At 42.3% G+C, this 576,716-nt stretch overlaps 10 protein-coding genes, 7 long non-coding RNA genes and 1 other non-coding gene across 44 annotated transcripts; 8 read left to right on the top strand and 10 right to left on the bottom strand.

Annotated features, from left to right (window-relative positions):
• Positions 1–22,903: 22,903 nt before the first annotated feature.
• On the top strand, positions 22,904–128,413 carry NPAS2 (neuronal PAS domain protein 2). Of its 3 annotated transcripts, none has more exons than XM_064408078.1 (21): positions 22,904–24,451; positions 74,745–74,798; positions 79,571–79,719; positions 82,965–83,056; positions 86,345–86,434; positions 92,261–92,381; positions 93,372–93,485; positions 102,425–102,543; positions 104,934–105,016; positions 105,928–106,034; positions 107,192–107,339; positions 107,922–108,003; positions 108,700–108,841; positions 109,561–109,667; positions 109,858–109,932; positions 115,774–115,920; positions 121,593–121,787; positions 123,068–123,243; positions 123,702–123,794; positions 125,693–125,879; positions 127,034–128,413. In XM_064408078.1, exons 1-21 carry the CDS (start codon positions 24,153–24,155, stop codon positions 127,229–127,231), a joined length of 2,778 nt encoding a protein of 925 aa, XP_064264148.1. In that variant the 5' UTR covers positions 22,904–24,152; the 3' UTR covers positions 127,232–128,413. The 3 variants fall into 3 exon arrangements, with proteins under 3 accessions (XP_064264148.1, XP_064264147.1, XP_064264149.1); XM_064408077.1 differs by having other exon boundaries at positions 109,840–109,932; XM_064408079.1 differs by lacking the exon at positions 109,858–109,932.
• LOC135293648 (uncharacterized) lies at positions 107,701–122,804 on the bottom strand. 10 transcript variants are annotated; one of them, XR_010355771.1, is made up of 4 exons: positions 121,959–122,804; positions 116,730–117,757; positions 109,150–116,106; positions 107,701–109,027 (listed from the first exon to the last, which is right to left on the bottom strand). It is a non-coding gene; the product is annotated as an uncharacterized LOC135293648 (long non-coding RNA). The 10 variants fall into 10 exon arrangements; XR_010355769.1 differs by having other exon boundaries at positions 107,701–108,413; XR_010355775.1 differs by having other exon boundaries at positions 107,701–108,413; positions 109,150–109,240.
• On the top strand, positions 125,886–126,555 carry LOC135293650 (uncharacterized). The gene is made up of 2 exons (XR_010355778.1): positions 125,886–126,359; positions 126,448–126,555. It is a non-coding gene; the product is annotated as an uncharacterized LOC135293650 (long non-coding RNA).
• A 2,381-nt stretch (positions 128,414–130,794) lies between the features above and the next one.
• Positions 130,795–135,826, top strand: RPL31 (ribosomal protein L31). Its single transcript, XM_064408076.1, has 5 exons — positions 130,795–130,899; positions 131,442–131,558; positions 133,095–133,220; positions 135,184–135,296; positions 135,761–135,826. The coding sequence occupies exons 2-5, from the start codon at positions 131,452–131,454 to the stop codon at positions 135,790–135,792; spliced, it is 378 nt and encodes a 125-aa protein (XP_064264146.1). The 5' UTR covers positions 130,795–130,899; positions 131,442–131,451; the 3' UTR covers positions 135,793–135,826.
• A 532-nt stretch (positions 135,827–136,358) lies between these two features.
• Positions 136,359–184,946, bottom strand: TBC1D8 (TBC1 domain family member 8). Its single transcript, XM_064408075.1, has 20 exons — positions 184,674–184,946; positions 171,315–171,425; positions 166,816–166,934; positions 165,244–165,472; positions 161,278–161,518; positions 153,692–153,899; positions 152,340–152,534; positions 150,930–151,112; positions 150,393–150,543; positions 149,133–149,347; positions 148,213–148,330; positions 143,861–144,146; positions 143,246–143,375; positions 142,876–142,974; positions 142,300–142,368; positions 140,746–140,986; positions 139,469–139,534; positions 138,736–138,825; positions 138,474–138,574; positions 136,359–137,310 (listed from the first exon to the last, which is right to left on the bottom strand). Exons 1-20 carry the CDS (start codon positions 184,798–184,800, stop codon positions 136,852–136,854), a joined length of 3,438 nt encoding a protein of 1,145 aa, XP_064264145.1. The 5' UTR covers positions 184,801–184,946; the 3' UTR covers positions 136,359–136,851.
• LOC135295285 (uncharacterized) lies at positions 178,214–180,390 on the bottom strand. The gene is made up of 2 exons (XR_010357329.1): positions 179,633–180,390; positions 178,214–178,325 (listed from the first exon to the last, which is right to left on the bottom strand). It is a non-coding gene; the product is annotated as an uncharacterized LOC135295285 (long non-coding RNA).
• Positions 184,947–202,139: 17,193 nt separating the features above from the next.
• Positions 202,140–205,505, bottom strand: LOC135293644 (uncharacterized). Its single transcript, XR_010355765.1, has 2 exons — positions 205,278–205,505; positions 202,140–204,833 (listed from the first exon to the last, which is right to left on the bottom strand). It is a non-coding gene; the product is annotated as an uncharacterized LOC135293644 (long non-coding RNA).
• Positions 205,506–205,904: 399 nt separating this feature from the next.
• CNOT11 (CCR4-NOT transcription complex subunit 11) lies at positions 205,905–217,800 on the top strand. The gene is made up of 7 exons (XM_064408071.1): positions 205,905–206,367; positions 207,526–207,690; positions 212,067–212,219; positions 212,764–212,966; positions 213,721–213,923; positions 215,128–215,224; positions 217,447–217,800. Exons 1-7 carry the CDS (start codon positions 205,962–205,964, stop codon positions 217,642–217,644), a joined length of 1,425 nt encoding a protein of 474 aa, XP_064264141.1. The 5' UTR covers positions 205,905–205,961; the 3' UTR covers positions 217,645–217,800.
• Positions 217,801–219,801: 2,001 nt separating this feature from the next.
• On the bottom strand, positions 219,802–242,299 carry RNF149 (ring finger protein 149). The gene is made up of 8 exons (XM_064408073.1): positions 241,674–242,299; positions 234,122–234,372; positions 231,215–231,283; positions 228,336–228,418; positions 227,730–227,826; positions 224,872–225,067; positions 222,480–224,516; positions 219,802–220,400 (listed from the first exon to the last, which is right to left on the bottom strand). The coding sequence occupies exons 1-7, from the start codon at positions 242,140–242,142 to the stop codon at positions 224,458–224,460; spliced, it is 1,224 nt and encodes a 407-aa protein (XP_064264143.1). The 5' UTR covers positions 242,143–242,299; the 3' UTR covers positions 219,802–220,400; positions 222,480–224,457.
• LOC135295680 (small nucleolar RNA SNORD89) lies at positions 222,064–222,176 on the bottom strand. The gene has a single exon (XR_010357821.1). It is a non-coding gene; the product is annotated as a small nucleolar RNA SNORD89 (small nucleolar RNA).
• Positions 242,300–246,290: 3,991 nt separating the features above from the next.
• CREG2 (cellular repressor of E1A stimulated genes 2) lies at positions 246,291–265,351 on the bottom strand. The gene is made up of 4 exons (XM_064408072.1): positions 264,727–265,351; positions 262,519–262,688; positions 250,864–250,977; positions 246,291–249,105 (listed from the first exon to the last, which is right to left on the bottom strand). Exons 1-4 carry the CDS (start codon positions 265,186–265,188, stop codon positions 248,958–248,960), a joined length of 894 nt encoding a protein of 297 aa, XP_064264142.1. The 5' UTR covers positions 265,189–265,351; the 3' UTR covers positions 246,291–248,957.
• Positions 265,352–266,963: 1,612 nt separating this feature from the next.
• Positions 266,964–298,737, bottom strand: RFX8 (regulatory factor X8). 5 transcript variants are annotated; one of them, XM_064408066.1, is made up of 16 exons: positions 298,603–298,737; positions 295,185–295,308; positions 292,408–292,469; positions 290,858–290,944; positions 286,478–286,528; positions 284,977–285,040; positions 283,814–283,948; positions 283,657–283,734; positions 283,018–283,131; positions 282,210–282,360; positions 281,139–281,197; positions 277,899–278,055; positions 276,297–276,391; positions 275,027–275,141; positions 271,119–271,406; positions 266,964–267,313 (listed from the first exon to the last, which is right to left on the bottom strand). In XM_064408066.1, the coding sequence occupies exons 1-16, from the start codon at positions 298,692–298,694 to the stop codon at positions 267,267–267,269; spliced, it is 1,719 nt and encodes a 572-aa protein (XP_064264136.1). In that variant the 5' UTR covers positions 298,695–298,737; the 3' UTR covers positions 266,964–267,266. The 5 variants fall into 5 exon arrangements, with proteins under 5 accessions (XP_064264136.1, XP_064264137.1, XP_064264138.1 ...); XM_064408067.1 differs by having other exon boundaries at positions 284,977–285,037; XM_064408068.1 differs by lacking the exon at positions 283,657–283,734.
• A 704-nt stretch (positions 298,738–299,441) lies between these two features.
• Positions 299,442–314,979, top strand: LOC135293641 (uncharacterized). 2 transcript variants are annotated; one of them, XR_010355763.1, is made up of 3 exons: positions 299,442–300,466; positions 307,410–307,604; positions 313,838–314,979. It is a non-coding gene; the product is annotated as an uncharacterized LOC135293641 (long non-coding RNA). The 2 variants fall into 2 exon arrangements; XR_010355762.1 differs by lacking the exon at positions 299,442–300,466 and adding an exon at positions 303,441–303,528.
• On the bottom strand, positions 307,599–339,917 carry LOC135293639 (alanine and glycine-rich protein-like). Of its 3 annotated transcripts, none has more exons than XR_010355760.1 (3): positions 326,216–326,648; positions 310,325–310,455; positions 307,599–308,362 (listed from the first exon to the last, which is right to left on the bottom strand). XR_010355760.1 is itself a non-coding variant. In XM_064408074.1 (3 exons), the coding sequence occupies exons 1-2, from the start codon at positions 339,532–339,534 to the stop codon at positions 310,442–310,444; spliced, it is 486 nt and encodes a 161-aa protein (XP_064264144.1). In that variant the 5' UTR covers positions 339,535–339,917; the 3' UTR covers positions 307,599–308,362; positions 310,325–310,441. The 3 variants fall into 3 exon arrangements, 1 of the variants encoding a protein (XP_064264144.1); XR_010355759.1 differs by lacking the exon at positions 326,216–326,648 and adding an exon at positions 314,121–314,254; XM_064408074.1 differs by lacking the exon at positions 326,216–326,648 and adding an exon at positions 339,063–339,917.
• On the top strand, positions 325,008–326,783 carry LOC135293640 (uncharacterized). Its single transcript, XR_010355761.1, has 3 exons — positions 325,008–325,057; positions 325,810–325,911; positions 326,646–326,783. It is a non-coding gene; the product is annotated as an uncharacterized LOC135293640 (long non-coding RNA).
• MAP4K4 (mitogen-activated protein kinase kinase kinase kinase 4) lies at positions 339,859–504,462 on the top strand. Of its 9 annotated transcripts, none has more exons than XM_064408059.1 (32): positions 339,859–339,998; positions 340,369–340,434; positions 418,214–418,270; positions 445,787–445,912; positions 446,684–446,794; positions 449,596–449,686; positions 451,243–451,373; positions 453,642–453,696; positions 455,981–456,059; positions 458,211–458,386; positions 459,056–459,128; positions 459,582–459,792; positions 467,064–467,225; positions 469,326–469,412; positions 470,077–470,301; positions 473,525–473,686; positions 475,697–475,921; positions 476,847–476,953; positions 477,904–478,055; positions 478,749–478,846; positions 479,650–479,825; positions 480,204–480,324; positions 481,483–481,674; positions 484,057–484,174; positions 484,448–484,618; positions 488,789–488,932; positions 494,045–494,179; positions 496,525–496,625; positions 497,327–497,476; positions 498,306–498,465; positions 500,384–500,523; positions 501,254–504,462. In XM_064408059.1, exons 1-32 carry the CDS (start codon positions 339,942–339,944, stop codon positions 501,335–501,337), a joined length of 4,143 nt encoding a protein of 1,380 aa, XP_064264129.1. In that variant the 5' UTR covers positions 339,859–339,941; the 3' UTR covers positions 501,338–504,462. The 9 variants fall into 9 exon arrangements, with proteins under 9 accessions (XP_064264129.1, XP_064264128.1, XP_064264127.1 ...); XM_064408058.1 differs by having other exon boundaries at positions 475,691–475,921; positions 484,451–484,618; XM_064408057.1 differs by having other exon boundaries at positions 475,691–475,921.
• LOC135293643 (uncharacterized) lies at positions 501,503–509,699 on the bottom strand. The gene is made up of 2 exons (XR_010355764.1): positions 506,056–509,699; positions 501,503–505,564 (listed from the first exon to the last, which is right to left on the bottom strand). It is a non-coding gene; the product is annotated as an uncharacterized LOC135293643 (long non-coding RNA).
• Positions 509,700–523,976: 14,277 nt separating this feature from the next.
• Positions 523,977–537,662, top strand: IL1R2 (interleukin 1 receptor type 2). Its single transcript, XM_064408055.1, is given in 10 exon segments — positions 523,977–524,020; positions 525,554–525,600; positions 525,603–525,683; positions 525,780–526,038; positions 528,125–528,299; positions 529,704–529,878; positions 530,940–531,005; positions 531,763–531,898; positions 534,135–534,280; positions 535,577–537,662. Coding segments are annotated over 10 exon segments (1,245 nt in total). The 5' UTR covers positions 523,977–523,988; the 3' UTR covers positions 535,705–537,662.
• Positions 537,663–576,716: the final 39,054 nt, after the last annotated feature.

Genomic DNA, 576,716 nt, shown 5'->3' with positions numbered 1-576,716 from the left:
AGATGCAAGTGATTGTGATGTATATCCCTATATAATAAAGCTATATACAGAACAAGAAGCTACCAGGACAGAAGTGATGTGGGTGGTACAAATATTTTTTTCCTTGAAGACCAAATATAAAATACAAATATTCCAAATCTGGAGAGGAGAAATGCATTTTCCCCTGAATGAAGTAAAAGTGCACAAGGGGTGTGAATTCCCAGGCAGATCCAAACAGAAAATGGTATGAGGTCTCAGCTACCATCAGATAATCCCTTTCAGTGCAGTACTGCTGCTCTTCCAGACAGTTTCTCCACCACAGGGAACTATCCTGGAGACCAGATATGCTGATTTCATCCTCTCATTTTGTACCAGTCAGTAGCACAAGATGCAGGGAGGACCTTTTAAGGACGGAGCAGATGAAAGAACCATCAGCTTCCATTAGGATGCAGATTCCCTGCTCTGCTGAGTTGTGGGGCTTCCCAGGACTAGCCACCCACTTTAATTTAAAAACATAAGAATCAAACTGTCTCAAGATTAGTGGCAATGATATTATTGCCACAGAATGACATAGTAAGGATTTGCAGGGATAAAAGAAAGAAAAGGGGAACTCGGGAAGATGGTATAAATAACTGCCTGGGCGCAATGAAGCCATGCATGCAGACAGCTCCTGCTGCACCATTGGCCAAGGCAGCCGCGGCTGCCCCCGGGTTAAGAGCAGCTGGGATCTGTAATCCAGTGTAACTCTCACAGTCTCTCCCCGCCGGGGTCAGCTGAGGACTGCAGCTGCTGGGGAATCACAGAAAGGATCGCCAGGGTAATTCCTCCTTCCTCCCCTCCTTGTTTGGTCTGCCTGGTGGTGTGCAGAGCCAGGGGGGGTTCTGCAATTCTGTGGTGCCTGTTTGGGGAAATGAACCCAGGAATCGGAAGTACAGAGGGAATGCTCCAAGCTTTGAAGCGCTCAAGAAGTCCTGTCCTAGGTGTGAAAACAGTGACCTGCCACAATCCCTTCCTTTCCCTGCTGTGAGCTTAGCAAGAGCAGGCTGTTCCCTCAGCTGAACTGACACCATTCTGTCAGGTTCGGGGCTGTTTGATGATGTACACTAGTGTCCTTAGGAAGTGCCTAAAGACTGCTCTTTACTTGTGAGTCAGAGGAAAAAGCATGCATTTGAGGGACTGTAACGTTCTTGGTATTAAATCTGGGTTATTTTTGATGGAGTGAAAACTCGCTATAAATTTGAGCAGAAATTGGATTTGACCGGTTTGTCCGCATCACAAACACATGGAAATTCCCAAATGCAACAGCATCCCTACAGAGGAAAATATAAGCAGCAAAGAAGCAAAACCCTAAAATGCAGTTTTGTAATTGAAAGGCAAGCTCAGTGCTAGCCCTGATATAAGAGCTGGCCATAATAGTTTATTTCCTCTTATTGAGAAAGCACTTGAGCACTGTAGTGCCAAATCCCATCTTTCCCCCTAGAGGAACCAATTAGCCCTTATAAAGCTGCCCTAATGGAGAGAGCAAGTTTGCAGTACAGAATCTGCCTTGACTCATGTGATATGCTTTTACATTTCCTTCTTTCTGCCAATACTGCTGTGCTGCGCTGCGCAGAATGAAAGAGGCAATTTAATATGGCGCTAAGCCGTGCGCTGCCTGCCGAGCCTGCAGGGATGGAGTCACAGGGGTGCTTCTGTGGCACCCAGCCAAAATTCAGGCAAAATGTTGTGCTGCAGCACGGATCTCACCTGGTATGTGGCCTCCAGCTGCCCCTTGCAGGGTGAATCTGATGGAATTGTGCAGGTGAGAGGGGATGGATCTTTCTCTGATGTGCTGAAATAAATTTTCAAGTGTAATTTTCCCCTTTCTCCCTTCCAAAAGGAATCAGCAAGCACCAGAGCTGCAGCATGCTGCAACTGTGCTCGGCTGTCAGGAGTGGCTTTCCCACAGGCTCAGGACTGTAGGCAGTGCTTTTGTTTTGAGGAAAAAATTAGGTACTTCAGTTTTAGAGAGACATTGGCACTGGCTGCCCAGCTTGACCCTTTGTGGAGTGATGATCCAGCTCTGCTTGGAAAGAGGAAATGCAGAAATGCCTATCCAGGGCAAACTGCATTCCAATTTTGTTTCCTTCCCATGACTGCCCCAAGTCTTATCTTGGGTAAGTTGCCTTGTTTTGTTGTTTTGTTTTTGGGTTTGTTTTTTTCCAAAAGGAAAAAGCATCAGGAATGACTGTCAAAACAGAAGAGTTTTGCCTACAGGAAGATGAGTGATGTTGCTGCAACCCACAGTATGAATGCTGTGTGAAATGCCTGTTAGAATAGAGATGTTTGGATAAAATAAGAAGTTTTCCACAGGGGCTGGAAAAGTCATGCCAAAGGGAGCACAGCACTGCACCAACACTGCTGCCTCCACACCATTCTTATCTGGGCCACCTGTTACGCTGGGCACCTCAGACTCCAGCTGGCACGAGGGTTAGGGTTAGGGGTCAGAGAACCACACAGCCTACAGCTCTAGAGCACTGGGGCTGGAAGAAGCGCACCAAAGGGAGCTCAGCACTGTACCAACATTGCTATGTACACATAATTTCTAATCTGGGTCATTCATGACGCTGGAGACCTCAGCTGCAGCCCCAGGATTCCACCTGGGTTAGGGTTAGGGATCAGGGAACCACAAAGCCTATAGCTCTAAGGATACTGGGGCTGCTGTTATTTACTTGTAAACAAATATTCCCTGAACACTAGGCACATATAATCTATAAAATTACTTACAAAATCAAATGTTCACACAAGCTTATTTTCTACAGCGGATTTTTGGCTTGTTCACTATCCCAAGTACTAAACAGCACCTCTGTTTTTCTGAATGTTATTAACAACTACTGTTTCCTTGACAAAACCATGAGAGAGAAATAAATCTCATAAAGAGATTGGTAGGCAGCTGTTTGCCAATGGATAAATGCTTGCAAGAGTTACACGGTATCATTTCTGTGTTTGTGCTGCTCAGCACTTGACTAGAAATCAGGAATTCTCTAGACCACCTGGTTGCCTAGCAAAATTTGGTGCATTTACCAGCACTGGATCCTTTTCTAAATAAGTTTCAAGACCCAAATCCTTCTGCATAGTGCAGAAAATGACCCAGGAACCCTAACAATTAATATACAAGTATTTTCCTATATAAGAAGTGAATACATTCTCTTTGGTAGAAAACTCTGCATGCCTATCACAGAAGGCTGCCACACAATTTCTGCTGTCATGAAGCAGATCTTCCCTCCTACTAGCCAAAAACATAGAAAAAAGTATAATAGGGTTTGATGGGGTTTTTGGTGGCACTCGAGACAAATGCTGGCAGAGCTTTGGTGATGCCAGCGGTCCAGCAGCCAGCTGAACAGCACAGCACTGCAACAGTGCATGGGCTTGTGCTGCCCAGCTGCAGTGTCACACGAGCACAGGGACAGAGCCGAGTGCTCAGCCCACCTCTGACGGCCCCATGGGTAGTCCTGCTGCTGGCAGGGATGCTAGCAGCAGATCAGCCTCACCAGGGCATGGAGCAGAACAGTGCCTGATGGGAACAGCTGATCTTTGGGGATGCTGGGCAGTCGTGCCAGCAGCAGCTGCAGCCCCACCACCACCTCACTCAGCATCACTTCCGACTCTTGTAAGTTCAATGTGTTTGTCAAAGTGCAGCTGGAGACAGCACACGATGGGTGACAGCCTGGGGCTCAGCTTCTCCATCGCTCCACGCTGACCTAACCCTGCTGCTGCTGCTGCTGCCGTGGCTGTGCCTGCCCCATCCCTCACTGCAGCACCAGCGGTCAGGCAGGGACGTCCATGCAGAAGCACAGAGCTCTTGCTGTGCAGCCCCCTGTCACTGATAAGGGGTCCCAGGGAGAGCAGGATGGTTGCGTGTGTGGTCCTGAAATTGCCCCTGTTAAAGGATAGCTGCTCCTCTCCTTGACAATCCAGTAATGGCTGTGAGAGGTTTGAGTCTACAGTGGTGGATGATCTGAATCTCCATTTCCAGCAAATTTAAAGAGCAGACCTCTATTAAAAAGAATTAGAGTGAAACTGACCCTGTTTTGGGAGCAGAAGTAAAACTAGGTATCTTTTCCACCCATGGCTTCTCTGCTGGGAACCACCAAAATAGTCCCATAGATAGGAAATAAAATCACTGTACAAACAACTACTTTGTGTTACTGTTTCCTTAAAAGCAGAGCTGCAAGAGAAGGCTTAAACAAAGCACATGTGGGTTAATCAACTGAAGCTATGCCAGTCTCATGCTTGACACATGCATGCACTGAGGCATGACTCACCCTTCAAATGATGATTCATCATTAGTTTTTCTTGTGGGTTTTTATGTCTTTTGTCCATCCTTGTAACAATCTCTTGCCATCAACTCACAAGTCCAGTGATGATTGAGGCAATATTAAAATTAGATTTTTAATTGGGACCTGCTCCGTGGCATGCGTGGTAAAGGGTGGAGAGGTCGCATGCTTTTTGTTCTGATGAGAGATGGGGAGCCAGACTGTGGGTGGTGTTTTTGAATGGGAGAAGGAGGGAAGGATAGAGGCAGAGGTGACTGCAGAAGAGCTGATTCTAGAAGGACAACGTTGCCAAGCAATGTGATCATATTTGGTTACTGCATAAGGAGCTGCAGCAGTTTGGTGAGCTTGCGAGGAGTGGTTACAAATCACAGGACCTGGATAAAGGCATTCTACATCTTGCACTACCTTTTCTTCACATTTTCTGCATGTGTTTGAAGACCTGAGTTTGCAGCTGACCTCCAGCCCCACAGCCCAGCACAGCACTCAGAAGGGGCATCACACACTGTTTTCCGAGGACATTTTCTGCAGGGTAGGGCAGGACACTGCTCAGACTATGGTCTTGACTTCTCCTTTTGGGGTTGGCAACTGTCTCCCTGCAGAAGGAAAGGCTCTGCATTCCTCACTCACCAGGATTATCACCATCACATTATCACCATGCCCTTGCCCATGTCTCATAAATGTGTAAGTCACACCCTCTGCACGCACGGTGCTCAGATCATGCCAGGTAACACAGCACTGGGCACCTGCAAGTGCTTGGCTTGCTCCTTTCCCCACTCAGCACAGTGTGCAATTCTGGTCCTGGGCATGCAAAGCAGGAGCAAGGAGCCTTCCAGGAAGCTGGCTGGAGGCTGTGCTGGCAACAAGCAGCACTTCCACAACACCTTATCACTTGGAAAAGAAACTACCTCTGCCAAATTCTTCAGTAATCCTCCACATGCCATTCACTGGTAGTAAACAGAATAGACTACTGCATCTCCTAATAGTGGAGATATGAAATAAAACTGTTTTCTTTCTAGACAGACCCCACAGCCCAGTGTTTTAACCATTTGTCATTTGGAAAGTAAAATTTGGCCAGGAGACCAATGATCTCCACATGAAAAGAAGAAAAATAAGAGTCTCTTTTCATTTCAAGTACACAGGTCTGTTTGTGTAAGCAGAGGGTAAGAGTTTACAGTGCATTACAGGTCATCATTTGTAATGGCATTTGCTCTTAAACGGTCACCAGCTTTATTATCTGTACCCATTAAAAGCAGATTTGAACAGCAATGCCAGACTGTACATATGTTTCACCTCATACTATACAGTTCTAAAGAGAGAAATGAGCTCAGCAATATTTTTTTTTAAATCCAACTTCTACATTTAATGTTTTAAAACTATGTTACATGCACTGTTTCCTTTTGTTCCACCTGCTTCCTTTTTTCACTTCATTTTCTTTTGCTCTCTATTACAGTTTATGCCTCTCCTTTTGTGTGTCTAGCTTGTAATGTATTTCTTAAGATTTCAGTACTTTCCCCCCCCTTAGAATCAGCCTGCTCTCACCTCTCTTTCTCAACAAGGAAGTCTTCTCTTTCTTTAGCTCCTCACCCATTTTTTTCCTATTTAATACATTGCTAAGACTTTCTTTTTCTTTCCTTTGTTATATGTCTCTCTTAAGTTAGTGCTCCTCTTCTCTTCCCCATCTCAGCTCGCTCTTCATTTACCTGCTCTTTCAAATGTTCAGGGCCTCTCCCCTTTGTTCTCTGCTTTCCATCCCTTCCACTCTTCACCTTTCCTTGTTCTCTCCTCACTGTAGCCTCTTCCTCTTCTCACCCTTCTCATGTCCCTTCAGCACTGCACACATTTTTTCCCCATTTCTCTACATTTTTTCCTCCTCAAGGAAATGATCAAAGCCTGGGAACTCCTTTTCTAACTTCCCAAGGGTTGTTGGGGAATTTATTTCTGTTTCCAGAAGATCCAAGAAAAGGAATGTCAGGAGAGCTGGTGTGATCTTGTTTATATTTCCTGGGATCCTGGAGGAGGATAAAGCCTCAAGACTTACTGAGGAAGTTTTTCTCTAGTTCTGTGGTCTGTAGGCATGAATGAGGGCAAAGGCTTTTTTGGCATGGCTGCATAGCCTCAGCAGGTGAGATCTTTCAGGGATCCAGCCCTGACCCTCTCCTCCACGGTCCCAGTTGTAGAACTCAGGCAGTGGGACACATCAAGGACAGTAATTCCACCACTTGCTCTGTGACTTTTGGTGCCAAGGACAGCCTTCCTTCCCCTCAGCACAGGCAAGCAGCAAAGCTGCCCTGCATCCCTGGAAGGAGAGACAAGGATGGGGTCAGGCCCCTTCCTCATGGGACTCACCAGCTACAGGCAACTGTCCATGCCTGGGGCTTGTCATCTGAGCATACCTCAGCTTGTTTTGAGTCTGTAACTGAGATTTCAAAGTAAAACCAGCAGGTGTCTGGGTGGCAACACCCTGGGATGAAGATATGGGCTCCTGCTGTTTGTGTTGTGCAGCACCACAAACACACCAGACATAAGCAAGGTTTGGAAACACTTCTGTAACAATAGTGAGTAGTAATAATCAGAAAAGCAATTGCTTATCACTGTTATGCTGCTAAAAAATTAATATTTAGCATATTGCTCTGAAAAGAGGTACAAGGCATCATAGATGGGTCTCATCATATCCTGGGCTCCCTTTGAACTGCTGCCTAGGAGGGCACTCCTATTTAGCCAGTGCATATAAGTAAAGGCTGAGCAATTGCTGCAGGACCGAGCCAAGTGTGCCATGAAATCTAATTAAGGTCAACAGGCTCTGGTGTCTGGTGGGGCCTGAGGAGAGCCCTTTCACTGCCTGTGCAAATGGGGCTGTCATTATCTGTGTCCCAGGGCAAACAACCCATTAAAGGCCACTGGAAACACTCCTGTCCCCTCAGTGGCTTTCTGTCAGGCCTAGTGTGAATATTACTAATTAAGCAGAAACATGCAGCAAGATTCCCTGCAGACTCCTAATTAGCCTTCGTGCGGTGGCACTGCCCATTGGCAGTTCTGCTACTTGTGATGGCATTGCCCATGCAGGGGGGGATGCCAAAATCGCCTTTGGCAGGGATCCTCTGCCACCATGGTGGCACAGCAACTGGGGGACACCAAGTGCCGTGTTCTCGTGGTGATGGCACTGCCGTGTGCTCCCTGGCAATGCAGCAAGGTGCCCAAGGCGTGACAAGCATCATTCTCACCTCAAAAAAAATCACTGTGGGGCTACCAACTGGGAGCAGACCCCACCGGAGTGACAGGAGAAGCATGGAGGAGTAGACCATCCCACACCTGCAATGTCCTGTCTTCACAGGGAGAGCTGCAGGCATAGCCATCTCCTGCCTGTGGAGAGGCAGGATCTGGTCCCTCCTCTCCTCCTTTCCAGTGCCCACCACCCCATTCTAAATCAGGTAAGATGGGCAGCCTGGAGCTGGTCCAGCTCTGCAAACAGGGCCATGGAGGTGAGCAAACAGCAAGACATATAAGAAAGCTGAAGGAAAAAAGACAGGTTCTTCTGAATCTTTTTAATGTACAGGACCAATATTTGTGTAATATTCATGTCATAGGACTAAATATTTGCTATAGGATTAAGTATTTCTGCACTGCTCTAGTGACTTCACTAGCCTCCAGTGCCTGGGGCTGCTGGTAATGAGCTGGAGTCACATACCAAACTGAATTATTATTACTAACACGTTTAGATGCAGCCTCATACCTGATGAATGACACCTGCTGTGAAAAATGAGTGCTGCTATTTTTGGAAGGTATTTATCTGGTGTTTGGAGGGTTGCTTGAGACGTAATGCAATTCAAATGCATTTCTTTAGGTAGGAAAACGATTCTTACATTATCATATTCAATGAAAGTACATCTACAAGTACATGTTCTCTATGTGCTGTATGTGTGTGAAATGTGTATCCTAGATACCTAATGGCAATGACAGATCCAAGCTGTAAATAAACTGAAAAGTCAAATGTGCATTACTGGGCCCAGATCACTAAAATTAGTAGGAACTGATTCTGGGAGGAGTGCAGGATTGGATCAAACACAGTAAAGACAAACATTATAATTTAATTTTTGTAGATTAAAGCAATATTACAGATTTCAACCTGGATGACATTTTCCACACCACTTGGAAAATCACATTACAGATTTGCCAAGGCACTTAGAGCTTAAAACTGCCTTATGGAAAAATTCATAATACTTTTTTTGAAAACTGCAGGTACATTCCCCCACTCTCCCCCTCCTTCTTCTGCTGTCCTTACTTCTTCTAATCATGTTCCAAGTAAGAACAAAATAAACTGATAAAATATTTACAGACAATGTTTACACAAGTAGGGTTTTTTTTTTAAATTAGTGTTTTTCACTTTTCCTGACTCACAGGTGAAAGTGGGAATTAGCAGAAAGTACAGGTGTGTTTGCACAGTTATCTTGCTTGATCCTTATTGACAGAGACGTTGTCCTGGACAGTGTTTAAAGTAGGCTTGAAGTGCAATTATAAATGTGGATTTTCTGATTTCTTTTTTCTTGAGATACCACCTTGTTCCCAGCAGTGTCACTTCGACATTCAAAACAAACCAGTGAAAAACTTTTCCTCCCTTTCTCCTGGCAAGAAAACCCCAACATTTTCAAATGGCCACATTTGGATAGTCCCAGGGTTTTATGGCAGGCACATGCATGGCTGTCACTGGAAAAGTCAATGATGCTGCCATCAGTTCTGTTCAGGGATGGACCCAGGAAAGAATCAGATCTGCAAGATGCAATAACCACTATCAGGACTGCAGGCTGGCAGGTCTATGAACTAAAGATGGAGCAAAACCAAAGACCAGCTTGCTTCTGAAACCTTCCTTGCACTTATTGTTTTCTATCCTTGTTTAGTGGCTCAAAGGCAGCTTATTTCCTGGGCAGGTCCCCAGGAGGGGCCAGAACCAAGACAAGACAGGTCTGGGTAAAGTGCTTGTGCTCCTCTGTCCTCTGACACCAGGCACATCAGACCCCCCTCCACTGGGGACAGGAGGGAGGCACCCATGCCCTGGCTCAGGGTTCTGCAAGAGTGATTCCCTGCCTTTCCAACTGGAGCTGCCTGTTGGCTCCAGCCCCAAGAGCTGCCAGAGCCCCTTTGCCCGTGAAGTGGCATAAAGGTGCATGCTTGGATCACCTGCCTGAGCCCAAAGTACTCACATCCTAATCTAATCAGAAAATCCATATTGCCATGCTTACAGACCATGGGTTCAGTATCACACCTGGTGGCCTCTGGCCCTTGGTAGCACACTTCACTTGGTTGGAGTGTTCATGGGCTGACGCTCATCAGCATGCTTTTGAGATGCACAGGGTACACTTGCAAATGTACTTTCATTTTTCCCTCCAAAATATACCTAGACTTTAATTCCCAGGGCTTTTTTAATCAGCATTGCTCAAAAAGCGACTTTCCCCTTCTTAATTAGCAAATTGCTTATCAGCAAATAAAAAAATTATTTTGTCCCATTTTATTTCACATTTTCTTCCTTTTAGCTTCCAAACTAAATACCTTGCTTCACAAAACTCTTTTTTCACAATAACATGATAGTCTATTATGGTGTCTCAGAGTTCTCTAAACAGCCTTAGGTGCTTAACACATATATTCTTTAAACACTGTAATTTTACTCCTCACAGTGGGAAGCAGACATCATTCATAAAGTTCCTGTTTCCCCAGGAGATCAGCACTGACTAATGCTCTGCACAATTAAGTATTTTAATTTAACTGTGTATGTGAGACATTGAACCAGGAGCTTTTTCCAGACCAGGGCATGCTTTGAAAAAGCATGTAAGAAAGGCAGGTGCTTAAGCAAGCTAATTTCTTTTAAATGGTTAGTTTCCCACCCCACTCAAAATAGATCATACAATATACCATGTCCCAAAAGCACAGGTTCAGTGAAAAGCTGTGATTCAGTGACAGATTGGACATACACACAGAGACAGGAGCCATGTAGGATAAACAGGGCTTTTATGCCAGCACACAGAATTTGAGATCTAGAGTTTCTCTTCAGAAATGATGAAAAATCTGTGTTCTATAAGAGATTGAGTTGTCTGTAATTTATGCTGCATTTATTGGTACTAATTTCTCATGCTCATCTATCAGTTTCCAATCTTTCTCTCAGTAACATGCACTCAACTTTTCAGTCTATATTCCTGTTAACTGCTGAAATTATCTCTTGTAAGTACTGCTCAGTAGATCTATTAAATGCATTGAAAGTATTTACTGCAAAATCCAACTGAAATTTGTCTAGTCAGTTTTCCCAGTTTGCATTAAGTAATGTGTGAATAATAAAACAATGGAAAAAGTATATCTTCTCCTTATCACTCAAAAGCACATTTATCCACCAAAATGACCTAAGTAGACCTTTCTCAGCATATGAGCCAAGACATGTACACCTTCTGTCTAGAACTGCAAGTTGATTATGATTAGCTTTCTGCATTTTATTACGGCTGTATTAAAATTTGCTATTAAATATATTATCCTCTGGTGACTGAAACCTGTTAATATTTTAACTTAATGTGAATTACATACAAGCTTTATCTAAACTAGTGGTTTGCAATATGCATTCGTAAGTATTTCTCATTTCTTCATTCCTTAGAAGTGCAAGCTAATGATACCACTAGTAATGCATTCAGCTCTGAGGGAGTTTTGCGAACAGGTAAGTATTTAATACCTTGGATCTTATGTGAGAACTAAAATGAGGGGAGAAGGAGACTCCAGTCAAGCTCTGTCTTGTTTCACAGGAACCAACAACTCATGTACTAAAAATGTCTGACTAAAACAAAGGACTTTATTGGGACAAAATCTAGTATTAAATCTCTAAAGGTGATGACTTTTTTCTTCTCTAGGTATTTTATATTCATTAGAGGTGTCTTTCTACAGTGAGTTCTTGCTTGGGTTCCTAGAGTTGATTATCATACAAACTAGTGCATTTTCAAACATTTGCAGCTATTATAAACAACATTTGTTCTGGCAGAGACAGACTACAATAGACATGTATAAAATCTGAAAAGTGATGGAGAAGGTCAGTGGGGAAAGGCAGTTCACTATTTCACCTGATGCTAGAACAAGGCAGCACCTCTGAGAAACACACTGGAAGAAAATCAAGGGAAGGCAAAGATTTTGCACAGAGCATATTTAAATTGTGGAGCTTAGTGCCACAGCAGTAGGTCCTGAATTTCTCATCCTGAAGAAGTGCATGTTGAGGGGTTCCAAGACAGGAACAGGGGTTTGAATTCCAAAAGGGCTTGAATTACTTTACTTACACAGAGGTGCTACACAAAGTTGTCTGGATGCATTCTTCAGCATACGAAGTACCCAAGTGGTTGTTGATTGCTGAAGTTGTGATGACACAGAAGGGGAAGGAGCACTCTCTTTTGGACTGTCTCCTGACTGTCTGCATTGAAAACTGAGTTTGAACAGGTCTTAACTTTGGTCTAGTTCAGCCTCTCTGGTAAATTTTGGTGGCAATCAGCCCCATTATTTTTCCTTCAATTTCAGGATCATATTCTTTGGACGGTGCATTCAGGGGCTCCTTCAGACATTTAATTTTATTTCTCAGGAATCTGAAATTTCAAATGCACTCATCTATATAAAACATATTCCAAAGCAATTTATTCTGTTTTCAGACCTGTCACTTCAGTGTTAGTCTTGACAACATAAGAAGTTCTGTACTGAGGTAATGCATGCAGAACAGAAGGCCACTCACCTGCCCAGATGAGTCTGACCTAACAAGCCTTATAGAGGGGGATTTAACTGCTGATAGGGATGCCTAAATTTACTTGAATGCAATACAGATAGGTCTATGTGAGCTACCTGTCTAAGCTTCCACTAGAGTCAGTGGAAGTTTAGTCAACAGGGAATGGAATTGAGAGAAAAAATTCCTGTTGTTAGAAGGTAAATTCCATCACTTGCTTAGCTGAACCACCCTGGTTCCATTGACTGTAGTCTTTACATCTCCAGTGGCTATTGCAGAAGCCTAGGCAGACAGGCAGACACAATTTGGATTCTTTGAATGGGGAGCTGAAGTAATTAATAATTTCAGCTAAAGTCTATAGCATTATAAATAATTATTCTGCACTGGATGGATTTGGTATGTTTAGGAATCTCCGATTTCCCCTACACCAGACCATAGCCCTTCCTTCTGTGAAAGGAACAATTTCTTCAGGAAAGCTCAATGCTTTCTGTTGCATACAGTTTGCTGCATTTCCTTCATTACATCAGCTGGGAGCTCCCTCCTTGGTACAGAGAGCGACTGTACTTTGGCATCAGGAAGCCTGCCCAGCTGTTGGCAACCATGTGAATTCCTGAGGTTGCACATAAGCTTTTTTCCTGACTTCAGAAAATTTTTTAAATCCTGGATACTGCCTCTCTGAAAAGAGATACACTATGGCTATGTTTACATAAACAGCTTGCATTTTCCAGAATGTATTGCAGTTACTGTCTGAAAGTCTCTAACACTGATTAAATCTCAAGTCCTGCATTCACATCTGGCTCTGAGAGGGCACGGGTGCAGGACCCAGGCCTGTAGTGCTAGTGTGTGGTACCATTGCAATGGAGAGTGCAGTTGGATCCAAGGCTCAGACTGCAGTTCTTCCTCACTCTGACAAGCTTGTGTAAACAAAGTGATCCACCAGAGCAAGATAAGGCATAGCATCACATCATGAGAACTGAAAACAAACTCCAGTACATCCATGAAGACATAGCTGATTTTGATTATTAAAACAAAAAATAAATGCAAAGCAGCACAAGCACGTGTTTCTCCCTGAGTATTATTAAAGGATCAGTTTAGCTGATTGTGTTCTGCCCCATCAAACAGGAGGGGTTTCTCAGTGCCCCATCCTTCTTCAGCAGCTAAAGACCAAGGGAGAAGGGTTTATGTAATTTCACTGTACTACATTTATCTCTACCTGGCAATGATTTTGTCATGCTGGCTGAGTGCTGCACGTTCTGTACCTCATCTCCAGGATCATGTCTCTGCATTTAGAGCTTTGAACATAACAATGTCAGATCTTCTGAAGGGAGCTAAAGTTGTCTCATCCCTTTCCCTTAAAACACATAGAATCATGTAATCTTTTGACTCAGGTCCCATGTCCTCATTGTTCAGCTACAGCATAATTTATCTTTCTTTTCCCCCTCTCTTGACAATTCTTTGTTGATGCATATCTGATGAACAGGAAGAGATTTGGGGGTGGGGGGAAATCTGAGAGCTGGGGAGGTGAAGTGACCTTCCAGTGGCAATAAAGCAGCTCACTGAACTTCAGACTTATGCTGAATTATTCAGGGCCTCAGCAAAGTGTTTACATCACAGGTCACACCATATCCCTGAAAGTTTTAGTCCATACCTCCCACCAGACTTCTGTGCATCTCATCCCAGCTTCTTGATCTCTTCTTTTCTCAATGCCTCACATGTTCTTCAATGGCCTCTTCAGCCCTGCTTCATGCCTTGCTAATACACTGCCAATGCCCTCCTCTCTACCTGCCTTTCCCAAAGCCTCCTTCCCAACCAGGCAGGAATGAATGGCTCCATGCCATCTCGCCATGTTGGTCTCGCATTGTTGCAATTGTACAGCACACTCAGATTTCTGTTTGAATAGCAAAATGTTACTCAGCTTCCACTGTGAATAGTGGCTGCCTGGGGCAGGCATGCTCACAGAAAAGATCTTTGCTCTCTATCTAAAAAAAAAAAAATCAAAGAAAGGCAAAAGTCAAAAGCTCATCATGCCCCAAAGAAATGTCTGTATCTCCATGGAAGAATTCCAAGTATATAAGCCAAGCTGAAGTGGTAAAGGTAGTAAATTTTCAGATCAAAGGTTTTTAAAACATGAAGTTCTGTTTGTGTGATGCAGACCAGAGCTTTTTGTGCTGCTCAGAAGTAGTGAGCAGGCCAGAACACTCATGCCAATAAAGCATTAACATCAGCTTTTGAAAGCTGAATGCCACTGCTGATTATTGCAAGAAGACCTGGAGCAGAGCTTATTTTAATTGAAATGAAGCTTTCAGGCCATTTCACTCACTCTCATAAACCAGCTGGAGATACTTAGGCACAACTTTGGAAAGGCATTTTAAGGCACGAGTTCAATATTTGTACCCCATGCCACTTGGCTTGGGGTTGTCAGACTAATCACAGGGTGGTGGCAGGGAATACAGGCCAGTGCTGCAGGAGAAAATGGTGGAAAACCTGAGGGTGGGCATCAGCTGGGGAATTTGGGGAGCTTTGTGGTTTGCTTAGAGGAAGCAAGTGAGAAATAGGTATTGGTTATTCTGGAAGTAGGAAATGTTGGACTGAAACTTAGGTCATCACTGCTGGTTTTCTACAGTGCCATATCAGTCTAACTTAGTAGTAGCAGCACAGATTAGATTAAATTTGTGAGATTTACAATAATACATCTAGTAAGGATTGCAAAATGAAAAAGAAACTGGGCAATCATGATATTTACAATCGATTTCAAGTAACGCAAACATCTCACTGCGTCTTTAAGGGCAGGGAGGATATTTTTAAACAAACAGGCTTCCTTCCTGCAAGTAATAGATTGTAATAGCAACTGGCAGAAGGATTCATCTATTTTAGTTGTTCTCATGGCTTCATCAGTTTTAGCTCTAACAAAAACACTTAAAAGAAGGGAGTACATTCTATCGCAAGGAAATTGTCAAAGGATTTCTTTTATTATTCTATTCTGTCCTGTCATACTTTTTTTTTCCACAAGTTTAGAACATTTCGAAACATTTCCTTTTGCTGTTCAAGCTTTCTCTGATTGATCCCCCTTCTCCTCCCAGCATGGCTGTTTTTTGCATACATACTTAAATATAGCCCCTTCAGAAATCTTGGAAGTTACAGTGAATAAAAATACATTTTTTCTTTAGCAATATTCTAGCCATTCTTTTCTTTCAATACAGTGAAATATGTAGATAAATTAAGAAAAATTTCTATTAATTTAGATTCAGACAGGCTATTTTAAAAGGTAGGTGGAAATAACTGTTCTTGATCTCGTGTAACTGAACTACTATGCATCTCAGAAGGTCTTAAAGACACAAGAGTCATAGCCCTGTGCTAGCAAATATTAGTGAAGGAAAAGCAAGAACACCATCATACACCTGTACAGATTTTGTGTGTGTGCACTTGGATTGCCTGTTGAACATCACATGCAGTCCTGGTCCTCACCTTACAGGAAATACTGTGGAAAAACATTCGGAGAAGAATCACAGGGATGATCAAAAACACAGAGCAATTTCCATACCAGAAAAGTGATGACTGAGAGGGAATATGCCATATGTCTATAAAACCACAAAGAGCATAAAGAGGGTGAAGAGAGACTGATTGTTCTCCTTCTCTTCCAACCCAAGAACAAAAAGGTACCAAATAACACCAGCAGGTTCAAACTGAGCAAAACCAGATGGCTCTTCATAAAACGTGTAGTTAAGCTGTGGGGTTCCCTGCAAGAAGATGCTGCTTATGGTGCTTACATGGGTGAATGGGAAGCTCCTGAGCATAAACCATTGATGGCTGAGAAAGCACTCCAGGGAAGTGCATGCCTGTGCTATTCTTATTCACCTCCTCAGACTTCTCTTTCTGGCCACAGTTAGAGGCAGCATACTTTGGTCTGCTCTGCATTTCTGCTCTTATTTTCATAATTGCTTCCTCATAAAACCACTTGAGTCCCTTTCTTTGCCCCATATACATATCCAAACTCAGGCAGGAGTAGGACTGCTATGTCTGTTGCAGATATGTCTGTTTCTAACAAGGTGCTGAAGTAAATGATTTACTGAAATACATGCAGAAAATGTAATCAGCAAACTGTGTTGGCATCAAGAACAGGAAAAGATGATAAGAGTGTCAAGAATGAAGCAGTAATTCAGTTACTTTAGGGTCTTGCAACAACTGGCACTACAACAACACAGGGTGTGAAACTCTTGTTTTAAATTAAAAGTGTTTCTCCACGTGAAGTCACAGCTATTGCACTATAGATGATGGACTGCTCTACAATCCAGCCTGGCAGAAACACATTCTTGACCAATGTTAGCATTAAGAATTCTGAGACTCACTCCTCATCCAAATCACAAAGGTGCAAACTTCCCCTTGGAGACATGCTTCCTACACAGATCCTATAAATAGCCCTTTGGAAAATATTTTGCTCTATTTAGCATTTTATTAAAAGCATTGTGTAAAATGAATTCTCCGTTACTCTGCACTGTTCATCTGCATGTAATACCAATGGTAATTGATTTTCTGATGGTGCATGAACTGCTAATGTAAAATGTCTGCAGAAGACTTAGAGGTGAAATCTATTCTCCCTGCAGAAAGCCTATATAATCTGGTTTTACACAGGAGAAGTGTAACTTAAAGGAACCGGAGGGCAGTGCAGTTCCTGCACCCCACATTCTTCTCCAGCCTATGGTGAGGAGGTAGGCACTAGCCCAGCCTCATCCTGACCTATGCAGAGGTGGCAGCATCAGCCAGACACTGGTGACAATTTAAACATCTTTTATCCAGAGGTAAATTCCTAACACAGTTTTGCACCAGCAGCTCATTTAAATACATATTATTCACTTAGGCTGTGTGTTTGCATCCACACATGCCACTGTGTTTTCGTCTCTGCACTCACCACTTCCATTCCTGCAAACCTTCTGGCTGCTCCCAGTGGCATGTAGAGGGAGGACACTGGCTGCCTCACTGGGCTATGTCTGTGTGCAGTCGGTGCCACCACACCAGGATCAGACCCTGCAGGCTGAAACAACTCACTGCCTTCTCAGCACACAGAGCTGGGGGCAAACATTGCCTACAGTATCTGCTGATGCCGGAACACTGCAATTACTTCCGAAATCTAACCTAATTACAGTTGCTGAGGAATTTTTCTCCATCCTCTCTGGCTCATTTACAGTTCTCCCACATTCTCCTTTATGTCTCCTTTCCTTGAGTCAATATTTACCTTTTTAACACTTTCTCTTCCTCTGCTTCCTTTTCTCTTGCAATGCTCTGTGAAAGGGGAATATCACAGCCTCTGCTAGAAGCTACATCTGTGCACTACCTGTCCTAGAGATGGAAGCCAAATGCACTCTTCAAGTTCTTACAGCCCCATCTCTGACTTTGCAAAATCAAGGGAACACCTCACCTGGTTTTGCATTACTGAAATTGTTTTGTTTGTATTTTGACAGTCTCCTGGGGCAATCACAATGAAATAAGAGCCACATTTGCATCAATATGAGGGTGAGGAGCTGACAGCCACAAAAAAGGAAGAGCTGTTAATGAACTCACCCATTTTCATTGACAATAGAGAAAAGAAATAATCTAGCTTAAAGGAAAAAAATTTTCTGAAGTTTTTTTTAATGGTATGACTACGCTCAAACTAAGAGTTTGAAATACTAAAGTAAATAATTTTAAAATGCATGGTTTAATTTAGGAGTTGTTTTTTTTTTTAATTGTTACTAGGAATTTAGTATCTGAGCAAGGATGAGCCCAAGGAAGAACACACCTAGGGCCTCATTGACATCTACTGCCCATGGACTGCAGTAGTTTAAAAAAGATTGAAAGACACAATGAAGAGATAAATCTGATAACAGCACAAAAATTCAGCCTTCCACACTATCTTCATATGATAGTTGTTTACTGCATTGAGAATCATAGATGACAGAGCTGAATATGTGTGGACAGATTCTATGCCCTGAGTTTCAATATTTCTTTATATTTCTTTTGTTCTTTACTAAAATACCACACTTAAATTATCCATATTTCTAGTAGCATGTGTTGTGACTAGCAATAGCATCATGAGATTAAGGTGGGTGCAAGAGCAGAGTGTCGCACAGAATCAAAAGCAAGCTGAGATGAATTTGAAAGAGGGAGTGTGTGGTGGTGAGTAGTGTAACTCCAAATATGTGAGCGAAATCGGTACCCAGAAAAAAAGAAGAGGGAGAGCAGTTATCAAAATTATTTGAAAAACTGTGGAATCCTGACTGTGATGATGAAATGCAGCCCTAATTCAGCTTCTGCTTAAATCACTGGAGGTGGCGATCAGGCTGTTTCATGTAAGGAGAGAGGCAATGGTTCACTACACCTTCCTTCTGCTCATCAAGAGCTTCTGCATGAGGTGGAACTAAAACTGGCCAGGAACTAACACTTTTATACAGGTCCACAGGAATATGTGCCTGCCAAAAAATTGCTAACAGTGCAGTAATAATGCAAGATGTAAAAGGTAATAACTATCAGCAATAGTCTTTTATTCTCAGTCAAGGTTAGGACAAAGATGCTGCGTTTGCATTCAGACTTCTCCCAGCTGTTCTTAATTCAGTTGTAGCACCACAACACGTTATTATCTTCCATTTTACTGGGACTTCCAGAGCAAAAATAGCAGATCCCTTACTCCTGGGTTCAAGCTTGAGCTTCCTTTTTTTGAACAGCTCTCAAATCTGAACAAACTCCGTCAGCCTGATTTGAGACCCGAGCCTTTTTCCCAGGCACAGACATGCCATAGTTTCTTATTCCTATTAACCAGCACAGTCACACTGAAATTGGATGTATTCCAATGAGATGTATTCCCATTCTGCTGTGAGTGAACCAAAGGTCTTGTATGGGCCAAGAGGTGCACTGGCACAAAGACCACTGTCAGCCAGAGGGTAGCAGATCATCTCTTTCCCACAGGAGAAGAATTATTTCCACAGCCTTGAGCTCTGGCTCGCCAGCCTGACACACACATGCAGTATGCTCCATGGCAATTGAGTGCACACGTACAGCTTATGCTGTCTGGAAGTTCTTCCCAGAAAAGATGCAAATGCTCAGCCACAAGATTGCCAGCAAGCTTTAGGGCTTTCTGGGCACCCAGCAGCAATCTCAGCCCTTCCAGACAGCAAGTCTATTCAATGGTTTGCAACTAATTTTTCAACCCACACCTTCTTCCTCCCCACTCTTTGCATTAACCACTTAAAAGAAACTTACAACTCCTTTTCTGAATAAACTGAGAAAGTCAAACCCTCAGGTAGATTGTACACCTGGCTTAGTTCTTCCATGAAAACCCTGGCAATGGATTTTTTTTCAAACCAGATCTGACTGAAATAAGTTCAAATCAGCAAATTCTCTCTTCTCTTGTAATAACCACTCAGAAAAACAAGGAGTTTGCTTTTCTAGGGGGACAGATCCTGATGGCCCATCAAACATCCTACTCCAGTGCTTGGGGCAGCTCCAGTAGGATGCATCTGAAGTCCATTTCACTGTGGAATCTCTCTGCTTTCCCCTGCTTCCAAGACTGTGCTGCTGGTTGATAAGTATGCACTACCTCTCCCTCCCTCAGGAAGCTGCAAGCCGCAGAATGAAAAATAATGCTGATCCCCAGAAGACTACTCCTCCCTGCAGAAATTTCTAACAAAATTGGTTACAGAAGTACATTACCCAAAGAAGGAGCTCCTCACATCTGTCCTTGTGCTCCCATGCTTGCCTCCCCCAGCCAGCCTGTCTGGAAAGAAGCACAGAGCTCCCAGCAGACACAGCTGGTTTGACTCCTCTGACTAACATGAGACATTAGATTTATTTGCCATTTATTTGTTCCTGTTGCTCTTGCTTTCAACGTAGAAGGTAAGAAAAATGGTCCACAAAGTCTGTTGTGCCCCTTAATTAATATGAATCAAATCAATCCTTTCCTTACTTTCTTGAAAACTTAAGAGAACAGTTTCATATTCAGTGGCATTGGTCAGGTCTTTGTGGGTCCTTTATCTTTTTTCCATCACGGTCCTCTCCGCTACAGTGCCATCTCTGACTTTTGCACCACTGTTGCCATTTATGTTGATTAGAGGATGATTATTTGGGAGAACCCTATTTGCCTCTACACAAACACTAATCTGAATGTAAGCTTCACATTTAAATTACAGGCTGCAAATGGCATCCTATTTCCACATAACATCTACTGGTGTCTGCTGAAAATTAAAAGCCTTTATATAGCACAGCCAATCAGAGAATCATCACAGAACCTTTTGGATTTGAAAGTACCTTAAAGATCATCCTGCCATGGGCATCTTCCATTAGACAAAGTTGCTGAAAGCTCCATCCTACCTGGCCTTGAACACTGTGAGGATGGGGCATCCACAGCTTCTCTGGGCAACATGTTTTAGTGCCCCACCATCCTCACAGTAAAAAAAAAAATCACCTAATATTTCATCTAAACCTGTCCTCTTTCATTTTAAAGCCTTTATCTCTTGTCCTATCACTACATGCTCTTGCAAAAAGTGACTCCACTGCTCTCCTGCAGGCCCCTTTTAGGTACTTGGGAGACCTCTGCTTCCAGACTATTGTGGCCAGGCTGTGGCTCTGGAGCCAAGGGATGTCCAAGGTAGCCCCTGTGCCAGGGGTTACGCCTTGCAGCAGCAGCACCTCCTAAATTTAACTCCTGGCAGCAAGAGATAGCAAACCAGCACAGTTAAACACAGTGTGTCTGGGCTGAGCTCACACCCAACCCAAATCCCTCCCATGGTGTTGCCACAATGGAGCAGCAGGGTCCCTGGGGAGCTGCTGTCCTCTCAGGCTCTTCCCCTTGGCCCTTCTCGCTGGGAGACACCTAGCCTGTGGTTCACAGCCTATTGAAAACCCTATTGCCTTGTTTCTGGGCCATGAAGGTTGGCCAGCCTATTCTAGTCGAAACAAAAGAGATTGTGTCTTTGGATCACAGGCTCCTGGTGTCTGAAATGTTGCTTGCTAATATTTCATTATTATTAAAAGATTACATTCTTTAAAATTGAACGCTGGGCTCCTTGCCTAAAGTTCTTACGTGTGGCATCTAGCATAACCCTTTGGTTAATTTCCAACCCAAACATGGTATTGACAGTAATTGGTTATTTTCCATGTGTCACTGGATGGAGAGAAAGGCTTTGTGTTTTGAATGACTGGTATTTCACAACGGGATTCAGGTATGAGCTGGGAAAAGCCTGCCTCACCCTCAGCCGCTCTGCTCTTTGTTGCCCTAATTAAAGTTTACTCTGGTAACCTAGGGAATGAATTAAGAAACAAACCTCAACCAGTCTCACTTGTTCACTTGTGCAATGGTGTCCTTAGAAATTCACAGGGAAGATGTTAAAACACAGCACGATAGAGATGTAATTTTGTACATGAGCCCCTATGTGTCTCTGATTGCATTTTTCAACCTGGTATTTTCCTTAAGGTACTTGATTTCCCAGCTTCTGAAAGCACTGGGCTGGTTAGGGGAAAGGATTTTGGTAGGTTTTCAAAAGGACTGGAATATCAAATCATGTCTATATAATCATGGGAAGTTTCTTTTCTATAACCTTACAAGGCTTGAGATTTTATGTTGTACTTCATTGTGCAACACAAGAAAAGTACCTCAGGAACAGAAATGTCTTTTATTCCACTCCCCATGTATCTGATGCTTTATTCCCTCAGGCACTACTTGTTTGCCAAAGGATTGTTTAACCACTGTTTGACAATTTCCAAATGGGAAAAAATGCTGGGTTTCATCCAAAGGAAGGGAGGAGCTTTTTGAAGTTTTGTATTTAATCTTTGTTAAAAGTAAACAACTTTACCCTTTCGACATTAGTCATGCCTGTTGTATAAAGTATGGTGTAAAAGTGCTCAGCAAAGGACCGCAACATTTTTCCATACTTTGTACTTATTCACATTTGCATTGGGGATTGAATTGGATCAAACAACTGGCTGCATAAGGTGTATGGCAGGAGGCAAACATCGCAGCGGGGTAACTGGGTGAGCTGGGTGGTGGGGGTAGTGGGAGAAGCAGCACAGCTCCCTGCAGGGGCCAGGTAGCTGGAGCAACCATCAGTGCACATGCTGCACCCACAGGCGCATACCCGGGGTGGGCAGTGTTCTCTGCTGGTGGATATTTTGCGAGGTTTAAGGCGTCTTTACAAAAGGAGACATTGGGGGACATGGGCAAACAGCACCTGGCCCACCACACAAACTCTATTGGAAGAGGCATGGCTGTGCAGTCAGGCCTTTTGGAGGGACACAGCCTGCACCTCCATACGGGGGCTTTCCCTCCCCATCAAAACCCTCCTCTGAACAGAAAAAATACAACTCTTCTGAAAGCATATACTGTATCTCGGAGAAAAACCCCTTCTGCCGGTGAAAGGTGTCTCCCGGCAGTGCCAACAAGCCCCGGGTACACAGGCGGTGCGAGGGCGGCAGCGGGCAATAGCCGGCGAGGCCCGGGGGACGCGGCTCCCGGGGCTGAGCCGGCGGGAGGCGCGGGGAGCGCGGCCGGGAGCGGCGGGCTCTGCCCGAGCCGTGCCCCTGCTTCCCGGCCACTTCTGCCTTCCTTGGGAAAGAAGGGCAACTCCGGAGCCGCCGCCAGAAGCCGGCAGGAGAGCCCGTCGAGGCATGAGCAAGGCTCCGATCGCCAGCTCCTACCGGGCTCGAGCACACCGCCTTCTCCCTTACTGGCCACTTTGCAGGACGAGAGGACGAGTATTACAGAAAAAAAATAAATTTAAAAAAAAAATAAAAAAAAAAAAGGAAGAAGGCGGCAAAATAGGGAATAAAAAGAATGACCTACTTTGAAACAAGAAAAAAAAAAAAAGCGCTCTCTGTCAAGGTTTTGCTCCAATTGCCTGTGCGCCGTTGCATAACCAGATCGGGAGCTGCTGCCTGTGCCCGGCGAGGCCGGGAGCCTGCCCCGGGGCAGCGCGGTGCCGTGCCGCGCTCCGGCCCGGTTCCCGCCGCCACCACCGCCGGGACAGCGGGCACGGACAGGGCGCGGGATCGCCCTCTGAGGCGGGAGCCGAGCGGGGAGGGCATCCCGAGCTCGCCGGGCGGAGCGGCGCAGGGGTCCCGCCGGATCGCCCCGGGAGCCGGGGCCGGGCAGCGGGCGCAGTCCTGCGCGGCGGGGCCGCCGGCGCTCCCGGGGTCAGGCTGCCGCGGCGCCCGCCGGTGCGGAGCGGGGGTATCGCTACAGACATATGTAAACGTGGGCACGCCGGGGTTCGCTCGCGGCGGCAGCGTGAAACCATCCTTGATGTGGGGCTGGCTCTTTGGTTGAGGGCTTTTTTTTTCCCTGCTTCCCCTTTCGTTCTCTTTCCAGCTTCTCCTTTTCTTGGATCCTCGCCTGTCTCCTCCCACAGAACGAGAGAGAGAGAGAGAGAGAGAGAGAAAAAAAAGGTCACGTATGTTTGGAAAAATATGTAGGTCAGTGGAACATTCCCTGCACTTGTGCACAGGAGCCGGGGCGGGAGAGCTCCTCCGCAGCCCTCTCGCTACCCACCGCCCCAGCCCGGCCCTCCCGGCGCCCACCGCGGGTAGGGGGGCGCCGAGCGCCGGGGTCCCTTTCCCCCTCCCTGACCCATTTTGAGCAACACCCTCGCGTTTGGGCAGCCCCCGGCCCTCACCCCCCCCGTAGCTCCCCCCGCTCCCTGCCGGAGAAGGCGACGAGCGGCGGAGGAAACCGGCACGGGAGATCCTCTGCCGCCGGCGCCGCGGCTGCGCCCATGGGCGCGGGGCGCGGGGCGCGCCCCCGCAGAGCCGCCGGCTGAGGGCGCGGGGCGGTGGCCCGGCGGCGGGGGCAGGCGAGGGGAGGCGGCGGCGGGCGGCGATGAAGGGCCGGCGGAGAGGATGCCCCCGCCTCGCCCGCCGGGCTCCAACTTCGCGGAGAACTATCGGCCCCGCAGCCCCCGCACCCGCCCTGCCTCTCCAGGCCGCGCGTCCAACTTAATGCCCCAGCGGGAGCCCCAGCCAGCAGCCCCTCCGGCCTCTGGCCTCCGCACTCCCCCGCAGCAGCCCGGGCTCCCGGCGGCCTCCCGGTGCCGGCGGAGCCCCTGGCCCCGGCGCGCGTGGGTCCCGCGGCGCCCGGGGCGGCGGCAGAGCGGCATGCGGCGGCCCCGCGCACCATGAGACAGGGCACCGGCACCGGCGGCAGGCAGGAGGCGGGCAGCGTCCCCGGCTCCTCGTCGGCGAGGAAGAGTTTGCCGGCTCCCGAGGCCGGCCTCCTGCGCGGCTGGAGCAGCGGCGGCCGCTGCCGCAACGGCACCGGGAGGCACCGGAAAAGCGGCGGCATCCAGCTCGGCGGCACCGGCACCGGCGGCGGTTCCCGCGCCCAGGTGGCCACCGCGGACAGCAGCAGCAGCAGCGGCGGCGGCGGCGGCGGCTGGGACTTCCCCGCCGCGCTCCCGCAGCACCGGCACCCCAGGTAACGCGGCCGTGCGGCCCCGACCCTGCCTCCGTCCCGTGGGCGCCCACCCGCGACACCCGCCCGGGGGGCGCCCGCCCGGGGCACACGCGCGGGATGCTCGGCCACGCGTGACCCCCGCGGCGGCGGCGGCGGGGTCAGCTCCGCGGGGGTCACGGACTGCCCGCTGGTGCGGGTGGCGTGGCTCTGCCGCGGGAAAGTTTCCGTGGGGAGCCCGCCTGTGTGCGGCGGGTCTGTCCCGGCCGGGCTGGCGGGGTCCGGCCGGCGGGCCCCTCCGTTTGGAAAATAAGTTGCCCCCTAAGCAGTCCTCCTCGCCATCTCGTTTTGGTGTGGTTGGACCCTTCCTGACTTTGGGGGTTCCTACAAGCTAGACTGGAACAGGGTCTGCGATGCGACCGGGCGGTGTTTGCTCACGGAAAACTTCCAGTCGGACCAGTGGGGATTTTGAATGGGTGAAGGCTCCGGGGGGGAGCAGGGGTTGTGTCGAGTGCTGGGAGAGCCGTGCTGCTGCAGCAGCCCTGCGCAGAACTCCCCTCCCGCGTCTTTGCATCCGTGTGTGGAACGGGTAAACCTTAAATTTGAATACACGGCTGAACGGCAGCACCGGCCTCACACGGAGTTGTGCCGTGGTGTTTTCCTCTATGGTCACTAGCCTGATTTGTCAATTAACAAGCACGCTCATCCAGAAACTTTGCTCCGACTCCCTGGCTGTCTACAGGATGGCAGCTTACTTTCACTCAAGTGACTCAGAAATAATTAGTGGTTATAAGCGTTACAGCCAGCAGAGGAACTTGGATTTTTTCATGGCGCTAAACCTCCAGAAGGGCTGTAGGGATCTCTCAGATGGGCACAGCCAACCTGAGCATTCAGTTCAACAAGTGGTTGCCTCTTGAAGTGGAAAATTATCTCATATACCCCAGTGTGAGATGCTAATGCCCTAAACTGTGGGTTTAGTTTGTTTGGTGGTGCTAAATAATTAAGAGTTCACAGTGTCCAGACATAGCCAGCTCATCCACTGATCCACGTCTGATTCGAGAGCTATCAGCTGGTGGAGGGCCCAATCCTGCATACATTTCAGTAGATGAATATGAGCACAGGGTTGCTCTGCAGAGATGACCAGGAGCATTTGGAGAATGTGATAGCCAAACTGTACATTATTTCACTGAAGATGTGAAAATGAATATTTTCTAGAACTAGGTATGTGACATCAGGGTGATTCCCCAAACTGGAAGCACTTCTGTGCCCTGCACCAAAGCTTGAAGACACTGAGCTTTCCTAAATTAGTTTTCCCTCACAAATAAAGGTGCCTTCCTGTACATTTGCATGGTTGAATCCACAGAATTATGATTTTTTTTGCCCAAATCTCTACCCTGAAGCATGCAAGAACCCTTGAAGGAGTTGTTTTTTTCATCATAGGCAGCAATGCTGTCTGCAGTTAAAATTAGCTAGTGCTTTCTAGTACAATGCTTTGCTGTCAGGTGATTATGCATTAGCTAAGCTTAAAACTAGGCTGGTATTTTCCAGGTTGAGTGTCTGCTGAAGACAAGACTGTCTTTGGGAAGTTTCAGATTAAGTGGTTTGATTATTTCTGAGAACATGGTAAGACGTAAACTTGTTCTTTGACCACATATTTGATGAAGATGGTTTAGGTATACGTCCTGCATTAGGAGACCTTGATCTGTCTGGGAGTCTGAATTTTTTCACTATGCTAAGAAACACTTTCTTTGAGACTTAAATTCTTGTGGCATCGTGTTTTGGAGCAGGGAAAAGATATTTTGCTTGGGATCATCTTGCGACGGGGGTGTGCCTTTTGTTTATCTTCTGAGAATCTTCCAGAATTTCTCTCCATATAATTTTATCACGATGCTCAGGGCATGTGCTCTTGGGAGAGGACTTGTTGTGGGCTTGACCACTGCACTCAAGTGAAGATGTTCTCAGCACTAGGCATGCTGAGCATCCCAGCACTGTTAGGAGCTGAGCTACTGCTCCTCTTTCTGGGAAGGATGAGAGCACTCCAGCTGGTGGCTGATGGGCTGAGTGGACTTTGCCCCCAGTTATTCTTCCAGGGTGTTGCTTCTACAGTGGGCACAGGAGGGAGAATTGAAGACTTTCTCAACTGTGTCTTTGGTGGCAAAGTGTGCCTGGTGATGCCATGGAAGGGTGAAGGAGGAAACTGCTTAATTCACCTGCATGGTGGCAAGAAATTGTGGGACTAGGACTGTCTCACTTCTAAGAAGTACTGGTGATGGATATGTAGAGAAATTGAGGAGCAGAGAATTGAGACAAAGGATTTGTGGGGTCATAGATGACAAATCTTGGGAACAAGGTGAAGGGAACTGTAGATAGAGGTGGTGAACCCAGGCCAAGAGAAGGAATGGTGGAAAGAAGGAAGTTGACACTTGTTGTGTACAGGGACAGGAGATCTGAGCATGCAAAAACACAATGGTTTCCATTCTTTCAATGATGTGGGCATGGTACTACTACTTTTTCATCCTTCTCATTTTCCTCCCCACACTGCCTGCTGTGTTTCTCAGCCCCTGCTTCTGCTTCTTTGCCTCTCTCCTGGATTGGTAAATGTCATACAGTTAAAAATACAGCCAAATGTCATACAGTTAAAAATACAGCCAAATACACATTTCATGTGCATTTAATTGCTTTTCTCTCTGTCTTGGATGAACTTAGGTAACTTCCATTTGTGTTTACAGTTTTGTGTCTAGAAGCTCTTAGGGGAGATACACTTGAATTGCCGATTTTGTAGAGGGATCATTATCTGTATAAAAAAATAATTTTCCTGGATTTAGCTTAACTGTCTGTCAATCCTTGATCTTAATAAAACTTCGTGAAAAGGTAGGCTGAGGCCATGCAAATATTTGTATTTTAGCTAATTTAATTCAGTGGGTAATCTGCATCAGCTGATAGACTGATTTCATGAGTCTGACTACTGAAGTTTGAAAAGGAAACACCATGTAATACCATTTAAGCAGAATGCATAGATGGTGGTGGATTTATTTGGGCACTGCTGGTTTTTGGGAGGGACTAAAGCCATTGTGACATGCTATGGGACACAGAATATAAACATATATATATATATATGTATGTAAAACAGTATATTGGCAGCTGAATTCAAAAATACAAGAGCTGCAGGGCAGGAAAGGCAAGGGGGTCACAAGGGATGTGGGCCATGTAGGCTCATGCTCTGAAGAAGGAGCTGAGAAGCTGCAGATGTGGTTCATTCTCTGCTCCTTGCATTCATCTTGTGGTGGCTCAGGGATGTTGGCAGATTAGATTGAGGGATTTAGGGGAATGGCTTTCTTGGCCTCGTCCACATAAATTTGATGTACATTTTGGGGATAAAAGGATAAATATTGGTTTTTATGCTTCTTTTCCTCTGTCTTTTCTCCCTGAAGGCAAACCATGAGGCACAGCTCAGTCCAACCAAAATGCTGGTTGTAATTACACTTTGGTAAAGACACTTCTCTTGCTTTGTCCAAGTACCATGGCAGAAATCAGTGTTTATTGCAGGCTGCCTGCCACGTTTGGGAAGAATGGTCTTACGCATCCCCAGTGCTGGTTTTAATCCTGCTCTGGTCTGAAAATTCACCTGTGACTTCAGCAAAATAAAGCCCTCCCAAAACTTAGGTCACTGGTGAGCTTGGACCTTTGTTACTACGAAAAAGTATTGCCATACTATAGTACCAGTATTATAGTAGCCCATCTGCCTGCTGTTTCTTGTCCTCTCCTTTACTTGCAGGTACTTTGAGGCAATGCCATCTCTTTCTCCTGTGTCTGTGTGGCAGGTAGCATGCCTTGAGCAGCAAGATACTCCAAAAATGACCATGTAAATGGTGGGAAATGGTGGTTATCTAACCTTCTACTTGGGCACGAGTCTATGTAAAACAGCTGGGCTTCTGCTGGCCTGATTATGACAGAAGGTGTTTTTCAGCTGTTTTATTACCGTTCTTAGGGATCTGCATAAAATAGAAGATTTCTAGCCAAGTGAAATGATGATACAGGGAAAAAAAATAGAGGATGTGTATGTACATTTGATATCAGAACTGAAACTTGGAAATTCAGTTATGAAACCTCTAATTTCAAAATGTACAGGAAGTGCTGGCATGACAAAGTGTCATCTACTGGGGCATTTCAATCAGCCTTTCTCCTTGAGTATCTTCATGTGATATAAATGTAATATGCATGTCAGTTTGAAAATAAGTAGAAGGAAATATATTTATAATCAAATAAAGTAATTGCTACTGGTCACTGAAGGTGAAGCCAAAGCTTAGACAAAATCTTCTGTGGACAACTCAGAAAGAAAAAAATCAATGCAATGTGCAGGTGTGAGTTAAAAACCAAAGGGAAATAGAACATTAAGATTGTTTTTAAAAGGATGGAAAATAATAAAAAAGAATCCTCATTATTTCACTGTAGCAGCTGTAATGTGCTGTATCTTCAGTGTCCTGTGCTGTTGATTCCCCCACATAGAGATGGATAATGGTGAGGGAGAAGGTTTGGAGGGACGTAGCAAAGGTGATCAGAGAAACACAGTGACTCCTGTCTCAGGACTGACAATGCTGATAAAGTGATGCCACAAACATCTGTAAAATTAAGCAAAGCATGGAGACGGAAACCAGGAATGACTGATCACAGCCACAGCAGCAGAGGGCACTGGGCAGGCAGTTGCAGGAATGGAAACAAAAGGAGATTGCTCTTCACATGGCGTGGTCAGACTGCTGAGCTCCTCACCACAGGATGTGGATACTGAGAGGTTACATCAGCTAATGAGGTGACTGGATGAGTTCATGGAAGAGAAATCCATCAAGGGCTATTAAATTTAAAACCACTGCCTCTGGCATAGGAAGTTTTGAGCTGCATATTTTGGAAGCTTGGTGAGTATCCTGAAGAAATACCACCACTGGTTTGCCTTGTTTTTATACTTGCTCCTCAGCACCTGTGTCTGGCCATGGCTGAGAGGGGCTGCTGAGCCAGGTGGTCTCCCTGTGTCCTCTGCAAAACAAAGTGGACCAGTATCTGACCCCCTCAGTTCCCAAGGCCGAGATGCTTCTGGTGGCTTGCACCCTCCCTGCTCAGAGCTGGCTCCATTACCACAGATCTGCCATGGAACAGGCTGGCTGGGAGGAGCTAGTTGAAGTGCTCTGAAGAATAGCCAAGGCATGGTGCAGAACTGTACCCCAAAAAGCAGTGTACACTGCTTGAGCGCCCTCCGTGGTGTCCTGTTGTGGAGCTGTGCAGTCGTGGTGAGGATTATTTTCTCGGGTTCAAGTAGGTTCAGAAAGCAGTTCATTCAGGGAAGCAATCCCACCTGAAGGCACTGAATAACGAGATACAATGCCTGGCTGAAGAAGTCCCTGCTGGGAGACTGTAATACTGCTACATGCCTGCCCTGCTGACACAGGCTTCCCCAGCCTTCCCTGCTGCCTGGTATCAGGGAGAGGATTCAGGGCAAGGTGGTCATCTTCCCTGACGAGGTGTTGCTGTAGTTAAAGTTTCATCTGTCTCTACAAGACCAGGCTTTGACATTCTGAACTGAGAATGAGAGGACTGGGAATTAAATTTCTTCAGCTATCCACTGAATTTAAGCACTGGTTAAAACAGAAATGTTGTGTTGACTGCTGTTTACTAAACCAGACAATTTGCTTAATCATCTGAAAGGCAGATTTTAAAGCCATGGATTGCATTTACAGCGGCTGTGCTAAACCAAAGGCTGTATTGCTGTTCACTCAAGCAGTGGTCAAAGCACAATGGATTAAAACACAGCTCACACTTGGTATTTTGCTGGCTTTTGGATGAGGTCTATTGCTATTAAAACAACAAGCACCGATCCCAAACTCGGCAATGTTTTAAGTCCTTCTGGTAGTTTCCTAAAATTTCCAGACGCTAACTGATACAGAAGCTCCAGTGCAGCACTTAATGGAGCTCACAACTGCCTAGCTGTATATTTTTGGGCTACCTTATGTAATAAAATGGCAGGCCCTTGCACTGCCTGCACAAACAAGGTTGCATAAGCAGCCTGGGGAAACAACCGGAGCTCCAAGAGCCCTCCTGAATCCTGCACGTCTTCTTTGATCTCATTTAGCATTATTTAATAAGCAATATTAACCTTTTCCTCTCTTCCCCCTTAAATTATCTAGAACCAGTGATACTGACTTAATTTAATGCACAGGCCTGACTTTTTAGAGAACTCATCAAACTTTCCAGTCAATTGAGCAGCCTGATGTCTGGGTAGCCTTGAGTTTTCTGTAATCAGCACTCAATCTAGTTAAAAATAAAAAGACATTAAAAACAAAGCCTTGAACAGGAAAGTACTTGTTTTTCACTCTCATTTCTAATTTGGTAACCAGTCTTAAAGTTCATCACTATGGTTTGTTCTGTCAAGGGATAAACAATTTATTATTCAAGCAGCTTTGGCGTTTTTTTCCTTTAAAAACAGACAATACTATTCAACCATTGGGAAGAAAACCAGCACAAGAAAATTGTAATCAATTTTAACAGTCTTGCAGATGGCAATGAATTTCTTTAAGCATAATGTTAGCCCTGCAAACAGTAATAATTGAGTTTGATCATTTATTATCCTTTTATCATCAATAAGCAGGCCAGACTGTTTTTGTCTTGATTCCCTCTGTTAGGTGTGTCAAATTTTTAAGCTGGAGAACAATTTTAATAAGGCAGCTTCCACCTGTAATCTCTAAATCAACAGGTGGATGTAACTGTGCAAAACTTGAGCATTCCTGGCTATCTGATTGAGTCAGTGGCTGAATAAATCTGACTTTGAACATGTCCTAGACTTCTTGGTTTGGGTGGGACACCTCTCATTAATACTTTGGGAGAATTGACATATTTCCCATGTTATGCATAAGAACGGTAGGCTTGCAAAATCTAGTCAATAATAAATACTGTGTGCAGCATGATCAGCTAGAGATAGGATATTTCTCTCTTATTTCTAATTCTCATTCTCAAAATATCTAATATTCTAATTCTCTCTCAAAATATCTGCCTTGGTGTTTTTATTGGTAATTCTATGGATTTTACTTGTGGCATTTTGTCTGTTCCTGGTTGACATATAAAACAGGAAAAGATATTAAACTGGGGGCTTTGCATTAGACATACCCACATTCCAGTTACACTTCCAGCGAGGGTTCCTTTAGTTTATAATTTATAAAGAGGAAGACAGCTATATTATTTCTACATGGACCATTAAGGCCACCATTTACTCAGGCAAAATCTTCATCCTGTTCATCAGATAAAAAACGAGTTGTTATAATTTGCTTTATCTTTGGCTATGAGGATGAGAAGAATATTTTATTCTCCAATCTACTTTTTAAGGCTTTTTGTTTTTTCATATAGTAATACAATATTTGCGAAAGATAGTTTCACATAAACAGCCTCATCAAACAATAGTTCTGTAAAGCAGCTGGGTGCATTTCCAACAATTTCAGCAAGAGCAAGACTGATAAAAAATAAATAGGTCACTCATAGTCATTCCTGTATTTATATTTTTTTTATAAGAAGGACTGAAGAATCTTCTTTGTTTCTGGGCTGTCACTGGAGTCGATGGAAGCTTTGCTGGAATAATTCTGGGCCTTTAATTTGATTGTTTGTAGAGTAGCACCAGTCATTTTTTTTTCCATCTTTTTTCTTTCTTTCCAGCACAAAGGACCTTATTGTCAGCTGACGCACACTGATGTAACTCAGCTCGTTGTAGCAATTACATTTATACTGCCTGGCTTCTAACATCCGTATTTATTCAAAAATGCATCATCTTTTTCAACAACAGAATATCTTGTTATATCTTGCTGTTATTCAAGTATAACAAATGAAGCTGCATTTGGTGCCTGTCCTGCTTTCCTCATTAAGGCAAAACTTCCACTCCCATTAAGGCAAAAATCAAGGAGAGTTGGGCTTACAGAAAATTACTGACTTGAGTTTCTAAAAGGTCTAAACTTTCTCACTTTCTGGGTTTGATTTTTTTTATTTAATTTTAAATTTTTATCTCACCTTGTATTCTAACTCTTCCCTCTCCTTTTATATTTCTGGTTTTGAATCTTTAGCTTCTTTTACTAGGATCTTTTTTCTTTTTACTTCTCTCAGGTCTTAGCACCTTCTACTTTCCACCTTGCCCTCCCCTCCTTTCTTCTCTCCTCTTACTTGTCTCGCACTCTCTTTCAGTCTGCTATTCTCACCTTCACTGACTACGGCACTGTAAAAAGTTGATATTCATCATACATGTTTCCAGGAATTTCATTTAGGTTGTTTAGACCCCTTCTATGTTCAGGTGCTTATTTTAAGGTACTTGCCTTAGGGCAAAGCAGCAGTTTGTAAGATTGGTGATCCAGGCAGAGATTTATTTGCACAATATTCATCTCAGTAATCCTTCCTCTTCTTCTGGGTAGAATCCTAGAATTTCCTCTGAAGTATTGATGCAGGGTTTCAGTAAATTGAGTTTTGGACTGATAAAATAAATATTTGGCATAGTATTGCAGTCAGAAAAAAATACTTGCGGATTTTGAAATCTGTGTAAAAGGGGTTTTGTTGAGGGTGACAAAACTGGAAATCTCCAGAGAAATGGGTTTTATTCATAATTCTTCTGCTGTGCAATGTTATGAGCTTAGACCACATACATAATGCTTTCTGTGCATCACTTCTCTGATCTGTAAACTAGGACAGCTTTTCAGAGTATTGTAGGGTCTGAACAATTCTGGGTGCCAGTCATAACCAGGTGTCAGAGGGGGGCATGAAGCAGGGGCTCTGGGATGCTAAATAGGCCATTGAGAGGAGCAGGAGGAGCTACAGTAAGGGGTTTTTTGGGTGTTGATCCACCTCTGTGATTAGGATGCATCAGGCACTACCTTGTCACTTTGCTTCCAGCTGTGCAGCGCCTGATGGATTTGGAGCTCTCCCTGGATGTCCCAGCTCCATTGGTTTCCTGCACAGTGGCTTGGGTGCCCCCCTCACCCTGCTACCTCTTAATTGTTTTTATTTTTCAGATGGAAAGCATTTGGAGAGTGACAAGTATTGTTATTTTCTTGCAAGTCTGACTTTGTCACAAGGCCTAATTCATGCTTGTGAAATAAATAGTAGGTATATGCTTCTTAATGTATAGTGTAGCATTTCAAGCTAAAGTTATCAGCTTTCTGCTTCTCAGCATCTGGATCCCTGCAGACATACTTCTTAAAGTAAAAGGCATAACACTAAACTCGCTTATTCTCCCTTAAACAAGCAAATGCATTTTCTCTTACGGGAATGATAAAAAAAATAATTTTTCATGGTGCCCAATTGCCTGTTATTCTGGCAAATCTAAAATGAATCAAAAACTGCAGGCTATATATAGAGAGTAATGACAGTTAAAGAAGCATTTCTTCTTTGATGCAATTTCTGTTTGATTTTCTTAAAACCCTCCTCTTCCAAAGACCCATTTCCACTACATCTGAACAATAGATTTATTGTTGTCAACTGAGTGAGAAATTTGATAAAGATAGCTTTTCTATTTCCATTAAAAATAGATGATTTTTCAGAGGACTGAAGGATGTAAGTTCAATTTTTAAGTCTGAATTTCACATTTCATTTGACCAGTATATAATATATATATTTTCAAAGTCCTGATTGGCATTAGACTTGGCATATTTCTGTGCATATTTTTTCTTGCCATATTTTTTCTCAGTGTGAAACTATTAGAGGGTCATTGCTCTGGTTAATGAAAGAGGGCTGACATTCCTTGTAAGTTGTGAGTGTTTAAATATTCCTCTATGCAAATTTTCCCCTTTAATGAAAAAGTTTAAAGAGACATCTTAAAAAATTATTTAACAGTGTTGAAAAATTCAGGTTACATTCATTCAAAATCTATAATATCCTGTGGTATGAGGTGATGACGTATTCCAAATTTGCTACTGTATAATTAAGAGGGGATTCCATATAGGAGATGTAAGCATAAAAATTGGGTATGGCTCTTCACGATACTGCTGGTTTTGCTGCTGAATTCTTCAGTAGTTTTGTGAGAGTGTATAATCAGTTACGCTTGTGCTGATTTAATCAATTATTCTTGTGCACAAACAAACAAACACACACACACAAAACCCAGCTAATTTCAGACTGTCTTTGAAACATCAGAACTAGAGATTCACTTACAATGAAAGAAAATATTATTTTCAAGCCCCTAGAACGATTTTAAAAATGGCAAAGATATATTTGGGAACTATCATACTTTTGGGTACTAGCAGCTGTATATCCTTATGCAAAAGTGGATTTGGCTGAAAGACCAATTCATAAATATTGTGTTTGAAGATTGCAGCAAGCTTTCATATTTGCAAGACATAATGTAAAACGTGCAACATTTTTTTCTTTGCTCCAAGAAGTCTGAGTTTAAACAGCTTGGTCTCCCAAATCTAATGAATAATGGCCAACAAACAAAAGTATCCATGGCTTCTTGAATCGTGGGGGCTGGAGACCATTCTGTCTGTGGAAGCAGAAAGGTCGTCCTGCTGTGGTCAGTTTGAGCACCCTCCTGCATACTGCCAAGCCATGAAGTGGCTTGGAGACAGAAGATGCCAATAAATAACTTGTTACTGGCACTCCCTGACTTCACATCTTGTGGTCTATGAGCTTCCAGGCAAGCAGCAGCCTGCTCCTAGCTGCATTGCTTGGAGAAACCAAGGGAGTTGGGGAAATGTCTCATTTTTCTGCTGGAAAACGAATCTATTTTTTTCCTTTTTTGTAGTCCTCCTCTGCCTTGATCTGCTGTTTGGGGAAGTGAGGGGTGTAGCGGGGGAGGTAAGACTTATCTTTGATCTGATGGCTCCTTTCGTTCTGGGCTGCTCTCCAGGAAAAACTTTTTCCCCCTTTGGGACACAGTGCTTTTCATGGCAGAGGCTCTGCAAACAGGAGTGCTGTGGAAGATCCTGAGTTTGCCTGACATGCGTTTGACGTTTTCGCACAAATTCAGCAGAGCAGCTTCATTCAGGTAAACACTTAAGGACATGCTTTTCATTACTCAGAATTTCATCTGACTTTCTTTCCTGAATATGGAAAGACTTAAGCACATATTTAGGGGCTGAGCAGGTCTCCAGTCTGACTCATGTGTAGAGCAGCGAGGATGGCTTGGGTGGAAAGGGAGCAGTCATCGCGGTAGCACGGCAGCTGTGAAGTAAGATGTACTGTCTGAAAATCAGAATGCTACAAAGGGGCCTTGTTCTTATGGGAGGCTGCTTTTTGTCTCTCTATGGTCTCAAGAAGAGAAGCAGGCCTGAACTTTATGCTTTTGTCTACCCATTGTTCCTCTGTTTCTCCTTATTTTGAATTACTCTGCATATGGCTTGGATGATGTGCTGTAGGTTTATAATTAGAATTTTTTTGGTTGCTCTGCAGCCTCATGTTTGTCAGTTTTAAGATTCACCCATCTGGCAGCCCAAGAAGAGGACAGTGTTCTTTTGCAGAGTACTTTTGACTATTTGTGTGTGAAGACGGTGCTGTATGCTAAGTCCTCTGAGGATTTCTCACGTTGCATCAGCCACAGAAGGTTTCTGAAATTTATTAAGTATTTGTCAGCAGTGAAAACATACCCAAACCTTTGGCTCTTTCTAGCGACTTCATTCATGAAAAATGTTTTTTCGCAGTTTTGTGTACAAAACTTAAAGTGACTCAGGCACTGATGTAACCTTTCTCGCTTCTTTTGAGGATCTGAGTTATGAATCTAGATTAATGTTTTGCAACACAGAGAAGGAAAGAGAAAGGCACTGCAGAGAGAGCTCAGAAATGGTTGTGCAGGAAGGTTGGTTTGGTGAGCCAGAGTGTAAGAGCACAGTGGTTACTTCCTCTAATAGATGTGTGTTGTGTGCAGGTACTTTTCTGTCAAGACTAAACTGTTTCCCTGAGCAGAATGAGCTATCCCAGCAAAAGAATGTTTGAGGGGAGCATAGTAGAGTTGGCAGAAAAATGTTTCCAGCATAGGGTTCGTTGAAGATTCTTTCACATTCCTCACTGACAGTGTCCCCCAAAATTTGAAATACAGACTACACCTGAATAGAATATGGATAATGGGTTCCAAAACCTCAAATGATGAGTAGCCTTAATTGTTGCATTTCTTGCACGTTGACTTGAGCGTGACTACAGTGGCAGTTGCCTGTTTTGGGGGGATTAGAATGTAGGAAGTGTCTGACTTCAGGCCAGCCCTTTTTTTTTGCATTTTATTCTGGAGTTAATAATGTTTTAGAAGTTTCTTTTTAGTCTTGTTTTGTAGCTAGTCTGCAGGTTTCTTTTGGAGAAATATATTTGATGTGAATCTCCTCTCACTCTGCCATTGTCTTTGCAAACCATTGTCTTAAAGAACAAAGCAGTAACTGGGAGTCCTAAGATGTTACTTGAACTCAGGCAGCACTGCCTATATAGTGTATTTTTCCATTTAAGACTGATTTCCCATTGCTTCCTCAAATCTTACCCATTTTGGCTAAACCCATAATTGCAAGACTGGTTTTATCCATTGTATTGAATTTGCATGGAAAGGTTGTAGTGACGGCTATAGATGTGTATTTTCTGAGGAACTGCTAGAAACTTCTGTCATGTCTGACAGAGCCAATGCCAAGTGGCTCCAAGACAGAGGTGCTGCTGGCCAAGGCCAAGCCAGTCAGCAAAGGTACCATTGATTTTTGTACAACATATGGAAGAAGGAGAAAAACAGTTATGGGCAGGAGTAACTGTGGCCAGAGAAGAGAGGAATGAAAATAAATGAGAGAAACAGCTCTGCAGACACCAAGGACAGTGAAGAAGGAGGGGGAGAAGGTGCTTCGGCTTCTGGCAGGACCTGTGGACCCATGGAGAGAGGAGCCCACAGCAGAGCAGGTTTGCTGGCAGGACTTGAGACTCACACTGGAACAGTCCCTTCCTGAAGGACTGCACCCTTGGTAAAGGAACCCACACTGGAGTGGTTAGTGAGGAACTGTAGCCTGTGGGAAGGACTCCTGTTGGAGTCCTCCACAAACTGTCTCCGGTGGGAGGGATCCCACACTGGAGCAGGGGATGGACTCCTTTCCCCGAGGGGGAAACAGTGGCAGAAACAAAATGTGATGAACTAACTGCAGCCCCCATTCCCTCTCTCCCCATGCCACTGGTGGGTAGGAGTTAGAGAATCAGAAATAAAGTCAAGCTTGGGAAAGAGGGAGTGGTGGCAGGAAGGTGGTGTTAAGATTTGTTTTACTTCTCATGATCCTAGTCTGATTTGATTAGTAATAAATTAAATTAATTTCCCCAAGCTGAGTCTGTTTTGCCCCTGACAGTAACTTGTGGGTGATCTCCAGTCCCTCTCCCCATCTTTAACTCTTTCATTACATTTTGTCTGCTATCCAGCTGAGGAGGGGAGTAATAGACCAGCATCCAGCCAGGGTCAAAGTACCACATCCATGTACATCTCTGCTGCTGCTGCAAAGGATGATGCTGCCTTACTCCCTACTCTGGATGCCAGTATGTCAGAGCAGAAAGCTGATCTTGCTGAAATTGAACCTTTTCTTTATGTGGATGGGTTGTTAGCTGTTGCATTTTCCTAAGATGGATTACTGTGCAGCCACATAAGTTGCTCAGGTGGGAGAAAAACAAAGGATCTCCTTTGGACCCATTGTGGGTTTAAGCCACTTTGAGTAACTGCTGAACTTTCTACATTTCTGGATGAAAAGAGAAGTGGGGCTTGAGGGCAGCTGAGTGAAGAAATGGAGGCAAGGCTGAGACTCAAGGATTTGTACAGGTCAGGCAAGGACACAATACCCTGGGGTGAAAAATGGATGAGCAGGAGTGGGAACAGTGAGCGTGGATGGAGTTGAAAATGATGACCAGTAGGAGAAGGCACGTAGATAAGGAGCAAAGGAGACAAGGAAATTTCAGATGTAATCCATGACAGTGAGGAAAAAGAAGAGATGGAAAAGAAGCCCTTAGTACACGGAAGAGGTGGTGTGATCTACTGGAAAGAGAGGATGTGTTGAAGGGAGCAAGCATGGAGCTGAACCTGGAAGAGGGAGATTGGATGGGGACATGGTAGGAAGAGGTTGGAGGAGAAGGGTTTTTGCATGGAGAAAAGTCTGAAAGTGGGGTTCTTAGGAAGTACCTGGGACTTGGAAAGCCAGAAATAGAGATGAGCATGTGCTCATTCTGCAGTGTATAACTGGGGTGAGGAGGAGTCTGAGGTAAAGAAGGAGGCATCAAGCTGACAGTCAGGGAGGACAGGCAGGAAAAGCTGGTCCATGTGGGCATCTGTGAGGGTATTCCAGTGCTGGCAAATGTGGTGCCCCTCTGTGGTGCCTCAAAGCCCAACAGGAGAGCCATCTTAACCCTACCTCTTACTGCAGCCCATTGTCCCCCCATTGTCACAGCAGGACCCTGTGACCACCCTGGCTGATGCGGCCTGTTAGCTGTAATGAGTGGCAGGCTGCTGATATTTCACACAACCATGCCAAATAGTGAGGTTTTCAATTTTTTTAGAGACCTAGCAAAGTCACACACTCACAGAAACTGCCTTGAATGCTAACTGCTAGGGATGCAAAGCTGAGCACTCAAATTAAGAAATAGTATAATTAAGTCTGCCTGTGTAATTTTGATTTACTCCCTTCCTGTATATTCATTGCTATGCAGTACTTAATGGTTTAGAAATCACACTATAATTAAATAATTGTTTTGTTTAGTTGTTGCTGGTCACTTTAAGTCAGCTTAATTCACTGGCAGTTCACAATCAGATCACTAAGTCACTTCACAACTACTGGCATAAGCTGGGATGGGCAGGGGAAGGATGGGACCACTTTTGTGCCAGCAATGCTAGCTTAACCTGATCCAAACCAATACTCAAATAACAATATTACTCTCAATGTAGTTGGCTATGAGCTTCAGTTTTATTAAACATTACCCAATTCAGGCAGATTTTTAAATGAGGATATCCTTGTTGCAAAGAGCACACACACCTGCAAAGCAAAGACTAACTTTTCTCATGAATATATAATCTCTACTTCTTAACTCTTCTGGCTGAAAATAGGAATCATCAAAATTCCCAGGCAGACACCAGACTGCAGAATTTCAACCCAAGTGGTTTAATCATGGAAATGTTCTGTATAACCAAGTGTGGTGGTTTCTTCTAAGATTCTTGAAACTGGAAGAACCAGGCAAGGCTTCCTGGCAGGCTCTGTCCCCAGACCGCTCACTAGAAAAGGCAGAAGCTGAGATAGCTCCAATGAGGCTAGCCTTGTATAAAATCCATATTTGCTGCACACTTTCTTGATTGTTTTCAGGTGTTTCTGCTGCTAGAAAACATTGGGTTTGGTATGTTTAAATCATCTTCTTTGAGATTTTAAGTTATACATTTTACCTGGTTTAAATAAATTAATATTGTTTTTTCTTACTAATAAGTACTAATTTTTATGACTACCTTAATGATAATTTTAATTTTTAAGATCTGTGTGCCATTTTTGTATCTTAGAAAATATCAGTTGCTCAAGTTCAGAATTACATAAAGCTTTAACAGTTCTTTCTGATACAAATTATTTCAAGATTGTCAGTATATAACCAAACTCTTGAGATCAAACAGATTTTCTAATTAGTCTTTTGATCTTCTAATTACATCTTTTAGAAGAAGATTGACAGGCATTAATGGCAGTTTTAATGTATATTTATAATTTATCTACAAAACCTTGTGTACAGGGACTTTCATTGTCTGTCTGGATACTCCCTAAGCAAAGGAAACACAGTCTTTAAGAGTCTTGCATTATCTTGCTTGCTGAGCTAGAATTGCGTGTTTTGTAGTATACCTTTGACTAAACAAAGTATTAAACCTTGTGCTTAAGTTTGAAGTTATTTTTATTGCTAAAGTGACTTGATTACCCTCATGCATCAATGTCTTCAGGAGAGAAATAGGTCTTGTTTCTATCATGTATTTTTTCACTGCAAGCCTATATGTATGCAAAACAGCATCCTTTAGCTGTGAGCTCTTTAAGAACAAAGCTTTACACCTTTCTGCGGTGCAAGGCTGGAAAGCTCTAGAAAGTAGAATAATGTAAACAGTAAGAATAAAAACCTTTGTGATGTCCATATGTCACAGCCTGTCAGATTGATGCATTGACTTGCCAGATTACAGGTTTCAGTCAGCAAAAAGCAAAGCAAAGTGGTGAACAAAAGTTTGACCTGGTTTTCAATGTAATTAAAATAGTCAGTAGATTTAAACTGATGGAAGGCAGTAGACTTGGCTGAAAAAATTGAAAGCAGATAAGTTACCTCTTAGATAGCTCTTTGGGAGAGAGTAGTTCTTTCATTTATCTTGATGTTTGGAGACCAAAAGCTCACCCATGGACTTCTGAGAGATCCAGTTGCCACCTGAAGTCCATCTATAATGGCTACAATAAATACATTGTTGTCATGGTAATACAGTGATCAAAGTCTGAGGGAAAAATTCTAGCATTTCTATGGTTCATACTGTAAGATGAAAGAAAAAATTGACAAGAAATAAGATTGATTATTGTAATTTTTGGGTTTTTTTTCCTCTGGATTCTCTTCAGCAGGATGATGTCCTTTATATGTTGGGGGTTCCAGAGCTGAGGTCTATATTCCAGAGCACAGTAGAAAGACATAATTGCTTCCTTTGATCTGCTAGTCACACTTTTGGTGCAGCCTAGGATATGGTTGACTTTCAGGGCAGTAAGCACACAAGTCCTTTTCCTCAGGGCTGCTCTTTATCCATTCTATGCCCAGACTGTGTTTGTGTTTGGGATTGCCTGACCCTGGTGCAGGGGTCTTGTTGAACTTCATGAGGCTTGCATAGACCCAGCTCTGAGGCCTGTCCAGGTCCCTATGGGTGGTGCCCCTTCCCTGCAATGTGTCAGCTGCACCACGCACCTTGGCATTGTTGGCAGATTTACAGAGGGTGCACTGAGTGCCCCTGCAAGGATGTTGAACAGCACTGGTCCCCGTACTGACCCCCAAGGAATGCTACTTGTCCACTTGCTCAGCAAGCTGTTGACCTCAAATCTTTCAGTACAACCATTTAGCCACTTCCTTGCCCACTGAGTGGTTGATTTATCAAATCCATGTCTGTCCAGTGCAGGGACAAAGACATTGTGCAGGACAGTGTCAAACACTTTGCACAGGTACATGATGTGGGTTGCTCTTCCCTCATCCACCACTGCTGTAACACTCTTGTAGAAGGCGACCAAATTTATCAGGAAACATTTGCCTTTAGTGAAACCATGTTGGTTTATCAGTCACCTCCTTATTTTCTATGTGCCTTAGCATAGTGAGACTGACTGGCCTGTAGTTCCCTGAATTTTCCTTTCTTTTTAAAACATGGTAACCTCCCCAGAAAGATACTCTGAATTTTAATTTAAAATTAAACTATTTCAGTTTAATAGTGTAATCTTGCATAGTTATTCTGATATTGTTAGTACTCAGAAGGAATAATGCTGTCATTGTTGCCTGGGAAAGGTGATAGTCTTCTTCCACAATTCAATTTCTAGTTTTTGTGGCAAAATTGACAAAAACTAGCCCAGCTGAATCATAGAATCATTGAATCATCAAGGTTAGAAGAGATCTACAAGATCATCCAGTCCAACTGCTCACCCGGCACTATCACGTAACCCCTAACTGATCCATGTCACCCAGCACCAGATCCACACACCTGTTAGACACCTCCAGTGATGAGGACTCTACCATCTTCCTGGGCAACCAATTCCAATGTCTGACAACACAAACAGTGAACTTTATTTTTTTTAATATCTACTCTGTATCTTCCCTGTGTCAGCTTAAGACCGTTTCCTCTGGTCCTGTCACTGAAGGCACAGCAGAAGAGATCGGCCCCCACCTCACTGTATCTCCTTTCAGGCAGTTGTAGGGAGCAATGGACTTCCCCCTGAGCCTCCTCTTCTTGAGCCTAAACAACCACAAAATTGGTTGTTTAGGCCATGCAGGGAAGTTGCTATGATCAACTGAGAGGATTCATAGTGAAGTCTACTGACAACTGAAAGATGAGATTTCACAACAGACTGCAACTTACTTAAGTCCACTCTGCCACCACAAGTGCACTTTGGTGGTGGAGGACCAGTCCCATTTATAAATGCCAGATTTCCCTCCCCTGTTCCCTGCTCCTACCTGGGCACTTCTGCCAGTTGTCTTTGCTGTCCTACCTAATGAGGCTTCTGAAGAAGTCCTGTCAGCTTTCTCTCTCAGAAAATAAAAGAAAAAATAAAGGATGTCTGTTTGTTTTCTGGAATTTTTTTTTTTTGCCTAATTACAGAATTTAGTGAGCTCACAGAAGGAACATGGACCAGCAATAAAGATAAGCAGTGCAGGCGAAACAGGACAATCAACCATGTCTGTTTAGTGTCCATAGGCCAACTTGGCCGGCCCACTCTTCATGGCTTTGAGCATTCAAGATGTAGAGCCTGAACTGCCTGCTCACCTAGCAGGCAAAATGCATGTCCCCAAGGAAGTTCAGGATAAAAGGGAGGCTTGAAATCCTACCTTCAGTGCCTTAGCAAGGGCTGTGCTTAGGGCCATCTGTAAGGCAGGAATTTAAAGCCACAGTCCCGTATGCAACAAATTTATGCAACAAATCTTCCCCTCTGGGTTATTAGTCCTACAGAATATTACCCAGCTCAGACCACTTCAGAGGAGTCATCTCCTTTGCCAACATGCTCACAGTGTGTTTCTAGCCCCAGTCCAATATTACTTGCTCACAGTGAATACCTCATTATTTCAAAGCAGTGTCCTTCACTTCAGTGGTGTAACCTAATGGGGTATGCCCATAAATCCAAATAGATCAAGCTGTGCAAGCTTTAGTCCCAGTGAAAGGGGATGACTCACCTGATGAAGTGCTCACTAGTCAAAGCAAAAGCGGCACAAAGGAAATCTGAAGTGTCAAAGTAGTCTTTTGTCTACAGGGACAGATTCTGACCTTTTTAATCTCAATGAGTGCATCTTACAAGCAGTCCCGTGAACGAACTGAGACTACTTGTAGAGTAATAAAGTAGCTCTCCTAGGAGAAAGGGCACTGAATTCCAGCTCTAGGTCATTAAACTTCTGTTAAAGTCAGTCCATTTTGATGGTGTCTCATGGTTAATGTTCCATGACAGGCCTTTAATACACAAGAAAACAGCTTAAATCTGAGAGCGTTCTCCTGGCACATTATAAATTTCATCAGTATTGACGAGACTATTGAAATTCCGATTACAATAAAAGATGTGCAATGTCACACAGCATGGTGATGATCAAATGCTGAGCACTCTCCCAGCTTACTTCCTGGACATTAGAGTAGGCCCACAGCCCTTTGCCAAAAACCCTTAGATAAAGGCATAAATATGGAGGGAAAGGCAAACACAAGGGGAAAGTCAAAGGGAAAAGTGCAAAAGTGAAAATGATAAATTGAAATTTAACTTCCAAAGAGCTTGATTGTGTGAATAGAATTGATGAGAATGTGGAAACCTCCATGCAAACTGAGGCAGCTTTCTTTTTTTCTTTTTTCTTTTTTTTTTTTTTAACATAAGTAGTACAAAAAATTGGGTGCATGTGAGCCATCAAACATAAAATTTGCATAAATACTGTGACTACTAATCTGGAGCCACTGCTGGATTTTTAAGACAATCCTTGCCAGAAAAGGACTGGTGACCTTAATATTTTATTCAATAGTTAGTATGTCAAAAAACAATTTAACTTTGCTGACAAATGATAAGGAGATACTTGTATTGCAGATATTAACTGCCTCATGCAGTTTTCAACCTAAACAATGTAAATAGAAAAGTAGTTTTGTGTGAGTAAGGACTTTATGATATGCCCCAGAGGAATTAAAACTCCAGGAAAGGAAATGGGAAAATCTAGAAAATGTAGAAACTACAATTTAACATGTATAAAACATATCCTTATTTTAGAACATTGGCTCAACATCTTCCTTTACTGGTTATTTAAGATGTACAAGTAAGAACCAGATGATGCACATTACTAAATCACAAAGCAAAGATCGATAAACATATCTGCAAAACTTGCATTTTTCTTGGACTCCATCCTGGCTATGAAAAAAAAAAAGAATTAAAATAGGACAAGGAAATTAAAGTATTAAATGCTGGTTTTTACCTCCAAATAGACTGTAAATCAACCTTCAGGCAGCACTTAGCAGTATAGAATATCAAGCATCTAAAGGAAAAACCATTACAACATCTGAGTGGCAGTTACTGTTCTCATTTGTACTGTATACTGTAAATATACAGCAGTGAACATGAATGCTCTTTTGGTTAGATTTTTAAAACACAAGGAGTACTGAAGTCAAAGGGACATGCTGAGTCTGACAGTCTGATAATTTTTTGAGAATGAACTCAAAAGGTTTTCAAAGACTTCTAACCCCTGAATCTCCACCTTGAGCTTTTACGCTTCCGCTCGTGTTTAATACATTATCTTTCTCCCCATGTGTGATAGGGCCGTACAAGCAGAGGACAGTGCCAGGCCACGTGCCTGATAACATAGTAAAATAAAGGGTTATTCTATAAACAAATTAAAGTTGGGTTTGTTTTTTTAATTACAAAGATTTCTTTATTTTCCTTCAGATCATAGAATCATAGAATAGTTTCACTTGGAAGGGACCTTCAGGATCACCTGGTTTCAGCCATAATCAGGGACACCTTTCTCTGGACCAGGTTGCTCAAAGCCCCATTCTCCTGGCCTTGAACCTTGGCAAGGTATGGGTCATCCACAGCTTCTCTGGGCAACCTGTTCCTGTGTCTCGCCACCCTCACAGCAAAGAATTTCTTTTGAACATTCAGTCCAAAGCTACCACCTTTCAGTTTAAAGCCATTCCTGCTCATCCCATCACTCCATGCCTGTGTGAAAAGTCCCATGCAGCTCTCTTGTCAGGCCCCTTCAGGCACTAGATAGCTATAAGGTCTCCCTGAAGCCTTCTTTTTTCCAAGCTGAACAATCCCATCTCAGTCAGCCTGTCTTCATAGGAGAGGTGTGGACTGATCCAGCCCTATGATCATCTGGACTCACTCCAACAGGTCCATATACATCTTAAGTTGGAGGCTCCCGGCCAGGATGGAATACTCCCCTTTGGTGAGGTGTCACAGGAGGGGAGTAGAAGGAGAGATCACCTCCCTCAACCTGCTGTTTAGAGATGGTTGTCCTTGTACATTTTGCTACGTCTTCCTTACTGCTTTGTTACTCCTTGCAGGGTTTGGTCCTTGAACCTGCATGGTTTGGGTATTGATATAACAATGATTTTATTGGGGAAATAAGGACTGTTTGGTCATGTTGTCTGCATGTGTGTCTGTGTATTTGTGTACAGGTGTGGTTGTGTGTCTTGTGAACCTGCTGGCTTATTTGTCAAGTTTGAGAGAAAGATAGAGATCTTGAAATTGTTTAATTTCTTCAACTTTTATTACAATAGATACCTCTCCCTGCAGACACCGGAGAACCTACTCAAGAGCTTTCTGACAGTTTCACCGCTCAAAAAACTTCTTTTATTCTCTGCAAACACTTCCTTTTGAATCTGAATGCAGTGGAGGATTAAGTGTCTCACATCTGAAGTGAGTTTGGCTTGGTTTTAAAAAATAAACATTTTAGAAATAAAATGTTGGCAACCAGGAGAGAAGTAGGAACTGGTCATAAATTGGGAAGAGTGGATGGTTTTAGGACCAAGTGTCTTGAATTCATGGTGATAGCAGTTTTGACAGATGAAGTATTCTAGTAGTGGTTGTTCTGGAGAGACTTTTGTGCCTTGACTGCACGCTTTGTCTCTTCTGGCCACAAAAAGAGAAATCACAAGTGAGAGGGGTTATTAATGGGAAATACTTTATTACTTTTCTAGGTCTAACAGATGATGCAAAAAAGTAATTTTCAGGGAAAGCCAGAATCACTCTGAACAGTGCAGCATTTAGACCTGCTCTTGGCTAATTGCTATTCTAGAGACATACAAAATAAAAAAAAGCTAGAAGACGTGGCGCTGTTGATTACATCAGTAGGATCCACTGATCTGAGCACTCATGTGCAGCCAGCTGGCTCCTCTTTGAACTTTCTGAGGCCAGCCTTGCCTGTGGCACGTGAGCTGGGTGCAACAAGAGAGAAAGGCAAACACCATGAAAAAGTGAGGGGGTAAAGAGACTGCCTGCTGAGCACTGAGCTTGCTGCTCACAGGGCTGCCGATAAATATCACAGGTTTTATCTGGAAGGTCTGAGGTCTTCCCCATCATGAATTTGTAATTTTTCTCCTCCTCCACTTCTTAACATTTCAGAGCAAGCAGAAGCTGGCTACTCTGCTTGCCCTAGATGAGTCACTCCTCCAGATAAGCCTGACTGACTTCAAAACTGAAGTTACTCTGCATCGAGTTGAGACAGAAAAAAGCAGACTGCAAATGAGGAAATGCTCCTGCCAAATTCCAGTACCCATCACATAAAGTAATGCTATTTCATGTGTGAGGTGACGTGCTGTTTTGAACTGACTTCAGCTGATCGTAAAACAAAAATGATATTGTAATTGTCACATAAAGGCTCCTGACATAGCAGGGGAGAAGACTTCAATCTGTCACAACCTGTTCTCTTTGAGGAAGAAAAGGTGACTGAGAAAGTGTTATTTGGCACAGAACAGTGAATCAGAAGCAGAAATACAGTCTTCTTTCATTTTTTTGGATGCGTTTACACTTGCTAATAGGCCACTTGGTGCTCTTAAAAAACTCAACTATTCGCTTCTACCTGGCAGCTGACTGAGAATCTACATTCCTAGGAATGTGCCAGAAAAATATAACTTGTTCAGAACCAAAAGTTTCAGTCAGGTGTGCAATGCAACAGTTTAAAACAGAGAATGTTTTACTGACCTGTGGACAGGATGCTCTCCATGTCCAATGCTGTGGCCAGGGAATTCCTGCATGGCTCTAAGACAGGAAGATTGCCTTTGTGCTTTCCAATGTCTCCACTTCTGAAAGAACTCAGCCCACTTCTACAAAGCTTCTTAATGTGGAAACAAGGCTCAAGAAAGTTACGAAGGTGGATTGTCAGACCCTCAGACTTCGGTTGGAATGCCTAGTTTATCATTAGTAAGGCTGGGGAGGAATGAGAGAATGTAAGCATAGAGAGACAGTGAACCTCCCTTCATAGAAGCCTCCTGAAGCTGAGCAGTACTGCTTTACAGCAGTGCAGTCAGGCAGTCACCTCACCATAAAAGATACGAGCCAGGCCTTTTTCAAAGGAATTCTTCGATGAGTCAAAGACCATCAAAAACACATTTGCTTGATATTTTTGTAGAGAAGAAAGATAAAGGTTCTGTGTAAAAATATTGAAAAACTCTTTACTATTCTAATAAGCATAGCCATAACCAGGCAACAGTATATCATCCTGGAACAGAAGAACTTTTGGGACATAGTGCTAAATGGAACTCTTCCATCTCTGCTCTTCCTAAACCTGAAATGGGACACCTGATTGGTGTGCTAAATGGCCCACACTCAGCAGAGACTGAAATACCCTTATCATACATATCTGATAGCACTCATTAGTGAACACAACCTCCTGGACCCAGTGCTGGTGGTAAAATGGGCTCAAGTCAATGAGGAATACCAGTCTCAAAACTGCTCTCAGGCCTTTACTCCACACAGGTCATCTTATTCTGCTTGGCTTTGGGGTAGAGAAAATTAAAATTGAGATTAACAGTCACTTTGGGTTATTGCTAGCAATCACAAGATCAGGAGAATTCAATTTATTGCTACAAGAGTTCAATGGGATCACTTTAATACTGGATGATGAGAGGAAAACCTGAGTTTGAAGCCCAGCTGTGGAGGAAAGGAGGATATACTGGGCAACTTTTATGAAGTGTTTGTGAAAGAGGTACTGTTAAGTTTTAGCTGTGGAAATACTGAACAAGGAGAAATATTCATGGATTGCAGAAGACTGACCAGAAGGCCAGTATGAAGTGAGCACTGATAGGACCAAAAGCTCTAAGGTGAATTTTGGCCCCAGTGGGTTTGATGTAGGACAGGTAAGCAAGTGTGGGCATGCACATGAAGTGGGGCTTTGGGAATGACCAGTTCAGTTTGTGGTGGATCTTGTACCTGAAGAGGGAGAGCAGACAAGGCAGGAGTCAAACATCTTAAATTTACTCTTCTAACTGTTAGAAGTCTCAGGTGATAATTAAAGATATAAGGGTTAGGATGGTGATTGCAGTTAAAATCAGGCAGAAGTGAGCTGCTTGCTCTGCTGGGACAATCAGCAGGAATTGTTGGGCTGCAGTGCGGGTTTAGGACATCTGCTGAGAGGTACACGCTTTGCTGAGTTTTACTGTCTTCATTTTGATTGGGGTTAAGGGAAATGGGATATGAAGTGTTTAATCAATTTTTGGTCTAAGGCCCAGGGTGGTAGGATGGCAGCAGGTTTCCCCAAGGAGCTTAGAGAAAATTGGTTTTCATTTGAGGTTTGGAGTGACTGCAGAAACTGAAGCACCCCAGATTTAGAGCTAAAATGAATCCTCAGTCATTGTCTCATTCTTCTCTCAGCCCTGCAGATCCAGTCAGATATGAGACTTTTATCAGTCTCATCTCTAGACCTACCTTGCACATCAAAAGAAGTTCACGTGCCCTTCCTCACAGTACAAATAACTACCTGCCCTTCAGCCCCAATTCCAGTCCAGTGACCTTGAAGGGTCAGTGCTATTAACACTCCTGAAGCTGGTGATTCCACTGCCCCGTCCTTTAAACCTAGCTCTAACACTAATCCTCATCTTTGGTATATTTTAGCAGCCTGTATCTACTCCAGGGTTATGCACACGCCATTTGCTCTGCTGGCATTTGTGCTCAGTCCAGCTCAATGGGTCTCTTGCTCATCCTCATTCCCATCACAACATGCACACTTCTGCTGGACCCAAACAGAGGTGCTTGCCCCAGCACCTGTGATGTGAAACCCCCAGCCAGAGGGGTTTTTTAATTAGTGACATTGAAACAATTCCAAAAGACAGGCAAGAACCCTAAAAATCTTTGGTAATGAACACGTCACATACAAATGTAATAAAGCATAGAAAGCTTTAAGCTGCTGTACTCCTCAGATCATTGGTTGATGATCCCACTTTCTCATTTACTCAGAAGGAACAAGTCATTGACCAGACGCTGTTCTTTTCAGCAGCAGAGACAGGGTGTCAAGAAATGGTCCTCTTCAAGGTTTCTTAAGGGGGTGTCTTAGGGCCTGCTGCCTTAGATGGCATTATTCCCAAGCTACCTGCCTGCCAATACTTGTTAGGCTCTACACAGACACAGCCAGTGCATGACAGGCCTTGGCACAATGTGTATATTTGGCAAGACCATGAAGCCGTACTTGTGTTTGGGTCACTTTGTTCTGGTTTTTTATCTAAGCTTTTTCTTATCAACAGCACTTTCATTTCAGTAAGCTAATAACAGCCCTGGAAAAATTCGATGTATCAGCATAAAGGCTTCCCATGGCTAAAAATTGAATTTGGAAGTGTATGCTGCACAAGGGTGAGCAGTGAGGGCACCGATGTGTTGGCTCAGGCTAAGGTGTACCTTTGCATTTGCTCAGGGAGGCTGGTCGTGAGGTTTTGCTGTTGTCTTTATCTGAATCACCAGTTAAGCCCCTTGAGATCCAGTGATTAACTCAGTTCTTTGGGTCTAAGCTCTAGTTCTACACCAAACCATTAAACCCCAGACTAACATAACTTAAAGCACATTATTCCCACTTAGCCCTACAGCTGGTCATGCTTTGCTGTGTTTATGCTCTTCTGAGCTTTATGGTCTTCCCAGCAATAGCACCTGCTTTTCATCCCCATCAGTCCTTAGCCCCAGTCTCAGCTCCAGCGAGAGTATTAAGAGACTTGAGCAAACCCAGGTCTTCAGAAGTCATGAATACCAACCTAGATCGAATCACAGCCTTTCAGTTTGGAGGAGCCAGCCAGAAATATTCAGCTCCAGCTTTTCCAAAGCCAGATACCAGCTGATGCCGTTCCTAAACTTGTATTAGTGTCCATGTGGAACAGCCTGTGCTGTCTTTGAGCCATGAACCCCTAAGGCAGACCGATGCTTTGGGAAGCACTCAGCAGCAGAAATGAGCTTTGTTTATGGTATCAAACTTGTCCTTTGAAAATGCCAGTGCAAGGTGCATTTTAGTTTACCTTTTAGCTATAGCCCAAGCACAGGCCCTGAACAGTGTCCTGTGTTACCTTCTTGTTTTCTTTATGCAGAAGTACAGCAGTAATTGCACATACGAGTCAAGAAATGCTTGTGAATACAGACTGCTTTTCTCAAAGCCTCATTGTAAAATGGACACCTCAGAAAACAGACACGTATGTCATGCTGTTGTTGGTATTTTGGCACTGCTTTTGAGAAAGCTGGAGTGCAGTAGTTTAGTCAAGGTCATAACAGCTGTTCTGTTAGGATGATGCACATTTTCCTGGGCAAATAATCAGAGTACTATTTATCTCCAAGCTATGTTTTCACAATAGAGTAGAATCAATGTATCTGATTCAAGTTCACATATATTCATTTTACTTACCAGTGGAAATTGATATTACTGGTCTTTGATAAGTACTTAAATTAATTCCTTCTAGACATTTCATTTAATGCCTTTCAGCCTGACGGAGTTAAATTAGCAGGACTAACTACTTAAGAGTACTGAAAAGAAAGTAAAACATTTTTAGGATTAGACATTTGAGACAGGTTTACACATTAGTATATTAAATCCACGCAATGCAGGGGTTATAAAGGGCTTCAGTCACTCCCTAATTAGAAACAAACCTTTGATAAGACAGTGTGTGCATCTCTAGACATGAGTTTCCCTGTGGATGGGAGAACAACATCACTGTGCACACCAAGCTGCCACAATTATTTTAAATAGCACTGTGATACCCCCTTTTCTAGAGAAGGTTTTGTTCTCAGAGTAAGTGGTAATGTAAATGTATTCTTTTCCTCGGTTTGTTTTAGAGCAGTATTCAGAGCAGCAGGGCTGCTTTCACTCAGCAGGACCATATTGTTGCCTGGAGCCTGGGATCAAGCACCCACAGGCCTCCAGTCACACCGGGGAGGTCAGATGTGAAGCACCACCGCTGTATGGCTTTACTTGGCTCTCTTACTGGATCTGTTGGCACCTCAGTGTCTCTTGACATTTTGGGGGAGAAGGCCCATGAAAGCTTTCTAATTGAGAGCCATGAACCACTATCCCCAGCTGGTCTGACAGAATGGGAAACTTGCATGGGCAGTTCATGCTTTACCCACATCAGCTCCCAGACCAGAGTCTCAATGTGTGATTACCCAGTGTGGGGGAAGAGGCAACAGGTAATTTCAGAGGTTTTACTCTGGTGGACACTGCCTGCAAATAGCTGATGAGTTACGTGCAAATGAAACACATCTAATAAGAAATTCTGGGATATTTAAGTATCTTCCCAAATGTTCTTACTTTTTACCGAAAAGGTCAGAAAATCTGAATTACTTCATTAAAGAGAAGATGTATTCCAGATTTCCATAAAAGCAGTGTCCCAAAGATTTCTTTGAAAGATACATGAAGTGGCTCTGATGTTCGTTTTTTCCAAGAAAATATGCCATTTTTCAGATAGAGAATGCTATATCACCTGTTTGGCAGTTTTCTCCTTAATTTATATTTCATTAATATAAATTAATGCATTTGTTTAAATATGCAAGGCCTAGATATGTGAGGATCTAGAAAGAATTACTGAAGTCTTCAATAAAAAAATAATTTCTACTTTCCATTCCCTCCTTCTCTTCCCTCCACACCCTCCAGCCCACTACTCCTCAATGCAAAGTAGGAAATGCTAGCTTGGAAAGCTTGGAAAAAGCTTTTGAATTTATTTGAGAAATACCTTTTGTTAGAATAAGCAGGAAAATGCAGTGTTCATGTGCTGAAATGTCACCCTTCAAAGTACTTCCAAGAGAGTATTTCCAGTTAAGCTATGAAGTCACTATACTATGTTAGCTATGTTATGGATATGGATGTTTATTTTCCAAACATTTCTTTTAGGAATATGGGTTTGTTCAGTGTGTCTTTGTGCATTATAGCCTTAAGTCTGCTTACTTCCCATCTCTGAGCCTTATGGAACCTTCCGTTTCCATCTTGTTATTTAATTAGTAATTTTACTGCTTTACATATATGACAACTAGGAAGAAATGTCATTGTGTACATTACATCTGTGTCTTTAGTATTGGGCATTTTGGTGGCATTCACAACCCAGGATTTTTTCCTTTTTCTTAGATCTACATCTGGCAGTAGTGTATATGTGCTAACAAAATTTGGCATAATAGAGTTTTTATTCATACAGAAGTAAATAAAAATTAGTTCTGAAGAGAAACTGCTGATATTTCAGTTTTCCCCTAAAGGGAAAAAAAGGCAAAATCTGTTACATTTTATATTTACAGTTGTTTCCAGAATATTTAAATCTTTGGGTAGACTACAGTTTTAGCAGAATTCAGTGAGATATCCTTGACTCAGGATGCAGGTGTAAAGTGTGAAATCAGGGAGGAAAGTTGGTGAACATGGTGTTGCATCTGTCTTTCACTTGTTTACTCTTCCTTGTGCCAAGAACAAAAAAAATGAGGGTAGGAAAGGTCAGGGAGAGGAGATGAAGGAAGTGAGTCTCAGTGTTTCTTCAGCTTTCTCTGCTGCTCCAGGAAAAGCTTTTGCAATTCAAAGAGCACACATGCAAACAACGAGGCAGGCCACCAGTCCAGCAAGCTCATTTCTGAGCCCTAAGAGGTGCATAGGTGTGTGTCACGGGCTGTAAGTGTCCTCATTTTAGGAAATAAGTAAATACCAGGGGGAATGTTCCTATATTGGAGCAAAGGCCAGCCTGCTTGTGTGCATGAGAAGAGCTGGATGGTGCTGTAAGGCTGGATATGCTGGTGTGGGAGTGCTCATTTGTACTGGGCCATGGTGGCAGCCGTGATGATAAGAGGCAAATAAAGCACTTCCAGAAACATTTTGGTGTTGAAACTTTTTGCCCAGTTGCTCAAGACAATATATTCTTAAATAAAACAAACCAAAACCAAACAGAGGATATTTGCATTTGCGTGACTGAGTTAGCTTAATGCAATACTGTGTTTTCCTAGGTGCGTATCACTGCTATCCTGTGAAAACAAATGGTTCTGTGTATGAGCTTTTTGTTGTGTTCCCTCTTTTCTGACTTGTCTGTTGAGAGTCATTCTCCCTAATCTTCTAAAGTGTGATGAATGCATGTCAGCATTGCATAGCAGGCTAAAGGAAATTTAGTGGTAAAGGAAAAATAATTTTTTTTTGTGTCACTTTTGTCCTGCAGCAACCCTAAATTAAACAAGTATAAAATCTGGGAGAGGTGGAAGGAAGTGGTAGAATGTTAAAGCACTTAGTCTCCCATTCCTTCTTGAGCTTTTTACTCTCCTGCTCTTTCTGTTAAGTACAAATATCTCTCAAATCTGTTGCTTTCTGGGAAGAGTCATGTCTGCATTTGTAGCTAAGGAGCATCAAACTTGGCTTAATCATAGTGTTTTAGAGTAGGTCAAATGTTGCTTGGTCTCTGGTGCACAGCACAGCTTTCATTTACACTAGAGGCTGACATCCAGAAGCAGTTCAGGCCATGCTGCTTCTGCTCTGGCTTCATTCTCTTGCTATGCCCTTGGTGGCTGGCATGAGAGCCACTGAAATCCAAGGGCTTCCTTTCTCACCGTGCTGTGCCCAAACTTTGTGCTGGCAAGTAGGTGCAACATCTGCACCCGTAAATCACAAGCCTCAGAAAGCAGGGCAGGCAAAAAGGGCTCACTCTTTCCCTCTCTGCTGTCTTACTGTTTTCTTTAAAACTGTGCATTCCTCCACAATGGGACAAAAATACCTCATTATTTCTCAGCTCTCTTGAGGCTGCATGTTGCATGTTCTAGTGATGCCATTTGCCACCCACATGACAGGAGAGAAGATATAGGCAAGGGGTGCAGTGCTTGGATTAGCAATTGCAGCCACCAAAGTGGTAAAGTTGCTTGTGCATGCTTAAGTAATGACAATGCTGAGGGTAGTGGAGAAGAGTCCCCCAGGAACAGAACATGAACATTAATTATAGGGGGGAAAATATATTATTAACATCAGACTGCACACTACAGGAGATCCCAGTGTGACTATTAGAGGAAATTAATTACCACCTCTTTTTACCTTTCAGATCAACTGTTCTTTATAACGAGAATAATTCCTTCATTGTTACCACTAGTATTATCAACTGTAGGAGAATAATTATTTCCTCATATTCCACTCACAGCTATTGTGCATCTCTGTGTTTTGAAAATAAATACTTCCAGTGGAGGTATTACATTCCCTTTAAGGAGAAATTCCCCAGATAAAGCTCAGCCTGTGTAAAATGGGGCAATATGCTAAAATACTCATTCCTGTGCACTGATATTTGTGAAATAGTATTCTCTGTTTAAATTATTTTCCACGTAATCCACTACCCTAAAATAGAGAAGTTAAGGAGATACTCTTTTTTAGACTACTCCAGCTTCACAACGCTCATTTCCAGATCTCAGTGTATTTTCCAAATACGTCTTGCATGAACTCATATGAGAAATTTTTTCTGGTAAAGTCAGAATTGAGGTCAAAACTGGACTAAAAGAAAGCTCATTACAACTTTAACATCTGTAATCCACCCTGAGGAGAGAAATGAATGCAGAGAGCAGGCCATGGATGCATTGTTTCCATTGTACTCTTGATTAACTTATAATTCACAAGTGAGGGACTGTGAAGGAGACTACTGACTGATGGAAGGTCACCAATTCCAAGAGGAAATAAATGATATATAGGCATCCCATTCATCACTTTATTTGTGTAACAGCATTTGGGACTCTGTCTCTGTAGAATAAAGCCCATTTAAAATCTTTTAATATTTTTGCAAAGGCAAGGCTGGGAGCTTGTGTAATCTCAGTGACAAAAGAGCCATATGTAGAATCCACATCATCCCAGGGCAGGAGGTGACTTTTTCCTTGAAGAGGGTGCTAATTCCCCAAATTCCTCATGATTGTCCTTGGATAGAGGCCAGTAATTTTTGTGATTTTTTTCCATGTTGTGTGAAGATCTACTGCCACCCTATTGTTTCTAGTGTAATAATAATTCTAAGCTTTGCTGTAAGGTTCACCTTTGCACTACAAGGAGCACCCATTTCTCAGAAAATCCTTAATTAAAGACACAGCTGTGTTTTTAATTAGTGTCAGGTTCCCAAATTCAGGTATAATATGAAGATATGGCATCAGTTGATCACTTTCTTTGTAGAAAAGCAGATAGCCAAATATCTGCAAACATACATCAAGCTGCTGAAGCAGTATCTCCCTTTACCACATGGAAATGGAAGCAGTGAAACAGGAGCTAGTCTAAGCCTGGAAACAGTAGGAAGAAGTCAGGATACTCCACTTGTACAGGCTGGAGAGAGTTTGAGTCAAATACAGACGTCAAAAGCCCTTTGTATATATATATCCCTGGTTTTGCTTCTATTAAGTGATTCTGTGGCTATCAGGCAGCTAGACATGAATGAAATACTTTATTTTCTCTACAGTTTATTGCAGAAATAATAAATGCTGTGCTGCACAGACTCAATTGATGTATGTGATCTTCTGTGTTTTTGGTGGCTAATAGGATTGCTTTGGAGCAGGTCAGTGCACATTCACACTTTCAATTGCTTTGGACAAAAGCAAACTAAGTGTACCATGAAAAATGTCATCACGTAACATGGCATCAAAAAGATGATGTATGTCTTTACTGTGATATTTTTATTATGCCTCAGAGAAAATCCACTTTAATGCACAGCTGCAAAAAACCCCACTGGTCTTAGGGCAAAAAAACCACACACTAACCAGAATGGACTAGCATTTTCTGTCACATAAACTGGCAGAACTGCAGAAATGCATGAGATGGGACATAAATCACATCTTTCTGAGTGGTTGGGGGGGTTTAGTGGTAAATTTGAATTAATGAAGTCTTAATGCTGCATTTTGTTATAATGCCTGTTTGGAAGGACTGAAATGCTAGATGAAAAAACAAGGAAAAGCTATAGCATGTCTGCAGAATCTTAGGGTGTAGAGGAATCAAGGCACAATATTAAAATAAATTCTTAAACAGCAGAGGTCTTCTTTGTTCAGCCTACTATGCAACAAATATGACGGTCAGTATGACCAAAAAACAATCTTCACCCAAATTTCATCTCTGTCATATGTAGAGCATGCAGCATGGTTGGAGCTGTCCTGAGCAGGCAAATCCTCACCCAACCCACAACTCCAGTGAGCAGGGAACCTCTTCATAAAAAAAGGCAGCTGCTCTACTTGGTCATTCCAGCTCCATTTCAGTGACTCTGTGTGTAGTGCTAGATCACAATTCCAGGTCAGCTTTACAGAGCTTTAGCTCCACGCATTTCAAAGGACTCACTGGTGTGGGCAAGAACAGCGACTGGCCTCATTTCTCTGTCCCAGCTGACATGCTGGAGGATGCCAGTAGGCAAACAGTGTTTCCCCTGAACCACATCTGGTTTAGGTTTTGAGAGACAGAAGAAGCAGCAGCCTGTCTTCTGAGACATGGCACAAAGCTTCAGACTTTATTTGAACATCTCTTTGGGCTGACAACCTGTGATGCTTCTTTCACATGTGTAGTGTTACTTTTTTTCCTTCCTGTGGTTTTCACATGACAGTGGCTGCTTCGGTCTGCAGTTTAGTTCTTCAGGAGTAGTCTAGAGGAGGAAAAGTACAGGAGGTCAGAGAACATCTGTTTCCCAGGGAGCCTTCTTAATGTACTTCACCACTGACCCGAAGATACATTGCAATCCATGATAGCCAATGCAATTCCTAGCAGCACCTGGATTTTGTTTCAAGGTTTCTTACCCAGCTTTGCCCAGTCTGTTATTGCTTGTCTATACAAGCAAAAATCATCCTAGCAGCCAACACAAAACAGTTGAAAGCTAGCTATGAATTTAGAAGCTGTGCTAGCTGTTCAGAGATTTATTATCTTTTTTTTTTCCCTGGGTAATGGGCAAGTTAGAACCTTTCGATATTTCAGCAAAAGAGCATCAGAAAATACCCCTAAGGACAAGCTGTCTAAGCTCTGATCCCGTATCTGAAGTCCAGTACCAATGTTTTCTCTCAAGAACAAAGTAATTCATTCAGCTAAAAGAGAGTGAGATTGACTTTGAAAATTAAAATCAATGCTTTAATTCAATACACATACAATTACCAGCTGTCAAATGGCATGTAATGCACTTTTTACTGAAAAAAACAACGGCACAAAAGACGAGAAAGGAGGCTTTGACAAATGTTAGGATTCTCATAATGATGTTTTTTGTGTGGTTTTGAAAGCAAGACTGCAAAGTTAAGCGCTGTAGATGATAGGGCATTATGCAGAGGGCGTAAAAGGACCAATGGTGTTTTTCAGAGCACATATCACTGCTCTCTGTAATGCTCTGTTGTCACAAATACATGGTGATTAGCTATTTATCAGCATGAAAGCACATCATAAAACATTCCACATATCATTGAGTTTCTAATAATCTGTGTCACTGTGAAGATTAATACATTAAGTCAGTCCACAAACTTCATGAAATACATTCCTCTGCCAAGATTTGTGTTGGGTTTGGCAAATGAAGGATGAAACACTGATGAAATGGGAACCACTTTTGTTGACTAGTCTGTGAAATAACACATTTGTTTTTTCACTCTTTAACACTGTTTTGAGGGGATAGTAAGGGTGCCTCTGGTAGCACTGTCAGCTTCTGAAATACCTCACCTGCCTGCTCTGCTACTACAGTCCTCCTTAGACTGTTTTGGGCTGTGACTTACCTATATTGAACCCCTGCAGACCTTTTTGCCATGTGAAGGCATGCTAAAGACCAGCACTGCATATCAAGCTCCATATTTTCAATTGTGGATGTCAAGAGATCAGCACTTAAATCTGTATTTACTCATTGGACTAACTACCCTCCCAAGTGTCCACACGCCCTTCAGCTGCAGATTCATCACTGCCTCTATTGTCACGTGTACTTTCCCAGAGCTCCACTGTGTCTCAGGATACCCTGAAAATCATATTTTATCTAAAAGACAACCAGTATAATTACTGTTTCTGAAAGCAAACAAACAAAGAAACTAATCAGCCTTAACATCGCAGAAGGGGAATTGTCTCAAATCACAGAAGAACTCTGAAAATCCATCCACATATTAAGATGGCTAAATATACTGCCATCAATGGCTTAAAACCACCTGTTTCAAACTGTTGCCCTGAGCCCGCTCAGTACATGATTTGGAATTAGATGAATGATGAATCCAAAGGAAATACAACTTTCTCAGGTTAGAGTGTGACTGATGATACCCATCTGCAATTCAGGGGGGAAGGTGGAAGTTCATTTAGAGTGATTTATTAATGTTTTTTCAGAGTCAGTAAGATACTTGATAATTAATGTCACAGAAATATGAGTTCAGCTAAAAACCTTCATAAATTAAAAGTATTTAATTTAATAGTAATTTAGAGGATTTTGCAAAGTGCCAGAGCAAGATAACTGAATTTGCAGAGGAAGCAAGATTGAGAGAATTGTCTCCCGGACTGATGCACGTAATGCATCTTTATAGCCATGTGGGTCAGAATTCAGTAGCAGTTTTACAATCCTTCAGATCAACATTTCCATGAAGAGAGAGAAAATATATCAGGAAAAATATTCTCTCACATTTCACTCCTTGCTCTTTAGCTGCCTAGAAATTTACTGTGTGCTTCACACAGTACACAGTGAAGTATAGTTTAAGACTTCTCATTATTTCTCAGGAAAATGTCAGTTTGAAAATAGCTTAGAACAAGACAGTGGACTAACTCAAGCACAGCTACAGTGGCGTTGCAGTTCTTTCCTGTAAAATATTTCCGAGTTATAAAGAGAGAAGAGCAAATCTAAGGAAAGAGAGCCTTTTAATGCATTTCTGTTCCAACTTCCCATGAGTAACAATAGCTTAAACCCTTTTGGATACCCAAGCAGTGGCAGTGGAATGCCTGTTTCTCATGGCCAACGCATCCATCCGGCTTTGGCTGGCACGTGCTTCCAGATATCCAGCAGCACCCCAGAAGGCAGGGTACTGAATCAGGCACTGGATCAGTGCACAGGAAGGGAGTGGGGATGGTGTGTGCTTGGGCAGGAGGAAGAAGCCCAGTGCGGTGGTCCCCACAGTGGTTACTCTTGAGAAGAGAGGGTCCTGGCCCGGAGTGCCACAGATGGCTATGGAAGCAGGACAGGAGAAGCTCTTGCTGCTGGACAGAAAGCCCACAGCTGGGTTCCCAAAATGTACATCTATCAGCTTCCAGAAGCTGGATCAAGATAGCTGTTTTTCAAAAAAAACAGGGCAGTTAGACATAAATGGAGCAGCATTGGAGAGGGTGGGTGACACAGAGAGACGTCAATGTGCACTGCAAAAGTGCTTATTGAATTTTCTGTGCAATTCTCATTAATTTAGGCAGTATGGAACATTTAGCTTAGGAAAGGTAGGTTTCACTTTTTTCTGCCCTGTGTCCTTGAGAGGGAGGTGGTTTGAAACAGCAGGGTGATAATTTTCAAAGAAGAGAGCAAAAGGGCTGGGGCTGAGATTTGGATGAGGATGTCCCTCTTTTTCTCATGCTTGTTTGAAAAAGCACTACTTTGCTTTGGGGGATTTGAGTGACTCCCTGCAACAGATTTTAGGACTGGAACATGTTCAATCATGGTCAGAGAGGATAAAGTGTACTTAATTCTCTGCTCTTTAGGTGGTTTACATTGGCACAGGCTGAAAGATTTAGAGTGCTGAAGTTTACACATTCACAGAGTCTTGGTGTTCAGATTTAACATTATGTACTTTTTTCACTTGGAAGTAGAAAACAATAGGAACCAGCAGAAAAGTTTTCTCAGGATCTTGCCTTTTGAATATCTGAAGAAGGGAGGCTGAGGAGGGAAAAAACCATCCACAGAGAACCTAAGATTTTTCTGTTTAAAAGCGAAAGATCCCCACACCCAAATACCCCTGAAATAGTGTGGTGTAGGATGAAGAACAAATTTTTCTAAGTGCTGTGACATCAAATTTTATACTACCTTTGGCACAGTTTCTATATATTGATATCTTTTTGCAGACAGTAAAGTTGCTACAGTTTCAATAACCACCCTTGAGACTTCTTTAAACCTCCCCAACGAGGAGGAGCAATAGCATTTTTGGAAATAAACTTCCCAATCCATCCGGTGACAACTACATTTTTCCCTAGGGCGCCCAAAACTGCCTTTGGGATCTCTCTTTTTGTATGGAATTTTTTTTAATTTTTTTTTTTTTTTAGAAACAGGACATGGGACATTCCCTTTTCTCTTCATCTCAACTCAGAGCCCTGCAATTTACCTCTCCCAGCTGCTCAAAAGACTGTGAGTCAGAGGACCCAATCCGACCCCAATCTCAGCTCCCTGCCAACTGCTTCTCTTTCTTTCCTCTTTCTTCCTCTCCCTGCCCTCCCCCAAACTGAGCTGCCATACACAAGCTTTTTTTGGTGACACTGGGTAAATATGTAAACCAGCAGACCTATGGTGAGCTGCACTGATGCTGAACATCTCTACAGCCAGATCAGATAATGTTTCAAGAGCTACAGTCATAGTACTGGCTACAGAATAGATGGGATGTAAAGTACCTTTTATTCTGTAGGATATTTAGTCCAATTTTTTAGGTTATCTGCAAAACTTGAGGGTTCAAGTCCTTTTTTTTTCATATGTGGTGCTCCAGTAATGGCCATGGCTATCTACATAAATAAAATGTCATACAGCTGGAGTTGAGATCTAGAATTATGTCAGGTTTTACCTTCTCCTAGTTTTTTCCCTGATAATTATGAAAGATAGGAAACTGTGCAACAACTGATGCCCTTCAGGATATGGACACACACTTAGCGTGCCTATATGAATATTTGACACAGATGGTAAGTAAAATAGCAAGTCAGCTTGAGATTCTGACAGCAAATTTTGTTGCAAGTGAAAAAGGAAAATGCACATCATGAGTGGAAAGCAGCATCCATAAGAGCCAAAAGATGCTTTCCTCCCAATATCATTTGGCACAGAACAGAGATTATTTTGCAGTTCTAAGTCATGCAGTACATAAGTGCAAGGTGAATCAGCACATCAGTATTTCACTGTGGTTTTCTGACAGTCTCTATTCGTTTTCAAAGTTAATATCTGGCAGAGGCATAATTTGATCTTTTGCTGTGGGGCTTTTAATGACTTCTCTGTTTCTGAACTGCTGCATTTGAGTGAATAAGCTAAAGTCTAAGTGCACTTTACACTCTATGGACTGTATCCTTCATTTAGCCTGTGTTCAAGAGGACATTAGCCTGAGACTTCTTAAAAGCTTTGCTCCATTTTGGTCAATAGGGAGAGTTTAATGTATGATATGAAGTAGGAAGATTTTGGTGTATGAATAAAAAATATTAACAAAAGCTGTTACACTTCCCTCTTGTTCCCACGTTTCATCAGTTTAAAGCTGTTTTTATGCTCGTCGGTGCTGGATCACTGGAATGCTCTATGGATAAAATATAAAGTTTTTCAAGTTATTTCCTTGTGTAGGATCCTTAAGAGGATATCTGAATTCTGGAGACAGATCAGTTTTAAGTGATTCTAAATAATCAGATTCCAAACTGACTATAAATTGATATTAATTATTTCAGGCTCATAACTTAAATTGAACACACAGCTTAAGCTGTAAACTTGTGTTCTTCAGAATCCTCTTTTTCAAGTCACAGATACATAAATGGATGGTTGGGATGGGATTTATTCCCAGAGGACCAAGAGAGAGCAATTCTAGCTGCCTTGCAAGCTCCCCATGCAGCACTGCCACACACATCATGTAACACAGCCGTGTTGCACCACAAAAATAGAACATCTATCAATTACGGTTGAAGAGGCAAAAACCTCCCTCTAAAATTCAAGACAAAATCCCCTGAGAATGTTGAAGCCAATAGCAGAAAAAGGGACACAAGGTGCAAAAGAACTGACAAATTAGAGAATTTCCCATGTGGGAAGGCAATATCAGCCCTTAAAGCTGGCCTTCCACTGGTGAACGATTAAGCAGAGATTTTTCCTGTTTCTGTACTGGCTTTGGGGTTGTTTCTCCACATCTTATTTTTTATCATCCTGATCCATAAGAGTCACCACTAATTAAAAATTAAAACCAAGAAATGCTATATGTTTGGTACTGTAAAGGTTTGAATTTTCATCTCATAACATTTTGTTTTTTTCAAATCACTGTATTCCCAGTAGCACAGCAAAAATCATTTGCTTTAATGCAATTGCTAATAATGATGATATCAACACAAACCTCTGTTTGTTCATATGTTGAGCTCATTGAATAAAGAAGCTTATCATTTATCTGTGTAGAAGCTTTTAATTAGTTTTCTGAATTTACTCCAGAGATTAATGGGCAGATGATATTCAATATATGCTTTATTGTTTTAATTTCTCTATTGAGATATCTGAATTTGTATGCTCTTTTGTCTTTGATCCTTTACTTTTTTCTCACTATTACATAACTGTAAAATATTTGTCTGCAAACAGACTCATAAACTCCACTAGGCCATTGCACCTGGGTGGTGGTAGGTGGGTCATAACAGGACACAGCAGCAAATTCCACTCTGTCAGGGATTATAAACCTTACTCAGAAAATACTGTGTCACTGAAAATGTCACTTGCTGGCATTTTTCAGGATTTCCAGTAAGATGGGCAGGTACCTTACCCTGCTCACACACAGCACTAACAGTTTGTGTATTCAGACATTTCTTCTTTAATTGAGATTTCTTTTGACCTTTTCCCCCAGCTGCCACCACTGCTGGCCAGTGCAGCATGGCTCCTGCCATCCCTCGGGATCCCGCTTGCCCATGGGACTCTCCCAGTATGGCAAAGCCATCCTGTGCAACTTCCCGCTGCCTCCACCTGACAGGTTTCTCTTTCATGCAGTGGGTCACATCCTCTGCTTACTTGGGAGGTGCACGTGCTCTTGTTGAAGTCCACATGAGAACCCAGAGCAGATGAAGCTCAACCCTTGGGCTGTTTAGGGAAAAAACTTTGTCCTTTCAGTGGAGCCGTGGTGTCACTGACTCCTGATGGCAGCCAAGATTCAATATTCACAGCCTACTGCCATCCTGGCTTAGGGACTGTGCCCTCTTGTTGCCAAGAAGGGAAATTGAGCCCAAGCTGCTGAATCCATCTTTGCTTTTCTTAATTTCTTGTGTCTTGGGAGAAGGTGCTCCTTCGAAGTGCAGATAAAAGGGAATGGAAACCCTCAGTAAACAGTGCGTCATTTTTCTTAAAAATAGTGCCCTGTGTAAATGTAAAGTTCAACTTTATGGTTTTGTTGGCCCAGTAGGAGAGGGATTAAAAATGCTTGTTAATGGGATTTAAAAGCAGGAGTTCAGTTATATTAGCTACAAAAATATAATTATCATAATTAAGATTGCAAAGCACTAACGAAGTTCTTTAATAATTATCCTTTTTCCTTAGAGATTCATTTTGTAAAACCTGATTTGAATTTTTACATCACGCTGGAGAAACTTTATCTTTGTAGAAATAGGAACCACTGGTAGCGTGAGGGGTCTGAGAAAAGCAGTTCTTTGCACATAGCTGGAGTACAGCTCAATCTGAGACAGGAGGGAGGGACTCAAGGGCATAAATGTCCAAGATGGCACAAAATGCAGGTGCAGCCTTGGTCTGGTGCTGTAGCTGAACTCTTGGCAGGTTCATGGACTCACAGAAAACGGGGAGTCTGCAACTAGAGAACATTCCTCCCCAAAGTGTCATGCAATCAGGCAGGTGGAGTGTCTCTATCCTTGCTGTCTTTAGGCTTGGTGATGCCCAGGCAAACCCTGAAGCCTCCTGCCTTGTTATGGTCAGAAATGACCTTTAAACTCCATAGGTTGTGTTACCTGCAAGGGAGACAGCAAGCAGTACAGAGCAAGAATCTGTAGGGTCACAGGCTTGCAGGGTCCCTTCTGAAAAGAAAAGAGACAGAAGTTCTCAAACGACAACAAATTGTCCATTTAAAAATATCTCCCCCAAACAGCCTTTCATGATTCATCTCCCCAGATGATTAAATATTTAGTTCTGCTGACAGGGATATGATAGTTACTATAGAGCAGAAAATTTAGTGCAGTGTGTGAGTTATAAGCAGATGTGTTATCAAGCTGTTAACACAAAAGTGATAGGATTATTGGTGTTGATATCTGTATTTATTTCTGTAATATTGTATAGAGATTTTTTTCCTGTCACCAGCAGATCTAGGCCACAGCTTTGGCTCTTGCATGGGGCAGGGAAGTTGTCTTGTAGGGTCTCTGCAGGGACAGTCACCTCTCACCTCCAGCCCCATCAGTGGCAGAGCAGCTGAGCACCCATGGGTGTCACCATGCTGCCATGCCCATGAGGGTGGGGAGGGCCAAGGAGAGCACTCAGTGCCTGGCTCAGGTCCCAGCCTGCTCCTTGGAGCTTGGCTCTCCAGTTCTTGCTGGCTTGAAGAAGCAAACAAATCCCACATGGGCAGGGAGAGGGCCAGGACACTGAGAGAGGACAGCCCTTCACCCTAGGTCCTGTTTAATGAAGAGGGAGATGCCACATCAGGATAGGTGCCTAAAACTCAAAGGAAATTTGTCTTCATGTTTGGTTTCTGCTTTCCTGATGAAATCTCCACAGAAACATGTAGTCTTTTATTTCAGCATCTTATGTATGGAGGGAGTTATCACAGCTGGTGTAAATGGTGACAGTTAATTGAATAACACTGTCAAAAATTCAGAATTTATTTCTAGAAGAAAGTTTTCCTCTAGAAAAATTATTTCTAGACCCAGAGCCTTTTAAAAGAATAGTAATTTGGTTATTTACCACCATCTATAAACACTTAACAAACAAAAAAGCAGGGGGAGTAACACTTAACAATCAAAGAAGTGGGGGGAGTGGGACCAAACTATGTCAGCTCCTGGACATCTTGCTTTTCATTCCAGTGCCACCATAGCTCGTTTAATCATATGGAAAGGGTTAAAATGATCTTGTCAAAACTGTTGCTGCCAGAAAACAAAGAGAATGACTGATAACAGTCCCATTGAAAAATACTCATTTTCTGCTTCATTGGTGTTTCCCAGGTAGTTCATGTCAAACAAAATAAAAATCTTTGCCTTTTTGACGAATAAATCTTTATAGTGTTATACTTGCATATTTTGCCTGTATCAGCTGAGCATTTGACCATCAGAAGATCATAGGTCAAATGTTATATTATTCTACTTATTTAAATATTTGCAGAAGAACATAAACAGATTCTTACAACTATAAATACTTTATAACTGAGACCCTTTACAAGAGAAGATTTCAGAGCTAATAATTGCACAATAATCTTTGCAGTTCTACCTCCACATTCTGACCTGGATTTTGCAAAGATACACATACATGAGTGCCTTCTTATAGCAGTATAGAGTTAAGCACATTTTAAAGTCTTTGTACATTCAGGACTTCTGATATTATGAGGATTAAAGTTTTATAAATACCTAAAACAGATTAAGAACATGAGAAGTAGAGAGAGAAGAAAAACAGGTTTTACATTCAGGGGCCATTCCCCTGTTAGACCTTTTTTCTTACCTTTTTTTTTTTGTGTGTCGTTTTTTTTTGTGTTTTTTTTTTGTTTGTTTGGTTGGTTGGTTGGTTGGTTGGGTTTTTTTCTTTGTTGTTTTTGTTTGGTTTTTTCTTGGTGTGTTTTTTTTTGGTTTTGGGGTTTTTTGTTTGGTTTTGGGTTTTTTTGGCTTTTTTGGCAATTCTATCAAAAGTTTTAAATTTTTTTTAATTAACATCTAGAAGTGGCATGACAAACACCTGGCATACAGACATACAATGTCAGGATGCATATCTATTTATAAAGCAGGAGAGATGTCAATGTAGGGGAGACAGTGCACAAACTATTTCTAGTACAGAGACCAAAAGCACAATAAAATATATTTCAAGAACATATATATAATATAGCAACTAATTCAAGGAGGCTGATTTGCTTAAGATATATAGCCAGCTAATTAGATCCAGAATGACTGGACAGTTCAGGTTGAAACTGACTTCAGATTGAAACCTCAGGAGGTTTCCAGTCCAGCCTCCTGCTCAACTCAGGGCCAGCTCTGAGGTCAGACGAGGCTGCTCAGGGTTTTGCCCAGTCAGGCCTGCAGGGATGGGGATGGCACAGCCTCTCCAGACAGTCTGCTCTGTTGTCTGCCTATCCTCATGGAGAAAAGTTCCTTCTCTCTTCTTTAAACTTATGCCTGTTGTTTTTCACTCCCCCATCCTGCACTACCATGGGGAGTCCAGCTCTGGTTCTTTACTGGCCCCTTGTAGGCAATGAGAGGACTCTTAGGTGTCCCCAGATCCATCTCTTGTTCAGACTAAGTCTGGCTATCCCAGCTGCTTCTCACAAGTCAAGGGCTCCAGGCACCACCAAGGGGGACGCTACTGACCTTCCTCCTATCCTAAAATTTATCTTTTCTGTCCTAGGAAGCCCCAGACCAGTCACATTGCCATAAATGTGGTATAACAGGTGCTGAGTGAAGGGACATAAGCCCTTCCCTTCATCAGGCTGCATTCCTGTCCGGGCAGCCCAGGGTCCTGTTGGCCATCCTTGTCACCAAGGCACACCACTGATTCATGCACAGCATGCTGCTGATGCCTTCCAGACCTCCCAGGGCCTTTCCTGCAGAGCTGCTCTCTGATCAGGCCATCCCCAGACTGTATCAGAGTTCAAGGCTCTTCATTCCTAAGTGCAGGACTTGGCAGTTGGCACCACTGAATTTCATCAGGTTTCTTGTTTGTCCTTTTCCTTCAGTCTCAGTCTCCCCCATGACAGCAGCCCTGCCTTTGAGCATGAAGCTAGCATAAATGACATCCACTGATCCTCCATCCACAGATCCTGTCATTTCATCATAGCAGGCAGTCGAGTTATTCTTGGTAAATCCACACTGGCTGTTTTTGATCATCTACTTCTCCATATGCCCAGCCCTGTGCTCCAACAGAACTCGCTCCGTGATTTGCCAGGGACTAAAGTGAGGCTGACTGGCCTGTTGCTCCTTTCTTGAAGGCCAGCATTTGCCTATTTCCAGACATCAGGGACCTCCCACACCTCCACAACCTCTCAAAATGGGAGATCAGCCTAGTGAAGGACACCAGCAGTCTCCTAGCACCGAGTGAGGCAAGTGGTCACTCCCTATCAACTTGTACAGTCAACTTCCCCCAGGCTTCCTCAAGTTCCCTGAGTTGATCCTCACCTGTTGCTTTTGCTCCTCCCTGCCCCTGCCTCCAACACGGAGGCTGGGAGAACTTGCTGCTGAAGACTGCCTTAAAGCAGGCATCAGCCTCACCTGTTTTGCTGTAATTCACCCCGTCACACACCTCCAGTACTGCAGCAGTCCTGCACTTCCATTGTTCAGCCTTTTACTACTGATGTAGCAGCAGAAGCTCTTCTTGTGGCCCTTGTCATGCCCTGCAGGCGTCACTTGAGGTGAGCTTTGGCTTTCCTGCCACCATCTCTACCCAATGAAGTCAATACAGAAAGACAAAACCTCTGCTGGGTGATTTACCATCCCTTGTCACTCTGACTTATGTGTAAGCTTTGATGAATACTTGGCTGTACACAAACTAGTAATAGCTAAGATTTAGCTGTGCCTATGCCCTGTGCCTCAGTTTCCATGTTGAAATGCACCCACTAACTCCAATACATCAGCCAGGCTTTGCCAAATCCCTGATCCTAGAATTGTCAGGTGTCACCACGCAGGGATGTAGGGTCTGAGGCACATCGTGCGCCCCATGACAAGCCCGGGTGCTTCATCTCCTGGCTCACAGAGAAGGCGAGAGGGCTGCCAGCAGACCACTGCAGTCACATCCTCCTCCGTTCCTCACACGCAGCGATGTTACCGAACTGACCTACTTTCCCCATCCGCCCACGGAAGGCTAATCCTGTTTAGCATTGCTGGAAGGGGACGGGCACGCGGAGAAGTGCTCTGAGTTATACAGATGGCAGTCTTTGCTGATTAATGTTAGTTTAATTTGTTTGCCTTTCTGTTTCCAGCCGTGCGAGGGGAGAGCAGAGCAGTGGTTGAACATGGGGATTCACAGCCTGCTCACTGAAGTCTGAATGGCCGTAGTCATTCAGTAGTAATAACAGCAGTGAGGAAGATAATGAGCATGTATGTACTGATCTTCATCGGAGATCCAAACACTGCACAAAACTTTACACGCTGCTCACAAGCCAGAGATAAAAGATGCCTCTCGCCCTGGCCACGCTCCAGCACGGCATCGCTGACGTCAGCCGCCTCACTCCTGGCTTAAACCGATGTGAATCACACTGCATCCACAGAGGGACCGCAGGCTGCGCTCCCCAAAATGCAGCTGGCACGAGGGCAAAGGGGGAAATGGTCTGACACATGGCAATGGGTGCAAGGTTTCTGACATGTGGAAAATAATACCCCTTCCCACTAAAATACAGAAATACTGTAAAGAATAAAACCAGAATATGCTCTGAGCCTTTATTTCTATTCGTCATAATCTTACTACTCAGCTCTATTACCTATAACCATCTTCCTGTCACCCCCAGTTCAGTAGAGGGGAGCATTATTTTCTGTCAAATTCCATTCTTTTTACTGTCCACATGTGGATTGTTTTTAATTTCTGTTTGCTTTAAGCCTGTTACCATCTAAAGATTCATTGTACACATATGTATGAAACATGAAACAGCCCATGAGGTTCATGAAGTCTAGTATTTCCTCAAAAAGTTTTCTTCTCTTTTTTTGAAGCGTCTAAATATCTCTCATGTAAACAAAATGTAGTAACCTACTGAAGGCAGGAAGACTTCGCTACACACTGTCAGGAAAAAAACTCTAAAGCTGGACACTTAACAATGCTTCTGCATTTTTTTCTTTACTCCTAAAAACAGTAATTCCCATAATAATCTCAGCGTAACATGACCCATGGTGACTCCAGACTGCCGTTCTCCCACTAGAAAGCCACATATCTTTCTCAAATAACCATGACTATCATCAGGAAAGGTTTCTAAAGTCTAGTCTGATTTTGATAAATCAGTTTTTATTGCCATGGTTAGGAATGTGTCATACTTAATTATGGACTCCAGCATGTTCTTGTAACAGTTCATAGGTTTATATCTGAAAAAAAGACAGTAGAGTGGTACAGTTCAGTTTGATGTGCCTGTGAATCTGTTGATTTGTTCTGATTTGTGTTCGTACAAATCCTTCTGTTGTGTGTTCACGGTGTATCTTTCCTGGTAGGATATCTGAGTGCTTCATCCATGTTAAAGAAACTTGGAACAAGGTGCTTAAAATGGTCAGATGATCACTTCTTGCTTGTCACTCTGTGACCTTTCCTGCTGCTTCCTGTTTGCTGATCTTCTCTTTGCCTTCCAGCAGGGCTTGGAAGGGAAATACTTCACTTGTAAGTGTGATTCATTTCAGAGCTCTGCTTAGCTGAGGGGAAGCCAGTAGAGTTCCTAGCCACAGTGGTGCTCCCCACTGTGGGCAAATCCTGTCTAACCCATTCTGTGGAACACCCATGGGATGATGCCATTGACCAACCACAGTGCCCATCAGACCTAGTTCATTGTCCCTGGGCAGGGGATCTGGCAGCAATGCCAGCACAGTGACCAAGCTGCACTGTCCCCTGTGCTAGTTGGTGCCTAGAAACTGTGCCGCTGGATCATGCCTAGAACCTCTCTATTCTCTTTTGGTGCCTTCTTCATATGTATTGGATCCTCCTCACTAAGCACAGGATGCCATGCATGGCTGGATCTGGCCTGTGAATCCTGAGTCCCACCAAACCACCTGTGTGCCTCCTGTGTAACACTGACCTCCTTGCTAACAGCCATTTCCTCCCTTCAGGAGGGGATGGGAGAGTGGGTGCCCTGTTGAGGCAGAACAGCAACAATGCTGAGCAGAGATGGGCCCTGGAGGATGAGCAATGTGTCTAGAAGGATTTGGGAGCATGCCTACCCTGTTGTTCTGTTTCTTCCTCCTTCACAAAGGCAGCAGTTGTTGGGAAGGGTCTTCCCAGAGGTCAGAGGATAGTTTAAGGTGTTTCATCCCAGCATTCCAATTTTCCATACAAGCCTTGCCCATCCCCTGTCTTTGAGAGGATTGTTCTCCAATTGCAATATCATCGTCTTTAATTAGGATTGTTTGTATTGTACCAGCATCCCACGTGGTCTGAGGGTGAGGTCTGAGGTGTAAGGCTCAGGTATGTCTGCAGTGGGTGGGAGCATCCCTCTCCCCAGGGCTGACCATACCCGTACAGGACAAGTGGTGGAATGCCCAGGCAAACCTGTGGGGTGATGGAGGCAAACACTCCACCTTGCTAGAGAGAGAAGAGGAGGAAAAGTCCAGTCTTTTCCTTGAGCTGCCAAACATAAGAGCCAGGGAAGCACAAACACTGTGATTTCTCACAAAGGTTCCCCAGGACCTCTGAAAGAAATTTACATCTCTGATTTAATTCAGCTGAATTAAATGAATATGATTAAAAATTTTTGATAAATATCAGGCTGATTTGTAAGAACTATTAGCTGGCCTTGTGGCAACTTAGTGGGAAATCAACAAATGATTACCTACATTTGAGTGTCTGCAGTATATCTTTATGAGCAGTAGGGCAGGAAGGAGTGAAACCAACCTCACCAGCCCAGAAAAGTAGTAGCTTAGCTCAATAAAAAACATGTTTCTAGCACAGGATAAGGTGATCAGTGCCAGATGATTTTTTATATTGCAAGCTCTGTGTCCAGTGGGAATAGACTGTATCAAAATAAACATGTGCAACCTTTCTTCCTGAGAGTCCCTGGAGCGAGCTGGCACTCTGCCTGAATTACTTCTTTCCCAAGCAACTATTCATTGTATGAATGAATGTGGGGGGATGTTTGTGCTATAATTCTCCATCTGATAACTAAGCCAGGGGTACATGGTTAACAGCTTTAGCCAGTCTTTTGTTTCCAAAATGCCATTCTTCCCTGCTTGTGGATATGTGTCTTTATGTGTGTTTGTATGAGTTCCTCCCTGATGGGAGTATGTGAGCTTTCTCCTCCTTGTTCCGAGTAGTTCCCATCTTTTTGAGTGATAGTCTTCACTCCTTGATGATAATGATGGTACTAATGAAGCTCCAAATGTAACTGTCACTGTTAAATACTCTGCCAGCAGGAGTTACATCATGTGGTGTTCTTACCTATAGGTTTCCAAATTCCCTTTCTTATTGTGAAAGGATTCTTCACAGTTAGAGAAATACTTGTGCCACTTGTTTTTTTATGTCACTTCTTTGCAGGGGAGCCATGGCACAGAGCCTTGGTATTTACTGCCTGCCTTCTTCATTGCAATGAGTCAGAATTTTCTCCTAAATCAAGAGACAACAGGTTTCCAGTTTGCAGTTTGGGACCTTCACAGCTGAGGGATTGGGAGAGTAACATAAAGCAAGCAGGTTACACTAAGTGCATACCTAAGCTCCTTGACATGGGTTTCTCCATCAAGGTGTAAGGCAGCATCTGGTGGGGCTCTGGAGGGGGATGGTAATACTAGTTTGCAGCAGTTGTATACTGTGATGTGTATATTTTATTGAGAACACTTTTAATTTCATATGGTACATATGTACTAGCAAACCCTGTTAGCAATGCTTATGATGCTCTAGAGATTTTGCCATGTGAGCAAACAGAAGCAAAATGACAATTAGATATTGTCTCATGCTAACAACAGCACAGCAGGTCCAGAATTTCATGTCAGTCAGTGAGAAACCTTGTTTACTGGAAGCTTGCCATGAATTGCTTTACATATCTAGCCAAATCCTTGGCAGAACAGACCAGTTCGATCTGTTGCTCCATCTCATGAGTAGAAGCTTCCTGGCAGTGTAATTTCTTCTTGATGGTTTATGGGGTACAGCTGTAGGAAGCCCCTTTCCATTAGGTGCATTGTGCTTCTCCAAAATAGCCAGGGCTGAGCAGCACCAATACTGACTGCCTCATCTGCCTCCAGCCTTCCTCACAGCCACTCAGCACACTTGTCCACATATTCCAGCTTTCTATTGGGAATCTGTAGCCAGAGGAAGACCTTCAGGGATTCAGGGAGAATGACTTCTGCTGCTGATACTGCCCCATTTTCATTGTCATACCCTAGATTCAACAAGTGTGCATGCAACAGAACATTTTGTGCTGTGCTGTGCTGTGCTGTGCTGTGAGGGTGGTGAGACACTGGAACAGGTTGCCCAGGGAGGTTGTGGATGTCCCAACCCTGGTAGTGTTCAAAGCAAGGTTGGACAAGGCCTTGAGCAACCTGGTCTAGTGCAAGGTGTTCTCCCACCATTGGGACTAGATGATATCTATGGTCTCTTCATACGCCCTAACATACTATGATTCTATGATTGTGAGCAAAGATTTAGCCAAGAAACACTGCAAAATCCTGAATGCTAATCCTGCCATTTAAACTGTGCCCTCTGTTGCAGTAAGTGAGCAAATTACAACAAAACACACTGAATATTGTCACTACATTTTAGCCGGAATTATTTGAAAGCACAGTGGTTGGGATAACAGTTTCATTTTGGGACTAAGCAAATAAGCATCTAAAATATATGTAAAACACTGGTTAATAGAATTTTGCTGGCCTTATACATTTTCCTAGTCCAAAATATGGATTATTATATGGCTGATTTGAAAGTCAAAAGTCATGGCTGACGGTGGCTGTTTTGCAAGTCAAAACAAATATCTGAAAATAAAAAAATTTAAAACTATATGGTATTATTTGTTATGTTTTTCTGTATAAGGGAATACAGCAAGTTAAATTCATCAGTTATGACTGAAAAAACTAGTCCCTTGGCCTTCATATTTCCTGTTTATCCTTCATCAAAGAGGCTGAGTGCCATTAAGTAGTAGCTTTACCTTCCAATCAGTGACCAGTGGATCTAATTGCTCATAACTCATTTGATAAAAAGTTATGGGGTAGTTTTGTGTTCTTAGCTAACTGGTGAGTAATGACCAGGTAGAATGTAAGAGAAGTGGTAAGAGAAGCGCTGTTTTTACTATCATTGCATTTTCACTTTGTTTTTTTCATAAAATGTTCTTTAAGCGGGCAAATTTATGTGTGACTCATATGTGAAAAATAGCATGAGCTTAAATAAAGCCTAGCAATTAATTTTCTTCCTTCTCCCTTCCAATTTTATTCATGTCTTACATGTTGAGGACTCATTAAATGTAAAACATTGATTGCTGAAAAAGAGTGTTATCATTGCCTGTCACTACGCCACTGCTTTGAAAATGAGACTTTGACAATATCCAGTGGCATTGTGCTGCTCTTTCGGAAAATACTCGTGTGGGATGCAGCCGCACATGGATTTTGTACCCCAAAGGGGTGCCAGATGCCATGAGAGGTGCAGTAGCACTGGGCTTCCTTCTTGGACTGAAGTGGTTACAGATCAAGCATCACTGTCTCATAAGGTCACGGAGCAAAGGAGGGTGGGCAGTGAGCTAGTGACAAGTGTTCCTGACAAGCCTTCAGCTGGGCTGCTTTTGTATTTTTCCCTTTGCCTTACCCACAGAAATTAATTTAATTTGCCCAGTTTACCCTTTTTTCCTTATGGCTCACACTGCTGGAGCATTTGAACTACAAAGCTGAGGTCACAACATTTTGGTGAAGATTAGCAAAAAGAGTGATGGGGATGGGACAGTCCCTATGCTGTGTGCCAGCATGGCTGAGCAGGTGGTCTGACTGGGCTGCAAGAGGGTTTTTTAGTATGGTTTAGGCAGTGGGATTTATAAGGACACTTAGAATTTGAGGTGTAATTCAGTAGAGTTATTGCCATCTCGTTTGGCTTTGGGTCAAGTTCCACAGAGGAGGATGAAGAGCTTCCCCGTAGGAAGAGCAGAGAGGTCAAAGGCATCAGTGATGCTGGCTCTTGCACTGAAGATGGTTTTGGTGGGAACATGGGGGCAATGGAAATGCTTTTCTGCTTCAGCAGACCCCAGGCTCATCCAGACTACAAGTTTGCAGAGAGTAACCACCACACAAAAAAATCCCCAAGAAATGGCTGTTTTTGTACTGTGCTGATTCACCACATGGTGCCTGGGAGCCTTGATCCCTGGCTAGAGACCCTAGGGCTAGCATAATGCTCAGGAATAACATTATCCACAATGGATATTTCCTAAAATCAAGGGCTGTGGCATAGAGCACTGCTGACACATTTATCTGACCTGAATATCATCACTGTGTTATGAAATTGAAATGGAGTGACTGTGAGATTAACCTGCAAATAGAGCTAAAATAATGACAATTCATACTGATTCTTGCATTCCTTCAACAGAAAAAACTGCTTAGACAATCTAATGGATGAAGATGAGAAAGACAGGGCAAAGAGGTGAGTGTCTTTTCTTTTGTAACTCTCTGTGATGAGCTTGATACTGTTTGTTGCTGCAGAAGCTGTTTTATCCATAATCAATTAATCAAAGAGCAAGAGGCTAAAGTACAGTCAAACACAACTTGAAAAACTGCCATCTCACAGTCTCCTACTCCCGGCTGCACTGTAAGAAGAAAATAACCTAGCAGTGTTTCCTGTGGAAAATGTTAAAAAAGCCAAGGCATTGATCATTTTCTTCACATGACTGCAGAACATCAGAACTGAAGCACCAACAACATTCTTCTGCCACTATAATACATCATCTGAGCTTCCAGAGCGTACAAAAATGTTGTGGTTTCTTTTTTCTTTAAAAACCTTTTGCAAAAGGAAAAGAACAGGAAAAGTGGGGTTTTTTCCCTATTAGAATGATCATTTACTCATTTGTTCATCAATGCCTCTCTCACAGCAATGGAAACACCCAGAAGTTACTTCAGAGCAGAGAAAGACCACGAAAAGTCAGCCTTAAACTGGCACAAACCTATATTCACATACAGTCTGTACTCCATTGAGTCCCAGTTGGTGGGAATTCACTGTGAACCCTTTGTTGGGAGAGAAAAGGTGTGTTTCAAGGCAGAAGACCTGTGGCAATGAAACTCTCAGTAACTGTCAGAGCTGACCGGCATCTGCAGAAAAGCAGTTTGGAAGCATTCGAGGTTATCAATGCCTCAGCCCGCGGTTTAATTACTTTAGAGAGAAACAGAGGTTGCCCACATTTTTCCCCTTGGTTCTCTCTAATGAGAGTATTTCCAGTCCAGGCACAAGCAGTTGATCCAGTTTCATCTCTTTTGATTCCTTCTCTGCTTCTTTTCCTCCCCGCAGCTTTGTCTCACCAATATAGGTCAGCACAGGCTGCAGCCAGGCTCAGCTGTTCCCCTTTGCTTCCTTTCGGAGGGTGCAGAAAGGAGCCCACCTTGCAGCACTGCTTCACCTGCTAAAGGCCCGATCATCTTCAAGATATTTGTGTGCTGATTGTCTAGTAAAAGAAAAATTCATTAAATGAATGCATATATGTAAAAAAATAGGATAACGCATATCCTCGCTATCGGCAATTGTCATCGCCATCTGGTATGGTTTTCATGCTGTTTGTTCCCAGAAGGAATTTTTGTCGTACCCTGGGGCAGGCCTCTATCAGGGTGCATAAAAAAGTTATAACTTTAAAAATTAAAAAAGGAAACTGCTTCTTCAAATTGTAATTTAAGTTCATTTTGCTTTTTAGAAATAAAGCTAAAGTTGAAATTGAGCTTGAAATGATGAGATGCTTCATGAAGATCTAAAGTTTATACATTATACTGAAATGGCTCAGATTAATTTAAAAGCTACAGGTTTTCTTCCAGAGAGAGTCAAACTTAGGAGAAGCTATTTGATTAATATTTTGCTGCTGTGTCTTGTAAACTGAGGACTCTCACCTGTCCTGTACCACAAGGGAAAAGCTATTTTTTCCTTCTGTGTGGTATAAGGACTGAGTCCCTCGGGGCTGAGAAACACCAGAGGGGATTTAAAAGCCCAGGAAATTGTTCTTGCCTTTTATTTTTTCAGTTAAAAGTAGGTGAGACTGAAAATTTCTGGGCCTAAGTTTTTGGGATAGTCTCAAGCCAGGAGGTGAGTTTCTCAGGTTAGGTGTGTGTAGAGATACACATATTCACCATGAATATCTGCTGCAACTTATTAGGCCACATACAGGTTGTATTACACAGACATGAAAAAAGGATCCCGCTTCTCCTGAGAAGAGGCACTTGCACTCCCACCCCTGTGCCAGGTGTTTAATATTTGGCCAAGATCAGGAAGAGCACTGGTTAAATTGAGCCCTGTTCTGCATCACCTGACTCCCTAAGGCACAACTTCACTCCACCGACCTGAGGACTAAAATTTGGGTATGATGGCACCACAGCTGGGAGCATTGAACACCTATGTGAGGTTTTCTGATCCTCTCAGATCAGAAGCCATAGTTTCCTTTTCAGTTCTTTGATGCTAGATGAGGTTTATTTTGGTTTTAGATATTTATTAATTTTGAACAAAAGGTGTGCTTTGTGCACTTTTTTCTCTATTTGCTCTTCTTTCAGTTTACTTTAATACCATATAGTTTTAAAATACTTTTTTACAATTCAATTGAATTCCAAATTCCAACCAAAACCAGCTTGAAGTGAACCATGAGAAAGTGCTTAATCATGAAGACTACTACCTGCCATTTTCCACTGAAATATAAAGTAAATTTAAGAATCTGAATGAAGGTATGTGGTACAGTTACTTTCATTGATGCATATATAACACACTCCACTGGACAGTCAGAAGAAATCTGAAATTCAGTATCAAGTCACATTTTGTTGTAAATTAGCAAATGTAGCATCTACTACTCAGTCAGTATCTGTCGAAGACAACAAGCAGCATATATGTAAGTGAATAAAAATGGCTGTTAAATTGTTGATTTTGATCATTCTGAATTCAGGCTGTTCTGTATTGCCTTTAGCTGTATTCACTAAAAATCCTGATTTTATTCATACTGTGTCTCCTCTTTCCCCTTGAATATGCTGTAATCTTTATGGACTAGCAAGAAGGGAGGAGAACTGGGACAAGTAGTATGGAATTAAGACCGAGGTTGATTTGGCTTACTGTAATTGTATGCCCTGGCAGTGAAGTAAGCAAGGCTAGGAAATAATCTTCAAAGGAAAGTGATGAAAACTATGTTACTTCATGCATTTATAACTGTACTAAACGAAGTATTTTCAACTGTGCAGGGATAGTTTTTATAATTTTTTCCAATCTTTTCTTATTTTTTTCCTTTGCAAAACTTTACTGTGATCATTGATTCATATCTTGGTAGAGTTATTTCCACTAGAGGACTTTTTACATTTCCTTTGTGAATAAAATGTCAAGTGTTAAAAATAGATACTTTATATTTCTGTCAAGGCTTTTTTTTCTTTCTTTTTTTTTTTTTAAAGCAACACATTCCCTATTGACAGCTGGTGGTTTACTTTATTTTCAGGGAAATCTGGACTCTTTAAGCTTAAAATGAACTGAGGATTGAATTATGAGGAAGTAAAATGTTGATATTCTTAACATTGCCCTGAACTGTAGAGAAATAGAATAAGGCTGGAGCTTTTCTCATCTCGTTCTGACAGCCTTTTGCAGTGTAATGAGAGCAAGCTGAAATCAGTCAGGCAGTATCCACCCAATCTCTTGTGTTCAAAGCTGTAAAATAATCAAGCATTGGCTTCTATCCAGTGTATCTCCAAGTGTGTTCAGGGTTGAGAGCAAGACAAACAAAAATTACCCCTCTGTCAGTAGTAACATCCAGAAGCCTCTGTAGAGATTTCTCTGCTGAAAATGTTTATTGCCCTCCTGCTCCTTGCAGGGGATGTAGATGCTGGGCTAAATTCTGCTCTGATTTTCAGCAGTGTGCATCCGGACCTGCTTTGAGGAACAGCAGAGTTAGCTGGGACTGAGAAAGTCAGAGTGAGAACTGGCCTCTTGGCTTTTTTTTTCCATCTACATGTAACCAGATTTTTCAGTCTTTGCGTAATTGACAAGGCAAATCTCATCTGCTTGAGGACCTTTCAGAAGAACAAACAAACCTACTGGGCTATACTTATTTATGTTTATTTATATTTCCACATGGATACAGAAGTCCAAGTGATAACCTCGGAGTCAAACAGTTGTGGTATTCATGAGAACAAGTGAGAAAATGTGTGTGTACAGATTGGCATAGGGTTAAAAAAAATAAAATGCGCATGCTGGAAAGATTATCAACAGCCTTAATGACAGTATTATCATGGTGCCAAACACCCCAAATGAAATCAGATCCTTTCTTCCTTTGAGCTCTGGAAACACAGCAGCAGAAGCAGGCTGTCTCTGAGGAATCTGCAATCTAAACAGACAACACTGGTGAAGAAAGCTGTAGAGCCTTTGCTGCAAACCTAGAGATTGGAGCACTGACACTGATTTTCCCAGTGGCACACAAAGATTTAGGGCAAGCACTGCTGGCACTTCCAAGACCCCGAGTCTGGAAATGCATCCCAGCCTCAGACAATCCATGCTGATGCCCTCTGTCCTGCTTGTCATTGTGACCCTGGAAAGGAAACGGAACAAAGTGGCATAAGAACCAGATGGGAGCTGCAGCACCTTCTACTCAGGTCTCTGATCTTAATGACTGGAAGACAATATCCTGATTCTTCTCTGCCAGCCTGGAGGTAGGCAGAGCACCTGTGACCAAAGTGGGCAGGTCCTTCTAGATAACTCAGCTCCCGTGCAACAGCTGCAGGACTGGGTCCCTCTCTTCTGTTAAGACTGCACAGATGGGTATGGTCCAGTCTCTACTCTTCTTTATGGACAATTTTACTGTTGTCACAGTATTCTTATTTCTTCTCACTCTGAGTGCCTCCCCAGAGAGTGCATGATTTTTTAAGAACCTACATATGTCTGGAACATGGACAGAGTTCCTTCAACTACAAGCTCAATGCTGCCCTGATAAGCTCAGCCAGAGTGCCAGGGGCAGCACAGAGGAGTGAGCAGAGCCTCCATCTCCCTGCTGGGCACCAGAGGTGGCTCAAAGGCAAGAGCAGGAGGGGGGAACTGTTGCCTTCTACTTGCTTCTGCAGCTTTGGTGGATTCCACTGTCAATCTTCACATGCTGACGCATGCAGCAAGCTGATTTTATGTATATACATTGCAAAGAGCAGGTACATGATCATTTTCCTTCTTGCTCTGCTCATCCTTTGTTTCTTTTCCCCTGTCTACAGGGCTTCGCGTAACAAGTCTGAGAAGAAGAGGCGCGATCAGTTCAATGTTCTCATCAAAGAGCTCAGCTCCATGCTTCCAGGCAACACTCGCAAAATGGACAAAACCACTGTGCTGGAAAAGGTCATCGGCTTTCTGCAGAAACACAATGGTAAGATTCAGTGCAGCTCTTCATGCACTTGCCAGACAGTTACAATAATACCCTGTTTCCTTCAGTGATTATCAGAATGGCTTGAGGGACCTAAAAGTGCAAACATAAGGTATTTGAGGTTTTTTTCTACCTCATCAAAAAAGATCATTTGCAGACACTGTGCTGCCCAAATCCATCTCCTTGTTTGCTGCCCAAGTCCATCTTCTTCAACTGAAGAAGCTGAAGATTTCTCTCAACCTGCTAGAGAAGGGGGAACATGGCAGCAGCTGAGGGAAAGATGGCAACAGTGCCCTGTAGCACTCATGAAGAAGACAGATGTTCTGAACAAGAGAGATTTGGGAGCAGAGGGAAGATTCCCTTACTGGAAATTTGCAATATTCTGAGCAGAAGAGCAAAGCATTCGTCCCAGTTTCTCTGTAGAAAAAATGCAGAGAAACAATCTGTTCAGCACCCCAGCTCCTCAGTGGACTGTGTAGGACTCAATTTTCCACACTGAGTAGAAAACTCAGACCAGAAAGTTCCTCTTCTTTTTGAAGCTGGTATCAGCAAATTGCATCCACAAATAGTTGACGTGCTTCACCCAGTTTGCGCAAGCAGAAGCTACATCACAAGTGCACAGCATCCAGTTGCAGTAGTCAAGTTCAGCATCGGAAAGCCGGGAGTTAATTTTTTAAAATGCTTGCAGCAGTGACAGTTAAGTCCCTTAGAAATGTACCTTCACAGAGGGCAGAGGAGATTTCCGACCCTGCTGATCTACTCTCTTTGGTCTAGTTTCTACTCAGAGGGAGAAATGTGCACTGTGGCCTTCCTGATGCTTTGACATCCACCAGTAGTGGTCAACTGAAATGCTCCTCCCTTATAAATCAGGGCACTGGTTTAAAATGGGGCTCTCTGCTCTGCCCCTGTGAGGAAGAGGTTTCAGTGGGTGATTGTGGGGAATGCCCCACTCAGATTGTGGGGATCTGAGTGAGGTCCCAGAAAGGGGTCTCACAAGATGATGTACAGTGTCATCTGGCTTACTTTGGCTCATCCAGCACCTCCTTCCTGCACTCTCTGGAGAACTCTGGGTATAACAAGAAAGACCATTAAACTCTTATATCATGACTTGCAACAGAATGGAGTCACCAATGTCAGTCTTACCGAGGAAATAATTATAATGGTTCTGCCATTAGAGTGCAGTTTCTCCCTAAATTAATTTTTACCACAGACAAGATACAATCATGTATTTGTTTAGGTTGAAAAAGACACTTAAGATCAATGAGTCCAACTGTTAACCTATGGTTTGTACAGGAGGGGATGACCAGGACATCTCAAGGTTTAATAGTTATGTACACTTTTTTAAAAATTGTAGTAATAACTCACCTTTTTTATTTTTTAACTGCCCAAGGCGCAGGAAGATGTGAATATGCTCAATTATAAAGCTAAGCAAAGAACAATCGCCCAAGATGTGAAATTAAGTGTATAAATGTAGCTGAAGGTCCAAATAATTTACTCCAAAAGGTGCTTTTCCTTGAAAAGCAGCTAGATGAAGGAAAGCTAACAGTCACAAATCTTTCCACAGCAGTTGGGTCAAAATGTGAGTGGGGTTTGTGCACTTGCTAAAAAAAGCAAATGCTATCTATTTTTAAAGTAGATTAGTAGTCACAGAATATAATACAAAGCATCAGCATTTAAAAGTGTTGATTATCCTCAGCGTGCTTTGGATCTGGTTTATTGAGTCATGTTCCCCTTCCGTTTGGTAGGCTAAACCAAGATTTTAGTCATAACAGAGGAGAAGGCAAATTTTCAGATTTTTTCCTTCATAAACAGCCTCCTTCATTATAATCCACAGAATCTCCCAGATCTCAAGTAATTCTCCCAACAGTCACCATTTCATGTACATTGGCTTTTCCAAGCTACAGATCTGCTGAAAGTATCCTATATTCTGAAACTACTTTAAAAAATCTGATGGACTCTTTTTCCCTAGTCTGCTTTTCAAACCTGTGTGTAAAACCATGGGGGTTGTAGAGAGTTGCTGTGCTGCCAGTGACATCCCCCAGCAGTGCAGAAAGCAACTCAAACAAGCTGGTAGGAGCAAATGGCTACATCTCCACTAATACAGCCTGAACAGAGGATTTGATTTCTTTCTTGGTGACAAAATGCACTGGCACTTGTAGGAATTTACTGTCTTTAGTAGCATTTATCCATTTGTGTTTCTCTGGCCAGATTGCTCTGAATATGGAGTATGGAGTGTTATATGCTCTGGAAGTGTTAATCAACAGGATTAATTAAAGTGTTAATCAACAGGAGGTGCTGAAGAGAGAAGAGTCTGTGCTCACCATCTCCTCACTACTAGACCTGAGTGAGGTAGTCCTCTTAGAAAAGCAGAGTGAGCAGCAAACTATAAACCAGCTCAAGTTTCTGTAAATTAGAGCTGTCTCCCAGAATCCTCTCAGACTCAGAGCTAACATAAGTGGCTGTTTTCCAAAGGCAGACAGTGTAACCAGCTATCCAGTATGGTCCCCAGTTTCAGTGCAAAGCTGTGAGTTTCTGTCCTGGTGTGTCTGCCCTCCTCCATGGAAAGCCCACCAGGAGCAAGCCCTCTGCAGGCTGCCACGGCGTCAGGATAGGACAACAGTGGGATGGATTTCCTCTTGGAGCCTTCTGGGCTGGCAGCACAGGGGACCCTGCCCTCCAGACAGGATTTGGGATGAGATGTTGGTGCTCATTCCTTCTCCTGGGCTGCCCTGCACCATGTAGGTAGGGAGAGGGTGGTGGCAGTAGCACCGGTGTAAAGCAGCTGCAAATGCTTGTGATTCACTGTCCTTTTGGAAAACAGAGCAATAGCTCTGCAGTTTGGGGTCACAGCCCTTTGGGGCTCCTCTGAAGGAGCTTCCTTGCTGTTCTGTTTGGCACAGAAGCTATAGGCTGAAACCTCTCTAGCATCCTATTTTGAAGCTGTACATTGTACATAGCAATTGGACACATGCTAATCCTTGCCTTGATTTTAATTTTATGCAAAGTGGTTTTATCTTTTGATCAATACCCCAGTAATGCTGCTTGAAACCAATGGCCTTGTGAATACAAGCTCCCACTGAAGTCAGTACAAGTTGATTTGAGTAAAAAATGAGGAAAACATTTCAGGCTTGAAAACTGCAATTTTTGAATACAAAGGTTATTTCTCTCTTTTCATAGCAACTCGTATGTAATATTTCAAGATACAAGTTAATTTGAATTTTAAAGATGTAAATGTTCTATTTGTCTAGAAGTCTCAGCACAGACGGAGATTTCTGAAATTCAGCAGGACTGGAAGCCTTCATTTCTCAGTAATGAAGAATTCACCCAGCTGATGTTGGAGGTAAACATGCACATACACCTTTCCTAATTTTGTCTAACACACCCATGCATTTAGAACAAACTGTCATCTGCACTTCCAAAAAAGGAGTTTTTGGGAACTGCTGTATTTGACCATCAAGCAGAGCTGCCACTGGGATTAAAGTCCCACCTGTTGCTCTTTCCTCTCAGCAGTACCGTTGTGCTGGGCTGCTGCAGCCTGCAGAGCTCTGCAGCAACTCCCAAGAAAAGCAGTTCAGGGCAAAGACTCAAATCACAGGTTTTTGGTTTGGTGTTTTTTTGTTTTTTTTTTTACAAACAGAGGTGAGGTAAAGGGCACTTGGCTGTTTTTCTCCTGTTCTTGGTAGGTGTTGTTAGCATCTAATATTTATGCAAGATTAGCACCTGAAACACAGTGGTGTCGCGTCCCTCTAGTGCTAGGTGCTGAACAAGCAGATAAAGCCTGACAGCTCCTCTTGCCTTGATACAGTTGGTGCTTCCACTCTGATTTTCAAGGCCCTTATCAAACACTTCTTATTCTAGCATTTTGCAATCATAGTTTTTCAGTTATAGCATAGGTTCTTTTAATGCTAGCTGCGATTTGAAGGGAGGCGATGCAATGGTGTTTATGTAGGTTCAAAATGAAAAGCAAATGAGTTGCTAGAACGCATTTTTCTCTCTCAGTAGTAGCTAGAACTGCCTTTAGCAAGGGTCTGTTCCTGTGCTAAACACACAGATGTTGCATAGCCCCACAGTGTCCTTTGAGAACAAGCTTCTCCTCCCACAAATGATGTGAACATGGCACATGATCCAAGCTCTGGTGCTGGGCAGGGAAGGATGCTGGGGAACAACTTCACCACCAAGGAGTGGCATAAAGCCAGAGCATGTTGCTGGCTCCCAGAAGCTTGCAGTCCTTTGGCCATTTGTTGTGATGAGACTCCCCTGGACTAGTTTTATGAGACACTTTGCTCCCATTGCTCTGACAACCGCCCATTTCCATCTCTGTGCTCTGGAATTTAACACACATAACTCCTTCAGTCTGCACTGAAATATGTCCCTCAGATAGCAGTAAATTGACTGTTGTTTTGACAGGTTGGGTCTTTGTTGATTCTACTTGTATGCTACACAATTTTAGATTAAAACAATCACTTTTGGATTTCCAGCTTATAAATCACCTTCTTGCTACTGTGATTTTCCATGCCCTTCAAGATAACATTGGGTATTGGGATGTCCTGTTGTGACAGATGTTCATCATTCCCTGCTATTTTGCCTTTCTACTAATCTTATTTTATTAGCATTTGGACAAGACTGCTTGAAGTTTTTCCCATCCTGTTATTAAAAGATGGGTAGGGTTTTTTCTGAGCACTAATTCAAAAGACTCAAGGCATAATTGACTGCAGTAATATATCAGCTTTCCTGAAAATGGCCTTTTCTTACCACATTGAAAAGGCTGTCACCAAATTACAGTGGGCATTAGGCTCTGTTTGTCTGTCTAGGACTGATGCAATAATAAAACCTTTGAAGATGAAAATGCTCTCTTAATGTTGGAATGTCCAGTTGCAAGTAAATAAAAACAGTTACGTATGCACATATTAACTTGATTTTACCACAAAGCTCTGATATGAGTCACTGTGTGTAATTTGCATTGGATATGAAATAAAGACTTGATTTTTTAAAAACTAACAACCTTCACCATAGTAACATGCACGATCCAACTGCCTTGTAAAACCACTGCTCTCTTCTATGGGTTAACAGCTATCATGCTTTTTTATGAAACAGCTTGAATGTACTGCACTAAAGAAAAACATATTCTCTGCACCTAGATTAACAAAATCAAACTAACTATAGCAGCTGGAGGGTTTTCAGAGATGCTAAACACTCTTCTACTGGGGTATAAGTTATTGACTTGCTTTTCAAAGGATTGAAGCACCAGCAGATTCCCATTGACTTAAATAGTTGTGGGTGCTCAGCATTCTCTGGAAAAAGGAACATATGTTTGTGTCTTTATTCAAGGCTTTGTGTTTTCCTTTTTTTTTTTTTTTAACAATTAGCATTTTCCAGTGTTCTCAGAAATCTTTCCCTTATTGAAGTCAGCGGGGGGAAGGATGTGCTGTGGCTTACAAGATCAACTGCAAGTCTGGCTTGGAGGCAGGCCGGGATTTGCGGTGTGGTTTGGTAACGCCGTGGCTCTCTGGTCAGGCTGTTTGCAGTACACCTGTCTCCTGAGCAGGTATGGCCACTGGAGCATAGTCAAACACTGCTCTGATTCAGTCGTGCTTGCAGTGCCTTTGCTGCTCAAATACTCCTGGCAAAACTGATTCCAGAACATTGAGGAACTGGCAGGAAGGACCCAGACTTGCTCCACTTGAAGGGTTGGGAGCCTCACTGGTGACTCCCTAATGACAATGGGAAGGTTTTAATATATTATTTGAGCACCTACTGTTGTGTCTTAATTTTTTGAGATGTTCTCCTTACAGTGACCTGAAGATCATCTAGCTTTAGTTCACTCTGAGGAGAATCCCCCCAAAAATTAAGTTAATCTTGCCTTAGATCTCAAAATCTATGTAGGTTTAATTAGAACAAAACTTTGCTCAAAACTTGGCAGCTCAGACTAAAGAAGAGACTCATATTGAAGGTGAAATTGCTTCTGTGCAGAGGGTGGGGATAAGGCTGACATTTCCCTTCAGTCCTAGGAGTGAAGGGGCTTACCACAAGATGGGACCAAAGTGAGGAAGAAACTCTGAAGACGGGTGAATTTGTCTTGGAATGAGTAATCTAATACCATGACCTTTAAAATAAATCACTCAATTAAAACTCAGGCTAAGGATTATTTGATCATTTGCATTGCTTTTACTTACATGAAAGCCCAGTAATATACAATGTTACATTAATACAAACTGAGATTTATGGGGTTTGCAGAAAAGTACCATTTTGAGATAGGACTGCATCCTTTCATCGTCCTTTGATATTTACACAGAGCTCAAATGTTCATTTTAATAACTTCCAAGGGATCTAGTCTTAGTCATTTTGCATTATTAAAATGTGTGATTAATTTAAAAACTGAGACATGAAATGTTCCTGTGAGCCCTTTGTTGCTTCAATAGTAGGTTTTACTAGACTACAAAGAGTGTTGTAAAAGTTAAATCAGACTGTAAAATCACAGAATTACTGTTCTGCAACTTGAGATAACATTCCTAGAACTAGATAACAATATGGTGCCAAAGTCAAACTGTTTTGATCAATGCATTATGAGATGTCCTGTTTACACCACTCATTCCTTTTAAAGCACTCTCGACTTGTCTCTTTCCCTTAGGCATTAGATGGCTTCATTATAGCAGTAACCACAGGTGGAAGCATCATCTATGTGTCTGACAGCATCACACCTCTTCTAGGGCATTTACCGGTGAGTAATTCTGGCACTGCCTTTTCTACTACACGTTGTAGAATTGGGCACTGCACTTGTAGAAGCAGGTGTAGAACAGTGCTGGGGGTGGTGTTTTCCTGAAAACGTGGTGAGGGAGTTTGTCTCTGCATTATGCTGGCTGCTGCTGTTGCTCAGCTCTGCACTCTCTCTGCCTGATTCATACCCTTCAGGTTTTTGTTGCTATGAGGCACTTCAGCTTGAATGGAAAAAGCTCTGCAGGAATAGTCTGGCCAGGGGAGGGACAGGGTGACCTGGCTGATCTTTTCCATCTCTGATTTCTAAGCTAGCAGAGAATAGCACCAGCGCTGCTGGCAGCCCAGTGAGGAGCTTGTTAAGGGCCTTATTCTGCTCCCAGGGAGGCAAAGGACAAAAACCCCATTGAATGTGGAGTTAGGTGGAGGCTGCTGACAGCTCTCCCTTCAGCTCTGCTGTGCTTTCCCAAGGGGAGCGCACTGCTCCCGGGAGCTGCTGGTGGTGGAGCTGATGCTGAGTGCAGCCCTGCACCAGTGCAGCCAGTGATCAGCACTTCCAGCTTCTTCTGTCTGCGTGCTGCTCCAGGAGACACTCCTGTGCACTGGCTTGGGCTGGAGGAGCAGGGGAGAGGGGCTGCTCCAAACCCCGCTCCTGTTGCTAAGGCTGCTCTAGGAGAAATGGCACAATAATTATGGATTAATCCTCACACTCATTTTTAGTATCCTGGTCTCAAATAAATACATGCCCAGGAGAAAAAATTAGCTGCCAAATCATTATTGTACTACCCCCTGCCATGTTCTTAAGAAAATTACAATTCACTTTCTCTCATTTAGTTTTTCACCAAATACGTGTTATGTTTTCCACCCAGACAAATGTATTTCACAACACTACCTTGCTGGAATAAGAATAAAAATTATTTTCTTCTGAGACAAAAGGAACTTGATGAAAGAGTAGCTCCTGGTAAATGCAAAAATATTGCTATGCAACAACAGATTGAACTGAGTCTATCTATTTCAGTTTTCTTTCATCCTCAACAGTTTAGAAGACCAGTACTTGACTATTTTCTGACATTTGCCTCACTTCAAGGGTGGGGAGAGCTCTGTCCTATACACAGGCTGTGGGGTTTTCATACTGATTTCCATGAAATTTCCTTGTGTTTGGAGGTTTCATTGGTATCCCTTTCAAATACTGATTCTTAGTGGAGATGATAGGTCTGCTGAGGGAAAATATTCCTCTTCAGGAAGACACATTTCAGACCCTGTGCCTGAAGTCTGAAGCCCTAACTGAACATGGATAGATTCAGGTTTACAATTCCTGAGTTGCCCCATCAGAACCTAAATTGGTTTTGTCTCCCAAAGACATGCTTTGTGTGATAACCTGACATGATATCCAGCCCAAAATAAGGATAAAGATGGACACTGCTTTTTATTTGCATAGAAGCAGCACGTGGCAGTCCAAGTCAGGGACCAACCTGACGAGGCTGGAGGATGAGCAGACCTTGCTGGAACTGCTGGAGTGATAATGGTTAACAACGGCCCCACCAGCCCACACATGCAGAGGAAGCATCCCAGGGGCCATAACTGAGCAAGGAATAAAGGCTTCTGCCTGCCCCAGGTTGCAAATCCCTATGGCCATGGGCAGGGGCCCAGCTGAGGGTGCTTCTAGGTACACACTGGGTATTTTAGTCCTCTGCTGCCCTTGTCATTTGGGGTTTTTTTTAAGTTTTAAAACTGAGTGCTATCTGGAAAATCTATGTGGCTTATTTTGTTTACCTCGAGGATCTATTTGTAAGCTAAATTCAGTCACTGTTTGAGGGACAAAATACCAATTCTTTCTCCTCTGTGACAACAGGGAAAAATATTCTTAAAATCTTCTGCTTTGAACAATGAAAGGAATGCAAAACTGGGCAGAATGCAGAGCAGGGTTCTCTGAGGGCTCCTGTTAAGAAAACTGATGTATTTTCTTTCATTAAAATCATGAAAGTTCCAGTGCTGACAACAAATATATATCCGGTTCTCTTTAACACAGCTTCCCATACTTCCATGGAGAATTTTCAAACACAAACTTCCCCTATTGTAATTATAATTTTTTTTTAATGTGGTGTGGAGACTACTCATAGGGTCAGTTGAGATGGAGAGGTCTAGCTCACATGGTAAGGATGACTGTAACTGAAGAGAACTCATTGAAATCTGATTACAACTCATAGCATTTGCCAGTCAGATGGTACACTATGACCCCAAGAATATGCAGTCTCTTGAGAAGGGTCCCTCATTGTCCCTTCTGCTTTTCCAGAAGGCCCCTGGCAGGGTTGAAATTTCTCCTCAGTGAAACTCAAGGAGCTGCTCTGCTGTGTTAGGTGCTTGAGGTAAACCTCAGGGTGGAAGAACCCAGGACATAGCACCTTACAGTGTGCAGAAGTTAAGCATGCTGTGTTGTGTTACAGGGTAGCAGTGGGGATCAGTGCAGAATGTACAGGTTCTACAGGGGCCAAATCCCAGCATACAAGTGCATAGCCATCTTTATTTTTTGTGTTGACGGGAAAGAAACCTATCTCATTCCTTTTCTAGTCACCATGTTTGCTTAGATCCTTTGATTTTTTTCTCCCTGCAGCAAGAATTTTTCCACCTAACCACTACCCCCATCCCGCAGTAAAAGCAATGAAATTATGGGGAAGGAGTTCCACTCTGGAGTACAGCTGTTTTGTTGAAACTGCAGAAATATTTTAACTATGCATCCCATTATTGCAGAACTTGATGTATTGTATTTAGAACAGACCAGCATCCAAAGGTGTTCTTTGCCTGCCTTAGCCTTCAGGAGTAAATACTTCAAAGCTTTGCTTAGCAGGATCCCTAGATTTGAAGATGCAGAGTAGATTCCAGGCTTAGCAGCATAACTATGCATTGACATAGTTCATGTAACAAGTCTGCCCACAGTCACTGTGGTTTATCTTTGGTCTGCTTTGCCTATCTCATTCAGCAGTACTCCGGCTGTCTCAGCCAATGGCACAGAACTGCTCACTGCAGAATAGACAGAGCTGCAAACCATTCCCCTCTGATCCATTTTTATCACTGATGGTCAAATTTTGTCAATAGAATCAGGTCAGAAAAGACCTGCAAAATCATCAAGTCCAACCTTTGACCTAATACCACCATGCCCACTTAACCAAAGTGCAATGTCCACTCATTTTTTGAACCCTTCCAGGGATGGTGATTCTACCACTTTCCTGGGCAACCTCTTGCCATGCTTAATCACTCTTTCATGAAGAAGTTTTTTCAGATGTCCAGCCTGAGCCTCCCCTGGTGCAGATTGAGCCATTTCTCCTTGTCCTGTCACTGGTTGCCTGGGAGAAGAGACCAACCCCCACGTCACCACAACCTCTTTTCAGATAGTTTTAAGAGTATGATAAGGTCTCCCCTGAGGCTCCTTTTCTCCAGGCTAAACAATTCTAACTCCCTCAGCTGCTCCTTGTAAGACCTGTGCTCCAGACCCTTCCCCAGCTCTGTTCTTCTCTGGACACACTGCAACACCTCAGTGTGGGATGAATTGAGCAGCCCAGAACTGGACACAGCACTCGAGGTGAGGCCTCACCAGTGATGAGCACAGGGGACAATCCCTGCCCTGCTCCTGCTGGCCACACTATTGCTGATCCAGGCCAGGATGCCATTGGCCTTCTTGGCCACCTGGGCACTGCTGGCTCATGTTCAGCTGCTGTGGACCAGCACCCCAGGTCCTTTTCCACTGGGCAGCTTCCTAGCATCTCTGCCCCAGCCTGTGGCTCTGCATGGGGTTGTTGTGACCCAAGGGCAGGATGTGGTACTTGGCCTTGTTGGACCCTCATACAGTTGGTCTCAGGTCTTTGATCCAGTCTGTCCGGATCCCTTTGCAGAGCCTATCTGTTTCACCACCCCTCTTTTTTCCATGGCATCAGATGTCTGCTCTTTGGGTCTGGTGCAGAATTAGCTATGAATAGCTTGCTTGGCATTTTCTACAGTTCCAGTGAGACAGTGGAATATTTGCTTCCATCTCTCTGTTTGACTTAGCAATGTATTCTGGATTGACATATTGATTCTAAAGCATTGTTGAAGTCTTGATGGTTACAAGATCCAGAAATTCTGTTCTGTGCACTGTTGTACAGGCATGCCAAACCTCTGCAAGAGGCAAGAGTTTGGAATTGGAGCTTGGTCACAGTATGAAGATAAATGGTTTCAGTTAGAGGAGTGGTGATGGCTCACATATTGTTTTCCAGTTACTGCAGAGTAGATGGGAGATTAATTAACCTGGTGGTATCATTATCATTTACAGGAAAAAAAATCACTTCTGAGATTGCACCTAAGCCTTGAACAGAACTCACCAGTGCAGTTTCCTGTCAAAGGCTTTTTCTTCATATGCACCAAAAAAAAAAAAACCATTACATGAAACAATGTATTATATTTTGTGAAGTATAGTATGTGTATATAGAAGTGTGTATGTAAGTATTTATACGTATATAAAAAACCTTTATCACATACTGTTTCACTAGGATTCACATTAATAAGACATAAACTAAAGCCACAAAAATAACTTTTGAGTATTCTTCACAACATATTCAAGTAGTGAGCATATATAATACTTATAACTGAATCATCTAAAGTGATACATTTTTGTTAAGGTGTGTGTATAAAGCATAGCACTCTGATTTTTAAAGTCTGCTCAATGAGTTTCAGCACTCTAAACAGAAATTCCACACAGAAAAGCTAGCATGAATAGAAGGCAGATGGCAACCAAAACACAATCTTACACGAATAGATGATGGTTAATAATTTGCCAGTCTCATACAGAGCTTACATGTTTTCAGCATGACTGTACAGTCTGATAGAAGCTGCTCTGAAGACACACAAAGCTGTGTCAGTGTGCCAGCTCAGCCTGAGGTAGTCTCAAGTGGCACAGATGTAAGTTGATGCCATTGGAGGGTCACTTCATCTCAGGCTTCCTTTCAGATTCACTCTGCTGGGTTGGTCACCACACTGGCATAGCGAGACCTTCCTCTTGGCAGCCCATGACAGACTCGTTGTTTTCTCCACCCTGAGCCAGCCATGGCCTTTTGCACAAATCCATCCCCTCTTTCCGTTCCCAAATCTCAGTTCCTAGATTTTGGATGGATTTCAGGTTCAAGCCAGCTGATCATGGGGCTGGAGGCGCATGGACATTCATCTCATGGCTGGCCAGAGGGAGAGCTCGTGTTGGTGGCACTGTGAAGTCCCCCTCCCTGGAGACTAACTGCTGTAAAGTGATGTCCAGACATGGAAGTCCCCTTCTCCCTGCTCCCACCTGCCAGGATGCACAAGTAGGGAACAAGACCTGCCACCCCGAGGGCATTTCCCAGGAGCTGAGGGGATCCCCCCAGGGAGGGGCTTGATCTGGGACTGACCTGGCTGTCTCAGGGTGACTCTCAGCCTCACTGCTCCTGCAAGTCAGGCTCTGTGAGGGAGAGAACAAATTCCAATGATCCACAACAGGGCTGTGCATGGAGCTTAGTATGGGCAGCCAGACACCCTTTTCCAGCCCTCTCCCAGGTCCCTTCATTTAATTGCGTGGACATACCTGCTGCATCTGATGGTCTCTAAGAAACATTGAATATTGCTGAATGATGAGACTTAATCTGATAACCAGCCCACAGAGAAATGGCCACTCAGTTTGTCCGATAGGTTCCCCCTCTTTTTTAGAGTACCTGGAAATCAGTGAGGAAACTCCTGTCAAAGGCCACAGGCTTTGTATTACATCTTGTTGCCCATCTCTTCAAGTGTTGATTGTTGTGATATTTCTGTTTGTCTCAAAAGTTATTTCTCTTTGCAGTGTGATGTCTTGGATCAAAATTTGTTAAACTTCCTCCCAGAACAAGAACACTCAGAAATTTATAAGATGTTATCTTCTTGTATGCTTATGACAGATTCTGCCTCATCGGATTACCTGAAAAGTAAGTTTCATTTTATCTTCTCCAGTAAATGAAAAAGCACAGGCAGGATAAAAAATTTTCTCCCAGAAAGTGTTTTTCATGTGACGTGCAATAAAAAAATTAGGTTCATAGCCTTTCAAAAAGATCTTGCCACCTGGAATGACCCTGTGGTTCTATTTTTAAATGAAACTCTTTGCCTTCATTTTACTAGGCTAAGACTACTTGCAGTTACGTTAATTATTAAATATGATATCATTTGAGACAGCTAAGGAAAATAGGTTAGCTGATGGAAATTGAGAGTTCGCCTGAGACAAATCACATCTTAATTGATATTTCAGCCTGTTCAAGTAAGATGTTGTTCAGAGATCAGCTAATGTGGCATACCTTTGGTTTGCCTTACAGTCAAAAAATACCTCTAAAACTATTTTAATTATTTTTCCAATTGAATTTTGATTTCCTTGGAAATGTTTTTACTTCCTCAGCCTTACTCACTCTAGGAGGTAAGATGCAGAAAACCAAAAAAGACACAATAATGTAAGATGCACAGCTGCCCTATCTACTGTATCATACAAAACCTGCAGCTGATAGCTAATATGCCAAAGTTAATTTAATAGATGTTTTGAGGTAATTAAGCATAGTTTTCCAACACAAGATGTAGAACAGCTGTGAGTTGTGAGGAGCCTAAATAGAAAAAAGCAGTAAGTGAAGAGCCCAGTTCTCTCTGTTGGTACTGTGTAGCTCCTGTGATGAGGTGGTGCCAGACAAGGGCGAGCCTCCCGAGCTGTCCCCGAGCTGCAGGCAGGGCTGTGCACAGTGCTGAGCATCCTGCATCCCTGCAAGGCTTTCTTGCAGAGGCTCTGCAATGTATAGCACATTGGTGTTTAGGACTCCTGAGTAGTAACAAGCTGCTCTTGTGCTGCCAGTTGCAAGATTGGGGTTGGAAGACACCATTGGTTGTGTTTAGCTTAAATAGTATATTTATTTCTTCTTCTTCTTCTTTTAACAATCCAGCTGACAATGAACTAGAGTTTTATTGTCATCTTCTGAGAGGAAGTTTGAACCCAAAGGAATTTCCAACATATGAATACATAAAATTTGTAGGAAATTTTCGGTCTTACAGCAATGGTAAGCTTTAATTGTTGTATAAATGTTCCTTTAGCTGTGTAAAATAAAATATAAGTATTGCTCCATTGAACAAGACAGGCTTTTAACTGACAGAACTATTTTTAACATTATGGGATAAATTTTGCTTCTCATGGATCTCATGGCTGAGTTGCAATAGCTGGATGAATATGTGTGATAAGTGAAATTGTGTTAGTTGCTTTTGTTACTGCCCTTCACTTGCAGTGATCCTGGACTCTGGGTAAGTTTGCAGATAATGACAGATTTAGATGAGGATTTATTTGTGCTCACTGATATTGTGTACTAAGACCCTCACCTGTTAGCAAAATTATAATCTTGCTACCTTATCTGCCGGTTTACTTTAAACACAAATTCCATGCCAGAACTGATAACCTGCCAAATCTGTCTTCTTACCCTTCTCTCCAAAATCTTGGGGAAAAGTAGCAGTGCCACGTTTCATCAGAACGGCTGAGGACACTGCCACCCACCTCCCTCTCCAGCTGCCATTTTGCATTGCTCTCCAGCACTGCAGAACCCAATACTCTCCAAAAGAAAAAAAGGGAAGATAGGCAGTCAGCACAGTCACTAATGCACCACAGTCAGCCCAGGGAAACCATCTTTCAAGGGGTGAAGAGCAGATTTCCACCTCACCCATTCTCTAACAAACAGATTGCTGCACAGCCATTAGTGTCAGAAATGAAATACTCTTTTATTCCTTTCCTTCTCCTGCCTGCCCAAGTTTGCTTTAGTTACTTGCCTGACTGAACTCCAGAGTGGCATTTCCAAAGTTGCTGGTATTGTTCCAAATAGGTCATCCTCTGCAAAAAAAATTCCCCACCGTGCTTTCCAAAAACTGCACGCCACGCTGTGAAAAAAAATGTCCCTGTCCCCATTTAACTTTCTGCTTTTGCTCCACATGACTAGAATAGAAACCTACGTACAGGATGGAGATATGTATTTCTTGTTTGGTGCCATCTGATTTGAGGCTCTATTTGTATAAAAAAATGTAGCTGCCTGTATGCTGTATAGTTTGAATGAAGTGAAATGTGCCTGCCTGACAGACGTGCACACCAAGCTGTTCTGTTTTCTAGAGCAGAAACCGGATTTCAGGTGCTGACTCATAAGGATACATTTCTACCAGGGGAATTTCTGATCCATTTTCTTCAAGGATTTTCAGCCCTTTATTTTAGCATGACATTAATATTGCCCCCTTACCCGTTAGGATTTCACATCCCAGCAATTTTATCAGTGGCTATTTCTCAAAAGAATGATAAAACTTACATTATAGATATCTTCCCCAGCTTAATGCATAGAAACTAAATGGGAACATACTGATTTCAGAAGACACCAAACAATTTTCCAAAGACCCCATCTTAATAGCTTTCAAACAAGTCATGTGCTTTCTTCTTCACATTTTTTCCCCCTTTGTGCCACTTTTTTCTAAATCTTCACTTTATTTTGTCTCTTCCACTTTCTTCCCATCTCTGCTGCAGCCTGACCCTCAGGGAGGGGCAGCATTACCTGGCTCTCAGGGAGGGGCAGCCTTACCTGGCTCTGTGAGATGGTGCCTCCTGGCTCCCTTTCCATCTGACTTAAATTTCACCAGTTCACTGCAGAGCCTGATGGAAATGCCTCACCAGTGCATGTCCAGCACTGCTCCCCTTTGGCTGTGAGTCACTCCCATGGCTGCCTCCCAGCAAAGGTGGAAGCAAAGTGCACTGGACTCACACGTAGCAGGAGCAAACTGTTCACTTGGGAGCTGATACTCTTGGCTTACAGGGTGAGCAGCCAAAGGAGGTTGCAGACCTCTGAAGCAGCTGTCCTTGGATCCACTGGGCTCCTTGCACCAGCCAGCTGCACCCTGAGCAAGGCACAGGAGAATCAGCTCAAGGGAGCACCACAGGAATGCTCCACCCTTTGGGGAAGCCACCCAAGGGCTAGGGGCAAGCACCTGTGCTTTGCCACAGGGACTTGTGGCACAAACAACTTCATCTGGTGGGTGCAGTGGTGGGCTGGGTTCCTGCCTCTGCTTGGCCCACAGTTACCAGGCACCATGCCCCAGCCCGTGCTCCTCAGGGCTGTCACCTCTTGGACCTGCAGTGATTGCCCTCTTTTCCTCCTGCTAAATAAATACCCACTCCAGTCATCCCTCCTCCAGGTGTGAGGCCAAGTGGGCAAGAAAGAAAGTGGTGGGAAGGGTGGTGGGAGAGACAAATCACTCAGGGCAGCATTTGTCCTGTATGCATGGGATCAGCTGCCCCAAAGCCTGCTTTTTGGAGGTGTTTGTGAAGGAAGGATTCTAAGCTAAAGATAAGAAAAGAGTTAGCTGGTGGAGAAAGACAGAAATTGCAAATTAGGCTTAATTAGCAGGAGACATTCCTTATGAATGTATTGAAGAATGTTTTTCCCTGTAGCTTTTCACAGCAGAGGAAGTGTGAGCATGTTTTTACACATGGGAGACTGATACAGGATGTTCCTTAAATACAAATCCTGCCGTTCCTTTTTAGCCACCCAATGCAAACTCCTACCTTTGTTTCCAATGGTTTGCTGAGCATGCTCTGAGCCCACTCAGCCTGTGTATTCATGCCACAAGGATGCCAGAGCCTCTATGGCCAGGGAAGTTCTTTTATCTCTGAGCAGATTATATCCTATCAGGATACTTAGCTATTCTATTGTCATTAATGTAGAGTCGTAGCAGGAGTAAATCTGTCTCCATTCCTTCTCATTTAACCTTTGCTGATGTATTTAAAAACTGGTAGGTCCTACCTCACCCTCTTTAACAGCAATGTCACTATTCTATTTCCACATAGCCTTTTATGTAACCTCCTTTGAATTATCATCTCCTTAGGCTTATTTTATTATTGTTCATTGCTCATACACTGCTGGTGCTTGGGGCGAGGAGGTCATGCATGTGAGTTCCCAGTCACCTTGCCCCTCTCCCTCCTCCCTCATACCTTCTCCGTTAATCGCATTGTTGACTTCTGGCTGAGAACATCATACAGGGATGGGTTTGAATGGATTAATTTGAAGGATTGCAGCTTAGAAAGCCAGTTAGGGGCTTAGCTGCTCTCCCTAACTTTAATGGGAGCTTTGAGGCTTTAAAGGCCATTGTACTGAGATGCCAAAGATAATTTTTTTCATGCTGAAGTAGGACAAATACCTGATATCTGCCAAGGTGACTTGTCACCAGAGTTGCTGTCAGGGAGCCAGATCACACACAAGCATTGAACCCATGCTACTCCCAGAGAGGAGCAGTCACTGGCATCTTCACTGATCCCAGAAGAGACAGGGACATGCATGTACACGGCACAGAAATTGCCCAGGAAAGCTGTCACAGTTCACAACAGGTATTTAATCTTTCAGGAGATCACTGTCCCTGGAGCTCCTAGGGTCAGCTACAGCTGTGGGCTAGAGGAGCTACACAGCCCAGGGCCAGGGTTAGCAAGAGCATGCACACTTTGACTGGTCCTGAGGAATCTGTACTCTGCAAGCCCTACTGGAGAACATTTCTGCAGCTGTTTCTGCAGCAGGGCTGTGACATGAGCTGCCTGCACTTGAGTGAATCCCCATTGCATTGGCTGTGCCCAAGCGAGAGCAGCTGACCAGCGAGACAGCACTGCAAGCTGTGCAGAGCGCCCGCATGAGTCACTGGCTGTGCTAAATCAAATACAAGAGATTAGATTTTCCATTTGGGACGATTATATAATCATCATTAATTAAGCTTCAATGAGAAAAGCAGGACTGTAACCTGAAGTGAAGATTCAGTAGTCCCGTGAGAGGAAAGGAGGTGGCCCATGGGCCACTCAGACAAGAAAGGTGGAATTCCTTTTTGCTTCTGTGAGAAATGCCTACTTGCTGAGATCATGAGGGTTGTTTCTGTTTTATTTGTAAATAGGAACTCTATCTAATATTTTTATATATTTCAGGTTCTGGGTCTGTAGCCCAGATTTTAAGGAGAGACATGAATGTCTGCAAACATCTAGGGGAGCTAAGTGCATCACTGTGCCTATTAACCAGTAGTACCTGGTAAGAGAGAGTCATATCAGCGTCACTAATGAATAATACAGTGGCTCACACCCAGACTTGCCTGAGGGCTGAAGGGGAAGGCAAGTAATAAAGGCAACTCTCCCCAAAAGTCCAAGGAGGTGCTCAGCTCCAGTATAAAATGGCAAATCAAGTGAGAATATATTATTTTATAAAGCCACTTAATAGCTCACTTAGATAAGACATTATAAGATGGGTTGGATTTATTCCTCCTGTGAACATTGTTTGTACATTTGTAAACACACAAAGATCTCCCATAATTATATATCCAAATATTGGCTCTGGTATCCTCTTTCTGAAGTGACACACTTGCTTAAAAATTCCTGAAAGGGACAAAACCAGAGTCGTCCCTTTTAAAGAGTTAATCAGTATTAAAAAGGACCACCAGCATCTTTTAAGTGATAGATGTGTCTTTTCATTCAAAATCCCTGAAGCTTTTCTCTTGAGGAAGTAGATAAGCATTATGTGAAAAGAGTTCCTAATCAAGTAATGTAGTATTATAGTGGAATTTAAAATTGTGCATTTTTGTTTCCAATTACATGGAAACTCAGGAAGTTTCTGGTTACTGAATGCTAATAATTGCAGATACTCTACTATTAGCTGATACATCTTTCAGGTATAATAATAAACATCAAGAAAATTACTATGTTGAAGAGGAAAAAAGTCTTAACTTTCAGAAAAAATAATTGCATCTGAATCAATTTTTAAAATAAGTAAACAGTTCATACAGAAGATACATTGATCTTGAGCCTTCATAAGTATATGCTGAAACATCTGACACAAGAATAACTCAATCCAAAATTAATGTTTGGATCAGAACCAATATCCACATATTATTATTTGCTATTAACTATACCATAGAAGCTGCAGCTAACAATATGCAGCACTCATGCTAGGCTCCCTATGCAAAGAAAAGACACCATTCCTGTCCTAAGGAATCTACTTGGGATTCATATCAACACAGGATGGCCAGGGGAGAAAGAGGAGGAGGAAAGAGGAGAGAGTAGATCAAAGTGGACAGGTGAGATATGGACAGTGTCACTGTTACTCATCTACAGAGCTACTGAGAGCAGTCTGGCTTGCCACCAGCATTTTAGATTTCTTCATAATATCTATTAATTGCCAAATATTCTGTTCATCTGAGGCCTGAATTAATTTATATAAACAATTTTGATTTTATTCTGATCTGTTTGGCTTGTATTTTTTAAAATCACTGTTCAGTTTGCTTGACAGTCACTAAGACTGGTTCTTTAAACATTAACATCTCCTAACAAAGTAGGAAGGAGGGATTTCTTCTTTCAAATGGCATAAGCAGGAGGTTTGCTATCTTAGGAAGATTATGTTTTACACATTCCAAGTTGAAGTAAGATGACCGAGCAACTGACTGCTGTACTATTATTAACTGAATAAAGTGGCATCTGGGGTTTTGAAAACATGTTTTCATTCATTTCATATGGCAAGATTTCTCTCCCTAAGGATAAAAATCCTTTTGTCTGTGATAGTGAAGGGCTTGGTTCCTTGTGTATATTATTTATTTTTAACATTCTGTTCCAAGTGTCCTGGTCTTTAAAAAAAAAATAAAATAAACAAAAGCAAAATCAAACAAAGATCTCTGTATAGGTAAATCAGTTTCTTTGTGTCTTGCAAGATACTTGCAGGTATTTAGTACTGCTACAAAAGAATTTTGTTGTACTCTAGGGGCAACAGGTGTGATAGGTAACCACAAAAATGATTAAAATTCACACTAAGGAGCATTAGCTAGCTGATATATATGAGCCAGTTCTTTCACCTTTCTGATTACATATTTAGCTTTGTCATGTGACCTTCATGTGACTCGAGATATTTTGTCCCGATTTTTTAACTGTGAAGCACACAGGCCTTCATTTACCCAAGCTCACCTGTTTATGGCCAGCCTTACATTTTCATTAGGCATCTTCTGACAAAAGCACTCCAAGCCCTATATTTGACTGATAAATCTTAATATCGCCATAGCCTCAGGCTTGATCCTATATTTTCTGTTCCACTATTTTTCTGTGGCACTCTCAGAAAGTTCACTACTGAACTTAGCTACCTCAAGATGTTGTGTTTCTTTTAAAGAGACTTGGAGAGTCATAAAGTATGATTTTTCAGAAGGCTTTTTTAAAATATTATACCAGGATTGTATTTTTTTTTTTAAATTCTTCTAATGACCTCTTTTTTTAACTACACTTCAAAATTCATCAACCAAAAAAAGGTTGAAATAAACTGACCAGCTGCAAAGCAGAGCAAAGCAGGCTGTGCAGATAGAGCTTTGGAAAGAAAAGATACCAACAACCTAAGTCAGGCAGCAAAATAATTCAGAAGCAAATGTGAGTGGTTTTTTTCCTTTCAGTTATTGTAGTTGTCATTTTCAGATGGAGATGTACTTGACAATGTAGTGGCTACCTGCCTGCATCATTGAGGCTTTTAATGCTCTGGACTTTGTCAAAGGCAGCTGAGTATGAGATGGCACAGTAGCTGTTCAAAGACAGGATAACATCCAGCCAGGCCAGCTGTGCCTCATCTCTTTGGGCTTATTCATTCACTGCTGCTTAAGTTCCTCATTTCCAAATATTGTGAGGAAATCCCAAATTACTGCCTAGCTGTCCTACACAATAATTATTACCCTCTTACTACCTCATTTACCTGTTGGAAATAGAATCCTATTTTGTAAATGCCACATTCAGGGATGTATTCTGCTGCCTTTTGGGAATATGTCTCAGGCTCGTGGCTGTTTACACCCAACAGCTGACATAAAAAAGCCATCTGCTGTCTTTGGTGTGACTCAGTCTCTGCTTCTTTCTACAACTGGTGTCATTTGCAAGCCCATGGTTCGCTAACTAGGTTAACTTATCATACCTGTATTTCAGAAGCTAAATGTGCATATCTTGTTTTCATATCTTAAGAGCCCAGACTGCAAGAATTTGCTATTGAACTTGGCTATTACAGAGAGAAACGGCTCCACTGACTTCAAATGTCTCAACATACTACATAGCAAGTTCAGAAGTAACTTTTCACAATGCCTGTAAAGTGGGTTTATAGCATTCCCATTAATTTTTAAACAGGACCAACTACAGAAATCAACAGGCTTGCACTAAATACTAATATCACAGATGGATCAATAACTCTTTACGTACGCTACTCATGTGTCCTGTAGAACTTAACTCTTCTTTTTTTCAACTTTTTGTGTTAATAATCACAAAGAAGCCCACATATAGACACATAACTCCAGGATCAGAATGGGAACGCATGTTCCTAGGGAGTCCCAAGAGCACGTGTGCTCTGCTGGTGAAAGGAGAATTTTGCCCATAGTTATTCTCTCTATACCCATTTAGCCATGCCCTCCAGTCTCAACTATGAGAAAGGACTTGATCTCTGGGGATGTTCATGTCTGTGCTGTCTTCTCAGATAAAGAACTGTTCCTTTTTGGTGTAATATATATTGTGCACACAGTGGCCTAAACCACTTAATCACAGGTGTGAATTCCACTCAGCATACTTTCTCATACTTTCTTTTCTGTCTCATGCCCTGTTATCCTTGTTACCAGTAATGCATCAATATTCTAAGGCTTTTAATAGGTTGAATTGAGTTCCAAAAGCACATGTGATCACTTGAGACTTCTTCAACTCTGCAATTTGTGATAGTGAATGAAATCCCACTGCAGAAGCACCCCAGGATAAAAATGGCTTGTTATCTTTTCCCCATATAGATACAAAGCTCTTCAATATCACAGTAATGCTTTGTCCTGTGCAGAAGAGCCAAACTGTCTGAAACTTCATGAAGGTGGATGTAGGTGCCTAATAGTAAGAAAAGAGAGTTTCATATTAGTTTTAATCCCTATTAGCATTAAATTACCTCATACTACTGAACTCTGGCTGCTAGGTAGGACCTTCTCTGCCCTTACAGAAGAAAGTCAGCTAGGCAGGGCAAGAATCCAGCCCCATTCCCACTGCAGCCTGGCACACCATTTTCTTTTATAGCTGTAGGAGTGGGATTACCATCTCTAAACAGCTTGAATTTGGAGGAATAATTTGCATTATGTCATTCTAGAACGGGACTGTGGGCTGGTTTTCAGCAACACGTCCTTTTGACAATGCATCTCTGCGGCAGGAGGTGCTAGTGGGCTCTCAAAGCAGCTGAAGCCATGCAATCATGAAAGACACAGGTAAAAAGCATATACAAAATATGTAGCCACATCACATCCAGTTTTTCCCTCTGCCCAGTGTTGGAGGACTCAGCAGGCCCTCTGCAGACTCACCAGATGTGCCGTCTCAGGAGGCCAGTGCCATACATGGGGTCCCTTTTCTTCTTCTTCTTTGAAACAAGGAGAGCTTGAGCATACGGGGGACAGTTCTTTTGATGCAGAAGGGGAAGGCATTCTTCAGCAGCCAGGAATCACAAGCATCCTCCTGCTAGTTTGATGAAGCCTGCCTGGCTGTGGGCCCCGGTGTTTTGCCACTGATGACTTGACGAACTTTCTTCAGCTACCTCCTTTGCCAACACTTTTTTTCACTGCATCATGGAAGTTACAGCACTAGGCATGCTGCGGCATGGTTTTTTTTTTCCTTGTGAGTGGTGAAAAAGAGCAATTGGATGCGTGGGGTTTCTTTCCAGAAAACTGGTTTATGCTCTGTAATAAGGTTTGGCCTTATTTTTATCAGGATTAACCTGTAAAATTCATAGTTGAAGTTAAGCTCTGATGCCTTTCTGCCTAACATGACTGACTTGGATTTAAACATATGCATATCAGCTTTAAAAGCTTTTAGAGCACTTTTCTGAATAAAAATAGTATTAGTACACTTGGAGTGTGCAAAATATTCAGGGAGACCAAATCTTATATGACGCAAGACTCCAGGTCCCATTTTTTTTCCCCTAACTAGTGCCTAACTCCACTTGCAATGGCTTTGATGAGGCTGTCCCAAGGGCTTACAGAACATCCCCGGGAAAGCAGATCTGCTTTGTTGCAACTGTTCGTTTGGCAACACCTCAGTTTCTAAAGGTAAGCGCTCACCCTGAAACGGTGCCATGCGTTTCAGAACTTCACTAAAAACTTTCAGATGGGGTAACACAGAAGGTTCTTCATATTGCTAATTGAATGGATTACAGGTATCATATTTCATGCATAAAAATCCAGTGAAGAGGATTATCAGTGCAAGCCAGGATCTGTGGAAGCAGTGTCACTTCTGCCTCCGTTGCACAGGATACAGAAACCCTCCTTGCAATAGGAATTGCAAAATCACTTTGAAATTTGGTTCCTCATTGCTGCTTTCTGTTCCTGCGATGGGACAATGTACAAAGGTCTCAAGGATCTTTCCCAGCCTAGCTAATTCTGTGATTCTGTGATTTTGTGATACAGATGACCACCAACACTTCCATTTGTGCTTCTCAGCGTGTTTGGTGGACTACTGCTTGTTTCCCTTGTCATGAATCCTGGAAGTAAGATAGCTGCTTGTGCTTATAAGGATAGACAAACTTAGCTTGTGCCTAACACTGCTGTTCCCTGATTAACAAATGTGAACTACTGCATCAAGTGTCCTATGCCCAGAGTTTACGAGGTTTTTTAATGTAACTGAGATGTGACCAATATGAAAACACTGCTCCCTTGGCCTTGGTTCCATTGCTGCTTTGGAACTTGCAGGGCATTCTAGACTGATCCCTGACCCTGCAGGCAAATTGAGTAAATGAGATTCCCATGAATCTTAACCACAATAATCATATTAGCAGAAGGGGTGGAGTTAAAGATTCCCTGAGAACCCTAAAAGCAATTTCCTTGTCTTTGAGTAGCTAGCATCTCAAAATAAACAGGGAAACAGGGCTACTCGTGGCAATGAGCTGCCCAGTGCTAGGAAAGAAGCAGCTGCTGAACAGCCCTGAGAAGGTTTTAACTGCCACAGAGTCCTGAACACACATCTCTTCAGTTCACCTGGGTGACTCACCTAACTCCCACTCTTGACTTTCTACTGTAAAATGAATGTAAAATGTTCATCCGACCAGCTAAGGAAGACAGAATCAGCAGTTTGGTTGCACACAGCAGTGTTTGCACCTTGAACTTTAGCGTATGATCTTGGCATCAGCATGGATTTTGGCCTAAACTGGAGAGAGAGGAATTTTAGGTGTTTATGAAGCCTTTTCCATCTGCACAGCTAGAAACTTCAAACAACTTTGTCAGCATTGATATGTATCAAAGAACTGCTTGATTGCAGCACACCTCAGCTTGTTCTCTGGTCCCAAAAGGGTTTAAAACGTCAGTGATCTCCTCTGCCTGAGGGACAGCAGAGAGAGAAGCACTAATGGAAGTGATGGGAAGCTGTCACTGAGCCCACAGCATGGGGGGATGTGGCATCAGGGAGCAGGGGAATAGCAGCACTGGGGGCCAGTGGGCAGGCTGTCCTTACCAGTGAGGATGGAGACCTCCCTGCAGGAGAGACACAAAGGACATGGGAACCCTGGATGGCACAAATGCGGAATGCTGATGCTGGGAAGTCCCAGGCCAGGAGCCTCCAGGCTGACTCTAGGCAGCTTTCAGAGCTGCAGTTGCCCCTGCAAAGCATCCAGTGGGAGAGGAGAGGCTGGCAGAGAGCTTGGAATGGACAGTGAGGTGGCCATGGGGCATGCAGCCACCCCCAGCCCATGCATGGGTGTGCACTGTGCTGCCATCCTTCCCTCTACTTCCCACCTCCACACAGCAAGTGACCACCACTGACTGCCTCCTGATCCTCAGCGCTCTGGGGCAAGGCTGTCCTGCCTCACAGAGAGCCCTGTGCCTGCCTTGCATAACTCACTTATTAATTACCATGCTCATGAGCACCAAGGGGCTGCTGTGAATCTTGAGGGCCAGCTTGTTTGCTGTGGCAGTGGAGTGCAAGGCAACACCGAGCCCTTTACCAACTGGACAGGTCCCATGCAGGCTGGCTGCCTGAAAAGGCATTTACTCCTCTGCAGCTACTGAGAGAGAAGGAAAGTGTCCCCCTTTCCCAGAGAGCTTGGTGGGCAGACATCCAAAAGGACCAAGGGTGGTGGGTATCTTTAGTAACACAGAGGGAGTGAAGCAAGATGTGGCAAGCCCGGGTGGGATAAGGCACAGGCTGGATGCTGGGAAAGCCCACGGCCATCACACCCCAGGCACCACTTCAAAGCCAAAAAAGTTTTGGCACCCTGAGGCACAGTCTCAGCTCTTAAGTACATGTGCATTACAAGTTCTTCTTCCTATCTCCTGTAAAAAATGTTGGCATTGATAAATACAATAGTTTGCTCTCTGGAATGGCCAGAAAATGGGTGAATCCTCTGTTTTCTCCTCTTATGCACCATGTATTTATAGCTAACAAAAGCTAGATGAAGCAGAGGGGTGAAGCTCCAACTCTCAGTAAGTCAGTTTTCTCCACTGGACAGGAGATGTGCATCGTAGAAGAACCTCTAGAGGAATTCACATCAAGACACAGTCTGGAGTGGAAATTTTTATTCCTGGATCACAGGTTGGTGACAAGAAAAGCCGTGCTGGTTGTGTTTGGTGCTTTTCTACTACTATTTCACAAGTACAGTTCTCTCAGATAGTGTTCCATTTCATATCTAAATCTCATGAACAGGAGGGCTGCCAACGAAATTCCTACAAAAGCTGATGTTTACTATTTTACATTTACTTCTTCTTTTATTTTAATAGGCTTTTAAAACAAAAGGACTCTATTTCTTCAGCTGAATTTGTGATTAGCTTGTTCTTCCTTCATTTAAAATTATCAACAGACCAAAGTCTGTCACATGGCAAAATGAGCTAATTATTATACAGCTGCAGAAATCCTTCCTTCCAAATCCAGTCATTGATTGCATGTGTGCAATTCCCACTGAGTTATGGAGGGAAAGTCTATGCTGGCCTGAGGCATCTGTGCTGGCAAAGGTACAAAGCAAGTGCCTCAGCATGCCACAGATGAGCTCTCCAGGCACCCAGAGGAAAGCAGCACAGATGATTTCCTCTCTTATCCCCCCAGTCCCAGCAGATGATGGCTTCCAAACACCTCCCCACACATTTTCCCCTGTATAAGGGCTGCAGAAGCCATTGCAGAGCCCCTGACCAAGCAGCAGCCAAGGAACGACTCCCTCCCAGCAAATTCCTCTGTAAAGGAACCTGAGAAGCTGCACTGCTTTCCACAATCACATTTTCCCTGGAGAAGGGGTGTTGTCATAGTCTTGTCCTGGTGGGATGGTGCCTGCCGGTATTGCTGCTCCCAGCTGGGTATCCCAAGCTCAAAGTGGGGGAAAGTGAGGATCCAGCCCCCTGAGGTGAACAACTATGCACTGATAAGTGAAAGTAGATCTGGGCTGTTTGCATCTCTGCATCAACATGCAGACCTGCTCGTTGTGTTTTATGGACTCCTGTTGTGCCCAACCGCAGAGCTCCGCCGATTATCGGATACTTGCCTTTTGAAGTGCTGGGTACTTCTGGCTACGACTATTACCACATAGATGACCTAGAGCTGCTAGCAAGGTGCCATGAACACTGTAAGTATCTCATGGCCCAGGTTCCTGGGAAGTCACTGGACACTGGGACACCTCTTTTCAGTGAACAGCTGTTTGGAAGGGGAGGTTTGACTCTTGCCTCAGCCTGTATATGTTAGCAGAGCTGTAGCAGACTGCAGGCGCTGCAGCTGATTGGCATCTGGGACAGACTTACCAAGCTCTGAAAAATACAATTTTCCCGTCTATATCCCCAAAAGTAGCCAGTGAGACTCACTGAAGAGCTAAAATATGCCAGATTTGACTCCTGTTCTATTAGTAAAGAACATGCAGAAATAGTTCAAGCAATTCTTGTGGATTATTTCCCCTAATGTTGTTCACTGTGTATTTGGGATTAGCTGTGATTATTTAAATACGGTCTACTAGGATTTAATTGAAAAACTCTTTCACTAAATAAAGAAAATAATGCGATGCTTTTCAAATATTTGCTTACAGAACTGGCTGTAACATCTCAGATTACCACCTCTGCCTATCTTGAAAGTATCCTGTCAACATTAGTTTTAATATGTTGACATTGAAATAGAGAAAGGCTAAATATGTGGATATTTGGGAACCCCTTGAAATCCCCAGGGGGAAAAAAGCAGAGATTATTTGGTTGGTGAATCTTCAAAATCTTCAGTACACCCTGGTTTACTGTAGTTTGAATTCTTGTCAGTCTGGGAGTTTTCTTTCAAATTATTTTTGTCTTTGCACAGTGTTATCTCATATGCTTACTTCATCTTAAATCCATCTGCACACAATACTCATCTTTTCAAGCATTTTTATCCTGTACTTTGCTGCTCTAGACCTTAAGATGATCACTCTTAGAAAATAATCCCAGGTGTCTAATTAAGCAGTATGTGATCAGCACATAAAGCTGGGTAAGATCTGTGTTTAAATTTTAGCAGACACTCGTTCATTAGTGTCCAAACTTAAGGTTAATTTTACTGTGTAGGAATGTACTGTCCATAGTGTCAGAAGAAGATACCTGCTAATCATTATGATTTTTGTTCTGTCAGAAGTCTAAGAGGAGCACTTACTCAAATTGGTGCTTACACTCCTGTCTACCTATGACAGATATTTTTGTCACTTCTTTTTTCACATTTCATGTCATTTTCACGTGGGAAGTTGTGCTACAAGCTGTGTGTGTTTTCTGCTGGCAGTGATGCAGTTCGGCAAGGGGAAGTCGTGCTGCTATCGGTTTCTGACCAAAGGACAGCAGTGGATCTGGCTCCAGACCCATTACTACATCACCTACCACCAGTGGAACTCCAAGCCAGAGTTCATTGTGTGCACTCACATGGTGGTAAGGTATGGAAAGTCCTATCAACCAGCCGAGACATAAAGGACAGTAAGATAGGAGCAACCTCATATCTGCCAGCATTTTCTTTTAAAATATAACATCATTTACATAACAAAAAAATAAGCCTGAACTTTATAAGGAAGTAGGATAATTATAGAAAAATTGTCAGACTGAACCTTAGTTTATGTTAAGCTTAATTTTTTTTCCATTTAGGGGCAGATAAACTATGGCATTTTTTCATTTTGTGCAAAATTAGAGAATAGACAGATCCCTTAAATATTCACTTTCTCTAATCCTTATGCTGTTTCTAAAGAGATGTGTAGAAGCTTTCCAGTAAAGTTATAAAGTGGTTGTAGGATATGAACTTGACCTTTTTATATCGTTCTTTAATATGCATCTTGACTTCAAGATAGGAACAGAGCAAAGCCTGAAAATTAAAACACTCTCAAATGTTATTCAGTAGCATTTGACTTAAGTCACTTTTCAGCTCTTCATTTAACCTGTAAAATGTACAGTAATTTGTTCCTCCACTCTCTTAAAGCACATTTTAAGCAGTTCCATGTTGATACATAGACTTGTTTTCCATTCAGTTATGCAGATGTTCGGGTGGAGAGGAGACAGGAGATGGGCTTGGAAGAAGTGTCCTCAGAGGTGGTGTCCTCAGCACTAAAGGTACAATGAGAAAAGCTTTTTATGAATTTATGTAGTGATCACAACTTGTTCCTATATTAACGTCACTGAAGACTCCAGCATTGCCTTTCTCCGATGTTGGTGGATTATCTCAACTTCAGAACTCGTTGCTCTTTGAACTAATTTGACATAAATCAGGTGAGTTTATCAAAGGATGAACCTGGAGATCAGTAACAGCCACAAATGAAGAGGAACATGAGCAGGGGCAGTGTGAGATATCTCACTTTTCCTTGGCAAGGTACTACAGTTTAAAGATTCAGATTCACTTGGACAAGTTCTGGCAATCAGCCCTCTTGGCTACACCTCAGTGATCTCTTGAGGAAAGACAACAAAACTCGTCCTCAGTGCATGGCCAAGTGTCTCGCAGAGGTTGCAGTTGCTGTCACATCCAACTGAACACAAAAGAAAGAAAAACATCTGAAGGCACAAAGTGACTATGGCAGTAGCTTGCTATTTATTTCTAGCTCAGTGATAGTTGTTTGTAAAATGCATTAGTTGGATGCTGTTTGGAAGGGGCATTGACGCCTTTGTCCAGGTCTTCTGCTGGCCTACCTGAGATTAGTTCTGCTCAAGTCATTTTAGGTCTGCCAGAGAACTGGAGTGCAACCATTACTAAATATCAAAATGCTTTACCTCTGACAGATGCAATAGCTGTTCTCCTTTTCTGGTTTGTTTTAGGAGAGTGGTGCCAGCTTGGATCCTGAACAGCACTTTAATGCACTTGATATTGGTGCCTCAATCCTCAGCGCTAGTCGGACACCCTCAGTATCATCCAGGAGCTCGCCAAAATCTTCCCACACACCCAAGTCAGACCCAGCATGTGAGTGGCATTCTTGAGTTATGAAATTATTTTTAATTTAGCCAAGTTAAAGAATGTGTGCTTATATACCACAGCTGCTAATTTAACAGTAAATGATGAGGTATTGATGATGTGCACTGACAGAGAAGTGCAAAAGCTGAAATGGTAATGCACAGGAGAGAAGGTTCTAGCACAACCACCTGAATGCTGGAAGATGAACAATGGGATTAGACATGAAATGTGCTGTTTCAATCTGTTACAAAAGTGAGGACTCTGTCCTTAGATTTGAGGGCACCAGTGTGAGCAATATGAGACTTCTCTAGACTTACATGAGTAGTAATAGCCTGTGGGTGACTCTCCTCTGGCCAAGATTTAGGATACTTCAGGGTTGACCTGGGTATACTCTTTCTGCTTCCTGGTCTGGAAAAAAAGCCAATGAGCTAACCTAAATTTACAGTTATTTATCCCATATAAAGTTCCAGCTGGTTTAGAACAGTTCATGGGTCCTTTTGCACTGCTCATTGGAGCATAGAACCATAATTTGTCTCATTTACTTTTATCTTTGCCCAGACCCTCCTTATCAGTTTAATTTTACTGCCATTGAAATCAACAAGAACAGCCCTGACTCCCACTAGAATTTAGCCAGGCCATTACAATTTCTGCCCAGGTCTTGTCATATTACCCACTTCAAACAGGGTTGATTTCCAGCATGTAAGATCTCACTGGTACTTTCCTTGCAGCTACACCGACAAAGCTGATCACGGAGTCTAACACTCCCTTGCCGAGAACACCGAGCACACAGCAGGATTTATCTGTGCATAGACTCAGCCAGCCTACTGCTCTTCAGGTAACTTCACAAGGAATCATGGAAACAGGCAGAGGGTGTAACAGCATGTGCCACATACGCAGCTTAGCAATTAAAAACAACTTACACAGAAGCCACAGCATTAGAAGAAACCTAAAATTTAAAGGAGCCAAACTTACAAATAAAGTTTTGGTTTGTTTTGTTTTTAACCTAGGTTTCTTTGCCTTCTCAGCTTCCATGTGAGCTTCTCCCACAGCAGTTGCTGCCTCAAGCAACTCTGCAAAATCAGCCTGCACCTCTGGCACAGGTTAGTTGGGGATTTGGAAGTGGAATAGGTCACTTGCTTATCTCCTGATACTTTCTCATTTTGGGGCTTTTAAGTTACATCTCTAGTAACTAAAATCCCCAAATCCAAATTCTCAAACACTTAAAATATTGTGGGAAAGTAATCTGAATTGTACACTTGTATGTTTAAACATATAACTGCATGCAGGTGTTCAGAAGCCCAGGTGTGTGTAGGTTCAGGTGTGCACGCATCTGTTTCATGAGAGGACAAAAAACAGATGGAAAAAGACTTTTCAACTTCACTTTTACACAACCAGGTCCCTTCAAGATCAAATTCACAATGAGAATTAAAACCAAAAACTAACAGAGACATCCAGTCTGCTAAAAACGCCTATTTGGCTGTGCTGATATAGAACTAACCAGCAGTAAAGGACATGCAAATTTAACAACACCCATTTTGTGAGTGTGCCAGTAATGGAGAGGATGCCACTGAAGACAAATTTCAGATTCCTCCAATCTATTAAACCATATCTCAAAAGCGGGTGATGGCCCAAAACGTCACCTCAGGGTTACATTTGCAGTGGATTTTGAAGAAGCTGATTTGAGTACCATGTTCCCAGCTCATTGTTTTCTCCTGTGGTTCTGCTGTGATGATACACCCCATCATCCTCTGATTTTAGGAATGACAGAGTATTGCTGGACCCAGACTGCTTCTACCATTGATACCATATACTCATTCACAAGACCCCGGAGTTTATTTCTGTAGCACATAATGCATACAAAGTCCTAAGGATACTGGCTTTGAAATAACAAATTCTCATTTATCTTCCATGTTTAATATTCTCTTCATGACTCCACGCTAGCATGCAGCGAATAAACAGCATATCAATTATCTGCTCTGAACATTCATTTTCTTTTACAGATACTTCTCTCCGTTATTCATTAATGCATTTTCAAACATCAATTACTTTATGTATTATAAGTCTCTGTGTGTTTTGTTTGACTTTTTTTCTACCTCCCTTTCTTCTCCATCAAAGCTCTTTGTGAAGAGAAGCTTTCCAGTTGTTTACCAAGACCCCTGCTGCCTTGTCCCTTCCCAGTGAAAGGCTCTTACTGGCACACCAGTTCCATTTTTTTTCTGACAAATTAGAGTGCCTTACAGTCACTGTTTAAGCATCTTTGGGCCACCTAAATCTTGGTGAAAGGAAGAGGGCTGACTCGAGTCTGTCTACACAGGCAGCCCTCTGGCAGCAGTCACAGCAGTACTCCTGGCAAAGCTCAGGATGAAGCTTGACATGGAGCAGGGAAATAACACCAGGACATTGCAGCTCAGGCTGCTGATGTTCACACTCCATAGCAAAACTCCTGTAGAGAGTACGAAGTCTCCACACACTTGGGTGATTTTCATAAACTGTTATGAATGTTATGATACTACACTATATGTCCCACTTTAAAATAATTAACATGTCAGCCCACAGCAATATAATTAATTATTCAAAAGACAAAGGTGCCTGCAGCACTAAGTGAGTGAGGGACAAAACCAGGTACATGTGCATCTCACCAAGAACACTTTTTTGGCTTCCTAGCTGACCATTTCCCAGCAGTTTAGAGGCAAAACACAAGCCCGTTGCTTGTAGAAATAGTGTGGCCAGGTTCTTCCCTGCCAGCTTGCAAGGAGGAGCTGAACAGGTTTCTCTCTGCTGCCTTTCTGCCACTTGTCCTTAGCTGAAGGTGACTGATGGTGGGAGCTGGAAGGCCCTGGGTATCCTTGTGGCTAACATTTGGCTACAGGGTGGCAGCAGCAGGGAAAACATTATAAGTGGCCACAACTGTGTCTGCAGTGAGCAGCTAGCTGCTGCCTCGGGCACCATCTGCTTGAACTTTGAGTAGGTTTATTTCCAGCAAAGGCTGTAATGGTTTTGTCTCCACTGAAATGTGATTTTAGCTTATGCCTTGCTTGTGTGAATGAACAGACATCACAGTGTCACCCTAGATGTCACCTGAATGTAAATGGTTTACTTTCAACCAAGGGCTCCTAATTAGAATATTTGTTTGTTTGCCTTCTTCATTGTCATAAATTAAAATCCCCTGCAACACAGCGGATGTTGATGACTGAATAATAATTAACACTAATAATCCGTTTGGGATTGAGCAGGTGTTATTCAGATGACAGAAAGAAAGAACAAGTCGTTCGGTGAGCTGCAAAACTAATGAAATCCAGTTTCCCAAGGGCTGTGGCTTGCAGGGCTGGTGCATGGAGCCAGCCTTTCCCACAGGAGCAAGGGATGAGTGGATCCTTCTCTCCTTTGCTCAGCTAAAGCTTCCATTAAGCTACATCAGTCTGGTATTTTTGACACTCTCACAACTCTGTTGAATGTCTCCAGCAAGAAACATGGCTCATCTATTGGGCCAGAAGAATTGAAAGTTGGAAGGTAGGCAGAAAATAAAGTTTCAAAGGAAACTGAGCTACAAAACAAATAGGGTCTCTTTTCTTTACCCAGCTACCTATTGTCATGACACTTGTAGGAACAGATTGTCTTGGGACATCTATCTTTTTGTTCATCACATTAGAAATGAGGAACCATCCTGACAGACACAGGGGCCGTAGGTCCCCGCCCCTGGCTGCAGCCCCCCAGCACCTAGAGAGAAGGAGTAACCCTGGCACTGTGGGGTAGCACTCAGTGGAGAAAAACCTCTCTCCGTGGGCATGGTGGAGGAGAGGAATCATAGCATGGAAGTGCCAGTCCCTCTCCCTGGGCTGTAGAGCCTCCCTGGACCATCACCAGCAGTAGTGCTTCAAGCCCCTCCCCACCTGAACATCTGCTGACGTGATCCCAAATGTGTCACTTTATTTTACTTTTTTTTTTTTAAGAAATCAGACTAAAATTACTGCTGCTGTGGGTTTTGCTTTCTTTGGATTGGTTTTGGGGTTTTTTTGCCTGCATTAACAAACCTTGATTAAACTGGTGCAACTATACAGATCTCACAGGTTGTCTCCCATGTTTGACTGTATCTAGGAAGATGACACTTTTCTGTGTATTACATGCACTTACCTAAGAATTCTGTGGACATATGTAAAGACCAAGTGAAATGAAGAGCAGCTTCATCTGATGCCAATGGCAGAGTTAAAGCTGGGCAGTGTTTTCTGTGGAATGTTTTGAGTTAAGGTCTTTTAATTTATTGTACAATTAGAGATTTCTCCCTTAATTAGTAGAGCAGTTAATGATCTTGAGATAAATACTCTCTGGAGCAGGTCAATTGCTGTTAGTGTCTCATTGTACAAAAACAATAGAAGCTCTGTAAGCACAGGGGTCATGGTTAGAGTTATCAACAATTTGGGGGTTAGATGGGAAAAGGAAAAAAGCAAAAGAGAAAGTTCCTTGTCTTCATCCATAACAGCTTCTACTCCAGTATACCAGCTAATTGTTGATGTTAAGTATATTAATACAAAAAGCATGTGAAAAAGAGAACAAAAAGACAATGTAAAATGAAAATACTAAATATAAGAACCTGCACAAAAAAATAAGGAATAATAATTTAAAATCAACAGCAATACATTCTTGTATGCAACTTTACAAAGCAAATTCAAATTTAAAACTAAGGCCTGAGAATGGATTTTGTTTCATTTTGAAGTATAAAGGATTGTGAAATTGCCTGGTTTAAAATTCCTTACACTGATCAGTTGAAGAAAATCAGGTTCTTTTCTCAAAGGGTCATCAAGGAATTTGCATGTTAATCAATGCATGTTTGCATGTTAAGTCTGCTATCGCCAAGCTGGGCAGTTAAAATGAAGCTCTTTGCTAAAACTGTTTTTAATTCCTTTTCTAATTAGGATCCTTTTAAAAACTTAAAAGCAGTCCTCGCTAAAAGAGTTCATATAGAGATAATTAGATTATGAGAGTTGTCTTTTTAAAAGATCCTTCTGTACATGCCAGGTTAAAGCAGGAATTAGCTGCATCTCCTCTATGATCTGTTGCTCACAGCATCATTCCGCTCCTAAAATCAGGGTACTTGGGGCTCTTCAGAACCAAAAGGCTGGGCTACAACAAGCAGCCCTAGATTCCCCTTTGAGTCACTTGTTCTTATTCCCAAACATCTGAGGTCTCTGCTCAACCACTCCTCGGGTTAATGCTTTATACATGGACAAGAAAGAAAGAAAGAAGGAGACCCTGCTCTGGCTTCTCTTCTGTAACACCAATTCCAAGTAACACAAACTTCCCTTTGGGAGGTTTCATACCATCTTCCTGCTCTGGGAGAGGAGCAGGTTGCAGATGATGGTGCTGCTGTTTGCAGGCACAGGCACCACGAGTCACAGCAGGGCTGAGGCTCACATCACCTGCTTGGGCAGACGGCGCAAGCTGCGAGTGCTCACAGATGCCTCTGGCAGCAAAGTGGGCTCTGTCACCAGCAACTGCAGGTGCCACCTTAGCAGCCCTCCTTGCCCCTAAGCAGAGCTGGCTGTGAGACTGACCTCCACCTGGCCACCACTCTGTGCAGTGACCTCCCAGGCTGTGTGGGAAAGCCACCCTCTGCCTGATAAATGGAAATAAACCTTCTGAAGTTCTCGCTCTTTCTCTGCCAGGCCATTTCCCTCAGCTTTGCTAGAGGGAATGTAAAGGTACTCTCACATACTTAACTGGTTTAAGGTGAACTAGTTAGCTGATACAAATCTGTTCTGTCACATTTAGCTTTCTCTAAGTAGCCAAAAATTTTATCAAAGGAAGTGTACAGTGCTGCTAGCATGAGAGCACTCCTTAATTCCTGCCTTGTTATCTTTTTTTCCCTACTAAAAAGCCAGAAGCTATGTAAGCCGGTGCACCATGGAGCAAGAAGGTTCCAGCAGCAAGCATCAGCTCACCCACTAGCACAGAGCCACTGGACCAAATATAGGGACAAGGCAGCATTTTCAAGTCACAGCAATTTAATTATTTTTTGCCTGTACACTCACAGCCCTGCATGTTTTCAAGAAGATCTTGGATGCCTTGATTACATAAAAACTTAAAAAGGTTTTTTGAAGGGTTTTGTTCTTTTTTTCAAAGACTGTTTTTTACTTTTGGAATATGAGCTTATCAAAAGCAATTATTCCAAAGCCTATTAAAGTAATAATTAACTTTGGTGAACTTTGAATCATACCTGAAAGCATCAAATACTAGGGATTTATTGCTGTTAGTCCTCTCCACAACTCTTGAATTATTTCAGTTTGTGTCAGTATTGCTGCTATTGGAGGTTGCACCTGCTTCTTGACCTTGATTAATGATCTCCATTTTTTACTATTATTTAGAACAGCCTTTCTTCCACTGAGTTGAGCTATTCATTTTATATCACATATAAAAATAACTTAATGAGTATTTCTTGTCATTTAAGTACTACTCAGCTGTACAAATCTAGAAAATGTTTATTGTGGTCTATTGTATGATGCCTTAGTAAGTCATCAGCAGAACAAAGCATTGCAGAACTGCTATTTCTGTTCTGAAAAAGGAAAGCATTAGTAAAACACATCTGGATTATACTGTTATGCCACACTAAAGGCTCCAAATTACAAGCTGATGAAAATAATGCACTCATTTGCCATCCAGTTAAGATGCTCTGATATTTTAAAGTAGCATACTCCCAAAAACAGTCCTTACAACAGTACATGGTCAACTGTAAGCAGATCATTGTAGCTGAGGAAATTTAATATATGTGCATAACCCTGAAAATAGACGTCTGTCTCTACATGTTAGTATATTACAAAGACATTTTTATTTTTTAGCTGTGCTTTACAATCAAGACACCAGTAACTCCTTACAGAACAATGTTATACTGAGGCCTGTTTGTATTATGACTGATTTTCCCCCCCTCTTTTTTTATTTCCTCCCCCCAGTTCTCTGCACAGTTCAGCATGTTCCAGACCATCAAGGACCAGCTAGAGCAGCGGACACGGATCCTGCAGGCCAACATCCGCTGGCAGCAGGAGGAGCTCCAGAAGATCCAGGAGCAGCTCTGCCTGGTCCAAGACTCCAGCGTACAGGTGCGTTACTACTGGAAGGGACGGAGTCAAGCATCATCTCTCACATGATAGGCTTGGCAAATTAAAATTGCTCCAGAGTCCAGGATATCTGGACACGTGAAAACTAGCTCATCTGAATGAGGATGTTGCCCTCTAAAAGCCTCTTGAGTAACCTCTGTCAAGAAAGTTTCCTTCTTCCTTCCTTCTCTGGAAGAAGAGGAGGAAGGAATACTTCAGCCTTAGGAGAGTAATTAGGGTCATTTACAATAGCATTTTCTTACTTTATCTACCAAGTCTTCAGACTGAGCAGCTGTAGTAGAAAGAATGTTGAAGTTTAGACTTCCTTGTCACATTAAAACCCCCAAAATTCTGCTGATGTTCATTTGTTCACACCTTGGAGGTATCTGAATTTTTTCCTCACCAGACAGGCTTAAGTCTTTAGGGTGGAGCTGACTGATCCTGCTCTGCTTCTGCCTTTGACACCTCCTACACAGAGGTAGAATTCTCTAGTACGGTATGTGCTTTGTACCCCTTACATCTACCAAACCTCAGAAATAATAGCAAGTATTTATTAAATAGCAGTTTAGTAGATCACAGGTTCCCTTTCACAACAAATGGACAAATCATCCAGTTTTGTGGAAGTTTTCTGAATGTGGGTGATTACTGCTATGTTCCTCATAATTTAACTATAAATGCCAGGTTAAATGATCCTTGCTAGTAATGTGGCACTGGGGACTTTGAGTATTATACTAACAAGATGATTTTAGAAGACAAGCTTTGCCAAGGAAGCAAACACCTCAAGAGTATTTTACGAACAAGATGGGACCTACTGAAATCAGTGGGAATTTTGCTTGCAGCTTCCACACAGAAATAGACTCTCACCCATCATCAGCATCTGTGAAATGCAGTTTCACACATTAACAAATTGGGATTGTATGTTTAGGTAATTAAGGGATCAGCAAAGCCAAATTAGAAACTTTTCCACCTAAGTTGCTGCATGTGCACTGCTGTAAGATGACACAGCACCTGTGGGTTCCAAAGCCAGAACTCCCTGTTCCTGGTGCCATACAATCACGTAGGGAGACCAGGTTTAGCTTCAGTGTGTTTCTTCTATTGGTTCTCCGCTGACTTTGATTAAGGGGAAGAGAAAGTCTCTATGCAATTAACAGGTGTTCAGCTCAGAATCATGTCATATGTCTGAAAGCTATTATTGTTATTATGAATATCAAGAGACTTGATTAATTGGGTGACAACCATTACTCTCTCCTGGTGACATCTTCAGTAATCATACACGCTCTTTTTTTTCATCATTCAGGCAAAAACAGACTTTCAGAGCACATTCTTATATGCAAGAAACAGATTTCAGATTTTATTTTTAGAAAGCTGTCTCCTATATGCATTAGGCTGCATTTACTTGGACAAAGACCATGGGACAGATTCTCAAATACACTCAGAGGGAGCTCAGGCAGAGGCCCAGAAGGTAAATAAATGGTGGGTTGATCTGCATTGCCCCCCCCCCTTACCAGTTTGTAGCTCTGAGTTACACCATCTGGGTGATGCCCTCTCCCATGAAAACTGCACCAGGTGGGGCCAAGTTTTTTCAGACCATTACAAGCTCTCTTGTGTCAGTACTTACCAATTCCCAGCTTACTGCAGTGCAGTACTGAGAGGCAGGGAGAATGGAAAGAGCTTGGAAATGCAGGGGGCTGCATATTTGCCTTAAATGACAGTGCTGGACGGAGAATACATCCTCTGTATTTTGTGTGCTTTTTGGTCTCTCAGAGCAATCAAACAAGGTGATGAGATGCAAGTGGTCACACTGACTCCTGGCCAGGACCTTTTTCTTCTCCTACTTTCTCTAGGTAAAAAAAACAAGAAACACACAAAGAAATTATGGTGCTGTTGCAGTGATAGATTGAGATTAGGAATAATTTTTGTCTTACTTGGCTAGGGGCAATTTGAAAGAAAGCTGCACACTTTTGCATGCAGCTCTTTTGTGACTCACAAGCAGCAAGGAGTAAACTGTTAAATCAGAAATCCAGCCACGTGCTTTGCTGCACAGATTTCATCATTCAGGGAGCTGGATGTCTGCAGACATTGATCTGTGTCTACTATCAAAGCTAAAATGCACAGTAACAAACTGGCTACTATCAAGCACATTTCTGGTGTCTTTAATACACTGCATAATAGAGCTGTAAGCATGGGGGAGTGATGTAGGCTGTCTGAAAAGGGGAAAGTGTTCCCTGCTTTTCCCTTATGAGCTGATTTATTAGCATATCATCCTCACTGGTTCACTCCCTTCCACACAGAAGTGTACAGGTAGCTCCATGGAGAATTAAGCTTGATTTCCATTTCCTTCAGAGATCTTCAAAACTGAGTACAGCAGTCCACCAAGAAATGCTTTCCCAGACAGACAGATGTGTAGCACAGTAGTCTGCATTAGAAATTGTTTGCAGGAGTCTTGTGCAGAGAAAGATGAAACTGTCGGGAGGGTTGCAGGCCCTGAATAAAAGTGTTCAAAACCCCATTAGATCCCTGTTACTGCTTTTCCTGACAATGGAGGACAAGAACAGGAAGAGTAACCTCAGAAGTCTGAAGGATGCTGTGTCTGCTCCAGTTTGAACAGTCTAGCTAATGATTCACAGATGCAAGAGGAAGGCAGAAAGGCTGAGCCTGACCAGCTTGCAAGAGCTACAATCAAGACCATCCACAGCCACCCATCATTTGCAAAGCAGGCTGTCTTCGAAGTCATGAATCTCAGCTTCCCAGTGCTGTGCTTCTCATCTTTATACATTTTACATAAAGAAAGCATCTTGATACCTGTAATGATGAGCCCAAAAGCTATAATCCCCTGATTATCCAAAGGACAGGTGGAGTCAAAGAGATGTTTTCCTCGGGATGCCTTGTCAGTGTGGTTTAGCCATTAGCTGTAGGGCCCTTCTGTCTTAGAATGAGGGGCCAGCAGTGTCAGAGGGTCCCTCCTCTCCCTTGCTGCTTTGCTGTGTATGTTAACAATCTGGCCAATTAAAAAATGTTTGTAAGATGCTTCACTGACCTTGCAGTCCACAAAACCACCAACAAGGCATGTCATTAGCAGCAATACAGTTAGGAGGCTGCTAATTTATCTACGTAAGAAAAGATTTTATTTTTTATGAAAAGGTTTTTCTTGTTATTTAAAGCTGCTGTATTTCAGTGTTTTGGCGGAATTCAGACAAGACTTTCACAAAAGAGGTACATTATGAAAAACCACCATTAAATTTTGTACAAATTAAGCTTCTAAATTTAACAGGTGGAAATTCCATGCTTCGATCTTCTGTCAGGTTAACTTTTCTTTTGATAAGGCATCTTGAGTTTTCAGTTCTGCAGGGACACGGCCACCATGTTACCTGCTCTAAGCTTGTTTTTTCCGGGTCATTTATGTCCAGAGGGTAACAATGCTGCTTTGGCCACTATAATGGCAACAGAGGGTCCCCAGGTATGAAACACTCAGAGCCCTCTCAGGGTATGAACATATGAACAAATGAAATTGGCCTACTGGGATAAACTTGGTTCTAAATTTATGGTATGTTAGCTGCCAACCATTAACTGTGCACATTCCTACCCAGTGGCACACTCTTGTAATTGCAAAGTAGGTTACTCTGCTTTCTTTGAAGGATAAACTCCTTGGCCTTCATCTGGAAGTGAGGTAAGCACACAGGGAGGTCCCTGCTAAATAAGTAGTCTGCTGTAAGTTCACACCCCACCTGACATTCACCTTGATAGATGCTGAATATGCATTGGGTGAACTGAGTGTTTCTCCAGTGCTGTGTGCCACGTACAAGGAGGACACCAAGCTAATCCTCCTAAAGGTCTTAATTTGCAGTGATCTGTCCAGTACCAGTGGGCTCACACTCCCTCCCCATCACCTTTTTCACATGCACCACTTGCTTTGCCTGTTCTGAATTTTATGTCAAATTTTATATCAGTGGCAACCTGTCTCACTGCTAGGGCTAATCAAGTGAGTTCATGTACTAAACATGTCCAAAACTTAGCTTCTATGTACAGAAAATAAACAAGAAAATGAATTTTCATTATATTTGTCTTTGATTTATTCATAATAAGACCTATTTACTTGGCAGAAGTTGCAAGACCATCTGTCTTTCTGATATGTAATGGCTCCAAACTCAGTGAGCAGTGTTTTTAAAAGAAAACACTCAGAGCTAGTTTCAGACCTGCTGCAAGCAGCAGCCCCAACCCTGTCACTTGACCCATTTATTTCTATCAGACATCTCTGAGATGTGGTTAGCCTACAGCACCTGAAACAAGCTGTTGCTTTTCCTAAATTGCCCCCCTCTCCTAGCTGATTAATATAAGCTTTGTCTGTACCTTTTTTCCAGGGTAAAATCTTGGCATGCATAAATTAATTAAAAATTTATCATATTTAAATAAGCTGTGTTTTTAAAACTAGATAAATAAGTACAACCATGATGGATCAAGTCATACTTTTGCAGAGAAAAGCAATACATTATATTGGGCCTTTGGAGAAAAGTATGGGCTTTTTCCAGGAAAAATTAGAGGGGACATGATAGTTTAGGGAATTGTTAATACAGCAATAAGCTGCACGAAGGTGTACTAATTACTGGGCATACCTCAGATGTACTGCTAGGCATGAGACTGATGGATGAATAATGAAGAGAATAATTGTGATTCTGATTTCATTTAAAACTTAAGTAGCTCCACTTAAATTAATGGAGTTCCACACATGTAGCAGTGGTGTGGAATCAGAATCAGATCCAAAAATTACGTCAGCTGTGTGGGATGTGTATCTCCATACAGCCCTTGGTGGCAGAAAGGCTAGGTCTGAAATACTGCAAAGAGAGCTTGTGGCATTAACAATGCATGGTTTTCAAAGATTACTTTTCCCTCTTTACAGCTGTAAGAAAAGAAATAGCCCCTAGAAAAGGAAAAATTCCCAAGTCCTATAACTTTTAAAGAAGAAAGCTTCATCTTGAAATGCAAAAGTAGAGAGGACATCACTTACAGAAACACTAAGAGAGAAGCTGCTAGCTCTTTTGCACAAGTCAAATGCATGGCACAGTTAGGAAGAACACCAGGTGACAGTTACCTGATGGGAAATCAGATAAATGACAGCGACTGTCTGTTTACACATCCTGTCAATGATAAGGACACGGCCATTCAGCTTGGAGAGCTCTGGCCTGACTGTGGCCTCATTAAAAACATTTGACAACTCAGCTGGGTGTAAAGTGTAGAATTTCTAGAGACAAATTCAAAGACAGTTCTGTCTGAAAGGCAGGTGGATTTTGTTGAAAGGAGAAACAAAAGGACTGAAAAGACACGGACTGAAAAGACATGGAGTTACTGTCTTCTCTTTGGTCAGGATGCCCCAGAACACAGTGAATGTTCTGGGAACTGCTCTTAAGAGGGCTGTGCCTGCCCCATTGAGAGAGGACTTGCATCTTCTAGACAGATTTCACAAGCAGTGGGTGCACTTGCAAAACAAGAAACCAAGGAACTAGAGACAATAGAGCTGTTAATGTAGGAATGATAGGTGATTTCCAACTAACAGTAAATGTGTTATGAATCCAGAAATGTGTTAATTTTATTTTAGAATATATCTTTGGATTTACTTCTGTCACATTCATCATTCAGAACATCTGGGCTATGTAAACAAATCCTCCCCTCTTCTTTTCCAGATGATCTTACAGCAGCCAACAGTATCCCTGAGCTTTAGCAATACTCAGCAGCTGGACCCACAACAGCTACAGCAGAGATCAGGGGCCCTCTCTCAGCAGCAGCTTGTCCCCAGTTCTCAACTTCAAGGGCAAATCACATCTTCACAAACAACGAACCAGCAGTCACTGAGAGAAGCAAGCGTGATATCGAGCCAGGTAATCATTTCTTTGAACAGAGAAGCATTTAGATGGAAAGGAGACACTGCGCTGTTCTTAAGAAAACGAGTAAAATAATGTCAGTCCTGTAACTGTGCCTTTGCCTTCCCTTTCTTATTCTTCTGTATAAGGGCAGCCTATAGAAGGGTTTCCCTACAGCATTTACCTTACCTTAAAGCCTTGTTTTAAGATCTCAGCCAGGAGGGTTACTTGAGCAGCTGTTTCAGCTTGAAAATGGAGCAGGGGAGCATGCAAAATGTGTTGGTGACTTACTGGTCTTCAGGTGGTCCTGAAAGAAACCTGACTGATCACACTGGGAACTTGAAATAGTGAGACCTCTCAGAATACTTGCTCCCTGAGCCCAGTCGGACACCACCAATGCAACAAAGCCTGTCTGCTGTGGTGGCACACAGAATACATGGAGATTCATCTGAGACCCTCAGGCTGTGAACGTTAACAGGTTCCTGCAGAGCAAAATAAAGTTCAGCCTGAGCAGTAACTGAGGTCTGTGAAAGCTATTAGGTTTGGCACTGCATTTTTTGTTCATACTGCTGGTTTCTCAACATTTCCAGTGTTTGCTCTTCCACCCACCTGTAGTACCTCCCTTCACAGAAAACTGAGCTCCTCAGCTTCCTGATTGCGTGGCAAGCATATTTCCATTGTTGTCTTCTGAGCCTCCAGCTGTCGCATTTCACCTCCTTCATACCTGCCTTATAGTGACTCTATTAAAATAGAGAGTGTATAACCAGTGCAGGGCAAGGGGCAGAAACTGATGCCCAGAAAGTTCCGTCAGAATATAAGGAAGAACTTCTTGGCCACTGTGCGAGTGACCGAGACCGGAATGGGTTACCCCGACAGGGTGTGGAGTCTCCCTCACTGGAGAGTCTCAAGAACAGCCTGGACACGATCCTGTGCCACGTGCTCTGGGATGACCCTGCTAGATGGTCCCTTCCAACCTGACCTGTTCTGTGATTCTGTGAAATAGGGGGAAAAAATAACAAAAAAAAAAAAAAAAAAAAAAAAAAAAACCAACAAAAAAAAACAACCCACATTGTTTGTTTGATCTCTTCCTGTCACGGTGCTTGGCGGCAGCTCCTCGCGCTTAACTTTGCTCCTGCCTTAACCGGGGGGTCGTTTGGGTTGCCGGCCGGCAGGAGCGGGCCCGGGGCAGCCGTGGGTCCGACAGTCGTTTCGCGCACGGTGACAGCAGCCTGCCGGGGGCACCGCCAGGCACCGGTGCCGCAGCCGGGCTGTCTCCCCCTCTCTCTCCTCTCTTGCAGGCCCCGAAGGCGGCGCGGAGCGCGGAGCTGGCGCCGGGCGGCGGCCGCGCCCCGCCCCGCCCCTCGCCCGCGCCCTTCGCCTCAGGCGGCGGCGGCGCGGCGCCCCCTGGCGGCCCGTCCCGCGGCGGCGGCGGCACCCCCGCGCCCGGCGGCTGCAGCCACGACCAGCAGCTCAGGTAGGGCCGGCCCCGCTTCCCCTCTGCCCGCGGGAACCGCGCTCCCGGCGCACCCCGGCTCTTGGGACTGCAGTAGTGCACGGGTGCATTAAAATTCACAAAGTGTAGCTGTCTGACCCCGTAGCGTTAGGAAAACTGATACCTTGCTGCTGGCTTTGAAGAGCACAAGGTGAATTTAACCGAAGTTGTAAAATATTGTTCAAGCACCCGTACACTTAGCAGATGATAATGGTGAAACATGTGATTTATGAGGTGTGTGTCCGGCACCCAGATCACCCCAGAGGGCAGGCGCGGTGCCCAGGACGTGCCTGCCACATCCAGCAGCTGGGCCTGAGCTCCCCACGCTCAGCCTGGTGCCGTGCCTCTGAAAATGCCGCTTCTCTTTGCACAGCCTGGGATTTGTGTGGTCCTTCTCTTCCAGCAATGTCTTGTTTTTTTTTTTTCCCCTCATGTGCCAGATTGTTGCTTAGCCAGCCTATTCAGCCCATGATGCCTGGGTCGTGTAATGCAAGACACCCTTCAGACCTCAGCATGGCGGGATCCCAGGCCAAGTACGTGCCTTGTTGAAGATAAAACATCAAAGTTGCTTTGAAGGGGAAGTAGCCTTCTTTTGTAAGATGATGAAGTAGTCATAAATATTGGGAATGTGTTACTGTGCTGAGCCTGCCTTCCAGCATCAGGGTCAGCCTTACCCTGCCTGGTCATATCAGGAAGAGTGACAGAGAGAAACACAAAGTGCCAGTGGCGTTTTAACAAGCCATGGCTGGGGGAATTTTTGTTCTTCACACGCTGCCTGCTTCAGCACTAGAACTTCTGACCCACCAAAGGTAAATGTGAGAGAGTCAGCATTGGCTCAGTTAACGGACTGGTGAAAATGGAAAGCCTCACCTCAGTTGTTTTGTCTCCTCAAGACTTAGATGAAGGAAGCAGAACACGCTGGGCAAAATATACCTTTTTTTAGCTGTTTTTTGTCACTGTACTGAATTGTGAACTGATAAAATAATAAGCAACTGTTTGCACATCATTCCTTTAAATTCTTTTTATAAAACAGTACTCTTCTAATGTTATCTCAGGAATGCAGGTATTCACTACTTCCTTTTTTAAACATCATTATTGTTAAGATTATCTTGAGTTAATTTGTCAAATGTAAATATTGTAGCTCTGCTTTTAAGCCTCTGAATAAAAGAGGCCTTATTTGCAAAGATGCATCTCCCAGCTCATGTAGACTTCCTGACTCATGGGACTGTTTTATAGGAGCTCACATCCTCATACAAGTACCCAGACTGTAGCCTTTCTAACTAAACCCTAATGTTGAACAGCTGTTGAGTGAACACAAGCCACACTATGATCTCATCACCCTTTACAGGATAAACAGAATTAGGCTGGGTTGGCAATAGTTCCATTGTGGTTTTGCCCACAGCCTTCCACAAAACAACACATATTTCAGTTTTGCTCTGCAAAAGCAGAATGGCAAGAGGAAATGAGTATTTTGGTTCTGTCACATCCCTTGTTCCAGAGAGTTTCTAGAGGCTTCTTCTGTTCCTAGAGTGGGGCTCATGGTGATGGGAACTGCTGATTGTACGTGGCAATATGTGTATGAGCAGCTTAAGAAGTAATCAACCCTAGCTGTGTGTCTGCAGGAGATCACCACCCCCCAGGCAGTCACAGGGGAGCACGGGCAGCAGGACAGGAGTGCATTTGCTTCTCTCTTGCTGCAGTTCAGGGCTCAGCATATTAAAACAGAATCAAAGGCCATTTGGTTTAATGAGCTGGGGATGTGAATGCTGTGGCTGAAGACAAGATATGCATAAACCAGAATTCTTAATGAATCTAAAATGTGATCTGGATTTTGAGGTGAGATGTATTCTTCCCTCCAAGCCCAGCTCATGCACAGAGTAAGGGAAAGCAGTGCTACCAATAGTGCTCATAGTTGTTCATATTAGCAGGTCCCTAATAATTTATTGGGAATTATTTGGGGGGTTTAGGCTGGAGAAGATGTGGGGAGACCTTACAGCAGCCTTCCAGTATCTTAGAAGGGGCTACAAGAGAGAAGGGGAGGGACTTTTTACAAGGGCATATAGGAATAGGACAAAAGTTAGTGAATTTAAACTGAAAGAGGGCAGGTTTGGATTAGATATTAGGAAGAAATTCTTTACTGTGAGGGTGGTGAGGCACTGAAACAGGTTGCCCAGGGAAGTGGTGGATGTCCTATCCCTGTCAGTGTTCAAAGCCAGATTGGTGGATGGGGCTCTGAGCAACCTGCTCTAGTGGAAGATGTCCCCACCCATGGGAGGCAGGTTGGCACTGGACAGTCTTTAAGGACCTTTCCAACCGACAGCATGCTGTGATTCTGTGAGTTAGGAAGGCTAGGGATTGCCATCCCCCTTCTAAGAGAAGACCTTTGTTTCCAACACTTTGTTCTTGGTTGTTTTGCTTCTTTCTTCCATAGGTATTCTCAAACCCAACAAATGTTTCAAAGTTTGGAAGTGCAGACTTCCAGCAGCAGCTCTCCGATCGTACTGATGGGACAAGCAGTGTTAAACCAAGGGTTCACCACTACCCCTCCTTCCCAGCCATCCTCTTTGCCACCTATGCAACTCCAGCACCAACAGCATCAGCAACAACGCTACCTGCAGGTAGGACAGAGAGGATGATGTATAAAGTGTGCACAGAGTGACAAGGTGAGTGGGCTGTGCAGGCGGGGCCCCAGGTTTCTGCTGGAGCCTGATCCTGGCAGGAATGTCCATTAAAGAGATTCTGATGTGTGACACACTGCTACAGTGGTCAGTACTAGTACAGCAAGGGAGCAGTGGGAACAGTCAGAATATTTAAAAGGAAATTACTAATTCTGTACATTTAAAGCATAATCAGATTATCTTGGATATATTTAAAGTTTATTTCCAGCTGGAGAAAATCAATGCCTTAGGATTTGTTCTGTTCTCTTTATTCAGTATAAAATTTGCTTAGTTTACAAGTCAAAAGATGATTTTTAATTACCAGCATCAACATAAAATAGATCTGGATCAGATATCTGGATCCCTTCAGGAAATGAACATATTTTCTCAACTCCACAAGGCAAAGAAGATAAAGTGGAGCACGTTGCCTGGAAGAACCAGGTGATTTGAAGATGTAAAAATACTTATTTTTTGACCTAATTCAACACATACTAAAGTAAAGGGGGGAAATGAGGTGTCTCTGTATTAGTTCAACAGGAGCTGAACTGAGTCTATGAAACCTGGTCACGTATCCACTGGCATCACTGAAAGAGTATAACCAACCTCAAATGATTAAACCCTTGTTATTGAACTGAAATCCTTATCATAGTCTGAGAATTAATGAAAAAAAATGTCTGGCAGATACTGTTTCCAATAAAGCATCTGCAAAATTCACATCAACATTGCAAGGTCACACCCAGCTGTAAGCTCAGGAAAAGGAAGGGCTAGAAGGGACAGCATGAGGCACATTAGAAGCCTGTTTCATTTCTGCCACCCATCCGTGTCATTTCTGATATGTTCAGCCACACGGTTCCCAAACAGGCTTTTCAGGATAACCTGCAAATCCCAGGCAGTGCATTACTGTGAGAAAACCTTTTCAATGCTTAAATGCAATGTTCTTTGTTGCAATTTATGTCCATCCCTTCCAGCATTAGTTAAGCTAACCTCACGCCAAACAGCTCCAGAAATAAAAGCCAGCAAACCAGTAGTATTTTTCAGCATCCTGTAACCTGAGGACAAAGAGCATTAACGCGTGAAAGAATCAAACACCATGATAAATTTTATTTTATCTGTAGGTGCAAACACCAAGTTCTTTGCACAATGAACAACCCGATTCTTTGCTCCTGCCATCTTACTCACCACAGCAAGGAAATATGGGGTATCATCAAACACAGCAACAACAGCAGCAGCAGCAGCAGCAGCAACAGCAACTAACATCAAGAAGAAGGAATAGTTTATCAGAATCATCAAATTTACCACAGCCACTGCGATAGAGTCCCACCAGCACAATCAATGCACGATTAGCTTTAACCAATGGGCACATGGGGCAGAAGAGAATGACTTTGTACTTACTGTTCTGGCTTTTGCACAAGCATTTCTTTCCAAGCTCTGTGACAGAGGTACGCCCAGAGTGCAGACTGCCACAGGCAGCGCATTCACGGCACGCTGGCTTCCGTTCGCGCTGTGTCGTGAGCACAGGATGTACTGACAGAGCAAAATGAAAAGGAGCACTATCCTGAGCAGCCTCCATCACCGCTGGGAGCATGGGAAGAGGCGTTCAATCCCAGCGTGTCACTCTGGAAGCCATCTGGCAATTCCAAAAGACTGTCGACAGACTCATGAGGTACTTGGCCTTCACTGTTTCAGTTCTTCTTTTGTGTATGAAAAGCACTGCGTCAAAGGTCTATCGAGGAGAGAACAAGAGATTATTTTTATTATGATTATTATTATTATTATTTTGCACAACTGCACAGATGAGAAAACCTAGGCACTTTCTGTAAAGAGAAGTTTGTTTCTTTATTCTTGTGGCCAAATTAGCACATCCAATGGAGGAAAAAGCCCAGCCATTGGTGAAGATGGTCTACAGCTCATAACCCTTGATTTAGAATCTGAAAAGTATTATGCAGCTTACCCTAACTGTTCTTCATTACTAAAAACAAACCAACCAAAAAGACAAACCCAAAACCCACACTGGACTGTTTCATACATGAATTGTGATTGCAAAGGAGAACTCAAATTGTAAGCACAATCATGCAATTCTCCAGTAGTACAACATGAATCCTTCAACCTAAACTCACCCACTCCAAGTCTCTGAGAAATATGCACTGTGTTTTGGCCCACTGACTCGGGATGCTGCAGACTATTACATATCTCTTTCATTATAACATTTAGGATTAAATTTTCCTTTGGAGGGAAAAAAAAAGAAAATGCACTTTTCGCTTTTTTTGTATGTTTTCCGTTGATATGTTTCTAAAAAAGATTTTATGTAATTATTAAATAAAAAGTAGTGTATTGTACAGCTGTTGTAATAATGACCTATTTCTATATAAAATAAAATTATATGGAATTATGTGGAAATTATTTTGTATATGAAATATCAACTCATTTCACAAGTATAAAGATTGTGCTTGTGCTTTTTTGTGAGTGGGTATTTTGTAATAAACTAATGAACTAGAGATGTTTTTGTGAAGGGAACTACTGTTTCATGCTATATACAACTCAAACTATTATTTTTTCCATTTAATGATGGACAGTTGTCTTTATTTGTAGAATAAAATAAAATAGCCAAAAGGCTTTATTGCAGGACTTGCACACATTTTCCTGTGACTGTTGAACTATGTGATTGACTTTAGACTTTTAATCTTAGCCACAGACTTGAATGGTGTTGGGCACCCAGTTAGCAAAACCCAGTATTTTCCCTTGTAGTTTTTGTCATGGCATAGACACTGAGAATGAAAGCTCAGGAAGTTTTATTAGCTGCAAGCGAAGACAGCTCATTTTGAGCAGCTTTAAAACTTTAAGCACCTTTAAAGACCTCAGGCAGCTTTGTACTTCCAATGAAAGAGTTTTATATTAGCACAAAACAGATGGTTTAAAGAACAGTTTGATTCAGCATAGGCCAGGGCTTTGACCCGTGTCCAGCTTCAGGGTATTAAGACACTGCTGTCCTGAATTTTGGGGCACATGTCTTCTGGAATACTTGCCCTGTAGACAGTCTGACTTCCACTTTAGCATCCTTGTGCAGGCTCCTTTCATGTTAAATTCAAACTGACTACAGGCTTGCTTTCCCTCTGCAGACAGGGAGAAGAACCTCCAGCACAGACTGAGGTGGGTAACTGGGCACAGGAATGTCTTCATTCCCCTCAGTAAGACTGAAAGGGGATGGCCCTCAGGGCAGCTTGCAGCCACTGGAACCAGCATGAAGTTCAACAAAGGGCACACATGGCCTTCCCTCCTTGGAGTACCAAGGATCACATCCTTGTGATAAACAGGTGTTCTGGTTCCTATGCCATAGGGGAACAATAGGGATAACTGGGCTAGGAGCTGGAAATTGTGAAAGTAAGCTTTCGTGGAAATGAAAAAAAGCTTATTTGCCCTGAGTTCTGAAAAAGCTAAAAAATCTCCTGAAGAAAATCCATTGACAAAATTATCCTGATGCTTCCATTGCAAGATTAGGTGGTAGCACTGATGGGTGCATGTGTATTTCAGTCCTTCATCCTTCATTGAGAGAAGATGAGGGAATCAAATATTGGGTCTCTAAGAAAGCGTTTTTACTACTAACTTTAGTTAGCAGGGTGAATTAGCCTGCTCATCCCTTAAATTCCTGTATTCAGTGAAGCAAGAGTGACCCCACCAGATGAAGATTAGAAAGCTAGATGGGAAAGTTTCACTTAATGTCTGAAGGAACTTCTCTCCTTCCATTAACTGCAGACAAGCCTAAGCAAAGGCCAGTTGGCTAAGCTAGAGGCTAACTTCATAAATCCCAGCCACTCCTCAGAAAGGAGGGGACAAATCTGTAAGCCCAAATTTCATCCAGGAAGAGGAAATGAAGGAATATAGCACCTCAGAGGAAATACCGGTGGAAGCAGCAGCTGACAGATCTCACCTACTATGACAGGAGACACAGGGAGGGAAAATTCCTTTAAGAATTTGTTCCACTCTCAGGGATTACAAACCCACATCTCTCCCAATTGCCAGTGGTACGTCCAAACAAAACTCAGCCTTGGAGCAAACACTTAACTTTCTAAAACCAGTGGTGCTGCAAGCTGTTAACAGGGAGATGCTGTAAATAGCAGGGGGTTGCCTTCTTCTGAGCTGGTTTAATACATTGCTTGGAAGGATACAGACAGCTCACAAGAACAGATTTATGTCAAGACTTAGTTTTTCGTGCTCTTCCCCATACACACATTCCGGCTTGGGATTATTGTCCTGTTCTCTGTTGCACACACAAGGCAACGCCTGTCCTCCTGATAGAGCTGGGCTGTTCTAGTTCATTATAGCCGAAACCCAGCTTGTCCCAGGATAATCCGCCAGCTCAGGTCGGTTTTCCGGGCAGGCGGGTGATTTCATCAGGCTACTGCCCCACGCCGGGAGGCCTCGGCTCTGTGTCGGGAATAAGAGCTCCAGAACTGCAAGAGGCAAAATGCTTGCTGGAAGCACCACTGAGCATTCCTCCGTGAGGAACCAAGCTGGGCTCCTCATGCACCACTCCAAGGAAAAGGGAGAGACCCTACAGAGGAAACAAGCGGGTGGGCACCGAACACCCCGGTACGGGCACACACTGACACCAGAGAACACCCCGGTACCGGCACACACTGGCACACGGCCCCTCAGAACACCCCGGTACGGGCACACACTGGCACACGGCCCCTCAGAACACCCCGGTACGGGCACACACTGGCACGGCCCCTCAGAACACCCCGGTACGGGCACACACTGGCACACGGCCCCTCAGAACACCCCGGTACGGGCACACACTGGCACACGGCCCCTCAGAACACCCCGGTCCCGGCACACACCGCCCCGGTCCCGGCAGACCCGGACGCCGCCCCCGTGCCAGCCCCTCCCGCCGCCGGCGCAGGCGCTTTCCCGCCCCATCCCGGAAGAGCTCCTGTTTCCCGGCGTGCCCCGCGCGCTCCTTTCCGGCCGCTGCTCCGGCAGGGTGAGTGTGTCCCGGGGCCGCTCCCGCCGAATCCGCCTCCATCCGCCCCGCAGACCCCGCGGCGCGGCGCCAGCGCGGCCCGGCCCGGCATGGGGGGCGGCCCGGCAAGGGGGGCACCGGCTGGGATCTCCCGGCGCGTCCGCGTTCGGCGGGAATGGGGCCTCTCTCCTGCCGTGCCCGGGCCCGCGGCGGCCTGCGGGCCTCATGGGACGGGGATACAAGGAGCCGGTCTGGCCCCGTGATGTTCATCCCGGGACGGGCTGAGCTGCCCCCTGGGAGGGGGCTTGGGGCTGGCCGGGAGGCCGATGTTGATGCGAGGTGGTCGAAGAGTCTGGGATGTGCTTCCTGCTCTCCTCGGGGAGATGGAAGTAAAGCGTCTGTGGTGCTGGGAAGTCGCTGCGTGGAGCCTGCCCCTGGTGCGAGCCCGGGGCTTGATGAAGCTTGGGTTAAAGTCTCTGGACGTGGGAGTTGTGCGGTTTGTGCTGGGCTGGGCACGGGGAAGGGCCGAGCTGCGCGGTTGATGTGTGCGCGGTGCCTTTCAGCGTCGCTGAGATGGCTCCCGCGAAGAAAGGCGGCGAGAAGAAGAAGGGGCGCTCTGCCATCAACGAAGTAGTAACTCGGGAATACACCATCAACATTCACAAGCGGATCCATGGCGTGTAAGTTCTTTCTATCAGCGAAATTTGCCTTCTGTCAAATTTGCCTTTTGGAAGTGGGTTCGGTAGGTTTCAAAGAGCAGAGAAGGACTGTCCTTAAAACGTGTTGTGTTCGTGGTCCCTTGTGCCTCTGCTGTGTCCTGAGGCAGCAGCTCTGTACCTGTGCAACCCCAGACTTGGCTTGTGGCTTTCAGGAATAAGCCTGTTTCTGTGATTGTGAGTGTTCTGGAACTTTAACTTAAGTTAGATTAATTTACTTTTGCGCACAGGTTGCCACTCTTTCCCAAGCAAATGCTTAAACTTCAGCCCACTGAGGAAGTTCCAGAAATTAAATACTGCTGTAGTCAAATTATTGGTTTCGTGTTTATCACAGAATTGTGTGAGGTGTAAACTGGGACATTATTTGTGTTAGTAGATATTTGTTGTGTGTGGGTAAGAGTAGATTTTTAATTGACCAGATGCTGAAGGTCATGAAACTGTAGTGGAGGAGTGCTTCAGAGGAAGCTGCAGTGCCCTTGCATTCTGTGTGTGCCTTACAAGCACATGGAAGACACCATCCAAATCCACACAACTGGTGCAGTGGCTGACATGGAATAGGAGAGAAATGAGGCAGTGGAGCATTGCAGAGCTGTTGCTGGGAATGGAGGGCAGTGGGTACTCTTTCACATGGGAATAAAATGTTCTGGCCTTGCCTGCTGACTGGCCCTTCTTTCTGTTTCAATGCTGATGATCCTGCTGCCCACCTTTCTTTTTGGGCATGATATGCTAGACTTCAATGCTTTTTATTTAGTGCTTGTCTCACTTGTGATCAAGTACCACTTCCCATTTCTAGCACACAGTCTCAACAGCAGTGTGCACATAATATAACTAAATAGAGCCCACTGTGGGACCTGAGGCACTGCTGGCACAGCCCCTGTCACAGTGTGGGCATAATAAATACGGCAGCACACTCATGGTGCAGCTCTTACTTCTGCTGTGGATGCCCAGTCCTGCAGGATCTGGCCATGATGGGCGTGGGACAGGCTGTACTGGGGAGAAAAACAGTTCTGGTGGTGGTGTTGGTGCAGTCCTGATAGTGTGAAAGAAAGGAACCATCAAGTACTGTTCAGCAGAAGCTGATATTCAGAATAACATCAGTTTTGGTCTTTTGCTGTTTATTTCAATACTGATACAGTTCTGTCACGTTTATGTTACTATTGTTGCACTGCTTTGCTCACAGGGGTTTTATTCAGAGTGTCTGTGACACCTGTGATCTCTTCAGTGTTACTGAGTTATTCAAACGTGTTGACATTATTAAAATGAAGGCTTTAAGATCCAGGAGATCTTGTGGTTGCAAAATTTTACTGAAGTTATTCCACCTAAGTGGTTTCTATTAAAGTTAGCATCTGCCTGCAGAGTGAAGGTCTGGTCAGGCTGGTGCAGCTGTTTGCTGTTAAGCACAGTGCTTTGGGGGGTTTTATGTTTGGAGAACACATGCAACAAGTGTCTTGTGCTGACAGTGTCCTGAAGGTAAAGAAATGGCTCTTGTGTTTGTCCCAGGGGCTTCAAGAAGCGAGCACCGCGCGCTCTCAAGGAGATCCGTAAATTTGCCATGAAGGAGATGGGTACTCCTGACGTTCGCATTGACACCAGGCTGAACAAAGCAGTCTGGGCTAAAGGAATAAGGTGGGTTTTTGTGGTTTTCTTTACCTGAGTGAGGAAGGACATGAGGAAGGATTAGGAAAAGATTGTATACTTCTTGCAGTATTTGCGTTTTCTTTGCAAATGCTTCCTTCTTGTGGTGTGCACACCAACCTAATCTGTCACCTCTGTTCTGGTCAGCTGTCCTGGTATATTTGTAACAAAGCTTTGGTAAATTCTAGGATTGAAAGAATTTTCTTCTACTTTTAATAAGAATAAAGTAAAGGAAGGAAGGAGTGCAGGTTTGGGAGTTGAGGACAGGGAAGAGAAAGGATTGGGGTATTGTAATACTGTAGTACCTTGATCCCTGTTGCAGCAGATAGTTTTTATAAACCTGACCTTTTAGTGATAGCTACAATCCCAGGGTGAGTGGGATTTGTGCAGTGTGTCTAAACAGGATTGGGGTTTGAAGCATGCTGAACAAATGCTGCACAAAAGGAGGTGTATTTTCAATGGGGCTTTTTTTGAAAATCTTTTCTTGAAAGTACAAATAAGTAAGTAGTTTGGGGACCAAAATCTACAACTTCTGTTAAATCACAAAGGCAGCTGATATGACATGTAAAGATGGCCCAATAGAACTCCTGTGGGGAGTGGGACCTCTTAAACTGTAATAAAAGGTTAACTGATCTGGATTGATGCTTTGAGAGATGCACATGGGTTTAAACCATCTCTTCTGGGAGTTAGATCACTGAGTCTGGTCTGTGACATACATAGAATGCTTTGCCTGGCATCGTGTGGCCAGCCCTTCCTTGAAAACCAGAGTGGAGGATGAGACTTGAGTTACTGGGTCTTAGTGGCAGGGATTCTCTGTCCTCCCTGTTAAACTGCCCAGTTCATAGGGAGTGAAGAAGTAGCAGTGGAAGCAGGAGAAAGCCTTGGTTAGCAGCCTGACTACAAAGCTCTGGGGTTATGTGTGCTTTCTCATATTGACTGGCACAAGCGCAGTCTGTGGAGTAAGGAGTCACACATCTGTCTTTCTTCAGTGTGAATCTGCAGTTTTTACCAGTTAGAATACATAATATATGCAAAGTAAGGCATCTTCCTCTGGAAGGATCAGCAGAGGCTAAAATCACCATGTTGGCTGGTATGATAAGTCAGTGATCTACATAACTAGTGAAAAATGCTTTTGACTTTGACAGGAAGGGAATAAAGCAAAGCCAGTTCCTGTGTCTACATGCTGTGTCCACCTGATCTAATAAGTATGTTCTTGAAAAGGCTGTTCTAGCAGCAGGGAGGAGGAGCAAGTTCCTTCACATAGTACTCTGAGCAGGAGTTTCCTAAAATTTTGAGTTCGAGGTGGCAGGTTATATGAAAAATGGTGTGGAGAAAAAATTCTGTGCCTCCCCTCAGCAGCATATGTTGGGCATTACTAGGTGAGGGCACTAAGCTGTGATTTGCCTGTTATGAACAAAACCATTAAACAATTTAGTTTACGATTCCGTGGGCTCTGTGAGGAAGAAATGATGAACAGTTTTGTGCCCCGTAAGTAAGACCTTGGTTCAGGCTTGATGCTCACTAGAATTTCTAGCTGGCATAAAGATAGGCAATATTCTGACTTTTCACAGAGGCCTTGAACTTTCAGGGTAGATTGTTTTTCCTCACTATTTTATATTGTAGTAAGAAATGCTTGTTACCAACAGCTGCTTGCTGATCATGTTCACTTGATGATCATCTTCAAGGTGTATTTCCTCAGTAGTGGACTGATGATGCACTTCTGACTTTATGCTCCTACTGGATTATGAATTCATCTTACTCAAAGCTCAGTTAAATCTTACCTGCTAATTTGAATAAAACCAAACAAAACAAACAAAAACTCCTCTAAGGCAAACCATACAGTCTTAAGGTACAAGATTTTGCTGTTGGTATGATGCTGTGAAAGAACTTTCCTATGAATTCATGGGTTTCACTACATCCTTCACTGCAAATTAATCTGCCATCTCCATTTTAGGAACGTTCCTTACCGTATCCGTGTGCGTTTGTCCAGAAAGCGCAATGAGGATGAGGATTCGCCCAACAAGCTGTACACTCTGGTAACCTATGTACCAGTCACAACATTCAAAGGTAAGGGAGGGTCACGCATCTCCCATGCCAAGTATCTCTGAACAAGAAGCAAAGCAGGACAGCTCCTCCTGCAGTGCAAAATTCAGATGAAAATCACGCTGCAGGAGTCAAACCACTGGCTTAACCTGGCTTTGCTGTAGAGAACAGGGCTCCAAATCAAAAAGGAGTGAAATGATCATGTAAATTTTGAGATTGAAAAACGCAGGCCATAGTCACTAGGGTGGTCACTAAGCCCATCCTCTGCTGTCAAAAGCTCAGGCAGGTTAAGCCCCCTCTGCTTGTCATTTGATAAAAATCAATTCTGTAAATGCAACTAAGTTTTTGTTCTAGCATTTGCAGAAATACTGGTCTATAGAGTTTGCTCTTCCAGGAGTAGATCAACAGACCTTGAAAATGCAGGTGTGCTTTCTTGGGAAGACTTCCATATACATAACAGGTGGTGATAAAATGTCTTTGTTTTGCAGGTCTACAGACAGTCAATGTGGATGAAAATTAAATGGATTTTCATTACAATAAAAATATAAAATATATTCTTTAGTTGTTTTTCTATTGTCCAATCTTTTCAGGTTCTCAACTGTGAAGCATTGAGTTCAAGAGGTACCAGCCTTTTAAAGTATCTTGCTTTGAATTTGAACATAAAGGTGTAATTTTCTTAAAGATACACTACACTTCCGTTACACATGAATTGAATAAGGAGGATATTCACATGTTCTTTGTGGATGGCAGACTTGTGGTGGGTTTGTTTTCTGCTGGGTATTAAAGAGCCTTTACACAGTTTTTTTTTAAGTTAAGTTCAGTTTGTTTAAAAACAAAACAAAAACTCAACCAAAACTGCTAGATCAGTATTTCATGTATGTAATCTCTTGTGGGTGAGGTGTCCCACTGGCCTCTTAGACAGACTCAGTAGGCTTTTCTCAAAGCAGCTCTGTGTACAACATAGAAACAGGGTTTTGATTAGTGAAATAATTGTGATCATGCTACCTCAGGGTATTTGTTTAAAGCAGTAGGGACTAAAGGCACCACTTGGCTTCCCTAAACAAGTAAATACTGTCAATGCCAGTCTTGTACAAAAAGGGTTTATTGAAAAGTGCATGTTTTCACAGACCAACATCAGAAGCACAGTCCATGTACACTTAACATTTCAGCAAGACATAAAAATTGGAATACAATCAAATATATTAAAATAGTTTCAATTACCAGCATTGAAACAGTTTTCAGTATTAGTGCAAAAAAAGGCAACCAAAACAAACTGGACAGCAGATGAGGAGTTTACCCCTGCTTAAAGACAACTGGAGCCAGCCTCTGTTCTCCCAGTGCAGAAGACAGCTTCAGTTTTTCACACTGTAGACAGATGTTTCCTTTTACATTCAAAACACGAACATAATAAGTCAATGGCACAAAACAAACCTACACACCCTTTTAGCTTTTAAAGCTCTTAAACTGAAAACCACAGACCCAACAAATTGGATACCAGAAGTCCACTGCCAACAGCAAGCCTTTTACAGTATGTCCTTTGGCATAATTTCAGTGCATTTCATTTTTGATATGTTTGCTGCTACTGCATGCTTGGTTTTGCATGTTCACTCCGTGACTGGCAGCTCATTCCATTTGTTCTGAGACTGTATTGACTCAGCTTTGCATTCTCAAGCTTTGGTTTCAGTTCTACGGGTTTTTCAAAGAAGTTAACTAATGATTGTTCAGTCAAGAGGGAGGCTAAAATGTGTTCAAAGGAGACGCTCCAGTCCCCTTCAGTCACAGGTGAAGGTTGAGAGTCTTTGTGAGGGGTCTTCACAGTGTCAGTAAAAACAGCATCCTGGTCTGAAGCAGAGGCCTCGGGCTGTAAGTCCTCGGTGAACTCGTCTGACCCGCTCCCCAAGCTGATGCTCCTTTGTCCTACTTCTCCAATCTGAAGTAACAGTGTGGTCACAGTGGCAATGGCTTGATACAAATCGTTCTCCTCTGGATCTTCATGAAACATGCTATACAACGTTTTGCAGAACTGAATGAACTCCTTCTGTAAAGGATGAAAAACCAGCATCAAAGTCCTGAACAGCCACGCTAAGGATCACTGCAGGAGTCAGGTGGAGCATGGTAGTGCCAAGGCAGGTGGAATGCTGTGTACATTTGTATGTCCTTTTATAACTTCTGCCTGCTTTTAGAAAACTGTTAGAGAAAGGATTTCAACCCCCAGTGGTGCTAGGAAAACCTGTGCTGAAATCAAAAGGGGATGAGGGCAGTGAAGTATTTTGGTGCCCTGATGAAGGAAATCAGGACCTGCCAGATGATCTATGGGCAAGTGAGAGACAAGGGAAGGGAAAATCCCTTATCGGTGGCTGCTACACAGAGTGGGTTACAACCAAAGTAGCCATCCACAGGCCTGCAGGCAAACTTCCCTTCTGTTTCTCTCCCCTCTTTCCCAGCTCTTCTAGAACAATTCAGAGATCTTCCCTGCCCAGCTCCTTTCTGTCTCTCTCCCTTGCTCACCCATTTCAGGTGGCTATCAGGCTAGAGAGGATGTCTCCACATATCCTGTTAGGGAAGTTGTGAGCCCTCAGTGAAATGATGCCTTGATGAGATCATGCAGAGCTGACAGGCTAGGTACATGCCACCCATTTAAAATTTCATTTAGCAACACAAGCACAGAAGGGATTCTGGGACAGTCCCATCTTTCTTTGTATGTCTGTACATTTGTTTTATTAGTATGGGGCCCTTTTCCCTCCAGTAGCTTTCTTTATGCCAGCACAGAAAGGCACTGGTAAGACTGTGACAGCCTTCAGCTGTCTTCCTGCAGTTCCAGTCAGTGTTTGGCTAAGACAGGGCAAGGTCCAGGTGTGGTGCAGAGGAGGTATGAGAAAACAAAACAAAAATGTGCATTCTTGGGAATTCTCTGGCTTAGGAGGAGGCCTTTTTCCAGCCTGCATAAGCCTGTTTGCTTGCATATTCTCTGCAGGTTAGGGTGAGTCTGAAATTCCATTCACCAGCTGGTCTGGGCAGAGAGAACTGCTAGGAAGGTAGTTTTTTGAAAGTGAAAGTTTTTAAGCACCTGCTCCCTGGATCAGAGGAGCCCAATCCTCAATGCCTGAAGAACTGAATCCAAGTTCAGGCTGAAGTTGAATTCAATAATTTCATTTTGAGTACACTTCTTGAAAAACAGAGTACAGCCTCTAAGGTACATACCTGGCTCATTTTTGGCAGTTCCTTTTCAGTTTTAGTATCCTTTTCTTTGGCAAGATCCTTCAACATCTGCTTCAATTGCTTTTGGTAATCTACTGCATCACCTTTTTTGGAGCAGACATAAAAAGGATAATTCATTTTCAAGTCGTCGGAGTAAATTTACATTTCAAAATAAACCCCAGAGAGCAGAGATAACATGGTAGGGATCAAAAGTGGAAAGTTGGTTATCTCATACACTCACATGAGAGAACCATTCTGGACATACCGTTTGATTTTCCAATGACCAGTGGTCTTGATGTTGACAGCAAAGGATTCTTTAATGGTGACTGGCTGTCTCGTTCATTTTCTGTGAGAGCTATCCAAGAAATGTGACAAATTTAAACCTTTGACTTCAGCATGATGGTTATTTATTTTTCTAAAATTTACATACTTGAAGAAAGTGAAGTAATTGTGCAGAGATGTTTTGCAAATGCTTTCAGGTACTTCATTAAATCATACTGTAAAATTATGTTCCTGTAAGACTGGTGCTGCACTTGGAAACTTGCCAAGAACTGCACATTTAATTAAAAACTTTGCACAGAGAAAGTACCACAGAATTTTGTCACCTAATCAAAACTGGATCAAGATAGACAAGGAGATCTCTACTGTGCACGGACTACATGCCATTAAAAATGTTACTTCCGTTTGTATTTTGTCTGGAAGTAACCGTATAATTGGCTGCAAAAGATCTCTGAATGCAACAGATGTGTGAGCTTTGACATTGCAATCTATACATTTCATCCAAAAAGGTTCCATTTGTAATTAATGGAGTAATTTTTAAAATGCAGGGAGTATAACTACAAATGCACATCCTGTGTGCTCCCAGCTGGAAGGAAGCAAGATGGGGATCTTCATTAAGCAGCTTTTTCCCAAATGCAAGGGAAACTGAGTTATTAATTTCCTTTCAGATTTCCTTTTTTTAGGAAACTGAGTTATTAATTTCCTTTCAGATTTCTTACCTGGTGGGATATGCAGCTTATATAGTAACTTTATCTTTTCATTCATTTCTCCATTATACATAACATCTGCAAGGAAAATAAAGAACAAGAAGGAAGTGAACCAGAGCATTTACTTCCACAGTTTAAAATAAATCAGGCATGTCTGTGCACAAAGGATAATTGTTTATATGGATAATAAACATATGGCCAGTGTGTAACTTCAGGTTGTGCCTGTCAATGAGGAACAGCAGGTGCCAGCCATCTGTTTTGGTCTTTGTTCTTGTGAAACAGACGGGGAGCACTTCGCCCTATGGAGCTTCAGCATCATTTAAAAATACCAAGGAGGAGGGTAGGGAATCTAGTAAATACTGCTTGCTGCCACAGATTTACAGAAATGTGACAGGGGAGAGACAGATAATGTTGGGAACATCATATTCTTAGTACTTCTCCCCTTCAGTCCTTACTGCTGTTCTATAGAGTAAGCCCCAAGGAGGTAATTATTTCACATGTAATATAATTCACATTTTCAATGACCAGTAAAAATTAGATTCTAAACTTTCAAATGCACTCAAATACTGTGGAGAACTTTAAATTAAAAGGTGTATCCCTCTAAGAATCAAATAAAAAGAGAATACAGGATGCCTTAGTGTTCACATAAAAAAATCTAAAATTCATAAGTGCAAAGAATACAAAATCACTCATTTTTATTGAAGCTTTGAATTTCATTTTTTTCCACTTGAGGTCAGACATCAGTTGAGATCTGCCACTTCCTCTTCAGTCAGATTTTGGACAGGCAGTTTCACCTATTAGGACAGCTGGTGGCCTCAAGCCCAACCCTAGCACAGCCCTCAGTCATTGCTGGCCAGATTTTTTTTGTTCTGCTTGCTGCCAACATGCAAGGCAGGCAGCAGTCAGCTGTGTAAGATTAAGTCTTCAAGAAGCAGTTTCAAAGAGGTACATTGAAATTTCAGAGGTATACTCAGAGCAACAACTTGGTAGAGAGGATTTCCTAGCATTCTGTGCAGACCCAAGTAAAATTCTTCAGTCATACAAGATTTTCAACAAAATTACTATTGTCTGAGAAATCAAATATTCTAATACAACATTCAATCATGTCCTCATGCTGTCTTTTAAATCAAATTGACTTCAGATGATTGAAACCCAAAAAATGTGTAAAGGTCACCGATATGGGCAATTTCAAGCCATAGAAACCATCCTCTCTGCCAGTTAGGTGGCATTTTAACACTCCTGTCTCTGCCCAGCTCTGCCCGCCGGCCCAGCCCGCAGCGAGCCCATACCCAAGCAGCTGGCGAGCCCCTTGAACTCGATGAGCCGGTCCATGTTCTCGTCCAGGAGGCGGAAGGTCCTGTGGGCCAGGAGGTCGGTGTGCTCGCCGCAGGTCCAGGGCGAGAGCAGGCGGTAGAGGCTGGCGAACTGCTGGGCGTCGATGCGGTACTGCTCGGCGTACGGCCTGCTGGGGTCGTGGCGCTCCGGCACCGCGCTCCGGCCCTCCCAGTAGCACCTGAGCAAGTGTTCCCTCTAGGAGAAGTCGGACACACGAGAGCGGTTGCTGCGTTCCCAGCAGAAAAAGGGATTCACATCAAACTACGCTGTAACTCAAAATTTGCTCTGTGCAAGGTGTCATAGTGATACCAAGACCAGTCCCGTGTGAAAAAGCAAATCTTTCATCAGAGCAGCCAGCCACTCTCACAATTTCCAGTGGATAATGAATAAATATGAAGGGAGACAGGGCAGATTCTTGAACAAAATTCACTGTGGGCTACTGAAATTCTGTTTAATCACATCTAACCCAGGACGTTCCTTAGCAGCCAAAGGTACAGAGGGTCACCTCTGTAAGAAGTATGGAATAAGCACAGACTTGGCCATGCACAATTGTTCTCTCTCAGACCTCTCCATCTGGATACTGTACCATTAGTCTTCTGTTAGGGACAGGCAAAACAGAGTCCCAACAAAGCAAGCTGTTCCTGGGAGAGCAAAGGAAATAACAAAAAAGGAACCACTGCCAAAAATGAAATTAGGGGAGTGCATGCTGGTAAAAGATCAAAACCAGCAGTGAGGAGCAGGAGGCAAGCACTGAAGAACAAGCCCCAGCAGCATCATCTTACAACCACTAATGGAGGCAGGATAGAGCTGCTCTTGGTGACAAAGCTGTGTAACACTAACAACATACCACAGTCATATTCTCAGTATTTGTGGCTATGAACAATACACAGAAGAAATGATCCGTTAAGGGAAATAATTACAGCTTGGACTTCTAAATCAAGTACAGTTGTACAAGCTTAGATGTCCTTTATCCAGCTTTAAGTTTTACCAAGCATCAGCTTGACAGAAAGGAACTGAAACTACTTTTAGTTTAAAAAAAATCAAATAACCTCAAAAAGAACCTATTAGAAAATTTGAAACAAATGGCAAGGACACAAGGTTGTGGGGTTTGGGTTTTTTTTCCCCCATGGAAAAGAGTCTGCCTTTAAAGAGCATTTACAGAACAGGATTTAAAAGCACTGCCAAGTTCCCAATAAGCACAACTACATAATATTTAATTTATTCTGCATGTGAAAGTTAACAGAACCTAACTTGTCAGGGACCATTTCCAAGCAGAAAGTTAGAAAGAATCTCAGGAGCAGTTCTCTGAAGAATCAGTTCTCTGATTTTCTATCAAAATACTGTTCCCTTTTAACAACCACAGAAATGACAAAATGGCAAGATCCCACCCAGGGAGCACGGCCCAGGCAGAGGACGGGAGGTCAGTGCTGCACTGCCAAGCAACAGCTGGAAGTTACTCCCAAAGAAGCCTCAATGAGGTGCATCCCCTGCTTTTCAGGGAGACCAACCTTGAACAAGTCATACAATTCCTCTAAATCTTCAGGAAGAATTGAAACATCTGGGATGACAACTCGAAGCTTAAAAAGAAAAAAAATCCTGTTAGTGACATCACTGACATGGGCAGATTCATGAGCTGGCCTTAGGTGGAACAGCTGAAAACCACTATTAAAAAATCTTTGCACTGTTTTCCCCTTCACCAGTTGGACAGATCCATGAAAAAAGAAATCCCTCAAGGGCTATTTGAAACAAAGACAGGAAGTCCCTAAGCTACAGGTCACAGAGGCTGGGGATGCATCGCATGGTGCTGTCTCTCCTCTTCCCCAGGCATCTGCCAAGGGCCAGCCACAGTCACACACAAGGTGCTGGGCTGGACACTCCTACAGCTCTTCAGAACTTTAAAGCCACCCTTAACTATAATAATGCACATGGCTGCCAAAGAAAAACCATTGATATCCCAGGAAAGAGCTTTTTGCAGAGTCAGCAATGATTTTTCAAGACCTGGTGGCCCCTTTTCAAAAGCTAAACCCATGCTTAGTCTCCAGAGGCAATGCTGAGCTGCCTCAGTGAAACAATGCCCTGCTCACCACATTCTGCTTGGTTGTATCTTCGTGGCTCTGCAGGACACGGATCCGGTGTTTGTAGCGCATGTGCTCTATCTGTTCCACAGAGTGGTCTCCAAATTTCTGTAAGAGAGGAACAGAAGTCTATTATTCGTGTTGTGTTTTATGATACCTGTATTAATTGGAAATACACTTTTAAAGTGCAGTGAGACCTTAAAGAAAAAGCATACCCAGTCTCTAATTAACCTGGGTACTCATACTACACCTAGTCTTGTGCATGAGAGCACTTCAGTCATGGAATCTGTAAACATGTGTATTAACTTTCAAAGCATGCAAGCTGAATTAAACCTTCTTCTTTAAAATTCTGACTAGTAGATACGAAGAATTATTTTACCTCATAGGAGTCATGAATCAGGTTTGCAATTTCAGTCACCGGAGAGGATTCCTGGTCGTCACTGAAGAATGCATGGTGGTTACCAATAGGTGGCAGAGGGCTTTCCTCGTTTTTGACATGCTCTAAAAACCTGATGGGAGGAAATGCATAAGAACACAGATCACATTGCACTGTGCTCTTCCCAATTCAAATACACAATTAAGTCTCGTGGCTCAGATTTAGAAATAAATTAAGTTTTGGGCAAGCTAGACTTTTCAAAAATGCCCTTGTGATTACTCATCTGAGGAACAGCAAGCCAGCCAAATGACTAAATGCTGCCCAAGGAAGAAAACTTCTGTCTCCTGGAAGTCTGGAGCAGGAAGCCCGTGAGTCTAGGGAAGGCACGGAGAGCAGCAGTAAATATTGCACGCTGACGCAGGCGATGCATGTCGCGGCAGTGCCAGGAAATTTCACAGGACATCTCGTCCGACGTACAAAGCCATTGTTTAAGGCAGACACTGCGACAGCAGCAGCAGCAGCAGGGTGACACAGAAGGACTCTGGTGCCTACTGAGCAATGCCTTTGTTTCAGGGCAGAACAGCCTGAGATGAAAGGAGCGCTCCTGTGCGGCCATACCTGCTCAGGATCATCAGGGCCTGCCCATCATCCTTGCTGTTGCACAGATCCACAGCGTTGGCTTCCAGTATGGCCAAGCCCAGCTGGAAAATGGCTTTGATGCCATCATAGAAGAAGCAGTCCACAACATTCACAGCACTTTCCAGGGGCATGATGCTTAGGAAAAGGGTTAGGAACCAGGAAAGAGAGATGGAAGCTAGGGCTGTCAGATCCTTCATATGTTCAGCCAGCTCTGGAAGTTGCTCTTTTATAAGCTCTTCAAACACTGACTGGTCTACCTGAGCACCTACAAGTTATAAAAGAACAGCATTAGTCAGGACTGACACAGGAAAAAATATTTTTTTAAGTTAATTACTGCTGTTAACTGCAAGACTTTCTTAAAATTTAAACAGGCAAGGTGCACACACATCTACAATGAAAAATGCCATTATCCTCCTGCTGCGATCTCAGCCCAACACTTGTGTCCATAAACCTTACTGTACAACTTTCTGTAAAAAGTGTGTTAATTCTCCTAAGTGCCTTTAGGGTGTAATGAAATAGCAATAGCAGCATCTGTTGGTCTTGGCTACAAAAGCACATAATAATTAAGTGCTAGCAAAAGCAATCTTAAAGTATTTTATTGCTCCACTTGGGATGTATGCAGTAAAAATAAGACAGTACACATTCCTCTCTGATGTATGTACTCAAGCAAGTGGGCAGCAAAGTTTTTGCTCTAACTGAAAAAATGCAGGATGGAAGTCCAGATATGCCTACACACACCAAGCAGGAAGAATAATATTTACACGAAAGTACATGCACAGATACAAATATATACTTACAAGCATGTGTATCTACACATAAAGAACAAAAGATTTCTGCAATGCCCAGATAAAAGATTTCCTAACTGTCCCAACCAGTCTTTCCAAAAGGAGCAGATCTGGGCTCTGGTTTAGCTATCAGTTCAGTTCTGCTTTGTCAGCAGCTGTTACAGAATCAATGAATAGTTTCTTCTCAATGAAGCAGACTGTGTCTACAAACCAAATTTGCCACATCAGGGCTTTGACCAAAGACACTGCAAGTTAAAAATATTCTTGAATACAAAATGCAGTTAGCTTTTCAATTATTTTGTCTCTCTTTTCAGGTTATTTAATTTCTTTCTTATAGTCCATATTCTGCTAATATTAGGACACAATTTTAATTGCTGAAACGTATATATCCCTCAAAACTTCTGTTGTTCAAAAGCAGAATATAACCTGGACAATTTGTGGCAGAGAGCCAGCATCTTTTGGCTTTCCATCCAAATCACAGGGAAAAAAATAGCTATGACATTTCTCTGTCTTAGAACCTTTCACATCAGGCCACAAAGAGATTCTGCTGGTGACTGAACAAATATTACAGCACCACAAATCAAAAATAAAAGCCCATGGACATCCAAAGGGCTTTTGAGAAACACATCAAGCATGATGCTTTGAAGAAAAAGCCTCCTGTAAGATTGAAGAAAAGGAGAAAAACAGACTGGAGTTACTCAACAGAGGGCAAATTTTTTTGGTTTTTTTTAATAAGCTTAATGCAAACAATTTAATAGCTATAGTTAACACAGACCCAAAAACCAGAGCTGGATTTAGAGGTATTTGAAGGAAGCCAGAGACAGATAGGCAAGACATATATAAATAGATCATTCTAAACTTAGAGACAGCACTGGCAAAACCAGAGCTTTAAAAGGAACACGCAACACTGCCCAGATCTTTTACAGATCTTCTTATAGTAAGTGTTGCAACTGTAGATGAAAGTCAACCAGACATATTAAAATGGACTTTTCTGTCTATTTTTTCATTAGGCTCCCAGAAAAGATGAAATCTGAGCAAATGAATCTGTATTACAGCATGAGATCATAACAAGGTAGGAAAATACCAGAGCATGCATTTGAAAAATGATGACCTTAGCTGCAAGACAAATGGCATCTTCAGGACTGAAAAGGCAAATCAGAGAAATGAAATAAGGTTTTCAGTGTTTCAAGAATCACAGTGTCAAGTTGATGACAGCCTAACAGGTAAAGTGGGGCAAGATGCCCTGCTGGTTTATGCAGGGGATGGAAAAGTCATGGTAATTGAGAATAGGCTATGTCTGACCCTTGCCACCACTCTTAACCCATATACAACTTGTTTCTATCTTGCACCTATAATTTCCTCTATGCATTGCAGAGAGGAGAAGGACAGAGGGAATTCCTGAAGGAGGAGCCCTGCCTGCAGGCTTTTCCCATTTGCAAGCAGTGAAATAATAAAAAAGCTTGTGAAAGGGGTCAGAGCTGGCAAGGCTGAAGGAAGGAGATGAAAGTAAGAAGGTTGAGTAGGACTGAATTGCCTAAGTTTTGAAAGCAAAAATTCTAACTAACTAACTAAACACACATATAAATAAATATAAAATTTTGGAAGTCATAAAGAAAAGGTCTGAGACAAAAGGAAGCTAAGAAGGCCTGTTATAACCAAGGTCATTAATTTGGTAGCTGTTTGGACTGCAGAGATTACTGGCTGACACTGCAGAGGAAAAACACAGTGACGGGTAGCAAGGTCAGAGATCGCCAAAGTTATTGAGAGATCAAAATTTGGACAAACAGTATTGGCAGGGTGCACAAAGAGGAAAAGTTTGGTCTTGGAAGTGTTATGCAGGAAGAAACAATACAAAGTTTAGACAAGAGCTGGTTGCAAATCAAAAAAGAAAGCTGACTGAAACGCAGAGCCAAGAACACTAACTCAAGCAACAGGAACCAGAGGAGGGGCAGGGTGGAGAAGATCAGTAGCACCGATTTGGGCACGTTAAGTTCTAGGGTAAAACAGAGCTCCAGAAATTGTGCTCAGTGAAGCAACCATGCTGCAAAACTGCACCAGTGCCACTCAGCCAGGGAGAGCAGGGCAATTTCCAAGCTGAATTCCTGGCTCTTCACACTGTGGTTGGTGAGCTATGGCAGTAGAGAGACACAGCACTCTTTCCTTGGGATAAAGAGGGCCAGAGAACAGAGAGACAGGACAACCAAAACTTTCAGCACTTACACAATACAGGCTGTAGCCATGGCAAGTGACAGGCAAGATAAAAAGCACAAATCAAGAACAACTCAAGGCAGGGATATGGTTGGCCAGGTGAGACAACTCAGGTGAGTAGCAGAGAATGCTACTTAAGGGCAATAACCTAGCAAGCATCAGAAAGCTATGAGTAATCCAAAGCACGCTGTTGATATCTATAAATGCTTGAGTAGTGATAAAGCTGTGTTTCTCCTTTAATCAAGGAAGGAGATGGACAAACATGGAAGTCAGTTATCAAAACAGCAGTTTAAAGTCATGTCTGGAGACAAGAAGAAAAATTCTGACAAGTGGGACAGCTACAATGCCCAGTCCACTAGCAGAAAATACCAGTGGCATTCAAAGCACCACAAAACATGCTGAGCATCCAGCTAAACTTTGGAATAACTCAGCTTTAACTTACCTTCTTGCCAGTTCAATGACAAGACAGAAACTGAGCAGTGACACTGTCTAAAGGGAGGTATGACAACCCCATTCTTCACAGAAAAGACTGGAAATCTTCTCAAGTGTCTCTTTCCACTCCACAGGCAGCACAAGAATGCTCAGACCATTTCTAGCTCCCAGAACCACTAGTGCCAGAGATTTGCTCCCATCCTCACTTCCTCACACGTGACTTTGGTCCCTCTCTTTGCCACAAGAAGGGTGTAACAGCAGATTCTGCAGCTACAGACTAAGGTTAGCATTAAAAAGGGAAAAGTTTTTTTCTGTAAGGGAAGGAAGTGACTGAAAAGAACAAATACTGCTTAGCCCCTCTCTTTCTGTGCATTAGGCAGTCTGCACAACAATCTTTCAAATGATGACACTATACAGGAGCCACAGCACACACAGTGAGTGGCAGAGGGACTTGTATCAACTCTCATTACCAAGGGCTACTGTAGATGCAAGCCTGCATTGCTGCAGCAGCCAGGCAATTCAGACAGCTCAGATCACAAAGCAGATCCTTCCTACGTTCATCTTAAACAGCCTGAGTCTCTAACACTGCACACTCCTAGCCAAGACTCACAAGCTCTTCTATTTGTGTAGTGGCCAAAAGTGTCACCACCTTCTGACCAACAGGAAAGAAAAAAAGAAACCGTGAAGTTGAGCATGTATTTACAGATCATGCAGCTCAAACCCTTCAGACCAAAACCAACCCTGGCTGGAATCTGAGCAGCCACTGCTGCTGTCCCTGCACACCACACAAGCAGATGGAGCACCTCACCCATGGGGCTGGACCCCAGCTGACCCTGAGCATTTTCCCCACCCCTGTGCCACATGGCTGCCCCTTCCCAGCGTGCAGGACAACGAACACGAGCTCACCTATCACTCGGTGGTTGAAGTAATCCGGCAGCATCCGCTCACACACAGCAACCAGCAGCCAAAAGGCTTCTTCCTCTTTGGCATACAGCAGCAACACGGAGGTCAAAATATTCATAGACTTACAAGGGCAAAGAAGAAAATGGGATTTGTTAGTGACAGCAAATCCTACTGACAAAAGCTCAACTGTGACTATTTTTACAGAAAGAAAAGTAGCCTAACAGGATGTAAAGAACTAAGAAAAAAAGCAGCAAGAAAAAAAGAGAATAGACAGCAAATACATAATTGCAACCTACAGGCATAGCAAGTTTTCCAAGCTTATGTAAACTGCTTTTCATAAGAGCAATAGGAAACAATGGAGAAAAGCACAGTACCGGATTTGCCAAGATACAAAGCAGATAACTGATACTGCAAGATGTTTTGGGGCTGCTTTCACTGCCCCCTCTTCCAGTATCAGGACTACTCTGAGGTTAATCAGAATTCAGGGAGCTGACCAGCTAGACAAACTACTTTCATCATTTATCATCAGTTTTAGAAGAAAGTGGCAGAAAGGTTCATTAAGCCTGTGCCCCAGTGCATTACATAAAATCTCATCTGTGCAGGCCAATTCACCCTGCACTGCTTCCAAGTATTGTCCAAGAAATGCCCTTTTCAACAAACAGAAGCATCAGAAAGAATTTTTTCCCTTCCTGTAACTATAAATGCAGTTTGCAAAATGCTGAAGGAATATCGTTGGTAGAACAGAGCCTTTTGGTGAGACTATGTAGCTGTTTTCCAAGGAAAAATGACATTTAATATCTAAAATTAAGTACTTTTCCGACTAAAAGGTCTTTATTTATAAAAAGCAGCATTAAGAGAATAACAGAGAGTGGGAAGAAGGGGAAGAAGCAGCAGGAAGCACAATCCCAGTGGGAATTTGTCACCTGGCAGTATCCTATTTTGGGGTTCCTGTGGGCGTAGGCCGTGAGCACCCTCCTGAGGGCGGCTATCCCGGTCTCGCTCTGGAAGGCCGGGTGCTCGGGCAGCGAGCGGTGCAGGTCGCGCTCGATCTCCTCCGTTGCCATGCAGCACTTGCCCATGGATGCCTCCACCAGATGTACGTAGTAGCCAGGATGCGAGGCCAGATCCGTCTGGGCGTCTGAAGGCAGCAGCAAGGAAGAAAGAGGAAGATGGGAGTGGATAAGGAGGATGCTAAACCTAAGAGTTGTGGGAATTACTGCTCAAAAGGGTATAAGCAAGGGGGTTTTCCCCAAGGTCTGTGAATATCCAGACCTAAAAGACTAAGTCCTAGCAGAATACACGTCCTGAAAACTAAGTATTAGCAAAGCTTACATGGCTCAACATGATTCAGAACACCTTGACTGAGCAAAAGATGTCTTCAGCAGAAAGTATTGGTTTGGGTTGAAAGTAATGGTTAAAGATCATCTCGTTCCAATCCCCCAGCAGTGGGCAGGGACACCTTTCACAAGACTAGGCTGCTCAAAGCCTCATCCAGCCTGGCCTTGAACACTTCCAGGGATGGGGCATCCACAGGCTCTTTGGGCAACCCCTTGCAAGTGTCTCACCACCCTCACATATTACTGGGAGAAATGTACTCAGCACTGTTCACATCCTTCAAGGAGGAAAAGCTCCACTTTTACAAATGTCTAAATATGCCATATATCGGATTAAGGACTAAACTTGAGATCACACTGTAGGCACATTCTGGCTCTGCCATATCTGTTAATGAAATGAGTTGTTTTTCCCATCTCCAGTTTCTGTAAGCACTGCCAACATTCAATGAGAAGCAGGAGCAGGTCTGCCAACTTTGAGATTGTCATTATTTTGCAATAATCTGATTTGTCAAGGGCTAACTCAGTATTTACGCTACGATCTAATTGCTGCTTGAGGATGAACATTGTTTTATGAAAACATGATACTAATTTTAAATTACATAGATTACAAAGATGTTATTTTGATTCTTCTGTACATCATATGATATCATCCTGAGGTAAAACCTTTACAGATCCACCCGGGTACTTCCTTGCTGTATTAGTTCAGTTCAGATCATGTCTTTTCCTTAAGCAGTATCACAGGTTCCATGTAAAGGACATTTAATTGCCCTTGAGAGATTTCTTGCCTAAATGTTTTGCCATCTCCAGAATCAGATGATGCCTACAGCCAACATTTCTAAGCATGCCCACCTGAGAAAAGCAGCCAGAGTTTGCCTCTTAAGGATTCAGGAATTCCCATAGCAACAAGTTTTCTGATTTTCTCGGTGCGAAACATGCACACGGTTCTGCCATACTCTACAAAATGGTCATCCCACAGGCTCTCTTTGATTTGCTCCCTAGACTGGGAATGAGAACACATATTAAAAAAAACCAAAACATCACGTGCATGTGAGAACTGGTAAACAAAAGCATTCACATATTAGAAATTCCACAAGGTATTCCATTACCAATGGAAATGGGAAGTCTGCTCTAGGGACTTAGACTTTCCCCACTTTGCATATCTAATTCACCACACAGGGATAAAAATTATAAATATTCACCAGAATGAAATGGGGGGAGGGAGAAGAAAAAAATCCAACCAAATAAAAAAGCTGTTACCCTGTATCTAACTTCTCCAACCAATACAGAGTGCATTTTACTAAAAACATCTATCCTGACTGAATATAACCCCAGCTTTTTTAAAAACAAAACCTAAATCTCCTAGAGCTTTCCCCAAATGTTACATACCTTTCCAAAATCAAGGCCTGGCATTCCTGACTGATGAAAGTCTGACCTTAGTGCTTCTGCATTGAGCAAGTAATTGTTCTCCTTTTCACATTCACTTCTGTCTTTCCCTTGTGAAGCCTCTGTTCCCAGACACGCAGGCTCATCATCCCCCAGCGTGCACAAGGATCCAAGGGCAAGGCTGTTCTGCAACGCCAAATCAAAGTGGCAATGACTGAAAAGACCCAGAACTACATCCTCAACTGTCCCCCAATGACAGAGCTGGGTTACCCTTTGCCTTTTGCATCAAAACCTTTAACACCTTTCAGGAGGAAAGGTCTTACTCAAGACTTTATACCAATTGTCATTCATTTGCATGTCAGGAAAAGGGCTGTTACTTTAAAACAAAATTGTTAGCCAATTCTAAGTGTCCTTGATGACAAGCTACCTAACAGTCTTCTACTGTTATGATTTGAAAGACAAAATCACAGAACAATTTCAGTTGGAGAGGACTATCATTTTCAATCCCCTGCTCACAGCAGGAGTCCTCAGCCCTGGTTGCTGGGCTCTGTGCACAGTCAAGCTGAGTAGCTCCAAGAAAGCAGAGTGCACTGCCACTCTAGACAGCCTGGTCTAGTTCAGCCTAACCATGAGGGGAAATCTCTCTTTTTATCTATTCAGATTTTTCCTTGCTAAGCTTGAAGTTGTGGTTGCTTGTCTTTCAACTGGCATATCGAAGAAGATATGCCTTTATCTTCCAGCTCACCACTACTTGGCAGAAGACTGGCTGAGGAAGCCCTGCTCCCTCCACCTCTCCTTATAAATCATGTGCTCCAGCCCCTGACCATCTTATAGCCCTTCACTAGACTTACTCCAAATTTCATGTGTAATGAAGCAGAGTCAAACCTGGACACGGTACTCCTGATCAGCCTCATAACTGCTGAATAAAAGGGAATAGTAACATTCCATGACCTGCTGGTTACAATCCTGCTAGCACAACCTGATATAGGGTTGTCCCTCTGTACTTTAAGAGCACACAGCTGACTTACAGGCTCAACTTGTTCATGACTCCTCCACCTTTTCCACACAGCTGTTCTCCACCCAGCCAGTCCCCAGGCTCTCCTGTCACATGGGCTTATTTTGCCAGGTTTCACATTTGCTTTTGTTGAACTTCAAGAGGTTTCTATCAGCCCATTCCCCCAAACTTTGGAGGTCTCTGTGAAGGACAACCCAGCTGCCCATCACAGTCCCTGCTCTCCCCAGCATGTCAATCACAACTATGCTGTGAGTGTCTTCTATCCCACCAGCCAGGTCTTTAAAGGTGGCATCAGATAACCATTGGCTCAAGATCAATTTGGGGGCCTCCCACAGAAGACAGGACAGTGGAATAATGGATAGACATATTGAATTAAAAATAAAATAAAAGTTTGGTACCTGATTGTTATTTTGCAAGTTGTTGCAGTGCAATGGGTTGCTGGAGTTCACCTCCTTGAACCTCTGGAGCAGGTTCTCCACCAAAGTATCCCGGTCCTTCAGCTCAATGAACTGAAAGGCTGTTTTACTTCTTATACTAACAATGATGGGATTAGGGAGGAGGCTTGTGTCCTCCATCTTCTCTATACTGATTACCTTTTTCGAGACATTACAGAAAACATATTAGGCACCACATCCACAAAAACATATTCAAATTGTATACGTGTACCAAAACACAGCATTTCATATGCATGCTTTAAATGTGGTTATTCATATTGGCTTTCCTTGATAAAACACATCCTACTGCCTAAAGTTCATGGTCTCTCTAGAAGCTCAAAGCAGATGCCAAAAAGTATCCCATATGCCTTTTTTTTTTCCCAAAATTACTTTGCATCCCACTTCTAAACAGTAGACTGAGGGAAAAGATAAGAAAGGGGTATATGATTTTAAAAAATTATTTATAAAAGGATCAACTTCATGAAATTCTGGGTGGGGAGGAGGATATTTACTTTCTCACCTTTGAAGATGGGGAAAAACAGTTGTTTTGTTAATTTTCATTAAGTATACAACACTGTTCTCATATTGTTTTCTGTTTCTGCAACAGTGGAAGGTAAGTTCTACAGTTAAGATATGATTTTGATGTTACTCTATTATTAGTCCAGGATGAAAGGAAAGCTTTAATTAAGAGCTCATAACAGCCTTGTATTCACTGCAGATAAGGCAGGTGTTAGCTGACAGCTTCCTTCTCCTGTTCTACTCCCACCGCCTTCCCTTCTGCTCTCCCTCCATTTAAACTCATCTTTTGACTCATGGGAATTTGTCAGCCCATCAACCTCTCTTTCTCTCTGCCCTACAGCTTGGCAAAGTACCCACAATATTTGTTAAAGGTTGTCTATGGAGGGAGAGGTCAACACCTGTGCTGATCCCAGACAAGGATGCTTTTGCATTGCTGGAATGGGTCCAAGCCAGTCCCCATCAACATCAAAGCTGGATGTACGTGTTTGTGGAGCTGGGAGGGGAGCCCTGTCCAGGTCTTGAGCCAAGCAGATCCTGGTTTTGCAGTGTTCTGTCCTGCTGCATTACCTGCCCATACTTCACTTTGAGGATAGTTTTGAATCACCCATATTTTTAGGAGCTCAGGCCCTCATGAGTCCCAGAACAAGTTGTACAACAATCCTGTAGGCAGGATACATACAAACATCCTACTCTTTTTCATCAAACAATACTTTGTCAAGGTAAGTCAAGTGGCAGTGGAAGCTTAGGGTAGAAAAAGGCAGATAAGGACCCAAAATTAAACAAACAAAAAACTCCACCTCTCTAAGTGGGATGATAACAGTGCAGCAGCCATTTTCTTTACTGGCAAAACAGATATAACTGTCTGAAGTATACATTGTCCCCGCTGTGTGACAGCGACTGAACGGCGTCCAGAGAGAGCAGTCCACAACTTCGTGCAGCTTCTCCTTCCTGGGCAATCTGAAGAAGGCCCGAAAGAATTCATTCTGTGCTCTGGCTTCAAGATCCCTTAAGAAAAAGCAGCAAGAACTAATCACAAGATCCCGAAAGCCAGGACATGCAGCGTGAGGTTAACTTTTCCTGTTGGCCTCACCAAGAGCTAGGAATACAGAATAAAACCACCATGCACACCAATCTTCAGTACCTATATGAACAGAATACTGTATAAGCAACTTTGGAATATGTTATAAGGAAAACATTATCAATAACTGTTTGTTTAACAATAAGGTCAAAAGCAACTAGTATAGTAACTAAGAAGGGAAAGGACACTAATTTGAATCAGCTGTTTTGGTGGTTTGGGGTTTTTTTACATTATTTTTTAACCATGCATTTTCTATGGCTGCTGTATGAGTTTACAGACTCCAAGAGTTACAAATTTCAGTGCCCAGGAGACAACTAAATCTTTCATCAGATGAACATATATTGAGCAAGGGAGATTAGCCTAATGTTCCTTGTTTCCCTTCACAGCAGCATTACCTACATCACCCCAGGGACTTGCACCTGCACCCAAAAGTAATGCATTTGCTCAATGTCTACTTCCAAAGAGGTCAGTAACAGAAGTGTTAATGATGGTGGCATTTACACGATGGAATCCTTAACTTGCTGAGGTATTAGCCTCAGAGAACCCACAGAACAGTTCCAAAATGCAGAACAGTTTCAAGTCTCTTACAGACTCAGCTGGGAATAACAGCACCAGCCACACTCAGTTTGAGCTTGGCCTCCTTCCAGCCACCCACTTATGTGAAAAGTTTAAATAAATGAAACTTTCATTACTGAGTCATGGTTATACATACTTAGGTTTGGGGACTTATTTTTCTTCTCCTTCTTAATGAAGAGGCCTGCAGTAATCTAGAGAACTATGCAATTACATTATAAACAGGCCAATGGCTATTAGCTCACCAATAGCAGCCCCAGAAACATTAGGGCTTAAATTCCATTATTTTTTTTTAATACAAGTAAATTTTTCCTAGCATGATTCACCTTAGGGAAAAGAAAAAAAATAGGAAAAAAAAAGCTTGATTTTGTGCCACTGAAAGAATTTAAAGCGTGGGCTGAAGCACAACAGGGAGTGGTACCTTGGTGCTGTAAATCCCCTCTCCACTCCTTCCTTCACCCACCTCTTCTGCAGACACCTTCCCTCTACCCCAGCCCTGTTCCCTGTTAAAATATATGTTGAGACAAGTGAAATCACTGCCTCAATAAGTAAATAAATTGTTTGTTTGGGTTTTGGGTGTTTTAGTTTAGTTTAATCCATAGAAAAAGATGTAGCCACGTGAAACAGGGAGGAAGACAATCCAGAACAAACTGAGACCTGAGAAGGGAGGATCTGTATCTGCAAGCAACAGAAAAGACAAAATGCACTCAACCAGTGTTCAGCTTCTGTTTCCTTCTCAAGCATTATCTTCCTTAATAATATTATCCAAAGAAAGCAGACAAATAGTCTCCTGTTTTTTTCACAGAGAACAAAGAGAAACCCTCTGTGTGAAGAAAGACAAAAAGGTTGTTTCTGAGCTAAAATTCCACAGCGAGAGTAACTCTGGTAAGTGCCTGCAGCGATCTACTATTGTGACAAAGCTGGATCAGGATATGCCTCCTAGTTAACTCACCACTAAAATATTTTCCATTTCTGCACAGCACAGATGAATGCTGCTGATAGCATCTGCAGTCAGGTCTGGTAGAGCTGTGCTCTCCTGCTATTGTGCTGCAAGGTAAGAGCCCCCCAGCATCTACTCAGTTGTGAAAAATTCTTAACCTTTGTGTGAAAGAGGCTTTATACCGAAGAGTGGGACCTCTGTTGAGGCATGTGTTGTCTGTTATTTAAGAGCTGACTGTTTCCTATGCTCCAAAATCTGAAGCTTCTGAGTTTTCAGGATTTTCCTGCAATTCTTGGGGCTGTGGGCTCCACATGCAGGGTCTTTCAGACAACAAACCACAGGATTCTAAGCTGAAGAAGAATGACATTAATCACATCTGAAACTAAGTAAATTCACCAGCACTGTTTCCACCCCCACTCGCCCGTGGAAGGCTGCCAATTCCAACATCCCTGGAACTGCCTGTCCCCCCGTGACTCACACTCAGGCTCACATAGGGACACCACAGAGAACACACCACAGCCAGGGCTGCCCCAGAAACAAGTGCTGAAATGGGCCAGCCTGCTTGGAGGAGGGATCCCGGAATAAAAAATGGTAGCAGAGGGACAAGATGCTGTCAGCACCTACCACTGTGGGTTCAAACAAGAGGTTTTACTCCAACGCTGAACACCAAAAATATATTTACTGTTAAGCAAGCAAATTCTAGGTCTTAAAGGTTTCCCTTTATAAACACAGCCAAACAAAAGAGTTGGTTAAGAAAAACCCCAACCCAACAACTCTAAAAAACCCACAAACAAATTTAGCTCCTAAAACAAGACAGGCAATTGTTTAAATATGATACAAGAAAGATGGCCCATGTCACCAAGTCCCACAGCTTCCATTTAGAGTTTCACAAGACCTCCAACACCAAACAGAAATGCAACCTTTCTACTTGCACCCCTACCTCTTTGAAAATTTCTACTCTCGCTTAACTATTTCCAAGTCAGTTTGGTTTTTAAGCAAATGCAGCATACTGACTGGTATTAAACTAAAAAAAGGAAAGCTATCATTATGTAAAAATAACATTTATTGAGTATTAACACAAGCATCAGAAGAATAAAATGCAACAAGATGCAACTGTCTTGTTCCCTACTTTTCCAAAAACTCAGCAATTCCTTCTGAGTGCAGCTCCCAACTTGCATGTTATGGGATCGTGGACTGCCTCCAACTCCAGCACTTCAAAGAGAAAGGCAAGCCTGAGCTGCAATAACTCCTTGGGCATGACCCCCACGTTACCTTCCAAGAGCTTTAAATTAAAGGAAATAGCACACATAAGACTAACAAAATGCCTAAAAGCATCAGGATGCTTAAAACGCTGTCCTCATTGTCAGATGTTTTTCTGTGCTTTAAATCCAGCAGAAGCCAACTTGGCAAGATTTTAGCTCTGCTGAGTCACTTGTTGCCTATCTAAAATCTAAACAGCCTTGCTGACCTCTTGCTTCAAGAGACAGATTACTTGATTATTCTCACTATTGAGACTCCAGAAAGTAAGATACTTTGGAAATAACACATCCAACAATATATGTCTTGTTTTTTCGAAGAACTGCTAAATTCATGTGGGAAGAAAGGCTTCTTATAAGCAAGTCAGGAGATGTTATCTGAGAAGAGCCAGCGTGGACTTGTCAGGACACATGTAAACTGAACATCATTCCCTTACACAGCAGGAACACTAGACTTGTAGATGAAGGAGTTGCAATGAATGTTTTAGCCAAAATTTATGAAAGTCTTGATATATCCTCTCATGGAACTAATTAAACTATAAGTGGCACACTGTTATACCAAGACAGTTGCAAAAGATTACCTCAAAACAAACCCTTCAGGACTTTCTAATAAATTAGAAGGTTGTATCAAGAGGACCCCCCCTTGGGAATCTGTCCTAGATTAGCTTCTGTTCAATGTCTTCATTAGCAACCTGTATGATGGATCAAGAGCTTTTCACTAACCTGCACTTGATGCAAGGCTGGTAGAGGCTAATGAACATAACAACAGGATCAGATTCAGATTTATATTCATAAATTTAAGGGATGTTGTAGAAAAAAAAGCATTACTAATATTTTCAGCTGTACATTGTAAGCTTCACAAAGGCAGCACGGAGATAGATGAACTCCACCAGGAGCCATCCCTTGGGGTTACACAGGAACATAAGCTGAACAAGAGGCAACAGCCTCATGCTGACAGGAGGAAGAGGAACACTGGCTGGGCTGCAGAAGTTCATGGCCACCAAGATGCAGCATGGCAGTCCCAGAACTGGCAAGGCTTCTGGGGCAATTCTATATCCCACCACTTCACACCTGCCCCCACACGGCGTCAGTGATGAAAGTCCAGAGAAGAGTGACCAGAATGGCTAAAATCCACACTGATAAGAAATAAGAAATCCCTGGTGGAAGTAGGGCAATGCAGCTTACCAAAAGAGAGAGAGAAAGAAGATACACATCAACTCCCAAACACACAAATGATTGCTCTAAGTGAACACAAAGTGCTCTACAGAAAATGAGCACTTCTGATCTCTTCAATAATAGTGGCTAGAACAAAAAGTGACAGACCCAAAAAGTGTGGAAGATTCAAGTTAGACCTCAGACTAATAAGTGACAGAACAGTGAAGTACTGGTATGGATCCTGATATGCCCATTACTGCAAATCCTAAAAAACACATTAGGCAATCACAAAGAGATAACCCAAACCCTACCTTTTGCTATAGAGATGCAATAAAAGGAAGTTTTTTCTAGTCACATTCTACTTGTTGCTCAAGGTTTAAAGCATTCTCAGATTCTCTCTCTGAACAAATAAATGCAGATTGAAGTGACATTTATTATTCAGAATACTTCAAACAGTTTCCATTGAACTTAGATCAGTGTTAACAACCTTCTTTGCCTTCACATGAAGCAAAGTCATTCTCATTGGTAATTCACAGTTAAACATGAAGAAAAAAAATCTGATGTGGTTAGGGCCTGGGAAAACATATCACACTGTTGAAACCTTACTTATACCAGCACTAAAGCTTTTAAATTGCGGGTTCTGCTCTGGAGAATTTCTCACTACATTTGAGAAATGCAATGGGTTTTACATCCTGAAAGAGATGAAAATTAGAAGTACAAGAAACCTATACCAGAAACTGCGGCAGCCTTCTTTAAAAAAAAACCAAACAGTTACCATATGTGTTACAGTAAAATTGTATGGCACATATATATGTCTACAAGAAATGGCATTTGTAGCTACCAAACACTTCGCTTTTTATGGCAATTACCTCCATTGCCATTAATCCATTCATAATTCATTGTTCTGTGCTTAATCATTTCATTAAACAGCACAAAAAATTGCATACTGACTTATTTGACTCTGGCTATGATATAATTTATGTCACATGCTGTGGGCCTAATCCCACGGCCTCTCTGAGTCCCATCCCTCCAGTGCTCAGTAAAATGACCCTAAAAGCCTCAGGAATAGCAAAAGTTTATGGTTTTCAGACTGTAGAATATACAGATCATGACAACACTGAAAATGTTTTGGGGGTTTTTTTTGTCTGTTTTTTTTTAAATAAATATACTGAAACAAGCCTCACACAAAAGAAAGCCTAGCAAACACAAGACATCTACAACAATTTCATTAATTTGTCAGAGCTGGAATAATTCAAATGATGTGCATGTCTGCTTTCATTTTCACAGATTATTATTTGCTTCCAAATCACGTACAAGAAATAACAATTAGAGGGAAGGTGTTGAGAGGAAAGTAATTGCTCTTGTAGTACTAAAATGGCTTAAAGAAAAAAAACAGCAGCCAAAACTTCACACACCAAAAAAGTAAAACATCCCCCCCAAAACATGTTAACACTAAAAACCAGTTTATCCACTATTCAAACTACAGTCTTGCTTAATCATCTTACATCAAAGTGGTTGCTGAAGTGGGACAAAGGGCACCAGAAACAGCAACTTATCCAACCACTACCTAATTCATGCAGAGGAAATGGGGATTTTGGTATCTTCCTTGCCATCCCAAGCCACTGTACAGGTAAGAGAACATCTTGACCGGGAAATCTCCAGTAAATATATTTTTGTCCCTCCTTCTCTTTCTGTTCCTTTTACTTTCTTGTTTCTTCTCTAGTTGGAGGGAAGGAGAGACAGAATCTGTTTGAATAAGTGTGTGGGATGGCTTCTGTTGCTGGGCCACTAATGGACACATTACTTTTCAAAAATGCCACAAGGTACTTACAAGATGATTCCCTGAGAGCCCCTTTTTATAGCATATAACTAAGCTTATATTTTTCTTTACAACTGTAATTTTACTTTCCTTCCATTGTTAGTAACCCTGATTCAAAGACTATTTTGGGAAATGACAATGACAAAAACTGGTAGACGCTGAAAAACATCTCCCCCCCAGGTTTTTGTTACATCTCCTCTGGATCTCTCTTCTTGCATCTAACTTTTCAGCCCAAAAGCAGGACAAACATAAAATGGTAAACCATGGAAAGGGGCTGAAATACAACGTACCACAGCCATATTGTACATACGCTAAAGTACACATCCCTACATCTCTTGAGCCAAAAGCCTACAATGTTAAAAAACTCAAGTTACACACATAGTGTAAAAACAATGGTATTACCAATTACCAATCGGTTGTCATACAAACTCTTGTATTCCAAGGAACCACCCTGGTTATTAAAAAAGCCTGCAAAGATGTTTATGGTTGCTCTCCACTGTATTACCTCAAGCAAATTCTTCAATGATGAAATCCTGGTGTCACTGATTTTCCTTACTGTGTGTACATATGAAATTGCAGAGGAAATCCATTTTATTGTTTTAAACTCTATTATGAAACTTTGCAGAAGTGTTTAGCTGAGATACAGGCCCACCACCACTGTACAAAATGTCCCTCAGAAACAATAAAAAGGCTACTGGTCTCTCTTTTTTGGGAAATGATACCATGCATTCCTTATGTTTTAGTCAGGAAGCAACACCTGGGTGATTCCTTTCATGCCCCTGGCAGAGGGAGAGGAAGGAAGAGCAGGAAAGGGCATGATTCAAGAGGAGATAACCGCTCCACAAACATCCCATTCAGAAAAGAAGTATTTAAAATCAGCACCTCAACCTTGATGCCCCAGGCAAATTCCAGTTAGGGCTATTCCATCCTGCCCACCTAAAATTCCTCAGGGCAGCTTCCCTCCCCCTTTCTTGAAGCAGCAAATAAAACACAGAGTTGTGTGTTGTGCTACCAGCAGAGAAATAGCCATCAATCTTACCCCGAGAGCCAAATGCATTTCTGTAGTGGGAGGGGAATGCAGGGATGCATTTCAGAGATGCAAGGGGTAGAGCTGACAACAGCAATACCACAACTGAGTATTTTTAAAGTCCTGTAACTGCTTGCCAAATTGGCTATGGCAATCACACTAGTGGGAATTCCATGTTTCAGATATGATCAAAAGCACTAATTCCAAAGAACTCAAGGCACTAGGAAAGACAACACATTACCAAAAATTTAAGCAAAATAATGCTGCTCTTCAGGGAAGATGTAAAATATCCCTTGCTGCAATCTTCCCTTCTATGGAAACAGTACTTTTGAAACTTTATATTCTTCCCCTAAACAACACAAAGTCAAAAATGTATCTTGCATACAAGTTAAAATACACCTTTTGGATACCATAACACATTATGAAGTCTCTTTTGCATCCAATCAAACAAAGCTTTGAAATCTGACCCAGCTAACACACCAAACCATGAATCCCACTATTGAACCTCTGCTCATAAGACAGTTTAATTTTTTACCTCTTGGTAATCTGAGTAGGATCCTGCAGGCCTGGATCCAGTTCAAAGATTTCATTATCCAGCAGCCTTCGGAGCGTCACATCTGCCAGCTGCTCCATGATTCTGAAGGCCTCGGAGATATTGAGGAACGTGGAGAAGTCGCGCTCCTTATTTGCCGTAGTGACACGCACTGTGTCCGTCATGAAGACATTGGAGGTTCTTTCCAGTTTCTGGACCTCAACCCAAGGAATGATAAGTTTCACTGCAATCCAAGAGAAGAGCAAAAGTGCGTTGGAAACTTTGCTTACATCCTTCAGATTTGGGAAACAATCAAATTCAGAATGAAATGCAAACCAAAGAGGAGAGAGAGAAATTTTTATGCGTAAGACCAAGCACATGCTGAAATGTCTGTTATGACTCTGCATTCAATCTCACCCACTCCAAAATACGTGTCTTCTTCAGAATCTCTCCCTCAAAATTTTAACTGTCTTCACAAGAAATGCTAGACTGGGGAGTGGTGCCTTTGCAGAACATCTGCCATACACTGTGCTCCTAACTCCTTTACAAGTCATCTCTGCAGCCTGCTTCTTTACCACCAGAAGAAGCAGTTCATCTCCAGAATACAGAGAGAAGAGGGAAAGGCTTTGTTATCTCCTACAAACAAAACAGTAGGTAGGTGGAAAAGCAATTACATGCACAGTTACTTCAGCTTTTAAAATAAAGCTAACTCCCATCCAAAAGAAAGCTTTTTTGGAGACTGCTATAAAGCGTAATTACTACTATAAACAAGACATTAAAAAAGCTGCCCAGCCTTCGGGATCTCTCCATTTGGTTACTTTTTACTGAAAATATGCACAGGGCACATCTTGCCCTAAACATTAACTGTAGTCAGGCTTGTTTATAGAGAAGTGTAGGACACTGCTCTCTATACTTAAAGCTGTTGAATCATATAAACACAAGTGGCAAAGAGAATCAGATTACTTTAGATACATGCAGGATGTTACTCGCCTCTCATATGAATCTCTGGGTAGAAATTAGGCTGGAAAGGACTTTAAAATAGATTCAATTTCTTCTTAACAACTGTTGGAAGCTTCCCAGACTTCTCTGTGCCAATAACACCAAGATACACCCCTTAACATCCCTAGCTGGTCTCCTGATGCCAATAAAGCAATAAAAAGGCAGTAATAACAAACATTGTCATATATATATGACACTTATCAAAGATCATTCATTACCTAAGGAGCTACCCTCAGCAAGTTTGCTGTACTATATGAACCACAGCTGTCAAGATTATTTACAGATTGCATTTTTTCTTACTTAAATAAAGCACAGCTGCATCAACATGCAGAGACTGTTGCAAATGATCATAAAATCAACTGTACCAGCCCAGCCAAGGGAAGAAAGATGAAATAATGCTGTAGCAACAGCACTGCTGTTCAGGCAGGTCAGAGTCACACACGCTCTAGAGTGCTGGTTACAGAAAAAGCACAACAGCCTGTACAGGACCCAAGTCACTGATAAAATGAACAAAGTCTTCGAAGTTTCAGAAAAACACAAATTAATTAAAAATGTGAAGAAACCTTGGCACATCCTTCCAAGCTATCTGACAATCTAAACTTCTGAAATCCTACAAACACTCGGAAGCTTAGATAAAAGGGGACTTGTCCTGGAAAAAAATTTCCATGGAGTTTATATTCACATAAGCCATCAATTAATTTTATGAGAAGTTGAAAACAGGTTCTAATATTGCATTCCAGGTCACTTCAACACAAAATGAAACAAGAAGCAGGGAAAAGACTTGCCAGAAGCAGAAGACTCAACACTTTGCCTATAAAGAGATTTCAGTTTGTGATTTGGGGAAATTTTTATAGAGGTAAAACGCAGTTGAGAACTAATTTTATTGCAACTCATATATTGGATTTTTTATCTTTGTAGTATTGAAGAACACAATAAATGTGATTTCTGAGTAATATTTTCAAGACCAGATTCAACCAGATTTCACTTGTGATTGCTACTTGAAAAAGACAAAAGCAATGAATCACTTGTTCTGCTTGTAATCAGCATCAGCTTTTTAAATAGTAACAACCAGAATAGTATTAAATCTGGATTATTCCCTGTAATACAAATATTTCATAAACATGACAAAACACTAGTCTAGAAACAGAAGTAATCTGCTTTATCACAGTCAAGGAAGTGGGAATCATTTCAGCATATATGCTGCTTCCCACTGAGCTAAGCAAGTTTATTTAACCAAAAGAAAATTCAGAGGGTTTTCTCACATTTCCATGCAAATGTATGGGAACACAAAGACAATGCAACTGACTGCACTGGTGGATAAGCAGTGCATTTTCCATGTTCAAAATAAAAAAGCTGCAAACACGTAATTATTTGTTTGGGGGTTTTTTGGGGGTTTTTTTTTGGTTGTTTTTTTTTTGTTTGTTTGTTTTGCGGGGGTTTTTTTTTGTTTGTTTGGTTTTTTGTTCTTGTTGTTGGTTTTCATAATGAGCATTATTAAAGATATGAGAAGAAATCTCTTCTTAAACAATACAACATGATATTGCCTTTCCATTATCATTTAACAATCTGTGGTATTGCATAAACAAAATTTTTGGAGCCATATAAAGGGTTTTTCGCTCTCCCTCCTCCTTCCACTGTTATCTATCATTAGTAAGTATCATTGCTGCTTTGTGTGCTGTGGCAGACTGGCTATATCAGATTTAATGAGAGAAAACCTGCAATGATAATAAGAAGAAATGATTGACAAAGGATATTATTTAATACTAACCAGAGAACAAGGAGATTAAACAAGAACTCACATATCTACTATATATCAAGAAATTCCATTCTACTCTTCCCAGCATAACTCAACTTTTCTTTCTATAGTGAATAAAAAACTTAGCTGCATTTCAAATATAACTCTTCCACCTTTTGCTAATATGACAAAATAATTGGCTTGAAATAACATAAGAAAGGACCTCCAGCTCTAAGCATGTCTTTGTATGTTTTCAGCCTTAGAAATTACCAGTTAATATCTTAAGATGACCTTCATTTCTAAACCTACAACTGTATCTCAATATTAAATCCAGATGGAATATGGCAAAGTTTTCCAAATTGATCTAACTGACAAACACTGCTATATTTACAGCAGTATAGGTTTCTACTGCTAACTTTGTTCAAGTTCCAGCAGGATAAACAGGCCTGAAAAGGCTAGAGGTTTATGCACAATTTTACTAAACAAAGAAATCGAGTTTAAATAGCTACATTCATTTTTACCATCGTACATCTGTTACTTTTATTTTTACCTTCTAATATCTATTCTGTCAGGCTTTTCATTCACACAATTCTTTCTCTGTAGAAGAACACCACAACTAAATCCTTAGAACTTGCTGAGCCGTCTGAAGGGCCAAAAAGCCTCAGGATATGCTTCTTGTGACCTTACTGCACTGCTATTCAGAAACACAAACAAATCCCTAAATTGCTGTTGTTTTTCCTTAAAAGCTGAATTTTCTCCAGGGCATATTCCTTTTATTTGTCCTGGGCTATCTTCAGGCAGGCAGCTTGACTCAGGCACCCCTGGCCCCACCAGCCCTTCCCCTACCACCCTGCTGCGATGTGGTGACTCTGCTTCCCTGCCTGTGGGAGGGACCCATCCTTACTCACCGTTTTCAGCACTAAAACTCCTCATTTTAGAACCTGTAGGAGGTCTGCTACATTTTAAGGTTGTTTCAATGCCAAAAACCAGGTAACAACTATGTCCATGTGCTCTTGTAGTGTTATTTTTATTACTGGATTCACATTAAAACACAAAGGCTGAAGTAAAAATTAAATTAAACAGGATTTTTCACCTAATCACTAATAACTAAAAACTCAGAAACTAAACTTCAGAGGTGAGCTAGGCTTTTCATAAGAACCCTGCCTATTCTTGCTTTCAAATGTAGTTACATTTATCTCTCCCCAGCCTAAGATTCCTTATGCATTTACACTTACATTCTTTGCCTAGGAAGAAGGAATAAAAACAGAGATGATTGATGCTCAGATAAAGCCAGCCTTGCCGAGGAACTTTTCCTTTCCAACAGCAACAGGAGTAATAGGTGATCAACTTCTCTGCTTCAGGAAAATTAAATCTGGATTCAAATTTCACCAGGGCTTCTCGGAACTTCTCGGGGTCTTCCTCCTGCTCGGCGAGTTTGCTGCTTGTTTCCTCTGCAATCAGGGCCTGAGCCCAGAACAAGACCATATGTCAGCATAAAGCCACGGCACTCACACTCAGGCAAGCTGCTACAAGCCACCCATTCAAATTCTAATAATGCAACACTTTCTTACAAAGAAATCCCAGTCAATTTGCAGTTTTCACAAATGGAGAAATTTCTCTGGTGCTTGCATCTCTCATACATTCTGAATGCTCCCAAAGCAAGACTTTTGGGGTCTTCTTTGCCTTATTCCTAGCTTTTTCAACAAGTCTGGCAGAACTGTATCTCTGCACTTTCACTATGGCTTATGATTGTTCTTATTTTGTATACACAGAGTAAAAATAGAGTAACAGTTGTGGCTACTGACCAGTACTATTTACCTATGAAGAAGCAAAGCAGTCACATGTGTCAACAACTTGAGACATCCTTGGAACCATTACAAACATGGTCTCAAGAACACCTACATAAATGTAATTAAGATTTCAGATTTTTAATAGTGGTATTACAACAAAGGAGTTAAGTATGCATTGCACCATGCAGACAAATAATCCATGTGTTACAGCACCTGCTATAGTTTGTAATTACCAAGCAGTCCTAACATGCTAAAAGTCTTCAGCAGGTGCAAGGGTCCAAAACCTGGATTTAATATTAACTAATGAAACCTGAAGAATTTTAGATATGTGTTGTGCTAGGTAACAAGCTGTCACTGTGTTATCAAGAGAGATCAATTGTATTCGTTATTTCAGTGCACGTAATATGCCTTTTTTAAAGAAGGCAGGATAAAAACTAGGATTTGTACAGTGATGTTTTGGTTTTGTCCTCTTCTTCTCCACATTCAGAGCCCACAGAGCTCAGAGTAGCAAGGCTAAAATTCACCAAAAGCTTTATGTTCCTACAAAATTTCCAAACTGATAAAGAGGTTGTGGAGGGTAGAGCATCCCATTAAAACTCTTCACAAGAAAAAGCTTGTAGCAGGACCTGAGGTACAGCAGCCACCACTGAACCCACACCCCCACCCAGACATCACCCACCTCCTCTTAGACTACCTACTTCATTAAAAACAGAGCTCAGGACACCAGGCTTTCTAAGTTACTCCCCACATGCCATTGTTATTTTTAATCTGATTTATGGTCACAAAATTCTTTTACTTTTAAAATTCTTCAACCTTCCAAAAGGATGCTCATTTCTCCAGCCCAGTGGTGAGCCAGCAGCTTCACGTGCTGGCCACACCAGGTGCAGGAGCCACACAGAAAACAAGTCATGTTTATATGGTCAAAACCAAGGATGAGTGACAACAACTTCATTACATTCTTCTAATAAACCACATGTAATTGGGCAGGGGAGGGTGAAAGTGAGACATTTTCCTTACCTTCACCTTCCCTTTGACAAAACTAACAATATCTTCTTTATTGTCAAACACAGACAAAGTATGGAGCAAGTTTTGTTCTAGCCATTCCCAGTGCTGATTTATTTCCTCTGCAGTGGCACCTAGAAAAGCAAAAAATAGTATATTGAAACTAATCCTGAAATATAAAATTGAAAGGAAGGGAGGAAAAAAGTAATAAAATGCACTATTTCATAAATTCATTATGAGAAATTGAACTTTCAACCTCAGAATTCTTAGTAGCAAACAGGTCAAAAAGGTCTAATTCACAGCAGCATAGTTAGAGAAAAACAGAAACCTCATTGTTTTAGAGAATTAGTTTTAGAGCTTGTAGTTTTATCTTCTTGAATGCTCTCAGCCAGCAAATGCTGCATTAAAAGTCAAAGCAGAAAAAGCATCAAAACTTCATCCTGAGCTGCTATACTGCAGCTTATTCTGACATGACATTCTCTAAGTGGCCACTGGAAATCTTTGATTTATGCCCTGCTCCCAAAAGCCCCTGATCTTCCTCTCTCCCTCCCTTAATACACACACACACCCCACACACAAACACGTGCACACCCTTTGAGAGGAACACAAAGCCCTCTATAATGAATAAAGTACCTAAAAAAGAGTTTGGTTCTGCAACACCTAAAGGTTCTACAAGAGCACATTTCTACAGTTTGGGGAGGAAATAAAGCAAACAGAAATCTTTGACTAAGGGCTTTGACTAAGCCCTTCAAATTTTTAAAGCTTCTTTCTCTAAACATCTGAGGGGTTTGCTGGTTCTTTAAATGTAATCTGGTCACACTAACTCCAGAAATAATATTTCACTCATTACTGATCTGCTTTGGCTCCTCCTGCTTGAAACTGAATTGCCTCTGCATGACACGATGACAGAGAAGTCATAGCAAGATGGGCACCAGACAGGGCCAACAAGGGAAAATCTGAGCCCTCCAGATCTTACTGGTCAGTAGTTAGACATTATAGGTAAAAAAGTAAAGGCAGTAATAGTTGCTTCTCCTAATACCTTGCTTGTGGAAGAAAGAAGAGAAATAGTTGTATGTAAGAGAAATACAAATCACACATTAATATAATAATAAAACTAATCTCAAATAGAAGACCCATTATCTCAAGATTTGTTTTGTGTGTACATTAGTGATTAGCATCATGTTGCCTCACAACAACAAAAAATGATAAATTTAGGTGAAGATTTTCCATTTCCCTCTGCTCTGTTTTCCATGCAGAATGCCAGCTGGCAGGGAAATCTTCCATGCTTTAACTTCCCTGACAGGAAGGTCTTGTAATGGAACTTCTTAAATATCATTAATCAAGGTTAAGTTTAAATTAAAAAACCCTTAAAAGCCCTTTAGGTCAAGAAAACAAATTATATAAATGTTTAAGCACACCAGAAATAGAGTAATTTTATACTGAAATAGCTGCACAAAACAAACACTGAGTGGAACTTTTATTTCTGAGTAACCTAAAAGATACCAAGTGTATGGGCAAGCTGTGGGACTGCCTCTTGTGAAATAAGCTGGGAGCAAGATACTTTCCACAGTAGCATCCACACTGCTGGGACTGCTCTGAGCCCAGGCAGCAGCTATACTCCACAGGGACTCCTGCAGTACCTCCTGCCTGCCTCCAGTGTTTCTGCTCAAATACCAAAACATCATTTTGGCCCTTTCATTTGGTCAGGCCAACTCAACTTTTTGAGTCCCTTCTTTATTTCTAATTTCTATTTCATAGTTTAAAGTCATCCTGTGATTTGACCCAAGAATTGCCAATCTCTTATTTCCATTCTTTATTCCTCTTCCTGTACTGATGTTCTGCACAGCATTTTATTCCACCTTTTACCACCTTCTTCATCTGCTCATGTAAGTGTTTTGTCTAAGTGCTGCCTCATTCCTCAGAATCTTTTCTTTAAACTGACTTCTCACCAAATCCTTTGCTCTCCCTCTCCTAAAACCAACATTGCTTGACTGAGGCTTGAGTTTCTTTTTTGCCCATGAGCCACCTGAAAGGAAAATTTCAAGTGGCTCTACACAAGGGGTGAGGTTAGACTTTTTTTTTCCTGTACTGGTATAACATGATTAACCATCTGGATTACAACACCTCTGCCAGAACAGCCGTGCAGGGATCAGATTTCCTAGCACCCCTCTGAGATTTGCAGATGTCTGCAACAGACCTGACCCTTATGCATATATTATCATTTAAGTCTACAGCTCCTGGAACAGAGGACTGCCAACATACAATGCAAAATGTCATTTTAATTAACTGCCTGATGACATGATGGCTATCCACAATTAAGTTACACTGGGAGACTGGAAGGAGTTCCTGGAACTGCTCCTTGCCCTCACTATACAGCAGCAGGAACAGGCCACTTCTGTGTGGGGAATGTCCTTCTCCAGCTTCCCAAGAAGGGTCTGAGGTGATGCTCCTCTGACTCCTATTGCCAGCTCTTCCCTGGACACTCATGTCGGGGTTGCACAGCAGCAATATTATTCACAAACAGCTTCTGCTCTGTGCAGCTCTGGCATCTGTGTATGCTCTACCCATGCAGCACACAAAACAGACCCCTCTGCTTTCCGCTCTATTACTATAAATCTCATTTTCTCAGGGATGAGCATCCTTTCAGAAGAGCCAAACAGAATTTTAGGAAACATTAATCACTTAAGTTTGTCTCAGCAAAATCCTTAGCCATTTCAGCAAGTTTGTCATTTGTAGTTCCTTCAAAGAAATAATAAAAAAAATCAAAAAACCACACCAAATTCTGTGTGCAGTAAGAGTGTGGGTGGGGCAAGGATCAGCCCCAGACAGTATTATTGCATGTGTTCAAAGAGTCAAGAGGCCATGAAAGCAATGCTTTTCCAGCAAAAGCTACCTGGTTTCATCACAGGACTGTAGCAGAACGAAGCTCTTAAATTTCTCCATGAGGTGGCATTACTTAAAAATGAAAAGGAGGGGAGGAGGGATAGAAAGCACAGAGCAATTGCAAAACAAAGAAAACCTAGCCAAAACAAAAATAGCCCAATGGACTTTATGCAAGCTTCTTCACACACACATCTGGCCCAGGGAAAAACTCCCAGTATTAACGGGGAACATGCAGAGGGATCTCTGCTGAACCAAGGAAAAACTGCTGGATAAGCATGTAGAGTGGAAAGGGTTAGGGTGAATATACAAAATACTCTTCCACTTAAAGGACTACTATGTCAAACACTATCAAGGACATGTCAACATTGACATTACCTAACTATATCATGGCTTGATCTGTATAAGAAAGAACAGAATAGGATAGCATATTTTCAGCTGGAAGGGATCTACAACAATCACAGAATGGGAAAGGCTGGAAGGGACCACAATGGGTCATCAGGTTCAACCTCCCTGGTCAAGCACGGTTATCCCACAATAAATTGCACAAGATTGTGTCCAAATGGCTCTTGGAAGTCCCCAGTAGGGGAGACTCCACAACCACTCTGGGCAATCTGCTAATTTAGTAACATGCCCACGCTATTCTTTGTTTCCCTTCTGTTACTGATACATTTCAAGAAGCTCTTCTTGTTTTCCTTTAAATCCTGGGAATCATCCAGTCCAACTGCCTGACCACTTCAGGACAGACCAAAAGCTGAAGTTATTAAGGTCATTGTCCAAATGCCTCTTACACACTGGCAGGTCTGGTGGGACATCAACCACCTCTCAGAAGGAATCCTGTTCCAGGATCTGGCCATCCTCTCATTAAAGAGATGCTTCCTAATGCTCCCCAGTCACAGCTTTGAACCATTCCCAAAATAAAACTTCTGTAAATTTCAGTGTTAGGATTTTTTAGATGGGAGCAGAAGAGAAGAGAACAACCCTACACACTGGCCAAGCAACAGTGGGATGAATGGAACTTCAGATGGCTTTTACTAAGTCATGGCAAGGCTGCTGCAATTCACGTTAATATCACGTTCCTGAAGATGAGCTTGACTTTCAGAAGTTGCAGAAACATTGCAGAAGGGATTAGTGCATAACAGATCAGGAATTTGACATTCTCTCCCTCTCCAACAACTTCACCTCCTAAATCTTCCAAATGTTCCAGATATATTTCATTATAGTAAAGTGTGTGAAGACATTTCACCGTAAGCAAGTGAAAGACTAGGCTGGTGAAAGCCTAGATTAAGTAGATTCTTGCTGTAAGGGATGACCACTACTGTAGGAAAAGATATGCATAGGAACAGAACCACACTACTTTGCAACAGAGAAAACGAAAGCAGCAAACCACCTTCAGCAAAACAAGTTTTCCATTGAAACTTCATGTTCCTAGGCAGCACTTTTTCAGTGATTTTAACCAGAGGTTAATTTGGTTGTTAAACAAGCTTTCCACACACACACAACACTAGCTGGGGTTACCTTGAGCTTCCTGGACATGCAGACACTGACCATGCTCAGAATCAGTTTGGGGTTTTCCATCTGTGACTCACCAATAGCTATGGCCCAGTAAACTTCTGATCCATTCAATAACTCACCACATGCAATGGCAGAGTAAACCTGTGAGCCCGGGACCTGGAGTAAAATTCGAAATGGAGCAACACGTGCATTAGAGTCTAACACAGCATCCAGGGCACCAACCAAGCGACCTGCAAAGAAAAAAGGGGGAAAGAGGATTAATGCCAGTTCTCACTTCTGCAAGCTGTTTCACATTTACAGCTGTAAAACTAAAATACAGAATGTAATGATAACAATTCTTCCCCAGCTTTATGTTCTAATTTACAGGTGCTCAGAATGCAAAAGGCAAACCAGACTGAAGATCAAAAGCATACAGAATTCTCTGTGTTTCTGGTTTTGCCTCTTATATATATATATATAACCACAGAACTGAAGTGGAAAGACCTGAGGGCATCTTAAGAAGTTACTGTTCCAGCCCTGCTCTGAAGTTAGATAAATACACCTATGCTGTAAGTGATGTTTGTCTAACCTGTTCTTCAAAATCTGCCACAATCAAGATGCAACAATTTCTCCACGTAGCCTCTACCACTATTTTTATTAAATATTCTTACCAAAAAAAAAAAAAAAAACCAAAAAAAAAAAACCCACACCAACCCTTCCCTAAACAAACAAGTCAACTACCACAATCTTAAACTTTCTTGCTGGAAATTAATCTTGCTCCCTGGGACATCGGTAATTGGTCACAGGGCACTTCTGATACTAATGTCCAACATAACGAAAAATTAACATCATGGTTTCACACCCTTTAATGATTTCTCTTTTTCTAAAGAAACCCAAATCACCTCATGTATTCCTAATGAGTCACGTTTTTCAAACAGCTCACTGCTGTTGAACTTGCACTGGAATCTCTCCAGCTTGTCTTTAAGAATGACACTCAACTGGACCTGATGCTCACTGCTACTGAAGTCTCAGCCACTAGCAGAAGGGAAGATCACCTCCTGTATCTTGCATACCTACCACTGTATCCAAGAAAACTTGCAGCAGTATTCCACTACAAATCACCACTTGATTTCAGTACAGACGAATTCATTTTAAGAGCTGCAGCAATTGCTGACCCCAAAAAAGACTTTCCAGTCTGGAGGACACCTGGAGTTTCTTGCCACCCATTTCCCTGAGCAGGTAAAACCAAGCTATCCATGAAAAAGTTCTCTGAATGCCATGATTTGCATATGCAAGATGGCATATTAAAGTAACTCAGAATTGGTTTATGGTGCTTGCAAATAGCAATTCAGGGCAGCTTTATACTCAATTTTCCTGTGCATTCTGCAGAGACAATCTCCTAAGTAGAGGGATGGCAGAGAGTGAGGAACAGCTTTACCATGTTTGTTTTATCCTTAGAGTACCTAGGAAGTTTTCTGTAATACATTTTTTTTTTTTTTTTTGCTTTGCACATGTAACTTTTTGAACCTGTTGTATTTTTTTTCTTCACCATTAACCCAACACAAAAGGAACTAATCTCCATCTCCAAAAGGTTTGCCAGCCCTTGGCACCACATGCTGTTTTAAATATGGCATTCTCCAGTCCATCACCCAAGTGATTAATGGAAATAATAGAGACCTACAAAGTCCTAATTGCCTTCTCACTTGGATAACAAATGACAGCTAATTAATTTGAGTATAACACAACCAAACAGCATTTCAACCACTTTCTAGTCTAGGAGCTGTAAGAAGCTCACATGGAACAGCATCAATAACCTGAGAGCACAGAAAATTACACTAAATACTTCCTCCTTGCACACACTCAAAACATCAGTGATGCTTTCAAAGCCAAGCAGAAGTTGAATGCAGTAAGTCTTAAAACTGTACAGTGAAACATTCAACAGAGTTTGCTTCTCACTTAAATATGTGACCAGATATTACATCCATCTATTTAAAATGGAGATCTGAATTTGCAGACTGATGACATGTATAATATCTGAAATTGCTACATGCTGTCCTATAACTACAAAAAAACTCCATAAAAACTCATCCTAGTATGAAAGGTAGCAAATTAGCAGTGCTCACAGAAAACAGTGTGCAGAAAACTTTAGTGTGCAGTCTTCAAAACAGATGGAATAAAGCAAATAAGAGAACATCAAATGATGCAGAGAACAAAAGTAGGGTTTAACTTTCAAATTTCAGAGGAATTGATAATTGGCCTAGGAGAAAGATTATTTTTCATTTCACTAAAGTCATAGGAAAAAAGTCAACTAACAGCAAGTGCTACCAAAATCCCTAGAGAATTCTTAATGAGCATCTGATTTGTGAAATACCTTTTGTTTTTTTCAGAAACCATGAAAAAACATGTGACAGCACAGAAGTAGCTGCAAAGTTTTGCTTTACTAATTCTTAGCCTGTGCAAAGTTAATTCCCTTTTCTCTTCCTGAATAACAGACCAGAAAACCCAATTCCTCTTCTCACTGTTTACTTCTGCTTACAATTTCCATTTTGCTTACAAACTGTTAAAAAGAAACCCATTCCTCCTTCAACTGTACAAAGAAATAATCACCTCCCTTTTCTAAACTACCCATAGCTAAAATATTAACTCAGGATGACAAAGAGGAGCCAGAACCAAGACACAAAGAGAAGAAAGACTGTGGCCATCAGGATACCTGCCAGAATAAAGCCCAGGTGGCCTGGCTCCTCTACCAGTGCTTGGCAAGGGAACAGATAAAACCTAAGCCATCCACAGGGAGTCCTGTCCTGTCCCACCTCTGCCAGGAGGGGTGAAGTGGGGTCATAAGGGGAGCAAAGGAAAATAAGAGTAAGTACTGCTAAAGCTGAGCAAGCACAGAGAGGTTCTCATCCCGTGTTTGGGGGACTTCTTTATTTTTTGGTTGAGAGACTGAGAGAGGTAGAGAACAGGGAAAAGAGATTACTAAGAGTGCATCTGCAGAAGCATGAAAAGGATTCAACACTAATATATACAGCCTGGCCAATATGATAATTTAGTTGAAACTGTGGTAGCAAGAAAATTACAAAAACTAGAGGCAAATTTTTTTCCTAAGTTGCCTCACAATTCATTCACGGCAACTTTGCATCACAACATTGTAAAACAACAAACTTAAAGATCCCTGAGTGAAGAAACAAACAACAGTACACTGATGTTGAAACCTATACTATGAAAAATACCCAGCTTGTGAGCAATCACCTTCCTCATAACATGTCCAAACAGTTCATTCCATTGAAGAGTCTCTTATAAAAAAGAGTATGTTTAAAAAACAGAAGGGTATCTGGCTAGCAAGATAAATTACATTAAGAGCCTCTGGCTCACATATTGATACATCAGCTTGCCTTCAGTCAGGGTGATGCAGACCTCTTCCACATCATAGATGAAAGTGAAACCATTTATAATTCAGGACAGCAAAAAATGAAAAGGAAAGAGAAGCAGAAGAGGAAAAGAGAACTGCTACCCTGGTTTTCTTCCCAAAACTCCCCTTTTTTATTTTTTTTTTACCCTAAATGAGACAAGATTTTTTGGGAGGAACTTAAAATTTAGAGTAGCTCTTCCCCATTAATGAGCCACTTTACCAACTTCTTGTCTGTTTTCTGACCTCCCAAGACACAGAAATATTTCAGAAAAAGCAATTACCATACAGTAACTGTACTATGGAAAGCTGCAGACATTGGTTTACAAAGCCTTTCCTGAAAGACCACTGACAGAACATTGCAGGTTCCTCAAAAGGTGCAAGTTTCTTCATGCAGAAGGAACATTTTTAGGCAAAATTCACAGGCAAATGTCTGGTGTAATATGCATACTTTTGACACATATGGAGAAGAAGACAGGAGAAGTGGAAAGACACTTTTCTACTTAAATTATACGCTTCTCAATAAATTGAAACACTTTAGCTGGAAGCTGGATTTCAGACAGAGGCAACATCTATATATGTTCTTCAGAAATAAATTTATAAAACGTATCTGGAAAACTCACTAGAAATCCCATGCTTTACTTGGTAGTTTTTATTTCACTGAAACATCTACTTTCATGCATATTTGGTTGCTTGAGTAAAGAAAACTGGATACCTTCAAGTAAAACACATCCATTTGTACCAAATGTATGTGCATACTACAGATACAATACAAGAAATAAATTTAAGTATAAAATTAGCAAGAAACAATTTCAAATTCTACAACAGGTAGGTACGGTCTGTCCTTTACAGAGGTCAGCCTGTAACCAAATAGAACACAAACAGGACATCATTCACTATGAATTGGCTGAGCATTTCTTCACACACATACAAAAAGTTAATCACGGATATTTCTATAAGGATCAGGTTCTTAAATGAACTATCAAAAGTGCACTACTCTTCATCTTTAAAGATATGGTTTCTTCCCCCCGCTTAAAAGATTCCATTACAATTTCTCTTGTGCCATAGGAAAAGGAACATGTTAACAGTAAGTTAACTTTACACCAACTTCTACTACATGCTCCATTATCTTTCAAACTAAAGAATGCAGGCTCCTTTCCTGAATCACTGTTAATCATCTATGCAGAATTTCTAAAATCATTTTACACTTCCAAGACATGGAGCAAAGCTTGAGTAAAGCTGAACTCAAACTAGAAACTCAAACTGAAAACTATCTGTTATTTCCATTTTTATGACAATATTCAAGAGAGGCAATCCAAGCCACCCCCTACATACAGCAAGATTTCTACCTGCCTCCATCACATACGAAAGGCTTTAAAGGGAAATTTTTGAGAACTACTCAAAAATGGGATGGCCACTTGAGCAGCTAAACCATGCTGCAAGGCAGAGGGACTTAGGAGTCTGGGACTAACAACTTAATAAAACCCTCCCAAAAAAATAAAACAAAAAGAGAAAAGGCCAAAACTGCTTGCCTTTTTTTTTGGGGGGGGGGGGGTGGGGGGCAGGGGAAGGGGAAGGGGGGCACTGGGGGAAGAAGGGTGGGGAGAAGAAAAATAGGAGATTTAAATCTAAGTGTCAAGGAAGCCTGCAGTGTCACAACACTCAGCATTGTTACCCTTTCAGTTCTACTTGGCTTTTAAGTAAGACATTTAGTCACCACAGCCAGCATCTTTTGATTAACATGAACTTATCCATCCATTACAAAGTGGGGAATGACACCCAATGTAGTTCCAAGAAGCAATTACATGTGGTACCTGCAATTGGTCACTAAGAAATTCTGATGGCACTTTCAAAATCTGGGGAACAACGGGTCAGAGGCACAGAGGCACCTGCTCCCACACAGCCCTGAACTTCTCAAATCAAGCACTTACACCCTGTCTACCAAAATGAAAGGGGTGACAGAGAAGACAAAATCCAGCCTGCATCTCCAGCATCCTAGAGAACACCTTTAGTCACTGTACAAACAAAATGACTGCTGAAGCTGGAAGCAGAGAGAAAACTGTCCTTCCACTTCTCCTAAGTGTACTCTGAAATAAAAAAATACTTGAGATTTCCACTGCACTTGAGACCAGCTCAGCAGGACAGATGTGCAACAATGCCTGACTGAAGAGTATCTGCCAAATCCAGCCCTTCCAAGAATATGGGCACAGGACCAGCACCATACAAGGACCCAAACCAGACTGCCAAGATGCTCAGTGACTCCAAAGCTGAGGTTTCTCTCGGCTGCAAGAACCTTCCAAAGTTCCTGCAAGGCACTTCCAAAGTCAAGAAAATGATGGCACCACATGGTCTCTAGGGACCGCAGTGGCTGATCTGCAGCAACATGAAAAAGAGCACTTGGTGGCTACACTCACACTCATATCATGCCAAAGCCATGTTTTAAGTACTCATATCCTGGGTTTTTTTTCAGTCAGACTAGGTTATTTTTGTAAGACAAAACCAGCAAATTGGGGTATTTACAATTACAGTCACAGTGCAGCACTGCTCCAGTGCAAAACCATGAAGGAAAAAGCATGCCTTCGAATTCATCCTTAGGAACCCACTGCTGCTTGCTACACCTGCTCCACCAGAGAAAGCAGGGGGAAGAAAGAAAAATAAGCCCAGCTGTCTGAAAAAAGCTGTACTCCTACTGGAAAGGAGAAAGCTCTTCCAGGAAGTGGAAGGAGCTAACAGTACAGACTGCTTCCCAGTGGCTGCAGCTTTACAAGGAGAATTAATAGCTGCAAGAATTGCTCTAAGCTGTTCAGGCATGTGAATTGGGAGAAAAGAACAAATCAAACACGTCATATGATCATAAAGGTGGAGGGTTTTTTTTAAGGACAGTGAAATTGAACAGCTTCAATAAAGCAGAAATAATCTTGGCTTTTTGAGGCAGAGAAGCACTTCATACCCTGAATCCTAATTACACTTCTCCACATAGCTTCCTCCATCCCACAATGATTTGCAAACAATTAGTGTCTCAGAAGAGCCAAGGTGGGCAGCAATTAGCCATGCTAAGGGAGGCAAGCAAACTGCCTGAAGGAACAGCCCACCACCAGGCAGAGGACAAGGAGGGACACATGGATGTACCCATTCCCTAACCCCTGCCATCCCGGGGCTCCAGCTGGAACAGAAAGCAGCTTTCACACCAACCAGGATAAGCTTAGCCTGGCCAAAGGGCACTGCTGGGACAGCACCAAATAGCACAGATTGCTTGCCTGGCTCTGCAAGGCATCTCAGAAGCTCTCCCTAGGACCAATGTCCTTGCTGAGAAAGGGATGGGAGGACCATGAAGCTGATTCTCATCAGGCCTCAACGACCCCACCATGCAGGAGCCCTAACTTGTGACCATGACCCCATGGGTGGCCCAAGGCAAGACCCAGGGCTGAGATGCAATGAGAACCACTGCAGCCTCTATCCTCATCTCTTACAACCCACCCAGAGAGTGCCAGGCCCCGGGCATTACAGGCTAAGGTGGAAGCTTTTGAGCTGCACCATGGTAGGATACAGCCCAGGGCAGTATGAGGCTACTCTTGGCCAGTGGTGGCCCCCCAGTACCTATTCAGAAGTATTTATTACACTTCCACCACCAGAAAAAAAGAGTTGCAGAACTTATTTGGGTAAGTACATAAGAAAAAGGATGAAGGACTTCTCCAACGGTTGAAGGAAGGCTCTGTTTCCTTTGAAATGATAAGGGCTCACCATACTGAAAGATAAGCACAGACAACATTAGATTTCAGCATAAAGACCTAATGCTCAAAGCATTTATTCACCCAGGAAAATACCCAACATCCAAGCCCTTACATTACTTCTACACAGACCGTGCCAGATCAAACACTGCCACTGGGTAAATTGGTTTCTGTTGAATTGGGACTTTTTTCAATTTGGTACGTAGAAATAAATTCTAACAAAATACTTAATCACTGTGCCTATGTCCCAGTGCTCTGGGGGGAAGGTGGACATGAGAAATGTGGGGAGTTCACACATTTCACTGTGGGGGTTGGTGTCCCTTGGTCCCATGACTCCCACATCTCTGCATGTGATGCTAAGTGCTTGTGTCAGACCAACAAATGCAGAGGGAGAGACCACACAGGAGGAAGAAGTGAGATGAATTATGAACTGTCTCTCCTGCCATGGTGGAAGCTCACCCTGGAGCACTGATTATTTCTCCCCAGCACAGCTTCCCCACAGGCTGTTTCCCCAGGTGGGCACACTGCCATGGCAAGGCACACACAGCTGCTTATCTCAGTCCTCTGCCATCAGTCCAGTTCAAGCCAAGCCTATTTTTATAGCCCTGAAGGCCGCTGAGCCAAATGCTTTGGTTCTCATGTTACAAGTAAAAATACCTGAAACTGTTTTCCACCTGAAAATGGACAAGAAAATGGGATGTACCAGTTGCTGCTGCAGCCCTGTAAATTATTCAGACATGCACCAGTACTCAGGGGAATATAAAAAAGTATCCTTTTTGGTTGGTGCGGTAAATAATGCTGAACAGACCAAAGTAGTGCTACATTAACTCTGCCACCACTGACATGCTCATTTATTTTATAAGGAAGACATTTTTTTCCTGTGAGGGTGGTGAGACACTGAATCAGGTTGCCCAGAGAACCTGTGGATGCCCTATGCTGGAATTGTTCAAGACCAGGCTGGATGGGGCTCTGAGCAATCTGCTCTAGTGGGAGCAGTCCCTGCCCTTGGCAGGGGGGTTGGAACTAGATGGCCATTAAGGTCCTTCCAGCCCAAATCATTCTAGGATTTTTCTGCCTTTTTCTGTGCCATTTGGCCTCCACATCATGAAAATAAAAAGCCAATGTAGGCGTTTACTGGATCAGTCTTGCAAAAGGTGGTGGTCAGTGCCTGTGCAGACACAACACAGCCCCTCCTTTCCAAGCACAGGTACTTCCTCACCTTTAATACTGGCACTTAACACACTGCTAACATTTCAACACAAGCACCTGCATTTCACCTTAGCCATCCCAGCACCACAGTAGTGCTCAGGAGCAGGTAACTCACCCCGGAAAGGCAAGCAGAGGGGGCCAGAGTGGCACACACAGCTCAGGGGGCTCAGAGGTCAGGAACTGGGGTGCCCAGCTTTGCAGGCAGCAGCTTGGCACCCTGCTCCTATGCTTCCTTCCAGCTCATGCCTCTTGGCCACATAGTGTAACAGAGAAGCCATCCTCTTGGGAAACTCTTGTAAGTATGCATTCTCCTTAAAAAATGCTACAGTAAAATAAAGAGAGGAAAAAAGGAAAAAAAAACCTGATCTGAATTCCAGTTGTGGGCAAGGCTAGATAATGTTTTGACAAGAGTCCAAGCTTTCAATAAAGTATGCATATTTCTCCTTCTCCTGTGCAAGGCTTCAGAGAGCTGTTCCTTAAGGAAACAAAAGCATGAATACTGACAGTAACCATTACCAATATCCTTTATTAACATCAGTATTGTGGCATCTTCCTCTCCTCAAACTGCTTAATTTAAAATGAAAGTGTTCTGTTGGGTTTGGATTTTTTTTCATTCACGCTCAGACTGAGCCTAACCTATTTTGGTATCCTGAACATATATTAAGACAAAAAGAAATGCTTTTTTGAAAACTATATTGGGATAGACCTTTTAATATGATTCTATGAATATGCTACTCATTTTGCCTTTTGCCCCTCCAGAAAGTAAAAAAATACTAGAGGGATTCTCATTTGCATTCCCTAGTAAAAATCAAGTGTATTTTGGACCCTCTTCTGCTACAATGTAATGAACAGGGGCAATCTAGATGAATTCCCCATCTGAGTCACAGGAATCTTCATCCACTGTGGTCCTCTTACTGCCTTTCCCAGAAATAGACTCCATTATAAAATTATTTACTTCAGACCTTGGGAGATGCGCAGGGCCACTAAAAGCTGAGCTATTGACAAGGATTACAGGACTCTTGGACAGTAGAGTATGAAAGAGCAGCAAAAGATCTTTTAATTTTTAATTTCCAGGAATAATTTCCAGAGTTTATCAGTAACCATTTCTCTGTATGCCTTATAAAAACTAGCACCCCGGCAAAGGGAAAATAAGGAAGAAAGGTCTTATCACACAAACTAGTCAGTTCTCCACTCACAACCAAGAGGTACTTGGTAGCTGAGTTCAAAAGCTATTGCCCTGCAAGAACTTTATTAAAAGAAAAAATTAAGTCCTGAGATGGAATTTGGAAAGGTAGTTACCATGCCTACCACATTTTCACTTAAAGCAATAATAAGGTTTACATTCATATACAGAAGACGCTTTTTTCCTGCCAGTCTATTATATTTAAAGTTGTGAACCAAAAAGCTTTGTAAGAGCTGAAGAATAGATTAGTTTCCTTTTACAAATGTTCATCCTCTGCAAGTTGCAAATAACACAAAACTACATCCAGCTTGGAAAGTGCCCTGAGCTGAAAATGGAGGCTAGAAGAAGAGTAGGGAAAAATATCATAGTTAAATTAAAAACAGGAACAAAACATAATCTTTTATCAATCTACTTCAAGCAAGAAGTTAAAGAAGCACTATATCTCAACCAGACAAAAAGCCGCTTGAAACAAGAGTTCATTTTAAGGTCTTATTTAACCTTATTTATAAAAGGAAAGATTCACAAGTGTTGCTAAGTGGGTTTTTATACGCTAAGAGTGTGCAATGTGAAGTACTGCATAAACAAAAACTGCAACACTAGCTGCTTGGGAAGAGTGAAAGACTACTCTCAGTCCAGCACTCATGATCAAAAACCTTCCCAACATATCCCAGAACAAGAAGTTTTCTGTCAAAATGCAAAAAATTAATCAAAGAGGAAGGCACGTGAAGGTTTCAATATCCCTTCCTAAAAATTAAAGTAGTGATTCATTTAAAGGCTAAACCATCTTGCAGTGTTTACCAGAAAGCACTTGACAGTATTTTTTACTACTGCCATATCAAGCTTATCATTAATATGTAACCTCAGAACCAAAGACATCAGTAAGTATTAAATCCAACTAACTTGGATCTGTTAATCATGGCTACATCACAAATCTTTTTCTGTAGGGATCACTACAGTGCTCTCCAATTGGGCAAAGAAAACCCCAAAATCAACAGATATTGATGAGCTAAATATTTTTTTTAATCTATAACTTAAAATTAGTCGTTAGTTAAAAAAATACAATTCCAATTTTTCAAGTATTTCTAAACATTTTCAATTTTCTTATTAAGTTTCTGACCAGCAGAACTGTCAAGAAGAGATCCAGGTAAAGGAGCAAGTTAAACATTTACTTGAAAAAGCATATCCCTAAGGAAGACAGAAACCAGAATGAGACTGGTCCGGTAATGAAGAGTTAAATACAACCCTCATCACTGTTTGTACCCTATGCTTGTAAGCCCAGTGTGCATTTGGGAACTGCCCTAGGACACAAATTAAATAACAGTAGGAAATAGAGTCTCTCACTTAGAAACATCTGCTCAGCGTCTGACAAAAACACAGTACACAAAGAAACATAGATATGGGGAAAAAGCACTTTTGTGCAAGAGACCATCTTTAGTGCATTCTTCAGGAATTAAATCCACATAAAATACACCCTCCAGCTGTGCTAACTTACTCTTACCTAATAGTTAAAATGCCCTGGTAAGAACAAAGAAGTGCCCTAGAAGAAAGACAGGCAAATATGAGAATTGGGCCATAAAACAGATGTCCTCACACAGGTTCAGTACAAATACCATGTTGCGGCAACGTGCGCAAGGGCAACTCAGGCATTGCACCCTTCCACCCTGCTGAAAGCAAATTATGTCACAGGTGGTCAGCTGCTCCATCTACTCTCGTAGGAAATGTAATATTCTGAGCATTTTGTTCTGCTGATCCTGCAGAGGTCTAACACAGCCTCAGGATATGCAGCTTCCTCCTCCCTGCAGGAGCCATGAGATTCTCTTCTGCTGTGGCATCTGCTCTCATGTACTGAATCGTCACATCTCTGTAACGTCTTCCTTTTCATGAAATGTAACTGCAATTGGCCAGGGATCACGGTATTAAAGGGAAAACAGATTTAGATATTGTTCTCATTTAAGCTCTGCTTCCCCAGTAAAACAAACAAAAACTTCCAGCTTTTGGCTTTACCACTTGGTAAATCATACTCCGAAATGTGGCAGAGCTTTACTGCCCTCCTGCCAGTATGGAAATGACAGGTACTAATTAAGTGTCTCCATAGTAATGTATAGCAAGAATCAGGAGAGAAGTTTTGCACTGAAAGCAAACACACACCAGCAAAGCCTTGCTGTTTCTCTGTACCCATCTCCATTTCCTTCACTGCAAGTAAAAACTGAAAAAAAATTACACTATCTAACCCTAGCCATATCTAATGCTCTGTAACTCTTGCATTTGGTTTTAGGACTCAAATTCCTAAGCTCTTTTAAATACAAACGTTTCCAAATGGTTTAAGAGACTGTCAGAATCTACAGTCCCCTTGGAAAATGTGCAAGACAGGAGCGGCTTTCCTTTGCCAGCCAAAAGAGATTTGAGCACGCCTGTGCGCTGTAGATTCAGCAAAATGATTCACCTGAAACTTAACCAGAGAGAAAAGCAGTTTGTTTGGTTTAAGCTTGCAAATTTCTGTAGTGAAAAGCTCAGGCGCAAGGCATTAACATTCGTGAAACTGAACCTCATGATTGTCCTGGACCTAAATCAAGCAGCTGTAAACGGCTATTTTTAACTCTGAAAATTAATCCACATCGTTTTTACTGTCACCAAAGAGAGGCCTGACTTCCAAACAGGCGGGCACAAGAAAATAGGAGATTAAGTGTTTTAACTCACTGGCAAAACTTCCATTTCTGTAGTGATACATTGATAGCATGCAATCTACCAAGCCACAGTTCAAGTTCTGTGCACTTTATGGACAGGTAGGATAAGCCCCAATTAAAATAGGCAACAATGCAGAAAGCAAATGGCAAGGGTCAATAGGTCAGGAAAAAAAAAAAGGTTTTCATAAAATAAATATTGAATGTGGCAATGCAGCTTCTTAAACTCCACAGAAAATACTGATTTTGAAAATACCTGACAATTCTTTCAAATATATAAGCTACCATTAAAACTTCTCACTTTATAACATTCAAAACAGCCTCGTTTTCTTTTCAGTAAGAACTACGTTGTTAAACGGCATTAATTCTCCAAAGCATTGTTTGTTTGAATTCAGTTGCTGCTGTCTTCGAACCAAAAGTTTGGCCCAAATTCCCTACGCTACAACGTCAGCGCAGCCTAACACATCCTTCTGGCTGGAGTTATTCACGGATCCACACTGTTGCGAGGGTAGAGCGTGATCCTTCTCCTGCATACCCTTCACTACACGGATCTGGAGTGCCACACGGATACAACGAGCCCGATCTACAGCCACCATAACTCGTAGCAATATTAATGCAAAACATAAAACAGAACGCACTTTGCCACAACAGTGAATTCACAACCCCCGGGCCGTAATGCTATGCACGGTTCAAAAGCCAGGAGTCCTACATGTACTTATACGGCTCTCGTTATAGAAAGGGGAGGCGAGCCGCAGGTCGCGGACGGTCCGGAGGGGCACGGGTACCACATCCCACTGTGTGCCCCAGCATCCCTCCACCTCAGGGATCTCGGCCGAGCCCCGCGGGCTGCAGCCCCGGGCGGCTCTCCCCAGCTGTATCCTCCGGCCGCGGGCAGCGGCTCCGCGCCTCCTCACGGGCTCCGCACCCGCCCTCAGTCACGCCGAGAAACCCATCGGGAGGGGACAGCGGGGAAGTTACAATAAAAGCGGCTTCAGCGGTGCTCAAGGCTACAGAAGAGCGAAGCTGCTCCCCAGGCAGCTCTTGGGGAGCCGGGGCGGCCCCCACCTCCCGGCCGGCGCTGCCTCCACACTGCCCGCGGCGGGGCACCGCGCTATCGCCCAGCCGGGCCACCCGTGCACGGCCCGAACAAAGAGGCCGCTCCCGCTTCCCGCAGCCCGACCCGCCGCCGGCTGCCCCGACACGGCCAAGTTCCCGTGGGGCAGAGGCAGGGGGGATCCGCCACCCGGCCCGGCCCGGCCCGGCGCCCCGCCGAGCCCCGCGCCAGCAGGTACCCGTGAAGCGGCCGCCGCCGTCTCCGTGGCCCCGACGCCGCTGCAGGATGAAGTAGCCGCTGCTCTTCTGCGTGACCCACAGCTTGAGGGCGTTCTTCAGCAGCACCTCCTCGGGCTTCAGCCACATCTTCCCCCGGCTCGAAGTCCCGCTCTCTCCCCGCTGCGAGCCCGCCTGCCCCGCACGGCACCGCACCCGGCCGCCCGGGTCACATCGCCCCCCGCGGGCTGCGCGGCTCCGGCTCCCTCGGCGCGGCCCGGCCCGGCCCGGCCGCCGGGGAGGGGCCGAGGGAGGAGCCCGGGCACGGGCCGCCCTTCCCGCGGAGCCGGGGGCTTTGTGCGGCGGGTGTGCTGCTCCGCACCTTCGGAGGGGACGGGGGCGCTCCGGCCGGAGGGACGGGAGCAGGGGGAAGGGCCAGGGTCTCCCTTTCGGGGGTCCCGTGGCGCCCCGAGCCCCGCACAGAGCCCGCTGGGGCTCCCGCGGTAGCCCCGGGTCCCGGAGGATGCCGTGCCGCCGGGACCGCAGCCGGGCGGCTCCCGCTGTGTTCTGCAGCGGCTGGGCCAGTCCCGCAGCCCGGCATGTGCCCCGCCGCGGAGCCGACAGCAGTGCGGGAAGGAAAGGGTGGCCTGGCCTTGGAGAGAGGCTGGGGGGATGGGGGTGTCTCTGCCTTCCTGTTTCCTTCTAGACCTGAGCCTAAAGCGTGAACCCGCAGCTGCTTTGGTATTTAAAGGCCGATGCTTGAAACCTCGTATCGCAAGGGAAAAGTCAGAATCTTAATTTTGCAGTTTGGGGTTTTTTTCTCATTTTAAGAAATAATCAGTTACTGCTTGCGGTTGAGTTGTTGGCAGGATCGTTTGTGAACCTGCACAAATGGTTACTGCTGCAGCACATGTTGTGTTGGTAAACCTCTGACACTGTATTTTACATTTTTATTAACACAGATTGTCATTAATGAGGGTGGTGAAACACTAGTACAGGTTGCCCTGAGAAGCTGCGGATGCCTCACCCCTGCAAGTGTCCAAGGACAGGCTGGATGGGGCTTTGAGCATGATCCAATAGGTGTCCCTGCCCGTGGGAGGGGGGATTGGAACTAGATCTTTAAGGTCCCTCACAACACAGCCCTTTCTATTATTCTATAATTAAAACATGACCACTTTTTTTCTGTCACATTCCTTTTCCAGTTAACTGCAAATATTAAATAATTACAACTGAATTAGCAGGCTGCTAAACCTCACTCTTCAAGATTGAAGACCTCAGTCACTGTGAGTTAAATCACACCTAAATTTCAGCCAAGATTCCTCTAAGTAGAGAATTTCGATTAGGGATAAAGATCTTCACTTTCCCAACCTCTGCCTATGGTTACACAAGTTGTGTACCAACTCTTTGAAAGGTACCAGTGCTGCAGTGCGCTACTCAGCACAGCCAGCAGTAATTATTGGCTGGGAATTGGAAGGTGGCCATGTGGACTGCTTTCGAGTTGCCAGTGGGATCATTTAATAGTCAAAATTCTGTATTCAGCTGCAGTCTGGTAAACACTGTGTGATCTGTGTTCTTTGCAATTTCTGTGTGAAGCAACAATTTCATTTCCATACATAGAACAGCAAGCAAGCACTTTGAGTGTATTACTTGTCTGATATAAAAATAAAACTGTCAAAAGGAGAAGATGGACATCCACATAATAATGTATTAAAACTTAATGAGAACTTAAGGAGAAATTACTTTAAATGCTCTTGCAGGATAAGAATAGCTCAGAGATTTCCCCTGCCCCCAAAACTATCCTGAAGACATGTAAGTACTGAAAGTTCAAATGCTTGGAAGTGAGTGAGGGAAGTGGGATGGTGAATATTTCTTCCCTTTGCAGACACTTGAATATTAATTTCAGTTATTGGTTTTGAGGCTTTTTTTACATTCAGGCTTGGGTTTTAGGCAGGCTGATTTGCGACATAATTTAGAAGAGAACCAAGCAAGCTGCTGACCTTTAAGGTCCTTTTGAGCTTAAGAGTTAGCAAAAGAATAAAGCAGTTGAGGATCCAGTCTCATGCATACCTGCCTCTGTTAATTACATCCTGAGACAAGCTTCTCTTGGACTCCACCAACAGTACTCCTTCAGAGCCATGGGCTTTGGAACCACGTCCAAGTTGGCCCAACACCTGTTCAATCAAAATGGGATCACTCATGCTTCTTTAAGCAGCTTTTCCAACACATAGAACTGGTGGCAGATAGTTAACAACGAATCTCTGAGAAACGGCTTCAGAGAAGCAAAAGGGGGATGGATGAGATGAAACTTATTCAGGATGACAGTAAAACAAAGCACTTTGTAATATATATTGTAATAAATGCAATAATTTTTCTACTGAAAGCAGGAGCATCCTTCTTTCTCAATATGGCATTGGACATGGCAGTCCTTGACATCCTGAGGCACAGCTTCTACCTGAAAACTAGACAGTCTTTGGCAAAAGCTAAGAGTAAGTTTATTTCATGAAGAAAGTCCTACAGTAATGTACTGACTATTTTCACAACCAGTATTTGAACAGGATTTGGATGATCTGAGGATCTTCTGAAGTCTCCTGTGAAGCAATAGTTTTAAAATGCTGGTGTCTAGAGAGGTACATAAAACCAGGAAGGATGGGGATCTAGTAGGTTATGAGACAAAAATCAGAGTGCTGTGAGAAGTTATATACCTTTTTATTTATTCTCTGATAAAGTCTAGAAAAGATAGGACTATCTTACTCAATTTCTTGGAGGTACTTAAGGTTACTAGACTGAAGAAAAATAGCTTTAAGAAATAAAGATGTATTTGAAAGGAAAGAACAGAAAGAAAATGAGGTTTCTGGCCTTATACCACCCTTAGCACACACTCTGAAATGACTGTGTTTGTGTTATTTATGATGCTATGTATCTTTCTTAAATTTCAGTACTAGTAGCACAAGGCAGCCTGCCATTCAGATTATGTTAGAGCATCAGTCATACCCAGAATAAACTGCAGAGATTCTAAGCATCCATGAAATAGAGCCTAGACAGCATAGGGAACAGTCACAGGGAAAACTTTGCTTTTCCTTCTTGCCTTTGTCACTGACTGCCTTCCCTGCACTAGTCATGCCCTTTAACTTCACACGACTTCATCTTTTTCATCCATCAAACATCAAAATTTTTATTCTGGATGTCACTGAGGCGCTCAAGGAAGGCAAATTCCTCCTGTACATAAAATGAATGATGGCAGGAAAGAGACAGACATGGTGCTCTGGGCTTCCTGCCTGTTTAGGGTGCTAGGGAAATAATACACATTAGTGAATATAACACTAGAAATTCAAACTGTTGGCTAATACATCTAGGAGAAAATAACTAAAACATACTTCTTTCAGGGGGCAAAAAAACCCAAAACCCCACACCTCACAGAGATTAAACAGCTGCTGTTTTCAACCCTTTATGTTCTGCAGCCCCAAAAGTATTCCGCTGTAGCTTCAGCCTCCTGTAGACCAGTTGACAGCAGGCATCAGTACCTTTACTTTTCTTTGTGCCAAGTCCCCTTGAAGCCATCTGCCAATGCAGAGATCCACAGCCCCTAGGCTAAGAACCACTGAGCACTCTGAGAGCAGGGAAGGGATTTTTTTTGTGAGGAAATGAAGACACAGGTCTCCAGAGTCACCATATTGAAAAGATTTTATCTCCCACCTACACCGAACAAAGGAGAGATGTAATGACACATTGGGTCAGTGCCCAGTGACAGCCTTGAGCCCTCAGCACGCTGCTGCAGGCACTGGCTCACTCTTGAAAGAACTCTCAAGATCCAAAATACCCCACTGCTCAGACTGCCAGGCTTTCCATACAATGTAGGATTATGTTTCCTGCATGGGGTAGACAAATCCCCATCACAGACTAGGCAGATAACAGCCCTCCTCTACAAAAGTCTGATGGGACCATTCTTGATATATCATATTAATTTCAGACTACTTCAATATTTGAAAAATGTAGATGTAGCAGAGAAAAGACAAGAACAATGGGAATTATTAAGGGTTTAAAGCTGACTTGTGAGCTCACCTTGCAGTGGTGTGATATATGTGTAGCTCGGCTGAAAGTGACAACTGAAGTGAAGCACAAAATAGCTGCCTACAAGAACCTGTGTGTTAAATACAAAGAAGATGATATATTTATTGCATTAAAAAGGTGGTTCGCTAAATGCAGCATGAGAGATTTGTTTTTTTTGCTTTTTTAAAAAAGAGAAGATTAGATTAAGACTAAGCTTGCTAAGCAAATCAGATTGATCAGAAAGTTGCTTTTTTTACTGTGAATAGCACACCAAGGACCAGAGACATTTTAGAAATAGCATAAGATAAATAATTTCATATATGATGGAGTTACTCTGTGATGTTAACTTTGTGATCAGAAAGATTAGCCAACCAAGCAAAATACCCTCTGCCTTTTAAGCACAGGTAATGACTTTTTTCTCCAACAGAAATCCCCTACAAGAGGGGATTTTTTTAAAGATGCTTTGAAAGGCTCTTCTGCAAGGTTTTTTCCTGTCAGACACCCTCCCAGATATTGTGCTGTTGGAATGGAGCCATGTTTGCTTCTCACTCACAGAAAGTCCACTTCAAGTTTGGCAGAGATGAGAGGGCCCAAAGGGAAATCACGGTAGCTCACACGCAGATCCCAAATCCTGGCAGCATGCCTCCATTGAAACAGGACTGCAAAGACCCCTCCTGCCAGACAGATCAGATCCTGGGAATCTGTAAAAGCAGTTCTTAAGCTTAGATCTTTTGAATAGATTCAAACACAAGGTGGTTTTTGGTTTGAAAGGGTCACAGAAATGTAGTAGTCAAGGTCTTCCACACCAAGAACTGCTGAGTTTCAGAAACACTGAAACTGCCTGAGCATTCTCAGCTTCATCTCCAAGTAATTTAATCTTCATTGTCTTTCTCCTGTAATGGCTGGATTGCAAAAGCCAGTTAATGTTTATGGGTCCATATGTTTTTGTCTTCCTGCCTGTTCTAGCAAAGTAACAAAAGTGTTACAACCTGTAATTAATTCCAGAGGTTTCATTCATTATCTCTGATTAAATTAATGCCTGTGTAATAAAGAAGATATAAGAAGATATAATACACTCTCAGGAGCAAGTGTAATTAAGTTGTAGACAACACTGTAAAAACACATTAGAAATCCTGACTCACAGTTTTATGCAATAATATTTCCTGGCTTTTTCCCTGTCAATAACATAATGTGCATTTTCATATTTCAAGTACCAGCAATAGAACAGCAATATCCAAAATGATTATGTGGCTGATTCCACTTCTTATTTTACTTCCAGCATCACTTCCTCACTTCCAGTAGTAAAACCCACTTCTGCAATTTAGCACTGTCAAAGCTCTTCTGGGAACCACACAATTACTGTGACACTGGAAAGGTCATCACATTTCAAGGCGTTTAACAAACATTTCCTATGCAAACAGCCTCTCTCAGGACACATGATTAAAATAATACATACATGTGGTTTAAGGCAGTAAACTCCAGCTTTTTCTTGTCTCACTAAACTTCCAGTTCTCCAAAAGACTGGATGAGAAAAACAATCCCTTAGCCTTTTACTCATAGATAGCAGATCCCTGCAGAGCACACAGGTGATAGGAAGGAAACCAAGGCAGGAGCTTCAATGGCCACTGTTTCTCCAAAGGACAAGAGGGGAGTGAGGCATTGTCTTGCCCTGCCCACTACTTGACACCCTCTCCACCAATGCTTAATAATGTGTCTGCACTCTGCCAGAGCTCAGTCACACCATCTTTCCTCCCCACCTTCGGCAGGTGCAGAAGACCTCTGTTCAGCCCAGTGGCAGTGACCCCAGGAAGCTGGGAGGAGATGATGTAGATTACTTCAGTTGTGATAGAAAGAAGAAGGTATTTCTCAAGTTACTGCCCAGGATACCCTCCCTGCCCATCCTCATTTTCATTCTCAAGACACAGCTATGGGTAGATCTCATCCTCTCAGGATTTTGATATACTACCCAGTTTGACATTGAGATAAGACACTAAAATAATTTTGGTACAAAAGAAGAGGAATGGCCAGCCCTATATAAGAAACTGCATTCTAAGAATACAATTTATTTATGGCTTGGCATAAATTGCTGCAGTGTAGTGGGAATGGAAGAGTTGGCCTCCTAAAATGCATTCCTGCTCTTCAGGGAAAGTGAATCAAGCAGCTTGTATCTACCTTTTGGTAGACACAAGACCTTAAACAATAGAGCAAATTAGCAGAGCCAGGAACAAAGGAGGCAGAATCAAAAGCAAAGGTGCAAAGGCTCCATAACTTGTGAAAAAGTGAAAAGCCCAGAGCAGAGAGGACAAAACTTCCTGAGCAGAGGTTGCAACCTGCCCCTTTTCTAATTGCAGTTTTCTGTAGAGCAGTGGTGTTTCAGCAGCAATAGTAAATTACCTTGATAGGAAAAAGGTACTACTGCCCTAACATGCTACCAAAAATGCAGCTGCTGGCATTCACTTGTGCCAGGCAGTCTCAAAGGAAGCCTGAAGTAGAATGGCTTCTGTTAGCAGCAGCTTCCTCCAGCACCGTTTCCTGATCCAAAATTCCCATACTAATTTATCTTCCAAGATCAAAAGTCTTCAGGAGCTCAGCAATACTTTAATGATTTGGGGAATAAAAAATCCCAAACCTAAACCACCTCCAAAAGTATGCCAGCATTGTTTATAGTGCCCCATCTTGCTTCTGCATGGAGATGGGCAGTGGTTTTCCTACCATAGCTGTATTTTGCTGGATCTGGGTACAATTTGCCTTAGCTAAAAGTATGGCCTAGGAAACTGGAAGAATTTCCATTTTTCTTGGCTGCACTTGGAACCAGAGCTTCTTGTTTTAACAATTTCCTTTAGGTGCTTACCCTCTTCTTCCTTTGATCCCTTGGAGTATCAACTTGTGTGGACAGTAAGGCCTTTTAAAATCATTAATTACTTGTGCCTTTTTCTCAGAGATGCCTCACAAGAGCTGAATAACAGAAACACATGAAAGCATATTATGTCCCTTGAAGTCATTATGGTCTCTATCCCTCCTGTTTGCCACAAGATCTGACACCATACTCCATGGGATTTGTCATAATCCTGTGCACACAAGAACCCTACAACCAGTTTGAAGCTATATAAAGCGCTACTGTTTTCCATTTTTTGTGAATCCTGCCTGCCTGTCTGGCAGCTGCAGACAGCTGGCACCTTCCACCAAGGGTGGAAGCATCACATTATCACCCAGGTGGCATCAGGGTGAGTGTGCTGGGACTGCCAGTGCTGCCAGTGCTGGGCATGGTGGCACAGCAGAAGGTGTAGGGAGGAACCACCACTTCTGCTCACCTTCTGAGCATTTTGAAATATCTGTGGAGAGTTTCAGCTGCAGGAGTGGCAAAACTGTGTCACAGCACAAGCCTGGCTGCCACAGAATTGTCAGAAGTATGCGACAAGTTTTAAAATGTGTGAGTGCCTTTGAGGCACCCTTTAACATATTTTTTCTGGCAACCTTTTTCTCTTTTTTATGCACTGGGGATCCCCAGAGGAGCATTTCTGTTGTGATTCTTACATCTTCCCACTATGACACTCAAAGCTATGCTGAGCTGAGCTTGGCACATCGCTGATACTGACGGGTAGGAATCGTGCTGCACATGCCTAGGACTGGGTTTGAACTTGCTGTCTTTGATCAGCACTGCATTTCTGCTTCTACCTGACTGCTATATTCTGTGTGAAAGCTCCATGATCTGCTTTTGTTTTGCCTGATGGCTAATTTAAATGTGACACTTGCCATTCTAACAGAATGTGGAGGCTTTTTCACCACCTATGTTTTTGCAGGTAGGCTAACAAGATGTTAGTCTTTGCGTGGCCACAGAACAATTCAAATTGGGAATGCATGATTCCAAAGAAAGTAACTACAACTCCCTTCCCCTTTTTTATTATACTACTATTGTTTTTATTTTCTAGACTGCCAAATCATATGGTTTCTAATAAAGTCCTGTTGTTTCTTCACTCAGTGAAGCTGGTGACTACATACACATTCATGTTTTCTATTATTTTCAGGAATAAAATATTCATCACACACTTACAGAAATGCACCCAAACCATCTGCCTAGTCTTTATAGGACACGTAGAAAGATTTAAAAACATGCTCTGCTTCCTTTCCCATTTGCACAGAGGAATGGATCTTCTTGAACTCTTTTTTTTTTAATCTTTGTTTTGCTTTGCCCTTTCTGTAGCAGTGTCTTAGGCCAGCAAAGTCTTTGTTTCCATTATTGTCATGGTGCAATAGAAAAAAAAATGTTTTTGCATATCTATTTCTCTCATAAATCAGTTTCTCCTTACATACATTGGGAGAACCCAAAAGGCCTAGAGAATCTGAATTTTCAAAAGATATTGCAGCTTTTGAGTGTGCATGTTTAGACCTAGCTTTGCAGAAGTAAATAGCACATAATTGACATTGATGACAGCTGTGAAATCAATCCCTTCAGAGGTTTGGTGCTGAGCATCAAGGAGGGCTCTTAAAAGTAGTTTCTGCTTTTGAAAACTTTGGACTTGAGCCAGAGCTTTCATCTCCTTATCCATGAAAATGGAATATGGCTTAAATACCTGTCCGACAACTCATGAAGGTTCATTAATGTTTATAAACCCCTCGGAATTGAAAAGCACTGATAACTACTGTTTATTTATTAATTCCTGTTGTCTTGCACTTTCACATTCCTTTCACATGTCAAAGAAGAGGATTTAGCAGCCAGCAAAACCAACAAAACCTGTAACAGCCTCCGCTCTCCTGCCCCTCCCTTACTAAAACAGTCTCCCTGTACCCTCTCTCCCTGTCCCCATGGTTGCTTTTACATCTTCAGTCCCCTTTTCCTGCAATGCTTCCTGTTTCCCCTCCTCCCAGTGTGGTTCAGTCTCTCTCCCAAAGCCTCCCTGCTGGGGCCAGCTGGTCTGACACAGCTGCAAAAGGGCCAAGAAGTGAGAGCAGGAAAATTGGTTAGAGTTGAGGGAACAGGCAGCAAAAATGAGGGCAGACTCCATGGCAGAGCCCTTCCCCTCCACCAGGTCTCTAGCTGATGGAGACTTTACAGCTCCATCTCTTCCAGGCCTCCTTCCCTCCTTCTCACTTGGCTGAAAATAGCCACAGGTTTGAGACTTACTGGGAAAGGGGAGGTTGGTACAAGACTGTGTAAATACAGAGGTTTTTTTCTTTTGTTGATCAAGTAGATGTTTGAAATGCTGTCAATATTCAGATCATAAATAAACCACACTGAGCAAACTCAATTTTTCCAGTTGAAACTATTTATGTAAGCACACTATTGACATTTCTCCATGCTCGTTTTTGCAAGGTTATGCTCACCTTGGTAGGTGTATGAGAGTTGCTCCATTCATGGTACAGACTAAGTCTTCTGAAGGACACAGTGGCTTGTCTCAGAAGTGTCTATGTTGTCCAGCAACAAGACTCAGGACCTCAACAAAACAGCATTTTCTGAAGTATTGCCCTGCTACCAGACTGTCTTAAAGTAGCTCTCAGTCCATCTGCCTTGTGCCAATGGGACATAGAGTTTACTCCGACCTGGCATCATGGCCTGCAGAAGCTGCAGCAACTGTTTCTGGACAGATGAAGGATGTAGTAAACTGAGAAGCCTGCTCTAGGGCATGTCATCTTCTAAAGACAAAAACCATACCTACAAAAATACAGGAATGTGCACATCCATATACAGGTACTTTGTATACCTACAAGGTGAAACCAGTGAGCTAATGGAGAAACTGAAATCAAGGTAGTAGTGTTACTGCTTTGCCCTTTCCTCACTGCCAAGCAGCCCTGGGACTTGGGAATCTTGATGCTTTGCTTTCAGTTCTGCCACACAAGTTTTGCCAAGTTATACTTTTGCTCACTTCTTGCTGTAAGAAATGGCTTACATATGTGAGTGTGGATATCCAGACAAACCAAACATGCCCAAAGGCACACATTCAATTCACAGTTCTAGATGCAAGTCCACATGAGGAGTTCTGGAGGGTGGCTAGGACTTCAAATTATCACCAGCATGACGTACCTAAGGAAATGTGTTACCATGTGCTGTGGAAATACGTGTTTGTTTTTCCTCAACTCCAGCTCACAGACGTTCCTAGTCCATTATTAAACTACTAAAAATAAAGCACTTCTGATTCAGCTTTTTCTCTCCTGTCCTCTCCAGCTGCTGCCCAGGCATGGATCCTGCACCATTGAAAGAGCTGTTCCTGTTTTGGACTGTGATGTTATTTCAGAAGGACGCACACAGAAGGCTCTGACCATGAAGGGCATTTCAGCAGTGGTCTTTTTTAACCCTTACTTGTCAATTATGGGTCCTGGCAAAGAAACTATGCTGCTTATGTTGCTGAATGTTGACAGCTGTTGTTTACCTCAGGCCTTGCCAGTTGAGGTTTCTGGTGCTGCAGGGTTGTGAAACTGCATCAAGATCTAGAGTAGGGGTGATAAGCAGCAACTACAGAGTTATTGCATAGGGAACTCTGTCCCCTTGGAGTCCTCTGAAGACCTTGCTTTGACCCAAAATTGCTGAAAAAAACCAGAGACAGGACCTGGTGCATGAACAGGTCCCCACTGCTAACCAGGCTTAGGTAACCATTTTTGTGTTGATTAGACAACTTCTAATGCTATGCTAGGATGAAGTTTGTGCTGATGCCAAACCACAGGCTCCGGTAGCTAATACATGTGAAATAGTAGCTGGCTGAGGGAGAGTGCACTTTTCCAGCTACACTGACTGCATGTGGCTGTCCTTGGTGTGATCTCTGCAAGAAATGCAGCAACAACTGGCATTCGGGGACACAGATCTGTAGATGGTGGCTGACCACAGGGAAACATTTATGGACATAAGCATGGGATGCATAGAGCATGAAACAAGGATCCTGAAGAAATCCAGGGCTTCCCTCTTGGAGAAGGGACTCAGGTTATTTCTGACAGTATATTTACAAATCGAAAGACTCTACCCATTATTACTTTATTTGACCCACTTCACCATGTTCTTCTCTTCTGGCATGTAAAGTTACATGCTGAGGACGGATCACCTGATAGGAAAAGAAGGTTTAATTATATATTAAATATGTAAAATTATTTCTGTTGCTGAAGGCAAAGTTGCTCATCAATTGTTTGGATGTCTATGTGTTCTGGGCCATTTGTATTAACAGCGCTGCACCTTCACACCTTCTGTCAGGGCATCAATTAAGAAAGTCAGTCTTTGGAGATATGCAGGGACAGAGAAATCAAGGATGCCACAAGGATGTCACACCTCCATCTCCCCACCCCTGAAATACTGCCAAGTACCCCGACCTCTGCACTGCAGGTGGCATGTTTGTGCACACCACACACTTTGTGATTGTGACAGGAAGATGCTCATGCTGTAGGTAGCTCCTGACTCTCCCATTAATTCCAAGTCCAATGTTAAAAAATTTGGCCTTATGCCCAAAATCAGTAAGAATCTGCAGGAGAACAGGAACCTTTATCCTCTCTCTTCCCTACCCCTCCCCACCCCTCCCCCCAACAGATTCTTGCTTTGTCATCTTATCTAAGAAGACTGTAATTTCTTTTTTTTTTTTTTTTTGTGAAGTGGGAAGGGAGGAAGACAATGTTCTTATTTACTTTGCTCATCAGAATAGGATCATATTTTTTTTAACTTTATCTTATCTTTATCCATTAACCTGTTCTGAATCCCTTGCAAGACAGTAGTCTCCAAACTCAGGTACTCCAAATTTAAGCTTGAAAGAATTTGGTAAATAGCTGGGCTTTTGTGAGGAAGGGTAGGACAATTGAAGTAAAGGCATGTCACCAAGACTGTTTTAAATGTATTTTTAGAGTATTGACTTGCTGGAATTCCCTAACAGAAGAAGCACTTCCCAGACCTACAACAAGAGCCCTTATCTCTTTGTTTAAATGTTAGCTGCTGACCAGCATATTAGTGAATAGGGAGAAACTTATGGAAGTTTAGTCTCTTAAATGATCTTACCAATTTCTCCATTAAAAAAAAATCTCAAACATCACAGTAAAGATGTTAGGAAGGCACTAGTAGATGTCAGACGTAGTTGGAGAAGCTGTCTGAAAACTATACTGCTTTTCATGTCCCCTTCTGTAGCACTGGCTTTGCATTTCTTTTTCATCATGTTCCTTGAGCCACCACTGAGAAGCTCCCCAGAATATGACCTTAACATTCAACCCCTCTGGAGTATAAAGCAAACCCCAAAGTGTGCTCTGCCCTCTGCACCCCACAAGTCCCACAACCCCATTCCTGCCCTTCCTTACCTCTTTGCCACCATCTCTCTCTCCCCACTCCTGAAATATTGCCAGGCACCCAGGACAGCCTCTCCAGAAGTAGCTCTGAACTCCCAGCCCAGTGACTCCTGCTCTTCTACCTTCAGGGGACGATGGGCTTCATGTGGTGTTACAGCTACACCTAAGGTGACAGCCCTTGCTGCCCACCCAGTGAATTCAGCCAGAACTGACTTCTCCCATGAGGGAACTGATAAGATCTCTCCTCTGGCCCAGCCACTGACTTCCATAAAACTCGTGTGCATTTAACACTTTTGAAAGAATTTTGCATTTCTTTCAGATCTGGTTGGAAGAAATTACTGGTGAGAAGCTTATGGGGGGAGGGAAGGGGGGAAGGGGGCCAATTTGATAGACAGACAAATAGACAATGTGATTGCATCAGTCTCATTTCCTTAGGAAACTGGGCTAAAAATAAAAGGTTTTATTTGCCCCTGGGAATAAAGAAGAATGTCTCTTACATCTTTACAAAACATTTGTTTCTATGTATACTTATAAATAGTCAGGATGAGAGAGGAAGTTTGCACTGGATTTTGAGCAAAGAATTAAAAGGAAGAGCAGGAGGTACGTGAGTTGCACAGTCTGGGATTCTTTTAGGCAAATGAGAGCAGAGCAATGAGTGCAGGGCCTTGTACACCAATGCCACATCACCCAAGAGTACACATCTCTGCCCTGCAAACCAACTGCACGTTGGGCAATTTTTCAGAGCCCCACAGAATGCATGCAGTTTTACTGCATCAGTGATGGATGATGTGCTTTAGATCAAGCCCTTGGTGCATTTTATGATCAGCAGACTCTCTCAGGTGTAAGTAACACGGAAATTGCTATATTTGTTCAGATTTATGGTCTAGAAATTCCTGTCTCATGGTGACCAAGACAAGTTACAACAGAGAAAATAATCCCCAAAAAGGTCTCATCCATCATTAAGAAACTGTGTAAGATGAAGAAGCACTTATGCACCTTCTAAATTTCTCCTCTCCTGAATTTACTCTAGATATTTTGTTGTCTTTGAAAGTGTCATAGGCCTCCTTACAACCATGGCCTCTGTGACAGACTGTAGTAGTAAATTCTTTGTACACATGCTGTATATAAAATGCTTTTTGTTTATGAGATTTGAATTTACTACCTTTCAGTTTCACTGAACTGGCAGCACTGAGAACTTGGGCTTTTACAGTAATGCTTAATAGACAGGGAACAAAGTAGTTCCACATCCTCTAGAAACTTCTGATTGTTGCAAGATGCAAGTGTCAACAAGCAGGAGCCACAGGAGACTTCCCCCAGGGCAGGTGGGCAGAAAGAAGCAGTTGTATTGTACAACCCCTTTGGTTTTGCACTGCCCATTAGTTTTTGCTTCAACTGCCTTATGCATGGACGCCCCTTCTTCCTGAGACATGCCCAAATTTCCATTGGAGGGATACTGCACAGTCCCAGAAATCACTGTACTGAGGACTGTCACTAGAGGCAGGCCTCATCCTGGAGAATTTAAGCTTTAAATATGAAAAACCAGCACAGTCTGGGGAACAGGGATGCAACACAGCATTGGAAGATTAGAAAAGGAGCAAGGATCTTGCCTGCAGTTTTGACTGGGGCTCTGATCAGGAGTTAGACCTCAGATTGGTGTCAGACTTGATCTTGCTTCTCCAGGGGATGGGATTGATCTCCTAACTTAGAGGTCAAAAATTAGATGTCTGAGGTCATCATTCTGCAATCCCTCCACCATCAGCCAAGAGAATTCATTTCTTCTGAAGACTGTTCATGTGACTTATCTTAAATAAAAGGTAACAGTAATTTCTTCTGTTTTCAACTATATGCATAAGAGATTTCTTCTCTGACTGGTTTAATATCCATGCCCCACTCTACTGCTTTTATCAGAGTTACTTATTAATATCACCACCTCTGCAAGGTACACTAAGATGGTTTTCTTGCTCATTTCTTTTTCTAGTTAGAATAGTCTCTGGTATGGGCAGGTATAAAGCTTAACTTACATTTTAACAACAAAACATGTATATCCCTGTCTTAGGTACCTTATTTGATAAACAGCTTTGAATTTTTAGGTAACCTCTGAAAATTTTGTATCATAATTTCAGTCTAAGGTGCATTATGGGAATTGCTAATAATTTAAAAAGCATCTCAGACTTCAAAATCACTTACATAGTCTCAGAAAATTTGCTCCTGATCTTACTTTCATCATCTTCTTGAAAGAAAAGCACAGGATTGAAAAACCATCTGAACCAAATGATAATGAAAGCAGCTGATTTTTTTTTAAGCTAGACAGCAAAACCCCTGTCTAATTACATGCAATTGCAATGGGGTCTGAGTCATGACTTGTCAGATGATCCTCTTATTTGATGTGGCTGGAAAACCAAAAGATATACATCGGGAAGGCAAGCAAACTGAAGACCTCACAAAAGCATAGGCCTTCCTTGTTTCCCTGGTTCTTTGCTTTTCTCTCTTTCTTTATATATTACCTTATGTTCAACCAACCCACAGAGCAGAAGCTGTATTTCCTAAAATCTTGACAGCGTCATGCACATTTATGGTGCTGTGCAGATGATTGATGGGCAAAGAATATGAATGATGCTGGGAAAAGACAGAAGGGAAAGGTGTAATTATGTAAACTTGACCTCTATTCATTTTTGATAAACACTCTCTGAAAAAAATATGTCACAGTAGTGGAAAATGAAGGTATTTACATATAACACTAGGAAAACATATTGCCAGTAGAGCCTGGCAATGCTGCTCTTAGTTTTATGTCCAAGTAGCCACACACACAGGGTGGTCAGGACAGTGTATGGCTCCTTCACACCTTGCTTGTTGATTTCTCAAAAACCTCTCCTGGAAACAAAACACTTCATATGATTTAACTCCTGAGTTATTCATCAAAAGGCAGCTGCTATCTTATGCTGATGTGTATGTTTGCTGATGGCATTTTTCTTTGTGTTTCTTAGTTCACCAAGTGAGCGTGAGAACTGTCTGGAGGGCATCCTTGGGCAGTTCACTCCAGAGCTAACTCATGGCATTCTCTGGCAGCACTCACTGGATGTGGATCATTAAAATCTTCATTGTGATCAGAACAGATAAACAAAGCTGTGGCTGGATACTGAAATTCTGTGGTTTTCCCTTTTATTTTCTTGTACCAAGTATTATGATATAAGAAAATAAAATTATTAGTAGTATTATTCCTATTTTAAAAACACTGAAATTTATATATTTCCAGTGTGGATGATTGCCAAAAAGATTGCAGGAGAAGGGGAAAGAGGGTCAGGAAATAGAGAATGTGACTTTTTTTAGTAGAGACATATTGTGTTGCATTTGCCTTGTCTTTGAATCACATTAAATATACACACTGTTAAAAGGCTATTGAAATGTTCAAATGTCAGTATTTCAAATGAAAATCAATAGCATGCTATTAGGCTCATTATATTGCTGTTATGCATCATTAAAACACATTTAAAAGCTTTCAGCATAAACCAGGAGATGGGATGAATAACAAGACACTTTGAGAATGTGCAACCTACTTAAAAAGAAATAAAGAGGCAAAAGAGCAACTTTGTAGGCACTGGGAGAGAAAGCCCTTGAAAGAGCTCCCTGGGTGTTAGAAACATACGTGAACATGCGAACATGAATGACATGGAACTCAGGACACAGGCAAATGTGTGAAGCTATGCTACTGAAAGTATATCACCATATGAATGTATGCATATGAGACTAAGAGAGATTCCTTACTAAATTTTTTTATTTTCTTTCTAAAGGGAAAGATTGGGAAGAAGTGACTCTCCCCGTGGCTGGGAATTTAAGTGGGCAAGAGGGACAACAGATTTCTAGTCCGTTCACACATGTATTTTTATGTTTTTACACCCAATTGCTATAGTGCACATTTGCCTTGTTCCTGGAGCAGGACTACAACACAGACCACCCACCATCCTGAATGTCACACTCCATTAAATCCATCAGATCCTGCTTCTTTCTCCCTTCCTCTTGTGGTGAATCTCTAATGCCTGTAAACAAAGCAAAATAACTCCAGCCAAAGGAGATAAACATTCCTCTCTATTCCTAATAGCCATAGTCTGGACTGGAGTTTAAATCCCTGTAGGGAGATGAAGAAAACCTGAATCTCCCACTTCCTGGACAAGAGCTTTCTAATCAGTTCAGAATTATTGAATGTTCTTTCAGAAGGTGGATTTCAAATTTGTAGCTTAAACATAAAGCACTTCCTCCTGCAATTTTATCTGCATAAGTAAAGATTCTACTGAAATTGATTTTGGATGAAAACAGAACCATAAGGCATAAATCAAGTCATGGAGTCAGGGAACGGAAATAGTTCCATTTGTATCAGATATGCACTTGCATAGCTCAAATTAAAAACGCTGAGTGCTCAAATTAAAGTTCACAGTGAAGACTTCCCAAGCAATGCACAGACTGAATGTTTCTACACAGAACATATGCTTAGATATTTTTAAATTACAAATGGATTTCAAAAAATCCTGTCTGAAAAAAAGAGCAAGAAAAAAAAAAAAAAGGACAAATGAGAATATTATTTTGCTTCAAACAGTTTTTGGAGGAAAAAATGTTTCTGAGCAATCAGGAAAGGGTTTCCTTGTCAGAAGAAGTGCCTATCCAAAGACACATGTACAAATAGCCATACTGTATGCCGCTCTTGTACGCCACTATGTCCCTGTTGGAGTTTCACCATAAATCTAATTGGGCCAAAGCTCTGTCTCTTCTGGGAGCATCTAACACTCAAGGAATCAAGAGAGTGGACTAACATTAATTTACAGGTGTGATCACGTGTGCCTTGAAATGCAGAGACATCGCTAAAACTCACAGTAGTTAAAGAATTCAGCAATGACCATGTTTATTTCTAACCCACTCAGTATTCAGCACTTATGAAGCCATTCATGCAATGATATTTTTGGTGTTTCTTAAGTGCTTTTCAAGCTGTATCCAAGATACCTTGGCAGCTTAGAGAGCTGACTAACAAGTGAAGATGTGTTCTCATACAGTTACTCAGGAAGACTTTTAGGCATTGTTAGCATGCCAATATTGTTGATTACTCCAGGAATAACAAAACCTGTTTCTGTATTGGTGGTCCTGCGTTTGAATTGAAAAGATGAACTAGGAAGAAAACATTTAACTATTACACATGAAGAGATGTATACAAAATGCATCTTCTCCTTTCTTTCTCTGATATGCTGCTATTTAAAGACACTGTAGACAGGATGGGTCACTTTAACTGCTGTGGAAAGGAATTTGTGTACAAGAGAGAATTCTCATGAGAACAGAACAGAACAATCTGGAAGTGCTTTAATTCACTCTTTGACTTTAAGGTGTGATTTAATTCCTTCCTACTGTGTCCTTCCTAAATGAACTGTGGGGATAAAAGATAGGCTGTTGGGAGTTGTTTCCTGAGTATTCAGCCTCTTTGCTAGAAGAAACTAAAATACTGGCTGGATAGTTCTTTAATATTTTTATTGCTCCTTCCAAATGTTGTCTTTTTCCATCTATCCTTCATTAGGATTCTTTTTATAGTACATGCAATGTACTCTGTGTTTCTTATGCATCATCTAAAATACAATAGTAAACAATACAAAATATAATAGTAAATAATATAATAAATGTTAAGAAGGAAAGAAGGAAAGAGAACTCCTTCTTGTAATTAACTTACAGTTAAATTGCATAGCCTTGCCCTTAGCTCAGGAAATAAAATCTGACTGTTCTCCTTTGGTTGTGAATGTAATTTTCCAGTAACAATTAAAATTCATCAAAAGCTGATGATGTTCTTTTCAATACTACACCAATTGCATTCTAACCGCCAAATCATTTTGTAAAGGCTTGTTTGCATTTGCAAAGGGTAACCTGCCAAACTAGATTGCCTGTGTCACTTTTAGTCTGGGCTAATATATGTTAGCATGTTTGAGCCAACAGGGCAGGGTTACACAAGGGAGATGAGAATCAGAAATTTAAGTACAGCCCCAATCTCTTTATCCCTCTTTAGGAACTCAAAGCATGATTTTTACTGAGGTTCTTCCTTAAAGTCAAGCATGAAAAATGACAGGTGTATTTTATGCTTATATTGACCATTTAATGGCTATTCCATAGGCCTAAAAGAAATGGAATATGCTCAGGCTGCTCCCAGAGGCATTGCTCTGCAAAGGGAGAAAACTGAAGTCTTCCTTTTATACCGTGAGGTTGTGCTGCACTGAGGCATCCCCTGCAGAACCAACCCCCTGGCCCACCAAGGGAGCTGGGGCCCCAGCCTTCCTCCCTGAGTGTAACGCAATCCATTTCAGATCTGGCCCAGAACTCCTTTTATTTCAGTCTGCACTAGTACCACACACTCTTGCTTCTTCATTACATGAGTTTGGAGCCCAAGAACGTCCCACACACTCCCTGAGCAGTCACAGAAACACTATTTTGCTCACTATGTTTTCTGTTCCAACAGCATTTTAACCTCATCTGGTTTTGGTTTTTTTTAGATTAAGATTTTTCCTACCCTGAAATGGTAATCTGTTTTAAAATCTTTGTGACTTCAAAATTCCCTTTGTCAACTGATGGTTGGGCCCATGCCACTTCCTATTAAGTATTCCATCTTCTAAACTGTTAGCTTTTCTGTTCTGATGAAACCTTTTAATTTGCATTGAATGCTTTCATATAGCTGCATTAGTGAGCACATATGGGTAATACATTTTTCTTGCTATCTCAGTCATCAGAGAAACTTTTTATTTCTCTAAAGTCCATTTCTGCAGTTCTGCATCCATTATTCCAGTAAGCAGAATATCAAAGAGTGAATTATGATTCTGAAGTCTATAGGAAAAGAAGAAGCAGCTTTCTCTTTCTAAATATTTTTCTTCTTTTAGCTCTGTTGTCTTCAGCAGAGTTTGTTATTAGGAGCAGGCTGTACAAAAAAGACCACCTGGACAAAAGCATCAAAGGTTTGTTTGGGTGCTAATCCAGCCAGCAAGCCATCCCTCAATATGAGGCACAACTTCAGATGCACTAATTTTTAACCATAAACTTCATGCCAAAAATTAACAAGTGCAACTTTTGTCAGCACACCAGAAACAGAAAACCTGCTGGTTGGTCTGAGGCCTGTGCTCTCCCAAGTTTTCCACCGAGCCCTATCACACACATACAGTTTACTTCCTCAGCTATTTGCAATGCTTTCATCTTCTTCCTAAATCTTACAATTAAAGTCCTTGTTGCAGTTGGTAGTAAACTCTAAATAGGCCTAAACTTCCAAATAATACTTTGTTTTCTTGAATACCCCAGCCAGGTCAGGGAGCTCACTGGCATCCTCTTCCATCTGCCTTACTCTTCTAGCAGTGCATGTTGCAAGCAGCCTTCTCACCGTGATCCAGACTGCTGGTAACTGCTCTGTCAACAAGGCTTTCAGATCGTGCCTCCCCTGGCTGTAGACCTTGTTTTCCTCACAGCCCCATCCTTTTTAACAGATCTGTATGTACATGAATCCTTTACACCTCTGGGATCTGGGTTTCTTTCCCATCAGAAACATGAAACACGGAACACCTCCATTACGTGGTCTATATGCAGAACACACGCCTTCAATTTATATTTAGAAACTGGATCCCATCTCTTACATATGTATTGCTGTCTGGAAAGCCAAGATCCTTAGGGCTGGGTGACTTGGGAGGAGTACTACTACTAGAATTAGTTGCCTGCTCTCAGGACTTCCTAAGCTCTCTTCTCTTCTCTTCTCTTCTCTTCTCTTCTCTTCTCTTCTCTTCTCTTCTCTTCTCTTCTCTTCTCTTCTCTTCTCTTCTCTTCTCTTCCTCCAGGCCATGACCCCTCAGCACTTCTTCAGGTTAAGCCTGTGACTTGCTGTCCCATGAGATGTACTTGCACAGGATAAGCCAATGAAGCAGATCATCACATTTCATCGGGATGTGCTTCAATCCCTGACCCCCAGACACGTTATTGCTGCTCACCACCCTCCCGCTCTGCTGAGAGCCCCACCAGCAAAGTGGATATTCTCAGCTGCACTGGACTATGGAAGATATGGATGAACACCAGCCCTTCACAATCACAGAATCAATTCGATCGGAAAGGATTTCTGACATCATCCAACCTGTGACTGCACACCACCTTGTCAACTACACTGGGGCACCAAGGGCCATATCCAGTCTTTCCTTAAACGCTTCCAGGGATAGTGACTCTGCCACTTCCCTGGGCAGCCCATTCCAATGTCTAATCACCCTTTTTGTGAAGAAATCCCTAATGTCCAACCTAAACCTCCCCTGGTGCAGCTTGAGGCTGTGTCCTCTTGTCCTGTGGCTGGTTACCTGGGAGCAGAGTCTGACCCAACCCGGACACAACCTCCTTTCAGGTGGTTGTAGAGAGTGTTAATTAAGATCTCCCCTAAGCCTGCTTCCCTCCAGGTCCAACAACCCCAGCAGCCTCAGCTGCTCCTCATACAACTTGTGCTCGAGACCCTTCAGTGGGCCCAGTCCCAGGTGTAACTGCTCCGCCGTTAAACGGCACGGCCACGGGGCGTTCCTCGGCCTCGAGAGAGCCCCGGCCCCACAGCCGGGCAGGGCGCGGGGCCCGTGAGGGGCGGGGCCGTGAGGGGCGGGCCCGTGAGGGGCGGGCCCGTGAGGGGCGGGCCCGTGAGGGGCGGGCCCGTGAGGGGCGGGGCCGTGAGGGGCGGGGCCGTGAGGCGCGGGGCCAGAGCAGCCCCGGCCCGTGGGGCGCGCGCGCTCCCCGCGCGGCCCCGCCCGCCACGGGGACGGCGCAGCCGCGCCGCGCGCCGCCGGGCGCCCCCTGCCGGCCCCGCGGGAGCGCGCGCGGCCGCCGCCCGGACCAATGGCCCGCCCCCGTCGGGCGGCCCGGACCAATCGCGGCCCGCCCGGCCGCGCGCGCGCCGCCCCGCAGCCCGGGCCGGAACGTCCCCGGCGCCTTTCGCGGCAGCGCCGTAAAGCGCGGGCGGCGGGCAGCGCCGGGCCCGGAGCGGCGGCGGTCGCGGTCGGATGCCCGGGGGCGGGGGCAGCCCGGCGCCCGGCTCGCAGGGGGCAGCGGAGGCCGGCGAGGCGGCGGCGGGCGGCAGGATGAGCCTGTCGCCGAAGGAGCTGTCGAGCCTGCTGAGCATCGTGTCGGAGGAGGCGGGCGGCAGCACCTTCGAGGGGCTCTCCAGCGCCTTCCACCACTACTTCGGGAAGGCCGAGCACTTCCGGCTGGGCTCCGTGCTCGTCCTGCTGCTGCAGCAGCCCGACCTGCTGCCCAGCCCCGCGCAGCGCCTCACCGCGCTCTACCTGCTCTGGGAGATGTACCGCACCGAGCCCCTGGCCGCCAACCCCTTCGCCGCCGTCTTCGCCCACCTGCTCAACCCCGCGCCCGAGCGCGGCGGCGACGAGGCGGAGCGCACGCCGCTCTCAGGTGCGTCCCGGGCGGCGGGCCCGGGCCCTCCTGGGAGAGCGGGGGGAATCCCGCACGGCCGGCGGCTCTGGGCCTGCGTCAGCCGGGCCCCGTGCTTGGACCTCGCGGCTCTGCAGCTGCCTGAGGGCTGGGGCTGCGTCGCCTGGGGAAGAGGAGGCTCGCTGCTTTTCGCGCTCTGCAACCTAGCCAGGTCGGGGTCGGCCTCTTCTCCCAAGCGACCAGCGACAGGACAAGAGGGCTCAGCTTTCTGAGCCACGGCAGGTTTAGGCTGGAGTAGGGAGCTCTTCACAGAGCGATTGGGCATTGGAATGGGCTGTCCAGGGAGGTGGTGCAGTCACCGTCCTTGGAGGTGTTTAAGGAGAGACTGGACGTGGCACTCAGTGCCCTGCTGTAGTTGACATGGTGGTGTTCAGTCGCAGGTCAGACTCGGCGATCTCGGAGGTCTTTTCCAGCCTAATTGATTCTGTGATAACACGGAAATTGTTGGGATAAAGCTGGAGGTGATAGGAGGCTTCTGGCAGCCTTAAAGCTGTGAAACAAAACTGTTAGAGAGAAATACATGAGAGTGAAACGCTTTTTTCCTCTTCAGTAAATATGACACTACCAGTGACAAGTAAATCAGTTTTTTTAAAAAATAACCCGTTGGAGAGACTACAGAGAGGGCCACCAAGTTGGTTAGAAGGCTGGAGCACTGGAACAGGCTACCCAGAGAAGCTGTGGATGCACCATCCCTGCAAGTGTTCAAGGCCAGGCTGGATGGAGTGGAACACATAGGGACAGGTGTCCCTGGCCGTGCCAAGGGGTGGGAACTAGCTGCTCTTTAAGGTCCTTTCCAACCCAGGCCATTCTCTGAATCCGTGAATCGCAGTGTCAGCTCACACTAAATAGCTCACTTTTTGTCTGGACTGGAAATTGTGTGAATGAACTAGCACGAGTGACTTGGCATCAGCTGTGGCATGTTGTAATGCTGATCTTGTAGTGCTGTATTTTGCATTAAAACAGTTCTGTATGTGTCACACAGACTCTCCAGCTGCACCTACTTTGCCATAAATAATACATCAGTTTGTCTTAGTTTTGCTTGTTACACATGAAGAGCATGGAAACTGTTAATGCTCCCACATTAAAAACCATGGATTGTTTTTCATTGTGTCTCCACAGGCTTCTTACCTCCCATAACTCCTCCAGAGAAGTTCTTTCTTTCACAACTGATGCTGGCCCCTCCTAGAGAGCTGTTCAAGAAGACTCCTCGGCAGATCGCTGCCATGGATGTGGGGAACATGGCCCAGTCAGTGGACATCAGTGGGCTGCAGCTGGCACTAGCAGGTGAGGAAGGTTTGTGGCTGTGCTGCTCTTGGGGGTGGAAGCTCTCATTGGAATGTGACTGTGGGTTACTTGAGAAAGCCCTGTCTGTCCTCCATATGAAAAGGTTTGAACTATGCTTTAAGGTCTTCAAGCCTGTGTTCAAGCACTTGGAGAAACTGCAGGCAGAGATTACAGCCTAACTCTTTTATCCTCCTTAACAAGTAGTTTTTTAGGCATATATGTAACTGCTTTAAATACAAGAATATTTTGCAATTATAGGAAGTTTTTAATCTACAGCTATGAGGGATTTTTTTGGTGGGTTTTTTGTGTGCTTACTTTGTTTTAGTTATTTGTGGGTTTTTTTGGTTTTTTTTTGTATTTTCATCCCTTTTCACCCTTTGCAGTATTTCTTTCATGAGAGAACAAGCATAAATGTAATGCTGCTATTACATACCAGTACTTCTGCTGTACCTGGAAAATTGACTATTGCAATTATGTCTTTGATTTATTGCAAAGTTAGGCCTTGGTGTTAGCTCAAGAGTTGGAAGGGGATCCAGTTTTACTAGACTGAAAAGAAAAGCAATGTGATGCTTATCCTTTGACAGGAGAACAGGAGGAGGGACATGACTGTTCATGTCACATCTGGGGCGAGGATGAAATATATATTGTTGGGAACAAGGAACCAGTTTAAAAACAAAAAAAAAAATCCTTTTTCCCTCAGTAGGTTGCAGTAGACCTGCTTGCTTGAAAACTGACCATCCAGTTCTGTACCTGTACAATGTGATTTATTGTTCTGAGGTTGGGCACCATTTAGATTTTCTGTGTCCTGCAGTTGTATCTTGGTATTGTAATTTTTTTTCTGTGGACTCTGACATTGACTGGTAAAGCTGTGGTACACTGTCCCTTGTTCACAGTCTACAGATGTCTTGTGGAGTCCTCCGTAGCTGCTATTTTCAGACTGGGATAATTTGAAAATGCAAATTGAACACCCTAACATGTCATTGTGGGTGAGACAAACTTTTCTGGTCCTTCTTGTGTTCATCCTGTCTGTATTTTGTAAAATACCTCAGCGAATTAAAATTTTGTGAAGCCTCAGGTGACTTGTCATTTTTAGTGCAAGGCATATGTGATGCCTTAAGAAGCCTCAAGGTGCTTTTATTTGTTTTCCCCTTGGTACTGTGTTTGCCTTCTGAATAGTTTGTTCTCATTAAAGATGAAATCATTGAATCACAGAATGGTTTGGGTTGGAAAAGACCATAAAAATCATCTACTTCCACCTTCACCCTCTGTGGGCATGGACACCTTCCAACAGACCAGGTTGCTCAAAGGCCCATCCAGCCTGGACTTGGACATTTCCATGGATGGGGATCCACAGCTTCTCTGGGCAACCTCAAAACTGCCGTTGGGTGAATGTGTGCTGTAGGCCACATACTTTATTTAAAATAGAAGATAATGGTGGCTGAAAGTAGAATACAAAGTCATTAATGGTGCTTGTATAAAATTTATATCATTGTTTACATAATCCAGTAAAAGTGCACAGTTGCTTACAAGCAGTTGTAGAAGTTATGTAACAAAACCAGCTGCATCTGGAAAAGCTCTGTGCTGTCTTTCTCAGACTTCTTGCTGTAGGTCTCCAGAATAACTGTCTGCTTTCTAATCACTTTCTTAGAAGATAAATCTTTTACTTGTTTTAAAATCATGATGCTTCTTCTGTTTGTTGTGTTTTGGAAAGTCTGATTTTTTTACTAGTCTTTAGTATATTTCTCCTAATGATTCAATATGCAGGATGGAGCTGGTGCTGGATGATGACACTAAGATGCAGTGTTGGAGGTGTTTTGTTTACAGCCTTTCCCCAGAAATGTACAGAATGTCATAGCTATAACACTTGGTAGCTTTTCAGAAGTATGATCCTTGAGATGAGTTCATGGCTGTCCAGAGCAGGATGACTTTGACTTGCTTTAGCACATACCTGCAAAATCAAATTAAATAATTTAGAAAACATTCAATTTTTTGCTATCAGTTTATCTCTCCCAATCCTTTATTTTTGTGAAGAAAACAAAAACACTTATCCTCTGAATCTGAGCTCACTGTGACAGTTTATTTGCAACTCTAAGGTAGATTGTCTATTTTTGTTTTTCTTTTTTGGTTTTAAGGTTTTCCACCATCACCCACCCCCACCCCCCCCCCCCAAAAAAAAAAACCAGAATGCTGGAATCTAGCATCGTGGGCATGAGTTGTTTTGTTCTCTCTTCCCTTGGTCTGCAGAGGGCTAATTCAAACTTTAGTACTGCCCTACAATATGTTTTTGTTCATCTGGTGTGCTACCCTATAAAAAAAATTCTCCTAGTTGCAGGGATAGGTCTCCTGGCAAAGTGTTCCTCAGTGTTTGTCTGATAACCCCTATTTGATGGGGGAGTAATTGACCTGGATGAAAGTAAAGCTTTTAATACATTGTTGAGCATTCCTTAAGAATCAAAGAAAGTTTCTTTTTACCTGTAAAAATAATAAACTCCATCAAGGAACCTAAGGATTTGTTTCCAGTTTAGATTTATAGAATTTAAATGTCTTAGTTGAAGATGCTATATTAATTTCTGTTAAATCACCATCTAATTCTTACTTCTGCTTACCTGAAGCTGTTGTTTCAGCCCTTATCCTTGAAACAGTGAGGTTGAACTTCTGAGCTTCAGTGCATATAACTGAGGGCTCAGGTATCAGGTATAACTGAGGTGTCTCAAATCAGTGAAGTGTCTTGTCTAACATCACTAGTCATTTCAGATTATGAGGTTACAGACAAATCTGTGACTTACTGGCTGATGGATTTAAGTCCTAGACTATTAATGAAAAGATAGCAAAAGGACACCCAATGCCTCTCCCCCACTCCTGTACTTCTTTTGGTAAATAAACCCTTCTGTTCAGGGGCTAAATTAAAATACTCATGAGATGAAGTTTGAAGTAGTTACTTAAGTAGAAAATATGTTTTATAAACCATCTCATTTGGATTTTGCCTTTAAAATGGCCGGGGGGGGGAGGGATTTAAGTAGATGAAAATATTGTAGTTGTTGCCTTTAATAGAAAAATATATCCTGCTGTGCTGCTTCAGTGAGCATATATGCACATGTTTGCATTATCTGAAATAGCTGGATAAAGTGGGACAGAAAGCCAGAAAAATTAACAATTTTGTTCTCATAATGCTCTTGTCACTCACAGTTTTGGGCAAAATCTCTTGCAGATTTGTTTGGAGTCATATGAAATAGTTTGTGTGTGTGGGCAGCTGGAAGGGGTCAACATGATTGCACAAAAAGGAGCAAGCACACTTTGCTTAGAAGTGTTAGGCTACACAAAATAGAACAGCACTCACTCAATAGCCAGGAAATTGAGTGGTGTTTAGTTTCATCTGGAACTTTTTCAAGGGATTTCTTGTGTGGTACCAGCAATTTTGGACTTCAGATTGCTTAAGACATAATCTGCTGCTTAGTGTTCTCTGTTAACAGGGTGGGGAGAGGAATGTTAAGTGGTATTCTGTAGTGGGGATTTTTCTGCTTTTTGTCCCTTGGGGTTTTCCTTGCCAAAGCAATGGAAAACACGATCTCTCAAACTAGTACAGAGAACACAGAAGATCAGCCATTAAGTCTTCAGATACAGAAGAACAATAGATTATTGACAGAAGGGTACATAAAAATCTGGTAATGCAAGCAACAAGGCCCATATTTTCCTTTTTGGCCAATTTGTTCAAGTCTTCAGCTGTATATACACTAACCTTAATGTTATTTTTCTGTAACTTATTTATGGTCTGTAATTTGGCCTCTAGTGGGATGATTTTAGCTCCTTTCACGTTTGCCTTAATGATGATGTCTGTAGAATCACATAACCTTAAAACTCCATTGTTTACCACTAAAGCACTGATTCTGGCTTGACAGCAAATGTACAGGGAGCTCAGACAGTGCCACAGGAATGTGTTGGGTAAATCTGAATAGCTGACTTCAGGTCTAGTATGACCATTATCATCTGTAAATGGATCTGTGTAGATCTTTCACTTTCCTTCTCTGAGAAGTGATTACAAAACCAGATACTGCAGGTGAACTCTTTGAGGAGTAGCATGGGAACCTACTAATGTGCTGCTTTTAGATGTAGATTACATCAGTTATGTGCCTGTTCTAAGCCAGGACTACGTTTCAGATTAACATCTATTTCTTCTTTATCCTTGCTGCATACTCTCTCTCCTTGCCTATCAGCTGGCACTCAGACTGCTGACTGCCTGACTGTACTAAATTTCATGTTGATATTATCTGTTGAGTTTTTTCTAAAGCCACTTCTTTTCTAAAGCTGCTTGTTTCTCAGTACTTTTAGTATTCCAGGCATTTCTGTTCCAATTTTATGGTTTAATATTCTTCTTTCAGAACGTCAGTCCGAGCTGCCAACACAGAGCAAGGCCAGCTTCCCCAGCATTCTCAGCGATCCTGACCCAGATTCTTCCAACTCTGGTTTTGACAGCTCTGTTGCTTCCCAGATCACAGAAGCATTAGTGAGTGGACTAAAGCCTCCTATAGAAAGTAGGTGCATTTCCACATCTTTCTGTAACTCACAACATACTGTGTTATTATACTTCAGATAAAATGTAAAGGAGTTCAGAAATATTTTCAAGGCATGAAATGGAAATTAAGGTGAATGTAAGTGCAAGACTGCATCATATTGTTTCTAGATCAGATTCTAGTTTTCACGTTTACAGACTTCTAGAAATCTGGAGTCTGTCTTCAAGCCCTTCCCCATGTCATCTGTTGAACAAGATACTAGTCCCTGCACTGAGATCTGCATTGGCTCGTAACACCTCCCAAGGAAGCAGTTACTGTGGAAGGGAAAAAGACCACAGGATCAGTAACACAGTGATCTGAATAGAGAGGAAAAACAGGTGTATGGAACAGTATCACTAAAAATCAGAAATAAATGTTTTTCTGGGAGGCAAATAGGATTGTAGTGCTGTTCTCAGTGTTATCATAGCTTAAAGAAATAGAGGCTTTTGGGGCGTCTTCTGTTTTTTACTGATACAGAACTGAAAATCCAAAGCTTAAGAAAATGTCTCCTTTGTTGCCTTTTTAGGTCACTTTCGACCAGAGTTTATTCGACCACCACCTCCACTCCATATATGTGAGGATGAATTGGCATGGCTAAATCCAATTGAACCAGATCACACAATTCAGTGGGATAAGTCAATGTGTGTTAAGAACAGCACTGGAGTTGAGATAAAAAGAATAATGGCAAAAGCTTTTAAAAGTCCTTTGACTTCACCACAGCAAACACAGGTAAGGATGATGCACTTTCCTGTCTAAAATGATTCTCTAAGAAGCTATTAACTGCTGTATTTTAGAAAAGTTTGAGCACTTTCATTGATCTGTGTTTGGATTCAGGAAACATTTACATTGTAAAAATCAAAAAATTTTGACTTGGGTTTGTCTGAATTAGGAAGATAATGTTCATACTATTAACTTGATGTAGTTACAGTTGATCAGGAGTGGCGCTGACATTTTTCTGTGTGGAAAAATCTTTAAGTTGCTCGTGCTTCTGTGAAAGTTTTTGATAAATAATTACTTCAGAAATATCAACAACATTTTTTTCCCCTCAATTTGATAGTATTACCCCTGATTTCAGTGGGCTTTTTTCATAATCATTATGCTGGCACTATAAAATAAGATTAATTTGCGCTACTCTTTCTGCCAAGTGAACCTGAAATTGAGATTTCCTTCTACTGGACAGGAAACTAAAGGAGGCTGAAACTTGTCTTTTTTTTTTCATTAAAAAAAATTCATCATGGAATTTTTTTAAGTCCCTTCTTTGCCATCCACTGATGAAAGACTCCTAAATGTCCATAGTTTTATGGACACAGTTACCTGTACATAAACATTTTAAAGTAGCCCTCCAGTGCTTTTCAATTGAGAAGCCTAAATCTAAAGGTGTATAATTCTCCTGGATCTTAGATGTGTTATAAGAGTTTTTTCAAGCAGTAACATGAATAGTTGAGGAAAAATCAAGTGAGGATTTTTTTTTTCTTCTTCACAGCTCCTTGGAGAACTGGAAAAGGACCCCAAGCTTGTTTACCATATCGGTCTCACTCCTGCCAAATTGCCAGACCTGGTTGAAAACAATCCTTTAGTAGCTATAGAAATGTTGCTGAAACTAATGCAGTCTAGTCAAATAACAGAGTACTTTTCTGTCTTGGTCAACATGGACATGTCCTTACATTCAATGGAAGTTGTAAATAGGTGAGTATGATCTCAAATCTAGTAAGGTTTCACAGAGTATGTAAAATGAGCAGTTTTGTTTTATCAGGATATCTGGAAATGTTAGTTTTGATCCTTCTTGGGGCATGTCTGTGTGGGAGATAGAAGACTAGAGTGGGACAAAGGGCACTTATTGTGGGAATCCTCCACAAACAGTTAATGCCACATGGCTAATCTGCTTAATTGCAACTTGTATTCTTGATGCAGCTTAAGCGAACAAAAGGTGGTTGATAAACAGCTGCCCTGCTGTACAGTCATGTTCTGATTTCATTTAGAATAATTTCTGTAGATAGATACAACCCATTTTCTTAACAGAATGCTAGCCCCCTAAATGGGAATACTTTTCAGACAGCTAATTCCCACAAATTTACAGAAATATATCTCTCCCACTTAGTTTCTTCCATTTCTTGGCAATTACTGAATGTGAACTACCAAATAAGCCTCAATCAGCAGTCCCTTTGAAGCAGAGTTGAATTGCACCTTAAATATCTTCTGATATAATGAAACAGTTCTGAAAGAAATGCCTCCCTACTGGTGCAGACTGACAGCAGTTACTGCCCTGAAGTGGGGCAAATGATTGCAACATGGATAAAGAATGGTGAGAGCAGAGCTTTTACCTGTGTCCAGGAGAGCTACAGAACCAGTCAGGCATGCTGGTTCTCCCACAGCATAGCTACCACAGGAACAACTTTCATCAAACTGCAAAGTGACTGTCAGTGCAAACAGGGGGAGACACTGATTGTTAAGGGAAATAAGACAAGAAATTGAAACTGCACTTGAAACTAAAACCTTCACCTGTTCCCCTTTCACTATTTGAGATAGGATTGATTTGAGTTACTTTGGTCAGATTCTGTTGTAACCTTGTGGCAGTTCTCCATTTAGTGCATGTTGTTACCTTTAGAGAGCTGTATTGCTCTTTCAGTTAACAAACAGTGGCGACTCAAATGTCAGATGTACTAGAAACCAATCTAATTTAGCATCTGTACTGTCAGAGTTTAAACAAGTTTTACTCTTTATTTAGAAATTTAAATTACTAGAAATACATCTGGAAGCTGTAAAAAATCAGTTCTGTATTACAGAACTGGGAATAAACTCATATAACAGGTCTAACTGATACGATTTGTTTTGCTACAGAAACACTAGATTTATGGCTTCATAAACCATTGAAAATATTTTATTTGAACAGGCTTACTACTGCAGTTGATCTCCCACCTGAATTTATTCATCTTTATATCTCCAATTGTATCTCCACCTGTGAACAGATTAAAGACAAATATATGCAGGTGAGTGCTTCAATAAATTGGTTAGGAAAAAGTATCCCATATATTGCTCTGTGAAATATGTGCTATGATTTTAATAAGGCTGATACCATTAAGTTACTTTGGTTTACTGCTTTTTTATTTCAAAGGAACTTTTTTTTTCCTAACACTCTCTGCTTCCCAAGCCTGTCATACTTGCATGCTGGTACTGAGGAAGTTGTGGCCACTCCAAGGATCCCTGACTAGGGAGGGTTCAGGGGAAACCTGAGGAGGTTTACACACTTCTGGCATTCAGGGTTGTCTACATGCTGTGTGAGGTACTTCCTTCTCTCCTAAACTATCTGTTGGTTTCACCAGGTGCCCAGTAGAACTTTTCCTGGGTATATCATTGGTGAAAAACATTTCTGTATTCAGTTTCTCCAAGGTTTTTTGAATCCCAAGTCCTTGCCTTAGCTTTCTCCTCTTGATACTGAAGGACTGCAGTGTCCTGAGCTTCTTGCAGCAAGATAACTGTTGTCTCCCATTAAGCTTTTTTGGTGTCCTCTAATGCCTTCTCCAGCTCTACTGTATCCTTCAGCTACAGAAATGAAAGCTGTGTGCAGTGCACAGGATTCATAGTTGCAGTGTGATTTTAGATAGCAGCAATCCCTCCATCTTGTTCTCAGTCCCATTCTGATGATGACTGACCATGTGTTATCTTTTGGTGGCTGCTGCTTCTCTGCTTTGTGGTTCTGCCAGACACATATGGGTGACTGGATCTGTGACCTGCTGAGTAGCTCTGCCTGTTACACTTGGTAGTGGAGTAGGAAAACAGCAGATCTGGGTTGCAGCTGAGAATATGCCCAGAGTGAGACACTGCTCACAGCGGCTGCTGAGAGCACATAGCAGCTGTGCTTCAGGGACACAGGGGACAAAAAAGAGCTCTGAGGGTCAAGGAACATACACTGATTACTAAGCAGCACGCAGAGCTTGAGAGCTAACATTTTTTAATGTGTATGGGACCTCACAGCAGCTGAGACACAAGATGTTTTGTTTAAAAAGCATGGTAGAAAATTACTGTTGGAAATGATCCTCAGAGACTGGGAGTCAGCCAGTAATCTTGCATTTGCTCTTTTGCCGAGTTTCATGCTCCTGGATTATTAAAATTACTCATGTAACTAATTTGTGTTGCAGAAAAAGCATGTAATGCCTTTTGATCACAATTAAGGAAATACGTTGTTCAGTCTCTGAATTCTCTCATTATAAGTAGCAAATTTTGCAGTAGCAAGATCAGTTCCTGGAAAAATAGCTGATATCTGATTTTCAGTGTCAAATAATCTGAAATGCTTTTGGATCTGTCACATCCTTCAGTTCTGTTTGACAAACATTGTTCACATACATAATTTCTTTTAGAGAAAGGTTCGGGTTCAACTTTCTCACAATGTGAAGTACGAGAGCACTTTAATGATAAAGACTTGGTTTTTATCACTGGTCCTTGGGGAAGAATGTGCTCTGTGTTAAACAGATGGTTGGTGACTGGACCTATGTATGACAGATTTTAAGTGCCTGTTCCTAAGCTTTCACTTCCAGTTCCCACCGTGCTTTTCAAGGTGTTGCCTAAGTAGCTCTTAAGAAAGAGGAACACTTTTAAGATCCTGTCTTTTCTCTGGATCAGGGAAGAAATGAGCCATGAGTTCCTGGATTAGGTGTCCCTGGATTTTTTTTTTCCTTCTAACATAGAGTAAAAGGGTTACCTGCTGATTCAGCAACCCAGCACATTCCATGAAGGAAGTTTGGAATCAGTTTGGTGATGTCACTGTCTATCTGAAGTTCCTTGATGATGTGGTCATAAGAAATTTTAAGATGTGAAACTTGTTCAATTTTCTTTATGGTGCTATTGTAGAAAATAAGACTAAGCAAGACTCAAATGTTGACATCATCTTCAGCTATTATCTCTTCTTTGCCTTTATTCAGATTACATAAGTTAACTGCAGTGGATAGGTAGATCTGGTGCTTCATTTGTGCATGGGATTAATCCTGAGAAGGCTCCTGCATCCTGAAGTACAAGAACTGTAAAGCAGTCAATTTTTTAAATATAGTAGTAGTGTGGGAAATGGTAGACAAGGGGCAGCATGTACAAAGCTTAGGAACATGATAACTGCTGAAGCTAAAACATCTCACTTGTGCTGCTGAGGGCCAACAGTCCTTTGCCTGACTTGGTTGCAAACATTTATTTGGATTATTAAACCATCTTTCTTATGTTTCAGAACCGCCTGGTCCGTCTTGTTTGTGTCTTTCTTCAGTCTTTAATCAGAAACAAAATTATTAATGTACAGGACTTGTTTATAGAAGTGCAAGCATTCTGCATTGAGTTCAGTCGGATACGAGAAGCAGCTGGCCTTTTCAGATTGCTGAAGACACTGGACACAGGGGAAAATCCATCAGAAACAAAAACATCAAAATAAAGTGACTGTCAGTGGCAAAAAACCCCTCTTGCTAGTGTTCTATACCAATTAATTGTACATTTTAAACTTAAATCCCTGGCTTAATTATGTATTATGTTAATTACATTATAAATAGCATTTTATGGATTTGAACAATAAATAAGGCTTTTTCTGATACACGTTTGATTTTGTGAAATGTGTTAGGCCTTATACCATTTTTCACTATTTCACTAAAATTTGTATGTTATATACATATCTTGAAATTCAGGCTCTAGTTCCAGAGCATATAAATGATACTTAGCTTTCACAGCAAATTTAAGCATTAATCTGGCACTCACTGTTTTTGGGTCCAAAATTGTTAGTATATAACTAAAGTGAACTTGTATCAAGGTAAGTTAGTTCCTTATTTTACCTTTTGTTCACTGTGTAAGACCTTCTAGGAGCTGGATAGAATGCCTAATAATGTATTCTAGTGAGTAAGGGAAAGTCTGTCTTGATATCTAGAATCAGCTAAAGGCTTATCTTCACAAGGCAGAAGTGAAGTTGTGTGCTGTAGGCTCACAGCAATATTCTCTCCTATCAAGACCACTGAGTATTTTCAGAATTATGCCAACAGCAGTTGTAATACCATACCTTACATGCTTGTAGAAGTCTTTCACTTAGGAAAGAGGGTCACATTTCTTCCATAAAAATCAAAAGAATGCCAGTCTCACTTCTTAATTTGCACAGAGGCAGAGTAGCTTTAATGTTAGATTCCAGGTATTGGGGAAACTGGAGATGGAGTCTACTAAACTATAATTTTAAGCTAAAAGTAGAGTAGCTGCTGTTATATTTAAGCCCTGAGGCTGAAAAGGAAAGTAACTTGGAAAGTTAACAAGTTCTAATTTAATGCTGCTTGCTAAATGAAAGTTGTTTTAAATCTGCATCTGCTTCTCAAATTTTTAGGAACTACAAGACCAATAATGCAAAGTAAATACAGTCTTTTGGCTTTTTCTTTCCAAAGAATTTAGGATGTGAAAGTGCTTGGATTGATAGGATTTTCAGTATCTTGTCTCATTTAGTATAATATTACAGTAAAACGTCCTGCAAGAAATGTTCTGTAGTTACATGGGCTTGGATTTGTGCAGCTGTCCAGTTAAAATGTATCAGGTCAACTATAGTAACACTTGCTTAAGATCTGTTCCAATTCTAGACATTGCTTCCAAACCCAATATATTTAGTATCAGGCATTTTTTGTGGCAACACTTAGAGCACAAACTGGTTTAAAATCATACCTTAATGTTTTCTATCTGCTACAGCTGAAGCCAAATTTGACTGTAGCAGTACCCCTTTAAAAACATAAAAATTTTAGACTAGTGTCATAGACTAATATCATAGTGCTACTATTATATTACAGCCAAAGTCTAGCTGTTCTGCATCTTCACTGTATTGGCTTGAGTTGTACTGATACATGTAATTTTTACAGTTCTGCGACAAATCCAATGATTTGGGACATATTAAGAAATTTTATTATTTTTATCATAGGTATGTCTGAGACATATTAATTTCAGAGCCCTGTGGTACTGGGGCAGTGCAGGGTGGCCTTTGTGGGAAGAAGGCTGCCCTGTTCCAGACCCAGCCAGGAGAAGCTGGCACCTCAGACAGGCTCAGTGATAACCCTGGAGTGGTCTATACCTGATGGAGAGGATCCACACTGAAGCTCCTTGGAAGGAGCTCAGGATGGAGCAGGGCAAAAAGGTGAGGAGGGAACAGCAGAGATCACCTGTTACAGGCTCACCCCCCCACCCCATCCTGCCGCCATGGATGGGAGAAGTGTCAGCTTACAGAGGGGTAGTTTTAGTCCTATACTACCCTACTCTCAAACTAATTTATTGCCATTTCAAAGTAATCTTCATGAAGTCACATCTCTTGTTCCTGTGATGGTAATTGGTAGCCATTTCTTATCTTGACCCACAAGTTCTTCAATCAATTTCCCCCTCCTCAGGAAGCAGCCAGCCAAGATTACCCCAGCCCTCCCAGGTATTGGTGACATGGGGAAAGCACCACATGCTGAAAGGGGCTCCCCCACAGCTACCCAGCATAAATTAATCTTGTGTTGTGCTGTGCTAGTGGTCTGTGTTCCTCAGATCCCCTTCCTAAGTGTACCAAAGGAAACAAAACCCTCCACCTTCTCAGACATTGCTTTTTAAAAGGTCTGTATAATTTATTATGGAATTTGAGCTTTTAGCCATTAAATTACAACAACAATGCATAACTTGACATTCTTACAACTGTACATACACAATGGAAAAGACAAGTGCTTAATCCAAACAATGCAACCAAATTAGTTCAAGGTTACAATAAAAGACTGTTGTGAATAGTTTTTGACAGACTGGCAAATTCAAATAATTCTCTGCAGGTATTTGTTTATAGTAGAAGTAAGTGGCTTCAAAGTTTTGGAGTTAAGCTTCAGACTAACAAAATGATGGAAACTTACTCTGCTCTTCTGAATGAAGGATATGCTCATTTAAAAATGCAGTAACATTACCATGTTTCAGATGGTGAAAAGGAGCTTCAGGTCCAATGGAAGTATAATGGACAGTCTCAGGCAATGCACTCTTCACACAAATACATGCAATTATAAAGGCATTCTACTTTAAAAACTTTCTTAAATCAAGTTTTGCAATACAGTAGGATATCTGAGGAGAGATCAGGACCCATACTGAACAAAACCAAAAGCCTTCAGCTTGATTTGTGCACTTTTAATCAATTCCAATTCTCAAATCTTCACATATCACCTGTGAGAGAAAACAAAACATCCCGTAAAGATCAGTTTCAGAGACAGATTACAATTTTTTACAGGCATTCAGTTAAAAAAAAAATTAAGCTGACATATTCCTTTTCAGGAACTGTAATTCACCATGGCCCTATTATAAAACTGCATCCCTTCAACTTACCCAAGGGGACAGTCTTGTTGGACTCTGCCCAACTACAACCAGCTGGTTGTAGAGGAACCTTGCAGGATAGCCAAAAAACCTCAGTGACCATTCCCAAATCAATAGGTAATTAAAAAACAGCTTTGCACACTTGACAAAGGTGTTGCAATTGTGTTTCTCTGTGCCAGTTGCAACCTAAACAGCACCAGAATTCCCAAGAGACCAGCTTTGACAGGAATATACTGGTATGCAATTTATTAAGTCAGCATGGATTAAAGGCATTTCCAGTGCAGGTAAATAATCCTACAACTCTTCCAGTAGACCTCTAAAATCTAGCCCTAATTACTGGCAACAGGACTAACTGCTGGACTACATTCACATGCAATGTTGGGGGTAAGAGGCAGGGGAAAGGACTTACTGCTATCCTATCAAACTTCTCTAGTACATGCCAAGAATCTCCTCCAAGCATTGCTTAGAGCCAAAGAAGAATCCAGTCTAGCAGTCATTAGCAAAAGAAAATCCAGACTTTCCAGTTAAATTGGTACTGCAAGTAATTAAATCATGAACATGCTTTCAGATCTGAAAGTCTATGGCTCATTTTTCCTTGCTATCAAGTCTGAAAGACAGTTTAGACAATTATTTACTACCAAGTTTTTTCTAGTTTGCCATATGTAGACTATTATTAATAAACTAAAATTTCTGAACAAAGAGGGCCTCCAGTTTTTTCCTTAAGACAGGAACTCATTTTGACATGTTCATAGCTCCTTTTGTAAAAAAAAAAAAAAATAAATCACTAAATTTCTCCCTAACAGAAACAGCAGCAGTAGCAAAGCTGTATCAATTAACACAACAGTAACAAAAATTATTCCACAAAAACCAGCATCCCCTAGTCGTGCTAGGGATTCTTCCCAAGTGATTTATTCAGCATTACCATTGAGAGGGTTTTAGGCTTCCTGTGGGTTCTGCAGTTTAGCTTTTTGTAAAATGATACCACAGGAATGCCTCCAATAAGCAGCACTCTGCCCAATTACAGCAAAATCTAACACAGGGACAAAGGTGTCCAAGACAAGTTCCTGCATGTTTTACCTAAACTGTGCAGCTAGGAAAAGTGATGAGGGCAGGGGGAGGCAGCAGGAGCCCACAACACACAGCTGCAGCTCCCATACTAGACAGGACATGGCTGAAGCAGCAGAGGCAGATTATAGCTTCCCCAAATGGAAGGGAGTCAAAAAGCGGTGAGGAGGTGAAAAAAATCACTCATTAGTTCTGACCTTCATACAAGCTTTTGGTAGGTAAAGTGTCAGAGACTAGCAATACCAGTTTGATCCAATTTAGTGGGGATCCAGATCAGCAAAGTCTGTGCACCTGTATTTACCTACAGCAGCCTACACCCATTTACTCAACATAATAGATAAGCTGGAACAGCAGGTCCTATGCTTCTTGTTTTAAGCTCCCTAGATTGTCTTTTTCCTGCCCTGTATTTTTCATCCTACTTCTCTTTTTACTAATGCATGTCAGCTTTTTGACTGAGGTCAGACTGGTGATTCGCTTCGGATGATTTTTGTCATGGTGCTTCCAAAGAGAGCAAACTGCTTGCTGGAGGCACTGCAATTCGGCCTTTTGTCATCACTCCTCAGCAACACAGCTGGCCTCACAAGGCTTATCTATACCAAAGATCAACTATGTGCAAACCTATTTGACTGAAACAACTATTTTTGTGAATGACTGAAATGAAAGAGATGCAGTGGCAGCATGTGAAACAGACCTCAGGAGTCTTCACACTCAGATATTTTTTAAGTCAGCACACACCAGATTTTATAAGCACACTTTTCAATTTGCAGGTTCCTTAGATTTTCTTCCATCTTTCTGCCAGATCTCAGATTTAATTCTTAAGAAAAGCTTTTGGTTTTATAGGTATTACATAAAAGCTCAAGCACTTACCACAATTCTCCTCTCCAGAATGAATACTGTGCTGTACGTATCAGCAAGACACAATCCACAGACCGACAACACTTCTCTTGATAACTTCTCTTTTGGTTCCTCCTTGAGCTAGAATTTAAACCCTCTCAACATTTACTACATCAATGTTCAGTTTTGTGTTAAAGAAGAGGGAGAAGACTTAGTTTTTAATATTGAAGAGATAGTTAAAAAGGCAGTTCTGGAAATGTTGATAAGCTTCTTTTGGAGACGTAAGTGTCCCTACACATTGTCTGCTTTAGTTGTGGGTTGTTTACTTATTTGTTCAGTTTTGGAGATGGCTGGTCAGTCATATTCCATTCTCATGTGCTTCTTGTAAGATAAAGGCATCACAAAAACTTGCACCTGCTGGTGACATCAGAACTACAACCTGACAGTTTTCCAGTAAACCTAAAAGTGATACTCCTACAGGGAAGAGGCAGATTTTTTTTAAAGTAGGCATTAACAGGATTTTTTTTAAGGAAATTTAGGGTGAAACATCTGCTCTGCAAAGTAGAAGTTCAGATTATATTTTTCCCTCTGTCATTTCTGGAACATTCATCTTAAAAATTAAAGAAAAAAAAAGTTATTGCTTCTATTGAAGCTCAATGTAAGTTAGAAAAAGAATTGCATATTTTCTTAAAAACATTCCAAATATACATTTTAAAAACAAAATACACTCTAAAACAAATGTCTAGTGAAAGACACTGTTTTAAGCAATCTGTAGCAACAGCTTTACAAAAGAAAATTGAGGAATGTAGCGTATTATTTATAACATGACAATGCTAAAATCCTAAACAATTCACTTAATACCCTTAAGTAGTGTTTTAAATATACATATTTCTTTACAAAACAGTTTAGCAATTCCTTATACCACTTACAGTATATAAATATTTGAATAAGAGGTCATAATGGGAGATGCCAGGGTTTATATGTACTCTCAGATGCTTCAGATTTCTTAAGTGTTTTACTATAAGGCACAGTACTGCTAATCTAAAAGAAAGGAATAAAAGCTAATGGCAAACCCAGTCAAAACTCCTAAGGTGGAATATCCAGGAGAATTCCAGCATCTCTATGCAAAGGAAAAGAAAAAGCAAAACAAACCCAAACTTTGTATTTCTTAAGGAATGGTTTCAATTTGTACAAGTGGGAACAGGAGCAAGAAGAAATTATGTAAATTCTTATAAATAGACTAATAAATATACTTTAGCCATAATTAGCCCTTTACCTCTGTTTTAAGATTGAAAGAGGTAACCAGTGTGCATATACTAAATGTCTACATGCTCAGCACGTGAAGACCACCTAGCACAACTTATTACTGCCAAATTCAGTATAGAAAGCTAGAAGGATGGAGGAGGTTTCCTTTTCTCAACATCCATGCTGAGTAGAACACATTACAAGATAGAATATGTATTTGTTACATGTTGCAAACAGCAATTTTTCCATCACAAGAAAAGGATAATGCAACATATATCCATTAAGTTATTTGATTCCTTCAAGGTTAATGTCTTTTCTGAGAATATTGATCTCCAATTACAACAATTCAGAACTTTTAGAACATTTTAATAGTCATAGCTTGTAAGTGTTCTCCATGTGTACATACTGAATGTAAATAGTGCATCCAAAATATTTAACCGTTACACATTCTACATTATTTTCACTGCCTAGTCTTCATCTTTCTTACAGCCCTCTGGAACACAATGACATTGCAACAATGCTTACAGAAAAAGGGTTATTGCATTTTTTTTTTTTAGGATGAGACATCCAGAGGAGATTTTATAAAATCCTCCTGTGTACAAAATTTTTAGTTATTAGCCCTTTTGGAACACCAGCTAGAAAAGTTTGAAAGGTAAAATAATTTACATTGTTATTTTTTTCTGTTCACTAGACAAAAGTCCATACTAATTAAATAAAAAATAATAGTTCTTCAACAGTCTATTCAAGATATCTTCCATGAAGCAGTTCAGTGGGAATTTCCATTAGATAGATGTTCTCCATGCCGGTTATTACTGCCATCCACATCTAGAAATCAGGAATTAAAAGAAAAATTGTTTGTTGTTTTACCATTTTAATATGTTTTATCTGTTACATCAATCCATACTCCGACAACAATCTTCATACTCATTTATATCTCAGGTTCTTGAGATTCTCTGGGTAATCCTCTTAAGACACTGCTTACATCTTTCTTTCCCCCACGTCCAGTCATTTCCAGCTCAACAGAGTTCCTTGAAAATCTGCTTGTATTTTCTGAAGACCAGTAGTGACACCACTCAGTCCACTCTGCACTGCAGTACTAACTGTTCACACCAGCTAGAGAAGGGCTTCTAATGCAATATCTAGTGCTAAGATTTGTCCAGTGAAACTCTGAATTACTTACCAAGCAATGCTGTGGTTTCCCCTGCATCCTCTTTCAAGCTGGTACACTGCAATACAGACTCATTAGTGGAGGAAGCTGACAATTCGCTTACTTCGTTTCTGTCATCATCTTGCAAAGCAATACTCAGACTTCCGACTGAAACGCTGCCACTTATGGATTCAGGTATTGGAACTTCAAGGACATCTTCAGGGTCCCCCTTCAAAATGAAACATATTTAACTGTCACTTTTGTCTACCATCGGACATCAACATTCCTCCGTGTCACCTTTTGTAACCTCACCTTATTGGAAAAAAGACCATTTTTTTAGCTATTACATGTGCACTTCTGGGAATGGTCTTGATATTGTCCATTTTCAAGGTTATTGTCTTACTGCAAGAAAGAAAGCCAACCAAAAGAAAGCCATTTCTCCAAAGCCACCCCAAAGCCAAGGGCAGAAAAAGGAAGAGTCCACCCAGTCAGCCTTTCGGATGGATTACTTCAACACTAGCGACAGCATTGCTGGAGGTTAGGAGCAGGCTCAGCACATACAAAGTCCCACAGAAGAAACCTATTGATTATTTGACTTTGCAGAAGTCTCCAAGTCCTGTTTTTTTCACTGTAGTAGTTGGCCAAGTTGGTTTTTTTTACTAGGATGAACAAACATTTACATCAGAACCAAAGTCTCTCCTCCTCTATCTGCAGCCTAACTTTAAGTCTGTTCCCACAACACAAACACACAGGCTTGTCACTTTGCAGGAATGCAACATCTGTATCACAGGCAAAGGGATCCATTTCACCTATTATATAGCACGAGCTATACAACTCTGAATTAATTTTCAGAATGGATCAAAGTCCTCTACATACAGTTTTGTTTCTACAATTAAACACACTACCTTCATTGCCATAGATATACTGATGATACTAATACATAAGCAAATATATTGCAGTTTAAGTAGCTATTCTTTTTGCTTACTAGCAAGTATTTTTCCCTTCTTCGAGCAACTAGCAAAGGCCCATCTTAAAATTTAAGAAATTCTAGGCTGATTCTTTCTTTAGTATCAAATCAGCATAACTTAAAACATACTGAATTTTAATGAGCTATAGACATTCCACAATTGAATATAATCTTTACATTTTTCAGATGGGAGGGAGCATTAATGATTTTGGTTTCCAAAAGTTAAACAGTTAAATACGCACTGAAACTACAAAATTCAGTAATGCTCTACAAAATCAGTCAGACATGCTGAACTACAGTTCTTTCTCATAAAAAATAGCATAATAAAGAAGTGGACCACTGAAGTCAGCTCTTTACAAAAGCCACATTATAAGACTCAGTGCTTTTCTTCTACTTCAAGCCTTTAAATATGTAAAAGCATCTGAAGTATTTGTTGTCCATAACTAAAAACTGAGGCTTGAGCCTCCCTGCAGAAGGTTTAGTATATTTCTGTAAGGCTGCATATTCTTTTCTGCAGGTTCAGAGCGCAGGGCTGAGAGAAGCTGCCTTGCTCTTTGCACTTTTCTTCACATCAGTAAAAAAATTCAGGCAATCACTCCACAGACTGGATTAGGCAACCTGGATCAAACTGAAAACTAAGCTAGAAAAAAAATTCCTGAATGGTTTCCCACATTAGCTTCAGTGAGACTTGAACGATTGATGCAAACACAGAGCCCATTTTCCTCATTTCATTAGTAAAATGAACTGGGTTTGTCTATTTAACATAATCCCATTCAATCTGCTTTCCAAAAATCATTTTAGCTGAAAAGCAGAGGAGTTATTACTGTTCCTGGTTGGGCTTAGTACCAGTAGCCTCTGCAACAGCAAAAATTCAGGGAATATAATTATTCTGAAGGTTCCAGTATTTCAGTTTCCAGCTTGTATTCCAAAAGATAAGTCCTTCTGCATATAACACAAGATACATCTACCCCAAGAACTGAATGTGAGCAGAAACCAAGCTGCTAATGTAGCAATCTTAAAGTAGCAATAGCTATTCCACATGACAACGAGATTGCAACTCCCAGGTAAAGTCTGACTTAATACACAGAAGCACCAAAATCTGGTATACACATATTACATAGCAAGAGTATTGTCTCCTTTAACAAAACAATACAGTAGTTCCTAACGCTCTTCCACAGACCTGGTAAATCTCTGCAATGAAGTAAGAGAAAAGGTGGTCAAAACACAGACCTAGTGTATGAAAGGAAAGGCCCTGAAACCAAAAAACCAGCTCTATTTTCTAGAGATCTCTGTAGATCAGTAGGAGATAAGAGAGGTACATTCTTGCCTATAGCATTTTAGTGGAACTCAAGACTATTTACCAACAGTGACTGAGTAACCTACCGCATGTGTCTTCATCTCTCTTTTCTGGTGCTGTCAGAAAGAAATGAGAGCACATCATTTTCTCTACTTAACCAATTTCTGGTGAATGTCTTCAGGAAGGTTTTAAGTACCAGCTCATTTACAGGGATAAATCATGGGACATATGTGGAAGTACACATACACTCTATGTAGAAAAACTGTCATTTCTTCCTCTGAATCACAGTTCTCAACAACATCAAATATAAGTTCTAGATTTATTTAATTTAGTTACATTTTTGCAGCCTGAGCAAACAGTCTCACCTCCAATTCAAATTCCTTAATATCATCAGCTGAAGATAGAAAAAACAGGTTATCCAAGAAGATTCATAAACTGCTTGATATATTTAAGTTCTTACCCATACAACTCCCTTATTTTTCTAGTTCTCATTCAATTACTCTTTGCATCTTTTCCCATCTTCTCAAGTCTTGTCAATAACAGCTGCTCTCATTCTAAACAGTTACATGAAGTCTTGCCTCCTAGACTGTACTTCTACTTTGAAGATTAAAGTAGTGTGCAACATACCCAGTATCCCAGAGCTTTGATAACATCTAGTTTACACATTGGACAAGTTCGGTGGTCCAAAAGCCAAGGATCAATGCATGTTCTATGGAAAATGTGCCTAAAGAAAAGAAATGCTCTTTAGAACTCATCATGAAAGCCACATATCCCTCCTTCAAACAGTGTGCAACACAGAAAAAAAAAACCCTTTAATTTTTTTTTTAAATTAAATTTAAAAATTTAAAATTAAACCGTTCCTTTATAATCTTGACTATTAGCTGCTGCTCAATTTACTAGTACAGACATGGTTCTGGAAACCTTCTGGTTCATGCCACCTTTCTGAAGAGGAGATGCTAATAACCACAAAGACACCACACAGTTATCAGTTCAACAGTGTACAGTTCTAATTTAACCAAGCTCTACTTTACCCCTACAGTTGTCCCACTTGCTCCCTTGCCCCCACATACATATGAAGTGTTACGTGGTCTCTCAGTGCCCTTCAACATTTAACAGGCCATACAAATTGCAGCTTCAGCTCTGCCACCAGAGGGTCAGAAGAATTTATAGGAAATTTATCCCATTTCTTCAGAAAAACATGCTAAAGAGTAAAGAATAACTATGACAACTTACTTGCATGGCAGAATTCGGACAGTGTCCTTCAGTTTGTAGTTCTCAATACACACAGCACAGTTTTCCACATCAACATCTAAACCCTAAATATGACAACACATTTAAGTGTATTACATTCACACTTCATTACAGACCAAGCTTTGTGTAATAGCTAGCTTCAAAGAATGCAAAATATATTAAATGGTATAGCAAATTTTAAAAAATCTACCTCATTTGAGATTCTATCAAGAGGTAATTTGATCAAGTTATCAAATCCTAAAAGCAGCCAAACACAGATTTTCTAATTTAAATAACTATACATGGCACCCTAAGTAATTCATTAAGTCTCACACATTGGCTTTGTTCATATTTGTGAATGTTTCAGTTGAAGGAGCTATAAGATGAAAACACTTTAAGAGATCAGCACAAATGAGAAGTGTGCAAACTAATTCTGAACGAATGGTCCCAAAGATTGCCAAGAGCAGGAAGAGATTTTTGGGGTTGAATACTGCAAATCTCTTCTTCACCTTTTTCTTCCTTCTACCACATCCTAGCAAATATTCCTTCATAGCCAGAAGAGAATACAAGTATGCAATTTGGGTTTAAAACCTGTCTCCAAGTTCACACTACACAGAACATAATTTCCCCACTTCTACTTTTATCTAAGGGTTAAATATCTTTTCTAACAGGTCTTACTGTCTTCTGGAAACCATGCTTAGAGTTGGAGTGTAAATATGATGGATAGCTCCAAATACGAGAAAAAGAATCCAACTTTAATTGGGCTGCATAAATTCTAAGTACTAGAAGAACAGACAGTGGGAAAATTCCTCTGCTTTCATCCCAAAAAATTAGTATTTTTTATTTACAATTTACTAAAGCACTTCAGTTTCAATACAAACATTTAAACTAATTAGGTCTGCAATGAAACTTTTAAGTTCAAGGCCAATATTTCCGTCCTTTGCATGCTATAAATTAACACAATTAATGCCTTAAATTCCCAAGTAAATCACATTAAGACTGGTTTTTTTTATGTAAGCAAAGTGAAGTGCTTATTCTATAACAAATTATTTTTTATTCTGTACAAGAGGCAAAATCCAAGCACACCATATGTAGCACATACTCAAATGTCCATTTTACAATAATCCCATAAGCTTCTCAGGAAAAAGCTACATGATAGTAAATACACTTTTAATATATGACCTATTTTTAGTTAAATATCTCAACCTCAAGTGGGGATAATGAAAGACTGTATTGCATCACAACAAAAGAAACAGACTTTTTTTTCCTTTAAATATTTTCTTTCAGCCATTTAAAATGTACATTAACAGTAGACAGGACAAATGTCCAGACAAATTTATATTAGTTCATAAAAACCCCTGCATCAGTAACTTACATAAATTTGCTGATAGCAGGTTGATTCAAATCACATTAATGAGCTCTACCACGCACAAAAGCTCTATTTTAACAGAGAGATTCTAACCTTATCTCATTCTACTCTTCTTAATGAACATGGCACTCAGAGGAATAATCAGCATACTGTATAACAACAAATTCTCCCATTTTATTTACTTTAATCAAGGGTCTATTTATTGGAAGGAACTCCCTGTATACTGCAAAAATCACACAATACAAGTCCTGTTTGGAGGATTTTACTGAACATCAACTTTAAAAGTGGTTAACTTCTTCCATGTGGTTTTTAACACAGGTTTCATCATGACCCTTCTATGTCTCTTTCTTCCTACACTGACATTATGCTTTGATAGTGCTTTACAGAGGCTTGGGTTCACTTCTGTCTTTCTTGACCTCTAATGTCACCATTGTATGAATTGAAGTATGAATATCCCTCTGTTCACAGCATGAAATATATGCTAAACTCCATCAAAAAATAATCTAAATAAAAGTAAGAAATACTTGTAATACACTATTTAAGCATGTTGAAAGCATAGAAGGAAAAGGCAAGGAAGTTCAAACACACTTTTGGGACATTTTAAGTTTCAAAACCGATTTACTAAATGAAGGACATATTCTCTGTAGCACATGACCAGCTTCTGCTGGACTACTGCCTTTAAAGTTTTTACATATCAATGTCCTTTCTCACTTTGATTTTATTCATAGACTTAAAAATAACCTAATCCTTGTTTTTCATCTCCAAGTAAATCAGTCCTTAAATAAAAACTCATCAATAAGACAAGGGTTGAGGGGAAAAAAACTCCTATGTAGCAGCAGAAATCTAGTCAGAAGCTAATTTTGCATCTAGGATCAGCACTCCTGAAACTCCAACTAAAATATTTTCTTTCAAAATGTTGGCTTTTTCTACTTCAGTTATTCTAATACAGCTGAGTTTAGGCCGTAGGCTGTCAAAGCCAACTTCCTGAAAGCTGCTTTAATTTTTAGATTAGCTTTATTTCATAACATAGAAATGTATTTTAAAAAATGTATACTTCAGGTTAAGCCTACCTGAAGGCTTAATATATTATATGTCAAAAGATGAAACAAGTGCTTTATTTTTAAAAGCTTTTTATATTTTTAAGGTCTTCTGATCAATAAGATGATAAATGTTCTTTTAAGAAAACAGATTACATCAGCTGTAAGAACTGTACGGAAGTATTTTGCAATCCACTTGTTGATGTTTTCAACTGCTGAAAAGATAACAATGTTTCCTCATCTCTATAGTACCAGTCCCCTATACATTCTGTATAACCAGATATTATTTGCAACAAAGTAGCCTTAATTTCATGAGTAGTTCAGACTTGACTCCTTAATTTTGAATTCTGCCTTTTAAGCCTAGACCCTGACATAAACCTAGAATTGTATGCCACACTGCAATTTTAGTTTAAATTCTTTGAAAACATTACAACCATTTTTAAAACTTACAGCAATAACCAGAGACATTGAATTACCTTTTCTCCACGTTTCACTGTATGCAGCTGAAGCTGGCTGATGGCTCTCTTGGTTTCTTTCCTATGTCCCTTGAAATGAGATTTTTAAGTGTTAGTATAGACAGTAGTTTCAGGAATTACATTTCCAAGTTTTTTAATACTTTCCACGTGGATTACTGAGTCTTCTAAACGTGTCTAAAAAATTAAATTGCTCTCTGGGCAATGAATTAGTTTATAAAATATTTCCAGGCAGCAGATGTTCAGTAAGTTGTGCTCCTGAGGCTCTGTAAGTGCCCTGCTCCACGAGCAGCCCCAGCCGAGCACCGGCAGCTGCAGCCCCGCACCCTGACTGCCGGCATGAGGGCCCTTCCCACACAGGAAAGCTGAAACCCGTGTAGGCTTGGAGGCAAGCAGAGCTGTAACAACAGCCATATAACCAGACCTTCCAGTTCAGCAAGCCCATGAGCAAGCACACCGTAGGTTTTACACCAGCCTGGGAGAAGGTGGAATCCTGCCAGGCAGCCTACAGCTGACCACCAGGTCAAAAGGCTGCTTGTAGCTATTAATACTTCCCCTCAGTCAAACACTGTCTCCTGCACTGGACAAAGCTTTGCACTGAAAGGACACATTATGCAAAGGAGATGACAAGAAAGGCTTTACAGACATGATGCACCATACTGGACTACTATGCAGTATAATTATGCTTAGAGGGGAAGCAAGAAAAGAAAGCAGTACTGTAGTCCAAGACAAAGTGCCAGCTACTGCAAGGAACTGAGAAACTAAACACTCCCAGTTGACAGATGCTGACCTGTCTAGCAGCAACCCACAATAAAGAAATATCATAGAGGAATAAAAAAACCCCAAACCCATAATGGCAGCCTTTCTCTGTGAGAATTATGCTGACATATATAATTTTACAAATGTATAGTACTGAAAATTGTGATTTTTTAAATTTTTATGGTGTTAAAGATAAGTAGTCTGAAAGGTCTCCCAGAAATGGACAAAACCAACAGCAGAAGCCTATTCCACCTTCTCAGGGTTTTCTGCACAGTCCTCTTCAGTAGCAAGGAGATCTTCTGTAATTTTACTGCTAAACTAATATTAGACTAAATCTTAAGATACCCATCTTCACTTAGCAGTTACACTCCAGCTTGCTTTAAACTTAAAGCATAACATATTTAACTCACAAGTTTTAGTTTTAATTGAATTAAAATTCTGTAAGCCAAGCAAAACAAGATTTGGATTAGAAATCGGCTTTTTGTTTCCAAAATTCCTTTAAGACTCTTAATAATACATCTCTACTAACATCATCAAAACATTTTCCAACTTTGCATCATTTTTATTTTCAATGGCTATTTTAGAAGAGAAAGTATTGAGAAAAGGGCATAACCTTCTAATGCTAGACAGTTTCAGTTATTTAAGAGGCATTCAGATGACAAGCACTGGCAAAATCTACTGGCATTTGGATGACAATAGCAAAATCCTATTAAGAGTCTGTGGCACAAGTTTCTTAGAAACATCACATTCACATCCTTAAAACTAAAGTACATGATACAATGCTTCATAAAGCATGTGAACTTTCCTCTGTGTGAGTTTTATATTTAGAAGGCAACAGGAAGAAGCAACTTTCTTCACCAAACAACTGTTACAACACAGAAACACATCCCTTTTCCTATAAATGCTTCACAGAAATTATGTATCCTCAGAAAGTAAATGCTAAGATTTAAAGCTTATTAAAAAAGACTCTAGGAAATCAAAACTTCAGGGAAACCACAAGGTTAACCAATACAGAAGTCCTGTGTGTTATCCTCAGTTATTGAAAAGAGAAATTAAGTATTTTCCTAGAAGAGTCATTGAAGTCCTAAACAGAGTTCAGACTTCTGAAAGCAAACAAAAACCCCGTCCTCCCTCCTGCAAAGCTAGCATCTACATCATCAAGGAAAAGGTAGGAGAAGTCCACATGCTAAGCACTAATTGAAGCAGCATTTTTTCCTGAACTGAGAATTAAAAAAATAATAAAAAAAAAGAACCTGCAAATGGTAGAGCTGCTGATGATTATGGAAGTAACCTAACCTACCTGCAGCAGCTGAAAAGCAGAGGTAAGAGCCATTCTAAGGGATTTTCAAAATTCAGATGGAATCCTTGCATCCTCAACAACTGCATATAAGTTGCTCTCTTGATCACAGGAGTCCAGAGTCCAGCCTAAACTGTTCTATGATGAAGTACTTTCCTCAGGGGGAAAAAAGGAAAGCCAGCCTTTTTTTTCTTTTAAGTACAGAAATGTGAGAAGGGCAAATAAGGAGCAAAATTACTCCTTCCAAATTTCCTCACTACTCTCACTGTTCTCAGTACCTTGAGTAGCCCAAGAGAGCTGAATCTTACCAGACACACACCTTCTACTCTGCTGTAATTCAGTAACTCTACAGTGGAGTAAAGGAATTACAGGTACCAAAAGTAGTTTTCATAAAGCTTTAGAACAAAAAATTCCACCCTGAAGAACTTGTAGGTTTTATGAGAAAATTTAAAAGAAACCAACTTACCATGGTCTCTTTCCATTAAAAAAGTCTGGTTAGTGAAGTTAGTACTTTCAGAATGAAAACTACTGAAGAATGAAAATAACTTTTCATGTCAAAAGGAAGGAAGTTCAGTTAGGTGACAGATCACATAAGAAGCTGTTGTTGACAAGTGGCTAAATGTATTTCTCATTACTTCATATGAGCATCTAATAATTATAAGTAGTCAAACTTGTGATGCCAATTAGCATAGTGCTTATTAGCCTCACTGACTGCTGCCGAGCAGCACTCACAGTTAGCAAAATAGGAAGAAGGCACAGATCTTCAAGAATGCCCCAATAAATAATCAAAGTTAAGCAACTGATTTGACAGGAGAAGGAGGTCAATACTCTTAAGTGCCATTAGCTCCATTTACCTGGTTTCCAAACTGTGATCCCGTATAGAGGAAACGCTGTATATAGTAAAATATGAGCCAAGCAAGTGATATAATCATCATGGTGATGAAGGCGATGGCTACAAACACAACTGATTGACCACTAATGTATTCTTGCACGTGTCGTGTGCCAACAACAATACTCATTGTTACTGGAATCCCTCTTCGTACTGGCTCCAATATCTCTATTCCTTTTGGATAGCCAACCATTATCACCACTGTATTTCCTGTTCCTGTTGGAAGGAATAAAAAAAGAAAAAAAGTCAGTAGTCACAGTAAAAGTGTAGGCATTCTTGCTTGAGGGTAATTTGGCCTCTTCAGTTGAGATCAGCAAGAAAAGTTATAGGAAAGCCTCCAGTGCTTTTTTTTTCAGGCATAGCAGAATTGATAGAAAATTTACTGGTAAAGAATCCTTTATTTACTTTCAAAAACTCTCAAACACAAGATAAAGCTCAACAGATGCATCTTTGCTGTTCAAGGCCTATAGTCATCATTCTACAGTGAAGTAGAAGTGGAACCATGCAAAAAACCAGACAAGTCACACACAACTCATCTCGGAGCAGTTGAAGTTCTAGCTTGCAGCTCAGGAACAGCTGGTCTTTCATTTGTCAGCGTGGGAATTTTAGTTGCAGATGGAGACAGTATGTGAACATCACAGAGAGACACTTCAATTTAGTTTGAATCTGAATCTTTATCCAAATTACACTGGATATATAAACAAAAAATATTCATATATTTAATAACAAATCGAATAATAAATTATTTTAAACTTTGAAATACTTACAGATTCTTTAATACTAAATATTCAAAATGTAATGAGACTTTGTGACAAGGACTTGTCAAGAAATACTTTGTAACTCTTTTGCGACCAGTGAACAAAAGGATTTTTCTAATGTATTAGATGTCTAGAGCTCTCAATTCATATGAAAGAAACCTAATTTTAAAAAAACCCAAAACCTTTAGGCAACATACTGCCACCCAAACCAGTAAGATACTATCAAGACCAACTAGCAAAATCCAAAGGCCTCTGTGACTAGTGTTTTACTCCATTTTTTTTCTGGAAGAATACCCAGTATTCTCAGAAATATCTAGCCCAAGTATTACAAAACAAACTACAAACAAATGTACCTATTAAAAATGTCACATTTGCACCGTTCTATTATATTTTATTTGAATAGTTCTTACTTTGTGTACCAACACTGCTGCCACCTCAGTAAGTCACAGCTTCAGTTTACTTTGCTCTCTTACCTCTGAGAAAAAGTGAAACTAGTCTTGATTCAGAGAGAAAGGAAGAAAAAGAGAGGCGTTTTCCTAGCTGAAAATCTGAAGCTGTAATGTTACAGCTACCTTTTCTAGATTCACAAAAGACTACCTACCTGCAACAAGACCTCCTCCTGAAGGGTTAAAGCCTTTTTCCCTTCTGGCTGTGTTAGATTCCTTACAGAGAAGCTATGCCAGAAGAAATGGCTTCCTTATTTATAACATCACATTAAATGGGGATTTTCAAAATTCAAAGCTGCATTCTGTCCTCAGCCACCTCTGCCTACTAAGACAAAGAGTTATCTGCCTGAACTATTTAAATTAAATTCCTTTATTTGAGGAAGGAAAAAAGCTGTCAGGCTGTGACAGCTTTTCAATCTGGCCGTTCTGCTATCAAGAATTTTGCAGAAGCTTCACTTGTGTATGTAGAACTCTTCCCTCCATAAGGCATGTAGAGCTTGGTCTGGATGAAAAATAAAAGTTCCAGGCGTTAGCTGAATAAACCTCCCTTCTCAACTTCACCTTAACACAACCATCCTACCTCTGGTCACCTGCTCTAAGAACCACTACACCTATGGTGTCTGCCAGATCCAGACCCAGCAAAAAAAGGATTTTCCTAATAGCATTGCAGTTACACCAACTTGTGCCTTCCCTCAGGCACCCCACTCTGCTCACCAGCAACACCCACCCCATCTACATTGCCTTGCTTGGTGGGTGTGCTTGGAGACACAAAGCAGTGAAGCTGAGGACAGACAGACAACAAGTACCCAGGCTCCACTAATCAGTTCTGCTCACCAACAATGTGTTGATCCACACGATACCCCAAGTCCAAGCATACTACAACTTGGTTAATTAATATTGTTCTTCTCTCTGAAACAGCACAAAAGCACTACCAGAGAGCTTCATGAAACTCAGAGAAGAGTGTGAAACACTCTCTGCTCTCTGACCGTGCACAACTCCACAGGGAGTAAGCAAGAAATAAAACATATAAAAGTGGGAATTTATCTTTCATTGCTAAGAACTGCTATCCCTACACCCAAATCAAGAAATTAGGTCCTATGTCCTTCATCAATTGTAAGAGTTACAAATAACAGGAGGGGTGCCCAAGGATGGCCAGGGAATGGTACAAATATGTTGGAAAGATTTATGTGGTTTCATCCAAGCTTAAGGAAGGAAAAGGAAGTTTCAAGATTAGAGGCAGCCTGGATTTTTAATCAGTAAATTTCCACCTCAGTCCTGAAACCTTAAATCAATTTAATCCTGCTATCTGATTCTCTGCACTGTTTCTAATGATGAAGTATTTAAAAACCCCCACAACAATAAGTATTGTCCTTCTCTGCTTTGTCACCAGAATGCCCAACTATCAGACAGTTACTTCCCTGAAATGAAAGTCAGGCTACTTTTGCACAATGGCTGCTAGACAGTGTGACACCTTCCACTTTTAGAATTAACATAAGCATACCATACATTTTTAAATAAATACCCATTAAAAGCTTTTAACTGTTTTAAAGATTTGGTGATGAACCTGCCATAAAAAAATACACGCAACTAAACACAGAGGCCTTGAAGGTCATGAGACAGAAGGGGAAGAAGAGAAGAATAATTGCAATCCATGATTACAAAAGGAACAAGAGCAGTCTCAGAGAAGCAGTTGCCCTGAGCAGCCTGTTACACTAAGGGTTTTAACTCATTCCTTGCTAATTTTAGCCTGCTGTTCTGAAACTCATTATTCAAAGACTGAAATGATGGTGAGTCATTCCATCAACTTCTTCAACTGCCACACAACTCAGACACCTCAAATCACATTTATAAAGAAAACTTCAAGTGTCACATATATGCATCTACTGAAATCATGTTGTATTGGCTTTGCCTTCCTATAACCTTCTGGTTTTACAATATATAATCACATTTTTACTTTGCTAGAATAAACAACTTTTTTTAGATTTGATTGATGCTTCAGTAAAATTGTGTCCACTTAAAATTTGGTCTGTGCTTTTTAACATTATCAGGGCTGGCAGATCCTTAGGATACTTGCAAAAAAAGGCAAATTTGGAACTCTGAAGATGAAGGTATGTTTCCTGCCAGTGCAGACAGTTTTACTGCTACCACTCCCAATATTTTCCTGCAAAAGGAAACCAGCACTCTACTGATGAGGAAGAGTAGGACAGGTACAGATCTTGATTGCAGGCACACCAAACTACATTTATTTCCATTCACGCAAAGAGATTAAGAAGATATTTTTCTGTCATCCGGAAACTGATCACAGACACACCCTACTTCTTGTCCTCCTGAGAAATGTCAGACAGCTCCCAGAGTTCCACCATCTTAGTAAAAATGTCTAAGGTCAGTCCACTGGTTTATTTAAGCATAGGCACCCTACTAATACTGCCACAACTAACACCAAATATTCTTTTTAGCTCCTGTTCCAAACAAATGCTAACAGTACACTAACAATCCCATAACAAGCTTTGTCTTAACCCCAAACACATCTCACCTAATCCCTGGTGCATGTTATATTTTCACCTGCCTCGAGGAGGATATATAACCGCTGGTACACATACTCTTTCCACCTGAGTGCCAAAGCATATGCACTTTTATAGATAAGACAGATATAAGCAGTTACTCCTGCTTCTTCAGAACAGCATTACTAACTAAACAGCATAGAGTCATGTGTTACTAAAGCTAGCCACTGTCCTTTCAGCAGTTAGAGTACCAGAAACTTTCAGTAGAAAACAGCAGTAATACAGAAATGATGCACTATTTAAGAATCCTGAGTAGTCCTGCAAGCAGTGTAACAAAGAGTCGAACTACATGCCAAAGTAACTCTAACTCTGCTGCTTGGGGATGCCAAGAACTTATAGAATCATGAGCACAAAGTAATTTGCATCTGTTTTGTTCAATATATGTGCATTAAAAAAACATGACAATGGAGGAAAGAACTAGTTAGATGTATGTTGGCAAATCAAAGACCATTTTCATTATGTAGCCAGTCATACACTCAAATTAAGTCCGAAGCTTCCCTTAAATCCACAAACCATGAATTAAAGCCCTAATCCAGACCTACCTCAAACTGTTACAGCCACTGCCTCCCATCCCTGCATTTCAAGCAAAACCGCATTTCATTCCATAGTCTACGATAAAGCAATTTCTGTTCTGATCAGGATCACCAATCCTAGCTTGGGGGGGATACAGAGATGGTTGGGTGCCCAGCATGAAGTGTAACAGGAAAACTATAGAACCAGAAGACCCTGTTTTCTTTCCATTGCAATATACCTTTGCCTTCCCCTAACTTCCTTAGTCTGGTCTCTACAACACTCCACACTTTGCCTCTCCAGATTCCTCTCCAACCCACTCCCAGCTAATATTCAGGTGCAATATTCATCTTGGTTTTGGAAAGCAATTTGAAGCTTCTGTATTGTATTAAGTTCACCATAATCACCAAAAATGAACGGAGTTAGGACTGCCTGCCAAGTCTGTAAAACTGAAGTCTGAATTTCTGTCGTTCAGATTCAGTTAACGAAGTACAACTCCTCAAGTCATTTGGGTAAAATGAGAAGTTTTCAATGGAAAAATCTTCCCAGCCACACATGAAATTGTGTCACTATTACTTTCCTCGAGGAGAGGAGTCATCCAGCATTTTGAACAATGTAATTTGGACAGAGAGCAAAGGCTTGAAATGCAACATATCAGTAGAGTCACATTTGCAGAACCTTCTTTTGGAAGAAGGGGGAGGATTTCAAGGCTACACATTGAAATTCTTGACTCTCTTGTTCCAAAACTTTAGTTAGAATCCCTACTCACTGCACTCATGAAGATTACAAGTGAAAAGTACAGATTATTTGGAACATTTGTCCTTGTTTAAATGCTTTGACACCAGCTATAAGAAATAATTTCTTCACCTAATCAAGAACCTTTCTTTTAACTCAGGGTGAAACATGTCTAAAAACACCAAAAAGACAACCAAAAAAACAGTGCACATGTATCACATACATCCCAGAAAATTCAAAGGCTAGGTTTTCCAGGAGAATGAAGAGATGGCACTGAGATCACAAAAGCTGTCTGTCACCTTCACATAATTTGGGCTGCATCTCTACCAGCCATAACCACTGTTCCATCTCACATCATTTTCAGTGCCACTAATTGCAAACGCATTAAGCGGATTTTACTTATGCATGTAACTCCACTCTTCAGTAACTGCACTGCAGATTTCCCAGAGTATTTATCCTCAGCTCTCCTCCCAGAAGGAAAGCTTGCTTCCTTATGTGCCAGTTCACAAATCCCTCCACAGAAATGAAAATGTAGATCCCGTAAACCATAGCTTTACCTTGAACATTCTTCCCTGCCATCTTCCACAGACCTTTCCATCATCTCCCTTCAAATAGCTTAAGATTTAAAACACTAACAGTACCTCTTCCCTTTATTCCCAAAGTGCACTGAAAGTGTTTAAACATTGGATATCTGAAAGTGTCAACCATGAAACAAGCATTTACGACTACATCACAGCTTGTAATTATATTCCAATATATTATAATCCCATTCAAACAATCATAAGGTCAAACCTGCATTTATGAAGTCAGTATAAATACAAATGTATTATTGTATACGTGCACTATATTAAATCACATGCTCTACATAGGTGGAACTTTCATCAGCAACATTCTGCCAGTTCAAGGAAAAAAAACCCCCAACAAGCAGCAGCCAGAGAGCACCCCTCTTTACACCTCTGGCAGATGTAACTGTACTAGTGAAGTCCAAAACTGAGTATTAAGCCCAAGAAGGTCTTCTGTAGCACAAAGATGAGAGCAGAAAAGAGAATTATTTTTTTTTAATTATAAAATAAGCAAAATGGGAGAAGCAGAAAAAAAATTCAACAATAGAGCAAATAATACTTATGAGATGTTACAATGGGGAATAGAGAAGAATGAGGGAAAAGAATTTTCACTGATTGGCCAATACAGGGTGAAAGCAAAAAAAGAAACTGTTTCAGATGAAAACAGTATTACACAACAAAGTATCTTAATCACCACCTAGGATCAAAACCAAAGGTTCGTTTTATCTAGCATCTCACCTCCACTTCCACAGTGAACTAAGAATATGAAATGGGCCAGGGTGATCTCAAGCAAGCAGCAGGCTAAGAACAATAATCATGATTCCAATCCCCCAGTTGGTGCCATTGGGTATTCCAAGAGGAGAGACTTGTTTTCAAACAGATGAATCACACGTGCAATAGAGCAACAGCTCCCTAGCTGAGATTTTCAGCTCACTACACTAAGAAAATAAGTTTGTTTCCTTTAGAAACACATTATGGCTTTACTTCATCCAAGTCCCTGGTCCTTCCCTTCCTCACAAGCAGGAATGAGAGTCCAGGCACAAATAAACTCATTGTAGCAAAACCACGTGAGGCACACATTTACAGAATTTTTTACTTTGTTTGCCTTGTCTTCCCGTCCTCCTCTGAAGACCTTCCAGTTTCTCAAAAATCTACAAAAGCAAACAGATTTTACTGCCAAGGTTTTTTTTTTTTTTCCACCTCTTTGATTTAAGCACTTAATACTGTCATAACTATAAAAATTCAGCAAGTCTTTTGTGTCATAGCCCAAGCGGGGACTGTGGTGACAAAACATCTGGATTCCTATCTCGGCAAAAAATCACAGAACCTTTCTGCAGGCTACACAGCAGCAGTAGTATGTTGAGACAAGCCAACATCCTTCTCCAGGATTCAGTTTTCCTGATGCATTTGCGAGCGTTTAAGGATTACCTGACGCTTACACCTCTCACTCGCAACAGACCTGCGCAGGAGAGGACGACGAAGCTATTACAACAAAGCCTGTTCTAAAGCTATCTTCAAACAGCTACAGCTGCACCTTCAAAAGCACCCGGAGGCATCTTCGGGGTATCTGGTGCGTTTCCGAAGGCCTGCAGAAAGCGGCCTACCTGTGACCGCTGTAGCAGGGTACCAGGCAAAAAGGTATCCCTAAAGGAAATGCAAGCCTCCCACCCCAGTCCGCCACACGGCTGCCGGTCCCGATGCGGCGGTGCCGCATTTCCTCCCTGACGCCCGGCCCGTAACTCGGGAGACACGAGACGGTCCCGGCTTTTTCCCTAGCGTGCCTTACAGGAAGAAAGAAAACAAAACCCCGGTTTTCTGTACCATTTTCACAGGGATTTCTGCCTCCCTACATCCCCATTCCTCAGCGCGCAGAGCCGCATCACCGATGCGGGCCGGCGCTAGACAAAGCGATGCCCCGACCCCTCGGGAGCGCGGGGAGCTCACCCAGGTGGGACATGGAGACGGTGCTGTTGCCGAATCGGGCCTCGTTGTAGATGACCACGGCGGCCGCCCGCTTCCGCGCCGCGTTGGTCACCTTGTCCTTGAAAGTGCAGCCGCCGCGGGCCACCAGGGCGATCCAGGTCGGTGGGTCGCCCTCGGGGGACCCGCGGCCGCCGGGAGGCAGCGGCACGTCGTAGTCGGTGTCGGCGGCGCAGCCCTCCATGTGGCGGGGCGAGGCGCCGCGCGGAATGCCCACATGGCCCCGAGCGCTCTCCTTGGGCGAGCTGTCCCCGTAGCGGCCGCTCTCCGTGCTGCCGTGCACCGTGCGGTTGCTGAGCGGCTCCACGTAGGCCGTGCTCACCCACGCCGTGTACCACTCCAGCGCCCGGGCGGCCGCGCACGGCGGCGGCGGCGGCACCCCCAGCGCCACCAGCGCCGCCGCCACCAGCGCCAGCCGGGCGCGACGCACCATGGCCCGGCCGCCCCCGCCGCGGACAGGAGAAGCGTGCGCAGGTCGCTCGGCCACCACCGCCGCCGGCGCGCTCTGCCCCGCGGCCGCCCCGCGCCGCGCAGGTACCCGCGGTGCCGCCCGGGGCGGAGCCCGCCCGCCGCGGCTGAGGGCGAGCAGGGGGCCGGGCCGGGCCGCCCCGCCCCGCGGCATGCCGGGAGAGGGGGGGCGGCACGCAAGGTAGGCGGGCGGGGCGAATGGCGGCGCGGGGCTTGAGGGCGCCCCGGCGGCACTGCAGGGTCTGAAAATCAGTTAGGTTGGAAAAGACCTCTGAGGTCATCGAATTGAACCTATGATCGAGCACCACCATGTCAGCCGGACCGTGGCACTCAGTCCCACGTCTGGTCTTTCCTTAAACACTCCTAGACCAGGTGACTCCACCGCTTTCCTGAGCAGCTCACTTCAATGTCTTACACCCTTTCCGTCAAGAAATTCCTCCTGAACCCACCCTGGCGCAGCTTGAGACTGTGTCTTCCTGTACTGTCGCTGGTTGCCTGGGAGAAGAGGCCGATCCCCATCTGGCTACAACCTCCTTTCATGTGGCTGTAGAATGGCAAGGTCTCCCCTGAGCTTCCTTTTCTCCAGGCTAAACAAACCTCGCTCCCTCAGCTGCGTCTCACAGGACCTGTGCTCCGGTCCTTTCACCAGCTCCACTGCCCTTCTCTGGACCAATTCCAGCACCTCCATATCCTTGAACTGAGGGGCCCAGAACTGGACACAGCACTCGGGGTGTGGCCTGGCCAGTGCTGAGTACAGGAGCAGAATTACTTCCCTAGCTAGCCCTGCTGGCCGCTCCATTTGCAATACGCACCAGGATGTCATTGCCCCCGGTCTGCCGGGGCTGTTCAAAGAGCAGAGCTCAGCCCCGGCCTCCCGCACGCAGCTGGTGCCCAGGGGGCTCAACCTGAAGCGCCTCCTGCATGGAGCACCCGCCTTCCCCGGCCACCGAACCCTCGGGGGCTGCTCGGCCTCGGACCCTGCCAAGGGGGCCGGTCCCGAGTCCCTTACACCGGCCCCGGCAGTGACACACGCCTGCCAGGGTAAATGAGTCACCACCGCACCCTGCGGGCACACCTCGCCCTCGTTCGAGGGTGCAGCAGGGCTTCCCGAGGGGTGGAGGGAGGCTGCAGCACCAGAAGCAAGGACACAGGGGAGCAAGAGGTGGCCGGAAGCCAGCAAAGAGCACAGCGGTGCACAGACATGCAGGGGAAAGGGAACGGAGCTGCGCGCGGTCAGATACACGCGGTGCCTGTGCTGTTGTGCTGAGGAGAGCTCATTCCAGAGCAATGAAAAACCGTGACAGTGTCTGTGCCGTGTCTGGGGGAAAAGTATAAAACTACAATTAAGGTATTACGGTACCCAATAGACATGATCATTCTACGGACTTGTTTTCCATTAAATAGAAGTATTTGACATGCACCTCTTCTTGAATAAACACAGAGTCTTCCCTGTTTTTTTTCATGGAACATATCTGTATCTTTTCCCAGCTTTTAAAATGAATCACTTGTTTCCACCAGCCACCAGCCTTTTTTGAATGGTTGTTTTCCTTCAGAAGACAACAAGAGTTGTGTGTTCCTGTACTGTTACCTATGTTGTCGAACAACATTGCAAACTTTGTTGATGTCCTTCCTGATCATGATTATATGTTACGAGTGCTGACACAGGCCTAATAGAGCCTGCAATAGTTTGTGCAGAAGATATCATTGGAAAAAGCCATGAGCTTGATGAACTGCCCTATTCTGTGTCAGCATCAAGGCCAATATGTTCCCATTTCTGTTCCAGAGGCAGTGTTTCAACAAACAAACAAACAAATACCTCCGAACTCAAAATATTCCTTGAAGCTACTCTCTAGCATTCTCCCAAAACAAGACTTGTCAGTGTTAAGATACTCTCCAAAGGCACTGAGCATAGTGACAAGAAGATTGAAGTAGCAAAATCAAGAGGACAGACAAGACTGAGCAGACAAAGTAATGTGGAAGGGGCTGTGGAGAACTTTGAAGCTGAGGGAAGAACATAGAAAAATTAGAGTTAATGAAAAAAAGAGAAAAGAGGAGAAAGAAACAGGAGCAACTAGCAAAATGTTAGATGGGAGAGGGCATGTGGAGGTGGTGGCAGAGAGAAGACAGGTAACAGATGAACTTTATTGAAGGATGACAAGCAACACAATTTGGAAAAAGCGCAAATTCAGTATTTAGCAAAAAGAAGATTAAAAATGAAAGTACTTCAGTGATTCCAAAAATGTTCAAATTGGGGTTTGGTGGTTTTTTTTGTTGTTGTTTGTTTTTTGTTTTGTTTTGGGTTTTTGTTTGTTTGTTTGTTTGTTCATTTTTTGGGGTTTTTGGGGTTTTTTTGTTTGTTTGTTTGGTTGGTTTTGTTTGGTTTTTTGTAAATAAATTAAAGACACTTGGTGTAGCCAGAATAGACATTACTCCAGAAATGGGATAAATGTAAAAACAGTAAGTAAAAAGGAAGAAACCAGCTGCAGGAAGTGCTCTTTTTAAAATACAGATTACTGGAAATAAGAAGCTGGTGTTGACTGAGATTTGTGCAGGTTAGGGAACTATGGTGACAGTTCTTCCTGTAAATGCAGTCCAACCAGTGGCAAGAGAAAGATCTGAAGTGTAAATAGGAAACACAGGCTGTTATTTGATCCTAACATAAGCTGTTTATTCTATTCTATTCTATTCTATTCTATTCTATTCTATTCTATTCTATTCTATTCTATTCTATTCTCATCTTTATTGGATATGAAGTGGGAATTTTAGTATGAGAGCTTGAATTTTGTTGAAAGGAGATGGTGTGGGAAAACAAGATGAGAAGGTAAATTGTTAGACTTGGTTTAAGAAAACACATCAGAGGAAAGTGGAGAGAAGAGAACAAATTTTAACAAGAACTTGTAAGAGCAGGGCTGGCAAGGGAAGAAATAGCACTGAGAAAACTTCCAAAACACTATTAATGCACACCCAAGAGATGAGTGCTCAGTTCCTACGTGCAGAAGAGTGAACTTTAAGAGCGACATTTAACTGCTACAGTGAAAGCAAAGTACACAATAAATGAGAAGATGAAGGAACGATAAAAGGTGTTTGGCTAGACTTTTCTCCCCAGAGAAAAGGCAAATTGGAGTCTCAATTCCCACAAATATTTTGAGAGAAATTAATTTGGTCCAGGAAAACTCAGGGAGAAAAAACCAAAACAGATGTTCAGATCAGACAGAAATTGTAATGATTGTTAGCACAATGTGGGTTACTCTGGCAAATGCTATACTGAAGAATATCCTTATACAGTTTCTCTTTTGAAATTTGTTTTATTTACATTTCTTCTTCATGGCCATTTTGTTAATGACTTTCAATATTTTTAGAAATCAAAGTACATTGCAAATTGCAATACACATCCAGAAATGAGACAGGTTGCATTTCAACCACTGAAGTGATGAAAATTTCATCAGAAACATTCTTTGGTTAAACAAGAACAGCAGTTCAAAATAGGTGTGCCTAAATCCTGTACCTGCATTTCTTTTGTCCAAATTAGCAAGAAGTGAGAACCCAACTTCTCAACTTCATTTTTCTTTTTTCAAGTATACAGAAATGACTAAATACATCTTCTAAATATCCCAATACCACAGGTAAAATTTTAACCATGTTGCACAAACTTTTTTTGGGAAGCTACAGAAATAAGGCAAATACAGAATACATGGAAATTACACATCAGCTAGTTGAAATGCTTAATAAATACATAAGAGCTCATCAAGACTAATGAAAATGCTTGTTTAATCCAATAATTAAAGCTCAATAAATAAATGGGATTTTTGATATTGACTTGAACTGAAGCAAGATCAGACTTTACAGTCTTAAGGAAGTATGGTTTTATTGTAGTATTTCAGATAAAACTCTGGGTTAAAAGCTTTAATAAACATCACTTACCATGTGATGACCAATACTACTTGCAACATTTGTCTGTTTGAAGAAAAATTAGAAGTAGCCTATAAATAATAATATAAAGCCCAAATAAGCAAACTACTGTCACCTCCTTTTCTTTTTTTTTTTTTTTTTTTTTGGGCTGGAAAATTCCACTCAAAATCTGTAGGTCATATTTTTGATGAATTTCTACAGACCTTCGAGGACTCACATGGTAGTTATTCCTTGGGTGAAGGAAGCATGAAATGAGAACAGGTGATGTAAGACAGCATTTCTTCATGAGGCCCCTTTTGTCTCTTTACAATGTCCCCAGCATTTCATTTTTTAAGGTTGTGTGAAGAGCCTCACAGCAGGTCCATACAGGAAATCATCTTGATGAATGTGTCATTTTACAATACAGAAGCGACTCCAATTAATCTGTGTGTGCAGGGAGGCAGCCTATAACAAGTAGTGTGTTGTAAATTCAAAGCCTTTCTTAGTACACGCTGACTTCTTAAGCCATTAAAGCTCTTCTGAACCTTCTTGACACAACCCCTTACTGCTTCAAGGCTTGTTAATAAGGCAACGGATAGGACATAGGACCATGTCACTGTTGCCAGGGGATGTGAATGAAATTGGGAGTATAGTGACAGTAGCACTTCTAAAATTCTTCCTCTCTTCTTCACCTCGTTTAAACATTGAGATTGTACTCTAGATTTGCTTAATCTGTGTGTATTTAGGAGTGGGGGGCAGAATGGGGGTTTCATGTTTCTCTGGGAACCGTAGTGAACTGGGATAAGGAAATATGTAATTATGCTTTCACAGAATTTCACACCTGTGAAATTCTCTTAGAAGGACTGGTATTATTCCTGTTGAACTCAGTTTTAAAATTCCATTAATCCTAATGGACAAAGTCATCAAATCCATAGCGGACAAAGATCCTCATGGCAAAATTATAGGAATCGAGGAGGATTTCACTTGATGGTATTCTATAAGTCTGTATAAAATGGGCCATCTTGCTTCAGTATTACACAATGCAAGATTCAGGGGCAAACTCAAATGTGAAAATGCAGCTCATCTGCCAAGAAAAAAAAAAAAAAGGAAATAGATTCAGGCAGGACACTTCCTGCTTTTGTGTAATTACCTCTGCAAAAGATCTGCACAGCTAACAAAGTCTCTGGCAATGAGACAAGAATAAAAAAAGCTTAGTGAGTGTCTAAACAAAGTTTCCCCCCTCACTTGCCTTGGCTTCTTACAGAATTTCAGGAATAGTAGTGATGCCTGGGGGCTGGGACTCACCCTAGGGCTAAGTTGGGCACCCTGGGGCCCCCTGTAGTTAAACCAGCATGGTGCCCAGCTGTTCTGGGAATGACTCTCTCTCTCCCCCCTTGCCTGAGCCAAAATAAGCTCAGCTACACTTAATTGGCTTCCAGCTGATCACAGCTCATGCAGCTGCCTCTGAGCTCTGCCCAGGGATTAACCTGTACAAGTTCAGGGCACTCACTGAGGCACTCAGGCTCCTCCCCAGCCCAGATGTGGTGCAGGCTGATGACCAGAGCTCAAGAGCACTCGCAGGGATGCTGGAAGACCTTCCCCACAGGCACATAAAACCCATCTCAATGTGTCTCCTTCTTAATGTAACAGGGAGAGCAGACATATAATTTTCAAACTGTGTGGTGACTTGGCTGGTTAGCCATGGGAGTTTTCTTTCTGTGATACCCTTAAGAACTGCAGAATAACTTTACCAGGAGTACATCTAGAGAAAGAGCTGACAGTGATTATAATACCTTTGAACTCTTTTGGTGTTACCACATGAGAAGCCTATACATAATGTGTTTGCAATGAAGTTTGCACTTTCCACCATAAAAAACAGTTTTTCATGGCCTGAAATACCTACCATCTTTAGGCTTCTTTAAAAAATAAATGCATGAAAAAGCGCTTTAAATCTTGGTGAAGAAACAGAGTTAAAGAACAGGCTCCACCCCTCAGTGAGTTAGTGAGGGCTTACAAAAATCAGTTGCACAAGCCAGTTAAAAATAAAGCAGTGGCTGGAGCAGGGAGGCAAAAAAAATTATTGGGACTACAGGCTGTTAAAAATACTTTTCCTGTCTCAACAGGAGCAGGCTAGCTGAGAACATTTACTCAAATTCTTCTTAGGAGAATGTTTATACTTGTATTGAGATAATCCTTGTGGGGCTGATTTGATTTTGGCCTTTAATGTGTTTAACCAGCTTTGTGTCAGAGACAAATTATATGGAGCTGTGTTGTTTGAACTGATTGCATTTTTTCTTCTAATGAGAGAAGTTTTAGTCAATTTCCAAATGAAACATCAAATTATCTAATTAGGGAAAAGCACACATAGAACAGAGAAGTTAGCAAATGAGGACAGCTTTAGCAAATAATTTGTTTTTAAACTTAAACACCTAAATTTGCAGCTATTAAGTTTCTCTTAAAGTATTTACAAATCAAGGGAGACCAAGCAGCAGTAATACCTCCACAATGCATAGAGGGTTCTGAGTAGGCAATTTGCATTTTCTGCAATTCAGAACATTATATTTAGCACATAGTGTAGTTTCCCTGTGGGTGCACAGCAATAGAAGTCAAAACAAACAGATACAAAGCGTTTTAAAAACAGCATTTCGGATGACGCATTGCCTGCTTGAAATGACAAGTCTGTACATTGCAGGGTAGGGCTAATATCCACCTCTCCTTTATAATTTGAAAGTCTGTGTTGATTTATTTTCACTCCACTCCATGTGAGACAGGGCTATTTTGAAGCCTTTTGGGAGAAGAGAAAAATATCACTGTAAAGAAACCATCTACCATGAAATTTTAAAAGTGTTTGGAAAGGAAACCCAGGAGATTTTTATCTCAAAGCCCATTCAGTCATCCTTTATTTGGAACCGCTTTTAAATACTCTTCTACTGCAATGGGAGAAACTTCTCCATACCAGCTTTGAAGCCAGATGTATTCAATGTTCATTTTCATGAAGAACCACTCATAGCTACGAGGCCACTTTCTTACCACTGGGTGCCTGGAAGGACAAAGAAAAGCAAAAAAAAATCAGATGTGCCAAAGCATATGCATAGTCAGCTTTTTTCTTCAGCCTGGTGTGTTCAGCCAGAGTGAAACCTGAGATATGAGAACACCACCATTCATCTTTTTGTCCCTTCCTTGGTGTAAGGTTTGTCATCTTCCTCACCTCAATCTGGGGAGAACTGCAATCACCAGCAGGCAGCCAGCAATCACCACCTTCCCCCACTGCAGAACCCTATCTCTAAAGGTGTTGTTTGGTCTCTGAGTAAGTGAAAAATAGTTAGAGAAGACTCTTTTAATGTATGTCAGGGTTGTGATTGTATCTGTTTAAAGAAAACAGTGTCCTGAAAATAATACATCTTTGGTAGCACTTGTGGTACAGAGGGAGGGCTAATAAAACTGGGTAGCAGGTAGAGCATTGTCTCTGCAAGCTGTCACCTCTGACAGCCTTCTCATCCTGTATTTTTGTCTCATTTCTCTGGTCTCCCTTACAGCTAGGTCAGACAGATTCTCCCTGACAAGGTGCAGATGTCTGCTCCCCAAGCCCCAGCGAGCGTAGCTGTGGGAAGCTCAGCAGCGATGCACAGAGGGGTACCACAGTTCAAGTCACTGTTCACAGGAACTTGGGTGGGAAGTGGTGCAAGTCTGGGGAGCAATGTTGGCTCACTGCCCTCTGCTCCTGCAGAGGACCCTGCAGCAGAGGTGCTTGGTTTGCCAACTTCCTGGTTTCCCTCTCAATGGGAAAACTGTGTTTCCCACCATTTTCTGAGTTATCCCTTTGAGCACTTATGATTCTGGGGTTGATAAGTGGCATCAGATGCTGCTGGCACTGGATGTGCCCCAGCAGCCCTCACTTTATCTTTTTGACTCTTGCACCCTGACAGCAGAGCATCTTCTGCTGAGGTGCTGGTGGACTCTGGATCACATGGAAATCTAATTCCTGTGAAGTTTGTAAAGAAGGCTTGTGTGTCAATATGGCTCCATCTGTTCATGGTCCCATTTTTGCTGTTGGTGGTACACCCTGACAGAGTCCCAGCCTGTAGGTCAGAAGGAATACCATCTCTGGGCCATTTCGGATCCAAGCTCATCCCAGTTTCCCAGCAGTCTTTGACTGACCAGGCAAGGTGCACCTGGAGGACAATCCCTGGCAGCCCATGTGGGAGGTGTGTGCCCCAGCTAAGGTTTAGGCTCTTCACACCTGTAATTCTGGAAACCCACTGAAGGGCATGGGGGCACACCCTGTGTGTGTGCTACACATCTGGGCTGTGCCTGCATCTGTTCAAAGGAGACTGCTCAGTCAGTACTATGGCTTTGAAGCAGCTGGGACATGAGGAGATGTAATTAAATTTATAAGCTCCACCCTGAAAATGTTTGTAAACCCAAAGGCAGCAGACCTCAGCTCTGTCTCTGGGTCCACTACCTGTCATAAGGTGGGGTAGAATCATTAAAGATAACAAATACACCATGGAATTATGGAATCTCTCCTTGAAACCAGGTGACATATCTTCATAATCCCCAGATTATAAACCATGTGCTTTACCAGAGTCCAACACTAACTAACTGCATTTCCATAATCCATTTCCTCAGGAGTTAAAAGGTCTGTCATTCCAAGCCACACAGAAACCAGCACGCTTCATGGCCCCAAAGCAAAGGTCAGGCTTGTTATTTCTCAGATTTTCTGTACCAAACGACCACATTTGTGTATTTGTCTCAAACCCGTGGGTTGCACTCTACTACATGCCTGTTAGATACAGACCTGGAAAACATTGCTTGCTTGGCAAATTCTACTTCCTCTGGAGGCACCGTGACCATCTGTCCCATGAGAGTCAGCCTGGTGCACCTTGGATCCTCTGGATCAATTACGTTTTTTCTGTGAGAGAAAATTGCTCATGAGTAATAGCTTGCATGCTTTTTTAAAGTTTTTTGGAGAAGTGTGGACTCCTGCTCACATATAAAAAGCTTTGTCAAGCCATGTGGGTCCTCTCTACTCCCAGCTATACTGTTTGGTAGAGGAGGAAGTCTGGAAGGAACACTTGATTGACATGTAGCTCTGCTGTAAATAGTTGCTTAATTTTAATTTAGGATCACAAAAATTGAATTAGCATATATTGGATTGTAAAAAAATGTGAAAACAGCAGTATTCCCAGACAGATGTACAGGCCTGTATTCAGGATTCTGAGAAGAAGTAATGAGATGGTTAGTCTGTGTCTATGCCTACAGAAATGAGTATGAATATGTCTGTATGTAAAACATAAGGTCTTTTCATTGTGCTTGTCCTAGAAAATCAATCCTTGTTCATTTTTTACCCATTTTTCAACTGGTTTACACCAAATAGAAAAGTTCTCCAATTGCCTTCAGCCCAAGACAGGGAAGGTACTTGTTACTTTTTGGGTCTTTGTATATAGTAATAATAAATAACTCCTGTGGGTAACTGCAGGGCAGTTGCTGACTCTTGACTATACAATACAAGGACATAAATCAGAAGTAAATCTACCAATTACAAAAAACCAAAAGTTTATGAAATGACTGCAAAAGCTTTGATCCTGGCAAATACTGAGTAGCCCAAAGTCCCGTCGCCAGCAGTTCGAGACTGCTTAGTGTCTCAGGGAACCATGTTCCCATGTCAGCCCAAGAAACTACATTAGAAAATGAAAGCTGTATTTCTTCTTCACTGTGTTTTTCACAGTAAATTACATCTCATCCATGTACAATTTTACTTAACGAAATCGGCTTGAGCCCTTTAGCCTTAACTGTGTGCAATCTGCAATGGCTTCATTTTTGGTTATATTTCTCAATGTGGGTCTAGTGTGTACAGGAAACATATGGGCATCCTCCTGCAGCTAATTTAACACCTGCAGATTCTCCACAGATGGTTATGAGAGACTGTGTAGCTCACTAGATAAAATAGCTGCTTTTCTAAAGAGGGTCATGAACAGAGATATGTAAGGAAGTACAGGAGGCTGATTGATACTTGACTATGTCCGGTAAACATAGTCACTGTCTGCAGTCTGACCTCCAAAGTGCCATTTGCAGTCACATCATCTCAGGGACACTATTTCAGTGTCCTGCTCAGTCTGGAGCAGCAGTTGAAGGGGATGTTCAGTTTAACAACTTTTGGACAAATTCCACTTGTATTTGTTTCCCTCTCCCATGCTTACTGATGGGAGGAACGGTCAAGGCAAAGCTCAGGCTCTGACTTTCTGTCCACATCAACTTAAAATTTTCTCTAGTAGCATCTTTTAAGTTATGAAAGTAGTGTTCTGAGTACCCAAAAATCTGCATTCCCTGCCCAGGCACATGGATTTATTTCTATTAGTGTGTATGCAGAGTACAAACTTGTACTTGATCTACATGATCACCTTGGTACACCACAGATCCTCAGCACTGACTCCTACTGCCTGCTGAAGATGTCATGTCTGGGTTCCTGTGGCCTGAAAGTGCTCTGTCCCTAAGGAACAGCCCCATGCCCCAGGGACACCCATAGCTCCTGGGATTCCCTAAGGAACACAGCTCCATGACACAGAGACACCTGTAGCTCCTGGGATTTCTTTTGCATAGGCTTTGGGTGTTGTGTGGCTGCCCAGTGAGATGCTCACCCACCAAAACACAAATAAATAAAGGCAAATACAGTGAACACAGCTGAAGAGAAAGGAGCCAATCCCACCTGCAGAGGGTGTCAGCTGAGGGTCTGTGTGTCCAGCAGCCAGGGCAGTGATCATTCACACTCTTGCACCTGTTGGCCCTGGATGGTGAAGTGTTCAAGTCCATTTGAAGCAATCTCCTGATCAATTGTTATCTTTTATAACAATAAAATCTTAAAACTGTACCCAAAGCCCTCTGCATATGTTTATATATTCAGTACATATTTAACATTTATACTGATGAAGAAAAGAGACTTCTTGCATGCAGAAATTCAGCTCAGAAAATTGCTTTAAAACAACTGTGCATCTGAATATATGATACAATTTCCTCCACAGCCAAACAGAATCATAAAACAACTGAAGAGCCAGGGAAAGCAGGAATAATTCCAAGTGTCTTTCTTGCACACAGCTCCTAAGTAATATGTGGTTAATTACTTTAAGAGAGGATTTTGAAAGAGATTGTTATTAAAAGATGTCTGTGTTTCACAGAGCAGATCGAGGTGATAGATTTTGAATGTGATCAGGAGCAGTGAGAAGTTTTGTTCTGACCTTCTCAGATTACAATTATTTAGTGTTTTTGTTCAAGTCCATGTTTATTCTGAAAGAATAGTATTTGATTTTGAGTAGGCTATAGAGCTGATGTAGCTGTGGTCAAGGAGTGAACCCTGCCTGTCTTTGCTGAGAAAGTTTTGCCTAATAGGACTAGTGTCTGATGTGACTCTTCCACAACTGACATGAAAAGCTGCTCTCCACATTTTTGGCTGACAACAAAGCCCACACACTGTGCATCCATAGCTTGAATAGGTTTTTTCGTGTTTTAGCTTTTTTGCCCTGGCTTCTTCTGTTTACAGTTTTCTCTACATTCTCATGAAGCAGGGTGCTACACTGATTGATACACATAATACTGTTTTCCCAGTAAAAATTATTCAAACTGAATTTTGCATATTGGAATAATATTCTGGAGGGTCAGTTTTTCTGGGAAATGACTCAAACAAATTATTTGTTGAGATTATGTTAGGTGAAGTTTTGGAAGAGCTGAACAGGGCAGTGATACATTAGAGTTCAGCACACTGTTACTACTTTCTTGGTTTTGCTTTCAGGCCTGCCTCTTATCAGAGGGGTTTTTTCAGATTAGGAACTTTGTATTCTAATCTGACATTAGCATTAGTATTTTTTTTTTCAAAGGAACCCTTCATATTCTGAAGTGGATCTGCTTCTGCATTTCTTTTTTTGGCATAGTATTTCCCTAATGATGTTTGATTACTTTGATACTTCTTAAACCACCAAAACCCACTAAATTTACAACTACCATTCCTAAATGTTGTGAATGGGTCTTCAGTTTTCAGTGTTGTTGCCAGTGCAACTAATACAAATGCAGGATTTGCTTCCTTGGAGCAAGGTCATATAGTCAGGGATTTATGTAATATTTTTACTAAAGATAATAAAGAGATATTTACTAAAACATTTCTCACTTGCATCTGCAGAGGTCTAGTCGTGCATTCACTAGACATTTCTTGCCTCTGTATAAATACGTATTCAGCTCTCAGTCCCTGAGTTCCTCTCATCTTTGCTGGCACAAGAACAAGTACATGCAGAGGAGAGGCTTTATGTAACATTTGTGTGCTGCTGACTGGGTGTGAGGGGGAGGCAGAGTCAGGGGTAGACATAATGCTCTGTTGAGGAAACCAAAAGCGGTGCCTCAGGTGGTTTGTCTTTACCAGAATCAAGCCCTCTGTCTCCATGGAGAGGACTTCATGAATGCCATAGTAAAATATGAACGGAGGGGAAGAGAAAGCAGGTAACTGTGAAAGAAAACCAAGCAATAGGGAACACATTCATTTTTTTCATGCTTATTTCAAATGCATATGCTTTGTTGCAGAAAATTAGGAAGGCCAGATTAAAATGGAAGAAGATTCAGCTTATGCATTTTATAAGAAAACAGTGTATTAAGAGATATCATCTTAATTATTCATCTGGTCTGTGAAGACAGAAGAATTGATTGTTCCTGTTCCTCTGCTTACAGTGAGCAAAGTAGGTATGCAGAGTTTGACCCAGCCTAGGCAGTTTTCTTCCAAGTGTGTGAGATGATATCACCTAGAAAGGTGCCAGCTTTACTGAGCTTAAGGAGAGGCCTGCATCCAAGTAAAAATTATTTCCCAACAGAAATGCAATGTTGCACAGCACACTGCTAATGACCATGTCCCACTTATTTTACTATGTAACACTTCCGCAATTTCTGGGTCCTGGTTCAAGAGTGCTTCAGAGTAAAGAGTGCCACCTACTCATTAAATTGTTTACTACACTAGCCATCTCTTGGAGTTTAATTAGAAGGTCTTTATACAGCAACTATGCAAGTCCAGTGTTATGAACCTATGCTTCAAGCTGCTGTGGTTATATTGGCACACAAGACGATGATGTTGGGACTTGGTTAGGATTCCCTTTCACAGCTGAGATCTGTGCTCTGACTGATGATGGTCTGTCTCCTGGTTTCTGACCAAAGTATTCCTGAGTATTATCTTCGTTCTCAGCCTCTGCAATCCATTAGTGAGGTGACACTGATCTGCCACAGATCAACAGGCAAAGCAAATTAAGAGTTTGGAAGGCACTTGGGAAGGAAAGCCAGGTACTCCCAAGAAGGAACCAGTAGGAGAAAGGCAGGAGGGTTCAGTACTGTTCCAGTCTGGGTCTGTACAGAGGAATCCCTCTCTTCTTCCCCAGACTCCTTTTCCCACAAAGGAGCTGACATCCTTCTCCTCCACTCCCTGAGGAAACAAGACCTTCCACCCTCCCTGGGAGAATACACATATGTCCCCTGAACACATTTCTCCCTGCCGTGTGAGAAATCACTGCTCTTATCCCTCTACTTCTTCAGAGCTGAAGAGAAAAGAAGTTAGGAAAGAGCTTTCTCCTATTGCAGAAAAGAAGAGACAGAGAGCCAACCAGAAAGCCCCAGAGAACAATTTCCTTACATTTGTTTTCTACTTTAAAGCACACAGCTCATGAGTGGCATAAGGGCAATGACTGCTTCCACGCAATCTAAGCTCTCCTATAATGGTAGCAGTCGTGAAAACCCATGTAATTAGGAGATGGGGATTGGCTGCTGACACAGCTCATCCCTGTCACCTCCCATGGCTGCAAGGTAGGTGACTGTCACACCCTGCACAGGGCTCCTCTTCACATAGCCTCCTGGACACAAGGTGAAAAGGCAGAGTTATTTTTTACTATATAAAATGCATCATAGGATTTTTCTCCCCCAGAATCTACAGAAAGGAAGGGAGGGAATGCTCAGTCCTTAGAGAATTACTGTAAAGTGCATGTAATTTTGATTCATAAATGTGATTAATTTGGAAAAGTAAGTTACTCTTCTCATTCATTTCCTTTGTTCACCACTAACTACCAGAGTCTCTGAAGCAGAAGGAATGTATTGGTGCTGCTAATCTGCATGGCATGAACGTCAAACAAAATCTCCACTGAAAGCAATTTCATAATCTGAAAAGCTGTTGCTGGCCTTCAACCGGATATGGCTAGGCAGATCTGCCCTGCTCTGATTTTGACAAGAATTTCTTTATCAGCCCTGTTTGGGAGCCAGCAAAGTTAGTCAGAACATCTTTGCTTTTGGAATAGGTCTTCTGTTCTGAATCTGAAGTCAGGTCAGGGAGCTAAAGTGTACTGGTGTAGTGACTATTCTATTAATCTAAGTGAGCCTGTGGTCATAATATATGTGTTTTAATATGCTAATGTGGTTAATATGTTAATGTTAATAATAGTTAATGTATTTTAAATAATTTCATTCTTTCTAGAAGATAATCCTTTGTAAACTGTTTTAATTACAATGTGTTACGTGAAGCCAGTCTGTTTGCCTCTCTCCATTGACAATAACAATGCATTCTTCAGCTGAACTCTGTGTTTCAGACAGGAAGCTTTTATATAGTTTAACCATAGACAATTCATGGAGAAAAAAAAAGAATCACAGCATCAACTATTTTTGTAAACAGAGTTAGAGAAACACTGTTTCACTAGAAAAGGGATTTTAGGAAGCTGGTTATTTAAGAATACAGGAAAAATAGTAATTTAGAGCTGTATTGTGTGCATTGGGTCATGATGATAGTAGGTTTCATGTTTGACTTTCTAATTTGGTACCTTCATTTTAAATTTTTTTTAAACACAGATTTTTTTAACTACAAAGTTTTCAGGAACAACTACTGACATAATTATTTGCATATGACTAAAAAGGGCCAATATAAATACTAGAACTAGAAATATGTCTGTGCCACAGAATCAGGAGGTGGATCTCAAAAATTGATGGATGTCTGAATTCAGCCTTTGTCTTCTGCATGAGTAATTTGTCATTGTGTGAAGGTACAGTACCAGATTTCTTTGTTATATTAATCCTCATATTAACAACAGTGATTCTACAAACCCAGCAGTAGTTATATGTTGAGGCCATATGACATCTCAAAGGTTGTGCCTTCCACCCATGGCAGCCTTATTGTCCCTCAGGATTGCCCAGGGAATGAAGTTGGATGTTTGTGCATGCTGCCAATCCACCACACAGCAGGAACCCAGACCCACAAAATTCCTCTTCTCTTCCCATGGCTTGGTGGCTCAGCACTTCCTGCCAACATTTTCCAGGCAGCATTTAGGAAACCTACAGAGTCAGCTTGTGTCCACTGAAGACATCTGCCTGATCATGCCAATCTGCTACCTCAAGCACCAGATGAGTGTGGTGAGTAAAATGGCTCTGATGGAGATCATAATCAAGAGGGGAATCTGAATTCATGAAAATCACTCATGGTCTGCAGTGTGGATTTGAAACACCATCCTCAACTAATAGCAGGAAAAAACCAAAGGTGGACTGACTCCAAAGCTCGCTGCTTTCCCCTTGTATGAAAGCCAGTTCATGGCAGCCACGTAACTGCTCCTTCTCTAAGAAAGCTGCAGTGTGTCCCTCTGAATGTGCTGAACCTGGTGTCAAGGAGGTGACACACATTTAAAATTAATTGCCTGTTTTCCAGGCTGCAGCTGTAATGAGGCAGACTCAGGAGCTTACTTGGAAAGAGGAATCCTCTGAGCAGCCTGTGTGTTGTGAAATGTGTTTAGAACAATAGCTGCTCTATTCTTTAATGTTGGGCTTGGTCTTGCTCCCTCTGAAAGCTGCAGGAATGGAACTCAATCTTTTCAGCTTGTCAGTGGCACAGACATACCAGCTTAGTCTATTTATAGCCCTGAACCATTTAATTTTTCTTGCCTCTATTATCCATTTATCAGCCTTCAGATAAAATGCTGTGTAGTTACTAACAAATGCTGCCTCTATCCTGGCCATCAGAGCCTTCTCAGAGAGGGCAGCCCATCTCCCTCTGGGAAATGGTGATCTCTAGGTCAGAGATGAGGAATCCAAACTGTAACTGCAATACTAAAATGTCTTGCAATTAGTGCCTAGTCAGATGTGTCTCGGCTTTCTTTCTTTCAATATTAAATGTTATTTTTCTTATTAGTCTAGGGTTTTCAAATTTTCTCTCCAGCTGATTCAATATTGAGGCTGGAACACCATAAAGGCCAGTCTGTATTCCTCACATCCTTGAAAGGGAAAATATTCATTGTCAAGGTTTGGAACTTGAGTCTGTTCTGAAACAAAACAAATGAAATTTGCTACTAAATAAATTTAATATCAAATTGGTGTACACAAGTCACTTGAAACTCATTAGGTACACGAAGACATTGAAATGTCAGCTATGTTTTCTTTCTAAAGGCCAGAGATTTCTTTTGCATGCAATAGGTCAGAAACATTTTTCAGGAGAGTGCCAAATACTCCCAGGAGCATTGGCTACAGGCACCAACCAGCTTTCACATTTATTTTGATTCTTGCAACTCAGAGTAGATTAATAATGGAATTCTAATGAAGTTCCACATGAAAACAAGCTACAAATGCATTGCCGGCATACAAGGGCATGAACTTTCTCACACAGAATATTACTCATTTAGCTATTTTACATAATTATTTTGAAACCAAAACAATTAACGATGCACTTGAAGAGAATGTCTGACAAGAATGACACTTTCCTTTGCAAAGAAAACCTCACATATACCATTTTAATGCCAGCAGGACCTGAGGTCTCACTGAGGGAAAGGTCTTGCCTCCCATGTAGTGCTAGTAAAGAAGAATTCTGCTATACCAAACTTGAGCCATCACATAGAGCTCTGCACTGAGGATGCTGTGTGCTGCTTGCATGGCACAGCCTGTCTATCTCAGCTGGTCAAGGGCACACTGAAGCTGGGGACAGGCCACCCCAAGCACTGGCAGTAGGGCTGGACACCTTGTTTTCTTCAGTGTCGCACTGCCCACTGAGGCCCTTTGAGTGGGGTAGCAGTGCAGTGGTGTGCTGGGCTGCAGTTTCAGATGGTGCTGCTTTTAAATGCAAAAATCGCTCATGGTTTCCTAGTTTAAAACATAGATTAATTTCTGACCCTACTTATAGGGGAAGGAAAGAGAAAAAAGGTGAAGTCCAGTGCCTATACCCTTCCTTGCTGAGAGACAGTCCCAAAGCTTGCTCACATTTTCATACCATCAAAACCTAAAATTGTAGCTCAAGTAAAGACACAGCTTTTCATTGTCTGTATTGCTTGTCCTTTGCACTAATGCAAACCAATATCTGTTCCAGATGAGAACTTCAGAAATAATGAAAAAGAAACTGAACTAAAAACAAAATAAATAATGCATGGAACACTGATCAAACTCTGAACCTGTGTACTCCATTCAGTAGTAAGCTCAATATTTGGAGTATGGTTACCTGCTAAAATGAGAATATTCTATTTTCCACCACCTTCTCTTTTCCTTTCCCCTCTCCTTTGCTTTTCTCTGGCTCTTGAGGAGCTGATTCAAGTTACTAAGACAGGAGAAAGCTCACCCAGAAAAAAAAACAAAACACAAGAGGTTTCCGCTGGGTTACTAAGCAAAAATAGGCCCACCATATGGTCAGCTGGAGGGTGGGGGTGGGATTCCAAGGCCAGGAGCAGTACTGGCCACAGGATGAAAAGAAGAAGGATCAGCAGAAAAACTTATTCTTGCTGTCAGGATAATTTTCTTCACATTTATGTTTCAGCTCAGGCTGAGGCAAAGCCCAGAAGTGATGGGGGGCAGGGTAGCACATGACTGGTGGTGGGGAGGGAGAGTAGGGATGTGGCAAATGGTAATTAGTTTGGACTAAGCTGTTTTGGAAATCCAGGTTTAGCTTCTTGGCCCAGAGAACTCTTCTCACCAGAGAGCACAGTCTCAGGCTGCAGAGGGGACTGGAGAGTCAGGTGACAGAATCCAGGTTTACCTCGCTGCAGCAGTAAATATCTGGTGTACTGATTAAAAGAGTAGGGATTTGAAAATTAATAGTGATGTAATAAAAAGACATTGAGTAAATATCCTCAAAGGTTTGTGGTGTATATGGATTTCATATTTCTGTAAATCATGCAGCATTTCTCTTTTGTTGTGAATTGGCACTTCCCAAACAGCTAAATAGGGCAGTGATGTTGCTAGGCCGTAAGAGGCAAAGACTTTCAAGAGCAGCTGTTTAAAGTTAGAGATCAAAGGCCACACTTAAGTGCCTAAGTGGGTGTGTGGTTTTCAGAAGTGCTCAACATTAAGACATCATCAATGGAAGCTGCTCTGAGTCTTGGGCCTCTGAAAATAGGACACTGAGTAGTAGGACATAGGACTTAAAATACATTTTTAAGCACTTAGTCTGGATAGTAAGTTTACTATTAGACTGAATGAAAAAGCTCAGAAAGCAGGAATAAATGCCATTAAGCCTGCAATGAAAGAACAGATATATTTATTTTCTAAATTATTAATACAAAATATTTAATGGAAATATTTAAGTAATAAGCAGAACATTCCAGTGTTAACTTCAGCACTTCACTGACCTCCTCAAGCATTCAAGACAGAATTACCTTAACAAATGTTGGTGATAGAAGTTTCCTATTAGGTGTTTGACATTGTAAGGGGAAGCCGTGATTTCCATTCCTTGTGAATAGGATGTCAGCCTGAAATTACCTGTACTGCTTCAGACTAAGAAACATTTCATTTTTCTACCATATAGCTCTCTAGAAAACAATATATTCTGAAGACAAATACAGATAAGTGTAACAGTAATGTTTTATGTTTGCCATTCCCTGCTTTTCCCAGGGGTCTTCTCAGCTAGCAGGCTTGAGAGGTGGGATGATACTCAAGGCAATCAGCTGTGGAAATCTAGTCTTAAGATGAAACCTCTCCTTCTCCAAAGAGGACCTTAAGTTGGAATAAAAACTGTTAATACCATTTCTTTCTGAAGGAGTCTGTTCTTACCCGTTCTCTCTCTCTCTCTCTCTCTCCTTCGAACGCCAGCTAAGACCTGCTTTGGTAACAGAGTTCTGTCTGACACAATTTCGGTGTCATGCACCTCGTCACGTAAAGAGGCCCTTGTAAATAACACTTCACATAAGGCTGACCCAGCCAAGTTTGCCACATGATTGACTGTAAACAAACATATGGTAGAGATATGTCTTTTTCAAGGAGACAAGAATGGAGGGTGAAATTGAATCATCTTTGAGGTTACACACATGCATTTTACACATGTGAAGCTTTGGGGATCTGAAGTTATTCATTATATGCAAAGAATGGAGTGGAGCTGTTGGAGCAAGTCCAGAGGAGGCCATGAAGATGATCATAGGGTTGGAGCACCTCTCCAGCAAAGGCAGGCTGAGCAGTTGGGGTTGTTCAGCCTGGAGAAGGCTCCAGGGAGACCTCATAAAGAGACTTCCAGTACCTAAAGGGAGCCTGCAAGGAAGCTGGGGAGGGGCTTCTCGCAAGGGCATGTAGGGATAATGGATTTGAACTAAAAGAGAGCAGGTTTAGATTAGATGCTAGGAAGAAATTCTTTGTTGTGAGGGTGACCTGGGAAGTGCTCAAGGCCAGGCTGGATGCAGCTTTGAGCAACCTGGTATAGTGGAAAGTGTCCCTGTCCGTGGCAGAGGGTTGGACTTAGAATCACAGAATGGTTTGTGTTGGAAGAAACCTGAAGGGCCATCCAAGATTCTATGACATGATTAAAAAGAAGTCAACTCACTGCTGTCTCTGGAGAGAAGCACCGGGGATTGGATGTAGATTGGTAAACCTCAGACATGGATTTTTTTCTATTTGGAGGGTCATTTACTGACTGTTTGTGATATACAAGCTGTAAAAAAAATTGCAAAGATATCACATTCCATCATATTCTCTGAAGAGGTGGAAATCAGATGGAGTGTCATAGGCCTGAGCATATAACTTGTTAACTGAGAGCCTGAGACCCTCTTACAGAACCCAGACAGCTCGAGCCCTGCCAAGATATTTAGCAAGGCCTCCAGAGTTTTCAACAGAGCAAAGATGTGAATTGGATAGCCTTTAAAACTCTATGGATTTTATTGGCTAGATAACTATAGACTATTATAGGATCTTGAACACCTAGATTTTATGTAGGCACGTCCAATAAGAGATTAAAATTTAGGTATGTTAATGTTCAAGCTGAAAGCCACTCAAGCTGTTGATGCTACAATATACTTCAGTGACACCTCTGCTTTTCTCTACTATGCTTTACCAGGGGAATTTACTGGAAAACAAACAAACAAAAAAAATCAATATAGGAAGGAGCATGTAGCTGATCATGAGAGTCAAAAATAAATGCAGGACATTGAAGGTGGGGACCCAGCATTCTGCTCTGAGGTCTCTGCTCACACTGAAGGTGGTAAGAGGCAGATAAAATTGTTACCTGCAGAAATTTCCATCTGCCTCTGGAAGGGTCAGAGAAGCCATGGGATTCTTCAGAAGATCTGTCACAGTGTTATCCTTTGGTGTCACGTAAAAGAAAGGGATTCCAGTGCTGTTATTGACGGGACCATCGCTGAGAAGTAAACAGTTCCCATAGGGCATACCTTGGATCTGCAAAATCCAAATAAGCAACTGGTTACATCTTTACACATAGACCTTTTCAAGGTGGGGGATTCCCTCAAGGGCTCTGGCAGAGAGGACAGCCAGCCCCATTGCTCCCACTTTCTGTTACCATCATGAGAGAGCATTTCTTGTAAATTAGATCTATCATTTTCCTGTGAAAACAGATCTCTCTTCTATTTCTTCTCTCTAGTCCTGTCCATGACCCTATCAGGAACATTTTCTCTTACACTAAGCTTAAAGGAACTACCAAATTAAAAACGTTTAAGTGCATGAATATCTTTTTTTGCTGCCATTGATGCCAGGAAATGTTTACTCTAAACCCTTGCTCGTACCTTTCCGTAAACCCAAAAAAATATAGAGCCTAATTTAGCCTTGATTCAGCCTGCTTTTTGCTCTAATAGTGCCTCCTCTTTTGGTTTTGACTTACAATGTGATAGCATTGGTTTGCAAAAACAAGAAAGCATTTGAGTTAGAATTGTGTTTGAAGTCAAACTGGACATGAGCTCAGCTTCCTGGGCAGGAACATCAAGTGCCTGATGTGGGGGGAACCAAGACAGCCAAAGTAAAATCTCCTCTCATGGCAGAGAAGGGACACTAAGGAGCCAAGTTTTCAAAAAGATTTTCTCCCATACACTGCCCTGTGTACACACAGTGGTTATAACGCATGCAAAAATGTCCTTGCCCAGTAGTGACACTCATTAATGTGCTTCAGAATGACATATACTCCTACTATGCTTTTCATCCCACTATAAATAGCAATGACAGATATTCACTTAATTGCTCTTTTTTTCCTTGTCTTCAGATATTTTTTCCTCATGGTCTATTAAATGTTAATCAGTAAAATTATCTGTCAATACATTAAATCTTTTACAACAAACTCAAATTAAATATGAATAGTTAATAAGAAAACCCTGGATGATGTTGTTGCCTGAGTAGCCTGCTTTCTGATTTCTAATGTTTATATGCCTTTAAAGTTTTAATGCTTATAGTGCTTATAAATGGCCTTTGTTGGCTTTCCTTATAAGTAATGCTTTAATGATATTACATAATTTAGAAAATACAAATCCTTGTTTATTATTGAGTTACAATTAAAAAAAAACCCTCTCAATATTGCAGGGCATGTTCCCATTGCCTAAAATACTCAGTATGTCATGCAAGGTTAATGTTACTCTGGATTCTCAAAAATAATTGTGATCACAGGCAGCATAGTTCAGCATTCAAAGCAGCAAACACCACCCCCCCGAATTTCAAATTTTATTATGAATCATATTTTTCTATATTACTTCTATGTTCTGTCTAAAGGCAGATAACTGCAGACTATATTATGGGTGTAATTCCACCAAGGGTTTCTGGTGAGAGCATAAACCAAAAGAGTTACAATTATATGGTTTAATAGGATTTCCAAAAGCTGATGTAGAATTACAGGCCTCTTCTGTCTACAGACAAATTCATTTAGTAATATCTTTTTGTCAGTCTGTTGCTTTGTATTTCACAATAACATTAACTCCCGCTAACTCAGCCAAGCTTGCAGAAGACTTACGTGCTTCTAAATTTAATTCAAAATCATAAGCTAATTAATCTGTGAATACTTTCAACAGAAAGTTAAGAATGGTTGGGTTGGTTGGTTTTTTTTTTTTATTTCTCTTTTTCCCCCCTTTTGTCTGAGTGGTACTGGATGCTGTGTCTCATCCGAACGTTTCACTTTAAAATTTTAAAGCTGGAAAAAAGAATGACCCCCAAGAGCAGACCAGCGATTTTGTTTATTGTTCCTGACAGAGAAATCGCTTTTTAAGCTGGTACACCTGGACGGACGGGCAGATTTTGCGGTAGCCCAGCAGGCTCTCCTCCTTCTCCTCATCCTCCTGAAACAGCCCCTTTCCAAACCCTGCGATGCAGCTCTGCCTTCCGGCCTTGAGATGTTGCTGTTTCTGGTGTCTGCGGTGCGGTTTTTAGCGCGCATCCTCCCTCCCTGCGCTCCGGGCAGCTCGCGCTGCTCCCGCTCCCGCTCCCGCCGCGGGCTCCGTACCTTTCCTCGGGCGGCCCGCGTCGCCACGAAGCCCCAGGCGCTGCGCTGGGCGAGGCCGCGGGCGGTGCCGGCGCGTCCCGGGGCCGCGCCGCCCTCCCGCCGGTAGGAGAACATCCCGGAGGGGGCGGCCCCCGGGCCCGGCCGCCGCGGCCCCGGCCCCGCGTCCCCGCCGAACGCCGAGGCCGGGTAGCTCTGCTTCCAGAGGCCGCCCGCCTCCTCCAGCAGCGCGGGCAGCGCCTCCTCGGTGGAGGAGCTGTGCAGCTCGTCCGCCGCCGCCCCCGCCTCGGGCAGCGGCCACGACACGGAGCTGACCACCACGTAGCCCCCGGCGGCTCCGCACAGCAGCGCGGGCAGCAGCCAGCACGGCCACGGCCGCGGCCGCGGCGACATCTTCTGCGGCAGCGCCCGCGCCGCTCCCGCCGCGCCCTCCCGCCGCCGCCGCCGCCCGCAGCGCCTCCGCATCGGGACAGCTCCGCATGCCCGGCCTGCCCTGCCCGGCCCCGCCGCGCCGGGTGACCCTGCCTCTGCGGGGCACTGGGACGCTGCTGGAGCCCCCGGATCAGGTATCGCCCGTTTTAAGTTCTTACACGCCCCACAAAACCAAGAAGATGGAGCTGTCCGGGCACAGGCGGTGCGACCTCTCAGTTTGTTACAAAAGAGACGATCCACGAGGGAGAGTGTCCATGTGAACGCTCCCGCTGCAGGGAAAGCTTCGTTTGGGCGCTGGGGTCAAGCCACAGCAAGACCCCCGGTCCGAGGTGGCAGGCAGCATTAGTTTGGTGCTTGCAAGGATGTGGTTTTGATATGCAAATTCACGGAGCTGCTATTAAACGTTTTCCATGCGAGGTTTTAATTAGGCAAAGATTTGCATGTATATGAGTTTATATCAATAGCCCAATTTAATAAAGGCACATGTGCATACAGTTCCTTTCTTGGCAGTAGACCTCTTCAATATGGCAATGCAAAGCTGTAATTCTTTAAAACACATGCTTGTAAACTTCCATGGCATTCATGCAAATTATTTAAGGAACACAGGTTCAGTAGAAGACAGGGAAGAATGAATCTCTTAGAAGCCTTTGCCTGTCAGAAAGTTCTCAGGTACATCTAAAAGATGTTCTCAGGTACATCTTACTTTTTCATATCTGTGAAGAACAGATTCCAAGATCAGTCTAGTGACACAACTTCTGCTTAATTGTGCCATGACAACAGGTATATCTAATCTAGAATCTAAACTCTTATAAATAAAAGTGGACTGGAGAACACTGAGTATTTTTAGCTTATATTTTTTCCTATGCTCCCTGTTCCATTTTTTTTTCTTCACCATATAAACCTAAGGAATAGTGGAACTGGGTATAATGGACCTTAAGACAATAATAATTTTTTCTGATTGTGAAGACACTTCCCAAGAAAATGTAATTTTGGCACCAAACTCTTAATATTATCTGCAGAATTGAATACACGAGTACCTTTTCCTTTAGCACATGATCCGGTCTACATTTGCTTACCACACTTTTGAAAATTGATTCCCACTTCAGAGCTTGAGCTGAGACAGAGGAATGGAGATGCAAGCAGAAAATCAATGTAGATTTCCAAACCCAAAATCAGCGAAAGCTTCCCAAGCTCCTGACAAGTGCTTCTCTCTGATTCAGAATATATCCCTTCTTAAAATATCAAAGCAGTTGTCCCTTCCTGAAATAGCAACCAGGCACAGGCAACTCACTGCAGGCATGCTCTTCAAAAATAGCCAAACCTCCCATTTCCATGGTGCTGCAGGGAATTTCCTCACACAATCTGATGCATGCAAGATACAAACCTCATCATTTGTATTTACTATTTTCTATGAATTTATGCCAGAGTTTCTCTTTATAAATGTCTTTGCTTGTACTTTACTTACAGAACAAGCCCAAACAACCTAGTTTTGAACATAATAAAATACTACAATTATATATAGCCTATTTTATTTTGGTTAATAGAATTATATGTGAGATACTGACTATTGTATCCTGCAGAAATGGTAAATAAAGCAGGAATTTCTAAAGACAGGAATTAGTGCTAGGCTTTTTATTCAATAAATATAAATGTTAAATTAAACACCATAGACACAAAGCAGCATTAACACAGAGTCATTCATTTCTGCTGTAGCTTCCAGATAATTTACCATGATTACCTCAGGTAGGTCTTCAGGTTTACTGACAACAGAAATATACAAGAAATACATAAAACCAAGCCACAAGTACTTCACCTTTATCTTTTGAAGATTTATTAAAACAATCCAAATAAAATCACATGACAAAATAATTGCACTGCTAGCCCAGTTTTGCATTTTGTATTAAAAAATCTTTAGTTTATGAGAACAAAAACAGTATTTCTTAAACTTTTATCAAAAAGTAAGAATCATATATCATGTAGATATATCATATCCTATAGAATGCTACAGCCAGGATGCTTTTCTCTGAAGATTTGCTGTTCACTGGAGGCAAAGAAATATCATTTCATCTTTTTGAGTAAGAAATGTTTCCTTTCCAACTTGAAGATCCAACTTAGTACATGATATAATAATTTTCTCTTCCTAAATCACCTGGATGTGCTGAAAATTAGAAAAGAAACATGGAAATGTTTTGACTGTAGCAATTGTAAATAATTTGTTTCTCCCTTCATTGAACAAAAAAAAGTCTTCTCTATTCTTACTTGCTGAACCTGAGGTATTTTACAGATATCCAGCGTTATTTTACATCAAATAAACCGAACAAGAGGAAGCACACATTGGGGTTCATCATAGGATGGCAAAGGTCTGGCAGAAGGGCATATCCCCTTTGAATACATCATTCACACTTCTCACACTTTATTTGTTTTGAAAATGAATAGAAGGGCTTACAGCTCACACAGTCTCAGCCTCTCTCCTGATGGGCACTGCTTTTTCATGCTGAAATTCTGGCTTTCTTAAAGGCAGCAGAAGTTTTGACACTGAATTCAAGCAGGGTCATGTTTTTGCTCTCATTTTTTGATCATTTTAGTTAATGATTTCACTTGATATCTGTATCCTGGTTTATACAGACCACTCAGATGAACACTTACCATTCCTACAAGTCAAGTAGTTAACTATGTCCTATTTTTTCTCCCTTTTTAACAAACCAGTGTTTGATTTGCTCTCTGCCAACAGAGCTAGGAATAGCATACCCTCAGTCTCTTAGTGCCCTGATTTGCAGTATATTGTATGTTATGAAGGTGTGGAATTGGATTAAAAGCTACAGCACACTGCTCTGAAGATGAACCCACTGCAGGTGTGCTGCTTAATAGGATTTTAATTTGGTAGCAAGTGAAAAAAAAGCAGAAACCTAGAATGAGATTTTCTAGATGAAAAAAAAATGCTATTTGTGCTGAGAGAAAGCAACTGCAAGCTCTGTGATAAGGAATAAAGATCTGGCCAATTTTCTCTGAACCGCACTTTTACAGATTATGGCTTGTTCAGAGCATCTCTGTTACTGCCACTGGTTTCATCAGTTTTGAGTTCGTACTATGTGTGTGTTTGGCTCTATAGCATTTCATCTGCCACACTTCCCTGCTAAGCCAGTGTGTACAAATCTTCTACTATCTTGCCCTCTATGGTTTTTTTTTCATATAAAATCAATGTTTTCCTTGGGAGATGCCATCATCCTGGAATGTATTCTGTTTTCCAGAGTATTAACTCTATTTATTAATTCTATGTATTAATTATTTAAACTATACTTAAAGATAACATCCATAAATGTAGTGTGCTGTTCAAAATAAATGGGAAAAGATGGTCTCCCTGCTGAGGAGTCTAATTTATATTCAGCATCAACTAGGAATGGAAGACTAGAAACAGATGGAGAAGGAAGAGGAAGAATAAAGGTGACAACTAAAAGATCAGGAAGGGATCTGCTAAGCCACACATATTGGTGCTGCTGATATCAGGGTAAGGTTGGAAGATTCTTTTCTGATTTGTGTTACCAGTCTTCCCTCATATTTTTCCAGGGTTTTGTAGCAAGACCAAGTGGTTAACACTAATTTCAATGAGCTGAGTGGGGAGGTGTGATGAACAGATTTTTTTTTCCCACAGCATAACAGGCTGTAGAGAAGGCATAGAAATGCCTTGTGGAGCAAGATTAAAAACTACGGAGGTTGGGTGATGCTGGCAATGGATGGAGTGGAGGATGAGAACTGATTAAAAGCTCTGGGTTACAGAAAGCTGCCAAGCCTGCCTAAGGTGAAGGAATTAAAAGCAAAAATTATGAAATAAACCTGAGCAATATGTCAGGCAGCAGAAATGTGGTCCAGGAAACAGCAGTGTGGCTGATGGATGCTGCTGTGGCTGCTGGGGGTTGAGATACCCAACAGAATGGGATGTGGCCAAAGGGGGATTAGTCAAGGGCAGGGACAGATGGTTCCTTGGAAGCATGATGATGATTTTTGGTGGTCAAAAGTCACAGAACAAAAATCCTCATGCAATGGAAATCTTGTCAGAGGAATACAGAGATGACAATACAAACAAAGCAGTGGGTGATCGAGATGCTTTTGGCAACCGTGTTTTTCAGCAAGCCATGGCATCAGTGCTGATATACAAAAGAAAGAATCTGCAATAGCCAAGGTGGGAGCACTACCCATCTGAAGAACATGAGCGGGCAGAAGTGCTCACTCACTCACTCTCTCACAGCTCCTGAAGCCCTTTTGAGCTGCAGGTTCAAGTTGTTCGACTCCATCACAAACTGTAAGCACTTGAACCACAACATAACAAGTCCTTACTAGAATATCTTTTTCACCCCAGTTATTAGCATCTTGCACATGGACTGGTAGATTCCATCATCTGTTAGGTTATTTGATGTCTAAACTTCTACACTTTCTCAGTCATTCACTGTGTCCTTCTCTCATCCACACCTTCTTCCAAGTCCTCATACTCCACATTTTATACTCTTCCCCTTTTATTCCGAAAGGGATGATTCCTCATCCCTCACTCTAATCAGCCTTGCTCTGTTCTTGTGATCAGGTACAAAAAATTCAAAACTGGTACATATTTATAAGCACATCACTTCCCCAGACCAAACCTGGGTTAAGCCCTTGTCTGATGGCCCCTGCAAAAAGCATTGCAATGAGCATAGGACATACAAAAGGCAGCACAGTGAAGAGCACAGGAAAAGGGCAGACAGATATTGAATAAAATTTCTAGTGGTTCATTTCCTCATTTCTGACCATCACTGATTTAGAGCTCTCTTGCAAATTGTCAGCAGCCAGCACAGTTTGCATTTTGACAGCACAGTTTGCATAAAGGTGATATGGTGGGATGGGTCTTTATTTTACATTTGAAAAATAATAAAACCTGTCAAATATGCCCATCACATGTGTAAATCATTCTTGGTTTGTCCTCTGCTTACTCCAATTCTCTTTGCTGAGCTAGTCTTAGCATACTTAAAAAAATTAGGGTCCCTTACAGGGCCTTATAATTAATAAAGATGTTTTTAAAACAGTCAATTTCCACTCCTGTGCTAGTGTATGGAAACTGAATACCTCTTGGGAATAAAATAACAATAGTAGCATCACCCCAAAAATGTTGTTTGCCCTGTGAGTCTTGGTGCCATTAACATTTTTCTTTCACAGTTCTATGGAAAACACAGTGTTCTCTGAGACATAAGACAAGTGCTCTTACTGCATGGAAGAGAAATATGAAAACATCTGGATGTCTAATTCATCACTTGCATGAACCACAGAGGCTTGATCCACATTCCCATGTGTTCTTGTATTTTAGAAGACTTGGAGACTACCTGTTTTCTACCTGTATGTCACACCTTATGCTAGTAAGTTTGAAGCAGTGGACTGACTGCAAGAAAATCTGGTAGAGGAGAAGGGTCTCAAGGATTTCATATTTCTGAAGATATTTCATATCTTTTGATAAAAGTAACAGATAACTGGGGGGAAGAGAGCCTCTCAGTGCGTCCTAAAGTGAGGAAAGACCACACTGTGCCCTCTCTTTTTTGATGGATAATTCCATGCAGTCTGCTGTCAGCTAGCCCTTGGCCTGCTCCCAGCCCACCAGAACAGCACTGCTCTTCCTTAGACAACATTTGGGGAATCAGAAGGAGCTCCTGGTGTCTGCTGGAAACCTAAGGAAAGAATCAGGAACCTGTGGTGCTGGGGAGATGGGTGATGTTGAGATTACAATCCATTGATATCATGATGGGGTGGGGGCAGGATGTGGAGGATGCTTTGTGAGCTGAGGTTTCAGTGACATTGGACACAGCTCCATGCAAACCTGGATTTCGTTAGTTCTACTTTACATGCAGAAAATACCCCAATCAGCCACACACCTCCCAATCTGTCCCAATTTGCCCAATTTATAACATTTTCCTCATAATTTTCTTTTAGGTTAATGTTAATTTCACCTTGCTGACAGTGGCTGTGTTCACCAAACAACTCAGAACTCTGGAAAGCATTGCTTAATCCGAAGTTACTCTGGTTCTGCATCACAAGAGCTGTCTGTGGAGCACTGGCTTGAGGTTCCTCCTCAGCAAAACAGGCTGAGAGATGGCTGGGCTCGTAAACACACAGAACAGGGACCTCATTTTGCTTTGCAACCAAGGCATTTCCTTCTTCCTTCTCCTCTTCTATATAGGACTGGAAAATGTGAGCCGCAAAATCAACAAGTAGCATATTCAACAAAAGCCAGGATCCTAGGTTTAAAGAAAAGCAAAGATAATTATGACAACCTCTTCATTTGCATATCTTTATGATGTGTTCTTTTTTGAAGGGCTTCATTACAGTAAATGGCTAGACAAAGTTATGGACTAGCACTCATCAAACAGTTCTTATAAAGTTATGTACTTCCAAATAACCCAGAAAAATAAGCACCACTGCTAATTTTAAACATATGCAAAATTTTTTTCCCTTGTTTAACTAGAGAGGAAAATTGTGTTCATCCACTTTCTTGTTCAAGTTCCTCCTCTACTTCTACTACAGGGCTTATCAATAACCACATATTATCCCCATTCTCCCCTCAGACAGATAAATCATTCCACCTCTTCCCAAGCGAAACCTCCTACAGACATCTGTGTGTGTTGTATCTATGACATTAAATGGCTCACCTGGCAGCTTGGACCATAAGTGATAAAAGCCAAGAAAGTCTCACTGAGGCCATTGACTTTTGAATCATACCTTAGTTGAAAGCCCTTACAGTAAAAAGTAGACCTTCCATGCCATAAATCTGCATAGGAATTCATCAAGCAATTTATAACCTCTGCATCACACAAACTAGTTTTATATGGACATCAACAAGGAGATATCACAATTTATATTAATGACCACAGTTTACAGAGCTTTAAAAATGAAAAATACTCTCTTTTGATGTTCTATGTGTCTAAGAAGCTGCTGCTTCTGCTGTTCATCCTTTTTAGGATCCTTAAACTAAAAAAGTAGGAGGAAGTGCTTGTTTACCTATGGAACAAGAAAAGGGATTTTTATAGTTGGAGTTGCAACTATATTGATTTGTTAATAGTAGTTCAAGAGTGTTTCTAACAGTCTTACAGGTGCTTTCAATATATTCTCTAAGAGTAAGCATGAAGCCAAAGCTGCCACTCCCTTTTGGGACAATACAGAAGAACACAGTTCTCAAGAGGACCCAGGTTGAAGCATCCTGCTTGCAGAAGAGGAATGCAGAGCTCACTGCTCAGTCCCCACGGCTTGGCAGTGCTGCCTTGAATGCCTTGGAAGGCAGCAGAGCTGTGTGAGCTGACAGGAAACTCTGTGAGGGAGGTGTGCAGAGGCACATTTTCTGGAAAGGAAATGGAGCTGAAGGAGCTGTAGAGGTCTACAGAGGCCTTGCAGCAGGGGTAACTGCAGGGCTCCTCTGATCTCCCTTGGGCAGCACCCAGGTGGGAGCTGGGCTGGAACAGGATGAAAGCAAATCCTAAATTGAGAGGTGTGAGTGTGCCAGTGTATTATGTCTGCTGGATGTGGCAAGCTAGAAGGCAAGAGGTCAAGTCAGAAGTAAGATTAGTTTTGGTTACTGGATTAACATGACGCACATTTCCCCAGGTAATTGTGTTTCCTCAGTGTGGATGCTACATAGTTCATATTTTGAAGAAATTCTGAGATTTAAGACATTTCTGGAAAGCAATGTTCCCAAGTACAGAACTTTTACACCAGATGGCTTGTTAACAGAACTGCTTCAGCCTGTCTGCTAAAACTCAGTGTCCTAAAGGACTAGAAACATGCAAAAAAAAAAAAAAAAAAAAGGGGACATTGATAGATCAAATACAACATCTTAAGGAGCAAAGATAATAATGACCATATTATTGAAGCATCACAGCAAAATATTAAACAATATTTTAAAATCTCTTATATTTGAAATAAATTCAATTTTACTGTTATTTTAGTAGGAAAACTGTCATAAAATGAGTGAAAATGTAATTTGTAATTAGTTTAACAAAGTCGCTGCAGACCAAGGAATGTGTTCCATCCATTGTATCCCATTCATCAACACAACTGCAGAACAGGGAGGCAATTCATTAAACTCTTCTTGTGGTGGAAAGAGGGAAGAGGATTTTTTCATCATGGGGGATTTCAATAGCCATTATACTTCCAGTGCAGTTCTTGGAATGCATTCTCAATTTATTCATTGCCAAAAATATTGCATGTAACATTGGAGAGTTTTGTGCAGAACTCCTCTGGAGAGAGAGAAAGGACTGATTATTTTGCTCTCACTGTAATGCAGCAGCTGATGGACGAGGGACCCTACTGTGTTATGTTCCCTGCAGACACAGAACAAAACTCTGATCCTGCTCCAGACAGTTTACAAGTAAACAGAAGGCAAAAGGCAGCAGCTTGATGCAGAAGAAAAGCATGTTCATAAATGCACAAGCACAGGCATTAATGGGGTAAGAATATTGAAGAACACAAAAAGCAGCAATCTTGATATATTATTTTGTTATGTATTTATAGCAAACACATGAAAACATGGTTTTGAAGGGGCATTTCAATGAAAATAATGTTTTCTTTGGCTATTTGTATGAAGTTGCATCTAACAGAAGAGTTAAAAATATGAAGGTGCTTCTTTGAAAATCTAAAAGGCATTTCATACAGTTTGGGATAAGATGCAACTCACAGGAGACAGTACATTTCTGCAGAAATGGCACCTTCGTGAGGGGTTACAAGTGAAGAGAAAAGCAGTTAGGGTAGAGATTGGACTGATTAAAGACATGTTTGTATTACTTCAAGCCTCTTTGAATGAACACAACTGCACAGTTCCTTCCCTTCTCACACCTTGCACTGGTTTATGATGGATTTGATGTTTGACAGCTCAGAGCCTTAAGAAGGAAAGATAAATAACCCAGCTAAAGAAGTGGCTATTTTTCATTCAGTTCAATACCTTCAACAGGTGTGCTGCTGGCTAGGCAAGAACTTAGGTCAGTGTAAGACATCAAGTAAGATGAGCATATATCTGTTGTCAGAGGAACTAACTGCTTTTTTGGCAACTAGTTATTGCAGTGGCTCTGCTCTGGCTGCATTATACAGAAAGAACCTGGGGGACTCAGAGCTATCACTTGAGATGTCTGGAATGCTTACAGTTTGGAATATTAGTGGCCCCAGATCTCCATCAAACCATTTTGCTGTGGTGTGCAGCTCTTCTATGGAGAGAAAGCAGAGGCTCTCACCTCAGGCTGTTCCCTGTTTCCCCACAAAGTACAATTTCTGCCAAAAGAGGGAGTTCCAGCCTTCCTGCCATCTACATCTGCATGCTCCTAATCTTCTCTCTTCTGCTCATCCTAGAGTTTTGCTCAGAGAACTGGTTTGGTCAAAACCTAATAATTTAATTTCCCTGAGCTGGCTAGCCACATCACCAGGAGAATGGTGATAAAAAGAAAGGAACAGGAGAAGAGATGCCTCTATTAAATGTTGCATGCATTTATGTCAGTTAAAGTCATAGAATCACAGAAACAAAGAGTGGTTTGGGTTGGAAGGGACCTTAAAGACCATCTAATGCCAACCCCCTGCCATGCACATTCCAGAGGTTGCTCAAAGCCCCATCCAACCTGGCCTTGAACACTTCCAGTGATGGGGCATCCACAGCTTCTCTGGGCAACCTGTTCCAATGCCTCACCACCCTCGCAGTAAAGAATTTCTTCCCAGTATCCAGTCTATACCTGCTCTCTTTCAGTCTGAAGCCATTCCCCATTGTCCTGTCATTACATCACCAGCCCTCATTGCCCCCTTTAGGTACTTTTGGATCTGTTGCCTCTGCCATCTCAGCTCAAAATGGGGCACATCAAATTACAGTCACAAAGATCCTATTTACCAAAACTGTCTGTCCTGTTGATGGTCAGAATCTTGCCTACATTGCTCAGTAGGAGGTTCCACTTCAACATGAAATCTGATGCCTGCTCTTTAAATGCCTCTTTACTCTTGCTTGGCTGCAGATAATAAAAAAAAATGTTTATTATAAAGTTGGTTAAAAGAATTCCTTTCTGTGTGTCAGACTGTTTTCCCTGTACACACTGCATACAAAGGTGAAAAAAGCAACAAGCATTGTTTTTTTCTATTAGAATCCTAAAATGTCTTAGGTTGAAAGACATATTTGGATATTATCTATTCTGATGTCTTGTCCAAAGCATGGCCAGCTTAGATCAGGCCTTGTCCAGCCAAGTTCTGAATATCTCCTGGATAAAGATTCTACAGCCTTTCCAGGTAGCCTCTTCCTATGCTTAATTATTCTAATGGTAATTTTTTTTTCTTTGTATCCGTCAGAAATTTTCCTTGCTGCAACTTGTGTCTATTGCCTTATGGCCTATAACTATGAACCCCCAGGAAAAGTCCCACTTCATCTTCTCTATACCATCCCATCATGTAGTTGAGGGTTATGTAAGATGGAGGCACTACAGAATTGCAAAGAACTATTCTTCATTTAAAAAGAAAAAAATAAGAGCAAATAATTAAGCCAAGGCAACACAGTTTACTCTGCTTCTTCAGAAAGGAGAAAAAAACCCCCAAACTCTAAGCACCACCCAAAACCAAGTTAATTGTTATGGTAACCAACCAAATGCAGCAGTACCAACACGGTGACACAAATTGTGAGTCAGTGAAGGCAGAGGGGTGGTAGGGTTGGTAATCTGTTGAAAGGTGCATATGTGAGGATGGTCATACTTTAATCTTTCACAAGAGCTGGAGACTTTCTACTAGAAGTTCTTCGTACTTGCTAAAAGTCAACAGCTTGCTGAAACAAAGATGTAAGGAACCATGAAGTGTTCTCTTCATTTATACCAACACATTACTTCTGAATTTTAGTTTATTAGGGGCCATGATATGTCTATGAAATGAGAGCAGATACTGAAACCACTAGAGTGGATATGTGCACAGAAATATGCTCGTAGTTGTTTGCACAGATGGAATTTTTGTATGTCAATTAATTCTCCCTTTTTCCACAGCCTGCATAAATTGTATTTATGCAAATCTGCAGTCTGGTCAGGTTGCTAGTGTGCAATGTGTCTCCTGCAGACTAGTGACAGTCAGCATGTAGCAGGATAAATGATGGGATCGCTCCCTCTATTCTGAAATTATTAATTTTATACCTTAATAACAAAAGTCTGGAGATCTGAAGACAAACAGCTCAGGAGATCTCGAATATCTGTGGAAGATGTCAGTGAAGAAATGAAGTTTTTCAGACCTGTGAAATACAGAAGGGAGATCATTAATTGAAATTATTGGTCTGCCTTTTGTTTTTTTTCTGCAGTTTTGAGCTTTTTTTTTCTCTTTTATCTTTACCTTAAAATAGATTAAGACATCAGTTTCTAGCAGTTTGATTAATATACCATTTCTTTAGTGAGGAACAGTACCCTACTTTGAATTAGTCAGAATTCAAGTGTATGTCCATTTCCAGCATAACTGCACATCATGACAAAGATGGCAAGAAAAAACAGTTCCAATGAGAAAGCTGGAATTTGGTTAGAGGTAATGCTAACTTATTTATCTGGGATTTTATGTGGTTGAGGGAAAAAAAATAATCTTGGTCTGGCTGTTGACAGGAGAACAAAATTTTAAAACAGTAACAGAAAACGCAGAATATTCTGTAGACCAACAGAAATAGGGATAATGTTGCCACAAATCAGTGCAATTGTACCCCCAAAAGTTTGGCACCTACCACCCAATGCCAAAAGGTGAATTGCACCTCTCTGAATTTATACCCTTCTAATCGAGACCTCTTCCTTCAAGAAAGCATATGGACAAGTTCAGTGAAACCTTGCTTAGTACAAATGACAGTTTGGAAAAGCAACGAAAACAGAGAATTCAATAAAACCACCTTGGGAAGACTAAGAGCATTGGAGATATAATGGGAAAATGTAGTAACTGTTCTATGCAGTGGTTTTGGGTTTAGCATTTATATGTATATTATTGAAATGGTTCTCCTGATGGTTCTGTGAAGCAGCCAAGTTATTATTCCTACTGAAAGCAGTCACAGAAAGTCTGTGACAAATCTGTTGTCAGTGCATGTACCAGGAACAGAGCTGAGGTTCCCCCAGTTAGTTCTGTGCACAGCCTAGTCCAACTTGCCTATCTCTTCCCAATATTTTAAATGGCAGACCATTCATTTAAAAATTAAGTTGCCATTCTGTTCCTTTTCATTAAGCTGTCAAATCATTATGTCGTGGCTGCACACAAACTGTGTATTTTATTGTTTACAGCACAACATTGATCCCATAGGCCACAATACAGCAAAAGGACACAAAAGCTAAAAGGCCTTGTCCAGTTCAGCCTACAGTATTTTAAAATCTGGCCACAAGAAATGATTTTGTGTGCTTCAACTAATAACAGAGGAAAATGCAATGACTAAAAACATCTCTCCTGTCAAAAGAAATAATGAAAAAATATTCCTGCTTGTCAACCTTCTTCTGGGAGATACATAATTCAGTAACACAAACCCCACTCCTGCTGTCACAAAAAGCTTTAAGAGAGTTAGAACCAAAAGCCTTTAATTTTTAACCTTTAAAGTTAGGAGGATATTACCTCATGCTTGATTCTCAATTTTATTGGCTCTTTTCTAGCCCTTCAGGTTACAGTAAGACTGTAATTCCCAGTAAGGCAGATGTCATAAATAAACAAGAGGAAATGCTGGACCTTCAACAATGACAAGCTAGGCTTAAGAGGAAAGACAATAAATAGCAACAATTAATTACATTTTAATTGTATGTTTTTCTGCCGCTTCTTTGGATTCCTAAACTTCTCTTGAAAGAGGTCTTTAGTCACATCCAGAGATTTCTCATTGAAGATGGCATGCAAGCCTGATCGCAGAACACTGACTGTGCTGTTGTTGTTCAAGAGTGCTCTTACTGTCTGGAGAGAATAAAAAAGCAGTTAATGCCTTTCATTTTCTCAAGCCCTTAACTCAGCCAAATAAGGGAATTGAAAAAGGAAAGCTTCCCTTATTCAATACTAGACTTCATATGACCAGTCTCCAAACTGGGGTTGTAGGGGGGTATAGGATCAAAGGAGATAAATCTGAAGTTGTCTTCAAGAGAGTTTTGTTCTGGGAGATGTCCTTTTCAATGATGCTCTGTGTTGTCTGTGATGGAGCAGACAAGGCTAACATACTTGACTTATCTGGGCAATTGCCTGGGCAATTGGCTTTGCCTAGAGTTATTATAATTACACTAAATAATGATATTTTGTCTAAAGCATGGAATGGTGTATCAGGGATGACTTTCCTTCAGTGCTATCTGTCCTTAATTTATGTTGCAATTTAATTGTTGCAAGTTTTCTCAAATTGCTCAAGCCTTTGAGAGAGTAAAAATAACATTAGAAATATGGTGTTAGTTAAAACAGTATTAGTTGGTATTTTATTTCATTTATCTGCTTATGAGTCATTTGTGAATGAATCTGTCCTCATATTTGTCTCAAAAAGTACTACTCACACAGATATTGCAAACAATTTCCAGACTAACACTTATCATAATCTCTTCACTCTTTTTAATTAGTTGCTAATATCACACAATATTTCTTAAGATTCTGGATGAAACAATGAAAAGAGTCAAGGAAACTAGATCTGAATCCATTAAATTTTGTTAACAAATATGTTTAGTCTTTCATACTGAAATCAGTAAGATCCTAAAATCTATTTTGCACTTCAGGCTTTTCAGAGGAAAAATATGTTTTGTAAAATTCCAGAACACTTCAGGATTCACATGTTTTAACAAATCCCATTCACCTGGTGCTTAACATGTCCACACAAGCAGCAATGAATGCAGCTGACCATTTCTTTGCAAAAATTATTAATACAGTTATTTTTCTTCACTCTGCTAACTTTTTTAAAATACCAAACTCAATCTGATTCTCACTTAGCAATCTCCTTCATATAAGTTAAAGACAAAGGCATCATTCTTATTTGACTTGGAGCTTCAGTGACAGAAAAAGAGCCTGCAAAAAGAACACAATGACCCAAAGGCTGGGAACTACTGGGGCAGCACCTTCAATATGCTGGTAATGCCTGACTCCATGCCCCAACACTTTGGACTGATCCCTTTAGCCATTGGATTTCACTAAACTAAACATAATTTTCCAAAATGACTGAGAGCCAGCCCTCTCAACACTCAAATACAACTTACCAGAGGGAGGAATCAGCCCCAGAAAATGACAAGCATCATATTCATATTCTTTTCTCACAGGGAATTTGCACTTTTTATGCTCTAATTATTTCTACATGTCCAGGTAGTAGCAGCTGTCAGCCTGCTTTATCTACACATGGTGGGAAAGTTACCTTTTTTTCTTTTGAATGTTGACCCTGCCAAAATTGTTCTTACTTTCTCACCAGATGGCTGAATTATTGTGAAGTGCTCTACAAGGAGTGATGTGGTTACAGTGTTCAGAGGCTGCAGCTGCACAGTGCCTCTGTAGCACTTCTCATCAGGAGCACTCTTGCCTGCTCTGACCATCAGTCTTTAGTTGAAATTCCAGATGCATTTTAGACAGAAAACTGAGAAGGGTGATTAGAAATATCAAATTACTCCTGTGTGAGAAGATGAGAAACTTAACCTTCAGAGAGAAATAACTGAAGCAGGATGTGATGCAGGTTTGTGGGAAGCATTGCTTGAAGAAGGGTAGAAATTTTAAAATAATGAAAGAAAGTATTTTTTCATACAACAAATAATTAAACCTTGGAACTCACTACCCCAAAATGTCAAGTACAGTAAAACTCTTTTACTTTTCCCTTGTGTTTTGAAGAGGCTCTAGACAAGGTACAAACAACTTGTGAGAGCTAGAAGTGTAAATTCGGCCCTGATTCTCCAGTCTGCTGTGTTCAATTTGTGTGGGTTAAACAGTATAAAAGGGATGCAGAGCACCCAGAGGCTTCTTCTAGAGAACTTCCCCCAATTGCTGCAATTCTCTTGCTCTAAATCTTGCGGGTGTAAATCCAGTTTTGACTCTGCAGCTTTTCCACACATTAAGAATAGGGAAGGAAGGCTGAAAGAGCTACAACCAGCCCTTTGACACCATGGCTTGAAAACAAGAAGTTTGCAAATCAAATGCACATATCTGGGAATAATTGACACTCGTGATCTTGCTGGATCATGCTCTTCAAAGCATAAAAAGACCTGTTTAGAAGCACATAAAGCTGAGATTTTCAGGTATTTGTATCTCCAAGGGTTGCTGCAGTTAGTGGAAACTAGGAGTGCTCAGTACTTCATGGAAGTCAACTTTTTGTGTGGGTAGGCACCCTTATGCATGTCTGTGCTTTTTATTTTTTACTCTTTTTTTTGTTAAAGAGGAGGGAGTGTTTTGTATGCTACTGGTGATGAAATTTTCTCACAAAGAAAAGCTACATTTATTGGTTCAAGAAGATGCAGTTCCTCCTGTCCCTCCCTCACTTGTTTTCTTCCTCCTTCCCTTCTTCCATCTGAATAACAATTCAAATCAGATGGCATGTTGGGAAAATATAAAAAAACCCCTTGTACATGTTTGAAGGGGAGAACATATCCCCTGTTTTCTTTTGCTTTCTTCCCAATTTGTGACTTTCCTTTTTCTGCTATAGCCCAGACCACCTGAAAACCCAAGGATTTGGGAGGATCCAAGGACACCAATGGAAGGAACGCTCCAGCTCTCGACTGACTTTGGCATGGATGGGCAAAGATGCTGGAAACTGTCATCTGACCCTGCCAGCTACTGTGTTCTCCTCTCCATGGGCTACCATCAGCTCCATCTCAGAGGCTTTCAGAAGAATTCACAGTGAGGAAAATGTCCTCTCAGCATGCTTCACAGTGTGGGAAGAGATGGGTGGGAGTGTGAGCGTGACATGGGCAGTGTACAGTTAAGAACATCCATGCTGCTGCACTTCTTCTCCAATGGAGCATGTCAAAAACAGTGCAAACAGCTCACAGGAATGAGATTCCAGGCTCTTTTTTTTCATGAATTCTGGAACATACCTTGACCATGTTGCAAAGGTCTGTCTGTCTCCTGAGCCTTTTTACAAACTCTTTAGCTTCTGTTAAAGAAGAAGAGGGAGATATTTCACATCACTAATATTTTACAGTCTAAAATACATTAATGAAGACATCTTTTAAGTTAGAAAGTAGTTCCCTGGGGGAGATATGGAGGGCAATGGAGGGCACAGCAGGGGCACTGAGCCAGCATTATGGGATGGACTGGGGACCCTTACAGTCAAAACTTGCAGGGAGAAGCTGCCCAGCCCACCTCTCTTCCTTCACTGTGAATCTATTAATCCATGATGTGCAGGAAAAAGTCTTTCAATATTTTCTTATTTTCATTTAATACTTCCTAATTAATGCTCTGTCAAGCATTCAAATGTAAGAAATGCCAAAATTAAGTCTGTCTGCAACATTGAGCGTATGAATCCTAACACAAACTTTTGCCTACACAGGAGCCCTGCTTTACCTCTGTGGAACTGGTCTTCACTCAATGATCAACTGAGCAACACAATGTTTCAGTCAGAATCTTCAGCTTAATGTATATAAATATAAGTGTGTGTGTGCATACTTACAAACACACATATATACCACAGCTTTGTAGAGAACAGATTTTTTTTCCAATCGTCTTCTAATATCAGTCATATTTTCCCAATGGGACTATAGCTTTTTTCCCTTTCATATTGGACTGCTCTAGCCATTAATTAATTTATCAGCATAAAGCCACTTGTAAGAGGAAGAGACACAATAATATCTGAGTTTCAGAGGGCATGCTGCATATTTTTGGTCATCTACAGGGCCAAAGCAATCACATCAAGAGACAGATCTGTAAAAAGATTTAAGTACATTTCAATTTACCATGAACTGGGAATGCTTTTGGCTTAATTTTGTTCTCACACAGCATGCAAGACCATTTATTTTTAACTGTATCCCAACTAACTCTAATTGTTGCTACTATCACTGTTACATAAGCTACATTTTTTTAAAATTATTTAAGAGTTTTGTAATACAAGCTTCTCTGCAGTTTAACCAAAGATTATTTTTGAAAATATCTCTCTTACTCAAACCTACCATTAGACTTGGATGTTTGAAGCAGTAATGGAAAACCTCCCAAAGGATTAAGCATCCAACATTTAACATTTTCACTGAATGATCTGATTGAGTCTATGTGTTGTGCAGGCACCTCCTCCAGGAAATCAGGAAGTAGGATGTTCTCCAATTCCTAGAATACAAATTCATGCTGCTGCACTTGACTGGTGTACCACAGATATTTACAGCAGCATGAAATAAAATTTTATTGATAATTTAAATGTAAGTGTAAAGAAACACATTTTTTTCTTCCAATTAAGAAAGAGCTAAGCTAACTTTTTTAGCAGAACAACAAAGAGCCTAAGAGTAAATATTGCTTCCTGAATTAATTTCTATACAATACTTAATGACCTGCTGGAAATAAGAAGCAAATTATTTTTATCAGAAAACTGCATATTTCTATGTGGAAGGTCACTGAGAAATGCAGTAGTGTTCTCAAAGGAAAAGTAACTCTCATAATCTGGAAAATCATCATCAGTTGAAATTTCAGTCACATAACCTCATGCCAGAGCCACAGACCACATTTATAACAGCACCCTCCACTGATATTAGGAACTTTCAAATTAATATATAGGAGAAAATTGAAAGCTATCCCAAATTCTACTATCTCCTTTCAAAACCAAAACCCATACCAGGCTGTCTCAGAAGAAGCAAAAAGATAAGAGCTGAGGAATAAACAGAAATCCTATTGTACAGCACAAAAGAAAGAGAGGGCCCTTCTCCTTAGAGCTACCAAAAAGACACAAACACGTAATAGCACAACTACAGCAAGGAAATGTGTGTGCAGTACCTTGAATAGATACCTATCATAGCTTTTTAACAGCTGGCACACATCTGGCAGGCACATCAGTTCTATTCTTTCAGGCTGCAGAGATGTCCAGAATGACATGATACAATCTTCCACCTGTCACATAAAGCCCTTTATGAATTTTCTTTGATTTTACACTTGTGGAATATGAAGTATAATTCAGTAAGACAACACACAGACACAGAAGCAAAGGAATGACTGTGGAGATGGACTCTTTGCCTGGGCCCATCCTGGCTGGGCTCCAGTGGAAGTGGAAGCGTGCTGGGGAAGCAGCAACAAGCTGAACCTCACCAGGCAGTGTACAAAAGAGGAAAGAAACAAAGAATTGTGCCATGGATATGAGAATGTAGTTAAAGGTATGTATCCATGGCTATGTGTTAGGTGCTCAGCTCAGACTTATTGATGTGCCAGGAGGGCTCAGAATATGTGTACAAACTCAGATTCTTGGAGCAAGTTGTGTTAATTCAGAATTTTAAAATAACTTGACTGAATGCTCCTTTTGTCTGTAAATCATCATCTACTTTGGCTCAAATCATCAAATAAATAAGCTACACAGACACAATTTTGCCCTCACAGCTGTTTGCTGTTGTCAGAGTAAATGTTGTTAAAGAAAAAGCATACCTTGTCAAGCTTGGTCTCTCTCACCATTTGTAAAATAACTTGACAATAGTTGTAGTAGTCATTGGCAAGCAGTGCAATCTGTTACCAAAAAGAGGGTACAAAATGATCTCACAGGAAAAGAGCTAACTTGTTTTATGGCCATGTACTTTCAACGTACCAGTTCATAGGGGTATGTCTCACTTTGTGCTTGTTCTCCAAAGAAGAACTGGTTGAAATCAGGAGAAAGGTAATGAAATGTCTCTTGTTCAGTCTTCAGATAAATGACAGATGGATAATACTGCAAATTCTTACTCTTGATGCATCAGAATTTATTTTGGACAATTAAAAAAAAAAAGATTGCAATTACTTTGTCAGTTTGGTTAAAGTTGTTAAGTATTTTCTTGAAGTTGTAGGACATGATTTTATAATAAGGTGTATTTCTTTAGAGAAATTATTGTCTTTTTTTTAGAAAATAGGGGTGGATGAAAAAAAAAAGAAGGGCTGCCTAACTGTTCAAATCCTAAATGGTACATGAATTTCTTTTCAAAACCAGTAAATATTTAATGCTATACAGATCTTCCATATATATGTTCTGTAGCACTCGTGTCACACTTGTAACCCTCTGCACGAGGCTGCAGATAGCTGGCTGTGCTGGGGGGGTGACAGGACATTTCCCATTGCCTGTCATTGTCACAGCACTCAGTACTGCACCCGAGCACTCGGTGGAAGTAAGTCACACATCCAGCCTCTCATTCTTTCCTCACTTTGGTCCACACAAGTTTGTTGCTCATGCTCTGCTGGCTGATCCAACAAGCCTGGTGTCAGGACATCCCATGACAGCTGGCTGAGGGGAGAACTGCCACAGGTTAGTTTTGCATCTGCCCTTTTCTGTGGGCAGGGGTTGTGCTCTTTTTTCTTAATCATTTCCTAGTATTTAAATACTTCTTATGACAATAAACTCCGAGCATGTAGATGTTGTCAGTGAGTAAGAAACGATGTGTTGAAAAGATACCATCTCAACAGCATGAGGGTCTGTTACTGTGGGCTTCAGGCAAGGAAAGCTGTGCCCTACTAACTCCCCTAATATTCAAAACTGATCTGTCAGGCACAATTTCTGCTCTCAGTACAGAAAAAATTATTTGAGCTGATGATAAGACAACAAAAATATTTAGCTAATGGATGAAATAGGACTGGGGGAACTAAGCATGTAGTGAGATTACACAGACCAAGACTATTTTGAGGAAGATGGGCTAGCTGTATTTCATCAAAACATATTAGATAGAAGTTGTAATTAAACACAAAGATAGATATTTTGTTATGTCTAATGTATCTGAAACTCACTGTTCCTTTTTTTTGTCTATTCTTCTTGTAATCAGCTGCATTTTCAGAACTCCAGGAACTTCTACTGTGATAAAATAAATAACAGAAAAAACCAAACAAACATTCAAAAGTTCACTGATTCATTCTGTATTTAGTAAGAAAATGAGCTCAAACTGGATAGACTCCACTAGGTTGGAGAATTGTATTTGGGAAACAAACCCCGCTGCCTTTCCTGTAATTTAGTAATCCCATGATTTTCTAACAAATCTGGGACCAACTTCTGAATTTTAGGATTAAACTGAAACATTCATTTTAATGACAATTGACCATTTAACAGTGCAATGTCTTTGAACTTCTTGCACCAAAACCCTGGGTTTATATTACTAGTTGCAGTTTGTTTGGAATGGTAATAACTATCACAAATATGAAAATAACAAAAACATTATAATCCTTTTGCTTAGGTTTCACAGTTATTCCATTTTCTGCATCACACATAAGTTTAGATGGCATTTTGTTTCTGACTGCTTCCCATTTACTTTGCAAGTTGGCCGTGGTGTGTCACACAGTCAGAATTTACCTAGACCTGCAAAGGCTCGACCTCTGGCTGGTTGCTGAAAGCAGGCACAACAGGCTGCTTTCTTGCTGGACTTTCTCCTGGCTCTCTCCCTGCCTGTTTTGCTGAGGCTGATGTGAGGGAGAAGCAATGTTGCTAGTAAAAGGGACATGCTGCAAAATTTGGATGTCTCCAGTCAAGCCTCCATCTGCTGCTGGCAGCTGCTCACTGTCTATGAAAGCATTTCAAACCCAAGGCTCCTGTCTGGAAGGGTGGCAGGCTATCTAATCAGAGCCTGGCTACTGGGTTCCACTGCTGTGATGCATTACAAACCAGGGTTCCACCATACACCCTGAAGGGACGGAGGACAAAATGTAACAACTTCTCCTCCTATAAACTCCAGCCACTGGAAATGTTCCTCTCCACTCTCTGCCATCCACAGGACTGGCCCTTGCCACCTTTCCCTCTGCCCTACTCTGTGCCTTGAAGGCTGTGCTCCAGCAAAACCACCCATCTGGCTGCCCAACACAGGGCACAGCATCCATGCTGAGTGTGTTTGGTAGAGCTCGTGACTCCTTTGCCCAAACATTTTAGAAGTGGTGATTGGACAAAGCAAACTACAAACATCTCTACTTACAAAATGTAAGTAGAGATGTTTCATAACACTCCTTTCAAACAAGTCCTTCCTGCAGATTTCTGAAGCTGGTGAAATAAAATTAATGAGTATTTTCCAGCTCCTGCTCTCCCTGAGAGGGCGGCCAGCTGTATCTTCTGCTGCTGCTGCTATGGCAACACGTATCAGCATGGCTCGCCTCCAGTGCCTTGGTTCCCTCGGCAGCCTGGCTCCCCACTCCCCTGACACAGGGACACGGGGGACAGCCAAGGAGTCCTCTGTGCCCAGCAGCCAGGCAAATACCTATGGAACACTGACAAACAGCTGCCATGCTGCCAGAGGGGGCTGGGGCTCACCTGGTGCTCGGCTGCACATCAGAGATGCTCACTTCCCCCGGAGAGCAGTGCCTGGGTAGAGACAGAACACACAAAAGAGGAGGTGGGTGGGAGAAGGGGAAAACGGGAGACAAAAAATCACAAGGAGTTTCACTATCTCTCTTGCAGAGTTTGGACAATGCTGTGGGGTGGGAACTGAAGCTAAAATGGGAAATACAACAGTGGGGATGAAATAAAGAATAACAGAGATGCAAATGGGAAGAACAAAAGAAAAATGAAAGGAGGGAAGGTGGTGAATGTGCATACTGTTGACTGTCAGATTACACAGAGATTAGAAAAGTTAATTTGCTAAAAGCAAAATAATTTTTTTAATTAAAAAATAGTATGTTTGCTTCACTAGCCAGTCAGGACTCTAAACCTTGTCTATTACTAGAATCAAAAAAGCAGCTATTACAGAACCAAAATTCAATGACAGTTTTTAAACACTGCTGTACTCTGAGCCAGACCTGGTACCAGTTTAGGGAGAGCTTGTCCTCAAAGCTCCCATTCCAAGAGGGATCACATTCTGCTGTAATACAAATCAGTAAATACCATAATTCCCTCATGTCTGTAATACACTGGCAGACCTCATTGACTACAGCTGCATATATTTACACTATTTTCATAATGCCATCATCAGAGCAGTGGTACACATATCTTCAAAGAATTGAAGATTTCTCAATGAACCAATTTACAGGTGCTGTGTAAGACCATCCTCATCACCCCTTGTGTGAAAACATTCCAACCCCAACACATCCGAGGTTCCACTGACTACCAAAATGCAACCACCTTCTTTGTGTTTAAAGGCAAACCATTATAATCTTACTGCCATTTCTGTGACACCCACAAGCATAGCTCCCAGGCTGCCAGATCCTTCAGCAGTTCCTCACTACCAGCACCATGACACTTGCTGGCTATCATGGTCAAGAAATATCCTGTGCAGTATTTAGAAAGACTCCACAATTTTGGAGCCTTTCTTTTCCTTGCCAGCCCACAGGCTGATGGATGCCGTGGTGTCTCAGCTGGGCTCAGGGATCCACCTTCCTCCTGGCAGGTGTGACAGGAAAAGCATCTGCATGTTGGATTTAATTCGGGCATGGGAGGGCGCAGTAGCTGTTTAGGACACGTTTACTGCTGAAACAGATATCCCCAGCCTCTGCCTGAGGGAAATGGCAACAAGCCAGAGAAGTTATCCCATTAGAGGGGTCTGGACAACAGACTGGCACTGGACTGCACTGAAATGCTACATTATAAATCTTCTTCACTCTGATTTGGAAATTTCCACACAAATACACTCTCAAAAATTGACATTATATGTCAAGTACCCTGCTGTGTTTACAAATATGATTACTTATATGAGGGCACAATTTCTTCTTTCTGGTAAAAGAGTCATCAAATTTTAACTACTTTTTTCAAAATTTCAGTTCTTTTAACTAAAAAACAATCTAAACTTTTCCATTGCTGGTTTTATTGGATCATGAAAAATTAATGGTGATTTCAAAAAGTCCTGAACCCTACTGATAGGACAGTAAAGATGAGTTATTTTGTTCATTACTTAATTACAAAAAAAATTTTTAAAAAACTCCACACACAAATGGAAACTAACTCACTTATTTGGTAGAAGCAGATGCTTTTTTAGCATGAGAACTAATTATTTCTTTCAGTGTCATGCTACTCATCCTTCTCAGGCTGCATTTTGTGCTTTTCTACTGTTTTCTCTCTGTTTTCTCCTGCTGTGCTATATGAGATACTAAGAAGTAATTGTGACACCCATCTGCCCAGGTGTTGTGGGCCTGCATGTTGGCTTGGGAGAGGGACATGCAGCTGAATTTAGAGTGGAAGCTGTTCTAATTTCAGCTGTCTGGCTTGCCTCAACATTATAGTGTCTTCTTAAAATTGTCTTTAATGAAAGGAGCATCAGACAAGATAATTTTGTGGTTAAGGGACTTTTCTAATGCAGCTAGAAATATGATCTTTGTCTGAATATGATCTTTATATTTTGCTTTTTTTTTTATCTGAAAAGTTATAGAATCATAGAATAGTTTGGTTTGTAAGGGACTGTCAAGGATTATCCAGTGCAACTCCATTGCCAAGGGCAGGGACACCTTCCACTAGAGCAAGTTGCTCAGAGCCCCATCCAGCCTGGCCTTGAACAATTCCAAGGATGGGGATCCACAGTTTCTCTGGGCAACCTCTTCCAGTGCCTCACCACCCTCACTGTAAAGAATTTCTTCCTAATATCCAATCAAGCCTACCTTCTTTCAGTACAAAGTCTTTCCCCAGCTCTCCTGCTGGCTCCCTTTAGGTACTGGAAGGTGCTTTTAAGGTCTCCCTGGAGCCTTCTCTTCTCCAGGCTGAAGAACACCAATTCTCAGCCTTTTCTCAATAGGACAGGTGCTTATCTTAAGAACCAATACCAAGATCAGTAGGTGGCTGGTTGATGTCAGTCCTTTCCCTGGAAGGCACATCCTATTCCTTGCCTTGGCCAAAATAAACACAGTTTTTTAGGAGTAGGTGTCTGGGCAGGCACCTCTGCAGCTGTGGAGAAGGAGGAGGAGGGGGTCTGGAGCAGCCAGGGCAGCAGCTGCCCTGTGGGTAAGCATGACCCACAGGGTGTTCCCCAGCCCACAGAGGAGGTGGCTCATTTCCATGAGGAGGGCCAAGACAGAAGCTATGCTGGCCTATGTGGTTTGTCTGTCTCCCAGCAGTGGACAAAGTCCTTCTTTCTGCACCTGCCCCAAACTCAGCTAACATTGCTCCTTTGGTTCCTCCTACTTCATAATTTTTTCCTCATGTTTGTACACTGGGAGGAAAAAGAGCAACAATTCAAATCATTCAGTTCTCTCTCAGCTCCCATATGACCAGAGAAATCAGCTTTCCTTTTATGCCCATTAAGACAGCTATTTTTAAGTGATGCTGCCGGGAAACACCTTTCTTTCCCTGAAAAGGAAAGACCAGCAGAAACTTAGCCAGAGACCTGCAATATCCCTTAAACAGTGGACAAGACCTTTCCTATTGTGGATGTCAAACCTTAGGCCTGTTCTGGTTATACTGGGTACAGAGGAAGTGAAGGATATCCCTTCAGTAAGTGTGACATGGGAAACCAGCCTCAAATTTCCTATTAATAATTTGTTTAGTCTCACAACAACAGACTGCCAGTCGATCATCTACAGAACCTGATCCTCTGTCTTGTCTCATCATTTACCCTTGTCCCTCTATGGACTTCTGCAACATTACCTGCCATAAAACCTGTCAAGAAAGGCGACAAACTCATGGGTATAATTTTTCCATGTTCTTCCAATGCATGCACTCAATTAAGTAAATATTATACAAAATATCACTGAAACACTTTCAGCATCACCAGATATCTGGGTCCTCATATGGACTTGTATGCCCCTAGCATTCATGCCACAGAATAATGCTGTATCTCCATATTAAAGGATGAAAAACTAATTCTAGAATTTATCCATATACACACTAAAGTAATGTACAAGACTGTAAGAGAATGAGGGTACAAACCTGGTCTTCAAAGTCCAAGGCACAGACTGCACCTAATTTTCTTTCTTCACTGTAAAGCAGTGTAAAACTGCTGCGGATTGGCAGCAATTCTCTTCCGTTTTTTGATTGTTTTTTTTTTTCCTTTCCTTGGGAAGAAGTTCAAGCCTGTGGTTTGTTTATCTCAACCATGAGCTCAACCATAAGAATTCTTCCTCTCCTGCCCACAACATGCTCCTGTCTACCCTTTAACCTACCATAGTATCTTACATTCATTTCAGGACTTTAGGCTTTTAAGTTTTGCAATCCATTTTTACTTGTCTTATGCATTTTCTTATTGATGTTGTCTTACAAGAGGTGATTTTAAAATCTGATATTTTAAAACCAAGTGAATGAAGTATTTTTGAAGTCCTGTTTCAAGCAGTAAAAACCCAGATAACAAGATTGTGTGTAGGACTCTTCAAAACAGCACAGACATTTATACTCTAACACATTTTTCCAGCCTACTGTTTAATGAGGAAGGTGATGGAATGTCAAGAAGCCATTTCAATATGGTTTTTTTGAGCTCCCATTTAGGGTCTTAACATATTAAGCTCTTCTTTTAGGTTCAGCATGAGTTCCTGCTCTTAAGATCTACGTGGCTAAAGTGCCCAATTTTTGGAAGTCTAATTAGGCAGTATCTGTTTCCAAAATGCAGCTTGTCTATTAGGGCACAGCACTTAATGGCACAGCACTTTCATAGTGTTTATAATGAGAAGAAAAATATAATGCTACTGTCAGTGTTCAACAGAAGATTTACAGATTTTCATGGACAGAAAACATATAGCCATGTGACATTTTTTGATTAAAACATTTTTAAAAACAAACCTGAGATAATTTTGTTCATACAGAAGACAGCAAAAACGTGCATAAAAAGAAGACTCCTTCTTGATAGCTATTCCATCATAATGATATCTAGAAAATTAAAAAATATTAACTGTATGATTTTCAACAAGTCAGCAAATAATTAATAATCCTCTTTTGAAAGCAGATGATCATTCTATTTAACCAAGAAAAGATCAATTAGAAAAAGCTATATTTGTTTTTTAAATTTTGTTGAATGTTTATTTTCCCAAACAGAAAATAATCACACAAACTTTTTACAAACTCCTTTTAACAGTTTTTGTCCTGCAATGATACCCTCTTCTAAATTAAATAAAACTTAAGCCAGTGAATGGAGTGCCTCAGATTTGTACACAAAGGACAGTTAGTGATGTCAGGAAACAGGCTCTGAGCAGACAGAGGTCCCCATACCCCCACGGAAGCTGAAGGACTCAGTGCAGCTGTTCCTCGGCCATTTACAGTAGCTCAGGGACTGGATGGCCCATCAGCGTCATGGCAAGCTAAAACTCAGGGAAACTGCCAGACCTTCTGTAAGATTTATCTGAGCTCAGTGAGAAACAGAGCCACGGTGCTGCCAGCTGGCTCCTCCCAGGCTGGGCACCAGGAGCCGGGGGAGCAGTGCCATGCTTTGGGGCCACCTGCAGCCAGGAGCAGGTAACCTTCTGCTGATGGCAACAGCGAGCATGGAGGCCACCAAACACCATCCCAAATCCTGTCTGCTGTGAGCAGGAACCTAAGAGTATCTCCCAGAATAAAGGATCTCCTAGCTCAAGCTGATAGCAAGCCCAGACTAGTGGAGACAAGTCAAGGCATGCTGCTCTCAAAGCCCATATTTGACAGCTACACAAAATGCTTGTAAAATTATTCAGTTTCAATGAGCTTAAAACATCCCTTTTCCTAGTCTGGATCTTCAGCATGTGAGTATAACTTTGGATATGAAAATGCATCAAACTCTCTGTGCTCTAGAAGAGAGGGAAGGGAAAAGAAAGGATGTTTAGGAGGAGGACCTGAAGTTGTCTGATTTAAATGGTTTGAAACTGTACAGTGTTTCCATTGACCATCAGTATATGCTGGGTCACTCCATGGATGTGTGCAAGGACAAAAAGCACAATAGAAACATTAATCATTAATCATTAATCACCATCCCTGTGCACCCCAGAGCCAGTCTTTCCTGGCCTAGAGCTGCAGTGTCTGAAGAGCTCTCAGTAAGGCTGTGATATCTGGCAGATGCTTCATACAACCATTCTGTTAATAGCCAATACAAATTGGAGCCCTAAAGTCTTTTAAAAAGCAGTCCAATCTGGAATTCATGCCTTACCAAAACAGATCTGATGTGGTGGTTTTCATGGAATTAACTCTATTTTAATGTCCTTGGTTACACCATGAATTACTCTGGATCTTGGGTTGTGTTACAGACTTGCAACCAACAATTCAGCTGCCGTATTACAGTACTGGGGCTGAAAAGTCACCTACTTTAAAATTTTATTAGAATAGTTATAAATAACATTTTCAAAGAAAGGACAAAAACCCAATACCTGATGCTCCCTGCTGTGGTCCGCTTTCTTGTCACCAGGCCTGGGAAAACTAACTGAATAAGCTGTATAAACAGAAAATTAGAGATACTTGGCAAATTCATTCGAAGATGCAAAAATGTATCTGACACACTTTTTTGTCTTTAATCACTTTGCTTTTCATAATTTCCAGACTAATACCTGTTCTTACATACTTCTCAAATGGTAACTGTTGAACTAAACTCAATCAGGCATTTGTGAATCCAAGGCTAAATAATTTAAAGGATTACCTCTCTCAGGTAGGATTTTTTTTTATAATTTGCACTAGAAAACAGTGCTCACACCGAGAGATCCCCTGCAGCCAGGGCAGGATCAATCAGCTGGGGGAACCTGAAGGTGCCCTGACGGTCCCATACTCTGCCAGACCTTCAAGCCTTATTCATTTATGAAGGACTTGCCCAAGGGGCTTCACCTACCCACTTACTCTTGGAAGGTGTACTGGCAGGATAGGGCCAGACTTGTCTGTCTTAAAAGGCCCTGAATGATCAAGCTGCAAAGCAACCTTCTGACCACTGTGGTGGTGTGAACTGAGGTCATGCAGCATCTGTCAAGGCTGGGCTCTACAGAGTAATTAGATACTGCAGGGTTATAATCCACTTCACTACGATTATTCTGCATGAGCTGTCCTGAGACTAACAGAGACTAACTCAGGACACTTGGGTCCAGGACTAACCCAGGACACTCTAATATTCCCAATATAGCAGGAGCAGAGGATTTACTCTGTGTTAGCAAGGAGTGAAGAGAGTCTCCACTCAGCAGCTTGGACTCTGCTCAGTGTGTTGGTGGCCCAAGGGCTTGGTAAAGGACTCATCAACATGCACCTCTAGGGTTATGATGGACCTGTTCATTGCATGTTTCTGCATGCACCCACCCCAGCTGCTCCCTTTCTCAAATTGATAGCTTAGCACAATCCCATTTTTCTAAAAGGACAGCCTATGAATCTAGGGCTTTTGTGGCACAGGACATATCCTTCCTCCTGCTGCCATTCCTTACAGAGACAGTGATGTATTTGGGCAGAGGGACAGGGCAGATGAGACTAGTAGTGTCTTCAGCCAGTGTAGTTTGACCCACATGGGGCTAGACTGCAAAAGCCCTTGCAGTCCACACACATGGAGCACAGTCAGGTTACTACAGCTTGGTAAATTATTAATAGCTCAGCCCATTATAGGCTGTGGTAAGTGATTACACGTGCACTCAGGTTAAACCAGGATTACTGCAGTTCTTGCTCTCCTTGGCTTCTTGCTACAAGGTCCATTCTCTTGCTGCACAAGGGCAGACCATTTCAAGGCACTGGAGAGCTGCACCCCAGCTTACTGCTTTGGGATGTGCCAGCTTGCACAGCAATGCTCTGGGCTGGCTGAGGCTGTAAGCAAATAGTTGCAACACCAGCCCACAGCAGCTCTGGCTCGTCAGCTCTTCCATGTCACCAGACACAGTTCATCTGTGCCTGTCCCAGCTTAAAAGTCAAACATATTAAGGTAAACCACATGAAGGCTTGGCTTACAGGTGGTAACTCAGCTGAGCTGGAGCACTGGAAGGGTACAGGCAGGATGGGATTAATCTCATCTACATGGCTACAAGGCAGAGGACTCTAGGATAGTCGCTGCAGACTGCGCAGTCAATGAGAAAAACAAGTGGCAGTTCTGAGGCCCCGTTCATCTGAGCTGTCTGAGGTGACTCATTTAGTCTGAGGAAATGTGTAGCTACTTATTTCTCTCCAGTGGCTACCTAGAGATGTTTAAGGTGACAAGCTTTGTGGCCAATGTCTATGCTGAGCCAGGCAAATTCTACCTGTGGTCTTAGCTGATGGGTGATGATCCATTAAGCTGTGGTAATAAATTACACCAGATCACTCACTCAAATATTAATTTTCAGCAAAAGTGATTTAACTTACCCAGTAAAAAAATTAGATTCAACTGAATTGAGATAAATGATTCATAGAATGGGGTTAGCCATACAAATGAAATTGACTTCAGGTACAACTTGTACTTAAATTATTTTGGGCTAGTTAAAACAATGCTTAGTAGCTCTTACTATGGGAATTAACAGAAAGTTACCCAAAAAAAAAAATAGGAAGTTCTGAAATCTGAATAAGAAGTCTGGAACAAGAAATAATCACAATATCTTCCTTAATTAGTTAAAAAAGGTTGACTAGCTATGGTGTTGATTGCAATTTGGATTTCTAAGTGTCAATATTTCCATGGGTTGTATCAACCTGTACATAATAGAAAAGTGGAACTGTTAGAAGGAGATTCAGTTCTACATCTGCATTTGTTTTGCTTGGATGATTCTGTAGCAACTTTTTAGGGTATGTTTGGGGCAAAATCACCTCAAGTATACTGAAAAGGGAAAGTATAAAATTATGTAACAACCAAAGGTATCTTTTAAAGACAGAAGACCCATCTCCGTGGAATGAGTTGCATAACTTTCTGCTGTTAAAAAAAGAACACTGTAAAACTTTCTAAAATATATTGGCAAAAGAAATCTTTGCTAGTGTATCACACACCAGTTCCCTGAAGAAAATAAACTGCAATGCCAAACAATACTGTTTCCTCTGGTACAAATGCATCTACACCAAGGCCTAGCATAAATTCATTAGAAAACACACAAGCATAATTCATTACATATTCATTCTTCTCTGTTATTTAATGTCTTTTGATATGCAGTGTGTAAAGCTGATGATCAGGCTTTGTCTTTAGGCATCCCTACTTCTTATCCTGTATATCTTATCTACTCTGTACCTTTCCAAAGGTGGATGGATGTACTTGAATCTTGAAATCTGGATTGCAGGTTTCAATATACAGCTCATATAGCAGCCGACAGGGTACAGTGCATCCTCCACACAAATAGAAATTATCAGCTAGCCTTCAAAACAAAAGTCATCAATTGATTTATGTAAGAGTTAGAAGAAAGAATTGTTAGATCTTTGTAGTTCATCAGACTTACTGTGACCTCTGTAATAGTAATGTTGATTTTATAGAAGCATAGAACCAAAAAGAGCTACTTCCTTTGTGTTATTCTGTATCCTGGGAAACAATATACTTTTTCATATCTATATACACGTATACTCTCTGTTTACTTTTAACTTTTAAAGCCCTGATATCCTTGTTTTCAACATGTAAGAGAGGTGATGTGAGATTCTGCTAAGCAATTAACTAGTTCTCATAATTTTTAAATTAAAACAATAGCACTTAGTAATACCATTATAAAATTAACACCAATACAAACAGTATTAGAATTTCTCATATGCAAAATGTTGTTATATCAAAGGATCTAACTTCAGTCTTCTAAACAGAAGGGTACCCACTATGCCAAAAATAATAATACAAGAATTTTTCCACCTAAAATATTAAATATGGTGTTTTGGGACAGAGTGCACAAACTATAATAGACCACATTCTGTTTTTGTGATTTTAGGACAAATTTAATAGGAGAACAGAGTTTTAATTTACAGTTACTATATAACAGAACGGCCAGGACCGAAACAGGCTTAGGTGCTTAAATATCCATCCTTTTGCCAAATCCCTGATTCATCCTACTAATCAGAATGGTCATAGCCAAGTAAATGCAACTGCTCATGTGAATAAGGTGAGGGAAATGTAAACTTGGTTACTTATTAGCCTAAGATATTATCTTCACCAGGAAAAATGATCTTTAATTATAAAATAATGCCAATGGTTTTGATGTCAGAAGATAATAGGCGATGGTGCAAATACGAGAGCAAAGCTGAATCAAAGGAGCAGAGGGATTAATTTTCAAGGCATGACACACTGCTTATATCATGGGGCTTTCTTGCTCTGACTCTGTTTCCGTTCTACCAAATTATTTATGCATATTTAATTAATTTATCAGCTGAATGCCTGTGCAGCACAGTGCCAGTTACTCACTGTGTCTTTACTGACAATCGAGTTGGTTGGGAAAGCAGACTTTTCAATTCACTGGGTGTGATAAGTCACCTGGACTTCAAATCAGCATCCTGCTTTAGTACCCTGACTTCAGGCAACCCACTTGTTTACCTTAGTTGCTTTGTCAGTAGACACTGGATAAGGTCAAATTGGCTTGCTAGAACAGACTGAGCAAGAATGTGGTCTCTGTGCAGCTGATGATGTTTACCTCACCTGTTATTTGTGCCTCCTCCTCTCTTTCCATTGAAGAATGCTATCTGTTTCCCCCAGCTTTCCTTCTGCCTAGCAGAAGACCCCCAAAAGCCTCACCTATACCTCCTCAACACCCAACAACCCAAGAGGCTGTGCTGGGCTCCCCGCCAGCTCCTCACCACCTCCAGCCCCACCACCCAAGAACAAAGGCTTCATGTCCAGACCTGAGCAGGAACCTGCACTCAAAGATAGGGGATCTGCTGCTCTAATGGGGTATTTCCCATCATCAGGCTAAAAGTTAAATGAAATTCATTCTACATGAGAGTCCTGATGAGCTCTGCCTCCCAGCAGGCAGAAGTGCTTTTTCTTCTAGAGCATCTCAAAACTCTTCACAATTGAGCAGTCTCAGAGGAGATTAATCTTAAGTTCAAAATCATCCTTAATATAACATCACAAGAGTCATTGGAACTGCATGAGAAATTAATTCATGCTCCAGTAGCTGGTTTCTGCCAATAGTTTTTCCTCAGCATTTAACTACTTAGTGACAAAGTATTTGGGAATTCAATTTTGTGAATTTTTTGTCTATTGCCAGTCTTTTTCAAATAGTAAGTCAAACACCTTCTTAGTGCTGACACATAATACAAAAATATTTCTATCAGGAAAGCAATCTACGCAGAAAAGAGCACAGCACTCCTCTTTTTGCTTATTAGCCCCAAGGTTTTCAAAACCTGGGCTTTTATGGCATGCATCAAAACAAAACTGTGAATAAAGACAAAAAAAATCAAAATGAAAGTGTGGTAAGGGAGAAAGGCAGAGGTTAAAGTAAAAGCACAGGGGAAAAGGCCTCCTCCATTCATCTACTGACTATCCACACACTGTGTAGGGTTTTTTATCTGATTGATTTTAGGACCTCACACAGACTGCAAGTGTTTAGGGTTTGCCACGTATTCTGTGTGAGCCCTTAGCAGCCAGGCCATTATACAGGTTGGCAAGTCTGCTGTTAAACCATTTCTAGACCAAAATCTGGTTTGCTACTGGAAATGCACCAACTGTAAAATGAAGCTGAACATTCAAAATTTTTCAAAACATGAAAAGAGGGCTGTCATGATGAAAAGAATCATTAGTTCATCCTTTCAAGGACTGCTTATGATTCAGTTTTATGCTGTGTCTCAGACCTGTTGGATGAATGACCTTGTATGAATCTCTTCCTTCAGCCCTTTCAAAATGGGAGCAGTGGTGTCCATATCACAGGGAAAACACAAGACTGCTCCCACTGCTCAAGTATGACTGATGGGGGGAGTAAAATTATTTAAGATCACTTGCTGATGAGTTAAAAGTTTGTATGTGTTGGTACTGTTTCACAAAAGCCTCAACATTATTTACAAGCAGGACTCATTTGTGCTGGGGGAGACAAGTAAAGTAACCCTGGTTTCTCTGTGACTGTCACATGGCAGAGGATGCTGTTCTCAAAGCCCAAGAAAACAATGGTGCCAACCTTCCTCCACTACACAAAGTGTCTCATTAAGGAGCTCGACCTTCAGCTCAAGAAAAAATAACCCTGGAGAATCTCAAACACCCAGCATCACCCCGAGTGCCAGCGTGCCACCTGCTCGCAGCCACCTGTGTGCTGCGAGAGCCCACCAGGCACCAGTGGCAGAGCCAGGGAGATCCTCCAGGGAGATGCCATGGGTGATGCCATGGGAGATGCCATCACACCACGGGGATGGCTGCCAGGGCCGCATCCCAGCCAGTGCACAGGCTGAGACAAAGTCCCGTTTCCCCCATGTCAATCCACCTCCGTATCACTAAGGCTTGTGGCACGGGGTGGTCTCTCGGGGAAATTTCCCTGCGTGCTTGGTAGCGTTTATGCATCACCGTGATGATGGGGCCTTTGCAGCAAACCGCACTCTCGCCCTACGAAACCGAGAAGAGTTAAAAGCGGGACTCCTCCACTCCCTGTGGCAAGGCAGATCCTGCGAGCCCCGCGGGAGAGCGGAGACAGCCGCGCCACCTCCCGCTCCATCCTCCGCCCGGCCCGTCCCGGGCACGGGGCAGCACCCACCACTGCAGCACGGGGAGGTAGGTGAGGGAGGTGGGGCCGAAATAAGCCATGTCGGCCGGCTCCGGGGCGGGCTGCAGCTCCGCCTCGTCCATTGGGACCGCGATGGTGGCGCCGGGGCCGCTGCGTGCCGGGGCCGTCGGGTAACGGACGGCGGTAACGCCCGCCCGCCCGCGCGGCACCGCCCCGCGCCCCGCACGGCCCCGCGCTGCTCCGCACGGCCCCGCGCCCCGCACGGCTCCGCACGGCCCCGCCCCGCCCCGCCCCGCACGGCTCCGCACGGCCCCGCCCCGCCCCGCCCCGCACGGCCCCGCGCTGCTCCGCACGGCCCCGCGCCCCGCACGGCTCCGCACGGCCCCGCCCCGCCCCGCCCCGCACGGCCCCGCGCTGCTCCGCACGGCCCCGCGCCCCGCACGGCTCCGCACGGCCCCGCCCCGCCCCGCCCCGCACGGCCCCGCGCTGCTCCGCACGGCCCCGCGCCCCGCACGGCTCCGCACGGCCCCGCCCCGCACGGCCCCGCAGCGGTGCCCGCGCCCTGCGGAGAGCTCGGGGCAGCCGCGGCCCCGGCGCGAAGGGCGGGCGCCACGCGGCATTCCTGGCACCCACCCACTGCTCCGCCTCCCGATGGGGGTTTTTTTGTTTGTTTGTTTGTTTGGGAATTTTTTGGGTGTGTTTTTTTGTTTTGTTTTGGCGTTTTTTGGTGGTTTTTTTGGGTGTTTTTTTTTTGTTTGTTTGATTTGGGGTTTTTTGTTTGTTTGTGGGTTTTTTGGGTTTGGGGTTTTTTTTGGGTTTTTTTTTTTTTTTTTTTTTTTTTTTTTTTTTTGGTTGGTTGGTTGGTTGGCTTTGTTGGTTTTTTTTTTAGGAACTGCAGGCAAGAAAAAGATTTCTGTCCAAATCCGAAAGCGGTGTAAATGGCCGATCACGCAGCCGTATTTCTGAATATCACATATTCGGAATAAGAGGGAATAGCTTCAAACTAAGCGTAGGTTTAGATGATGTGTTAGGGAAAAATTGTTTGCTGTGAGGGCGCAAGGCACTGGCCCAGGCTGCCCTGAAAAGCTGTGGGTGCTCTGTTCCTGGAAATGTTCACGGCCAGGTTAGATGGGGCTTTGAGCAGCGTGGTCTGGTGGAAGGTGTCACTGCCCATGGCAGGGGAGGTTGGGACTCGGTGATCTTTATGGTCCCTGCCAACCAGGCCATTCTGTGATTCCATGATTCTGTGATCACAAGTGCCATCCTAGAGGGGTTTGCACATCTTTAAAGCCTGACTTTCAGTTTTCAACAGGGATGCTGCAAACTCCCATAATTGTTTAATTTCTCTTTGATACAGATAGATGAAAGGTCTGTCTGCTCTGCTGAAACCCTGTAAGCACTTTTCCATCACAAGTATCCATTATGCAAAATGAGCTTTGCTGCCATGTGACTGACAAACATAAATTATGTATGGCTGGAGCATCGAAAAGCTTACTAGTCCACGGCTTTGGGTTACATCAGAGCTCAGCTTCTCAGAAACTCCCACAGCTCCCTCCTGTTAATTAGCTTCCTGAAATCCCCATGTGTGACACAGACTGGCTTGTTTCTTTCGTTATGACAATGTGTCCAAAGCCAACACGTTGGTAGACAGCAATATTAAAGCGGGGGTAGGAAGCACGACATCAGGAAAGGGAATTTAAAGTGGCAGGTTACTGTTTTCCGGTCCCTTGATGAACCTTGTTTTTGAGGAGCAGTGCACACAGATGTCATGTATGGCACAGGTTGCTTTGAATCTGTGAAGCCTCATGCTGTGTTGAGAAGCCCATGGGGAGACAATGTTCACTCAAGGGCCCCTGAAACAAAGCCTTGAAAATGCTGTCAGCCAAAAACCCAGGTTAGTGTTAGCATATATGCATTGTAACCAGTACAGTCTGCCATCAATAACTGTGCTTAATGGCTGATTGTGGAAGCTTCCCTCAGTGGCTGCAGGTTTTGATCTTGATTTTGTTTGTCTGCAGTCTGCTGATCTCCTCTGTGGGACATTTAGAGAGCAGACACTCCTGCAAATACCGTAGAGCAAAAGCTTTCTCAGGCTGAAGTAGCTGTTGTAAGAACTAACAAGAGCGATGCTGCAGCAGCTGTAAGGCTGGTGTGGTGTTGCCATATAAGCACTCCCAGAGCTTCTGCAGCAGGGCTGGCAGTAGGTGCTGCCTGGGACACTCACTGCCAGTCCAGCTGTGCCTGTCCATTCTGCTCTCAGAGCAGTGCCCTCCACTCCATGTACCTAAGGAAGAGGAAACCTCATCTCCAGTTTCCAACAGCTGGCTTGCTTTTGTGTTTGCATGTGCTTCTGAGTCCTGGTCTTAGTTCTCAAGGTTCATGACCAACAACTGACTTTTTGGGACTGTCTGAAACTCTGCACAGGGAAGTTCCCTAGGCCCAAAAACACCTTAGCAGGAAAAACTCCAAAAAAACATTTACAACTTAGCTGAAACTGAAGAATGATGAATCGAATATTACTGTGGTAACAGACTGAAATAAGGGAAATTATACAGATCAGAAAGTCCCTGGACAACATCTCATACTCAGAAAGGTTTTTATGAAAAGAAGCAAACGCTGCATAAAAAATCCTGTCCAGTTACTGTCCATGGCTTGAGAGATACCAATTAGGTCACAGCGTTTTTCCTGCCCAGTTTGCAGATAATGAGATAGACAGATCTGTGTGCTGTTCAGGTCTTGACATACTTTTATTTCATTAGGGCTTTCCCATTTTTTTCTAAAAATGATTCTACTTCTCAGAGAATTTTAACATGTGCTTTTTTTTTTTTTTTTTTTGGCAGAAGGGGGAGTGAGTGGGAGAGAAGGGAGATTCTGACTTTAAATGCCAGGCTGTTAGAAGAATTTGGTTGAAAACCTGAAATCAGTTTCTTCAGCTTAAACCAGTCAGATAGGACTGGTGGATATAGATTAGGTCAAGCTGTAGTAAGTCTTTATTCTTGCATAAGCTGAAAGCTGCAAAGCTCTTTATTGCTGTCATGGACATATTCCTTGCATAAAATTACAGAGCATATAATAACAAGCACTCTGACTGAAAAAAGATTTGGTATAAAATTAGGAGTAATGGTTGAACAGATTAAAAGGTGTACAAAGAAAGCTTCCTTCCTCTGACTTTCACCCATAACGAGGACAAATTTAAACCAAACTTTGAGGTAATCTCCAAAATGTTGTAAGGAGTGTCTTTAGCAAAAAATTGCCCATTCAGATTACTGTCTGCCCTCAGCTCCCCTATCCCATCTTCAAGAGAAGATTTGGATACCTTGGGAGATTGGGATGCCTTGTAGGGTAAACAGATTATGTAAGAGCTTTTGCTGGTGACAGCTGTCTTGTAAAGGCAAGTGCCAACATCTCTTAGATATTTACCGTTTTAAAAACAAGTGCTTTATATGATTTTTTAATACTTAAGCAAAAGTGTGTATGAAACAGTCATTAAAGCAAGTGAATCTACGGCAGCTTCCACCACTAGCAGCAGCAATGAACATATGTGACTATAGGAAATTGTATGTTTCCCCTAGAGCTGCAAAGGCCTTAAGGCTATTAATTGCATTCATTCTCATGTAGGAAGGAATGGGTAAAAGAGCTTGAAAAGGAAAATAAAAAATACAAATCCTTCCCTCATACCCACCAAACCAATCCTGGAGCAACGTATTATTAACTCTTCCATACAAAAAGTTAAAAGAATTGGATCACTGTTGGTGTAAGAGTCCCATTGAACAAAGGCAAATATCCCAGTGTGAGAAATGTGTCAGTACACTTGATTAGTTTGGCATTTGTTTGTTTGCTTTTTTGTAGTTTTTTTATCTCTACTAATTGGCCTACCAGGGACAAAATTACAACTGTGTAAAAGTTTACTTATTTTCCTTCCTTTGAGATCTGAATAATGCCAATGATCAGGCATTACCTAAATGTGATCAGTTTACTATGAGCAGAGATCTTCAGTCATAGTTACCTTCTAAACTTTAGTTTGAAATCAAACAAATCCAGTGCTTTAACATTGTAGAACGCTCTGTCCTTCACAAGCCACGCACTTGGACATGAATACACACGAGGAAGAGGAAGGCTCCTCTCCCAAGTGCCTATAGCATGGGAATTCTTGTATGTATGAAAATCCAATTCCGCAAAGCATGTCAGCATGTTTGTAAGACTGCTTCATTCAGCAAAGCATTTAAGAATGTACTTAAATTTAAATATGTACTTAGCTGAATCGTTCTGCTCAGTGGGGATTGATGGCTGAATCGAGGCATTAAGCATTAACGAGGGAGCTGGGAACACAAAATAATATGTAAATTGGGATGTGTCCTGTCATGACTAGAATAAACTGATTCAAACAATGCAATCATTGCATGACTAAGATCTCTTGAAAGATGTGAAGCCATTAGAAATACTTAAGACCTGGTGACTTGAGATGGGACACAATCACTGACAATCACTCGGTCCTTCACTCAGCTCAGACCACCTGGCTTTGAGTGTCTGGTGGAGAGGCTGGGTGAAAGAAAATCTCCCGCACAGAATTGAAACACTTAACTGACTGTTGCCACATCGTTCATTCCAGATGCTGCCCAGGCCAGTGTCATTTACTGATCTTCTTTTAACTAAGATGAACGGTGGATTCTTTGCTTTTGGTCCAGCCACAACTGGTAGCAGGGTCTGTCTGAGCAGCTCTGTCCCTCTTGTCTGGAGAGATTCTGGTGTGAGCACTTCCCCCTTCGTGCTCCTGTATGGGGCAGTGCCTCTAGGAAGGTGACTCTGGAGCTGAGGACTGTGCTTTCCACTGTGTGCTGACACCTGCTCTTTGGATTTCTTGCTCTTTAGTCCAGCTTAGGGCAGCCAAACAGTTTATACAGTGACTCATGAAGATGGAGATATGGATAAAAGCCTATCTGTCCAGAAGAGGCTGAGGTAATGCTTGCAGGAGAAAGCAACTGCTTCATTTCTGCTCGGCAGAAGATGTGGTGCTTGCTCCTCCAAGTAGAAATGGCATTTTATGATGCTTCTCTGATACCTTATTTTTGTGGTTTTGTTTTGTTTTCTACATTTTGGATGCATACTGGAGTTAACTTTCTGTTTAATAGGACAATCTATTATAAAACTCTGAAATAGTGATGCTAGGTTTGCATGTTAGAGTAATTTGAACAGAAAAAAATTCTCTACAATAAAAGTAGTGGTGAGTCATGCAGAAAAGCCCCATCTATCTCAGAAACAGCACTCTTACATTAGCTCCTCTGCCTGGTTTGCAGATGACATGTAAAAGACCCTTGATTGTATTTGTGTGTCAGGAATGTTTACACAATGAATCAATTAGTTCTGAAGTAAGGAATGGCATTAAGGGCAGCTTTCAAATTTACAGTAAAGTCCAACTACAGAAGTTTTGAAAATAGAGAAAAACATCACCCTCCTCCACAAAAGTAAATACAGACTTTACTGTGAAAATAGGTGCTTGCTTTCTTTCTTAATTAAAACAAAAGGTGAAAATGTTTCACTTAAATAGCTACTTTAACCAATACTTTTCTTGAAAGTACTTGTTGAAAGATTCGGGATAGTGCTTGACATAATTTAATGACAATGCAGTCAACAGTTAACTCTTCCAAAACTGAATTTTATTGTAACAAATACAAATCCTGCCTCAGTAATTTTTGAGGGTAAAGCATATGCTACATGAGTGATTAAGTTTTATCTTCTCACCTTTTCAATATCTTAGACCAAATGGTACATTAGAGAAACATTATATGCATGTAGTGTCAGGGGTGATATGATTAAAACTGCATACAGTTCTGTATTCCTATTATTATTTTACAAATCTTGTTTTATCCTTCAGACTAGAAAACATAGTAGGAGATAGTGTGATTTATACCTTGCTTATAGTTACATAACTGACATTTTCATATAATATATTTTATCTCAGATTACCAATAGATTCAAGAGAGGAAAAAAACCCCACCCTAACAGATTTAATAAGTTTACCACTGTAGGAACAATTAAATCTGAAGTACCACGACCCATCTGAACTGTTCAGATCCACCAGGACCCCTCTTTGATCAGGGAGGTGAATTAGATAACCTCCAGACATCTCTGAACACCTCATTTATTCCATGATTGCTGTATGGTCTTTTTCTTAATTGCATCTGAAGCATTTGTGACTTGTCTGTGCTTGGCTTTTGTTCAAATAAGTAGAACATGCATTTATGTTGCTGGCAGTAGTGTTGCTCTAGCTGCAGCAGTGTACAGATACAGCCAAGGCAAACTTTATGAAGAGAAATCTTTTACTTGGGCCAGTTCATACAGCTAGACTGGATACAGATACTGTATGTCCACACAAGTTGTGCTGGATCTGAAGCTAGCAGCAAACACATGGCTGATAAAGGTTGGGAACAATTGCTCTGGTAGAATGAGTGTTTCTTTTTCCCAATTTAGTGAATTAGATTAGACTGATATGGTTTAGGACGACAAGATGTCTGCTATACCAATTGATATTCTCTGTTTTCATTGGAAAAAATTACAAAATCAACCTTTGTGAAAAATTAGATTTGAAATTCCCCTTTGAGGAGCTTATGAGCTCTGGCCCCATAGCTTTGCAATGAGATGAAGGAGCTCTGGGGTGATTGTGACCAGCCATGGAGGGGCTCTGGACCGATCAACACCCTTCATTTATGGTCCTAATTTTTGATCCTGATCTTGAAGTACCCCATAATTTCTGACCCTTACAAATACTTTCCATACTGCTAAGTGCTGCTCAGATGGCTTACATACAACATTTCCACCTCTGCAAGCTTCTTATTTCGATTGTGTGTTATTTGTAATGAGGCCCTCTGGTTGGTACTGTTGGAGTTTTGCAGGAGCAATGACTAGAGCAGACTGAGCACATATCCTAAATATCCATTTGCATTCAAAAGGGAGCGTCCACTGAACTGTGGTTGTAGTCCTTTTATGTTTGTTTTCTATGAATATGCGATCATGTGAGCTTTACTAGCAGAATACTTCTCAGTGAGAATGCCCATGTGACTTACTCATGGGAGGCAAACATTTAATTCAAATGTTGCATTTCCAAAAGAAGGTTCAGAATTTTCTATTGACTTTGTTTTGATTACTTACTCAAACTAAATGTTACGATCCTTGAGGATAAAGCAAAACAAACCTGGGCAATATTATAGTCAATGGGACGATAAGCATTCATGCTCAACTTGTTAATTTTTAAAAATGGTATCAACATAGGCCAAAAGATATATGGGGCTTAAATTCACTTTTCTTGGTTTATTGTAGAAGATACGTTCCCAACTGAAAATTTCAATGTGGATTACAATATTCATAAATGGGATGATCTGCAGACCTACAATTATTCTCTGAAGTATTTAATTCACGATTTTACAACAAGCACATTTCAGACTTGAACTGCAGAGGTACAATTGATTCAGTGTAAACTTTGCCAAAGCAAATCCTCTGGTAAGATCAAAATGTGTGAGTTAGAGGTGCAGGATGTGGTTGCTTAGTTACTAAGCAGGAGTCTACCTGAAAAGCACAGAGAGTATGGAGAGCACTTCAGAGTGTGGAGAAGGGTTTTGCCCTTTACTTTTGACTGACATTTCTGCTCAATATTAAACATGGAACCAATTTTAATAAGCAGTGACTCCAGTCTGGCAACCTCATTGCTACTGCAGCCAGTGGTATTGCAACCATCAGGGAAGATAGAATCACTGGGGAAAATTTAGACAAAAATTTAGACACAATTTAGTTTTAAGAGGCATTTAAGAGGAATTTTAGAGAATGTATCTTGGATATTTTTCTCTCATATGCCACCCTAGTTGCCCTCAGAAATGACAGAGATTTCTTATCTGTTTTAATATTTTCAGTACATCCTTGGACTATTTTTAATAATTTTTTTATAACTGTTTAAAATTTAAAAAACCTAAAAAGATTGTTAACCTGTAGTATTTAAAATTAGTTTTCCCTTGAATCTGATTCTTGAGAGAAACAGCATTTAACAAGATTCTGTGATGCTTCTGCAATTTGTCAAAATTTTTTCAAATATTTATAAGGTATTTACACCACTGCCTTGAAAATAACCAAGAAGACAATGGATTATTTCCCTTTCAACTGTGCAACAATAAGTTAGAATCAGAAATGTTTTCCATAATTTGAAGCCTTAATGGCTACAGGGCAAAATATTTTAAAATCAAATCTTTAATGGTTTTCATAATTGAAAGAGATACTAACATATTGTTAGGAATGCACAAAGCTTTTGTTTTAGAATATATTCAGTTTTGACTATGAGTGAATCTTGGAAAACAGCATGATTTAATTTGCTACCACAGTCAAGTGATCTATATGAATGATATCAGACAATCTCTTATGACATACTTTTTTATGCTTCTGCAGCTGTCATCTCGTCTTTTTCCAATTTTCTTAGCTACAAAACAGATGTCAAATGTTTTGTTTGTAGAAGTTACCCTGGAATTATTTTATCACTCACACATTTATAGGCATTAGTGTACCTAAGGATGCAGTTAGTTAAGAAATCTCTGCATAAATTGCAAAAATACAGTAAGTATTGTACAAAGCTATGCACAGTCATTTCTTTACAAATTTTGGAAAGTACAGAACATTCTTCTAGAGCTTGCATCTTAGTGGCAGATTACTGTCACAGCTGTGGCTACAGTCTGTGTAGAAATGTAGCGTGACCAAGAAAAAACCATGAATAATATGTAAAGCCTCCCTTACTGTGGCATTACTTGCCTATGCAATACCCATTTTTCATACCCTAAACTCAGATGCTGTTTTCCATGCAGTTACTCTTTACCCATGTGGAAATGCACGGAAGGAGCTCCAGCCATGACCTGGCTCTCTGCTGGCACCAGAGCTGCAGGGATGCCTCTGCAGCCCCTTGCTTCCTTCCTCACTGAGCGGGGAGGCACCGAGGGCCAGGAGCCAGGACCGTGGCACTCCAGCACCTGAACACTGAGGGACCACAAAGGACCTTGCAGGTGAGCCTCTGCTTCTCTAGTGGGGTCAATATTCACAAGTCTTTCTTTGATCTTTGGCTCACTCTCATGGGTTCTTTCATTTCAGTTTTAATTGGAGGCCTTGGTAAAGGGGCATATTCACCCCACTTTTTCTGAAGGAATCTCTAAAACCCTCAACCATACCTTGCCATTGAAATTACTTTTCCTCCCTCTCACTCCTATTTCATCTTGTGGCTTCCTTCAGCTGCCTTCCTTCATTAACAGTTCCTGGTTAATTAAGCAGGTTAATGCAAGAAAATCATATCAAGATGAAACCTCCTTTCATAGAGGTTGCTGAAGCCTGGCTGGGAATTAACAACAACCTCCAGTAAGGGTTCTCTTGAGCAAAACCTATTAACAGCAGGCTACCATGGTTAGTCAAAACATTGAAACATTGCATTTAAACACACCAGAAGCCATTTACAAAATTTTATAGTGTTATTCCTTGTACATCACCTCCTTAAATGGGTTAAAAGAGTACAAATGATGGCTGGAGCAATGTCATATTTTAACAGGCAAAACACAAAGCAGCATCTACAGTTCTTACTTCAGGTAAGCAATTTAGCATAGTTTTAGAACTATATAAAAAAAGTGGTTTCTTTTAAATGCTATGATTAATTATTATTGAAATGCTAACTTTCTTTGGGCCAAATTGTACTTCAAAAATGAGCTTTAATCAAGACTTACAGTGCTTAATGTTGCTCTGTGCAGGTTTGATTGATTCAGTTTTCTTCTTGCTCCTGCAAAAATGAATGCAATAAGACATGACTCTTAAATTAAAGAATGGATTATCACCTTCAGAGAGGAGTCAAAGGATTTAGAAAGAATCTCAAATAAGGGATGGATGAACATATTAATGACAAAGGAGTTAGCATTCACTGTCTGCTAGGTTGAAATAAATTAAGACAATTTGAGCATGTGTATGACAAAGCTTTTTCAGTTTCCTGAAACCAAATTTGTTAACTATTAACACATGCTAAAAACACTTAACCCTTTGATAAAAGGCTGGGAAGTAAGATGTACATGTTAAACCCAAAGTAATTTTTCATTATTAGTAATATTATTAAATGTGGTATTTTGTCCTGTTTGTTTTTGTTGGGTAGGTAGTTGCTCATGTTCTGCCAGTTAATCCTGTTCTTTTGCCTGTTTTAATTATAAAGCACTTAATAACCTAGTGGTTGCTTCTAATAAATTAAAACTACCTGGGTAAATAGAGAGGTGGTGTTGTCTATTAGGCACAATATCCAGGTTTGGTTAAAACCAGGAAAGTCTGCTTGAGCTCTTAAAGTAGCTTCTGCAGCTTGACACAGATCTAGAAGACTTGCCCTCAGCTCTAGCAGAAATGCCTGAAGCATAAGGACCTGGGAACTACTGTTCAAGGACAGAAATAATCAGCACACACAACATCCTATTTTTGATGTTCATCCCTTTTAAATATTGTTCCTAATTCTACATGTGACAGTGAAAAACATTTTGTGACCTTGTGAGGTTTTTACATTTTCAGCTTAGTGTGGTTTAACCACAAGCTGTGTAGCTTGGAGAAGAACAACCCACTTGTGCATTTCTCCAAAAGCAACGGCTCAAATGCCTCTGAAACAGAGAGGATAAAATGCCCAGGCTGTGGCCAGTTTTAGTGCTTGCCACATCGGTGATGCTGCCAGTCACCCTGCAAAGCCAATGTAATGCAGCTTTTAGTCACAGTGCTTACTCTAACTCCTGATATTCTGAAACAACTTGCCATGGGCTTTTAGTCAGGCCTTTGTAGTTCTCCTTTCCTTAGTATACAGCAACTCTTAGAGGCTGGGTTGAGCCAGCGTTTTCAAGTGAGGTCTCAGCAAAATTTGGATTGTTTAATGTATGAGCCCATACAGAATCTGAGTTCTTTGAAAACACTAGTCATCATTATCAAGTGCAACTTTATCATTCTACAGCAGTAACCTTTCTGGGGACCTCACCATGGGTGAAAATACTGAGCTGAGGAGAAAAGAGGGATCATGAGAAAATGTACTACAGTAACCCCTTATTAGTGAATGAATGCACACTCATGCATACTTCAGCTATCTGCTTTGATATCCAAATACAATAGAGCTATAGACTAGGCTCAGAATTTGACCTTCAGTATCTTTCTGCCAGGGCATTTACTCCTCAACTGGTTTCTTTAGTCTTAGGCTGTTTTTGTGTTAAGTAGTGAAGAAGTCTGGTAACCCCTGCTGTGCCAGAGGAGATTGGCCCTGTACAGCAATCAGGGTGTAAGACTGACAAACTTGAGCCTGACATGTAATGACATCTCCTGCCAATCCTTCTCCATCCACAGAACCCAAGCTTTACTAAGCTGCTTAATGATGGCACAATGTTTACTTCCTTTTCAATATAGGTGTAGAAGGGATCTCAATAAAATTTATCCCCTTTTGGTCATGAAATATTATATGTCATATAACAAAGGTTGTACAGCTGAGAGCACAACAATTTGAGGACAGAACTACCTCTGGAAAAACCATTTCAGTTGCTCTTGGGCACATTCCTATCTGCCTTTTATATTGCTGTTTATCTTTGTAACTATGAAGTACTTCTTTCTGCATAGTGGTCATAGCTCACATATTATTTTAAGGGAATGTCTCTTGACTGTCATTTTGCTCGCTCAAGCCTTTGGAGTTCTTGAAATGTAAAGACTTATGGCTTTTCTTGCTCTGCTTGTCCCTTACCTATGCATGTATAGGTGCATATCTCTATCCCAAGCTGGCTGATTAAAGTAACTGGTGCAGAGGAATCCCCATCCTGGGAACAGTATCTTCTGCTATATCTGTGACTCCAGTCAATGCTTATCTTCTGAGACCTGGAGGAAAAATACGCAGTACAAACACAAAATCAAGGAGCAGGAAGTATTTTCTTTCTTTTTTTTTTTTTTTTTTTTTTGATAAAAAACTTTGCTAACCTACATTCCTTTGCTACAACAATGAAAGTCCATCCACCTATAGAACATGATACTATACCTTTGAGTAGGGGAAATTATATCAACAAACATAAGGCCCTGATGACTTTATTATCAATTATCATTTCCCTTTAATGGCAGGGTTAATATGAAGATGTATTTTGTGTGTCTCCATAGGACTGGGCCTGATACCCAGAGTTTTAAAATAGATAAAAGAACACTTCCCTTTTAGAAAACAATCTAAAACTCTTTTAACATTCCTGAATGGTTTATCCTTCCTGCGCGAAACAATTTTCAGAGTGTAAGAGGTTACCTTTGCTGGTGCCTTTTGGTAATATGCATTGACATATGCAGGAACACATGTGAAAAAGGCTTTGTCATCACATCCTTAGCATTACAGGTAGTGTGTTTTATTGAGAGCCATGAAAAAAAGAAAGCAGAAAAAAGGTGAAGCTTAAAGCAGAGGTCTTGCACTTGGCAGAAAAGAAGCAGGCTTGTAATGTTCATAGTTTCTAGGGGAGCTCATGGCCCTAAGATGAGATAGGCCATTATGGGAAGTTCCCTGCCAAGTGAGGAGCAAAACTGGACATCACAGTCTTCACACAGGAACTTCAGATGAATTTAGGACCCAGACTACTGAGTGCTTTGGAGACAACAGGCTTGGGCTGGAGTCAGCAGTGCAGGAAAACTCTAAGAGGGTACTAGTCCTAGTCTGTGCTGGTGAGAAGAAATATTGCAGCCTTCTGCACTTGCTGGAATTTCCTAAGAGCTCATGACTTCTCACTCATGTGTGTGACATTGCTTTGGTCTAGACAAGAACTGACTGTATAATGGGGAACAGGTCACAATCTGAGGCTGACTCCCATGACCATTAAATGATATTGTTTTTCCAGACAGTTATGACAAATAACATTTTCTGTTAGAACACATGACAAAAACTCTATTACATTTTTTGCTCTGCTTTGAAAGAAATCCCCTTTTACAATTTCTGGTCAAATCTGGCTAAAATATTCTGGAATGGGACTTTTGTGATCAGAATTTTCTGCTGTGAATTGAAAAAAAAATGTATCTTCTTTATCAACTGGGTTTAAAGTTGACACAATCCAAAGTCAAAACATCCACATAATCTAAAATGACCAAGAATATTTGCACAATGTAAAGTTTGATGACAAAAACCCTTCAGAAAAGTCACATTACCAGCAACAGTAATTCAAAAGTGACCACAGAATTATTTTTTTTATTCTAGGTGTCAGCATCTCTCATAAATAAACAAATATGTAACTTGCCAGATGAATGATCCAAATCCTTCATGTTCTGAAAATAGCAGTAACTAAAGAAAGATTTTTTTTTAAAGAAAAGTACAATATTTGACTGACCCTGTGAAATTTACCCTTCTGCTTCAGCCCTCACTTGCACCATCACACTTCAGGTCACTGCCCTTTTGGGTGTGCTATCAAATGTGCTTATTGTGATCAGTGCTCTCAGTGAAATGATCTAATTTAGTTCTCAAATAGTGCAAGCAACTGAGCTGGTGCAGAGCAGAAGGCACTAACCTCTAAGGAAGGGATGACTACAAGCCCTGGGCACTGTGTAACATGCTAGCCCAGTGCACAATTAACACTAGTATTTAGTGGAATTCCCCCTCCTCCTGTATTAATTAATTAGTGACAGGGACTCTCCCAGCTGTTGGCCCCTGGTGATCAGCACACCTCATTTGGTGAAAGGCTGGCCCGAGGGTTTGGCCCATGGTGACTAATGCTGTTCCAAAGGATTTAGCAGCTAGCACAATCAAGGCCCTCTTCCCAGCAGATACCGTGCTTAAGGTGGTTGAACAAAACGGGCATGGACTAAACTCCATCTCCTCTAGCCCAACAGGCTGAGAATGGTCCTGGATGGTATTCCTTCATGAGGATGTCTGCCTACATACTTGTTCATCCATCTTGGCCATACCACATGATCTATAAAGACAAAATTATTACCCATTGTCCTCTGCAAACTGTCTTTGATCACTCTGGAGGCCTTCAGGAATACTAACAGAACTGTAGAATCACAGAATAGTTTAAAATGGAAGAGACCTTTAAAGGTCTTCTAGTCTAACCCCCTGCAATGAGACAGGACATCTTCAACTAAATCAGGTTGCCCAAAGCCCCATTCAACTTGATCTTGAATATTTCCAATGATAGAGCTTCTGCTTCCTCTCTGAACAACCTGTTCCTATGTTTCAGCACCTTAATTGTAAAAATTTTCTTCCTTAAATCTAGTCTAAATATACCCTATTTTAATTTAAGGTCTTGACCTTTTGTCCTATGCAACAAGCCTAAAAGGTTTGTCCCATCTTTCTTGTAGGCCCTCTTTAAATACTGAAAGGCTGTACTAAGATCTCACTGAAGCTTTCTTTTCTCCAGGCAGCACAACCCCAACCCTCTCATAATTTCTTCATAGGAGAGGTACTCCAGCCAACTGATCATCTTGGTGGTCCTCCTTTGGACCTATTCCAACAGGTCCATGTCCTCCTTGTGCTGGGGCCCCAGAGCTGGATGCAGCCCTGCAGGTGGGGTCTCACCAGAGCAGAGCAGAGCAGAGCAGAGGGGCAGAATCCCCTCCTTTCCCTGCTGCCCACGCTGCTCTGGAGCAGCCCAGGACACAGTTGGATTTCTGGGCTGTGAGTGTGCATTGCCAAGTCATGTCCAGCCTCTCATCCACCAGCACCCACAGTCCTGCTCTGCAGGGTTGCTCTCAAGCCCTTCTCCCCCCAGGCTGTATTGATCCCAGGGGTTGCCATGACCCAGGTGTAGGACTCAGAGCAAGGGGCTGAGTGCCCTTGCTAGCACTCTGTCCCTTTAACCTTGGTGTCATGCACACGTTGTCACAGGAAAGCCTGGCATTATCCCACTCTCCCTTCAAGTCTGGCTTAAAGCACTGTTGACAAGCCCTGCTAACCTGTGAGCAAAGACCTGCCCCCCCCCCTTAACAATTTAAAAAATTTAAATTTTTTTTTTAAATTTTAAACAATTTAAGGTTTAAATTTGGCCACTCTTCAACATCAGACTGAATTTGACCCACAGCCACCGAACGCCATTGAAAGGAAAGCTGCAAAATAACCAGTTCTGAGGCTGGAAGAAAATTTCTGGGCAATGTTTCTGAATCCTTTTGCTGTAGTACTGTCATCTTTGTCAGCTAATACTTCTTTTAGCAATGAAACCACTTTGATTTGAGTAGAACTCCGAACTTCTCTGCTTTCTTAGAAAAACAAAATTATGCTGATTTGTATCTTTTCCTTGTGCAGGCTGCATTTGTTTGCACACAAGATGTGAATAATGAAGGAGTCTACAAAATTCAGCTGGTGAAATTCTATCAGAGTTTGCAAGAAACAAAACAAACACAAAAACAGCCCATCAAGTAAAAATGGCTGATAGATGCAAAAGGCAACACAGATGGAGGTAATGGAGTTTCAAAAGAGGAATTAGAGAAGATCTGAATGGAAGCTCGTAAATCTGCAGCAATTCAGCTTTGCCAAGAATTGCAATGGGAAATCCTCATTATGGGAGATATTTCCATTCTGTACTCACCGAAGAGAGCTTTGCTAGGGCAACCACAGGGAAAGCAGGAGACCCAGCCATCAGCATTCCTGAGCCCTGCCAGCCTGCACTGCTGACTCACAAGGCAGCCTTGAGTGAGTCACTCATTGCCAGATGCTTCCACCTGACCTTGTCAAGGTGCTGCAAACAAGGAAACAAAACAGACTCACCTTTGGCAACTCTGGCAAACAAGTCTTATCATGTTGTATTCCAGCTTCCCCCACACCACCAGTAAGCAGTGTGGCCAAGGAAGAAGCTTTAGGCCAGACCAAGCCATTTCTGGGACTGGGAGCCATTTCCCTGGCATGGCAGACACATAAAGGAGTTGTTTGTAACAGAGGAAGACTTGACTGCAGCAAAGGAAGCATGACAACTGGTGGAATGTTCTTTCTACACAGAAAGTGGAGAACCTGGCATAGGCAGCAGAGAAGCCAGTGCCTCAGCAGATCCTGTGGAAAAGATCAGTGAACAAGGAGATGCAGAGTCCCAGGGAGGGAGCCACATAAACATCTGAAATATCGTCCTACCATACAAACTCAGCTGAAGGGCTTAGATAGAGGCTTAATCTTCCACCAAATGGGAAAAATATCACTGCTTCTAACAGTGGGCTAGTGAATCCTTGAGGGCTAAAAAATCTGTGGATTTTTCTGTTTCATTCCACTAGTTTCTCACCAGAGGGCATGCCACATTGCTAATCTGGGAAGGACAGTCCTTGGTGTGACAATCTGTCTCAAGGCAATTGCTGTGATGTGCTCTTTCTCTTCTATGGTATCAGATGTGGGCAGCCTGATCTATGTTAGAAAAAAAGTTTTGTCATCAAAAGTTTCTGAAATAATTCCCTTGGGACTGAGATTTCCTGATGGTTTTTCTCTGTAGTGCCCCTCTGTAATATCTCTTGTACCACCACCTCCAACCCCTGGGCTGGACTAACATGATTTGCAAAGCCTCAAAAAAGAGCTAAGATCTGAGTGGTGCATGGTCAGACCTGCAACCTCAGGGGAAAAGGAGCCATAATCACCCTTATCCTTGCCTAAGCTTCATCTCCTCTTGCCTCCCAGCACTGGCTCTGGATCAAACTTCCCTGTTTCATGACAGGAGACAATGTCATTAATCACACTGCTGCATCCAGTATTTATATATAGAAAAATCAAGCTGTGTTCCAGGTTATTGAAAATCCCTCCTGAGTGCCAGCAGAAGGTTAGTTTTAGGCTGCAGCTGCCCAGATACCATTACTGGTAAGGACCCTTATTATCAGCTGTAGGGGGAGATTCTTGGGGGGTGGTGGGGAGACAGAGGAGGCTGCCCTGCAGAGCTGAAATCTGGGGTTTAGAGTTAGCCCACATCTCCTACAGAGCAGTATAAAAGTGCCATTAAAGTCAGTGCAGGAGCTCTCACTGCAGTAGGCAGCTTAGACACAAACACAGGCAACAAGCTGTGTCCTGAGTGCTCCTCTCCACTTTGCCCATCTTCCCCCAGGCTCTGGGAAGACTGTGAAATGCAGGAGGGTTTGGGATGGGTCTGAGCTCTGTTGGGCTGGTGAAGCTAAACTGATGTGAGTGATATGGTTCCTGTTTTCTGTTACTGTGACCGTTCCATGACACCTGAAAGCTTCAGGAAGTGATTCATAAAAACGCATTTGCAGCAGGTTGGGTGCACTAAGGGAGCTGTAGGAAGAGGTGTCCAGAAATCATCACAGGTATGGGTAAACCCAGCTGTGTACTACCAACAACACAGAAAGCTGTCCTGAGCTGTTGGTTCTGACCCAACAAGCCAGGCTGTGTTGTAGTAGGTGCACCAGACTTGGATCCTCCCCAGCACTCCAGCAGTCACCCAGGTAAGGGATGGATATCCCTCTGTGTGAAGAGGTCTCACCCTGACACCACAAATTATTCCAGGGAGCAAGCCTTTATTCAGAGAGGCAGAAGCTCCATGGAATGAGTGCCTCTCTTGTTTCTGCTCTGTGACTCTGTTAGAAAACAAGGCTAGTGAAATACTCTTACCAATTTTAATCCCTGGATAGCACAGTGAAGCCTTATGTCCTTTGTGCTGCTTCCAGCTACAGCATTAGCTTTGCTAAATAAATATATTTAGCATTAGAATTTAGTGTTAGAATTTTTGTACTCTTTTGGTAGAAACAGAGAAAAATAATACTTATGGTGGACCTGACCCATTTGAACTAGTGAAACACTGAAATCTCCCAGTTGTCTTTGAATAGAAACATTTCAAAGTATTACCTAAATATTTTGGAACAATATTCAAACCATGTTTTCTTTGTGAGATATTTTGTTTGATGTTTGCAAAATATTTGATGTCTGCAAGCTATTGGGTTTGACTCTCAGCTCATGTTGAGCAGTAAGCAACATGCTTTTTGGCTGCAGGACTAAAGCTTTCCTCCTGACAGCTGGTGACTTGCACACCATCGTCTTTCTTTCTTTGCATTTCTGCAGGTAATTTATGCTAAATTAATGAAGCATTTGCAGAATAGCTTCTAATCACCAATAGAAAAACCATTATGCTATCTCAGAAGTTGCAGTTAATGAAATTATGTGGTTTTACTTGCAGTGCACCTAAATGTTTTATTTGCTCCTTGAAAAGAGCTATAAGCTCTTTTTCTGAAATAAGCTAATTTTCAAATTTTATCTTTCTGAAACTATCAATGGGCATATTTTCTGTCACAGCCAGGGCTGCATATATTATGTGACCAGCTGTCTTGTTAAATTCCTTTGAGCAAATCATCTTTAGTACGGCAGGTGCAAATTCTTCTGCAGCCAGTGGGTGTAGCAAGTACATATCCAAGACCTGCATTTTTCCTCTTTAATCAAACTGCTCAGATCCTCAGAGGACCAAATGGGATGGGGGAAAAAATGGGAGCCATGAATCGTGGTACCACTAACAGGCTGGGGTGCTGGAAGGATATAGACACATGTGCTTTTTGGACACATAACCACTTTCCAGAGATGAGAAGATCTGGGGAAAGTGGTGACATTTGAGAGGCTGGGAAAGAGATGTAGCAACTGGAGTGGGAGAGCATGACTGTACCCACTGTCAGAGTTTCAGTGCACCAAAGCCAGGGTGCCTCACCCCATAATGACACAGCTAAATGGAAAGATTTTGTTTCTTTTGTGTCTCCACCCAGTTAGATAAAGATATGGCTAATGAAAGCCAGGGCACACCTGTCTACTGGCACCTTTTCCTCTCTCATTACACGTGTTACCTTCACAGATAGATTTATCTCGGCATAGAGATAAAGAGAGTTCTTTTTGTTTGTTTTCTGTTTTCTCTTTAATTTTAGAGGAAGTGTTTCATACCTGAAAGGTACAGATTACAGTTGCTTTTGCTTTCTCTAAACTTAACTTTGGTGGAAAAATGGGAGCTGCTGAATCTGTTGTGTTTGATCCACTAGAGAATAAATATGTAAATAAAAAGTTGGGGCTGCACAGATTATAGCCCTCTGACAAGAGCTGATTAAAAGCCACGAAGTAAAACCAAGGATATCTTAAGTAATTTAATTAAATGAAAAATATTTATGTTTCTGGCTTTAATATTTTCACATATCTTTTTATCTTTTTGCATATTATGATTTAAGGGAATTTTAATTCACCTCAAAATACTTGTTAATTCAATAAACACTTCACTGTCTAGTATAGCTGGTTCTAGACCTGCAACTTTTATCAATACCTTCTCTGAGGGAAATCCTATTTATTTCTAACAGACAACCCTAATCAGGATTACAGAGTTTAACCTACAGTGAATTAGGAATGCAGACATGGCTCAGCTGAGAAAGCACAGGTTTCAGTTAATCGTGGAATCATCTGTCCTGAAGCAAAAACCCTCCTTGAATGTACTGTTCAGACGAGAGAATATTTTTTTCGACTTCAAGCCTACAGCAGAATAATAAAAGTCCTGGTGTTGAAACTACAGGTGCTTCATGCAACACTGAGTAAATTACTCCAGAGTGAGTTTGGCTGGGGAGAAGTGACAGTCTTTTATTCCTTGCACAAGCACCTCAGTCAGTCTGTCTGCTCAGGTTTCTGGAAACCTCTGTGGTCTGATTCACTATTTCCTTACTGTTTGTTTTGGGACTGGGAGTAACTATGCAAACATGACGTTGATGCAATGTTGTAGGGAGTATCTAGGCTAATCCCTGCATTCAACTTCTCAATGTGTTTGTTGGGAGCAAGGGGTTGGATTCCTTACTGTGTTCTCTCCTGTGCTAAGCCTATGGAGATATAGGCACCCACAGTTTTTACACTTATTTTCTAACTAAATCACCATGTGAAAGCCAGTGAAAGAGAGAACTTCTAGTGTACAGTGAAGTGTTCTGACAATTGGCATAAGGACGTAGCTAGCACAAAAAATGCATTTTCACACAGCTTCTAAGAAATCAGTAATCAGTGTTGTCTTCAAAGTCATCTGAGGTAGTCAGGCTAACATCTTGATCTTGGTTTTGGTACTGATGGCTTGGTGCTTTCAGGAAAGAATTAGAATTTGCTTCCCTCCAGATTTGTTTACTGATGTCCAAAGATACAGCATTTTTAGCAGGCCCTGTCTGTTGACTCAGAGTTTACTTGGAGGGCTGGCATAGGGGCCCAGAAACACACTTCTAGAGACTTGTGTCCCTTTTTAACATGCATTCCAGGCAGCATCCATCTCAACTAACAGTACCTGTGAGAAACATCTGACCTGTTTTAGAAGTCTGCCTTCTGAAGAAAGGTAGGAAAGCTGCCTCCCTAGGTCAGCTGTGAAGGGATCCATTCAGCACCCTCAGATGTGGAAGCCTGCAGCCACTTTGGCCAGCAGACATCCTACCCTTTTTGCTGCTGAGAAAGAAGCAGGATTTGATACAAGAAGTACATTATTTACAGTAGCAGAAAATGTGAAGGAAGAAAAAACCCAACAAACCTTTCAGACCTGCTTTCCAGTTCCTGATTCTCCAGGGAGTGTTGTGTTGGTTTTGGAGATATTTATGAGGGAGGATTTAAAATTTCCTATAAGGACTGCAGAGTTTCTAAAGGTGGGGTGGATGGTCTTTGTAAGTCTTTTTAGGAAAGATTTGTATCTCTCTGCAGACAGTGCCACTTTCAGTTGCAAAGCACTGTTATAGAGACCAGAAAGGTTTCCTGTTTAATCTCCCAGCCAAAACTACAAAACACATGAATAGTTCTCTAGAAAAACACAGCTAAAAGATTACGCTTCTTGGCACTGGCTACAGAACATCAAATTGTAGGTGGCTGTGCTTTGATACTGTAAAATGCACATGGCCTGCAGGCAGGCAGGACAGAAGTCGGTGGGACTCAGGATGCATCCGAGGGAGCTGAGAGAGACAGCCATGGCTTCCTGCCATCTCTGGAGGGCTGTGGTCACTGGGGAAGGCCTCCAAGAGGCCTTGCAAATGTCACGTCTGAAGTGTGAGAAAGGATCCGAGGAACTGCAGGCTGGTTGGCCTTCTGGAAGCTGTGACTGGACACATGAGGAACAGACAGAGAACTGGGAACAGCCAGCACGCGCTTAGCAAGGACAAGTCCTGCCTGCCCACCCTGCCTGCCTTCTGTGCTGCAGTGGCAGACAGTGAACAAGGGGAGAGCAAGGCTCATCACAAAGACGTTAAGCAGCACTGGCCCCAGCACTGACCTCTGAGGGAGGCCACTAGCAACCAGCTGCCAGTGGAACTTTGTACCTCTGACCGCAAGTCTTTAAGAGCAGCAATGCAGCCAGATTTCCACCCACCATGCACTCTGCTCATTTGGTTCAGCAGTTTGGCTCTAGCGATACGATGAGAAGCTACAAGGTCAAGATCAAATCAAGAGGCAGCTGGCAGAGGTTGCAACAAAGGCAATCCCAATCAGATAAAAAGAAAACCAAACCTCACTGAGGGATGGCGGCGGGGGACAGACTGATTCTTTTTCAGGAACCCCTGTCCTTGAAGATGCTGATAACACAGCTATCCAAGGCCCTGAGCAACATGTTCTGAGAGCCACATTCCAGTGAAGGGGTGGCCCAGATGGATGGAAGGCACCCAGACAGGTCCTTTCCAAACTGAATTATTCTATGATCTACACTGTATTATAGCATGTGTTTATGCGTAGGTGTGCAGGAGACTTCCAGCACCATCTCTGGCCTTGTGTGGGAGGCTGTTCTGTACCTTAATTCAAAACAGTTGTGTCTGGCTTTCTCCAAGAGAAGAGACAACCTTCTGGGAGCTCATGTTTTTGTTTCTACCTCTGTTAGGAAGATGTCAGAATTGTGAAAATTACCACTGTGTGCAAGACTAATTACTGCCTCTTTGAGAAAAGGAATATGGGGCTGTATTGCCTTCTTACAAGGTCAGATGTACAAGCTGTCTGGGCAATGGGAGGAGGTCTGTGCTCTCCCACAGAGGAAGAGCTGAAGAACAAAGCTGACAGCCTACTGCTTATCATCCCTAATACACAACTCTATTTTGTGTGTGAATTGGTATTTACTCCACGCCTGACCCTGCTCTAAAATTAAAGATAATAATATTTCAATATGTTCTTGCCATGCAGAGACAGCTAAAGAGAATTAACAGCAAGGATAGACCCAAGGGAACAGCAGTGAGGGGTAGTACTTTCTCTGTCCTCCAGACAAGAATCAGAATAACCTTTAAGGGCTCAACCAACAAATATTTTTGTGACATCATCAGTGTTTAATCTAAACAACTCATGTTGATATTACCTCCAATATCATGATAGAGATAATGCCTGTGAATGGATAGGAAGGCTCCACATTGTGGGGCTACATCCGTGTACATTTTATCTCATCTCTGATGACATAAGCACTCCAGTCTGTGCTCATTCTGGATCTTAGAGGTACATCTAGTAGGATGCTTCTGACCCATTTTACAGCAAACCCATCTGTGGTCAGAGGAGAGGTATAGGTGTTTTCAGGGAGTAATTTCTCTTTTGATAGCTGATCTTCAGAATAGATTATACAACTTCCTGTTTCTTTCCAGCTACTGAAAAGGAAATGTGGGTGACAGACTCAAATGCAGATGTCTTCATTGTGAACATCAAAAGTGCAGATTCATCTCACCCTGATTTTGGGGTGTTAGAGTACTTGCCCTGACTAGCCTCCCACAGGACCCCCAGACATGTACCCTTGTGCCCCCGTGGCAGGGGCTGCGTGTGAGCTCAGGCCCTGGTGCCCAGCCCTTGCCCCAGCTATGTTGTAGTCGTACCTGTGCCCTCTGCCCCATCCCCTGCTGATCCAGACTCACTCCCTGGACTCCTCACATTGATTTCACACCCGACTCCTTGCCTGCTGCTTTCCTCTGAAGGGCTTGATCCAATCACCTCAGCTCTGAGGCCATTTGATGTTGGTTATCTCACTTAGTGGGGAGCTGATGCTCCAGTAGGCTCCCGGAGGTCTGGCACCAGCCCCCCAGGATTTCACAACCCAGAGGAGTCTGAAAAGGTGTCAGACATCAATGGGTAGGCAGCTGGACTGCACCTCAGGTGTCCAAAGCCCAAGTGTCTGCCTGAAAGCAAGGCGTCTAAGCAGTAAGGATCTAGATCAGATAGTTAGTTGAGTCTGGAGAACAATTTGGCTGACTAAATGTTGGGACCAATCTCTGGAAGAAAGTAGCTTGCTAGCCTCGACCAACTGTATGGGCTTGGTCTTCCTTGTCTACCATTGGAGCCTAAACTGTATGTCATATTCAGGCACTATAATTTAGGCAAGCTAAATCCCACCCATGATGACTAAAAGGAGAAGAAATAACTACATTTATGAGAAAAATATTAAAATGATCAGTCTTTGTGTTAAAAATTATGATTTTCATCTGAAAGGTGTAGCAAGGCAAAAGCTTTGTGGATATTTAAAGTTCAGTCACTGTGTCTGTACATGCAATCACATACTCCAAGAGTATTACATACACTCTCACAAAACACATCCTTTGTTTACAGTCATATGGATTTACAAACACTCCCTGGAAGAACAGGGACACACTCATTGTATACAATATATTTTTGCTTCTGTAAACTGTTAATGTGGAATTATAAATAATAATTTGGGAGATTTCCCATATGGTTTTCTGCATGCTGTGATTCTATTTCTCCAATAAATGAAAATATTGGTAGTGTAAAATAATGATCTCTTTTTGCCCAGTTTCCTCTGCTCAGTTCTACAGTATTGTTATATCCTCCTCTGTTGCCATAGAAATGACGGATATGTCCAACCATTGCATTCTTGCCATACCCTTGCCTCTACATATTATGTATTTTGCCCTTTAAACCAGATTCTTGGTTGGGTTTTTGATATTTTGAGTTACGTTCTGCAGAGACAATAACAATGAAACACACAAACTAAAGAAAGGAAAAAAGAAAACTTTGGCTTTGAGAAAACTGAAACTAATTCAAAATAGAGTTACCTGTATTAATACTGTGACTATCCATGATTTTACTGTAAACCTTTGGCATTTGTTGTTCTTATTAACTCCTAGCTCTGGCAAGCAATGACTTTGTGAGATTCTTACCATCTTCTCATGCAAAACAAGTATTTGCAGTGTTTAAAGCTTCCTAGCTATGGAACATTAAACACAAAAGAAATTTAAAGATATGCTTTTTGAGGGGCCTGCTGATTTTAGTGGGAATGAATTACGATTTTTGCAGATTTGGGTTTACCTCTCAAGAGAGCAGAAGAAAAAAAGAATTAGTCCAGCATGGTGACATGATGCAAAGAATAGCAGTCAGAATGATTAATTTAATTTTGCTTCACATGTTTCAGAACTTACTAATGCAAGCTGGCTACTTCCAGACTCAGATGCCCATTCCACAGCACTTTATGACTCTAGGAAATACCCTGGGGCTGCCTGGACTTCCTTTTCACTGTATTCCACTTCCCCCCAGCAGTGCCTGCAGGGATATGGCACCAGGCATGCTCCCCCTTTCCTACTTTTGGACTTTGCTCCCCCGCCCCATCCTTTGCTCAGAGCCCCACGAAAGCCCCTCCACATTCCCCGAACATCCTCTGGGCAGGAGAGAGAGCTTTCTGTTCATGCAAGGCACTTGCAGCACCAGTGCTCTCAGCCGGAGCACAGGAAGCCAAGGCCAGCCGGGTTTTAGAAGGGGGCTGCATGGCTCTGCATGGCTCTGCATGGCTGCTAGCCCCTGCTGAGGAGCTCAGCGTTTGCTCCGCGCCCCAAAGGATGGCACCGCTTGTGGGGCAACCACGGCAAAGCGTGCTCGGACCTCTCAGCAGCCGCTGAACCGCCTTCCCCACCTCCTGCCTTTTTTGGGGATTTCACATCCCGATTTCTGTGAAGTGCCACTAGGTGGCCCGAGATTGAACCTCTGCAGGCAGCAGCTTTCAGTGGGATGTGCCTGTGTGGGGGGCAGGAATTTGGGAATTATCCTTGGGCGGTGCGCACCACCCTCATCGCTTCTGTGATTTTTAGATCTTGGTTGCAGATGCTGGAGGAGGGAAAGGGGCATCCCAGCAAAGCCTCTGAAATGGGAACGAGCTCATTCTTATTTCTCACGTGAAATGAAACACAAAGTTTTTCTCTTGAGAATTGGGACTGGTGATAGCCTGGAGCCTAGTAGTACACCCCGGAACACCAGCCCCGCCGCCGCCCCAAATAAAAACGTGTATTGTTCTTCTCTTTTAAACTTTTTCAAAGGCAATTGTTACCATCATCAGGGGCTTATTTTGACACACAGGTTAGCTTTGAGAACTCACCATGGATGAGACATACTGGAGGAGAAAAGGGCTTTCACATGCCCAGCCGATGACAAGGGTGATCCACAGGCATCGGCTTCATGTCTGTCACCCTCCTAACCCCTGTCTCAGAGGAGCCCTGAAGTAATGGATGACTCCCTATTTCTCACTTCCCTCCATAACCAACCTCTGTGTGTTCTGCCCGTTCTTGCTCACTCTCATTCCAGGGTGTCCCTCTGCCTCACCGAGGCCTCTCGGGGCATCAGACACCCCTGTGGCGGGCAGGGACATCTCCCGCCCGCCTCCCACCCGGAGCTGCCCCGGGCGGTGTGGGAGGATGCTGCGGGCAAGAGCCGGGAGGAGCACGGAAGGTGGGATGCTGCCTGGAAAACCTCGCCCTGCTCCCTGGGGAGGCCGGGGCTGAGTTTGTCAGGGTGTCAACACCTCCAAGGCAAGGAGGAGGAGGAGGGGGGAAGAGGAGATAGAGACATCGTTGAGCAAGAAGGTGCAAGTGGGTGCCATCAGCCGGTTGTTTGAACTGTAAACAACTGCAGAGATGCTGGGAGCTGTAGCTATGCTAAACAGTTGGCCCATCCACCTCCTGTGTTGCTCCCATTCCACCTTCTCTCGTGCACAGTCAACAGGATTTTGGCCAGCTGTGCTTTCCCTGACATTTTGGATTTTATTGGAAAGCAACTCCATCCTATGACATGCAGGCAGACGAGCACAGCAATGCTGGCAAGTCAAGCATGTGGTCTCAGACCCTGACAGCAAGTCAAATATATCCCCCCACACCCTCATGTGCTGTAAAAATTCCTCTTTTAGGGTCAGAGACAACAAAGGTGAGCAACACCAAAGCGCTCACCCGGCTCTTCGGGGGTACAGAGTGAGGAAGCTTCATCTGGCTTCTGCACAGCAGCTACCAGAGCTCCTGCTAACCATCGACAAATTAGAGGCTTGTTTTAAAGTGTAAAAATACACTTATTCTCAACTTTGCTTTTATTGAGAGAAAAGGGATAAAAAGCTAATTCATAAGCCCCACCTAAAGCCTCCTTCCCAGTGTTGGCTCTGCCTCAGCCTCCCTCCCCACAAACATTACCTGCCTTCCCCCCAGAGGGCTCCTCCTGTCTTCCTCGTTTTTAGGGTGGAGGCTAATAAGCTCCCCAACCCTGGTAAGTCAGTATTAATTAACCTGCAGATCCCTGCAGGCTTCCAACACCTGCTAACTGAGAGAATGCAGCCAGGCTCTCACGGTGGTTTTTTGTTTTTTTTTTTTTTTTTGCACAGCAAGCTTTAGCACCTGGAATAAGGGAGGGTTATAAGCTCTCACTTTGCCTGGGTGGTTTACAGTGAGGTAAAAAAAAGGGGGGGGGAATAATATTTTGTAGGGTCTGTTTTCTTTGTTTTCTTCCCCTTTTTCACTCTTCTTTTTTTTTAATTTTCTTTTTTCTTTTTTTTTTTTAATTTAGACTAGCAACCTCTTTTGCATGGGAGGGGCATCTGCAAGGAAGCAGCTCTCTGCATGCAATTACCACCTTTCTGAGGCTGGGGGAGGCACTTTTAGCTGAGTTCTGCTTCTCTGCTAATGGGCACCCCTCTCTGCTGGCTGGTGGCTGCCATCTGTGGCAAACGTTGTAGAGCATGTAGTCAATCACTGTGGGATGCAGTTATGTGGTGCAACAGCTCTCTAGGGACTGATTTAGGGCCACTACAGTAAGGCCAGTTGGAGCTAATTGGATTTTTTTCTCCCCCCCCCGCCTGGGTCTCCAGATGTGACAGGGCAACATAGCTTTATTAACCTAAATGTGTTCATCCATGCTCCCTGTTACAGAGAAAGAGATTTCTTTTTTTTTTTTTTGCCTTGGTGTTGAATCACAGCATAGTGGGGGTTGTTTCCTGCCAGTTCTTGAACAAGAGCCAAGTGGCATTCCTTGCCTGCTGGAATTTTACAGCATGCACTGAGCAGGGGTGCCACCCTGCTGAATGCTGGCAATTTTTATTTCAGTGAGCACTTCTTGTTATCTCCACTAATGCCTGAGTAATTTTTCAGTGGACTAGGAAAACCAGAAAAAAAATCCCTGGCAACATTCTTCAGTGACCTATTCAGGTGGGTAAAGCTTTTACAAATGTCCCCTCACAGGTAAGAGGACACTGGTGAATAGTTTGTGTGCAGAAGAATGAAGATGGTGTTTTGCTGGGTCACTCCTGCAAGATTGTGCATGCCTCTGCCAGAGAACTGCCACCACCCAGCTCTTCCCTGCCCAGGCTCTGTCTTGGTGCCAGCTTTGGTGCTCTCTGGGTCCTCCCCACAGCCACATCACCATTCCAAACAGATGGAAACACACAGCTGTGTCCTCTTAGTGTTTTGCCCCAAGACCAGCTGGGCTGCGAGGGAGGAGAAATGGCCCCACCTGCTTGGGAAGAGATGTTTGATCACTGTAGAGCAGCAGCCCCAGTTCATCTGCCAGCACCACTCACCAGCCACATGTTCTTTATCACAGTGCTTTTCTGGAAGAGATGAGAAACAAAGGCCCAAGGAGAGCTTAGATGACCCGCTGGAGGTCATAATATAACAAACCCAGCTTTTCTCACAAGTTTTGTTTCTGAGTGTTGTACCAAACTATCAAAAAATTACTTGTATGCTATATTTGTTTGGATAATCCTGTGCTTTACATAATGGAAGCTTGGCCCCATATGCACTGTGACCCACTTCTAGGGCAAAGGAATGCTTTTCAGAGAATAGAAATAATGTTCTGCCATGGCTGTTGATCCTTTACATTCTGCAGTTGTTCCCTGAGGATCTCCACAAGAATAAGAGTTCCATTTTTATCTGTCTTGCAGATCTTTAAGAGAGGCTGAAGGTTTCCTAGTACTGTGCACAATACAATACAACTCCAGAGCCAGAGTGGAGAACATCCTTCAGATCAGCACGACAAATCTGCTCTCTTCACAGTCCAGGCAACGGTAGTGGTGGCTGCTTCCAATACAAGCAGCTCCAACATCTCCTTCCAATACAAGTAGCTCCTTAAAAGAATGTTTAAAAGGACACTCCATTCACCTTCAGTCATGGCAAAGACTTTAGGAAATGTGGCTCTGGAAGAAGAAAGACCACATGCAATTCCATCTGCATAAATGTCAGAGACTTCACTCTCTTAGAGATCCAGGATATACCTACTCATGTCTGGTCACTCCTTTCTCCTCACTTCACACTTAACCTCTCTTCTTTTTGTTTTTACCCCATCTGCCAGCAACAGGGCAAATCTCCTTTTGAATGGAGAGCAGCTGCTGCTTCCCTACCAACCCATCACCCACAGTGATGGATCTTTTCCATCCTAAATGATTCCATGCTATTATACACCTCTTCTTTCACTAGCAGTGGAAGGCTAGTACTGGAATAGTGGTTCTCCCCACAAACTTCCTACCTGCCCTCCCAACAGTTTCCCTGTGAAGCATCATCCCTAGTGTCCTGTACTTGGCTTGCCTAAAGGCTGCTGCTCTTTAACTGGAAGACAAGCTTCTGGCATTCCTGGGCAGTGAATTACAGTCATGTTGGCAGCTGCCCTCTGCCCCTGTCTATTGCAATACCTCAAGATGATGCCAGCAGGCCCTGGGCTGCATTAGGAGGAGGGTCACCAGCAGGTCGAGGGAGGTGATTATTCCCATTCAGTTCAGCACTGGTAGACAGACATGTGAGAGGCTCTGGGTCCAATTCTCAGCTCCCCAGTAAGACACAGACAGGAACTTGCTGCAGCAAGTCAGTGAAGGGCCATGAAGATGATGACAGGACGAGATGTTGAGAGAGCTGGGATTGTTCAGCCTGCAAAAGAGAAGGCTCAGGGGGATCTGACCCTTGTGTATGAATACTGTGGGGTGACTAAAGAAGTTGAAGTCAGACTCCAAGTGGTGTCCAGTTAAAGGACAAGAGGCAATTGGCAGAAATGAAAATACAAGAAATACTATTTCAACATTAACTGCCCCTTGCCCCTCCTCCACTTCTCTACTAAAAGGGCAAGCATCCAGACAGGCTGTGCAGTCTCCATCCTTGGAAATAGTCAAAATCTGACTGTACCCACTCCTAAGCAACCTGCACTAGCTAACTCTGCTCTGACCAGTGTCAGACTAGACAATTCTCTGAGACACCTGCCTCCTAGCCTTAACTGTTCCGTGATCCTATTTGCTGATTCTCATGTCTTGCAGTCAATCCCACTATCCTTATCCTTAAGCATCTTGATGAAGTGTTGTTTGGCATTCCTGGGTGAAGGAACAAATTAGCCCTTCTGCAGCAAGCAGATACTCAGAGACACCTGACCAGCAGTCAAATGCACAGCTGATATGGGGAGTAGATGAGAAAAAAGGTCTTTCCATAAGGTGTTAACTCCAGACACGGGGATTCATCCCATCTAACTCTGAACATTTGCAGTGTAACCATTCATGTCTGAGTAGTGTATCTAGACTCCCTTTGGAGTCAACACAGAGAAACAGGCATTTCTAGAGAGTGACTCATGTGACCTATTTCACATGAGATGAATCATGGCCAAGAGCTGCCCTTCTTTCTTTGCTGCCTACTATCAGTAGAATGAGGAGTGGAGAGGTCAAGTTTGGACTTTTATACTGTAGATATCTTACAACATATAGGATGATTCCCACATCTGATACTTGTGCAGAAGTCTGTAATTGCCTAGAGTAATTTTTACACACCATGAAATGCAGTCAAATTTGATTAATGTCTCTTTGCCTACAAAGAGGACTAAACAAACAGACAACTGATAAGGACAGGCAAACCCCAGAGCACAGCAGATTAAAAGTCCATACAAGTGATCTAGAGGCTGGATGGAATCCTGTAGTTTTATTCCAAGACTGAGTATTTTAGGTGTACAGGTCAAGGGCACTTTGAGTAATGGGACTTCATCTAGTACATCAGACCAAAGTCAAGGGCCCTAAACCCAACCCTACAGATTCCTTGTGTGCCTGGACTCCTTAAGAGTCCAGGGGAGTCTAGAGAACTGTTTACTTGTTTAGTCCATGCTACTGTTTCTGGGGTGGACAGAAGAGGGCTATGGACAAGATGGCTTGGTAAGGATATGTCTTAGATCATTCTTTGCAATTTTTGCAGATTTCTTTGCATACATCCATCAATAGGATCTTACCAAGGCAGATCTTCACCTCATCACACCGTTGATTGAACTTTCTTAGTCATAAACTATCCTTGGCCTGCAATGACAAGCAGCAAGGAGGTAATGTGTGTCTTTGGCAGTGACAGGCCCCAGGCTGGGTCAAAGGCAAGAAGACACAACCTGTCTTGTTTTTTCTTTTGGAATATGATGAGGCAACACAGCATAAAACTGTCTTCCCTTTTTGCACTGTCTGGCACACATCTGGACAGCATCTAGACAGAAGACTGATCAGACTTGGCAGAGGAGGTTTGGCTGTGCAGCATGATGCCTCCACGCCCTACAGGAAGCCAGATTGCATTAACACACTGTGGTGGTGCTGGGGTGCAGTGTGGTCCTCGGTGCCTCACACAGCCAGTCTAGGAGCTTGACCCCAATGTTGCACCAAGGGCTCTGGGAAAAAGCAGTATAGCTCCAGATTTCATCAGGCAAGTGATCTTTGGGCAAGATGCATAGACCCAGGATTTTTTCAAGGGAAGCCACAACTTCCAGATAGCTGCATCATTTTGGAATGTTAACATTGTAGAAAAACAAAGGATTGAGAAAGAGTAAATAAAGTCAACTGCTGAGAAAAATAATATGGAAAGTGTGAATATAGTTAATCTCAAATTAGGTACTTCAAATCCCAAATTAACTCCTGGTATAAACGAACTTGTGACCTCAAATTTCTCAGAACTGTGATAAAGACAATAATGTAGGGTTTTTTCCTGAAGTGCTTAGAGATGTTAGACTACTATATAAGATTTAAGTGTTATAAAGTGTAGATATTAGCTGCTGTCCTGTAAAATGTAGTATGCAAACATGGTGGAAACTGTAGGATGCAGGGAAAAGGTTGATATTTAAATATAATTTTACACCATGACAGTGTAAAATTTCGTAATCAGAAAAATCATAAAGTGTTTCTGTCTTATGTTATTTTGGTGATGAGAGGAAAGTGACTAACTATAACAAAATGTTTGAAATACTGGGTACTAAGGTTAGTGGCCCTTATTTAAAACTCATTAACTTCCCTCATTTTGTATTGCCTTTTCAATAGTATGAAAATACATTTTTTCTTCCAGCTGAGCCCAGTGAACAGCAAGACAGGACTTTTTTTTCTCTGCTGCAAAGGTGTCCATCTCGGTGGAGATGCATAATCTCCACCTCTTCTTGCAGTGGTGTGATTCCATGTAGGTCAAGAATAGTCCAGCTCCAGAAGTTTTCAACCCCAGTCTTGTCAAAATTCATGTGCAAGAGAAAACTATTTTGGTGAACTTACATTCATCCTCAGTGAGCTGACCTTCAGATCCCAACAGTGTACAGACAGCTTTTATTTCCTGGAGGAAATCAAGGACTTGATGAGGCAGGGAGCTGCAGGCAGGGTTTGAGTACATCTGGCAGTGTTCTGGGGAACTCTGAAAAGCCTCTTGGCAAGTACTTAGGATCTGATCTGGGGGAACGCCCTTATTCAGAAGTGCATATTGGCATGCTACCCTACCACCTTCAGTACTTGAGCTGTCTTCTGAACTGGGACTTCCTCCTGTGGTGTACGCCTTCATTTCCTCATTTCTCCTGTGTATTTCTCGGTTCAAATAACGGCTCCAGGATGGTCTTGTGAGAGGAGGGAACAGCAATGATCAAAGCAGCAGAAAAAGTTTTCAAAGTACTGTTGGGAAATTGTGTGTTGTTTTTCTTTGCTTTGTATAAATTTTCCTGCTTTTTCCATTTCTTGGCTAATTGAGCGAAGGCCAGATCACCTATTTGCCACTGCCTAACAACACCCTTGTTTCTCATGATGACTGTGTATAGTAAAAACAGCAGTCTTGAATGGGAGAAGTTGGTCATCAGAGCTTCCAGGCAGTTTCAGAAGAGCTACCCTAATTTACAGCAGTTAAATATCTGTCCCCCTGACTTCACTTTGCTACTTAAATGGGCAAATAGTTTCCAAAGCATGCACAACTGCATTGAAAATCTTAAAAACTGGCATTGCATGAAACAACATTGCCTGGCTAGAAGGGATTCATAACACCAGCCTGAGATGTCTCCAGCACAGGCTTGAGCCTCCAAACTAACCATGACTGCTAAGATACCATTCCTCTGTGCCACTTCATTGTTTCATGATGAGAAGAACCTGAACGTTCACCCTGGAGGTGCTCACTTTTTCAAATGGACAGGTGAAGCCCACATGTTTTATCTGGACATAACAGCTCTCTGTAGACCCTCTGTATTCAGTGTTTCTGTTATGACCAGAAGACCATTAAAATGTACACATTTCAAAAGGTATCACATTGATCAGAAGTTCTTCACTAACAGTTACACCAAGGAACTTTACCAATCTGCTGTGTCACAGCAGCCCTGATATTTGGCTTACTTAAAACCAGATCACAGAGGGTAAATGTATCATACAGAAGAGCCCCCTGTTAAATTAGCAAGATCGAGAAATAGACAGAAAAAGCCTCTGAAAGCCAAACTGCAACTAAATTACTTTGCCTTCTGTCAAAACCCAGCAATGCCCCATAACATTCAACATTTTACTGTATTTTGATGACAACATTTTGTTAAAAAAAAACACCTGGAGGATTATCTTGTGTCAATCAGCAGCCCTTTGCATTTCAGCCATTGATTATGACCAGCAGATGTCTTTTTTTTTTTCAAACTATACCCTCTAAGGTGATATCAGCCTAGAAGCTTTATCCCTTCCCTTGGACCTTTCTTTGGTATTTCTATTGACCTGTCAGCAGCAGCCTCAGGAGATCTTGGCTTTCTTGTTGGAGGTAGCTTGGGAAATTGCCAATGCCATTTCACCATTTCACTTGTGTCTCTTTGCTGTCATGGTCTTCTGGGTGATGTCACTGCCAGGCATCAGAACTGATTCACTCTTTCTGGGGAGTGTTATTTTTCAGACGATGTAGGCTTAGTCCGGCAAATCCTTGTTCTGGCAGTAGCAGCTGCCCATGGAGAGGTGTGAAGCCAGGTACAGGGCACCAGGGAAGGGAGTAGAGGGAACATTTTAAGTTAGCTTCACTTACAAAGCCAGAGTTTCCTGAAATTATGGCCTCTGTGGACCTCATGCTGTATAAAATGAAAGGGAAACTTAAACCAATTAAGCCTGCGTATTAATTGTGGAAATTCTTATGTGGTTCTAAATTTCCTTTAAAAGCACCAGGGCTTTACTTTTTCATTTGAAAGGATAGTTAATTCTCACCTAAGCTTTTTTCCCCCCTTTCTTTTGCATTTTCGTGCTAATTCACTCTTAATTTTAAAGTTACTTTCCAAACACAACTCTACTCATTGTAAAATATAACACAAAATTAAAATCCCTTCAACGTTTAAATAAAAGTAACTTGGAAGCTGAAGAAGAAAGTTTTCAAAGGGCAGACTACAGTAGCTTTAATGTTTAAAATACATGCTCTAGACTTTAATTTCAACTTCTATAATTTACCTCACTAAGTCACAATTCTCAAAGGTATATGAATTCACAGGGAACTTGCACAATGCATGAAGTTCAACACGGGGATACATTTTCGGAATTAAAGACGGCTGTACTCAGACCAGGGGCACTGCAGGAATTTATGCTCTCACAGATTTCTTGCAGAAGCCCACTGTTCGTGGGAGCGCATTAGCTTCATTCTGGGGACACAATGACTTCTGTACCAGCTCAGGCCATGTTAAAGGTTGGTTATTACCAGATATGTAAACTTTTTTGGATCAGCTTGCTCTGCATCAAATGCAGACACATAACATGATTTTTCCACTCAGTTAGCCCAAGAAATATTTCTGTGCTAGCTTTATGTCCTTTTTATCAAGTTTAAGCTGACTTCAGTATCTTCTCCGTTAGATGTTCTGTGACAAAATGACTCCCTCAGAATTTTTTGAACACATTTGAATTGACAGAATAAGTTCATAAAAGTTCAGTGATTTGTATCACGTCGTCATGGCATTTCTGACTCATTATATGGCACATCAAGACTATGTTCAGGGTGATGCCAAAATGAGGCCCAAGTTCTTGAAAAGTGATCCCCACTGATCTGCTCACGAGCCTGGCAGGCTTGCACACTCAACTTGAACGCTGTTTATATAACCTGAAGGGCTCTGAAAGAACAACACAACTACCTCGACACTCACTGCCTTTCTGCTTTCACCACACTGCGGACACATCAGAGCTGGATAAAACAAAATAAAATCTGAAAACAGGTGTTATTTCCAATAATTATCTGTTTCATCACGTCTCTTGTAAAGATGATGCGGTCACAGGAGCCAAAGAGCAGCAGGAAAAGCATAGAATACGTGCCCATGTGCTTTGTGGGGAGGGCCTGGGAGATCCTTGCACAAGCACTGCCTGTAAATGCCTGCATAACCACAGCCACCATCATGTTGGCAAAGCAGCTTTTCTTATTCCGGGACACAAATGTGGCATAAGCAGGTTGTCTCTCTCCTGAAGACAGATCCCAGAAACTCTGGGTGAGCATCCCCAGGTGCCCTTTTGTGAGATAAAGCACATCGAGACAAATGCGAAGAGAGACAATACTCCCTGAGGAGTTCTGACTCAGATGTGGAGGAAAAGAGTTTGCTCACAGCCACTACAGATATGGCTCAGGGCCTGTATAAGAGGTGAAATAAGTGTCACACTTGGGTCATGGGAAGATAGCTACAAGCCAGCTTAGCTACAAGCAGAGATAGCCTGTGACAGCCAGTCACACTCAGTAATTGCGTGCTTTGTGTGACAGATAGCAGACCCAGAAAGAGCGAGCTTGTTAAAACCCTGGAGCATGGGCAGTGTACAAAAATATACATGGGATCTTCTCAATTAGCTCAAGCATGCAACAGTATTTTTTATGCCAGGTTTTTGCATCGTTGCCTGGTTTAAGTCTAGCTGCAGGACTGACAACTGTCTGATATGAAGTACAAGATTCTGGACTGTACTGTGAGTTCAGTCTGGGTAGATCAGATAGGGATGTAGAGTCAGCGAAAGACTGTGGCAACAGGAAATCACCCTTTCTTCTGTGCAGAAGCACTCTCCTCGCAGAGGCTATGGATCCATGGATGCAAATCCTGTGTGGGCATGTTGAGAGTCAGATTCAAAACACCCCAGCTAGGTGATGCAAATTTCTGAACTTCATTCTGCTGGTTTAGATTTGTCTACAGATTCCTCTGGAAGCATGTTGTCCTGGCAAACTTCATACCATTTCAGCCATCAGCTTCTCATGTCCTATGACCCTAGATGGACCAGGTACCACCATCTTTCTTCATCACCACCAGCATAAACAAATGACATAACATGTATTATGTTATTTTCATAAGAACATTTTCATACGTTCATTTGTGATCTGGATTAAGTTGGAACTGATGGGTGCTCCAGTACTGCACAAGTGTGATATTAATTATAATAGGACTAAGGTTAACTTTTCCCCTTAGGCTGTACTGCAGTGCCATTTGAGGTAACCCTTCCCAAAATTACTTTCAGGACATGGTTTCATGGTACCTAGATCTCTGTGCAATAACAACTTGAGAAATTCCCACTCTCACAGAATTGCCTACCACTCATTTAAAGCAGGGTGTTAATGGGAGGTAAAACTGAACTTGAAAAAAAATAAAGATGGTGTATTCTTTTTTGCTAAGATTAGCCTAGCTACCAAACCACAATACAGGGAAGCCATACCAGCACAGCTGAAAAAACAGCACAGATGTGGAGCCTGGCAGGGGATGGAGAAAGGTGGGCACCTCCAAAGTGCTGACAGTGCTGACTGTACTGTGCCTTCCCGCATGGTACGGAGCAGCTGTGGAAAGGGCTCTGACTCACTGTGCCACTCTTCCTGCACTAGTGGGACTGCTATCTTTAGACAGCCTCTGTGTTTCAGGAGTCCTTTCAATCCAGTCGCCAAAATGCTAACAGAGGAGGCCAGCCAGGTTGTGGGCAGTGATGGTCTCAAAGAGTACAGCTGGTGGAAAGATGCTCCTTTTTGACCCTGTGCAACTTATGTTACCTACATAATCATCTGCATGTGGGTCCCCCACCCTGGGTCCTGAGTCTTGGCTGCATGCTGGAATGAGGGAAACCCATCAGTGTGGGAGGCAGTGCAGTATCCTGAGGAGCGGGAAGCAGCAGGATGTCACCAGCAGCAGTGTGTGTGCAACTGGGCAACCAGAGCTGCAGGAACATGTCCACCCCATAGGACATTATTAAGATGCAGCATGAGAAAACCTGGGTGTGCCAGCAGTGATCACGCAGAGCAGCTCTCATATGGAGGTGTGAGATAGGGGTGGTGGAAACAGCAGAGGAGGAGAGGAGCCTAAGCTGGAGGGAGGCTGATTGTATGGCATCCTTTTGTAACTGATCTGCTCCCAGTATGTGTTGTAATAAATAGCATGAGGAGAACAGTCTCCCAGCCTCTTTCTGCTCCATTCGCAGCAGGAGAGCTGGACTATGCAAAGCCTCACTCAGCCCCACTCACTACCCTGTCCTCTGTTACTTATCACCTTAGCTTGAGACTCCCTCAGGGATTTTTTCATCCAAGGAGAGAACCATTTCCCCAGAGTATGACAGGACACATGTCTAACACTTCACACTATAAAGGAGGTCAAAATCACTCCCATTTTCCACATAGAGAACAGGAGTGGAAGCAGGAAATGAGATGCCCCAAGGCTATGGGATGAATCAGTAGTAGAACAAAATGAAAATTCAGAACTTCCTGTCTCTTTACTCATCTCCTTGAATACTGTTGATGATTAAGCTCATAAAAAGTTAGTACAGTTGATGACCTCTGCATCTCTGGTCAGTGATTAGGGCTCCGGCATATTAAAAGTGGAAAATTATAGAACAAAGACAATTTCAAAGAACTTAAAAAAAATAGAAGGCAAGGAATTTCTTTTGTGGCTACAACATAAATGTTGGGTTCCCATCATTCCCACAGTGTCTCTTCCAGTAAGGAAGGAAGTTTCTCTAGTTTTACCTCTATGGGTCCATTGAGAGTTGAAATTGGCTTAAACCACAGCCACAACCAAGAGGCAATGCTATGGTTACACTTCCTGCCCTCCACTTAGTTTCTGACCTCTCTGTTTCCCTTTTGTTAACACAGCAGCTCAAGGAGACGTGATGAACCAGCCCAGGGAACTGATCAATAGTAACATTAGAAGTTATTTTCCTTTTGTGGGCTAGCTTCGCTATGAGTCCTGGCTCACTACACAGCTGTAGGAATGCTCATACCCACACAAGAGATGAGGAAAATAGGAAAAAATGACCAGAGAAAGGGAGGTTCAGCACCCCTCTTTCAGAGATGCTGAAACTGCTCGGGGAGCTGCAACTCCTCTGTTCCCTCCACTGCTATGAGCACTTCAAGCAAGAATGGGTGCAACTGTGTCTGAGGGTGATGGAAAGCAGCACACAGGCCCCAGCTTTCTCCTGCTCTGCTCACCAATGGATGGAGTGGATTCAGATTTTTTGATGCTTGTACTGAAGTTTGTCATTAGAAACACCATGTGTGCTCTGTGGGGTGAGGATCCACAGGGGTGAAAATGCCTTTCCCTGCATTTAGTCTTCATTTTTTTGATGCCTGTCTCACTCCGTCTCACTTCAGGACTGCTGGTTTCACTATGAGGAAGAGTTAAAACAGACTGCTCATCTTCTTTCCAGTGGTTTTAGGTTTGGTCTTTCAACCTTTGAACTTTCAAACTGGGTAAGTACACTGAGCTGGTGAAGAGCATGATGAACATGTGAACAGAGTGGTTTTGGCCGCAGCTGAAGAGGCCTCTTCCTCAAAAAAGCAAGCCTTTCATCCCTCCACTTGAGTAGGAAGAAAAAGGAAGGTGAGGCGTCGTGGTTCTTCGCTCTGGGAACTGGCAGGAAGCTGTCTTGTGGCATTTACTGCTTTATGAAAACTATTTTTTCCCTAAAGTTAGAGGATGCCTTACTTTTCAAGAATTCACAATCTTGTTGCTAGCATTTTAGCCATCTTTAATATATTACTAAAACACACCAAAGAACTGAACTCACTGTAATAAAACAAAAAGCAGAGAGGGGACACTGTGGTGGAGACACATCAGGGGTCTGGTGAAATGATGTGTGTTGGTGAAAATATGAATGGTGAAATGTGTATATGGGCTTAGATCCTCATCTCTAAAATCCTGGGCTGTACTTTTCAGAGGCACAAGGAAGTTGTTACATCCTGGGTTTGGAAAACTCACAGTTCAGAGTTTGGGCTTGAAAATCTTTCAGCAATCAGAAATACACAGCAACAGTCTCTGAGGTAGTATTAACATTACAGAAGGGGATTCTGGAGTTATAATAGACATTTGCCACAGGAATGTCATATTTATACTCAACAACAGTGAAGAAAGGAAAGATCAGGAGCAGATTAGAAATGAGGACATCACTATGATGCTGTATGGGGAACCCAGCATGAACATGGAAATCCATTTACCCATCTTAAAAAGGAAGGCATTAGGAGCAGAAACGGTTCAATGAAGGTAAACATGGAATGAGTTCTATTCACGGTACCACTAAAAAGACCAAAACTTTCTAGCTGGCAAAAGCCAAGGGGAAAACACACCAGAAGTCTAAAAAAATATAAGGAAGAAAATTAGTAGGAAATTATGGGTGTCTCTTCCAAAACAAGAATAAGTGGGGCTTTTTTTGTTCAGTCTAGCAAAAGGTGATCTCCACACAACATGCTAGCTGAGCTTTGGAACTCCCTGCCAAAGGACACTGTAAGAACCACAAGCATGTTTGAATGCAAAAAGTAAACAGCTAATCTAATGGAAGGAACACACAATCAAAAAATATGAAATGCAGTGACACCAAATGCTGCTGAAGAACTCCCTGAGCTATAGAGAGTTGGTAAGATAAGCCAGGGAAGTATTACTGGATTGTTAAAGTATCCCTGTGATCTTCTCTCAACACTTACTACTGGCTAAATCTAGAGATGGATACTAGGACAGATGACCAAAGGATCTGACCTACCAAGGCTTCCCTTACACATAAAAAGGCTGAGTTAAATAAGCCATGTAATGCAAACCAGGCCAATGATAATAAATCTTTATGGAAATCCACTTTTCAAAACCTACTGCACCTCTAGAGTTGACCTTACTCCCGTGCATACACTCAGGCAGATGCAGCACAGAATCCATTTGAAATTATTTGCCTTTTCCCAATTATAGGTTCCTGTATAGAGAACAAAGTTTCCTGGTCTAGGCTGGAGTTTCCTTTCTTTGTATCTACACTTAAAGTGAAAATGAAGTATGCCATTAAACTGTTATGGTAATTTATCCTTACACTTTCTGCTCAACAGGTTTGCTTTGTTTCAAAAGTATGTTTCTGTGATACTTATAGCTATGTATATGTAATTTTGTGGTTAAATTAGAAGAGAGAGGAAAACCCTGGTTCCCACAGGAAACATAACTCGACCTCTTGCAAGCAGGTAACACTTTTGCCATATCAGTGTGATAAAGAACTTCAATGAGAAACAAATCCTGCCAAGGTTTACACCTGTGTGCAACTGTCTGATGTGTCTTGCTCAAGGGAGGTTAATGAGATTTTTCCACAATTCAAATTCTGCTAGAGGATTCTTCTGGGCGGGAAGGGGCCCTCAGATAGCTCTCTCAGTAAACGATGCATTAAAATATGAGAGATGGATCGGGTTCTGTGGGCCAGAATTTGGGTCTCTTTCTGTAGTAACCTCTGCATGAGACACAAATGTTTTTCCTGTGGGCGTGGGGTCTCGGGGCAGGGGGGAACTGTGACATTTTGCTGGTCATCTCACCGGGGATGGGAAGAGAAAATATCCCCACCGCACGGCGAGTACCAGCCGTGACAGACCCACACTGGCCGCGCCGGGGGCGGCAGGGCCCCGTCCTTGCCCCGGGCGCGGGCAGGGGCAGCGCGGGCCGCTCAGGGCAGCCGGCGGCGGGGCGGCCGCACGGCCCTGCCGCCGACACGCGAGGGGCTCCGGCCGGCGGGGCCCAGCGCCGGGGCCGGCGGGCAAGGGCCGCCCTGGGCCGCCCCCGCCCCGTGGGGCTATTGTTGGGCGGCGGGGCGGGCAGGCTGCGAGGCCGGTTCTCCCCGCCCGCGCTCGCTGCTCCCTCCCTCTCTCTTTCTCTCTCCCCGCGAGTTTACCCAGCAGTGCTCTGGTTCGGGCGCGTTTCCGCCGGTTTTTCCTGTTGGAGAAGGGAAGGGGGAGCTGTTCTCTCTCTCTCCGCTCGCAGTATATTTTTTCTCCTCCTCCTTCTCCTCCTCCTCCTCCTCCTCCCCGGCTATCTTTGTCTGGCTCGCAGCACCCTGCTCCAGCCCCGCGCCCCTGCCCCGCCGCCGCCGGGACGCGCAGCCCCTGCCCGCCGGTGCCCGGCGCCGTTTGATGCGAGGGCAGCGCCGCGGGAAGGGCTCGGAGGCGGCGGGGGCTCCGCCGCGGCGCTGGGCGTGAGCCGCCCCCCCATGCAAGAGCGGGGCCGCGGCTGCCACTGCCGGCTCCCGGCGTGAGCGCCGCCGGCCGGGCCGAGCCGTGCCGTGCCATGCCCGGGTGCGGGGCGCATCGTGAGGCTGCCAGAGGCTGCCGGCACCGGCGCCGCTCCTGCCGCCGCCGCGGCGACATGGTGTGAGCCCGCTGCCGCTGGGGACGCGCGGGCAGCCACCGACTCACCCGCTCACCCACCGACCGGCCGGCCGGGATCCTCGGGGGATCCAGCCCCGCACTGCAGCGCGGGGAGACGGACGGACAAACCGCAGCACCCCTTCTCCTTTCTCCTTCCCTTCCTTCACCTCCCTTTCCCTCCTCCTCCCACCATCCATCTATCTATCCATCATCCCCCCGCCAACCCCTCCCAATGCTGAAGAGTTTCAACCCGGCGGGGCTGGAGTGAAGAAGGGAAGGGCGGAAGGGAGGAGAGAAGCGGAGCTCCGCGCAATTCACAGCTGCTCCAGGGAGGGGGGAGCGGCCTCGCTATTATTTAACAGAGAAGAAAAAATATTTAAAGGAAAAAAAAAAGAAGAGACGGGAAAATGGCGAACGATTCTCCTGCAAAAAGTCTGGTGGATATCGACCTTTCCTCCCTGCGGGTGAGTGCCGGTGCCGGGGGCCGGGGCGGGGGCCCCCCGGGGTCGGCGCGCCCCTTGCCGGGGCTGCGGGGCCGGTGGGGTGGGAGCGGCCGGGCCGGGCCCGGGGCCGGTGCCGGGGCGCGGGGGGCCGCGGCCGCACGGGGGGAGCCCTCCCGCGGGGACGGGCGGGGGGACCGCGGCCCTGGGCTGCTTTTCCTTTGTTTGCATGTATTGGCATGTGCGTGGAAAAACAGGGCGCAACAGCTGCACGCCGCCAGCAGCCGGGTTCGCTGGCTGGGCTCTGCCAGCAGCCATCGCTTGAACAAAAATGTAACCCCGCTTCTCTTCTCCCCTTTCCTCTCCCGCCCCTTCTGCCCCTTCCTCCCCCTAGGACCCCGCTGGGATTTTTGAGCTGGTGGAAGTGGTTGGCAATGGCACGTACGGGCAAGTCTACAAGGTTTGTGTCAGAATTTCTTCTCTTTTTATTGTTGCCGATTTTCCAGAGGGTACCCGGTGCCTGCGCCGGGCTGAGCACACGGCTGAAGGCGAGCCACCCGCACTGGCAACCGGAACAGTGAGGGGTGGTAGAAGTGTTGCCCTTGTCATTGTTGCTGGCCTTGTCAAGTTTGTCAGCCTCTTGGCTTCTGGTTTTTCAGATGGGTATAAATTACTCTCCCAAGTACCCGTCCTGTAATGATGAAATACCCCTTTATTGTCCTAATTCTTCTCTGTGCTCCTTCCAGACAAATGACCAAACCAAGTGGACGCTGTCAGAGTCTGGCTCTGTTATACAAACACGTCCACAGGCTTATTCAGCTTTGCTGCTGGAAATCCTTATGGAAGTTGCTGCTGCTGCAGTGACTTTAGACAAAGACATTGGCCTTAATTAAAATTGTCACCCGGTTTCCTTGTGAGTGTTGAAGCTGTGGAGTTGGGGGCGAGTGCATCTGATGGGCTGTGCAGAGGTGAGGGGTGCAGAGTGACAATAAGTGACCGAAGCAGAGAAGCTTATTTTGTGGAAATCAGAATTCCCAGAATAACCTGTTTGACAAGTGTATGACTTAAAAAAATAGAAATCAGAGAGTGCCCATGTGGGTGTGAAACTAGCCTACTTTTTTCTTTTTTTCTTTTTTTACCCTTTAGTGTGCAGTCAGTGGAACAAACAAATGTTGAGCTTGCATGACTTTGCAGTGAGTGCTAGCTACCAGGATGACTAATTATTTGCACAGACTTAATACTTGGCTAAAGATTGAAGGCTCTAGCCTTAAACTATAGAAATGCAAGATGCATTTGAAGAGAGAAGGAGAGAGATGAAGATGCTTAGCTGCTTGTTTGGTTTTTTGGTTGCTTTTTTGTTCTTGTTTTGTTTTTCTTTTTTCTTATAAACAAGGGAGTGTAATTGGTCTGAGTTTCCCTGATGGCAAGATACTGCTGCTTGCAGCTCCAGTAACTAAATAAAGCGCTTTGCTGCCTCTTCTGCAAGTGAAACACATGTCAGTTTGTTATGAGGGCGTGAACCTCAGCCTTCCTGATGGAGATTTAGTCTGCCTGCGCAGTGTATTAGTTGCTTTTTAAGACTTGAGCTCGAATAGCCAGGCTGCTGCTGTTGGTATAAAGCTGGAAAAAAAGAATGTGGCTCAAAGGGCCACAAGAGAGGGGGAAGATGAGTAAAAAGCAGCACTTTGACACAACCTCGGCCATTTAATTTTTTTTCTGCCATTTCAAAGGATGCAATTTTTTTCTGTAATCATTTTCTCCCAGAGCTTGCATCATCTGAACCTTTATTAAAAAAAAAAATTAATAGGGTGTGAATGTGGGACTTGAAACTCTCCTGTTAATTATTGCAGTTTAGTGCATTGTTTCTCAGTGTACTTGTTAATGCTTTTGAGTTAATGAGCAAAGTTCTCCTTAGTTTAACAGTCTTGACAACAGAAATGTTAAATTTTGTTTTCTTTAAGTAAGGTAGAGCTCTCCCAGAATAGTCAGCAATAGACCTGAAATTGAGCACATGCATTTATTGTCTTGGAAGAGAGTTGAATGAGCACCTGGTGTCATCGGTGTCACTGTGATAACGGGGAGCAACAGGCAGTCTCTTTTCTGGCTGTACAAGCTGCTAGACAGTAATGGATTGACAGGTGTTTAAGTCTGGGTTGGCACTGCTTCTTCTTAGGTATTTGCCCACATTTATGTTCATACACTGATGTACATGTGGACACCTAACAGGGCTGTATGTAAACAAATAACACCAAACCAAAAAACTTCCTTGCTGCGATAAAAATCTTTCTTTTTAAACTAATGAAGTTATGTTAAAAAAAAAGCAGTTGTTGCAAAAGTTGTTGCAAAAAACCGCCAACTTTTCTTGGCCACTTTTTTTTGCTAGGCGAGATGCTCTAGAGAGACCCAAAGATAAGACTGTATGTGTATGTTTTGAGGGCTTTCATAGGAACTGCATAACCGAGGGAAAAACGTGTTTAGGCCGAGTCTGCTCGTTGCCTTCCGCTTTCCTTCTACCCAGCAACCCACTTCTTGAAATCCCTCTTCCTGGATGGTTTTATTTCCCTTGTAAGCGGCCTGTCATCCCGAGGGGCTGGGGGGGGGGTGGGGTGTCGGTTGCTTTTGAGGAGCCGGGCTGTAGTTTGATGTACTTCCACATTCGTGTGCAGGCATCAGCGATGATGTCACCCGGGAGCGGGATTGGCTGGCTACCTGCCACTGCGGGGAGGACACGGAGGGAGCGGAGAGGGCATGACGTTATCTCTTTGTCTAGCTCATGCACCCGCCGATGATGCCGAAGGTCGCTTGCCTGGCTGGGAAGGCAGCTTTCCAGCAGCGCTGGGAAGGGGACGGCGCCAACCTGTTGAAAAGCAGAAAATAGCCCTGTTTTTCTTCCTCTTTGCCTTAGCTGAGCTAGCTGGAAATAGCTCATCTATCTGGCTGGAGATATTTCTGTAGCTAGTTCTACCTTAGCTGTTTATTTAGCTGTATGTAGGTGTGTAGATGTTTATACGTGTATGAAATGCGAGGGCAGCCCTTGGATGTTTGGCACCTGAATGCAAGTGGAGTTACTCCCGCATTTTATGCATTAAATGGGTTGGCTTCGGTGGAATGTTACTGTGGGCCTGGGACCTCAGTGGTGACATGGTAAAAATACTAAGTTTTCTGTTGCTGTGCTTGAATTGGGGTAATGGCTTTAAATTGAGAGTAGGTTTAGATTAGGTATTGGGAAGAAATCCTTCACTGTGAGGGTGGTGAGGCACAGGAACAAGTTGCCCAGAGAACTTGTGGATGCCCCATCCCTGCAAGCGTTGCAGGCTGGATTGGATGGGGCTTTGTGCAGCCTGGTCTAGTGGAAAGTGTTTCTGCCTATGACAAAGGGGTTGGAGCTAGATGATCTTTGAGATCCCTTCCAACCCAAACAATTCTGTGATTCTGAAGTCTATAGAGTTTTTATTGTTTTTGTCTTCATAACCTTGCTTACACCTCTCCTGTGTGAAGAAGCCTTATGTGTCAAGAGCAGCTTGTTATGCAGTGGTGAATTAATGAGGGGAAAAAAAAAGAAAAAAGGAGGTTTCCCAGCTCTGGGTGTGTAAAAGAAAGGAAGAGGTGTCTTGGAGAAGCCTTCGCCCAGCACAGGGGAAGGGGCAGCAGGCCTTGGCTCATTCATCCTGGGACTAAGCACAGCTCTACTGCTGCTCGGAAATTCTGAGGAACGAGAGTTGTTTTGCCTTTCTTAGTTGGGTCGAAACCCGACAAGGATGGCGTGGAAGTTGCACCACTTAGCTTAGAGAGAAAGCAAAAGGTTAAACGCTGCCAAGTACGGCCGGCAGCGTTCCATCCTAGCCCAGGCGGGAAGGACCGCCCGCAGAACCCCCTGGGTCGCTCGTTCTCACACTTTTAAGGAGTCCCAGGCCAGTGCCGGAGTTGGGAGGGGGAAATTTCCCTTGGGTAGGTCGGTATCAGCTGGCGGGAGCCGAGCGGCGTGTGCGGGCCGGCCCGGCCGCGCCTGTGCCCGCGGCGGGCGGGGAGCCCCGGGCCGCCCCCCGCCCGCTGCCAGCGCCGCTGGGCCGGGCGGCGGCGCCGCGCTCGGCTCGGCTCGGCTCGGCTCGGCTCGGCTCGGCCGGGCCGGGGCTGTGCGCCTGCCGCTGGCCTGTGGCGCGGCTGGGATGTGCCGCCCCTCTCCTTCCCTGCTGAGCCAGCCCCGTCCCGCTGCCGTGTAACTGGGACTCGCAGCCAGCTCACCGAGTGATCGGCTGCCTTAAGGGCTTTTTGATCTTTGCAAGTAGTGGGAGAAGCATTTTTGGCATTGCTGCGGTTAGATTTTAGTTTTTCACATCCAGCAGTAAGCTTAATATGAAGTTTGGCTTGCGCCAAATGAGAACACACCTGAAATTTCTGTCAAGATAAGGTCTGAATTGGATGTTTGCTTCCATTCTGGTTTTTGGTATTTTGGTTTTTTTTTATGCTGAAATTACCTGTGACCTAAAGGCAATTGGTTAATACTTCTGAAATGTTAAAATCTCTATCATCTGGTCATTTCATAGAGGCATAAAACACTGTAATTTTGCTATTGACGCTGCACTGTTAACTTGCTTAGTCACTTTCTCTTTTGTTGTGTATGTGTCTGTTTTAAAGACATCTAACACGTTAACCATTGTGAGTGTGCTGTTACATCTCACAGACATCGTCATTTTCTTGTGGCAGCAATGACTTGGGTGGAAGGTTGTATTTGTGGGAGTTCTGAGGCATAACAGGAGTGCACCAGAAAGATGAGAATTAGGGGATGATACTCCTAATTGCCCTCGACACAGGCTGGAGTGACTTTCTAAGAGTCTTGTAATAGTTAATTCATGGTGAAGGCTTCTTTTGTTGATCTATGTTGCAGCCTTCCAAAACTGCATGTAAATGATGTGTATTGTCTAACTGCTGGCTCGTAAAAGGAAGTGATGTAAGATGTGATCGTTTAAATGCTGATTTGAAAGTAAATTAAAACTTTGCTAAATGTTTTCCCACGCTAAGGATACCCTATTTTTGTCTTAATGGACTTTCTGTCTTTCAAGGTGACTGTGTTCGGGGGGTAGGAAGATAGGACAGTTCTTGGTATTCTCTAGTAACTCAGTTAAGGGTGTTTTTTCCGCTCTCTCTCCCCTTTGTTTCTCTCACTGCTAAAGGGACGTCATTGTGGATTCAAATGATTTTGCTAAACATGAACACAATTCCAGTCTTATCACTATAAAGACAAACTGTGCTGGGGATCAGTGAGGTCACTGGCTTTCAGGAACTGGTCCAGACCAGCTCTCTTAAGTACGAATTGCACTTCTTCCCTTACTCCTCTGATTTTTTTGTGGATTGTGTTGCAAAGTGAGACCTTGCTGTTTTAGAAACCAAGAAGGACCAGACAGTGGCTGGAATGGTGGCATTTTTTGGGTCCTTCAGCTAGATGTTTACTCTCCTGTCCTCCCCTAAACTGGCTGAACTTTTGACCAGTTCTCCATCACCCAAATCCTTCTTAATTAAATACACAAAAGCGAGGCAGGTGGCCAGTGGGGATTACTGATATTTATTTTTATTAAAAAAAAAAAAGAAAAAGAGAAAGGAAAGTAGTGTGGCAGTTGTGGGTAACCACATGTCCCTCTTGTTCTTCCTCCCCCAGTTCCATCTGTCTGTCTGCAAAATGTGGGGGTTTTGCAAACTCCCGGGGCAGGGACTCCTTATTCTGAACTAATTAGAAGAGCACTCAGCAGTCTGGAACTTGGGTGTGTGCAAGGCTTCGAGGTGATGGATATAACAAGATCCAGCCCAGAGTTTTGTGCTGACTCCTAGAAATTTTTTTCTGCTTTCTATCAGAAGATATTTCAACTGGTGTGGATAACATTTCAGTTGAAATCATCTAGTACTCTCTCCTTGCTTTTTGCATGTGTGGACTCTCTCCCCTTTGGCAATGGTGGGGGTCATTTGGCTTGTATGGGTGGATGGCTTTCCCTTTCAAGGTCTCTTCTTCTTGCACCAGGCATGAAGAAGGTCAGCTTTATCTGTAAGGCCTGGAGTAGGGGTTTTTAGTAATTTTTAGTAGGGTTTTTTAGTCATTTTGGGATAGTGAAGAAAGGAGGAAACCAGGAATGTACACCTTCCATTCCTTATTTAATTTTTATTCTCTCCAAGCAGTGCCATGTAGTTTGGTGACATGTTCTCAACTTCCAAATGCCAGAACCTTGGCTTGATAGTGTGCAGAAATCCTTCTTTTGGTCTCTGTGATGATGGCAGGTCTGCACCTCCCACCCAAGGGAATGATGTAGAGGAACGTCCCCAAAGGCGATGCAGCATTGTAAGAGGTGCTCACCCTTTGCATTTCCTTGCCTTCAGCATATACATTTTTTAGTATAAATTTTTTGGACAAGAATGCTAGCTAACTTTTCTCATGTGGTCTAGCATGTGTTTGTATGTACACATTGTGTTCTAGTCATCTTTTCAAGTGGTACTTGCTGTTGCAAGAGCGATTTTAGCCTGGTACGTTCTATGCCTACCCTCCTGAGATCTGTTTTCTGAGGAGGAAAGTGGTATTTTTGTTTTTTTCCATTTTACATTTCTCACTGTACGCTCTGGCTCCATCAGGCTTTGGATGACGTTGATATTTAAGCTCAATAGCATTGACTTGCACAATGTGAGCTTGACTGTAGTCAAAGTTACAGTAAGATCCTTATCTGCATCGTTATTTTAGGTCTCAGCCCACAGAAAGTGGTGGAAAGAATTCAGCTTGCTTGAACGAGAGGTGGATTTGGGAGGGGATCTCATGCTTTGCACAAGAGTTCTCTTATCAAATACTTTATGTTTGTAACATTATAGGTCCCTTATTATTTCTCAGGTTAGCACAGGCTCAAGAAAAGATACTGTTGGCTCTAAAATCAGACAGCTCTGGGAAGGAGGAGGAAAAAGCCCACAGTTGTGCATACCTCTTGGAAACCTTGAGGCAGATTTGATTGTAGAGGGCTTGGGGATTTTGACATTGCATCTCAATATTATTTTAAAGTGTATTTTCTGTTTTGGATGTGTTGTGAAACACTTTCACAGGGGTGCAAGAAATGTGCCACTAGTTAGAAGCTGTGGAGTGCTACTGAATGGCCAGTATGCTGCTGTGAAACTCATGATACCTCCACCTAAGCCTCAGTTCCTGGTCCCTTGTCATATCCTGAGCAAGGCTTGATGTATCTCCTCCAAGGTGGCCATGGGGCCCTGTAGTCCTAACTCAAGTGGTATCTATTTCAGTGTTGGAAAAAGGACAAAGCAGCTTTTTGAAAGAGGAGTGAGAGATTTGATAGTATTGCTGGCAAAGCACTCCACTGCTCTCCCAGGCTTTGTTGTCCTGCAGCAGAATGAAATCTGCTGTTCTGAGTGTAATTAATAATTATAATTTGACCTCAGTGGTGTTGGTTTTAATTTGCTGCTGATTGGAAAATCTGTGAAAAACACCACTAAAGAAGGATGAAATTGTAGACACTGGGAAGTGGAGATGCTCACCTTTTCAGAGAATTTGCACTTTTGAGGCACATTAGGATCAGATAGAGGTGTGGGTGGAGTAGGCATCCATACTTTACTTAGAAATTGGTGTAGCTAAGTCCTATCTCTAATGCCCTGTGCAGCTCAACTAGGGGCACAAAGGTTGTTGACCATCTTCCAAAGGTTCTTCTGTGGCCTCCTGCTTGATTTCACATTGTAGTTGCAAGTGAAGGGTGAAATCTCTGGGAAGATTTGGAGGTGGGAATGGATAGCAGGACAGTTCAAAGAGAAGCAGTCTACTGAAGGTGAATTTACAGAGGAAATCAGAAGATGAAGGAGAATATGGCTTAAATGCAGAGAATGAATTAGAGGACTGTTCATAATTGTGGGCAAGAAAAAGTAGGGTGGAGTCAGGAAAGTGCTTAATATAAAAAAAAGTATAGGACACTTTAGTTGTTAGTAGAAACATATTAGCACATATAATTAATATTAAAAATATATATTATGAAAGAGATTAGCTTTTAGCCATGGCAGCTGACTAGTCAGCCAGGCCTTGGGCTTATGTGCACCAAGGGAATGTTCATGGACACTGGTTTTTGTGCTGATATCAGCATGGCCCAGGCTGAGGACACCTCTCTTAGTCCACCTAGCTGTGTTGTGACCATGTGCTAGAATAAGGGATGTCTTTTGGGGGAAATTGTTTCACACTCCTGGCAGAATGCTTCTTTCCCACCGGAGCCACACCTCCCCGGGTTGCTCTGGCACTGTGGCTGTCATTATCTCTGTACAAATAGGACACTGCAAGTGCCAACAGGTCTTGATTGGCCTGTCTAGCAATAAAACAGCTAACGTGGTAAAACTCCTAACATGGATGCAGTTATACTGGTATTGTAGGGCTTATCTAGTATGTCTCTGTCACCTCCCTTTGGAGCTGTCCCGTGGCGCATTGATAACAGCTGCTCTCCGTGCAGGGATTGCAGTGACTCATGGCTTTGTACCTGGGGCTGAAGGAGCCACATGAACTGTAGCCACCCTCTTCCTGGAGCAAGGTGGTGCTACCCCTGCAGAAGGTCTGCTGTGGGCTGCGGTCAGGATGTGGCTGCTGGGGCTGTTGGTGGTGTGCCACGGACATTTGTCTGCTTCCTCCCCTGCCCCTGTGTGCCTTGAGCTCCCCAGTAGCTCCCTGGCTCTGGGGCTGCTGGCGAGGTCCACTTTCTTAGTGCCCTTCTCATCACCACCCTCGTTGAGAAAGTCCTGAAAGATCCCTCTGGGCACCATAGGCTTGCAGTGTGATGCTGCTCCACTCTGTACCTGGTTTTCCTTCACTCTACACATGGAAATGCAGGACCACACGTCCATCTGTGGCATCCCTCTGCTTCTTCTTTGACTACTTACTCTGTGATGTCTTATCCTCCAAAATGGGTTTTCTTTCAGTTTATCTATACATGGAGTTCCCCTTACTTCACTGGATGTTTTAGGGCTCTGAAAGTCATGCTGGTTTTATGTGTAAATATTTGGGTTACCATCTTCTAGTGTTTTACCGGTCCATGGTATGGACTTGTTGGCTGTAGTTCCTGCACTTGGAAACTTCACTGGGGACAGAGGTGAAATGGGAAAGTGTTGCTTAGGTAGTAAAAGAATGGCAGCAGCTCAAAATAATTGATTGAATCAAATCTGTTTTATTAACTTCCTGTGGACTACCAGGGCAATAGTGTACACTTGCTGGTTTATCTCATAGCTGATGCATCCTGGAACTGGCTCTGTTAAAAATTACTTTAAATCTTAAAAATACAACAATTTCAGTTAAGCTCTGGCAGTTTCAAGAGCTTCTTCCCAGGACTGAGAGAGAGTAGCTGTAGGGACAGTGGGCAAGCATTCATGATTCTAATTTAAACTCCAAGCTCAAAACAAAATAAACCTGTTTCCAAATTTGATCCCTAAACTTTGAGCTATCTAATGGTATTGGGTTGTTTTGTTTTCAAATGCAGAAAAGTTTAAGGTCTAATGTGTTACTGTAAAGTATTCTATGTCCTCCTTGGGTTTATGTGTCTTAGAGTCAGAGACCCTCAATATTATTTTGGTTCATTATTTTTCTTTATTTTTGTGATTCCCAAAGAAAAATCAGTAGAAGACTTAAATGGAAGTGCAGCTGTACCTGTCTTAAAAAGCTGTTTTCAAGAGGGAATGCTTGTAACTGAGTTATAAACCCTTACAGATAGGGGTCCAGAAAGAAAGTCAGCATGCTGGTGATCCCTAGATGTAATCCACTACTATGAGCTACTGCAATAATCAAAATAATTCTTGCGGGAACTGGTGTAGCAGAAATATTGCAGTGAAGTATTTGCTGACTGGAAGTCGTAATTAAGTTTGCTCTGTGCTTCCCAAAAAACTGATAGTGCTGTGTATCTCCAGTTATGTTATGGTGGCCTGATGGGTGAAAAATGCATTTTGTAGTGAGAGCTGCTTTTACACACAGAGGCTCAGTAATTTACAGCTTGTTTCTGTGCAGTGGGCCTGGATAGTACTTCTGAAGATGCTTAAGTAGGTGAGCTGCCTACTGTCCTTTTGCTGTCTGATCTGAGCTGTGTGCTCTTGGACTCAGTGTAGAGAAATAGAACACGGAAGGGCTTCTGGAGATGACTACCATAAGATGTGATAAATTGCTCTTTACCTGAGTCTTTGTCTGTTAGTTAAAATGGGAACTTTTGATGAATGTCTCAGGTTTGTCATCTGAATATCTAAGATTGGACAGGTTGACCCTACTCTGCACCATGCATGTAGCAGCTCTTGCAGTCCATGTTCTTTGTGGGACATAGAGTAAGAGTGAAGATGCCTTTGTAAGTGAATATATGAAAGTGAATGACATGTAAAACCCGACTTGGCCATCATGGAAAGGAAACATCCAAGTTCTCAAAAAAACTCGTAAGTAACCTGTTTTTGTAGGTACCAAGAGGTGAATGTGCTTTCTCTCAGGATTCTCTGCACTCTTATATAAAGTATGGTAACTTCTATGAGACAGTTTTTCTCAATCAGATCCCTCAGAAGTTTTGCAGAAGTAAATCTATCAGTGTGAAAAGCAGTCCGTGCCTCGTGTCTCCTCCTGTGCTTCAGCAGTAAGCACTGGGGTCGTTCCTGTTCAGGTAGATTAAACATCTACAGAGAACACATTTAATCTAGGTTACTGTTTGTCAGGTGAGAATTATAGAGGTGCTGTAGCTTTTTGATGATCTTGATAAAGGTTGTAATTAAGTGCCTGACGTTCAAACTTTTTTTTTCAAATGTGTACTTCTCTGTAAGGTATCCTTTCCCATCAAACCTGTTTGGTTTTTTATTTCATTTATTTTTCCCACCTGTGTTGTTGTAATTGCTTCTTCCTGTCTGTAAGCTCAGCTGGTAGAGTTTAGTCTGGTTGTGAATTTTATGTTTAAATCTCAACCTGTTGTAAATCCAAGTATCTTTTCTCTGATTAACACCTGGGTTTTTCTGAGACAATATCCTGGATATTCCTTCAGCAGCTACAGCGGACATTCCTGAAGTTCTTGAAGTTTCAGACTGCACACCATTTGTTAAACTGAACTTTCAGTTGCATGGTAATCTCCTGCATAAACACAGAAGGAAGTGGAACTCTCATGTGCTTCTCTGATACTCACGTTATCCACTGTGTTTTACTACAGGGTGAGGAGGTGGGAGGAAAGTATGGTGGGGAACTGATGTAGTTTATTCCCAGCCACCCAGGAAATACAAGACAAAGGTACAATCTGAACCTCTAAACACACAGTAGTTATGTGCTTTAATCAAGAGATTCCTTCTTTTGCCTTAGTACTGGCTGGGGTCAGTTTTTGTGCTTACCCATGCCAAAGAGAGGGAAGACTTTGCATGCTGACTGTGTGGTATCTTCAAAACTGCCAGAGAAAGGGTCTGAATGTCCTGGGGTGACTGGGTGGGTGGATCTCATAGAGCGAGTCTCATGGTACCCCTGCTTGTTTTACTTGTGTTTGTGGTGGAGTTATGTGCTGGCATGCAGTCGGTGAGGTTTCTGCTTAACTGTCTTTTGCAAAAGGGCCTGAACTGAATTGCTGACAGTATTGCTGTCTGTAATGGAGGTGAGGAAGGTATTAGGTTCTTTTACCATGACTAAACAGCAGCTTTAATACCTTTAAAATTGGTATATTGACATTTATGAGCAGATATCACATTACAGTGATAGCTTCAGGGCCCTTCTGCTGCATAAGAGAGTTCTTGGTTGCTTTAGAAAGCAAATAAATAAAATTTTAAAGGTACCCTAACACAGCTAAGCATGTTAAATTGAAGATGCAAGGTGATGCTATATCCTTAGATTATCCTGTCAACCACTGCTATTTCAGCAGATGAACTTAATGATGTACTGTTGCAGGAGAAGGAACAAAAGGTGCATCACTGAGAACTACAGGGGAGTCTGGGATGTGAGAACTTGTCCTGGGGTCTCTTTGGAGTAGTCCCTGTGCTGCAGAGTTGGGATTTGGCAGAGCTGGCATGACTCCAGCTTCCCATAACTTCTCGCCTTCGCCTGTGTTTCTGGTGTGGTCTTGTGGGGGAAGAAAGAATGTCAGCCTATTAATAGTGACAGCACAGGCTTTCTCATCTTCATCTCTTAAAAATCACTGGAATGCTTACAATAACAAATAAATGAAAAGTATTATTTTCTTTTTTTTTTCTTTTTTTTCTTTTTGATTTGGGTGTTGTGAAAGGTGTACTTTGCTCTTCTTTTTTTTCCCCCATGTGGAACACACTGAAATTCTCTGACCTGACTTGTCCTTGGGGACTATGGGGAACACTCTGTACAGCTCCCTCTGTGTATTTTCACCAAGAGTTAAGTTCTGGGGTGATGACAAGTGAATATGGAGAAAATGTTTCAAGTCATGTGAAAGAAATGTTACTTGCTAAATAACTTGAGTGTTAAAAGAAGGAATGGGAAAAGCTTTTCTTAGCCTTTTTGCAATCTTACATGGCAAGGAATGAAAATCTTTAATACTGACCTAATTTTATTTGTATTTAAGATCAAAGAGCCTTTGTGAATGAGTTGCTTGTCTTGTCTGTCAGTGGCTTTATGGTCTTCTGAATGGCTTGAGGCACTAAATCAGTTCTGAGTAATGTTACCTTTCCTTAGGTTTCCTCTGAGGTAATGGAGGAGTGCTCTAGTTTCTTCTTCAGGAATAAAGATATATTTGTTACTGAGAAGACATCCTTTGGGCTAATTGCTGAGTTTGGAGGTGCCCCTTCACGGACCAAGTGTTGTGGCAGTGCTTGTGCTGGACTTTGGGAAAGGATGAGAGAAATGGGCAATGAAACCACTGTTGTTGACACTGCCACTTTGTTCACAGATCAGTCCTTGGCTTTGAAGTGTCCTCATCTGCTGCTGCTCTGCACCTCTGAGCTCTTTGCTAGCAGAGTGTGTAGTCAGTGCCTGCTGGTGTTGTAAGAAGGTGTGTTTTGTATACATATGCTGTGATTGCATTGGGCTATGTGGGAAAGGGGAAGGTTTTGTTTTGTGCTCCCCATCAGAAGGTTTTCCTTTTGCAGAAAGGAGAAGGGAAGGTTAGGCAGACAGATGGAACACCTTGGGTGGTATCTGGTTGCTTTATTCCTGCAGGGAGGGGGATCCTCCTGGCTTACATGATTCAGAGCTGTGCTGAAAACACTGGGTCTTGGAGATACCTGCGATTGACCCAGTAGCACCATACTGTGGATTTTAATCTTTTCTCTGTAACTCAGGAGAAGATGGGAAAAACAAATATAAACAGCATTTCAAATCTATAAAGATGACATCAAAGTAGTTTGTAGATCCTTGTGTGTTTGGAAACAAAGCCACTAGACCTGAGTATTGAAGTGTTTTGTTACTGCTAAAATCTGTTCAACCTGTAGGATTCCTATTTAGGAAAGGAGGAGATTCTTCTTAAGGGAAGAATCCCAAATCCTCTTTATTCTTTAAGAATTCTTTTTGTGGGTGCCATTGTCTCAGCTGTTGGCTGTTGTGAGATGTCACATGTGGATGAAAACCCACTGAAGAGGGTGTGGATGGTACAGTACTGTGGGGTGGTAGTTGTGTCTGCTGAGCCTTGACTGCTTGGGGGTCTTTGTCAGTGGTGGGGGATGCTACTGACTTGGCAGTGCCTCTTCTCACCTCCTCTGCTCGGAGATAGTGCTCATTTGTGGGAGTGAGAGGTGCCCAATAAACAGGGAATATCACAAAGCCACTTGTGTTGCTGAAATTTACCAAAACCTGTCTTTTTGTCTAGGTTAGCTGAAAAGTTTGGGTTGTGTTTTTCTTGCAAGAGCTCTTGGTTTAAAGCTCCATTAATTGTGTGTCAGTTACTGTATGTGTTATGATAATAATCAAGAGTGCAAAGGACTAGATTTATTTCAGTAAACATTTCACCTAGTAAAATTTTAATAGCTTTGTCTTCAAGGCTGTTCCTTTTTCTCCTGTGCAGATTGTGCACCCAGCAGCAGTACAGAGTGCTTCCCTGAGAGATGTGTTTATAACCTGACCTTGAGGTGCTGCTCTTTCCAAGACGTGGACAGGGTTGTTCCAAAGATAGTCAGTCCTGAGTTTCTTTGCAAGGCAGAGATTGAGTTTGCCTCTGCTGTGCTGGATTTTGTGGGTTTCTTTTAATAGTGACTATGGACAGCTTTGAAAGATGGTAAAAACAACATGCTGAAATGACTAGGGACTGAATCACAGCCGTCAGCAAAACCACCTCGTTTCGGGAACAGTTCTGCGTGACGGCAGAAAGTCTTGTGAGCACCCGAGCCAAACTTCTCTTCAACAAATATGACATTTCATGGTTTGAATGTTTTGAGGGAAATATTCTGAACATCTTTGCTGTTTTAGGCCAGCGGGAATGCACCCTTTAACAGATTATGAAACCACCAGTATGCTAATGATTTAAGAGCTGTAAATGTCATTTGAGAGATAAAGAAGTGTGGTGGAATAAGAGCATGATAGAAGCAATCTCTGTGCAGAGTTGAGGAGTATGTTGGTTTAGCTTAGATTGCTTTTGTAAAGCTAGAAGTACTTTGACTGTCCAGGAACACACACCCTGTCTGCCGAAGTCAGAGGAACTAAACTGAGTGTTAGCCTGGCTCTGGAGCTTGTGGTCAGAGCTGTGTGGGCAAAGGCTGGCACATTTTTGGTTTGAGACAATGTTCACTTGTCAGACTTGTGAGAAAGAAGTATTCTTTCTAGAAATAATGCTTTTCGGAAGTGCCTCAGGTCCTTAACTTCTTTGACTTAGTCTTTAATCTTTTCTTGTATAATAAATTTTGTAATTTTGCCCTTTCTCTTAGTGGTGGCAGGTTTCTTTCCTTTTGTGTGGTTTGTTTTGTCCTTGCTGTCTTCCTTCATACCCATCTGTTGTGGGTGAATTTCTCCTGCTAGTCTCCCTTCCTCTAAACTCTATACTCATCATCTTTTGCATTTCTTCCTCTAGGCTTGTCTGAGGCTTTATATTTTTGTCTAAAAGTAACTAACAAATAGAAAGGATATGGTTAAATCCACATGACCTCTGGTATATTGGCTGTAGTTCTTTGAAGATGCGTGAGGTATATTTGTTTTTACATTAATGTGTTGCTCCACATGCATTCTGTACCTTCTTTAATTTTTTTTTGTGGTCTCTTTTTACCCTGGGTTTCTGAAGGAATGAAGCTTTGTCCACTTCATTCTATCCTCAACACTTTTTCAGCATCAGGGTGGACTTCAGCTGTGTTTTGATTTGGGTTATGGGTTTGAAATCCTTACAAGTTGCATGAAAATTAGATGACTAGGTAGATGGGAGTGAGAGAGCCTGTTTGCTCTTCTCCCCGCTGCTTCTCAGTTAAACCCCCTCATTATTGGGAGAGTGTGTGCCCAAGCTGTGGGTTACCCCTGCTTGCAGATCTATCTTCTGCTCGAGTGGGATATTTTTTCCCCCTGGTCTTTCAGAGGAAAAGGCTGGTACCATTTTCTGAAGTTTGGGTGTTCCATCCCCCATCAGAGGAGGGGGGGATGCTCTCTGCTCTCTCTTAGGGCTTCTGTCTCCACTGGGATTGAAGATGTGAGATCTGGATATGCTCACTAAAGTGCATTGAAAGTCTTTGTCTAGACAAGGCTTGCTGCCCTTGACACATGCTAAGTTGGTTTAAAGCCTCGGGTACTTAGCGTGTGCTAACTTCGGGAGGTAAATCCGGGGCTAGACAAGCCCCCTAAGGAGGTGGTGGACAAGGTGGGGATTTCTTTGCATTTACTGTGACTTCAGCTGGTGCCTGAATGCAAAACTAGTAGTAAACAGTCATAAACCCTGGATGCTTTTTCTCTTGTCAGCTCCTGTCTGAATAGGGGCTTTTTCATGACACATGCTTGTTTGCTCATGTTTCTCTTTTAAGGAAAGCAGTTAAGCTAGGCAATAACCACCAGTAATTCAGTGCTCTGTTAAGCATGTAATAAACCAAGCCCCAGATCTCTCTCTGGAGCCATTAGAGACTGCCACCCTTTGTTTCTTTCTTGGTGGGGAGGAGAGAAGAAATGGGGCACGCTTTTGGTGTGGGAAGGACAAAAGGGCTCCGAGCAGGGGAGAGGTATGATGGTGCAGTGCTCCCAGGACAGGCACCACCGTCTGCCCCAAGAGCGCAGGGTCAAACCCCAGCCTCTGCTCTCTGCCTGTGGTGGCAAAACATTGTGAAGTCTGCTTCAAATTTGTTCAAAGAGGAGTTGCAGCCTCTTGTGATTGGTGCCAATTCGAGTTTGGGTCTCAGCTCATCTTCTGATGCAGGCATCTCTCCTTGACTACGAGGCTTGCTATCATATTCTGACCTTGGTTTAATCCAAGAGCAGCCCACCTGTGGGCTAGCCAGTACCTGATTCTATTCTGCTCTCCTTGCTGGCATTGCTAAAATACAGCCTTCTACTAAGTTATCAAGTGGACTTTGTTAGAAATTTTTTTAAAAATAAAACTAGTCCGTGCAAGTGTCGGTACAAGTAGAAACAAAGCAAAGGCTTTAACCAATGTGTGGATACATATTTAGGACATGTGTATTACAGAGTTCTGGGAACCTCTTGCTGTAAAAACTGAAATTGAAGTACCGTCTTATCTGTCCCTTTAACCCTAAAACACAGCCTCTGAAAATCAGTTTGCTTTTTAACAAAGAGAATGGCTTCATACTCTTTCTCCCTATGATCCTGCAAAAACCATTTCCAGAGGGTACCTTTTTTATACTTATGCAGAACAAATTTTAGCAAATCATTTCACTTTCTTCTCTCTTCAGATTTATGAAAATGAGCTCCATCATGACTTTTCAAAGTGTGGGTTTAAGCAGAAACTCTCAAGGCATTTCAGTGCTGGTTCTGATGCAGCTGTTAGTTTAAGAAATCTCTTTTTAAACTGGGGGTGGCTGTTAATTTTATTCAGGAGAGGAAAATGCAGTGTTGAGCTGGATAAACCGTAGTTTAGCTGATACTTATTTTGAGATTGGGTGTGGCAGGTAAAAAGACATTCTATCAGAAACACGAAAGAAGAAAGACTGGTTTCAATTTTGTTACAACAATTTTTTAACAAGTTTTTCTAAAATTTTCTCCTGCAAGGCAAATTACCAGAACTGCCGTCTGGAGAGCACTGTCACTCCCTGATATCCTGCTTTGACTTCTTTGTTGCAACACTTCTGCCTTTTCAAAATGTATTGTGCCGTTCGTTCACTGTAGGTCATTTAACATACATGAATTTTTGTTTCTTGGTCCTCTAGGTGTAAGGAGGTCCCTAGTGGCTCTGTAAATGCTGAATGGCAGTGTAAATAGGTGCTGGGTAACTGTTAAAGAGGAAGTGGGGGAACCGAGGGAGGAGAGCAGGTTGTCTCTGTGGGTCTGCCTTCATTAGCTTGGCTTGAAGCTTCCAGGTGGACCATCACCACATCCTGTCTCTGGCTCTGTGGGTTAGCCCGTGTGATTGTCCCCCTGAGACTGTGTGGGCATCGTGGCCTTAAGAAATGGTCCATTTAATTTGTCTAGATGATGATAGCATTTGATGGGGGAGGCTTTAAATGTGGAGTTACTGCCTTTGGAGCCTGGGGCTTAGTTACAGTTTTCCTTGCTGGTTGTGCTTCTCTTCCCCAGATGTGTTTGGGTGACCCACTCCATGCACAGGAACGATGCTCTCCCCTTGGGAGCCATTCACCCCTTTGCTTTGATTCAGATCCTGCTCCCCAGGAACTGCTTTTCCTGTCCTTCCTGGGTGTGGAGTGGATGGGAGGGTAGGGACACACAGCAGGCTTATTATACTCAGTTTCCCAGCCTGCCAGGTTTACCAGATGAAGTGAAATTAGTTATCTATTCGGAGTTTTTTCACCTCATGGATGAATTGAGAAGTGTGTAAGGGTCTTGTGCCATACAGCGGGCAGTGGGGGATGAAGAAACTGCTGTAGGTCTTGTCTCCAGCCTTCCATGTGCTGATTGCTCCTGTATCCTGGATTCAGTCTTTCAGGTGCTGGGTAGTAATGCAGTGGTTTCTCTGGTAGCAGCAGGCTACAAATTATAAAGATCAAAACTCTGTCACTTGGATATCTGCAGTTCTGAATATACTTACATAGCCTTTTTTCCACAGGAAAACCAGAATTGCATCTATTTTTTAAGATTCCCTCCTCTCTGCCCCCCTGCCCAGTCCCCCCTTGATCTCCAAGGAGGTGACAATTGTGGAAGGATTGAGCCAAGTCTGTTTTTTTAGGTATTAGGAGGTACTTAGAGCAGTTTCTGCTGAGACTGCCATCTGGACAAAGATTAATTTACTGAGGAGCTGCAGTGGTTCCAGGGGAGGACTGTTCACATGGGGTGTGTGTGGTACCAACAGGCTGAACAGGCAATAAGGGAAGATACAGGCTGCTCTATGGTGCTTTAGGACACTGTGTTTCTTGAAGTTTTTACTGGATGAAAAAGAGCAAGTAGTCATTGCAGATGGGCTTGGTGCTGACCAAGTAATGTACTGGGTATGCAAAGGACTTTAATCATCATTAATTGCTCTTATATGGCAAATTCACTAATAATATTGGTGGTCAGGTACTTGGGAATCACTTTTTCCTGCCAGTGATCTGGTCCTGTACCTGTCCTGTACAGGAATTGCTGAAAACAGCTTAGGTTCTTGGGAGGAGTTTAAAATGCAGTGTATTTCCAACTTGACCCCTTGAAGTGTTTGGCTCTTGCCCTCGGACATGGATCTTGTTAGTCCTGCTCTGCTGAATTTAACTGGCTGTGTTTCATGCTCTCTGTGCTGGAATTGATTGAAGATTAAAGCCGCGTGGACATGCCACACATGTCCCACTCTGGGGGCATTGGACTGCTGGGGCTTCACATTTAGGCACCAGAAGGATTAAAGGGCATGCTTTGGAAAGATACGACTTCATGGTGCTGATAAGCGGCACTGAGCACACAGGAGGGAGAGGGGGTTAATGCCCCTTTACCCAGGGTTTGTTTAAAGAAAGGCAGTAATTTAACTAAAATATACATTCTGTTTAAACTGAAATTACTGAGCAAAGAAATGCATCCTGGGAACAGATTAAGCTGTATGCTGGGAAAGGAGCACATTTCTCTCAAGCTCAGTTGACAGCAATACACTTCAGGGTTTTGAGACTTAAATATTTGATAAATCTCTAGTAGACTTGAATTCTGCGTGGTTTCAGTTACTTCTGATTTTTTAAGTCTGCAGGATTCTGACATCTTTTTTTTCATTGTTATCCTTCTTCATCATGAAATGAGCACTTGGGTATAATCGTTCATAGCCACATCCTGGTGATGGGCAGAGCGATCCCTGTGGAGCTGGCCTTAAGGCTACATTTTCAACTCTGGGAGGTCCAGAAAGCTCTGGTCTTGAAATTTGTTGCTTCATGAATATTTGGTTAAATTTGTTTTATTATCATAAGGTTGGTTTTATTGCTATTTCTTATACTTTATTAAAAATCTATTATTAAAAGTGCAAACATATGTATTTCCTTGTAATGAACCCTTTCTTTTTCTGATGTTGGCAGCAGTTTGCTATAGGATTGTTAGCAGCCAGTGGTTTCAGGCATGGTGGGATGGGGAGTGCGGAGTGGTGCTCCTCCTAATTTTTTTTTAATATTTTATTAAAAAAAAATAGGGTATTTTTGTTTGTTTGGTTTGGTTTTATTTGCTTGTAGGTTTGTTTTTTTTTTTTTTTTTTGTTTTTTTTTTTTTTTTTTTTTTTTTTTTTTTTTTTTGAAGCTGGAGAGAGGTCAGTTCACCCTGTGCATTCTAGAGCAGGAGTTTGGATCTTCCTCTCTTGTTGAGTTATATTTGGGGCATATTTGCTGTGAGTGTGTAGGTGCCACTGGCCTCTGTGCCTGTTTGCTTTCTTACCCCCACTCCAAGCTGGACACAGCCCAGACTTTTCACCTGCCCTCTGCATTGCATTCTCAGCCTTTGGATAAGCTTGTCCTGTCAGGGAGCCGTGGGCACAGGTGATTTCTGCTAGATGCACCTGTGTTATATCCCTGTGTAATTTTTATCAGCTACTGCAGTGGTGTTCTCAAAACACTGAATAGAGAGGAGGGGAGGTCAAGAGGAAAAGAACTCAACCAACCTAACCTTGAGCAGTTGCTTGTAGCTGTTTCAGGCATCCTATTCTTGCTGCTGTTTTATCACTCATGTGCTTGGGGCCTGCAGACTCTGGACTACAGAGGATAAGAAAAAGAAGTATAAATCCACTCCAGAGAGAACTTGATTTGCTTATTCACAGTACAGATATCTTTCCCAGCAAGAGCACAGATTTTTTTTTTTAAGGCAAAAGCGCTGATTCTGCATGAGCAATTGTGATATTTTGTTGTGAGTAATGATGAATACATTCCTTTGCAAAGCAGGACTGTTAAAAAATTCTTCCACCCAGCTAGGGTTGCAGGCTGGTGATTGGTGGTCTTTCCCCATTTCTCCTTATTTTAACCAGGTCTGCAGCTATTTGTCTTTTGAGAGACACTTTCTGGAGATGTTTTCTGTGACTTAATTTTCCCCTCTCCCCAATGGTATTTTCTTGGTTTCTCAGTTTGTATTTTCCATTCTTCAGAATATTTAATACTTGAGACATTAGTCTTTCTTCAGTATGTTTTCCATAAGGTTATAGGTATGTAAGAAATGCTGGAGACAGCTAAAACAAAAGACCTTCCCAGACAAGAAATATAATACAAGCCACCTGAGTAGCTTGGTCTTGTCCAGCTGCCCACTAGCAACCATCCTTTTTTCCCCTCAGTCTCGGGGCCTCTGTGAAGTCTCTCCCTTCCAGATTTCCTAAGTGCTTGGTTGCCTGTTAATCACTGGTAATAAAAAGCATGTTTAAGATCAGGTGGATGTCTCGGGATTCTTGTCAAGACTATAGGTCTCCTCAGTCTCTGCAGCTTTTTCCAGCAATGAGTGTGGATGGAGTGACTCAGACCCCCACAGTGCAGCTGAGCCAGCAGTTTGCCTGTGGGCACAGGCTTGGCCATTTCCCTCTTACCCCCTGCTTTGCACAGAGACAGGCATCGGGCAGATCCTCATTTTTCAGGAGACGTCAGGGAGGTTGTGTTGTGCATGGCTGGGTAGAGCACGTTTGGTGTGTGCACAACACCAGTGAAACTTCTGCTGAAGGGCTGCGGTTGACCCTGCTCCTTACTCTGGGACCAGATGTGTTTTGAAGGGGTTCTCCTACTATGGACAGCCATGGAAAGCTGCTCTCAGTGTGGATGTGGGTCATAGGGTCATGGTCACATAGCTGATGGGGGTTGGTCTGTCAGGGCTCGTGGATGACCCTCTGGCTGACTGTAGGTTTGAAAGCTTAAGCTCAGGTGGGAGAGCCTGTTGGTGCTATCTTTGTCCATCACCTGCCTTGGCCAATGCTCGCCAGCACCTTGGTGTTACTCAATGCCAGTTCAACTCCTTGTCAATTCATCTCTGTTATACAAGTCATTTGCTGACAAAACAAAGATCTGGGTCACTGCTCTTAAAATAGATTCAGCATTAGGCAAATTGCTCAAGCAAGCTCTCCTTTCCTCTGAGACGACAATGTCAACTCAACCTCGTAAGGATACCCCTAAGAAGCACAGCATCCTGCCACAGAGGCCCTGTCAATTTAACAAACCTGCCTAATACACTTTCAAAATACAATGCCCAGCTGTTTGCTCAACATTTGACTTGTGCCTTAGGGAGTAAGGTTTTTTCCTTTACATTAATGCAGATATATGCATTAATATGAATTGTTTGGGGTTTTTCGGTTTGATTTTTTGGTGGGTTTTTTTGTGATGGTCCTTGCAAATAATTTCTTTGTGTTTTCGTGCCTGGAAGTGTGATCGGCACGTTTAACTTTCATCAGTAACAGCCATAATAAATGATAACTGTATAAGGTGATTGCTCCTTTGCTTATAGGCAGAGTCTGGTGGTGCCACTTTCATCCTGATAACAGTCATCCTGTAACTGCTTTGAGCACATTGTGCCAAGTTCACGTGTGGGTGCACAACTGGTCAAGGTTGAATTACTCATGAAATAAATTTTTAAGGTCACAACCAGGCCTCTGTGGACTGTGATCCTGAGTTTATAGCACAATTTGCTGTACCACGTGCCCTGCTTCCAGAGTTCTGTGGGCTTCTTGGGCCTGGGCTGCAAAACGTGCTGCCTGGCAGTTTCTTCTGCTTGTGCAGGGGATTTCTTCCCCTTTGAAGAGGACTGCAGTTCCTGGGAGTGGGACTGGAAAACACTGGTGAGAAAAGAGGAACTGCAAAGCAGGATATTGGTTCTTCTTGCTCATCAGAGTTCACCTCTGTGTCTATTGACGTTAATGTGGGCATGGAAAGCGTAGTAGCCATTTGGTTTGAGGAACTAATGAAGTCTGGGTTGGAATTTCCCAACTGAAGAGCATTGGTGTGAGTGCTCACCAAATCCAGGGAATGCTAACAATTCTGTAGTTTCTTGGCAAGAGCATTTGGCAAGTAGGGAGTTGAGATGCAAGTTCTTCCTTTGGGATGTAATCTCTTATGTTCTTTCCCCTACTCCACCTGTTGGGATGTAGGAAAGTCTTGATAGATTTGATCCTGCTCTGTTTCTGAAGTTTTAATACTTGTGTGAATAAAGTCTGATTGGTTTGGGAAGGAGGTGATAGAATGCATATGGCTTTGTGTGATACATCATCATGTGGAGTGTCTCCTGAAAAGTTCCATGTCTGCACATCTAACAAGGCTGAAGTACTGTTCAGGTGAAGCGAGGATGGTGGGTTGGTTGTTACTGACAGTTCTTCCACTTGGAAGGGGAGAGGTGGGGATGCTATTACCTACTTCAACCCCCCTCTCAACAGTGTGCTTTCAGGAAAAGCAGGGTGCCTCAGTACTGCTGAGGGATGGCAGGGGAGGGCAGGCTGTCATGAGAAGTAGCTGTTGGTAGGTACCAGTTTTACTCCCAGTGACGGACATAGGAACAGAGGGAGTCAAATACAGAGGGAGTAGAAACTGTCCTTGATGAGGGAAGAAAGCTCCCTCCCTTATCAGGCCTGTGGGGCCCAGTGGTTTGTAAATCCAAACTGTCTTTGTTGTGTCAGCTAAGAAAAAAAAATTTTTTCTCACAGACTAGGGGAAAAATCAAGGATCACTGTGGTTACTACTAATTAGGTTTATCTACTTTCCCTGTGTTGAAATGTTACTTTGTTTCTTTTTTCCTTAATGAGGAAGCTGAAGTACTAGTCAGTGATTTTAAACAGCCTGCTCCAAAGGACATTGCTACTTTAGAAATTAACTCCTTTATTTTGCAGTGTTGCATTGAGGTTAATCCTGACCTGGAGCCTAGCATTTGCCTTTTCATTTTGGATTCTTCCCACTCCCAAATCACAGATCTAATCAACTTAAACAGAAATTAAAGATGGCAAACTGGGAGAAGGCTTTGTAACTGTTTTCCTGGAGAGGCTGGTCCTTGTCCTGGTGGAGGCCTTTTCAGTGATGCTTTGGAGTAGAAAATACTTGTTTGCCCCAAATCATTAAGTCAGGAAGATGGACTGAAGGAGGGTCAAAAATTGGTTGTCTCTCTTTTTATTTCATCTGTTCTGAAGTTTTGCTGTACTAAAGCTGAGTGACATTCAGCTGTTGTTATATCTTCATTTGGGAGCTGAGATCTGGGCTTGATTTTTTGCTTAAGTGCTTTATTCAGAAAGGTGAGGATTGGGACAGAGAACTGTTTGCTGGCACATGGGTGTGCTTATGAGATCAGGCTCAGAATCATTCATGTGATGGTACTGAAGTGCTGTGATGGACAGAGTGGAATTTTTCAGCAGTGATGCTGTGCTGCTGTACATGTCAGATTCTTGCTGTATCTTCAAAAAATAGTTACCTGTCTCTCTATCTCTGTTCAGCAATTTTTTTTACAAAATTACAGAAATGACCCCAGGAATGGTTGTGTTGGTTTTTATTTTCTTTTTTTCCTAGGGGTGGCAAATTCACATGGGCTAGAAAAATAGCAAAAAGCAAATAGAAACTTGCTGGAGTGGTCTTGGGGTCTGTGTTCTGTTTTTAGGTATTATTCTCTTTGTTGAAAGTGTTGAGCTAAATCTTAACCAGGGTTTCAATGTTGAAATCACATGAAGTGCTCATTGTGACTCAAGAGTTAAGACAGCAAAAGGAAGATGAAGACAAGCATGGATATAATGCAGAGATGTTGAATTAGTGTGTTAAAGGCACACGCAGAATATTCCTATTCAGGCATTTCATGCAGCTTCTGAGAGCTCTCACTACCATGTTGTTGCTTGGTCTCCTCTGTGTCGTTACCATGAATTTTTCAGTGTATGAGAGAACTGTGTGTGTACTGCACATCAGAATAATATAAATCATGCATGTGAACATACAAAAGGGATAACACTAACTGCTCTGTCGGGCTGATAGTGTCTTTATAATCAGGACTTCTAAATCAATGTCCTCCCCTCAAAGTATGGAGCTATGACAGCTGTCCCTTGGACATTTGTCTCTGTGTGTTCATTTTTAGTTCCTGTATCAATCACTAGCTTTATGCAAGGCTTGATTAGGTTGATAAAAGACAAATCCAAATGGATCCAAAAAAGGATCCATTTAACACAGCTTACAGTGAAAGTGGCACAGCAAGTTCCTCCTGCATGAACAGCAGTCCCCTGATGTATCAAGGAGACCTGATTATACAACAGGACTAATCAGCTCTGGATGCTGCCATGAATTATGGGTTGGCTTAAGTGCTGTGATACACATTTCTGCCTTAAATTATGTCAGAATCAAAACAGAAAACCAGAGCAGAAAGCCTAAATGTCAACAAGGCTTATCTTCTTTAGGTCTCTATCAGGGTTAAGGAAGAGGTTTCTTAATGTAATTATAACCTGTCTCTTCTATCCAGGCTAGCAAAAATAAACCAGGTTATACTGGAGCTTCACTACATAATGTTACACAACCATGCTTATTTAAACGTAGCTATTTTTGTAATTGCATTGTCCCTTCATGGGAGTCATGGATAAAGTGCATTGACCCACTGGAACAGCTTAATATAGAGGTACAACGTCTATGGAAGTTACAATGAACCCAGTATATTTGCACTTAAGGCAGAAAAAAGGTGGAAAATAATGAATGTGTTTAAAAGAAAAAAACTGCCTGGTGTGACTATATGCTTTTTTCATTCTATGGAGAGCAAATGAGTTGTTCCCCCCCCCCCCCCCGTCTGTTTTCCATTTTTATTTTGCTATTTAGAGTGGTGTAATTTTGGCACCTTGTGCACACAGCCTCCTCAGTTTTTTCATTTCAGACACCTCCAATTAATGTCTAAGTCTTACCTGTTTACTCAGACTTAGTTGCATCTGTGGTTGAGACATGAATAGGTGCTTGCAGGTGATTCATCTAACCTGTCTTAGACCCTGATGAAAAGGTGACTAGCTGAAACTAGAAGTTAGGTGCCCTGGATTGGGACAGATGTGTTCCCTCTCTCCACCTGCATGATATGCCCAGCTCAGGTCACTTTGTGAAGAGGATGAGGAGGGTGGCATTGCTCTGCTGCTGGTAATTTCCAAACCAGGTTCACAGCTGTTAGGTGAGTTTTGGGGCTAAGTGTGCTTGGGAGGTGGTGATTCAGACCAAGGGGCTTTCAGAAATACAGCATGGTGCTGGCTATGGAGAACTCAGATGTTTCTTAGATATGCAAATCCACTCCCTCTGATTTGGCTGGGAGAACTGGGTGTCTGTGTCTCCTCATGATGAGATTGTTTGTTTGTTTATCTGTATGGGATTTTCAACATTATAAATTCTGAGTATAATTATAATAATAGATGGCATGGTTATTTCACAAACATGTGCCCTCTGCTGTGATCAGCTTCTGCATTCATGAGCCTATGTGCCCCTCCGCAGCTTTGTACCCTATTGCCATGGCTGTATTCTGGTTGTTCCAGGTTTCCCATCCTTAAAAGCAGCAGCAGTTTCCAAGCATTAAGAAAAAAAAATAACAAAGGAATGCTGTGAACATTTTTGGGGTCATCCTGTCTAGAGGCAGGAGTTGGACTCAGTGGTTCATTCTGATGAACCATTCACTCAGGATATTCTGTTTCTGTGATTCTAACATGATTTAGGAAGAAGGAAATTATTAATGGATTGGTAAGAAGCAGCACTCTGTTGCCTTATTTTTGTGTAGGCTGGGAGTAGTGAGGGACACAGCCCCTGTGACGTGCAAGGTGTGTCTGTGGAGGAAAGCTGGCACCTACCTTACAAATAATTACAGTCTAAGCAAGCTTGGAAAAGGGGTGGAGCGCAGGGAATAATTTAATCTGTGAGGGATTTGTTGTACAATGGGGTCGGCTTCTCTTGGTTCTCATTCAATTTTTCTGCTAGGGTTTTACCCTTGGAGGGTTCAAGTGACAGGGTTAGTCAGTACTGTTCTCTTTGGAGGGGACTCTCAAAATTGGATTCCCTAAATTTAATCCTGGGTGTTTCTCCAGGGTTTCTTTCAGCAGACATGGCAGCTGGGAGAGCTCAGCCCTTCCCCACCACCATCTCTTTGGCTGGGCTGGTACAGCCCTGGCAGCAGCTGAATCTCAGTCCCTGTCCAGCTGCACAAAGTGGCTCCAGGTGCCAGAGCAGTGGAGAGGGAGGAGGAGGAAGAGGAGGAGGACGAGGAGGAGGGGGGTGCTGGGCTTGGCTGTGCTGTTGAAACAAGATCTTGTGGTTGAAGGCTGTCAGTTTGTGTAAGCTGGTTTTAGGGCTTTTTAATACTGGATCAGAAGCATTCTCATCAGATCTGAATCTTTGCTGCACAAACTCAAGTGGCTCAAATCTGTTAGCATTTATTTATTTATTTTGTTTCAACAGGTTAACTTCCTGCTGATGGGGCTTTGTGCTGGTTTGGGTGTCCTCCTCCTGCAGCCAGTGGAAAGCTGGCAGGCTGTCCAAGCTTTGGCTAGTGCAAGAGTCATGTGGCTGGCTGGCTGCTGGCTTCTTGCTGGCATTTTGGGGTGGGGCTGGCAAGCTTTGCTTGCCCCACGGGTGCCTGCTGGCTGGCGCTGGCAGCTGGTGGGGAGAGGTCCGGACGGTCCCCAGCTGGCATCGGCGTGCTGGCAAAGCTGTGGCAGCGTGGTGCTTCATGCTCAGCTCTCCTGGCCCGGGGACAGCCACCATGGCAGGTACCCAGCCCAAAGAGGGTTCCACCCGCCTCTGTGAGCGTGTTGGGGGCACAGTGTGCCACCCTGGCAAGGTGCTCCCTCTGCAAATGAGGTCCCCACTGCCCTCGCTGGGGTGCTGTGTCAGCTGGAAACTGTTAGCTTGGAAGTCAGAGCACATGCAAAAACATAAAACAGATTGAAAATGTTGGGCTGGAGCGCTGACAGGAGATCCCTCAAGTCTCACCTGTGCTGTGAAGATAAGCATCCAGGCTTCTTTCCCCAGAGTGCAGCACAGCCTGAATAAATGGTTCTTAACAGTGCTGAGGAGGAGCACCCCACAGCTTATCTCCATTGAAGGGGGCCACAGGGCTTGCAGATCCTTTCAGCTTTGTCTTGAACAGTTTCACGTGTATGCTGCTGATTCTGAGTGAACATCACATGGGGCCTGTTGAAATGAGGCAAAATCCTATTTAGTTGCTAGCTTCTCCTGCCCCAAAGGTAAGAAAACCTGTGCCCCTCCTCCCAGTCCCTCTGTCTGTGGGACAGAGGGTGTACTGGGCAGTGCAATACCCAGTCCATTCTTTTTGGTTTATTTTTGTTTCTTGGTGGGAGTAAATCAAGATGCAAACACAACATAAAAAATAGATAGATAAAGCATTTAGTTTTACCCAGAACTTGTAGTAAGGGTGTGCAACTTTCTTGCTAAATTTATCCCTGAAATTGTATTTTGGCTGTGCAGCCCTTGCATTTGTTTGAACCAAGGGTGCTCCCTTCTTATGTTTACTGGTTTTTGCCTTTTGCAAGTCAAATATCCATCAGGTGTGCAGCTGAGCCAGGTTGGGTGGGTGGGACTGAAGGCAAGAGGAGGACAAGCATGTGCAGGAAGAGACATATTCTGGATTCCTGCTGTGGAGATGAGTAATCACTGGTGGTTAAGGCAAAACAGGCGAGTTACAAATACAGTTTTGTCTGTTCCTTACATCTCTTACCCACTGGAGAGCCTTTTTGTGATTGAGGTCTAAACATCTGAGCCCCAGAGTTGCAGGGAAAGATAAGGCTATGTTTTTTGTTGGTATTGGACAAAACTTGTGAATTACTGTACTATTTTTCTCTTTTTGCTGTGAGCTTTGAAAAGATGATCTATAGCCACATGCCAAATACTGGATAATCTCTGAAAGGGATTGTTACACAGGAGGTGCTTGTGTACTGTCTGGGTATGAGGATATAAACAAATCCTAATTTGTGTTTTTAGGACTAAGTTTGACTGTATGATACATTGGGGAAGACAAGACAGAGCTGGAGCCTACTGACATAGTTGCCCAGCCTGGCAGTTGTAAAGGTTTTGAGTATGAGGCCATGAACAATGGCTTGGAATGTGATGCTATTGATTTTTTTTCCCCTGCAGTGTTTCATAAACGCTGTGCAGTTTAATTCAGCTTTTAACCTTGTATGCAGTTTGGAGTGTGAGGCTTCTCACCCGGTGTCAGATGGCTCACTCAGTGGAAAAAAAGCCAGCCACCCTACAGCTCAAATCCCATCAGTACGTGGAAACGTGCCCTTTCTGCTGTCCGGTTCCCAGCAAGAGCGCCTGGGTGGTGGCAGCCCTCCGGGGTGGTCCCTGGGAGGTCTTGCACAGCTCACAGAAAGAAGCATGAGCGCTGTAGGCTCCATACTGCCCGGAGCCTGGAGCCTCAGGCTTCAGGCTTAGATGCCTTTGTTTCCTGCCTGGATTGCTATAGCATCTGTTTGGGCCTAACAGGGCTGTGTAGTACAGTGTAACTCTGCTTGCTGAGTTTTATACTGCATGAGGTACTCAGCACTTGCTGCAGAGCACTCTCAAAAGAAATTGTACAGCTAACTAGGTCTTGTTTTTAACCAGTTACCATTTCACTGAATATTGCACTGCATAGTCATTAAAAAACCCCCGAAACACAGAACATTCCAGCTGGGGAGCTTTATACTTTCTCCATGTTTTTATAACGTTCCCATTTTTCGGGATGTGCAGGTGTCTCATTTACATTCCTAGAAACACAGCCTTCATGTTTCCTTTAAAGTCAAGGTTTCTGATCTGTTGTACTTAGTTAGCTTAAGGCATCCTTGGCATCGCTCAGGAACACCTTTGAGAGGGGATTGTTTCACAATGCAGTACCTGCAGGTGGTGATGTCATGGCAGCACAAGCAAAAGAAAAACTATTAGAAGCATTGCAGTGTGAGTTGGGTTCCTCCTGTGCTGTGTCAGCCAAGGATCTGTCTTCTTGTGTGTTGAGTTTCTGTCACAGCACTAGTGCATGTGCATTGTGGTGTGCCTCTCGTACAGCCAACCCTTTGTACAGGTTATTGGGCAGTTTTGGCTCCAAATTGCACAGATCTGGATTTAGGTAACATTACGCTTGCCTATCTGACTTATTTATTGCTGTTTCACATGGTGGATCAGTAAATACTGCTGAAAGATGTGCTTGATATAGCAGTATTAGGAGAAAAGCCAAAGCTGATCTTGTCTGTAGGTGGAGTGACTGACTACCCCCCATAAATAAGATGATTAACACACATGCACACACCAGAAAAAACCCCAACCAACTAACAAAAAAAAAAAAGGCCTTGAAATGTTCACTTTTTTCTTTAGACAGCCCTCTTGACTTGCTCAGGGTGATGACCCTGTGTCGTGAGTCTCAGGCGGGTGATTCAGAGGGAATGCTGATGACAAAACATCTGCTTGGAGTTTCTGGTTATGAGAGGAGATCCCATTTCTGCTTCTCTGCGCCTTGCCTGATTAGCCATGTGGCAGCTGGAGACATTGTGTGTGTCTGTATTAGTAAATGCTCTGAAAATGAATTATATGCTGGACAAACACTGGAAATGTAAACATAGTTTTTATTTCCTGGAGTAGCCCTCTTCAAACATAGGTGAAACAGAAAAGGGACTGGAGGCTCTCACAGAGTTTGTACAGGGAAGGTTTGCTGGTAGGATCAGCTAAAGGTGAAAAGGTCTGACCTGTTGAAATAAATGTGTTGGCTAAAGTTAATGGCTGGAGGTTTCCTTTGCTGTTTTTGTTAATTATTTGCTCCGGTGCAGCACTGGAAGTGTTCACATTTTTTTGAAGAAAAGTTTTGCATTGCTGAATCCTCAACAAATCTTAAGCTAGAGGTATGTCAGAATAGTACAACTCAAAGCGCTGGGTGTGCGTGGGAAGTTGAGACATGGAATGTGTATGCTCTGCCACTGGACACCACATAAAGCAAAACTAAAAAAAAACCTCACAATGTGCAATTTTCTATTTTTGTGTTTTACACCTTTAAGTTCATACCTCTGCTTAAACTCAAGTTGTCAATGAAGGTGTATAGTTGCAACTTTTACTTGCAATTATACACTAAAAGTTTTGGTACTGAATGCAGCTTTTAATATTAAACACCTTCGGAAACCAAATTCTGTGATGGAATGATTTTAAACAAGGGGAAATGCTGAGTATCTGTCTTTTTTTTTTTTTTTTTTTTTTTTTTTTTTTTTTTTTTTGTGGTGGAATGGGTACTGTTTAAAAAAAAATTAGCGCTGTGTTAAGTTGATTGCAGCTGTCAGGATGCTGGTGGTATGTTGCTCCTGTGCTTCCAGACAGTGTAGCCATGATGTAGCCATTGCACTTGAATTCTTTTCATTCTGACAGCACTTACAGTTTAGCTGTTGGGATCTGTTGGAGTGCAGAAATCCCCATGGTGGGAAGGCATGCACATGGGCTCTCTGCTGAGAAATCATTCCACTGACACCCCCCTCCCCCCATGGAAAAGTACAAGCATGTGCATGTACTTTTGAAAGCTATTTATTTGCCTTGCAGAGGGTCAATTGTAAAACCCTTTCTGAAAATATGCTCCTTGAAAGCCTCCTAAAGAATGGTGGGCTCAAGCCAGAAAGGTCTTGTTTTACAGCCCCGCTGTCATGAAAGACATCTAAGTGTAGAAAAAAAATACAGCTTAAATACCTCAGATATTTATTTTGTCCTTGCCTTCTCTCCCTCCCTGGGCTGGGAGGTCAGGGCATGTGTGTGTGTGGCTGTGCTTTCAGGGGGAACCCTGCTGCACAGGCACTTGTGGCTCATCTCTAGCCTCCTTATTGTTTTAACAACTAATCTTTCACCCGTCTGTAATTCAAAACACTAATGTATACACCCTTATCTCCCCAGATTCTCAGGAATTTCTGCAGTCTCCTGCCTGTGTATCTCTAAGCTTGCACAAATAAGTCCTTCAGTGTTATCCCACCAAATGAAACGTTGGAGGGTTGTGTTTGACCTTGGTTTGTGACTGTACCTTGCCCACTTGTCCTGAGGACAGAAAAGAGTGTTGACATTCACAATGTGAAAATAAGTGTTTTAAGACAGGTTTTGATCTGTCACCATGAAGAAAAATCCTTCTCCTGTTTGTGTGTTAAGGGTCTGTATTGTAACCTTCACAATACTACACTGTATAATCTAAAATCCCTTCATAGGAGGCATTTTTAATTGGAAGTTAAAACCAGAAAACAAACCAGAAGTGAAATTCTTGCACTCCTATGATTGCTTGTATCCCTTTCTTCTTAAATTAAGTATGGATTTTTTTCTTTTATGTTATTGCATATTCTCACAGCAAATGATACGTTCGGTACCCCTCTAGGAAGCTCAAACCGCTGCCTATGCCTTGCTTTCATAGGAGGCCTTAATTTAAAAGAAAATTTGAGCATTTCTATAGGCTGCCAAGAAAAATTGGAAGAACTTGTTTCACATTAGAGCTCCCACCTTTGTTCTTAGCTGTGGAAATAAATGAAAAGCTTGTTTTGATGACCTGGTGTATTCGCCTGAATGCCTTCCTTGTCAATGATGGATGGAGGGACAGGCTTGTAGTTCTGGGTAACAGTAGGCCAGGGAGTACTGCTTCCCAGAACAGGACATCTAACAACAGGACAGGAATGAAGACCTAAATACCTACTTTCGGTTCCATGTGTGTGCATCTGCTCCAGGAAACTACAAGATGGAAAAAGTGTAAGATTCAAGGACACCTGGTTGGTAGCTTTGTTTGTACATGATCCTACATGTGGTGGATCCTCTCCTTGCATTCTCTCTGTTGTTGAAAAAGTGTAAGCCCTTATTTTAGGCTATTTCCTTTCCATTAGGACCTCCTAAGAAAGTAAGGAGTGACATGTTGAATTTGGAGTGCACCAGATTTGTTTGCCTGAGGCCAAGCAGGAAACTGTGCAGTGGGCTCTAGACAAGTTATCTCTTGCAAAGAAAATGATTCTTCAAAGGGTGGTGGTGCTCACTTCCTAAAGTGGAGCTTGCATGAGACAAGGATGTCCCTGCCATTGAGGTGTTGTGTTGTCTCTTTGGTGTCCTGACAGAGATGTGCCTGTGGGAATGGACTCCTACTGATGGAGTTGTGACAGCGTGTCACAAAAGTCTTCACCTACTACTTCAAAATCTCTCCTGGAGTTTTGCTGTAAAGACTGCTGGAAACTAGAAGCATTTGGTGTTGGTCAAAACGCTGAGATTATTATTCTCCTTGCTGTGCTTTTATATTTTTAAAGCCAAGGTGAGATTGGTAGCAGTCTCTAGTATGTGTTCACTTGATTTCAAGATACTTCCAATGGTAGTGTGCCTGCTAGGACTGTTTCAGAGCATCAGGATTTTGTTAGTTCCAGAGAAGTCTATAGAAGAACAATTGTCAACAGCAATTTCTGTGCTGAGAGTTCACTGAGTCTGTGATGCATGCAAGGACTAGATCTGGTTTTGATCTGATTAGCTTGTTTATAGCTTGAGCTAGAAGAGCTGAAAGCTAAAAGTCGCTTTGCCATCCTTTGTTTTCCCTGATTGTTGCTTTTTCTTGGAGTTTTTCTCCTCCTTGGTTAGTCTTTGCCACCCAATTTAAAAGGGACTGCGGTGTTTTGTGCAGTATTTGTAGAAAATCTAATGTTGACAGGCAGTAATGTATTTAAACAACTTTCCTTGGAACCTTTTTGTCATGGTTGGACTGTCTCACAGGCTGATTGTATTGTGCAGAGCAAGGGCATAGAGTCAGGTTTCATGTTTTGGTTAATTTGCAGGTCATTTAGAGCTCAGGGTATTGCAGGGAGAAGGCAGCAGAGCTGTGTGAAAAACATGGGGTTTATCACTTGTTTCTGTCTGGGTTTTTTTTTTTGTTTTTTTTTTTTTTAATCTTGTTCAGAGGAGTTAGTTTTCCTGCCTTTCCAGTTCATGCCCTGAAAATCACTGAACTTCAACTGACTGAAGTCAACCAGTTGGCTTCCTTGTTTGTGTTGGTTTGGTTTGAAGGAAAGTTTTTAAAGGCTTAAGAGGGGAAGTCCAACTAACCCTTGGTGGCAGTGGTATTTGAGCTCTTCACTGGTGGCCTTTGGTGTTCCTCCTTGAAGGTGGTGTCCTGATGGGACTGAGGCCTTGGCAGTGATCCTTAAGATGATGAAAACTCTGTGAAGGGCTACATCTGTCCTATAGTTTTTATAGTCTCTGCTTTAGCTCTGTTCCGCCAACAGTAAATGAGAAATGATTCTTGATGGTGTGGGAGGGCAAAGATGGCACTAGCTAACTTCTGTTCAGAATACAGATCACGCAGCTCTTGAGGCATGTACACCTTCAATCACACCTTATTCTTCTTCTCAAGGGGAAAGTAAGGCACAAAAAATAAAAACCATGTAAAATTAGAGTTGTGAGCCAGGAGAGGTTCTCTGTCCCTTCCTATGCAATATTAACCTTGTAATTGTCTTAGGGATAAACAAGTGCTGGGAATGGTTCAGGAGTCTGAAGTGTGGTCACTTTGCTTTGCTCTGGTCATTCTGTCTGGAGAGGACAGAACTGGGGCTTGCTAAGCTGCTTTGCTTTCCTACACACCTGGTTAACCTGTCACTGTGGGGTGCCTGGCTGTCCCCCAGTGGGACTGCAAACAAGGTGCAGTGAGTTTGGGCGCAAAAGCAGGAAGGGACCGAGGCAGGAAATGTCCCTGCTTGGTGCAGGCAGCTGCTGAGACAATGACATCGGGGTGTCAGGGCCTGCTGAGAGCCGTGTTGGTACCTTACTGTGCTAGGGGCAACTAGTAAGGAAAGGCTGACAAGTTTGATAAAAATCACCCAATATGGGGAAAAACCCTTCTTAAACAGAGAGGGAAGTTCTGAACTGTGTCCATAGTGTAGACCTTTTCTCAGGCACCATCGCTTAGTCTGCTGGCACTGGGAGATTGCATCTTGCTTCCACACTGATGGGGTGCAGCCTGTTTCCTTACTGCTCTCAGGGGTTTTCTGTGTTGGTGTGACAGACAGAACCTGGGAGAAATTGAATACCAGTTGTTGGCTATGGTGATTTGACCTTGGCTGAATGCCAGGTGCCCACCAAAGTCACTTTATCATTCTGCTCACCAGCTGCACAAGGCAGAGAAAATATAACAAAAGGCTCATGGGTACAGGAAGAGATCACTCACTCGTTACCATCACAAGCAAAACAGACTCAGCTTAGGGAAATTAATTGAATTTTATTACCAATCAAATCAGAGTAGGATAATGAGTAGGAAAACAAATTCTGAAAACACCTTCCTGCCACCACTCTCTCCTTCCCAGGCTTAACTTTATTAATTATTTTCTACCTTCTCAGTGTGGCAGTGTAGGGAGATGGACAGTGGGAGCTGTGGTCAGTTCATCATTGGTTGATTCTGCCACTGCTTCCTCCTCAGTGTGAGGAGGCAGTCCTCTACAAACTCCTCCAATGTGACTTCTTCCCATGGGTTGCAGTTCTTCATGAACTACTTCAGCATGAGTCTCTTCCATGAGCCCCAGTCCTTCAGGAGCAAGCTGCGTCCACCACGGGGTCACAGGTTCTGCCCTCAGACCCACTCCACAGGTCCTTCCATGCCAGGAGCCTGCTCCAGTGTGGGCTTCCCCACAGGGTCACAACCTCTTCTGGGCATCCATCTGCTGCAGTGTGGGGTCTGCAGGGGCTGCAGGTGGATGTCTACTCCACCGTGGATCTCCAAGGGTTGCAGGGGCACAGCTGCCTCACCATGTCTTCACCATGGTCTGCAGGGAAATCTTTCCCAGCACCTGGAGCATTTTCTCCCTTTCCTTCACTGACCTCTTGGTGTCTGCAGAGTTGTTTCTATCACATATTTTTCCTCCTTGATTCTCTGGCCATAATTACTTCCACACAATAATTTTTTCCCATTAAATGTGTTATCCTGGAGTCATTGCTAACATCTCCACTGGGCTGAGCCTTGGATTCCTCCATTTTGGAGCCGACTGGTGTTGGCCCTGTCGGACAGGGGAAGCTTCTGGCAGCTTCTCAGAGAAGAAACCCTTATAACCCCCCCCGGCTATCAGTACCTTGTCACCCAAACCCAAGAGTTTGGCCTGTGAGTTCTTACTGGTGCCATTTGTGCTGGGGGCTTTCATCTGCATGGGTTCTGGGTCTTGGGTTAGGCTTGGGAAAAACAAATTTGCCTGTGGATCATTTCAGGCACTTTTTTGCGTGCTTCTAATTTCCTTTACTGGAAGAATAAGCATTTGACTTTTTTCCCCCCCTGCTTTAGAATAGTGATGGCCTGAGTTTTCCAGAACTATTCCACTGAGAGGACAAAAAAAAAAAGTGTTTAGGCAAATGAAGGCTTCAGCCGCTTAGTGCTTGTCTACATGGGGAAGTTAGTGCGCAGTAAGCTAGGGTGTGAATTTACAGCACGCTAGCTGCTCTGCACTAACTCCCCCTGTGGATGCTGAGTGTGCACTAAGAGCGCCTGTTGGGCAGGTTAATTTAGTCTGCTGAAAGAAAGTGTGCTGAAAATTCACACTGCCACTTCCTTTGCCCTGACTTTCCCATGTAGACAAGCCCTTAGTAAGGCTAGAGTAAAAAGTCCTTGTTCAGAGGTCTGGCTTAAATTCTTTCTGCTTCTTTATTTCTTCAGTGTTGTTTCCTCTCTCGGCTCTCCCAATTCTCCCTCTGTTTTTTCTCCCTGCTCTCTCCTCTTCATTTTCTCTCCTCATTTTCTCTCTTCAGTGAGATTAAGTGTAAGTGGAGCTTTGTTGTCTTGGTGAAGACTCTCTGTACTCAGAATTCGGGGGCAGCGAGGGAATGACTTCAGAGGGAGGCCTGAAGGTGTATCATGTGCAAGTGTAAAATGCTGTTTTACCAGATGCAGAAGGGGGCATGTCTTCCAAAGCACAAGGTATGCTTGACTCAGCTTAAACAGTGTAAAAAAGAGCTAGAAGAGTATAGTCATTTGGAGAAAAGTACTTCCTCTTGCTTAGAGGATGAGAAGCTATTTATACTTGAAACTGTATGTTTTGTAGACACAGCATTAGGTTTGTTTAATTTGCAACAATTAGGGGTCCAGTAAAAAGCCCCTCTTCTAACAAATACAGACAGTAATTCTCTTACTGATTCCTGAGGTATCAGGGCAGATTAGTGTTGTGGAAATTATAGAAACAAATTAATTTTTTAATAGGTTATACTCACTGATGGTTATTACTCTCAGCACATTTCACTGCCTATTATCTTCGTTTATTTCCTCTTGGGAGGTAGGAAATGTGAGAAGGAAAATTGTATGTTCTGGTACAAAATGCAGAGCCGTCAGTCCTTTTCGTTTTTGAGATGGTTTAGCATATGAAATTTTGGCTGTCTCATACTGATATTTTCTATCTAGATTACTGAGAAATAGGTTGTTTTGGTGACTTAAATAGTGGAAGAAAAATTTGTGTTTCTTCTTCTTAATTGTGAAGGTGAGAAGGTGTGGTTATATACATGTGTGAAAACAAACTCTTATGCAGCTCATATCACTGTGCTAAAATAAGCCCAGTCAAATGGGTGAAATAGGTCAGGTATGATGTTGCACCATAGTGGCTTTTCACTTATCCTGGTTTGTGGTGGAGTTTCTCAGAGAGCTTTTCCAACATGCCTGCCCCAGCCCTGATGAGGAGGGAGATACAGGCTCTTCCCTCCTCCCTCTCTCCAGTACGCATATGCTCACACACTCTGTGTGTGTGCTTATGCTGGATGCAGTCCATTTCATCCAATGTTTCCAATTGCAAAGGAGAGCGAGTAATTTGGAGGTAAAAGAGAAGTTCTAGGGCTGTCTTTGATATAGACATCTTGTTTTAAGGATTTGCACTCAATGAAGAGTGGAAAACAGGCTGTGCTGTGTTCAGAGCTTCCTTTTTTTTTTTTAATAGATCCTCCCCATTTATGCTGTCTTAATGGTCCACACTTGTAATGACTTAGAGGTACTGCCACAGAGGTTGGAAGCAATTTTATCATCCTCCTCTTTTCAACAGAATGTGTGTTTTTGTTATGTAGTTTGTGTATAAAGTACAGAGATTATGTTGGTGGCTTCTGCTTGATGTCCTGGCTCATGTGGCAGTGAGTTAATGAAGTGGATTTGGGCCTCCTGTAGAAGAGCAGTAAACACGGATATGCCACTGTGTTGGGATGTTTTGACTTAATTCTTCCTTACCACTGTTTCGTGTCTGCTGCAGTGTATCAGCTGGTGCTTTGTCAGCCTGTAAACATATATTTATTTTATAGAGAGTTTATAAAACACAGGAATAAGTTCCTGTAGTGTTTGAGAAGACTAAATAAACCCCCAATGTATATCTGCAAAGGAACAGGAGTTGTTCCTTGTATTATAATTGTAACATATTGTTGATGGATGTCTTTTATATAAACAAGCCTGGGAAAAAAAAAAAAGCGATGTGGTTGGTGCTCTTACTGCAATTTCCCTTCCAGATTAAACTGATCTATGCCCTTTTTCTCTTGCCTGGTGTAACCTCGCATAAATTGCTTTGAGCAAAAAAAATTTTTTTTTTTAATCTGTCTGGTCATTTCCTTTCTTTTCTGGCATCCGTGGTGGGAATATGTCTCTGTTTAGCTGCTCCTCCTCTCCTTTCCATTTTTGGGAGACCCTTCTCCTATAAATGCTCCCAGTGCCAGCTTCCCTGGGCCGCTGCTGTGGACCATGCCAAGCAGCAAACAAAGCTGAACTTTAGCAGTCTCTTGGCTTTCCAGGCGCCTGCCTGCTTCTGAATAGCAGCTGGGGAGACTGATGAGGCACTGTTCGCCTCCTGCTTCGCTGTGCTTAGGCAGACGAAGCTGGCTGCTGGGACTGTGCCCTTGCAGGCTTATGAAGACATTACTCACCTTCTCTTTGGGTTTGAGTGACTCCCTTCATAGCTAGCGGGGCACAGAGGTGGGATTGTGCCACTCCTGAAAGCTTGGGCTCTGCTGAGGCTGGGGAGCTTGCACTGGAGTTCTTCCTGTGTTCTATGAGTGAGAAGAGTTATTCAGAGCAATACTTTTGCTGTTTCAGCATGAGACTCCTGAACACAATTAAGCAGGGCAAGAAAGAGAAGGAAAAAGGGACTCTCTACTTCCCCAGTTTTCTTCCCTGGATCTGGGAGGTGCAGGAGATGCTGTGCTGCAGCAGGAGCCAGGGCAAAGCCTCACTGTGTGTGGGGCAGCTGGAGCTGCACGCTGGCTGGCAGCCTGGGAGGGACTTGAAGGTGACAGAGATAAGGCTTGGATCCTAGTAACCCGACTAATAAAAGACTTATTCCAGCCTTAATAAGCTCCTTGGACAGATGGATTCTGTTGGACAGATGGATTTAATCTGGGAAAATGATTACACGGCTTTTGTACTCATTAGTATTTTTGATCTTGGTATTTATGCATTAATATTCTTGTGGTAGGTTGGTGAAAATATGTCTGTGTAAACCTGCTCTGCTCCTGCTCACAGCAGTGGAGCAAGATGCCTTTGTGCTTCCCTTCCCAGCCAGGTATGTGGTGTACATGTGTGCCTCTCTGTGTTTTATAGACATACATCTATACATGCACACACAGGTATGTAGATATGTATAGAGACGTATGTCCACGTGTCTGTAACATACATGTAGACTATGTGTTCCCATGGTTCTTGCATGACTGAGTTGAAGACTTCCATTTTGATAGACTTGTGCAGCCCTGTGTTCCCTGAAGGTGCAGCTCAAAGTGATTTTTTTAATCTGAAATGTTCTTTTCCCAGCTTGTGTGTAGCCACGTTTTTGAAGGAGACTTGGTAGCTCTTCAAGATAATGAGGGAGATCAAAGTTGAGACTTTGGGTTGTCCTCATGTCCCTAATAACAGACAGCAGGGTGGACCAGAGAGTAACTAAACAGATTCACAGTCTTCTTATGACAGAAGAGAGCTCTTGTAGTGAAGTGTGCACATACTTAGGTGATGGTTTGGGAATAATTAGTGCTAGAGCACAGGATCCTAATAAGCACCATCTCTCCCCAAGGTTCATTCAAAGCAAGAAGCTATAGAAACATAGAGTGAGAAAGAACATGCCAAACATGTTGTGATTGGACTTTATATTTTCATTGCCTTAAGTGAGAGGTACTTAATTTTAAGCACTTAATTTTCCCATTATGGATGGGTGTCATTTGCAGCTCTGGACTGGCTGGGGATTTTTGAAATAGCTGGAGCATGATGAAGTTTAAATGAAGTCAGAAACCGAAACTTACAGTGGAAACTTTCTTAATATTTAATTTACTACCTCCAGAGCTAGTGGAAAAGGGCTGGGGGCAGAGGGAAAGGGAAGAATGATATTCATGAATTGTTCCGTGAATATGTGAGTGGGTGTTTTAACAGAACAAAAAAAAAAAAAAAAAAAAAAAAAAAAAAAAAAAAAAAGGTTAATTTCATAAGATTTATGAACTTACTTTGCTTTAAACTTCAGGGGTGTTTGCCAAACATTTTTCTTCCTTGGCACTTCATTTTCCTATAGGTGCTTTACCAATGCTACCTGTCATGGAGGATTAGCTTGCTAGTTTCACAGGCTTTGGAGGAATGGCTGTTTGCAGTGGGGGCTGGCGAGTTTTGTGACCTGCCCTGAAGTCTGGGCTACCCGCTGGCACTGAGAGGGGGCAGGGTCAGGTGACTCCCACCCTGTCACCTCCCTGATGCTGGGTTACCCTGCAGGATAGGCAGCTCCCCATTCCTGGGAATGCCCACAAGGAATCCTCTTTGAAATACCTTTTACTCTGTAGGCGCCTGCACTTTGGGTTTTCATAGGGAGTGTCCTAAGGTGAAAGCATTATTGTTTGAAATGTTTCAGTGTTTTCTCAGATACAGTGTGTGCATTATCTTCTCCCACAGGTAGGCATGAATAGGTTAGCTGTTTTCTGCTTCTCTAGAGGTGTCAGAGGCCCCTCATCAAGCACTTTCCTTGTGCTCCCTGTAAGCCACAAGGTGCACAGACGGGGCCTGGCAGTAGCAGGTGTGTGACCCAGCAGAACCAGGTGCTCTGGAGCTGAAGGACATGGTGCAGATTGTGCTGCTCTTGTGAGGCTTCTCTGCCTCTCTAATTGCCATACTAATGTGGATTAGTATTGAAATATTTGGGTGGAAAGTGTTATTATTATGTTGTGATATTTTATTCTTTTGATGTGTGTGGGTCTGTGATGACTTATTCAGTCCTTATATGTCTAGAGTTCCTTGATTCAGGAAAGAAAGACCCCAAAAATGGTGTGCTTGTGTTTCAGGGAGTTCAATGCTGTTATGGTGAGGTGCTCAAGACCTGGTGAAAGGTGGGTGAGGTTGTCAAGCAAAGAGCAATTAAAGAGTTCTTCAGGGAACAGATGATCCCAGCTGTGTAATTAAAAATAGTGGTCTGCTGCTGTCATTGCTGTTTGGGTTTGCAGTTAGAAGCAGAGCCAAGAAGGGCAGCAGCCCCTCCCACAGTGTGGCTGCAGGATGCAAAGGCCTGTGCTCAGTCATTCTTCCCCCTGGTACCTGCTTTCCCCTGCTTTTCAAGCACACCCACAGGAAGCCCCACCCTGGTCAAGGGAGTGAAGCCTGTGCATGCTCTGGGGTGCTTGTTACTGTGCAGCCTGCTTCAGAGCACCAGGCATCCCTGTACACAGAAAAGCCTCTTGCTGTGTTCAACTGGATGCTTCATAGGTTTCTCTGAAAAAAGTGCTAACACAAGTCTTTAGTTACAAACAAAAAACAGCAGAAGAACTACTGCTCTGAAGCAGCATCATTTGTACTGCTGGCAGTGAGTTGTACAAATTGATTTTCCCCTAAGTTACAAAGTTTACTGTTCTTTTTTGCCTTTTTTGTTTTCCAGTTAGGTGTATCTGCACTATTTATTGTATGATAAAGCACGTCCTAGATGAATCCCATTATTTAGGGGAATATCCCTTCAGCTTCTCTCCTTTATCTTTCTTAATGATGGCTTCGTTCTGCTTTCTGACTGGTGCCATGTATCGTGTGCATGTTAATAGATCTCTGTTGAAGTCTGCTTGCTCACAGAATTCAGAAGGGGGGAGCAAATGATGGGGTGTCTTGTAGATGTAGAACTGCTGTAGCTGTATTACAGGTTGAAAAACAAAGAAACCCCACACCTGCTAGCATGAGGTAATTTTTCTGTGAGGAAAGGTGATTGAAAAAAAAACAGCAGAAAAGCAAGTCTGACATAACTGTGACCCTCCAGTTCTTTCAAGTCCTGTCTAGCTGTGTAAAGGAGTGCAGATGGCATTGGATTTTTGACCAACCTTTTCTTGCTTGCTTGTTATGGTTTTTCAAGGATATTTGCATGCTTTGCCTGCAGCAAACCAGAATTTGCTTTTATGGTGAGATTTGAGTGACTCAAGGGAATTTCTGCTGTAGTTTTATTTAAATTCAAAACATGCTTTGATTAATCACATGAAGAGGGGTCATGTGGTCAGTATCCTCTGTTTTGCTTGGAAAATTGTTATGCTTCCCATATTCAGCTTGCAAAGAGCAAGTTGCTGGTGTGTTCACTTGCTAGCACTCAGCTGTGATGGATGATTCAGGGTTCTAGGATGAAGACCTTTGGACTCCTAACTAAATTCCTGCGCTCAGCTTTTTGGCGAAGCAACTAACTGAGCTAGCATTTGTGATTGCCTTTTCAATTCAGTTACGGTACACAAGGAAACCGAGCTGTGGGGGGACAGCCAGGAACCTCCTTGAGTGCTTGCCCGTGAGCCATGATGTGCTGCTGGAAGTGTGTCCTTGGTGGCAGCCAGAAAGAGGGGAAGAAGTGCCTATCCCAGAGTTTTAGTATCACACAGCCATGGACAGAGGTAGCTGGAGCTCTGATGCCTCTCTAATTTAAAATTAGAGCAGGCAAAAAGCATGTAGGTGGATTTCAGTGGGTGAATTTGGCTGCAGAGGCAGGGATTGGTGGTGGACACCTGGAATAAGGAGGACCTTCGGCAAGCACTGTCTCACCAGCCAGAGCTCTTCTGGCTTGGGTCTGTGAGTAAGTGTGTTTTGGTAACATTGATGGAAATGAGAAGTTATCTTCCACCCTACAAAAATAGGCAGAACCTAAGTTAGTATGTTGGATTTCTTTGCTCAGAAGTTGGGAATCAGTAGGTGTGCAATTATTCAGTTATTCTGGTAGCAGTTCCCTTTTGCAGCGTAGCCTGAAACATGGGCAGGTGGAGTGTGGTGGCACTTTATTGTAATGTCAGTTTGTAGGAAAACTGAATGGAAGCTTGTGTGGATAAAAGAATAGTCCCAGCTGCTACAAAATTTGGATCTGAGAATTTGATAACTTCAGCATAAAGAAAAAGGTTTGGGTTTTTGTTTTTGGTTTTTTTTTGTTTTTTTTTAGAAATAACGATTCCTTAGGCTTTGAAGGGTCATATGCATTTGCTGTTCAACTCTGCTCTGGACCATGCTGGCCACATCCCAAATAATCCCCAACATTTAGTGAGATGAGAATTCCAGCTCTGGTGTTGGTTAGAGTGTTACAGGTCATGTGTCCATGTATATTGTATGGAGTGGGAAACTGTTCTTTTGGAGATGCCTGTTCTTAACATGGTTAGTCTTTGTCCCCTGAACCCTGTTCGGAGTTTTTGGGATGGCCGTATGTTATCGCTCTCCTTGGAGATTATTTACTGTGCTTTAAGCTGTGCTGATTGCCACAAGGTTGAGGCTGTCAGTATTATTTGGGTTGCCTTTGTAGCCTAAAAGTAAATATTTTTATCGTAGCCTGTATTCTTGGGAATTGCATGCACATGTTAACCACTCCTTGGAAACACCTTACTGTGGAAAGCACTACTGAGAAAATGCTGTAATCTTTGTTAAAGTGGGGATTTTGGTCTCTTGTTCCTTCTCACTTAAATTTCTCCTCCTGATGCTTGTTCACCTTGATTCCTTGGGAACGTGCCTTTTTCTGGTGTATGTAGGAGGCTCCTGTATGAAGAGTTATCTTTAGTTTTGGATGGATGTTCTAGGGCATGGATACTGAAGAAAATACAGACGTGCTCTCAGATTTACATTCACAAATAATTCCATTGATTAGGGGCCTAAAGGGCCCTAAAGGGCAAATTATTTGAATTTAATCATTACATTTTTGTAACCCTAGATTTGAAGACTTTCCTGTTTTAATTAGAAGCATGGAAGAAGCCTGTATCTGGTTTATTCTGTGTACTGAAGAACTAGAAACAGTTGGGTTTGGATTAATTAGAGCTAGCAGTAATAAATTGTTTTACCCGTAGCTCTCAAACCTTGTCTTGGAGAGCAGATTCATCACTGTGATTGAAGGTGACATGAGGACTGAGTCATATACTCAGCCCCATCCAACACTTGCACACTTGCATATGATAAGTTTTAATTAATTTTAAATTTGGACTAAAACCCCATCTCATGATGATCTTTATTTTTATGCTAAGAGCATGCTTTGTGTTTTTATAGTAAGACTGCATTTTGAGTGATTGCTGCATGGCATTTTAAGATAGCTTTTAATCGGGAATTTTTTTCTATAGAAGCTTTGCTTTGTGTTTTTATTTAAAAAAAAAGACTATCTTTTACTTGGAGACATTAAGGAATATTAAACTGAGAGATAATTTACCTTGTCTTTTTTATGCAATGTTTTTGTGCCCTATCATGATTTTGAACAATGTTACCTTTGGGTACACAATGAAGGTGATGACAAGTTGATGAAGTATGACAACAAAGTGAGGCTTAATTTTAGTATATTTTGTACTTGGAAAGTTCACTAAGTTCTTTTACAGTCTGATTTAAATGCATCTGTTAGTTGCTTAACCCATGATTGAAGTGGAAGGACAAACTTCTGAGCGGGCAGAAAGTGTAATCATGAAAACTGAGTAACAGCTTGTGATTATGGAATTGAAACTACTGGTGAGAATTTTTATAGTGGCATGTAGTTTATATAACTAACCAAATTAAAATTTAACCGTATGTGAATATCTTTCCTCTTACGGAATACGTTTATTGAAAAAAAAAAAAAGAAAACAAATCGCAAAAGAATTTAGCAATTACAGGGAATGCATTGCATTTGATCTCTTACCAGTCTTTTGCTAATAGTATTTTAAAGTATGAATTTAATTTTAATGCGTGCATAATTCTCTCCTATTTCCACTTGTTTGATTTGGTCTGTGAGAGCAGAGCAACAGCTAATATCTGTGTTTATCAATATCTGCTTCCACATCACCACCTCCTTGGGGGAGAGCTTTTGCTTTCAGAGCAGTGTTTCAAAGGCACTTTTCTAAGCTCAGAGTTGAGCTCTTCTCCCAGAAGCTGCCAGGACAGCTGGTTCTGAGGGGTATGGAGGGCTGTTTCAATTTACCTGCTGCTTCTTCATGAGGAAGAAAATGTCTGAAAAGAGGAGGGGAGTAGGGCTAAAAAAACTTGCTTTTTCCATAGACCTGTGCAACTTCTCTTAGCCAACTTGATATTAAATCCTGATAAAGAGAAAACAGGAACTTTCTCCTTTGCTTAGTTGCTTTATCTGGGCATTATACCTTCTCAACTGCACTTAGGGCTGATTCCTACTTTATAAGATGTCGGTGAGCTGCCACATTTGATGTAAAACCCTGTTTCGAAAAATTAAGCTTTTTCTACACAAAAATCAAAGTGTACTTGGGAAAGCCTAAGAGCTTCCATGTGGAATCAGGCTGCAGATCTGTACTGCCTAGGCTGCTGTCTTTAGTACTTGTCAGTGATTGAGAAAAGGATTAAAAATACATAAACAGACAAAAGAGAGACTTCCCATGTTATCAACCCTTGGCAGCTGATGCTGGGGGTTTGCTGTGGGTGCTTGGTTGTTGTTTTTGTTTTGTTTCTTTTTTTTTTTTTCTTTTTCTTTTTTGACTGAGGTCGCATCCAGTTCATCCATACTTAATAATTCTTATGATGTAAAGCATGTTTCCACCTTTGGCTTCAGTGGCATCCAGTGGGAAGGAGTCTGGCTGTGTGAAAAAGTACTGGTTGGACTTGCTACTCAGCAAACAGTGGTGGGAGCACCATGGTGTGACTCTTCAGGGCGGAGGAGCACTCAAGAGCCGTCTGCAGCTGGCACAGTCTCATCTTTCCTGCCATTCTTCCCCTCTCATTTCAAGATAGCAAAGTTGCACCTCAGCAGCTTGATGACCTGTGGGCTGTGTTGCATGGATTCGCAGCCCACTTCCATCTGCTGGACATAATTAATGATCCGTGTGTGTCCATCTATTACAGTATCAGGCTAGTGTAAACAGTCATTTTTCCTTTGGAAGCACGGCTGCTCAAAAGCATGCTATCACCAAATTGGTATTTGTTTTAATCTACAAGTTGGAAAAATAAGTTTTTCTGATTTATTGAGCCTGTCATGAGGGCTCCCTAAGTCAAGCCTGAATCTTGCTGTCTCCTGCAATCCCAACTGGGACTCCCTTGCAAAGCTGCTATGAATCCCATTTTTGCTGAAACAGTTTCATATGTTCTGCTGTTAGAAAAAGAACACTTGAGATGAAAATTAGTTTGTTAAAAGTAAATTTTGGTCTTAAGCCTAAGATTCTTTTTAGCCATGAAAGTGCTCTTATTCCTGAATTTCTGCAGTTCCTTTCATGCTCCACAATAAAGTACAGGATTAGTTTTATGAAGAATCAAAGTAAGTTTTAGGTGTTGCTTGCCACATGGTGTTTGTTTGATATAGTTTCTCAACTGTAGGGTTATCTGATGTAATTTTTAAATTTGGCTCTCCAGCCTGTATTCTAAGTGTATGGATTTCCTTGGTGCTTCAAACTGTTTTTACCCTTTGTGGAAGGAGAGAAGAAAAAAAGCAAAAAAGGCATGTATAAATGTTTCATGGCATATTCTTGTGCATGCATGCTATATTCTCATGTATGCATGGTATACTCGCATGTTTGCTTGGTATATTCTTGTGAACTCAGATGTTCATCAGATCAGTAGGGAGGAGAGTTTTTTCTAGAATTGGTGTCCATCAAGAAGTAGCAAATTTGAATAGCCCAGGAGGATGGGAACAAAAGGATGTGACTCCTGCTGCATATGTCTGTCAGGAAGACCAATGAAACTGTGAAGAAAGACTGAATTTTTGTATATGTTGTTTTTTGACATCTGGTTGATGTGCAAAAGACTTCAGTTTTTATTAGGAAGAATGCTTTTGGCTATTTGCTTCTATCTTCTGAACGTTTTCAGCAGCTTCAGAAACCAACATTTTGCAGAAATAAGGTTTGGGTTATTACTGCTTTGCTCTTTGTTAGTAAAGAGTGAGAGTTATGATTTTCTCTAATAAATATTTCCAGGATATAGTAATCTGCAATAAAATATGGCATGCACTGAAGGTTTCCCAAGATATGGAATACATTTTTCGTATTTTTCAGGGAGTGCGTAATCTTATTTTTTTTCCAGGATGGAGTTGATTAAAAAAGGGGGTTTTTTTTCCCCCCCACAGCAGCAGTTGGTGACATAGTTTGCCGAGCATGCAGTATATAAACAGATGAAAGCTATTTTTGATGTGTCATTGTCTCAGCAAGACGGGAATTGGCAGCACCGATGAAATGACAAGTACTTGGCGCTGTCGACTTTACCACATGGCTGTCAGTCTAGCGATTAAAAAGAACTGGCAGGCGAGGATTGCTGTGGTTTTAAGCAGAGGAGCTGATTTTCTGCTGTAGAACCTGATTCTGCACATTTTGACTCATTTTGAGGTGCTGAAATCAGGTGACTTGGCTCGAGTGAGGGTAGGGGTTGCTGGAACATCCTGCAGGGTTGAGTGCTCAGGAGCAGGTCTGGTGCTGTGCAAGCCCCCCTGTTGTGGTACAGGGCACACAGGGATGCCCAGACACACGGACACAGACCGATGCAGGACATACGGACAGACATGCACACATGGCAACTCAGGTTGCCGCCTTCTGAGCCAGAAGGATTGAGCCTTGAACTGATCCTAGGGCACAAATGCTCTGAGTCTCTGAACTCTGGGCTGGAGTTGCATTTGCTTTTTACAGCATTGCTTCTAGTTCGCGTTGGAAATGAGGATAAGTTGTTTTATACTGCTTTCTCTGGAATGGGGGTCTAAAATAACTGTCCTCTTTAAGCTACTGTGCAGGAGTGATTTCATCTTTTAAATTAGAAATTTAGAGGAACACCATTAATGAAGAGCTTGATCTGCTGATGGCTACAAGGAGGGCAGAAAACATGCCTAAATTTAGGAGTTTTCTCTCCCCGTGGATGGGGGATGTGTATGCCTCAGCAATGCCACTTTCAGTGGTGAAGGGGTAACATTGTTGCATAAAAGAGTTTTCTTTATTTATTTTAGTGGCACAGTTTAAAGGCTAATTGGAAGGGTACTCTTGGTCTGTGCTGAAGTGCTTAAAGGGCTCCTTGTGGCTGGGCGAGCAAAGGGCCTTTGTTCCGTGTGCCGGCTCACGTGACGGCAGCCGGGGGACAAATAGCGACAAGACATGTGCGCAGCAAGGCCTGACTTATCTCTGCAGCCCCCCTCCTGCCATCGCCACCCTCCCACCCTGCTGCGGGCCCTCGCATGAGTTTGTTATTTTTTGTTGTTAAATGTGATCCAGTTTTTTCTCCTGTAGTTAAATTGGGGGCGAGCGGAGGAAGGGGGGAGTGCAGAGGGCAATCTCCATCCCGGTTAAGGCGAACTTGCCAACGACTTTCTAATGCTGTAGAAAGGGCAGCTCTCCAGGCGTCTGTAGGATTTTAATGAGTGTAGCTGATGGCTCGGTTAGGGCTTTTCTTTCCTCTTATGACAGATTGCTGATACCCGTCCAGGAAACCTAAATGCAAAAGTCATTTGTGGCTGCACCGTTGTTCCCCTTGTCGTCCATCTCCCCAGGTGCAGACATGCTCGCCGTGGCAGCAGCCGCGGGTGGGGACGGTGGGAGCTGGGTGTTCTGTCCCTGCAAGGCGCTGCACATGCTCCTGGTCACAGCCCGTGCTTCTGGTCACAGCCCGTGCTCCTGGTCACAGCCCGTGCTCCTGGTCACAACCCCTCTGGTGTGTCTATGGACATCTCCCTCTGCCAGCAGATGTGTAGGTGATGGGTGCTGGTACCCGGGCTTGAGGAGCACGCTCCCACCAACCCTCCAAATGAACCATCTGTCTTTAATGGCCTTTCTAGTGGGAGTTGGGCAGTTTTGGGTTTTAAATTATTTTTTTTCCTCCCTCCCTCTCAGTCAGGAAATTTTTCAGTATTGTGCCTGGTGGTTTCATGTTACAAATCCTCTCAGCTGGCTTCTCATTTTTTGGGCCATTTTTCTGACCACCTTGTACTGGCTGTAGGGAAAGGGGGGGAAGGCTCCCCTTGGGATCTGAGGCTTGACTGCTGCCCCTGTATTTTTACCTTTCCCTGCTACTTCTGTTTTTCAGGCTGTTTTAAGTCTCAGTTGCCAAATGTTTGAAATGAGATGGCTAGGTGTATTCAACCCTGAACCCATTTCAACATTTTAAACTTATCAGAAAGTGTGTTAAGGGATTTAAAGTTGCATGGCCATTTCAGAAGTGCAGCAGGTATTAATTTCCTGAGCTCCATAATTTATCTTTATAGAGAGAGCTGGACCATTGCACATTTTTACCTACATTTATCTGATGAAAGGAAGAGGGCATGAAATACAAATCCTCAGTTGTTTAGTTCTGGTCTTTTTCCCCCCCCTTTGTTTTGTGAGGGCATCAAGAAAGAAATGTGGGGGTGGGTGTCTCAGAGTTACCTGAAGCTTTTGAACTCTTGGTGGCCAGGAACAATACAAATATGAAGGGCGAATTCTTGCCATCGCTGGTCTCAGGCTGGTGATTCACAGAGCTTACAGCAGCTTCAAAAAGCTGTGAAAATACTTTCTTTAGGTTATGCATGGGCTTTTGAGTTCTGGGTTTTGTTCTAAATTCTTTATTTAGGAGCTTGGGAGCTTTCTTTGTTTTAAGGGAGGAGTGAGTAGCCATTAGTGATCATCAGGGATTCCTGTATTGCATACTTTACCAGATACTGTGAAAAGCTCCTAGCTACTATTTTTTTTATTCAAACACAAAATCCAGCTCTGTCCTACAAGTTTTCCACACCTTTGAAATGTAGCACTATTTCAGGTACAAGTGACTGATGGCTCTGCTCCCTCATGCAGTATTGGTGCTGTTTTGCTCAGCACATCCATTTTCTCTGCGTGGCTGGACTTCAGGGAGGTCCTGGCTTTGCAGCACTGCAGAGTCTCACAACAGGTTAGGCTTGCCACGAGTTATGAAAATAACAGGCTCTTTTCACAGCTTTTAATACTAAAGTTTAGTCAGAACTTCTTGCAACTTAGGCTTCAGCGCTCTTTGTTCTTATGGGAAGGTTTATGTTTGGGGGGGAAAACAGGCTATTAACCATGGATATTTTATAAGAGAAGAAAAAAATTGTCTGTTCATTAGCATTGGTATTGCCAGTTGTTACAAGTATAATATTACATGTCATTGTCCCTTGGTGACCTGTAGCTGTTACTGGAAGTGTCACTGTATGGTTCATGGCAGGCTTGAAGCAGCTCCTGGTGATCATTTCTTCCCCCCATCCTCCATCTATTGCCCTTGTGGAGCTGTTGGCATTTTACCTGTGTCCAGAGGAGCTCTGGAGAAGGGACTGTTTGGGACTGAACCCTGATGGATAGGAGTAACCTGTGGCTGCTCTTCCTCTGGCTGCCCCAAGCCGGCATTAGGGAAGCCTTAGCTTTCATTATGGGTAAATTGCATTAAATGTGCTCTTTTGATTGCTGCCCTCGTGTTATTAAGAGTGCATTCATGCCAGATAAAATACCTGAGTGTAGAGGGGTGTTGAGGACGCAGGCTGAAGGAATGGTTTTTATTTTGTGTATGTGGCTTGGACAGGAAGTCTTTGAATCTCTCCTGTAGTTTCTAAATTAATTCCCAGGGAGAGTGGGTCCTGCAGCTCAAACTCTTAGACATGACAAGTGTGATTACTCACGTGCCTTCAGTTTTTGAGAAGGCTTAAAGAAACTTGTCTTTTTGGAACGTCTTCTGAAAATCACTGACTGCTTCTTTTCCCATTTTTTAAAAAATTACTTTGAAGTAACATTGAGTGTTACCATTTAATCTTTCTTATGCTGATGATGAAAAAATGCCGTTGCTAGTGTGACACCATTTCAGAGGCAGTGGGGCTTTGGGGACTGCCTTACTAAAGGCTGCGGGTCTTTTTTTTGGTTTCCCTCCTTCCTGCTGTGCTCTTGCTGGGGAACATGACTTGTTCCCTCCTGCCACAGAGAAGGCTCTTTGATCCAGGCCCTTGGGGATGAAGGTGGTGGAGATTCTGGGGGTGCCCTGCAGGGCAGCAGAAGCCCAGGAAGGTGACTAGCTCAAAGGAGGCACACGCAGTTTGTATCTGGGTACCAACCTGGTAGTCCCTAGGCCCTTGTGTCCTGTGATGCACTGGCATCACTGCTGGCAAGGTTGCTGATGGTCATATCAACACATCTCCCATTGCTCTCCCAGTCACTGCTCTGGAAAATACCAGACTGCCTCTCCTGACTTGAGCAAATGTCAGGTCTTGTTACTAATCAGTTTTTTCCTTCTTTTCCCCACTATGCTTCCTGTGAGAAGTCCCTGTGCTAGCCTTAAGAAGTGGATCAGTGCTTGAATTTTCATTCCTGTAAACACGCTACTCCCATGTGCTGACTTACAAAGCCCATTTAAATGTCTTATGCTGCTATTTGGTTTTTGAAGTATTTCAGATAGGTTCTCATTGTCTGTGGCTGCATGCTTGTTTATTTACTTACTTATCCGGGTGCCCTTTGCTCGGCTGGAGGGCTTCAGTCGTTTTTGGCTGCACTTTGGTAGATCTTTTAAGTGTGGTTAGCAAGCATACTTAAGCATGGTTTAAAATTCTTATGGCTGAGCAAAATTACAACACGCTTTTGCCAGCATTGTGGGAGCTAAATGGTGTCAGAACTGTCTGAAAAAGCTTGCTTTGAAATGATGGAGAGTTGCAGCAGTCAGGGACACTTGGCCAGGCTGACCTGTGTTACAGCTTGAGTTGGCCACAGCCACATCTGAGCGCTGCCCTGCTCCAGCCTGCTGGCCTTCTGTGCCATGGATAGTTGCCCTGCATCCCTTTAGGGACAAGGAGGCTTTGGAGGTGAGACAGGACTTGGTACAGGTTGATGGAGAAGAGACAGGAGGAAGGAGCAGAGGGGCTTTGGCTTCGAAGAGCTGAGATTGATTCACTAGCCTTGGCGTTAGTTGAGACAATCATCTGTATTCATGTGTGTCATCCTGGGCTTTCAGTAGGCACTTTCCATAATTGTTTTTGTAATAGTAGGCTAACCTTTCTGAGGGGAAAAAAAGTGCCAACAGGTTTAAGAATAAAAGTCTGGCTGTTGTAAAGGAAAATATGTTCTTAGCACAAATGGGTAATTATCTCCTAGAGCTTGGTCTTATCTATTCTCTGTTCTCAAAGGATCTGATGATACCATCTCGGTGGCATTTCCTCAGGAAAGTTGGTAGCTCAGATTCCCTACGCCACCCTGGCCCTGCCTGAGCCACTGGGAAGTGGGGGTGTGAGGCGTGGGGGAAGGGAAGACCATATGGACATGTTTTCTGAGGGAGACAGGAAGCAAAACAGGATTCATTGCCCCCTTCACCTCCACTTTGCTCCGTTGAGTGCCCCACTGAGAGCACGTTGGGCATGACAGGGTGTCAGCAGAGGTCTGCACACATGTCCCCCTTGGCGCCTTTGCCTGGGCCATTGTGTTCATGTCTGCAGTGTGCTAATCTCCTGCATGTGATCGCTCTCCTTTCCGTGTCTGGCCTAAGTTACTTAACAACCAGCAGATTAACCTTAGGAAGATTTCCTCTGGTTTGAGGGGGAAGTCTGTTCTTTTCTTACTGAATGTGGGATTCAAACCTTATGTAAGGAACCAAAGGTGTTGACTACAGTCCTTGGATATGGAATTCATGGCAACGTCCTGTGTTACTGGGACTTCTTTATAGTGTAGGTCATTTGAAGGGGGTTTGGACTTCTATTCTCCTCCCAGCCAAGATTGGTGAGCTGCAAACTGTGTTAAGGAAATTACTTATGCCATCTTTTCTTGCCCCAGAATAGATCATTTGTGTGTGTGTGTGTGTGTATATATATATATATATCTGTATGTGTGTATGTGTTTGTGTATATGTATGCATTTACAGATAAACAATCCATTAATGGAAGAGAATTTCAGGAGATCATCCAGTCCCGTGCCCCAAGACTGGAGAGCTTTGGTCTGTTAGGCTATTCCTGATGGCTAATTTGTGTAGCCTCTGCTCTCATGGTACTGCATCCTCAGGTGGTCTGTTTCTGCAGGTAACCTTCATTGATAAGGAGGACCCTGTAGTATGTAGCAGCATGCCCCCTGATTTCCAGCTGATAAATCTGAAAATCATCAGGAATTTGTGTTTTATCCTCAAGAGACATGCTAGTTTTAGTAGGAATGCCGCAGCCTTCACCACGGTCTGCTCCTTCTTGGCAGGAAACCTTGACCCTGTCGTAATTGTTTGCTGGCTGCAGGTGCTCAGCCTTCTAGCTCATCAGCACTGGTTTTGTCTCTAAGCTGTGGATGTTCATTTTTATTTTCTTCACCCTCTCCTCAACAAAGAAACGATGGAGTTTTCTGCCAGTCTGGCTCTCTGGCAGTGGCCGCTGCTGCTGTGCCTGAGGCTGGGGCTGGAGGTGCGGGGAGGGGACTGGCAGAGCCTGCTCCTGGTGGCAGTAGATCACCCTTAGAGGGGTTTTTAGCTGAATCCCCAAGTCACACCCACAGACATCTGCTCAGGTCTGGGCTGAGCTGCTGGTGCCCTTGTGATGGGGCGAAATGTGGCTCTAAGCTGTGACTCACAGTACTACGGTCTGCTCAGGATAGATGGGCTTAATTTGATGCCAAGAGGCTCTGGAGGAGTTGTTGCACGTACATGGGCTTCCCGTCCTGCTGCTTCGACACCCTGCTTTCTGCTTATGTTCTCTGGTCCTTTCTCACCCTTGGCTTTTGCCCGTTTTTTGCCTGTTTCATCTTGCACATAGCAGCTTCCCTGCTTTGCCTCCTTACCTCCAGACAAGGACAGGAGCTAACTTCTTGCAGTTTGGCTGAAACTGAAAACAAAACAACCTTCTCTTAAACACCCACTTGTTTTTGGTGGGTAAGGTGGTAAATCTCTATGAAGGAGCATTTGCACCACTCGTGCTTTCCTCTTTTGGGATCAATACTTCTTTTTTCAAGTATGGTAATTAGTGAAAGTGATCAAATCACCCATGAATACAAGTGATCCTGTACTTTAAGAGAAGTAACTTCTGGCAAGCTAGACCTTTTCATTTCCTCTGGCATCAAAAAAAGGTGACTTATTCTACCCATAAACGCCACCAACCTTTCTGTTTCCCTGGCTTTAGCTGAAAGAATGTCCTGAATAGTCCTGCATTCATCTGGCTGCTGTGAGAGAGCCTGCTTTCGTGGAGGCATGTTTTGAAAAGGCTTAAGTTACAGTTATGTTGTCCTCAAAGAACCAGAATTTGTTTTCATAGCTGAGGACGGAATAAATGGATTTCTTTAAATGACAGTATTTTTAGTAATATTGTGGGGAGTAGAATAGTAATAAAATTGTCTACAGCTGAGATAACATTTTATTTTATTTACTTATCTGTTTTTTTTCCCTGTTTGAGAGCTAGCACAAGGCATTGTCATCGCATGAGCACAGCAGAAAGGTCTGGTGCTAATTTCTGTTCTTCAAGAAAGGGACAAGAGCTGGAGAATCTCCACACTGCTGTAGAGCTCCTGATCTTTATTAGCAGCTGGTGATCTAATCTGCTTGTTCTTCCTGCTAATGTGGTTTTCTTCCTCTTCACTGTGTTCCAAGTCAGCTGAATGCACATCCATCCATCCATCCATCCATCCATCCATCCATCCATCCATCCATCCATCCATTCCATACTTTTGTAACAGCAGCTAAATACATGGGACCAGGAGTCTTCTGTTCCTTGGCACCCCCGCCTGGAAGGAGGAAAAGTAGATATTTTTCTCCTCCTGACAGTGTTCATCACAGTTCCAATCACACAGCACAATGGTAGTTAATGGTGGAGCCATGCTGAAACTGATGTCCTTGGCAGCAGTAAATTTTTCTTGTTGGAATTTTGGCATGGAAGTGGCTTTTAGCAACCCAGTACTCATGAACCTACTTCCTTAATTTATAAATACTAAATTAGAAGAATTAAATGTCTTCTGATTTTAGTATTTAAGCCAATGAAAGTGAAGTAAATCATGGTTATGGATGAACTGCTATGTAAACTTGCTGCTGTAAAATACTCTGCCAAGTAGAATACCATAACAAAGTAAATCCTGTAAGCCTAAAGCTTAATTATTGATTTGATTTAGGCATATATACAAATGCTAAGAAAATACTGTAACTTTGGGTTCTAGTATAAGTTGTAATTCAAGTTGTAAAACAGTTTCCATTATGAGCCTCAGTTTGGAAACCCTTTTTTTTATTATTTTGGATTTTTTTTCTTTCCTGTTTTGGCTGACAGTTTGCATCTGGCTTGTTCTTTGTAGAGGTTGCCTTGAGTGTTTGTGCTCCATGATTTTGTTCTGGCCTTGGAAATCAGGAGTGTGATAGGAATTGGTTCCCTCCATCTGACTGAATTCTATCCTTTCTTTTATAGTGGGTTATAGCAAACATTCTAGACTAGAGGAGAAATTGGCATTAGGGAGAACTTGATAGCTCTTTAGATCTGGAAATATTTTGATATCGATAAAGCAGTCCTTTAGTGGAAGAGAGCCCTGAGAAACTGTCTCCATCAGAACTTCACAATATTTTCTTAGAACAAGGACTGTAAATAGTATCACAAACAAGATAGGTTAGAGCTGTGGCAATTCTAACAAAATCATGTGTATGGGGAGACATAGTGTGTTTGATAAACATTGTCAAAATTTGGTCATGGAATACCTCCTCTGAGCCCTGCAACAGGAGGAGCAAGCTTCGAGAAGTGATGTTTTTTGTGTTTGGTGTATTTTTGGGGATGTATGTGGGGGTTTTTTAATGGATTTTAATAGTTTTCTTGTCTTCATGGTTTCCTTTTGAGTGCCACAACTGTATTTTGATCACTTTAGAGAGCATTTCACTAATCTTAAACATCCTAAGGTTTTTCCTTCCAGGCTACCAAGTGGCTAGGAACTTGCAGTACTGGGTGCTGGACATAAGGCAGCCAGAGGAAAGTGCTGAATTTGCAGCAATGTTTGTTCAGGCCAGGCATTTTCCAGACGGGCATTTCTGCCCTAACTGGGACAGGATTAAACCCTTGGAGTCTTTGCTGTCTGGGATAGCTGGAGTGCACATGCTTTTCTGAGTGAGGGCACCAGGCTGGGAGTGCTTTGGCTGAAGCTCTTTGCCTGTGTGGGTGGCTGCATGGTGCCTAACACAGCTGATTTGGGCATGATTTGAGGCCACTGAGTGGTACTGCAGTGTAAAGAAGAAATAAATTGACGCTGAGCCCCACTCTCATGCTAAGCCTGTGTAAATCCATTCAGTCCCAACAGCCTGTTCCAACTTTAATTACTGTTCAGTGTGAGCTTCCCCCACTGTATAGCCAGACCACATTGGTAGCTGGTGGAGAGGCTGCAGCCTTATCTTTTCCTTCCTTTGCAGAGTTAGCTCTCTGGTTCCCTTGTGCTCCTAATTGAAGAATTCATGTTGAGTTCCCATTGGATGCACATCAATTTGTGCCTCTCTGAGCTCTGGGGATGTCCCAAACTCCTCTAATCTGCCTGGAGTGCAATTCCGTAGGGAAGGGCTGCTTTGGCTTCCTGTGCTTCGTGCTGCGTTGGATCCTCAGGACGTGGCTGGTGGGGAAGTTGTGTGAGCTGCAGGCTTCCTGCTCACCCCATGTGAGGCATGTCTGCCTCACACTGTCCCTGTGTGGTTTCTTTAACTGTTTCCCGTTGGGAGCTGGTGACATCATTTATATTTTCAGTGATGCAGAAAAACTGCCTGGCAAATCCAGCCTTGTTCATTTGTTCCTATGGACATCTTGTACCTTGAAAAATAACCTGCAGAACATCTGCGTGCAGGGGTGTGTTTACTCATGCTATAGATATCCGCTATGAAGTTTCTCCCATCTGTGCTTCTGCCTAGATGGATTAATTTAATTTATAGCTTGCTGCAGCTGCAGAAGTGGGAGTCTGTCTGTTCTACCCGCAGACCCAGGGCAGGCTCTTGCTCAACCTCTGCTCCTTTTTCTAGCATTTTTCTGAGGTTTAGGATCCTCTTTGATCCTTGGCTTGCCTGGGAAGGAGTGAACTGTGTAAACCTGAAAGTAATTGGTTGTTCTACTCAATAAAAAAGGCTCTCTCTTTTTTTTTTTCCTGCAGTAGCTTAATTTTTGCCATGATTTCCCCCCTTGCTTTGCTATAACTGTTGTTGTTTGGGCATAGTAATATAAAATGGGTAATGTTGGGGGTATAAAATAGTTCTTTATAAATACTGCACATATAAGTTCCACATCCTCCACAACTCCTTGCTGTAAGCTTGGTCTTCTTTTAAAATGCAGGAAACCTGATAGCTTAAGATAAATGGGATAAAGCAGATTGTTGGTATCAAACCCAGCACTGGAAAGAGACAGGGAAGGGGCTCAGGGAGGAATTGCACTTCACATTTGCATGTGATGTGAGGTCAGATATGGCATTTGTGCTGAGTGATGCTTTGGTGACCTCTGCCATTCTGCTGAATGACTAATCAAATAGATAGTTAAATGCCTTCCAGTCCAAATTGTTAGTCCTCCTTTCTCAACAAAGAGAAGAATAACACAATTTTAGCCCACTGTGCTGTTCCCTACTGTGCTATAGTGTGGCACTCACAGAGGGCTTTATGTGAAACTCGGCATAGGGAGAAGATAATTAGACTGTTGCTCTTTTTTCTTACTGTTCTGTTAAATTCATGATGCACTTTCCTCTAACCAATGCTCATTATAGGTAATCTTATAAACTGCCCTGCTAACGTACCTTAGTAATATTGTAATGATTCAGAGACACAAAAGCACCAGGCAGAGGGTGATCTTAGGGCCTGATTAATGATGTCTGCTGCTCCTAGGGGAGGGGGCTGACAAGTCCTTCCTGCTGGGTGCGTGGTGCAGTTTCTTTAAATAGCTGTAACTCTCGCAGCTGAGCGAGGAAGGAGGATGAGGCTGTGTGCCCACTGAAGTGTCACGGGAGGAATGGTGGTCCTGTGTCACAGCATTGAATGAATCATGACCTGGGGAGCTGAGGATCTCTTGCTTCAGTGCAGCTCCTCAGGGGTCCCAGCTTGCTCTGCAAAAATTGTCATTTGAGAGTAGGATGTAAACCTGCAGCAAATGCTAGGTGGGTTTTGGGCTACAGAAGAGGGTCCCTGTGGGTGGAGGGTGCTGCACAACCCCAGGCTGCTCCTTGTTTCTGGAAACTTCTTTCTTGGATTTGCAGAATTTTAAAATAATTTGGCATAGAGTGAGCCATCAGTTGCGAAGTGTGGGAGGAGTTGGCCTGCATTAAAGACAGTCTTTTCTCACCACCCCTGAAATACAGAGCCTTCAGAGGATCTAGTGACTTTTAATTTTAGAAACAAGAGCACCTTAGATCTGAAAGTACACCAGCAGCTCCAGCTCTGAGCCTGGCAAGGTGTAGAAGTGACAGTGCTGAAGCAATGGAGTTTTGGAGTTTTTTGAAGGACAAAATGTCTCTGCAGAGAGGGAATTCAGAAATTTATTTCGTTTTGCTTTGCTTTCAGGCTTATGGATAAGGATCTGAATTTCCTCAACATCAGCAAATCTTGGATTTACAGCCTCTTGAAGACATCCACATGATGCTGTTAATATTTGTAAAACTGACCTTCCATTACTAAAAAAGCTACTTTTTTTGGAGACTGTCTTAACCTGCTCACTCCCTTTTGCTGTGCTGAAGGGAAGTGCAAGAATTAAGAATAATCCTTCCCATAGCCTTTTTCTTCCTTTCCATGTTTAATGTGGACAACATTAATACTCACAAGTGCAAAGTCAGAGTGCATATACTCTTTGAAAAACAATACTACCTTTTCAGGAATAGGAGAGTTTTTAATGTATGTTTTTTGTTTTGTTTTGTTTGTTGTTTTTTTTTTTTAAATATAGGGGATCAAGAGTGAGGAATTAAAAGTTGGCGAGATTTCATCTCAGGTGAACTAATGGTAATCAGTACTGCCTTTTTGAATAGGCACTCCTCTTCCTTTTCATGCTGTCTGCCAAACTGCAGCATTGTTTGCAGCATGCCTTTTTATGAAGGCTGGGAAGCCACGCCTGCTGCTCATGGGTCCTTTGTTCCAGCCATGTTGAGGCACTTCTACAAAGTCAGAGGGATTGAGTCCACTTTCAGGGGTCACCTCAGCCCAGTTGCCTTCAAAACCAAGGTGTACCCAGCGGGGACACTGCCTTTGAGCTGTTGTACTGGGGGTATTGCTGGTGATGCCATCGTACATCAGGAGCAATAAGATGGGACCCATGTCCTACTCTCTTCCCCTCCACCCTCTCCCTTCTGCTTCTGTCCAGCAAGGAGAGGTATGCTGGAGCATCCTGTCCTGCCTGGCCCCCAGCATCTGCTCCAAAAGGACATAGACCTCTAACAGGACTTATGTTCTTTTCTGCTTGCCTTGGGATGTCCCACAAGGCATCAATCACCTGTATTTAGGCTACAGAAATTGAACTGCAGGATGCTGGCAGTCTGGTCTCAGCCTCATGCTGGAGGAAGAGGAAATCTGACTCAGCTTCCTTGGTTTTCCCTCAGCACCCATGATTTTGTCGCTGCTTCTGTGGTGTCATCTGCTCTCCTCCGGATCTGGCATGGCATTGAATGTGCCTGATGCTTCTGATGGATGTGTCTGATGCTGTTTCCTGGTCTCAAATGGCCACTCAGTACAGAGAAACTGCAAATACTCTTGTCAGGCCTTAGTCCTGGTAATATTCAGCTGTTCTTTAATATGCGATCTGTCTGTAGCAGCTTTCACTCAAGAACATCAAAGCACTTTTTAAACTAAACATTAATGAATTACATCTGACAACATAACTATGGAGTTAGTATTTTTATGGATTAAAAGAAAGCAACTGAAACAAAACTGAAATTTGAGTTGCATTTTCAAAATTGCACAGGAAATTTACAGCTGAAGTGGAAATGTGTCATCTCCTTCCAGACTTCTCTTCTTGACATGCATTGTCCCATCTCCCACTGTCTTGTGGTGACAGACACCCCAGATTTGTATGTGTGTTCATGTGTCTCTTTCAGTGTGCCTCAAATTGCTCAAGACATTAATCCCCTTCTGAATTTTGTTTTGAAGTTTCTGTTAGTTTTCATGACAAAGCTGGAAAACTAGAAATGGTGGGGGGGGGGGTAGGGTGGGAGGATCAAGGTCTGGAGTTTATCCTGCGAGCTCACTCCACTGAATCCTGGCAATGTGCACATCTCCATGTTGTCTTCCAACCCCAGGACCATTGTTCATGGGAGGACCTTTCTGATGCTTCTGTGTTCTCTTGCAAGCCATGTTAGAGCTGTCTGCTGGGTTTAACAGGAAAAAGAGATGGTTGGCATATTTTTCCCCTTCAATGCAAAGGCAAGGTGCAAATGTGTGCTCTTTATCTGCTGGATGCTTCACATCTGAGGAAGTGAAAGGTGGTACAAGAAAACGATTTTTTAAGGTAGCAAATTTGGCAGGATAAGGCTTGAAAAGAGTAGAAAGAAACATTTGTAAACTGAGAAGTAGAGGAGTAGTCACAAGAGTAGAAATGCAGATGGTGTTTGGGTCAGACTGTCACGGCATGCACGATCTGGACCAAAAAATGGTAGCAGTGCTAAGATCTAAATGTGTATAGAAGTTTCTCCACAAGTAATTTTATATGTGCAGAGGTCCTCTGACAAAGGTGTTGGTTTCAGAAGTAATTTGGCAGAGAGCTTATGGTCGCTAGAGTTTTGTGAAAACGTTTAATGAATATTTGTTACTTAAGTTTTGAAATTTTTGTTACCTGTACTTTTTCATCGGCCTTAACTATCTCAGTTTTGTAGACTGGAGAAGCAAGTTTTGGCTATTGCAGCAGACAAACAACACAGAATTTTTTTTTCCTTCTTTTCTTCCCATCTTTGAACATCAAGCCCTATTTTCTGCCCCACTGAATTTGAGGTACCTGTATTTTCATGAAGACCTTCCATCACAGCCAAAGCGGTCGGAAGGACAAGTAGAGTCCAGTCCTGGAAGTGTCTGTGTCTAGCTGTGGTGGAGAGAATCATCGTTAACTCTCATTAATGGCATCATTAAATGGATAAGCCTTCTTTAAATCTAGCTTTGAGGAACCAAATTATCTTAACCTTATATTGGCAATAAGTCAGCAACACTCTGGAGGCACTGGTGGTTTTTTTTCCCTGTTAGGAATGAAATTTGGCACTCTAAAGAGAGACTTACCTGTGCAAAAGGCACATATGCAGGTTGTGATGGTAGATGGGGTTGTTAAATGCTGGCCTTTCCTCATCCTTATAGTCTCTTATGTGCACACTTGTTTCCTGGGCTTGTCTGATGTAAGGGCCTGCTGTCGTGTGTTGACTTCCTAGCAGTGACTAGGCGGGGACCTTTTGTGAGGATTAATGGTGCTGGAAGCAGTCCTCTTTTTCTTCCTCCCTCCTTGCTTTTTCTTTGACTATTCCTTCTAGCTTTATGGAGGAGGTACCACCTCCTTTGTCATGGTATATCCATGAGAAAGATTTTTGTCTGAGTTTGGTTGTTGAAGGAAGGAAGCTCCATTGGCTTGGAGAGTTTTGCCACCCTCCCCTCCCTCGGATGATTTTTAGATTGCTCCGAGTGAGTGTCACATGGGATCCAGTATCAGGTAATCTTGATTGAAGAAAGGAAGGCTTTGCTCATCATTCACGAGGTGATTCTAGCTGGGGGAAATGAAATCCTAACAATATTTATTAGGTGTTCTCTGTTGAGATTCTGTTTTCTGAGATGAAGGGAGTCATCATGGCTGGAAGTACTGAAGATCTGATGTGGAGGAAGAGATGAAAGATAAGGCTGTACTTGCACCTACATGCCATAAATTCAGTTCCCTTGCCATTGACCCATCCAGCAGTAAAAACACAGTCTCTTTTTGTTTACACTTGTTACCTCCTATCTCCCAGAGTTCTGCCAAAGCTGTAGCTGGTGTGGCTCCCCAGGGTAGCTGTGCTGAGCCAGACTTGCAGACCTCCATCTTGGTTCCTCCCTGGGGCTCATCTGTCCTCTCTGCTGTTTTTGACCCACTCTTTCTCTCAGGTCTCTTCCATAGAGCAGCCTGGAGAAATGTAGCCCAAAGGCCTTCTTTTTAAGTGAATTTCCTTGAAGGAATAGGACTTCATTTAAGCATATAATGTATCTCTCTAGTTTGTTTGTTGGGAAGGTATTGGCACAGGCTTCTATGATTTCCATCCCAAGACAGCTAAAATTTGTCATTAGTAAGGTGTACTTTCTCCTAAGTGTGTGACACATTCACAGGAATCATAAAAGTAAAACAAATAAATTTATGCCTGCAATGAACATGAAAATGAAGACTGGAAAGCTGGAGTGATATACTTCAAATTCCCACTAGTCAGTTTTTCTGTTAATTTTCAGTTGCTTGTACTGTAGCTAAGGATGGTTCTTGAAGACTTTAATACAGCAGTCAAGACTTTGCTTTTCTTGCTTGGCACCTCTTGTTGAATTTCACCCACTGATTCCAATGCTAGCTATAAATGCAAGTGGTAAACAGTATAATTAGGTAGATTAAACCTCCCTTAGCTACAGACTTATTCACATAGTGGAGAAGTATTGGGTTTCTTCTTTTTTTTTCCTTTTGCTCTGGAGTAGTGTCTCCTGAAATTCTCAAACTATTGAGCAGACTAAATGGAAGCCGAGCGTTATAATTTTTAAAGTGTGTATAGAAGATAGTTTGTAAGCTGCTGAAGTGATAGTAAAAATGAAAATAAAAAGCAGAGTAATCAAAATCCATTAAAGTAAAGCCAAGCACTTGCTATTTTTTTCTTAAATGGAGTGCTGATGTTTGCCAGTAACTTGTATCTGCTTACTTTCTTTGTCCCTGTCATTAGGTTTCACACTGAGGAACCCTTGCTCTGTGCTTCTTGCAGATATTTGGATGTTACAGCTCCTCAGTTTTAATTCTTTAGATCTTGGATGATTCTATCTCTGATCTCTTAGCTTTGCCTCTTTCTTGGTTGCACTTAAGGTTTGTGGCAAAAGTCAGAGAAGGAAGTCCTTCTACCTTCCTGCTGGTGGAAGGTACAAGCTCCTTCCCTTCCTTCTGCCATATGGGCATCTTAAATGCTTCCAGCTTTGAATTCTCTTGTTTATTTGAACTCAAGCCCAGCATAACATCCAGTTAAGCTTTGGGGGTTTTCTTGATGTTTCAGATGGAAATTCACTGGCAGCTTTGAGCTTTGTTTTGTTTATTTTCTTTCCAGGCATCTCAGTTTGGGATGTGCTGTAGCTAGATGATGAGAAAGTGTATAAGATCCTTGAGTTTTTACTTGCTTTTTTTCCCACTAAAACAGCCTCTCAGGCCCTGATCTAGGTAGAATAAGACCTTTGGGACAGACCTGTGTACGTGTGGGGACCTGACTGTCCTCCTTCAGATTGTAAGTACTGGGTGCCCCATAGGTGCCCTTGGGAGGGTAAGAAAGCCCCTGGCTTTCTCTTGGAAAGAGCTGGTTGTGGGAGCCTGCCACAAAGTCAGGCAGAGGTGAGTGATGATGGAAAATGTGTTTTGGCATGTACATGTATGACTCTTTGTGTGTTTTTCACCTTCAGTGATGGTGTAGCAGCATTCCAGCAGAGTTTAACAACTTTGCTAGAGACGGGTCTCCCAGGGCCGCGCTTTGCTGGCTGCATCCAGTTCTCCTTTCCTTTGTGCCCTGTAGTTCCTGAATGTCAGTAGTTTCCCTGTGTGGTGAAACAACCTCACCTGCTGGGGTGGTGGGTGGGGTGGGATTCTGACTTTTATTGGGGTCTTCTCACTCAGAGTAGGTGATGTGGGTGGGGAAATGGTCATTGATGCTCAGGTTTAGAGCATCAATGTACCATAGTCAGCCCTTGGCTTGTCTGTGTGTTTGATGGGGCTGCCCCACACTTGCATAGACATGCATCTGTCCATGTGTGTGCCCATAACTGACAGCACTTCTGGCTAAATTTTGTCTTGCACGTGCTTTGCCTGGTGATCCACGGTTCAGTGAAATTGCTTTAAGTGTTAACTATTGCTTGTGCTTGTGTTTTGCAAAACAAGTGCTTGGACTTGTTCTGAATTCTACTTTGACAGCAGTTGCAATAGCTGTGCAGTGTATAATTGAGCAATCTATTCCAGCATTCCATCTTCATGTTTTCAGAGCAGACATGATTATAATAAACTGTAATGCTTTTTCAGTAATTAGACAAGTGGCTGTAAATTTATAAGGTGAACTTTAAAAGCATTGGAAGTTTTTGTAAATCCAGTTTTATTACAAATTTAAAAATAGTTCCTTTGTTTTAGCTGTCCTCATAGTGGTGTAATTTGGGACAGGCACATTTGGGGTGTGTAGACCCCTCCCCAGCATCTTGGAAATCCAGTCCTTCTGGTGATACAACATTCAGACTGGTGGAAAGGACTTTGTTTTCTTTCCCTGATGGGAGAAGGGAGTAGAAGTAGTAGGGCAGCATCACAGCTGATTTAATTTTGTTTTCAGTGCATGACACTTAATTGGAAGATTGCTTAATTCTAGGAACTGCTGTTCTGCACCACCATACCACATAATGTAATTAGGTCATGGCTGCAGTGTTTGGTCGGAGTACCTGATTAACACTACTGTTTTCCAGATTCAAGTGGTGATTTGTTTAAATGATGGGTCGCTTTTCAGGCACTGTTGCTCAAACTTTGTAGGTAGGCTTCCATGTATCCTAGGAAAGTGACTGAGCAGAAACCTTGAAAAAGTGGAAGGCTTCTCCTCTTAAAAAAAAATATTTATTTCCAGTCCCCCCTCTTCAATCCTTTTTGTAAGGTTGGAAGTGGTGGAACAAATGGTAAAAGATTAAGCTTGGCTACAGCTTTGGCATTATGTATACCTGTGTTTTAAGGATTAAAATTTTTTTAAGGTTTAAATTCTGAGTGGGATTAAGCAGTATTTGCACTTGTGACTTATAACCAAAAATTTACTGCAGGTTTCCAGGCAGTCTCTGAGCTGCAGTAGCTGAGATGACTGGTTATTTTGCAAAGAGCCATGCGGCAGGAGGCAGTGTGCTGGCTCCAGCTGTGCTGCCGTCCAGATGTGTCTGGGTGCACCCTTCACAGTCAGCTGCATCTGCTCTTGGAGACACCAGTGTATCAGCAGAGACATGGGATCTTCCATGACTGCTTCTTTGGAAACCACCCAGCTGGGGATGGAAACTTTGGGTGTGTAGGGCGCTCCTGAGTCAGGGCTGAATGATTGCTGGAGAAATTTTTTTTTGTTTGCAGGGGGCTGGGACTTTCCATCTGAACTGTTTATAGGTTCCCATTTCTGTATTAAGGGGAGATGAGGTGATGAGCCCAGAGGTGATCAGCCTGCTGTAGTCATCAGCAGGGCTGGTCCACTGTCTGCTTCCTTTATGTTGTGCCCAGGCGCTCAGCAAGACGTGTCCCCTGCTGCCTCTTCTGTTTATGTGAGCATGGCTGCCAAGATATTTGCAGGGCCAGAGGGACAACTTTGTTGCCCATGTGGGTGGAGTGTTCTTCCTTTCTCTTTGCCACCTGAGAAGTGGTGCAGTATTACCTTGAGTAATACTGCATGTGTTATGTGGGCTCGGTGGTCAGAGACAGGGATGACACACTCTCAGAGATCCGTGTGACAACAGCGAGTTTTGTTGTTTGAACCCAGTTTATACAGGGGGTTTGAAACACCTCGGTTTAAGCTGCTGATTGGTCTGCTTGTGACATTGTCCAGCTCTTTGACCAGTGAGATGTCTGCAGCTTAGCATAGAATGTGATTGGGTGAAGTCTCTGTTTAGGTTTGAATCCAACCTATCCCTGCCTCATCTGAGGATTTGTTTTGAGAGTCTGATGTGACCGAATTTATTTGGCAACTACAGGCTAGCTGCAACAGCGACAGTGCAGTATTACAGAGGTTTCATGGATAGTGATGCTGGTCTAAACTGCCTGGGTATAACTGGCTACAAAAGTATGAGTCATGTTCCTCAGCTGAATTTTGATCCTTGCTCCTCTTTTGCAGTCTGGGGCAAGAGTAAGTTGTCTTATTTGTTCCAGTTTACCAAATGATTTACAACCAAAAGCTTGGCCTTTCTGACTAGCAATTTTTATATTACATCTAATGGCAGCTGTGGTCCAGAGCAGTGACTTGTGGTTTGCAGGATGGCTGATGTTGGATCATGAGCTGAATAATAGTTTTGTGTGTGTTGTGCTGTCATGAGAAAAGAAAAGAGATTTTTATTTTTCCCAAAGTGCAACTGTTACTAGAAATACTAAAAAATACTTCAGTGTATATCCTACCTACAGCTACAGAAGATGTGTGTGCTGGGGACTAAAACCATAGAATTGTTTAAGTTGAGAAAGACATTTATTATTAAGTCCAACCATTAACCAAGCACTGCCAAGTCCACCACTAAATTAGGTCTCCAAGTGCTGCATCTGCATTTCTTTTGAATACCTCCACAGACGGTGACTCCGCCACTTCCTTGGGTGTCCTGTACCAATGCCTAACCACTCTTTCTGTGAAGAAGTTGTCCCTGCTATCCAGTCTAAACCTCCCTTGGTGCAATTCGAATGCATTTCCTTTGGTTCTATCACTTGTTTGCTTAGGAGAAGGGACTGACCCCCACCTTGCCACAGCCTCTTTTCAGGTGATTGTAGAGAGCAATAAGGTCTCCCCTGCACCTTTTTTTCCCAGGCCAAACACCCTCAGCTCCTCCAGCTGGTCCTTATGGGACCTGTGCTCCAGACCCTTCACCAGCTCTGCTGCCCTTCTCTAGACACACTTCAGAACCTCAATGTCCTTCTTGTAGTGAGGGACCCAGAACAGAACACAGGATTTGAAGTGTGAACCACTCTATTGCTGATATGGGCGAGGGTGCTGTTGGCTTTCTTGGCACATTCCTGTGCTTCCTCCCCCTTCTTCCAAAGGTCATAAGCTCTCCTTTTTGCTCTAAGTTCCACCCAAAGTGCTTTATTTAGCCAGGCTGGCCTTTATTCCTGCCAGCTTGTTTTGCATCACATGGGGATGGGCTGCTCTGTGCTTTTAAGATTTTCTTCTTGTAGAATGTCCAACCTTTCTGGACCCCTTTGCCTGCCAGGGCTACTCTTGCAATGGACTTTGTCCCCCAGTTTCTCAGACAGGCCAAAGTGGCAGTTCTGCTGCTCTCCCCCTTACTTGTTCAAGAACTGAAAATCTGTTACCATTTTGTGATTGCTTTTGTCAAGAGTCCTCCAACCATCACTTCACCCCTCAGTGCTTCTCTGTTCGCAAAGAGCAGTCCTACCAGGGCAGCTTCCCTAGCTGTCCACTTTTGATCAGCTGCACCAGGAAGTTACAATCTTCCACACTCTCCAAGACCCACCCGGACTATTTCTTCTCTGCTGCGTTGTATTTCCAGCAGACGTCTGGTAAATTAAAGTTCCCCATGAGAATAAGGGCCAGTGATAACAAGATGACTTCCAGCTGCTTGTAGAATATTTCATCTGCCTCTTCATCCTGGTTGGGTGGTCTACAACAGACTCCTACCAGGATATCTGCCTAGGCCTTCCCTCTGATTCTTATCCATAAACACTCCACCCTGTCATCACCATCATTAAACTCTAGGCAGTCAAAACACTCCCTAACACACAGGGCTACCCCACCACCTCTCCTTCCTTGCCTGTCTCTTCTGAACAGTTTATAGCCACCCATTGCAGCTCTCCAGTTGTATGAGTTATCACACCATGTTTCTGCGATGGGAACTATATAATAGTTTTCCTGCTGTGTGACAACTTCCAGTCCCTGCTGTTTATTGCCCGTGCTGTGTACGTTGATGTAGATGTGCTTCAGTTGATCAGTTAATTCTGCCACTTTTTCATGGGGAAAAGCTCTGATTTTTGTGTGACCATTCTCAGATACTTCTGTGGTTTCCAAAACACCAGTAACCCATTCCATCTTTGCTGTCGTATGAACCTCCATCTGCAGCCTTCACCAAGACAGCAGACTGAAGGACTTTGGTAGCACACTGTCTCAGACATTGGTATGGTTCTCCCAGGCTTATCTAGTGACTCTGGTTTTATCCCTTTCCACTTTCAAACCTAGTTTGAGGCTCTTTAAATGAGCCCTGTTAACTGCTGTCCAGGGCTCCTGTTCTCCCTTTGAGGAAGGTGTACCCTGTCTGTTGCCAGCTGGCCTGCAGTCATGTAGACTAACCAATGACCAAAACCCCCAAAATCTGCTGGGGACACCAGGCTCAAAGCCAGGTATTGATCTGCTGACTCTTCCTGTAGAAAGAAACCTAAAAAAGCCTTTTGCACCAAAATAGCTTTTGCCTAATCTGTGTTTTATTTGTACCCTGAGTTCACAGCAAGGCAGGTAAGGACCAACTGCAGTGGCAGCAGTACTGCAGCCTTGCTTTGCAGTTTCTCCCACGGAATTTCTTTCCCTTTTTGTTTGCCACAGCTTGGTCTGTGAAAGCCTGGAGTGTATTATTTAAGAGTGGTGAACATGTTTTGACTAGTTTTTGTGAGGCACTTGGTGTGTTCTTGAGTACTTGGTAAAAAATCATTATTAGAGAACACACAGCCTCCATTTCCTTAATGCCATTCTTTTCCATGGATTAACCTGTGAGCTGAATGTGTTGCATAATGGCTTTTCTGTCATCTGGCCCTTTCACATAATAAACATGTTTGCCACAGACTTTGGGAATGCAACTTACATGCTACCCAGGTAGCAACAGAGAGAAAATGGCATTTATTTTGGTCCTTTAGCTAAATAAATAAATAAATAAATAGATAAATAAATGTCTCTCTAATTGCTGAGACCGGGGAGTTGTTGTTACTGACTCTGGTATGGAAAGGGTTGTTAGTACAGGCTTGAATTTCTGAGTCAAACTCCTGCTGACAAAGCAGAAATAGTTTGAGGTCTGAAAATACTGCCTGAGTATTTGAAAATAGTTCTGTGGACACAAAGCTGTTTACAGATCACTCGCTGGCCACCAGCCAGTTTCTCAAGGACAAGGTTGTTGGATTTTTTTTTTTCCCCCCTTTAGAATCACAGATGTACTTGGCAGGTTATCAGAAGATAAAAATGCTGGAAATAGTCTCCTGGTGCGAGTCCCCATTTAATTAAAACATAAAACTTTAGGCCAAATGTTGCTTGCAAGGAACCTGGTAAAATATTTCTGAATTTGTTCTTATGTATGGGGTTACAGTATAAGGCATGGTCCCCATTCTTTTCAAGAATGCTTCTTCCTTTAGTCCTCCTGCAGCATACCTTGTGCTCTACAAGGTGTATTTTGGTTTCAGCTGTTTTTGCTTGGCAAATTCTGGCTTCCTAGTCCATGATGGCAAGGAGATGTAATTAAAACTGGCACTGATGGTGTTTGTAATGGCTAAAGGAAAGAGAATCGAATAATAGAATACCCTGAATTGGAAGGGACCCACAACTCTTGATGGAGTGTCTCCCCTCAGTAGGAGAAGCAAAAAGCTCAAAACCATGCAATTCCAGCCCTTTTAGTTGTGGAGGATAGCACTGGAGAAGTATTAACAGTTAGACTGAAACTTGCTTTATATATATATATATATATATATATATATATACACACACACACATATATATACACAGACACATATATATATGTAAATAAATAAATGTTAATTTAAGAGTTTAACTTTCCTTCTTTAATGCTAATGCTTCAAATTTTTTTAAGGCTGCCAATGTGAAATCTCTCACTTCAACCATGTTGAAATAAAATTCATTACATAACCTTGCTCTGCTCAGCTGTATTGTTCTTCTGGGAAGGTATACGTGGAAATAGTTCCCTTCCCCTTGCCCCTCATTAATATTAAGCTAGCAGCTCCTCCCCATGTCCTGTGTTTGTTAGCATCTTGTGATGCAGCTCGACAAAAGGTGGGGCTCTTGATGGGGACAGCTGCACAGGGCAGTGTGTGTTGGGCTCCTCTGTGCAGCAGCAACCCCAAAAACAGAGTAAAAAGTGAAATAAAAAGCAGCAAAGGTAATAGTTCCCCCTTTCTCCTTCCCACTGTGTCTTTTGCATTTACAGTGAGGTTTTGTGCCTTCCAAAACACTTGCCCCATCCATTTAGCATTCTTGAAATAAAAGAAGAAGTTGATTTCCATTTATTACCCCTCCTTGCTGCTCTCCAGGGGGCTGCTGGACATTTCAGGATTGTGCCTCAGGCAGCATAGCTGGACACTTGCTGTCTGTGACTGCTGGATGCTGCCCAGGGAGGGACACTGACCTCTCACTGCCTGCCAATGGCTGTCACCCATTTCTTGCAGCGGGTCTCTTTTTTACAGTAGATAGAATGCAACAAGGGTGGTAGGGTGTGTGATGGCTTATTTTTCCTTCTGTCATGGTGGATGACCTCTGACAATGCCTCACCAAAATGCAGGCTGCTTACCACAGCAGTGGTGCTTGGAAGGGCAGGGACTAACTAGGGTTTGATTATTATTTTTTCTTTCCCCAAAGAAAAGTACATATTTTGTGGCACTTTTCTGTACTCAGTGCTTAAATATTTAAAATTGTTGAGGATATCTCACCCTCTCTTTCTGAAGGGATGTGCCCAGCAAAGAGGTGGTTTCTCTGCAAGTTGGTGGCGAGTGTGCACAAAGTGAAATGAGTGCAGACTTGCCTGGGTATGCAGAGGGTCTTGGTCAAAAGGTGTCACTTGCTCCTTTCAGTTGGAAAGCTCTGCTCATCCAGGGTGATGATTAGATGTCAATATGAATTCATTTAAAAAGCAGTCAAACAAAGAGAAGCCAGCCCCAGGCTTTCTTCACCCAGGCTTATTTTGATGTCACTCTGCAAGGGATGGAGAAACTGCCCTTTTTCTGCCATCTCTCGGCTGCAGAAGCACCTGTATTGTTTTAAAGCTTCTGTCCACTCATGTGGGGACCTTGGTAGGTCAGTTTGGGCCCTGCTTGGCCTGAGGTAGGAACCTTGTGTGGTGCTGGACGTCTCTGAAGTGACGCTGGGTGGTTCTGATGCCGTGTGGCAGGCACAGGGCTTGCTCTGCTCGCTTGCGGTGGTTCCCTTCAGCCTGAGTAACACAGTCCCTGTTGCAGGGACTTGCTATGGCCATGCCACCAAACTGGGCCTGCTGCTCCTTCAGGCAGTGGCCAAGACTCCGTGGAAAGCGTTTTGTGGTGAAAGTGCCTGTCAAGGTGTAAGATGAGAAATCAGTAGCAGTCTGCATGAACAGACCATGTAATTTTGTATCTACAAGTACATGTTTTATAATCTTGATCTAAATGATTTTCTTGATGTTCTCCATCTGGCTCATTTTTGATTACAGTTGCCAGAAAGAAATTGTTCTACCTAAAAGAGACCATTGCAGACCATCCAGAGAGACAAATTGGTGTTAGGAGGGGTGTGTTTAGTGACTGGTAAAGCCATTAAGGTAGGGTGAAGAACTGGTTTGAATGGGGGCCAGCTGATTTTAGCTGATGTTTCCAAAGGAAGCCAAATGTGCTCTAAGCCAACTGTGTCCATGTGGGAGGTATGCCTCTATTCTGATTTAATTATTTTCTTTTGTTTTAGATTTTTTTTTTTAATGTGTGTTTTTCAGTAGTGTGCTAACTAAATCTAGGAAGGTTTAAAACCAAGAAAGAAATGCAAGGGTTAATAAAGTCCTTCTCTTTTTTGACAGCTGAGGGTGCACTCTATTCTAAGAGAAAATGAGTGATGGTGGTTTCAGTAAAGGTCGCTAAATCTGGATGCGGCATGGTGGTGACTGGGATGGGATGGGATGATGACTTTGAGGATGGATTTTGAAGAGGGTATCTTCAGGCTGGGGTCTCAAGCCAGTTAGCTCAAGTGTCCCTTTAGAAGAAGCATCTAGTGTGGTGCAGGAAGCTGTGGTGGTCACCTACAGAGCAGCAGAGCTTGATGCAGTGCCCAGCTGATGGCTGGGGTGTCTGGCAGAGGGGCAGCACTCAGCACAGCGTATCTTTCAAAAAGTGTTTGAAGTTTTTGTGGTCTCGACTGAAAACGCATGGCAGCCTTGCTGCCACTGTTGCCAGCAGGTCCCTGTTGGTCAGCCTTTCCTGCTTGGCATTTGAGGGATGAAAAACAGGGAAATCTGTAGCCTTCACTTGGTAGGGGAATGTTCTGTCCCATTTGAGTCAGGAAATGTGCAGTCTTGAAGGGATCCCATTTGACTGAATGCACTGCAGTTGACATGACTGGATTAACAAAGGACCATCCATAGTCTTCAACTACACAGCTGCACTCCTTTTACCCTCCCCCTTCCCCTGTAACATCCCCTTCTCTTGCTATCTTTTTTAATCTATTGCCAGGTGAAGTGTTTCAGTGGCTGTGAACTGAAACCAGCATGAAGTCAGGCCTCAGGCAAATCTTTCAAAGCTCCTTGGGGAATTGGTGTTGTTTTCCAGGTGAATTGTCAAGAGAACTGCCTGCCTTTGCAGTTCTCTTTCTGTCTTCTCCCATCACACCAAAGCATCTCCTGCTGGTGGGTGTGCTGAGGGAGGTGGGCTGCTGGGCAGTGTGCTGGGGGCCAGCAGAGATGCCTTCTGACTGAGCTCTGCAGTTGACCTGTTGTTATCCTGGGAAAGTTAGATTGTGGCTTTCTGCCATGCTTTCCCCACCATCCTTTCTCCCCCCTCCCCTTTCTTTTCTTCCTATTTAGGCAATGAGCTGTTTGGGAGAAGGAAATGCCTCTGATAATGTATATCCAGCATCTTTCACAGTGGGAAAGCTACCACAAAACTAGGAATCAAAGTGAAAACTCAGTGAATAGAACTCTCTTTTTTTTTTCTTCCTAGTGGGAAACATCTTTTCACTCCGTCCCCAGAAGAATAAAACCGATAATAACTGTGTATCTTTCTGTGCATTATGTCACAGAATGCAGTACTATGCATGAGTAAATTGTCATTATTATTTCTTCAATAGGCAGCTAGTGAGTCTGTGGATATCAAAAGCAGGATAGAGAGTATGTTGTTTTCTGTTTTGCTTTCCAGGCATTTGATGTCAAGATTTAGCAGAAGGAAAACACAAGAGCTCTGTCCTGTCTTTGACTTAAACAGTGACAGTCTTTAGCAGCTCTCGTTGGTTTGGGTTTAGAAGTCATCTAACAGGATGTATTTCTGCAGTGATTTTCCAGGTTTTTGTACTCAGGTTTTTTTGCTCATTTTTATTCTAGAAGTACTTTTCATGCCAGATAAACATGATCCTTTTTGTTTACAAATTCATCTCCATTGCTGGAGCATATGATTACTAGAATGCTATATCAGTAGAAACAGCATAATTTTGGCTACAAATGCAGTTAGGTAGATTTTTTGCTTAAGAACACTTTATTATTTATTTAATTTTTAAGTTTTTGGTTTGGCTCAGGGAGGTTGTTTTAACTTTGTGCCATTCTGTCTTTTTGCCTGTCAAAAATATGTTCTGTTTCCTCCACAAGCACTACTCCCAATGCTTTTCACAGGGTAGACCTGATCTTTTCAGGAGGTGGAAAGAAATGCCATGTAGAGTCCAAGTTTTCACAATGCAAAGTTGATCAGTTTACTGCTTTCTATGTTGCCGAGTGACAGAAAGAGCTGATGGTAAACATGCCTTGGAATAGTAAGTTATCACTTATTGCACTGGGGCGTGCAACCCAATACCAGAGTATTGCTTCATGGCCTGTTGCCTCAGGCTGGTAGGAGTTAAGAGTCAACTGAATGAGAAGTGAAATGGAAAGTTACGTTTGCCATAGGGGCATTGTACAGCGCTCACTGCTAAGAGGTGGTACTGTGGAATTTTCACTTGATGGCATGTCTAAATCTGCTGCTTCTGTGTGCAGTGTGGCAACTGAAATTGGATTAGTAGTTTGTTTGTTTGTTTGAAATCAATTCCTCTTCTTTCTACAACTGTCAGCATAGAATATTGAGAGCTGGGAGAAGTTTACCAAAGACTTAATTGTGTACAGTGCACAGGATAATCCCAACTTGCAAGTAATGAGTCACAAATGGTGCATTCCTTCCTTAATGTGTGGTGTTGCCCCATATGCTGCTTCCATGCCATTTAGCTGGGGAGCAAGCTTCCAGGAACAGTCTCCCAGAGGCATGTGAATACACAGGTCTGAAACTGTGTTAGTAGGAGAGTACATTACTGTGACATTAGTATCTTGGGTAATTGGTGGGGGGGGGGGGGGGTTGTGGGGAAAAGAGGTGAGTTAGCTGATGGAACTTTTTTTGCACTTAATTTGCATAGTTCTTTGATAACATTAAGGCACAAGAGAAAAAGAGCACCATGAGAAATAGCACATAACACCACTTGCCTTTGAACCTTTCTAAACTAAAAATTTTACAGTAATAACATGTGCAAAGGAAGAAAGAGGCAAGAAGTAGGTGTATTAAGTGGCTTGGAGGGTGTGGGAAGACTTGAAATTTATAATGTTCTGCAGATCTTGGCAGTCTACTACGGATTCCCCTTGCCCCTCTGCTTTTCAACATGCATAAAGCCCACTGAGATGAGAAATAAACACCATATTGCTCTCAGACATGACTAGGAATGTGCTTAAGTAGTGGATTCAGTTTAAGATCCAGTTAAATGCTGCAGTATTGATATGATGAGAACTACAGCTCTATGTATATGAACTTGCAGTCATCTGTATGAGAAGATAGAAGACAAGATTTGAGGTTGGCAGTCTCAATTCCATTGACTTGCTCATCCCAACAGGCCATTTAAAAATGCAGTGGTACAAGTAGCACTCTTAAAAATATTCTTAGGCTCCTTCCTTGGGAGGATAAAGCAAGTACTTTAATATGAATAGAACCATGAAATGAGGGAGAGAAAAGTGGGGAGAATGTGTAAGAAACAAGAAGTAGTTCTGAAATTTTGGTGAATAACATCTTAATGTGGTCTAAATGAAGGGAATGTGTTGGCAGGCTCATTTCCATGGGGACCAGCTGACAGTGCTGATGTTTTCTTGTGGTTCCCATGCTGAAACCCTGTAAGAGGCAAACTCTCACTCCCAGCATGACGTAGCCTTTTCTACCTGTTGCTGCCACTATTTGAAGAAACCTCTGCAGCTTCCTCAGGCTCTGGAGACAGTCACCTTAGCTTACAAAGATCCTTCTAGGTTGCTGTTGTCTTCATTGCACATTTCATATCCACACAACATTCTGGCTGTGGGACAGTGTCTTGTGATCCTCAGCCTCTGATATTTGGCGCCTAGCAATATTTTAAGAAACTGCTGTTTCAGTTAGCATGGGTTGCATTTTGCAATATTGCAGAGCTTTTCAGATATCTAGATGGTAATTGCCAACAATTTGCCTGGAGAAACAAAGCTGCAAGAAGCTCTGCCTTGCTATGGGGACAGGGACGCCTGCATGCCCTGAGGGGCCGTGTGTCCACACTGCACTGAAGCAGAGGCCTCATTCTGCATGAAAAATCTTATCCCAGTGGAGAGGTGTTGCTGAGATGGGGTGTCTGGATGGAGCCTTGATGGTTACTGTGTTTGTAAAGTGCCCTGTGAGCAGAATTTTAATAAATTTTAATCTCAGGAGATTGAGTTCAGAGGGTTTCTCCTATCTATGATTTCTGCAGTTTTTTCTTCACATTCAACCACATTGCAATTTTATTATTACTCTCTTTAACACTGACAAAATTTTCCAAAGCAAAAGCTGGCCGTGAAAATCTGACGATTGGTTTCCAAAATGGGAATGCTTAGCCATTTCATGTTGCAAACAAAATTATACCAGCATGCTAATAGTTTGACAGGTCTGTTCTTGAGCAGAGCTGTTAAGCAAATAAACAAACAAACAAATGCTCTGCTCATGCTTATATGCTGTGCTTGTGGTGTTTGTTTTTTCCCGCCCTCTGAAAATATTTTTAATGAAAAGAATGTGGCTTCAAATGTCGTTTTTACCTCTCCCATATAAATTAATGTCATGCAGGCCATCCCTCCTCCTCCCCATATGTTGTAGATTTTTAGAGTATAAGTGCTCCATACGTTATGAAAAGGGTATTTGGAGTAATTTTAAACAATATTCTGAAGTGACCAGGGTTTAAATTTGGTCTGGGATACTGAGCAGACCACACTTCCCACACTCTGCAGTTCCCTTGCTTTCAGTCCCTTAGGAGGGTTATGTAGAAGCTTTTCCTCTCCCAGAAGAAGCAAAGTGAAACATGAGCAGTGGCTGTGTTCTGCTGTAGCTGGCCCCCGTTTTCATAGGGACACTCGTGGAGGCACCAGCAGGATCCCGTAAAGCTGCAGGGGAAGTATGGTAGGGCTGGTGCACATTAGTCATCCTGAGTGGGCCAGTCTCACAGGGAGGAACACTGACTTCAGAAAAGCTGTGAAGTTGAGCACTGGGAAATTTTAGATGTCTCTCTGGAAATAGCAAGCCCACCAGTAGTTAGTAGATTTAAAAAGACAAATAAAGTAAAAATTCCATGAAAATGGCATCCTGGCCTGCTACTTTGCTCTTCTGCATGCCACATTTTTTGCTTGAGTATATTCTGCCACCATTTTAGCACCTCCACTTTGCTGCAGAGTGAATGGGGAACTGTATTTCACTGCTTTTTAAAAAAAGTTTCTCTGTTCAGACCTCCTTAGTGTTGTGAGGGTTTTTTCTTCAGAGATGTCTTTGTTTCTCTGTTATCTTTAGCATATTCTTTTTGTACCTAAAACTGTACTTCCCATGTCCTTGGTCTTTCAAATTCCTTCAACAAAGCTGTGGAAAATGGGGGCAGAGATGAGAGCAGGCATTTTTCCACCTCTGTGTAAACCATTTTCCCCTCCTTCCTTGTGGGATGATAAGTCTTGAAGGAGAAGACCACAGACTTTTGTCATTAGGCAGAAGTCCAGGGTGGGAAATTGGAGTTGGAAGTCTCTTGGGCTTGCTGAAAGACTTGGTTCAAGAAGTAGTAAGGTCAAGGTGAGGTCAGTGTTGGCTACTGCACACGTTACGACCCTTAACTTTGTTTCAAAATCAAAACCAGCTTGAGACCAAGCTGTAAAAAGAAATGCCTGTGGTAAATCCAGTTTACAGAGCAAGCAAAAGCCTGAGCTCAGTAATGTATTTATAGAAAGCACGTTAGCAAGGGGGAGAGTGAAGCACAAGAAGAGTTGTGGAAGAAAGCTGAGGCAGTGAATTCTGCAGCATTTTGTCCTTTTGAATGCACCAGCAATGCCTGGCCATTGCCTCCATGGAGGGCATCATAAGGTGTGTGTGTGCTTTAGGATTTCTCTAAATAGACCAGTGGTTTGGGGTGCTTCAGTTCTGGGGTGCCAGTCTCAAAAGACCCTGTAAAGAGGTTAGTCCAGGCAAAAAATACACTTCATGTCCATCATATAGGTTTCTGCCTAGGAAACTCAGAAATTGCTGAGGAGAGAAATAAAGGAACTGTGACTTCAATTAAATGTTCAGTTGTGTTCTTATCATTATTTGTGATAAAAGTGAAGACATTTAATGGGCATACCTGTTGCTAGTGAGCTTGACTGATGCAGATAAGAACCTTTGGAGGTGGTGCCTGGGAAAGTGGTTGGGAGACTGGGCTGTTTGGCTGGTTTAAGATAGTCTCCTGGGTGTAACACTGCTGAGTGTTAAGTGGAGAGCTGGAAAATACCAATATTGGGACCATTTCTAAGTGCCTGTTTAGAAAAAAAAGTACACAACAGCTAATTGATGTCTCTACCTCATGTAAACATACACTGGAGAGAAAAAGGCTTTTGTTAGAAGTCAGCTGAGGCGAGTTACAGTCCACCAGAGCTGGAGGGGCCTGCCATGCTGCTTGCCTCCCAGCCCTGTGATCTGCATCCTCCTGGCTCCAGCTCTGTTTTCTCTGCAGAACAAACCAGTTTAATTTCCTGGATTGCAATCCCCTGCCCCACCCCACAGTTTGCTTTTTCTGTGTTAACTTTCTGCCATTTTAATGATCTCAATCAGCTTATCATATGATACAATGAGAGCCAGAAGGAGCTCAGTGCTCCTGGGAGAAATATGTGACAGGAGGCTGGAAGGAGGCAGAGGAAGGAAGGGTAGGAGCTCCCTGCTGCAGGAGCTGGGATCTATTAACTCAGCTCCAGCTGTACTGAGAAACTGTACCCTTACTGTGGTGTAGCTGAAGGGAGATGACGTTTTGTTCTTGTCTAGCCACTGTGAGACAAGCAGAGAGAGCTCTTGCGGATCTGATGCATCCCTTGCAGAAACCCTACTTCTTTTATTTGGAAAGACCAAATCAGTGAGAAAGCCCTAATAATGGGCTAACCATGCTTACTAGGTAAAGCATGTAATATATCATCTGTGTACTAGGTATTGGTTCATATGAATAAAACATGCAACATGTGGAATTTATTCTGGCATGTTAATAAACTATCATTACTGACGAGCTTTGCTAAAGTAAACAGAAGGGAAGCTGTGAATATAACCTGTTTATACTTGATAAACATCATTTTAATGTGGAGAAAAAGAAATGGATATTAAAATTTGAAGAGGAACATTTTACATTTGTTGTTGTTTTAGCCATCTAGAGTATTTGTGGTATTTCCTAGGAAGTATCAGACGGGTCCAGCATTGCTGGGGAAAACCCAGTGACTGGAACTCTTGTCCAAGTGTTTTGCTCTGTGTAAGCTGAAGAGATGAGTGAGATGCTGGTGCTGACTGTTCTCTCTCTGTCTTACTCAGGGTCGCCATGTCAAAACGGGTCAGCTGGCAGCCATCAAAGTCATGGACGTTACTGAGGTGAGTGGAAGAACCTTCTGCTTTACTAGCAACATGTAAAATTTAATAATGAGATGGTACAAGGCTTACATCATATTTCTGTTGAAAGGCATGGTCCTTGTATGTGAATGTTTGCTCTCTGCTTGCAGGACCTGACCTCTCCAGTCCATCTGCCTGAGATTTCTGTGTGCCTGTGTGCTGGGGTGTTTGACCTCCACAGATTGCATTGCCCAGTCCCAGGGCATATGGGTGCATGTAGCACTCTCTTTTCAGAAATGTCTTAGAAGGGGGGAAAAAGTTCAGATTGCTTGCTTCCCACTTATTTTCTCTGGAAAGTATCATCTTACTTTTACCAAAAAAGAAGGTGAGGTGTTGTAGAGGACAGTGTTCTCCCTGGTACGTCTGCAGCCTACAAAGGGCATATGTTTATTCAAAGGAATGAGTCCCTTGTAGTTCCAAGAAGCCTAAAAGCAGAAACATCTGCAGGAATGATGAGCAGATTGCTAACAGAATTCAGCAATGTAAAGTAGTTATAGTAACTGACCCATGGGGATTTACTGTGGAGCTTTAGATGGGAAAGAGGGAAATTAACCCAGTCAAAGAAATAAAAAATATATGCCTATATTTGAATCCTTGGGCCTCTTGCAGTTTATGCTGTTCAAAAAGCAATCAGTTTAAATTAAGTTTTCAAAACAGATGAAGAAAAGCATGGGCTTCTCCCTGTTACTGTATTTGTGGTATGTAGAATTCCATTCACAAATTAACAGCCTCCAGTTTAAAATCAAATGAGACACTCCCATGTGATATCTGCAAAACTCTTCTGTAGACAGGTTCTGCCTTTTCAAACTGTCATATTCTTCTGAGCTCCTCAGTCCTACACAGGGGAATACTTACATTAATGTATGTACATTGTACAGGGCAGGGGGTCTTTGGCCATGATGGTTATAGCAAGCAAAACATCTGCAAGGATATTGCTGCAAAATATTTTATAGTTTAGTGTGGGTATAGGTGCAACAAGTAAAAATGGCCTTGGTCACAAGGTCCTGGATGGGTGGTGGGGTGTAATGGGTAAACAGGCAGGAGAGGAGGAAAACAAGAGACAGAGTTAGGTCAACTGATAGGGCTTCAGTCTTATCTCTGAATCTCTAGTGATTGATGGGCAGTGTGACTGTTGCTCTCTAACTTCAGCTGTTGTGTCTGCCAGCAGCTAGATCTTCCCTTTTTTGTTAGATGGCTTGATAAAGATCAATTTTCAGCTGAAGTTTTTCAAAGGCTGCCTTCATGAGGAGGCAGTGCTTTTTTGCTGCAGTTAACAAGCAGAGAAACCAAAGAAGAATGAAGGTATATTGACACACAGTGAATGTTCTTTGCACAGCAAATGTTTTCATCTGTGCAGCAGTTTTACACAGGGCAGCTTGCTGGACTGTGCATGACAATGGCTTCTTCCATAATACTCAGATTGGCTCTGTTTCACACTCCTTCTGTTTTTAATAGCATGTATTAATTACAAACAGTTGTAACAGAGAGCTTGCACAGAAAAAGGAAGACAGTTGAAAAATGCTGTCTTTACTATGTCTGTAGTGTAAGCTAAGCTCATATTGCAGGAGTAAGTTTTGGAACTTACTGTAATTTTTGTCTAGTTTTGAAAAGTTGTATATTGGAACTGTCTTTTATCTCACAAGTGCAATGCTTTTAGGGGATGAAGGGTAGTCAGAGGGAGGAGTTTGGAGATGTTAGCTAGCCCCATGCAGCTTAAAAGCATTGTCATTCCTGCCAGTGGAGCTCATGTGTTTTTGCTTCAAAGAAAAGAACTCACAGAGACTAAAAATGTGTAAACTCTTCCAAGTTGTACTAACTCAGCTCCACTTTTTTACACCAGGCATGGCTGATGCTGTTGCATGTACCATTTTCTCAGGGGCAGATGTGGCTGTAGGATGTTCTTGCCCAGCCTTGCTCGCTGGTTCCTTGCCCGTTTCCCAACACTTGTGCCGGCACAGCTGCCTTGGGGTCAGGCGGTGACCTGGATCAGTGAACAGGCTCTGGTTCCAGTTTTAAAATACTCTTACTCCTCTCCTTCCCCTGGTTATAAATAACCTGGATTGGTTCATTGATTGAGTTCAGCACATGATGTTGCATACTCTGATGTGGTTGCTATGAAGAGGGCGGCATGATACTGGAAAAGATCCACTGCTGGCCATCAGAGAGAAGGGGCAGTAGCTCAAACTGATATTTCTGCTGGAGATAGCCATATCCTCAAGCCATAGCTTCAGTTCCTCAAGGGTTTGTTTCATGAACACCTCCTTTGCTGGCAAACAGTGCAGGTCCATCCTGGTCCTAGCTTGCCACAACTTATGGGGACAGTGGGAGGAGTGAACATGGGGTCAGAAAGGGTAGTGATTTCCACCCTTAGCACTGTTCCAAAAGAAATGCTGAGGGAACCACAGCCACAAATTCACCTTCTCCGCCTGCTTTAAGAGCTACAGTTAGATGAGCTGCTAATGGTGATACTGTATCCATGCCCATGGAGAAAGAGGCTTGAGTGGAAACTTTCACAAAACTGAAATTGTGGTTTTCTGATGAGTGGTTGCTTGAAGCTGTAGGTGATTTGTGCCTGTGTGCACGTTTTATTGGCAGTGTTATGCCTTTCTGCTTAAATTCAAGCAGTGCCATGGGGGATATCTGATTATTCTGACTAACCTGAACTGAGAACAGACACAAGACTTCCTTTCTTCTGGGATACCTCTGATCCAGTGCTTGTTTTGCCAAATGCTTAACAAATTAGAAAACCTAATGTATTGGCATGCTCTGTGGGCACACCCCAGATTTTCAGTTTTCAAGGCCATGATTCTGCAATTCACACGTTGCTCAGGATCAGTGAAGTTATGTCAGTTCTGGGCTGTAAAGCTTTGATCATCTGCACAGGAGGGATGTCAAAGTCAGAGTGAAGGCTTTCCTTAAAATGTTTTGGTTGGCATGAGGAAAATGAGGTATTATAACCTCTGACTCGAGGCATTGGAAGAAATATTAGAGCTCTGTAGTGCACATGGCACTGTGGAAGTGCTCTTCATCCTTCTCATCTTTTCTTGTGGTTTTCTCTTTAGATTTTAATTTTGAAAAGAATGGTGGCAAGGATGAGAGAAGAGAGGTGGGCTGAAGCCTATCAGCTTGATCTTTGAATAAATTATGACTAGTTAGTTCTGCTGCCTGAAACACTGGGGGATGTTGATGTGCATAAAACCTCCCTGCATCTTCTACTTTCCTCCTTTCTAAACAAATAAGGAAAATACTTAGAAGACTGGGTCTTTACTGATCTTTAGATCTACAGCACTAAAGCAAGCACTAATGGAACTGTAAGACCTAAAGATCCATAGGTATCACTACAGAATGGTGCACAGGTAGGTCTTCTTTTCACTTTCAAAGGGCAAAGCTGCAGTGCATGTAGGCTGAAAAAAATTTCACTGGATTGTAGAACAAATAAAACCAAAAACCCCACCAGTTTTCATCAATGGAAAGCTGTTCTTATTCTTGTTGCAATGAGCCCAATGTCTGTAAAAGGGGAACAGTGCAAGCTATCGGCATATGCACGCTTTAAAAATTGTTTTACAAAATCTACATATGTAGGATGAATCTGCATGCTTGTTGTGAGGGAGGATTATATGTAGTCAGTCATTAATCTTTCTGTTGTAAGGTCTCTGTTCCTTTTGTGACATGGGTTTGGAGGAGGCGGTGTTCAGTCCATGTTGATCCCTTCCACTCACTGACCATACTGTTAGGTTTCCATGACCATAAGATTGCCATGACTCCCAAGATTTATCAGTCCCTGTTTACTTACAAGAATCTGTTTTCTTGTGAAGTAAACAGCATTTAAAACCTTAGCAAAGCTTACTTGGCAAATCAGCCTGCATCCAAGCTGTTAAACTTGCCTTACACCCTAAAGCTTGACTCTGCTTTAACTGCTTTGGAGCCTTTCCTTGCAGCTGCACGGTTGTTTCCAGGGTCGCTCCTGTGTTCCGCTTCCAGCAATGCTTTTCTCTTTGAAAAGTTTAGTAACTGATTTTGAGGGAAAAACACAATTGCTTCTCTTCTGTTTGTTATAACCCCTGACGCTGCTGCTTCTTCCTCCTACCTCTTCCCACACACTCTCTTGGCATCCCTTGGGAAAGTTTTCCGCATGCCTTTTTTAATAGCAGCATTTCTCAGCTCTTGTGCCCAGTGTTTCATGACTTGTTCAATCTAGTCTGTGTAAAATTATGCTAAGTAAACAACTGGATACTGTATCCTGCTGATTTATGAAAGAAGTTGGATTGCTTTTAGTGCTTGCCTGTCTTGCTGTTTCTGTGTGTCCTCTGCAGAAAAATTAACAACCTCAGACCAAAGCCTCCACGCCTGCAGAGAAACGTGGCACATCTCCCATACCTAGACAGGAAAGGTTCCCTGAGTTACTCATTGCCATCTTCCTTTCTCTGTTGACTGCTTATTTCTTTTGCAGTAGGAAAGTCGCTTTGATTGTTGTGAGTCTGTATCTTATGGCCTACATGGCCATAGGATAAACTACATAAACTACAATCATATGGATAATTTGTCCATTTTCCATAGGACACCGCAAAGCAGTCTGCAGAAAAGCTGCTGTTAAATACAAATATAGGTTCCTACATAAACTAGCAGACAAAATGAGGGGAAAATGACATAATAAACCAAACCAAAAGTTTGCACTGTTATGGATGTTCCTTTTTTTCCCCACAAAAACTCAAAGACAATGCATAGATTTTCATCTGTTTGAAGGGGGAAAAAATAAAAAAAGTTGATGTCTCACTATGGAAGATTGGGAAATACAGATCCTTGTGGCCCAGTGCAACAGAACTGGGTCAAGTCATCCTGAAGAAGCTGAATAAGGGCCATCCTTTTAGTGCAGAGATATGAATAATGTGCTTTACCTGGCTTGATCTGGCTTAGTGCAGCTGCCTGATAAAGTACTTGTGTACCAGTCTGTGGCTGTACTTACTGTGAAGTTAGCCAAAGTAAACCTAGAGTCACTAGGGTTACCAAAAGTCTTTGGCCTTCCAGTGTTTCATAGGAATCACTTCTTCTTAATGTGAATTGGGGAAAATGGATAAGTGACCTAAAAATCTAGATGGTTCCATGGCACTCTGCTTGCTTGTCCCTGAAATGAGAGATTGCTTGCTATTAGTCTGTACAACATTTTGCAGTCTTTGGTTAAACAGTTACCTGGCAAAATAAAGAATTGTTCTGTGGAAAAGAAAAAAAATGGAAAGCTATTTACAATCTTGACAGCCCTGCTGTCCAGTTCTCCTGAAACTGATTAACCTCTGATCTCTTCTTGGGATTAGGTTAAGGGGAAAAAAAAAAAATGTTGCTGGCAATTATATAATACAGTTCAGAGTCAGAGCTGGACGGAGTGGTTCCTTGAGCTGTAACATCTGGTTTTGGAGGAGGTCAAAAAGAGCTATGATAGTCTTGCAGCCAGTAGGGCAGCCTTTGTTGAACTGCAGAGCATTTGTGTAATTAACTATTTCCTCCTTTAATTGAGATCCCTCACCTTCCTCTGTTTCATGCCCTTGCCCAGCAGCTTGGCACAGTTCTTCCCCCTGCTGTTCCACGCACCTGATGCCAGGAGGTTCAGCCCTGGGTGCTGATGTCTGTGTGGGACATCAGCAGCTCCATGCTGCCTTTTTTCTGCAAGACTCCTGTTTGGGTCAGGCAGAGGTGTCCTGTCCATCTTCAAGGCAAGGGCAGGGCATAGAGCCTTGCAGGGGTGCCAGACATGTCACAACACCCCTGCCCTTGGGTGGCTGGGAAATTTCTTGAATTGTCAGCTCATAGTTCTAACAGTGTAGAATGACTTTTAACTCTAAAAACCCTGTTGTAGTTACAAGGAGCAGTGACTTTATCTCCCAGCAAGGCAGACACATCTAACACCTGGTTTAAGTCAGAGCTTCAATTTCTGGACTCAACCCAAGAAATTTCCTGGAGCAGTGCTGGCACCAGTTTGGATAAAGGGCAAACTTCCACTCTCTTAATCTCATTATTCAGGGGTTAGCAAGATTGTCAGGCTGAAGGAGCTTGTTTGGAAAGGGGAGGATGTCTGGTTTGATACAGTTGCAAGGAGACTGAATAGGGAGCTTCACAGGCAGTTGGAAATCAGGGGAAAAAGCTGTAGCTCTTACCAAGCAGTTTGGGAAATTATACTGCTGGAGAGAGCTGATGTTGAGCACTAAGGCTCTGCATTACTGTGTCCCTGTGAAGAGCAACTTTGCACTGATACTGTGTGAGGGAAAAATTGGCAAAGGAGAGGGAAGAAAATGGATGTAAAACATTCATACATGCTTGTTTCTCTATGCTTATTTCAACATACGTTTTCTCCTTATGCAAGATTTCCACCTGAGAGTGAAGGAAGACAGTTTGCATGCACAGCCTATCTCAGTTGTCCTTGTGAGCCTTACCTCTTTATGTATTTTAACAAGCTTGTTTTGGAAACCCGACTGTTTCAAGGCTGAAAGACACAGATACGTTCCTTTTGCCATGAAGATCCTCGAGGGCACCATTGCAGCACCTCTCAACAGTGACAGAGCTTTAGCTGTAAAGGCTTCATGGTGCTCATTTAGCAGGATCCCTGTTGCATGGCTTTTTCAGTTGAGGCTGGGCAGTGGCTTCATGCTTAGAGTTGATTGTGGAACACAGTGTGAATGAACTGTAAAGAAAGCAGTGGTGCCTCTGCCTTCTCATCTGTATGCTTATGTCCGATGTGCAGGGTTCTTGTCCTGTCTAGCAGAAAATGTTTTACCAGTGCTCTGTAAATGGAAATGTAGTTTATATGACACAACCTGAAGTTACGGCCACATAAAGGGAACTTTGCTGTAATTCGGAGCGTAAAAGAATCTCCTTTGTTGTAGGGAGATGGCTTTAGAATTTTGCCTACCTGGCTTTAAGAGAACGGGGTAATACTCTGCTGTAGCACGGCAGACTGTGCTCAGGATATGCTCCTCAGCTGTGGCACCAAGATCTGTTATTGCTCATCAGTATGTGAGAGCACATGTTTAATATTGGAGCATAATGGAAATAGCTGCAGCTGACTAGGGTAGGATTGCATATTAAGATGATTTCTCTGCAAGTCTTGAGCTCTTTGGACAAGTCTGGACTTGTTAAAAAATTTCTTTCCTTTGGTCTGAGGGTGCAGCTGCAGTGACACACTGAGAAAGAAAGAGTAAGTCATCTAGGTGAACTCTTTGACATCTGTTACCATCCTTGGGCACTGTTACCTGTCCAGGGGGGCAGTACTTATGCATTTAAGCTGTAATACTGTGCCTTTTTCTTCAGTCATTAGGTTTGCTACCTACAATCATCTGAAGTCCTGCTGTTAGCAGTGACAAAGAGGTCACTAATGACATGTGATTTCATAGGTACACAAATGACTGCTAGCATCAGTCTGTGTCCTGGACTCTGAGCCTTCACCACTGTTAGTATTAATGTGGGTAGCATGCAGATGCTTTCACAGTTGAGATATTTCACCTACAGGTCATACCTGCTCTAACATGAATTTGAGCAATAATAACCTGTGCAAATTCTAGTGATGGAGCATTTCTTCTGAGCTGAGAGTAGTGTTTGTGCAGGTGGCCTCAGTGCAGGTGATTTGCTGCTGCCTTCCCCAGTGCTGAGCTCTGATTGTCTCAGCTGTCTAACGAGGTTCGAGTTCTGATGGGAAACAAATGTTTTGTGTGCAGATAATAGCAAAAAGTACAGGGCTGCATTTTTTATCATTTCTATCAGACACAGCACAGCTCAATTTATCCCCAGTGAGTCAGACATACTGTCTGCTCAAGGATAACAAGGCAACCCTGTCAATACAGTGTTAGAGCATGTGTGCTCTTGCCAGTTTGGGCAGAGTGAAACCAATAAGGATTGTGACAGAGCATTGTGCTTTTATTTTAGCAGGTTTCTAGGCTGAACTCGGGTCTGCTGAATATTCTTCCTGTCTGCATAGGAAACCAGAAGATCCCAGGTCCAATATAAGCTGCTGTCTTTCAGAGATACGCTTTAAAATCTGGCTTGGGCATTAGGATCAAAGTCAGGGGAATTAATTCTCTGTTTATAGTAAAGGGGATATATCTGCTTGAAATGTAATCTCTCTTGACTGTGTTTAATTGTATTTTTATAAACTGCACCTGCCTGTGGGCTCCTCCTGTTTTTGCTGCAGCATTCTATATTTTTATCTTGACTTCCTAAGGAAATGAGGCTTCTTGGTGATACTGAGCATGTCCTGCCTTCTTTTCCACCAAATACCATTTGGATCTGCTGGTTGACTTCAGCCAAGTTTAATGAGGAGGAGAAATTCCGGAGATACAAAGTCCTGACAAGTTATATGAAAACTGGCAGGCTGCATGAGGAGAAGGGAGGGGCTGAAATTTATAGCCTGTGCTTTGAAAATGGTAGGCAGACCTTAGCCACCTTCCATTATCAGTCAGGTGGCCACTGTTTTGCAGTAAATCATGAGGAGAAAGTAGATCACTTCATTTTCATTTAAGGAAAAAGTTCTGTGCAGTGTAGCATATGGAAACTACTTTCAAGCATTTTTAAATCTCCCCTGGTTCTTTCTTTAGTTTATGAGTCCACAAATCTAGTACTGTACATTTGAGATTATGCTGTGTGATCTCTCTCTCCCCTCCTTTCTTAACATGCCTATGTGTATATATAAAGATAAAACAGCAGTGTTATTCTCCAGCATTTAATGAGTCAAAAATGTTTTTTCTAAGTCCCTCGACAGTGCTTCTTTAGCAAGGCACAGTTTGAATGATTTTGTATGGAATTGCTGGCTAAAATAGAGTCTTAAAGCCCAGCTCCTGAATCTAGAGATTATGGTAGCAAGTGCTAATGCTCAAGGACCTGGGAATTCATTGTACTCTTAAGCTGGTTTGTAACCACAATAAACACTGCCCTAGTACCTGAAGTGTTCTGCTTCCCCTGTGCCCAATCTCTCAAATGTGCAGTGGAAAGCACACAGCTGAGCTGGTGTTGAAAGGGCCTTGAAGATGCTGTGCAAACTAGTTCAGCTGATCAGTGTAGGAGAAGATTCTGTTTGTCTCCAGAGCCCGTGTGTCTAAGATCCTTTCCAACAAGGCTCCTGTGTACATACCTCTAGATAGAAAGTAGTCTCTCTGTCAGAAAACAGTAGATAAAGTGTGAAGAACGCTTTAGACAGAAGTGCAAAGGTGTTGTCATTAAATTGCAAAGATTGGTGCTTTATAATAAGCACATGGTTTAATCTTGCTCTCTTTTATTAAGACCTTGCTTCAAGCATGATTAGAGCAATGGGAGTCTGGCCACAGAGGCATGTATTTTTTTTTTTTTGTTGTGGTGTTTACCTGTTGATTTTTAAAGTCAGGCTTTATTTCTTGAACACTTCATCAGTGTTTCCTTCTGAAAGATGAATCTGTGAGAAGTGAACAAGCTAACTATCAGGTGCTACTGTTCCTGTGTGGACAGCAAGCACGTGAGTGTTGTGTTTTGCCTCACATCCACCAGGTAAAATGGTAGTTTTGTACTTAGCACATCACTGGTGCAAAAGATGGAGGTGGGAGTTCCAATAGCCTGCCCTCTTTTGCACCTCATTCTGTAAGATGGTGGGTGCCTCCACAAGTGGCCCTCTCTCTGCCTGGTGGAGGGGCCAGTTCCAGAAGTGAGCTCAGCTTTTGTGTGTTGGTTGGTGTATGAGGTGTTCCTGCAGTGTTTCTCTTCAGTAGGAATATTTTCCACTGTAGCACCTTCTTCCTGAACCAAGTTTTAGTGTTTGATTCTAGATGTGGTAAGAACTAAGTGGAAATCCTAGTGTAAATGCAGCAGTCCACAGACCTTTGGATAGCTTTTACTGTCCTGACTAAGCACCATGGCTCTGCCTGGAAGAGTAAGAAAGGAGAACATCCATGATCCCTGAAAATAATTTTCTCATATGGAATATTTTACCGAATGGAAATGTAACTGGGCAGAGAGACCAGAGGCAGCAGGGAGAGAGACCATCCTGGTGGCTGCTTGGCTCCCCCTGTGCTAACCTGTGCTGGCTGGGGCTGCAGGACAGGCAGCCCTGAGTCACTGCTGTGGAAATACTGATGCAAAAGCAGCATTATTACAGAAGGTTTTAGTTGTCTCTTGCACATTTTACCTCAGCTCCCTTTCCGCTAGCATAAATGATTTTTATAAATGAGGTTGTTGATTTTCATTCTGAATTTGTCTTTCTGCTTCTCTTACTACACTACTTTGCAGCAATTTTTAAAATATGCAGCTTTGCATTGATTATAAAATAATAGAGTTGCACTGGTTTATAGATCAGAGGGGGCTGCATGGTCAAACAAATCTGCACTCAAGTTTGAGTCCTGAGGGGAGATATCTGTTCCTGTGTCAGAATTGCTGCTGCTCCCCAATTCTGATTAAAAAGTTTGGGAAATGTACCTAGCCCAGTCTTGATTTGCAACACAAATTTTAAGAGTTGGCACTGATCATGTAAAAGTGGATGGATCAGCGTGTAAATGCAAGCTCATTCTCTGTGCCTACAAATGTAAACAAACTATGTGTAAACTCAGGAAAGGATTTCTCCCACTGGCAGGAAAAAAAGGAGGAACAGTTGCATTTTCTGTTTGTAAATGTTCACATGGCATCCTGTTGTGTTAACAGTGCTTCCTCCTGACATAGGTGTCTGTGGTCTCCCCATTTCTAGGTACTTCTCCCTAGAGATAAGGTTTTACAATACAACAAAGACAATTGGGTGTCTGGATGCTATTGCAGGGACAGCCCTGCCTCTCTTCCCTTCCGAGTTCCCCTTTTCCCCTTACACCAGAATCTATCAGGTCCCATCTTGTGCTCCACAGGCAAGGAAATATATATATATATATATATATATATATATATATATATATATATATAAAAATATAAGCTTTCTACTGTTTTTGCTCCCACTAAAGCTTGCCAGGGGGTGGGTGAGAGGGGCCTGGCAGGACAGGGAGCAGAAGTGGCAGCTGGGAGCTGGCCTGCAAGCAGCACCTCCACAGGGTTACATTGTGAGGCTGCTTGAGGAGCCCTGAGCCATCCCTTTGCCTTGCCGTGCAAATCCAGGAGGAAAGCTGTCTGCAATGCCTTTCCAACATCTTGGCTGCATCTTTCTCAGCCACCTACAGTGACCTCTGAGGGACTGTTTGTAGTGCTCCAACCTGCAGATTTAGGAATAAAGAATGGAGTGCAAAGGCCTTCTGCAGGGATTCCCCTACCCTCTGATTCTTTCCACTGTGTAACAGGCTATTTTTAGTCTCCTTGCTTGCCTTAGAAATTACTTCACTTTCTGCTTTGGATGATTTCCATAACATTCCTTGTGATTCTGAATTCCGGTGTTCAGGATAATAGCAGAGTGAAGAATCGCTGTGTGGCAAGCTCAATTCCAGTGGTGGAGCTGGAAGACCTGTGCTGAGGATGTGTGATGCCAGCTGCCTCTGACCTGGTGACCTGTGGGAGGCTGGCTTAGCTGAACTGAATGGTGGATCATGCCCCATGTTTGCAGGCAAAGAGCCTCATTAACCCTGAGTTAAACGGTACTTTGGTTAGTGAATGGCAAAGGAAAACAACCCTTTAGTGGACTAATCCAGGTAGCAAAGTAGATCTACCTCTGAAAGACATCTGTTTGCTTTAAGTCCAGAGTCAAAAGCCCAGCCTGCCCTTGCTGTGTGTGCTTGGATGGTACTATCGCTAATGTGCTGAATTTCACTCATTCTTCCTCTACACAGTAGTTAAATATGCTTTAAATCTGCATGATTTAAATTTTCTTTGTCAATAAAGTACTCTTAAGCTATATAAGATGTTAGAGCAGGCCTTGCTGTGGGAAACAGTGTTCATCTTAACATTGTTGCATAAGATGCATCTAATCATTTGCCACTCTGACATATTAAAAATATCATGGAATCAAAGGATCACCAAAGTTGGAAGAGACCTACAAGATCATCCAGTCCAGCTGCTCACCTGGCACTATCACTGTAACCCCTAAACCACTAACCCACATCACCCAGCGCCAGATCCACACACCTCCAGGGATGGTGATGCCTGACCACCTGAACAGTGAAATTTTCTTTTTAATATCTAATCTGACTCTGCCCTGTGACATTTAAGGCCATTTTCTCTGGTCCTCTCAGTGAAGGCACAGCAGAAGAGATCAGCCCCCGCCTCAGTGCATCTCCTTTCAGGCAGCTGTAGAAAGCAATGAGGTCTCCTGAGCCTCCTTATCCCACTCCTTCAGCTGTGTCTCACAGGACATGATTTCTAGACCCTTCACAAGCCTTGTTACCCTTCTCTGGAGACACTTCAGCACCTCAATGTCCTTTTTCTATATTTTATATAGCTAGTTCTGTAATAAGTGAATTTCATACAGCTGGTTGATAAAGCAGGAGAATGCAGTTCAGTGGGTTTGGGCAGCATGTTGCTGTTTCGTAGGAAAGGCCTGCATACTTATAATTCCTGAGACAGTGCTGGATCCAAAGGGGGGGTGAAGACTGACTGCCAGTTAATAGGAAATTTTCTTAGATAAAAATGAAGATGTTTCTTCTGCTGGTTTTCTCTGCAGCTTGATAATGCAGGGGATGAATATATATACTTGTGGGAATTCATATATTCAGGAGCTGTATATTCAGTGGAGAGCAGAAATTGCTATGGGTCAATATAAAAAAGTTGGAATTCAGTGTTTAAGATTGGGGGAAAAAAGACATCTAGTATCAAGCCTATATTCTTATGAATTTTCCCCTTTTTTTTCTTTTTTTTTTTTGGTGAGTCTTGATTAAGAACCACTCTGGATAGATTGGTTCCTGTTTGGATTAGAGGTCTAATCCATGATTGTTTACAAAAATACCCATATTCATCAGTCTTTGGAGGACAAATGGCTACTCAGGGCATGGATAAACAGTCACAAACCCTCTGCTTAGTGCGTTTCCATGGGCTGTTCTGTGCTACTCTGGCGTGGCAGATGAGCAGGGATATCTTGTGCAGGTGTTTTTCTGCATTTTCCTCCTGATTGCTCTCCAAGTGAAAAAATGTGTGACTGCTCTGCTTTTGGCCATCACTAGAGGGCTTCAGAGGGAGAAACCTGCTTGTCTCCTATGTGATGTCAGGAGCCAAACGTTTCTTCTGAAACCTTCTGAGTCTCACAGCATTGTAACAGAGACGTTCTAGTTATGCTAGTCAGAACCTATTGATGTTCAGCAGGTTGTTTGCATCTTTCGTTCAGGAACTTCTTCCATAATTTTTTTTCCCTTTTTAAGCTTCTCTTTTAATTATCTTTTCAAGATAAATGGTAAAACAGATGTGAGGTGAGTAGGGCTGGTGAGCTGACCTCAATTGAAGGGTTTTGCAGAGCCCTGCACTTCCCTGAAGGGAAGCGACTGCAATGTACAGGTTGTTGGTGTGCACGGGCAGGTGCCCACTCTCCAGGCCAGCACTGTGGAGAGGTGGCCAAAACTGGGTTGTCACTGTTGCATGGATGTACACCCTGTGGTGGTTCCCCAGGAAGAGTGTCTGCTCACGAGCTAGAGGCCTGAGGGAATAAGGGATGTATTGTATGAAAGGGACAACCTTTAGCTGGGTGTCTTGCTTTGAAGAGGCTTGCCAGCCAGTTGGAGAGCTGCCCTCAGCTAAGCCCGCTTTCAGGAAGTTTTATAGGTCATGAAATCCAGCAATGTCCTTTTCTTTCCATAGTGCCCTGCCTTTATATGCAGCGGCACACATGGACTGCCCTCATCCTTCGTGCTTTGGATCAGTGGCTCAGCCTTAGCCCAGGAAGAGTTGTGAGTGCCTCCAATTTCTGTGTGGTGTGGGAACACTGAAGCACATAATGGCTGCGATTCAAAGACAAATGCTAGCTCTTTGCTACTGATCACTTTGGCAGAAAGCCCCAGATGCTCAGAGACTACAGATGGAGCTGTTTTGGGGAGAGTTTTTTTATTAAAGAAGATAAAAAGGCACCCAAAACTTTAGAATTTTATATTATTACTGTTATCAGTGGTGGTAGTACTATTATGTTTTTCTGTCTTCATAATAGCCTCCCAGTTCTTCCTTTCCTTATTCTGCACCCCTTGAACCTCACTTTTCAGTTCATGCCATACAGAGCAAAGCTGAAAGCTTTTTGTAGCTGTGCATCATTTTTTAGTAAACCAGCAGAGACAAGCTTAACCAACTTAACCATCAGTTTCTGTGAAACTTTTCTTTTTGAGTGGGCTTTGGGATTTCTGCATGTACCTTTTGAAAGGACTAGGCTGCAGGACACTGCAGGAGAGGAGCCTTCAGCCATGACGGGCTTTGTTCAGATACCTTAGTCTGGCAGAAGCTGACCTCTGCAACACATGGTCTTTCACTTAGCTGCCTCCAACTATTGGAGAAGTCTGATTTGCTGTGTGTGGAATTTCTGCTGCTTCCATGCTGTTTGGTAATGTTTCCAAACCAAGCAGCAGATCCTTGCCTTGGTCATGGAGCTGGAGCTGGCAGGGTTGCTGCAGCTGTCCCTTTGTGCATGACTTCACTGACACACAGCTCTGCTCAGAGCAAATCCGGTGCCTTGAACCTTAGCCTCCTGAATTTTGAAGCTCTCCAAACAATCTAGGTTTCGTCTTTTGGATGTAAATGCCTTCCCTGTCTCCCCCATGCATTTTGGCTGGGCTAATTGCTCTCAGTTTGGTTTCAAATCAAGTGTGATTAAGGGAAGATTTCTTCAGACTGCCACTTAATCATGTTACCAGACTAGCATAGTAAAAAGTTGTAATATCTATTGGGGTGAATACCCTGAGTGCAGAATTACAGGCCCTTTCCTGCTCATGAGTCATCTTCCCCTGAGACTCTGTAGTGATAGCATTGCTTTTATTTTAACAGAAAAATCCCCGAGCAGGCGACCAGTTATTTATCTGAACAAGAAAGACCATGTTTCTTGTTTTTTGCTGGTATTTTTTTAAAAATTTTTTTAACTCCAAACTTTTGTATATATCCTTAAGGAAGGCTCTGCTTTGAGTGTAGTTCCCGTGCAGATGCTGGCTGGGCAGACTTGGGGCTGTGCTTGGCACAGGGAATGTGGTGGCTGCTGTAGGCTGGGGAAACCAATACATTTTCTGAGGGAGATCAGATTCTATTATGTATTGGGGGGTTTCAGTAAAACATGTTATGCCTGCTTTTATTTTCCAGTAGGGTTGCTGAGTTTCACTTTTTACAGGTGCTTGTGCTACAGGAGTGGGTTTGTGCCTGTCTGAACTGCCTGCTTGAGAAAAGAGCCTCCAGGGCAGCTCACAGCAGGCTCATAACACACACACACACACACACACACAGCCTTTCTATGTCACTTGTCTCTCTGAGCACGTGTGGTGCCCAGTGAGTAGAATAACCAAGCGAGACCCTGACCACAGGCCTGAGGAAGCGGCGATGCCCATCCCTGCTCGGGGATGGTTGCAGCCGCCTGGTTGGAGTGGTGGATGTGCTTCCACCTCTTCATGGACTATTGCAGGGCTTTTTCTTTCTGGGTGAGAAGGCCTGGCCTCTCTGGTTTCTCTTACAGGCTTTGTGGTCAATGTAGGGCCTGCCACAGGACAGTTTTGGACTCAGTAAACCTCATTTTCTCATCAGCAGCATCCGAGTGTTGGTGCCTGACTTCCTTGTTCCTGTTCGGGCTCTCGCTGCCTGCTGTGCATGCACAGTTTTGAGCAGCTGTCTGACCATTCATTATTTTGGTCCCTGCAGGTCCCCTCTGCTAGGTGTGGTGCAGTTGTGACAGACAAGGCAAGGCTGGCAGGTTAGGGTCTGGCAGGAGCCCCTGCTTTTCAGCAGGGCAAAGAGAAGCTGAGCCTCACTGGAAGCTGGTGTTGTGGTTGGGAAGTGGACTTCTGTCTCCTGCTCTCAGCATTTCAGCTCAAGAGTGAGAGACTTGTGCTGGGATCTGAGCTGTTTGTTTTTAAACTGGAAAGTGAGATGCCATAGCAGCTCTGATTTTTTGAAGTGAAATACCTTTTAATAAATGCTTGCCTGTTCACAGCCCAGCAGCAAAAACAAACATGTACTGTAGCATTAGGACTGTTTTATATTTTTTCCAGTCTTATTTTCTTGGCTGTTAATCAAGGTCTCTTTGTCACCTTCCCAGCTAAGGGTAAATGCAGCTGGGGTATAATATTTGCAAGCATTCGTTGCTTTTATTTATCCTGATGGAGGCAGAAAGGCTTTTCTTCTCAGACAGGTAAATAATTAGCTGGCCATCCACAGCTCCCTTGCTCAGAGAGCAGGAGTAAGGGAGAGAGGGGACTGTGACAACCCCATTTAATAGATGGACATGAGCATCTTGTGGCTCTGTTCATTGTTAATTCACTCCTGCAGCACTGCTCAGCTGTGAGGTTTCCAGGCGTGCTTGGCAGCACCGACAACAAAAACATCTGGTCCAAGAATATAGCTCCTTTTTGCTGGCAGCTGCATGGAAATGATTTTGTACATCGTAGCGTAGCGCCAAATGCACTTAACTTGTACACTAAAGTGCACAGCCTTTATAGAGCTTTGGCAGTGCAGGGCGATTTTAAATGCTCTGCATAAGTCAGCGTTAATCTACCAAAGAAAATCAAAACCTCAGCAACCAATTTTATAAAGAACTTGCTTATCACACATGCCCAGACGTGGCTGCACCTTTGTACCTGTCTAACAGCTGTTCCTGTCTGAACACAAAGGAAAAGCCTTTTGGTTGCAGCTCTGGTTGTCATCTGTCCTCTGGGAGGGTTTGGCACAGACATGAAGGGAAATTTGCCCCTCTCAGACATCCCTAAATTCCACTCGTCAGCAGCTGCATTTGTTACTGATAGAGGTTGTCTGTCTCCCCTCTTGTTTTAGAAAGGAGCTGGCAATTGCTGAAGAAAAAATGTTAACTGTGAATCAAATAGTTTGTGTGTCTGCTGGTAAATTGTAATTTGAGTGATTGGATCTGATAATTACAGACATCATCATCTTGTCAGTCAGTTGTGAATCATTTGGTAATGGATTTCCCATTTTTAAAAGAGCTGTTTTTTTGGGTAATAGTGTATTTTAGAGGTAAAATATAATATCCATATACCTTCTTGCTTTGAAACCCCCTAGGGTTATAAACATGGATCTCATTCATACATGAACAAGCAAGTTAGAGAGGTCTGCTTCAAGAGAGCTGCTCTCAGCATACATATTCCAACATTTCAAGCTGTTTATTTTCTGTTTATTCCTATAGAGTAGCTGAGCGCGGTGTTGTTTTTTCACTGTTAAAGCTGCTGTTACATTGTAAGTTTTGGGAATGAAGAAGGGCAGGGAGGAGCAGAAATCCCAAGTCTAGTCTGATACCCATCATTGGCCTGGGTTTACCCTTTGCAGAAGGAGGGTAAATTGCTCTCAGTTCCTTCCCAAGAAGTAGCAGGTGGTTTAAGGGCTTGGGCAGGTTTCAGTAGGTCTGTGAAGGTCTGATGGTGTCACAGCCACTGACCTGATATTGGTTTTCTGCTCTGTCACCATTATGAGGAGCAGTTCTCACCAAAACAGAGGGGAGGAGAAGGTGGAGATGGTGACAAAGGGAGTAGGAGCGAGCCTCCTCCTTCCAGCTTTTTAAGCAGTCCTTGCTTGCAATTTTGGTGTAAGAAACCAAAGGTATTTTCTGGAGTATTTTGAAAATTGAATTTGGCAAACCTGTAGGACTTGTTCCAGTCTCCTCCCGTGGTATACGCAGACAGTGGTTTATTCAGCCTGTTTCTCAAACACACTACGGTGGGCTGGTGTCGCAGGTGGTTTTGTGATCCCTTCTGTCCCTCATCAGGTGTGAGAGGAGTGGACCTTTGAAACTCTTGGGTCCTCCCTGCTGGCACCTTGCATCTTGGATTTGCAGTTCTTTCTCTGCGTAAAGCAGGGGGAATGCTGTGGATTACTGACAGAGGCTGAGTGGTGACTAATATTGGACCAGAGGAGCTAAAGTGTTTAACCTTTAGGCAAAGATTACCTGAAATTAAGACTTGTAAGGACTTGTGCTCTCACACTGTCATTGAGTCGTGTTTGTAAGACACATGTACAGATCGGATGATTTCTTTTATTCCTGGGCAATTTACATATTTTGGCTGCTGCACAAAAGAAACCTTGTGTTGAATAAGTCAGATCATGATCTCACACCAATCCTTGCTTACAAGAGGATTTTTGGAAGCCGTAGCATAGTGCAGAATTTTGAGTTTTCCTTTTGTGGGTGTGAAACAGAGCATAGGTTACTTGCTGCACTAAAAATGGGCATTGGACAAAGGTACACCACTTTAGAAAAGAAACGTTAAATCTGTTTCTTCATAGTATCAGGCTCAGTGAAGTGTATGTCACTTTATAGAAGTGGATTGGTGGCTTGCAAAGAAAATGCAGTAATTTCAGGTTTGGGCCTTTTTTTAGTACTTATTTTCTGACAAAATATAGGGCTTTGTTAGTGTTGCAGACAGTTTTAAATATTTGGAAGGAAAAATTGCTGCACTCACAGCATTTTAATGAGGACAATTCCCTTAATTAAAGCATTAGAAAATGTAGGGAATGTGGACAGCTGAGGGATTAGCAATATGTTACAAAGTTCTTCTTCAACCTACTATTTGATTTGGTGTCAGAAGACCAAGACCATTATAAAACTTGTAGTCTTCCAGCAGTTGTTCGCTTGTCTTAACCACTGATGCTACCAGTGACCACAATTCTGTCTGATTTTAGGCACACAGTGGTTGTGCTGAAGCCTGGAGTGAAAGTGACCTGAGAATCTGCAGTTTAACATGGGGAAAGGTGCCTGTGAGGGACAGGTCTGTCTACCTGAGGTGGTATTTGTCCTGTAGAGGGGTAAAGGTCACTGGTGAGACTGTGTCTCCTGGAGTATGAGGTACTTGCTTCATGGCTACCAGCTGCTCGCTGCTGGCAATTGTGGTGGTACTTGTTTGTGCTGCCCTATATTTTGGGTTTGTTTTTGTTTTTGGTGATTTTGTTTCTTAGTTTTGTTTTGGGGTTTGTTTTAATTTTTATTTTAAAATTTATTTCTTAATGTATGATTGATTTTGTAGTATCATTGTCAGTCTACCCCCTCTGCTTTGCAAATCTGTGTGTTTGCTTTTGGCCTAAATAATATAATGTACTGAGCCCTTCAGGAAAAAAGTGGTGGTATGTGATAGAGTTGCTGAATTTCTCTTGACGACTACTTCTCCAGCCCCATCTCATTTTGATAAACGATCCTCTGTGAAACAGCCCTGAGGAAAGCCCATGTGGGATTACTTTTCTGTCCTGTCATTTGTTCTGTTCCTGTTTGGGTGTGCATGGTTGTATCTTTTGTGTTTGTTATCCCAAACTATTTTATTTGTCTTGTAGCATTTTGGTTTCCTTCAATATATTAAATGAAAGAGGGGTTGTAAATAAATTCCTCTTCCCTGTTCATCTACAAGACCTGTTGGTCAGTGTGGGTGTGAGGCTGTATATTGGACAAATCTGTCCTTTAAGAAAATCAGTGTCTTTGTGTAATTATAGGTTTTCACTACGTATGTACTAGAAGAACATTAGTGTTATGCCAGAACTACTATTTTTAATGTATTTTACTTTCTCAGCTTACATTTCTGCTAGTACGATGTCTGTGTGGCATTTGGTGCATAGGAAATCTGCTTTTAGTAATTTCAACCTTTTGTTTCCTCTCTTCTCTCAGATGTTCCCCTTCTGCCTCCCTCTAAGTTTAAAGCTTAGTCTCAAGCCAGAACTTTAGTTTCTTGTTGAATCTCTCCAGCTGCATGAAACCTGCAGGACTCGGGAGCCTTTTACATCTCCCAGGTCCAAACTGCAGCCCAGCAGCGTCTGGACTGCACATGTGGGGAGGGGCTCATGTGTGGGTCCCTTTGGGAAGGAGGTCTGCCCTCCAGGTGGGAGTGGTGGAGCTTCATACTGCTCAGGGCAGAGCAGGGACCAGGTAGTGGCAAATGCCTTCCTTGGCTCTGTCACCCCCCTGAAATGTTGCTTTCCTTGGCATCAAATGCATGCTGAGATTGGAAGTAGAAAAGCCATGCAACATTTTTGCATTGTGCATTAGCCTGCTTTCTCTCCAGCATCTACATCTCTTCTAATTATCTGAGCCTGGAGCTTTGCATAAAGCAGATTTCTTTCTTTCACACACAGATTTAATTTTAATATCTGCTAGAAAGGGCTTGTTCCGATCACAAGAAATCTGAGACTGGATGTAGAAATTGTATAGCAACAGGCATTTTTAGTGTAAATAATAGTGATGAAAGTAGGGGACTAGTCCTTCTCTCTTTTATGAGAGCTCTGAAGATGTCAGTATAGGGCTAGCTTGTTGTGTAACTTGTAAGTAATTTAGGCTTGATGAGGATGGACAGTTGAATTGTATAGCTGGGACAAACATGCAATCTGAGCAGGAAACTCTTTTAAGTAATCATGACTAGGATCAAGGAATTAGCCTTGGAAGTAGTTGAAGCTATTTGCCCTTAGGAGGTTTCTCTCTTGGTTGTCTTTGGAAAAGCCTATGGCATCCCGGGATTTTACTGAGGGAGGTCAGCAGTGGTGTGTTTCTGTGCTTTCAGAGCAGCTCATTCAGTGACCAGCGAAGGCACCGGAGACACATCAGGCAAGAAAGAAAATATTGTTGTCGCAGTGACTGGCAGAGGAGGTGGTTTAGGGGGGAGACAACAGACAAGTATTGTCTTCACGTGGTTTTTGGCTCCTTCCTGCCTGCACGTGATTCCATCTCCTGCGCCTGCACAATGCTGCTACACAGGCTCCTTGGGGAGTGCTGGGACCCTGCTTAGGAGCTAGTCCTTCCTCATGCCTCTTTGTCCAGCTAATTTAACTGTTCCTTTATGGCTGCAGCCTCAGTGATGGCACTGTGGTGAACAGCTTGGCTCATTTGCTTTCTCGTTTCAAACAGTGCCTTTAGCATGCAGTAGAGAGGGTGTTGTGCCAAGGCGAGACAAAGCAGCTTCTGTTTTGTGTGTTCGGTGGAAGTGTTTCTCACCTGCTTGATGAAATGTTGCCACTGAAGGTAACTGAATGTGGTCATAAGGACAGCACTGTTCTGCCAGCCAGTCTTTGCAAAAGTAAGGTTTTTTGACCCTCGATAAAGCTTCCCAGCCGTCTTCTGCAATTACCATGCCTGAGCAGGGTTGCTGCTTTGCTGTTCCTGGCAGCGTGGCTCTGTGCCGGCAGCAGCAGCAGCTCGCAGGCTGGCGGGCAGCTCCCAGTGACAGGATGCCTGGTTTCCAGAAAGCTCACAAGTGGTAAAGCCCATGAAGGCCTTTCTCTGCATGAGTTGTCATGTGGATGAGGGGCAGAGGCTGAGGCACCCTCCCAGCCGTGGTGGGAGATGCTCAGCACCCGTGCCACTGCTTGCTGGATGGCTAGTGCTCTGTCAGTGCCACTGTGTGGCATGAGGGATGCCTTCCTCAAGAGGGTACAGTCTGAAAGCCTTGGAAACGTCTGTGTTTGGGAAGGACCCAAAGGACAGTGCAGAGAAATTAACCTGCTGATGCCAAGGTGGGAAGAGTATGTGGGTAAGGTGTCCGTGAAAAAGAGGCCTTGCATGTGAAGTGAAACAGGCACAGAGAATGCTGCGAGCGAGAAGGTAGCACAGGAGAGAGACAGATGGGAAATAAACTTACATGAGGTCTTTAGCTTGAGGGTGACAAAGCTTAAAGGCTTGTAAAAAGTTCTCAAGAAGGATGAGGTGTAATAAGAAATTTAAGATTTAGGAGGGATTGTATAAGGACTTGTTAAATATTTATTGCACCTCTTGATTAAAGTCCTTTATTTAAAACAGTTTAGACTTTCCCTCCCAAGAAGCCTGTGTTTGATATTTTTTCTTACCAACTATTTTATGTTGTATTCCCAATTCCAACGCTTTGCTGTGATGTTGGAGAAGATCACATTTTTCCATGTTGCGCTCTCTGCACTGAAGGCTGCTCTGCTTTATACAAACTTCCTACCTTGGCAGTCACTGGCAAGGACTTACCCACTTGGAGTATCATTTCTCTTGTGGTTTGGTTCCTCCTGAAATTACAACCTCCTTCCCGGCTTGGAGGCAGCGCCACAGCTCCCACTTCAAGTACTGTGCTGTGTGCAATACTGCCCTGGCTTTCCTCGCCAAAACATCTCCCTGGTGTGTGAGAACTTTATTAACGAGTGTATATATTATGGATTCCTGCAGCAGAAAAGGTCACCTATTGTGCTAGGCTCTATTCAGACTTTCTCTGTCCTGGACAGATTCTGCTCCAAATGGATGCTGGCCATGTCTGGAGTGCAAAGAGGAGGGAGGTTGTGACACTCAAGCAGAATGGTGGTTTGCAAAAATTGGTGTTGTGACTTGATTTATCCAGGAAGATTTTTGTTTGTCATTTTGGTGTCTTTTAGGACTTTTTAAAAATTTTAATGTGAGTGAAAGGCAGAAGTGAAACATGAGAGGAAGCAGAAAGGAAAACAAACTGGGTTTCTTTTGGACTTCTCCTGTTTTTCTTCAATTAGTGTGTCAGGGGCAGATGGTAAAAGAAAGGGAAAGTTGTTATCATTTTGATGCCTGTGAAGGCAGACTGGTTTCCTCTCCACTGCTCTGGGAGTCCATGGGTTAGCAGTGCCTTTTCGCTCCCAGTGCGGGGCTGAGGCTGCTGCCTCCTGCTCTCCACAGATCCCAACGCTGCCGTGGTCTCAAGATTCCAAAATTTCAGAAGCTGCCACTGGAGCTTGTGATCCTCAGGAGCTCAGCTTACTCTGAAACCCCAGGCAGAGTATTGCCAGCTGCCATTCTCCAGGCAGGGCAGCTCCATGGGTATAGGCAGGCAAAGTTTTGTGGGCAGTACTGGGAAAGCAAAGGAGAGGAGATTTGAAGGCTTCCCTCACTCCATCCTGTTTTGCTGGTGTTTGATTTTACACTGTTTGGTAGTGATATAAATTTCAAAAAACCCTTGGTTGTAGCTTTAAATGACTGGATATCATTTGTGAAGGGAGAGACAAGATTTGACACTGTCTCATTTCTTAAATCAGAAAGCGAAGTTACTGAAAGGACCAATTTGTATTCTGCTTCACACTGATTTAGAGCAGTGTATAAATCATATGGTAGGATAAGTAAACTTGCTCTCTCCTTTATCACAGAACATTGTCTTGCTTTAACCTTGCTGGACTGTGTTTTCTCATTCGCATCATAATAGTAGGGTAAATAAAACCTTTGGAAATAGCCCTGAGTTTCTCCTCCTTGAGCTGGCAGAATGAATTTCCAGCCAAGAGCAGTAGTCAGACAGATCTTCCAGGTGAGGGAGTTTGAATGGAAAGTCACCACTTACATGCCTTGATATATGTCTTTGCTCTACCTTTGGGAGGTTTGGGTATTTTTTTTCTTTTTCTTTTTTTTTTTTTTAAAATTCAGCTCCTGAAATAATTTCATTGTGCTATAAAGCTTGGGAAACAGTGATTTCCCCCTTACTCCTCCAGGTGTGTTTCTCAGAGAATTTCTCATAGGGGTCTCATACCAGTTTTAGTGCTGGAACAGGTCAGGACAGTTGTGCTTGGTCTCTGAGGCATCTAGACAATGATGTTTAGGGACAGACTTGAAGCGACTTTTCCTTTGGTTATGTCCTCCCTGATTCTGACACTTCTAGAGCTTAGTTCTCTTCCATCCCTAAAAAATGTCCAGAAGAGTGTTTCTGAATTCCTTGTCTTCCAAAAATTTGTGTAAATATGCAGTGTTTTCTTTCCATAATGTTGCAGGGGGTGGAGTGCTACCTTTGGAAAACAGCTGATAATCTTCCTTACATGGATCTGCACTGGTAGCATTTTTTTACAGCAAGTTTCTCCAGTGGCAACCACAGTCAAATACTTAAATATTCAGCTACATAAATCATCACAGTTTTGTAAATGCTGAAGTAATACAGACAACAAGTCATTGATTTGCCATCTGCATGCAGAAAAACCCACACTGATATTTAGTGTGCAGTGATGAATGAAGAACAATGGATGTTGAGCTTTGTGGCGGAGCAGTAAGCAAGCTGATCAGGTGCTGCTGGGTGGTAGGCTTAGAGGTAACACACCTGGGTTTATTTTCAGTGTGCTGATTCAAATGGTTAGAAATTATCTGAATGTGCATAGGTGGATTTCTGTGTGGGAGTCATATGCAGGTTTTAATCTTACAGACAAGATTATTTTGGTAAAAGAGTTTTGCAGTTAGAAACCCCCTAGGGATGCTGGCACGTCCATTTAGTCTCTGAAGGGAAACACATGAAAAGGGAGAGGAAAGCTGCTCCAAGCTTGATTTAACCACGTGAGTCTTGCAAAAGTATAGCTTACTGCAAAAATTACTGGTAATCAGACGTGCTGTCACAAACAGACAGGGAATGTATAAGTATAAAACACTTCCACCAGCTCCATCAGAGGGAAGACAAACAGGGTTTCAATGGGAGTTTGTATTCACAGATAATGGCTTAAAGTGGTAATTGATGCCAGCTGCATAAAATCACTAGGAAGGGCTCACCAGCTGCCTCTCTCCTTCAAGAAAAAAGGATGTACTTTTGTATTACTTCATGAGAATGACAGTCTCTTGCCTCAATCAGTTTTAATTTTCTGCTTTTGTGATACCCTTGCATCTGCAAATGGAGGGACTGTCAGTGGTGGTGGTGGTGGTGCAGTGCATGTGTTGTCTGGAGGAGGTGACAGACCTTCCATCTCTGAGGCTGGCTCACATGTCCAAATCCCAGGACAGCTGCCAAAGCACCTCAGTCTCCTCAGGAGGATCCCTGCTGCAGGCTGCAGCGTACCCTCCCTGAGGCACGTGTGTCCATAAGGAGATCTGTGCGGAAATGGCCTTATCCGGTGAGATTTTTGGGTGGGATTCATCTCGCCCTGATGCAAGACATCTGCAGGGTTGGTGTCTGGATCTTGGTTAATGACCTCACCCTCCTTTTGTATAGTTAGTGGGGAGAAGTAAACACCGGTAGGGTGCACATTGTTTGGCCTCTTTCAGATGTCCACACTGGGATGAAATGACCTGTACCCTGGGAAAAAAAAAAAGCTTCTGAATCTGGAACAGAACAGTTTTGGTCTGGCCAGCTTTTTGTTTTTAATTTTCTTTTTTTAAAGTCTTCTACCAGTTGCTCTACCACACCAGTGCTTCATCCTTTTCTGTGCTGATTAATCCTCATAATAGTTCCTGTTGCCACAGAGTCTTCAGGACTCATTGCCAGGGGGTTATCGATCCACCCTAACTAAGTGGATGCTCCCAAAGCCTGGCAGAAATTACTGAATCCATTTATTATTGTAAACTGCATTTTGTACTAGATTGAACTGTAGGTGAGGAGCTTTTTGTGTTGTAGATAAGTGCTCAAAGGCAGCTGAAATATGAATGTAGGACCATTGGTAGCTCTAGTTCAGGGAGATACTTGGGGAGATATTGCTGCAGGGAGATTCTGCTGCAGGCCTTTGAGCAGGTGCTGTGACACAGACTCAGTGGAGAGCTGAAAGAGCAGTAACTGTCTACAGTCTGCTGGCTCTGTGTGTGCCTTTTTTATTGTTTGTTCTTCAGGATTTTTGATTTTGGGGGTGGCAGGGGCTGGGATTTTTATTATTTCATTTTTCAGAAATAGATCCTGTCTAAGTATTGTCATTTTGGCTGCTGTTACAATAAATAAACACAAGCAACCTTTAGGACATCCTGCCCATTGTATTGCAAAAGCTATTGTGCTCATGTGCTGAGGGTAGGAAGTAATTTTTATCTAAAAAGTCAGTTCCAAATAGCAGATTAATCCAATTATACATATTAACCTATCAGGAATTAAGTCCCAAAGCATCAAGTTTAACAATGCTCCTGTTTAATTTTTTTTTTGCCTAAATGCGCAGTTCAGAGGTTCAGTGTAATATAAGCCTGTCTTCCTCCTGTCTTTTTTTCTTCTTTTTGCATATAGTCTGAATAAATAAAAAATCATTCAACAGCAAGGACAACAGAAGCAGCTGAGGAAGCACCAAGTTAGCTTTTGGCTCAAAAAGCTTTTCTGACAACGCTCTCTCCCAGGGGTGCTGTTCACTAGGAACTTTGATTTACAAGATTTTCTTACTATTTTGTTCAGTCTTCCAGAAATACACAGTATTTTACTTCAAAGACACATCCCGAGAAAATGTAGTAATTGTTTATCCCTGGTGCATTTTGGGAATTCTGTCATAATAATTTACGAGTAAGCATTGCACCCCACTATTAGAGTATTTGAAATGGTTGTTAGCTGTGTAGCAAAGAGTGGTGTCTTTTGTTCCAGCTGTGTGTACCGGTGTGTATAAAGAGTTAACACGGAGCTAGTATTAACATCTGCATATATCATGAATAGGATATTTGATTGCTAGCGTGGTACAAATTACGAGGAAGTTTAAGGCTTAAAATTTTATCATATAATCAGCTTTGACATCACAGAATAATCAGAGTATGTGCTACTTTTCCCATCAGCCAGCAACCCTAGGGAGAAGTTTTGGCTTCTTCCTGGAATCAGTTTAAGGTCGACGTTTTTCTGCTTGGATATAAAATTGTGGAGCAAAAAGGGATCTATCTGCCTTTTAATTTGTTGCCTTGATAGGTGGTTGAAGAAGACTCCCCCTGTGTAGGTATGGGAAGAGAGAGTTGGGGGCGGGTTGGTGTCTGCTCCTTCTTTTGTATCTGCTGGCTGCTCACACACCACCTCAAAGCATGTGGATCCTTCCACGTGACATGTCCTACTGTCACTTCAAAAGCAGGTTGTGGGTGTTTAAAGGAGTGGTTTCATGCCATTTCAGCTCTTTGGAGGCATGACCTCCCTTCACCTGAGCTGCTCTTTGCTTGGCACCTTGCTGGAGCGGGGGGAGCCAGGGGAAATCCTTCCTCTGCCTTTGTGTCTCAGCATCCTGTTTACTGCTGGGCTCCTGGCCCATTCTTCCTGATGCACTTGCTCTTCCTCCACAGAGGCAGATGGAGGAGGAGAAGGAAGCTTGTGCACGAGGCAAATGCCTTTTTCTTGCAGTAAGGGGAATTCCTGATCTCCACCTCTGTTTTCCTGTGTCAGTCCAATGCTGGCACCAAGATGGGAACCTGCTTTGGTAGCTGGTTTCACAAAGCCACTGTCTGGCATTTTAATAGAACTGGTTGAAATTTCCAAAATTAAAAGAGAAAAAATGAGGAAGATGGAAATAATACTCGTCTGCCATAAATTCCCAGCCTGCTAGCTGTGGATTTGCTTAAGGTACTACAAGCATTGCATTTTTGAAACAGATTATGTCATGTTCTATCACTGGGTCAAATCCATTGCATCTTTTATTTGTTTCTTTGTGCTACTGAAAATTTGGGAAAGACTTGTTTTAGACCATCTCAATAGAGAGGATTTTGATGGCATGAGCATCAGAGGGGTTTACGGAACATGATGCTGGTGTAAATTGACGTTCAGAAAAAATCTGCTTTTGTGAAAGTGAGGAATAAATCAATAATGCATGTGGTATATTAAACATATGGGGGGTTGTTTTCTTTTTTTTCCAAAGGATGAAGAAGAAGAAATCAAGCTGGAGATTAATATGCTAAAGAAATATTCTCATCATAGAAATATTGCAACTTATTATGGTGCTTTCATTAAGAAGAGTCCTCCAGGACATGATGACCAACTGTGGGTAAGCAGATGTTTTTCAAACATGTTCCTAAGTCTTTCCCTGTTGGGTATAGATTGATGATGAGAGAAATACCACTTTATGGAAAGACAAGCTAAAGGAGTTTGGTGCTTGCCTCAACTGCCAGATAAGTGAATCACAGAGACTAATCACACATCCTTAAGGGGATGTCTGAACCAAGATTTGCTATAAGCAGTGGATTTGTTCTTTAAGTAACTTTTTTCTCCTGTTTCCCAGATGGATAGTAACATGTTTCATAGGAACAAGACAGCTGAGCAGTAAGAATATGTGACTGTAAAAAGAAAGCTGAATTTGATATTGTACCCGTTACATTTTTCATCCCACCTCATCTACACCCTCTAGAGGACTGAAGTTTGGGGTTGAAATCGCAAGGGTGCACGTTCTTCCATAAATACATGGAAATTAAAGGATAAGAAGTGTTGCAGTGATGTGATAAGTTTGATTCCTTTAGCATTGGATGTGCTCTTACTGCTAATGCATTTTGCATAGCTGAGCAAATCCAGATTCCCAGCATTAAATTACAGTGATTAAATCAGTCCTTGAAAATGTGGTAACTAATGTGAGACATATTCCATATATGTCTGACACACATTGAAGACATTTGGTTGAATCCATTTTCCAGGCAGAGATGTAAAATACATTCTGTACTTCACAAGAGCTTCCCAAATCAGTGCTGTAACCTGATTATTTTGCTTTGCTATACAGCTGAGATCTGTGTTTAATGTTGGTTGTACAATGATATTTGTTTTGCAGCTTGTTATGGAGTTTTGTGGAGCCGGCTCTATCACAGACCTTGTGAAGAACACAAAAGGGAATACCCTGAAAGAAGACTGGATAGCATATATCTCCAGAGAGATTCTCCGGGTAAGGAAAGCAGTCTGCCCCACACAGAAACAGTCTTACAGAGATGCAGCCTAGCTTGAGGTTCTGCAAGAAGCTGTTTCTGATCAATCCCATTAGCCATGTCATCACTTGGAGAGTGCGTAGGAGCAGATAGATGTCTGCTCCACATCATCTAACTTGGTGTGAGTTGTACTGTATTGTAGCAGAAGCCTTGCAGAAAATTGCAATTTCTAGTCATGAGAAGCCAATAGAGGAGCCAGTGACCTTGCCTACTGCAGAAGCTGTGAAACAGTGTCCCTGAGACCTGGGGCTGAAACAGTTTTGTAGCATGGTAGGGTACAGAAAGGGCTTTTCTAAATATGCTTGCAGCTGCCTTTTTCTTTCCTAATCACATCCATGGAGGAAGAGCTGTTGGCTCAGGCCAGCAGTCAGGACCTCTGTGCTGTGATGTGCTCTCACCTTGTGTTGTCCCTGCAGTCTGTCTAGAGCAAGCAGCTCTGTCACGTGTGGCTGTGCCCCGTGTGGTGCTTGCAGGCGGCGCTACAGAAGTTTTTCAGGAAGAGGTCTGCAGCTTACCAGTTGTTCTAAAATTGCAACTTAAGCTAATTACTCTTAATATTTAATTTCCAGTTGGTACAGTTTAAGTGCTTTTTGAATTGGCATTTGTTTTGCTTCACTAAGTAAATCTGGGATGGTTTTCCTCGTGCTTCTTTGTAAAACAAATTGCCTCCTACCCATACCACTACACAGTATGTTTGTTCAATTGCTTAATCATAAATGAAGTTCTGAAGGGCTTTATGTTAAAGGAAATGAGCACTGGCTCTTGCATAAATCAATGCTGCTGTTGTCTGCGTTACACATTTGCTCTGCCTTGGCAATTTTTAAGATGAGGATGGAGAGAGACACATAGTTCTGGTCTCTTGCTCTAATTTCAAATCCTAGAGGACAGTCCAGCTGCTGGTGTTTGACTGGCACATTTTAAGTTGTTTACAAAGGAGAAGTTGTATTTCAAAACAAATGGTTAGCATGCTTTAATGTGAGGAAAGCTAATTTCTGCAGGACCATCTTACCCTTGATTTGAGAGACATGTGGGCTTCGAGGTATTCTATACTATGTTGCATTCATCCTAGATCCTCTTTAGGTAAAACAGTTAAACACTTGCTGAGAAGAGGAAAAAGTATTTACCTCAGAAAAGAGGGAAAACTATTTTCTCATTCCAATGAGAGATTTGCAAAAGGGAGTATTAATTACTGACCATCAGGAGCTGGAATATCTGGAAAAAAGGAATGCTAAACTCACATTGCAGTTTGGTGTTTCAAACCCTGGTTCAGTACAGAGTTTGTCAGAGGTGGAAGAGAGAAGTGGTGTAACACAAAGTTAAAAGGAGCTAAAGTGCCAAAGATTGGTGTAGATGGAGATACAGGTGAAGGTAGACCCAGTGAATCCTTGTGTGGTTAGAAAGGTGGGGGGACTGCAGGAAAGTGGAGACGTTGCCCCTCTGTCTCCTCCCAGGCCTTTGTAACTCCAAATGTGTTTTTTCAGTAGGGTTAAATGGTACTCTGGAGAGAACAGATGATTATCTCTCTGGCTGGGTCAGAGTAGCAGAAGGCTTTAAAAATATCCTGTGTGAAGCTGTGGAAAAGCCTTCATTCCTGTGAAAAATAAGACCACACTTACCATTAGCAATCAGTGAAGGGTCTCAGGGATATCAGCTCTTCACTTGATTTGCTTGTGACATGTGGAAGGGAAGCTGTAGGTAGTGTTTCTTTGTCACAATCATTAACTGTTTTTAAAAAAGGAAAACAGCCCAATGGTTATGTAGGAAAACTGGTAAATGATCAGTTAATGAAGAACATGTGTTAAGAAATACTTCTCTACAGCAACCACTACTCTCTTAACCTCTTGCAGCTGTAAAGGTTCTATTCCTTTATTTTTCACAAAATGTTAGAAGACTGTGAGGGCAACACGAACAGGCAAGATGATCCCACTGGAGACTACAATTTTCCAAGCAGAAAACTGAGGAGATCCCAAAATACAGGCAGTTGCTAAGAGGGTTGCCTGTTGTTCTCCCAATTACATTAGAGAGTAAAATGCAACATATGTCTTTCTCAGCCCTCCCTCCACATGGCTAATGCTTTGGGGCATGTATCCAGGTGCTGTCTCAACAAAAAGCACCGTATGCCAGGAGGTTTTGTTTCCTTTGGAAAGTATAACGCTTGTGCTTTTTTTTTTTTTTTCCCTCTTTGCACTTTTTTTTCCTGAGGTACAATTATCTGGCTTCATGTTTATGGAGGCTAGAGAAGAGAACTACACTTTTGCAGTAGAGCATGTCTTTGTCATCTGTCCTCCCTTGCCCTCAAACATGACTGCCAGTCCATCACCCCCCACCTTGTTTTTGGGGTGCATTTATACATGTGGATGCTGCCTCCTTTCTCCTTCCACTTCCTTCCCACCTGAATTCTGTGTGACCCTGTGCATGTCAGAAGGCAGTGGCATACACTGACAATGATGTAATTTAGAATGTAATTACTTGGAGACTTTATGGGAGCTGAACTTTCTTCACAGGATGGCTGGGAGGTGTGGAGGTGTTTACAAAGTGCAGATGTTGGGCTGTATATAGGTACTGTGTGAGCCTGATCTGAGCCTGTGTCTCTGCTCCATCACCAAAGCTGTGTGGGTGGTGTGCTGCAGGTCTCTTTGCACCCAGTTGCAAGAGGTTGAGGCACAATGCTGTGACCTTTGGGATGGCTGGGTATGGGTAGTTGCTGAGCCAAGGGCCTAACTCTGAACATCCTCTCCTTCCTCTCTTCTCCTTAATACAGGGGTTGGCACATCTTCATGCCCATCATGTGATTCACAGGGATATCAAAGGGCAAAATGTGTTGTTAACAGAGAATGCAGAAGTGAAACTTGGTAAGTAGGTGCACATGTCCACTTCCCCATTTCATTCAGCCTTTGGTTTTATGATGTTCCCAAATTAATTTCATCCTTTAAGAGCTCTGCAACATGTTTTATAGCATGAGTACTCTGTCAGTGGTTCCATGTGGATTGACAGCCTGCATGTATTTCTTCCTGCTTGGAGAGGATGGAGCACAGGTTGTTGTTGAATTTGCTTAGGAGATGTTGGTTTTCATGCCAGAATCAGTGCAGGGATCATTTTGTTTCCCCTACTGAGCTGTGTGTAACTTGAGTCTGTTCTGATTCACTTTATTCTGGACTTGGGAAGTGACAGGAGTCTCTCTTGTATTTAGCTTTAATTAAAATAGCACCTGCTGTTCAGGTTCTGGACACGAAAATATGATCTGGATAGCACTCTCAAGGGAGCTGTGGCATTGAATTCAAAACACAGTTCCAGCTTTGGCATGCCTGCTGAAAATCGTGCTCATCCCTGGCCTCTTCTCTCCTGCCAAGTGGACATACTCTTTTTTTTATTTCCTCTCTAATTTGTCTCTTTCAGTTAGTGCACATGTCAACCTTCTGTGTTTGTATCACGCTACACTCGCCACCTTTTTTTCGTTAAATATAGAGCCATGCTGAAGGCCTCCCACCCAGCCCACATCCCTTCTGGTTTGCATTACACCTTCCTGCAGCATGAGGCATGGGAAGTTGTCCCGGCTGCTGCAGGAGGAAGCGCTTGGGAGAGCTTTCCTTCATTTGGTCCAAAATGGAGCACAGTAGCTTCCAAACCATTGCTTCCACTAAGCTTGTCTACACCAGTTCGTCACTGTCACTCAGATGGTGGATGCAGTGAAGCTGGCACAGCCCTCTTAGGGCAGGTGCAGTTACTGGTATAGAAGGACATACAGCACTGTGGTCATGAGCAGGGCAAAATAAAAGGCAGAAAACACCTTTGTAATGTAATTGCTTTGTAATGAAATGGGCATCTCTTTCGCAGCCTGTGTGCATGTGTGCTCAAAGTTAGCACATCCTGAATAATTCTCATCTTTTGCTCTCATTGATGTTTCTGCTCTGTGCATTAAAGCAGAGAGCAGCTCGCTGAACAACAGATTATTTCTGCTGTCCAGTTTTAGAGCAGAAAAAGTGGTGAACTGAAAGGGACGTGTTTATGCATGCCATTTTCTCATAACATGAGAGGTGCCTTTGGGAAGTGGCTGTTTTTTGTATAGGCAAAGGTGCTCGGCTTCGCCATGTGGGAAGGGACTAAACAGCCCTTTCTCAGCCTCCCAGGCAGTACTTCTGGAGCTGGGCTCTCCCTCCTGTCCAGGCACACCAGTGAGGGCTACAGGAGAGGTGATTGTGTGCTGATGTGTCCCATGACACTTGTGCCCAAGCACATTGTGTGTGAACCATGAGGGCTCACTTGCCTCAGCATTAACCATCTCATTTCTCTTCAGAATGGTCTTCCCATGTGGGATGTCTACAGGGCTTTATTTTCAAATCACTTTGCAAAAGTAATCATTGTGTGATTTCCCCCCTCTTATTTCATTTTACTCTTTTCCCACCCACAGTGGATTTTGGTGTGAGCGCTCAGCTGGACAGGACAGTTGGCAGGAGAAACACTTTCATTGGGACTCCATACTGGATGGCTCCAGAAGTTATTGCCTGTGATGAGAATCCAGATGCTACGTATGATTACAGAGTAAGGGTCCTGTTCAAAGGGAAAACCCAAAACATACACTTGCAATATAAATGTCCGTGGGCTGTGCAGTTTTTGAGACTTCTTATGCTTTGTAGGAGTAATAACTGTTTTGTGTAGTTGCAATCTTTTTACCAAAGTAAAGGTAAGGATACCATCAAATTGTGACCTTTAACAGTTTCTGTGCTTGTATTATTGTACTTTTGAGATGTAAATACAGGACTTCAGGGTGCTGTAGGTGCTTAGAGAAGGCAAAAAAGAGTTTACCTGGAAATGCTTCTGTTCTTGATTTGCATAATGGTTGTACTTTAAATTGTGTTACACTATGTCCCAGTTATTGTGGTAACCCAGAACAATACATTTTGGATGCTGCCTTAAATAGAACCACCGTCTGGAGAGCCACTGAAGTACAGAAGGAACTCTTGAAACTACTTCTGATTCCAGGATACAGATACATGATTTTTTTGATAGAAATTTATCCATCACAACTTTTCTTAACAAAGGTCATTCTTTACGTAGCTTGCTGCAAACCAAGGATGTAATTACTGCAAAACCATAATTGGCTTGATGGTATTTGCACTACCCTTAAGAATATTAGGTATAGGTATTTAAAGTTAAATATATCTAGTGAAAGCATACTGTAATCTTGAAAGTTCCTGTCAGCTGACTTTAATGAGAGCACAAGGAAAGAAAAAATGTAAAAATGTGCTTTGTAAGAAATCTCTACACATTGTTCCAACCTTAACCAAGGGCAACAAGGATATCAGAAAGCCAGGGATTAAGGTCTTACAAAAATTATAGAGCTGAATATCAATTATATATATCACTTTGCTGAGACTGATAGTGTTAGCTATTTGTGTGTGTCTATATCTTTGTAAAACACCCAGATTATTTGAATTGGTGTTTTTGTACATTTTGACTAAGATTGATCAGATTGATCCTATTTCTCTTGATTTAATTACTTTTTACATTCAGCATCTCATTGTACTAAAGCTAATGTTTTACATCTTTCCAGATAGAGTTGTTATTATTATTAAGGAAGGTTCACTATTAAAGGATTTAATAAAGCAGAAAAACGCCCCGGAATATTTATTAATGCAGTAGTGATGTGAAAAAGAACTCCTCTGTCCTCTGAAAACACCTGTTTATTGTTCCTGTTGGAGTCTCTAGGGTGATTGCTCACAAAAAATTAATGTTTCAAAGATTCTCTAAGATCACGAGGATGTGCACTTTAGCTTAGATGGCTGCATTTGACTAAGAGAAGAGTGCCTTGCTGGGTCTGAAATATGATCTTTAGAAATGTTTCTCTGCTTGTAGTGCATGAAGAGCTTATTTGCTCATTAAAGTAATTTAAAAAAAAAATCACAATTATGACCAGAAATGAAGACTGCTCTGTTCAAGAACAGCTCTCTTTCACAGCAGTCTCCTCCGATATTTTGCCCATTAAGCTGTGTCACTCTCTGAAGTTGGTTCCTTGCCAGGACTCCTCCATCTCTTCCCTGTGTTTGATCTTCCTGGCTCTTGCTTGGTCTCTCCCGAGTCAGATGTGCTGGCCAGAGGTGGTACCTTGAAATGCTGCCACTGAAGGGCTCTTTTTCTGTAGTGTTTTAAGCAAAGCTGAGGTGTTGGGGAGGAATGTTGGCTTTGGCTGTAAGTAATGCCTGTGGTAAAGACAGAGGTGTAAATTTTTGGAGCCTGTGGTAAAGACAGAGGTGTAAGTTTTGGGAACCTCTGCCTTTTCAGTGGTGTTAGTGACTAATTCACCTCTCCTTTCAGTGGGCCTGTATTTTCCTTTTGTTCTTGCTTGTTTGTTTACGTACCTGAAGAGCCCTTTATTGCAGTTTTCAACAAGTCTGGCCGCTTTAAGTTTGAGCTGAGCTTTTGCTTTTATAACTGCATCTCTACACACCCTGGGAATGCCTTTTTTCTGTTCTTTGTTGACAAGGGAATATTGAAAATTCTGTTGTTTCATAGGCTTAGATTTCTGGCAGATGTATTTCCCATTGCCATAATGTGAGTGTATTTTTATGTGCTGTTGGAAAGGGTTGTTTGCTCACTCGGAATACGTGCGTGTGTTTCTGCATGTACATAAGTATTACGTGAAAAGTAGGATTTTATGATACAGTTACAAGATAAAAGAGGCTTATATTATTTAAATAGCCATGGTATTTGGTTTCAGCCTCACCTACAGGGCCTCTCTAAATAGTACCCTCTTACTGTGTGAATGGGTAAATCCACCTACTAACATATGGTGTCTCTGTTTTTCTGCAGAGTGACCTTTGGTCATGCGGCATTACGGCCATAGAGATGGCAGAAGGAGCTCCCCGTAAGTGATCCCTGTGCTTCTCCACTGGGCTCGTTTTAAGGCTGAAACGTATACTTGGGTGATGCTGGTTGTAATCTGAGCCTAGTTTTGAGGTTTCTGAAAATATCCCCATGTTATTTCTGTTCTCTTTGGTTTTGCCTGCTCTATAAATATAAAATCCCATAAATAGCAATGCTTTTGATAAAGATAGGGTTGTGTTTAAACACTACAGTACAGACTGCAGTAATTTGATTTCTATAGCAGGAATATTTGGAAGCTAATCGAGTGTCTGACTTCCTTCCTATTGGTAGTATATTGTGTTTTGGAGTTGTGTCCCACTTTGTCTATGGACTGGTCTGGAATACTGAAACCTCAGCTGGGGAGAGGGTCAGTGGGGCCTTGAGGGAACAACTCTTAATGAAAAAAGCATTTGTAGCAGCTATTTCTGTGTTGGCTTTCTGTCAGTCTGGATAACGCTAACATTGCATCTCCTTTTGTTTCCACTCATCAGTGGGTGGTGTTAATCTTCCTTAGCAGTGACATGGCTTAAACTGTAAATCCTTCTTCAGGACAAAGCACTGAACTTAGGTATTCACAAACAGGGATCATTATCAGTTAGTTTGGATATGAGAGGAAAACCTGGAAACCAAAAATACCCAACTTTTTAATAGGCTCTTTTCCTTTCACATAGTTCTTTCAGAATATAAAGGCAAACAGCAGATGTGTGAGGAGGACAGAAACCTTTGAAAAAAGAAGAAGTTAGGCATGGTGTTTTGACTTTTAATGATAATTTTTATAAAATTTTAATTTATGAATATTGATCTTACAAATATACTTACTCTCACCCTCAGCTGGAGCTCTGTATTTAAAAAATAAGAGCCTAAGATACCTAAGAGGAAGTTAATTTTTTTTGCACATAGAAATCCATGACCACAACACAGTGCAGCTTGAAATGTCTGAAATAATCTTGTCAAAATAAAATATTAATATTTCCCATCTAAAAATTGGTCATTTAGTTGTAGCTGCTGCCTGATTTTCTTGTTGTTGTTATTGACTTTAATGCAAGATTTAAAAGTCAAAGCACAATGGTCATGTGTTGATTAATGTTTTAGGAGGCCTCATAGTTTGGGGTTGTTTTCCTTTTCCTTCCTAATTGCACATTTGCATGAATGTCCAAGTGAGAGCTGCTCCCAGGACACTTCAACCAGCACTGCATTAAGTGAGCTACAAGTTTTTTGCCATACCTTTTTGTTCAGTGTATTGGGTTGCCTAGGACTGGACAATAATATTTTGTTCATTTCTAAACCAAACAGAGCTTGGCCCTTCTTTGTGTAAAAGCACAAGAGTAGCATTTAAGAAGTTAGCAAAGATCCTCTCTAAGTGCTGAACAGCTCTTGCCCTCTGGTACATGTACTGCCTGCTCCTGCAGTGGCAGCTGAAGAGTCCATCTCTGTGGACTCTGTGGTGGTCTGCAGGGATCCATAGGCATCCAAGGGGCTTCTTTGCCAAGACTGATGCCCCTTATAACTGAATTCTCTTCCCATCAGTCTGTTTCTCCTGAATTGTGGTAAATGTCACCTCATCCTGCAGTGATCACTCAGGCTGAGACTGAAGGTGTAAGAGATCAGGCATAGGAGGATGGTTAGAACATTGCTCCTAGAGACCTTTCTTGGGCTGCCTCTGTGCCTGCTCCCTTGTTTCCCTCTGTTGCCTCTGCTATGTTGCTTTGCTATGGCATAGGAGGAAAAGCTGTCCAACATTGATCCTGGATTCCCACTAAATGTCCACTGACAAAAGTTACGGGTTTGCGTTTAAGTTCTGCAGGCAATCCTTTTGAGTGATACAGACCCTCCCATGCTTCAAAACTGTCATGCCTTGAAGTACAAAAATATCCGGGCGTGGAGAGTAAAAATTAAACACCCTCAATAATGGGAGAGAAGGGCAGGTAGAGGGAATATTGTATTATATTCTCATTGTTCCCTTCCACCATCATCATCTCCCACTGTTTTATTGACCAGAAAGTAAGTCAGATGACTTGGGGCTGGAGCAGGGCTATGCTCAGGTGTTCCTATCTTGGTTGATTCTGCTTTGACCTCTTTCTCTTTTTGGGCTGCCATTGGCACACTGAGCTATGGAATTGTTGTCATTCTGGGCTAATTCCATTTAGCTGTGTTGCTGTCTGTGCCTGCTGCATGGATGTTTGGGATGGTGGGAGTGGTTGTGGAAGCTGAAGTCATGGCATTGACAGAGAGATACTAAACCAGTGTCTCTATGTCTCTGTTTGGTTTTGTTTTCTTCCCTTCAGCACTTTGTGACATGCACCCCATGAGGGCACTCTTTCTGATACCCAGGAACCCTCCCCCACGGTTAAAATCCAAGAAATGGTATGTATTAATTATATCTTGCTTTGTGTAGTGTGAAGTTTTCTCATATCGCATACAGTTTTGTTACCCCTTCCACAGAACTGTAAAGCAATTTAAGTTAGCAAAATCTCTGTTGTCTTTTGTGCCTCTGAATCAAAGGATGAAATAAAATGCTTGCATTATTTAGTTCTCTTTGTCCCAGAGAAATTCCATCTCAAATTGTGTGAAAATAAATACCAAGGTTTTTGCCTTTTTTTTTTTTTTTTTTTTTTTTTTTTGGGCAGAGCAGCATCTGTATTAAGGGGACAAATGGATCCATGTTTTCAAATATAAACTTGTGTAGCACTCTTAATATGCAGTATGTTTTCTCAGATGTATCATAACACAGAAACAGAACAGTGCTATGGTGTTCTAGTTGCTAAATAGAAAGGAGCTATTAAAACTAATGAAGGCTTTTACTATAATTATTGTAAACGGTTGGAATTGAGTGCCTGCTTCTTGCCAGCTGAGATGAATCCTTTAGTATCAGAGGATTTCCTCCCAGTTACTGGTTACAACTGGCGCATATGAAACACAAATACTCTGTAGAAAGAGGTTTCTTATCAATGGAATGTGATCATGGGATGCTGTGTGATCCTGTCAAAATAAAGAAGTGATTGGACTGTGTATTCAATATCAACATAGTATAAACATGGCTTGCTTGCTGGGCTTGGTCTTTACCTGGATTGACTTATTTATGCACTTGTATACTGTCAAGGCATTGCTCTCTCTTACTTGTCTTCTGCATATATTAAGGAAATAGAGATGCATATGTGCCATTTGCATTAGCCATTCATTGACGTTTTTATGTGAAATAACATTCTAGGTGTGAGGAATAAAAAAATCTGAACCTCCAAGTTACGTTGGATTCAGCTTTTTTTATTACAGTAGGGAAGTGAATTGATGGATGGAAATAATTGTTTTTCCTCTTAAGCATGTGGTGAGGATGTTTGCTCTCCAAGCACTGCAGCAGGTTGAGAGCACGTACCAGTTAAAAAGCAGCTCTGGTCCAAGGCAGTGTTGCTGTCACTCAGCTGTTTGGATAGAATGCTCAGTTGCAGGTTATGAGAAGATAGGCCAAATGGTGACAAAGTTGTAGAATCAACTCATAGAGCCGTCATGGAACGGCTTGGGTTGGAACCTTAAAGATCATCTAGTTCCAAGCCCTGCCATGGACAGGGATGCCATCCACTAGTTCAAGTAGCTCAGAAACCCATCCAACCTGGCATTGCATGCTTCCAGGGATGGGGCATCCACAACTTCTCTGGGCAGCCTGTTCCAGTGCCTCATTGCAGTTTTGAGTATTTCCACAATTGGATTTTGGCAGGTAGCTTGTTTGGTGACTTCTTTCTGGAGAGATCCCCTTTGAAGAGTTAAAATGAAGTGCACATTTTGGAAAGGTGGTGCTTCGGCTTAGCTAACTCCCATACCCTGTCAGTTTATGCTGTGTGCCGGAGGGGTTTAGTTTAGCTCATGCCCTTAAATTACATCAGAGACTCAAAGTGCCTGTGTTGAACAGACAACACTGACCAACACCCACCTCTAGTTCTGTAAATTTTTTTTTGTGTGTGAGTCTTAAGGTAAAAGATAACATAATCTTAAATTCTGGCAGATCTAAGTCTGTGAGCCCAGGTGCATGCAAAAGCAGTGTGGTGCTGCTTGTGGCAGGAGAATGGCAGACACAGTTCTCCTGACTTTGTGTATGGCTGTCTGTAGCATGGGTAGGTGGAGGTACACCAGAGCTGCCCTGCCTCTGCTCCAAGCAGGCTGGATTCTATCCAGCTCTGATCCAGAAGCAGCTAGGCTGGGTTTACATGATTTACCTCACTCATAGATCCTGACTTTCAGAGCAGTTATCCCTCTGAAAGAGGGCGCACAGAGTGAGGCTGTGCCTGAGTGCTCCAAGAATGTTCATGTCACCCTGTGTCCCTCCAGCTCTGTGTCACTCCAGCCCAGTGCTCAGCTGGAACACACTCAGATCTGTTTAGGAGGTACACTTGCAAGCAGCACTTGTGCTGTTCTCTAGGACATGATGCTCTTGGAGCAAAAGAATTTGAGGAGGGACAGGAAAAATGTTTCAGCTGAGTTTTACCTCTCATATTTTGCCTTTTTTTCCCCTTCCTGCTTTCTCAGGTCGAAAAAGTTTTTCAGCTTTATAGAAGGTTGTCTAGTGAAGAATTACATGCAGCGACCTTCTACAGAGCAACTGTTGAAACATCCCTTTATACGTGACCAGCCAAATGAAAGGCAAGTCCGAATCCAGCTTAAGGACCATATAGACAGGACCAGGAAGAAGAGAGGAGAAAAAGGTATGCAGCTTCTAAAAACCAAGTCTTTGCCACTTGTCAAAAATGCATATATGTGTCCTGCTTTGTATTCTAAGTACCCACCCCAAGAGAAGCTCCTATAGCCCAAATCCTTAAAAGGTTTTTTTTTAATTCATAGTTTGGCTATCAGAAGGCTCTGTTTTGTTCTGTCCTTTACAGAAAAAGTATAACTTTCAACTGCTGTATTTTCTGATAGATTAAATTTGCTCACTTGCTGCCACTGGCTCTTCCATACAAGCATTAAACAGTATTTAGGAGGATATTGTCATATATGCCTTTCCCTTCTTTAGTCTGTGGTAGATTAATTTCCTGGAATGATGCCATAAATCAGACTCACAGGAAATAACCCATCACAAGAGCTGTGAAGCAAATGTTCTGGGCAGACTTTTCTCCTTTTTCAGGTGGTGCTGAAGTTCTCCAGGTGTCTTGTCTTACATGTAAAACCTGGTGTTGTTCAGGGAGTTTGCTGGAAGTCTTCTCCAAACCACTGTGCCACTGGGAAGATGAGCTTGTATATATAGAATGAGTTCTAGGGTCTGTGATAGATCTTTCCACTGAAGGGGACAGGAGCTGGTTTGCTGAGGTGCTACTGCAATTCCCCATTGCCCTAAAATTAAAGTACTATCCAAGCCTTTGTTTCTTTCCTGTTAGATGAGACGGAGTATGAATATAGTGGAAGTGAGGAAGAGGAGGAGGAAGTGCCTGAACAAGAAGGAGAGCCAAGGTAATAATTGCTTTTGGGATGGCTTTGGGCAGTCCATGCCAAGTAAGTCTAAAGATCTGTGATTATAAATCAGCATGCTAAATTTTTGTCTCTTATTAAGCAAATGTACAAACCACTCAAAAGGTTTGAATACCTATGCTGTGACTGTTAAAAGTTTGAAAGCTCCCCTTCCTATGACTTACAGCAAACAAGCTCTGGATGGAGATATGTGGCAAGTATGATTGATCAGGGTCTCCACAGTGTTAGCATGTGCCCTTACTTTGCTTGGCCTCATTTCACGCCTTCCAGTGAGGGCTTGCATTTGACATACATCCAGTGTCTTTGCTCCAGAAGAAACAAGATTAAACTTTAACATCATGATATATTTTATTAATGTTCCCCTGCTTTGGCAAAGGTGTTTAATGGCCCATCAGGCTTTATCATACAGAAGGCTTTAGCTTCCTCTTGTTGCAGTTCCATTGTCAATGTGCCTGGAGAATCAACCCTCCGACGTGATTTCCTGAGGCTGCAGCAGGAAAACAAGGAACGGTCTGAGGCCCTTCGGAGACAGCAGCTGCTGCAGGAGCAGCAGCTCCGTGAGCAGGAGGAGTACAAGAGGCAGCTGCTGGCAGAGAGGCAGAAACGCATCGAGCAGCAGAAGGAGCAGAGGAGGCGGCTAGAAGAGGTAGAAACAGGAGACTGGATTTTGTGGGGGCAGAAGCCTCTCTCCCCCTCTTGTTTCCCATTCCTGCACCCATTAAAAAAGAATTCCTTGTAGCCCCAGGATATCTCAGGAAGGAAAATAGCATGTAAAAATCCACCTGTAAATGTAGAGCAAAGCACTTAAATCCATGCTTGGCTACTTGAATATAAGACGTCTTCCGGAGCATTTGAATATCCAGCAGCTCCTGTGAAGACAACAGGAGCCAGAGTGGGGTTGTTTGAAGGCGTTTTTTGTGGAAGAGGCTGTTTCTTGGTCTCTCTCTAGGCTTAGGTAGACAGAAGAGGAGACATAAATTATTCCCAGGTGGATTTTTCTCTCAAGAGTACTGTTTTGGGGGCCTTAATATTTTTCAGATTTCCATTTCTCAAACATATGTGTTTGGCACTCATTCATGGTAGATGGAAGCCTGTTTTTTAATGTATTATTCTCTCATGCACAGTAGCTTAGTGATTAAAAGCCACCTAGATCATAAAATAATAGAATGATTTGGATTGGAAGGGGGCTTTAGAGGTAGTTCTATAAATATGTTTTGTAGATCAGTGTTAAAATTATAATTCTGCAGGAATTACAAATATATAAATCATACTTCTGTGGTAGAGTAAGTATGCAATTTCTGTACAGTACTGGAAGATAAAAGAAAGTGAATGTATGTGGACAATATTGTTCTGTCATACTTTTCACCTCCTAAGATCTCGTGTGCATTTATATATATATATATATATGTAGATGGAATATGCAACATAAGCCTCAGAAGCAGGAGGCTTTCAAAACAGCACTTTAGGCCAGAGCTGGATGTGACACAGAGTTGAAGTGAAACCAATGCTCTGGCTCTTCAGGAAGTGCAGGGTCAAATTCCAGTTGTCCTTAAATGACCTCTTGCTTGAGTCTGTTTCAACCTTTCACTTAGCAGTGATGGAAAAACTACACCCAGTCTGGTTTTCCAAATCCTGGTAACGTTTAATGAGGATGCAACCAGGACCAAATGTTGATTTGCATCCCGTGACCTGTTTGCATAACAAGTAATACAAAGTTCCAAATACCTTTCCAGGTCACATTATGCTCCTTATCCCTCTTTTCCAAAGTGCAAATGAGTTTAGTGCTGCTATAAGGAGGGATTGGTAGCTAAGATTCAGCCACACAAGAATCCATAAGGAGGGATGAGGGAAAGGCATATAAACCCCATTTCTCTTCTGTTTCTTCCCCACCCATTAAAGAATGCCAAGATAAACCTCATAGCACCTCCAACTGTTTTTAGACTGTTTGTGGGGGGAGTAAGTAATAAAAAATATACTAGAAAAATACAAAAATAAAAGATTGATATTGTCAAAGATGGGCAAAAGTTTAGCTACTGCTTAACCGCTTAAATTTTTCTTAGTATGGGAGTCAATGATTTCTTTTAAATGCCCCTTTAATCTCTAAGGTTCTGCAGGCAGTATTTTTTGTTGAGGAAGAGGATTACAATTAAATTATCTAGGTCATTTAACTTTAGTAATCAGTGCAACTCTTAAAATCTGGATTTTCTTTTTAAAATAAAGGAGCTGCTGCTGCTAGTAGTGGAAACAAAGCAATGCACCATTTTCTCTGCGTGGGTGGAACTTTTTGAGGATGTTGCAGTTATAACAGAATGAGCAAGTAGTAAGAAAAGGCAGTTACCTGAAAGTTATGTTTAATCAGTCCTGCTTTTTAAAATCCAAAATAAAACTGACAGCTTCCACAACCACAAGACGGCATGTAATGTAGATTGTATTACTGAATAAGGTTGCACAGTAAAACATGTAAAATTTGTAAGATCAAAGCTTTTGACCTTACATGGGTCTGTAACCTCTGCCTGGTTCCTTGGAGGCATAAATAGGAAGGAGTTACAAAATAGGTGAGTTAAAAAAGTTACCTTTTGTAAGTGTGTAGGCATATTGTTCATCAAGTGCATTAAAATAAAAGACTCACATTTAGCTTTCAAAAAAATCCCACTTAGTTAATTGGATCTTGTGGTGGAAAAATGTATGATCCCAAGTGGTTTTTAACAAAACAGCAGCCAAAACAAGCTCTTTCAGATGGGGGAAGGGTAGTAGACACAAATTTAGATAAACATCAGTGTTGTGACACAATTGAAGGCCAAAATATTGAAATGTTGTCACTTTGTCCTTAACTCACCCCCCCTGTTTTGATGAAGCCAGTAAACAATGAGGAGCTTGATAATGGGAGTCAAGATTAGTGTCAGGCATTGAAGCTCAGGGTGTTCATAAATGCGTTGATATTTTTACCAGACTTGCTGTCTTGTAATTTTTGCTTGTGTAAAGTATGTATGCATATACCTATTTAATATTCTTTGGTAGAATTTTATGCATTAGATAATCTTCCTGAACAAGTTGCATATACTTCCCCCCCTCCCCACTTCCTAAATTAAAATTGAGGGCTTGTTCTTACAATGCTGGCACAGAGCCTAGACAGTTTTGACCGAGACTGTAAAAGGAACGGTGTTTAGGACATCTGCCAAAAACTCTAATTCTCAGCAGTATTAGAGAAAAGATTACTTTTTAAAAGGCATATAGGTGACTTCTAAAAGTTTTTGCAGGAATCTTGTAGTTTGTGTCTTACTAAGGAGGTGAAAATGACGTGTGGTCAAACTACAGAAAATTACGTGAGAATTTTGCGACTGGGATTTTATCTCATCCCCAACCCTCATTTAAAAGGTATATAAAGACTGTCAACTGTGTAGGTGTTTAGATAGTTTAAACAAGAAATCTGATCCATTCCTGGCTGTTTTAATGGGATTCTGTGGTTCTATTCAGCAACATGGAGACAACTGCTTGCCATTTGAATTTGTGCTTTGCAAAACTGAGTCTGGCTCAGGAAGCTAAGAATTGGCTGTGGTGGAATCCCATTCTCTGTGGACCTCTACATTTCAGGATAGCTTCATTAAATGGTGTCTCTGTCCCTGGTTATGAGAACCTAAGATGGATGTGTTTGAAGTGGTAGGTTATAGCTACACTGGCAAGTAGTACAGTCCTGTAGAAGCAGATTGTGGAGCACAATAATTAAGGTGCTGAGGACCTGAAGACTTCATGTGTTTAAAGACAGCAGGAATTCCTTTGGACTGGCTGAGGTCTAGACTCTGTGCCTGCTTGTGGTTGGAGTGCATCAGCCTTTTTAATTTCATCCAAAAGGCGTGGTTGGCACTCCAAGACATCTTCAGAATACGAAACAAAACTGGATACGTGGAGATGTTTGGATGATTCACTTCAAAAGAGCACTCCTGATCTGAACCAAGATGCTAATGTAGGTGTATCTGCAGGCAATTTTTGTCAGGGCTTTATTTCTTTTACAGCAGGGGAGCTTATTCTTATCTACTTAATTTGAATTGCTTGCATCTTGGATTGGTACTGAGTAAGAAGTTCTACTTCTGGTTTATCTCTAGTGTGGACAAAGCAAAAATCTCTTTATTAATCTTGCCAATTCTCTTTCTAAGCTGATACCAGGCTACCTAATTATTTGTGAAAGATGTAATTAATATAGGTATCATCAATCTTCTTCTGAATACGAGACACAGTAATAGTATTTTAGGAATTTAAAATTAAAGGATCTGTATCTATCTTGAGCATTTCACTATAGGAACGAAGGCCTGAATTCGTTGGTATAGACGAACTGCATGTGTAGTTGCATTGCCCCCTCCTGGTAAATTGTGCTCTACTGCATGGACTTCCAGTTTGGAGATGTCAGGTTCCATTATGGGATCATCAGTATTGCAGCCTAAACCCAGATAAGGAGCCAGGGTATTGACACTGTATTTTCTTTGTGGGTTTTTAAAATGTTGTTTGCATAGTAAATGCCCATTTTGTGAAATGCAGTAATTTGGGGCAATATGGGCTCTGTCAAAATTCTGTTTTGGCATGTTTCACATTTCTTTGAAGAGTTCTTGCCTTATTTTCTGGCTAACAGTTTGCTTCTTGGAAATAAGCTTTTCATCTGACGTGTGCAAGAAAGTTGTTAATACCATACCAACTTTAGAAGATCTGGATATGCATCTGTAAGTTCAGGAATCTAGATCTATACCTGCTGTTTCTTGGACCAAAAATTACAGTATGTGACAATCAGACAAACTAAATTTAGAAGGCAAATTTTTATATGTAGAAATATGACATCGATTTTAACTAATGGTTTTCCCTCTCCCACTCCTATCCTGTGGGCAGGCCTAAGCCACACAGTGATCAGGTTTTGGTGTCCCCATGGAAGAGTTGCTAGAGCCAGTCAGAAAGGTAACCTTGTGCCAACAGATGGATGCAAGGTCAGCTATAGGGCTGGCTCTGAAGCCAGGTTGGGTCAACTCAACTTGCTACCAAACAATTTTGGCATTGCTTTGACAAGATGTGGACTAGGACCCACGAGATGGTTGTCACTGTAGGTTTCCACTCCCTGGGGATGTTAAAAGTAAATTCTACTTCATTAGTGACCACTGGTTTGATGCAAAGATTTCAAAGACCATGTGCAAAGGAAGCGAGACCTTTATTTTACTTCTAGGGCTGGGAATAAGGGGATCATGCAGTGTGTTGTGCAAGCTCCTGCAGTGCTGGGTACCTCCCTTCCCACTCGCCTGGCAGGAGGCTGAGGCAGTGTCTGATGGGAAAGTGGAAGTGATGCTGAGAAACCTGATCTCCCTGCCTACTTTGGCACATAGACAGTAGTACATTTGTGAGATTTGTCTTAAATCCATTTTCCCCCTATTCCTTTGCTGGGTAATAAATATCTACTGATGTGCTGAGTTAGATATCTGCATCAAGGTTTCATTAAAAATCTCATATTTTGACAGTTGATTTTGTTTACTTTGTGCTGCCATGGGAAACCGGCTCTCTTAATCAGTTTGTAGCTTATTTTTCCTCATGTTAAGTTCAGTTATTTATAATTATCGCTGAATACTTCTGAATTAATTCAAGAAGTGATGAATTTGCCCATCTTCCTTGTGGTGAGAGTGATGCCATCCTGAGATCTGTTATATATCCACTTAACAATGTCAACACAATATTGTTTGAGTTGATAAATGTGCATAATTTATTAACCAGTCAGCAGTGTGCTGTCTCTTGCATGCTCAAGGCAGCAGAATTATTGTACTTCACGTCTTAGTTTTCTTAAACAAAAGCCTGTCAGACTTGATTAGCCAAGAAGGACCTGAATATATTGACTTAAATGTAGAAATTGCTTGACACTGAGGCATATATTCAGAAATAAAAGTGCCTACTTAATCCTTTTACAGTGCTTAAAAAATGAGGGAGGGGAAGCAGTGAAACCTATGAAACGCACCGCGTGCCGTAGCTGCCTTGCAGCGCTTTTGCTATTTTTATATCTACATTCATTGAGGAGAGCTGGCTTAAGCACGAGTGAAAAGGCTGGTAAATGGATTTAGTTAGAAGAGATGCAAGAGCAAGGAAGCTGTGTTTCTGAGAAGATACAAAAATAAAGTGTGGGGGATAAAAGAGTTTATGTCTTGTGGCACAGGAAGGTGGTGGTGAACCCAGGATGATGCTGTGGGCCAGGAAAGAGGGCATGATAGTTACAGTGTGGGTGTATTTCCAGAGTGGTCTCCAGGAAAGTCACATCTTCCCCCAAACTGTAGTTAATGAAAGAGAATTGGAAAGCAGCCTGTATTATTTCAGTGCTGCTAATAGATGGACTCACAGAATAGTTTGTGTAGGACAAACCTTTAAAAACCATCCTTTTCCATCTTCCCTGCCATGGCCAGGGGACACCTTTCAGTGCTCAAAGGCCCATCCAGCCTAGCCTTGAACACTGCCAGGGATGGGACATCCACAATTTTTCTTGGTAGAAAAGCTCGGAAAAGCCAAGAACCATCTTTTTTCCCCCTAGTATTCTCCACTGTCACGTCAGAGTAGATTCCAGAAGATGAAAAGGCTGTTGATATTTCAGTTCCTTCATAGCAATGCAGGAAAATGTTCCAAGCAGAGAAAGCTCATTCCACAAAGTTACACAGCAAGTGTAGATCGGCCTTTGCTTTTTCAGTTGAGCACAACTATGAAACTCACACCAGTAACTGGATTTGTGAACCCAAAGTAAAGCTTAGTGTGAGTGCTCTTTCTTGCTGGACTACTTGAAGTGCCTTAAGATAGGCAAATCTGTGACAGCTTTGCTTCAACAGAAATTTGGGATAGAACATAAATTTGGTAAGGAAGAACCAATGCAAGTTTTAATTTTTGTTCTTGGGATTAAATTTATGCGTGCTATTTTTTGACTGAAATTTCTTCCATATTTTTTAGCATATTATAGAAGCCTATAAGGAAAGTAAATGTAGTGATATTCCCAGTTGATGGTTGAACAGGAGACAGCTGGGTCTTTTGACACTTAGGCAGTTGTGGGAGGCTGCCTGGGATTTCGAGGTAGGTGGAGTAACTGGATGCTTATACTGAAGTGCAGGAAGAATTGGTCACGACTACATGGGCATTTAAAATGTCTTCTCTGAAGTCATATGTGGTGCTCCATAGACATAAATGAGTCAGTTCATGCTTTCTAGAGCTGTTTTCCAGTTTTTTTTTTCAGACTTGAGCAGACCTAATCAGCACCCGTTTGTGTTTGGCTCATGTGTGGAAGCTTATCTATGTAAATGTAAATCTTACTTAGCTGCTTTTTCTCTTTTACATATAAGTGCATTTGATGTTTTGGGAGGAGCTGAGGTGCTGTTGGCCAGCCTTCCTTCTCTCTTTTGGGCAGTGCATTAAATTAAGCTTGATTGTTGGGCCAACACTACAAAATTCTTAGCAGGTCAAATGTTTTAAGAGACAAGCTACTTACAGAAAGTTCAGATAGTTGTCATTTGAGTTAGCTGATTTAGTAGGATTATCATTCCCTTTTGGCAACAAGTAGATTGTTGATGTCAAGAAAGTTGTCATCTCTGAGTTCAACAGTTGTTTGAGGATTGGGGTTTGTGTTAGCCTTTCTTGAAGAGAGGAGTGAGTTTCCACACCTCAGTTGTCATCAGGAATATGGTACATGACTTGTATGTGTGCATGAAGAAACCAGAGAGTCTAAGTGAGGCTGCTTTTAGGGCTAGATGTGTGCTGGGTATGAGTTTAGTTTCCTGGTGGAACACTTGCATAAACTGTTTTGTCACTCAGTTGCAGAGCTTGCTAGTCCTGGTAAATCCCGCTCTTCACCATAGAAAACAACCCCACCTCTTTCTTTGATAACAACAAAAGTAAAACTCTGTGGTTTCTTTTCCCTTTTTGCAGCAACAAAGAAGAGAAAGGGAAGCTCGAAGGCAACAAGAGCGTGAGCAAAGGCGGAGAGAACAGGAGGAAAAAAGACGTCTGGAAGAAATGGAGAGGAGGCGTAAGGAGGAAGAAGAGAGAAGAAGAGCAGAGGAGGAAAAGAGAAGGGTAGAAAGGGAGCAGGTGAGTCCATGATACAGATATATGTGCAATAGGTTTGTTTCTTCTAAGTTCTAATTTAATTTTTTAAAAAGTAGTAAGCCTAAATCAGCTTAGAGGCAACATAACACTAACTCTTTCATCTTTGTTGTTTTTGACAGCAAATGCACTAACATAGGATTGTAGGGCTTTATGGAAAATTCTGGCAGCCTCTATATTCTCTCAAAAAAAGAAGTCTTGTTGCAGTACTCATTCTAAATTCAGCTCATGCCCCTGGGCTGGACTAAAATCACCAGAATTGGCAAAATCATTACTGGGGCTGAAAACTGTTTCTAGGCTTGTCTTGCTGGATCAGTGGTTCTTGCAGGACATGCCCCTGTTCAGAAGGCCTCCCAAGAGAAGGGCAGCTCTGTTGCATATCAACTTCTGGCACCCAGAACTGGTCATTGGCATGAACTTTGAATACTCTGAATTGGAGATGGAATCTTTGAGCTGCAGAGGATTTTCCATCCTAAAACTTCAATATGCAATTTCTCTCTCTTACTCTGTTTAAAATCAGTAACGTATGCCCATTCAGGCAACAAGTATATCTTAAGTTATGCCAGTGTGCACTTAATACATTGAAAGTACCACTGAGAAACTTGTTAAACTGTGAAATTCAGCTGCTATATTTATGCATGAAATCTGCATGTTTTAAAATCCTTTAATAACTTCAATCAGGGTGATAATCAGAGCAATACTTACTGTGCATGTACTGCAAAATACTGATTGCAAATAAAGGGCCAAAACTTCTGTCTTAGAGGCTGATTGATTGTAAATTTCCCATTAACTTCAGGAATGCTGGGTTTGGCCTGACATACCTTAATTTTTTCTTACATAAATTCACTCCTATTGAGATGATTGATGATTGTGTTACGGGAAATTTTATTGTGTTTGTGTCTGTTTCAAAGATTCTTGAGTCAAAAGGAGAGAAGACTAACCAGTGGGTATAAATATATGGAAAATCTCTAATTACAGCATAGCAATTTGCTTTTGGGCAGACACCGGGTATTCCCCCAGCTGCTTTTTAAACTGTTGAAATGCTAATTACGCACAGTGCCAGTAATGACAAATGGTTAATTGGTGTGGCCAAGCTGAACCACTCTGAATTTTTATTCTTTTTTTTTTTAGAAGAAAAGACATGTTCCCTCTTAGAATTTTTGTTAACTCAAACTGTGGCTCAGCCAATGTGCGTAACAACAGTATGGTGTATCTCATCAGTCTGTCACAAGACCTTCTATAACTCCCATCACTGTATCACTGATCCATTAATTTCTTTATGCATACACTGTAAACGTGTGCGTGTGCTTGTGTGTGTGCGCATGCACATGTTACATACTTCCATTAATTGCATGATAGGATGTTACCAGCTTGGGTTTGGTGCTTCAGAGTTTGAGTTCTTTAGGGGATAGGTGAAGCGAGGGTAAATGTCTTGACCTGTTGAGGCTGCAGGTGAAGAGGTGGCTAGATGGCAAGAGCAAGCGAGTTTGGTCTAATTTCTGTTTCCTGGTGGATGTTTGTTTGTGTCATAACCATCGCATAATTCAGCAAGGCTGGCAGTGTTTGCTCAGGAGAGGCTTCTGGTGAGGGCGGCAGGGGAGACTCGGCAGGGCAGGTCCCAACTGCACTTGGCAGAGCCCGTTTGGGGGAGCTTGCTCCAGCTCTGCCTACACTATGCCTGGCTCTAGCTGTTGCTAACAGTTCATCGCACCAGTGCAACACACTAATGTTTAATACAACTTGCATGTGACTTTGTATTGGCTGTGTTGAGTCAGACTTGCTGTGTTTTAACTTACCAAACCTTCAAGTGCATTTTGCTGCTTCTTGAAACCACTTCCAAAATACATAAATGAGCACTGGCCTGTGCCGGCAACATTTGCAGGAGTGCAAATTTCAGAACAGAGGGGGTCAAAATCTGGTGCTCAGGAGGCAGGGCTTCCTAAATTGTTCTGCAGGCACTAATCCATCCTGAAGTGAGTTTCTCATTAAAGCTGAACTGGGGAAGTAGCGTGTGGTGTTCCACCCAGGGGGTTCTGATGCATTCCTTTTGAATAAATTTATTGCTGGGTAATTTCTATGTGACAGGAGTATATCAGGCGACAGCTAGAAGAGGAGCAGCGGCACTTGGAAATTCTACAGCAGCAGCTGCTCCAGGAGCAGGCCATGTTACTGGTAAAGCACTGTATCTGTTTTGTTCAGTAGCTATAGGATCCATTTATCCAGCCAGTCCTAGGCTTCCCTCAGTCGGGCACAGCTGCACTGACAGTATGACAACAAAGGAGCTTGATTAAAAGGCCATTTATGCTAGTGTTGTGGGCTGACAGGCACATATGAGAAGTGCTGTATGGTCACACTGCTTTCTGGGCAATAAGAGGAGGCTTTATGTTAAAGTGGAACAGTTCTGGTGTGGTGGTCGAGTTTCTGAACAGACCTTGGCATTCAGTGAAGAACTAGAGTGCTTGTGTTGCAGATCAAAAGCACACATGATATGTAAATCCACCCCAGGATACAATGGCCTAGTGTTGGTCTAAATCATTGTTTTATGAACTTAACACTGGATTTAATATAAACAACTCTTTTTTTCCCTTTAATAAAAATCAGTTTTGTCATAATTCTCCAATCGTGTCAAGCTTAGCAGTACACTCATGACTTTCCCAACATAAGACACAAGTCATATGGGTCTAACTTAGCTCTTGGTTACACATTAACAATGAAATAAACAAACAAACAAAAAAGCAACAGCAACCAGAAAGGTGCATTTTTAATGGGATTGGTAGGGACACGTCCACCATACAGTCAGTGTCATGTCTTGAATTCCTCACCCGTTCTCTCAAAGGAATACAGATGGCGAGAGATGGAGGAACACCGACAGGCAGAGCGACTCCAGCGCCAGTTGCAGCAGGAGCAAGCCTACCTCCTGTCACTGCAGCACGATCACAGGCGGCAGCAGCAGCAGCAACAGCAGCAGCAGCAACAGCAGCAGCAGCAAGAAAGAAATAAACAAAGCTATCACACCCCTGAGCCAAAATCCCACTATGAGCCTGCAGAAAGAGCACGTGAGGTAAGTCCTGCTGGTGAGCAGGATCTGCTAACTGCTTCTCTGCCTGCTGACATCAGCATGACTGGAATTCTGCTGCAGCATAGTTGGAGGCCAAAGCACCACTCATAAGGGACAGGATGTTTTAAACCGTTGGTTACTGGTTTTCAAGCCCTAGGGCAACTTCTGCTACAATCACTGGAGTTCAGACTTTTTGAGGTGTAAAAGTTGGAAAGAAGGTCTGGAAGACTGCAGACTAAGGGGGCCTGGTTTTGGAAGTATCATGTCAGGAAGTTCTATCTGTGCTTCATCAGATGTGTTTTCTTAGGAAGTGTTGGTGCAGTGCTCTGTGTGTCTGGCAGGTACTGGTGATTTGAAATTAAGAGGCAGTTGGAAAGCACAAACCTATGATAGATGTTAACACTCAGCACATGTGTACACATTTGGTGTTTTAACTTGCACTTTTCACAATTTCTTTCTCATGAACACAAACCTGAATTTCATTAGTTTCATTTTTGAAATATTAAGTATTCTCTGCTGAGATCATGTCTTGCTCTTCTGAAACTCTGTGGTGCTGCCTTCTTGGACTTCAGGCACTTAAAAGTTGATCTGAAGTGCTGTGCCTTTCAGTGAGTCTTCATGAGTAACATTGGTAAGCAAGTGAATGCCTCTTTGATGTATATTTGGCTTTCTTTCAGTGATCTTATTCTTGTGTTTCACTTGAGCACCTTACTGCCCACAAACCACCAGACTGGGCAATGTTAGTCAAAGCTCTTAAAGGCATTCATCAGCTGCATGTGGGAACTAGGTAAATACATTTTGGAACAAGAACAGAAAATATATTTAGGCCTGCTAAACATGATAAAATAGCTCTCGGTTCAGCTTCATCCAGCAGTGCCTCTTAGTCTTTGAAGTGCTGTTGTTTGGGCTTGGTGGACACAAACTCATTTTATTCTAGATGCTGCTGTCCAAGTTCTTAATAAACCATGTTTGTCCTATCTCATCCATTCTGCTTGATGGTTGGAGTATCTGATGCCTTTCTTATTTGGAAGAAGTTCAGACTTGTCTGGTTTGTGATGGTGCAGACATGGAATCAGCCCTCTTGTCCTTTCTGCATGCTCTTGGCCCACCTCAGTGAAAGCATAGCCAGTCTAGCACTTCTGTCCAGCCTGAATACTGTTTGGGATTTGGAGGGATGCAGAACTGTATCTGCTTCATTTTTCTTTCATAGCTGAAAAGGAGAGAAACTTAAAAAGATTCAAGTGTTCCTTTAGGAGAACCACTGACCCAGTTGTTTTTCCTGTTGTAGTCTTTCTTTTGTGATTGCTCTAGCCTAGAAAAGTAAAGACAGAAAAATTGGTTAGTAGTCAGATCTTCCCAGAGATCACTGTGTAATATTCTTTTTAAAAATTGTGATAGAAGTATAGCCATACCTGGCAGTGGGAATGCCACCATTTAATCCTAATAGCAGGCATTAACTCTGACATAATTCTTTACATAAAACAGTGAATTGGAATGAGTGTTCTGTGCCTCAGACTTTTAGCCATACTGCTTTCCAGAAAAAGTGTCCACCTACAGAGATGGTAAGGTGAAGTGAACTGACCTTCCTGACTGGCAAATTTTAATGGTGATTTGTTTTTTCCTCATTGCAGTAGCAATGAGGATATAAGGAAAAGGAATTCTAAGATTGGCTTTGGGAAACAGCAGGGAGCTTAGAACTTAATATTACTTCCAGGTACAGACAGTCAGATGACTGGAATAGGACCTGTTTCTGTCCAGGAATGCTCTCTATCTCCTTGCCACTTCTTGTCTGGTTTTGAGGACATGTCGCTCATGCAGTTTATGTGCCATGTAGAACAAACTTCCTATCATCTACAGCTAGAGATGTGAAAACCTCTTGCTTCAGACAGAAAGACGTGAGGCTTTTCCTTATTCCATTCATAACAAGGAGTCTGGCCTGTTTTTTAGACTTCAAAGAATGCCTTTATGAAGTTGAACACAGTGGTGAAAATGATTGCATGGTGAAGATGCTTGCCTCCACCATTATTGTTGTACTCCTCCCAAGACATGGTGTGTTTTCTGTAGACCTTAACAAAAGCTTGTCTGCTTGTTCCTATAGGCAACCTGGTACTATCCTCAAATTTTGGAATGCAGGGGCAGGTTGGGTTTGTAGAGGAGCCCACCTGAGGCAAGGAGTCTGAAAACTTGCCTGTCTTCTGGAAGCCAGTCTCTCCTAGAGAGTATTAGGAAATCATCCCAATACTGGTTCCGTGCTCTGGGCACAAGGGTTAAAGCAAATTAAATCATCCCAAGCTTCCAGTTTGATCTTTGGTGCTTTGATAAAATACTGTGAGTTTAGCATTCCTCAGAGGCAGCTTACCTGGCAGACGCTGCCTTGGTTCTAGCAACAGACTTTCTTAGGAAATGAAAGGCTGTTTCCTTTCTGCCTGTATCCTCCCTCCATCTCTTGTCCTTCATACCTCTCACTTTGTTGTCAGTGTTGTGGCCTTGAAAGAGATGACATTTCTGCATGGGGACCTTGGTTGATGCTTTTCTGAGGACATTCTGATTTAGTCTTCCCCTCAGCAAGCTCTTGAGGTTAACATAAGATCAATTCTACACCTTCCTGAAAACAGGAAACAAACTGATGGGACTGTCCTCTACAGCCTTTGAGTTTGTGTTGAGAGTATTTGATACGAGAGATGATGATAAGTTCTACACTTTCATGCCTAAAGCTGAAGAGACTCCAGTATCACCTGGTAGAGAAACATCTCCTGTCTCTTCTGTTGCTGAAGAGAGACACACAGGAAAGCAGATAATCCAATACCATTGTTTGCATAAAGTGGGCAGCTAAAGTAAGGGATGGCAGTAGAAAATACTTTTATACTGTAAAGTTGTTTCTGTTTAGGTATATCCTTTTTATTATCTGTGAGGAAAATACTGATGGATAATTAGTCTAGGCAGAAAGAAGGCCCATAATGGTCTTTCATCATATTATCTCACATCTTGCTACCTCTTGTACCTCCTCTCTTCCTAGTATGGATTATCCATATTGGCATACTTAGAGCTTTGGTGTAGTTCACTCAGTGAACTTACAGTGCTGGCAAAATTGGTAGGGAAAAAATCCTGCCAAACCCCAAATGTATTTGCTTTCTTTGTGGTAAAGAAAAGGTGGTACACCCCTTTATATTTCTACTGTAATTGGTTTTACTGACTCAAGGCTTAACCTCCATTTATTTTGGCTTAGGTGGAGGAGAGATTTAGAAAAACTAATCAGGGCTCCCCTGAAGCACAGTCTAAACAGATGGGCAAAGTGTTGGAGCCACCAGTGCCTTCAAGATCAGAGTCCTTTTCCAATGGAAACTCAGAACCTGCTCAGCCTGCCCTGCAGAGGCCAATGGAGCCCCAGGTAAGTGCCCAGCACAATCTTGGTGAGCCTACAGGGAATGCAGAAGTCCTAACATGTTTCCTTCAAATTTGCAGATCTTTGCACTTAAAAAGCCTTTTGTAAAGGGTAGTACTATTACACTTAACAGCTTATTCTGTAGATGTACTCTTTGTCTATTTTTGCTTATTTTATTGATAAACTGATGGATTTGTGGGTTTGGTGTGTTTTATTAGTTTGGGTTTTTTTCGTATTAGAGCTAGACTAGAACTGTTGTATCCCATCCCATTATTATCTGTGCAGCAGTGACAGTGAGTTAAATGCTGGTGGCCGTTGCAGAGCATTTTGCAATTCCAAATTTGCTCTGTGCAACATTTCTACTACTAAAAAGGATGCTCAGGAAAAAAGTGCACTTGCTTGGTTTTTAAAATTCAGAAAAAAGCTAAAGAAACAAGTGGGTTTTAACAGTGTGAGCACTGTTTCAAAGAGTTTGTAAAACATGTCTAAGAAAAGCCAAGTTTGTTGTCAGTAGGTCTGCAGTTGCTAAATAAAGCTCTGTACCACCCCTGGAAAATCAAGAAGACGTTGAAACCACTGAGTTGCATGGTAGCCATTGTTCTACTGTTTTGTAACCAAGAGCCTCCTGATCTTGAGACCTGATCTCATAGGAGTTATTACATGAATTGAAAAAGTAACCTTTGTCTAAAAGTTAGACATAGCCCATGAATTCTGAGCAGTTTAGGTATGCTAAATTAAATAGTAGATTTCTGCATTTAGTTCCTCTGTTTCCATGCAGAATTTTCATAAAGTCTGTTGATGACAGTGCAAGTTAAAACCATCCCTGATTGTGACTAGGTATTGCCACTCTTTTGGACAGCAGGAGAATTTGAACAGATGGAAGAGTGGGAGAAATCAGGACATAAGTTCATCTCTTGCTCATTATTTCCTGGCTTTTATTCAAACCTCTATGACTATTTCAAAATATTGGACTTGTATCTTCATCTACTGTGCCAGTTTCTTTTAAAGTCTCTGTCTTTCACTCATATTAAGGATAATCAGGCTCTTCAACAGCTGTGTGTATTAAAATTGAGGAAATAATAATAACACAAAAACAAATACACTCAGCCTACTGAAACTGGGATCTAAAGCAAAGTTTTGCTTAATCATTAGGTGTGAAAACAGCGTGTTCCTCAGTTATGACTTTTCCTCCTCCTTAGTTTCAGAAATTAACTCTGAAACACAGGCTTATGCACAACGAGGAAGTAGGCTGAAGGGAATATGGATTTCACTGGAAATCCTAATGGAGTTTTAACTCCTTAGTCTCTGTTATGCCTTCTTAGTATGTGTAATTGAATATGTGTGCATGTGTGTGTGTGTGTACTTTGTGTCTAAATATGTATATATGTACAGTATACGGTACATATATGGTGTAAGTATAATATGCATTGTACATATGTATACTATATACAATATATATTATGTTTTTTTATATATATTGCAATAACTGTAAAGGAATAAAGGCTTTGTGTTATGGTCTTTCTCCAAAAGTTTCAAGCTGTATCCAGTCCCTGAATTCATTAGGAGACGTAAATGTTTGTTGGTTTACCCAATTTACAGCATTCTTTAATTTTGTACATTGCTCCAATTGGATGTCTGCTTCAAATTTCCCAGCCCACCATGAGACCTGGCCAAAGCCCACTGAAGACCAGGGAACAGAAGGTGACTTCTGTCTTGAGTGGCCTTTGTACTCAGGCTCATGGTGCAGATATTGGATCCCCTTTCCCTCTGGGCACCAGTGTACGTGTGTGTGGAGAGCGCATCACACAAAAATTGCATATGTGCTGTATTTTCAGTCTGTTACGTTCTCTGGGCGCTTGCCTTGCTTTTAAGTGCATCGATTCCACCCCACGCTTACCTAATGCCATAACCAATTTGTCTCTGCCTGCCCCACCTGCCTTTATTCTGTGTTAATTGGAAAGCCGGTTATACTGAGCGCATTGAATGTTTTATGTTTTGTTTTCTTGTAAGGTACAGTGGTCCCATCTGGCATCTCTCAAGAACAATGTTTCCCCTGTCTCGCGATCCCATTCCTTCAGTGACCCTTCTCCCAAATTTGCTCATCACCATCTTCGTTCCCAGGACCCATATCCACCTTCACGCAGTGAAGTGCTTAATCAGAGTTCTGACTCTAAGTCGGAGGTACCCGACCCCACCCAAAAGGCTTGGGCTAGATCAGACAGTGACGAGGTGCCTCCAAGGGTAAGGAGTAGAAAGACAGATGTGTGCTATTTTTTTATTATTAATTACAGTTTTCTTAAGGATGTGATACCCTGGGCACAGGGAAGACCGTGCCCTTGTGCCAGCACTGGTAACAGTATTTTGGAAGGCAGATCATAATGTAGGTATTCAGTCAATGGGTTAATGATAATCAACCTGAAGTACAATATTGAAGCTTCATATAAAATTGGTAATTATTTATAGAATGTAGCTATTTCAGAGAAACAATTTATTATGCAAAGTTAACAAATAATTACCATATTCAGGAAAGAATTCAAAATATCCCTGAGGTTATTGCTCAGAGTTAATATTCCTCTTCATCGGTTCGCAACCCAAACTATGAATCATACACTTATTTAAAATTGAGATGGATCTGAACAAAAAGGAAACATTCAATATATTTCCTCCTCCTCTCCCCCTTCCATCCCCCCTCCCATCCACTGGGATTTGCTTCTTCTGAGTATATTCTTGCTCCCCCCCACCAGTCTTTGCCTTCTGCTGATCCATTCCCGGGCATTTGTTTGGTTCCCTTGAGCTTATTCTCCTAATTCTCATGCTGTTTCAGCAAATTGCTTTGTGCCTCCCCTGCTTCAGTCAAAATGCCATATTCTTTTCAGATGTCTCAGTAGTTGGGAGGGTAGCGGGGCGTGTACGTGTTCATGTGATAACCATTAAACGCTATTTAATGTTAAGACTAAACATCGAGTTCTATTCAAATTCTGAACAGCATCACAGCTAAGGCTTTTGGCTTTGTGGGTGTTTGTTTACTGCTTTTGGTCATTGATGCTAGCTTGTACTTAGAACACGTTGTTAAGATCTTAAGATTATATTCTGTGGCAGGAGAAGTTTTATCTTCCTGTCCTCTCCGTCCTCTTCATGGGTTTAACACAACCTTTTTTCTCCCAAGGTACCTGTGAGAACAACGTCCCGATCACCAGTCCTGTCCCGCCGTGATTCCCCACTGCAGGGCAGTGGGCAGCAAAATAACCAAGCAGGTCAAAGGAATTCCACGAGGTTTGTAAGCCTATGTGTCCTTGCTTTTCTTGAATTGGAAGGAAAAGGCATATGGGGGGCCAGGCATTGCCAGACAGCTTTTGGCAATGCCTGTAGGGTGTGAAAGGAAGATAGTGTTGGATCCCTTTTCAGTAATGATTAATTTCTATTGATGTGGCACATGTGTCAGCAAATGCTGACAAAATTTCTTCTTTCCTCTTCTCATTTGAGTTGCCTGCCCTGTAATTTTGGCAATAATTTCAAATATCCTTCAAATTTTGGAACAAATGTGGCCGTTTATGAATGTCTTGCCTTTTGGTGCAACAGGTCAGCTTGGGTATACCTTGGGGATTACTGGCAGCAGAAGGGCTTGTAACATCTAAAGTGAAGAAACCTCAGAAACTTTCTGGCCTCTTAGCCAGAACCAGATTTTAAGAGGGGGGAAAAGCCTCCATGAGCTGTGACACAGAGCCCCCAAGGTCAGGAAGGGGGAGGAGAGAGCTGACTCCTGAGCTCAACAGAGCAACATGGGCAGGACACCATGGAATTAGCTCACTGGATAGGGGTGAGGGTATTCTGGTGTTCTTTTTGGTTTGTGTTTAGTGCCTAGGACACTTCTGACCCAATTTTGAAACTGCTGCATGCAGGCTGCGAGAATTGTCCACTTCAGGTTATGTACGTAAGAATGGCAGGTAGATAATTCCAAATAAAAGGAGTAGCTTATACCCACCTAAACTTTTTTTTGACCATCATAAATACAGTAGTAGTTATTTCAAAGGGAGCTACTGCCTGGGTTGTGAAGCATTACTGATGCCCTGATCTCAGCATTAAAGTGTTCTTTCAGTTGAGTTATTAGCAAAACTATAAGAGTTATTAGCAAAACTATTAGAGAGAGTGATGTTTCATTTTAGAGCTGGGAATCTGGGACTGAAGTGTATGTGACAAAGAGTTTCTTTCCTCCCATGATACAGCAATATAGAGCCTCGTCTGCTGTGGGAAAGGGTGGAGAAGCTTGTACCAAGGCCAGGCAGTGGCAGTTCTTCTGGCTCAAGCAACTCTGGCTCACAGCCTGGCTCCCACCCTGGCTCTCAGAGCGGGTCTGGAGAGCGGTTCAGGATGAGATGTAAGTCCTTCTCCTATCCTCTGTAACACTGTGTTTCTAATTTTATTAAGCTGTGAAGCGCTCAGTAATTACAGATGATAACAGGGAACAACCTTTGAGCATGCAGTGTCAGAGACGGGTTGGCTTCCTGTACCCTCTTGGCCATATGTCCTTGCTTGGGAAAGGCAGCAGGCACAGAAATCGTTGTCAAACTGTTTGTTTCATTGTTCTTGAATTCACATCCAGGCACTGCTGCACTTTCCTATGTGCAAACAGCCTGGTCTCCAGGCCCTCACAGCTCCCTCCCTTCCTCTTGTGTGCAAGGGCACATTTTGATACTTGTTGCCCATCACCTTGGTGGTTGTTGACAGGGTGCAGACTGCTATGGATAGGTCTCAGCTGGGCTGTGTTGGATGATGATGGAGATTTTCCAGCTTGTGGCTGCACTTGAGTCTTTGATTTACAGTTGTTGTGACTGTTTACTTTGGCTTCAGACATAGGTCAGTTGCACCTATGCAAATCACAGCTTATGGTGTTTTTTGTATAGTCCTTCAGGGACAATGTAAACCAGTGAAACATAGGTCTTGTGGTCAGACACCCCCAATAGTCATCTCACATCTCTTCCCCACTCCAGAGTGAAGTAAGAGAACATATTTTAGCTCCCTGCTTAATCTCCTTTGTTCTGTGTTCCTTTTGGGGTCTTGGCACGTGCAGCATCATCCAAATCAGAGGGTTCGCCATCACAGCGCCATGAAAGTGCACCTAAAAAGCCTGAAGAGAAAAAGGAAGTCTTCAGACCTATCAAGCCTGCTGTGAGTTGCATCCACCTCCCCTGTCCTCCTTCTCTTTCAGGTAGATTCACAAAAAATACACTGAGAGCTTCATTCAGTGCCATCAGGGTTGAACATCAGCTAGAATTTGTAACTGTGGGTCTAGCAGCATGTTCTGGGCTATGCAATTGCCTGTGCACATCAGTACTGCAGATGTTAGATTTTGCACTGCTTCTGGGATTGATTTCTGCTCTTCAGTCTTCTTCCTTCTAATCCATGCCTTTCTCTCTTTCAATCTTGTGCTTCCTCCCTGGGGCTGGACCAATGATCGTGCATTTGACCTGAATGTGCCAATGCTGGGCTGAATGGTGCAGGGAGAAGTGGTAAGACCTTAAATGTTTCCTACTTTCTGTGAAAGATTTCTGACATTTTCTACATCTGGCTGCTATTACAGTTGGTTACAGCCTGTGTCTCGTTGTAACTTGGGGAACTCAATTGGTTTTCACAGTATTTCTATCTTTCCTTGAAACTTTCTTCAGTAGCCATATCTCTTATGATACTGCAGTTAGTCATAAATCAGGATAGTTGGGTTTCAGAGTATGCACATTTTTCTATGATGTGACAAGACCCCCTTAGGTTGACTCTTCTGGTGCTTGAGTTTATGAGAAAGTGAGTTTTGGTAACTCTTAGGAATGAGTAAGTCAGAGGAAACAGTACTGCTGGGGCAGTGGAAACACAGAAGTGAACAAACTCGGGCACTAATCCTGCAGGTTTGTCTTGCAAACTCTTCTTCTCTCTTACTTGCAACATCAGTTTTAACATTTTTTTCTTCCCTCTCCCAACAGGATTTAACTGCATTGGCGAAGGAGTTGCGAGCAGTAGAGGATGTGCGACCTCCACATAAAGTAACAGATTACTCATCCTCAAGTGAGGAGTCAGGGACAACAGATGAGGAAGATGATGATATGGAACAAGAAGGAGCAGATGAATCTACTTCTGGACCAGATGATGTCCGAGCAGTGTTAGTCCCTCTAACAGTGTTTTGCATCTCTTTTGCCTTATAGAGGGTTGAAGGAAAAGGATGCTAGCATTTTGGCTTGTATGTTAGTTCTTTCAGTTTGCTACAATCTGTGAGCAAGACATAGCAGCCTCATATGTTCATATATTCAAACACTAAGGATAGTGTTCTCAATGTCCTTTCCCTCTTCTCCCTTTATTTGTTACAAAACAAGAAACTTGAGGGGTTTTTTTTTGATAGAGGCTTTTCTAGGCAGCTTATGTAAATATTCAACTCTGGCCACAGTACAATTTAATTCTGAGTATGCCATGATGCAGGGCAGTGACAGCCAGGGCACTAGTGCTGTTATCTCACTCCAGTTATTTCTTGTCTGACAAATAGGTCAACGTTGAACTTGAGCAATGGTGAAACAGAGTCAGTAAAAACCATGATTGTCCATGATGATGTGGAGAGTGAACCTGCCTTGACTCCTTCTAAGGAGGGCACCTTAATTGTTCGACAGGTATTGCTTTTCCTTCCCTGTGCAGTGCTGCACCCTTTCTGTGCTCATTAACCCACTCGCTCATTCACCCATGCTGTTTCTACATTATATTTGTTGTTCGTATTATCAAGACGCAGCTGTAGAGAATTTCAGATGAGCAAGATGTTTGATGCATGCAAAGAGGAGAGTAGCCCTTCACCCCTTGCTTCTGTTTTGCATGCTTTCCAGTGACACTCATGGCAGCACCATGTAGAATATCTCAGTCTGTGGGAGAGAAGGGTAGAAAAGCTGCAGGTGTGTGGAGCAAGTACCTGGAGCAAAAACTTAGCACAGAACCAAATACGTGTCTCAGGAGTGAGGCTGGGAGGGAGCTGGGGTGGGAGCACTCAAGGTTTTTAAAAATTGTTTTGATTGTGTAGTTTAGGGCATACAGACCACCCAGATAACATACATACACATGTACATGCAGATTCACACAACAGCTGGTGTGAGGGAGAAGCAAAATAGGTGATGAGGCAGAGAATGTGGACAGAGTAGAGTGCTGTGTTGTTGCCTTTGATTCTGAAAATATTGCGTTCTTGTGCCTCTGAAACATAATGGTTCCCTGTTTTTAAATGAGCTTGTGTGTTAATGAGCGTGCTAGCTTATAGGAGTTTCCTCAGTAATCGCATTTCTGAGTTTCACAACTGAATGCCAATTTCTTAATTGAGTCCTCTTGTTTGAAAATTAAGATTTCATGGTTATTGTTTTAAATAGTTAGCTGAAGGGATTCTCCAGAAAGTCCAAACTGCTATCTGTATAGGGTCTAAGTTAGTTTTAAACAAAACAATAGGGAACAAAATCCTCACCCCACCCCCAAAAATGTGCTTGTCCCTGTTGTGGTGCTGGACTTAGCAGCACAGTTACTGTTCTCTTAATTGGTGGAACTGGCTGTGCAAGTCAACCACATGAACCAAGCATTTGCCTGCTGGTGGGAATTTCATGAATTCTAGTCGCTCTGCCCACTTTCCCTTTCCATGCAGGCATCAAAGCATGGATTATAAGCTTATTAAAAAAAAAAAAAAAAAAAAGAAAAAATGTGAAAAGGTAGGAAGTGAGGGAGAGAAGGAGAGAGGTTGTTAGGGATATAGACTTTTAAGCAGCACTTGAGCAAGACAAGTGTGCCTGTTTTTTCTACAGAGTACAGTTGACAAAAAGCGTGCCAGCCATCATGAGAGCAATGGCTTTGCCGGTCGCATTCACCTCTTGCCAGATCTCTTACAGCAAAGCCATTCCTCCTCCACTTCCTCCACCTCCTCCTCCCCATCCTCCAGCCAGCCGACACCCACCATGTCCCCACAGACACCCCAGGACAAGCTAACTACTAATGAGGTATGTCTTACACCACAGCTGGCTGCTTTCATAGGGTTATAGCAGCATTGCCTAGTAGCTAGTTTGCAAAGGAACTCCAGCCAATCTCCCCTGCTTTTTTTTTCTGTCACCTTTGTTCCCACCTCCCAAATAACACATTTCAGTTCTGTGTAAGAAGCCCTTAACTCTAGAGCAGTCCCACGCCAAACTTGCCAGTTTACTATTTTTGCTTCCTTTTAGTGAGTCATTAATTGCATGGCGTTCATTTTAAACTAAACTTGACTACTGCGTTTTCAAGCCAATACTCTTTTTAATTCTGTTTTATTCTGGGAGCAGGCTAATTGCAAGTAATGTGCCCTTCAGAATTAGCAGTTAATTTTGGCTTTGTCAGTAAAGGCTGGACTAGTTTCTCCACACATATGAAGAGCTGCTTGTTGAAACTCACCCAATGGGAGAGGAAGTGGCTGTGGAGGGATTTTGCTCACTAAAGCTTGCCATGTGGGCTGGGTGAACAAATCAGGTGTTGCCTGGGAGGGTTGTAAAAGCCTGAGGTATTGTTATTTTGGAATAATGAATGGAGAAAATATTTGGGGTTTTTTCCAAGTATGTGTGTACTCTGAGAAGCAGCTGTGTAAAGATGACTGTTATCCACCAGTGCTGATTATGTCCAGGTGGTGAAGGCTTTACCATGAGGGAAGCTCCCTCTTGCTGTCCTGGGCTGATCTCAGGATGGTGCCTTCCTTTATGGAATGCAGGTGGGAAAGCCTGGTCCTTCACGTGTGTTAGCCCCTGGCAGCAGAGGAGGTGCACGCGTGCGGATGAGCAAAGGGCTGTTCACCCCTCACCAACCCCAGCAGCGAGCGAGGAGCCTTGTCTGGGCTCGCCACTCCTGGCTGCGTGGCCAGCCTGGCTTACATTGAGAGCCTCTGACAGGCTCTGCCTGCAGTACAGGGCAAGCAAAACTTGTGAAAAGAGCCTGCTGCTTCTCAGGGTAGAGTCCTGCCATGGTGGTGTGCAAGTGTTGTGATGAGGAGAGGTTGCAGTGAGCTGGGTAGGTTTATGGCAATGCACATATTTACCAGATAATCAAAAATGCTTCTTAACCACATAGCAGGTGGGTGGGAGGGAGACTTTCCTCCTGGAAATTCATTTAGCTTTATACATAATTTCCAGCTGTGCTTCATTGTTTTTTGATCTTTCTAAAAGCACACTCTTGTGGGTTATAGAGATCAGTTGATTGATCCAGAGGTACGCTTGCTCATTGGTCTAAGCAATACGTAAGCAGGGCTCAGTTAACTCAGCTTGGGAAGTGGGGGCTGTGGCAGTGCCTGGTGATAAAGGAGCCTTTTGGTGTTGGGCTGTTCAGGGCAGGGATAAACTCCAAAGACCCATTGCTGTTTTTTTCTGTAGAGGCTTAGGAAGATCAGAGGTTGAGGATTAGTTGATGCTAAAGAAGTGTCTTGTAACAACGTTTGCATAAAACTGAGCAAAAACCCAGTACTGCTTGGTATAACTTAGCACATGCACACTATATATATATATATATACACACATTCTTTTTTTTTCCACTCGTCCCATTCTGCTTCAGTATGATATGTTGTCACTATAATACTAAACTGGCAAGGGTTTTTAAGTTGTTCCATTTCCACTTTTAACTGTTCATTGTTTCACTCGTCTTTCTTTCTTTGTTTTTTCATGTTTAGACTTCATAACTCAACAAGCACCAGTGATTTTATCCACTACATATTCATAGTGTCATGTCACTGTTTGCTACACCTTCCACACTAATGAGCCCCTTTGTTCAATACAGGTTTAATATGTTGCTTTGTCAAATAAAGGTGGAAGAATCTGCTGCAGCTTTCTGGCAAGAGGCGCAGGTTAAACAAAATAGGGAGAATGAAGAGTAGCAAACACTGAAACATAGTCCATCATAGAAGTGAATGCTTGATCCCAGATGGTTCTGATTTTGTTGCACAAGCCAAGAGATCAAACTTCATAATTTAATTAACTACTTCAATTCAGGAGATGCTTCATACATTCAAAAATTTTAGGTAGTGGGCAGCTTGCAGATAAAATAATATACATACATTTAAGCAGATTTTCAAAAGGAGAGACATTCCCTCGCTTTGTGCCTGATTGTAGTGGTCTGTACTAAAAAGCTTTGCGAGCAGCTGAGGTTCAGGGATGACAATTCAGCTAATTGCATTTTGCTGTAACATGTGCAGTGTGCATATGTATCTAGCTCAGGTGTGGTGCCTGCAGTGCATTGTGTTTCTGTAAAGGAAGTATAAAAGCTTGGGGAGGCTCTGTAGCATAATTCTATAGTGACTTTAAAATGTTGGTGTTTGTTATCCATGCTTTTTATTGTCATTAATATTAATAAAGTTGAAATTTACATTGCAGACTCAGTCCGCTAGTAACACACTCCAGAAACACAAATCTTCCTCCTCCTTTACACCTTTTATAGACCCCAGATTACTACAGATTTCTCCATCTAGTGGGACAACTGTGACTTCTGTGGGTAAGTAAAGTAGCTGAAGACGACAATTAAAAAAGGGTTCAGTGACTTCAGTGGCTCTTTAAAGTACTTAAGAATGTTACCATCATGCTTTTTATTTGTTTTGCAATGGATTGCATAATTTATTTTCTTTTTCCATTTACATTTCTTACAAAAATTGGGACTCTCTCAGTGTTCTCAGTTACTGATTTGGTTTGTATGATGTAAAAAAATATATGTCCAGAATCTAGCACTTGAAGGGTATTACATGCACGTTACCTTTTTTTTTTCTTTCAGTAGGATTTTCTAGTGAAGCAATGAGATCAGAGGCAATAAGGCAAGACCCTACACGGAAAGGATCAGTTGTCAATGTGAACCCCACAAACACACGGCCACAGAGTGACACACCAGAGATTCGCAAATACAAGAAGAGATTCAATTCCGAGATTCTGTGTGCGGCCTTATGGGGTAATGCAAACGTGTTCTTCCCTTGCCATTCCTGAAATGTAGATGTGCCAGTAGGAGCTTTCAGCCTCTGATAGTGTATCTCTAAAACTGTAGCTGTTTCTCTGCTTTATTCAGTGCTTGTTTACATCTTTTCTGTTGCAAGACCTGATTATTATTGTGTTTTTTACAGTATGTTGCTTCTGCTTTGTTATAATTTCCCACTGGTACATATATGCTTCTGTTGGCACAGTTTAGACTGAGAATCATAGAATCATTAAGGTTGGAAAAGACCTCTGGGATCATCAAGTCCAGCCTTGGACTTAACACCACCAGGTCAGCTAGACCATGTGTGTTGCATCCAGTCATATCTTGGACTCTTGCAGAGATGATGGCTCTTATCACCTATGTGGGCAGCCTGTTCCAATGCTTAACCATACTTTCAGTGAAAAAGTTCTTCCTGGTGTCCAACCTGAGCTTGTCCTGGCATAGCTTGAGGCTGTGTCCTCTTTTCCTGTCACAGGTTGTCTGGGAGAGGCTTCATGCAGTTCATCAGGATGGTCTTTTCAGCCCTTTCTAAACCCTGCTAGTGTGTCTCTTGCAGCTTTTGGGAGCCTTGCACGGTACACCTGGTGCACACAGGGTATTCTTTTGAAAAATTACAATCTTCTTGAGGCTCTTGCTAATGTATTGTTGCAGGGCTTGATTAAGGTGTGTTCTGTAAGATGACTTGTTGCCTCAGTCATCAGTTTATGTAGGAAGTAAGATGGAAAAGGATAGAGGAACATTTCCCATTCTCAGACTTAGCTTTGTTAAGAGTGATTACTGCAGAGAGCAGCTGGGTTTGAGATGTCAGCTGACCAAGTCTGTCTGGTCTTCTTGTCACTAGGGATAATTTGTGTTGGTGTCAGACAGTCAGGATCCCACAGTCAGGCTTCAAGCAGTACCTGTTGCCTGCTACAGTGTAGAATCTCTGGTCCAGCTCCTAGTGAAGGCTTTTCTGTGTTGTTGGTTTCCTGGCCAGAATCTGTGAATTAATTTTTTCATTATCTGAATATTAGTAGTTGATGCTTGTGTATGTTACATGCATACTTATCTAATATCCCCAAACTTGGCAGATTATAAATGCACATGCAGGTCATTAAAGAAGCTTAGGAAGAAGAGAATTGGCCATTGCCCTAAGTTATATGATTACTATAAAGGCAACATAGTCCCCTCTCTTTTTTACTTTTTTATAGCTCTTTCCAAGGCTTTCGTTCTCTTTTGGGGTTATGTCCAGCATTTCCTGTTTCTCAGAACAGCACTTTTGTCCCAATCTTCTTTCCTGCAAAGCTGTGTCAGTGAAATAGCTCTCCCAACACCTTGTCTTCCTATCTGCTGTTTTCTTTATTTCCAGAATTTACTGGTAAGAATTTTTGCCTCAACATTATTTTTGCTTGAATTCCTGTGTAACATTTTCTGATAAAGTTAAGACTTGTGCAGATGCAAACTTTCAGGCTGTGAGAGGCCAAAGACAGAGAGAAATCATATGGTGTCAGTAAAGATGACTCATAGTTTCTCTGATCTTCCTTGTTTTGCCAGTAGCAATTCTTGTTAATGGTTTTATATTTCTTTGATCTATATATCTGTCTGTTAGGGTGGTTTAAAGAATAGGTGTAAAATCCTAGAGGTGTTTTACAGCTGTAACACAGCCCTTCATTGAACATTTAGGGCCAAACTGATGGTGATACAAGTTGGTACACATGCTTACTTCTTGATAATGTTAAACTTCCTTCACCCTTAAGAAAATGAAACCATTTCATGGTGATGCTTTCTATTCAAAAAGAGGGGAACTTGCTTTGCTTTGGTTTGCCTTTACCAGTGGTAATGCCAGTAGTATCTGGCCAGCTGCTAATTGCATTAGGTCTCTGATGCTGTTTCTTCTGGCTCTGAGTGGTGAGAGTCAATGTTAATTACATGGATGCAGTAACACAGATTCTTATACCCAGCCTCCACAGACAGCCTGCACTTTTTCAGGAAGCATTTCCATTTGTTTGAAAAAACCCAGAACTGCTTAATTGTAGGGTGGCGGTAGAAGAGCTCTGCTGTCTGTGAGTGAGGAGGGTGTCTGCGCTGTAAACTACAAGCCCTGCTTGCCACCAACTAGTGCCTCATCATTAGTTTCATCTAAAGTACACATAGCTGAGGGAAGGGGTTGGGCACAGGTGTGCATGAGAGCTCAAAGCAGGAACAACTGCACCAGGAGGGCAGGAGAGGGTGGAGGCAGGAGCAATGGAGTCCTGATATACAAAGAGGGGAAGGGACCCTGAGGGGGCAGTTTGCATGTGCCTTGCTTTGAATTGTACCCACCCTGGAAAAGGTGCAGAAATGCATGTTGAAGCTCACAGCTTTAGTCAGTGGGTACTGGAGCTGCAGGAAGGGGACCAGCTGCTGGGCACTTCCTTGGCTGGTTTGGTGCTGCTTCAGCCTGTGCTAAGCACTGAGTTCTGCTTAGCACGAGCTCTCCCTGCTTCCTTCTGCCATTCCCAATCTGAGGGTGTCTCCCAGTAACAGGGACAGGCTGTGTGAAATGCTCTTGGGTGAAATGGCCATTGCTCAAGGGGGCTGTGGGGGGGGATCCAGTGGGTGTAAACCATGTGGGAGATGCAGAGGTGAGATGTGGGCAGCACAGGGATGAAGGGAAGTGTCAGCAGCTGAAGGAGAGCCTGGAGGGTGATAGGCCTCCCAGGAGAAAGTAGCAGAACAGCAAATCTAAGCAAAGATGCCTTGGGACTGCTGGGACCTCTGAAGTTTTCTTACTGAAAAGGGTAGAGAGAGGATAATGGAGAGATGCATGATGATTTCTGAACTCACTATAGGCTACATCTGTTTTTCTTATCCACCCAGAGCCTTTTAAGAGTGCTCCAGGACCAGCAGCTCAGCCCCCTCCCCATCATTACTGCTTCCTCCTAACACCCTCCCCCCTTTAAGAGACTCCTTGTGCCCCCTGGGTCAGGCTTAATGTGCCCTCTTTTCTGCAAGCCTCTCCCATGGCTGGTATCCAAGGGGGTATTTAGGTGAGCAATAATGCCCTTTTTCAGTACTCTGAGAAGGCACGTTGCTGCTGTAGGTGCAGACTGCACTGAGACACACCCACTTGGGCCCTGGGCCCACCTGCTCTGTCAGAAAAGGTTCATTATGGGATGGGCCCAGATGGCCCACTGGCACCAATTGTATGTGGGGGTTAATTGTCTGACTAGGGATTAAGACCATTAAGCAGTGTAACTATGATCATCTTGCGTGAGTTTTGCTTTTCTTACTTCATTCTTTTATTGTGCTAAAGCATGGCAATTTTTATATTGGGATTGCAACATGGAAGTCTAATAAAGTGAGTCATACATTTGATGTGATTTCCATTTCCTGTACTGTACTTGAACTGCAAAATTTGTGAGCTTCTGGACTTAAACACTATTGCAAATAAACAGTTCTGAAATTTAAGAATGATAACATATATTAACAGATATTTAAAACATAGTCCCATATATATATCTATTATATTAAAAATGTAATTGATTCTAAATAGTAAGGTTTTATGGACTCTGGCAGTTTTCCAGTGGACTTTTGGACCTTTGTGTAAAGAAACTGGCCTACTGACTTTTCTCATCTATATTTGCTTGATCTTTAGGAGAAGCCTGTGGAAACACAAGATTACTGTAGTTCCTCTAGTTTTAACATTCAGATGGAAAAGATTGTTGTGAAACTGGGAACAAACCCAATGCCTACCTTTTTGTGGAAGGGCTGCAGCACAACCTGTTTCTCCCAGTGGGAACTGTTTTTATTGCCATGTCCCTGTCAAGAGCATCCTGCTACCACCCCCCTAACAACAGCTAACACATCTTTGGAATGCATAGGCTTGCATACCACTTTGTGCCTCACCCCTCCTTCCAATACTTAGCATGCCCTTTTTTTTTTGGGAACTGGTGCTCTAGAAAGCTCTCTGTGCTCTGCCATGCTGTTTAGTGTCAGTAGTCACTGTGGGCAGGCAGTGTAGAGAGCCTCTACATCAGGAGATCTTTTAGGCTACAGGCAATGGAGACCCCATCAGCAGTGGTTGAACCTGCTTGAAACAAGACAGTTGCTGTATCAATCATCAGTTCCTCAGAATATGTGAGAAAAAGTGCTGACTAATTTGGATCTCTGCTTTTATTTTTCTAGGAGTGAACTTGTTGGTGGGCACTGAAAGTGGTCTGATGCTGCTAGACAGAAGTGGGCAGGGGAAGGTTTATCCACTCATCAATCGAAGACGATTCCAGCAAATGGATGTACTTGAAGGGCTGAATGTCTTGGTGACAATTTCTGGTAAGCTTAACTGTTGAATGTTATATTTTTGCCTCCATGTGGCATAGTATGGCTAAAAGATTTTCTTGGCAGCCTGTGCTTTGAGGGGGAAGTCCTGACTGAATCAGTGGGTTTTCCATCATTTCATCTCTGAGTCTATGGTTTATTTCTGCAAGTGAATTGTTTTCCACACAACACCCATGCCTGCTTGCTCCCTGTCCTTCCTTCTGTGGGGTGACCTTTAAAAATGCTGCATGAATTTGTGGGAAACGTCTGACTTTGTTTCCTTTTTCAGTATTTGAGAGCTGGAAGTTAATGTTTTGTGCATTTTGGGGAAATAGCATTTTTTCCCTCTGTCATGATTGCTTTCTACCTAGTCTCTTTCTAACTACATCACTACATGCTCCTTGGGTTTAAGGACGTTTTTCTTCCCTGTTAAAATCTGTAGAATGGGGAAAGCTCTTGCAAAATAGGGAAGTAAGAGTGATGTGCAGTAAAAGTGTGAGAGTGAGGAGTACAGTGTGTACATGGTGTGGAAATAACCAGAGTGACAAGGCAGATTGGTGCTTGGTCTCTCACTGGCTGCAACTTGGGAATGGCAAAGCAATGGGAGATGAAGGGTGGTGGTGATGCTTGTGTTTGTTTTGTGTGTGCTGATGAAAAATGTGTTTTATGAAGCTTGAGGTTCCAGACTCTTTGGCTCCAGAAAGTTATGGCATAAGTTTAACCTGCTGTTGGACAATTTGATGTGGTGCATTGTTGGTCTTTCCTCACAGGTGTTGTTCAGCCATTTGCCTTTTGTTTTGTTTGGTTTGGGAAATCAGCCTTTGCTATGCTGTGTGTGTGTGACTGGGAGAGGATGTTACATGAGGTTTCTCACAGGATTCACTGTTGTTGTTCAGACCCACCTAAATTTTTTCAAGGCTCAGGAACCTCTCTAAGTGTGCTGGAGGAGCTCTCTGGCTCTCCCAACACTTGTTCAAAAGGACACACATTAGACAATTCAGTGGAATATAGTGCATTAGCAATGTTGTGTTAACCCAGATCTGAAGAACCATGCCCATGCTGCTGTCATCAACACGGGATTTGTTTCTGTCTGGAACAACTGAATTTTATTGGCTTGTCACTTGCTGCATGCTCAGATACAGCTATGCTGTGAAATCTATAAAAAGAGAAAGATGAATCAAACAGTGTTTAAAAATACACAACCTGCTGTATGTCCTTTTGATGTCTAATGCAGTATGTTAAAATATAAGCCGCTTGAAAGGCACTATTTGATATAGTTTATTCTATAGCAGACCTTGTAAACAAAATATTGTATAATCTAACTTGTGTAAAATCTGTTGGTTTGAAATATTCCCTAGACAAATCACAAGTGTCTGTGATTCAGTCTTGTGTATAATTGTTTTAAATTTATTTATTTTTGCGTCAGTCACAATTGGAGTACCCTGACACATCCGTTTTCTTTGTTTCCTTTAAAACTATTACTTCCTCTGTGGAGACACGCTACATTAACCCTTAAGAAATCAGCTGATCTTTGGTTGTTTTATGCCTTTGTGTCTGTGCCATCACCTGTGTTTTATGGGAAGTTACTGGGGTATGAGGCAGAAGAGGCATCCTTGCCTGGCAAAAGGTAGGGTTGGGGGATCATATTCAGGGGAACCATAACAGTGTTATGCCCAAACTTCCCCTTATATCCTGCTTTTGTCTTCTGAGCCGCACATCTCAGTTCTTTACCCTCATGCTGGACTTACTTGAATATCTTTTTATTTGTGATGCATTGCTTCACCTCTCCAGTCAAAATTGTAATGCTGGAGATGAGGGTATGTTTCTGCAAATGGTGTGTTTTGGCAAGAATAGTGATGGAACTGTCTCCGAGCTTTGTCCCAGCACTGCTGCAGCTTCACTGGAAGCATTGTTCAGCTCACTGTGGTGCAATCAGCCCTATGTTCCCCTGAGATTTTGGAAAGTGATGTGCTGGTGGTGGTAGGGTTTGAAAGGTGTCACTGCATTGTGCGAAGAAGTTGCAGTGTGTTAGGATGTTGAGAGGATTGTCACCTAAACCTGCTTTTAATAGACACTTGAGTCTGAAAACATGAAATCAGTTCTTGGCCCAATTTATATTTGAAATACAGAACTTTCTGACAACAATGCTTTTGATACTGAGATACTGAGCCTAGAAACAGTACAAGAAAGCCTTGCAGGTAAAGCCAGAGTAGTTGATTGGTGCTTCAGTTCATGCTGTTGAGAGGCAAAAAACATAGTTTCATCTGCTCAGGTGATATTGGGCAGAGTCATAAAAATGCTGGAGGAGAGAGTGGCAACGTGCATGCAGAACATGCTCCAGCTGGGGTACCTGAGGGTTTTGCCAACCCAGCTGGCTGATGGTGGCACCAGGAAGGTAAGAAGAGATGACAGAGTGGAAGAACTGGTTGGAATCTGCCTGCTTAATATTTAAAAACCACAGGGACGATAAAAACAAAAAACTCAATATAGGAAAAAGGACTTTGCATTTGAAACTATGTCTGTAGGAGAATCCAAGCTGGGGGTTCTCATAGAATTTGCTGTCTGATTAGTTCATTTGATAGCTGGAGCAGAGTTTTCTTTCTTATTTCATGATCATAAAGATTAGATTCCTTCAAAAAGTAAAAAAAGGCCAGAATTTTGAGAGCTGTTTAAACTTGACTGGTAGAGCTTTACAAGGAGAAGGATCTAATCTCCCCCACTCCCAAATGTGAACATTAAGAGCAGCACAGCTTGTTGAAATAAATGCATAGCCATGTTTATATAACTAACTGGTTCTGCTCTTTTCATGTCAGGCTGCAGAAAGGCAGAGGAATTTCCTGTCTTGTGACTTTTCCTTGTGGTCTAGACACCAGAACACAATGGGAACACACTTGAGATATTTCTCAGTTGTTTTGAAAAATATTTCTGGTTGGAGAGAAATACCCTGGCGCATATCATGTGAATTAAAAGGAAAAAAGTAGCCACATGCTGGGAAATTCCCACGTGTACTGTTTGTTCTGAGTCTTAAAGTTTGACTAAGCTACTGGGGAACCTACAACCATGGAAATATCTGAGGCAGAATTTGTCTCCTTGTGGGTAGGGACTCAGCATGGTTTTGAAAGCATTTGGTACATTGTAGAGACCCTGAGCCCTCTGAGCTCTTTCTTGCCCAGAGCTGCAGTGCTTCTGATCTGAACTATGTTTCCTATTTTTCAGTGTTTTGAAAAGAGCCCTTGTGGCTATCATTTGCACTGTTTTCATGGAAGGACCTTTTCTTGGTTACATGTGAGACTTCTGGAAATACTGTTTCCTGAACTAGTCCTCCAGATCTTGAGAAGGCTACAGGAGTGGTAGGGCTTTGCCCCTTTATGAAACATAGCTTACTAAATATTAAGTTAGGAAGTAAATCAGGGTATTCATTTGCTGCCAAATCTGTAATCCCATTTGTAGTGGAGATAAACAAAAGGTAGTGCAATGTTACTTCACATTTTGTTGCATGGCATCAGAACAGAAGGGCTTTTAAAATTGAGTAGTTGATCAAGTATTTGAAATTACCTCTCCAAATCCACTTTAAATTTAAGCTTAGTGAACAGATTTTTTTGCTTTGAAACTGCCTCCTCTTTTCCTCCTGTCCTTTCCCATCCAAGTAATCATAAAAAGATCTTTTAGACTGTGTGTCTTCTTAATGCAGTGGCTTGTGGTGCTGGAGTCCATGGAGAAGCCTATTTGCAAGCTGTGCTTCCCACACTGCTGCCCCAGCCCCTGCAGATGCTTTTCCTGACAAGCCCAGCTCTATTAGGGGATCCCTTGCTATCAGGGTAAGGGGCCTATGCCAGCTCCAGCCCCTCAGTGTGGAGCTGGTTGTGCTTAGCAGGATGGTCTCAGTGCTCAGGCCTCTTGTGCTGCTGCAACCAGTGTCCCCTGTGAACTAATCTGTCAGTAGGTGTCCTGTGAAAAATTAAATGACAAATTAAAGACGTTTAGCTGAATGTTTAGCTGGATCTGGCTGGCAGGCTGCCAGCTGTGTCACCTTGATAGGCAGTGGCTTTGGGAGCACAGACCAGTATGGTGTCGCTTGGCCAGCCCAGCAGTGACTGCAGGACAGGTCACCTGTCTCCCTCTCACCTCCAGTGGCTAAGAAACACTGGGCAGGCACATGGCTCCTCATTGTGGCTGGTGCAGCACTGGCTGGAGCTGCTCTGCTGACAAGTAGGGTCCCTGAGGGCATCTCCTGTTGCCCTTCCTTTGCAAGAAACCTCATGGAGCCTTGTTAAATTGCTACTGGTCAAAGCAGGGATGATCCCTTTCACAGCTTAATCTGTGGAACTGTAATGGTTCCAAGCAGCAAAGCAGCCGAAGGAAGAAGGATGCAAGCTTAGCTCACTAGCTCAACAAATGCTTTGTAGGCCATTAATTGTTAAAGAATCAGTGGTAAAGTTTATCAGGAACATTTCTTCGCATTCTAAGAGGCCTTGTTGTATTGAGAGTTAAAAGTCTGAGCTGTATTTATGACGTGGCAGATGTGGTGTCAGTTGAAGATAGGGCAGCCTGGGCAGGTAGCTTCTTTCACCTGTGGAGAAGAAACACCTCTCACAGTTTCTGTGTGCAGTCTGGTAAGTGTTACACCCTTGCAGGTCAAGGGAAGGGCTGCTGACAAAGCAGACAGCAGCTTTTAGCAAGCAGAAGTTTCAGGTCTCACATTCCATCCTGCTGCTCTCCTACAGTTTTGTGTCTAAAAGAGCCATTCTGACTCAGTTACATATATATTTTTAATCTCAGTTCATGACTCTTTGGTGCTTTTGTTGTGGGAGTTCCCTGTTCTAGTGAAAGTTGTCTTGGTCCTAAGAACCAGATGGCTGAAGAGTTGTTCCCTTGAGTTTGTCATTTATGTTTGTGTGGTACTACCGTGTGTATCTGTCACTGATTAACTGGGAAAGCGCGTGTCTGGGTGGAGTCTGGAGGGAGTGAAGCTGTTGTGGATGAAAAACTGAGTGAGATTTCTGTGGTTGCAGCATTTTCTCCTTCATTGTCGGTTTATTTTGCAGAGCTTTGTTTTTGCCTGGGTAGGGCTTTTTGCAAGTACCTTCCTGTGGAGATAAACCTTTTTTTTTTTCATTTTGTGGTCAGGTAAGAAGAACAAGTTGCGAGTTTACTATTTGTCGTGGTTAAGAAATAAAATCCTTCACAATGATCCTGAAGTAGAAAAGAAGCAGGGCTGGACAACGGTGGGCGACTTGGAAGGCTGTGTGCACTATAAAGTTGGTGAGTAGCAAATGCAGTAATCAAATAGTTGGGGTAAAGGATGGCTGAGAAAGGGAACTGCAGTGCATGTAGCTGTTGGGATGGTTTTATGTTTAGCTGTCTTACCTGCTTCTCAGTGTAAACCTGCTGGCAAAGCACCAAAGTAGATGGCAAGTTACAGGGTTAAATTGAAGATGAGAGGGGTTTTGTGGTGGGTTGATGGGTTGGGAACTGGAGAGTTTGCAAATGCCATCTATCTCCTTCCTGTAATGGATGCAGCATCCAGGAGGGTGCTGATCTGGGCACTGAGGGCTGGTAACATTTCACCACCTCTTTAGGTAATAGAGGGATTCTCGTCCCCAGCAACTGTTTCCTTTACTAACAAGTTTCCCATATCTTTTACCATGATGAATTTATTTGCTGGAATAAATTGAAAAAGTCTCTTTTTAATGTAGATTTTAGAGACTGGGATAAAAAGAAAGTGGGAGGAAAAAGAAAGCCCAGGTAGCAGATGAGCTTTGGGGAAGAATTTGGGAACAGAAGCATGTAGGTGACTTCAGGGTGATTCACTGATTCCTCTTAGATCATGAAATTCCCTAATGCCATCTCAGATCTGCTGCAGTACAGTTACAGAATTAAATGTGTTTTCACGAAGCAGGTGCCCTTTGAGTAGTTTCAAGTAATTTAAATGGATTTGGGCATAGAAACTTCCACCAAAGCTGGTGAAAGACATGTAGGATTCACAGCCAGCGGAGTATATTCAGTGAGCCTGCTGCCCTGCAGGTGGGAATATGAACCAAGAGCTCTTTCTGCTGCTTCAGTTTCACGGTGCATCCTAATGGGCACTGGATGTTGCCTCTGATTTGATTTTCTCTCAGGAGCCAGCTCAGTTCCTTTCCAGCTGTGTCAGTCAGTGTGGAGCAGCAGCAATCAAACTGTTCTCAGTCCCCTCCTGTCGTGCGTGTGCTCTTGGAAAAACCTGCTAATGGGGCGTAATCAATAACAATGGCAGTAAGTGACTGCTGAACCAGGAGCTTGACCCCGAAAACAATTAATAATGCACTTCTCTGGTATCGTACCCCAGGGTGTCAGCAGCATAATGAAGTGGCCTGTTAACAATACATCAGCAGCTATTGAAAGGAGGCTTTCCAGCAGGGAAGTGTCTGAAACAAAGAGCATTCTCTTCCTGATGAAGAGGGGTTTGTTAGCCTGGGCTGCAGCCTGGCACTGAACTTCCCTCCGAACCACAGAAATACAGTGGATTTTTTCAGGTAGTGCGAGGCCTCTTTGACAGCTGCGCTTCAGTTCCCAAGAAGGAGAGCTCTGCCAGGAGCTGGGCTTGCAGTCTGGACGCTGTCACCGAGGCAGCTGGCACTGATCACTTCCTTGGCTCTTTGATGCAACAGGGGTCTCCAATGTCAGGGTGAAGTGGTATTTATGGATCTCAGTTGCTTCAGGCAACTTTTGGCTCCTCTAAATGAGAAATTGCTCTTTTGAAACTTAAGATTTGGGTGAATTCCCAGATAGCACCCAGAGCAAATAATAAGAATTATCAAATGTCCCCTTTCACAGATGAGGTGGTTTTGTTCAACACCCCCCTCTTCCCCGTGAAAAAAATTCCAGGAAGTCTTGTAAGCTAGACAAGAGCGAACAAAAGCTCTGTTTTTAGTCAGTACAGCTGTGAAGGTTGAGAGACTTTTTTTTGTCTGTTGAAGAAGTGTCAAGTTCCTTAACACTTACAGTTCAGTCTTGCTTTCCTGCAGAGTTCAAAGAGCAAGCAGTAGCGTGGATCAGTAGTATAATGACACTTTATTTCCGATAAATTATGTGAATTTTTTTTCTTTTTCTCAAATGAGTTATCTCAGAATTTGGGGACAAAGGAAAGTGCTCCACTATTAAGCTTGTCTTTTGCTCTTGAAATTGGGTTATGTTGTAATTTTCATTTCTTCCTCCTTTCCTCTGGGTAATTTTTCCATCAGCTCAATCTAGCACTGTTGTGACTGGAACTGCCAGTAATGGACTCTTCCAGTCATGGCCTTCTTTTATTGGAATGTCCCTGAAAACAGCTTTCTTGTCTTGGTGACTAAGCACTGTCCAATGTGGAAAAAAAAAAAAGTGGAAATAAGTACTGACTAGTTAAATCTAAAGATGGTAACAAGGTCAGTTGCTAGTAAGAGTAATAACTTCTGTAGCATAAATGTATCAAAGAGCTTAACTCCACAGAAGTAGCAATCCTAAAATGCAATGCTACTATACTCTCAAAATTACAGTATTTCTTCATGTTTACATAACGTGTCCTCTTTCTTGATGTAACTGGAATGACTTTGGCATGATGCTTAATTATTTTTTGTTTTCTTTAATTTCAGTAAAATATGAAAGAATCAAGTTCTTGGTAATTGCATTGAAGAGTTCTGTGGAAGTCTATGCATGGGCACCAAAGCCATACCATAAATTTATGGCCTTTAAGGTAACAGTATATTTCAGCCATAGGTAGGATTTTCTCATAACCACTTGCAGTTATCCCCTTTACAAAAATGTTCTGACATTGTGTCATGGCCATATTCCAAGGTCTTTGAAAAATCTTCACAAACTTTGTGTTATATTTTAATTTAGGAGGGTTTTTTTAATTCTAAGAATCAATAAAAGTCTAAATTGTAACTGAGCATAAACTAATAATGACACAACATCACAAGTTTTTGTTTGCTCTCTCTATTGATAAAACATGGGACAGAGAGAAGTGGACTCAGTCTAAGCTTCTTTGAGCACAGCAAGTCATGAAGTGATATTCAGCAATGCTATGGGACTGTTTTTGAATATTACAAGAATGAAATTAGCTGGCTTGGTGTAATTGCCAGGCTGGTTTACAGACAGTTACTGTGGGTTGTGCAGATTGAAGTGCCGAATTGCCCCCAACTTTGGGGAAAACAATTCTTAATAAAAAAACAAATGGACCAAGTAAACCCTACAGAATATAGCCTAGGTGACTGAAATGCAGCAGTTTGCAGAGTAATCTCTCCATGAGAGATGTGTCAGCCCAGTGGGTCTGCTGTCCAGGGACCAGAGGGATGTGGAGGAATAAATCCACAATGTGTGCATGTGAGCATGTTTTTATAAACCCCATTGTTGTTCTAAGCAGTAAAGTAAATCTCACTGATGGTTGTCTCACAGTCATTTGGAGAATTGGTACATAAGCCATTGCTGGTGGATCTAACCGTAGAAGAGGGTCAGAGACTAAAAGTGATCTATGGCTCCTGCGCTGGCTTCCATGCTGTTGATGTGGATTCAGGATCGGTCTACGATATTTATCTACCAACACATGTAAGAGCTGCTGTTGTGTCTGGGTTTTTCTCTTCCTTTCTGGTGGGTCACCGCCCCTCCAACCCCTTCCTTTTCCCAAATGACCAGTGTATGAGGCTGTCCCTGTGGGTCACTGCCAGATGTTTGCAGTGGTATTTGGTGCGGGGGTCTGAGCAGATATGGCAGATATGGCCACATGTGCTGTGGAGTTTGTGTCTCACAGTCAGTCCTCACCTCATAGTCAGTGTGTCTCTGTGGTTTGGAGTTGCTCACTCAGATCTGATGAGGACCACTGTGACTGTTTGAGGGGTGGCAGCTAAATGGCCGAGTACCCTGCAAATGTCCAGCAGCACAAATGACATAACAGCCCAAGGATGGGTTTCGAAAGGGTTGACAAAGACCAGGTGACCTTAGCTGCCAAGGTTTCCTGTTGTTCATTGTACACAGAGGTGTCAGATGGGCCACCCCAAGCAGTATTCAACGCAGTGCAGAGATCTGAGGTTTGCATCTGCTCTGCTTGCCCCAGGTTCCCTTTCTGCACGTGGAAAGAAATGGGGACCCCTACAGAGAAATCAATCTTTCCTCATTTAGATGTCTGCCTTAAGATAAGAGGATTTTTGCTCCAGGGGTTTACAAATCTTGGTCACTGTGGTGTCTAGCTTGAGGGCAGCAGATATGGCACTTGTAAAGTAAATGAATTTGGGACTTGATGATCTTTAGGGTGCAAGCTATCCCAAGCCATCCTATGATTCTGTGAATCCCTATGTGTTAGCCAAAACCAAAATTCCCCATCCCTTTCTTCTAGCACAGGCTCTGCAGCATTAAATTGCTTTCCCTTCTGTCTCTGTAGATCCAGAGTAGTATCCAACCTCACGCAATCATCATCCTCCCAAACACGGATGGGATGGAGCTGCTGGTCTGCTACGAGGATGAAGGAGTTTATGTCAACACATATGGAAGGATAACCAAGGATGTGGTTCTGCAGTGGGGAGAAATGCCAACTTCAGTCGGTAAGTCCTCTGGTGAGCCGTGTGCTCTTAGGGAGTGTGAGTCTGCCTGCACATGGGCAGAAGGAGGGAACATTGAGTGTGCTGCTTCTGCATCAGAGGTCCGTGCTGTATTGTTTCTGGAAAACAACTGTGCAAAGTGAAGACGATATAGATCTGCTTTGTGCTAAAGTTTTTGTGAATAAAACCCAAACAATCAAGTTGAGGAGTTCATGATTGAGAAATTCACCATGATCTCTCTAGGTCCTCTTTATCTCTGGCATATAAAGTGGCAGATGAGTAAAATATTATGGATAAGTCTATGTAGACAACAAAAGGTGTACCTCATTTGATGTCTTTAATTCACCTTCAGATTCCTCATCTCTCCTGGCACCACTCTCCCTTATCTCTCCAGCTCAAAACAAGATAGAGAGTGATAACAGTGAGTGTAGTACACAAGTACACACCAGAATCCCTCCTGCTTGTGCTGCTGTAATTCAGTGCAGAGCAAAGCAAGGGCTGTAGGCACACTGTCCTTTTGTTGGGCAAGCACATTGCATTTCATGGGCCGTGGGATGGCTGCACATACTGGGAAGGGACTGCTGAGAGCTGTTTGAGCAACAGGGGCAACAATGCAGGAGGAAATTTAAAGAAGTTAGATGCACAGCATGTTCCCTGCTCTGCTGATTAACTCTTGACTAGATCTAAAAGCAAGCAGAATACATCAGCTGGCAGATTCCAGAGCCTTTGGAGACTTGAATGCTTGTGAAGTAGTAAATGGCATTGAGACCACCAACACCATCTGAACATTTCATCTGTCAATTTTTAGTAACTGTTGGGTCCAGTTAGCACTAGTAAATCATTTAAAAAGGAATAATTTTCCATTGGGATGGTATATGCACTGTTGGTGTACATGATACTGTAGTAGATAATTTGATTTAATTTCACTGAAAACTAATATGAATTTGTTATATAAAAGGAAAGTACTGTAATGTTAATGTAATTTTTAAATTTTGCTGGCTAGGAAGTCCTTTTTTATTCTTCTGTTAAGTATGCATGCAAATCAGAGGCAACAACTTAGTTTTCATTAAGTTCCCTTATGTTATTTTTGACAGCATTCCTGAAACTGTCCATCCAAATTGCTTTGTGAATATACCTTTTTATAATGCTGGTGACTTTACTTTTTATTTAGTTTGCTTACTGCTGTCAAAAATAGATATTTTTTCCTCATGCTACTACTAATCTGTGTTACCTGTGACACTCGAAGGAAAAATGCTTGATTTGTTTTTTTATTTGTGCACAAAGGAATGCAGTATGTCAAATAATAATATTTCTACTTTGAGAGCTTAATGTGAACCTCTTGTGAGATACACAGAATGATTTTCAGTTGGCTTTCTCAAGGAGATCAGTTTTTCAATTATTACTCCTTTTAAGAGAGGCTAGATAATTTTTTCCTGGTTTTACCTTTCCCTCTCATTCTTTGTTTTTGCTGACAAGCTCCATCAAGGAGGGAAAATAACACATAAGACATAGAGCTGGTGCTTGGGACATACTGTAGTGAATGGGATTAGTCTATTCAAACCTTGGCTTCTGCTTTCTCCTAGTCAACACCTAATTAATATGTCTCTTTGTCCCAGACTTGGAAGAAAAGGCCTGTGTAAAAGCTCAGTGTTCCTCCCATTTAATTAAAGGTTATAAAGTTTCTGTTGTTATGAATGCCCAAGGAAGAAGTATATAACATAGAAAACACGCAAATGAAATTAAAATTTAAAAAAGGTATTTTTTAGGCATCTTGAATGTTCTGAGGACAGAAATAGCCCTCTGAACATGTGTGTAGCTACAATAATGCACATGCAGGTAATTTTTAACTAGAGTGTGTCATGCTTTTCCCATTTCTCCTGTTGCCCTCTGCCCATCCTGATGTGCTGTTTTCTTTCCAAAGCATACATCCGATCTAACCAGATTATGGGCTGGGGAGAAAAAGCTATCGAGATACGGTCGGTGGAAACTGGACACTTGGATGGTGTGTTCATGCACAAGAGGGCACAAAGACTCAAATTCTTATGTGAACGCAACGACAAGGTACATTCCCTCCCACCAAGCTTTTTGCCAAGATGATAAATGTGTACTTCAGTTGGGTACTTAGGTTGAGTTGACCCTGACCAGCAGCCAAACACCCAGCTAGCCTCAAGCTCTCTCCCCTTACCCATGGAAGGGAAAGAAAATAGTCAGGAGGCAAAAAGACTCATGGATCGAGATACGGACAGTTTAGTAAGACAGCAAAAGTTTAATAAGACAGCTTTTACATGCAAGCCAGACAAAATAAAGAGTTAATACATAGTCTCCCATGGGCAGGTGGATGTCCAGACGTTTTCCACACATAATGCTTGCTTGAGAAGGCAGATGTCATCACCACAGCATCCCTCCTTTCCCTGAGCTTTTATTGGTGTACGTGATACGGTATATTATGGGACATCCATTTGGTCAATTTGGGTCAGCTGTCCCAGCACTGTCCCCTTCCAGCCTTTTGTCCATCCCAGTCCACTGGCCTTTTAAGGGTGAGGGAGCTGCAGAGAAAGCCTTGATAATGTGCCAGTGTTGTTCAGCAGTAGCCAGAACACAAATGTGTTAACAACACTGTTTAACACAGGTGGAGAGCCCTGCACCCTACAGGCCGCTGTGAGGAGCATCAGCTCCATCCCCACCAGCCCAGACGAGCACTGCAATTGCACTGCAAATACTGGGACAGTGAAGGCACATTAGAACCACTGCTGTCCTGCCTGCTGAGTTTGCCAATCTCTTTTCTTTGCAGGTTTTCTTTGCCTCCGTGCGGTCAGGTGGAAGCAGTCAAGTCTATTTCATGACCCTTGGCAGGACTTCACTTCTGAGCTGGTAGTAGCAGTGGGATTTGGAGAGGAATTGCTGACATCCAGAGTCTGAGATCTTCATAACTTGGAATTATTTTCAACTGGAGTACAGACCTGCACGAGTGCAGCACTCTGTGTAAATGTGTGTGCAGGCATCACTGGTGTTAGGTTTCTTTATGTTTTTCAACTGAGGCTGCGACGCAGCTGGTGCTGTAAAGATATTGCCATCAGGTGCTACAATGTCTTTGAGATTTGGGATCACGCTAGAAAGCTACAGGTCTTCTTTTCCCTTCAGCTCCAGTATTCCTAGGATTTGAAGGACTCTGTTTGTTAGTGTTAAAACAGAGGAGGGAGGGAAAAAAGGAAGAAAAACAAACCAGGCTTACCATGACCATGCTGTTTGTTGAGTGGACAAGAGGCAGGCAAGAGAAGGTGAGAAGTGGTGTAGAGAATCAGACTGGCTGAAACAGAGGGCAGATCTAGTCTAGTAATGTTAACAATGTATTTAATTGACATTTCTTTTTTGTAATGTGACAATATGTGGACAAAGAGGAAGGTGCAGGTTTTAAGAAGTTAATATTTATAAAATGTGAAAGACACAGTGACTAGGATAACTTCTTTTTGGGGACAGGGAGGGTGGGAAGGGGCTTGGGGTGGAATTCTTAGGGTTTTTTTTGTTTCTGCAGTTTTATTTTGGCCTGGCCAATAACTTTAGTCATTTTCTGTGTACCAGGTGTTGCCTGAAACATGTGCAGGTGATATTAAAAAAAAAAGGAAAAAAAAAATTCATTTTCTATAATGATTCTGTGTTAGGCCAGAACTTGGTTATGTCACAGTATTAGCACTGCCTCAGTTAAAGGTTTAATTTTTGTTTAAACCTAGAAGTGCAACAACAGTTTTACCACAGTCTGCACTCGCAGAACTTAAAAAAAAAAAGAAAAAAAGAAAAAAAGGAATAAAATCCAAACTACATATGTTTATTTTTTTGTGCCTACCTCATTGTTTTTAATGCATAAAATAAAAGAGGTGGTTTAGTTTATACGTTTTTAGAAGAAAACCATTAATGTCTAATTTAATCTTAATACCAAAACTACCAGATTGAAAGGTTTCTGACTGTTATTGCATAGCAAGTTTCAGCAGGAGGAGCGAGTAGGGGCAATAGTCGTAGCGGTATGGCAGTGAGACACTGATCAATGTAATCTGCTTACAAAATTTGGTAAAGCAAGCATTTTATAAACCAGTTTCATCCTTAACAGAAGTATGAATTTAGCCTAAACCAGAGGTTTGACTCTTCTAACACATGGGCTTAGTAACAGGCAGGTAAAAGTAACTAGGCTAGTTCTATAAATTGTTAAATGTTGTAGGAAACATTTTGGGGCGGTGATGTTTTTCTTTTTTAAGAATGCAATGCACTAAAACTCTTTTAAGAATGTAGTTAATACTGCTTATTCATAAAAACAGCGTATACCTGTGTTTAGATGTAAGATCCCAGCTCTGGCTTTTTTCCTTTCTTTTTTTTTTTTTTAAGTCAGTTTTATTTTATGAATAAGTTCTGACATTTTTAATAAATGTCTTGAGAGTAATAATTTGTTTAGTGGCTACATGTTCATTACTTGAGAAATCTTGAGTGTATAATAATCTGTTGGTGTTGTAATAATGCACAGTGTCACGATTCAGCCATTTTCCTTTTTGTTTTCTTTTTTTTTTTCCCCCTTAATTCCTTTGGTGGGGTACTTTGCTGACAGCTGCCTTAAGCTGTTCATTTAGTGAACAGGCTCTCAGTGTTTCATGGGCTTTGTCTTCTGCTGTGGTTAACTTTCCTTCATGGCATGACAGGTAGGGCTTTTTAAACACGTTTTCTTCAATTCAGTCAAGCTGATGGCTCGAGCGACTGGTCACACAATCAATTAAGAGCCAAGAGCACCAAGTGTGCAAAGCTCAGACTCAACAGACCCTTCTTTTGGTGTCAGATCTGACTGCTGTAAATCCTTCAACCCCGACCAGCGCTGCTGCTGAGGACTCTCCTTCGAACGCCGCAGAGGTTGAAAAGCGCGCGGTAATTGCGTACCTCCAGCGCATGCGTGTGCACACAGCAACCCCCACTCCCCCACCCCCCAAAAAGAATCAAAACTCAAGAAAGCCTTACATTTGCTGGCGGAGGAATACCTAGAACTATTTTTTTTTAATTGTATGACTTTTGGATAGTGTTGAAGGTGAAGGATGTGTTCTTTTCAGGCCCGGTGTGGTCAGCCAGAAGAACGATCAACCTTTTGTACTATAATGAACTAAAGGGGACTCGGAAATCCAGCGTGATGGTAGACATGGGTGTGATCACAGAGCTGCCCTGTAGTGTAGTTTGCCGAAGCTGATTCGATCGAATGTCAGTCTGCGTGATTTAAATCTTCCAGTGCTATGTGGTCAAAATTAATCTAGTCCTTGAAAGCTGATGCTATTCACCTAGAGGAAGATGCTCCAGTGCTATAGGGATGTCCAGGTCATGGATATGTGCTGTTGAAGTTTTCAGGCTCTGGGGGAGGGTGGAAATCTCCTTCCTTCAGAGGGCCTGCCCATCTGGCAGCTTCTGCCTCCGCAGAAGCGCCAGCATGGCAAAGTAAAAACAGTATTACAAAACCACTTCGCATACCAACATGGAACTCTTCAAACAGTGCTTTTGTAAGCAAAGAAGAAAAGAAAAGCTCCTAGGTTTAGTTTTAAGCTTTAATAAGTAATAATTTTCTGTATCTTTAAGTCAAAGTAACCCTAACTTGTATGACTGCAGTGTTTTTATTTTTTATCTTATGCACATGTTATGTTGGAGAAAATGTTTACAAAAATGGTTTTGTTACACTAATGTGCATCACATATTTATGGTTTATTTGAAAGTGATTTTTGTGGGTTTTTTAGTTTTTCATAGTAGTAGTAGTACACTTTTTGTGATTTATAACCCCAAACTCTGCTGATTATAAAGATGCTAAACAATAATACAAAATGACAAACTGCATTAAAATTACTAATCGTAGAGCTGCAAAGCAGACTGGTGACAAGTAAAACACTCAGCCTTTTTTTTGCAGTGCTATCTAACTTGTCTTCTGTGTATTATGGAAATTACTGTTTTTTCCCCGTTTTTCCTTAAATAAAGTCAAATTGACACCTATTGTATGTGAAAAGTACTTTGAATATCTACTGGCTGCAGAAATCAAGCTGCATGTTGCCTAGTTGCATGTTGCCACAAGAACAAAAGACTTATTGTCAAATCTCATAATTTCAGAGACTTTGACAGTAAATGTGGGGTTTTGAGGGCTTTTGTTGTTGTTGGTTTTTTTTTCCTTCTTTTTTTTTTTTTCCTTAAAGGCCAATCTCCTGGTGCAATTGCTCTTTTGAGAACTGCAATTTTTGCTTTTACAGAGAAAGGACAGTGAAAATCTTAGAAATGTGAGTGTGGGCCCGGAAAGAAGTTGCACAAGGAGAGCTTGGGTGCGTTGTGAACGTGCCCTCCTGCCACGCTGCCTTCAGGCATGTGGTTTTTGTAAGCTGGCATTGCTTTATTGTCAAGAGTGCAGTGAACAGTACTCCTGAGCCAGACTATTGCACAGCATAAAAGCATGGCTCCGAAAAAGCCAGACTTCTCCTAAGCTGCAAATACTGAGGAGGTTTGATCCAAAGTTGCTGGTTTTGCCCCCAGGGTTTCCCTTGGACTTTGCCTGTGTTTTTTCCACCAGAGGCTGTGTCTGTTTTCTGAAATGGAGATAAGCACTAGACATTTCCTTCCGACTAGGCTGGTCTCTGTGAGAGGAGGAGGAGGAGGAGGAGGAAGTCTGTGGTCCCAGACTTCTGCCTTTCCTTTCATCTGCAGAAGGCATGGGATGTGGTGTAAGTTGAAAAATGTTTCAGGGTTTCATTTGCTTCCTATAGACAAAGGTATCTGAAATTCATAAGCCTTGCAGCTTTTCCACTTCTGCAAGGATAGATACTGACTGAGCTTAAAAAACTCAGGACCAGCCAGCTGCTGGTCAGGTTCCTGCTGGCTCCCCTCCAGCTGCTGCTTCCGAGCTGCTGGTTTTCCTCAGGCATCCTTGACCCATTGTTGAACGTGCTTAGGTGCAGTTGGGTGAGCACTGTTGGCTGGTTGTGAAGACAGATGTGAGCTGATGCTTGTTCAGTGTGCAGTCAGTAGCTGCAAGCAGCAACCCCAGATGGGAGTTTCGGAGCAGGTGCTGGCAGAGGCAGTGGAGAACAGGGAAAACCTTTGTGCTTCTCTGAAGAAAGGCACAATTATGGTGACTTACAGTAAGAAGGAAATAAAAAAAGATAAGAGCATCGGAAACCATGTAGCAGATCTCATTCCTTTATGGGACTTAAGTAGGTAGCAGTGGTGAGAGAGACACAAATTTTTACTTTGTAGGGAGGGAAGGATGTCCATGGGGCGGAAGAGAACAAACCGTGCAGCAAAGGCTGCACATGTGAATCTTTAAAATTAACAACTGAATTAGTCAAACCAGAGAAAGAAGTCATCAAATGTCAAACTTGAGATAGTTTTTTTACAAAGCTTTTAAAAATGCAGATTAAATATTAGTAAAGTGCAGAACACTCACCTAGGAGATTGAAGCAACAAAAATCTAAATTAGAAAAGATAACAAGAGCCAGCCCTTTTCAGCGGGTTGCTCTGTTAAAAGTCTTGTGCTAGAGCAATAGGATTGCACAGAACTGTATATGAAGGTGGGAAAGCCCTGTTTTGAGGGCTGCTTACCTTTCATGCAGAGACCTTGTTAATTCTTCTACTTGTATTCATGTCGTGGTCTGGGATGAGGACTGTAATACTGCTGAAAAGACACACAAGTTGCAGAAACTTTAAATGCAAGAACAGAGCTGATGGCAGAGAAGGGGCTTGGCACTGTGCCTTCAACACAGGCCTCCATGGTCTCAAAATGCTCCATAGCAACAAATACAGTAGTGGTAATGGGACTGCATTTTCACCTTAGGGTCTTAACTTGTGGACTCCAGCATCTCAGCCCAAAGCTGTTTCACTCTTCTAGAATCGCTAAAGAAATACTAGCACTGAGTTGTGCCCCTTTGCCTAAGCAGTATTCAACGAGCAGTTGTCACGGCCAGCCTGCATCACTTGCTGCTGGCTGTTACTTTGCCAGGGAATCCCAGCCAGTCCAGCAGGGAAACACTGCTGGGAACTTAGCTGTGAGAAGACTTTTTTTGCCCATGAGGAATATGCTTTATGGCTGGGATTCCAGCTGCACATGAAGGGTGTCCCTTGCCTGCTGGACTGTGGCGGGGTGTGTAAGGAGATGCGGCTTCAAAGACCTGTGTGTGCTCAGCAGCTGTAATAGTGCTCAGTTGGAGCTGTCTTCCAGTATGCACAAATCCACTGCTGAGCTCCAGCACCCAGCTTTTGGCCTATTTCCAACCCATTCAAAACAGGAAAGCTGGTAACAACTGTCTCCTTTTGACTTAACTTTTTTTTTAAAGTTTTTTTTTTAACACACTGCTGTGTTGGTGCTGCTTGGGGAGGTGTGAAAATGCAGGGACAGGCCAAAACTAGCACAGCCACTATAGCCACTTGGACTGCTGTGAAGGTTACTGATTGGGGGAATTAAAGAGGAACATCAGGTAATAATTGTAGTCACTTCATTTTTCACTCCATGATCATGTGGCTCCATGCAGCATATGCTCCTAAAGAGTAAAATCTCTGCCCCAGAAATACTGATAACCTTACTCTCCTTATCTCACTGATTTGTCCCAGTCTTGATCTAAACAATAATGAACTTGGGAGAGAAGGAGGGAGGAAGGTGTTTTATTATTTAAGAAAATAAATCCCTGACTCAATCCAAATATGCCCTTTCCAGCTGAGGAAATGACAGGGTACTTTCTTTGTTAAATTCTAGTAGGAAATTCACTTTAATGTTTCATTTTCAGGCTCTTTTGATTCTGTGTTGTAAAAATGTGGCATGGGAAAATCAGATTAATTTGTTCCAATTGCTGCATGCGACTCAGTTTTTACTTGCCCTCTGTGTGAAATTTATATTGCACAATCTTGTGTTTGTCATTCAGCTTAATTTGTCCATTAAAAAGCATTATCATACTTCCATTTTATTTTAATATTTGCATCTTCCAAGCAATCTTGCCCAGGCCATGTTACCCATGGAAAAAAATGCATTTCTGTCTCTGAAACAGCTGTTGGAGTGAAGGGATTGTAAATACTGCTGCATTGGCTCTTGTCACGGGGAGGTTACAGACAATTTCTGGTAGGATCCTGTCAGTATAGGTAGCAAGACTCTAGTCTTACAAACAGGCAAATCTGAAAGATAGAGTAAATGATGTGTTTGGCAGCTTTTGGTGAGTCAGAGGGATAGCTAGAAAACAGGTTTTTAGTTTAAGATTCTTCAAGGCAAGCATTAAACCGCCTTGGCCCCTTTGGGTGTTGGCATCTCCCTGGTGTTTGGTGAAGGAACTAGAGTGTGGCCCACACAGTCACATTTCTGGGCCAGATTCTGACTAACCTTTTGGCAATTGAGACAGGAAGGCATTTAGCAAGGTGAGATTGCGAGAGAGCAAAGAGCACATTTTCTGCTTTATTGCAATGATTTTACCAAATTTTCTACCAACGCTAAAGGATACGAGCGCATGCAGCTTGGCATAGAGCATGCTTACTTGGAACAAGGAAAAGTCCTGGCTTTTGGCAGTGCTGTGTCTCCTACTGGTGGTGCCACCAGGCAGAAGTGAACCTGAGTCCTGGAAGAGCCTTGTCAAGAGCTTTCTCAGCTTTATCTTCAAACATAACACAGACAAAATCTGACCTCTCTTCTCCCAAGCACTTAGTTGTGTCCTAACGTCCACCCAATGCCAAAGTCCCACCACGGTGCAGCCTGCACAGAGCAGTTGGCAAAGCCAGACTGGTGAGCACATACAAAAGCTGTGTCCTAAGAACAGTCTCTCTAGGCTTCATTAACTGCTAGACCTACCCCAAAACCTTCTGGAAAATTCATATGGAAATTTTCTTGGTGTTTCGGTAATGAAATTAGCTGAAAGATAAGAAGAGAGCACATACTGGCATAGAATGTTAAAATGCAAAATATGTAATTACAGACTCACAGTTGTAATGACTCAAATGGATATCAGAGACAAGTATAAAAGGAGAATAAATTATTTCAGGGCATAAAGAATCAGTTATGGGTAATTAAGCTGCAATTATCATTACTGTGCTGCTATGATAGGTTTTTTTAAACTAATTTTTCTAAAATGGAAAAATGCAAGTTAAGCATGAATTCATCTATTATTTGCCATTCAGATAAAAACATTTTTCTAGTGCTTTTCAAAATGTGCCAGTGGGACAGATCTCAGTTTTACATTAGTGAGAACACCAGGCATTTTTATGAAGTGATTTATTTCATGTCACACAGCTGTTCAGTGTCATCATTTAAACTCATGTTCAGTGAGGTGCATAAACTCGTGCCCACTGCCAATCATGGAAGCCAGCAATCAGGTTCCAACAGAGTTCTTGACATGTTTAAGATCAAGGGATTTGGTAAATCTAAAATCCAGAGCTCCAATTTAGGACATCACAGCTTAGAGTGGCCAGCATTGTTCTTGGTTCATTCTACAGTGCTGGTATCGCTGAACCTGGAAATCAGCTCCTAAAAATGAGTTAAGACCAATGCTCATTGGTGTCACCTTGCATTAAAAGGGCCCTTGTAAAACATGCCAGGTGAGTATGTGCTCTGTGAGCAGGTGTGGGAAGGATCAGTAGTTCTGCTCATGGGATCAGAGACCTGAGGTGGCAGCAGTGTTACAAACAATGAGCCAGAAAGGCAGTGGGACACCTCTGCAAGCACTGCAGGCTTTACAGCTGGGAAGGAGCTCCTTACTGGTACCAATGTACAAATTCAGGTGTTAGAAGTGACAACCCAAAATATGGATGGAGGACAACTTTGCCTGTATTGCATGGTAACCTGCACAAAGAAATTAATTCCAGGTCTGCTCCTAACACCATCTCTCTATGGATGACCCAAGGTAGGAATATTTGCTAAAGAATAACTTTTGAGTTCCTAAAGCCTTCGTGTCCTTTGGTATTCTGGCTGGCTTCCAGCTGCTGCAGCAGAAATGGTGGGGTTCCCAGGGAGGTGGGGTTCTCTCAGATACCGTGGACTTCTGGAAGAGAACTGCACACTTGGGTTTAGGTACCCACATCCCATCAGGTTTTTTTTTTTTCATGATTGCCATGACACTAAACTCTTCGGTGCAGGACTTGTCAACTGCTGCATGTGTTTTTTAGAAAGGGATTATAAAAAAAATGCTGAAAATTTGGACTATACCAGGGTCTAATGTTCCTAACTTAATCCAGACACCTGCTTCTATTGCTCAGCATTTTTAGACTAATCTTGAAGAGCCATATTGACTCTACAACACATGGTCCTCATAAGAGTATTCAAAAACTTCCTTTATCATCATTAATTAGCTGGAAGCCTTATGTATATCTTGATAGCATTTGAAGTATTTATCTTCTTAGACATGACATCAATTTAGTGTGGTTCAAAAATACTAATGAACTTCTCTACACTCCCGTTGAGGTAGAGTTAGAAGCATTTTTTTATTATCCTAACTTAAAATAAAGAACAAAAGGTTAGATTTATTTTTTGCTTTACAGAAAAGAATTTAAAAAGCATTTTGTTTCAGAAAATTCAAAGAAAGACATTGCAGTATTTGGCCAAAAAATAATTTCTTCATTTCTAATGACTATAATATTTTGCTTTCTGTAATAACCACTGGGATATTATGCTAACTGTAATTTGAATTCTAAAGGTATTTTCATGCTGCTGAATTCATTATCCATATGCAGTACATTTTGAATGGACAACTTCTCTCATAGCTCAACTCACAAAGTTTGTCTCCAAGGGAAATGTGTTGCATCAGGTTACATTTACATTTTTTGAGGGGTTGGGTATATGTATAAAACCCCATGTGCTGGATGAAAGTGCTTTTAAAATTTTATGCCATTGATTAAATATTGCAGGGTGTATCAAACAAAATATTCTGTCTTGGTCAAGCTGACCTCTTCTTGCCTTCTAGACCAGAGTATCTATTTCACAAGACTAGCATTTTTTTCCCCTGTGAAGTTTCAGTTAAATAGCAAATTAATTTTCTGATTAAAAAGGAAAAGACTAGGATGGAAAAGGCCTGTTGTGATTTTTATGTATGAAGCACTGAAGTTCTGTCCAGCTGGCCAAAGTTTTCACACCTGAGCTGCCTCGTCTGCCCCAGGGGAGAAGCCCCTCATTGTTGCCAGGCCATGGCACCCACAGATTTCAGGTGCAGACTTTTGGACAAACAAGTGCCAGTCACCCATATTTTGGGCAGGTGCCTCAGAGTGTTGATTTTTGTTACAATAATTGAGACTTGGGGCAGAAGGGGGAAGGCATTACCAACTCAAAGACTGTGCCAAGCCCTTCCTCAGGTACACTAAACACAAGCGGTGAGAAGTCCTTGGGTTCAGCTGTCTGTGTCTCCAGCTCAATGAGGGACAGGGGAGCTTGTGGCAGATAATTTAATTAGAGAGGAAATATAAGCTGGTTGTTTTGTAAGGAAAAAAAACAAGTAGAACAGAAAGAGGTTTAGGCTGAAAATGAGGAAAAAGGGTTGTAGTGCTAACCTGTAAAATCAGTACCTACAATGGATCCCTGGTCTCTGGTTATATGTTTTTCATACTTGTCTTTGGAAGAGCATTTGTTCACTGCTTTTAAACATGTCTTCTTCCTAAAGGTGCATGCCTTGATCTTTATTTTCTGAAGACAGTACAAAAAGAGATCTTCCTGCAAATTCCATTTGGGGCTTTTAAATAGCAGTTAATTGCATCACTGATGGAGTGGGAGGTTGGCATAACCCCTCATCTCACAGCATGTGGGCAAAAGGAGCAGATCCCTTGTCTTCCTGTGGCACATGCACATGTGTCTAGGAATGAAACAGGACTTTATTGAGCTGTCATTGATCACACTGTCACACAATGAGAGAATGTCTCACAATTTGGGCTCTTAACTGAAATCAGTCCAATATATTGTTCCCCTGGGATCAGTTTGCAGCTGATTCACTGCAGCAGTGAACAAAATGAAGCTATCTTCTTTTTGCCCCTTTTCTGTAAATAGAACCAACCCGTTTAGCTTCAGTTTTGTTTCTAGTCATGAAGACCATGGTGTTCCCATTCCTGTAACTGAGATGGCTTAAAGGACTCTTACATCTTCTTCCTATTCCTTTGTGATAACAGCTCTGTTAAATGCGATTTCCTAATATCTGTGAGATGCTTGCAGGGCAAGGCCAAATATACAAGAACTCTCTGGAGACCTCTGGAAGAAGGAGTAGATATGCCAGCAACTGCATGCCAGCGGGGCTGGGGTTGGATGCTGCCCACAGCTGTGACCTCGAGCTGTGGATGTGCCCCACAGCTGGAGGTCACAGGGTCTGGGTAGGCTGGTGAGGCTCTGCACATGGTGCTGCACCTTGGGGCTGGGGGAAACTCTTATCAGCACATCCCACGGCTGGGTGAGACCTCTTCTGTAGGATCTTCTCACACCTGGCTGCATCTGCAGCAGGAGATGCTGCTTTCTTCCTTCTGCCAACAATGCCTTGAGGCCCTGCAGGACTCATTAGCTTCTCAGAAGTTTGAGAGGCTTGTATTTTTACAGCTGCTGTAAATTCAGTCTTATTTGAAGAAGTGTTAATGTTTCTGTTCCCTTTTGCTTTTATCAGCTCCTTTTCCCCCCTGCTATCTGTTCCTTCTTTCCTTCCTTCCTTAACTGGATATCATACTTCTTTTGCCAAAATGCAGTGTTTGTTTTGCAAAGTAATGGGTTGAAGCAACACACTGCAGATTCTTTTAGTGGATGCAGCTATTGCCACCTCTGGCAAAGACACAGCTGTGTGGTACTGGATTGTATTTCTGCACTGCAGTGTGTAACTGCACATATCCTGGTGCATATTCCAGAAAACTTAAGGGCTGCAGAAACAGTAGGACCTCTCCTAGCAAACTGCAGCTGGGACATTTGCTCAGCATCAGAAGTATAAATGTGATGATTAGAGACATGGTTTAATGGTTGACTTGGCAGTGTTAGGTTATTGTAGGACTCAATGACCTTAAGGGTCTTTGTCTGCCTAAAAGATTCAATTATTCCAAGAGGTTTTGAGCAGGCAAAATCTAAATCTTGTTTCTAAATTTGCCATCTCTTTGTAAAATGTGTATCAGCACATGCTATACTTTCACATTCACATCTGAACTTGGTTTCAAGTTGACTGTGGTAACTCTGAGGCTTGACTAATGAATTTTGTAATAGCCACCTTCACTACTTCGGGAACTGTTATCTGTGCTGACATTTGTCACACACCAAATGCAGAGGCCTAGAAATTCCTTTTGGATTTGAAATATGGTGAAATTAAGCAGGATCATTTTCTAAGTTCTAATCTCGTCCTAGGAAACATTCTTGTGAATATGTGGCCATCAAATTCTTGTGAGGATGTGGCCATCAGAAAAGTGCATGCAGTTTCTTTCCTGTTAAATCTGGGATGAATTAATATCTCTCAGTGTTTGCTGACACACAGGATAGCTTCTTGTGGGAGTTTCGTGCAACGGCAGTAGATTGGGAGCTGCTCAAAAATCTGAAGCTTGCAGAGGCAGTGGCTGTAAATATATTTTGGAAGCTGTCATGATCAGAGATAAAAAATTAAAGCGTGTCCTTTTTGGGTGAATAACATTGATGCTATGCACGTAAATGCTTCTAATTGTGATGCCAAAGATCTGGTTCTTGCAATATCTTGACAACTCTGTATGGGACAAATATTTCACCTTTTTTTTTTTTCACTTGTTTGGATGAGCATGTGAAGATAACCTGCTTCAATCCATAATCTAAAGAGGTTCACATCTCAGGTGAAGAAGGCTTCCTTGCTATTTTATAGTAAGAGGCTGTGAATCTCACCTTGGAAAATTTTAATGATGATTGTATCCATTCTCAGATTCATTAGATTTTACCATATAAGCCTACTATAAAAAGGCCTCCAGGAAAGCCAAAATTGCACCCATCTACAGTTAAAAAGCAGTTTGATTAATTCTAGCACTTGGAACTTCTGCCGTGGTTTTCCTAAAGCAGGGAGACTTTTCTTGGAACAACCTTCTGTGTCACTGCTATACTGCTGCTTCGATGATTATTTCAGGCAAACTCCTAGTAATGGACAGAAAGTAATAATCCTTTTGCAGTAGAAATATGGCACATTTTTAATGTACAGTCTTAGTTGATTGGTGGAATCATCTCCTTGCTACATGTTTTTAAGATGTGTTGTGGCAGGTCATTTCAAGAAAGAAAGCTGCTAACCATGAAAATTGATTTGTGGCACCTTTATATTTTTCTCTTCATAGTTGTCTTAGACTGGTGGAACAACACTGCCTGCAGAAGCTGGTAGGGAACATCCTCTAAAAGAGACCTTGGGTAAGACTGGAGACATCCTCTCAACTTCTCCTTTAGATTCTTCTTCCTGTCCCTTCAAAAATAAGTGCCAAAACCCAAACACCAAAACCTCCAAAGGTTTTGTCTAAGTGCTATCATTTAGATGTGTTAGGAACACATTTCAATCTGTTAAAAGATTAAAATTCTCACTTCACTACACTTAAAAGTTTCAGCCTACTTCATCTAAGTATGATTTGAGTGGCAGATCCATCCATCTTGGAAAGGCATTGTGTCTAATTTTGCTCAAGAGAGCAGGCGATCTCGTAACGTTTTGACTTAATGTGCTGCCCGCAGCCGACTACAACACCCAAACACTGGCAAGCCCTTTGTGCATTCAGCAGAATGCATCAGTACTTGGATTTCTTCAAGGTTTGAAATTATTTGTAGTCCATTTTGCTGTCATTTACCAAAGGGGTCCCTTTGAGGTACAGCAATCGTATGTTTTGTTCTCTGCTAAGTCTCTGATCTCCAGATCTAGGAGCTGGCAGTCTGCTATTTCTTAAGTACTGTAGAACTGTGAGTGTATAATTTCACAAGTTAATCTTGAAATAGTGCAAGTGTAAATGTCAGTAGCTTTTCACATAGATACATTGCACTTTTTATATTGTTTTACTTATTACAGTTTTATATTGCTTTTTTATTGCAAAATAAATTATATTAAGCTTACTTATGATCTTTAAGAGGTACTACAGGGAAATCAAAATGCTGTGTAAATAGACCCTGCTTAGAGACCTAAACTCTTCCTCATTGAGAGAATATGGCTGAATTCTTCAAGAGCTGGACTTGGGCAAACAGGTCTGGCCATACTTGACTGAGTTACTCCCGTTGTCACCTTTGGCTTGTGCAGTGCTGGAATGCATTGTACTGGCACAGGGGCAGGTTTTCTCAGTGCCCAGATCTGAGGCTGTTTAGGCCAAATGTCTCAGTTTGGATCTTCTTAAGTTACCCTTGATGCATAAGGTTGTGTGAGTAAATCCATACATGAATGGACCTGTTTTCCTCCTCAAGTCTGTCATGGTGTATTGGTTCTTAAACTGATAGGCTGAAACTTATTTATTTCACCACTGTTGGAACCTAATTTTAAGAAATGATGCATTTGAGGCATATATAAAAAAAGTACGCATCCTTGAAGTGAACAACATGTGATATGTGAAAGAAGAGGAGGGAACAAGCAGCTAAAAAAGGTAAAGTTAGCAGTGTAAGTGTCATTGGGCACAGACAGATGGATACCAGCTGTCTTTTTGGTAGATACTAAGATATGCTGTATGAACTGAGAAAGAAGAATGTGCTTCAACTGAACGCGGCTAACCCTGTAGAATAAAAAAGATGAAAACTAGATTTTTTTTTTAATCAATAGGGCCATATTCTTTATAAAGTATATTTTTCTTTAATATTTAAATGGGAAGACATTTCCAGCTGTTTCAGTCTCTCGTGCTGCTGAAAAACCTCTAGATTCCTGATAAAATGAATATTTATTATGTTTCACAGATGGAAAAGAGAGCTGTTGTTTATGGAGCCTGGAAAAAAAAATTAGTTTGGTAGCATGCCACAATGTGGAACAAATTCCTTGTCATATCTCCTCCTTGTTAGGAGAAAATTATGCAGGTAATGTTAGTTGCAATAGATGTCCTGCAAATGTCATAATTAGTAATTTGAGCTAGGATTCCCAAACTCCTATATCCTAGGGACTGCAGAAAAAAATTTGAAAATATACATCACCAGGCCACATTAAAGTTTAAGACATGAGTGATTATAATGGCCATTTGGCTTGGTTTCTTCCAGGAAGGATTTCCAGGAGTGAATTCTAAATGTTTTCGGGAGCTCTCCTCTTACCTCATTCCACAGCATTGCTGACTTGCTCTAGTTGAAAACTGGATCATTTCAGCCAGGGTGAGCTTTTAGTTGTCAAACAACCAGCAACCATATCAAAATCAATTTTGTAAAGAGGAAGCAAGTTGAAGCCTCTTGATGTGTAGCAATCCTTCCGGAACAGGGCAGGTGACGCGCAATCTTGGACAACCCCCAGGGACAGCAGATCAATGAATACTTGCAAGGAGATGTTGCCTAAGTAACCACAGTCATGGGGTCGTATTTCACAAGTGTGTTTTCCTATTACTTGAGTAGTAATGGGATTCACTTGGTACAGTGAACTCTGGGTACCTCATGGCTACCTCTCTCACCTAGAAAACCTAAGGCCTGCAACTTCATAAGCCAGAGTGTAAAGCATGAGATTTGGTGTGGGCTGAATTGGGGTGCAAGGGCTGAACTGTTTTCAAACATGATGCTGCCATCTACACTTTCAGCACCACACTCAGCTGGGGCAGCGTAAAGCTGCGAGGAGTGCATGTACTGCACGTTCTGTTCTGCAATCAGTTCCAGAGATTCTGTTTCACTATCTCCCACGTGAGCACAGACTGCCAATAAGTGCTGTGTGTTCTCGTTAGCCCTCAAGTGTTGCTCCCACAAGTGTTCAGGAAACTCATGCAAGTTCCACGCAGTGCCCTTCAAAGCACAGGACGTCCTGGGCCCACTGGTATTATTCCTGCAACTCCAGTGTTCCTGCAAATGGGTCCTGTTGGATGCCCTGTGACAGATTATATGGTTTTAAGAAGACTTGGAAGCATTTTCCATTACTTTGTCTATTAGGGAGCTTTTACCCATACATATATGTGTTACTTCTTCTCCTGATGTCCAAAAGGTCCAGAACACCTTTTGTTCTTGTCTAACAAAACCTTTTGATAGCAAAAGAATTAGCTATTTCCTGGGTTAGCTGCAGCTTGTACATAGGTGTCTCTATGCATGCATTTTCAGGGCAGAACAGTAGAGATCCTTGTGATCCTTGCTGAACACAGCTGAGAAACATCTTCATATGACAGCTGAGAAACACCTTCATATCACAGGAGCTGCTGGCTGCAATGTGGGCAGCCTACATGGATGAACCAGGTTCATGGCTGAGAGGCTTCTCTACAGTGGTGCAAAGATGGAGAGAGAATGATTGAGTAAAACTCATGGGAACAACACCCTCTCCTGCACTTGTACCACTCTGTGCCTTGTCTGTCTCCTGCATCCTGGCCTGTTTTCTCATGACCTGCCTTTTATTGTGGCTGTATTGGTAGGTAATTTGCCTCTGTACAAAATCCCCCACTGAAATATGTGATCTGGTTATTGCAGCCTGGTCATGACTCTCAAGAGCATGGGGAGGACACAGGTCTGCAGAGAGGTGAGGGTTGTGGATTAGAGCAGTTTAAGAGATGGACAAGAACAGATATCAGAGGCACATCAGAAGTTGGCTCAGGGTGTAGATGAATTTGCATCCACTTGCTGCAGGCAAACTTGTTCATATCTGGAAAGGTTTGTTTCTGAAAAGGGCTTGAAAATACACATAAGTATTACAGAGTTTGCAAACTCTGCATTTTGTTTTCTGAACACAGAACAGCTGAACCCAAAGCCACATGACCTTAGCCATGGCAGATCCTAAATGAGGCATGAGGTGTGTTGAAAGCCTCTTCAGTTCATTATTCCTGCTATGCACCAGCTTCTGATGATAAGCCCTCTTACACAAACATCAAATTTGGCACATTAACAGAGTTCTTTCCTCAAGGTGGTATTTCTTCATCTTCTCAGAAAGTACAGTCTTAAGGCAGAGCTTTGCCAGGCACTTTTCTTCATTACAGCATTACAAGGTTTTGAAAGGGTCAATTAAATTGAGTGTTAAAACTGCTGGCTGCATGCATTGTTAAGAAAAAACTGAGAATCTCCCTTTGGCAGACTGCAGTGCCAGAAAGTTTCAGACCTTTCTGCTGTTCCACAAAGCCTTCAGAAATAAAAGTGTTTTCATGAGGATATATTAGAAAAATCATACTCTTCTTTCATAGTAGTTATTTGAAAAAATGAGGAACTAAATTTACCCTAAGGCAAAGAGACAAGTGGTCTTAGCAAGATCTGGAGGGTGCCATCCTAGTTTTGATGGTTCTGTGAATGCTGAGCTGCAGGGTCCCTGCCAGATACTGTCAGCCTCTAATATCATCAGCAAACTCATTAATGGATTTTGATCTAAAATGACTCAGCACTGCTGCTACTGAAATTTTTAATGATGCCCTACTATATAAAGTAAATACTTAGTATAGCCCTTGGGTTCTCCCTACACATGTAAACATCACTGAAATGCTCTATTAGCTATGTTAGTAATAAGAACACTTTTTCTGGCTGGAGTTTTGTTATAAAACAGCTTTGAGTTATCACAAACATGAATCAGTTTACATGGAGGAGTTTTGGCCAGATTACTGTGGTGTCCCTACAGAACACAGCCAGCATCCTGTAGCTGTTCCACTTTGCATGGGGCAATGGAAAAACAGATTGCAGAGCAGGAACAGAAATCCTGCGGGGCCTTCTTGTCTACGTTTCTTCTGGGGACTTTTGCAATTTGAATACAACTCTTTCCTCTCAGCATGTGGCAGCCTCTAAATTTCTCTGTGTATGGATACATATATGTCTCTAATATATTTTTTCTGTTTGTCTCTAATCTATGTATGGAGAGAGTTGCCAGGAAGCATGTGCCTTCTTACTGATCTGTTATCTCCAGTATTTCACTTGGATATTTAAAAGTTCAGTAGAAGGTCCTGTGACTTCTACATGGGATGTGTAATTTCAAGCCTCTCATTTCAGGCCAGTATCATAAACACATCATGGAACAGGCAGCAGTTCTGAACCACTGGGTGCCGTGTCCTTGCTGTGCAGAGCTGCCATTAGCAGCCAGCAATGGTTAAGGTTCCAAACACTGCTGCCATATCATTATGATATGAAATGGTTAAATTTAGTTCCCCATTTGTCTTTTGTTCCCATAGCTATGGTATCAAGCCAAGAGCTATATCCATTATTCATATACCCTGCTGAAACCCTTCTCCCTGGGAAGTCTATTCACAAAACTTGCGCATTAATCAAAACAGTAACTTGTAAAGGTCCTGGGATCTTTCAGCTTTCTGCAGACACAGGGGAATGGCTCAGCACTTATGAACTGGCCTTAAAGTAAGTGCAGGTCTCCAGTGAAATAAATGCCTCTGAGATAACAGGTCTTGGAAGCTACAGCCAGAAGGACCAGCAGGGATCTGAGTTTTATTTAGAAGGAAGGTCTCAATCCAGGAATGTTTTGAAGGAAAACTCACCAACCAGTTTCTTGCAAACTTTAATGAAAGTTACCCAAATTTTCCTGAAATTGGTAAAGCCTTCCAATCAACTAAGTCTGAATGAAAACTCTTCCAGCTTGTAATTAAGGAAAATTTGCATAGCAAAGCACCACGATTGTTAAAATATCTTCTTTTTCTTTTCAAAATATGATCAATAGCAATGATTTAAACAAATAACATTCAATATTGTTTTGTGTAAAATCCTCCCAAGCTCTTTAAAAACAGTTGCTGAAATGATGAGTTCCCTTTCAGTCTGGTACAGAACATTATGTGCTGGAGAAGGGCATAAGTAAGGGCATTTGAGGGCTGAAATCCTCCCAAGATCAGTTTTGTTACCCCATGTGTATTTGTACTTTTGTTACATGGTCAACAGAACACTCCAAGCTTGGCTGATGGTAACTGTTTTTATTAAAACAAATGTGTTCATTAACCTGACTAATGATACAAAATCTGACCTTCTTCAGTGCTTCACAGAGTGTGTCAACCAATGGAACAGATAAAAGATAAAAATATAGACTGGGCCTTCCTGCCCTTTATTACAAGCTGTATTACAAGTATGGTCTTGCAGCATCACTTGGTTGCTTTTGTATTTCTTTTTTGGAGCAATGATGTTGTTGGGATTGGCTCTGTTTCTCCTGAACTGATCTGATTTCTCCCAATTCCTGCTGTTGCATATACTGGTTCTTCCCGTGCCTCTTCTTTTAGAAGCAGTATATGTTGTATCTAATTATTTGCTATTCATTTATTTGTAAACCACTCTTCTTTTATTTCACAGATCCAGAGCAAGTCTTGCTCAATTGTTTCTTGAGCAACTCTTGATGCCAGTCAGAAGTGCTGACTGGTTATTGTGACACTACACACCAGTCAAGCACAAAGAGAGAATGCTAAGTATATGACTGTAAATTTGTTGTCCCTTTTTCTATACCATATGCAATTGCATGTGTTGTCTCCCACCCCAGCCCCCTCCAAATCCTGTGATAACTAATTACACATTAATGTAGTGGAGTAGAGGACAAATATCTTGGGTAATTGGATTGGCTACATGTATTTTATATGTCTGCTTCTTAAAACAGGTGTGTGAAATATACTTGTGTGTCAGAATGACAGTAAATCTAAAACAAAAGGAAGATTTACTGCCAGCATTACATAAATGACTTCATCTTCTTGGTGATACAAATACTTGATTCAGGAACATGTAATAAAAAAGTAATGTTTAATATTACCCTCCTGGTACACCTACAATAATGTATGATATGTACCAGCTCAATTTTTCCTTTATCTCAGACCAGATGTTTGTTACTGTTTTTCATAGCTATGAAGTTACTTTTTTACCTACTAGATTTAAGTTCAGTAAGGAAAAGGCAATCATGAACAAAAATCTTTGCCATCTGTTTTTCTCTTTGCCTCTGAAATCCCTGTTTGCTGGGTTGGCTGCTTAAGTCAAGCACCACAACTGGTTTAGAAATTTTCTTTTGTCCATGTTGTTCTGGCTCATGTAACTATATACGATTTCATGATCCTCAACTGGACACAGTTCCTCCTCTGTCTGCTGTTACTGTGGGCTTTTTGTAATGACTGCTGTGTTTTTAAATCCCTCAACACTTCTCACATGAAAGACCACAGAGGACATTATGGTTTTTCATATATAAAAAAGACTGATCATGATTGCAAGCAAACACTATGATTTTGGAACTGGTGGAAAAGAAAACGCTAGTCAGCAGTCTTAGGTTTGCTTTTTTCCTATCACGTCCCTAGTGCCCCTACTGACTCACTGCCTATGGTCTGAGAAGACACCAAAGCTGTGGGAAATGTCTGCTTGCTGTTCTCCTCAGCATTGCTGGCTCCCAGCTAGCCCATCCTCCCAGCCCTGGCGTGGCAAGTGACCGTGGGTGCTGCAGCCTTGCCTGGAGCCTTGCACTAAGGCATGGTAGGTGCTGTGTGCTGTAGGCTTGCTCCATCCCCGCAGGGATGGTAGCTTGGGAAAGAAGCAGGAACCTCAAAGTAGCAAACTGGGGGTTGGTCTCTTCTCCCAGGCAAAAAGTGACAGCACAAATTACCTCCCGCTGTAGCAGGGAAGGTTTAAATTAGACATTATGAAAAATCTCTTCACTGAAAGGATGGACAGGCTTTGGAATATGCTGCCCAGGGAAGTGGTGAAATCACCATCCCTGGAAGTGTTCAAGAAGTGTGTGGATATGGCGCCTGGGGATGCGGTTTAGTGATGGTGGTGCTGTGTTAATGGTTCGACTTGATAATCTTAAGAGTTTTTTCCAAACTGAATGGTTCTATGGATGGCCCAGATTAGAAAGATATAGAGGCAGCAATATGGAAGCCCTGCTATGGTCCTCTTGACATGCCTTTTCCATTCCCGGTGTTCCTGGAGCCCTAGGCTCTTTTGCTCTCTGATCCCTTACCTGAACCATATCCGTGATCAAAATTCAGTGTATCTATGCACTATTTTATCCATAAGAGAAGGAAGAGCAGTAAGAGATATTTTTTTACTTTTATTGTCATTTGAGAGATACACTAGTATGCACTGATGTTTAGACTGTCACTGTTTAGAAGTTTAGATTATCCTCCTCAGTTCAGTTTATAGGGAGAGAAATATCACTTTACTGCTCTCAACAAACTCAGCTTTGCAAAAGTACTCCATCACTGCTTTTCCACATAGCATCATATATCAAGTAGGCTGTGCCCAGGGATGGTTTTCTACTTTAAATAAAAGCAAGCAAACCCCACTTTTGCAGAAATAATTTCTTTATTTCACCAGTCTATGGCTGTGTGCCTGTGCACAGATACTCTGGGCCTCTCTAGATGTTACTCTGTCCCTTGTACCCTGCTCATTTCTACACCAAGGGTCTCCTCCTCCCTGACCCTTCCAGCTCTTGAGAGTATAATTATTTTTCAAGTGTGCCTGCTTTCTATTGCAGTGAAAGAGTTTTTGGAAATCCCAGGAACCTGTAGTGGTGAGACAATCTGTAACCCAGCCATGGCTGCTCTGGCCAAACTAGCACTCCCTCATGACAAAGTGGATCCCTTGGCTCATCGTCTTCTCTTTCTCCCACTTAGTTATATACAACTGGAGTATGTCAGCACTTATTCCTCTGGCTAAGCATGCAAATTCCTGTATTCTTAGAGTCAGTTGTGCATTGTGCTAATCCCTCTGTTTAGTTTTTCTCTTTCTGTCCCAGTTGAAGAATTTCATTTCTTTCCTTTCCTTTTCTGTGCTCCTCAAGACCCCATCTTGGAACTGTGCACAAGAGTAATATAAACTATTAAAAACAGGTTTGCTCATATCAATAAGCCCAAGAACATATGTTGGTGCAATAGTTGTGGTTTACTTTGCCTCTGCTTGCCAGTCAGCTTTCAACATTCAGTATTTCTTAATATCTTGTCACCTTATTCTTATGTGAACCAGAGAAATTTACTTCAGTTTTTAATTGCATGAAGTTTGCTTAGCCAAACTGGATAACAGAATAAATAATGAAGTCCAAGGGATTGCAGTTCTTGGATGCCAAACATTATCAACCACAGAACCACTATAACAGGGTAAGTTCCTCCAGGAGAAGCTGCAAAACCTGGGAGCTGCTACAAGAAGCTGGCACATTAACTGCCCCTTGTAGAAATGGTGTAATCCCCGTTCCATGATGCCTGACTTCCACTGACTAGGGATAATGGACAAACACACCTTGCTTGTGGAGGCTCTTTGAAAGTCTCTGTTGCAAGGAACTTCCAAAACACTAGATATTTAATGATATTTTGATTATTTTATTTGCATGTCCAAGGACAGCAATCTTCCAACTGTGGCAAGGAACTGCATGTAGCCCTGGTGTGGGAAATACCTATCTACTGAGATGAGCAATGAGTGAGACGTATGGGGAATAGTCTGGTCTTCAAGTCAGGAATTTCACAGCTACACTCCAGCATCTTGAGCTGTATCAATGAATCATCAGCAGAGTGAAACCACAGAATGACACCAGCTTCCCTAAGAGAGTCTCTCTATATATATAGCTGCTAGACTTGCACATTTCTGTTTATAAATACTCAGTGATAGCTAACCACAAAACGATGTGGCCTTCTCAGCAGACATCTACTAAAAAAAATATAAAATTCTTGCTCTATCTTTCCTTTCCTCCTGAGTTATTCTAAACCAGACTTTTGCACCTTCAGATAAACAACTAAAACTTGAGGAACAACTGAAACCTGAGCAGTCCTGACACTGCTGCATGTGATCAAGATATTTTCTGAATAAAAAGACAACCAAGGCAGAACCCTTCTGAAGAAAGCTGTTGAAAATGTTGATCCTTCTTAGATGTATCTGAGGATATTAGTTTATCTGGGAACTGCAGCCCCTCACTTGATTACCCTCTTCTAAAAGGCCAAAATTGCCACAATTCATTAATGCTTTTCTTACTCCTTCCCATGAGCCTGGAAATCATAATTTGCTTCTAGCTGTTACTTCTTTATACCCCATTGCAAGAGAGCCTTAATGCAGGCTGTCACACTAAAATGGATGTTATGAGAAGAAAGGGGAATCAGCACATTTGTGATTCACCAGGAAATCACAATCACAGAAGATTTATGTTGTCCATGAACAGCTTGATAAACCACAAAATGTGAAGATTGCGATTATTTAGCTGCTGACTATGCTGCAGTGTACCTTTTGTTACCCGTGAAGTTTTTACTCGAGGTAGCGTGTGAAACAGTCATGTGAAGACATGAGTATATGCAAGCTACCATTCGTCAGAAAAGGGGAAAATTAGTCATATATTTAGCAGTCATTTCCCCTTTTTTTGGGAAATCCAAACACATATTTTCTCTGTGTCTGTGCCTCTGTTTCTCTTATCCTCACTCTACGGAAGGAAAGAAAGTTGGGTCTAAAACGTTATTTGGTTTTGACACAAATCTGATTGGGCAATGAGAGACAAATTTCCGCTGTGTGTTGAGCTCAACCCTATATAAGGTCTTCACCAGGAATTTTCAGTGTGATCGCTTCTTTTTGTGAGATGCTTATGGCTGCAAGACTACAGAAACACAGGTAAGTGAATCTGACTGAAATTTAGGAATGAAAACTTTCCCTAAACCCTCAAATGGCTTATGGAGATTGTTAGTTACTAAACCAAAGGGACCATAAAGCTCTGAACATAAAAACCAAGTATTTTTGTCAGGCAAATGATCTGAAGAGAGAGAAACTCACCTGCCACAGGGTATTGATGTGAACTCTGGGGCTTGTTAATGCCTCTAGCACCTGGTTCAGGTGTAGCTGAGAGAGGCTAGAGCTCCATACCAATTCCCTGGAAACCCAGGCAGACCAAAGAGTAGGGGAGATGACCCATGGTTATGAAAGAGTATTATTGAGCAAGAGGTTGGTTTTGTGGTGTTGTACAGATCACAATGATTTGGAAATAGTTTATTGTAGTCAAACTATCAGATGTCAGGTAAGTATAGCTACTAGAACAGGAAGAAATTTGGATTAAAACCATGATGGAAGTATGAGCATGATGGGATACAAAAAGATGCCCAAAGGTGTATACCTATGAATATGGCTTTGTTATGTTGATAGAAATATTTATTTTTGGTTTTGATTTGAAATAATTGTACAGTCATTTAATATTCATCATAGTTTTAAGGTAATGTTAAATGCATGCAATTTCCATTTCTGAATGTAAAATGGAAATGTATCATGTGGATATGTCTACTGTATTTCTCATAAATTCCTTACACAGAGCATAAACTAGTGCCTCTATCCAGCATGTTTTATACATTTTTGCCCATGGCACATCAAGGTAAAGTATAATCAATCAACTGACTAGCAGGAGCTGAGGCCTCGTGGGAGAGCAGAAGCATTCAGTGATGCACACAGACACTGCCATGCCCATGTCAGGTCCATACAGATGACACTTGATGCATGACTGGCAGAGGAGAATTTTGTTTTCCCTTAGCAGCCACCCTGTCTGATTTGCAGGACAGGTTGTTCAGGGTTTTCCTTATCTTTTTTTTTAGAACAGATGGTAATAGTGTCCATGCTGAAAACTTGTGCACCACCATCAGGATGGGTATACATGCCATAGCAGTCCATGTTTTTTGTCCCAACAGAAACATTTGTTGGGGACAAGAAAGCTTGGCTCTGCTTGTAGCAGGAAGTTTTCCTGCAGCCTGATTCACACTAGCTGGCCTACTTTGCTCCTGTGTTCACCCAAGCTACAACACTACAGCTCACTCGAAGCAGCTGACCTGTGCCTCAGTCAAATCTTACTGCAAAATAAGCAGAGCTAAATGTTTCCACCCGTAGCTGTTGCTCTGAAAAGCTGTAGGGACAGCAGTAACTTGTGGTATGCTGTCTTCATCTTCTGGAGTGAAAGGGAAGGGCCAAAAGTGATATGTGTGTGCCAAGCCAGATGTTCTGGTTCCACAGTTCAGCCCCCATAAACTAGGGATGGAGACACCTTTCTGCTCCCTGAGGGTGGACCAAAGCTCCCCAGGTCTGGAGTGAGAAAAATAGCAGTTAATTCTTTAGATAATGTTGAGTATTTTGATTATATAATCTCTCTTGTAATAAACTTCCTTGTAGATTACAAAACAATTTCCTTCCACCCTCTTCTTCTGATTTCCTCTGGAAAAAATGCATGGGCTCTTCTTTGTCCTGGTGACATGCACAGTAGGTGCGACTGCTTTCAGACTCCAGCAAATCAAAAACACAGGTAAGTGTAGATTTTTTATTTTCCTTCTGTTTCCCTCACCATTCTTTTAAATGTTCCTCTCTGACAGTAATGTAAAAATATCTCTGATTTGTATAGAAAACTGCCCAGATCACACCGTGTTTCTCAATCACTACCATGAACTGCATGGAGAACCTGTGGTTCTGAAATGCCCTTCCCCCAGTTACAAACATTTGGATTTCTCTGCCTTGACCCCTAATATCACATGGTATAAAAATGGTTCAAACACCATGATATCAGGAAGAGATGAAGATTCAAGAATCTGGGCTAAAGGAAATGCACTCTGGTTTTTGCCAGTGATGCTAGAAGACTCAGGAGCATATATCTGCACAAGAAGGTAGGTATTTAAAAGAAAATCTAGTTCACTAACAAATTACTATGTCTAAAGGCATTACCTTGATTGTAAACCCCAGTTATATCCAGAGCATTTCTGAATAAGACAATTTCCTTGCTGACCTTATTAGAGAGAAAAAATGTGGGAAGTCGAGACCCTTAGAGTGCATTGTGTGTCTCCTATAGTTACCAGTACTGAAATCTGCATAAATGGTGACACAGCATTGCCACTTTGGCTACAATCTCATAGGAGAATAGTGTATAGAGTTTTTTCTAGTTACCTCTGAGCCAGTCAGTGCTATGACAAGTGGGACATGCTGCAGGCAGCAGGTTTGCTGAGCACAAATGCACTTGTTGCACCTCAGATTGCCTTATGAAGCATGTTTAAGGCATTGTAGTTCTGCGGTGGCTTTCCTTTCCCCACCTCTATATCCCTGGTCTTCACTTTTCTTCTGAGTCACATTCTAAACCAGAACTTGATTGACTTGGTATTATTGGAAGAATTTTCATGAGATCAGTGTGTATTTACTAGCTAGTACCAGACTCGTGGTGTTGCAGTGAGTTGAGATTTTAGCCATGGCTCTCTTCAGCCCTATTGGTAATTTTTTTCTGAGTGTTTTCAATCTGACAGCACACTGTACCAAGTCAAAAGAGGTGCCAGGTTCTGGATTTGTTGAGGACCCATGAAGGCAAAAAACCCCATCACCCTTAGAGCTTGAAATTCTGAAGATGTTCCAGGTCCCTGTCCCCTGCCATCTCCTGCTGCCAGCCAGCCTCTCAGTATACTTCTGGCACTTGGCTCTGGGGCTTATACTGGAGAACATATCTCTACATCCTTGGAGCTGCTTGTGGACTGCATGGTCTCCTTGCTTGCACAGCACACCTTGGGATGTGTGTCAGCAATAGAAGAGATACACAAGCTGAGAAATCATGCTTGGTGTGTCAGGTTGGCTTTTCCCCATGTCTCAGCAGCAATTTCCATTGTGGAGCAGAAGAGAAGATGCTGGTGAAGCCCAAAGAGCAAAAGGTTGCAAATACTGTTCTAGAGCAGAGTAGTTGCCTGAGATGTTCAAGAGTGCTTTTAAATCCCCTTTTTGGACTATTCTGCCTCATTTTGTCAATATATAACACTATGGCAGTGTTACTGAGAGATCTAGTAAAATGCTGTGAAATTTGTTTGAAAGTACAAGCAAATTACATCTCCTTTACAAATTATCCTGCAGGGAAGCCAGCAGATCTTTTTATCAACTCTGTAAAAGGAAGGTAGCAGCAAACTATCATAGATCTCTGCTTCTGTGTTCTGTGGAGCAAATATTTTGGATTTGGGCATCTGGCCTGTACGTGACAGATGGCCACAGTGCCCTAGCAATAGTGTCAGTCTGTCTGCTTGCAGCCCACAGCTGCTGTCCTGGAAGTGGCAGCCTGGCCCTCCTGGCTTCACTGGCTCCTTTAGGATCATGCACTGCCCTGAACAGAGAGCAGCATCTCTGAAGCAGGGTTCCAGAGGTTATAAAGGATGGAATTTAAGCATCTATCTCTCCCAGTTTGGTCTTCCTTGGGATTGGAAGTGATTGTCACTTGGGGCCAGAAAGAAAAGTTGAATATTGTGAACCTTTCAAAGCCAGAATGCCTTATTTGCTACAGAAAATTATATGTACTCACAGAAACATCTATGGTTGTACAATAGTAACTGCAGATGTATTGTCATACATGCTTTAAGCTTTTTACTTAACCATTAGGGTTTTCACAGTCAAAACCTCTTCCAAGGAAATGGGGGAGGGTTCATGACATACCTGCTACTGTTCAGGTTAACATGTTCCCCCTCCTGACACAGTTAAAATCGTGCTGCAGCCTAAAGGTGCACATGAAACTCATACTAAAAATAAAAGACTGAAGGTCTGAGGCAGACACGTGTCAGCAACAAGTTTCGATCATGCCAAAAGAACTGTACCAGTGATTTTCCAGCATCCCGCCTGGTGTGATCTCAGTCTTGGCCTCTGTTAAGGAGGGAAATGGAGCCAGGAGGAAACCAAGGGTGTCATTTGAGTTCCTCTCATCACTCTTGGGGGCTCTCCCTGCTCTGTCACCAGGAACTCCTCCTACTGCGCCAAGGTCTCCATCCACCTCACAGTTGTGGAGAAAACATCTGCTTGGAAGATTGCCTATCCCCAGGTCCTCTTCACTTTCACCTCTGGAAAGATTGTTTGTCCTGACCTGTGGGATTTTACACCAAATAGGACAAGCCTGGAGCTGAAGTGGTACAAGGTAGAACATTTAATTCCTCTTTGTGCGTAACCTCATCCCAGCTTGGCACATAAATATCCACTTTACCTTTCTCCTGAACATCATGTTGCTTAAGTCACTAGCATAGTGTAATATACTGGGAATTTTGGGGCAGATGTATTTAAGAAAACATTTTAAGAAAAGTTCTCTGGGGAACACTCAGCACAGGATGAAGTGTTTCACATGTTTTATGTTCTCATAGGCAGTGTAACAGATTATAAAGCTAGATTATTTACCCAACTACAGGGTTTGCCACCTGATATCAGGCCCTTCTCTTTGACACAGTGCTTCTTTTCATGGCCCCTCTAGTGAATCCCATAAAGTAAGACCTCCCAGGGATACTGCTTCCATGTTCAGAGGGGGTAGCTTTCGTTAATCAAGTGGAATACACTGTTTGGAAATACTGGATGAATTATATAATGCTTGGAGTGTTCTCTTGCCCAACTGCCCAGTTTGCTGCTTTTCAAGTGGACAAGACTGATTTTGCCTCTAAGATCAAATACAACATCCTTGGCTGTTGAATTTCACACTGGAGAGCAGGGGATTCTTCTTCCATTGCCATAATACCTCAGTTTGGCTGTTATTTACACTCCCACTACGATCACACTGCCTTGTGCAGTTGTAGCCTTACCATAGGAGGCAATATACAGGCTGGCTTGCAGTGCCTAGGTTATGAGCTGTACCCTTCCAGCAAAATGTTGCTGCTCAGGACTCCCTTCCGAAGTGGGAACATAACCCACTTTATCTAAGCGAAAGGCTGCCCCCCTCAATATGGTTCTTGTTACAAATGTAAGGAAGAGCTACCCTGCCTTCATGAGGGAGGAACATAATTTCTCCTAGCAGGTCTCCAGCCTGTGTATGAACAGAGCCTTAGGGATACAGAGCAGGAATTTCTAATAGTCTATAGGGTAAGTAATAGTTACGTGAAATCCTGCATGACTACAAGTATTTGTCTTCAAAGAATGCCTTAGAATATTATTCTTCTGTGGTCATGTATGGAAAGTATGGATACATACACAGGAATACGTACAGATAACATTGTGAAAACCTCCATGAGTACTAAAATCTTGTGTGATTGCTCTTAAGATGACTCAAGGAAGAGCCTATTATATGTCTTCCATCTTAAAATGTGCACTATGGAAGAGCTATGCACACACATTATAGATAGATTGAAATAGCAATTCTTCACACTTCACACATATAGTGCCCCAAGGCATTTTAGAGATCCACATTAAAAGAACTTGTGTTTTGGTAAGAAAGCAGAACTGCTCAGATTTCCCACTGATAAGTGAACTTCTAATAACAGAGAGACAGAGATAATTTGTCTGAGATTTACACAGGGTGTAGCAATCTGAGTCATAACACCAGTTTCTGTCCTTTCTCCAGGATGCTCAGCCTTTGGAAGAGGACAATGAAAGATTCGTCATTCTGAAAGGTTCAGCGTCTCTGATCATGACATCTGTGCTACCAACAGATGCAGGGTATTACACCTGCAAGATGTCATTTCCATTTGAAGGTGTGCCGTATGAAATCACCAGGACAATTCAACTGGAGACTGTTGGTAAGTGTCCTTCAGATCAGAAGGATGGAGCACCTCTCCTACAAGGAAAGGCTGAGAGAATTGGGTTTATTCAGCCTGGAAAAGAGAAGGCTTCGGTGTGGCTGAACTGTGGCCGATCAGTACCTGAATGGGACTTAGAAGTGGAGAGGGCTTCTTACAAGAGTATGAAGTGACAGGACAAGGGCAAATGGCTCCAAATGGAAAGAGGGCAGGCTGAGATTAGCTATTAGGAGGAAGTTTTTACTGCAAGGGTAGTGAGGCACTGGCACAGGTTGCCCAGAGGAGTTGTGGATGCCCCCACCACCCTCCTTGGAAGTGTTCAAGGCCAGGTTGGATGGGGATTAACCAGTTTGGTCTAGTGGAAAGTGTCCATGCCCATGGCAGGAGGGATGGAATTAGTGGTCCTAGGAGCCTTTTAAGAAAGATTTTAGGGACATTTAAGGTTTCTTCCAACCTAAATGATTCTGTGGCTCTATGATTCAATGATGGACATATTAAAACATTACAGCACATAAGAAAACCTCTTCTTTGCTAATGAAACTCTTGAGAGGAGCCTTTCAGCCGTGCCAAGGGAGTGCTTGTCCTGGCCCTGAAGGGGCTCCCACAGCACCCCTGGCGGGGCGGGGGTCTCTCCTGCAAGTACCCGCGTTTGTAAAACGGAATAATTGATGTCCTGGGGGCAGAAGGCGGCGTGTCCCTGCCGAGGCCCTCGGGGGAGCGGGCGATCATTTGGCCGCCATTTGGCGGTGGCCCAGGCGGGGACAGGCCGCAGTGCTCAGGGCGGGGATGGCGGCGGGGCCGGCGCAGCTGCGCGGAGCGCCGGCAGGGGGCGCCCGTGCCGCACGTTCCCCGCGCCGCGCCTGAGGCTCGGGCGGCGGAGCCCGCCCGTCCCCACAGCGCGCTCCGGATGGAGCGGGAAAATCGCTGCCTGCCGGAGGCTTTGGCAATCAAACCTTCCTGGCAGACTACAGCGTTGGCTGATGTGGCATGTGTCTGGTTGTGCGGCCATGCCCGCATTTTCTCTTGTCTTAGCACTGACTCTGTTCTCTTTTTCTGCCAAGAACAAGAGAAGAGAATTACCCCGATAATTGTGTATCCAGCCCAAAAGACAACATCAGCTGCTCTTGGTAAGGCCCAACATCATATTTGGAAACATTTAGTCAGAGAAAAACTAGAGTCAGAGAAAAACTAGGTCCTCTTATGGTGTAATTTGTTGGCATAAATTGTTGTCGGTTTTTGATCTCAGTTATATTAGTTGAGGGTTGGTTCTGGACTATTCTTTGCTTTTTAACATCTACAACCAGATGCTGTCTTCTGGGTATATAGATATACTTCCATATAATACAGATACACATCAGTCTGAAATCTCCTTATCCCTGAGTTACAGTAATTATAGCAATTAATAATTTCAGAAATTCTGCAAAATCACTTTATTCCTGGAGGTCCAACCTTCAGCTGAATGTCCTCACCCACAGCATCTGTGAGTGAAGCTGTGCTGCTGGTTAATGCACAGCATTAAATTAAAAATAAAGCTACTCCAGAGGGGCAAATCCCACAGTGCCCTTGGGGCTGCACTGTGTCAGAAAGGGCAAGGCTGCAGGGACACAGCCTTGCCTCTGGGGAATGTGTTTAATGCAAGAGTTGGTAAGTGTTGCAATAGGGAAATTATTTGGTTAGCAGCAGGAAGGACTGCCACACTGAAGGATCTTGGTTCCAAGGAGTAGGGGATCAAAAGCAATCTGGAGATTAACTTTAGCTTTGAAAGTAGTGGTTCTTGACGTGTGTGGGATCTCCCACTGGAGTTGTTGGTTTTCACCAAAAGAAAGAGTAGTTCTTCATATGTGTCTAAATTGTTTTTCAATCTTTTTTTTTTTTTTTTGACAGGCTCCAAGATGACTCTCCCGTGCAAAGTGTTTGTTGGGCTGAGCAGCCATTTCCAAACTGATGTGGAATGGCTGGCAAATGACACCAGCGTTGATGTGGTTTATAAACAAAGCAGAGTTACAGAGGGGGAACGACAGTAAGTCTGGCTGAAAGTGCTTCCTTGTCCTTATATTCTAACCTGCAGTGCTACAGGGGCTCTCAGTGCAGTTGAATGCCAGGTAATGAAATGGAAAATGGACAGATCTGAAGTGAAGGTGAGAGCTAAGGAAAAAAAAGGGCAGGCAAGCAAAAAAACCCCAAGCCCAACCCAGTAAGTGAAATAAATGCTTTATCTCTGTTTTTTGTGACATGGTATTTTGCAAATGAGCCAACTTTGAGACAAACTTTAAGCACATTTTCATGAGCAACTGAGCTGTTGTAAGGGCTGACTGCAGTGGAAAGCAAGGAGACTTGATCCTTTCCAGTGCTTCTCTTACATGTCTCCTTACTCCATGCCAGCAAAGTGGCAATGTTTTCTCCCTGACATTCATGAGGTTCTCAGAATATACTAAGGCAACAGAAAATTATCTAGTGGTTTGATGGGTTTTGTTTTGTTTTCTAAATAACACTGTTTTCCCCCCTAAGCTTGTTCTTTTCCACATTAGTGGGTTAAACTGACTCACACAGACACCCGCTGAGTGCTAGAACAGATGCTAGGATAGCACTGAAGGGAATGCTGGTGGGAGGGAGAAACAGGATGTTCCATGAATCCTCTTGCCCTGATTCATTGTGTCTCCCAGTCTCGAAGTGCCTTCTTTCAGCTGCCTCATAGCTACATACCTCAAGGCTTTTCCCACCAGGAAAGGGAAGGATACCTGCTTTCTGTACCTGTGGTGTCTTACCTGAGTAACTCACTACATCCAGGCACACCTCTAGTGTTTTTGTAAATGTGAGCTAAACTTTCTGACTGAAACCTCTTAATTGAGGACCAAGTCAACTGGTTTTGTTTCTTGTTTCATGAAATTCAGAGTGTCCAAAAAGATCATTACACTTGCCTGGTGGCTCTGCCTGTACCGGTGGACAGAGCCCAGAAGGTTCCTTGGCTCTGGGATGCCGTTGCCTCTGCTGTTACTTGCTCAACTGGTCACACACCAGCTAGCACCTTCCCAAAGGATTTCTGGCTATTGATTAGGGTTTAGCATGGGGTAGGGGCCATTTCCAACAGAGTTTGTACATGTGACATCCACATTTTGAGGGACAAGAATGTTTGACTGTTAGGGATGTGAGATGGTTTTGGCAATTTTTGGCCACCAGTGCCAGATAACAGCCTGGCCATGCTGCAGCCAGAGGAATATGCCCAAGCCTTTAGGTGTTTTCCCACTCCCCACAGCATGACTGGGGAAATTAATTTATAATCTTGTTTATACGGATAGGTGCAAATGCATTGAACTTGTGGCCAGGAACCATAAAAATGTGCTGCAGCTATAGTCTCTGCAGACTTTAGAATAGAGCAGCACTTTTTTACTTGGACTTTAAAAATTGTTTTTGTTATGCTTACCACTATCATCACTGCTGTTATATATTATCATGGAATTGCACAAGGACAGTGACAGATGAGGCTCCTGCAGGACCCACAGTGTGTGAGAGACTCCAGTTCTGCTGGAAGCTCTCATTATGGCAGCATGATAAAACAACTCAAATGCCCCTGGGAAAACAAATTCCCTGCAGCAATCCCTGGCAAAGAGCTCCTGGGAGGAGTGCCCAGGGAATTCCATTGCTGCCATGCAGTGCAGGCTCATGATGGACAGCTGTTCTGGTTATGACTAGAAGGTATCAAGGGACAATGTTTGACTCCAGCTTAAAAAACACTTTCAAATAGTGGGATTCCTAAAATAATAATGTTGAAATTAACTGGAAAATTCTTGGACACTTTCTTGTATTGAGCTACTGGCTTTGAGCACGTGATAGACAGGAATGGTGGTTCAGCTTTCTCAGAGAACATTTGCAGAGTTCTGTTCTCCATATGCCCTCTGCTGATTGTAAGAATTAACCTTAGGTGGTCAGAGAGAAGGAATTAGGTCCTTGCACAATGCTAATGTATCAAAGATACACGCTTGCCTTTTTCCCCTCCCTTTTCTTTATTTTTGCAAGACAAATCCAGGTATTTTTTTCCCTCTAGACTCCAAAAGCTGCAAGATAGGTACTGCCCACTGGGACTCAAGTAGCACAACTGGGCTGAAGACAACAGGCATCCTTGAATGCTGAGGGGCTGGTTCAGAAATGAAGCAATATCCAATGCATTATCTTGCAATGTGCTGTTAGAATGAACACATCAAATAGAGAAAAAACATCTTATTAAAATAATTAACATTAAATCTTTCTTATTCTTCCAGAGAAATTGTAGAAAATGGTGAAAACTTCATTGAAGTACCACTGATTTTTGATTCTGTTGAAGAAGTGGACTTTTACACAGACTTTACCTGTCTGGCCCAGAACAGCTATGGATACCAAGAACTGCCAACAAGGGTCAAGCAAGAAGGTAATTATTTTTACTGCTTATTTTTGATAATTTTTATTATTATTCTAATCCTAAATTAGCATTTGATCTGTTTATACAGTAGGAGCAAGTGTCAGGATAAGTTACTGCCTGGGGAAAATCTGGTTGCCTCCTTCACCTGTAGTCTTTGGTAGAGCCTGTTCACAAAATGCACCTTCTGTAGGTCATTTACTGACATTTTATGCAGGGATAAGGATCCATCTGTGCTGATATATCTGTTTATTGGATAAGACTCCAATTTAGATACACTTTGTGAAATAAGTGTTCCAGTGAGACTACTGGCAAACTCTCTTTGCAGCATGGCCAAATCTCCTCCAGTTCCTCAACAAATAAGAAAAAAAAAAGACAATAACAGAATAAATCATTAGAGTGTTTCTTTTCCTTATGCACAGACTGCTGCCAAAATAACAAGAAGTGTAAATTATGATGGGTGTTGTTACTTTGGCGCCTAGTGATGGGAAGAGAAGACCTAAACTGAGTGCAATTAATGTTGCAGTGCGATAAACCACTGGCCAAGGGCCAGCTGTATAAACCACGTGAAGCAATGCTAATTGTTTCTTTGCATGACGTTGGTGAATCACCAAAGCTTGCTCACACTGTCTTAGAAAGGCACATGAACACTTTCAGACTTCATTATCAGTTATGACTCACTCCAGCAGTCAATGATGAGGGATTTGTACTCATTTTGTTGGATCATGTGCTGCCCTTGTCTTCCATGATCTACATCAGAATAACTACAGAGGGGAAAATGTACATTGGAACAATCCAGAATGGTCTGGACAGACACTGGCGTTGGAAATTAGCTGGATTTGGGAAGAAGTTCCAAGTCTTGGGTTGATTGTTACTAATTTATAAGCTGCTCTGTAGGAAAAAATTATTCACACAACTTGAGGATGGACTAATTGTTAAGTATTCATGATCCACAAGGTGCTTGGATTTCCTGCTTGGAATGTCTCTGCTTTAAACAAACCAAGATAGAAAGCACACGGCTTTCTGATCAGGGGTTCAGAAAATTGGGTGTATGCAATGATTGAACTTTAAATTCTCGTTCTCTGTTGTTTTCCAATCCTTCCTCCTATCCTCATGAACATGTTTCCCAGAGTGCTCAATCAATAGATCTCTTCCTTTCAAAGGTGGTAAGCCCTGCTGGAAGGTTAACCTGCAGACATCCTTTTTACTGTCATTTCTCCTCTTCGGACTTGAGCTAAGAGAGCTATGTTCTTGGGACTTCATTTTTTTTTTCTGGTTTTCTAATATTTAATTTGTTTACTTTTCCAGCTGTTGGTCTGTCCTGGTACATTGCAATGATTCCTGTTGTGCTGGCCTGTTTGATCGTGGGAGGGATATGCATGCACAAGTGCTGGAAAAGTAGAGCTGATAAAGGATATACAATTCCAAAGGTTTAAAGTCCACTTGAGTTCTCCAACTGCCAACAGAACAAAAAATCACCCTGGCCATCTTTCACATCAGACACAGCAAGCATTTCAGACCTGATATACTGCATTCCCAACAGACCAATAACAACAGCTCTTTCCCACTTTTCCCAGTCTTCTGATGAAGATGAAGTTAAGAATATAAGTTTGCATTTTTATGCTGCTTAGATGCAGGAAATCTGCTTCTTTTATTTTGTAACTAGGGTGCAATCTGTAGAATTTTGGAACACAAAATCATGCTCTGGATATGGGAAGGGTAGGGAAAGGGAGGTGCTCTCACCTTTTGTAATTCCAACACTTGTACTGTTTTTTTTTTTTTTTTAAAGGAAAAGAAACCCCTAAAATCTAAAAAGAGAAGCTAAGGAAGCTAGCTACAGAAGGACTATTTGACACTAGAGGGAAAAAGCAATTTTTCTATGCAACCAGACTAAATTTATTTTACTTGAGTCTAAAAAGAGCCATTTGTTTTCCCTTTTCAGAGCCAAATGCAGTTGTCATGGCAACTGTATATCTATGAACTTCTCCACAGAAAAACTAAATTTGTTCACCATTTGGATTACACTTTGCTTAAATAGACTGTCTCAGAATATCCCTCCCCCAGAGATAACTCCATCTGTATAAAAGAAAACTGTACACAGAAGAATTCAATTCTGTTTTATCTACCAATATGTTGTAGCTAGAGATTTATAAGCAGCTGTAACATGTTGTCATCTTTGCCAAGGAAAGAATTGGAGGATGTTGAAGTGTTTTGAGAGTGATTTCACTAATAAAAAGTTTTATTCCTGTAAGTGACTGGACAGATTGCCAGTAATAATGAACAGTCTCACACTTTTGTTCCTCCAGCCCTTTTGTGACCAGTCTGGTATAGATTCAGATTGTGTCCTTTGAATTGCAGTATGTAAATTGGTTACACAGGATATAAAACACTGCCTGTTAGGTTAACCTAGCTGGATTCTAGTCTTGACATAAATCATAAGGGAGCAATAAATAATCAGTGACCATGTTGTACTTTGAGGGTCAGAATGAGTAAAATTATTTGGTTACTTCCTCTCTTCCTCTTCAAAGAGATACCACTCATGACAGCTGAGAAATCGTTACATGTTATATAATGTGTATTATCTTCGTCTGTACAGGAGGGAAGAGAACCTGCATTAAGGCCTAGATTAGTACAGGTCCATAACCTCTACCTCTACCAATACCAAAATACCAACACCTCTCACAGGCACCAAAGATAAACCTTTTTGTTCATACAAATCATCCCAGAAGATTTTCAAACTTTAGGAAAAAAAATCAGGAAAAACTTAGTCTCCAAAAGAGCAAATTGTAACACACTAGAGAAGTGAATGGCTCCCATCCATCTGGGAGAGATCATGACCTTATTCCTTTCCACCACCACCTTTAGCTGGCTCTGAGTTTGGCCCAATAAATATCTGGAAGGATTTTGAAGAGTAGGATGTGGCTAGAGTTAAGAAATCTTCACTCTATTAGCAAGAACATTCATATGTAATGAGATTCAGACCAAAGCCTCCCTTTAAATACTCTAAATGCTTGTTGTGAAGATACAGGCACAGAGATTAGAGTTCTGACGCAGTTTAGGTCAAGGGCATCCAGAGAACTCCACAGGACTCACTGTTTCCAAGTGTAGAATATTAAAGATGATAAGGACTACAAGTACTTTATGGGCAGATGGGAAAAAGGTAGATTCAAGTGTGGAGAAGACTCAGTCCACTTGGATATCTGTTCTTTGAAGGGAGAAAGCTATTGATTAACTGACCAGTATTGGAAGGAACATTGAAAATGTTTTAGGAGCATCAGGAATGCTCATTATTTTCAAGCAATTGCTAGTCTATACCTAGAGAACAAATTAGGTTTGTCAATAAGTGTAATGTTTAAACATGTAATTTCCTCTTCCTTTCCATCTGTATCCTCCAAGAGTAGTGTGATCACACACCTGGCTGTAGGTGCAGGGTTGGATTTCACTAAGTACTGGGAAAAAACAGAACTTTTGGTATGTAATTTCCTCTTCCTTTCCATCTGTATCCTCCAAGAGTAGTGTGATCACACACCTGGCTGTAGGTGCAGGGTTGGATTTCACTAAGTACTGGGAAAAACCAGAACTTTTGGTTTACAGAGTACTGATGCCATAAGTTAAATACCTCAGACCCTTCAAAACCAGAGGAGGAGAAAAAATATGAATATAAGATAAAAATTAGGTATTTAGAGAATTGCTGTTACATACTCACTGGCATCTTGAATACGAAAGGAAAGTAAAGAAACAAAGGCTTATCTTTTATGAAATTATATTTGCTTCTCTGACTACTAGTACAATATTCTCTGACTACTAGTACAATCCTCCTAAGCAGATGTCTTCAGGTGAACTACACAGTGTAAATATTTTACAGATAGATTTGAACAAGAGATCTACATCATGGAAATGCTTTACACTGATTTGCATCATTATACACAAGGGCAACATGGTTTATCTAGGTTTTGAAAATGTTATGTGGAAAAATGGTAAACAAATAAACCAAAATGCTGGTGTGTGAGTTGAGTGGGAAGAGAGATGTGAGACATGAGATGTCTCTTTGAGGATGGCAGCTCTTTTCCAAACCTGGAAAGAAGTACAGTATTAGGGAACATCAAGGATTCAGGGCTCTGCACAACAATGTTTCTCTTCAGAAAAATTATGGATGTAATGAGGACAAGGGTACCTCGTTCCTGGGACTGTGTGGGTTTATAGCATTTTCCAGAGAGCTAGTCTACCTTCAACAACTTCAGAGGCACACCTACACCTCAGAGAGGAAAAGGTTGGTGTACCATGGTCTTGGCTTGAATTAGCATCCAGGACAGAGGATTTTTGTGCATAAGTTGTTTTCAGAAAACACAAATTGAGTTAACAACTATTTTCTAGTTTTCAGTGTATGTGATCTTGATGTCACTTATCCATCTAAATAGGCAGCATGTCTAATGTTTGACCAGAGTAGCACCCAAACTGAACCTAAATATAATGTGAAAAGCACTAAATAATTTCATCTGCTGGCTCCTAAACAAAACTTTAAAAAATGTGGGAGCAAGTGAAAACAAGGGCTGACCTGCACATAGAGTTGATCAAGACAAGAAAGTTACATTTTTAATTCTAGTAGCTAGAGAGGGAGGGCATGCATGCAGGAGGACAAGGACCTCCTTTTTGAAATATCATTGCCAGGAATAGTGTTTTAGGTATGAACAGCTAATGAAAGTGTTTATGATTATTCTGCCTCAAGTCTGGAAAGCAACAGGTCTAGCAGGGCAAAAAAGTAAAAAATAGTTCTTATGTTTTGGAGCTGAGAACTCCCTATCCATAACCTTGCAGCTGCTAAGGATGGCCTAGGGTGGGGTACCTCTCATCCAGCCTTCACAAAGCCTAAAGGAATAGAGGTAATCCAAGACAGCCATTGATGTTTCCTGTCCACTCAGTGGAGAAAGACTTCTCTCTGGTGCCTAAAATAAATGGGATGAGTTGCATCTCGGAGGTGTCTGTCTTTTTCCACCAGTTTAAGACAAAATGAGATGAGTCCATTCTTCATGGATTCATGGATAAAGGAATGACTGGTTGTGGATCACTGGATTTCGGGTTATCAGAGAGGTTACAAAAAGAATCAGTCTAAAGTCCAGAGACACCTTGTAATGTAGTCAAAGCTGCTGGGCTTTCTTGGGAAATGACTTTAATGTTGGCAGCTCTGTGCAGAGCAAGCACAGGCTTGCACTAAATTAAAATACTGTAAGAGGTTGGGAAGCAGACCCAAAGGTGGATATTGTGGAATCCAACATAAGAAGGAGGCTGAAAATATCTAGCTGGTGCCTTGGAAAACATTTGTGGCTCAAAGATTTATGGTCATAAAGTGTCACAGCTATTACAGGAAGAAAAGAAAGAGCTGTCCTGTGTGTGTGGATGTAGTACAGAGAGCCCTGCTGGGACCAGGAGGAAGTCTGCTGAATGACTGCAGGTGAGCTGGGCCCTGTCACCCTTTCCAAAGCTCTCAGCCAGCTCAGCTTCCATGGCAGACAGTGTCTGCCTGCTCCTTCCTGGCGCTGCTGGGCTGCAGCAGAAGACTGGAAAAACCAGTTATATAGGAAAGGAAATATCATAAACTATCTTGCTTCCGGTGGACAAACTCATGTCATTGATAAGTAAACCACTTATATACATATATGTATATATATATTGTCCTTTAGTGTGTTCATTGTGCTGGAAACTACAGTCTCTATCAGTTTATACATTACCTAGTATACACAGTGTAAAGAGCTCAATAAAGCAACTGAAATGTAACTCCAGACGGTTTTCAAAAAGCACATATTATCTTCCTGAAATTCTTCAGTCAGGCACTAATATTATTGTTGTTATTATTGTTATTATTAAAGTTCAGAAAACTCATGTAGAACCAAACTCACTAGTTAGAGCTTGGGAAATTCATCCATTTCTGAATCTTTAACTGCAAAGTGTAGTTTGGCTCTTATAGTTGTGTGTCCGTTCTATCAATTTTAAATTTTTTGCCCCGGTCTAAATTGTCCCAGAACCTGACAATGACTTCAGGTGTAAACAGCAATCTGCTTTGTAACATGTTGAAAAGGTCAGTATCTCAGTCCTGATAAGAAGTGAAGGTCCTCTCTCACTGTTTTTACTAGTTTGTCTTCTTTTGAGTTGTGCCCCAGGAACTTCACTTATATGTATGTAAATTTCATAGAAATGCACATCTTGATTCCTTTGTGGATAATGAGGCATTGCCAGTGTTTGTGTCTCATGAGGCTTGAATAGTGCTATTCATTTAAAGCTGCAGAGGCTTTGTTCTGCCTTGGTTATAAAGGTTTCATTTATCCATCTGCTAAGCTGTGGGATAAGTGAATCATAATGTTTGCTTGCTTTGGCTCCCAAATGTCCTTCGTCATAAGTGCTGAGGGGGCTAGGCTATGACTGGAAGTAGTTGATACTGTTTGTTTACTTGCAAAAAAGACTCTCAAGTGACTTGTGGCTTTCAAGCTGGAGACACTGCTGAACAAATTAATTAAAGGGTGTGATTACATGTACCCTCAGTATGTTACTACCACTATTTTTCTTTGACTGGACCTTACCATGGCTGATCTTTCAACTGGTTTGAGAACACTCCAGAGGAGAGTATGGGCAAGACACAGTGGTTTCTTTGGTCTCATCATCGTTACTCTGCTAGCCTGTGAATGCTGGAGACTTGTTCCTCCTTCTTATCATTAAATTGTAGAATTATTTAGGTTGGAAGGGACCTCAGAGATCATCTAGTTCCAATCCTCCTTCCATGGGCAAGGGCACTTTCCATTAGAAGATTACTCAAAGTCCCATCCAACCTGGCTTTGAACAGTTGCAGTGATGGGGCACCCACAGCTTCTCTGGGCAACCTGTTAGAGTGCCTCACAGTGGCAAATTTCTTCCTACTACCTAGTCTAACCCTACACTCTTTCTGTTTAAAGCCATTCTTCCTTGTCCTATCACTACATGGTCTTGTAAACAGTCCCTCTCCATCTTTCTTACAGGTCCTCTTCTTGTGAGTAGACAAGACCTATCAGCTCAGGGAAGAAAGAAGTGCCCTGCCTTTGATCAGAGTTGATAGGCAGTTTTTCAGATGAATCTAAGCCAGTAAAATGCAGGAAGAAGCATGGTAGAGAAAGAACTGAGATTCATTTCTCCAACTAGGAGTGGCAGAACTCTGTGACTGATTGCTTTTTAATAGAAAAGAACATATAAGATGATATTGATGATTACTACTGTCTTGTTGATGATGATTATTACTACCACCATATTGAGTGGTGCCATTTAGGAAATATGGATTGCATAGGAGAACATAAACATGGGTGGAAGAGTGTGGGGGAATGGAGAACTTGTGAGAATATGAGCTTATCTTCTGCCTGGAAAGGCAATGACAGGCCATAACTGCCCATAAGTTCATCCAAAGGGAGAGTAAAAAAGTAAGGGCTGTAATTATTTCCACTAATGAAGGAGACTGCATAATAAGACTGGAATAAGAAATGCATAACCAAAATTTAGATGCCTCTAGTGAGGTCCTGAAAGAGGATCTCAGCAGGAGTAATGGTAGGAAAAGAAATTACTTCAAACCTAAGCTGGCTACAGCTATGAATAGAATTTGATGTGTGTGGCAGCAGGGGGTCTTCCTGCAAGGCTGAATCATGTCCTCTGGCTTTGTGTTCATTACCTCCATTGGAAAAGGCTGGACCGCTGAAGATAAAAAATGCAATCTAAGAGCTTAATTACTGTGTTATTATTATTTCCTCAGTTAAATCTGCTTTGCTCATATTTACAGACCTTACTAGCTTGTAAGGGCTGGAAGATCAAAAGAATTAAACACTAAACACAATTGCTGGATATGTCTTTGTAGGCATGTCCAAATGTTCTAGTTTTTTAAAATCTGCCAGGAGATGCCAATTGCCCTTGGAAAATAGCCCTTAATGAGAGTTGGCTTTAATGGTGGAGTGATCCAGTCTCTAAACAAAACCATAATGTAAGAGATAATTTAGCTCTTCATATGGCCCAAGTGCCTCTGTTATGCACAGAGGAAGAGAAAGAAGTCTTTAAATGCTACTATGTTGTTTGCCACTCATTCTCTTAAATGCCGTTTTCTGTTTGTTTATTTTATTTTATTGTTTAATGGCTGCTTCTGTGGCATTCACTTTTGGCCATGCACTGGGAGCCAAGATGGACCCCAGCCAGGGTCCCAGGAGCTTCCTGGCTCAGGCCAGCAGGTCTCACAGACTGCAAGCAAGCAGCAGGAGTGATGTCTCTGCTGTGAATGTCAGGTCACTGGAGCTAGGGAGAAAATAGTGCAGTAATGATTCCTGGCAGTGGCATCCACCTTCCATCCCTGGAAGAGTGCTTTAGAACACAGAGACAGCTGTTGAACCATGGCTGCTGGAGGCTTGTCAGAAGTATTGTATAGTTTATGGGATTACATCTAAGATTTTTTGACTGTTCCTGCACAGTGGTTTTTTAAAACCTCCATTATAAAAGCAGAATATTGATTTATCCAAATGCAATCCCCTAATCGCTCTTAAATCAGTAACTCAAGTTTTTTATTGTCTACCCAGTATGGGACACAGTGATTGTGCAGAGACAGTCTGAGATTGTATATGCCAGTCACCAACTTTGTCTTTTAGATTTAGTGCTTGTGATATTTAGCATGTGCTTTCTTTCTGTTCTTTTTGATTAAGAAAACTAATCAAATCCTCCTTTTACAATAACTTTTAAAAGTGGATCATGACTTAAATCTTATTATTCTTGAAAACAAATTATTATGATGCAATACTTTGAGGAGGTCTGAGCACACCACAGCTTGTTTGCACAAGCAGAAGTTCATTTTCAGAGAATATCCTTGTTCCTAGATTTCTCTAGGTTCAGTTTCAGCATTTCCTTTTTTTTCCATCTCTCTTTCATTTATTATGTTTGTAGCACATATTTGTCAAAGGAGGTGCAAGAGGGCCAACTGTACAATGAGCCCCCTCAGGATGTTGTGGTGGGAGGGAGAGGAAAGAGACAAGTCTTGGTGCAGCTCACCTGTGAGCAGTAGTCCTTCTTTCTCTCTTCCTCAGGGCACCCTGCCTGCCCTCCAGACCCTGTCTCAGTTATACCAGTGGCACATCTCTACCTCTGTGGCACTGTATTCAATTTCAGGCTATTTTCTTTGGCCAGCAAAGGCTTAGGTGATGTCCAGCCAAGTGCTTCAGGCCTGGTTGTTCTTCTTCCTGTGTGAGTGTTTAGGTGCAGCTGCTTCAAGTTTTGTTCCTGGCATGTTTTCCTTGGAGCTGGACCACTTGAGATTAGCTCATGAGATGGGAGTCTTTGGTTCCTTGCTATATATCTAACTTAAAACTGGGCATATAATTTTTTTTTGACACCAACAGAAATATGTCAGCAGCCCATGGATGCTTGTGGTCTTATGCTGTCATTCAGCCCTTCCATGTGAGCTGAGTAAAGTTCTAATATATAAGCTCCGAGTTAAAAAAATATTTGTATATTACAATAAAAGGCATTTGTAATGGATTAATTTTAAATGCAGATGTTGCTAAAAATTTATTTTCAATCTCCTACATTTCTCATGTCATTAAAACACTGTAAGAGTGATGACTATGGTTTCATGTAAGACAGCTAAATTTAGATCATCAAAATAAATGCCAGACTCCTAATGACACACAGTAGGTTGGTAAGTAGTGACTAACGTGGCTGCAGCTTTTTTTACTTGATCTGAGCTTGTGCTTTTAGGACAACTAGTAAACGTGTATATTTTGTTTGAAGAGAGGGGCAATTTTGAAGTTAGTACAATTAATTTTTCTTGCATGTGACTTACTTGCTCTCCTGCTGACCTCTTGCATTCAAAAGTCATTGACTTTGCCTACATTTTTATTGATGGATATAGTAAAATTAGACTAAACCCAACAGAAGAGCTTGGATATTTTAGCTTGGCATGCCATTAGCCTGAGGGACATATGCATCACTCTGAAGTATTATAGACTTTTGCAACTTATTATGAAATAGCTTAACATATTCTTGAAAATAAAATTATAATGAACTTGAGCTATTTGTTGCTCTCTCACAAGCCCCAGAGAGCATTTCAGAACACCACAAAAACTTGGGTCTCCTGTACCCACTGCCTGGAACTTGTGGCTCTCCATACTTTAAAGGCAGGGTCTCAAATGCTGTTTTTAAAAGCTATATTTGCTCCATGAGCTCTGTGCTCCTATACCTCACAGTGAATGCACACAAAAACAGGATGGAAGGAAAGAAACAAGGTGTCCAACAATTCTCCTAATTTTGATGAAACCTAGATGAAATTTATGAATTTTTTGTGGTTTTTTTTTTTTTTTTGTCAACAGGATGACTCTGATTAGTACTACTGCAGAAGAAGAAAGAAAAACCCCTTAAGAAAGCTTTCTTAAGGTATTCTAAACTATTGCTTATCTGCAATGTCTTTGAGTTTATCAGGGACATTAACAACCATTAATAACTCAGTAATACATGCAGCTAATCTTGTCTAACCAATAAATTCAAAGATTTTTTGCTGCAACATTTTTAATAAATAATTTAAAGATACAGATGATTGTTAAAAGATGGAAAAATCACCCAAGTATGGTTTAAGTGACTTCTTATCATTCCACAGGAGCTTTGTGGCAGAGCTAAAGATGAAATCTTATTCTCAAAGGAAACATTCACATCCTTAAAAAAAAACTTTTGGTTTTACTCCAAACCCTGCTTCATCTCTTACTAACTTCCAGCTTTTACAGTGATTAAGAAAGGGATCCTCCCATGAACAACCTCCTGTATGGTACAGGCCTGATTATTTTCCATGGTTTAGGGCATCCTGTGCTCTCCAAGGTGGAAAAAAAATATAAAGTATCTTGTATATGTCAAAGGGATGGAGGATGTCAGTTAGAGAAATAGTACTGCAGTGAGTGACACAGAAAAATATTGCCATTCAAAACTACGAATTGTGATGTTATTTCTCCTGTTTGCCTCTTAAGTGACTACTTCTTCCACTGATCCTGACCCTTCAACCACTTGCCTTGGTCCACTTCTGACTGCATTGCGTCTCAGCATCCACACTGATATTCTCTGCATCTCTCCTTCCTGTTTTTAGGCACACTGTCTTTTGCAATTTGGCTATGAGAAGATAGAATATGAAATTGTGTCATATGTTCTTACTCAGTAACCCTGTACTGCTTTCCTGGCTCCAGTTGTGAAGGAAAGCTTTTCCACAAACATCTGCCAGCTGATGACTGCTTAAACTGGAAATTAGCTCCTTGGTTCCCATAGGGAAGTACTTTTCCTTCCATGTCTGGGAACAAACCTACACTTTTTCTGGAAAGACATAAGCTAATGCTGAAGGCCATTGGGCTCTTGAGCTGTTTTTTTTTTCAGAAACTATCAAGCACTTTGCATCTTAACTTACATCCTTCCACACTGCATACAGCATGTCTCTGCACATACAAAGTGGAGAGATTGTGTTCTGCTTTGAAATATGCTTTCTCATGCACCTCTCAAGACAGAGATCATCTGCCCTTCTCCATTCTGAACAAGGCCAACCACACCTATGGACTGAAACACCATATTTTTCTTTAAATGTGAACATTGTCTCCCTGATCTTGCAGCATGTCTAAATTCTGCATATCTTGCACCTTGGTTTATAGATCCAAGACAATAACTCCACCTCCTAATTTCTAGCATTTCTAACCCTCCAGGTCTAATTCAATATGGCCTGAAAATTTCCTAAGTATCTACAGTTGGGTGCTGTTACTACACAGAAGCACCTGTTCAGAAAGATGTGATGTTAAATCTGTGCCAATTATCTGCTGACTTCTGCAGAGACACATCTGGCACTGAGGTCAGCCTGAAAATCTGGGCTTTGACACAGCCATAGGTCCCCTGGGAAAGGGAAAGACCAGATCTAAGGTGTCATTTTAGAGTGAGAAGCTGAAGTTCTGTCCCAGAAAAGTGGTGCAGTGTGCCAGGCTGCTCCGGCCTGAAACAGCCAGGGGAAAGGACAGGGTGTGAGTGTCTGCTCCAGTGACTGGCACGTTTGCTGCTTTTAATGAATGGCAATTGTAGGAGACAGCTTCATCCCAGCAAGCAGGGAGTGCAGGTCCCCAGCCCTGCCTGTCTCCATTTCCCCTGGTCCATTTTTGTCTATTTCCTGGAATGCATTGAGGCAGAGAGGCTCTGCCTCTCTGGAAGTGGGAGGATTTGGGAAGGATGAAGAAGGGTTAGCCCTTCTTACGTCTCCTTCCACACTCCTTCACATGAAGAAGTAAACTAGTTGCACATAGCTCTGTCTGCTGGTGTTTTTTGTTTTATGAATTCAGAGACCTATTTATTTATAGCCATGGCTGTTGATCCACTTGTACAATTCCTTTTGCTTTTGAAACTCTTTAGAGAGCACCTTATGCAAATCTGTTGGTCCTTGCTTACCATAAGAACTTCCTTTGCACTGAGACTGATGGTTTTGGCAGTTCTGACTGCAGCTGCTGGCTCTTCCATGTTCCTTTTTATTCCATAGCAAAGCCTCAGATTTCCTTCCAAATGGGTAGTAAGCTAATTGCATTCTTTTGGATCAAAGATTTTTCTGGTCTCACGCAACTTGTGGTACAGATTTACTTACGTTATTCTGGATACGTAACAACATCATTAGAGAAAATGAAAGAAATGTGAGAAATACTTTGTGTTAGCTAATTTCCTGCTCACAGGTTGTGTCAGAGAGATAAATATGTTCCACATGAGAAAAGTCTTTCTGTTCCACATTAAAAAAGTCTGTAGTAGTTAATATCCCCTTTAAAACAAAGACTTGATGTTCCATTACTTCAAATAAAATATATTTTGTCTGAATTTATTATATATATATATATTTATATTTATGCATGCTATAAATTCACAACAAATATTCTGAAATTTCTTATAATCCTTTATGGTTTTTTTTCATAATATAGTGTGAGATATTTTATTGCAATCTGGCCAGTTCATATCATAGCTAGATTATGTTAGCATGCTGATTTATAAAGGTATGGGAGAGGCACATGAGAGAGTGTTGGCTGCACAGTTTGATTGTATATGATTCTTCTGAAGTCCAGAAAAATATGGTAGACAGACTAATTTGGTGTTTTCAGGTAAAAAAAATAAAAAATGGTATATAATCAGTCTTGTGGTCAAGACAGAGGTAAGGATTTGCGAGAACTGGAGACCTGAACTATTCAAATATCTGTTGGGAAAGAAAGAGAGGAGGACATGGGTGATTCAGCAAGTTCTGGGAATGTGTTAGTGGCAACTTCTTATTGCTGAGGCAGAGGAAGTTAATAGATAAGTGACAGTAATTGTATCTCTTTGAAATTAAATTCAGACAGAAGTCGCCCAGTAATGTGAGTTACAGGCGACTACAAAACAATAGTGTTCCAAATAAAGGAAGGAAGTGCTGAATTGAATTAAGGCAGAGAGGTAGGAGGATATCTTTAGAAGGCATTTCAAGAGTATCTATGGAACAAGAACTCAAGTAGGAGACAAAAAGCTGATTAAAAACAAGGTGCATTTGCCAAGAGCAAAACATGCCTTTTCAGTTCTGTTTCCTCTTTTGCAGGATAACAGCTTAGAGGGGGCAGTAATTTATTATCTCGGATTTAGTAAGGGTTTTGAGGAATGCCATAAGTAAGCTTGGAAAACATGATAGAGATTATGGGAATGTAAAGGCTGATGCTCAGATAGCAAATTCTGCTCATGGAGGAGTCAACAATGGATTTCTGTGAAATGTGGGATATTTCAAGGCAATGTTGCACATTTAATTCCTGTAAGTGGCTTGACTTTACCAAATCCAGTAATTTAGGTTAACAGTGTAAGTGATGGACTAAGGAATAGATGAATGAATTTATATTTCAAATCGTATTGGGCAGGGTGGAAGCACTGGAGACAAACCACAGAGGTCACAGTGGGTTTGGTGTGTTGGGTTCATGGTATGTGACTATAAATCCAAGAAAGAAAATACCAGGAAAAAAAATTAGTGTTGATTAGGGAACTGATTGGGCAATAGCAACTCTGCCAGGCATATGGAAAACAAAATCATCCAGAAATGGAGTTGGCCAATAATGCAAAGCAGTTGCAACAAAGATAATTTGCATTGCATACAGTAACAGGGTTCGTGTTCATATAGCAGGAGAGGTACTTATTCAACTGTATCCTTATTGGGAAGACCTTATCTGGCACTGAAAATTCATTGAGTTTCAAAATCACATTTTGAGAAAGATGCACATAAATTGGAGACAATTCAGAATAGATATCCAGGAAGAAGATTTTTGGAAAATATTACTTATTTGGAACAAATTTAAACCACTGAGTTTGTTTATATAAGAAAAGATTAAGGGAATATTGCTTAAATGGTAGCAGACTTCCAAAATGGCAAGAAGGTAGCAAACAGAAATTTTCTATGTTAACTGGATTAAGACAAGGAGCAATCTCTTCAGTTTTTCATGGGAAAATAAATATTTATGTTCTGTATTAGGGAAACTCTACAGCAAGTTTTTCTAGTTTAAGGTCAGAAGTAGGCCATGATGGGGACGACTGTGCACTGTTTTGGCTGGGATAGAGTTAATTTTCTTCATAGTAGCTAGTATGGGGCTGTGCTTTGGATTTCGGAGCACAACAGTGCTGTGAATACAGGGATGTTTTAGTATTGCTTACACAGCATCAAGGCCTTTTCTGCCCCTCATCACACCCCAAGAGGGGGGAGACTGGAGATACACAAAGAGCTGGGAGGGCACACAGCCAGGACAGCTGATCCGTGCTGACCAGAGAGATGTCCCATACCACATGGCATCATACTCAATATATAAAAGCTGGTGAAAGAAGAAGGAAGTGGTGGACATATTTGGGATGATGGCATTTGTCTTCCCAAGTCACCATTACCTGTGAAGCAGCCTGGTTTTCCTGCAGATTGCTGGACACGTCTCTGCCAGTGGAAGTGGGGAATGAATTTCTTGTTCTGCTTTGCTAGCATGCTTTACCTGTTTAACTGTCTTTATCTCAGCCCACAGGTTTTCTCACTGCGACTCTTCCAATCTTCTTCTGCATCCCAGTGGGGCTGGGGAAGTAAGTGAGTGCCTGTGTGGGGCTGAGTAACTAGGTGGTATTTAAACCATGACAAGGGCACTAAGAATTCTCTATCAGCATGTTGAATATCCATCTGAATATTACAGATCTACCAGCTGTACTTCATGACAAAAGCATAGATTAGATGCCCTTGTGACATCCTTCCAAGCTACATCCCAACTTTTACCTTCGGGGTCCTGTGCAAGGGTTTATGGAGTCACTCCCTCTTTGTACAAGCAGAAATGTACACATGATCAGTTTAACATGTCAGGTCAGGCTTCTCTTTGTAGTTCAAACAGCTTTATCAGAGTTTTATGGACTTCAGAGTCAACCTTTTCTTTGCATGCGCTGAAGCAAAGAAAATTTTGTTTGTTTTTTTAATGCCCAGTAATCCATCAGACCTTTTCCTGGAGCAGGCTGGAAACATTCCTTAATTAGAAAAATTTAAGTGAGCAAAAACCAGACTCAATCTACAAGTGAGAGCTGAGTCCCTTCCAGTAGATCAAATTTTCCCTTTGCTTCTCTTGAGGAAGAGATGTAGTTTAACCTCTTGACAGAAATACCAGGTCTGCTTTTCATTCTCTGAGGTTGAGCTGCATTGTTGAATGTTTGAGCTCAGTGTGCCACAAAAATCCGAGAGATTTTCTCTGGAAGCCTTAAGTGACATTTATGAATAACAGGATGCAAATTTCACCTTAACACCTTTTCCTCATGCTGCCTTTCCAAGTCTGTGGACAGAAATACACATTTTGCATAAACACACACTTCAATTTTAGCTGAGACCCACAGATCAAATAACAATAGCTCTACAAATAACTTTGTGATTTTGCATTTCCAAAAGAACCTAAGGACCTTTATTCAGATTTTCTTTCTTTCTTTCTAAGTTTCTGACCTACATTATTTGTTTTAACCAGGGAAATACTGCAGTTTCTTTACTTCACTGTTTGATTTCTGCATGATTTACAAGCAGCTATTTTGGCTGCAGGAATTTGGACGTCAGCAGCCGGTTAACAAACGGGATTGGGTTATTCACATTGACACCCATATTGATCATGCAGCCTGTGAAAGTTGCTCAAGGCTTTTCTATTGAATTAGTGTTCTGATTGTCCTCTGGTAGTTTTGTAACTAGTCTCAAATAAGCACATTTGCATTTTCAGTAGCAGGTACTGTAAAACACTGGTACACCTTGGAAGAAATTAGGAAAATAAATGGAAGAAAAAGGAAATTAAAAAAAAGAAGAAAAAAGGAAATAAAAATGTCTTCCAAAAAGTAGATCTGAAAAGTATAGTTCAGAACTACAAGGTCACAGCCAATGTGCAGCTTTCTAATGGTTATTCACCATAAAAAATATAATTGATAGTCAGATTGCTGCCGATTAAAATTAATTGTAAAGCAAATTCCTTTAACAAAATTATTCCCCTCACTTTTTTTTCTTCCACACTCGGTTGGTTTATGGGATTTTTACATGCCAAAGTTGAAGATCAGATGGAAGCAACTCAAGTTATATTCTAGGGATAAAATAAATTATAATATGATAAGGAAGAAGATCTTTTCCTTGCCTTGCCTCCATGCTTCCAAGGGGGTCAAGTGATGGAGGTTGGCCTGTGCTTTTAAAACTGCAGATGGTACAAACCATGAGCTCCTGCCTGCATGTGGCAATTGGCCCATTGGACTGGGAGGGTGCAAGAAGCCTCTGCTAGGCTGCAAGGAGAGGGACCCTCCAAAAAGAGCAAAACCCACTCCCATTCCACACACATTTTACCTGCACATCCTTGCTGAACCTACCATAACTGTGCCAGCTGAGAGTACGTGGCTTGGCATCCAGCCAAAATTGGCAACCATCCAGGCTGTGTTACTCTGGGCTGAAATTCCTGTAAGGATTACTCAAAGGCTGGCTGAAATTTGAAGTTATTGGCAAATGTGTTGTGATGCTGTCTTCACCAGCAGCCACAGAAAACACAAGGTCTGAGAGCACAGAGCAGCTTTTAATTCAGCAATGTAGATGGCAGTGAAGTGTACTGGGGAAGATCCTAGAGTTTTCATCAAGTTTTCTCTTCAAAAAATAGAACTGTGACATATCACTCAGAGAGATTGTTCAGTAATAATTTGGCTAAAAACTTAGTGTTAGGCCTGAGATTAATTGGCTCTTTCTCCATTTTGTACAGCTTGCCTGTATTCCTAATTACACACAGCTGTCCTTTCAGTTCATACCTAGTCTGACAGTTGTTGGTGACCAAAATGTGCCTATCATTCAAGCACATATCCCTTCCCAGCACAGCTCAGAAGGCTCTTGGGATGTTGCTTTGAAGAAACTGCATGATTTTTGAAGGTGCTGAGACAGGAACATACCCTGACAGCTTTGGTAGTACTACCTAATTAAGTACCTGTGAGAGCAAATTGTGCTAGATGTGGTCAGGCAGGCAGAACAAAACCAGCCCTGTCCAAAAGCAAAACAGAATTTAGTGCCCATATGCTTAGTTCTGTGATTTAGGTTTAGGTAGTCCTGGAAGGTGCAAGGAGTTGTACTCTGTGATCCCTATGGTTTCCTACCAACTTGAGACAGTCTATGATTCTGAAAGTTTAGATTCAAAGCTGTGATTCTGGAAAGAGGCAATGCCTGGAGAAAAGGCAGACAGGTTGGCAGCAGCATGATCAGAGTATAGGTACCCATATTTGTTTGATTAACCCTTAGCATTTTTTTTCCTTAGTAGTATCCTAGCTTGAGTGCTGCTCCTCTTCAGATTAAGGGCTCAGTGGGTATATGAGCTCAGAGGATAACTTCAATCCAGAAGTGAAATGGTCTTATAAAAGTTAGGTCAGGAAAAACATTCAGTGTAAGGAGTGAGAGCTGCAGCTTCCTGAAAATAAATGGAAACATTTTCAGCAGGAACTGTGTACACATTCCCAGCTGAGACTGAGATTCCCAAAGGCAGTTGTGGATTGTTACTGTGGGCTGCAGTTTGCACAAAATATAATACATCAGTAATTGCAGTCAAGCAGTCTAGTCTGGCAGTTACTCGTTATTTCTACTATATTAGTATCCCAAGCAGGATCAGGGCTGTCTTCTGTACTTCACAGAATATGAAGCAAAAGAGAAACTGATTTGCCTTTATGCTGATATGCATAATCTGTGTCTCTTCAAACTTATTTAAAACTCCATTTTTTCCCAGTTTTCCATCAACGTCACCTTGTAAGTAACCAATCCTCTCCAATAAGTTTAGTCAGAAGCAGATCAGGTCTGCAAGCAGGCGAAGCTGCATGAAAGACATGCCTGCTTCACTGGGATACGTAGCACTTTCCTGTGCAAAGAGAAGATGTGCAATGAGACTGGCTTTCAAAAGTGAAGTAAAAGAGCAAGTAACACTTCGGGGGACAGGGTGGGAGATTTTCCATACGCCATTTGGTTGTGACATGTGACAGTTCTTCCTTTAAATGACTGTTTCTAAGAGAGATAAGGGGACCTTGCAGATGCCCTTTCCAGTTAATCCAACTGCCCGAAACTCTTGCACAAAAGGCTCAGAACAAAGAAGACTCATGCTGGAAACAGCGTGCTGATGCAGTTCTTGCATAGTAGGGGTTTAAAGGTTTGTTTCAATAATTGGCACACGCAGTTGGCTACCAGAGAGCACAGCTTGCTCCCAGTCACTGGCATGACACGGCAGTAGATGCTGCAATGAACCTGAATGGAGCATGTGGTTTAAAGGGATGAGTGATACTTGAGGCATACAGCGGGGTACAATCCTCTTCTCACTCAGATTAAGGGCAGGGCTTCCACTAACGTCAAAGCTCCTGTCCTGCATGCACAGTGAGAATTGCCCTATTGGTACATTTTGGGTATGAGTGAGATATGTGACAATATGGTTGCAGGAAAGCAAGATTTCACTTGACTTGTACTCCTATAAATGCAGGCTTGGAAGCTTCCCACTTTTCCTTACCAACCCTTTAAGTATTTAACTCTTAAGTTCCTACTATGTGAATACTGAAGCTAAGTAAGACCATAGAAGCTTTTTTCCTTCAGGAGAGGTGACTTCTGCTCCAGTTAGGCTTTACTTGCCATAACATGAGCTTATGTACTGCCAGCCAGAGCTTTGGTTTTGCTGTGGCTCATTTAAGGTCCCAGTAATCCCAATAACATTGCAAGAAGTGGTTTTCTCTTTTGTATGTCACAGTCAAATGAAATAAATAAAAACACAGAGAGGGCTTTTCAGTTTTAGCATGCTCTGCAAAAGACAGAAGCAGCTGGTCTCAGTGCTGCTCAGTTAGGATACTTTTTGGCTATGTGTGTAGTGCAATGAGAAAGTTGGTATAGTTGGGCTCAAATTAAAGTTGTTCTGACTGCAAGTACTTTAAAAATAAAAAAGAAACAGGAATTTACTTAATCAGACAACCTCATAAAACAAGATAGAAACTTTTCCTTTTCTGAGAACAGAGTTTTCTTGATTAGAACTTTAGTTACTGGAAAATACTGATTTATTAAAACCTAAACTTATTTTAAAAATTAACTCATTTTGGCCAAAGTAATTTCTGTGAAGAATCTTTTTTTTCTGGGACATGAGAGAGCCAGGCTGAATTATTTATCCCAAAGTGAGTGAAGCATGAGATGGAATCTTTCTCACCTTTGCAATTTTGGCTTTTCTTCAGGAACTAGGATGTTATTTAGATTTCTGGTAAAAAGCTTAGAAATAATTTTTCTTCAAACCAATGTGCTAAGAAAAGAAATATCCATTGCTTTGATCTCTTCACCAAAAGGATTTTTTTGTTTCCTCATAAATCCTTTAGATTTTGGAGTGAGATTCCACAGGCTTTTTGAACTAATTTACATAATACTCTGGTAGGTACACTTCCCATTCACATTCAAATTCAAGATACTATTGGAGTGTGTGGCTTGCCACAGATGTTTTTGGATTTCCTCTCCATCTGTACTGATAAGACAAGAAGAAAGAGCAATATTTTCACAACTCACTTGGCCTCCTCATTCATAGGCTGCAGTATTTTGATCATCATTGGCACAGACCAGGAACAGCTTCAGAGTGGCACTGTGAGAAACTGGAGCTTTTGCAACACCAAACCCAGCTTGTTTTTATGAGTCAGCTGCAAGATGAATGCAAGTAATGTGAGAAAGCATCAGTCCTTCTCCTCCTTCCCTCTCCTCCTTCTCCTTCTCCTTCCCAATCTACAAGGGAGAGAAGGGAGCAGTATCTGCTTCCTCACTCGCTGTTGATAGGGGTATTTTAGTCTGCAATTTTATTTGAGTGCTGTTAAGTAAAAAATGATGGTATTTCATACTGCCTCATGGAGATTCAGGTCACTGATGCTGCTGACCTATGAGGAGAGATCTCAGAGGGATCCTACTGACCTCTGTGCTGGTACCTGAAGTTTGTTTTGCTCAAAAAGGCAAGGTGACAGACTTTGCACGTATTTCAGAATTACTTAGGCTACTCAAATACATTAAAAGATACAGTAGGGGTGTGAAAGAGTCTTATTAAATTTTCTCACAGAAGTGTCTGATAAAATGAAAGGTTTAAATTTAGTGTAGAAAAATAGAAATTCTGTGGAAAACCAGTATTAGCTGTACCTGGAAAGACAGTAATCACTGTCCAAACATCTGGCTCTTCATTAGCTGTGTTCTCACATGGCTATCACTGTGACTAGTTCTCTGAAAGCAACAGCTCAGTGATGAGCAGCAGTCTGTCAGATGGGCTCTCTGGTGTTGTTAGGAAAGGAATGGAGAATGGCACTAAAAGGATCCAGACTCAGTGTAGGTTTGGGTACATAGAATAAGTGGCTGCACCAAAGCAAGCACACCATTGCCTTGGGAAGAGCACATAATCCTAGTCCTCCAACCACTAACAAAATACAGCACAGAGGAGGGTGTCACAGATGATTGGTGGTGTGGGATGGCTTTACCAGAAGGCTCTTCAGCTTGGAAATGCAAAGAGGATCCTCTGAGTCACGAATGGTGATGGAGAAAGTGAGCAAGAGAAGAGGTGTTCATGCTTTCTCACATAATCAGTGCGAAGGCTGCCCAGCCGCTATGGAGTGGCAGATGAACAAGCAGCAGTGTTCCTTTTTAATCATAGTGTGTGGCTAGTGTTGAATGATTAATGTGCAAGTCATTTCCATGGGATGTGAGGGCAAGAAAGATAAGAAGTTTAAACAGAGACTAGAGAGAGCTATGAAGGGAAAGTTAATTTGTAGCTACTGAACGGGGACATGACCTTTTGCTGATGGGTTGCCTGAAATTTTATTACTGGAAAATAGGAGAGTATAACAAATACAGACAAAACCCTCACTAGCCTTGCTCAACTGCTGTTTTTATGAGTACCTGCAGCTGGCCATAGTGTGAGACACGAGATTGTCCCAAGGGTTGTACGGCCTCTAAATTTGATCTTTTATATCTGTTCTTCTGCCACATTGGCCTTATGTGTTTGTTCTTCTGCCACATTGCCTCTAACAAGTGGCAAATTTTAAATGCTTTTATTTTGTCAACCATAAGTTACGATGCAGAGTAAATGTAGGGAATGTATTTTCTTTTCCAGTGGCTTCTGGAAAAAAAAAAAAATATAAACTGATACAGCATCAGCATGAGATCAGATAATGCCCTATTTGTACATATGAACAAAAACTGGGAAGGCAGTGCAGTGGAGATGAATATGAAAAGGTTTCAAATGGACATGAATTATTAATGACATAAGTCTGTTCCTAAACCAGGCTCTGAGTTATTTAGTGGAAAAATAAGAGAATGGGGTTTAGACAACATAATGTGCAGCTTCCTGGTCATCAAAACATAATGTTCTGACACCTTCTGGGGCTCCTTAGGGACACTGCTTACTTAGTTTCCTGTTTGGACTCCCTAAAGGATACAAGTAGTAAATGATGAATCATAATGAAGGGATTATCATCCAGACAGTGCTTTCTCTTCCTTTTTGGCTCCTCCCAAAACTCAGCAATAATTTTCAGGAGCCACAAAAGTGGGACATCGTGCTGCCCATGTGCTTCAATATCTAATTGCACACGTTTGTGCACAAGATATTTTAATGAAAGGACTTTTGTAATGAAATCAGCCATTAATTTATTTTGAAGGACCTGCCACAGATCACTATTATTTGCTAGAAGTTACACCTTTCATGCAAGAAAGAAACAATGAAGCAAAGATGTGGATCCTGCTCTGCTTGTCACAAACCAATCTTTGGATTAGGTAATGCTAGTCAGACATTTGACATTTTTGTGAGCGTTTTTAAGCTGACAGGATATCCTCTGGATCTTGGCTAGGAGCTAAAACAGAGTGTGGGTTTTTAATGGGCTTTTTGTACATCCAGCCAGTGAACACCAAATGACATGACTCAACTCATCTTTCTAAGATGGTGGAAGACAGTAGATTTCTCTTCCACGCCACAAATTTAGGATGAGATCTGCAAGGTGTAAATATAGATACACAGTTGAATTTATATTCTCCAGTGATTTCTCATCACTGAAGGCATTATAACAGGAATATACAGCTAGTTGGGTTAAATTAATTTTGTTACCTGTGAATGGGGAAAGGCAGATTAACAATAGTTCACCATACTGAGGTATGAAAAACTGATAAATGCAAGAGCAGTGAGAATTATACCAGATATACCCATGATATCTTCTGGAGTAAAACTGTCTCCTCCAAATAATGACATCTGCTGACCAGGTCCTTTACTTAGACCATTGCTCCAAACACATGGAAGCTGTTAATGGGGTTTTTGTACATCCAGCCAGTGAGAACCAAATGACATGACTCAACCCATTTTACTAAAATTAGAAGCAGCACCCTAGTGAGTAAAGGATGCAGGAGATTTACAGTTTTTCAGAGATGTTGGATAGGCCCATGCAAGGGTGTTTCACAAACCATGTAATTGGAAAAATCTAGCATTAACTGCATCATTTTAAATCCCAAGTTGTGCACCAGATAGTCCAGACCTGCAGATCTGCATGACTCACACATAGGTCACCTCCTGTTAGCTCAGATTTACTCTGTTTTCCTTTTATTATATACTCCTTTCTATGTTTAAGTGGTCAATATAGCATAACCTTGCATCTGTGTTATTAAAATGCACAGAGTAATCCCCTGATATTGCCAATGTGAGTTCAATCTCATAAGCAATTAAAACTTTTTATCCTGGTGCCCAGTCTTCATCAAGTTATTCAGTCTAAGGTGAATTACTTAATACAGTATAATAATCACAGTTTGGCCAACTACTTGAAATCTTAATTAACTAACATTTTCAGCCTCTAGACTCAAAGGAGGCTTGTGCTGTGTCATCCCATTCAATTCTCAGTTTCTACATATTTATACTGTGAATTTGAATAAAGGAAGAGTATCACTTCAGCCCTCAAACTGAGGTTTGTTTTGCACAGAAAACAAGGGATGAGGGGTCCTTACCATGTACTGAGGTGCCTCCCCAAGGAGGTTGTTGGGATGGCTGAGGCCTGGAGCTGGAGCTGATTCTGGGATACTGAGACCTCAGAACTAGAGGCAAGTTAAGCTATGGGTGTCTTCATAAAACCAATGCGAAATGATAACGGGAAGCCGGGGGAAGACAAACATGGTTAGAATGTAGGTTTAAAATAATGTTCAGAAATTGTGGTTGTCCCCAAAAGAGTCAGCCCACATTGCTCAGAGAACTTCAAATGCTTAGGGCTATAATGTGCTCTCAGTTGCCATGTTCCGCAAAATAATTTCTGTTTCAACAAAACATTTTTTTTCCTGTGGCTTATGTGGTCTTGTTTCTGTAATATGATTACCTTATAGAATGATGCATTACAAAAGCTATTTGCAGGAGGAAAAGCATCCCATCCCCTTGGGAATAAACAGCACAGAATGATGGTAGTGTCTGAGCCACCTCACGGGGTTACTGTTTCCATTTCCCTTTTCAGTTTGAAGGGACATAAGATCTCTTTATCTCTTGGAACTCAAAATGTTCTGTAAAATCTCCCACTTGTGTTGCTTTTTTGACCTACTTGGTTAACCAAAATTCAGCATCCTGTGGGCTGTCTCTATCTTGAGGAGAGGTTGATGATGGACTCAGATATCTTTGATGCACTTCTTGTTTTGCAAATAAAGTCTTATTTCCTCACCACAGAGCACTTTGTGTAGGAAACTGTTTTTACTCACAGGTCCAAATCCTCTTTATGTGAGTTTTATTTGATAGTTTATGAGATTTATTCTTGAACTATAGATTAATTGTGGCTGTGCATTCTTGTTTTAATTTAATTATATGCTGTATATATACAAGCATATTATATGCAAGCTTCAGTTTGATGGTTGCTGTGTTTGAACAGTTTGCAGAAAAGCAGAGTTACAAACTTGTCACTACTGATCATTATTTTGACCCAGCTGGCCCAGAAAAAATTGTTTCAAAACAGGAAAGCATCTTTTGCAAGGCTATGGAGTGAGACTGCTATACAGTGATGTGTTGTGGAACAACAGGAACAAAAGCACAAGTCATCATCCAGCAGTATTTTGTTTAGCAAAAATCAGAAAAGTAGAATGCCTGCAGCACTGAAATTGTTGCTGGAGTCACCAGCAATTGGCTGCAAAATGAAGAAAAGGCAGAACAAACTGTATTGCTTTACCCAGTATGATTTGGCATCCCAAGAGCTATAGATGTTTCCTGTGAGTGACAAAGAGGGGTATCGATTGCAGGAGCTGATGGTTTCGGGTAGCAGTGTTGACCTGACTTACTATTTTCTGTTTTTATAGAGCTGACACTGACAGGGAGATAGAGAAGGGATACTTACTGTATCTGTTTGTCTAAGAAAATATGTAGTGTCCTGAACACATAAATTCCTCCTAAGGCTGATGACTGACCTTTCCACACAGGCATTGTTGCTACCTTGTTACCTGCAGAGCTTTTGAGATTCCTTCTGAATAGTTTGAGCTCCACTAATTCTTTGCCTTGTTGCTTATGTGACAGATTCTACATAGTGTGTGTCATATGACCATAGAATTAAAAGTCATCATTGTCCTGCAAAGCTCTGCTAAGGGCTATGCTAAAGCTCTCTGCTCCAACTCTCTCTTCTGATGAAGGACACAGAACTGTGGGACAGCAGAAAGTAGTCTTCCCATATGTGAGTAAAATACAACAGCTTAACAAAAGGGTCAACGTTGAGTTCCAGAGTGCTCTTTTCAGTAGGGCTTCCAGGTGGACAGCTGGCAGGGATCAGAGACATTCTGACCTCCAGGATGTTCAGCAGGCATGGATTTGAGAGCGTGGGGTATTAACAGAACATGAGATGGTCCTGATGGAACTGGAGTCTGAATGGATGAGAGCTCTTATGGAGTCCTTAAGGACCAAGCTCTCCTCACCATATGGACTGGGAATGTATTTTTCTGTGTGGTTCATATACTGCAGCACCAGGACTGTGAAAGAGGATGGAAGAGCTCCAAGGATGATTAATTAGAGAACTTTAAGCACATGCTGTCCAGCAGGAAATATCCAATCTGCATGCTTCACAAGGTCTGGGGACGAGAGAGACTAAATCCATGAATTTTTAGCAAGAACAGAAAAACATGTTCAAAGGTCATATAAAAGGGCAAAAAAAAAAAGCTGAATATAGCATATAAGCAGTTGTTCTTCACCCTTTTCTTCAGTGGGGGCTTCTGTGAGCAAAACCCACATGTACAGGCTCTAGAGAATCAATGGCAAGCCAGAACAACAAGACCTTCTTTGCTGAATGTTTTCAGAAAGAAAACTGTGAATGTTTGGATAAAATAAGAACAGATCAGATAAAGCTCTTAGTGCACTTAAGATAGGAAAGCAGAGAAATTATATGGAATGTTGCAAAATGAGAAGTGAAGTGCCCCATGGAATGCTCTGCTAATTTTCAATGGTGTTTCAACAGAGTTTTGTGAGTTTTTCAGTTCATGTGGATTCACAGAAGATACATGCCTGCAAATTTTGAAGTGACTGCATGCTTTATACTTGCACTCCTTCAGATTACTCTTTGAGATAACTGAGTGTCAGAATGCTGCCTGCTTGTCCATGCTCTCTCCCTCTCTCCCCTGTGTAATCACTTTGAGTTATTTTTAACATTTAGCAAGAAAACTCCTAAATAAGTTGAAACATGGTGTCACAGGAAATGGAATAAATGGGTGCTGTGGTTTAACCCCAGTCAGCAACTGAGTGCCAAGCAGCCAATTGCTTGCTCCTCCACTCCGCCCCCAGTGGGATGTGGAGGAGAATCGGAAAAAAGAAAATCTTGTGGTTTGATATAACAACAGTTTAATAATCAAAAAAAACCTGGTGATGATGAAGATAGCAGTGCTGAAAAGGAGAGATATACTACTAGTAGTACTAGTACTACTAATATGAGAATACTAATATAAATTTACTACTTTGAATGATGGTGATAAAACCAATAGTACTGGAAAGGAGGGAGGAATAGACCCCAAGATGCACAAGTGATGCACAATACAATTGTGCAAATTCATCGCTTGTTGACCAATGTCCAGCCCATTCCTAAGCAGCTGTCAGCCCCTCCAAGAGAATTCCCCCCAGTTGATGTACTGGAAATGATGTTCTGTGGAAGGGAAATCCCTTTGGCCAGTTTGGGGCAGCCATCCTGGCCATGGGCCCTCTCCAGCTTTGGTGCACCTGCCCTCTGGCAGAGCAGGAGACACTGAAAAGTCCTTGACTTAGGGTAAGCTCAGCAAAAAGTGAGACATCAGGGACTTACCAATGCTGTTCTCACACTGAATCAAACCACTGCACTCTACCAGCTAGTAAGAAGAAGATTAACTATATTCCACCCAAAACCAGGACAATGAAGCAGATATTTTTTAAGTGCTTAAAATTTAACTAAAGGTTCATGGATTGAGATAAGGATTGGGAGAGATAGCTCATCAAATACCATCACAGGCAAAATAGGCTCAACTTAGGGTTATGAAGTGAATATATTACTAACAAAATCAGAGCAGGATAATGAGAAGTAAAATAAGCTATTGAAAACACCTTCACCCCCGCTCCCTCCTTCCAGCTCTACCTCCTGCCACAGCAGCACAAGGAGACAGGGAATGGGCGTTATGGTCAGTTCGTCACCCGAGGCTTCTCCTGCTGCTCAGGGAGAGGAGTTGTTCTCCTGCTGCACCATGGGGTCCCTTCCACAGGAGACAGTTCTCCATGAACTTCTCAGATGGGGCTCCATCTCACAAGCAACAGTTCTCTGCAAACTGCTGCAATGTGAGTCTGTCCCATGAGCAACAGTCTTCCCAAAACTGCTGCGGCATGGTCACTCTTCCATGGGGTGGAAGTCTTCCAAGGACAGGCTTCTCCAGCCTGGGAGCAAGGGGCCCCTCTGTCCACCAGGACTCCCACAGGATCACAGCTTCCTGCAGGCATCCACCCGCTCCACATGAGCACCTCCCCCACAGGAGTGCATCTCCGCTTCCCCCATGGATCCCCATGGGCTGCAGGAACACAGCTGTTTCACCAGCCTGCAGAGGAATCTCAGCTCTGGAGGCACCTGAAGCACCTCTTCTCCTTCCCTATCCACTGACCTTGGTGTTGCAGGGTTGTTCTCCTCACATGTTCTCACGCCACTCTTCTTTAAAGAAGAAACAAACAATGTTTTGTTTTTTTTTAAATTTTCTTAAATATGTCATCACAAAGGCATTGCCACCATTTCTAACTGGCCCAGCCTTGGCCAGCAGCATGTCCGTCTTTGCTAGGGACTGTTTCTGCTGGACATGGTGGAAGCTCCCAGCAGCTTCTCACAGAAGTCACCTCTGTGCACACCCCCACCTCCAAAAACAGGCCATGTAAACCCAATACATTCCACCCCTAGCCAGTCTAGGTATGGTCAGTTCTGTCAGGACTGGGCACAGCAGAGATTTTTGCTCAGATTTTTAAGGTATGTATACATATAACTGCTAGGAGGTGCAAATATTCTCCCTAGCTAGAGGCAGAAATTCTCAGGAAGCCCCTGTTTCCCTCACAGGGCTGAATCAGGTTACAGGGAAGAGTGAGCTGATGCACACTGGGAAGAAGCTTGGGTCTGGGAGTGCCACTCACTTGGCAGCTTGGGGACACCTCCAGGGCCCTGCATTAGGGCAGAGATGCACAGTGTGAGAAGACAAGGGGCACTTTTCCAATTCTGAAGCTGTAAGAAAACTAAAAAATTACCTGCAAAGGATGTAAATATTGTGAGAATTAGGGAAATATTTAGGCACACTGGCAATTTTTTTGGCAGCTAGAGAATTGCTCTGAAGTTGAATGCTATTGTTCTAATCTAAAAATATGCAGAACTTGACAACGGAGGAAGATGGTTTGGCAGCACCTTCTCCTGTTCCCAGCCACACACAGAAGAAGATAAAACAGGAACCTTCAGCACATCCCTTCATTGTTATATATTTTTCCAATTACCTGGAAATGAGGGAGAGAAATGTGAAGAGGTAAAGCCAACACTGTCTCCAGAAATGTGAAAACAACTTTAGCTACTCATAATTTGATACACTCATACAGTGAAAATGACAGTTTCCAACTTCTAATGGATTTATAAGTATTTCTAAGTTATGCATGGGTTTATAACATGTAAGGCATGAAAGAGAGAGGAAATGGATTAGGTGGGGAAGGGAAAGGTTATATAAGGGTTGGGATGATGGCAGTCATTTCAGGCACAGGTTTCAAGGTTTAGCCAAAACTAGTTGAATACTGGCAATGTCACAGCATGATTGAAGTAGTGCCTATTATGACCTGGACAAAATCCCTCCCTGTTGAACAGCTGCATTTTATATTATTTAAAAAGATCTAATTTCTTTGCCAAAAAATATTGTCTAATGTGATTCTATGTAATTCTGGAAAGAAATTCTCGATTAAAATTACTGCCTAGTTTCTGTTTTAATTATGGAACTTTGACCTTATGCTCACTGGTAGAAAAAGGAAGAACTTTTGAATCCTCTTGAGCAGACCTTTGCTGTCCTCCTGAGTTCAGACTAAATGATGCCATTCTTCACTGCATTTTCTTGTAAAATTAAGGTAAGAAACCATTTGCATTTGAAGATGGCTCAGCTCAAGTGCAAATGACCTGCTCAAAACGAACAATGAATCTGATCTGTAAGACTTCACAAAGCATTTCACTTAGTGAAAACAATTATTTTTAGTAAAGATATTGTGAAGTGAGCACTTATACAAAAATACTAGCTTGCTTAGCACTGTGTATGAGAAAAATGCCCCAACAAGCTGTCTTCAACAGAAAGTACAACCAAGCATCAAAAAATCACAGCTCTGTTGTTAAATTGGATAAACTCCTGCTTATATTTAAGACAGTGATTTATAAAGGCATATATCCTTCTTACTAAATCAGGAAAATTTCCATCACTAATTGGGTCAGCTAACCACAAAGGCACATGCCTCACTTCCTCTTCAAGCATGTCCTTTGGTGGCTTCTCAGAAAGTTGCAGCTTTAAGGCAATACTTTGAAACACTTCAGAAACATCATCAATGTTCCTTTTGCAGTTATCACTTTCCCTCTTTTCCATTTTTTTCTACTTTACCCCCCCTTTTATTTTTATAATTGTAAAATAAAATTCCACTTTTTCATCTTTAATATGTTCAGCTATTTTTAATGAAATTTTGAATGTTTTGGGGTTTTTTTCTTATAATGTATCTTCTTTAAACATTTTTTTGTTTTATCCATTCTTATTCCTCTGTGTTTATATTGCTTCTCTGATAAAACCAGGCACACATGGCAATTTTTACACTTACATCCTCAGTTATTTACAAGTTCAAAATACTTATTTTCTCCTTTTCTACCTCAGGTTTGCCTTCCCCTTCTTCTCTGATTTGTTTAATCGTGATTTCATCCATATGAGAAATGAGGAACTTTGAACCTAAAAAACCACAAAATATCAGTGTTGTTAGCTCAAGTATGAAATGTATTTGAGAAATAGGGTGAGATGATGTCAGATGTTAAATGTCAAATTACTGCTTTTATACAAAATGGAAAATTGCTCAATATGGTTTTCAAGAGAGTTTTGAGGTTTAGCAACCTACAGTTCTGAAGATTTTAACCTTAATGAACATGCTCCATTGCTTTATGACTCTTAGTGCCAAGAGACAGAAAAAGTCTGCAGAGCCATAGGACTCTCCAGTCTAAGAAGAAAAGTGGACATCTGCTTGTATTTACTACATGATAATCAAGCTGAAAACTACTACTAAGACAAGTAAACATGGTATCTCCTCAGATGTTGTGCTAATCCCACAGCTGGAAAGTGGGCAGCAGGAGTTAATCTCCCTGAGTGCACAGGGGCCTACACCTGGGCCAGAGGGAAAGGAGTGAAAGAAAGAAGTACATGATGAATCTCAAAGAAGAGGTTGAGGGGTGTGCCTGCAGAAGAAACATGGGGAGAATTTGACAGGAGACAGGTACACAGGGATTGGGAGACAAATAAATATGTGTAGGAACTAGAGAAGAGGAAACCGTGAACTGGTGAGAATACAGGGAGGGTGTGGTGAAGGTATTGATTGAAAGAGGAGATGAATCATATATTTGGAATGATAGTCACTGGGGAGGAAGGAGCTCATGGACAGCTGTACTGTGGGAGCATCCAGAAACAGGGAGACTGGAGACACCTGCTTAGGAGTAGGAGAGAATGAGACTGCACATGAAAGAAGACTATGATTTGGGTTAGAAATCAAAGAAAACAGAGACTATGATAATAAACTCCATCTCCCAAGACTGAGAAAGTAGGCAAAAAAGGTCAGATAAATGTCATGTAGATAGATGTAGCATAATGTATACAGGTAAAAATAATCTAGCCTATATCTACATAATTCTGAATGTAGAACTGGCACTTACAATTCAATAAAGAAATTGTGGTCTATCGTGCTGAATACATCTTTATAGCTACTCACAACACTGACCAAAAAAAAGGAAGGGCACACCATAAACCTGCCAGTAAAACTTACCTATCTCGTACGTCTTAACATCAAAAATCCTAGTATCAACTGAACTATAAAAGTTTATGAAAGGCCAAGCAAAGATGAGATACATGAAATTCACAGGGTACAAGTGGCTCTCATCTCATCAGAATGGGGGGAAATACGACTTTAGGAATGAAAAGCAGCATCTGCCCAAGGGTCGCAGCTGCTAGTCTGCACATGGGTCACATTCATATTGCATATCTGGGCCCAGAGCTGAGCACAGCTGTGAACTAACTTGTATCTGTTGTAGACAACCAGGAAATTAGCATCCTGTTTGACTCAGATTGACAAATACTATAAAATATCTGAAAATGTTGAACTGAAAAAAAATGGATAATGTTAAAGCACTCCTTTAATAAAAACATGTGCAAGTGTTGATGATACTTTTACTATTTATGACCATGATAGTTCTTCCTTTGCTGAGTGTTACAGGGAGAGGCAGGAAGCCTGGCAAACCACAGAGGACCAAGCACGGTGTGTTGGCACCTTTTGAGAAACATTCCTGTTGCTGTCTAAACTGCCTTAGTGCTGCACTGATTGCTACTGTGCCCTATATTTGATGTGAGAGACATGATTGCTTTTGTGTAACCCTCTGAAAGCTTCCCTTAACAGCAGCTCCTTCACAGCAGTCTATCAATGCCACCATACAACTCTGCTTACAGTGTTTCTTTTCCCTTCTCTGCTGTGGCTTTCCTGATGATTAGATCTCTGAGGTTAACAGCTGGGACGGACAATAATGGTTATGGGGAGGTCCAGGGAGGAACATACCAGGCACAGAACCCTCTGGAAGGCCAGGAGACCTCTTCTAACTGGGACACAGCCTGCTAATCACACTCCTTCCCTTCCCCACCGGATGCATTTGAATGTCGGATAAACAACTTCACCTGGTCGGCACAAAAGTATGTCAGATTTATAATGTTCTCAGCAAACTGAAACATGTCCTTGAAAAGTTGTTCTAAACAGAGCAAAAAAAAGCTTTGAGAAGCTGCTGCTAAGCAAAAGAACAAGGGAAAGCACAAATTTTGTAACTTGTTGAATCTGTGCACATAACTTTCTGAAAATTGAGACAAAGTCTCTTCTACAATAAGACCTATGTTGGAGACAGCTTCTCTAAGGTACAGATTTGGCTTCTTTCCTTTAGCTCTGTGTAGCCATGATATTTTATGAAAAATCCTTTGCTAGGATTTTTCTCCTGAGGATCTGAGGAGCCTCAGGAAAGAAAAGTAAACAATAACTATCTACTGCTGTGGAATGCAACAGGTGCACCTGTGGCCAATCACAGTCAGCTGGCTTGGACTCTGAGAGTCACAAGCCTTTGTTATTGCATTCCATTCTTGTTCTTTCTAGCCTTCTGATGAATCCTTTTCTCTCTATTCTTTTAGTATAGTTTTAATATATTATTTTAATATAATATATATCACAATATAATAAACCAGCCTTTTGAAACATGGAGTCAAGATTCAGATCTCTTCACTCATCCTGGGAGCCCCCCACAAAGCCTCAACCACAGCTCTGTTCTCTTCCTTGCAGTCCTTTTTATCCTTTGCTTTGTTTGCTCCTCCACCCAAGTATACCATCACCCTACAACTGTTCCCTGCAATGCTTCTGAGCAACAACACACAGACAAAGGCTGGGGAAATAAAGACAGCACTTACAGTTGAATCATGTGAACAAAAATTACTGTTTCCAGTTTGCCTGCATGTAATGTAAAATTCCACCCTTGGTGTGTCCTTGTTCAAGAAAAAACCCAGCAATGTGCTGTGGTCTGACTCCTCTTCTCCCACTTCAGGCTGAAACTCAGAAAACTGAAATCAGGAGGTTGTGAAGTTCACTCATCACCTGCAGGCATAAGGGAGGTCATAAGGAGGGAGCATTCAGAGCTCAGAACTGCTGCTCCTGTTTGCTCCAAGGATGGAAGAGATGCTTCCTTGCACAGTATCACCTTCCCAGTTCTTCAAAGCGTGGCCACTCTTTTCCCTGGAGAGGCCACTCTGGATGTGTGGATGGAACTGGTTATTACAGTAAGTCAAACTTTTTAATACATTTTAAAAAAGCCTTGAAAAAAAGCACAGCTGCTTTGTCCACTTGAATTCACTTTCAAACTCTATGCTTAGTACTCGTGAGAGGCTTATATTACCAATTTAATAACTTACACTACCATCAGGTCAAACTACAAATGTGACTCAAGTTAAATGCTAGACCCTGATCCAGGTTTTTGTCTCCTCTTACATCATACTCTGGTCAAGCTAACAGCCTCTCAGAAAGTTTAATACCAGTTTTAGGGAATGCCCCAAAGGAGGAATCATTGATGTGACCAGCATGTTCTCTTAAACTGATTATATTGCTCAATCTCACAGGCATCGACCTTCACCATTTCACTGTGCTTACTTTGAGCAGTACAAACATCAAGGCTGCTGTGAGCAGTGGTGAGTGAGGTGGGTCTGAATTCCTTACATTGAATTTATTTTGCAAAAAGCAAAATCAGCAAAAGTTGATTTAATAAAATCAGCAAAAGTGGATTTCATGAAACAGTAAAAGAAAGCACGAAAGATGGCATGAAAGAAAGCAGCTAGTTGACTGGAGGTTATGAGGTTACTGTCGCAATATTTCTTTGCAAAAGGATAGACAAGAAGCCCCCCAAAAATCCACATCAATGATGATCTCTTTTTGATTGCTTTGAATCCTATAAATAAGGTCAGGACTCCTCAAACAATATTTGCTCCCATTTGGTCCTCCTGGTTATTTAACAACTTTTTGATACCTGTAGACAAATAATAACACCCTTGCTCCCAAATCCAGAGAGTTCAGTTGAAATGAACAAAAATGGAAAGCATGACACATTCTTCTCTCTCCAGCTACACTGGTGAAACAGTGGTTAACCTCTGAGTCAAAGCTGTGACTGCTGTTCATGCTGCTCCACCCCTCACCACAGCAGCATGCTGAACACTGAGTGACGGATTTGAATAAGGATTCCAGTTCAAATATTTGTCACAAACATGTTCTCTAAACTCTTGATTGCTCTTTTGCAGGAAATCATGAAGAAACCTTTCTCTACTTCCAAGCAAGCATTACCATACTTTGTAATAATATTTCACTTTGCTTTTTTTAATCTTGCTTGTAGATGTGGTGTCAGAAATCTAACTCACCGTCCTTTCTTCCTACTAATACAAACTCTCTTCTTGCCATTCACTCAGCATGATAACACCAAAATTTTGACAAGGCTGTCTCTGATAGTCTGTGTAGGTCCTGCTCAACTTTTTCTCTTTATATAAGTCTGGCTGGTCTGATAAGCTTTGCAGGTCTAAGACAAAGGTTGAGACAGTAATACTTCCTATAAAATTCAAGTTATCAAAATATAAGGAGATTTATCTCAGAACAGCGGATTTGGAACACACTGCATTATTTCTCTTGGGAGACTATAGTAAGAGTCCTAATTTATTGTTATTACCAAGGCTGTCCTCACATATAAATCTCTTGGTAATATAATTTAATTTTACATGTATTCCATGCCTTTTAGGGCAAAAGTATACATCACAGATGTTTGTGCCCTGCTTTGCATAATGGGACAAGACATGACTGGGATACAATATTATTAAAAGCATGATTATAAATAATATGTATAATGGTAAAGCTCAGTTAAAAAGGCAAGAGACACTAGAATCAGAAAGATGTATAATTAAGGGACTCCAGCACTCAATTTTTTGTTGCTTTCTACAGTATTAATTTAAGCTCTGCACTTGGCAGCAGAAAGGTCTGGGTGCTTCAGAGGAAGCTGTTTCTTTGGTAGGATGCTGGGAGGCAGGAAAATTTCAGCCTTCCTCTACTATCACCCTCTATTTTGCATTGACATATCAAGAAAGAAACACTTCACCTGCTGTGGAGACAAGTCAAATATTTTAAATTATTTTCACCTATTTTCACTATGAAATATTTGAATGCAGGCTGCATATAGAAGGTATATTCACTTTTATTTCTAAAACTTGTACAATATTGGAACCTGGTACTTTACTTGGAGCATGAAGCAACTTGATACACCAGGAAGAGGTGAAGAAAATAGTTGAATATAAAATATGTTCTTAAGTTTAATCTTAACTCTCTATGTTCCCCAGCATTAAACACTACACTGGTTAGTTGTTTTAGTTTTGTCTAGACCCAGCTCAGGCTGGTACTGTTAATTCCTGATGAGACATGGCCTAGACTCCTTAGTCTTTGAGAAGACATAGCCTTGCACACTTCTCCTGGCTTGCAGAGCAAGGCTGATTTCAGCCAGGCCCACCTGTTGGTGATGCCTGAACCAAAGCAGTTTTTGCCCAGTGAGACTGGGGGATCCCTCACACTCCACACCTTGCACCTTTTGCCTTTGTGTGCTCCTCTCTCTCCTCCACTTCACTGCACAGCAAAATGGAAGTTCTGACCATTGAGGCACTTGAGCGCAGCCCTCACAAAGACAATCCAGCAAACATGCCAACAAAGAAAGGTCAGCGAGAGCTCCAAGACATCCCTGATAAACTCAGACCCTGATAAACTCATCTAAACTTCCTCAATGGGGAGCAGTCAGCAGAACAAAGAATCCCTGATGGGTGCAGGACAAAAACTGACCTTCCAGGAAAACAGGAGTCAGTAACAGCTATTATAGGAACTGATGTGCTACACACAGATACTTATGTCATAAAGGTTTAAAAAGTAACTTGCTGCCTACCCAAAATTAACTTCTCTGCAAGATTTATTTCTGCATGTGATTTCTTAGACTGGGGATGCACATGGATATCTTTGAAATAAAACTTCTTTATTGTCAACTAGACCCACTCTTCAGAGTAGTTGGGTGACTGTCATACTGGTAGCACCTTGCATAATATATTTACCGGCATGCACACAGGTAAAATTTTATGAGTATGTACTTGTTTCACTCATTGGAATTCTGCAATAGCTTCTAATATATTTGTTTACTCTTGTAATATATATACTTGTTTTCATAGCAATTTTGTAGTGACTTCTAGCATATATTTATATTTGTTTTTACTACTATTAGTAAAAGTTTTGTTGTAATTTGTAACAAAGAAATTCACAGAACTCCTGAATTCTGTGTCCTTGATTACTGCCATATCCTGAGAATCCCACGGTCACCATCTTTACACACCCATGAGTCAGGTAACCTCCACAGGCAGGAATTGCTGCAATGCCTATCTCCCCCAAATCTAGAGAAAAGATAGAGGACAAAAAGCGTACATGGAAACCCAGAGAAGAAAAACATTAAATTCAAAGAATTTTAAAATGAACTTCATGTATTTTGGAATGTAGCAGCTTATTGTGCCATCTGCAGCTGTATTTACTATCAGTGGAGACCTAACTTTGATTACCAAAATCCAGGCAAATATTATCCATGCCAAATAGTTCCATAAACAGAGCACCAGTATTTTACTGTAACTTTCATATCACAAGTCAGTTGCTAACACAATTAATTAAGGATCACAGGAAAAAACTTAACTAGCTGGACAAAAGCATACACATAAGGTTCTTTACTCCCATAGCGTATTCCCTGAGTGACTGCCAAGAGGAAAAATGAAGAAATTTTAATGAAAGTGAGCAGAAAAGCTCCTGAGGCTCTTGAAAATAACAGTATTGGAGTTTGACTGTTCTTTATTTTTTTATTTTTCTTGTCCCCCTCTTCTCTTCAAAAGCCAGTTTATAGCTGGGGTCCAGTTGTGTTTTATAGCAATGAAAACACACATAGTGAACAGCTCTAAAGGAGAAAACATAATATTAGTGAGAGCTGGGATTGCTTAACACCACTGCCAGCATTTGCCAACTCATTTTTAAAGGTTGCACTCACAGAAAACCAACTCATGAATTGCTCCTGTATTCCACATTACTGTTTGCTTTCCTTTGGCTGAGGAGAATTGCCAGGTCTTCAGGTAATGGAAAGTTTCCTAGGAGAACAAAAAAACTCTCACAAGTTCTTCTGGAAGCAACAAGAAATTACTATCTCAAAACATAATGCAACACACAAGAGAAATTGTTTCCCTTCTCTTCTGTAACATGACACAATAAAATGCATTATCATAAAACAAATTATTAAAATAAATCCATAGAATTCCTTGGAGATCCTATAGACTGCTCAGGAATGTCTGAGGACTGGATTCATCTTTCCCAGCATACAGATTCAGAGTACAGATACATTTCTATGACTGAGATAATTTTGAAGCAGACAGAGAGGACCAGTGCAGGGAACTGCTCCTCACAATTCTTGCGGGCCACAGTTTGTTCATCTGATGAGTTGAACTCTAAGTGCTTAAGTCAGGCTTTGTGGAAGTCTGAGAGACCTGGGAGCTGAGAGGTCTGAAGAGCTTGCCCTGAAAGGAAGGTTATAAGGAGGAATTGACATGTGCAGCTAGGGAATTGGAAGAAGGAAGATCTTAGGATAAGAGTGTGGCAGGGGGCACTCTTGACAAAAGGAAAGCTGGAGATTGTTTTATTTCCTCTGAGGGCTGTAGAACAAGAATAGGATGTAGGAGAAGCTGTTGTGCTGAAAGGAGTTGGTCTCTTTTGGGTAAGATGAGGGAATTGCAAATTACTGTTATGAAGTTTGAGCTAATGTTAGTGTTTGAAGGAGATGTAAGGAAAGGGAAGAAGCAAAACCATCTGGTAGTGTTATGTGTTGAGAATGCTGCTGATCAATAAAAGCCTACTGAGAAACCTGTTTTTTTCTGATCAGCGTCTTACAATGAATTACAGGGATGCCACAGGTAAGGTTTTTTGGTTTAAATGCAGGGATGGAAACGAAAATCTGCCTCATAGGCTTTAAATATTTCCATTTTAAAGGCTGATCAATCTTAATTAGGCCTAATATTGTGACACTGAGAAAAAGCTATGTCATGACACAGCCACAGCAGTTTTCTGTTTAAAGTGATTTGATTTTGCTCATCTTCTTCCACATGTACTGCTAATTAGATAACTGCACACCAATTTCTGCTTATTTCTGATCAGACTCTTTCTGTTGTCCTTCCAGTTTGTTCATGGCTCCTAATTTTGCAACCTAGTTTTATGGTAGGTTACGTACAGAGTGGTTTCAAAGACAAATTGCTGTACTAAGAAATGTATTTTAAGCTTTACAACATATAGTCAAAGAATCATGGAATGGTTTGAGTTGGAAAGGATCTTAAAGATCATGTACTAAGGAATAGTGGATAGGTGTTATTAATAGAGAAATAAAAAAACTAGGAAGCATAACTAATTGCTGAGTGAATGAGCATGTTGTAGTTCCAGCTGTGCTCAGCACTCCAAAGTACTTAGGCTTTTCCTAAGACTTCCTTGCAATTAGTTTAGCTTCAGAGCCCAATTTAGCTTGTGCACAAAGCTTCTGATGACTAATCCATTAAAAATTAGTAACAATGGCCATGCTATTTATTTGTTACAACAGTTTAGGAAAAACAAGGCATCTGCAAGAGCACAGTGGCAATGCCAGCACAAGACCGTGAAATATGTATCCAGCAGACAAAAAAATTTACTTCCTAAAAATATTAATCAAACTATTATGCCCAGTCACTGGAAACTTTTGAGGCAGCACTTAGCACAGTGATTCATGCTCAGCCTTAGAAAGACAGCAGATTACTCTCCAGATGCAAAGGGTTTATGCTCCAGTCATGGAAAATCAATGGCTACAGATAATGGATTATTTTATCACAAGCATTATGTTCCAAACAGCTGTTACTTTGATTTTCTTGCTTTTCAGCTGAAAGGAATGTGAAAGCTCAGGCAAAAGTAGCTCTGAATTGGGTTTCCTTTGTCTCACACAGTTCTGAGGTAGAAGAAAGCAGCAGTACAGTAATTTCTACATGCTTCTAAGGCAACTAACCCTTTCTAGAGTGAAATCACCAACACACTCTAGCGTCTGCTGAGATAAGAGTTTTATTTTTCAAAGCTCAATCCACTGCAAGTCACTGCTTTTAAAGATTCTTTCTGTTTCAGCTACCATATTTCAGGGTCTGCTCTAATTGTGGATGTCCTTTTTGTGCTCTTCTAACAATTTAAAGATGAACAGTCTTGTATGGCTTTCCTTGGGCCATTTTGTTTCTCCAGTTTACTTGTTGCTTTTGTTCATGTAATGACAGGACAAGGGGCAATGGATTCAAACTGAAAGAAAGTAGGTTTAGATTACATATTAGGAAAAATTCTTTATCGTTGCCCAGGGAAGCTGAGGATGTCCCATCCCTTGAAGTGTTCAAGGCCAGGCTGGATGGAGTTATGGGGAACCTGGTGTAGTGGAAAGCGTCCCTGCCCATGGTATTGATGTTGGAACTACATGATCTTTAAGATCCCTTTCAATCCAAACCATTCTATGATTCTATGAATTTTAGTCGTACTCTAGCAAGACACTGGGTAATCGGATGAGAGACATGCAGCCATTGTACAGTTTGTCCAGAGTTTATTGTGTGCTGTATGTTTCTGGATGGGTGAGAAGGCTAAATATTGAAGTCCTTTGCCCACAGTTCTAGGTTTCTTTTCTGCATATTGGCCTTACTGTACAGTATTTAAGAGTAATTTCTGAGCATACATTGTACAAACTAATGAGCAAATTGCGAAAGCAGAAGTGAGAGAGCTGCTCCATGATAACAGCAGACAGACAGACTTGGTTGTTAACAGATGAGGACATTCTAAACTCACTGTGTGTATATATACACTTATACATGAGGGATAAACCCCAGCATTTGTCTTACAGACCTCACTGCAAATTAATTATAGCCTGTTTAGTTGCACACTTCTGCTGACTCCAAGAGCTCTAACCCACAAAGCAGGATAAGATCTTGAGGTGGATGTATTGGGCAGAGATACGAAGTTGTGAAACTTGATTTTCATTTCAATGACTCAACTACTGGCTAGTGAAGGCATTACTTGGTTTGGCTCTGATGAGTTTTGTTAGTGCCAAAAAACTGTCTCCACCTCAAGGAAATTTTAAGGAGAATCTTGAAGCCATTCCAGGATTTGCCTTGAGAACAGCTTTGGCTCAAACCAGAACTATTCAGGTAATGTTAGTAATACAAGGATAGCTGGTTTACTGAGGCAGTAATGTGGTAAAACTTTGGGCCTATTTAGTCACAGTGGAAATGAACAAAGCTATAGAGCTTCTGTGTGTTGAAGGCAAAACCAAAAACTTCGCCACAATTTTCTCAGGAGTCATGGAAAAGAGTCACAGAGAAGCATTCTGCAAAGAAATCCACAGTGACCTTGAGTGGCACAGGACGACAAAGGAGCTCCTAGCATGCATTCCTGCTTAGGTGTGGCAGTGACAGTTACATAACTGCCAAGATCTTCTCTGCAACTGCTTAAGCAGCAGTTGCACTTGCACTTGCAAAGATGTGTAGAAGTGATTATGATGTGGAACTGGTAGAAAATTTTCTAGCTTTTTTAAAAAAGAAAAATTAAACCTCAATTTTTTTTTTATTTTAAACCAGATTCTAATTGCAAAGCTGTCTCTTGAGAGAACTGGTGTATTCATGATTTTCACTTAAAATGTCAATTTGAAATCTATTGCTCTATCCAGTATGAATTTGCTGTAAGTGCAGATGGATGCACCTGATCAAATATGAACTCTCGTGTGGAAGTGCTAAACAAACAAATCTCAATACATTCTCATAAGAATCTGTTTTAGGTTACTGCCCTGTGTCCAAAAAATAGGTATGATGTGCCTTTGCAGGAGGAATGCTAAAAGCACTCTTATGAATGTCTCTTCTTATGCTTCTGTTGCTACCTCGTCCTCTTTAAGAAGAGAGAGCTTTGTACAAGGGGGCATTAATGGATGGGTTTTACTGGGATATGTAGCCAGTTTTGATTTGGACTTTAAACTTGGATAATAAGCAAATCAACCACCCCCAGATTTAAGATTTTCTGGAATGAGGATCTTGGTGGCCATGACTTCTGTTGTTGTGATAAAGTATGTGTGTTCAGACTGTAGGAGACGTAGAACTGGTTTGTGTTTCCAATGATTTGTAACTTTTGGTGATGCAGCAAGTTGTAGCAAGATTTAATAGCCTATTTAATATAAATAGTCCTTCTGACATAAATTTGTGTTTCTTGCTTGCTTTCCACATTAACCTATATTAAAATAGAAGTCAAAAGAGCCCCATGGAGAACTTTGGTGGAATTACCAAGCAGTCCTTGAATTAAGTCCTGTGACACAGTCACTGCTTACAACATCAGTGATTGATGTGTTGGGAGAGGAGCTGCACCTTTCAGGGCCAGCTGGAACATCTTACTGGGTTATTCTGAAGCTCACCCTGGACAGCTTCTCCTGAATATTGAATGACACAAACCTCTGTCTGGTCTCTTGGTGCTGACTGATTTCTCAGCAATAAAGTCTTGATAGAAGCACAGGCATTGGTCCAGAGGTCTGAGACCTCAGACGCCTGCAGCTGGATGCAATGACATGGTTCTTTCCCAATTATATGTGAACATGCACACATGTTCAGTACACAGTACACTCAGACAACTGACGGAGCAATTGAGGTAACAGGTTGGGTTGTAAAACTACTGAGCAAAACAGCTCTACAGTGGAAGAAGAGCAGATTTGCAAAATTACTGTTTTCTGACTGGAATCTTACTAATGTTTCATGATTGATTCATTTTCACATCATTCTTAAAAAAGTCTAGGAAAGATCCTCTGCTCTGTGAAAAATGCATACTTTGCTCCTGAATCACAATTTGGCAGTACTGATTGTTACGTTCTTTCAGAAGTGTACTTTCAGTTCACAGTGATTAGTTTCTCTAAAATGAGTGCCAGAGGAGTTACTTTGGGAGTTACTTTAAAAGTGTGGTCATGACACATATCAGAATATGGATATAGTGATGTGTGCCACATTCAACAAATAACCATTTTATCTAGTATTTATCAAATATTCCAGACATCCACTATATAAGTTGTTACACTTGGAGACTGATGGGTTTCTGGCATGTTCTCTATTCTCTTGCTACATGATGGAGAGCTTTCCTGATGATTGCTGGCTACTGGGAGACTCTTCTTTTTCTGACTCCCCCCGCTCACCAACTTTCAAACTTTGTGCAGCTTAATTTGAAGCATTGCTCTTATCCTCTAGTTAGATATTGTGAAGAAATATATTGGGCAGATAAACACTTAGAAAAATCTTTGTTTTTAAATTTCTATGACCTGTGAAGTTTTCCCAACAGAGCCAGTCACCTTAACATCAAACTTTACTCAAAACCAGTGAAGGCAAAAGCAGATTAAAAGTATTTTGTGCAGCTAAAACAGAGTTTGCAAAGGCTTACAAACACACGGTAACAGGAATAGAAGTTTACTCCTTTAGCTCCTTTTCTCCCCATTTATATTATCAGATAAGCTGGTAAACATTTCACAGCTTTCCTCCCTGAGAGCTCCATTGCTCAAGCCA

The sequence above is a fragment of the Passer domesticus genome, chromosome 2, assembly GCF_036417665.1.
Source record: "Passer domesticus isolate bPasDom1 chromosome 2, bPasDom1.hap1, whole genome shotgun sequence".
NCBI classification, from domain to species: Eukaryota; Metazoa; Chordata; class Aves; order Passeriformes; family Passeridae; genus Passer; species Passer domesticus.
Note: the sequence above shows the minus strand (reverse complement) of the source record. Positions and strands in the feature narration are given on the sequence as shown.

Excerpts from the sequence above, each read along its gene's own strand:
- NPAS2 (XM_064408077.1), top strand. The coding sequence starts at position 24,153 with ATGAGACAGGGCACCGGCACCGGCGGCAGGCAGGAGGCGGGCAGCGTC. Across the intron at positions 86,435-92,260 it reads CTCTTCTAGGGCATTTACCG|TGTGATGTCTTGGATCAAAA; the intron begins GTGAGTAATTCT and ends TTCTCTTTGCAG. Across the intron at positions 102,544-104,933 it reads CAACACCTCAGTTTCTAAAG|GAGATGTGCATCGTAGAAGA; the intron begins GTAAGCGCTCAC and ends TCCACTGGACAG.
- RNF149 (XM_064408073.1), bottom strand. The coding sequence starts at position 242,142 with ATGGTGCGTCGCGCCCGGCTGGCGCTGGTGGCGGCGGCGCTGGTGGCG. Across the intron at positions 234,373-241,673 it reads CGTCTCCATGTCCCACCTGG|GAACAGGAAATACAGTGGTG; the intron begins GTGAGCTCCCCG and ends TCCTTCCAACAG. Across the intron at positions 227,827-228,335 it reads GTCCGAATTCTGCCATGCAA|GCACATTTTCCATAGAACAT; the intron begins GTAAGTTGTCAT and ends TCTTTTCTTTAG.
- RPL31 (XM_064408076.1), top strand. The coding sequence starts at position 131,452 with ATGGCTCCCGCGAAGAAAGGCGGCGAGAAGAAGAAGGGGCGCTCTGCC. Across the intron at positions 131,559-133,094 it reads CACAAGCGGATCCATGGCGT|GGGCTTCAAGAAGCGAGCAC; the intron begins GTAAGTTCTTTC and ends TGTTTGTCCCAG. Across the intron at positions 133,221-135,183 it reads GTCTGGGCTAAAGGAATAAG|GAACGTTCCTTACCGTATCC; the intron begins GTGGGTTTTTGT and ends TCTCCATTTTAG.
- CREG2 (XM_064408072.1), bottom strand. The coding sequence starts at position 265,188 with ATGCGGAGGCGCTGCGGGCGGCGGCGGCGGCGGGAGGGCGCGGCGGGA. Across the intron at positions 262,689-264,726 it reads CGCGGGCCGCCCGAGGAAAG|ATCCAAGGTATGCCCTATGG; the intron begins GTACGGAGCCCG and ends TGGATTTTGCAG. Across the intron at positions 250,978-262,518 it reads GCAGATGGAAATTTCTGCAG|AAAAAACGTAATTGATCCAG; the intron begins GTAACAATTTTA and ends TTTCTCTCACAG.
- CNOT11 (XM_064408071.1), top strand. The coding sequence starts at position 205,962 with ATGCCCGGGGGCGGGGGCAGCCCGGCGCCCGGCTCGCAGGGGGCAGCG. Across the intron at positions 207,691-212,066 it reads GCTGCAGCTGGCACTAGCAG|AACGTCAGTCCGAGCTGCCA; the intron begins GTGAGGAAGGTT and ends TTCTTCTTTCAG. Across the intron at positions 213,924-215,127 it reads TCAATGGAAGTTGTAAATAG|GCTTACTACTGCAGTTGATC; the intron begins GTGAGTATGATC and ends TTATTTGAACAG.
- RFX8 (XM_064408066.1), bottom strand. The coding sequence starts at position 298,694 with ATGGACGAGGCGGAGCTGCAGCCCGCCCCGGAGCCGGCCGACATGGCT. Across the intron at positions 282,361-283,017 it reads ATGATAGGTATCTATTCAAG|GAATTGGAGAACATCCTACT; the intron begins GTACTGCACACA and ends TTTGTATTCTAG. Across the intron at positions 275,142-276,296 it reads TCCAGACTTTTGTTATTAAG|CCAAGCAAGAGTAAAGAGGC; the intron begins GTATAAAATTAA and ends TATTATCTGCAG.
- TBC1D8 (XM_064408075.1), bottom strand. The coding sequence starts at position 184,800 with ATGTGGCTGAAGCCCGAGGAGGTGCTGCTGAAGAACGCCCTCAAGCTG. Across the intron at positions 151,113-152,339 it reads ACTTGCAAAATAACAATCAG|AACAGCCTTGCCCTTGGATC; the intron begins GTACCAAACTTT and ends TTGGCGTTGCAG. Across the intron at positions 142,975-143,245 it reads TGATTCATGACTCCTATGAG|AAATTTGGAGACCACTCTGT; the intron begins GTAAAATAATTC and ends CCTCTCTTACAG.
- LOC135293639 (XM_064408074.1), bottom strand. The coding sequence starts at position 339,534 with ATGTCGCCGCGGCGGCGGCAGGAGCGGCGCCGGTGCCGGCAGCCTCTG.
- MAP4K4 (XM_064408057.1), top strand. The coding sequence starts at position 339,942 with ATGGCGAACGATTCTCCTGCAAAAAGTCTGGTGGATATCGACCTTTCC. Across the intron at positions 445,913-446,683 it reads GACATGATGACCAACTGTGG|CTTGTTATGGAGTTTTGTGG; the intron begins GTAAGCAGATGT and ends TTTGTTTTGCAG. Across the intron at positions 451,374-453,641 it reads ATGCTACGTATGATTACAGA|AGTGACCTTTGGTCATGCGG; the intron begins GTAAGGGTCCTG and ends GTTTTTCTGCAG.